The sequence below is a fragment of the Streptopelia decaocto genome (genome assembly GCF_964273445.1).
Source record: "Streptopelia decaocto genome assembly, chromosome: 6".
NCBI classification, from domain to species: Eukaryota; Metazoa; Chordata; class Aves; order Columbiformes; family Columbidae; genus Streptopelia; species Streptopelia decaocto.
In genome coordinates, this window is record NC_138660.1 from 21,818,516 (window position 1) to 22,373,217 (window position 554,702).

Consider the following 554,702-nt stretch of genomic DNA (forward strand, 5'->3'; position numbering starts at 1 on the left):
TCAGCCTGGCACGCACTGCACTGAACAAGGCTTTTCTGGTAAAACCAGCACCCAGCCAGTGCCTCGCCAGACCCCCAGGCAGCGGCAGCAGCCAGCTCCCTCCTCGCAGAGGGACATCGGGCAGAGCAGAGCGCGATGCCACTCAGCCCCCTTGCCTTCCCAGGCACGTTCCTCCTCCTGGCCTGTTCAGGATCCTGAATTCTTGCACAGGCAGGATGAGTCTTGTTTTCTGAATTCCCGTGGGTGCAGTTTCCAGGCAAAAGTAAAGAAAAAGGAGAGTTAGGTCACCATGTTTCATCCTTTGGCCAGCTCCAGACAGTCTCCTGGAGTTGAGCAAGTCTACCAGAGCCCATGACTCATTATGCCCATGTTGTATTTATCTCTTCTTAGTGTTGGGACATTGCTATTCAATAAAAATAAGACACATTTAACTGGTAGAGAAATGGCAGACCCCAGGCAGCAACAGCAACAAGAGGGAGAATGTATAATCCCCACTGGCACACAGGCAGCATATACACACAGCAACAACTAGGCACATTTAATTGTCTCAGATTACAGTCGCAGACAATGTTACAAATGCAAGTCCACACAGAGCCCAAGCTGAAAAAGGCAGATCCATTTTTTTTTTTCTCGAAAATTCTGTGTCACTGATTTTCCACATGGGGAAGAAAGCAAATTCTCACTTGGAGACAGGATTCTGCCCAGGAATAGTTTAGCACAAATCCCAGCAGCCTATGGACCATGTTTTCTTCTCCAACTTCTATCTACACAAGTAGAGAGGTTAGGATGGTACCACAGCCTGTGAACTTGCATCTTCCTTTCACCCATCAGAGAAGGGAGAGGGGCCAGATCCCAAATGAGGACGTAGCTCTGGGGAACAGTCCAGGTTTGCTGCTGTGCCCAGCAGGAGTGGAAGCATGGGGGAGTATATCAGTTTAAATACCTGGAACATATTGAAGGTAGTGTTCACTCTTTGCTCTGTCTAGACACTGAGTTTTACCAGGGTCTGGCAAGGCACCAGATTTTTTGCCGGATCTGGCCGATAATAAAGGGTGTGAGCAAAGCCCAGCGTGGCAGGTCACAGGGGCTGGGGTTTCCTCAGGTGTAGTTTTGGTCAGGGTGACTGACCACATCACTCCTCTGCTGCCGGGGCCTCAAGCCGTGCCCTGGGCACAGCACAGCCCCATGTATACTGTTTTATAATCTGACTGGGCTGTGATCATTATTTTCCAGCAGCCCTGTAGGCATGGCAGCAGGGCGGAGCGGAGGATGCACAGATACAGGTAACCCAGCCCCGCTCCCTTCAGCCTCTGCGCAGGCTGGCGCAGGAGGAGGTTGCTCCAGAGCCAGATCATGATGCACAGCAACACACAGATGAGGAAAGAAAAAAAAGAAATCACACCACTCCCTTTGCCGTTTTGTTCCAGCCAACCAAAAAATAGTGACTACTCAACTGTGGGTAGCATTTTCTTTGTCTTCTTCACATGGGAGAGAAGGTTCAAGTCTGAACAGTTAACACCTAGAATGATTCCTGCGATCCACACCCTAACACGGTTATGTACGCTGCTAATGTCTTCAGCTCCTTGTAAGTATAAAACGGGAAAGAAAATTACATTGAGCTTTATTTAGGTAAGAGAGGGATTCATATGCTTTAAAGCTTAGCAAAACCAGATTATAGGAATTAAATTTCTTTGCCCCACCCCCTCTTATTATCTTGATTAAAAAAAAAAAAGAAGAAATTTTTTTTTTTTTTTTTTTTTAAAGAGATGAATTAGCCCTTCTAACTAAGAAAACAAGGAACTCCTTTTCTGCAGAAAATAATCATGCAGATTACACAACCTCAGTAGGGGAACTTGAGGTCCTTACTCATTCTACAAAACATTACAGAACATGCTGTGGTCCAAAAGCCAATTTGTAGAGTGATAAAGTTCACAATACAACTGAAACGTCTTTAAAATTACCTCTTAAGCATCTAGAGCAATCTCATAATTCTGGAAGAAAATCCAGTCCCACCAACCCTGCAAGACATACACCTACCAGGGTAGCAGCAGAAGGTAATCAGGTTTTCCCTTGCATTTCTGTTCTGAGCAGAAAAGGATGGGGAAAAGACTGGTGATATTTTACAAACTCATTTCCCAGAGGTCAGGCATACCACAGCCCCATCAACATTCTGGAGGAAGACGACATCTTCCTTGGGTCACAGCCAACAGTCTGGGAGGTCAGCGATGAGCAAGAGGAATTTCCTTGGCCAAGAGCCACGTTCCCCAGCCCAAGCTCACAGGCAAGACACTCTTCCTTGGAAAGCTCTGTTTTATTTCTCATGGAAGCTTGTTTTTCCAGGCTAGCAGGAAGAGTGTGGTTGCCTTCAGCCGCTACATGGTCCGTATTTGTTCCTTGGGTTAACAGATGTCGGTGGCCACCCTTTAGAGATTTCCTGCCTGCAGAAGAGCTGCCCATCACTCTGCAGACACTGGAGTGCAGCTGTCACATACGAGATGTGACCATCAGCGCTCCCCAGTCAGGCTTTGCTTTCAGCTAGCCCCAAAACTTCGCTTTTGTTACAGTAATCTAGACTTTGACAAATAATATACTCATTTCTGCAGTCACTCATGCTGCTCCCTGCTCCAGCAGGCCATGGCTGAGGCCACAGTCAGGTAATTGATGCAGAAAGAGCTGCCTGCAGTCCGCCTGCACCCCTCGCTGCCCGCACCCCTCACTGCCTGCCCACACCCGTCACTTTCCACCTCCCTGGCCCAGCTCGGGGAGCAACCCTTAGTTTGCGTCTGTGCAAAATCAGCCCAAATTTGCCTGACTTTGCATTGATGTAAGTGAAGACCTTTCACAGGTTCTGGTCCACCACTGCATGGAGTTTCTTAGTGTTTAGCTATGGGTTTTTTTTTTTTGGGCAGGGGGAGACAACAGTCTTCCCTGTGAAGGTGAATTACACAGCACCAAATGCCTTGCCGCTCTTCTCTGAACTGTAAAACATCATGGGTCAAAAATAAAAGCACATCAGGGCATTGTGACCATGTCAGAAGTTTTGCAGGGTCTATTTTTCTTTTCCAGAGGAATATTCTGAGCCAGAATCTGCTTTTACAGGCAAGTTTTAATTTTGTCCTCTTGTCCCTTGTGAAATACAAACAAACCACATGGCTCAAAAATCAAATGAGCTTGGTCTGGTGCTGGCTGAGTCATCCTGTTTGATTGTCAGTCTATAGTAATTAAACTGTGTGCACTAAACCGTTTCATTACAATGGACACGGAGTCAGATCCCTGAAAAAAAATATCAGACACTTTAGGCAATCCTGTCAGCACCTGCCATTAGTGATAGCATTACGTTTTCACAAAAACCAAGAACTCCCAACATGGAAACCACTCAATTTGAAGTGTTTTTCTTGATGGAATTTAATAAAAATATTTTTCTTAAGTTTGTTAAGGGAAAAAACCACAACACCAAAACACTCAGAAAAAGCTTAGTCAACAGAAAAAGAAATTCAACAAAACATTTTCAAGGAGTTCTCATCATGACATACAACTTGCCACCACTCCTCAGAGTCCCAGACAGATTGCAATGGGGCTCTATGAGCCTCCTCCTGTACAGGAGATGTTCCAGCTCAGGTTAAGAAACAGTGCATCCAGCGTAGCTACTTCATGCTCCACCTGCTGCATGTATGTGCAGAGTTGAAGAATTAGGAGCTTATCTGATCTAACTCAATGCAGTAAATCTAAGAAACCTTAAAAGACACATCAAAACTCGGCACATACAGAACAGAGCAAGGCGGCCTCTGCAGAAACCACTGTTCACAGTTTCATCTGGACCGCAGAGTGTTTTTGTACCCACCATGCGATCACGGTGTATAGAAGGAGGGCTTTGGGTTGGAGCAGAGATTTGGGATCTCCTTAGCAGAAGGCATCAGCTTCTCCCAGTTCCTCATCCATAGCAAAGAGAGCAGCGATGAGGGGCATTACACAGGCTTGCGTACCTCTGCAGGGTGTTCTTATGCCAATTAATCAAGTTGTCTGACTCCCTGCAGCAGGGATGAAATTTAAAAACGCACCTTAATTGTGCCTATAGGTATTACAGCAGTCTTCTCCTGTCTCTTTTATCATGTTTTCCACTTCCTCTAACAAGGGATGCTCCAGCTCCTGTGCCCGCACTGTCTGGCAAAGTGCTTCTCCTATCTCTGACACTTGCTCTCTTCCTGTACTGTCTGGACTTGCTCACCATTAGCCTCTCAACTGCTCATGTCTTGATCATATCTCCATACCACATAACCCGTCCCCATGTTGCAAAAACACCTGCCTTCTCACCACTCCTTCAGCGTGAACATTGCTTTCTGAAGCACTTTCCCGCAGCTCCTCGGCGATGCCTCCCCTGCCCCATGCAGCACGTTGCCCACACTATCCCTGCCAAGCTGGCTTCACTGCCTGCTTGTGGCCTGTTTCAGCCTTAGAACAGCCCCGTTTCCATTTGGGCTTGAGCAGAATTCCTGCCACATAATTTTCCAGCACCAAGCAGAACCTCCACACCAACACTCCCAGCACATCTGCACAACTACAGGTCTCCAAGGGGTGAGATTTGCCCTCTTTGGTAGTGCTGAGACTAACTTTCTAATTAGAAGAGAGGGGCAGAAGATCTGCCTTTGCAGTCTGCCCAGCTCAGAGCACAGGGAACACAGCTCTCCCTTGTCCTGCATCCTCCATCACCTTAATTTGCTTGGAAATCCCCTGGGCCAGAGAAGAAGAAAAAGTACATGTTTCTGAATTCTTAACAAGAAAAAACCTCAGCCCCGGCCTGTCTGCTCCAGTCTGTAAGGGAATGCTTCTAACTGCAAAGCTCACAAACCCATCATGGAGCTGTCTGTCCTTCTGGGTGCACGACACCCACTCCCTTGATGCTGGCACAGTGAGGTGTGCTGGCCTCGGCACAGGCCCTGTCCCTTGACACATTAGCTGATGCCAATGAGACTTCTTTCTGGGTAACTGTCCTCTCCACCTGTTCTGGAGCTTTATCCTTCCATCTGTTGCTATACAGACACCAACTGCAAATCCACAAACATCATAGCTCTAAACAGGAGTTATCCCTGATCCCCTTCAGCCCACATCTCTTCTTTTCCAAGACACGACTTCAACATAGGATGTGACCCGAAAGCTGCTGACATAAGAACGTGCAAAGGGGAAGCTGTGAATCGAGAAAAGATCTCGAGGAAATGAGGTTCACAAAGAGAGACAAATTCTGCATTACCTACAATAACATAGGAAGCAAAAGACTCACTGTTAGATAAGAACAATAGTGTCCTTGCCAATGGCAGGGGGAGTGGAACAAGGTGATCTTTAAGGTCCCTTTCAACCCAAACCATTCTCTGATTCTATTAGTCCATGAATAGGACCTTCTTTAATTTGCCAAAAGGGTGCATTTTATGTAGTGTTCAGAAAGAAAATATTAGAATCCTGGATAAATGACATGTCGCTGTCATAGTCTCTATGTAATTACAGTATTCTGCTGCTGGTAGAAGTAACTTTATTGACTGTATAGAGAACGTTGCAGGAAGTGGTACCTGACCCAAACTTTACCTGGTCAGAAGAGAATTAAACATAAAGTCTTTTTTCTGTTGAACTTCTTTGCTAAGCATTAGCAGACACTACATTGTTGAAATTGAAATGAAGTGAAAAAGAGGGAGAAATGCTCTGGAATGTAGAAACAGCACAAATTCATCAACATGAAATGGGGGGTTGTCGGGGGTCAAGACCCCGGCATGGGTTCGGGCCTACGGCGACGGAGGAAGAAATGCAGCCATCTGATGCAGATGATAAACATACTTCCTTCTATTGACAGCGAGTGCAAGCTTTTATAACAGTTCTATTAATTATGCCTACTTGTCAAACACCAATTTGATAGCATACATAATGAGCCCATCCCAACATACATAATGAGTCCATCCCCTTCTGTGGCCCCCCTTGGTATGTGAGTTCCCTCGTTATCTCGGAGCTGCCTCCTGGTACTTGTTTACCCAGGTCTTTCTCAGGAGCTGCCTTCTCACCCACCCTTGCTCAGCTCATGCTAACTGAGGCCTACTCATGCTAACTAGAAGAGATCCTCTTCGTAGAGAGGGTCTCATGCCCTTTCTTCCTTGGCCATTCTCCAACAGGGGGTGGTAGGAGGGAGGGAGCTGGGAGGGAGAGAAGGAGTACAGGGCAAGGGGTGATGGTTTTAAACTAAAAGAGGATATAGATTCAAATTAGAAACAAGGAAGAACGTTTTTTTTATTATGAGTGATGAAACACTGGAACAGGTTGCCCAGAGCGGTGGTAGATGCCCCATCTCTGAAGACATCCCAGGTCAGGCTGGACAGGGCTCTGAGCAACCTGATCGAGCTGCCCAGTCAGCAGCCTTTGCCATACAAAGGGAACACTACAGCCTCCTCCACATGTCCGTGCAGAAAGAGGGATCTGGCCTTGGCAGCACCTGCCTTGAAAGGAAGGTCAAGCTTTTCTCAAGTCTTCTTTGAATGTGTTGGCAGAAGACCACTTGCAGTTGTTGGCCTTAGTCCCTCATGCATGTGTATTTACTCACAGGAGCTCAGCGAGAGGGCCAGGGTTAGCAGAGATCCATATGTATGGATTTATAGAAGGGGCTGTTGTTTGCAGCCCCATCTGCCAGGGGTTTGGATTGCAAATGCTGGAAGGCTCCAGCTGGAAAGTAGTTTGGGTTTAGAGCAGCTGTTGTTATTTCAGTGGCAGAAGCCTGAGCAAAACATGCAAATCTTTTGCTATATTCTATTAACAACTCGTCCTAATCATATTGCAAGGTCCTTCCTAGTGACTGATGCTGCACGGTACCCAAGGTGCAGGTCTAAACACAGAAGATAGAAACAGGTGGGAAGAGCAGAGGTGGCAGATGCAGAACATGGAAGAGAGTAGCTATAAAAGCCAAACTGCCTCAACCTCCTCGAAATACTTGTGACAGCTGGAAAGGATTCAAGCAAAAAGTACAACTTTTCAAAGAGGCAGATGGAGCCTGAAAGTTGAATAAAAGGCACATTTTTTATTTAGTACCTCTGAACAGACCTACTGCCTCTGATTTAGAAGTGGAGAACAGTAAGCAGGTTATTGGACTGTGCTACACCAATTTAAAATATATAGAATTCATAGATTAAACTTTGAAAAATGTTGAATTTAAGAAAAACAAAAAGGGCAGGAAACTTGTGCAGAAGCTTTTATACAGAGCGCAGAGACAGCCAAATTAAACATGCTCTTCTGGAGGACAGGGGAATCCGTCGTTCGAGTTGTAATGAGAATATTCCTTCCTGAATATAGAAACCACAGCTGGAACACGGCAGCATCCACGCCATGGGAACGAGAAGGGCTGCAAGACTGGGTAGGAAAGCAGTGCAGTATCGCAACAGATTGGTACGGAAACCACAGGAATGTGCCAAATGAGGGCAGAAATAGGAGCTCTGAGGAAATGCTTCTTGCAAAATCCACACCAAGCAAAAGGGCAGGAGACGGTCAGGAGAAGCATGCAGATGGTGGGAATAGAGACAGGCCAGGGCAGAGCCCACCTGTGGGCAGAGCTGGAAGGCTGATTTGCAGAAATATGAAACAAAATAGAGAACTTTGCTGCGAAGAAATAAATCACATGTATGTAGCACACAGGGAAGAGTCTCTTAGTGCTCTGTATGAGGAGGGATGAATGGGGAGATGGGTATCACCAACAGCAAAAGAAATTTCCTTGATATTTGCTCAAGGGGAGGTTGCCTCCATCAAGTCTCCACCCTGAGCAAGGCACAGCTTCAATATGGCAAAGGGAGGTGAAACAATGCCAAGGTTTGATGGACACCACTCAGCCATACTTGGACAATGTGGACTGGAGATAACTCCTGCTGATACCTACTGAGATGAGGTCAAAGGGAGCTTCTGAACAGGAAGTCTGATGCTGAGGAGATGCTGCAGCCCCACTGACATCCCCCTGCTTGACACAGGCTGTCCCAGGCAGTCAGTGCAGGTGCCACTTCTCAGGTCTCCTGCGTGACAGGAGGAGGTTGTGAGACCTTACCCAGCCTGCCTGATACGCACAGCCTCTGAGAAACATCTCGCTGGTGCCTAGACATAACCTGAGGGAATGATTAAAATAGCTCAAAGAGAAGTCAGAGAGACAACAGAGAAGGTTCATTTTCTATGGAAACTAAAAGGATGTGTCCTTTGCCTATGTTCAGAGATAAACGAGTATGCAAAACAGACACATCTCCCCATGCTAGAATAAGAGTATCCCTAGTGATGGGGCAAGCACCAAACCATTTTCCATGCTGGAGGCTCCAGCTGACTTCCTCCAGGGGTAAAAACAAGCAACCTCACCCCATTTAGGCTCTCCGTGCTCCTAGGAAGGCATTGATTTAGGAGATGGCCATTTGGACCTTATCCTGTGTCCAAATCATACGCAGGTGGCTACAATGGACATCAAAAGCCTTAAGGTTCATATAAATGATATATTGAAATGGCAACAAGAGGGTATAACAAAAACTTCATCAGGTTTATGAAAGACTGCTGCTAGTTTATAACCCATCAGCAGCATTTTAACAACCTTCTTAAAGAACAGAGTAACTGAGTAGGGACTGCAAGTTAATTCCCATCTATTGCAAGGAGTTAGCAATAAGCCTCCCCCTTCAAAACCAGATTCACTAGGAACAGAGAGTTTTGCTGAGAAATGAACATCCTCAGTCTCTCTGCTGCAACTCCTCACTCACTGGCTTCCCAAAATAAAGAGGAGGGCGTGTTACAGGGGATACTCTTGGGAAAGCAGGTTCCCAAGTTCAGAAGCAAGAGAGGCTGTGGAGCAGCGGATGGGTCAGAGAGCGAAAACAGGGAGGATGGAGCTGAGCAATAACAAATCCAAAACACAACAAAGGTTCCACACCCTGCAACTGACTCACCGGCTGACTGGGAAGGTCGCTGAGCCCCTGGGTTTCACAGCCTGCCTCTGTAAGGGAAAAAAGCAGGGGATTTTCTGTACCCAAGTATGGGCCACCATGCAGCAGCCTCGGGATGTGCCGATGTAGAGGAGCTGCAGCTGGGACAGGTTCCCACCCATGCTCCTTTACCACTTCTGGTCACCAGCATTTCCCAACCCACCTGTTATTAAAATCTGGTCATACATAAAGTCTTGACCACAGCCCTGTCATTAGCTACAAGGGCCATCTTGTGCTGCCCTCCAACACCAGCAGTGGAAAATAAAATTCAGATGTTGCTGAGTTTGTATTCTGCTCAGGAACAAGTGCACATAACAAACTGAACATGCAGGAGGTGGTGGGGAAACAAGTATCAGGTGAATAGTATAGAAGACAGCAAGAAAAGTAATAAATTCAGAAAAGCTAGGTAAAATAAACATGACAGAGAAAGAACATTTCTTTAGGGTGATGCAACATGGTCAATGCTTTTCTTTAATAAAAGTGTGTGTGAGACCTCCTTGCAGATGACAGAGCTGCTGTGGGGAGGAGGAGAGCTGGGGACCACAAACCCATAGAGCCAAGCGAACCCGAGTGTCATGTGTGAGGGGATAAGGGTCTGCTGAGGGAGCAGGTGAACTGTGGTGAACTTAGTTGTAGGTATTTCACTTCAAAAAGCAAGTAATCTCAGGCTCAGAGAAATGCTAAGCCTGAGCAATGGCCTTAGGGCTGTTCTTTCTCTCCATTGCAGACAGACAGAAACACTGTATTTTGGAGTCATTACAATGCAGCCTGAGCACATTGTCCCGAAGGGAAAGGCTGTTATAATACTTTGCACTCGCAAACTGAACAATGCAATCAAGGTCGAAAATGCTTTGCCAGGATGGTGGCAGGGTCTGCTGGGGAAATGTAACATTTTTAATTGAATCATAAAGACACACACTGCACAAGCAGCAATCACTGAGGAATGCATGCAGAGATACCACTTCCCTGCATTTCAGAAATAAATATAAAAAATTACCAAGACATGAAATCAGTTATTTTCAGAGGTATCAGAAAAGGCACTGCACACCAAAGGGAAGGTGGGAGCAGAAACAAAAGCAAGAGAGTGAGAGATGCCAAGGCCACCAGCACAAAAGCGCCCTGATTATCTCCAGCAAACACATGCTGGCATTTCCAGGCTCAACACAAACCCAAACGGCAAAGCCATAAGCGCTTATTTATGCTTCAGCTGGATGAAAATATTTGTGGAGAGGAAGCCAAGAGACAACAAACAAGCTGTGGGGCTTGGTGGCCAGATTCTGCGCTGTGCCACAGTATCGGAAACAGGGATGGCACCAGTGTCACCAGCCCACACTGGTGCCAACTTGGGCAAGAGAAACCTTTGTTTTTGGAAGGCGGGGTAATGCTGTGCAGCGACACAGCGTGGGTGACATGTCGATGCCCATGTGCCACCAGCAGTACCCTCTGAAGCCACTGATGGGAAGTTTGCTGAAAGGTTTCCCTGCTGAGAGAGCCGGCTGGCTGGGAGAGAGCCCAGGGTCAGCACGCACTGGTGCTCTGCCCTGCCTTGGGAAAATGAGACAATGCCACAAGTCCTCATTCCTGCCTCAGATCAGTAGTCTTGATCAGGCACAGGAATGGCTTTTGCCGTGACAGAAATTACACTTTTTAGCTGGACCACTTGTAAGGTCAGTACAGGCCCATTTTAGTCCCATATAGCAGGTACAGGGGTGTTTCCTGTGATGAATACTTGTACCATGCCTCATTTTGATTCTTTGAATTTCCTTAATCTTTTTTCTTTGGTTGTGGGGGCAGAAAAAGCCCTATTCTCACTCTCCCTGTCAAAGAGACTCTCTCTGATGTCCCCATCTCCATCAGTGAGTCAGCAGTGTGCTTCTGTGAAGCTCAGGCTTCACAGACAGAGCCGCAAGGATGCAAGCATGTGAAAAGTAAAACACTAAAGTATTTGGGGCAATTTTCCATGAGATGGATACGTGTAGCTGCCTGGAGAAAGGGGAAAAAAAAAAAAAAAAAAGAAGAGGAAAAAAAAAACGGCTCAGATCCTTTTTGTTTTCTCTCTTTGCTATTCAGAGAACCTCTGTGTCATCTGAGAAGAGACACAGTGGGGAGCTGGTACTTGCTTTGGCAAAACAATGAGAAGGCACAGTCTCTGTTAAGGACACCACCCTCACAGGGATTATAGATACAAAAGGAGATTAATTTATCCAGTTGAACCTAATCCACAGAAAACACTGCATCAAGGAGCAGGAGGATAGGGAGCTCCTGGCTACGGGCGACACGCCAGGCAGGGACATACGAATCACATTAAAAACCTATAAAGGAGGACCAGAAAATGTGGTTTAATATAGAAGTGCTTTCACTTCCGCCTGCCTGTCTAGCTCCACAGCTTCTGCTGGAGCAGGCTCTCGTGATGCCAAGGCGGCAGGATCTCAGCCCAGCACACTGAGGCACCCCAAGGCTGATGGACGGGGGAGGCAGGAGGGTTCAGAACATCTCATTTGCCTGAGGGTTTGGTGTCTGGGGGCCCAGTCCCGCAGGATTTCAATGTGGGCATGGGTACTCATCTGTCTCAAGCCCAGACAAGGAGCACAAAGGGTCTCATGGCTCCTGTGCCCCATCCAGAGCAGGGAGTCCCAGGCATCCAACTGCCATCAAAGCACCAGCTCAGGGGCACTGACACAAACCACTACGTGTTTTGCATGTGTGTTTCTAAAGGTTTCTTAAAACATCAGGTCTGCAGCAAAAGGAACTGTTTCCTCTGCCCAGGCTGAGTTGGAAGGGTGAGGGAGGAAGCTCTAATGGGGGCTGCAGACCACAGCCCACCGCAGTGAACACAACGCTCTGAGTACATCGCAGTCCTGCAGAGCTCCTCACCATGTCTGCAGCAACAGCGTGTTGAGGTCCTTGGTCTGCTTTCAGCTTCCAGATCTGCTTCATCAGCTCACACATAAACCTCCTGGCAGGCACAAGGCAAGATGCTGCAGCCCAGGTGGGAACAAAGGCTGCTGAGGCAGCCAGTGCCTCCTGTGCTGCCAGGCAGAAAGGTGCTTCCCAAAGTGAGAAACATATAAAACGTTGTGACAGCTGAGAGTGAACTATTGTCTTGCATGTGGAAGAGAGGCGACGTCTGCAGTGGAGGCAAATCATTCGACTCCAGAAAAAATAACAACTATTTACTGCTAAAACCAGTCACAATGTGGTTTTGGCTATTCAGGTCAGGAGAACAAGCACTTGTAAAAATGAATAATTGAAGACATCATAAGTCTTTTATTAGCCCTACAGCAGCCATAAACGACTCCTGCTAAGCACAAAGAAATGCCCTAGTGAAAGTGTCACGGATGTATCATTCTCTGCAACTTCCCAAAGAGCGCTTTATGATGATTTATACTGTGAAATGCCCAAAGCAAAAACATATAGTAACCATTTTTATCAGATTTACAGTTTATTGGTGAAATATGCATGGCTTAGTTTCCACGATGATATTTCATTCTATAGCTAATGTAAGGTTTGTAATGCCTTTAATTAATCATGTCCTTGCTCGTAAGTGATCTCATTTTATAAACAATGGGAGAAACAAGCAAACTGTTATCCCTTAACATCTCACTGCTGTTTTGAGCGCTAAGATTATTGAGCTTGAGCGCACAACCTCTGCAAGGCACACAGTGACCGGTCACCTGGCCTGAGGGTGCAGTGACGCAGTGTCACTGGCATTGAATGACAATCCAGGAGGGTCCTGCACTGGGAAGACAGACCCACCTGCCCCACCACCCTGCCTTCACATCCATCACTCTGCAAACAGCAGGGATGCAGCTAACGCACGGCAGAGGTTACCAGAGCTGGTGGCTCTGAATCGATACTGCAGTGAATGGAAAAACCATTATGGTCAAAAATTATTCTTGTGCATCTACACAACGCAAAGAAAAGTGTGATGGGAGGGTGTTATCTCACTCATGGGCTCCTGGCTTTCACCCCAGTGATGGGGTGGACAGGCACATGAATGGCACTGGGCTGTCACCAGGCAGTGCTTTCAAACACAGCAGATGAGGGCTGCGGTTTACAGAGCCAAGAGGAGCCCTGCCTGCACTGAGAGCAACCAGAGGGAAGGGACAGACAGAAGGAGAGGAAACCCTTCTGTGAAGAGTCCTAAATCCCAACCAGCTGCTGTGGGGAGAGCTGGGGATCACCCTGAAACCCCAGCAGCAGCAACAGGAACCCCAGCATCCCGTGGCCCCTTGCTGCCTGTGCTGCCCCCCAGCATGGAGCCAGTTGCAGCCTCTGCCAAACCGCTTGATGTTTTGGGGTTCCACATGCCCCTTCCACTTTCCCATCAGACCCAGAGCAAATACACTCCTCAGCTTTGTGCACAGCCCAGTGACACTGTTACCCTAAATCAAGAACAGCAAGTACAGGGTCTGAGAGACATTTCCAGTGATGGGGAATGGTGACCAGGGCAGGGGGGGATAATGCTATTTCTGTCCCTCAGCAACCAAAAGCGATGAAAAATAGGGGACTCGGTGGAAAACACCCCTTTGAAAAGGCTGGAAGAGTGACGTGGAGCAGAGAGCCCAAGGTAGTTGAGCTGGGATTACATCCACCACATTGCACCAATGCCACAAAGCCCCTGCAAAGAACACCTAAATTTTTCTCTTCCATTCAGTTTTCAGCTGGCTGGGGTGAGGGCTCCTTTCCAACCCACAGCGCACACACCAGTGGTGTAAAGGGCCTGGCCAGATCAAGCAGATGGAAATTGCAGGAGCATCTCTGTCGATAGTGCCACCAAGGGCAGGCACCGTGTCGTCCAAGACCCCCGAGGGAAACCGCTACACACCCTTCTGCTGCTCTTGGCCAGAGCGGTGGCTCTACTGTGTCCCCCTGGCCTCCGTGGTGCTGGGTAGTGAGCTCCATCTATTGTCCAAACCTTGCAGCCAAGGGACCTGGCTGGCTTGGATAATGAGGAAATTCACGTGTACAAAGGAAACTGCTCTTCTACATGCCTGAATTATTCAGAAATGCTTTCCTAATAAATAATTTATCTACTTTGTAAAAATGTGCTTTCAATGAATGCAAGTAGGCTTCCGGGGGCTGTGTGATTAGCAGCTGCAAGTTCTCCTTCTGCACCTGCATTGAGGGGTTCATTTTAATGGGCAAGTAGAAAACTCATTAAATACCTCATTAATAGGTCAGTCTGTGCGGCAAAGCTGAAGGGCAGAGCCAGGCAGTGGCACATACACTCTTGGGTGCCTTGTCAGAAAGATGTGACCACTGCTGGGAGTGAAATCTGGGGAGGACATTTCAGCAGAGGATGCGCCACGTACCGGATCACTGAGATTGTTATCCTGTTCCCAGCCCGGCCTCTTCCCAGTCCAGAATGAGCCCCAAAACAAGACCAGCCCGTACTAAAAGAAGCCAGTACCTATCTCAGCTGCGAGTTGGCGTGAGAGCAGAGGGGAGCTGGACAGCGTCGTGAATAAACCCCTGCACAGGACCTCAGCTGCATTTCCCTTGCACAGCCCAGTAAGGCCAAAGCAGCACCCCGATTCTGCAATGCAGAAACAAGTGCCCTGTGGATGCCTATAACATTAATAAAAGGAGCTTTGAGTAGTATTTACAGGGCCCTGTTTCCTATACAAATATGTCTCAATGTCCCTTTTGGCATAAGAAATCCTGCTGTGCCAAGATCCCTTGCTGGGAGCCAAGGGGGATCCCCTGAGGCTGGGGACAATTTATCACCAAGAAGTGAAACACACTGTTGCTCAAGCCTGGCAAGGAGCTGTTCTGCCCGAGATACGTGTTGCATGGAAGAAAAGAGCACATTTGTCTGCGTGAAACGGACTGAGAAATTGATAACCCTGCTGCTGAGAAGCGCACCGGATTCATCCAGTGAAGGCAAAGGCATCAGGCAGCCCTCCTCACTGCTGGCTTCTGGTGGTCCCCAAATACTGGCTCAGCATCCCCACCATGGCACACACCCCTGGGGCTCCTGTCCCCTCTACTACCATCCCCCTGGGTGAGCACCCACCATGCACAGCCCCATAAGGCCCTTGTGCCCTCCTGTGGGCTGACCCAACCTGTGTTGTGCCCACACAGCCTGTCTTGGCCACCGCTGCCAGATCTGCCCATCCCTGCACCTGAGCTGTCTCCCTGATCTCATGTAGGAAAATCCAGTGGGGACATCAGGGTCCGTGGGCTTGTGACAAGCACAGCCTCACCACGTGCTGTGCTGATGCCCTCGTGTCTCCCCGGTGGCACCATGAGGGATGTGAACGGCCACAGCAGCCCAATGCCATGCTGCAGAAGGTGCACCTACCAGCTTGGTGGACCCTGTGGGAGCCAGGCTGCCAGAGAGGGGTTGAGCAGCCCCCAAGGGCACACAGGACCAGGCTGACGCCCTCCAGACCCCCACAGGGAGAAAGCTCCTCTTTCCCATTAATAATTAGCTACTAGAGGGAAAAGCGATGCAGTACAGGGAAGGGTTTGGGCACCCAATGATGCCCACGGTCACAGAGAATTCCAAGATGTGGCCAGGGTCCTTGCTGACAGTGGCATCAGCACTACAGGCCACTTTACTGCTTTTCGTTTGAAGCTGGCTCCTCAGTGCTCACCACCACTGTGCACCTGACGCAGGTGCCCATGGGGTGACAGCAGAGGCAGGCACAGGGTCTGTAAGCAGATTTGGCAGGGCTGCAGCAGAGGAGTGAGCTAGCTTGGCCAGGGCCACTGGCAATGTCCAGGGTCAGAGCCGTAAGCCTCCTGGCACACAAGCTGTGGTTCCTCTGCTGCACACAGCCTCAGGCAGCACCAAAATAGCCTGTAACGGCCCCCAGCCAGCCTGCTAAATGGCGTAAGCAGCTTTTGCTGTTTTTAGCAAAGTGGGGAATGTGTGTTGTTTCTGGGACGTGCGGTATCCAAGGCCAGCAGAAAGAGGAGGGAAGAGCCAGGCAACCCTGGGGGACAGCAAACCGGGACAGGGCAGGGGCCAGATCCCGGCAGAGGAGCCCCAGGGCAGGGGGGCACAGCAGCTTTGGGAAGGGAAGACCATGAGGACAACAGTTCCCATGGGCTGGGCTCCATGATGGTGGCTCAACCCCGCTGGGGAGGGACAATGGAGGGCAGGCAAGGGCTTCTTCCCCTGCCCACACATCATGGATCCTGCTGGTCTGGGCAACCCCTGACCTCCTCCTGAGGCAGCCGTCCCAACACTGCCACATGCCCATGGCCAAAGCAGCTTTTCACCCCTCGGATCGCACCACTGGGGACCGTGAGCTCACTGATGGAGCACAGCTGATAACGAGCCTTCTGCTCTATTTTATTCCTGTTTATAGATGGCTAAATATAACCTTCTGCTTATTTTTAATTCCTAGTGAAAAACGTGATCCACAATCCATCAAATTGGGTTTGTATTTTTCATATTTACAGACTTGCATCAGATCCAAGCGAGAAAACAAGCTCAGGCTCAGCACAAGGATTGTAGCCAAGCTAGGTACAGGCAGTGTGTCCTGCCCTGGAGATCTGGTGACCGCGGTACAAAGAGGAGCAGGTCCTGCAGGGCCTGGGGACAGCAGCTTTCTCTGTGTGTCAAACCCCCCCCCCAGCCTCAGCCAGAGCTACTGCCTCTGAGCACTACAGCTGCAGGCACTGCCAGTCCAGTCCACATTTGGTGGCAAATTTTGCTTGTCACCAGGCAGAGCAAAGGGCATTTTAAATATTTTCCTATCACAGAGCCAGAAATAGCTCAGTGGATTGTACAATATCTCCCTCTGCAGTGGGAACAGGAGCCAGCACCAACCTGCAAAGCGAGTGTGTAAGACAACATAACCACAAGGGAGTGCATCAAGGGTCACATCAGCTGCTTGTATCCCCAGAGATAAGCCAGGCAGCCAGCGCTGCCTTCCACCTGCCTCCTGGGAGGCAGAGATAACATCTGGGAGGCTGTCTGATGGACTGCTGAAAGATTTTTCACAGTGATATTTTCCAAACAACTGAAATGAAAGGTTGTGCAGTAATTGCAGCATTACCTATTGAACACATCAGGTCCAATTTTCAAATATTGGCAGCCTAATAAATACCTCAATGATACATTTTGGGTTTCAAGCCAAGAGCTGTCAGGGAAACCAGCCTTGTCTTGCTCACACCCTGGGCAGAGGCAGCCAAAAACCTGTCATCTCCACTTCAGAAAAAGTCCCTGCTTCAGTTCCAAGATTGTGCTCCTCCATTCATTGCTCAGGAGACTTGACAGATACATTGGTATCGCACACACAAACACACACAGGCTCTAGCAAATCACATTTATATTATAAGACAACAACAGATCCAACTAGATCCCTGGCATGTTTTTCTGGGGTTGCATGAGGGATTTTTTAAGTCTCAACATTGCATGGAAAAACCATCATCTGGAAAAGAAAATTCTTCAAATGCTGGACTAAGGGCTTGACCAAAATAAGGCAGGCAGCAAGCAGCCATCCTGCAGCTCCTCCCTTCTGCACCCTTCTCATCAGGACTTCAAAATTCACCCTTGCCAACTGCCAGCTCTACATATAAGAAATTATTTATGTGTTCATTTATGCATCCTTTTAGTCTTGTCAGACAGACAACAACTCAGTAATTCAGGATACTGTCCCACCAGCATTCACTTGGATGAGGTTCCCCTCTCCCAAGGACACCAGCTCCCTAAGCCCGCTTGCAACAACACACATCACACTATATTTTCCTGGTCTTATTTTACTAGCCCAGGTTTGCCAAGGTCCTACATAACAAACCTTGAACTGTCCTGGAACAGCTGGAGAGGGAAAGCCTCCTCTCTCCAAGGTTCAACCTCTGTTTTAAAAGGAGGAAGACACAGGGAAAAACAGACTTTGTTTTGACCTAAAGCCAAAACGTGTGATAGGTTTAAAGCCATCCTTAGAGCTGAAATTACTCTCATGATTTACAATAGCACTGGCATGAGCTTGGCTGGCTTAAGACAAATCTTTTCCCCAGCACTGCCCTTCTCCTCAGGCAGCTTTGTCCTTCTTTGGTGCGGCAGCAGCCTCCCAGCAGGAATGGCTCTTGCCATTAAAAGGATAAGCCGAAAGTTCTCACATAATCATTCATCTACTAACATGTTGAAAAAAAATCCCACTTGAGTGCATTAACGCAAGGCTGTGGACACAGTTTCTCCATCAGCTGCTGACAACATTTCCCAGTTTCCAGGGAGCAGCAGCTTGTGCTGTACGAGGCAGCCCTGGATGAACAGGCTTTCCCATGGGCTTCTCCAGCAAACCACTGCTCCTCCAGTTCCCAACCAAATCCCAAACCCATCTTTTCCCCATTAAGGCTGTCTTCTCAAGCTATCCCAGTGTGACCGGATTATACAAGTGGTCCAAAAGTTAAGTGATGGCCAGGAAAAATTAATGGGAAAACCTAACTTTAGGTCAGCATGCGCAATAGCAAATGGAAAATGCAGTGCCTGAGCTGTCAGCTCCCCGCGCCCTTAGGGACAGCTGTGTGGTAGCCGGGCTTCATTTCCAAAGAGACTGCAGCAAGCCAACCAGGAGTCAAAGCAGCTGGTAAGCATGAGTTTTTATTTTTTTTCTCCTCTTACTAAGTTCAGGATTTTCTCTTCTTTTGGGCTGAAACAGACAAACAATTTTCTATTTGCAAGAAGTTTCCTTTCTTAGAATTATTCTCAGAATAGCCAGCGAGTATTTTAAACCAAGAATAACGGATCTCCCTTAGATTCATACCCCTGTTTTTGGAAACACTATTTAGAGATCAAAACTCCTAAATCAAAAGTAGTCAGGAACAACAGTGAAAACCCTCATGGCTGTGACAGCCAGTACTGCACTGGCACCTGTCGATTCACCTCTTTCCTTGAAGACTCCTGGGAATATTTGGTTTCCCCAAATCTCCCTGAGTCATTTCAGCTCCTTACCAGGAACCTGCACCACCCAGATTTAAGGTGTGAGCCCCCTGGAGCAAGTCACCGCTGCAACAACGGCAAAAACTATGATACAAGTAATAACAAAAAGAAAAAAAGACCAACATTAGCCAAACCCCTGGATAATAGCCTTTGAAGAAAATGCTGAGTTGGAAAAAGAGATGGATTTTTTGTTCTGTGTTTTGTACACAGAGATGTGGGGGTTTTTTTAAAATATATACACGTATATAATATTTATATAGCGTTACATGAAATTTAAATTCTGAATCATGGTCTGAATCACTATGTAGCACTTATGAATGGCATTGTTCTTATGGATGATATGCTGATTTCTGCTGTTAAATGAATAATCTTCATATAATGCATATGAGCTTTTAATATAGTAGCTTCCAGGGGAATAAATGAAAGCTGCCAAGTGTACTTAGTCCATCTATTACATGTGTGAAAGGTACACTTGCAGCAGATTATTTCAGGTTGCACTGCTGAGCATCAGATGTAAAGACAAAAAGAAACGGGAAAGATCTAGTGAAGAGAGTGAAGATCTAGTGAAGCTAAACCAGAGTTCAAACTCTGAGCTGGCAGACACAACTTAAACCTTTCCCTTTGTATGACACACCTATGCCATAGAACTGCTGCATTTCTCAAAAGAGCAAACCACTTGTGGTTGAGTCAAACTGTGGCAACAGAAGTAGCTTTATATTTACACAATACTTTTCTCATTAGAAAGGCAAAACCCAGATCATTTAACATAACTGCCACAAAGAGCCACCCAGGGATGCTGTGTGGGACGGGCATCACTCCGAGCCCTTTGGAGCAGCTGGGCGGACTCTGCCAGGAAAGCTGCCTGCAGCCCGGCTTTGGGCTGCCTCAAATTTGCACCACTTTTCACCTTAAAGGAGAGTTTAATTTTGCACTACCAGAAGATCTTACTCCTATGCTGTCTGTTGAGCACATGTCACTGAAATTCTTGTGATATTTGAGTTCTAGGCAGCATATGAGAAAGCAGAACTAGCCCCAACAAAATCACCAAAATGCAGCTCAAGAAATGCAGTTTTGAGGCAGATTTGTATTGAACACTAGTGTGTTTTCATGCAGCTATTATAGATGTCCCCAGACCGCCCGTGCTGATTCTGGAGGGGTGCACACTTGGAGCTGACCTGGAGGGGACCCAGGCAGGGGGATGGGGTCCCTTCACTTAGTGCCGTCCACTGAGGCACGGCAAAGTGGCCACGTCACAATGTGCCCAAGTACACACACCCTTATTTGCCAAACCAAGCCACTTTTAGGATTTATAGAAATCTGTTTCACTCATCCACCTGGGTTTGTGGATAATCACTGGACCTAATGGTACCCACAGCCCCAAAAATGTCCCTGAGCCAGAGCCCTGACCCCATCACAGGGCACCACATTGCTGCTGGATTGCTGGAGCTTGGTAGCATGGTTATGGTTTTAGGAGTTCCCCGATTTTTACCACCCACCAAAGTCATTAGGCAGAGCTTTGAAGTTTTCCTCAAAGCCCCCCAATATCCTACAAAACCTGAAATCATAGTAACCTCTTTGTTATTTAGCTTCCTTTTCAAAGGAATTGTTCCAGCAATTACATGAGAGCTAATAAGACATTATTTAAAATCTGACATTTAAATAGCTTGCCTAGGAAAATCAACCCTGCAAAGAAATTGCTCTTAACTATTATTTTTCTTGGAAATTATAGAGCTAAGGGACTCTAATGGCCATGCTGTTACTCACTTTTTATTGCCTATTATGCCACTTATAATGCTCTTAACAGGATACCTTTATTGTTCCAGGGTATAATCTCTGCCCAGAGAGCAGTATCACACAATAGTGATTTTAAAATGTCTGTTTCCTAAAGGCCTGACCCAAACCCACCACAGTCCCACTGATTTTTGGGAGCATCAGAATAAAGCTCCAGGTTGGTCACAGGGTGTCACCACGAACCTGGTTCAGAGGAGCTGCACTAATTGCTCTGACTAGCAAGGAAACTAAATTAAAGGAGAGTATGACCCTACAGTGCCTGAACACCATGCAACTTGTCTTCCTGTAATCCAAAACCATAATTTAGGTGGAAAAAAAAACAAACAGTATCATAATTTGATCCAGTTGCTCAGAGGAGATTGAAAACTTGGCTGTAGTTCCTGTTCACATTAGATGGACTCAGCTTAGCAGGCTGGATTTGCAGCGATAAGCTGAGCAGGTGGTTTAAAGGCTTCTGAGGTTTTGAAATGGGCTCCTGCACTTCCCCTCAGCTGCTCACTCAGCCAGGCAGAAGCTGAAGCATATCATGCCTAATTGAGCAGAGCTTTGCAGAATCAACCACAGATACCCTGGCATCTGCCATGCTCGGTGCCGCACGGTGTCTGTGCCCATGCAAAGGGCCCACGAGCTGTTGGTGGTAACTCTGGCATTTGCTCCCCTCCATGCTGGATGTGCTCCCGGGCTGAGGTCCACACTGCTTCCAGGAGCTCCATCCTCGTTTGGCTCATGGAGCTCATGCCAGCACCATGCTGGATGAGAAGGGCCTTTGGAGTGAGCAGAAATTCTTTCCTTCAAATATGCTAATTCAAACATTAGCCTTCCATGCCTCCTCCTTATTCAAGGGTAGTAGTATTTTTGCTTTGTTTTTTTGTTTTGTTTTTTCCTCCTGATAACCTTTGAAGTTAACACAGTGATTGTCCATATCAGGAACCAATGATGAGTGGCCCAGCAAGCTTCCTCCTTTGCTCACTGCTGCTGGTGATCCCCCATTGCACAGAGGTGGCCACCCAGGAGGTACAGCCCGACCCCAAAACGCCGTGTGCCAACTGGATGGGAGGAGCACCTGGCTATCCTGGCCACAACGGTCTCCCTGGAAGGGACGGGAAAGATGGAAAAGATGGACTAAAAGGAGAAAAAGGAGAGGAAGGTTGGTGAGGAACAGGGGTACATCGGTGCTGGAGCCCTGGGCAGCCCCAGCACTCAGGGCCAGCCCCAGGAAGTCTCACGTCTGGTGGGTCCATGCCTGATTTTTGCCCACATGGCTTTTGAGTATCTCCAGGGATGAAGATCCCACAACCGAAGTCTGGTGGTTGTTTTTCCAATTAATTATGTTTTTTCAGACATGCTGCTCTTGGCAGTTCTGCACATGGCTGTGGGCTGAGCTGGCTTTCCACTCGCTGTCTCAGCTCATGGTGGGTGTTGGGGTCATCCAGCCTTTCCTCAGGGGACTCCTCTTGCTCCACGCTGCCAAGCAGATCCTCGTGCCACAGCCCCCTCTGCATTTTGGGTTGGTGGGTAGTGGCTGCCAGCACAGCACAAACAGCTCTCTGTCCCCACTCTGTCCTCCAGGTCCGCAAGGTCCCAAAGGTGACCAAGGCGAAATGGGAGTCCCAGGACGGGAAGGGCCAAGAGGATTTCCCGGATACCCAGGGCAGAAGGGGGAGAAGGGTGAAGGCAGCTTTGTCTACCGCTCCGCCTTCAGCGTGGGGCTGACGGAGCGAGCCCCCCACCCCAACGTCCCCATCCGCTTCAGCAAGATCTTCTACAACGAGCAGAACCACTATGATGCCAGCACTGGCAAGTTCCTCTGCAGCATCCCTGGCACGTACTACTTTGCCTACCACCTGACAGTCTACCTGACAGACGTCAAGGTTAGCCTCTACAAGAAGGACAAGGCGGTGATCTTCACCTATGACCAGTTTCAGAAGAACAACGTTGACCAAGCAAGTGGCTCCGTCTTGCTGCACCTCAGCTCTGGGGATGAGGTCTGGCTGCAGGTGTACGGGGAGGGAGACAACAACGGCGTCTACGCCGACAACATCAATGATTCCACTTTCATGGGCTTCCTTCTATACCCAGACCTGGATGTCCATTAAAGCAGGGGGTGCTGCATGGGAGAGGATGAGGTGGCTTAACCCTGGACAGCATTCTGGGGCACTGGCGCTATTGCTATACTGTATTTAGCAGAAAATTGCCTTCTGCAGGGGCAACAATTGCCAAGGGTGGACCCTATTACCTGAAAAGTCAGTGAGGTAATACAGAAGTGACTTCCATGGGACCAAGAGTTCATTCCTACCTTTGCTCTTGCTCTCCTTGTGGAAACCTGGGCCCAAAGTCAAACACCACACCTACTGCATCATGAGAGAGAGTTAGACGGCCTAGCCTTTTTTTTAAATTTAAAAGTGACGGGAGAAAAATTTGCTACATCTAAATATCACATTCTAAATTTCCCTTTTTTAACCACTTAAATTCATTCAAACCAACGGCACACATATCAGGCAGCATTTTTAAATTTGAGTAGTAGAGGAAGAAGACTATTCACTAAAGCTATCACTGTTGTTGTTTTCAGCTACAACAGATGGCTCCCTTTTTTCCATCATAACTCCCTGTTTTATTATGGTCTTTGACTTCTACCCATGGCTTGTTGTCTCTCTTCTTTAGCCCAGATCTTTAAATATATTCAGATTATTAATTTTCATTTATTTTAATAATTTTATTTTCCTTTTATGTTTATCCCCAACATTATGTCTAATATAGACAGCATGCTTGGTTAAAGCAGGGATCTTCTCTTTTGATTTATCTGAAAAGCCTTACAAATGCTGGTGAGGCTACACAAGCAGCCCATTGACCATGTGGCTTTGGGGGTCCTGACGTCTTGGCCTCACAGTTTTGACGCTTGGAAATGCCAGCAGCTTCCCTGCAAACACTTGCCTGACAGGGGAGTAGAATGTCCCTCAAGGCTCCTGGGCAAAGGGGACCTCAGGATGGAGATGTCCCTTCCCAAATCACTCGGCTGGCACTGGAAGTGATGGCGCAAGTACTTGTTCAGCCCAGAGGCCATCAGCATAGGGCATGCAAGCAGCTCCTCACAGTTCCCACCTGCAAGCTGGCAGCATCCTGTCCCATCTCCCCTCTGAATAGCTCCCAAGCACAGCCAGAAGTTGAGTAGCAACCATGTTTTTATTTTTCCATGCCATGAGTGTGCCAATAGCACTGGTTGGCACAGCAGCTGGGCAGAGCTCCCATGTTGAGTGGGCTCCAGGGCTGAACACCCCCAGGACCTGTCCCAGCTCTTGGCAAGCTTAGCCCAACGGAGGATGAGTATCAAGGCTGAGATTAGTAGCAATCCCATTAAATTGCTTTCCAAGGAGCTTGCTTGACTTTTAGCTAAAAGAGGATTTGATGGCTTCTCAGATATGTTCAAAGAAGACTCCCATTAAACTTCAGAACAAGCTAAACCAGATCAGAGCTAACGCATTATTACAAGCACAAAACAGCATTAAGAGCTTCCACTGAAATTACTTCCAAGAGCAGTAGCATTTTCTACGCTCTGGTGCATTACCACATTACAAATAGTAACAACAATAAAAAACTCACTCAGAATGCTCATGCTTTTTTTGTATGCGCTGTTAGGAAGGGTTTGAAGAAAGGGACATTCTCCTAGGCTCATTTTCCAGCAAGGTGGGGGCACACTGCCATGGCAGACACACGGTTACCCCTCTTTTGCTTTCCCAAGAAACTCCCAACCCTCTAGCTCTCATCAAGGCTTCAGCATCTCATCACCTCACACTGTATTGCCTCCTTTGGATAAGATGTGCTCTGGTTTCTAGACTATTTCCCAAAAAACAGCCAGAGCGGCTCTGCTGGCCCAGGAGGATCCAGGCATATTAGATTTAGCAAGGGCTAAACTGATGCTAAATCTGATCATGCTGCATTCAGAGAGCTGGGAAAAACCCTGCTCCTATTGTGTGAATTAATGGAAAGGGAATGGGGAAAGAAAAAAACAACACACACACACAAATTCAAAAAACTAATACATAAACAAATGGAGATTTTAAAATGCAGCAGCTGCTGAATCAAATGGCGTAAGAGGCTTAAACTGAAAGGAGCAAGTCAGAGCTTTTGCAGTGTTGGGGTGTTTTGGTTTTTTTTCAAATATTTTCTGATAGATTTTCTGAAGACAGGAAAACTGAAACATTTGGGGTAAAGCCCAGGAGGAATTACTGATTTAAAAACTAGTTCCCAAGAGGCAGCCAAAACAAATTATTCCCTTCCTTGCTACTACACAGCAGGAGCACATATGCATAGAGTTTTATTCCATACGCCAGGACTCAGAGGCTCAGACGTCTTTTTACACTGCCACGCACATTCAATGCCATGTGCTTTGGGCCAGGGCAGAGCCCCGGATTTCTGACCAGCCCCTGCAATGTCTCCATCAGCACCATGCCCCATATTGCTACAACTTCCACCCAGGCCAGCAGCATCTCCCATCTCAAGTCACCATGGCTGTAGTCCAAGAAACGTGACATGTATTGGAAACTCAGGCCACACAGGCCCTTATGGGAAAGTCTCATTGAACCCCACATAGTCACTAGCTCTCTGTATTGTCCCCCACCACAATTCACCCCATTTGGGATGCTCACAGGTGCCCTTAGACCTCAAGGCAGATGACCAGCGCCCCAGGAGAGGCCCAGATTCCTGGTCAGCCTCTTGGCCATCATGACAGTATAGTGGCTGGGGGCTACAAAAAGAACCAAAACAAGCCCCACAGCACAGACCCAGCCTGGAAGTCCCTGTTTCAAAGTCTGGCTCTGGTTTTGGTCCTGGGTCTTTGCCTGTCCCCACTGTTAGGGTGCTCAGGGCTCTGTATCCGGAAGAAGTTTCACCTAATATTGCAGTCACTGTTACATTCATATATGAGCAGAATGCATATCTTATATGTACACACATGCACATTATCACAGATCATGAGATAACAAAGCTCCATAAGAATGCTGTAAATAAGATATTTTACCTTATTTAATCATTAAACCTGTAGCCTCTTTATTACCCTGTAAATGTTTTTTCCAAACTCCTCTGCAAGCAGCAGCCTCACATGCAGGCTTCTGCCTCCTTGCCTGCTGCATAGGAACATCAAAACCGGGGCCCCAGGGGGCTGCAGGGCTCTGTGCCCCAGGAGCAGCAAGCAGGGGTTTGGGACCAGAGGTGTTAGGGGACTCTGGCTCCAGCCCAGGTAGCTGCGGGGCCAGCACCTTGTGGTCAGGGCAGGAGTCAGGTTGCTTGCCGAGGGGCATCTATGTTTCACCAAATACAGAGGCAGAAAAACAGAACCACGGTTTCCCTTGAGACCACCCCAGTTGTTCCTCAGTCGCTGGGCTTATGAGCCGTCCCACTGTGGGGGCTGGCACCGGCACCATTTCTGTTCCTCCCACTGGTGCATGACAAACACAACCACGGCAAGTAGTACGTAAAACGTATGCTATTAGGAGCACAAGTTCTGCTGCCTCTGTAAGCAATGGGGATGCATAAAGGAGGGGGCTGCCCAGTTCATGCAGGATCTGCCTTAATGAGTAGTTGCCTATGCAATCGCCCAGGACAGGAGGGCAGCAAAGCACAAACCTCCTCTCAGCTCCCCTCTGCCTAAGCACACTAGGGACTTCTGTCTTTTACAGGATATTTTCAAACACATTTTAGAGGGTTAAACCTCAAGGTTTGAATCCCAGGCTAAAATCCTGATCAAGCAGTGATTTTCTCCTTACCAATTACACACCCTTCCTATGCTAATGGTGTGTTTTATCAAGAAAAAAAAAAACAAGAACACAAAACCAAACCAACCTGTAAACACAATAAGATAAAGTACTTGAGAAGTTTTAAAGAAAGCCATTATGGCTTTCTGTGTACTGGCTTTTCCCCCTTGCCATAGTATGAATACTGAAATGCAGTTTCACCAGGGTACTCACCCTCAGGGATGCGAGTGCAGAGATCGTCTTCCTCCCAGCACTTGCATAAAGGATGCTCCAGGCAGAGTACCTGCCATCGCACAGTGCTTATTGCCACCAGGCACCTCAAAAACCAGCAAAAAACAGACCAGTCCCCCAGTTAGCCCAGGCAGCAGGCTGTGAACAAGGCAAGGCCACATTGCATGGAAATAGGGGCCAAAAGCCCCCTTTTAGGGATTTGGACTGTTTCTGAAGTCTTTTGTATCAAATCTGTGTAGGATTCTTGCTCTACAGAGCTCAGCTAGAGACACACACTGACCTCCTTAGCAGGCACCAAATCCTAGTTTAAACCACCAGCCACCCAAAAAGCCACTTTGCACCCCCAGGAGCAGCAATCAGGCCCCTCCCAGCTCTCCCCTGGGGCAAATGCTCCCAACAGAGGCTCACCCCATCAGCAAAGCACCCACAGCTGTGGGGCAGGGTAGGCAAATCCCTGCCCCACTGCAGCCAGGGTCAAACCCTAAAACTGCCCTAAACATCCCTGCTATCGCCCCCTGAGGCTGCCCAGCCCTTGCAGATGTGTGCATGGGGGGTCTCAATGACGCAAAAAAGGACTGAGGAGCCTCAGGAGCAACAGCTGAGCAGGGCCAGCAACCACCCCACCAGGCTGCGAGCCCCTTTATAGCCCAGGAACCACCCAAATCCCTGCATGTGGCTACCAAACCTCCACCTCCCTGGCTCTGCCCTGCCAGGGCACACTGCCAGGTTGCTCACAGTGGACTGAAGGCAAAGAGCTGCAGAGCACCATGCTTGCCCCATGCTGCTTTTAGGGAAGAGCTGCAAATAGGGCTTGAGAGGGTAAGGAGCTCCTGGGGGATGAGAGCAGAGGAGTTCCTAAAGAATCCAGCCTTTTTTCCATTACTGAGTTGCTGTGGTTTTACGCTCCCTCTGCACTTCATAAACCTGGAGGCTGGGAAAACCTGGCCAAAACAGGCACATATCCAGGGCCTGGGCTGGCTCCTAAGGACTGCACAGTGCTTTGAACACACTGTTGTCTTATAACGACACATGCTGAAAGGGCACAGAATTACCTGATTGCCAACAAATTTTAATGTTTTGGGTGGGTTTTTTCTTTGTTTGTTTGTGTTTTAAACCAACTCTGACAATAGATGCCAAGTACAAAGTGAGGTCTCACTACTTGCTGCCACTCTAGCTGTGGCAGGTTTAAATGGCTGTTTTTCCCTTCAGACACTAATGTGCAGCTGCAGGCACACAAATGCTTCTGGGCATAAATGTTGCCAGCAGCTCCTATCAGATAGCAACCTATATGGTGAAGACACCACGAACAAGGTCTTATTTGCCCCATTGTAATTAGGGCAGGTTATAAAGAGAGCACTTGGCTCCTTTGATCTTGATAGCTGTGTTTGACTGTTCCTCCCGGTACTGCTGCTCGGGGAAAGGCAGCGGGAAGGAAGCAGGCTCTCCTGATAGCAGAAAGCAAGAACACCCCCCAACGAAAGCTTTAAGTCACTGCACTAACAATTAGGGATAAATAACGTGGCTACAGCTGGAGAGACAGGCCAGTTCCATACAGCAGGGAAACGATCTGTGAAAGCAACCGTGGCCCTTCTCAACACAATTACAGGCTGAGCCTAATTGTGCCTCAACCCCGTGTAATGGCTTGTGCCAATAATTAATTACAATACAAATAGCAGCTGCACAAAACCATGAAGAGCAACAAGAAAGAGAGAAATTCTTTGTAAGATTTGTGTCATATTTATTTGTGAAGTATAAACTCGTTGGAGGCTGTTTGGCATAGAAGAAGGCAGAGGGATTAGGAAAAAGCCCTACATTTAGGTAATCAGCAATTTTACTTCCCATGCAGGAAATGCCATCAGGTTTGAAGTTCATCCTTTGAAATACTCTGTAGGAAACCAATTCTGAGTGTACCCAAGCTGGGAGCAGGGCCGCCACACATTTTTATGACATTTGTACTAGATGTGGGTCTGTAATCACCAAGCCCTCAGCTCATCCCAGAAGGCCATGCCAGGATAACACCATTGCTCTTTAAGGACAGTTGTGTGACCTCCTTACAGGAAGCCTTATTAGGAACCAGAAGTGGGGGCATACAGAAGGCTGTCAGACAGGATCAAGTTCCTGTCCCATGACAGGAGTCCCCTCTGCAAGTGTCCTCACAGAGGCATCCTCAGCTGGGCTCAGACTCCCCTGCGGGGGCAGCTCCTGTCTGTACCAGGGACACTTCGTCACATCCCCTTGTTGATGCATATTCCCTTGCTCAGTCACCCACCTCATACACGACATTCTCAGCTATAAATCTGTTTACTGACAACAACATACAGACTAGGGTCTATTCCTTCAAGAGGCTGTAAGTCTACATGGTTTCACATAGGATTATTCGAGGTTTGTACATACATATCACAGCTTCAGATGAGGTGCTGTGAACATAGCTAAAGTTAGAGCTGACTGGAAACTTACTACATGCAAACTGACTTTTCCATAAATAAGAAACAAGTATTCACCAAGATGGCCCTACTTGCCAGTTTTAAAAGCTTCAGAAGGTACTGCTCCTCTCTCCCTCTGCTCTGAAGTCCCTGTAGTACCTTGGGAAAAGGTTATAATTTGGATTAGAATTCTGACCCTGATGCTTCACAAAGACAAATTGGAGCAAATACAAAAGGCCAACTGATAAAAAATTTGGAAGTAAAACCATGGAAGTAAACCCTTGTCCTCAAAGCCACCCCTGCTGCCAAGGACTGACTTGCATTGTGCTAGAGCTTTTCCAAGAGCCCCGATGTGACACTCACATTCCAGCCCAGTCTCTGAGCAGGGGACTCACAGGGAACAGGGCTGCACTGTCATCTGCCCAGCGGGCTTCCATCTGCTGAACAACCGTATATTGAGAGTGGGAAGATGCCTGCCAGCTTCCCAACACCCTGGGGAAGCAGGAAGAACTCCATTTATTCATCTAAATCAATTCCTTCTTTATTAAGAACAGAACCTTCCACTTCAATTACTGATGAAAAATATTGAAATAAAAACCCTTTATTTTCATTCCCTGGGAGTTAACCAAGAAAACTCCCCAAAATCCTAAAGAACCAAGGAAATCCCACTGCTACCACACTAGGTCTGAGCTCACCTGTTCTCATTCACTTTAAGAAGAGCGGTGGAGCCCTGGGTTCTCCTGCTAGCCAGCTCAGAAAAGGCTCTGCAGAGATATTAAGCACAGACAACTGTGCTTCCTTTGGCATGGTGACTTTCTCCCTCACAATTACTTTATTCTATTCAGCTCAAAATACATTGCACATTCTTAATTCCTAAGAATATACTGTGACAGCCAGCAGTTTCCTGCAGAGAACTGGCCTTGTGAGTGTGCCAAAGGGAATGGGTTGATATTTCAGCGTTTGGAAGCCATTCCTTTTCATCTGTGCTGCGCAACTGGCCTCACCACTTATACAGTATTTTAGTATTTGGGATCTCATCCTTCCAAGACTCGGGCAGGAAATCAGCTTTATACATTGCCAGCTGCCCCGCTTGAGTCAGTGGGACAATTCACAATACTAACCCCAGTACCTCCATAAGTCTGTTCAGACTAGATCCTTAATTTGGACATTGAAATACTGAGCGGTACCCAGCAGCCTATAAAGTAATATACATCAGACTAAATGTGTGCAAAATGCTGCTAGAACAGGCACATTCTTTCACTCAGAAACACGTATTATGAGTGGTGTCAGTCTCCACAAAAGGTACAGGAATCAAAGCTCAGTAAAAGAAACTGTCAAGGCTGGCAAATCACAGAATTGACTGGTTTGGAAAAGACCTCAGAGATCATCAAGTCCAACCCTTGGTCCAACTCCAGTCCATTGACTAGAACATGGCACTGAGTGCCATGTCCAATCTCAGTGCCTTTTGAATTATTTTTTTTATTAGAGATTTTTAACATCTTGTGATTATTTCCTGACAACAGGCTGATTGCCTGCAGACTAATTAGACTGAAATGCTTGACAACTGGTAACACAGAAACAATCTAAAGCTGAAGGGCATTTTGTTCTTCAGATTAGCCCTTCCATATTAATACTGTCCCAAAAGGGACCCAAACAAACTACAGTTCCTGATCAAAGTGCTCACACATTGACGGCCCTCTTTAGAATGAGGAAGCTATATACACACTCCTCACCCAGGCTCATTGCAGAGAGAACTTCAGACTCCACACCGCTACAACATACATAACCTCAACACCATCTCACTCCGACTCTAAAGAACATTCCTGTTCATATCACTTAATCCCCAGAGAACAAACCCACAGCACTTATCGGATTTAAGTGTAAGCTTAGCACCTGGGAAGAAACAAAGAATCACTCAGTTCTCGCGGTAGCTACAGCCAGAGTGGCATCAGCTGCACACCAAAGCAGGTCATGAAGTTGAGCAGCTTTCTTCAAATGGAATTTTACTAACCAAAACTTTTACACACTGTATAAAGTTCCCTACAGACACATATACCATACTCCCCAGGTGCCAGCAGTACTATTTATGCTGCTTTTTAACACGAAACATTGAGATTCTAGACCTGTTCACAAAAATTAGTTAACTATACCCACCTTGAACAGGCAGCTCTAGCCTACCCAGGATGAAAATTCTTGACCTCTAGGCTGTGCTGGACCCATGAGTATTATTTGCCCTCTACCCAATCTCATTTAGACAGGTGCCATGTTTTGATCAAGTGAGACAATGTTACAAAACTAGAACTACTCACCATTAGCACTTCCAAACTCACACTTTGCTGAGGTTTTGAACATCTCTAAAGAAGATGGAAGGGGCTAGAACACCATTAATACTGAATAGCAACTATTCAAGATGGATTGTATCACAGAATATACTCCTGCTGCTGTGATCAACCTAAGGCAGGCCAATGAAAAACAACGGAGGAATCTGTGTAACACAATGACAAGGAAGTGTTCCAAAGCCAAGGTGACCATCTTGAGGAATCTGGACATCAGCAGAAGAAAGTCACTAAAATAACAGAAGAAGAAGTGTTGCTTCTTAAATCTGTCATATTTTGCACCTGCCCAGAATGCAGCCTCCATTTACTGGCAACACCTCCTTTCTCAAAATTCAGTTTGGAGAAAGCACAGCACCAAAGCTAGGAACAGCCCAAAAGCAGTTGCTACCACTCATTGAAACTGTTTACACTGGTTTCAGGAAAGCTTGAAAGTGAGCACTAAAAAGGCAACTGTCTCAGCAAGACAGTTCCTTCAGGGACTCACTGTAATGTCAGACGCTAAGCAGAGTAAATGTCAGAATGAGGATTTAACACACGCTGGATGATGAAACCCAGGATGCTGAGAAATCCACAGGAATACAATAAAAAGACACCCAAGTTTTACTGATTTTATTGTGTTTACATTTTTAAGCTCAGGGACAAGCATACTTACTGTTACATTTAAAATCTTCTTTTTTAAGGCAAACCCAAAAAAAAAAAAAACCAACCAAAAAACAACACGTGAAAGAAGTTTGAGAGGAAAGGGTTTCATTCCAGATTAAATTTAAATTGGGTTAAGTCTTTGAAGAAAGATCAGTCACAGTATTACTTTTGTGATCAATTTACGGAATACAGACTGTATTTAAGATCAGAGAGGATTAAACTCTCGACTCTGAAACATAATAAAACTTAACTTGTTCCTTTCATTCTGAGAGTCACTTCGGTCACTGAACGGTGCAAAAATCAAACATTTCTAAAAATGTTCTAGAAACTTGTGTCAAAGTCTGACTGATTCATATACACTCTACATAAAGGTATGAATGATTACATTACCTGCTGCAGGAGAAACAAATCCCAAAATTCTTTTCTTTCTATAGAGTACAGTTTCAAGAATTAGATTAGATTTTTAAACCAAACAATTCCCAGGGCCAGAACATTTCTCTGCTTAAAATATCAAGATAAAACTACTTTTTCTTCCCATGCTTCCTGGATTAAAAGTTAAGTACTGATGGTAGCTGAGTATCTATCTTGACACAGAAGACAACGCACACTCTTCTTACTGTGACTGGCAAACTAGAGTCAGACCATTCAGAACAAGCAACCGTTAGCCTTGGATAACCCTTGGATAAACAAGACTTTTCTAGGCAGGAATATGCCCTGATGAGTATCTTTATAAAATATCCAAAAGTAACAGTGAACGATTTAACAAAAAAAAAAAAAAAAGCATTCTCTAAGGAAACTCGGAATACAGCAATATTTACTTCTAAATATATCCCAGACTGTGTTGTGGGTTTTTTTTAAATACTTTATTGAACGAGCACATCAGCAAGTAACATTTTAAGAAAAATCTAGACACAGCTTCCTAACAAATAACAGTCCACAATTCCCTCCTTAGTTGTCTTTAACCATCTGGTTTTCATATTCCCCAAGCAGCTTATACAGGTTTTCTCCCCCTCTGTGATTTTCCTGTTTTGATTATTTTAATAAATAATGGACACCACAGGTGATCCTAGAGAAAAATCCACATCTCAGCACTGCATAGCTGGACAACTAAGTTCACTGGATGTCATCATCATCAAAGAGATCTTCGAAATCTAGTCAGAAAAATAAGATAAGGTAAAATAAATTTCAAAAGTTTCAACGTTACATATGCATATACTCAAGTACAGTTCTTCATTATTTGGATTAAAGACAGAAATAAAGGTGAATTAAGTTAATGAAAGTTACTGCGCCATCAGTTACTAGGAATCTAACATCAGGGTGGGAAGACACAGAGAAGAAAAGCAGGCAGACCCATGGAAATGTTCTCTATTATACACAAATTAAACTGTTTCACTTGTACAATACAAGCTGTGCAATTAAATCCATGAAAGCAAAGCTTCAAAGGAGGGGCTTTTATAAAAGCTTTAAGTAGCCATCACACTCAGAGTGGATCAGCCACAATTCACAGACTCCAGAACTAAACAAGTACTGGCTTTATGCAGGCGGCAAGTCTCAGCGGTAGCCACTCCCGCAGAATTGTGCCTTTAGGTCATAGTGACCAGGCACACAGTCATACATTTTGCAGATTGACATTTGCATTTGTAATTTGCTGCTAAAAATCCCTTTCTTAAAAAAAAAAAAAATTCATTGCTGTGAAGGTGTTAATAATAACTCCTATTAATAAAACTCATTTCACTCAGACCAGTGAAATGTGACCAACTAATCACAGCTGTTCTATTCACCTTTGGGAAGTACTTGGAACTGCTTGGCTTTGTATCTTCTTTGTATATTGAGCATAAACTGACAACATAACTGAAACCAAATCTTTATTCTTACAGAAGGTAATGTACAAGTACCATACCATAAACTGAGGATTAATCCTCATTCAGAAGAGTCCTACCTACAGAATATAATATCACAACTTAACGGTGCAACTTTATGGAAACACCTACTCCTGACTATGCTGGCTCCAGCCAAGAGCTGTGTCCTTCGCAACTCTTGAGAGAAGATCAATGCTGAACTTCCTTTTCTCCTGTATTCAAGTGTTTTATATTCTGCCCCAGGAGGACATATACACAGCTGTTGTCCTCTCAAAGCAGCTGTATGTACTTACAGGCATACACTTGACTTTCAAACACAGAATGTGCATAAAACCCAAAGTTTTATTTTGCTTTGGATAGATAGGCATGCATACTTTCAGAGACTAAAGAATCATTATAAAGTAGTAGGACTCACAAACAATTAATAAAATTCTGTCCACGTTTTTCTATGTATTTTCACTGTTTAATACAAGCCATTTGTCATGCAATCAGATGAAGGGATTTTTCCTTGTAGTGATTAACATGCTAGCTCACCTAAAACCTCCAGGAGAGGAGAAACACACATTATATCATTCCCACCTGCATCACTTAACACCGAAGCACTTTTATGACAGCGCTCGCTAGAAGTGTGGTTAGTGAGCACATCAGCGACGACCAGGCACCAAAGACATGAGATGAGAGAGCCACAAGCGAGGTTTGTTATGATAATCTCCTGTTTCTGGACCAGGCAGGCCCAAGGCGCTGCCACCTGAACCCTCATCCCCCGCTCCCGGAACGCCACGGCCCTCACCGCTGCAGACCCTCGTCGCTGAAGGTCCTTACCGTTGAAGAAGTCGGCGTGCACCGCTTTCTCGTTGGCAGCCAGGTCCATCAGCAGCCCCGTACTTCCCCCTGCCTGGGAAAGCAGGCGCTGAGCGCCACCGGGCCATGGCCAGCCAGCACGGCCCCGCCAGGCCTAGGAACCCCGCCGGCAGCTCCCGCAACACCCCCTCACCTCATCGAGATCCACATACGGACCGGCTCCCTCAGGGAACATCTCGTCGACTGCCGGCTTCATGGCGGCAGCCCCCCTCCTCCCCTTCGCGCCGGCGCTTCCGGCCGCGCCGCGTCAACTTCCGCTATAAGGCGGGCTGGCGGCATGCCGCTCTGCGCGGCTGGAGGCCTCCTCTCTACGGTTGCCTGGCCTCGGGCCCCGCTGTTGCCATGGCGAAGGGGGCGGAGTCAGCAAAAAGGCGAATCTGGGCCCTAACCCCGCAAGGGATGCTGCCGTGGGTTGTACCGGGGGTCCTTCCAGTCACCAAGCTGGGTGGACTGGTATTTCACTGCTGTACACACAGAGATCGGTTTCCTGAATCAAAGCTGCAAGCGTCATGTGTAAAAAAAATCTCCCCAAACTGCACAACAGAATTAAGGAGTTTATTGATTTCACACAAAAGCATAAATTGTGAAAAAATAAGACTAACTTAGAGCGTGAAATGCTATAGCTGACTACTGTGGGTGTTAATAGGTCACTGAGGGTCAGCTGAGGTGCATTTGCTGGCAGCCATACATTCAGTTAAACAGGGAGCGGAGCAGCTAGTGCTGGGCGGTGGGCACATGGTAGCCAAGGCGGCTCCCAAACGGAAACTGGGCAAACAAGGTTCTGGCCATTTCTTCAACCCTGTCGTAGGCTCCCAGGGTCCGGAAATATTCCACGTAGGACCAGAAATCACTGGACGAGAAGGGCCAGTACGGCAGGGCTGCGGACTCCCGATAGAGAGCTAAAATTTAAACAAACAAACCAAAAGAAGGCAGATTACTATATTATGAAGAATTTTTGTTGAAAGTTTGGGCCTAGGAGCCAACATGGTTTGGCATCCTATGTCCCCTTGTAGGGCTTGCGGGCTCCTCTGAGCCACCGAGCACCTCGTGTCCAGCTCCGCAGAAGGTGGATCTTCCCCTGATGGAGCCAGTGTCCTCTGCTCCAGCTGCACCAGGAGCCATGGCATGGGACAAGACAGCAGGAACAAAGGGACACCACCAACATTTAGGACAATTCAGGAATTCCCAGGGCTGCTTTAATTTCTAGAAGGCAGATGGGTATTTAAAGCAAGGCACAATTGCAATTTAAAGCCATATTTCCCCATTCCTCATCCACACCATTTCCTTGGCCTGATATAAAAAGATAAGGAATGAGACACCAACATCTGTGCTGTGCCCCAAATTCAGCAGGAAAAGGAAAACCAAAATCGATTCTGAAAATGCAGGAGCTGACCACCCTTGGGCCCAAATCTGAGCAAATACAGAAGCATTCATAAAATGTAGACACTTGCTGAGACCACATTGTTACAAATGTCTTTCTGAGCAGCACAGCTAAACACAGTATTTTGATTTTACTTAAAGCCCATTTAAAACAAATGAGAGTCATTCCACTCACCAGGCTCAGCTTGGGACCAGGGTCTTTAAAGGGAATTAAGAGCCTTCAACCATTCTATTGTCAGGCCTTAATTTTACAGAGTAAAGTTTGCAGCGTGCAGGCACAGATGGCACATAACAAATCAAATGAATGAGCCAAATGCTGTCTGCAGAGGAGAATTCACTGTTTACACCAGCTGACCTTAGATTCACTTTGCAGTCTACTGCTTAGCCCACTGTGAAAGGAAACCGTAATTGCTGGTAACGAGAGCAACAGGATACTGCCTGAACAAGGTTTTGTTTTCTGACTGACGCACACTCTCCTGACTAAGATGTTACCGTGGAAATATTTGCTGTGCACAAATATAATAGTACCCCTAAAGCTGTGAAAAAACAGCTGCCGCATTCAAAAGATTTTAGAGCTGTTAGAAAATATAATGGAGCGTATGGAAAACCTTTAGAATTAAAAGTAATCATATTAGCCCTTATTCTGTATGTATATTTCTACTTGCCATGTCTGTTATCACACACTCTGTGCATATTTGTATCTGCACACTCAAGATGCTACTGGCTCTCCTGCTGGTTACACTAACCGAGATGTACACCAGCAATAGCAGTACCTTGTTATCACAGATACTTCTATGCAGCTTTGTTTTCAGAAAGAATTCCATCTGAAAACACCAAAGAGTGGTTAAATAATATAGTCATCAGCAAGCCAGCGTACACATCATTAGGACGCTGAAGGTTTTTTTTTTAATCAAAGGCAAATATCAGTACAATGGACTAATCACGCAAAGTGACACAAACCACAGGATAGCTGTGCTAAGGGATTTATTCCAACATTTGTTTAATTGGATTTGTGGCAATTGGTAAATTTTAAGTTTTTCCTCATAGAAGTCAGTATTTCTCACCCATAACTAGGCACACATATAGCATTACTGTTAAGGACAGACAAAATTCTCAGATGTCTCATACGTTTATATAAGTCTGGTGCTTTCCAGTTATGTTTCATACAACAGAATTAGTGACTTGACCGTAACGCATTTTTGCTTTAAGACTAGAAGTGTATTAGCTCTATTATTAGACATTAACATGTCAGCTTTTAATAAATTTTAAATAAATTTCTAAAAATTCACTCTTCTTTCTCCACCAGAACTAGATGAAAGCACATCCACAGCCCACTGAGGTTAGTAAGTGTTCCTGGCAAATCACTGCTGAGGATCAGGTCTGGGAGTTACAAATGACTCTTCTAATTGTTAGTGATACAAAGGAAAGAAAAAGACATTAAGAATTACCATCTCCATCATGGATTGATCGTGCATCTGTAAATAAAGAGGAAACTCATCAGTACCAGCTCCCACACAAAAGGACTTCCTGTTAATAAAAGGTTTGCTGTGTAGCCAGAAGCCAATAAATTCTTTAATGCACATGTAGGATCCTCTATATAGCCAAACTTTTTTCGATCTTGAACAGCTGAATAAGGAATTCCCTGTTTGCACTCAGTGCTACAAACCAAATACTCTTAACTAACAGCCAGAGCAGTTGTAATTAATACATGAGCAATATCTGATACAAGATAGAGTATACTGCATTAGTAAAAAAATGGTTTTGGCTGCTTGAAAAAATAAAGAATAAGTTTGGCAGTAATCTTACCTGTTAAGATGTTCATCAGCATAAAGAGGAAAAGTAAGCAAATAAGTGTCATCTCTTCTTCAAGATACTGCTCGTGCTTCTGAAAAATAATCTGTACACCTGAGGATTACAAGATATTAATATTTATGCAAAGCCTATTATTTCTTCTTTTATTAGCATAGTATCTTCCAAAGCAGATTCTGATTATTAATTTAGGCACAACAAGTTCCAATTACATTTCATTATAGTTTCTAAACTCCAACACAGAGTATTAAAAGAACCAGAGTTCTGTAGTGAATACTGATATTTTTAGGCGGCATAAATCCAAAATGCTCCTCTGAACTGACATTAAATTAAATGCCTCTGGAAATGTTTTACTTTGTGATGAGTTTGATTTAACTTTAGAAATTACCTCTCTCTCTTTCTCTCCCCTTTTCTTCTTGCAGTAGTAAAGGTCTGTAGCTCCAAGTCAGCTACAAAACACTGAGAGGATTTCTGTTGCCGTAAAATAGTGGTGCTGTTTAAAGAAGGGTGGGGTGAAAAGGAGAGAGAAACGTCACTGAGTTACCACACCAATCTGATTTTGTTATCTTCAGGTAGAGGTATTTTAACTGCTTACATTTACGTTGTATTTCAGCACTGTCCATGAAAGACAGTGGACAGTTTTCCAAGAAGAAATCAGAATCAACTTTGGCAGTTACACTTTTGTATGTTGAAGACAGAGGGAGAAAAGCACCGAATTTGCTTCTGGATTTATTTCCTTTGCTGCCCTCCTGCTTTTCTTTCTTCCCCTTCAGAAAAATAGATTTTTAGAAACATTATTTGAGCAAATTGCTAAGAGGATATTGAGTTTCCTCTCTGGCTGAGCCACAAAACCCACAAATGCTTGACACTGATTTGTTTTCACTTGGGATCCTTAAAAATCTAGATCTCAAAGCAGACATAGGCACCAAGCACTCACTGAAATTAAGTGGCTTACATTGAGCAAAGCAGGTGCCCAACAATCTCAGCCATGGTGGTGGTGCAGGTGCTGCAGCCTTCCAAGAGGGTCAATAAGGTACACTGAAATGCATTTTCACATTATCCTGATTTCCTGGAAAGATTCCTCTCCCAATGCCAAGCAGGTGCTTTGGGTTCCACCCTGTGCAGGTTGCTGAATGGCTGCAGCACTACAAGATGCCTGGAGAGAAGACACAGTCTGGAGAACACTCAATCAATGTGTACATCTTGGTTGAATCTCTTTTAGCACAAAACTCCTGGTGGCAGCAGGTGTGGTCAGGGACTAAGGTGTAGCAGAAATTTCTCTGCAACTCATGAGGAGATGTGGAAATTTCCATACTCCTGGAAGATGTGGCTGTTTCCAGAAGGCTCCATTCTGGAAAGGAGCCACTGAAACTCTGGTGAAGAGCTCGCTGTTCTCACTCATGCTGCAATGAGCTGATTGTACAGTTGCTGTGTACAGTACTCTTAGCTGTGAGTTTTAAGTTACTTTGATGGTCTACAAAATCATTTATCTATCTTGATTCTAGGCACCTGCATTTCCCAGTCATGTGTGTGTGTCCCAATGCTGGTGCCTTTGCTCTACCACATCCACTTGTCTGCCACAGGAGCATCACACCAGGAAACTCTGTGTGCTCACACAAAGTCCTGAAGCAGAGAGACCCAAGTGAATGGCCTTGCAGGAGGCCCCAGCTTTGCTGGAGTTTATTCCTATCTACAAGCAGAGTTAGATAGTCCTGCCAAGAATTAAAGATGTCCTGAGAAAGGGAGAGGAAGCAAAAAAATTTTGCTCTGTAGGACACAAAGCTGTGCCAACTCTTGGGGAGACTCAAAAGAAAAATATTATGAAAGCAGAAGCTGTTCCATCTTTGAAAGGCTTTAATCCTCCTGATTAATATTTTTGAGGCTGCAGAAGGGGCCCTGCATCAGCCCTGTACTGCTGGAACTTCTGCCCACTGTCCAGGGCTATGGCAGCTGCCAGTGGGACACGACCCTTCCCTGGCTCAGGGGAGCCCTGCAGTGTAGCTGAGCACTCAGGTGCCCCTGCCAGAACCCCATACAAAGCCACACAGCACTTTCTTTTGTATATTCTGTTCAAATAAACTATGAGAAGAACTGACATGTGCCAATACATACACAAACCAGTCATTAGCTGTAATTAAATAATTCACATAAAGCAAATTCTGTGCACATCCATCAATAGCTTTTTGTTTTGGAGGTGGATCAGGGACCTGCAGTTCCAAGCAGGAGGTGAGCTGGTGTGCTTTGAGTGATGAGAAAGGACAATAGCGGTGTTCCTGACACAGCCACATCCCTCAGCATTAAAGGTGTTATAGGAGGATGGCAAAGTCACAGAGGTTATCAGGTTCATAGCCACTTGAGTCACAACATAGTCTGCTACAACACCGGATGATCTTAAAAAGGTTCGTGTAACTATTGAGGCTCATGCTGACATACACACTTACATCTACCTCCTTTACAGCTGCTTATTCTGTCTTTTGAAGCTTGTAGTTACCCGCTTCCAGAGCTAGGAGGAGCACAGCTCTGACAGTGTTAATAGTCTTCTGGCAACTACAGGCTTTCAGTTTAACTTGTATCAAAGTTTTGCATTTGCTAACACACAGATTGAATATTGAAATAAATTCTTGGGGTTTCCGTGCTAAAAGAGGCCTAGGAAATTATAAAAAGAGGATAAGAATTAGCATTTTAAATAGTTATATCGGGGCAACAGCCAAGAGACACAGTGGTTTTAAATGTTAATTTTAAAATAAACTTTTAAAATAAATTCACTGCTTTACTCTTCTCCAGAAAGGCTCATTAGTTCAAAACACTCATGTTTGCTGGCAGCAAGATTTTCAGGTACCTTATTCCCAAGTTTGTTTAAAGTTTTTTAGATAAAGGCCACTGACTCATAAAAGCTTTGCTATATTACAGAAGGGGATGATGGCAATGAGCTTATCCCACCCACCTGTCCCAGGAGGATCCACTCAATACATGCTTTTTGCAGATGGGTTCTCAAGGCCAGAAAATCCCACATACAGGCAGCTCTCTGAGACAAATCAATTGGAGTACAAAGGACATTCCCATGGGAACAGGGGAGCACAGTTCGGGCAGCACTGTTTGTGTGACCTGATCCCTGGTGGGGAACAGCCCTGGAGCAACCACCCCCCAGCCTGCCCTCGGGTGGGCCCAGCACTCGTGGGCTGCTTGAGACAGAGCCAGCCAGAGAAAGTCAGCTCTTCTTGTTGGTTAACGAGAAACAAAGGAACATGAAAAAGCAAGTTTACTGATCCCTTTGTTCTCTCAATAGCTATACTAGACTGGTATTCCACACACAAAATTCTGTAATCCTTCAGGCACTAAAAAAAACCAACCCTTTACATCACTTTAAAGAACAGAATATTTTCTATTTAGTCAATAGGCAAAAGCACATGCACACAGAGCTCTGTTAGAACTTATTTAAGGCATTTACAGCTGCATTTGAAGTGCTTTGCCCTGGGGTTGAGCCAACAAAATGTTCTCTATAGGTGTGCAACAATTTTGCATCTCAGAAACAACCAATAGCAGTGATATATAGACCAGGAAAGCACAAAAGTTTTATTGTTTCCTCCAGCAATTTGGTCCAGATAGTACAGATCAAAAGGAGATTTCTGTGACTAGGATATGCTGTGCTCAGACAAGTGTGAATTGTCCTAGATCTTTCAGGCATCCATAGCTTCAATTTCTTTCCTTCAAACACTGCTTTGCTTTTTGTGAATACAGAAGCACTAAAATTGTCTGCTGATACTGGGTTGCCCAAGATGGCAAATATTTCCAGTTCTTGTGAACAGAAATTTATCCCCACCAGCAACTGGTTTGATGTTCCTGATTATAGTAGTCCCTGGAGGCAATCGAAGATAGATACAGCAAATGGATTTTGATAATTACAAAACTATTAACAGAATAACTGTAGTGCAATTAGAGGTAGCCAGGTTAAAATGAACCACTTTCACATGTGCTAGAGTTAACTGTCAAGGTGAAGGTCAAATTTACAAACCATAGAGTTAAGGAGTAGCTCTACACTTATATCAGTTTGAAACCAAACAAGAAAGTATCTGTCCACATATATTTCAACTTACTATTTTAACCTCTGTCTGAAGAAAGGTTATACTTGTAGATGCAAATGAGCTCCCAGGTGTTCAGAGAGCAGGCAGTGCTGTGTAGAGCAGCAGGCAGTGAAACCAAAGCAAGGAGCAGCTCCACTGGCAGCAGGACTGGTACAGCTTGGCTCCTGATGAGATGTTCCTGCCAGGTACCCCAGTGCTTCTCACCAGGAACACCCTGCTGTCCTCAGCTCCTGCAAGCGGCTCTCGTCTCTCCCTCCCATCCCTTCCTCTCCCAGAGCAGCACTGCCAGCTCCAAGCACAAGGTTTGGCTTCCTCAGGGGTCAATGCAAGGCTGCTTATACTGGAGGCTGGACCACCTGGTCATCACTCAAACTGGTGCTCCTGGCCAAGCAAACAACAGCTACAGGGAAACTTCTCTCCTTCTGTCACCAACACATTTTCTCTACAGTCTTATGTGCAAATTTTCACATGAACTACAGAAGTCACATCTAGGCTACCACCAAAGTGACTTAGAATTTGCTACTGGTTTCAAACTATTTTTGCTGTAGGCAAAATAGAATATTATATCCAACAAGTCCCCTTGGTTGGCTACATCTTGTTTCCTCAGGAGATAAGCTGGCAATGCCTGTGAGCACCACAGAAGGTGCATTGCAGTGAGGAGTGTTTTCTTCCAAGCAGCTCTGCTGCAGGAACAATGAGAGGCAGCAGCAATCAGAATCTGGTATCAAAGCTGCCTCTCCCTTCTTGCACCCACATTAGTCCTCAGTTTGTTTCCGAGCCACCTTTTTTGAGAAATTGGTCAGTTCTTGGTTTTAGCCATACTCAGCTATTAAGCACAGCCACAAATGACTGAACTCAGCAGGGAATCTAACAAACTGGTCACTGAGCCCTTTCAGACCTCTCAGGAGAGGATATATTTTTCCCATTGCCATTATGGTTAGATGTATCATAGCAATAACCTCCACCATTTGGAAATATATACACAATAAATTGCTTTTCAGATTGATTGAATGCCCCAGCTACACTTAAGCTATTAAGCCATCAGCAGCTGTTTATTGCTTTCATTTCACAGAGCTGTTTCTTTAAATAAAAGTGCATTAAATATTTTGTTACCAAACAATGTTAAGATTTTAGTAGGATGAATAGAAGCTTCTTTACACTCAGGGTCTCTTCTTCCCTTTGATTCATGCTCCAAGGCTGCTTCAATATCACTAAAGTCATACCTGCCCACAAACAGCTCTTCCCTACGGACAATAAAATTGATTAAAACAGATTGATGAAGAGATGGGCTTGGTTACAAAAAAATCCATCAAGGAAATCTGAGCAAGTTCCCGGTATATTTGATACCAGCAATAAATGAGACCACATTAGGGGCTGTATCACTGTAGTGGTTGTCAGACCGAAAGCCATGTGAAGGGACAAGTGCTGCATGGTCCCCTGCCGTGCTGGCAGTGACCTGGCTACACAAGAGCAGGGCATTAGCCCAGGGAGACCATCCAGCTGTCAGGAGATTGTTTCAGCTGCAAATGGAGATGCCTACATTTGAAAAAATACCAAGAAGGCAGCTTTTATGAAGTTCAATATATTGATCTGGATGATATGACTGAAGAGAGCAGTCATGCTATGTGCTCACTGCTGGAAATGCTGCTCAGCACTACAAGCAGCACCCACATCTTACCTCCCCTCAGCCTTCCAGCATTTGATGAAACAAGCTCAATTTGTAAAGGTTTAACAAGTGCATTAATGCACCAGGGAGGAGATACCTTCGAGCATAGAAAGTAGTGGCACCAGGGAGGACAGTTCTCCTCATGCTGCTCCAGGACAAGTCTCAGACAGCTGTGTTCTTTGTCCTACAAGACAGGGAAAGAAGCTTTCAGTGAAGGCTGCAAATAGGGTCAGAATGTTACCATACCTTTGAACAGTCACCCAGCCTGATCAGTGGGAGGAAAAAACCCAAGACTTGTAAGAGTCCCAGTTTGTCTCAGCATGCAGCCTCACCTCCCATAGTAGCACAAACACCACACTGCCCTTTTGTTTGTACCCACTCAGCCATGGGGAGAGCTAGACCGTAAGTCACCTGCAAGTGCCATTATAGCTGGAAACTTGCACTCTGCTGGGCATGGAGGAGTAAACCTGAAGTGCACAGAGGAAGAGCCACATCTGCAGTCAGGCATGTGATCACAGAGCTGTAGCCCAAGGCTGAGCTTAAATAGGCTCCTGTGCCCATGGGCAGGGGTGTGGGTGGAGGCTACAGGTGAAAATGCTCAGGGCTGTTAAGGACTATTAGCACCCTCAGGGCCATGGCAACGTGTCTGTCTGTCAAAGGGAAAAGAAACAAGCTACTGAACCCATTCCTCACCATACTTCTTAAGAAATAGGGGTGTCTGTCAAGATGTCTATCAGTTAGTCTTGTTTCCCAATTTGTAGCCCAAGGCACAGGCTTCTCTGTAAACTGCTTGCTTCCTGGTCTTTGTACAACCTGATCAGTGTCTCTGCTCCTTTCACCACTTCCCATTGGGAGAAGGCTGACCACCAACAGATACTGCAAGGATTACTCTACACCACAAACTTCTCTTTTTCATCCTAGCCAACCTGCTAGATTAGTTTCTGACTCCCAGCGAACAAACTGCCAGAATATCCCTCACCTTTAATATAAAATGTCCCAGTTCACTATGCAACTTTCACTTAGCCTGGGGGCAAAGATCTTGCATTTTCCTCTCCAGTGTCCTTCCTCCCCTCATTACTGAAAACTCATGTACAGGAGATAACAGTCCCATCACCTCCCCAGTGCCGGAACCAGCACCGTTCCTAATGTCTCTGAAGCTGCCAGGGAAGCTGGAGCCTGACACGTGTAATCCGCTCCTGGCCTTGCCAAAACACTGCACACATGATCAACTGTCCCCACCACACACACCTCCCTTCCTTGCTGCTCCGCTCAGTGAGAACCTGCAATATTGCTCCGCACACAGCTCCCACTGCTGCACCTTTGCCATCGTCTGTGAGCCCACCCTCATGTCAGTGCCTTTTCCCTTTGCTTTGTGTTAGACCCACCTCTCCTTTTTCTTGTTCTCACATGCCTCTTTGTGCTTTTATCATCACACTGATGATAAAATGCCCATTTTCATCTGTATGAAATGGGAGGACCCAGAAATACAGACTATAAATCATTCAATATAAAGCATTTTTTACTCTGTGTATGTGTGAGCTTATTTACATGTTTCTTTCTTCCCACCAGGAAGGAACACAGCTGTTATTTTTATATCAGCTCTGAAGCAGCTAATATTTTAAATATTGCTCATTAAAAAAGTGTGGATACATCAAATTTATGGATGCTCATATGGTTACATTTTAAGGTTTACATACAACTCTGTGTGTAAAGATATGCCTCTTTGGTACAGTGCTTTTTTTCTGAAGAGCTCAAGATGCTTGAGAGATATGAAGGGCTTGGCCTGCGAGGTGCTGCCTCCTTTGACCCTGCTCCAGCACAACACTTACACACATACTTAACTTTAAACATAGGCAGAGGAACACAGCAAAACCCACGGCCTAGCTTGCATGCCTGGCAAGAAACACACACTTTAAGTGCTCTGCTGGACTGGGGCCAGAGAGCCCCGTGCTTGTGAGGATGGAACCATAATTAATTCAGGCTCACAATGCCCCTTTGAGGTACATAGTGCTGTCAGAGCTGCTCGAAACGTGGAAATGCCATTCTGTGGGAAATTCTGTTATTTGATTTTTTTTTTTTGCTAAGGGTGAAGTGATTGTGAGTTTTAAATAAAATAAAAGCCTTGTTCAAAGCTTTAAAATAGAAACTATTTAATTGTGCTCCCCCTCCTTCCCATTCCTTGCCTCCTCCTCTTCCTCCTAAAGAAAAGATTAAAGAGAAATAATGGTGGTTGTTACAATGGACCTAAACTAGGTGTAATGTAAAACCCTTGACCGTCCTTAACTGTTCTGAAGCTGCAAGAGTAAACTAAGATTTTGTTAACACGTCATCCCTTTCAGGCCCTGTGTTTACATCACAGGGAACTCAGAGAATGATTTATGGAAAACAAAGAGAAAAAAATATGGGGGTTTGTGTTTTTTACATTCGAAGATTTTATGCGCCTGGATAGCAGTCTTGCTATGAGCAGGTGAGAGCTTGCTGAAAACACAGGAGCGTGTAAAGCAGGTGGCAGCCAGGAGCAATGCTCAGGCTTATGGACGCGGGGACAAGGCGGGCTCTGCTGCCAGAAATGAGAGAGGGCCCAACCAGCACGGCCAGGACTCAGAGTCCTCCCATTGCAGCGTGGCCATAAATCTTCATTTTGCCTGGAAACAGCAGCACAGTGGGCAAGAGCCAGGCAGAAAGTGTGTGGAGTACTTAGCTTTAGGTAACGGGACAATTAACAGCTATTCCTGACAATGCTGCGAAGAAAGTAAGTTAAGCAGACTTTCACATGCCTTATTGACCAGGGATGGAATAAGTTGGGTGTTTTAATTAAGTACATGCTTTAAGGTCTACTGAATCATGGCTTCTGCCAGGACTTAAGCCAGAAACAACTAAAGTCTTCAGACTTGCACTGTTTTCACCCTGTGAGACATCAGGTAACTTATCTGGACGATTGGTTTTAAGCCTTGCAACAACTCCATTCACTTTAGTTGGATTGCTCCTGTGTGCCAGCTCCTTGCAGTCAGCTGTGCCAAGTTTCAGCTAGGGAGGATGGTAAAGATGGCATCTAAGAAGAAGGCAAATGAGACCCAGGAGATCCAGGCTGTATTTAGAGCTCTGTGATGGCATTCTTGGATAACCACAGGCAATTCATGCTATTGCTCTAGGCATCAGATCTGCATCAGTATAAGTGCTGCAAGACGATAAGCACAGCAGAATAGCTGGGAATTATTATTAATAACACAAGGCGAGGACAGAGCCAGCATGAACCAAGGATGGGTGGGATGGCTCTAGCCCTCATCCTGATGTGGGGGTATGGTAGCCTCAGCAGTCTGTGCCAGTCTGCAACAACAACATAAGAGAATTTTTAAGGTATTTTTGTGTTGCTCTAGGTCCGGGGTTGATGATGTACTGAGAGGAGCTTCTTTAAAGTTCGGCAAGGTCAAGAGAAAGCAAGCACGAACGTGATAAAAGGCCAGAGAAGGTCTAAGCTGCTTGCTGGCTTCAAACATAAACATGTCCTTATAAAAATAAGGCTATTTCCTTGTAACTGGAGTGTGCAGGAAGTTTGTTTTTGTAAGCAGAAAATAGAACCTGTTCTTAATGAAGAACACTTGTCCATGGTCAAACATCTTGTCAACAATGATAATTCTTTCGAGCTCCTCCGCGCCTGTGACATCCCAAAAGAATTATCTTCTAAGAAATATGATCAAAAAGTCCATAAAACCCAAACAAGGAATTTACTGGACAAGATTCTAAGAGCAGGAAATTGGAAAAATGAAAGCACAGTTGAAAAGGAAACCTACCATAAGTGCTGCTGAGCCATAGCAGCAAAAAGTGGTGTATCAATTACTTAGGGAAGGCTGGGAGAACCTTCACGACAGGAATACATATGCGTTTCATTATTTGGTTCAGCCATTAGAGAATACTGAGTACTTCTGTTTTCGCTTGTGTCCTCCTGCTGCTGATGTGACCAAATTTGGGAAATATGGAAAACCAGCCAGAATGGGCATCTAGTGCCAAAGACAGAGAGAAATAGTCAGAGCTTCTGGGCAGCTTTAGGACCTGTAGCTTTTCAACCTAAAAAGTTGCATGCTGGAAGTTTGAAGAAGTACAAAGAGGTGCTTAATGCAAACAAGGGGTGCAGGGCAGAGACCCCAGTCTGTGCTGTCATCCCGCTTTCTTCATCCCCTTGGAGAATTGTGCAGCCCTTTTGCCCTGCTGTTTGAGTGACCCCCGGTGCGGGGCAGGGACCGTTTGTAGCTTGCTGCCCGCATCATCTGCAGGAGTGACATAAATCACAGGGCATTTTCTAAGGTCTCTGACTTCATAGGTGCTGGCTATAGACCAAAAAAACCCGAATGTTGTCATCATGTGTGAGGGTGAAATTGGTAATGGGCAGAGTACTTTCAGAAATAATTGATATGATTCATTCTCAAGATTCAACATATTGCTATGCTCTTTTCATCAAAACCCCTTTTCAGACCTTAACTCCGCATAAGACCTGCAGAAAAAAGGGTAAAGTTGTGATGCAAAAGAAGTGGCTGTGTGAAGGTCTCAAGTTTGCCGCCACCATGTAACCAATTACACTGGGGACTGTGCACTCAGGACTTAGCACATTATTATTTTTGTTACTACCTCCTATCTCATTCTCTGAAAGACAGACAGAAATCCTGATCATACTGCAGTCAAAAGGAGATTTGCCATTAACTTTGCTGAGGCCAGGATTTCATCTTCTGTATCAGTCCAGTAATGAATTCCATAAGTGTGCAATCCAGCTGATGCTCCGAGGTACGCTTTTATCAACAGAAGCAGCAGCAGTGCCATCCCTGTTTCCTGGAGTAATTTAAATTAACTCCATAATGCAATTCAGAGTGGGAAAGGTAATACAGGTTTAAAATTGCAGCAACTTGATTCAGCTCAGCTACAAAATGGCAAGTAGTCCCATCTGACTTGAAACTATAGGAAAAGTGCAGTTTCTTCTGTATTACACCAAAACAGCCTCATTATTCTTTCATGAGCTAGCTGGCCACAGTGTCAATGTAGATAAACAAACATGGGAAAATCATTCTGACCACTTGTCTGATTCTTACACTGTGAAGCATCTGTAAATGTAAATATTAAGGGTGGGAAAACCTCAAAAGTCTCTGACCCTTATTTCCAAGATCTGGGATCTTGTGAGATTTGGTTACACAGTGAGAAATTTGAAATCTTGACAACTTGGCTTCAAAAATATTTGTTTAATATACACATTTTCCTGTTATTAATACTAAATAGAAGAGAGACAAGCCTCTTCCTCAAAGCACAGGTCAGGATAAAATAGCACCTCTCTGTAACCATGGGAAATTGTAGACCAAAATGCTGCTTCAATTTGAACAGTAATAACTGTAATATTAAAAGATAGAACAGGCATTTATATCTTTAGTCATCTCCCTAGATCTAGAATGGTGCTAATTTCTGTCAACGTATTTATGCAGAACTTAGACTGATTTCCCTGGTTTCACCTAAATTGTTGCATTCTGCTTCTCTTTCTTGATATCATTATGCTTCTTGTTCTTATTCAACTGTTTGGGGATGTAAAAAATATACATCTCTGAATACAAATAAAATCTTTTGCAGCTTTGATTATGCTTAAACAAAAAAAGTGAGAGCAACAGAATGTTATAGGTTTAATCAGCCACTGGCAATTTGCCCCAGACATCACGCACTTTGGAGCAGTTGTCCATGTGGTAGGACTCTCCTGGAAGGGACCCTGCTCTGGGCTGTAGCAGTGCCATGTTCTGTGCGCTTCACTTCCCGGGAAAAGCACTTTTGTAACCTGGCCTGTCATCACAGCAAGTTTCATTTGCCACAGTCATAGATCCCAATCTTGAGACATATTTCGAAAGTTGCTAAAATGTGCTGCATTACCTTGCTTGCCACTGACAATTCTAGCTGTGCCCTGTCTATGTGGGACGCTAAACCTGAAGGTCATATTTGTGAGAAAGCATTTCCCATCATCAGTTATGATTTGATGGAAGGAAGAAAGGAAGAAACAAAGGATGAACAGAAAGATTTTTACACACTTCAAAAATTAATGGAGAGAAATACCGACAATTAATAAGTCTTTGCAGAACTGAGACCATTTGGGGAGATGTGCTTCTGAGCATCTCTTTTGATCTGCTGATTTTGGCGTGATACGGAGCAGTAATTTAGAGACTCTTCCAGATGGCTTAAGGCTGTTCATTGTAGAAGACAACAGATAACATGTAAAGATATAGCTATAGTCCTTTCCAGCTTCCAGATCTACTGAACTCACATGGGATGAGCTGGGGAGAAAAGTGGAAGCTCTACAGAAGCATAATGCTGAACAGCTGAGACCAGAGCCTGTAACTATCAAACCATGTTGAGAAAATGGTCAGGTACTGTCTAGCACCTAAGCTGCTCTCCTGCTCAGCAATATTTTGTAGATGACAATATTCAGGAGTAAATTGAGCCCAGACGGGAGAATAGCAGTGCACTTGCTTTTGCTGTTTCAGTCTGTATGTGCTTTGGGTACAAATGAGCTTCCAATAACTCTGGAAAGGTCGGGTAGGGCAGGCACTGTTTTATATTGCTCCAGCACTATACGTTGTGTTATCATAATTATGTCATGCACAGCAATCCATGTAGGCAATGTGTTTTAAATACAAGCTGGAGGCATGAGGCTTGAGTTTCCTCTCACATACATTTGGCTCCATGCTAGCGTTGCTTCATCATTTTCAGTGTGAATTCACACTGGTTTAGATCAGCAAGAATGAGACCAGAGAACAGCTATATTCGCCAGATGTGTATAGTCCCGTTTCTCCTAGATGCATGTCAGGCAACCAGTTTCTCCCCTGAGCCTCAGAAAATACCTGTTTTCCAAAGTGGTACATGGTGGCTGAGGCAGGCTCACAGCAGCATGCCCGAGCAGACACTGGGGGTTTCCATTCCCCTTGAGGAAGGCAAATGTGGGGACAGACAGGGGTTGAACCTGCTGCTCCGCTGATGGTGAAGAAGGAGTTGTGCACAGGAAAGCCCCTTGCAACCTGCTGCATGCAACCATTGACACGGGAAGGACCAGCATTTCCACCTTCTGTAGGTTTCCCTTCAAGTACCTGCAGAGACATTTGTAGCCCGGGCATCTGCCAGGTATGCGCTGCACCGAGGGTGCTTTTAAAGGGTCATGGCTTTGCGTTTCTGTTCACCTGCCTTTCCAGAACATGGTAGGTGTCCAGAACATCCTCACTGGGCTCATTATGGCCAACATTTTCTCCCAATGAACTCAAGCTGGGGGTGAAATCTTTTCTCCTTCCACTTTCAGGCAAAAGCCTCACTGTGACCCAGTTCCCTGTCTGGGAAACGGGGATAGCAAGTGCTCTGTTTGTCCGTACAGACAGCAAATAGCCTTTGAAGCAGGAGCTGTGTCTTACAGTCTTTCTGGGCATAACTCATACGAGGTCCAGGCCTTGGTTGTAACAATTCTCCACGATGAAATCAGAGGCTGGATGAATGCAGTTAAAGAACTGAACTATAATTTTGGCTCTGTTGATACAACAAAAATATCAAGATGCCTTACAGATCATCTGAAACCTGTTGATTTTGCAGAATCTGGAAGTGATACTTTTCTCTGTACAGGTATGACAGGAATACATGCTTCTGCGACAGTGGCTCAGTATTTCTGTCCTCTGCTCGGATAATCACAACTGACTGCTGGTATCTGAATAATACAGAAAATATCTCACAGGATAAAGCTGACCTATGAGAATTTGAATTCAGCTGACCTGGAAATATCTCAGTCATGGTTTTCACAAGCTGCATTGTCAGAATAGGGCAGATATAATTGCAGTTTGGGCTAAAGGGCAAGGGGGATGGGAAACCATGAGGTGGTGAGCATGAAAATAAACAGCCCTCTGTCACAAGAACAGCCCCATTGAGGGATGCTGATTTTGAGCAGGAAAAAGAAATAGTCTGGGAGGAGCCTGGATACATATCAGTTCTTCTCTTCTCATGACCCCCAGAGCTGCTCGCTGGGAAACCTCCTGCACTCCCTAGCCCCCTGAGCCCCCAGCCATCCCTGGCTGGGTTTTGGGAAGCCCCAAGGGCAGCCCTTTGCTGCCCTGAGCAGATTGAGCCCTGCAACACATCCCTCCAGCCTCTGCTTCTGCTGCCAGAGGTGAGATGTGGAGGGCACACATTTGTGCACTCTCAGAACACGGAGCTGTGTGAGCCGCAGTGGTCTGTGCCCCAGGGCTGCCCTCCGGTGCCAGCAGGGTGGCAGGACTCTGATGCCCCCCTTGCTCCTCCACAGCAAGGTACAGCTGACAACAAGGAGGTTATTTTGGTGATCCAGTCTTGCTTGCTTCTCCTGTAGCAGGCTGAGAGTTGAAGCGTGTAGTGACCATGGCTGACAGGCCCCTGGATTATGTTGAACCATGGGTCAGCTCAAAGCAATGGACACTCCCCACCACCCCAATCTTTGCTTGGGGACTGTTAATATCTTTGTTTTTTACCTTTACTGAGTCCTCATTAGGACACTGGCTAAAGAGCAGGTGTTGCTTCAGGTGCAGCTACCCCACGTGCCTGCACTAATTACCACACAGGGCTGCTGGGAATGCAAGCTCTTAAAAGCAGGATTAGGAAAAAAGGGTCTACTTCTGGGGTCTTCATCTATGTTATGTGAGTATTGGAGAGGTTGTGGTTTTTTTTTTTTTTTTTCTAAAAGAGAGAAACTTTGGACCCTGAAGGGCCAAAAGCTTTCACACTCTGTGAAAGCTTTAATTATTTCTGTCTTATGGCTTTAATCCCTGGGTATATGTGGTGTAGGCAGGTATCTCCCGCATGTTGGTATTACTGGGTTATGCAGAAGGAAAGGAGGGATTTGTCTGTTATTTGGGAGTGTTTTAAGAAAGAAAGTTTTCTGGATCTGATATTTTTCAGACTTTTCTGTTTTTCCTTGTTTTTAAAAAGGAAAAATATGTTAGATGAGTATTACTATTGTTTGTGGTAACTTCTGCTTCTACTTTGCAAGTCAGTTATACTGTGAAACCAGAGAGACTATTTGTACAAGCTTGAAGAGCACTGTTCAGTATGATTATCCTGAAGAGGTGGGTGCCTTCAATGCTTTCAGGGCAACTGACTTCAGTTCCTGCTGGGGAAAGCTGGATAAGAGAACCTGGAGCCAGGGAGGTCAGACAGAAGGACCGAAGTGGGCAGTTACTGTAGGTGTACGTGTAAGCTTGCAGCCCTGGGGAAGCACTGTGTTTTAGGCAGGTGGCCATAACAGACTGTTCCCTGTAGCTGACTGACATTTCCAAATTAAAATTCTGTGTCTAAATCAGTTAAATTAAGGCTTTGTTTGTGGAAATCTACTTCTTTTAAGACATGAACAAAGTAGCCCTTTTAACATCATTTGTCTTTAACTAGAGGCCAAATTATAAGTATGAAGGAAAACTTGTGGATGAAGAAGGGAAGATAAGGGTGCAGAAATTTTAACTAGACACAGACCTTTTTGGAGACAAGCACTTTTAAGGAGAAATGAGGTTAATTGTGAACTGTGTCAGAAAATGGTTTCTGAGTATTGCAGAAGTCTAAGAGTAGCAGGTACGGGCATGTTTATTGTTCCACACAAAACTAAGGCTAGTTGACCCAATGGACAACTTGATTTTAAAGTCAGGCATCTGTGTAACCGCAGCAGCACGTGAACAAAGTCAGGATTGCTCTTAGAGAGGGTCAGTAATGCTGAGTACTCTCAAAAGGACTGCATCTGGGTCTGTGCAAATGCACTATTGGTTTAAGTATCTCTAATGAAAGACAAGGAGTGTGTTTGCAATTAAACTGTAAGATTTTTTTCAGTTGATGACTTTCAATGCTTGACACCTTTTTGTTTAGACGTATGAGGGCTGGTTAATACAAACCTCATGTACCACCTACTTGCATTCCAGCCTGGCTTGATTTCCAGGGTGTGAGAGGTCTCTCTCAGATGTTGTTGAGGGATCTTAGTATACAGACAGAAATATTTTTTGGTGGAGACTAATGGAGTGACTCTTTTTGCAGAAGTCTGCAGTAAAAACATGGGAGGTCTGGCATTTTGTGTTCGTAAATTTCAGCAGTAAATCTCATTCCAATATTTTAACCCTTCACCAAGCTGCAGCCTCCTGTGACTTCCCCATGTTTATCAAATATTCTTTAATAAATATCTCTGGCTGTACTCATCAAGGAGGGTGGTCCTAAAGCATGTGGCTAGGGGTGATTTCTAAGATGAGAAAGAGCAAATATCTTCCATCAAGGTCTTTGAAAGCACAGACCCTCTTGCCAGGGCAGTGTTATAGCACAGGTACCCAGTTTGCTGGAGCTGGTAGTGGTTGACACTTACATCATTCAACAGGGATGTTCCGTGCCTATCTGTTTGCCATTGCATTGTGACATGTAGCTTGCTTTGTTATTCTTATTTTTCCCTTAATTTCTCATGGTGTGTGGTATAGTGAGCTGAGGGCAGGGCTGGACTTGAGGAGGTGCCCCTACTGTGCTGTCCCTGGCGGGAGTGCGAGGGCCACCATTTTCCTGTCAGTGGGGCAGAGGCCGCTTCCTAAAGCCTGGAGAGAAGGCTCACAGCCTGCACTCTGTGTTTCAATATACTGAGGCTTTCTCTCTTTTTTTTTTTTTTTTTTTTTGTATTATTACATATATTATGACTTAGAGGGATGGGATTTAGAAGATATTCCCTTAAACTGTTGAGTTTTACACTCAGGGATCTGCAGGCCTAAGCATGAGTTAGGCGTTTGCACCCCACCCTCCTGGGGAGTTCAGCTGTGCAAAATATGAGGAGCCTGGTCACCACTACTGCTTTGTAGCCTACTGTATCCCTGAACTGGCATTTCTTTCAGAGGAGCTGTGGGATATGAGGAATGCCAGCTATTCTGGCCAAAGGGAAGGTGTTGGAGTGGTGGTTGTGACTGGGGACTGGCTGGGTTAAGCCCCATTTCACTATAGCCTGTTCAGCTGGAGAACTGATGAGATGCCTCTGTCTTGAAGGAAAAAAAAAAAAAAAATGAACCAACAAGGTACTAGTTAGTGTAACAACCACCTGGGACTGAGAGAAGACTGTAAAAAAACAAGTTACAAATGGAGAATGCCCCCAAAAATCTCTGTGTGCAGTTCCCCGTTGCATCCTTTTCTACGATTTTAAGTCATATCACTTGCAGCTAGCTGTCCTAAAAATATTTAGCAAATTCAGAGGTTTCATTCCCACTTTTGGGAAAAGTTATGGAGCTGAGACTTCTCTCTTTTTGAGAAAGGTCCAGAGAACTTTTTCTGGGTGTTGGGGACTTTGTTTGTATGACTCATTGGTTGAGAAGTTCTAAAATAATTGAAAGGCTCGTTTCTAATCAAAAGTGTTTCATAGAAGTATTTGTTTTTCATGAGGCTAAAAAGTATGTAACAAAGACTAAACTGTCTGTTCCTCTGCAGAGCAGGAAGCTTTTATTTTCCCAAAAATGTTAGTTTAAGGAAACCTCCACCAAAGAAAGAGGTAAAAACAGTTATTCTGTCAGTACATTATGATAATCTGATATAAAACTATATTTTGTAGTGTATGGTTTAATTATTTTATACATAGTGGTGAAGATAATGGTTGAGGCTGAAGTTCCTTGGCTGTCGCTGTCTAGACAGGATTTACCAGATCGTGTCACCGTTGGTGCCAGGAGAGGGCACCAGACAGCAGCGACAACCCCGCGCTCAGCGCTGTGTCCATGCAGCGACCTCAGCTCCTCCGCAGGTGAAGAATAACCTTCCGTATTACAGCAGTTTTTTGTAGGGAGTGACTGTACATGTAATCAGAAAATGTGAGTGCTTATGTGTAATGTTTAAGTTACAGTTCTTGGAGACTGGGTAATCTGATTTATGTAGATTTCAGGAATTGGTGTTTGTGTATGAAGGCATGATAAAAGTGCTGCAGAGCTTAAGTCTGAGACTTTTAAAAAACTGCAGAGAAATTAGGAGATGAACTCTGCCTGCAGAGAGGGGAGCTGTATCTCATAAGCCCTTGTGGAAATCCCAGGCTGAGTCTCTATGTTATGTCAGTGTAGTGATGCTCGTGTGAAACCTCATCTGCATGTAGAGCCAACACATGGGCAGAAAGTGGGGGAATGCCCAGAGAACAGGTGAGGGTGACCCCAGATGTGTACCTGGGGAGCACTCCCTGCCAGGAGCAGGGGCTCACTGCCACCAACAGTGCTGTCCTGCCACCTTTCCCTCCTGCAGCCTCAGCCTGCCCTTTGTGTCTCTTCCTTCACCTTACTAAGGTCTATGGGAGCTTGGTGGACTTTTCCTGTTACCCAGTCAATGACTTCTTGAATAGAGTATCTCTTTAGAACTCTATGAATAATTAAACTGTAATTTGGATCCTCTATTAATGAAAAATAAATGCCTACAGAGATGTCACAGCAAAGGCTTAATTACTCTACTGAATACTTAAAACTGCCTTCTTTTTTTGCCCACCTGTTTAGAAACACATTAACAATATTTAGGCTGAAATATGGAATTCGACTGCATATAGTTTCCTCTAATTATTTGGAATGAACTATTAGCTCGTATTATTGACTGCACTTCTCCTCAGAAGCATTAACTAACTGAATGTATCAGGATTTCATAACATGGTAATTGTCCATTTTCTAATATACTCTGATCCTGTGCCTTTATGGATGCTTTGACTCTCCTTGACTTCACTGGGAACTGAGGAAAGCCAGCTCTTCAAAGAGTTGGCCTCATTTAATTTGCATGCTGAAATTCGTATTTGTATTAAATTACAAAAAAGGCAATCTTAGTGAGACCTGTAAAAGTTTCTGCATCATAAGCAGAGCTCTGAATCAGTTGCAGGACAGAGGTCTGACTTTAAGAGCTGATTTTAAAAAGTGTAAAAAATGTATTTATGTAGACCCTCTTATTCAGAGATGTCAAACTCTAAAACTGATTGCCAGCTGTCAGACTGCCTCTCTGGACATGTTTTTCTATTTCTGAGTATTTTGTTTGAATTTCTATTTTAACCAATATACTGCCCTTTTTCTAACTTTGGCGGCAACTGTTTTGGCTGCTTGTTTTGCTTCCTGGACAGCACCTTCCAGCCAGGTGTCTCAAAGTGTTCTGAGTACTTAAACTTCCAGGAGGTCGTTTGTCTTCACTGCAGGGATACAGAAAAGTCAGCAGCTTCCTGAGCAAAACAGCTTTCTGTGTATGCAGAGCTCTTGTCTTCTGTCCTCAGAATAAGAACTAGCTTTTGTGATATCTTTGTCTGCTTCAAGTAGTGGCACAACTTCTACTAATGCATTTCTTTAATGGTTTTTATACCAGCAGGATTAATCTAATAGACTCTGCTTTCCTTTCTTCCTAATTAGGTGGTATTTCAGGCTGCTGGATAATTATTCCCCAAACCAGGGGTAAATATGAGGCTTAACACTTATTCTTGAAAGCACTGAGGTAACTGGAATGAAATTCCAACCCGCAAACCCTGCTTTTTCCTTTCTTAAGAGTCAAAAGCAATGATGGCACTATTGCCTCAGCTCTTGCTTTGAGCATCCCTCTTGGTCTATAATAAAGACTGTGCACTTGCCCATCATCCTGATATATCAGAGCTGCCTCTGTGTTCTGTCCTTAAACTGGAAGGAACCCTCTGCCAGCTTTCCTCTCTTATCCTGTCCCCTCCTCAGCCTCTTCTGTGATCTGGAATTTGGGCAGCAGCTTCAGCTAAGGCTGAGCCACAGCACTTACTATGAATCCTCTTGCATGCAACTAATAAAATATTCCTGGCCACAAGTTGTGTGAAATACTGCAGAACACCTGCAGAAAGGAATTAAAGTAACCCCTCCTGAATTGTGGTTCTTCAATTAATCTTTACAGTGTACACATACATCAATAGTGCATAGTTCATACTGGATGACAAATTGAGAAACTGTAAAAAAAAAAATAGAACTGGTGGTGTACTGAGGTTTTTATAAAGAGGAATAAAGCTAGGCATGAATATTTACTTGTTTTCTTTTGTATTTTGCCTGACCTTGGCCTGGGCCTTGAATATCTCCATGAGACCCGAGATCTTCTTGTCAAACCCAAACCTCAACTGTTGCTGAAGAGCCTGAGAAGGATTTTTGTTCCCTGTCACCTGTGTCTGTTTTGAGACAGCTGCTGATTTCTTTCATAACATTTTCCTGGCCTTTATTAGCCACAAGATCTTAAAGGAATCAAATGCTATTTCTGACTTTGGACACACTTCAACTATTGCAAGGCTGCAGCACTGTAGGAGGTGCAATTGTGTGGTATGGCAGGCTCCAAGGTTCTTGACTGCAGTGTAAAACCAGCAGAGCTGGGAAGGAATTGTGGTGTTTACTAGGTAATATTTATGTTGATGGTTACAAGAGGGGAAAATGCTTACTGTCTTCATTCAGCAAAGGCTCTGCAGTCCCTGCCAAAATTAAGAACCATTTCCTTACTGTAGCTGTCAGGCAAGAGACCTGTCTGTACACTGTAAGGATGACAACTGGTCACACTACTGGAAAGGAGACATCCCTGGGATGATACCACTATCCAGTGACACACTGAGACAGATGTCCTGAATCAAGCATCCTTGCTCATAAGTGTAAAGGCTCTGGGCTGACTTTGCCCAGCCTATGTGCTGCTGAAGGACTGATGCACGGCTTTAGCTGGGTCTGCTGTGTAAAGTTTTGTCTAGACTTTTTGACAGGTTTTAACCTGAACTATTCAAAGTAATTACCTTATGCAGACTGCTACTTCAGGGTGATAAATCAGGGTTATTCTTAGTAGTTTGGAGGAAAGGAATCTGCAGGATTATCAGGTCTCCCTCTGAAGAGAGGGAGTGTTTTCCTTGCTTGTGTTTCCAGGTTACTTAAGCCCACCTCACATTATTGCTGTTTTGGAGGATATATAGGGTCAGGACAAGTTAATTATCCTACTCCTTAACCTTCTTGCACCAGCAGAATGTGGAGTTATCAGTGAAGATCATGGCAGTTTCTTGTACGTTAACAGCCTGAGCACACAGGACAAATGCAGTATTTGTGCTCATGAACACCAAAGCAAAATAGATGCAACCAGAACTGTGAGGGCCAAGGGTCTAGTCCCAGTGCAGCTGACTGCAATCTTAGCATGAAATTATGTTGTGCCTTCTGCCTGTTAGTTTTTGAAGGATATACGTAACTTACTGGGGTTTGTCTATCCTCTTAAATAACCTTTCTGTACTTTCAGGCTTTGTGGCTTCATTGTCAAACTGGCCATATGGTGTCTGATTATCCAGACTACCTATGTAACTCCCACATGTTTTTACCCAGCCTGGTTGCTTATTATTCTTCCTTCTGCTAGGCTAATTACACCATCCTTGATGCCATCCTTAATGCCCCTATTAATCTTTCTTTCCTCCAAAAGTGCTACTGTTCCTATTCTTACAACATTTTCATGTGATGTGCCCTATCAAGTCATTCCTTTTGCCATCAAAATCCTGTCCCAAACACTTGATCTTTGAGGGTTATGCTGAATCCCACTTCCCCATGCATGCACACATGCACATGGGGTGGCTCATGTGTCATTTTGAAGCATGAGAACTGTCTCCCCTGCTTGTGGCTCCCCACAGCAGGACTGTTCCTGGTGCTGCATTCCTACTACGAGCTTCTTCCTTTAGCTCCTCACTGTTTGCCTGTTTCATCTACAGCAAGAACTGTCTTTGACCTTGTATGATGTGAGGCTTACAGCATTCCTGCTGTGCTCCCCAGAACAGCAACAGCCCTGGGAAGAAATAGGATCACTGATTTCAGTGGGTTGTGTCACTGTAGTGCAAGAGGTGTAAGGTAACTGCAGGGCAAGAGCGCTTCTGTTGAGTGGTTTTGTGTCAAAGTCTCTTGGTTTGACACCAGGAGATTGTTTAAAATTAGAGGTTTTGATAAAGTGAGGGGAAAGTGGGTAATGGCTGGTAAAAAGAGAAACTTGCAAAGCTGATGGTTGATATATCTCATGCTGCTTTATCGACGCTTGAGAATTTTGTCTTCTGTGCCTCACAAAGATCTAGAGATCCTGTCTGCTCCTTGTGTGGGGATGAGATATATTCCATGACAGGCCACTAGCTCCCTGGGGGAAGCCATGACAGAGAAGAGTTTAACATCCCCTGAACACTGCCCTAGTTAAGCAGTGCCCATGTTTTGCCTTCTTGGTGTGTGATTGCCTTTGGCACTGCTGTGTGCCAGGGGAGGCCATGCTCCCCTCTGCTAGTGCATGGCAAGTTACTGAGCAGCAGCAAATCCAGGGATAGCTGTGGTGAGGGAGAACTAGAGCTATTTTCAGATAAATATTGTCTGCAGTGTTGCTTTTGTCCCTGAGAGACTGACTGGGAAGCCAACTTTTTCTGCAGTTGGTTGGAAATCACAATGCATCAAACAAATAAATGTTCTGGCTGTGCTTAGTGCTGTCCTGGGGGGAGGAAAGTCAATTAGGCAGCAATAAAATAAATGCAGAATACTTTGACCAATCTGGCATGAAACAAGAGCTACCAAAGGTATGTGTGAGCGTGTCTTGCTAGTGATGTTATAACCCTGTATAGCACCAGGGGAATCAGTATTTGAGGTGCGGAAGGACAGGCTAATGCTGGGATCCATGCTCATTCAAAGGCAGACTCAGGTCCAACACCGGGGAGGCAGCTTTGTGAACCTCATTCAGACACAGTGGTCCTGCAGCACACATGCAAGCTGTCTGTGGGCTCTCTGTCAGAGTATTTTAAGTATGTTGTCGTTGGTTTTAGTTTCATGGATAATTTTAGAAAGCATATGTCTGGGTTTCTTATTTCCACATTACTGCTGCTGTTCCATGTGTTAGATGGTATCTGCTCTTTCCTGACAAAACTTTATCATCAAAACTGACACTCAATACTTTTGCTTCAATGTTGCTACTTATAGTTCATGGGAAAGTAGCAGAGCTTGCTACCCTGGCCGTACATGTGGGAAGGGAGGCGGCAGTGGAAGCAGAAGCGCTTTTTATACGTTTGTTACCTTTTTGCCTATTTTGCTACAGAACAGCCTCAACCATATTTCAGCACAGGATAGTAAAGGGGCATTGGAAACATCAAAAGCCTTGAATTCAAACCTAAGAGTTTGCAAGTTCATTTTTAGATGCACAGTAGACAAATGGAACCTGCAAGATATCAGTGCTCTTCATTCTAGTTGCTCACAACCCATGTGCAGATGTTAACTTGAGTTCATTGGTCTCCCTTTCAGCCCCTCTTGCATCATAGTGCTGACATCACCATTGTATCCATGGCAACCAGGTCAGGTCTGTATACCCAGCCCAACTGCACCCAGGCAACAGTTGGGAGCAGCTCTTGGCAGCGTGGAACCCTGGGGCTGAACCCCCAGCCAGCAGCAGGCTTGCCTGGGAAGCACTGTGATCATTTGGTCATATTTCAGTGGTTTAAAGCAGTGACTTCAAACCGATTATCTGCAGAGATACAGACAGAGCTGGAGCAAAAGGCAAGGTGACCTGTTACCCCTTTCTTCCAAACTTCATCAGAATTCAAGTACTGTGGAGTAAAACTTTCCAGCTTGCCATATCTGCATCAAGCTGGATGTTTTAGGGAAGCTTCAGGAAGAATGGCACATGTATTTACACAGGTACTGTTAACATATATTTTTATAAACTTTCCTTTATAAATGTGTGAGACTACTGGGCTATAGACTAAACTTTGCAGTATAGAAAGTTTTGATTTAATGGGATGGCCTCTGCTCCTGTGGGGAAGAGCCATCCAAACCTGACCAAGTGAGAGGTTTTACATGCTCTCCAGTCTTGCAGGCTGTGAAGCTGTTCAGCAGCTGCTTCCTAGTTCATCTTAGATATGACTAAGCTCTTATCATATCTTAGATATGACTTAGCTCCTGGGGTACATCAGCATTTGCCTGGATACCTGCTGGAAAAGTAGATACATAGTGGGACCAGAAACTCCAGTGTGCTTTCCACATCCTTTTCTGGTGACCATATAGCACCCAGTAGCTGAGGGATGAATGTGGCTGGCCAGCCACAGAGATAGGAAGAGGAACCTAGGAGTGAAGAGTCTCAAGTCTTGGATATGGAAGAATAATTAGTTTTAAAACAGGCAAGCTGTCCTGCCTTGCCTTAAACCATGGCACAAGCCTAGGCAACTGCACACAAACAGGTGAAATGGTGAGGTCTCAAAGGAGAAGGCAGTGCGTTGCATGATGGGACAAAGGCTGCTTAGGGAGCTTTTGGCCCTTTGGGTGTGAGATCAGGGGTACCATTTCAAATGGAGTCTTCACCCCTTCCCTGCACCTGGTTATGTTCAGGGAGTGGTTGGTCTTTCTGCTGCAAGAATTGCTTCACACCTCAACCTCCATGTGGGCATGTGGTAAGGGGAGTCCGGGAGAAGCTGAGAACTGCAGAACAGGCAAGCTTTGTGGAAGGGGGAGTTTGAGCTTTGCCTTTCAAATGTGTTTATCTGTGCCCACTGTGGGTGGCTGTGAGTCATCAATGTCTGCTATTTGTAAATTCATTATTTTGGAGTCAGTTTTGCCCAGTGCCAGAGTCCCAACCAGTTTCTTAAGGCAGTTTGGGGTATGTTAAGAACCAAACAGAATGTCAAGAATTTTGAAAATTGGTCTTAGCTGCCTGAGATGAAGGTTTGGAGTGTGTTATCTTAGGTACAGACTCTGTTTTGTGTGCACATAGTAAAAGCACCTCATCTCCCTGTCATACTGTGAAAAGATATTAATTAATGTCTGAAGTGCTTGGATGCAAGAATGCTGAAACCAGAAAAGGCCATAAAGAAACATTTTTTTTCTTTAGTGCATGCTTTGAACAGTGTGCAGTAAGTAAGACCATGGGGTAAGTACTGGTCACAGAAGATGAAACAGAATATTGTCATTTATTCTGTTTCTTGCATGAGATAGGTATCTTCTAGAGAAAAGTAGGATATGATCATGCAATTAGATTGCATCATAATACAGACTTTTCAGGAAGCAACACAAAGGCTCAACAGATATCTCTGAACTATAGAACACCTGGCCTTGCAACCTTGCTAAAGTTCTTTTAATACCTTCTACTGAAATAGCTCTAGTTGTTAGGTTTGACCTTTTCATTACTTGTTCAGCATCTCTGCACCAGTTAGATGTGTTACTTCTATAAAAATATTAAAATAGCATGAAGAAGCAATTTCCAGAAGGATTTTAAGGACATTTTGGTAGGGATGGTCAACCCTTCAGTGCTTCTGAAAAATCCTAGTCTAAATAGTTTGTCTCTAATTTACAAATACCACGAAGTTTGAGCATTACAGTGCAATTGCAGTAGCCTACACAGCAATAATTTAAGAACTTCAGGTAAGTCCACAATCACACAAGCTTGCTGGTAAAGTCTTTCATGTAATGTGTTGTGGTCAGATGTGTGAAAAAAGCTGTGGAGTGTGGGGTACCCCAGCATGGGCTGTGCTGTTCAGCTGTGCTGATTAGAGAGTGCTTATGGATGTTTAGTGGCTGAACACTTGTGTGCTAATTATGGATGCTGTAGGATCTTTGTGAGATGGAGTAGAAGGAAGGGGTGGTCTGAGTTGAGCAAATGGGGTCATGACAATGCCAAATGTACAATATGTAGCAATGGGTCCTTTCCTGGGGAAGAACAGGCAGTCAGTTAGTTGAGGACTGCATCCCTCCAGCAACAGGGGAGGAGAGATGGACTCCCTCAGCTAAGGGAAGGAAATGTTTGATTCATTGTGTCCTTGCTTGAATAGTCACCACAGTTCAGGACTGTGAAAACCCTAAAGCGTGCTTGAAGGAAGATTGTTGCAATACGAAGTTTCTATTTTGTGGTTTTGTGAGGTTTTTTTTGTTTTGTTGGTGTTTTTTTTAATTTTAAAAGTATATTGAAAGTAGGCTTTAAAAATGTATTTGCCTACATATGTGTGCACACATCTTCCTTCTGATCATTACACAGAAAAGCTTATACTTTTTCAAAGAAACACCACCAGAGGCTGGCAACATTATAATTGCAAGAAGCCCATTATTTTCAGTGTTTTCACTTGATCCCTTTGAAATTGTATCTCATGTTGCAGTCTAATGCAGGTCTCATTCTCATAGTGTGTCCACCATTTTCAGAGACTTCACACTGTTTCTGTATCTATATATCTTACTGCTGTTCTTGACCCATAATTAGCACCCCAACATGGGGTGAGCAACCCCAGTGATGTGGGGAGTCATATCACCTGCTCCTTAGTGCTCAGTGATGCCATCCCTCAGGTTGTGTTTCTGGTTTGCTCTCTTCTCCAAGGTGCTGCTGATATGTTACCTTGAAATAGTGTTCTGATTGTAAATGAGGTTGCAGTGGTGTAGGTCGGAGTTAATTTTGTGGAGGGCTGGAATTCAAAACTGCGCAGCCTTACAGCTGCAAGAGCTGTCCTGGGCAGTGTGAGATGTGCTGCCAGATCAGCTCTTCTCCCTCCTCCTGTCAGGGGAGGCTCCATCCTCTTGCATGCCCCATCCCATCTGCTAAGAGAGGAAGGACACCTAATGGAGACTGGGAGATTAGGACATTACCTGTATGAAGAGTGGGGACTGGAGAAAAAAGTCTTGTTGTCCTTGTCAGTTCTTGGATAAAACCAGTGAGAATTAAGCTTAACAAAACAGCAAAATGTGTCTGTCACCACTAGAAAGGGCCTGCAAAGGAGCTGAGATAGTTCAGAAACAATTATTCTCTTCCACAGCCTGTATTTTTGATCCCTCATGGGAAACAGCCCTGACGCATCTTGGGGTTTTCCTGGAGGATTATAGGGCTGGTGCAGGTACTCTGGCCTTACTCAAGTGAGCACAACAGGACTCAACTGTTGAACTTTTCTATTGCTATGCAGGCTTGCAGTTTTCTAGATCCTAGATTTGTCAAATGGTTTTACTACATAAACAGGCTGATTTGTTTGTGATTCATGCTTAACTTGGGTTTAGTAAGACAATCACGTGTAAGTGCATTCTGGTTTTATGAGGCTATAAATAGTGCTTGGCATTGTAGCTAGTATGGGAAAGATATTGCAGCAGAAAAGATGTAACATTGGTTTATCTGCCAAGACATGATTTTGGGGAAAAATGGCAGGAACAGAACATTCAGCAGCCCTTAATTTTGACTTTAACAAGTGCAGATGTTGGGAAGAGATTTTGGAGAAATGTTTTTGTGATAGTTCTGCTCAATATGTACTACAGATGAACTGCATCTGAACTACTGAGAACTTTGTGGGCTTGTTTTGTAATCTAGACCCTGTTCTGCATCTGTTACTGCCACTAACTAGATTTTGATGTCAGTTTGGCCTATTTGAGTGTCCTTCAGATCACAATTTGAAAACCCGAGTGTGGTGTGCACAAGACATGCCCCAAAAATCTCACAAGGCTGGGTTTTCCTTTTCTGTCAACCATGTGAAACTTGGGGGAATGAGAGAAGAACTGAGGAACCCTTACCTCAATGGTTCCTTTTTCCAGGGTGAAAAGGCTGAAAAGGTCTTCCTGGAGCCTTGCAGTTTCTTCAAAGGTTTCTTGCAGCTGAGGGTCTGCATAGGCACCTGTAGTCTGAGCTTCCCCTTGGAAATCTTGGGGTTACAGAGGAAGTAGGGGCTGCAGAGGTGATACACCAGCACAAGTCTAGTGAGAGCCCAGTGTCTCCTCCTGAGGTGCCAGTGCAGTGTCTCCTCAGCAAGACTGAACTGGAATGCATGGTATATTTGCTTTAAAGCCTAACAGGAATATGTGATATAGCAGAGTAGAGCTGGCGCTTACAGACTTTAGCATTTACTGGCAAAGAACATAGGCTGTTTGAGGGACTTCCCATAGGCCACTGAAAACATGATTTTTTTGTGCTTTTTTTCTTTGCTACTAAGGTTTGAAGTTTTGGAATTCAAAACTAAATTGTTCCTTGGGATGAAATTGTCTGGGTGGTGTGAAGTTGACCACCTGGAGTGCAGAAATCCAGTGCATCAACAGAAAGAGGGGTTCTTTTTTCAGTGTAATGAATATTTACCAGTCAGCATGTCGGACAGGTTTTTAGCAGTAAATATCACTTGAAACCAACTGCTGGAATCCCTGACTGTAATAACAGAAAGGAATGAATGAGAAAGGGAATTCACATTCCACATCCTTCCAGAATAAGTTATTAAAAATAACAAAGTTGGAGTAGGGCTGGGAACAAGCTTATCAGCACCTGGAGAATGATGAATTTCATGATTGCTAGAAGCTGTTTGTGCTGTTATAATTAAGGTCAGTATCTGGCACATGCTGACCTTGGAAGTAGTCACTGGTCCCAATAAATATTTATTGGGAGGAAGCTGATTCAATTTCTTGGATGTGTAAACCTGGGAATCTCAGCCCTGAACAGTTTTGACAGCTATCATATGCCACCACCTCTGAGTTTACTCCCCACTGTCTTATTTTTCTTCCTTCTTCTCTCAACTTCATATGTGGAAATTTATGTGCAGAAATAGTAACAGATAGTTTCTACAGTTTTTCTATGGAAAAAATCACAGATCTTATTTGAGAGAAGAAAGGTAAGGTCTGGCTAAAGGACTGGCTGGGAGGCAGAACTTGAGTTTAGCCCAAGGTTCAACTAAGGGTTTTTCAATGGTCTAGAAACAAGCTGGTTAATCTGTCTGTTCCCCACCTATAAACTCAGAGCATCAGGGATCCTGGAGGCCTTGATTTTTAGCTTGGAAAGCCACTGTACTAACTTCTGCAAGAAAAGCAGCAACACAAGATAAACAGATGGAGCACCTTGTTTATCGAAGTTTGACAGGTCAAAGCTTTAGTCTGTTTGGGGGACAGGAGGAAGGAAGACAAGAGCAAATGCACTCACATAATCTTTTTTAGCTCTATTCAGTTGGGACATCAACTGTATCTGCTTAACCTTTGCAGCTGAGGGCTCCTGCCTGAGCTATGACAAGTCCTGCTGTTTTATCACAGAAGAGTTCTTTGAAGTTTCTCTTGTGTCTATATGTCAAGGTGATTACACTGAAGTGCAGCCAGCTGAAATAGACTTCAGGGACCAAAAAAGTATGTGGATAACCACTTCCCTGCTTGTATCTGGTCTTGACCAGTATATGCTCCAGTAACTGTTCAGCATTCTGCAGTTCTTCAGTAAGTTGGAGCCAACCTGACCCATGCCTCCAAGTCAGAAGATGTAAGGTTTTTAAGTACGTAACTCCAAAATGTAAAAGCTTAACTCTAGGCCATGGCTTACTGGCCCTGTCTTGGAGTGCAGCAGAATGAAAGAGGAGTCCTGCCCCAGGACTTTTGTGTGCTGTACCAGATGTGCTCCCTGTAGGTTAGAGATGCAGCATATGATTATGCATCTATATTTTGACAGTGCTAAAGGCCCATCTGTTTAGTGTTTTCTCAGGCTTGGTGCTGTGTAAGTGTATTGAAAGTGATGATCTCTGCATAAAGAGCTTTTAGTCTCAAGTAGTAACAAGAGAACAAAATAGGCAACAAACCAGAAATTAGATGACAGAGAAAAAAAATGTGGAAACCTTCTTATTTGAGTTACTTAACTGCAGTCCATTTGGAAATAACACAGGTTTCTGACCTTCCCCCACCACACTTAAAAAAACAGCTTGCTTCCTGTAGCAAAACAATAACAAGTGTTTGATCTAATTCCATGCTGCTGTGGATTAGGCATGTCTACATTGCAAAGACTAAACAATTTATACTTAACCAAACAAGCTTTAGATGAGCTCCTTTGGAGGCCATTAGCAGGCAGGTGAGGACACACCACAGGCTGCAGATGGCTCTCAGCTTCTGGGGAGATGTATGGGGTTTCTGCCCATCCTGAGCCTTGTGCTGCTATGCAAGATGCAGCACAGACAAAACAAGCATGGCTCTTTTATCCTCTTGCACTGGGAGCTGGGTCTGGACCAAAGGCGTGATGCTGTTTGTACAGCAGGGACAAAGCATCTGGCCCATCACAGATGGGCTGGGTTATTGTTGCAGCAGCCGTAGGGTGAAGGGAGTTTGGGGGAACTAAAGAGGTGCTTCTGAGATAGTCAAGGGGGTGTTTCTTATGCAATGACGATTAGGAATTTTGAGGCATGCAAAAAGTGTAGCAGGGTACTTGGGAAGTGCGGAGATGAATTGAGGGTGGAGACTGGTGTGCTGGGGAAACTGTGACTCAAACTTTCCTTGATGCTGTATGTGGGAGGTCACTGTCAATATTTGAAAAGGGACACGACAGCCCTGTGGCTTTCTTAAGGGGAACCAGATCCTCTTAATGTTTCCTTGCACTGGAAAACATGTGGGAGATCAGGCACTGCTACCAACTGAGTTTTTCAGAGTTGTGCTTGCTCGTGGAATTTAATAGCAAGACTCCTCCTAGTTAAGATAAAAGTGAATGTCTGAGAGAATCACTTGAATCCTCACATCCCTTAGTTCTCAGATTGTCTGTGCTTCCTTCTTAGCAATTGACACTCATTATGTCACAAGTGCAAATTGCCACAGCACATTTTCTTAAGTTTGATGTAATGAGGAAAGAATTCAGATAGTATCATTTTGCACTGATTGTTAGTGGGAACCAAGAAAATCAGATGCAGGCTTTTTGTATTAAGTGTACAAACACTTCATGAGATCAAAACCACTGACTTCAGTTGTGTCAGATTGTCATGATTAAGTCCATGTTTCTGGGACAAAAGGCAAATGCAGTTGAGCATCTCAGGCAGCCCTCTGTTCTAAGGGGGCATTGCTGCAGTGCAAGGTCTCTGACTGGTCCTGAAAGGAGTGGGGTGTACTGGTTTGGGAAGGGTTGTGGTGTGGTGAGCCCCTTCTATTAAGCCACTGTTTCTCTGCATTTGATTTGACTGTTTTCCCTACCCTTTTTTTTAAGGAGTTGTGTACTAGGAGGTTATTGAGACCTGATCTTGTCTGCAGGGTGCCAGTACTTTCCCTGGGAGATATTTATCCACAATGGCTGGGGAGCACATTCTCCAGACACAGGGAAAGGCATGTGGGAGGCAGCTCTGTCTGCAAGCAATGGCCTGAGCTCCACAGAGACTCTGCGACTTTGGGAATCTCTTCTGTGGTGGTCTCCTGTTGATCTGCTAGCCATATGCTAAAAATGTATTTGCTCTTTGATGAAAAGTGTAAGGGAAACCTCTTAGAGTCTTACATTATATTGCGTAGTTCGAAAGAACTAAAATGGAAACAAAACACTTATTTGAATAGTCCTGTGTAATACTAAAATGAGTCACGAGATGGGGCTATTTTAGCTAAATCTCCCCAGCTGGGTGTCTGGGAGGCAGCACTGGCTGGAGGGGCAGCTGGATGGGAATCCCTGGCCATGTGGAGATGTCCTTGGTGGACCCAGCACCGCGGGGTGTGTGTACTGGGGTGTCTGCAACCCTCTGTTCCTTTGTGCAGGTACAGCCCCGATAGAGGCTTTACCTGATGCGAGAGCCCAAAACAGTGTGTGCAAGCTCAAGAGCAGGGGTTTTCCTTCTCCTTCCCTGCCCTTTTGTACAGTGTCTGTTGGGACACAAATTTCATTGTTAACCCCGTGTGCAGTGCAAATGAGTGTTCCTTGTGGAAGTCTCCTGGTGCATTTGGCAGGGATCCCTCTCCACAGTGAGAGGAGAGGGGTTAAAAGCACACCCAGTTTAGTGTTCAACATCTTTAAACAGTCATCTCTTCTCTTTAAAGTGTATAAAATGTAGCTTTGAATAAATCCTCATTCTTCTACGCTGCATGTTGCTAGATGCAAACAAGCAGAACTTTCTCCCCAGGTATTGTGTGCCTTTATAAAAAAAAGGCTGAAATAAGAGATTTCTGTGACCTGAAACACCTAATTTAGGCTCTCTGGGACTCTGCTGTCCAATAAGCTCTTTGCTCCAGAGCTCAGAAATAATTTTTTAAAATTGCATTGGAATAGCAGATGTTAAAAATATGTGGCTTGGGAGAGGGGAAACTACCCCCCTTCCCAAAGGCAGAGAATAATAGATAACATTAATATATAACATCTGAGTCTGCGCCTTTGCGCAGTCGATCATTTAATGGTATCTGGACTAAGTGATGATAAAGAAACCAAATTGAATGTGGCTTGGAAGATTTTGTCTGCATCTGTAATTCATCTCCAGTTTTCTTTTTCACTGTGGGGGAAAAAGAGCAGTGAGTGCTGTAATAAAAGCAACAGGCACTACAGTTTGGTTTTAGCCTTACTGTAAGCTACCACAGATCCTCTGAGGTCAGAGGAGCTGCATGGTTGCATGCCTGCTGAGAATGTGTCCCAGGTCCCTGCTATATGTAGATTAACAGTCAATGACACTAATTGTGTTCCCAGTTCAAGTACAGGATCAGCCAATGCTGTTTGCAACTGTTTGAATATCAGCCCAGTGAAACAAAAGAAATGTGCAATATCTGTGAGGCATGTGCAGAGGTTTTTTTTAGAGGATACTCATAAATTGCTGGTACTCAATGCATCATGTTTTTTGCCTTGCAGAATTCCTTGCACAAAGAATGAGCTAACATAGAGCTTACTGCAGGTTTGATGGTCAGGAATAGTAGATGACAAGATATTAGCAAAGCTGCAGTGATTTTTTTTTTTTTTTAGCTATGTAAATAATTTCTCCAAATTATGGTGCTTCGCAAACAAGCTTGGGTGACCTTGTAGCTTTGAGTTGTCTTGAAGTATGGTCATTAATCCATGAGTTGGATTGCCACAGTTTCACCTCTGTATAAGCAGAAGAGGAAGACAAGGCTACCTGTAAAACTTTTGCCATGTAAAATACTACACAGAAGGGAGGCTTCGGTGAGACGAAATGCTGGATTGAAAGCAGGAGGAGACTACAGAAACTGGAAAGCTTGCTGTCTTGGATTATAGCTTGGGACATGGGAATTCCAGGCTCCTGTTATGGGCATGAGTCATAGTTATGTAGTGTGGTTACAGCAGGAAAAATATGCAGATGGCTGCAGAAAATGATGTTTATAAAATGCTCACTTAGAAATATGTTCTTTCCAATTGTTAAATTGCTTGAAGTGTGAAGGGTTGAGAAACATGAACATTCTTCAGGGTTTGTCCACAAATATGTATTGACAGTTCCAGATAAACCCAGGGTCTGTGGTGTTTTTGCAGTCAGCTGCCCTGACAGGAAGCTTGATCACTGCATTTCTGAGGAAAAGATCACAGGGAAGAATGGATTTTTTTGTGCCAGTCCAGTCCCACTGAAACCAGTACAGTCATGCCAGTATAAGTGAAAGAAGAATTCAACCTCTCATTCTTTATAATGCATCTCAAAACACAGTATGTGGCAAAAAGTGGGTGTATGGATGCACATACAGTTGTATACCAGTATCCAGTGTATTTCTCTGGTTTTGTGTTGTAGCACCTGGTAGCTTCTTGAAATATATTACTTAGAATGCTTGGAATAGTGGTTTGGATTACCCTAGTAACTCAGAAGTACAATATTTTCATTGCACTACTCTAATCTTTCTCTTAAAATATTAATAAATGGAATGTTGTGTACAACACTGAGGCACTAGATGTTTTCTGAAGTTTCCCTCTGACTGAGTGCACTGTCAGGTGTAAAAAGGCTATCTACCAAATTTTCAGAAGAAGCCCATTTTAATCTTTCTTCACAAGAGTACAAGCACATTTATCCACAGGTTCTATGTTAACTTCTAAATGAAAGGAAATTGGACATATTTGTGCTGGAAGTCTGGGCTGTTCTTGTTGGGTGCATGCTAAGGATCAGATGTGTTACATCTGGATTTTTTTTAAAGTGGCTTCTCAGTGAAGTAGTGCACAGTTCATCTTTTAGTGTCAGCTTTTTGATGACAGGGTTAATGTCCTACATTGCAGACAGAAATTTCACCTCTGAGCTGAGGGAAGGGCAAGGTAGGAATAAAGGCAGTGTTGGCAAATTGAAGGAGAGCTCACTGGCCACACATGCCAGGGGTTGCCTGCTGTGGTTCACAGGATGTGGACACTGTCATCTGAGTTTAAATTTCATAGCCATAAAACTCTACAGTGCTTTCACTAGTTTGGTGAAGAAGATGTTTTATAAGAGGAAAAGATCTGAGGAAAAGATCACAGGGAAGAATGGATTTTTTTGTGCCAGTCCAGTCAATGTTTTGTGCCAGTCCACTTGATGTTTTGGGTGTGACATGCCCTTAAAGGGGAACCAATGCCTTCAGGTGCAGCTGCAACAAACTGATGATTCCCACTGGAGTGCATTTTACATTGAACAAAGGCCCAGCCATGCCGGGGAGGGGGAGAGCCTTGGCATGGAAATGCTGCTGTAATGTGGTAATGTACAATATGGAAATCAACCAAATGCAGATTATTCCTAGAAGCTATATTCAGGTTGAGTTAGCAAGTGATTCATTTTCAAATTTGATCCATTTCCCCTCTACAAATGATGTACCTTTTGTGGGTTTGACTGTAGTTACTGAAGTGTCCGGTCTTGAACGATCAGATCCTAAACAGCACAAACCATGTCTCCCATAGGCACTCATCCTTTGGAAACTCCCTAGGTAGATGTTTTGGTACAATGCATGTGAAAAGCATGAAGATGAGATGCTTTATAAATTGCACCTTCGTAGCAGGGCACATTCACGATGGACTGTCGCTGGTAACATCTGAAGACAGCTAATTCTGCAGCTTAACCCAGCAAGTCCTTTAGTATGCAATGGATAGTGGCCTCACATTCACTTTCTGGGGTACTGGAATACCTGCATCTGCTTTGATCACAGAATCACATAAGTCTGAGAAAGCTAAATACTGTGTTATCCTTTAAAATGAAGGTGAAGACAGTTCATATTTATAGTGCTTATAAAATGGTTGGCAACTGATGTCCACATAAATGTGAGCTATCTTACCAGTTGTTGCTTTTAATATATTAACCATGGGAATCATTCATGGACATTGAGCTTAACCTGGCACAAAATACCACATCTCATCATGGAGAAAAATTCTGCTACTTGCTCACATACGGTACTACAGATTTAAAATCACATTACCTTGTAGTGTTATATATAGACTGTAGGCTGAGAAGTTATTTCAGTCCTTTAGGATTCTGTTTGTACAGAAAGCTATGCAGTGAATTATATGCAAAATAAAAAAAGTATTGTGAATATGACAGTAAAATGACAGTTCTTGAGCACTTGGGTCACGAAACAAAAAAATCAGGTTTTCATAGTGGCATTTCTCTGCACGGCAGTTTATATATCAAGGCTGCCCCTGAGACTGGTTTGCTGTGCTGTAATTAGGAATGTAACAGAAGGTCTACTCAATAAAGAACATAATTTACGTAGCTTATACAAAAAGTGGGAGGAAGGAAGCAAAATAACCTTGTTTTGCAAATGAGGTCTCTGAAATTGTGCAAGGACATCAAAGCATAGTAAGAGGGGTTTGAGTTAAATGTTCCTTTCTTACTGAGGTAGCAATACTGGAGCCACATTTCAAGTGTCTCATCTTCTAGGGACATTTTAAGATGAACCTCTTTAGGGAAGTTCTCTCTGGGGCTTCAGCTAGAGATAAGAATAAATTTAGTGAATGAAATGGAGATTATTTTTTTTTACTTCAGTTTTAACGTAGCTTCTGTTCCTGTAAGATCTTCCCTGAACCACAGTAAGGAGTGGTTCAGGTGCTGGGCCATTGCTGCTTTATCAATTGTAATGAATCTCATCTGTAGGTTCCAAAATACACCTTCAAGGACAATAAAACAATCCTGGTGATAAAGCCACAACACCCCTATATGACCAGGACAGGTTACACGCCAGGAAATAATTGTTTCAAAATTGATGACAACTTGTCCAGTTGACGTTGGACAGAGGCTGAAGTCCTTTTATAAAGCTTCCTGCTAGGCATGTTTTTGAGGGATTAAAAGCTACGTGGCACATTTTCTTCCACCTATTTAGGAGACTCTGAAGTTGGCAGAGGATGTTTGAACAAACATGTTAGACTTGATAGCTCTGATACTTAGTATCTCTGAAGGATTCATCTTTTTCTAATGCCAGAGCATTTCTTCATGTGAGACTGAAGTGTGTAGATCATTACAGCTTTGTCTGCCTTAGACTTCATGTATGTAATATGCAATACAGCATTTGGCGGGCACTGAGGATACTGCCAACTCCTCTTTGTGAAGCCACATGTAAAATATTAGTAATAGTTAACTATGGAAAAATAATTTAAATAAGGAATTTCCAGTCTGTTACGTATAAATGTTTAATTCTTCTGTTTTATCATGTACTCACTTTCAGTCAATAGAATGGGAAGGGGAAAATATCAGACATTAGCCATACAAGATTTCCAGAAACAATAACGTGGCTAAAGTTAAATATTTTTGCACTCAAATCTTATCGAAGTATCTTCTAAGTAGCACTGTGTGCAGGATAAATTTTATGTTTTTTTTTTTAATTGCCAATTATTTATGCAGTAAGAATGGCAAAATGATCTTGGGAAACTATCATCTCCTCTGTCTTCTCTGTAGGCTTGTGTTCTTGTAGCTTTGCTTTTTTTTCCTGTCTTATTCCTGCTCCTGGAAACTGGAGGCATTTTGAGGCATTCAGCACAAATTTTTAGAAGTAAAGCCAGATTCCCATAAGGAAAATTCCCACCGAGAGTTAGTCCAGCTGCACTTGCTTTAGAAACCTGTCAGGACACTGGTTCTTTTAGGAAGGCAGGACAACATTTCCAAGGAAATTTTCAATTCTTAAAAATTTACTGTGGCTTTAGTAAGCAAACACATGGTTACGGCATGGTTACATTTGCCTTAAGGCAAATCAAAGTAGAAGGGACTCTGCAAGCATAAAACCAAGAAATATAAAACCTTTTTCTGAGAATGAGTGGCAAAGTCAGGGGGAGTAACTTATGAATTACCAAACATAGAATAGCTTACAGATTCAAGAGGATCTGGAATGAAGTTAAAGCTAAATACATACAAATGCAGAAGCTATTGTGCTTTACACCAGGCGAGGAACTTGTCTTTATATCAAATTGTTGTGCACTTGATATGACCAGAGTGAAATGGCATTAACCTTTAGGATGTGAATTTTTTCCTTTGTATGAGAGTTTTAAACTATCAGGGCTGTTACCTTTTGTACATAGATACATTGGCATCCCCACAAGAATAGCCAAATATCATTTTAGAAACAGAGTTGTCAGGGCACCAGAGGTACTTACAGCACAAACAGCCTTCCAAAATGGCTAGTAATATTCTAACTCAGAGAACACTTTCCTCTCTGCCCAGTTCCCTGCCTGCAGGTACAGGTGCTGTAGCAGAACAGATGCTGCTGTTACAAAACCTGAAGAGGAGTTGTGACTTTGTTCTTAAAGAGATGAGGAAACTCTAATTTCATTGGATAATACCTAGGCCTCAAAAACTATATGGCTCTGGATTTTTTTTCAGCTTTAGTTTAAGTGTTTGGAGCAAGCCTTCCAATGTAAATATCAACCTCTTTCCTTGTCACAGTTTCTCTGGAGTAAATTTTACCAGTGTGAGGGAGAGTCTGCGATAATACTCCTTAAGCTGAGCTACTGCTTAATGTTCTAATTTTGCTAGGTTTTCTCTCTACGTTCCAAAAAGCAACAAATTCTGCTGGCAAAATACTGCCTATATAACATCACAGGAGAAGCTGGCAAATAAACCTTGTACCAGCCCATTCAGTGCAATCAGTTGGGCTGTTCTGTTTATTGAGCAAAACCTATAAGCAAAATGGAGTTCCCCATAATTTTTTCCTTCTGTTTAATTCCTAAGTTTAACAGATGCATTTACTTTAAATATGAAAGTTACTGGATGATAAAATCCTAGTTAAATTCTGAGGCTTTTTTTAGTGTTTGCTTCCTCTAGATCAGTGGAAACACCACAAGTAAGAATGATGTAAATTGCACTCCAAGATGTTAATCACACTTATTCCCCCTCAATGGGAGTGTCTTCCTGTCATTTAGTTCAAGATCTTACGTAAGAGTTCTTCATGGTATTCCTTTTTAATAATGAGTAGCCAAATTGTTGCAGGCAGTAGGTGTGTTGCAGATTCACTCACTGTTAATCTTCTCCACCATCACTTTTTGCCCTGCTTTATTTTTTCATTAATCAGCTAAATCAAATTATCATTGGCTGTTCAAATGGTTTTGCTTTTATGTTAGGTTAGACCCTAGAACTTGCTCTGTAAAATCCACAGCTCCTGCATTACTTTTTGTTGGGTTTTACTGGATCCTTCCTGGGTTTTTGTTGGGTTTTACTGGAACCTTCCTGGTTCAAGCTCTGTGACAGTCTAAGACCTTGTACTCTGACAGGCATCCCCAGTTACCTTGCATCAAATTTCCTATATTATTGTTGTTCCACCTTGTTTGATGAGTACTAGAGGCTAATTTCAACTGCTAAACTGGGAATTTCTTCACAGTAACTTTATTACTAATTTACATAATGTGATGTTAGACATCAATGTGTGTGTGGTAGCTCCATGCAGGTCGTAGCTGGTCTCACTTCCCTTCAGAGCTGGAGGGCTCAGCTTTGGTGTCAGTTCCTGACCTGATTATTGAGACTGCAAACATAACACCTGCAAACATCTGTTGTAAAGGTGTTGGTGGCACAGACACCTTCTCATTAAGAGCTGGACTGAGATCACTGCCTTATTTCCCAAAGGTGGCCAAAGAGTCATCACAAGACAAGTTCAAATTTAATTTGGAAAGTGAATTAGAGCCCTATTGGGTGTTATGTAAACTTTCCATTGCATCCCAGTTAATGACTGTTGGTACAATGAGACCCAAATCAGAGGAAACAACTACCAGTGCCCCCTTTCCTAGTTAATAGTAACTAAATCTTTTTCTTTCACTTTGTTGGCAGTGGGTGGAGGGGCAGTGCCTTAGCTCCAGTAAAGGTCCAGAGAGTTGAATACCTGATTGCCCACTAGGGAGTTGCATATTTTGATTCCTGTCTAAGCATCTGATGAAATCCCTGTGATGAGCACAAAGCTAGGTTTCTTTTGGTTTAGTGTAGTGGTTTTCTGTATATCTCATAACTTCATTTGCAAAAGCATTTATTTGGGGGTTTTCCTATTTTAAGGTCTTTCTTCCTTTTAGTAATGAAGCATAAGCAGAGATGCCAAAAAATACAACACAAATGCTCAGAAGCTCTATGTTTTATTTCATTTCCTAGTTATCTGTAAACCTGTCCCTGACAGGTCTATATCTTATTTAGTCATTGACACTGAGATTTGAAAATTCAATTTTTAAGTGAGAGCTGGATTCTGGTTTCTCACCTGCTTGCCTTAAGATGAATCTTAATTCTTAACAGGTGAATTAGGTGTCTGCAGATGGTTATCCAATGTGAGATCAGTGTCAAGTCTGTTATCTTGCTGATACCTCAACCTAAAAACTGAACTGAGTGGATGATAAAAACTTGAAGCTGTTTTTGGAGCATATGAGCAGCATTGAAGCCTGAGTCATCTCTGCCATGTCAGGGTGTTATAGGGAAACTTCATTAAAAAAGGTTTGCGGGGGAAATTGTTATTGCAACAAAAGGATGGGGACCAGTGATAAATTACATTTGGTATCAATTACACAAAGAGGATTGAGCAGGCAGGATGTATGCCTGTATGAAGAAGCCACATGTCACAATGTTAGCTTTGCCAGTCTTATTTCTTGCCTTTTTCTGTGGTGATTACCTGTTCCACTGTCTTTGTGCTGAGGATATTTCTAACTATTTGTTCATTACATCCTTATTCAGTCTGTACTAGTGGTTTGGTTTCTCTTCAAATAATCACTTTATCTATCAACAAGTTGTTTGCCCTATTTATATTTTGAGTGGTGTTTCACTCTGATTTGCATCAATTGTGAGAGTCGTTTTTAACTGTGAATTGCTGTGAACTTTCTATGCAATGACCTCTACCACAATGAGGCATTGTCCTCAGCCAGTGTCTAACCCATGTCCCATTAGTCAGCTGCTGACTTTGAGCCAATGCATGTAATGGGGGAAGATAACGAAACAGATTCATAAAGTTATTGGAGCAGCTAAGTGTGGGTAAATTCCTATCAGGGATTTGCACATTTTAACAAAGGAGGCTGTTTTTTCAGTGCGGCAAATCTTAGCTCATTCAGGAGTTTTTTCTAAAATCCATTCAGCATCTACCTATATATTTAGGTAATACTCTGGAAAATCTAGGCTTGATCCCTCTGGTTCCCAGTAGTGTGAGTCTGACTTCCAGATCAAGAGGTATTCTGTTCAGTTTTTGCATATAAACCATATATATGCACATATATGTGTATATATGTGGATTCCAGACCTCAGTTGTTACTATCCATAAACTGAGTCTATTGCTGTAAGCTATTTATCATTCATGCGTACATATGTGCAGATTCCAGATCTCAGGTTTTACACATTAAAAATCTGTGTGCATATACATACAGAAACCCTTACCTTCAGACTACATCTGTGGCAAGCTGAATTTGACCATGACTGTGAGCAAGAAGGAGATTCTGAAAGTTCTATTGACAGCATATAAACATTGTGTCCTTGATGTATGTGAAATATAGCTGTTGACAAAGAAGTTAAATCATGGCATTTGAACCTAGCTTGAACTGGATTATATGTTTTTGTTTTTTTGTCAAATGCGTAGTTTAATTTTTGACTTGGAAGAAAAAAACAGTTTTTCTATCTGTGGCCCATGTAACCTTACTCTCGTCTGAGACACAAAGAAAAGTCTGAGATACAAAGAAATTGCCAGTTTTTTTTCTATCTTGTGGCTCCATTGCTTGTACTGGAATTGCACCCAAGATTAATGTCTCAAGTTTTGGGAGTGTTTTGTTTTCTTAAATTGGAGCACGGAACTTGTGGAAAAATTAAACCACTTCCAGCATGGGAGCCAGCAAAGCTATTAACCCATATGGTAACATTCAGGTTGAGATCACTGACATGATCTCATCCTGCAAGTAACTTTTGATGTTTGCATGTCAGCAAGAAAGCCAAAGAGCAGAAGAATAAATTCAGCATCAGAAAAGTTTTTTCTTCTTGCTGAGGGTTTTTGTTATGTGAAGAAGCCTTCATCTCCTTCATTTCCCAGTAAAGGGCATGCATCACAAGAGCCAAATGTGAATAAAGAAAAGCCTATTCAGAAGCCATCAGCTCATCCTGATATCAGTTGGCACAACTTGTGCCTAATAATCTGACTTGTCAGCTGTGATATCCAGCTCCAAGAGTGTGTTTATTCAGTCTGATTAGTCACAAGAAAGCGAATTCGTGAGTACAGGACAAAGAACAAATTAGAGTGCAGTGTTTTTCTGTTCATACTCAGTCTTACAGACCTGATCATGGCTGCTTTTAAAAGACCTGTTTGAAGGACTCAGTTTGGTAGTGTGGTTTGCATTCAGAGATGAGCCTTGTTTCATGGAAGTCATAAATTAGCCAGGATGGGCAGAGAAGCAGGATGAAATCCTTCTTGCTAACTGAATGGTATTTTATTGCCTCCCATATCTTCCTCCACTGATCTGAGACCTCTCATGGCTCGTAGTCTCTTCTTGTTCTTCAGCTACTTTTCTCAGCTGTTCTTGGGGTCATATAAGTCCTAAGCGTGTTTTCCCTGTTTGTCAACTCGTGGAGTTATGTCAGCATTCCTGTATGTGCAGAGCATATGTAGAGACTGCACTCAGTATCAGCTTTCTGTATTAGCTCTTCATTGCTCAGCTGCAGTCTGAGCAATCACCTGTGGTGCTTGTTTGCTTTTAAATCTGGTTTTTGTTCTGTGAACTTCAGAAACTTAAGGATTAGCTGCTATCTGTATCTGACCCTCAAGACTGAATTGTGACAGGGAGGCACAGGATGCTTTCATGTGTACTTTTCTTGTTGGTGATGAAGCTCACACTTGAGGCTGTGTATGTACTACAGAACTGTATGTTCTCTCAGTGTTAAGAGCCAGTTTTCAATGTCCCTAGGGCACTCTCTTCTCATTCCTACTGAGTGGGTGGTGTCCATCACCTGTGGAAGAGATGGAATGAGATGCCCCATCCTCACAAGTGATCGTGCCAGAGCTGTGTTGGTTTTCAGCTGAGTCATGTCTCAGTTGTAGAGAGGACTCTGGTGCTTGGAGATCATCTGGCACTTGGTATGGCTCCACTGTGCTCAGGCTGAGGAGCTAACCCTTGCTTTTACCATCTGCTGAACTGCTAGAGCATATCTGGTAGCTATTACAGATGAATCCTTTTTTCTTTGGTTGTTAAATTGTATTTACTCTAGTCCTACAGGAACAGTGATGAGACTGAGGTCATGGCATACCATCATCTGTTACCTTTGTGTCTTGTCCATTGAAGATCAGATTCATTTGTTGTCTTCCTTGTCCCTCCATGCCCCCCAAATTGTGCAATTTAAATCTGGTTGATGCTGTCAGCAGCTAATTAATGGCATGTTTCACTGAGACTTGTAGCAACCCATATGGGTTGCAGGCCATGTGTAACCCTGTAGGTGAAGTATTGGGAAACTTTACAGATAGCTTTACAAAAGTGCCTTCTAGCTATTTCATAAATAAATGGATAATATTTGGGCTGCCAGGAAGAGATCCTATTGCAATGCATTTAAACTTCAACAGGTAGCAAAGTAATTGTTTTTAGCAATTGGTAACAGTTGTTGTCCATTCATATGGCTACAGGTGGTACTTGGGGTGGGTGAAGTTTTTAGATGTAACCCCAAATTAGTTGGGCTGCTTTCCATCAGAGTCAAAAGGTATTTCACCAGAGGCCAGTAAGCAGCTTTTGAAGTTCAGGCTCTGAACAAAAAGCTCCTGAAAGTCAGCAGAAAAGTGACTCTGAATCCATATTTCACCCTGGCATGATTGCATAAACCAGGAGTCTGGAACTGTTAGTTACTGAGCCATGTCCTTGCTGCTTTTTGAGATGGGAGACAATAAAAGCACTTAGTGTCACTGAGTACAACCCTCTTGCTGTTGTGGCTACATCACAAGTATGTGCAACCAAACTAGTTCTAAACCCAGCTTGTTCAGACCAGCTGTGATGCTGAGAGCTCAGAGGAGGCTGACCCTGTAGGCTTTTACCTGGTTTTTGGATGAGTTGCACCCAGGTGTTTGGGCCAAGGACTTCTGCTGTATTTCTGCTGCCAGCCAGTTCCTTGGAATGTGATTTTGGCTTAAGTATGTTCTCGCTGGAAAAAAAAAACAAAACAAAACAAACCACCACACCCTATCAGTGGGAATTATACCACTTTGGTTACTAGAAGTAGAATAATGCAGATGCTGACTATATGTGCCCAGAGCTCAGTTTTATGCCGGAGGACAAATGTTACTGAGGTTACAGGTCAGGGTAGGTCATCTGTATTTTAGGTTCTGAAACAAAAGGGAACCTGGCATATAAAATAACTTGAAACATCTTCACTTGTAAGTTTCATATTTTATATTTAAGAGCTCAAATTCTTTATTTCTGATAGAGCTTATTGCCCATGAAATGAAATTTCTACTGGGGCCAATGAGTCTTGCTGAACAGCTTGTGTTTGGACTCAACTCCATGCTGGGCAGTTTTGCAGCCATCTTCCCTGGTTTTCCTCAATCATCTCTAGTTAAGTGAAAGTCAGAACCTCTTTGGTAACTCAGCACCTGCTGAACTTGCAGATTAATGCACGAGATAAGGAGATCTTGTTCTTGGACAAAGTTTCCTGTCAAGAACCTAAACTAAAAAAAAAAGTAAACTATGAAACAACCTTTGTTTAATTTGAAATATTACAAAAATTCCGTTGTCTACTTATTCTATGCTTTGTTTTTATCTGAAAGCAGGCTGTGCAAGGCATGATTTGGAACTGCTCTTGGAGAGGCAGGAGGGAGTTGAGCCCATTTAAACAATCCTTTTGCTCTGGCTCTAAATCAAAGATAATTCCATTTTAAGTATAGACTATGCTGACATAAAACCAAAATTGGTCTGCATCTATCTCTAACCTGGGCCTTATGTTTGTTTCCTTTTTCTAGCCTACTTCTGCGTTGTCAGTTCAGCACACTCTTAATCAAAAGCAATGAGGTTTTAGGTAGCTACACCACAACTTACTTAGGAGGTGTTGAGTGACATTGATGGGGATGGGATGTTGACAGATCAAAATTAAGCAATAGCAGCCAGGCAAAATGTTGGGGTGAGGAGGAAGCTGAGATTCTTATTCTATACCTTATGCTGCTTCTCTGCAAGTGAAAAGTTGAGATCTGCAGAATGAGACCAAGCCTTAAGATACATTTCATTCCTTAGTCATTTGTGCAGGGAAGATCTTCTCCAAAGAAGCATATTGCCAGTGTTTTAACATGTATGTTGTGTGTCCATGTTGATTTTTGCCATGCTTTTCTGCAAATCACTTAGTCTGTAAGAACATACAGCAAAGTGATCATCTGAAATCTACAGATCAGAGCAGAATCCTCTGGTAACCTGCTGTTCCACATGAAATGCAGGTCACCCCAGCTGATGTCAAGTGTAGGTGTGATGTTTCCTGGGAGCAGCCAGTGTTATATGAACGTAGCTCCCAGTTCTGCTAGATTATTCTGAAGTTCAGCAAACTTTCTTATTCTAATAAAAGCAGTGCTCCTGAGTGGTATGGGACATTATGGTTTTGAACAAATTCTTCCATCTGTTAAACCCAACTTCATAAGTCTCTCCCCCATTGAAGTTAGTCCAAAAAAGGCTTTCAGTTTTGCTTTCTTCATAGTTGTATGATATGAGGATGGCAAGCTCCCTGTGATTTCTATCACTGTGTCTGTTCTCAAGAGCTGCACACCAACACGGAGGTGAAAACCACCAGCACTGCTACTCTGGGCATCACAAGGGCCAGAAACATATGTAAGTCAAATTATGACTTATAGAAAGACCATTCTCTTGATTAAGGGGGCAAGAAATAAGTACTATATTATATGGAGGTCACATGGAAAAGCAATTCAAGTTTGTCTCAGTTCTTCCAAACAACCTCACAGAAATCTAATGTCATCTTTCTAGATAGAGGGGCATTTTTTTCCTCTCTTCATCTCTTTTGTGGTATTCTAATATGAACCCTTAATTTGAAAAGAAATAGCTTGGTGTTTCTGGAAACTCTTTGAGCAACCTTTGTGAGGGACTGGATGTCTCAAGCGATATGGTATTTTAATTTGCATTGGAGTACCAGGGCTAAGCATCTTTCTCATACTAGATACAATATAGTAAGTCAGACCCTTAACATGGAACGTGTGGTCTAAACAAATAGGTGATGGGGAGCTTGTAAAAGGTGTATTTTTTCCTATTCTATAAGTGACCATAGAGGCTCAGATCTGCAGGTCAGCCTGACAGTTTGTGGCAGGACTCAAATGCAGGATGAACTCCAACCTGTCACTACTCCTAAAGGTTTCAAGTACTTTACCCTTCATTTTAGATATACACAGGAGATGTGTAGCTGTGATTGTGGTTGCAGATGCTGTTACTGTGAAACATGCTGTGAGCTCTGGGTACCTTCAGGTACAGGTCAGTCCTGATAACGTGGGGGTGGTTCGACCCTAGAAGGAAGTTTTGTAGTCAGGCTGCTGATACAGTTTGTGGGTTTTTTCCTTATAATAGGAAAGGAGGACACAGTGTCCAACACACTTCTATTATGAGAACCAACTACAGATAAAACTTTGTTGTTGTTGAAATAAATCATCTGGAGCAATAGTCCCATCAGAATGACTGATTGTCTCTGTATTTTGGGAGAAGGGAGGGTTGTTTTTACCTTTATTGCACAGCTACAATTTTTTACTTTCTTTTGACTTGAGGCCCTTATCCTGCATTGTGTTTTTTGAGCACATCAGCTAAGCAGCCATTTTAAGGACCTTCCAGTTACAACAGATTTAAGCCATCTCTCTTTGCTTGCCCTGTTCTTTCATCCCATAGCTTGTCATATGTTCATCCTAATTTTTATGGTGGAAGGTAGTGGGTAACACAAGCATGCTGAGAGCTATGCCTGTCCTTCTGATAACTCTGCTCTGCCTTCTCCCATGTCCCTTGACAAACCAGGTGCTTAAATTTTGTCTCCAATGGTAAATGAAGACCAAGATATCTTGCTGTTTCTTCACTATCTTCCTGTATTGAGAGGAGATTTCTCCAAGAGTTTTTTCTTTGCTTCTATGTGACTTTATTCCCATGTTGAGTCTTAGATCAGCTGATCATGGGTGACTTTCAGCCCATAAAAACACAACATGGTGAGCACAACACACCCTATTTGACTTTCAGCTCATATTTTTTGCCTTCCCCACTGTGACATGCACATCTTTTTTTTTTGCCAAGCAAAGAACAGTTTGCACTTAAGATGAAAATAAGTGAAATGGCAGTGGCAGAATGCCAAAGCTTGCTGTTTCTGCTTTTTATGCAATAACAGTGCACAGTTGTGTTCTGGAATCTGATGGGAACAATAGCACAGCTCTATGCAGGAGAAATGCATCTTGTTAAGTGATCAAAGAGGGGAAAGAAACTGATTGTATAAACCTGGAACAAAAATAAAGGGGATGCTTTTTAATACAAGGTGAAAGTAATTAAATGCTCTGTTAGAACAACCTTTGTCATTCATTCACTTAATACAATTACTTTCATGGATTCATCTTCAATGTCCTCTCTGCCTGCTGCTTTAAGGTGACTTATGAGGCATCTCTTTATTTAAAACATTTCTGGAGAAGTGATTATCACTAAGTCTTTTGCCCACAGGTACTTCCAGCTGCACCTAGAACACCTTGGTAGCTTCACCCCTGAAATGTAGAAAGCTGTGTAGTTGAAGCCCTGGTGAGGTCCCATTCACAAATGGGGACATGCAGGAGTCCCCTTCATTCACTCCGTGATATGCTCGGGATATGCTCAGGAAAATTATTCTCTGGGGCCTCTAGCAACTCCATGTGTTGATTTGAGTCTGACTTCTAGCTTACTTTTCTTTGAAGTTATACCTTTGGTGGTTTTTGTTTTTGATGTTTGTTTGTTTGTTTTTACTCTTAAGTGTGATCACATTCTTGTCACTTAGAACTTCACTTTCATAAAATTTCTACTCTTGATGACAAAACTGTCAAACTCCAGAAATATGACTCTGAGAAATCTGGGGTTAATGAAGTTCTTTAGTTTGTCTGATATCCTACTGCTTCTTGACAGAATACCTCTGGCTTTGTACATTAAGAAGCCTCAGTGGTAACAGTGATAAAGAATGGTTTTATCCCTTTTGTAGAGATGAACAGGACTGAGTTTTCCTGGCATGCTCTAATTCTCCCAAGGGCATTACAGTAATCCTCACATTTATCACTTGTCTGTACTATTGTAGCCTCCTTGGGGGGACCATGACTCCATTATGCAGAGGATGGCTCTCCTGCAGAGGTAATGAATAGCTAAGCCATTCACTTGGTGATCAGCATAAGCAGGAGACATAACAGGTGGCCCAGAGCTGGATATGAGTATGATGCTGGTAGTAAAGAGCAGCATTTCAAGCCCACCTTCAGCGCAGCAAATGGAAACTATATTGATTTGATGCAAAAGAAAAAAAAAAAAGTGGTCTCAAGATGTTTTCTTATCTAAATCTTGCTCAAAGGAGAGGTTTTCTGATTATATTGAGTTACAGATGCTGTTAATGTATAAAACAGGTACAAAGACCATGTTTGGTGCTGCCCTGATTTCTCTGCTTTCCTTTAGATTAGCACAGAGAATGTAACAGCTATTACCTACATGTGCTTTCTTGCTTATTGGTAATCTGTTGCCTCTCTGGAGGGAATACGATAAGTGTTCACTGGCTGAATAAGAGCCTGCATCTCTACTGCACGGAGCCCTCTGATTATCCCACCTTGGGTGGGAAGTCCCAATTTCTTTATCCTGCAGCAGCACCCTGACAGGGTGATGGTCCTGCTGAACACCAGCTTAGTCTGGCCACAAGATCTTTGAGGGCAGCAAGGACTCAACAAATATATAAATATAAGTATGTGGGTGATTGCGGTTTCTTTTCCATCATGTCCTGAAAGCAAACCTTGCTCAAATCACAGGTGAGGTGGTTTCTGGGAATTGTCTCCTTGTGCTTGGTGGCTTCATTGTTGGCTCCTGAACGAAATGCTGGACTTTGGAAAGGGCTTGCCCAGGGCAGGAATATACAGGAGATTAGAGTCCTTCCATACGCTGACCTCTGGCCTTGATCTTCTTTCAGGCCAAGAAAGCGTGTTTCTCCCAGCAAAGGCTGTTTAGTCCTTGATAGTAGGGTGGAGGCATGTGTGGGGGTTGCCCAGGGCAGCAGCTGGCTTCAGCAGGACAGGGGCACCCCTGGTTAGAAGGATGAAGGCCAGATCATGCTGAGAAACACATGGGATGCTTCCACAGCCCATGAACCGACTTTGCTCCGCTCTGGAGTGGTGGGGACAAGGGATACACCAATGTATCCTAACTGAATGCTGGTTTATAAGAACTTTGGTGTTAAAAAATAATTGCTTCAGTGTATAAGCTGGATTTTAGCCTGAAGCTCACTTTTACAGCCAACTTGTAAGTCTTGAAAGTAAGGATTTGTAAAAAAAACACTGGTACAACCTTGAAGCACAACACTACTAGTGGCAGTTGCTGCTGTGGTGTGGCTTGAAAAAGTTGTGTGTGGAATAGCTTGTGTTAATTACTCTTAAACCTGTTAGTGTGTTATGCCTGGCAAACCCTGAGAAGCTCAGCTTTCTGTGACAGAGGAATGATGTTTAGTTTGGGGTTTAATTTTTTATAAAATGCAAACAAAGAAAAGATTAGACACTAATGATTTCATGGCTTAAAATTTCGATGCTAGAAACAACCTAATTAAATTCCTGACATGATCAGTTTTGTTAGTAAATAGTAACCATGGATGTGGAAGAGTCTTGCATCTCATTACATTCAGCATAGGGTTTCAATACAAGAGCCATTAGCTGTTGTGTGGAAGTATAAAAACAAAGGGAAAGTATGGGACACATTTTTTTCTTCTTCCATTAATCCAGAACACAGTCCTGGAAGAATCTGTAATTAATTAGCAGGGCTTTAATGTAGGGCAGTAGGCCATAGGTTTTCTTTAGTGAACTTAGTAAATGGCAACATTGCACAAGATAGAGACGGAATGCATAAAAACTACTCAAAATGCAGGAAATAAGTAATTGTACAGTATAGTTTAAAAGCAAGTACATATTTTACTGTGACTCATGTGGGTATTTATACATATATGTACTTCTCAGGAAGAATGAAATACAGATGCATAAATCATTTACTACACCTGACTTAATGCAGGTTAAAAAAAAAAAATCCAGATTTACTTGGATAAGTGGTGACAGCATTGCATGTTTAAGTGAGGGTGAATTAGCATGCAGACAGCAACCATGGGCAGAAGGGAAACAGACTTTCTCATAAAGGAACTGATTAGAATTACTCAATGCTGCTCTTTCTTTAACAGGAGATGTACTAGTTAGCAGTTCATTTCAATATGAACAACAAACAAATAATGTTCGGTTACCAGGGTTTGACATAAAACTGGTGTCTTCAAAGGAAGTGAGGCTGATTCACTGCAATTAGAACAGATTTTGCTTTAGACTTGTGAATAAATTGGCAGAGTGTGTCTGAAAGCCACTATGTGTGTATTTGTCCACTCTGTAGGCTCCAGTTCTGCAGCTGAGAGAATTTATGCTCAGCCTTGCAAGCACTGAGAGTGTTCAAAGGCAGTAACAGGGTCCTCAATGAGCACATATCCAGGTGTCTGACAGATTTTTTTACATAAATAAATGAGCTCATGTTATCAGTAAAGGTGCATTACAGATTGATTTTTAGCAAAGCTTCAAATATGTGAGAACTGCATGAAAAAAAAAAAACAAAACAGTACAAAACCCATAACCCCCTGTGCAGGTAGCAGTGACTTATTGTGTGTCAGTAGTTTGAAAAGGAAAATGTACTTTAACAACAGTGACGCAGAGCTGCTCATCTGCTTCTTGCCATTATTCCTAATAGTTCTGTGCAAACAGGGTTCTTGGAGAAACTCGGGTTTAGTGGAAGTCATGGGGGATGTATACTTTTTCCTTAGAAAAAGATGAATGTTGGTAACTTTCTGTTAAGTGGCAACCCCCAATACCTTTCTTTTAAGGAAAATGGGGTGATGTGGAGATTGTGAGATTTGGTAAAGAAATTCCCATGACTTCTAATGGGCGTTGGATCAGAGGCTGTTCTATGATTCCTTGCATCCAACCTGGTTTTCAAAAGGACAGTGTTCAGGTTTCTCCTGTTGTGTGGGATTCCTTTACTGGTGGATGGAGTCAGAGTACACTTCATGAGCAAGGTTGTCTTAGAAATCCATGAGAACGTAACATTTTTAAAGTGAAGAAGGGTTTTCAGAAACTTCCTGTCATTGTTTAGAAATGTTTTAACTTGTCAGTGAATGGAAGAAAAAGACAAATAGGAAAAAAAAATTGTTTGTAGCTTTGATAGTGAAATATGTTAGGGGATAGAGGGACCTGTACTGGAAGCTGCTATCAATCAGAGTGTACCTAGCACATAATACTGCCCAGGAGACCTCTTAAATGAGGAACTTCATGCAATAAATCCATTCCTGCAACATGTTTATTCCTTTGTTACATTTGTGAGAAGCAAAGATTTCATTGCATATTCTATATAGTGATGCATAAAATCCATATTTATAATCCTGCTGTATATATTCCACATGTTTGATCAACAGTATATTAATTTGTTATATGGATTTGTTCTTTGCAACCAGGCCCTCTTTTAATGAAAAATGTGTCCCTGGAGAAATTATGAAAATAAGGTTTTGGTAATTCTTTTTTTCTGCTGATTTGTGTATCATGTGTTTTACATCATCTTGGTGCCCACAAAAAGACTTACTAGATCTAATGGGGAAATGCATATCTATACTGCTAACCTAAAGCATTGTTATGCAAATTCCTTGCTGAAACTAATGGTAATTAGTTCAGAACTGTCTTATTAGCAGAAATTCTGTCCTATTTCTAACACAAAACTATATCAGAGTGTCTTTCATCAACCAATTGGAATAACTCTTCTGAATGGAGATGGCTTTTCTTAGATATCATTTTCAGTTCATTAGCTACAGTTTTTGTCATCTGGAGAGAAGGTCTGGCTTTTGAAGAGAAAGGTTTATTTTGTTGTAACTACAAAAAAAGGGAAAAACATTAAATCAGTGGTTCTTTAAATGGGAGATGCTCAAGAATTCATGCATTGCATTCAACTAGAGATACTGTTATTTAGTTTTTTAAAACAGGAAAAATAAATCTATTTTCTTGTTAAATGACTGAATAGCACTAAAATACCATGTTTAAAATGTGAAGTTTGTGGTACCAAGAGCCTTGACTCTAGTCCAGTTCTGCTTCTGCTGTAGACTCTATTATTCAGCTGGGAGTGAAGTGGATTGAGAGCTGATGCTGGACTGGTTACTGCATGGAGATACTGCCCTCCTAAAAAGTGATTCAACCAATTAGGTTGGTCAAGAAGTGTTAGAGCATCCTATTCCTGTTGCTGCCATAAGTGAAAGAGGGTTGTGGTCCCCGGAAGATCGAGGGTTTTTACAGCTTGAGTTTTTCTGCATATGAAATACTTTGAACTGGCTTTGTCTTCACAAAGTTTTATGTTTGTTTAAACTTCCACCTCCCCCTGGAGCTTTGTCCCAACTTGCTTACATCTTGCGTTTCATGTGGAATTCCTACTATTTTTCAGGTGGAATTCTAAACTAGTGACAGTGCCTTTTTCTGCAGGGTGCTTCCTAAGAGAGGCTCCCTCTGAAGAAAGCAATTACCTGAAAACCAGAAGCAGCCCATGTGTGCCCACTTCTGACAGCTAATTGCAATTCCACAGTTGCTTGGCTCTATGCAGAGAGACCTCCAAACCAAAGCCCCTGTGCTCTACTACAGCAGTTTTGTTTTGTTGCAGTCAGACCATAGTAAGGATAAGAGCTGGTTCTCTTGACTCTGGCAGCTTCAGTAAATGTGGCTGTCCTTGTGCCAGGGGAAATGGGAATGCAGATTTATGATGGCAAAGCAAGGGACACAGGAGGGAGTCATTTGTATGATTTCCCTACTGTAGTGAACAGCTGTGGAGGTCCTGATTGCAAATTTCTGTATACTTTCATCTTTTTCTTGCTGTGAAACAAGTACTGGGAGGAAAAATTCTTCCCAGAAAGGAAATAAAACTACAAAAAAGATTCAGTGTAGGAAGCTTGACATAAAGAATACTCTTGTCCTGGAAAAAGTGCTGCTTTCTTGCCTATTTTCTCATGAGTGAACTGAGGTATCAGAGTTGAATTGTCCTAGAAAAATAAATTATTATATTAAAAGAATTTGGAGTGGGTATGATTGCAGCTCACTGGATTTCTAGCCTGGGCATTAAAAAATACATTTAGATTTTTAGAAGTTCCTAAGGAAGGGGCTTGGGAGTGTGAACTGATTGGATATCAGGAGGACCTTAAATGTGCCTAGAAAGAGCATGTCCAGCAAGCACATTTTCCAAGTAGTTTTTCTGAGCTGCTCTGATACTTCATCTCTCCTATTTCCTATTGTTGTTCTCCTTTCTTCAAAACCACTGGTGCTGAGTGGGGGGGAAAGAAGGGCAAGTGCCCCACTGATGTGTTTCACCTGTGAGGAGCAGGAGGGGGACCCCTTTTGGCCATGAGCTTGGCATGGTATTGAAGAGTGGGGGAAAAACAGAAAGAAAAGGAATTTGTCAAGTTCTTGTAGCCAGTTGTGGGAAGCGTTTTCTGTAGAAGTGTATTGTGTTAGGAAGAGTCTCCTTAAATCAAACAGCAATGCTTGATGTGTTATTACTACCAGATGCTCTTGCACTTTGCCAAGCTGGGCAGGTTTCCCTCCTCTATCACCTCTGTAAGGAGCTGCTCTCAGTTCTTCTGAATGAAGAAATCCACAGGAAAATTCCTGATGGTGGAGTGCAGTGTATGTTAAATTAATGCTGCCCCTGGTAATAATAAATCAACAAAAATAAGAAAAAACAAACAAACAAAACTTGAGTTTGTCTTGTGTAGTTTAGAGTTCCTGTAAGGTAGGTTGGATATTTTGGAGGTGGGGCTCTCTTCTCTGCTGAGCCATGAGGCATCATAACAGGCTTGTCAAAAAGATGTTTAATTGTCACAGCTCACTTGTGGATCCCTGTGTGTGTGGTGGTAGTGATTCAGATCAGCTAATTTGATAATTAATGCCTTGCGAAGGCAGCCCACACCCGTTGCATAGCTGCCTCATGCTTTTGGGGAAGCACATCAGCTTTTTGCATTTGTGTTTGGTTCGGAAGAGGGGCTGGGAACTGGCCCAGAGAGAAATCTCAACTTGCTTCGGGCTGTAACTGTCAAAGGTAGATTATCCAAAATGTTGGCCTTAAGACAAAGATGACAGCAGTTGTCTTTACTCAGGAGGAAATGAAATGTAACAGCCTGCATGAGTCATGCATTTTTAGTACATCAGCTTTCACTTTATTGCCAGAAAATGTACTAACTACATAGGATTTTGTCTGTCTTAAGTAAAGACATATTTGAAAGCTCTGGCAATGAAAGAGCTAACATACCAGACTGTGATGCTATTGTTCTCTCCAAGCACCTCGCAATTTTTACTTGATTCTTCCTTGTGTGTTTTCTGCATTTTGAAAGGGCCTCTGAACATCAGAAAATAGATGCTCAGCACTATTTTGAATAGTGTCAAAATGAGCCAGCTCTCAGTTTTCAGTGGCTTAGAGCCGTTTTCCTCACCTTTAAAAGGGTGTTCATTATGTGCTTATCCTCATAGGGATGCTGCTCTGTGCAATATGTCTGGCTACCTACAACTTACTGGAGCATTTTTCCCTCTTTTGGTCTTTGTGTCATTTCAAATCCAAGCTGCCCTCCCACATTAGATGATACCAAGGAAACTACAAAAGATCAATTTCACACTGTAAACATGACTTTTTTTTAAACACAAGTCATGCAGACTCATGGATGATCAAATAGTTTCAGAATATTGCCAGAACAAGTGATCATGCTGAATCATTGTAAACAATTCCAATATTAAAGGTTCTGCACACAAAAAATGGCATGCTTCATAAAAAAGGTCATATACCAGAAGGAGTATTGGGGAAGATTTTCAAAGGCCCGTTAGTCAGTTAAGGCAACTCTCCTGTTTATTCCCACTATGTGCCTTTGAAAATATCCCCAAGGTGCAGGTTTTTTTTCCTTCCAAAGTAGAGCTGTATTAAGTTAATTACTGCTGTGCAAGAGGTAAGTTAAGGTGTACACTGATGCAAATCAGCTATCTGTGAATACTCTTTAACGTGATGTACTTTGACTGGAATAGTTGTTTTTCTCCATGCACCACACACTTACCTAAGAACAATACACAAGGAATAAGTTTATGCTCAGAGCTTTTTGTCTTTGTTGGCACAAACAGCATATAAAGCCTGATTAATAGTGATTCTATACAGTCTTACGCTTTTTACGTCTAGTGCAGATATCAGTGTGTAAAATCTGGCAGAGAGGGATATCAGATGGATTTGTAATGGTCTCTGAAGGGTCTTTGGCTCCATAAGCTAGATAATGGATTGCACACAGCCATATGCAGCATTTCCATTTCTTACAGCTATAATGGAATAATAGTTTTAATTTAATAACCAACCCAAGTATAATTCAATACAAAGACATATTATATTCCATTTAAATAAATTAAGGATACCACAGCTGAAATGGCATGTCAGAGCTTAAAAAAAATAATCTACCTGTTCCTTCATGAAGAAGCTTGCTACATATCAATATCTTTAAGTGCAAATTTGAGTTGTAAATATATACTGGGTCCTGGTATTTAGTTACTGATGACTTGCAAGTTCCATGCCTTAAAGAGCTAAATTCTTCCATGCTGATTTCCCAAGCAGTGTCAGTGCAGTCAGTGGGGAGAGCTGTGGCTAACAGATTGCTTGGTGGAAGTACAGAAAAACCAGCACTCCCAGCTTCAGGCTGAAGTTCTCCTGGTGAGCTAGAACTGCTGATTGAGAGGCCAAGGGTTCCTGTAGATTTCTTTTTTCCAACCCCAAGGTTCAGTCTGAAAACAAAGCAGGAAGCGGGTGTCATCTGTGTGAGTTACAGCATGGCCTGACCCCTTGTCTCTATAAGGTCAGAGATGAGACGTGTACTGGAGCACCAGGCCACAGCTGACCTGTCCCAAAGCTCACTGGGGTCACAGGAGCTTTTTGCTGGTTTTGAGGAGTCTTGGATCAGGCTCAGAGCTGCCACCAGGTACACAAATCTCATTACATTTGACTATCCAACTGTGTGAAGGACTTGAGGAGGACAGACGTCCTGTCTTGGGTCCCACATTTGTTGCAGAATTACTGTGCTGGGCAGAAAAACTTATAACCAGCTCTGGACTCAGTTTTGAAGAAAGAAAATGAGCTGTGTATAATAGGTAGTGCTATCACCACTGATGAATCTGTGCTTCAAAGTCAAACAAAGCTTGCCTGTTACCTTGTGAAATACGGGTGATATTTATCCTTGGTTTTGTCACTAAAAATTGCCTGTAAGAAATCCCAGCAGTCAATGAGAATAGATGGCTCAGAATCCAGCTATGGCCCTATAGACCTGGAGTCCCCCAGGGACCATCACTAATCTCATGATGTCTCCCAAGTGCTTGATTTGTGCAGATGATGCTCTGATTTAGCAGAAAGATGCATATAAACTCATGCTGCCAGCAGCCTCTGTTGGCATCATAGATGCAGAGGCTCAAGAGAGTACGTTATTCCAGCAAATGTCAGCATTAATTTACACTTGCTCAGGGCTCATCTGCTTTTTCCTGCAGTATCTTGGAGAAGAGATATTACAGTCATGTGCATGAAAAATACAGCATCTAGCAGATGAAGCCAGGACCTGCTCAGCATCCTGGAGAGCGATGAGGGAGGGTGGCAGCACACTGACATCCAAGCAGAGGTGTTTTGTCAGTGTTTGTTACAGTTAATGGAAGCACCATGAAACTTGTGTCACTAAGAAACTGCAGAGATGCCTCCCCAAATGAGTTGCAATTTAAACTACTGATCTGCTGGCAAGAACCACTAATATAGACCTGTTGCAATGGAGGCAGGAGGGAATAATGAAATCAGTGGTGTTTTGTAAGAGTTGGTCCCACAGCAGGGCTGGAGCTAAGGGGTCAAATTTCCCTGTGTCACTTATGTAAAGAATTGCAGCGATTGCTGTGGTACTCATGATCAAAACAAACAGGGAAAGATTTGCACTGACATACAGATTTAACTGAGCTGTTGCATTCAAGTTCTCTCACTTGAGCACACACTCCAATTTTCTTCTTGCATTAGATCTAAAATTCACTTTAAGGTGTAAGAAAAATCAGCAAAAGATTACTTTCAATATCTGGAGTGAATGATTTGGGCAGTTACTGAACCAGAGGGAAACTGAGGACAATGGACTTGCCTAGCATTGCAGAACCAGGAAGCTTTTCAGTTTTCTTGAAGTGCAGATTTCTTCTCCAGAATTCTCCTATTGGAAATGTTTATTTTGGACTCTTCAGCACTGAGATCTTTTTCTAAGGAGCTTGTCTAAAACTGATGTTGTATGCCAATATGCTATTCATAAAAAATACAAATGTTTCAAACTGCATAGGCGAACTTCCCAGGCATATTTCAGCAGTGACTTGTGCCTGCTCTGCTATTGCTGTTCCAGCCTCCAGGCTACCAAGCTGCTGTTGCCCTTCATTATGAAGTGGACTAGAAGTATAGTATGGATCTAACATCTGGAAGTTGGACTTAGTGAAATGTGGTGCTTTTTTTCATGTCTGTCAGTTTTTCTCTCACCACTGCAGGTTTTAGTGGTGAATGATGGTTTATCTCCAGACCAGCATTTTCTTTAAACAGTCCTCTCTTACAGCAGCTCTTATAGTCAGTGGGTCGCTTTATGCAAGTTTTGGATGACTTGTACTGAGGAGCTTTGCAGAGGCTCTTACCCAAAAGTGTGAGGCAAGCTGATGGCTGCCCCCAGAGAGAGCTGTCAGTCTCATTTGACCACCACCTGCTCTGTGGAGCTGAGCTTCAGCAGGATTCTTTGCACTTGAGCTGAGTTTGGGCAGGATTTGACTTTAGGGAACAAGGCAAGTTTGTGTGTTTATTAAACAAGTTTGAAGACACACTCTCTTAGGCTAGAAAATACAGTTATACAGGAGCTGGTCCCTCATATCTTTTTGATAGCAAAAAAGTTAGCTTCAGGACCTACTTGGACTCTCCACTGGTTTATGGTGCTTATGATGATGTGTGTGCTGACTGGAGCATGTTTTGATCAAGGCAGATGCTGCATGGTAAACTTCCCATGGGTATATTGTTGGGTCTTCCCCCATGTAACCCCTACAACCAGGGAAAGGACTGATTCTCATGCCTTGGCAAGGGCTTCCCATGGGAGCATGCATTACTGCTAACACCAGAATTTGCAGGTGGGATGCCATGAGGATGGCAGCAGTCCTAGAGATTTGGTCCTAGCACCCTTTGCAGGTGTCAGATGGGGAAGAGAGGTGAGTTGAAGGCACATGTGCTAATCCATAAGCTAAAGTGAGCAGCTGATGCGAACCTGCCATGCAATATGTGAGTATGGTGGCAACCAGCCTGCTTTTATCAGAGTTCCAGGAAGGGTCCTGCTTTTTCACTAGACTCAATCTGTGTCATGCTAGAAATCCAGAGCCCTGTCTTCCTTCCAGACGTAACCCTCATCTGCTGCTGCAGTCCTCAGCCCCTCTAGCTGGATGATAGCTGCAGAAGCCCGGGCCTGGGTGTGTTTGCCCTTATTTAACCCTGGGTTTGCACCCTTCATACCCTCCTGGTGAAGGGAGGAGGTGCTGCCATTTTGTGATCCACTGTGTGGAGAGTTGCACTTTGGGACACACAAAGTTGAGAAGGCCTGTATATAGGCTAGTGATGTATGGGAGTAGCAGCAATATGTTGTTTGGTTGTATGTTTGTTCTCATTAAAGAGATTTATTTTACTTCATACCCATGTGGTAAAGATAACAAATGCTGCTGTACCAGCTAAGAAGTACAGTGGTTCTGAGCTATGAAGTTTTGCTACAAAGATGAACACTGAAATATTCTGAGGACAGAAAATGGTGGCTAGTGGGAACAGTAATGTGAGATATTGGAGGAGTTAATTTATTTTGATAAACTAGTTTATATTCTAGGATGCTTTTTCTCGTGTTGATAAAGTGTCAATCTTAGCTATGAACTTCGCTATTTATGACCTTCCATGTAAAGTTGCACGTCAGAAAGGAAAGATAAACAACTTGAGCAATACAATTAAGGCAAACCCAGAATTCAGTCAATGAGAGACACCAGTGTTATCACTGATGGAAACAGAGCTATTTGAAAATGCAGTGGCATCACTTACAGTACAGTGGGCAATTAGTTTTAATTAACTTCAAATTCTGACACATAGTTAAAAATAATCTTTTCTGAGTGCCCAGCTACCCAAATGAAAGTTGAGCCATTTTGTTCCGCTAGAAAAAGCTATTACAGGTATTATAATGATGCTATTCATACTTATAATAGAAGTATGTAGTCTTTTTAATTTCTTCATAAAATAGTACTTTTGGAAGATCAACTTGTTCTGTACCATAAGCCTTTGAAAAATAGCACTGTTTTCCAAGATGAACAGATTGAATTTTTAAAAACAACTTTGAATTGATTAACAAAGTCCAACATGTTGTGATTTGTTTTTTTTTTTCCCTCCTGCCAGGGAGGATCTGGCCAGGAGTTCTTGTAAGGTTATCAGAAGTTACAGGCAGCTTTTCATGCATATGTGTAAGGTTATATCTGGCACTTTAAACGTGCTGCTTTACATCTGTCACTATGGGAACCCTAAGCACCAATTTTGTGGGAGGTAAAGGCGTGGCTGCTTTGCATTACAACTGCTCAACTGAGTATGTAGGTCCCACCACAGCCTGCAGCAGCGTACACATATCCCTCTGCCCTGTGCATCTAGTCCGTTGGGCCATTCTGGAGAGCAAAACATGACTTTCTATTAATGTTCTTATAGCAACACACACACACATATATATATTTATTAGCATGGCAGTGATCGTCATCCTGACAATATCCATGGGTTTCTGCTAAGGAGACATCTGTCTGGCTGTCTCTCTGTGCCTGCCTGCATCTGATTGGCAAGGCAGGGCAGAGAACCTCAAGCTCTTGCTGACCCAGGCTAAGACCACCACATGGCCCAGGACCACAGTGCTCGTGGACAGCTGCTCAGTAGCTGCAGGTTTGCTGCTTTGCTGCATGATTTTCAGACCTGCACTGTGGGTGGGACGTCCCTATAAAATAATCCTTAGGACTGTGTGTTTGGTGCTGGTGTTTGTGGAGCCGGCTGTGAATTCTTGGTGTTCATTGTGTTATTACTCATGTTGTTGGGAGGAGGATCTCCTGAAAAGCGCACAGGAAGTTACTGACTGCTTTAATATGAAATCTATTTCCATTATTAGTCTTTTGAAGTATGTGAAACTAGAGCTTGATACTTCCTACATTCTGCAACCTTTATTCAAGTAATCTACTTGATTTTCCTTGGGCTGTGTGGCAGCTTCTTACATGAGTAAGTTCAGAACCTTTTTCTTGTCTCAGTTAAATTAATTTGTATGCTAAGCTATGCAGATAAGTGCAGAGCTATATCCATCTTCTCAGCTGCTCTGTGACCAGGATGCTTTAGGAAGAAGAATTCAAACAGAACGAGCTGGTACTACTGAGATGGGAAAACTGTTGCCGTGTGGTCACCTTCATGTCGTGTTCCTCATGCGTCAGTTGTCAGCCCTGGGAGACACTGTATTTCTGAGAAAAGCCTGTGTGGTTGGTTTTTCCTCACATCTCCAGTGAGATTTAAAGATGCCTATTTCTCATGCCAATCTTTTTACGGCAAAATAAAAGCCGTTCTTCTGGGGAATAGACTGTTTTCAGCGGATGGTCTCTGGTGGTCAGGGATTGATTGAAACTGTGATCTAGACAGGGAGAACTCTGTTGCATGTGGGGTTATCTCTAAATAAACGTAGCAGGTCTGATCTCTACCAGAGAAGACAAATCAATGGGCTAGAGGATTTTTGGTCTGGACTAAAATAACTGCTCTCACACTGTTTAAAGGAAATAAGACTTCCACTCTTTCATCATTTTCTCTTCAGCATTGCCCATAGGACACTTTTCTTAACCTAGTGGCTGTTCTGATGCATTGTTGCATCAATTGTATTTCTTTCATAGATCATTTGTTTAGTCTAATAGTTTTTTAAAAATGAATGTTATGGTATAGTTAACAGCTGTGCCTTTTGATTGTGACTTTCTCTCAGGGGAAAAGAAAAAAGTACAACACGTACTTCTAAACTGTGAATTTGAGTAGGTCTGGTAAAGTGAAAAATATCCATGAAATAATGAGGCAGTACAGGAGTACTGTATTCTGACCATCAAAAAGGTCTGCATGCATTTTTTCCATATGGAGTAGATATGGCACAGGAAACAATTCATGGTGTGGCAGGACACTTATTCTCCTTGTACTCAGTACTTTTGAGTGACTGAGAAGGAAATGGCATCTCTAAACAAAAAGAAAGAAAATGAAAGGCTTATTCTGGTAATTTTTCTATTATTAATAGTTTCATAGTGTTCATCATTTTAGCAGGATGAGAACATTTTGAGTAAAATTACCAGAAATAATTTTCTAGTAGTTCTTTTTAGTCTTGGCGTAGTTATGCATATTTCATGCATGACTTTAACTCTTTAAAGTCTATATTTAAAATCTCATACTCTGCTTTAAAGTTTGCTCTGACTTTAAATACAGTAGTCTTCAGAAAATAGATTTAACTTTCTTAAAAGAAGAAAAAACTGAAAATTCTAAAAAAACCTGAAAAGAAATTTTTCTTAATTAAAGATGCTTCTGGAGAGAGGATTTTGCATTTCTTCTGAGGCATTAAGTTTTTTAAATGAAAATCAGCATGTAGTTTGGGCTCATTCCAGTGACTCAGACAGGTCCCTTAATTTTACTTCTGAGTAGTCACAGAGTTCCTTAGGTGCTTCAGCAAAACATATACCTTGGAAAATTGGACCTCTAAATAAGGCTTTAAAGACTAGATTACTGGCTTCCCTGGAATGGCTGAGACACACAGAGAAAAAGGCTTCACTCTGGCAGCTGAATTGGCAAATGCAGACCTTGTGCCCATTTAGTCCCATTGGTTGGAAAGTCCAGTGTTGGAGATAAGCTTGTCTTAAACATAAGGGAATTAGTCCAACTCCATTTAAATTGCTGGCAAAGCTCCAGGAGAAGGGCTGAGGCAACAGGCATACAAAACCCTGTTCCTAGGCCTGATCCCAGCTTTTCTTACACATCCAAAGCTCATGCTGAGTATTGTGGTCACTTTAGCAGGATTAAGACTGAGCGGATTGTTTGGGGCCGATTTATATTGCTTTTCATTGTAAGAAGTACTGATACAGTTCTCAGTGATGTATGGTTAATAAATATTCATTGGTTAAAACAAGAAGACACCTGTTGACAAGGTAAACTCTGATTGTTCCAAGCAAATTGCTGAAGTGTGGTAAAATGTCATATACAATAATTAGTTAAATGGTTCTTCTGTTATCTGTAGCCTTCTTCCAGCAAAGCACTTAGGCATGGCTCAAACTTTTCCATTTCTCCTACCTGCTCTACATTTAAAAAAAAAAAAAAAAAAAGAGAAAAATGTTATCAGTGACAAAAACATATGCCCGAAGAGCGTGGAGGGGTCTATGTACTTTCCTTTTATGGGAGGAGGGGGGAATAAATTTCAGACTGAAAAACCTAGCAGGCAGTCTTTAATTCATGCTTCTCAACATAGGTACTACAAAACCATTAGAAACATAAATGTTTCTTTTATGTATTAAAGTAACCAGTGTTACATGGACATTCCAGTAGGCTGACACTGAGTAGTTTGTTGTATTTTTGTGTGTATAATTAATGTTTCTTAGCAGGATTTTGAGGAGAGGGGAACTGGATATAATGCAGTAGACTGCCTTCTACTAACATTATGAGGACCAATTAAAAAAATGGATAAGTAACATGATTTAACATAGTCTGAAAAAGACAGGTGAGAAATAGAACACTAATCATATGAAGATGAGACACTAAAATAAATCATGTTAGAAAAGGATTACCCATTTGGGATTTGAACTTGCCACCCACTGAAAACAATGGCGAAAATCCCACTGAATTAAATGCCTCGGGTGCTTACACAGGACTGATTAGATGTTATTCGTAGAATGATGTATATGCCAAATAATGCTGGTATTCGTCAAGTAAATTATTCACCAGATCCATCATCCTGCCGTTTCTTTCCTGGCACAACTCCCATTGGAGTCAATGGGAGTATTGTCTGAATGAAGACTTTAAGGATGCGACCCAAGTTTACACAAAATGCAATTGGGGCAACTTGTTCCTCTTCCTTGGGTTCATAAAACCACATGCTGGACAGTAGGTAGGCAGCCTGAGTGCTGTGCCTTATGATGCTAATTGTTCTTTCACTGATGCTGTTTATTCATTTGTATCTCTTTAGTCTACCTGTTGCCACCTTGATTTGGAGTCTGACCCTGATAGTGCATGTGTGTATGGAACTGAAACCTCACTGGCAGTACAACCTGTATTCAGCTGAAAATCAAGTTAAGCTGTATCAGTGTCTGTGGGCTCTGGACTTCCTGGGGTCAGCTCTTTGGGGTGTGCTGTCCTGGGCTCTTGGGGTGACCTTTGAGAGCTGCAGGATGAGCAAAGAAGTGCAGCTCTGGCTTGAGTGAGCAGGAGGTTTCTAAGGTGACTCTTTCTTTGCTTTTGGATGTAGAAGACAGATTATATGGCTGGTTTGTTCTTCTGTGTTGTTGGTTTTCTTTGTTTTTTTTTTTTTTTTTTTAATTTAAAGTTAAATGTTCTGAATCAAATTCAATTATTTTTTTGTAAAGATAATGTCTTGCTGTCCTGATAGGAACAAAGTTAATATGAGCAAATTGCTTAAATGATATACAGCTCCAGCTATTAAAATACAACTGAGGCAACTATCTACAGCACTGAGCTCAGCCTCTTATTACTACCTATAGGACTGTATAATGGTTAAATTAGCTGTAGGTGGGTTCCCCTGTTGCTTCAAGAGCACGTTAGAAGCATCTTGAGGCTCGCAAGCAACCTTAAAGAAATCAGACATAATGGTAATTCTTGTAGCTCATAATGTGCTCAATATGCCTGAAAGGTACTGTGCAAACAGGGCTGTTCATGGGAGACTTCTTGGGTTTGGCTTATCTGGAATTTGAATGTTTTTGTGAAATGGAAAATATTTATGGAAGCTGAGCATAGTTTAGTGTTGAAATGTGTGGTAAAGCAGTTGATACTGAAGCATGCTTGGGGCAGTGAAAAGATTGCAGAAGACCCCTCTGATGGTGACAACAATGCTCCCAGCCTGAGGTGGGGTCTGTGTTGCCCCAAACAATATAGGATGGAACTGCTGCTGGCTTTTATACAAAACAACAATTCATATGTGTAGTTGGTAAATAAGAATGTGTTTCCTGGTGCAAAGTTTTTTCTAGTCTCTGCAGTGACTGTTGGTTGGAGTTAACACTTGTCTCATGAAGACTCTTCCATAGCCTGCTAGGAATTTTAGAATCAAAGCAAACCATGCATGATTTCCCAACCTGCTGTGCTGAAGGTTTTTATATCTACTGCTGTTTCCACTCGGTACCAGTTTTCCTTGACAACCCCCACTCCTCTCTGCTCTGAGAGTGTGTGTCTCCTTTGGTATAGATGTCCCTTCTCCTGCAACCCTTCAGTGACTTGAATTGACCCGACCCTGCTGCCCGGGACTGTGCCCTGCAGAGGCTCTACAGATGCTCTGCATGTTATGCCTCTGTAAGAACTTGTGCGCTCAACTTCACGGGAGGCTGCACAGCAGTACGCCGGCAGTGCCCATAGCCGCCTTGCGCTGCCTCGCGTGGGTCAGCGCGGTGGGGCACGGGGGGCTGTGCCTCGCCCGAGGGCTCCGGCAGCCCCTCTCCATCAGCGCCGGTGCGGGGCTGGCGCGGTGTCAGCGCAGCCGCCCCTCAGGACACCCTCCTTCCCCCTCTTCTTCGTTCCTTCTCCCCAGTGCCGGCGGAAGCCAATGGGCGGGGGGCGGCGGCGCCCCGCTCGGACCCCGCGGGCGGGGAGGGGCGGGGGCGGTGGCGGAGGCCGCACTCGCCGAGGAGGAGCGCGGGAGGCGGGCAGGGGCAGCGCTGCTGCCGGGACTGGCGCCCGGCACCGCCGCCCGGTACACGGCCCGCGCCCCGCAGCGCTCCGGCCCGCGGCCGCCGGGGGAGCGAGATGGCCGCCGACGGGAGCCGCGGGGTCCTGGGGCTGTGGCTGCTGGCGGCGGCGGGGCTGTGCGGCGGGGTGGCGGCGGGCAAGTCCCCCAGCTGCCACGAAGTGCGGACGGCGTTTCAGTTGCGGCAGATCGGGCCCCTCAAGCTGGTCCCCGACGTGCCCACGGCCGGTCAGTACCGACCCACCTGCGGGGTGGCTGCTCCGCGCCGGGGGATGCGGGCGGCGCGGGGCCGTGCTGGGCGGGCTCGGAGCTGCGGGGCTCCCCCGGCTCCGCTGCTGCTGTCGGGGGCTGCTGCCTGCCTGCCAAAAGCCGAGGCGGCTTTCCTGCCAGTCGCAGGTAGCGGGGAACTGTGCGGATTTGGCACGCGTATTACTAAAAGAATTTTAAGAGACCGGAATGACTCCTCCGGTTTTACTTTATGCAGGTATTGCTTGTTGATCGCCACCGTAAGCACCAGGGCTTTTTTTTTTTTTTCTTCCCCCGCGTTTGCGACCGGTGTGATCCCTTTGCTAAGTACTTTAAGCAGAGGCTTCCTTCTGCAAAGGATCCCGTTCTTTGAAGGCAAATTAGTAACCGAGTCATTAAGGAACGCTTGTTTTGCTGACCAGATGCAGGGATCCTCCAGCAGGCTGGGAAATACGTTTTTGACTTCTGAATTAGGAAGAGTTATCTTGCAGATGAATTCAGGAACGTCGACATAAGGAAGGGCAGAGGTAACATTTTGGAGGGATACAGCCCACAGAACTTAGCGTTTGCTCAGTTAAACAGTAAGTTTGTGGTCTTAATACTTGTGGAAGTTGATGAGTGGTGTTCACTTTTGCGTTTTCATACTGTTTCTGAGCATTATGTGACAGCAATGAAATAGAAAAGTAACATACGTACAGTAGTTTTTTCTTCAGATTCTACACTTACCCTGTACAATTATCTTTATCCCCTGGAAGGGTGATAAAGTACGTTATAATGTCTGAAAATGATTAAACTCTTCTGAATGACCATGTATCTATCTAGATAATGAGGTCACATCCCTGACTCTTATATGTTTTAAGAAAATGTTTACAAGAACTGGAATATAGAAGCAAAGACTGTCAGTCTCGTAAAACAATCTCTAGCTGCCTCATGCTAGCACAGTTGCCTCTAGGTGCATGGTGGTATAAATGTCAATTTCAGTTGTTGCTTTATTTTTTTTTACATTTGTTTTAAAGCAGTTCAATTTAAAACTTGAGTTTGATGGAAAGATTTCTTAAATGAGTTTTAGATACATTTTCTGGTATGAGATTCTGTCTTGGGGATGACTTTTGATAGGCCAGTGGGCTGACCTCTTTTGGTAACTCTTATGGCTGTAAATGATTGCGTGGTGCCAGTGATCTTTACCTTTGTTTTACAAAAAGTAGTTGAGATGACACATGGCTGTAAAATTGTCTGTAAGCAAGGAATCATTCCTCATTTTGTGGCAAGAAGAGATTTGCAGGAATAGTATTTTGAAGCTTGAATTATGGTACCTTGTGCTGATAGAGGCATCAGATCACACTTGTCTTTGAGAGCTAAATATGAAAGGTATTTAAAAAAAAAAAGATAAAACAAGGTTTTTCAACCATTTTGATGCATGCTTAACCATCTCTTTGAGCTCTTTCTGGAAGAAGTTCTTCAAACTTTAATTAAACTGATTGCTTTACATTTTCTATAAAATTCTAGTACTGTAGATGAAACTTGGGGAAACTGTACTTTCAGTAGGAAGATGTAGGTGCTGTGATGCTTCAGGGACATTTCATTGCATTCTTGGGTTATATTGAATAACAAGCTCTCAGCAAATAGCATGAGAGAAGGTGAGGGAGGGTAATACACTTAAATTTTAGCTCATAAAGGTTTCTTTTGAAGAGGATGATTGGAGCAGAGGAGAGCTGAGGAAAAGTGATGCATATTGATCTTTCCTGTTTGTTAAGTATACTCAGCTCTACCAAAGCTTGTGTGTTTTAATGATATCTTACCAGGCAATAATGTCTCCTGTCTTGTGCCCTCTTTAATTAAGTACTGATGTGTTTTCCAATGTTTTCACCTGGCAGCTATTACCAGTGAATATATCTTAATACAACTCCCTACATATACACATACTTTCTCTAGGACATCGAGGCTCATTTTATTATGTGTTTTAACAGAAAAATGTTGAAGCATCTCCCTGAAGACTTTGGAGGGTTGTCAGTTAAAGTGGAAGAAGGGAAGAGTGGTGGGCAGCTGGCAGGGGACACTGGGAAGCAGCATGCTCAGCTGAATGGTGCAGGGTGAAGCCTGTGGAGGGCTTCCTGCTGACTTCTGCGCATGCACCGGGGTGCTTCTCAGTTGTCTGTGTGTTGATTTTGGCTTGTGTTCTCTAGAAAATTGAACTTTTGCAGTCCTGTTGTCTGTTTACTAGATATTTTCAATCACAAAAGTGTTGAAAGCCCTTGGCTGATCTTTAGCTAGTATTTATAGGCTAATGCAACAAATCTGGCAGAGGTTGAAGTCTTAATAATCCTTAAGTTCGTATAACCTTCGGGAAAATTAGCAGTGCAGTTGAGAGAGGCCCAACCCAGTGCTGGGTGAGGCATCAGCAGCCAGATTATTTGGTGTATATTTTCTGTCTTCTCATGGGTGGTGTGCATTTCACCTGTAATAAAATTAGCTTCAGATATTTGGGAGGGTTTGCAGCCTACACCCTCCTGTGGTATTAGTTGTGGTTGAAGTGTTGAAGTTGCACGCTAATGGATCCCAGATACAATGACAGATCCTGGATATAAGCTTCATGGGGACTAGTATCTGCCTCACCACGTTACATGTGGTCTGCAGACAGCCTGCTGTGATCCCCAAGTGGGTAGAAGGGATGTCATTGTGACCTACAGTGAGGTGGACAGTGGCTTTGGGCAGGACCTACCAGCCTCTTGTATAAAATGGAGCGGCAAGGGAAAGAGGAATATTCCTGGGTGGGAAATGAGGGGAAGCTTTTGTTTTCAAGGCGTGATATGAATCTGTTGTCAACCTTTCTGAAAATAACCATCTTCTGAATTGTGCTCTGTGAGATGCCCAGGAGCCTCCTCTTAAATTTCTCTTCCATGGTTTCCCACAAAAGATTTGAGATTTTTCCGTTCAGAAATTTGGTCTATTAATGAGTGGAGGACTAAGGAAGAAGTGTGTTTTGACATGAGATGGGTAAGAGGCCCAAACAACAGGTGTTTTTGAGCAGCAAATCTCCTTGGTCTGTCTGTAAGACTTTCTTGTCCACTAGCAGAATCTGTGCTGCTACCTGGTAGCCTGCTTTTCTGGAACAGACTGGATGTTTCAAGGTTAATTTGCTGCAAATAGCAAACAGATTGGTCAGGTAAGGGTACTGCTGCCTTGGCAGTGATTCAGAGGAAAGGGGTTTTTTTGTCATCCCCAGACTGGAAAATGAGGTAATATGTTCCTGCTCTTGTACTTTATCACAGGCTGAGCTGGGATGTCTTTGTAGGAGCTCCTTGGTTAACATTTTGATGAGAGAGAATTATATGCTGTCTCCAAGGGTGAAGGGCTGTGTTAATCCTGCCAGGGGACTAAGCCTTTGGTTCCAGGGAGTCTAGATACCTAAAATCTGATGTGTACTGCTACGTGTGGTATTCCTCTCAGCATGGGGCTGCTGTTAGTGATATCCTGTGAGCCCTGGGTTGTATTACAGCGTAACTACCCACTGACATGGACTGTGTTTAAAGTTCTGTTTATTCACAGGCTCTTCCGTGGCACAGAGCATGGTGGTGGCTGTTGCTGCTTTCCAAATTCACAGTAGGAAAACTGAATGAACCCAACTGCAGTCTGGGACTTGTCCACATTCAGGCAGTGAATTGTAGCAGAACCAGAATAAAAGTGCCCCCTCCTGATTGCTTTGCTAATTGTGGAACTGTGAGAACATTCTCCCTGTTTATATAGACTCAGTTCTGTCTCTGCATATTGACTAGTGTATGGTCATAAAAAAAAAAAAAAAAAGTCTGAAAATGTAAGTGTAGAGATAGAAGAATTTGGCTTATTTCTGATAAGCAAAAAAAAATATTGGTCGCTTGTGGAACAGTTCTGGGAACTCTTTACCTTCTAAATTAATTGTCTTGTTGAGGGCTACCAAAAGGATGATTTTCTTATCTTGCTGCTCTGCTGCTTTACAAAGAGCACAGAAGCTGCCCAGACTGTGCTCAGGGACTGACTTCTGAAGGGCAGATTTTGTCATATTAAAAGCTTCTTTATTCACTACTGTCATTCCGCACCTTAAATCGGGAGAAATGTTCATTACCACATGTATGTACTGAATATCCCACAGCAGAGCTGGACATGCATTAGAAATTTATACACTAATAGGATTTTATTTTCTGAATAGTGACAGGGAAATCCTAGATTTCTTATCAGAACCTCCTTCCTGCATGTGGTGCATGCATTAGACTGGATCTCATCCCACCTCAGCCTATGTCCAAGAATAACTATTAAACCAGCCATTTTATTATTAAATAGGTCACACCACACTTTATTTTCCTGTTTTTCTTCTTTTATTACCACTCAGCTCCTTATTTCTATCATTTTAATGAGAACACTGTAATTCCCCTGGTAAAGGTGCAGTGCTGAGACACATTTTGCTCACAGCAGCATTCTGTCACAGTCACTTGTAAGTCTGGTGCGTGCCAGATGTAAGATGTACTTGCTTTATTGGCTCTGGAAAGTTTTTGCCCCATGAGAATGAGTGACTAAAATCCTTTGGCGTGAACTGCGATTTATACTTGGGTTTGCTGTTCACCTGCATATGTGGTTGTGTGGGACTGCTGTCAGTGCTGTGGATGAAGGGTACATCCAGGAGAAAGGGCTGCTGCATGAGCACAGTCACATTAATACTTAGAAACAGTGTGGGGTGGTCAAAATTTTAAGAACAGACACAAAAAGTAGTATTTTTTTTTTCCTATGAGATTTCTTTTAGAAAATCCTGATTGTTATAAGAAATTTGTGAAATGTTCTTGGCATTACTTGCAACTTGTTATAATGGAAAGTTTTCTTCTTAGTACACTCAGTATTTGTTTATTTATGGACACACAGACGTCTCAGTGGTTTAAACCACAGAGCTGTCCTATTGGAGAGAGTGGGCTGGTCCACTGCAAGATGGATTCTGTTCCTGTCTCTGTCGCTCTCTGAATAGCCTAAAACAAGGCCAACTGTGCCTCAGTTTCTATTTCTGCAGGCTGTGTCATGCAGTGTTATTTTGAGGGGTATTGATGGAGAGCTGCCATGAAAGAGGTAGATTGCAACTGAAGTATCAGTGAGTTATACCTTCATCTTTTCAGGCTGACAGGAAGCTACCTTGGTTTCTGATGAATGAGAAGCTAAACCAAAAGCTGTCCCTGCTGCACTTGTCTCACGCAGAGGGAGTCCCAAGGAGGCCACAGGCTTTCCAGCATCTGAGCAGTCACAGCTGTACTCTGCACTTGCTGCCGTGGGTGTTCTGAGCAGAAGAAAAGCTATGCTTTTCCAGCCTGCAGCTCCTCTGGAGTAAGGGTGCTTCTTCCATTCATCTCAGGATTTTATCGCACTCTTCAAGCTCAGACTGTCACCAGAAATGACAGTCTAAAGCTGCTGATGGCTGTGGATACAGGCAGGACTTACACCAGCAGTAATATTTTTGTCCTCTCTTCCCATGCCTTAAATTTCTCTTTGATATGGGACCAGCTGCCCACTCTGTAATGCCCTTCTGGGAGTAATCTATATGCACAAAGTCTGCTTAAACTTACTTAGGGCCTCATAAAGATGGAATCACTGTTCCACTGCCAGATGGAAATCTGTAGTTCTCATATCCATGAGCATCAGAAAAAGCAGTGTCCTTGATGACTTGCATGAGCATTTGGTCCAGGTGAGTAGAAGACCGGTTTAGTTATTCAGATCAACCTTTCCTGTAAATGACTTGGGAAGGCATCCAAGAGTCAGCAGAGAACCTACTCTCCCCCAGCACACAATCATGTTATCAAACCGAGTCAAGGGAAAGAGCCAAGTGTTCCTGCAATTCACATGGTCCATTCATTCTCAAATATCTCTGCTGAAAAGACTGCATAGTGATATATATGTGTGTGTTTTTTGGTGTTTTTTTTTTTTTTTTTTTTTTTTTTTTTTTTTTTTTTTAATGGTCAGCCCAAAATCTGTTAATTCTGGTGTTGAACTGGATCTTGGTATGGAGAACAAGCTTAGTAAGAAATTATCCATCCTTAAAATACTGATGGCTCCTAAGAGCTGGCTGTGTAGCACCTTATGTGCTACTGAAGTCTTGCCATGAGATTGTAATTGGAGAGTAATACAAAAATATTCCTCCCACACCCCACTCTAGTATTGCAGGACTGAGCAGTCAGTCCTTAACCAAAGGGCAGTACAAATGAAAGGCATTAATGTGATAAGTGGAAACAAATTTGGCATGATAATCAATAAAATAAATACATCAAAATGAGTAAAAGCTTTTATGAAGATTAATCATGAAAATTGGCATGAACCTTGAGGTTCTGTAAAAAGCAAGGATATGTGTAAAATGCACCCTGGGCAGATTTATTTTTAAAAATGGTTTTGCTTTTACGTGGTATAAAACTAGAGCTGTAGTTCCAAGTATTGCGAAGTCTTTCTAATTTAATCTTTCTCCCGTGAAAGCATAAAATGACAAGATAAAGAGGCATATGTTTAATAATACTTCAAACACATACTCATCACTTACCAGTTGAGAGCACAGCATCTGCTTCTAGGGGAAAATACGAATTTTGATGGATCAGAATCAATTTCTAACCAGCAGCCAAGCCTATGACACAGAATTTATACTTGGCCTCTCAATCTCTGTCAATTTGATTAGGTTTTACAATTTAATATGATAGAATTATCTTGATATCTATAAAGAGGTGTTTACAGATACTCATTTCATTCATATTAAGGTAGCTTCTGAGCAGCACCAGTGCATGAAATGAGGTACCTAACTAACATTTAACAGTTAATCTTAAGGATAAAAAAGATAGGGAAGCAAGTCTGTTTCTGCCTTCCACCAAGCACTTAAGATTTTTTTTTTTTTGCAGTAATATATTATTTGATGGAAAAATGCAAAATATTTCTGCACTGTATCTTGTTCTGTTTGGATCTTGATCTGTTTGGATTACAAAAGTAACCTGGGCCCCAAGCTAAGAGCTGGGTCTGCAGGATTACATGGTACAGGCTTAGGAGGACAAGGGTTTTCTCTCTCTGTTCTCTCATGATCCAGGTGTGCTGGAGACTATGGATGGTCAGGACAGAGAACTGACCCCTGTTGTGTGTGGGGCTAAGGGTTGTAGGACTGTGTGCTGAACTGCTCTGCTGCTTAGAAAGACAAGAGGTGTCCAGAATGCTATTTTTATGGCCGCATTTTGCCTGTATCAAGAGCTAAATATTTCATGTAGCAATGCTGATACTTGGGATTAGCCCTTTGTGTCTCAACTCCTTCAGCAATGCTGCTCCTTACAACCACCCTGTAGGGACAATATTTCCATCCCCATTTTAGGGTGTCAGATGAAACCTGGATGACTGAGAAGATTTTGCCAATTCCGTATTGAGTCCTGTAGTCTAGTGGCATCTGATAGCAAGTAAATCTACACAGCTTAGAAATGCAATGTAACCAGTTCCACTGCTCCATGGTTTTCTTCAGACACTTCAGCTGCCTCTGGTGGGTTTAATCTTGAGAGGTTTCTGCACTTGTGTAGTGGGGTGGCACCCACAGGCTCACTCTGGGTGAAGGTGGTCTCTGCGTGCCAAGGGCTTGCCCTGGCAGTCTTACAGACAAATTCTGTACAGTGCTTGACTGTCCTGGACCTCCCCGGGCCTCTGAGTGCCGTTGTACAGCACCAAGCACCTTAGCGGTGTTTAGCAAATGATTTATGATGGAGCAGCGATAACCTTGCCTCTCATTATAGCACTATGCATATACTTTCATGAGAATAAATCCATCTATTTTACTCTTTCCAGTAATCAGTTTTAAAGGATGGTAATTAATTACCTTCTTGGTGTATTCATACATGCATGATTAATGTGTAAAGTTTTTACTTGTGAAATTTCAAGGCACTAGTCCAAAGAATACAGAAAGAACTTAAGACAATGGAGGAATTTTAAATATCACAGATGATACTATTAAATTTATTTGCTATTTTGTGGACTTAAAAGTCTCAGGAAGTATCAATAATGCATATAGTATCCTCAGGTTCTCTTGCATTTTGATAGCTAAATCCTAGAAATAAAGTTCAAGTGTAGCCAGGCAATTGCAGAGGAACTTCAGAGCTGTGGAAGACAAAGTTATTCCCCTTGAAGTTGTCTTTAATCAGCCTTTCCCCTCTTTTCTTTTGATATGTAGTTTTTAGCCTGCTGTATCTGATTCTGTGCCATATTCTGCCTTCCTGTGTTCTTACTGGGTTTCCTCTAATACTGATGGTCAACATATATATGCATTTGAAGCATGTATGTATGGATTTTTGTATTCTAATGACTACGCTTGTTTCCCAGGGTCATGGTCTCTCCCTCTCCAGAGTTCTTCCATCACAGGGTGGGTGTGCCAGCCGTTCTGGAGGGCCATCCTTCTCTGAGGAGCTCGTTCTGACAAAGAGCCCCTGCTCTGCTGCGCAAACCACTGTCAAGTCCTTTAAAAACAAATGAGAGACAAATTTCAGAGTGCCGCTTTCCGAACCTGACAATATCAGATAGGTCATGGTAGCTTTGTTTGGCAGCTAGTTAAATTGGATAGTTCAGCACATCCCTAGATGTTAATGGTTAAATGTATTCATTGTTCCAACAAGGGCCCTATTCATAAGGAGACTATTCTCTGCTCGTTATGCATGCATAATTCCCATTAATGCTACTGGGGGTTAAGTGTGTATAGTGAGGGGGGAGACTGAAGCTTATGTTTACACATCCATGTTTGCACTCAGAGAAGAGGTTTTGTAATACATGAGAAATTGATTGTGTTTGGACAGATCCCTTGACTTTAAATCTCTGTTTTAAAGAGGGAATAAGAATGGGGGAAAAGGTGGCACTTGCATAACTGACTACCGCCTCACACACACTTCATCACTGATTACAAATATTGCTGTGGTGGTGTTATTAGAGAAGCCTTTTGAAAGTAACTAAGTGCTCAAATATGAGCTCTCACATGAGTATCAAATAATGACTCTGAATCTTTAAACTTAAGCATAAAGTTTGCAAACTTTTGACTCATGTTAATCAGGGTGACAAGATTTTGTGATTTATTATACAATATGGGTATTTTTCCGTAGAAAACCTTCAGATTAAGATTCCTTTCTCTTAGGTGCACATCAAAGTCATGTAAAAGCCATAAAGAAGCTAAGCATTGCCTAAGAAAGCCTTTCAAGTTCCAGAAAGTGCTTGAACTACTGAGGGTTTTGAAGTGCTCTAATCTCTGACATGGGTGATGTGCTAGGCTAGCACTTTTTTGTTTTGTCACAAATCATCCATGCACATAGTGCAAAGGGACCCTGACAAAGTCATTTTACTTTTGAAAAGGGCTGTTTTTTTCATACCATTATGTCTCCCATTCACATCTACATGTTTGCTTCCACTTTGTTCAGGTCTAAGTAGCAGGGCATTTGCATAGTCTTCCCTTTGTTCTCGGTAAATATGGAGTAAAATGAGCAAGATCCGTGCTGTGAAATTAAAGCTGTACTCTTGAGAGATCTTAAGGGCCAAATCCTCACAAAAGGTGCAGCAACATAGTGCCAAAGGGAGCTAGTGTCCAGAACAGCTTGCCCTGGGTGTTTGTGCTAGGAAATGTGAATAAAAGGAGAGTAATCTGGTGAAAACTGGGTGTAATTAGAAAAATACACTGCTGAGAGCTGTTGAAGTAATAGAATAATAGAAAATAGTGCTGAAATAGACCTGAAGTGAACTTCTGGTCCATTCCTGCTACTTGCAGCTAGGATAAGCTGTCTTTAAATCAGTGACAGAAAATCACAGCCTTTTTAGGCTGTTTATTCCAGTACTTAATTGCCTTGCTGCTTTGGTTATTTTCCTAATGCAAAACCTAACTCTCCCTTGCTAAAATACAGACCCTTCTCTTGTCCTATTCTTAACACCACCTTCCTTGCAGTAACATTCATGTACGTGACAACTGCTCTGGTTTGTTCTGCTCCGAAGCAGTGCTCAATGCATTTCCACTAGTGACAGATATAGCATTTAGATTTTTCTGTGTAAGTCAATCCAGCCTAATTTTGGGACACAAACAGTCCAGTGAGCTTTGTAACTAACCGCATGTGTTCTGAGTCTGAAATAAATTTGACATAAAGCGCACTAGTGTAACCTGGAATGAATGAAGTTAATTCATGATGTGGTGACTCATTAAATATCATAACTTGATTTGTTTTCTGAGCCCTCTATTGTAAATTTTATAGTATTGTGAAGAAGGAATTGTGTAGCAGACATATAGTGTGGGGATATCAAATACCATGCTCATTAAAGCAAAATAACTAATTCATAGACTTGCCATGTAATAGTAGAGGGGAGCATGCAAGTGATCGAACTCTGAAGAGCAGCTGAGTTGCAAGGTTGCTAGTGGAAAACTGTTGTGTTGTAGCACAGCAGTGTGGAGATACCTGGGACATGAGGCGTATGTGAAGTAGGATGTTGCAGGGCTGCTGTGGGGCATTTGTGCCTAACTTGAAAAAAAATGCATTTACTCTAGTCTTTGGCAGTAGTTAACTATGTTGTGGGTGTGTAGACAGGTAGCAGGACGTCAGGCTACTGAAAACAGAGGAAGGTGGCCAAAGTTTTAGGTCTCTTGCAAATAGAAACAGAATTTCTAGAGCAAGTGTGGTGATCTCCAGTTTCCCAGGTAGAGAATAGCTCCGGCCCATAAGCCTCCATTCTTCAATCTCTTAACAGTTTTGGGGTGTTCAGTCTTGAGCAATATTTTTTTTTTGTTACTGATATAGGGAAATTATTCTTTGTGACTGAAAAAACAATGCTCAAAGAGATCAGGGTTCTTTATGCTTGTGTGTCCAGGTGGATTTGGGCTTGCTCCAGTCTGCTGCTGTACCATGGGTGGTGCTATGCCTGAATTCAGATCATCCTCTACTGCTCCCAGATTAGAGCTTGTCTTGCCACTGCAGAGCATGAATGCCTGTCTGCAAAATATGTAGGGTGGTGTTTTGCGTGACTTGTCCTGGGAGCCTGTCAGAGGATGAAATCTCAACCCCTTCTGTCTCATGTTCCTGCCTCGTTGTCCTTCCATAATGAAATGCAAAAGGTGGGAACTGGAAGGATTGAGTCATGTTTTCAGAAGGGATGGTGGCTTGCTAAGTAATATTTGGGGAACAGCACCCAGGACCTTGTGTGACTGCCCTGTGGTGGCAGTTGGAATATTTCTTCCTTGCAACATACAAGATTAATTGCTTTTCAGAAGTGCAGAATAGCACGTGTTTTTTGGTTACCTTCTGTTTTTTATATGGGCAGCTAAAAGGAGAGGTGTAATGAATCTGAGGGCAAGAGAACAAAGCATATGTAGGAAAACAAAAACCGGAAAACTTCACAAAACAGAGTAGAACTTTTTAAAAAAAGAAATTGAAAACATTGCCCTTGCAGAAATGCTTTCAAACTTCTGCTTAGAGAAGGCTTTAGTGTCTTAATCTTAGTTTTGAAGCCTGGGAACAAAATTGTAACTATTACTGTTTGGAGCAGCCAAAAGTTGTATATGACTGAAGTATTGCATTTTGAGTTTCAAACTGCAGTAATCAAATTTACTCTTCCTACCCTGGTTTGCCCTAGATATGTCAGGAAATATAAACATTTGCCTTCCCCAAAAAGCAGCTGTGGTTTGGCTGTACCTGGCTGTGATCTGAAGTTCGCTGGGAAATCCCCTTTGCTGGGCACGGACCTGCCACACTCTGTGTCCTTCTCTTACAGAATTAAACCCCAACTGTGATGAAAAGTGTCGATGTTGTCTGTTGGCAGGGCTGTTGGCTTAAATTGAGAAAGTTTATTCCAGAGTCACTATCACAGGTGCCAAAACATGAGCCGAGTAGCAAGGGCTGAATAGGGGCAGCTCGTGTCAGTTTGGCTGTGGCTGTGACTGCTCGCTCCCATCCTCAGCCCAGCTTCTTTCCGACCGCCTGTGCGCACGTGGGTTGAGCGCAGGCAGCGCTGCTGGCCTGGCTGGGGAACTGGCTGCAAGCTGCTCCGCGACGCTGTGCTCTGCTCTGTCTGTTAGAGTGGTTAGATCTGGAGCATTGGTCGTGCTGTCAGTTTCGAACAGAATAATGCAAGCAAGAAGGGAAACGTAGTCAGTTCAGTGTACTGTGAATGGTGCCTTGTTTTAGTGGTGTAAGGGAAGAAACATGATTTCTTAATTTACGTAACAGGTGTGTAGAATCAAAATTGAACAGGTTCTCAAACACTGAACATGCACACAGCAAAAAGCAGTTTTCACTAGAACTACTTGTAATCTGAGCAAACAAAAGGTAAGTATCCTCCTCTTTTACATGTTGGAAACAAAACATGGAGACTTAAGGGACTTGGGTAAGGTCAAACATAAATTTTTGTATTGCCAAATCTAGGAGCCTATTGAATGCTTCCACACTGGTTTTCAAAAGTTGTTAGTCTGTGGTTGCAGCTTAAAGGATTTTGAAACATCTTCCAAAGGATCCTGCCTCTCTTCTGGTTTTGGGAAGCTGCATTTGTTCGGAATCCATATCTTGGCTCAAGATGTCCCAGCAAGATACAGGCCATCCTGTGGAACCTCCTGCTGGGGTCCAGGAGGGGTGGTGGGATGTGTCATGTGCAACGAGCTTGGCTGCTTTGCAGCTTGGGAGTACAGCTGGTACTCGGAACAGAGGAATGGTCCCTTGGAGTGGGATTTCATTGTGGACCTTCGTTAGCTGAATTCTTTACTCCTCATTGCTGCTGCCCTGGGGAAGCACCAGGTAGAGTCTGCTCCTGGTACAACCAGAACGTTTTCCATGACCTAGGTGGACAGAACAACAAAGCAAAGCAAAAACAAATGAGGAAGGGCAGGTGGCTATTTCCCCTCCTGACTTCAGAAGAACCATCTTTGTAAGTGTAAATACTGATATAGCCATTAATTTCACAGGGGCTAGATTGGCTTGCTAATGGGACCTTGCTGCTTTTTGGACCACTTAATACTGTTACCAACACCTTGATGTGTTTAGGTTTTAACTGTTTGACCTTACGTTGATTTTAATTGAGTGTAGGCAGCTAAAAATCAAAAATACTTTTCTGAGATCAAGTGCATGTCACCCTAAGGTAACTTAAGTGTTTCTAAATTATATTTCTTTGTAAGTTCATTTTTCTGTTAGTCTTGACCTTTTTAAAATGGGATTTTCTGTTAATTTTGACTTTTTTTTAATCATGGGAAGTTGTCTGTGGTTTCCTGACTGTGCTCTTAGAACAGGATTCACTTGAGAGTTTGACCCAAAGCCTGCCAAATTCAGAGCTGTGTTTAATCTCAAGCTGCTAAATCCCCTCAGAATAAAGCTGTGTTCCATCTTTATATTTAGCTGTTGTTTATATGACTGATGCCACTGGGTGTCTTCATTAAGAACAGGGATGCTGAACCAAACCCTCTGGTATTACTTACCATTCATTTTTCCTACCCTTTGTGCAAAATATCACTTATGTAGTCTAGCATGGAGGAAGTGATCTCAGTATAAATCTAAGTTCAGCCTAGACCATCAGAAACAAGCTACTGGACTCTTGTATGTGCCCCGTGGGGCTGTCAGCTGGTGCTGTTGGGGTGTGAGGCCAAGCTGCTGAGACAGCACTTGCGAATTTTACTACTTCTGGATGCTCATGCTGAACGAGTATTCATCTCTAGTTAGACTGTCAAAGATGTTGGGCTCTTTTCTGTCTGCTGTGGGTTGCCTTCTAATGCCTGTGCGTCCAATTTGTGGCAGCAAACTCTAGTTTTACATCAGTGTCACTGCTCCTGGTAGGACTGGAATTATCTGCACAAGGAACTGAAGAAAGGGAGCAAGATGCAGAGACCTGTAACCTTGCTGTTGCCTGTTTCAGTTAATTACTGTGTTGTCAGTGATGAAATTGAAGAATTGGCCCTGGTGAGAGGTGTCTTGTCTAGTCATCAGTTGCTTAAATTTGGTACAGGTCTGTAAATGATTGCTATTCCTTTTACATAAATAGTATAGAGAGCTAATCATGCTTTGAATAAAAGTTTTGGGCTTTTCACCTGGGTTTTTATAGGTTTTTACTCCTTTCTTCTCCCTAAAAATAAAGCAATAAGTTCAAATACTGGTGAAAACTCTAATAGAAACTGTCTGGTAAGCCCGAGTATTACTTTCCATGACTGCAGAATAGGAAATGGCAAAACTGTTTTGGGATCTGGACTGTAAAATTAATGCTTTATGGAAAGACTGGTAAATATGTTTAAAGGTAGAACATTTCTGTGTACTTGGCTTCCTGTATGGCTTTTAAGTGAGATGGCAAAAAGGAAGAATTTAAAATTTTAGTGGGGGAGGGTCAGGGAATTGTTGTTCCTCATTTCTCCCATACTGTTTTTCTTACAATTTCCCTTTCTGAACCTATGGCCTAAAGATCTAATAGTCTCTTGGTTTCTTTAGGTTTTTCTTTGCTTGTGTTTCTTCTTCCAGTCTAACTCTCTTACAGATTTTTGTTGACAGATAAAATGAAAGGGAATAAGAAATACAATTGAATGTGAAAGTATTAATATCTTTGGAAGTTTTCTGTGCTGTGCCACCTTATATGGCTCTCACTGCAGTGGGTAAAGCGTATTAGGAAGCAGTTCCTATTAAAAAAAAGTCATCTGTCATTGGTAAAACAGTTGGCATTAACATCTGAGTTGTCATTAGGCTTAGATGTTGAGATGAATGAGGCAATTCCCAACTATCAGAGCTATTTTATTTCATCTCCCTGGAGAACCAGATAGGCAGTGTTGTATTGATTTGCATTCTGAAGTTCTCTTTATAAAACTGTACAGGTCTAGAAACCTACATATTCCATTTAAAAACAACTTCTGTTTTGCAGTAAACAGTAAAATCCAGAGAGCGCTACCTACTTGTGTCTCAGTTTAGGCTTTCTACCATATGTGGTTTCTGTGGTACTTTCTGCAAGTGCGGTAAGGCAGAGTTCTGTGGCAGTGAAATGCCTTCCCCACAGGAGAGCAGACATGTTTGTTTGTTTGTCCCTGGATGATACAGAGCAGGAAGATTTACCTTAAACTCCTCTAGAAAATATTTTTGTATGCATTCAACTCTTGTTGGTGAACAAAGTGTATAGGATTTTCTGCTGCGAATGTGGTGAGACATAATGAAAGATGAGTCATATAGACTCTAAATTCATGCGAGTTCTGGTAATGTTTGTCTCGCCTCTGTATTGCAGTTATATATGTTGTCCCAGGGAAGCTGAGGAAGGAATTGGTATTACAGTAATTAATGTAGAAACCCCCTTGATGTAGACCCACTGACCTCTGTCAGCATAGATTGTTTTAAAATATACTCTATGTGCATGAGTCTAGTTTTCATGCTTTTATATTGTCTTTGGGAGGAAAGGGAAGGATGGATCCTCAAGAGTGTAAATCTTTTGAATTTCCATGAACAGTCAGCCAGCCCTTTAGTATTCATGATCTTACTCTCAGGAAGTCTCCCAGATAGACCCACATGCAAAGAATTTATCTCGCTTAGCACTAGACTGATGTGAAGTTATTTCGTTTGATCAGGATTAAACAATTTATCACCCATCTAGAGGAGTGCCAGGTCTGGAGGCAGTGACTACAGTGCCTGCCCTGCTCGGTGCCTGCGCTTAATATTCAGAGCCTCTTCTCAGCTCTGCAGTTCTAAACATTAACAGTTTGGACTGTGATTGTATACAGTGGGTTTCTTGCCTTCTACTGAAATTATGCTGCTTCTGAGATGAGGACTGGCAAGGGGAAGACCAGAGGATGGAGTAGTGAACTCTGGGAGGTTAATCACTCATTGTGTCTTGAGTATTTAGGAGCAGTAGTCCTATGGCCATTTGGCATTGACATGAAAGATGCATCTTCTGACATCCTACTGAAAACCAGGCTGTTTGGGAACCACTGAAAAGTCTCTAATTGTAGGTGCTTTGTAGGTATGTTATAGAATTTTCCACTCTTGTGTACATGTTCCATCCCCTCTTATTACTCCAGTGTACAGAACTGAAGATCAGGTCCTCCCCTGTAAGCCAACTGCATCAGTGAGGGAGGATTTTATAGCCCCAGCTGCTCAGCATCACATGTTGCTGTATGTTGTATGTGTATGTTATGGGAGCTCCTTGCCTTGCTCCACCCAAGATTAGACCAGTTAAAGTCAGTCATTTATTAAAAACAACCTGTTTGAAGGTGCCTGGGGCAGATTCAGGTTGAGCGCTCATGGAAACCATGTCAGAGGTCCTGTAACAGGCATGAGATGAGCAACAGTGTTTGTGACTGCTGCCTTGGCTGTTTGCCTTCAGCCTCCCAGGTACAGTTTCCAAGGGACATCTGAGAAACCTGGGTATGATTGGCATGGGCAGGTCCCTCCCTGCAACAGCTGTTCCACCTTCCAGGGAAGCTGAGGTCCATGAGCTGGAAATGTCTCCAACTGCTCTGCTTCTCCAGGGCATCCCGCAGGTATGCAAACAGTTGGAAGAGGGCAGGCAGAAGGGAAGCTGGATGGCTGTGAGGAAGAAGATTAGAAAAGGACCTTGTCTGAGGAGAGTGACAAGTGGTCAGAAGAGAGAGTCGAGACTAAAGGGAGGAAGGGGCTTAGTTAGTGGTTGTGTAGGTTTTGGTGAGTTGGGAGGACATTCAGTTTAGGGCACAGTCAGACACATCCTGATCCTTGGTTCCAGTCATGAGGTACTTTCTGTGGGGTACAAGCTGAAGTGAAACAGCTAATGAGTACAGGTGTGCAGTAAACCTGCAGTGTGGGGCAGAAGGTGGTTTGGAAACTAGACCAAAAATCAGAATACAAGAGCAGTTGAGAACCAGACAAGCAACAGAAGGAAGTGGGAGAAACTCAGACAAAAAGTACTTAACAACAAGCCTAACAACACTGCATTATGCAGATGCTGCCCTTAAGACCCATGTATTTCAGGGAGTTCCTGCTCCGGAAGCTCATCAGGGCCAGTGCCTGATGGTCTCCAGCTGTCCTGCAAGCTGTGGCCCTGGCTGATGCTGCCAGCTCTCTGCAGTTGTGACATCTAGTGCCTCTTGCAGTTCCCATTCCCCTTTCCTATTCAAGGTTTCCACCCCCTTGAATTTGCTGGCATAATTCCAGTGCAATCAAAATGGTCCTCCCATTTTGTGGGTTTTTTTAATATATATATATATATATATTTTTTTTTTTTTTAAGGTCTACTTAGGAACTCTTGAGTTAATGCAAGCAATTTGAAGTAGCTACACATGCTAATAGCTACATTATCAAGCATTGCTTTGGTGACCTACTAAAACTGGAGGTGTTTTTCTTTTAGCCTCGATTATTTCAGCTGGAATAGCACATCTGGTCATGGCCTTAGTGACACTCCAGTGTATTTTAGAATAACAGTGAGAATGCGAAGTCCACTGATCAAGTTAAACAATACCTCTGTTAATGTACAATGTGGAACAAGGGATTGGGGGCGGAAAGGAAATTTTCATGACTTGTGTTTTCCAAACCGCACTTGAAAGTTACCATCCTAGATATATATGCATGTTGTCAAGCTACATATAGAAGGGACAAATTCAGGCTTTGCATTGGTTGGGGGGAGGGGGGGCGGGGTGTTCAATTTTTTGGTCATAAAGTCACCTTTAACATACTTTTTGTCCATATAATCCTTATATTAAAGCTGGTAGTGGGATTATTTTAACAAAAAAGAGTTAGAAACAGCTTGGGAAGTTCTTTCTGACTAGTCAGAAGATGTGTGTGGCAAGGCCTGGCCACAGGTTACCTGGGGCAGGAAGAGCAGACACCTCCCTTTGACTTAGAGAAACAGTCTGCTGGAACCTGCCTGGGTGTTATTCCTCGCTCACAGAGGCAGAAGGTTTGTAGGGTTAGTTGCTGTTTAACATTCCACAGTCATTTGCACCAATGCATAGCGCTGTGCTCCAATCTGTCTGTTGCTCTTGCCTGTGGATTGTTTTTTTTTTGGTAATTCCTGGCATGCACTACTTTGAGCATAGTAAATACCATATTTTAAACACTGGTAAATCAAATAGTAGCTGTTTGACTATGCACACATTGTGCTCAATGAGTTTAATATACTTTGTGTGTCTTTCTAGCTGAAATCATTTTATGAGTTGCACTGGAAGTGAGGTGTGGTGTGAGGTGGTGCACAGTGAGCTGTGTTCCCTGCTAGGTGAGGATGGCTTGTGTTTCTGTGGATGAGTGTTTCTTGACAGCAGCCTTGAAGCTGAAGCTAATGATGCCCTTAGGACCGCTGGGCTGCATAAGGATGGACCTCACAATCTTCTGCCAGCCTATGGTAGCTGGATTCCCTTGCCCTGGTGTGGCTGTACTAGTGTGAGCTTTCTTCATGCACCAAGTAGTTGCAGGTGGAGCCTTGGTTGGAGATTGCTTCCTTTTTCATTTGATTTGGTCTTCTCTGCTAAATTAGTTGGGTTTTAATTGCTGAATTCTCCTCTAGCTGAGGCAGCAGCTGCACCAGACAGATGAGTCTCAAGAGAAGGGTTGGCTCCTGTTCAGCTGGGCCAGACACAATGCAAGGTACTTCTGGCATCTTCCTCTGTGTTACTGGGATATAATCAATCTTGGAGTCTTTGAAGACATTTGTACAATTTTAAAATCTTGGGTTTTGGACTAAAGCTTTGTTTGGAAACACCGTTGAAAAGTTTGTCAAAATACAAAAGAATAAAAACCATTAGAAGACAGATTGCACCAAGCTTGCTCTCTGATCCTGCTTGCTTACGAGTGTTCTATGCAGTGGAAGCTATTGGCTGAACTTGTTTAAAAAAAAATAAATCAGCCTATCTTTGAAAAAGTTGGTGAAGGTAGATCAGTTAGCATGTGTTAAGTCTTGCTTTCTGGTTTCAGAGTATAGCATTGCGAGTGTGTACAACATTTTAAAGGCAGTGCAGAGCAGTTGACATCTCTACCATGTGTTAGGAGAACTGTTAAATTATAGCTGGTCAGCTAACAAAATGAATATATATTTAGCTTTTGGAAGTAGTTAATTTTATTTGATAAACGGGCTTCCATGCTTCTAGGAACTTATACTCATGCAGCTAGTTTTAATGGCCGAAGTCTCTGACTTCATTTGTACCAGGGTTCAGAATGGAGCCCAAACCCTCTGCTGATCTAAAACAAATAAAATCCCCAAGCCACATACCGCATACTCCACAGCTGATTTCAGTAGAGCTGGGCCAGATGGACATCAGGTAAAGATGCATAGTTTTCTGTGCATTTAGCACCTGAAGTAATTTGTAATTGTGACAGGGAGGTGTCTGAAAGTGATGCCTATGGCATCTTTCGAGGTCTCCTCCAATCCCTAGCATTCTATGATTCTATGTATTAAGAGGTTTAGGGTTGCAGATGACTTTGGAGTAAGGAGCATTGCTGCTTTCCAAAATACTCATGCTTTAGACTCCAGTTTAGTTTAATTTTTCTTGCTCTTCTGAACATGACCTTGTTTTTCAAAGTGGAGCAAGATACTTTATCCCGTTTTTTATAATAACAGTAAGGTTGTAAAGTTTATGGTTTCCCACTTTAGAAAATAAAAATCTTAGCCATAGGTTTAACCACTACTCAAGGGAAAAACAGACTAGAATGGAAAAATAATGTACGATTGTCAGAGTAATCCTTCCATCTGATCTGAAGCAGAAAATTGATTTGTTTTAGGAAAGCTATAAACCTCTTAGAATTGAAGCCCCGGCATGTACGGTGGAAGGTGTTCTGCTCTTTTAATAAATTCATGCATAAGAAAGTGAAACAGAAGTTTCTTGGGATGCAGGTGTTTCACATCTGTGGCACAGCATTAGAGCCTAGCAGAGGGCTCCCATCATGGTCAGGAGCACGTGTGGGAATAGAGAGCTGGGTTTATTCAGTTGTAGGAAGAGAAGATGGAGGGAGATCATCTGCTGTCCTCAGCTGTCTGCTGGGAGGAAATAGAGCAAGTGGAGCCTGATTCTTGCAGGCACACAGTGGTGTGCTGAGGAGTGATGGACACGAGTTGGAACATGGGAAGTTCTCACTGGATGCAATTTTTTAATTTGCTTTTTTAACATTGGTGTGGTCAAATATTGGAACAGGGACCCTGAGAAGTTGTGGCATCATCTGTCCTTGGAGATGTCTAAAACTTGGCTGAATAAAGCCCCTATGTAGTTTGACCTGCTTTAAGGGGAAAGTTGAACCAGAGGTTCCTTCCAAACTAAGTTATTAGTTGAGAAATAAGGGGACCAGCTTGGGGAAAATTAAGAAGGTCTTAGAGAGAAATGATGCTGCTGTTAGGTTTTCTTTCCTCATTCACAAGTGGTGCTTTTTCTCTGGTGTATAGAATGGGTCTGTTCCTGAGCTCCAAGGAGGAGGTGGTCTCCCCACTGCTGACTGGTGGTGCTGCACTGAGGGTGTGTGTGGGGCTCAGGGGGTGCTGTGTTTTGGGGAGAGCTGGGTGCTTACCCCATGTCCTGGCAGTGTTTGTGCAGTGTGCTGCTCGGTCACCACTGGGTCACTGTTCCTCCCTGCTTCTTTCTCTGTTGTAGCAGGTATTTTGCATTAAGATTAAAGAGATGAGATAAACTAATTTTAGTATCAGAGTTATTAAAGACTTCAAGATATTACTGAACAGTTTTAATTTAATCTCAGCACCCAGGCATGTATAGCACTGAAAACTTTTATTAGGTTTCTTTAATTTTCTTAGAAGTGACACCCACAGGCTGGTATTGAAGCAAAGGAGATTGCCAGGCTCTCTGCATGATAGCACTGACCCGATAGTACGGCTGGGGCAGCGCGGTGTGCTCTTCACCAGTCTTTAATACTCTATGTTTTACATCAGGTTCCTTAACTGTCAGGGGCTCAGCACTGTTTCTATTTGTGTGCCCTCTGCATCATTTTGGCTCTGGACCAGCAAAAACTAATCCTTGGGCTCTTGGAGTACTCATCGGAGGAGGTAACTGGGTGGGGAATCCCAGGAGTGCAGTTCCAGCTGAGACAGCCCTATTCTCAGAGCTTTCTGGAGGAGATGCAGGTTCATGTGGTGAGGCGGTTCAAAGGGGAGTGCTATCCGCAGCACTGACTGCTGCGTGGAGCTTTCTTGCCAGGACCAGCACGTAGGCAGCATGGACCGCTCTCTATTCACACCCTTTTGCTACAGGTCTGAGCTTTATAAAAGCCTTTCAAACAAAAATTCAGAGGGCTGTTGTAAGGGGAAATGCTCTGAATAACAGCAGCCTGGCAGCGCAGATGAGGAGTAACATTTACAACCCCTCTGCTCAGATACCTATTTGCAAAACTGAGTTGTTTGCTCAGCAGTTTGTACTATAATTCCACATACACTTTGTGGTGGCAGCTCAGAGAAGTGGTCCTTCCCCAACCCCCAGTTCCTTGTGACAGAGCAAACATATGTTAATGGGGTGAGCTGGATCAGGGAACCAATCCAAGTTAAAGTCAGCCTGGCCAAGAAGCTAATTTCAACCTGGGACAGCATCTCTGGCAGAGGAGAGCAGGCGAGCGTGCCCAGCCAGTGACGAGTGCGCAGCCCTCCTGCTGCTGCTTTTAGCAGCCTGCTGGTTTATGCTGCTGTGTGGTGGTCTCCTCTCAAGAGCTTTCAGCTGGGTTTAGGACCTCAGATTTGAGTGGGCAGAGTTGTTTTTTCCTATATTTGAGATATCAAAGCATGAAACAAATTCAGCTCCAAAATGGTATCTTGAGTCAGCCCAGCCTGTGACAGCTTTGTGAACTGATATAAAATGTAGGTGAATTGAAATATTTCGCGTTCATTTTGACATTTTTGATGGAAATTAGCTGCACTTTCAAACGAGAGTTATTGTAAACTCAAAACAATATTTTCAAGTCAAATGAGACATTTCAGCAAATTCAGTATTTTTATGTTATTTCCCTGGTGAGGGAGATTTATTGGAGCTCCTCCCTGCAGTTGTGATTTTAATGAGCTGTTGAGCAGTCCCTGAGCAGAGCCTGGTTGTTTGGATGTTCCTCTGTTGCTTTTTTGGTGCATCTTTGTACCCTTTTGTTTTTCGTCATTGTCGACTGCATGTGGGGTCTTGCTATGTGTTAACCTGTGAGGCCAGATGATGAGGGCTAATGCAATATAATTGTTCATTAATATTTCTGTCCCAAGGCCTGGTCTCAGGTGCTCTGTGGTAGCCTGTGTGGAATCCTCTGGAGGAATATGGCCCTTTGGAGAATCAGGGTTGTTTCCACTCATTCATGCCCTCTGGTCCTGTTGTTGCTGTGTGGAGAGAGACTGCTAGTGGTGTTCACAGCAACTTAAATCCAGACATCCGTGTTGTTTTTAATTGACTTTCAATGTTCTCAGTAGTTGTGAGGTGGAAGTGATTTCATTGCCTTTATCTTAGATGTAGGCAGTGTAGAACTTGGTTTCAAAAATTTCAAGGTTACTTGACAGAGGTTAGTAGATGGAGATCTACTAAGTTTAAAACCAGTTCTTTTTAGTTCAGGTAAATACTTTTTGACTTTCGCTATGAGTTAAGCCTAGAAATTGAAATAGCAGCCTCTGACTTCCTAGGGCTTGTAGATAGTTCTGGGTCTCTGTGGAGTCGGTTCCTTTCCTTTGGCCATGGACTCCTAAACTGAGGCTCTTGCAGGATCAGACATCACTTCTGGTTTTGTGGCAACTATTGATGCTTGTTTTGTTTTGAAATCTGATTCAGAAAGGAACTACACATGTTAAAACTAGAGAGAAAAGGGGGCTGGGGAAGCTACTTCAGCTGCCATAGTGTAAGAGGTGAATAAGTGGTTCCTCGAGGCACTATACAGATGAATATTGCATTCTAATTTGAGACATGGTTTTCACTCAGATGTTCAAGTTATGATGCCTGTAGAACAAGGCGTGCAGTGGAAATGATTCCCCTTTAACTGTGCATATTCAGTGATTCTGCTGTACCCTTGACTGTTTAGATGATTTTGTGTCCAGTGGTCTTAATGGTATAAAACATGTTAGTAGCTGATTAATGTGATGATATCTAAATTCAGCTGAAACAGTAATAAATTAGTGTTCTTGAGACAATAATGGACTTTTGCAGTATCATTCCTTATGAGTTGTTTTTTGTTTCAAAATTTTAAACATGGTTGCTTTGATATGAAGAAGCATTGTTTGTTTTTATGGTTTAAGTGGGAAGTTTTTCTAATGCTTGTGTTTTTCTTGTTTGCTTCAAGAGTCAGATTTACAGATCTGTCAACATCGAGCACCAACATGTTGCACCAAAAAAATGGAAGAAAGCTACCAGGCAGCTGTTCGAAGGGAGAGGACTCAGAGTATCCAGGCACTGAACTTCGAACTGAAGTACATGATCGTTGGTCATATCACAGCTTTTCAAGGTAGGAGCCTTTGAGGTACTGCAGTCCTGTGAGTAGTTTATAAGTATCTTCTGCAATCAAAAGGAAGAGCTCCTTCCTTTGTTTCCCATTTCTCTTGCATCGCGTGTTGTAGTTACTGGCTTATGGTTTACTTCTCTGTTCTTTGATCCTGCTTTTGGGAAAGGTGATGACACTTAATCTTGCCTGGTATTTTAAGCATCTGCCTAAATCTAATTAGGAATAGATTTAAGCTTAGACTTTGTTCCTGGGATCATTTTAAAAAAAGATTGGCATGGCTTTTTTTCAAGGCATTTTCAGATTTCAGTTTGGGTGCCTGATGGTTGTTTGTGCTTTGATATTATCTTCTGTTGCCAAACCACTCACAGGTGTAGCAAGTTAAATGAAAATACATTTATTTGATGCTGAAGAGTAAGTGCTCTGACTGATATTTAAAATGAGAACATAGCACTGTCTTTATGTTAGTGTTTCACTACCTGACAGGTCACGTGAAGAGTGATCTGTTTTCAAGAATTAGAGCCACATTAAATATGAATGCATGAAGGATCCTGTGTTGAAAGTGTGTTCTTGTAACTCTTGCTGTTCTCAAAGCTACCTTGCTACAACAGGTTGATGTAAGTCTGTGTAGTTTCTTTGTATGGATGGTTATTGTACTATTAGAGGCAGGAAAATACTCATGTAGGATTGTGTTCTGTATGATGTTGAGCTGGGGAGACTTTTCTGCAGAAGGACATTTAAGCATAGGCTGTGAACTTTAAATATGAGAGAGCTGAGTGATTAAATCAATCACTGAGTGATGAATCCAGCTTACTGGCTGTTCTGGGCCTAATTATGTGCTTAATTTTAACTCTCTGCTTTGCTGTGTTTAGTGTTGAGCACCCTCATGGAATGGGTTTTGAAAACAAGCCAGTAGTTATTAAAATACAGTGTTGAGGTCTCTATGATTAAATGTATTGTTACAAGGCCGGTTTTCTCAAATAGCATCTTTTTTGTCTATTTTCCTCTATTTGAGTGAAAATACTGTAAATGAAAGATGCAATTGACAGTTAAGGGATAGCATATTATCTAAAATTGACGGTAAGGGATGTTGAAAGTCTGAAAGAGACATGCAAGGGCAAGACAAATTTTCTTCTTCTTTTGGTTGTTTACTTCTTTTCTGTGTTCTGTACCGATGAGTGAGAAATGGCATTTTGGTTTATTTTACAATTAATAGTTGAAAATTTTAAATATCCCCCATGATTTAAAAATTAGGTTGGAGGGCACTTTGGAGGAGCAATGCAGTGAAAGAGTGACTGTTGGCATTGTTGAATGGTGGTAAGTTATTCAGGCAATCTTTCAGTTTCATGATTGAATAAAGATAAGGTCAGAATAGATTAACCTACCAGCCTCTATAGGTCAACCCAGTAGCTTTATTGTCCATTGCTGATGAAGCCTTTTGATGGAATGAAAGAGGTAGTTAGATGTTTCACACAGTTTAAATTTACAAGCATTTTCTGGAAGTGGGTAAATAGGTTGTTTGTTGTGACTTGTTCTGACTGGCCTTCTGTCTACATTAGGTGGGAACACTTGAAAAATGTAACTTTTCTGTCTTGCACTGGGAGCTGCTTTTGTTCTGGTTTTGTCCCAGGTGTCAGGGAAAAGCCCCTCTCTTCATCTGGTGCTGTATAAGCATTCTGTTGCTAAGAGTAGTGCTGTGTGAGACATTTACTGAGAGGGAAGATCTTTGCATTGAATTAGCTCTGTCCTTTGAGCCTGTTTTGTTTTGTTGCTATTTTGAATGATAAAGTGTGAGTGTGCCAAAAGCACTTTTAAAGACTTAGAAAAGAAATATCCTTATTTTAAAAGCCTTCAGGTGCCTTTTAGATTTCATGTTTATTGCAGCAATGAGAGCTGGCTCTGATTTGCTAAAAAAATAGCAGTTCATTCATTTATATGTGGTGATGTTTACTTGTACAATTTTCATGCACGATTTACTTTCATTTATATATATATATATATATATATATATGTTTTTAGTAATGTGTAGTCAAAGCAAAGCAGTATTTAGCCTTGCTGCCTTCTGCTGAGGAAAAGAAATCTTAACTGCTTTTTTATGCACTGTTAGCATACAGTACTGTTAATATTATATCCATAGTGATTAAATAGTTTTCAAGACTAATACAGTATATGAATAGGATTTTCAGGAGTCCAGCTTTGAGAACATGGTGGGAAAAGAGAGCTGGTTTTGGAGGGTGGAGGGATGGAGATTGTGTTTAAGCTCTCATCTCCTTATTCTGTAACAGAAGTCAAAAGACACTTGGTTTTGAAGACCTGCAATTAGATACCATAATTATTGATAGCAAAAAGCTTTATCATACGAGTAGGGATTTAAGGAACTTGGTTAAATATTCCCTCTGCACTGCCTGGTTACTGCAGTTGACTGTAGACATTTTGGACTTGAAGGCATTTTGTTTCTTCTTTTTAAATTGAAAATGTTATTTAAGTAGCTTTGCCCACAGCTGAAATAAAACAATTTTACAGGTGCTGGATTTAGTTGTGCAGAATAATGAGTCTGTAAGACTTGATTAAATATACCACAGCTGTGAGCAGGCTTGTTATATTTGGGCTAATGCCCAATCTGTACATATGGACAGCCTTAGCACTATGGTGCAGTCCTGATATTTTTTCCCCCTTTTAAGTTTTCAATATTAGCAACCTAGTAGTTGCTCAAACACTTAATAAATCAAGCTTCTGCATGGATGTGTTTTGCTTGAACTCCTATCTCTGATGTTGTTGCTGTTACACCTGATTTGAGTAGGAAGAGGCACACTGCAATTGGCTGTGGGCTGTAAAATAACCTACCTGGAGTAACAGGAGAGGAGAGAGGGAGGCAGGAATGAAAGGGCCAGCTGGCTGCTGAGGAACTGTGGCATCAGATGCAGCTTCTGCAAAATCAGGCGCTGTCACAAAATCTTTTTGGTGTTTGGCATGTTGAATGTCACCAGGCACTGGAGGAGGGTTTCATGGAAAGCTGCTGGATCCACTTTCACTTCATGGTTTGGTCCATGGTGTAGCCTAGTAGTCATAACTATGGTATTAGTCACTACAGGTGTGTTATTAATGACTCGCTACTCCAAATGGATTCAAAGGCAAGATGGAGTGAGTGGATGAGACATGTAAGTGTGCCAGACTGTAATAGCAACAGTATAGCAGCGGAGAATGTACCTATTGTGATGCTCCCAGTATGTCACCCTCTGCCTCTTCACAAGGGGTGGTAATTTGGATGCATTTTGGAGTGGGTCAGTTTGTCCCATCTAAAGATGTGCCCATCTTTTTGTCTTTGCTCCCATGGCTGCAAGCTGAAATGCCCACCAGAACTATTTAAATGAATGATCAAACAGGATGCTTTTATTTTGTGACTTGCTTTCCCCTTTGATAAGTAGAAAATTCCCCATTGAACTTAGTTTTCTTTGTCCCAACCTTTTTTAGGCTTGCATGTAAACAAATGTTTTAGCTTAGATTTATGTCTTGGTGGTGATACTACATGTTACTTGGCACAGTCATCCTCCTGGTCCCCACATTCAGTCCCTGCACTCCCTTGGGGACACTTCCAAGCGAGGCAACTGATCCATTGTTAGTGGATTAAAAGTGGCACGGGTGTGCAGGGTGAAAGTTACTGTCAAAAGAGGTATCAATAGCCTAACAGGAAAGCTTTGTTGTGGGCAGACAGCAGAGAAACCTGCCCTCCCTTGTCTGTGTCCTTTCTGGAGCACTAACAGGTGCCACGTAAGGACCCCAGAAAGCTTGGCTCTGCCCCTGTCATGATGAGGCTAATTTGAGGTAATAAGAATTGAAAGACTGCTAATTTTTTTTGTTCTGCAGAGAAGCAGAACCAAGGTACTTTGAAACCTACATCACATTTCAGTCACCAAATTAGCAGGTATCAGAGGTACAGAGTAAAGCTTTCTTTGAGCTGAGCAGTTACAAAAAAAAATTACTATTCTTTGTACTTTTTCTATAGCAGGCAATAGGAATTGTTCACTCACAGCTTCTGAAGAGAAAGGCTTTTCATGAATGAAAGCATGTTTGTTGTTAAGCAATAATTTTGTGTTGTTTCTCTGAAACGGTGTTCATCTGTGGGGTCAAATGGCAGGACTAGGTGTTCCCATATTCTCCCACCTGTGGGAGAGTAGATTAGCTTTGTAGCACTCTATTACTTTCCTAACTTGAGGGGTTTGGCAAAGCTGTGCTTATGCTCTGCTTTAAATGGAATAGGGGGATGCTAGTTGGGAAAGCTCCTTGCTGCTATTTCCAATAGAAGGAGTTGCAGTGACATGGTTGTGCACACATGTTGTTTTGCCTTGTTATCATCTGATCCAAACAGACAACTGGGAAGGATGTGAATGGTACAAGGCGGAGGGGGGGAACTAGTTGTAGCAAGGATGGAGCCCAGACTCCTGACTGTCAGTAAAATACCTGAAAGTTAGTGCCCAGTTGATCCAACAAGTCCTTAATCACAAAGGTTTTGATCTGGCATCCTCCCTCGTGAATGGGAGGGATCAAATGGCTTTTGTGGGTCTTGGGATGGATACAATTAGTGGGCCCAGTCATCAACGAACCTGAGCTTTCCCCCAAATAAGTAATGTAGTACATTGGCACTTAGAGCCACACACAGTTAAAAACATTCTCCATTTTAATTTGTCTGAGTTGCACCATTGCTGACACTTACTTTGACTGAATTTAGGAGTATCAGCTTGAAATAAGGGGTGGATGGTTAACAGTGAAGTGCAATGAATTTCAGAAAACAAAAAAGCCTTGGCTGGACAAGTGTACTCTGGTTTGTAGTTAATTACTATATGAAGTGTAGTCACGATGCTGGAGATGGTTGAAGTCCAAAATCAGTGAGCTATTTAAAAAAGAAAGCCAACCATTACCAACAGAAACCTTTCCGCCATTACCAACAATGCCTCCGGTTTCCTTTATTTACTTCTGGATTATAGAAATGCAGAAGTGTTTTTAAAATAGTGGTGGTGTTTTTTTTTTTTTTTTTTTAATCTCATAGTACTTGGTCTTTTATTCAGTCAAATTGTTACCCACCCCTTTCTACTTGTATAACCCTGCTAAGAAGAATTTTGTACTCTGCTGACCTCGGAGCTGAAAGCTGGCTGATGTGTATAATTTGGTTTTGGCTCAATACAAAAAGTGTTTCCCTACAGAATGGGAGACAGGAGAGAGAGGCTCCATTAGAGTATTTTTGTCTATCCCCTGTATACTGTTCATTCCTGTTCTGGTGCATCAGTCTGTGTTTTTGAGCTGCAGTGAAAGCCACTTTTATGTATGCAGCCCAAGAGAGGCTGCAATATTCCTCTTTAGCTGTAGCTTTGCATGTGTGTCCTTTATTTCTATACGCATAAATATATACAAGAACTCAACTTGGTTTATCTTTGCGACCTCTTCTGATCCCTCTGAAAAAGTACTTGTGATTTCTAGAGACCCTGGATAGGAAGGGAACTCTGGCTGATTGTAGCTTCCTGAAGTGTTTGCTGGAAGACAGAGATTTTGTCCTTGATTTTGGCACAGTTGGGCTGCTTTGCCCTGTCTGCGGACAGGTCAGTGTTTCAGAGCAGCACAGTGTGATGAAGGCGTATTCTCCATTAAGTCTTTGATCCAATTCCTCCATTGTATTTTGGTACTCCCTGAAAGTTGATAAATCCAGTGTGCTTAGCATGCCATCAGTTCAGACATAGGAATTCCCCTGGTTTGCAACCTACTGTAAAACAGTTTATGGTGAGTGGAGGCAACAAAAGCTTTAACTGTAGGGCGGGAGAGCCAGAGTCCATTAGAAATAAGTAACCAGTGTCACCGAGAAACTGGTGTGTGATAGCAGTGAAGCATTACCTTTGTTGGGGATTATCTCAGCCTGCCATCCTTTTTTCATTCTCTTTTATCGGTGCCATCTCAACTGAAATGTCAGCAACTGCTGTGTGGTTCCCCATGCTGCACATAGGTGCTGCCACACTGGGTGAAGCTGCAGGGTGGTGTAATGCAGTCTTGTCCAGTGAATGAACAAGGAAATATATCAGAAACATGCACACGCTTTCCTTTTTATACCCTACTGTTTCTTGGAGAATGACAGTTCAAAAGCTTTCTAGGTTAGACTGAGATGTATTCATTATCCACTGGTGTATTTATCCATTGTTGTACCCACTGTCCATTAATTCTTCTTTCACCAGGGTATCTTTTGGCTACCACAAAAAATCTGGCAATATTAACCACATGCTGGCCCACAATTTGGTTATGCATCAGGTTGCTTACTTTAAGCATGCTGCCTACTAATTCCATTGTGTCACTTGATTCTTAAGTTTTATTGTTTAAAAGTGTAGTTATTGCCAGTGTAATTATCTTCTACATGCCATTTATGGTTTTAGATTAGCTAAGGCTTCAGTTTTTTCCTGCATGTGGGGTGAGGGAAGCAATGTTAAATTCTTTCCTTTAATTGTCCTTTTCTTGGCAAAATATAAAAATAATATTTGGCAATGTGATATTCCCTAATGCTCTCACCTTTTATCTTCTGAATGTGCAGAATTAAAAAAAAATCTTGGTGGTGAGCCAGGAACTGTGAGTAAATATTAATGTTACATTGTGAATGGTGATTATTTAACTTATTTTACAGCTTGTGTGTGTTCAATCTCTAAGCGTTTCAAATGGTGTGAAGAAAGACTACCTGTGATCCTTTGAAATAATACCTTTTCACAAGTTATATGTAGTCTTTTGTCAGTATGATCAATTCAGGTAGACATTTTCATGGTTTAGATTACAAGAGAATGAAAATGTTACCTGGCGTATTGTTCCATTTTTCATAGAAATTGTAATCAGTATGATCTACTATCCATAAATAATTTAAGGAATATGCTTTAATTTTCAGCTTGTATGTATATAGAAATAAATGTGGGGAAAAAAAAAAAAACCCAACCAAATAAAACTTCCCCTTTTAAAATTTTTCTGTAGTGCATATTAAACATAAAATTAGTGTGTGAAGAAGTTGATCCTGACCTCTTATGTCCTCCAAGACTGTCTCTCTTGACTTTTCTCATACGCTTTCATCTCCCATAGTATGAGTTATGAAAGTATCCAATGATTTTTTTACTGTTTTCACTGGTGTTTTTTTTTTTTTCTAAGGTTCTCTCTCTTTTCTCCAGTCAAACTCCTGATCACATTCAGTTTCCTTGATAGTGCTGCCTTCTTGCATCTTGCCTTTCATCTTGTGTTTTCCAGTGTATCCCATGCTACCGGTCACCTGTGGTTTATGATTTAAATCTCAGTCTCTGTCACAGGCTGGTAATACCAGCATTTTCATTCACTGAATATCAAAATTCCAATGGATACCTTTTTGTTTTTTCCTGTGCCTGTCTTTCACGTTAGACAAACATGTGCTGTGAGCATCCTTTGTGCCTTCATTGTCTTCCTTTAAATTCTGTTCTCAAAACTCTCCTTAAGGTCATGATAAAACACGTGCGACAGTTTAACCCAAAACATGCTGAATCCTCTGTCTGTTATGTTGTTGTTCCTCCCCTGTGTGTGTACCTATCAGCTGTGCTTTGCCTTCCCTTTTCTTGGAAACTCTGGGACAGGCACTGTGCTTTATCTTGGATCTCTACAGCACCTGTGATCCCGGTGCTTTATTAACACCCCTAGCTGCTATAATAATGTAAATACCTGTTGACCTGGGTAATTTTTGTGTGTTTCTGGTTCCATTGATGTATCCCCTTGCTGTGCCTTGTCCTTTGGGCAGCTTGTAAGGAAGAAATTAAAAGAAATTTAAAAGAACACAGGAAAAAAAAATGAAAGGAAGGAATAATGGAGGAAATCGCAATCTTTCATCAGAAAATTCTGATGACTTAATGCTTTCAAAAGAGCAAATTCAAGTGGAAAATTTAATGAAAACCTATGAAGAACGCTTAATTCTAGCCATGGAATGTAAATTACTATCTTTCAGGCCATATCTAGTAACAAAGGTCATGTCCCCAGACTCTATTAATAATGGATTTCTCCTTAAACATAGGAAAACCTCATATCAAGTCTTATTTATTACACTGAAGTGGCCTTCTATCAATCAGCAGTCAACAGTGACACTGTGGAGTCACCAGCATTGCAAGTAGTTCCTTGTTATGAGACTTCCTGCATGTTGTGTACGGGTTTCATTTAGGAAATAGTGCAGTTGTTTTTTCATGAAAGTGATATGCAGAAATGTGCTTGTGGATAAATGGATAATATTAGTCTTGCCAGAAGCTTACATTGGTAATCATTATATACTTATGAGTTTCGAAGTTTTTTATTGGTTACCAGAATTATAGTGCTTTGATTGTTAAGCAAAAGTGTTATATTGTTACTTTTAAAAGTCATTAAATACAGATTTTACAGAATTGTGTGGCCCAAGGCTTTGAAAGGATGGTGTAATTCCCTGTGATGTGGTGAAATAAATGTACATTAAATACATTTAGAAGGAAACAGCGAGTAATCTAGGTAAGATATAATCCATTTAGCCTTTATAATCATTGTGTAAAATTGCTCCCTGAGCTTGTCTGGCTTTGACTGTCATTCGATAGCTAGAATGTAAGCAATTTGGGGCAGGGACAGTCTCTTCATTATCTATTTATAACTGTTGTTCATGCAATGTGGGTAGGGCATATTGGTGCTAGAACAAGAAATCTAATGAGCACAGATATCTAGTCATCTTATATGTCTGTGTCCATATTTCACCTGTCTGTTGTTGTAATGATTGATCTTCTTTGTTCTTCCAAGTACCTTGTCAGGCTGTTGACTGTGTTTCCAGAATATAAAATCATAGCGGAAGTGTAGTCAAATAAATCAACGACAAATTAATCGATAAAAGAAAACACAAAGATAGGTGGACAGAAAGTGTTTATTCCTAAAAAAAAAAAGTGTTTGTTCCTAAAAAAAAAAAGAAAAAAAAAAAAAGAAAAAAAAGAAAAAAAAAAAAAAGAAAATTAAGGGAACTCTGCAAGAGCAGAGGGAGTAAATGAATCTGAGGGCTTGGCTACCTGGGGAGGCTTTAACACAGCTGCTGCTGTGAGGACAGTGTTTCTGTGACAGTGTTTCTGGAATCTCCTTCAGTATCTTCTTTCTGCTGTAGTTACACACTTCATTCACAACTGTCTTGTGAGATCTCAGTGGCCTCCTTACTGTGGACTGGAAGGTGGGTGTTTTTCTGCCACTACTTCACATTCTTTCTGGCATGGCATTTCCATACAGGTAGCGTTACTGCTCAGTCTCCAGTTAGATGAAGACCCCCATCCCAGTGACTCTGCTGCTGGTTCTGTGAATATTTCAGTAAATCTTATGAAATTGTTCTCAGTGCAATCAAGTCCAAGTTCCCTCTTGCCTAAGTTAGTCTGACATTTTGTGAAAAGATGGATGAAGACCTGAGCAGTGGTGTGTTCTGACAAATTTTTTGAACAGGAGTGTGAGTGTATGAACACAATTCCTGCACAAAACTTTCGCAGCCTGAAAAAAGAGAATCATTGCCTTTCAGTTTATGGGGGAGTTATTTCAATTATAATTCAGCTTTAAATTACACATCCATTTCTCCTGAAGGTGATTGTTTTTTTTAACTTCCTGTTGTTGTTTTATTAGTCCTTGTATTGTGAGATTGAAAACAGGAAAGGCATTCTTTAAGGCCATTTCTACCTATAAAATCTTAGATGTTCTTTGAACAAGAGTGTAGGTACTGTAACACTGAAACTGAGCAATTCAGTAACAATAGGAGAAAAAAATGTTGGAGATAACAAACTGCATGCAAAAAGACTGATTTGCAGGAAATCCTTCATTCTCACTGTTGCATTTTGAGACTTCAAAAAGAAAATGAGTGAGACTGACAAGGTTCAGAGAGCAGATATCTGAAAGCAAGTATCAGGAGAAAATAGATTGAAACCTCAGCTCCCTGCCCCAGTAATAGCAGTGCGGCATTTCAGTTTGCAGCATACTCTATTTGTCAACGATAGACTCTCAATGCATGAAGGTCATTTTACTCAGAAAATAAAATAAACTTGGCCAGGTTAACTAGCATTAGGAAATACACTTCCATCACTTTCTTACCTTATTTTAGGAGGCAAATGTGGAATGTCTTGGGTTCTTCTGCATTATTTTTTCAGAAAAATTAATTCATCATCTGTGTAATGCAGATGTATTTTGTTTTTTACTTTCAGAGGAGTTTGCATATATGCCTTTTAGTAACACTATGTAATAATGCATTATTGAACCTAAACTGTTAGGTATGTATAGTTGTTAAAAGTGAGGATAAAATATTTTTCTTTCACTTATTAACAGAAAGTGACTTATTGCTGTTGCTGTCATGTGGTATTTTATTTATGGGCTAGGACTTCACTGTGCTGTATATAAAAATCTAAGAAACTGTGCCAGTCTCAGGAATGTTGCAGTGTTACTGTAATATGAGAGACAGAGGAATAGACAGATGGGGGTGTGTAAGAACAACAGGATCACATTTTTCAGTGTAAGAGATAGCAGTCTTAGCGTTTACGAGCACATTTGTAATGTCAGGATTTTTAGGTTAGATTTCAGAGTTTCTGTGCTTCATCTTGGTTCAAAATTTGCTCGTCAAAATTTTGTTACTCAAGGATGTCATGGCTTCCTAGGCTGCCCGCCAGTCGAGGGTGTTGTGATGGAAGCAGACAGGCTTTGAGGATGCTCTAGTTTAAAAAGAGGTGTACTTGATTTATGTAGTTTATTCATGTGAGCATTTACCTTCAGACAGAATATTTTCAAAGCTTTTTAGAATTGTAGCAATAACTGCATGGAGATATCTGGTATGTGAGCACGATTCTCATTAAAACTTGCTCCTCCATCTGACCTTAAGCTGAAAGTGCTGTTCATCATCTGTTGACAAAAATTTCTGTGAAGTGGTATGTGCAATACATCAGACTCGAAGTTAGCATGGATTCCTTGTCCTGTGCCTTCATCGTGGACATCTGTTTGGATTGCATTTCTGCACTTCTGGCCATGCAGCTGGAGTGTAGTACTTTGGAAGTGTAGCTATCAGATTATGCCTTTTGCTCGCTGTCTTGCTGGGACTTGGAGTTTCCTTGATGAAGTACTGGAGCTGTAATTATCATCATGCTTGTAGAAAGTTTAACATGTTTTCGCTAAACTCAGATCTTTTATATTTAGGAATTAGAAAGACTTGTGTAGTTATAAACAATCTGCTGCATTATTTCCTATCCATTTTATTGGGAAATGGTTAGCTAGTGCTGCTACCTAACAGCTTCCCATTGACTCTAACTTTTTTTTTAAGCATTGCATTGAGTTCTTGCTTTTGGAGTGAACCTGAATGCCATTGATGATATGCAGGGCCTTACTGATTTTCTGTAAGGTAGCCTTTATGCCACCGGTGCAATTTCTATTAAAAGGAGGGATTTTTCTACCTGCTTTTCCAGTCTAATTTTGCTGTCTAAATGAAGGGCTGAGTTGCTACTGTAGCCCTGTTAACTGCTTGTTAGCATTTCATCTTTGTCTTAGAACCAAATCTAGGTGTTTCAGTAGACACACTGAAAACATGCTGAAATACATGGCGCTTTTAACATTTGGTTGTCATTACCATTTGGTAGTTAACCAGGCTGTGTTGACATGAAGTTATATGGCTGTGTCATGGGAGAGCAGGGTTTAAGAGCAGGTAGAGCTTGTCTGCATAAGGCTGACCTGCAGTTGGGTTGGAGTAGGGTGTGAACTCAAACCACTTCACTCCTTATGTGTATTTGTATACTAGGATGAGAATGTCTTAGTTTGAATTACTGGCAAGCAGCAGTTTTGATTGAGGTACTGTTCCAGCACCACATCACAGGTCTTGCATTGTTTCCAAAAACTGTTGATCCAGGAGGCTTTGGATTTTTTTTTTTTCTTATTTTTGATGGAAGTGAATTAATAGTTGCCTTGGCAGTCACCAAAATTTTGGGATATCTGCGGACGTAGGCAACAATGTGAGGATAAGACGTGGAAGTAAGGAATTTATGGGTCATGTGTTCCCCACATCCCCAGAGTCTTTCCCCTGGTCTTATAGGCTTATTTACAGCTACTAAAGGGTGGTTTGTGTCAGACTTTAGAGGATCCACCAGCCTTGTTCTGCTGGGGATAACTATCTGCTCTGAATCTTTAATCGGAAAGGGGAAGGTTTGAGAGATTGGCTCTCTTCTTTTTCCTCTATTAAGACTTTTGTCTTTGATGTACCATACTAAAATTAGGATCCCTGCAGATGTTTACATTTGGAATGGAAGTGCTGATGCAAATCTTAGTGGATTCTTATTGGAAAGAAGAGCTCTAACACTTCTTGCATTTTTTTACCATAACTATTTTGCAGTTGTGTGACATCTTCTGATCTGTGCTGTCAGTTTCTTGGGAGAACCTCCTTTAGCAACTTCTAGATTGCACTGGGGAAGAGGGATGTTTGTAGGAAACTTAGTTTCTTTACCCTTTCTATAATTGGTGTTGTTAGGTTTTGTAATATTTACTGGAAACAGAAGACTATAAACAGGAATAGTGACTTTCTGTAGAAATAAATAGTATGTATTTGCTATCAGGATTTTAGAAGTGCATGTGTAGAAACATGGAGCTTGTAGATTTTTCTTCCCCTTTCAGTGGTGTTTTAAGGAGGCTTCTCCTTGGCTGCTTTCTAGTACCTGTGTTTTCCATACATGACAAGTGATTCCTAAAATGCCTGAGGTCCCATGTCCCACTGGCACCTTGAGCAGGAGTCGCAGCTCCAGAAACCACTTCTTGTTCCATCTCTGTGCCCAGGCTTAGCTTGCCTTTGCCCAGCTGCACAGGTCTGTTGGACTCTGGAACCATCAAGCAGCTTTTGTACAGCTGGATAGGTAGTAATTGTGGGTGCATAAAGAGCACTCTGAGAAATACAGCTGACCAGCACACCCAAAACCAGTTATCTAAGCTAGAACTTCCTTTCTACATGCATTTAATCAGTTCCTCATGTATTACATCCTGCTTTTTTCTCCTAGTAGTTTTGGCCCAGGTTGTGTGAAACTCATAACAGAAAATATGGTCTAAAATCTCTGGAAAACCTTCTATTTCTTCCCATGAAGAATCCTCTAAGGAAATGTTATGGCATGTGGCAAAGAGCTGTTTTTTTCCTCCTCTGTGGACTAAATAAAAAGTTACAAATCAGGGCTGCTTCTGTGCCTGACTCAACAGGGAATGTTCTGGATGCTTCTAAACGATAGATTTTCTTCGTGTAACAAGATAAATGCAGATCTTATGTGTGTGAGCTAAGAGGGAGAATTGTACCTTTGTGCCATTAGGCAGTGCAGGTTATTTCCTGATAACAAGGTCTGTATTTGTGCTGTGGTCAGCTGGGGCCGGGGTGGAAGGGAATCTCGGTAGTTTCAATGGTGCCGTGTCTGTTGAAGGATCTAAGCTATTCAAGTATAGTACAACTTCGATGCAGCCAGTCATGTGGGTATGCACTTAAATGTGAGCATTTTTAGGTTTTGTTTTAAAAGTAAAGAAAGGTGAAGGACTCTTGCTGAATACATTCTTACAAACTCTTAAATCCAAGGTACATGTTTCTGCATGATGTGTATGGTGAAAGAGGCTGTTTGGATTTGGCAGAACTCTCTCACTTCCTGTAGCACATTGGCCCACAAAATTTGGAGTAGTTTATATGTGCAAATATTTAAAAAACAAACAAAAACCACACACAGATTATGGAATATTTTTCATTTTTAATTCTTAAAACTTCATGCTCCAGAAAGACTAACTCTTTCAGATGTAGTCATCCGTAAAGCAATGGTCAGAAAATGTAAGCATCCCCAAATTTATTGCCAAAAAAAAAGTTTTATGGCCACTGGCAAGTCAATGTGAAATTGAAGAAACAGCAGACCATCTACAGAAGGGTGAATCCTTTTAGCCCAGGCTATTTTGCTATTTATTTTGACTAGTTATTAGTAGACCAACTCATAACTACTTAAAAAATTCTTTGTAAATAAAGGCAAATTGTGTCCTTTGGTAAGCATCAGTGGAATTCAGAAACTTGGAAAAGAAGTTCCTGAACTGGCTTAAGTTAAATGGGTGTAATATTAATGTGTGGGTGGCCCAATGTACCTAGGATAGATGTAAGAATGAAATAACATCCCATGGTTTTTGGCCCTGTAACAAAGGCATTGCTTTCCAGTGTGCTGTGCTGGGGATCCGCAGGATGCCTTTTCAACCCTGCCGTCACTGTGATGACTCTGCAGAGGTACAGAATCACTCAAGTGTGCTTTTGTATATGGACTCCTCTCTACCTGTATTTCCTGCTGCAAAATGCATCTAGGACTCCCCCAGGGATATGTCTGACTCTAGTGCCACTACCTGGTTCCTAATTTTTTCTGCGGTGTTGACAATTATTGTTTTAGGATTGGTTTCTGCTTCCTAAAAAATGATAGCTGTACAAACTCCCAAGATGTTTGACAGCAAGAAGCTGTAGTTCAGAGTCTGGTTTGTTACTGGATTCTGCCAATGCACAAAAGCTGATCAAAGGCTTCAAACGTGTGCATGTGCTTCTTTTAGTGAAATGATTCTTACAGTTGGCCCATCACAGGCATGTCCTTCATTCTGTCCTGCTTTTTGTATTGCTGTGAAGTCTTGGTCATACTTCTTGGAGCAAAGGGTCAGACCCAAGGCAGAAAGCCATCAGAGGAGAACTGCATAAAGTGATAACTCAGTTTTCGTTTATGTAACTTATTTCAGTACTGTTTGGAGCAATGAGTCAATCTGTGCACTGGAAGTAAAACAAATTTTAGTGACTCAGAAGTGCTTGCTTGAGAAGTTTCTACCAAAGCTGTTGCCATCCTGTAAGGATTTACATACGTTTGAGATGTTAGCTTTCACCCTGGCAGGCTCTGTCTCTTGAGTATCAAGGTCCTGAATAGTGATGGCAGATGTCAGTAGGTGGATATACTACCAGTGTGGAACAAAGTAGGTGTTACCAAGATGAATATTTTTCTTCACTTGAAATCATAGGAATGAGAAGTGGGTCTTCTCTGACTTAGACTTATATAGTCTTCACGAAACTGAATAAAGCATTTACTTTGGTTTTGGTCCAAAAGCAGTTAAAATCCTTGGTAATATTTTAGTTGATTTAATAAATGAGCTTGGACCCTGACTTCAAGGGTAGAACGCAACTGAAGTTTTTAAATTATGATGCCAAAGAAAGGGGGATGCTTCTGTTCTCTGAGTGTAGATTACTTTATTGGGATGTGCCATGGTATATTTTGCTAAGTGGCAAATGAGTGAACCACAGTTGGTATGAGCCAGCTTGAACTCGTTACTGAAGAACCTCCTCCTGGCAACCTGCAGTGCAGCTCACAAAAGAGGATTCCCGTGAGAAGGATCGTTCATCTGCTCCTGCTGGGGTGCGGGAGGAAGCCAGAAAGTGTCTTAAGAACATACAAGATATCAGTACTTACAGTATTTTATGTATACACATAGAGAGTTAAGTGCTCTTTTTCATTTGGATTTACTAATACAATCCATGGAGACTGAGTCCAGCAGAGAAACTAAATGTACAAAGAACCAAAATCCAGTGTCATCAATTTTTGTTGAAAGCCAAATATTCTTATGACATTTTAATGTTCTAACTTAGATGCTAAATAGAGCAGCTTTCTCCCCACCCCCTCCACCTCCCCCCAGTTCTGAGACTGTGGAGATCAGATACACCTGCCTTACTCTTACTGCTTCTGTACTTAGCAAAATTTGGAAGAGCTGGAGGAAGAGGAACAATAGTTTGATGTTCAAATGCACAGAGTAAATTCTGCAAACAGTATGAGAAGAGGTGAGATACTTTGTTTCACTAGATTTGCCAATATAGTTGGGAAGGAAAATAGACAATTTTTTTTGGTCAGAGTCCTTCAGAGTTTTGTGTCTGAAGGACTTTTGTGTCCAAAAGATAGATTTTGTTTGAATTAATTAATCTAGCAACAGATGCTATCCTTCCCTATTAAGATTTCATTTTCCAATATCCTCAGTCTGTCATCCCTACGGCAAAGCTATTACTGTTCAATACTAAATTTATTTTGAGGCATTTATGGCTGTTGTACAGTAACACACCTGACATCAAACTATGACATCCAGCAGAGCATACAAGCTCAGGCACTCTCTCTGAATTCTTCTACTTTCCACAGATAATTCTGAGAGCTGTGGGCAGTGGTTTAATGTGGGAGCAGAATGTCCTGCTGATGGGGAGCTCTGTGTGTTTGTGCATGTTGAGGTTCAGTCATTCTCTTTCTTGAAGATGTTAACCGATGCCACACACAAGTGGCATTTGATAGCACAAAGCTGCAATTTCTTCTGCGTGTGCTGTTGACTTCAGAGTGGAGTGGACTTTTTTAATGAGCCAGGTACATTTTCAGTTGGAGAACAGGAAGTGTAATTGCGGTGCTTTAAATCAGAATTGGTTTTAAGTTTTTGCTTTGTTATCTAGATACTTCGTAATGGGATATGAAGTCTGTAGTATTTTTTTTTTAGTATTTGCAAATTTTGCTTCCCCCCTTATTTCTTTTTCTATGTATATTCACTATGTTTGAGAGAATATTATTCTCAACGATTATTTTGATATTGCAAAAAGGAATACCTAAGAATTCAAGGACAAATAAGACGTAGAAAAAAACTATATGAAGAGAAATACTACCTACACATCTCTTCACTGTATGCTTAGAAATAATGGTCTGATGAATAGTAAAGATAAAATAAGCCCAGGGATGGCACATCTTCAAGGAAAATGCAAGAACTAATGAAGGTTTTTAGAACTTCTTAGTTATCTCTCTCTATCTGAAAACTGATTCTCCTTGTAGCTACTTGGAGATGGAGTAACTTGAGTGGAGGCTTTTGAGTCAACTAGGTGTAAGTGGTGTAAATTACAGCAGCATGAGACCCACAGTGATTTATCTTTTGGTGGCAGAAGCAAATCTTATCTGAAGATTCCTGGTTCTGTAGAGGATGAAACGTTCATTTTCCTGTCATCACTCAAGGCAATAGATAGTTTTATCTAATTTTATAATCTGTCTGAACAGAGCAGTTTTGAAGCTATAAACATAATTTAAGGATGTGCTTTCTTGTCTTTCTGAAGCCATCATCAAGGTCTCTGCTCAAGCAGGCATCTTTTCTGTAGGCCTGCTTTTGATCTTGTTTCATGACTGATGGGTTTTGTAGCGTAGCAGTTTTTAGTGACTTTTTATATCAAGATCAATAAAACAAAAATACTAAAAGCAAAACACAGGCTTACAAACCACTCTGCTTTCAGCCCACCCACTCTTCCCACGGCACACTCGGCAACACGCCTTTTGGGACTGCTGTCCTGTGAAGTGCCACCAGAGCATGTGCTGCGTTTGGTGGTGCACCGCAAGGTCCTGTTTATGCGGGGACCAAAATGGAGCTGGTCTGGCCTTAGCGTGTTTCTTAAAATCTGTGTAGTGAGATTACAGGCCTGACAGATGGGAAACACAGTCAAGCATGAATATATGTATCTGCTTTGCTTAAAAAGAATATAATAAAGGAAAGACATGTCATCTGTTACCTCAGAGTTCTGAAGACCTGTCATACATTTGCAGTGGATGAAGCTGCTGGATAAGGAAAGGATGAGGAGGTGTAGTCCCCTCTGTTAGCTGAGTATCCAACTGCTTTCTTGTATGAAATGTTGGGGAGCTGCAATGTGTCTGCATTCAGGCCAGGGAAGAGATTGCAAGCAGAATAAATTGTCTTTCGATGTCTTTTCTTGAAAGGAGTGACTGTGATGTTGCTGTATTGTTACTACTTAATAGGCTAAGGAACTAGAGACAAATATAGTTGAACAGCTGTGTTTGTTTCAAACCTAACAAAAATGGGGCTTACAGGAATGCAGCTGTCTGTCATGTTGTTCCCTGCTGCCCTATTCTGCCCACCCTATGACTCTTGCAGCTTTACTCTGCTGTTGCTGGTCTGCAGGGTACGGTGCAAGAACCCCTTTTATGAAAAGACTGGAGGGCGCTCTGACTTATGCTGCTTTCACAGGCACGTTGCCTTAATTACAACTTTTGCCGGGATACAAGAATCAAGTTGTTTGTTGAAATCCTGCACACAGCATCACCAATGTGACTGAGTAGTTTCCTTCTTGCCTGGACCAAAGACCACTACATAATATGAAAACAAGGTGACCACCAGAAGAGAACATACTCTTGGTGGGATGTTGTCTGCACTGACATCACCCTGGGTAGTGTCTCACAAGACCTGAGGCTTTTCCAGAGCATTAAAGCAACATTTCTTTCTAAGAGGCAGCTGCACAGTGGTAACTAATGTCTGTTGAGTCCTGATTTCTAAAGCCTCCTTTTCTTTAGTGAATATCCCAGTGTGTTTAGGCAGCAGAACAGTCATCTTAAAACCAGTGTTGATCCTAAGACAGTAAACTATGATGTTGTAGTTTGATGCTTCACTTAGTGCTGCCCAGTCACAAGCTAATGTGATGAGTGAAAGGGGTGTGTGGTTGACCATCCCCTCTCTGTGGAGTGGGGTATTTATCTTCTTCACAACATGCTGCAGAGTTACCACTGTGTTTTGCTCTGTCTCCTAAGACTGCTCCCAGTTAGGTGTCCAGTTTTCTGTGTAACTGCTCAGAGCTGTCAGCACAGACAGAAGCTGGCTAGGCTGGAGTATCTAGCAGCCAGATGAACTTGAGATGCTTGGGGTCTTCCAGCTTATTAAGATGGCCATGCTGTACAGCATGTCTAAGGAATAATCTAAATACTGAATATATTCTTGTTCTGCCAACTAAGTTTCTTGATGCCTAATGACAACTCATTTTTGTCTTCCTTCCACAGCCATTCATGGTGAATCACTGACTCCACAGGTCAGGTTTAGCCCTAGATTCGTGTGTTTTGAAGACAGACACATGCTTAGGTTCTTTGTTGGTTTGGGACCAAAGAACTCAATATTCTGTAAATCAACCATTTTGATTTTGTACAAGTTTTAGTGGTCTGCCAGGAAATGAGTTTCAACAGCCTGAGGGATTTTGAACAAAGTAACTGAAGTCTATTTACATGCTAACCTTTGAATTTCTCAGATTCACATGCACGATAATTTGGATATAAAAATGGAATTAAACCTTTATGATGACCTTTAGAGTAATTTGGACATGTTCTCATATTGGCTTGCTATTTAAAACCTATGCAGTTGCTGATCCATGATGTTAGTAATGAAAGTTTATCTGAAACTGTTTTAATGTTTGTGTTGAGCTGTAAGTGTGAAGAGGCTCTTTTCTTGTTAGTATTTGAATGCTATTTCTGTTTAATTTTCAGCATGACTTATAAGCATAAAGAGATCTAGATGCGTTCATTCTTTTATTTTCAGTTTTGGACCTGATTTAGATTCAATCTTTGGATGTATTTTCTGTTGTGCTCCCTCCAAAGGAGGGGGGAGGCCTGAGGTTTTAGGTATCAAAGATGTTTACTCTTCAATTTTTAAATAATTTATCTATTAAATGTGTATATTGTGTGTGAAGCAAAAAGTCGTTAATTTTTTCATTCCACTTTTTACAGAGCTAAACTAACTCTGCAGCTTGAAATATCATCCTTTTTGTATTTACATCACGTCTGTCACCTGTGATATTGCAGACCATTTGATGTTGCTTGGTTAAACCATATTAATTAAAGCATAGATCTGTGCATGATGTTTTAGAAGTGGCAATTTAAGATAAGTAGCACAACCTTTACAGTGGAGAACCATGTGATAGCTTCAGCTGTATGCTTTTTAACCAGACTTGAATCAGGTTGGCCTGTCTAAAAGTTCGCCTTTTTTTTTTTTTTTTTTCCTAATCTCATGACACAGAACAAGTCCCACAATTTATTTCAAAAGATATTCAGAGTTAGGATAGCATGCAGTGAACACCAAAAGTATAGATCAAATTGAAATGTATGAAAACCTTGTTACAAACTACTGAGAGGCAATAATCTAGGTCTGTGATTTCTGGCAGAGATGGTGTCAGCCTTTTAAAATTATTTATTTATATTTGTATTTATTTTTTTAGTTTATTTTTCTTTTCTTGGAAGAATAAAAAACAAGTGGGAGAATCACTTATGTTCTGCCTCAGATCTATTTTGAAAATCTGATTATGGTGTGCACCAGCAAATCTGAACCCATATAACCTGTAGGATGAAAAGAGCGTGCTTTGTGATTTGATTTCATTTATGCAAGGAGGTATCTGTATGCAGCCCCTTTAAAGTCTGAGTAATGACCTTGTATGGTTTGCTGTATAGCTGGAAAAACTCATTGTGATAAGGTAGTGTGGACACTATTGCTTGTAAATTGAGGAACAGAATTAATCACAAGTGTATGTTCACAGCTTTGGCTGGTGCAAGGGAGAACTGAAAAAAAGAAAAGCCCTCTTCCCATTTCTTTTTTTAATGGAAAATGAAATCTCTTTCGATCAGCATTCTTGAAGTGTAGCAGTCCTTTCCAAAAGAACCCATTCAGCACATCACGGGGGCCCTGGGAGTTCCCTGCTGTCCCTGTGTGGGATTAGTGTGTTTCTATTTACAATTCATGGACTTGATTCAAATCTGAACTAGACTGAATCTCAACTCTCTGAATGTTCTTGAACATTTCTGAGTAACTGAACCTGTTTTACCCCAGAACAGAAACAGCATGCTTTGCGGTTGTATCTCTGGTTGAAAGATTCCTGTTGATAATGTTAGAATTCCAGATTAATATATTTAAAAATCCCAGATAGGCCAGTACTAGCTGCACTTATGGATATTTGCACTTTCAAATCAAAATGCTGTGGTTGCATTAGGGTACCAAAAGACAAGGTGCTAAGTGGAGTGTTACGAAGAAAACTGTACCCCAGCCCATCCCAAAACATCCCCATATGTTCATGTGTGGGAGTCTACGTGCACATCTTAAATGTCTTGAACTTCCTTGGGATAGTTTCTCACTTTAGGCAGCAGAATTTCCTGATGAAAGTATTTGTTAAATACTTTCTCAGTCATATAACCTATTAAATCCATACTGTGAACGTGTCTGCCTGCAGAATAAATTGATTTCATCTATACAGCGCAACAATGAGCTATTATAAAATTTAAAAAAAAAAAAAAAAGAAAAAATACTTTTAATAAAAGAAGCCAGATGCTGACTTCATATATTCTGGGGAAAGAAAACCCATGTAAATTCAATGGTTTTCATTGAGTCCCCTTAGTGAAATTTTATCTAGTGTTTTCATCCAGTGCAGTTCTTAATGCAGTAACATCTTTTGGCTTGAGAGGCTCCTTACTCGTTCCAGACCAATAAATCTCTGTGAGGCTGCTGCACGAGCTTGGTTTTAGTGTTTTTGGCATCAGGGTAACTCATATTGCCTATTGATGATTTTTTTTGTTTTTTAGTGCATTCTGACAAATTCTGCCCATTCACTACAGCTTCTAATAAAATAATGTATCTTTTTTGTTTTCAGAAACATTGAAGTGTATTTTTAAATAAACAAAACAATTAACTTTTTAGGGCCCAGTGAAATGTAGAATGCAAGTCAAGCAATAAGGTAATTATTAAAGTAGTATTAAGCTACAGAGCTTTAAACACAGATGTGGAAAGTGTGTGTCAAGGCACACACTGTTAGCGGAGACCTTGTGCTGCACCTGTAGACTCTGATTCTGCCAAGACACAGTGCTATTGAAGGCAAAGTTAAGGAGCGGGTATGTAGGACTTCAGAAACATGATTTTAACAACAGGTCTGTTCCTGTTGTTGTCTACTTAATTCCAAATTTTCAGTTAAAACAGGGTATCTAAACTGGATGAAGTTACTGGTTGGTGGTGAGGAGCATCAGATTTCACACCTCTTCTCTATAGATCATCTTGAAACAAAAGGTGACTTAAGGTTACCTAAGGAATGCTCAGCAAGGAATCTACTCAGAAGTACTCAGTGGAATGTGTTGTGGGTTTTTTTGTTGTTTTTTGTTTGTTGGTTGGTGTTTTGTTTTTTAGAGCTTTACCTCTTCTAGGTTTTCCATGTGCCTTGTCAATAGCATGTGTCTTTGGTTTAGGTCTTCCAGGTCAAATTACTTGGTAGTGGAAGATCTAGCTTTATAGCAGCAGAGAAGTTTTTGGCTGTTTTCAATCATGTATGTGAAGGTTGGGGAGTGCCAGGAGTGCATTAGAATCATATAGAAGACGCCAGATTTATTGTGTTTGCAAGTGGCCATTCATAGCAACATAGTTTGTTAGTGACTTCTGGGACAGAGCAGGGATTGCCTGACACTTTGAACTTGCAGGAAAAAAAAGGAAGAAATTAGAAATCTCCCTAGCAAAACCTTGGATAAAATAGGTGAAAGAAGGGCTTGGGCTCCACAGGAATTGAAGGTGTTGTAATTTGTGGCAGATGGGAAGGAATTTTCAGTTGCAGATTGTGGAGGCGAGGGGCGGGGGGGGAAAGTCCTGAGAGGTTGAATAGTTGGTGCTTGTGCAAGGTTTTTGCTCACTGCAGCAAATGTTTAGGGAGCATGAGGTGTTTGAGATTTGTATGAGGTTTGCAATATAGCACCTGCCTTTTAGGCAAAATGTTCCAAAAATGGAATAATAAATAATCTGTTTTCATCACTTGATAATCTGTGGGTTTGGTTGAGAGTCTATCTTTAGTTACTTTCTGAGAGCAGAAAAAGCAGCTTGTCATAATGGTCCATTAATGTTATAGAACAAGAAGTGATGTAGTCAAAGTCTTTGGTAGTTTCATTTATACTTTTCTCTCTCTCTTTTGAACCCAATATCCCTTATTTTCTAATATTTTTGTTATTTACTAATGCTTTATTCCAAAACTCAACTTATTGGTTTTCAGTGACTGTACTTGAGAAGTACAAATAAAACTTCTTTGGTCGACTATCTTCCTATGTGAATATTCAGAAGATTTAAAATAGCAAGCAATAAGGAGCAGTGTTTCCAGGCCAGCTTCCCTTGAGTGAGTGAAGTTGCCATTTTATAGTTATGATTTGCCCATCTCCTATGGGGAAGGTGACATAAGTCTTTTCATCTTTCTGGTTCTTTGCTGGGGTTTTGAACCCGCAGTGACAGCCGGTTCTTTCCCTGTGCTGCCACCGCACGTTGGCTGCCACCCACCTATGAGGAACGTCACTGACATACAGCTTGGGTCTTGCTTTTAGGAGAGCTCAATGATTGCTGCAGAGAAAAGGAAAATCAAGTGCTCTTAATGATCTGATCTTGTGACTCTAAAACAAGGGATGGTTTATATTGGAAAGCAGTGGTTTTTAAAATTCTTTTGTATAAAACAGTTATCTTGTGGCAATAAGTGTGTCAAGCTATCAGTAAAGTCAAATGCTTGTTATGATTCAGACAAGGACCACACATATGCTGTATATCTTGCAGAGCATGATTTATAGTGGGCAACACTTTTTTAAAGAGTTCATATTTCGGTTTAATTTTTCTTCTTTTTTGTAAAGAAACTTGGACATGGGCAAATGGTTCTAAATGGACCAGCACTCCACTGCAGCATGACCGTTTTCCCTACTCCCAGCCTCGCATATTTCTGCTTTAATAGCCTGTAGAAATTGAACTGTTCTTTGCTTTACACATCATTTACTTTATGCAGTGAATTGCTCAAAGCAACAAAACTGAAAAGTAATGAGCCATTCAGATGATTTTTACTAAAATTAAGACTTTGATACCATGCTGTTGGTTTCTTGTGATAGCAAGTTGAATGCTTGCTGATCAGACCAATAATCTTAAGAACAGGGTATTAGAAGATAAAGTTGAAAACTTCAGGTATGTGTGCAGGATGCTAAAGCAATGTATTGTTGTTCTTCACACCTAGGAGAATGTGACTGGCTTGCCTAAGGACAAGGAGAGAACTCCCTCAGCAGCCGCCTTATATTGAAAAATGATCTTTGTTTTCTGGCTAGTTTGCTCATACAGAGCCTGCTCTTCCTGCCTTTGAAAGTGTGCTTTCATATTAATCAGACATTTCAGACCCAAGGGATAAAACATAAGACAGGAGCTTGGCTTAGTAATTATGCAGTTGGAACTCATTATTGCTCCACAGAACTGGAATTTGAGAGAGAATTCAGGTTGCACTGCAGGCATCAGAGCTTGCAACTAAGCTGAAAAAAAAAAAAAAAAAGAAAGTTCACATTTTCACTTGTCCATAGGGCTGAGATAGGGCTGAGTTTCAAGGAATGTTCCCAGCACAAGCCATGTCCTAGTCAAGAGAACTGACAGTGTTCTACAACTTGAGACAAGCAAGTGTGTGTTGGTATGAGAGCAATTCTGAGTATATTGAGTGTCAGATGCTGAGTCCTGCTTTGTGTATTTTAAGGGAATTATAAGTAATATCAATATATATTGTTTTCTTTTAACTTTTCTGTAGAGGGTAGGTTGACTGCTTCTTAATACTTAGTGTTTTATGTGTGCGTTTATTCCAAAATGATTTTCCAATGGGTAATCAAAGTAAAGCAATCTTCTTTTCATTTATGCAAGAGATTATTTGACTGCTTCAGATGCTAGGGATATGTCTTAGTGACCAAAAGTCTGGTGCTGTTGTGTGTTCTAACCTGTATGGCTGTAACTTTGACTTCTATCCACAGAAGTTGCAATAATACTCCTGCAGTTGCATTAAAGGCAAGCCTTCATAAAATGGTCTAAGTCCTGGAAAGAGAAGGACCTTTTTCTGTAGTATTGTAAGCTTTATTAGTTATTTGTCTCCATTGGTAGGCTTTCTAAACTGCCCAAATATTATTTTATATTTGTGGAATTGTAAAGAGCATTCTTGGTTCTTAATCTTGTTCTGATATCAGCTATAACCCAGGTATAGGAGGATATATAACCATCTGCTCTGAGGACCCGAAAAGTATAAAATGGAAATAGATCATTTCTTTCCTGTAACTGAGCAAATCACTAGACCTAGAAACATGAAGGAATGAGTTGTCTTCTAGTTGAGAGCTTAGAGGACAAGTAATTAAATTGTGTTTATATTATAAACATGATACTCTGAAATAAGTGCAATATTAAGCATGCCTTAGTGATTCGAACAAATGTGAATAAACTTAGCATTACTACCCTCGGTGCATTCAGTGGCATGTACTTAATCTTTGAGTGCGTTGGGGGCATTTGGACATTCTGATACCCATCAGAAGCTTTAGCATCACTAGGGAAGCCTGACTTTGCTATTTCTCTTCAGAAAGTTTGAAATGGGAATATCTATGTTGCCACAATTAACATTTACTATTAAGATCCTTTGTTGTTGATACCTGTGACCAAAGAGCAAACTATATTTTTTTTTAAAAATACATTTGGGAGGAAGTTAGCTTTTATGTTATCTTATTAAGTTGGAGTCTGTTCCACTGCTCAGTGTTATATGGAATATACATGTGTTTTGATAAATTGGTCAAAACAAACTAGTTCCTTTTGTTTCAGATGTGACTGGAAACAAGGATGGAACACCTGATCTTAAGTGTTAAATGTATTATAAAATGTTTCCAATTTTGCTAAATCAGCTTTAATTTATTGGATAGAATTCAGGTATCTGAGAATCTGCAATGATATTAACATATTGATGTAATGTTTTAAAATAGAACAGGAGGTGGCTACCTCGCATGGCAATTTTGGGAAACATGCCAGCATCACCCTGGAGTAGGAAGCAATAGCATGGAGGACATATAGTAAATTGTTCTGTATGCTTTAATGAAATAATCTGGGGGTGATTTTGTGGTTGCTGGGTATCTGTAATTAACGAATACTTCGAAATGATTTTACAGGGTTTATTTAATCTTTCATGTGCAGAAAGTAGAGATTTCAAGATGTTGAATTTTCTTCTGTTACAGTAAACTACATGCTGATGTTGCCCACTCTTGCTGTGTGTGATAATGTAGATTTGTTGACCTCTGCTGGACTACCTGTAAAGAACAGGAACAAATAATTTCAGAATCAGGGCTGTATTTGCAAAGGTAATGCAAAAAATGAAATAGTATGAGGATTAAAGAAAATACAGTGAAATGTGGATACGATGGCCAGCAGATGGTAGTTTTATAGTCTAACACTGAGTTCTTTGAAATAATAAGCAGTTGGCTGGTGGCTGAAGTCCACTTCTTTTGTAAGAAACTGCCTTTTTATTTTTTTTTACTAGTATTAGTGTCTCTTGATGCTCTTCAGGTAATAGAAGAAACATGAATACAGCACTGTGCTTCATGGTACTTGTACATATTCACATGTATTCCAACTTTGTGACATAAATACTGTGTTGTAAATTGAAGAGTCATGGATCTGTTTAACAGAACAGGTTGCAAAAAATGGGGCTACTTCAGTTTAAGATAAGGTTGAGGGTGAATAATTTGGAGTCGGTGCTTATTAAAAATGATTCTGAAATGCATTTTAAATAAACGCATACCTGTGTTTAATATTGTTGAGGAGCTGCAAGTGCAGGCCTAAAACACAGAAAAATTCATTCTGTATCCTTGTAGAGATGATACAGTGCTTGATTTATTAGTGGTAAGATATTTATATTGATATTTTCTTGAAATGATTTTGCATATTTCTATTTCTGGCTGTTTAGCCAGAAATGTACACAGAAGGATGTGCATGTCAGCTGGAGAAATCAATAATGTGCTTGGAGACGTTAACTGTTACTAGTACATTTAAAGTATTAGGCCGAAATCTTTGAGTTCTGTGTTTGAATACAGACCAGATAACCAGCAATCTAAGTGTGTTATGATGTTAGGGTGACTTGGTAGGCTTTGTGAAATGGTCATGATGTGTATGTTGAGATAGAGCTGTGTTATAAATCTTTGAAAATGAACAAAAAGCGGAGGGGGGCAAACAAAACACAAACAACAACAACAAACCAACCAGCCAAAAGCAAAACCCAACCAAACCATAAACTGTCATAAGTCAATAAACCATAAACTGTTTGAAGTCAATAGAGCATCCTGGTTTAGGCTCTGCTCAGTGCTCTGTATCTGCCAGGATGGTGATCATGGTCATGATGGAACATGTGCTAAGCCAAAGTCTTGTAGCCTTTTCCTCTGTAAGGGGCAGAAGGGAGTATTTTTGACAGTTCCAGTGCAATTGTGTGCAAAGAGCTATATATGGCAGGTAAAGCACTAGCAAAGTGTCATTCCCTTCATCTGTAGCTGCAGCTGAGATGTGCAGCAGAATTTATTGTTTATGATAGCCAAGCAGGGTCAGGTCCATAGGAGGAGGGGGACAGAATCTAGGTCTGATCACACTGAATGCTGGTGGTGTCAGTATTGGTTGGTGTCCACATTGGTGTTCCTTCTGTAATTTTTGGGTGATAATCAAAATCAGAGCAGCAAAAAGTGGGTTATAGCTAATGGCAACAAGACAGGTTAGTACCTAGTGCTGAGGAGGTGAGGACATGCAGAAATAAAATAAATTGCACTAATATGGATCAATACCTGTGTGGTTTGAACCACATATTCGTGGTCCTTTTTCTTTATGGACTAAAATACACTACTTCCTGTTACTCTGTTCAGAAACAACATGTGAAGGTATCACAGGCCTGCATACAGCAGGTGTATAATAAATGAAATAAGCTTGCCTCCAAAAATGTGACAGTGACTTAAATGCTAAAATGCAAAGCCTAACTTCAAGGATCCCAACTAGAAAGAACCCAGGCTTTTGGGGCTGTAAATAACAGCACTTCACTTGCCATGTGCCTCTCAACAGATTGCATTGTGGTAGGAAACATTGCAAGATTTCCCGACTAGAGATCATAGCATGTCGTAAATGGGTTTATGATCCCAGGATGCATTTCCCTTATGGAAGTGGGGCATGAATGCAGATATGAAACCAGGCTACTGTGGTCAGGAAAGAGGGGTGGAAATGGGGACAGCTGTACATCTGCATCAGTGTAGAGAGGCAGGAACTGACTGTGGGGAGCTGAAACTGGAGGGTGCCAGCAGCTGTATGGTGATTCAGCACGAGTTTGTCCTTGGTCCCTCATCCCTGTGGTCGTTATCACAAAGTCTCCTCTCATTTGTAGTGTGTGCAGCAGATTCCCCACCACAGCCCTATCCCTCCTCCCCTTAAATTAAGTGGCTTAATATTTTAAATAAATATTTTCATGGAAATTCATTGAGGAACTAGGAGAGCATGAAGATGTTCTCAATGGGGCCAAAGAATTGCTTCAGGCAGGATGTTTTGGCAGATACTTTTCATTTACTTACAGGTTTTTCTTAAAAATGGTAGAAGTCTTAGTCAAAATAATCTTGCTAAATACTAGAAAGCTTGGCAACAACTATGAATTATAAATATGATTAAAGTAGATATTATTGAAATTAATTTCAACTATTGTAATACGAAAGCATTCTTAGGGGAAGCATGTCTATGAAAGCCTTGAATTTAATCTCTGGTAATTCTTTGAAGAATTGTGTTTTATGTAGAGTAACACACTCAGATAAGATATCTAAACAATCCAATGTGGCATAAATTTGTACTTGGTATTGAGTTGTGCAAATTTGTTTCACAAATGTCTGTTGTGTGTAGAAATGGCACAGACTAAAAACAGTAACAGAATATTCTCAGAGTCCTGAAACACCAACAGAATCCAGCATGTGTTTAATTTAAAGTATGAGTATTTCTGTTGATTTCCAGTAGATCATTTGCATTCTTAAAATTAAGTACAAGCTTCAAGAATTTGACCCAAGGTGAAGCTAAAATTAGGAGAAATCAGTCTATCCTGATACAGGTCATTACTCTGTGAACTTGTTTTCTTTTTCCTTTTAAAAGATGTATTGTGAGTTGTGCACACAGTTTATTTGGGAGACTTAAGTACTTACAGTAGCTGAATAGAAGATGGTTGTATACATATGGGTTTGATAAATGGACAGGAATAAACAAGAATTCATTCCAAAGTATCTGTTCTCCATAATATTCTTCTGTGAGACTCAGACCATAATATGACTTAAGTTCAAACATTCAGGGGATTCCCAGAAAAACAAACGTTACTTCCTCTTCCAAATCTCTTTGCAGTGTTGTTTTCCAACACTGTTGTTTTCCAACACAGCAGATGTTCAACAAAATGACCTAAAGTGTTGTTCTTCACTAGTGACACTTTGCAAACAAGAAGGTCCATTTACAGATGTTGTCTTAAATCATTTAAGCGAGTACAAATCAACAAACGAGAGAATGTGTCTAGTATCTAGGATTTTTGATTAAAATTCAGCCTTTCAAAAAGACTTATGTAGAGATATTACATGTTTTTAATAGTACATAAGTATCATCGATGCTCTGAGTGTCCCCTCAGAAGACTGAGATACAATGGCTGATGTATCTTTAATTCACACTATAGTGTGCCGTGTTGCCAGCTTTTGTCTACAAAGCCTTAAACAGCTGAGATAGGATAGTTTAAACTTATTTCTCTACTTAGTTTTCTGATGTTTAGTTGCATTTTGGATATGACCTACATGAGGGATTCTAAGAAGGTTTGCACACAAAATCTTCATGTCACTAATAAAATACAAGCCGGGAGCCTCACTAACATTATTGCCATGATCACAAGGCAGATTCGCATGTAAAGCTGACATCCAACAGCCCATGCTTAATTCAGTGCCAGCAGTCTTTCCTGAAGTACTTGGTATAATCGAGGAAGGCAGCATACACCAAGAAGGCTGGTAGGATTTATGGTATGTAGTCTTTAAGAATTTCATAAATCAATACAATGGTTTTGAAAATTTCTCTCAGATGTCAAGGCTTATCTTAAAAATGCATTTTCTTTTCAATTATTACAGTCTAGTCTAAAAATATGTTCAATGACCTTTTCCTCAGTGTTTAGAAAATACTATTTTTTTCACAGATAATAGTAATTGTTTTTAAAGCGCATGATTTTGTGCTACTTTAATGCCTATAATTTTATCCCAGTTACTGCACATTCTCATGAAACGTACGCGCTTGTGTTTGTGGAGGTGAACAAAATACCTGTTTTTTAACGCTTTTAAGATCAGGGCCTCAATTCTGAATATGATTGCCTTGATTATCCCAGGGGGTAAAGGGATAAGATTATAACCCAGATAGAACAGATCATTCAAAACACATGCAGCTTAGATTGTGAGAACTTCCACTGAGGATGTAATGGAGAGAAGAAAGGTCAGTGACACGGTTGCCTGTGGTTCAGGGATCTCTGAGCTTGTGCTGACCTGACAGAGTAAGTCTGGCAGCACAGCGACAAAATAAATGCAGCTGTATTGCTTCCAGACATGAGCTGTCTCGTGCAGAGTTAACTCGGTGTCATTGCGCTCCTGGCATGATGAAGCTGCAACCTTGAAAAGCCACCAAAGGATGACTGAAGGCCAATTTTTTTCCTCTATAGAAACTTAAAAGCTTTATGGAGCTGCCTGATCAACAAGAGCAGGATGAAATATAAGCTAGTCTTTTGTATCGGTTAATCTTGATTTGCCAGACCATCAGTTTTCTAATTAGTTTTTGCAAAACTTCAAAATAATTTAAAGCAATAATTTAAAATTACAGAGGTGTTAGTTGATTGAATTCAGTGTGTTGTCAGCTGATGTTAAGTATTCTATTCAGGCTAGGACATGCAGTCACTTGAACTGCAAGATTTGGTTTGCGAAGTGCGTTGATTCACATAGAGCACGATGCAGACGGGCTGTGAAGGGGAATGTAAAGCTGGGAGTGTGTGCACACAGCAGGGTGGGATGGACACCTGCAGTCACACTGCTATGCAGAACCATTGTTGTTCATTTGTGTAGAATATTTTTAAGTCATGATTTTTAAATACCTTTTTTGGGGGGGGTGGGAGGCAGGGAGGGATAAATACCTGAATTCTTCCAACTTTATCGACTTGCTAACAGGACTTGAGTTTATTTTAGGCCTTTGCTTTTTGCAGCGGATACCTGCCAAGGATATGTTGTGTATGCATGGATTAAATTTTGTGCTGTCTTCCTTATTACCCCTTAGTAAGAAAATCACGCTCTGGTTTTGGCAATTGTTGCTCCTGTCCTGTGTTTCTATCCTCTGATCTCCTTTCCTGTGTCTCTGTATATCTCCTTTGTTGTTTTCCCTATTATTTCTGTCTTTATGACAACTCTGACTCTCAGCCTATACAGCATTGGTCCGTGGTCTTGTCTGTTTAAAAGTAGTTATGTTAATGGTGTTGATACTCAAACACTGTCACAGGCTTCAGCATTACTGCTGCAGACCATGGAAAGGAACATAAAACTCCTGTTTTCAAGCCTTTGTATCAGGCTGTGTGTAGATTTGGTAGTTGTGTGCTCTTCACAGCATTTGCAGGACTGTCCTTTATTGCCATGAAGGCTGGAAATGATGTAGAAATGGTTAGATAATAGAATATTATGATTATGGCACATAAGCCACATTAATAAGAAGCATATTCATCTGAGAGTTAGAGTTAAGCAGACACAGATTTTGATGAATAGTCAAATATAAGGCAGCTGAGGTCATTGTGGAATTACTGCCTTTAATCAATGCATGTCTCATTATTTCTGTTGGAGATATTTGGTATGAAGTCTCCTTGATGCCCTCAACCTGCCTGGTACTTGCTACATTGTTTGAGCCTCCTTTCAGGCACCTGTCAGCAGAGCTTCGTGTCCTGCTAACATTCCTGACTAAAAAAATTACAGCATTTCATCACGCTGTTTTCAGTTTGTTCCAAATAAGTATTCAATATCAGCGATGCCACTAAATGATGCTGCAGAGTAACGTGCCCGGTGTCACGTTGTCAAACGTAATATTGTGAACAGCATTGTGGTGAGGAGCCTGAAATGAGCAGTGTCACCGTGGGAGATCATCACGTAGCTGCTCACAGGCATGTGAGATCCCTGCGTGCCACAAGTGTACACTCTACAGGGACATTCTTCCAAACAGAGCATCTGCTGTATTTCCTAAGCTGGGGATGCTGGTAATGCCCTGACATTTGGGGAAAAATACAAAAACAAGGTGCATAGTGAGGGAGACTGTTTTGAATTCAGTAATTATTTTTTCTGCATTCACTATTAAGGTGTAGAGATCAGCAGTGTGAGTCATGTCCAGGATTACTGAATTCAGAGAGAGGTGCTAGGAAAGGGGATAAGTGAAATGGCTCTCTCTATAAAATACCTTGCTGTTCTGTACCAGCCTAATGGAGCTCCTGGCCAAAAGCCAGACCCTTGGCTGGTGCAAATTGGCCTTGCACCACAGAAGTCAGTGCTGCCATGCAGATTTGCTACCACTGTGAGTCTACACCCAAACTCTAAAGGTACATTCAGTTTTGGTCTTGTATAATTATAGAGAGAACAGACGAGATTAGGATTAATAGGAAGTTTTCATCTTTGCCCAAGATGCAGCTGGATTAATTGTGTATTATTGATGTAATCAGTTCAATTAGGAGAATTTATTTGTTTGTATTTTGCTTTAGAAACAGGACAAATGAAAAATATTTTTAAACTGGGCATGTTTCCAATACATTTTATTTAACTGCTTCATCTTTCCAAATCTCCCCTTTTTCAATCTAAGAACTATTATTGTTCCGTCTTTGAAACTTTTATTTATAACCTGTCTTAGGTGTGTTGTAAATTGGGGTCTTTATTACCATTTATGTTGATCTTTCAATGTAAACCCTTAGGAAATCCAGGTTGCATTTTTAAACCTTTTTTAAGGCTATCAACATACAGTTCTCTAGACACTTATAAATGAAACATTTTTATTAAGTAACTTACAACAAATGCTGTAGAACCCTCTAGGTCATTTGTTAGAGATTTGCTGTGCTCGTTGGTGATGGGAAAGAATGATACAATGCTGGGAAATGTTGGAGGAGGAAATTAAAAGTTTATTGTATTATGTAGATCAGTTGGAAGTGGGTCATGCTGAGGTCTAAAATATATCTGAAATGACACTGTGAAGCGCTTATGCCATGCTTTTTGTTTTTTTTTTTTACATATGCTTCTTTCAGGTTTTTTCCCCATTAAGGAGTGTATTATCTATAGTAGAAACAGAAAACTGTATTAACACAATATTAATATTGTATGGGTAAAATCTGGTAAACTTAAAAAACACATTAATTTGGCAGTACTTCACTACCTCTGCTGTGTGATGTCAGCTTTACAACGTGAACAGGAATCTCTGTTTTGTTGCCTCACATCTTTACTTTTCTCTTGCTTACTTGTAGCTGAATGGATCTATGTAGCCCTAATCTCAATGCTGTGAAATATGCTTCTCTGGCATAATGCATCTATTTAGGTACTTATTTTCCATATTGGTGTGGAATTGATCCTTCAGGATGCAGTTTGGAGCAGTCTGCTGGATACGCTGTCAGGAAACAGGTTATCATTCTAAAAAAGGAACAAACAGAAGAAGTGAACTCTCCTGTGTAGCAGAAGGTTTCTGAAGGTGAAACTGCCCTTATCAAGGTGACAGTGCCAGGGTGTGAACACCCATAGTCTGGTCCAGAGGAGCGATGTGGTTCCTGTGAGCTCAGGTAGCTCAGGACAATATTTTCTGCAGCAGGATACTTGCTACGGGCTGCCTCACTGCTGGGTGATTTGGGACTGAACCATATGCTGAGGAGACTGGGTAGTCCTTGTATTTAGGTACACAATAGCAGTTATATTTCTGGATGACAGCCTTGGGAGTTTAGGATAGTTGACCTCACTTCAGTGATGCTACTGAAAAAGACAGAGTGCCAAGGAGTTGTTCTAATTGAGTCTGGCTCTCCTGTGTTAATTTACTGAGGACAAGATTCTGGGAAAGGTGAAGTCTATGTGGGAATAATTATTAATGTGATCTTTTTTTTTTTTAATAAGGGCCTAAGGGAATTAAGTGCCTAGCTCCATTAGTCAACTTTAAATAAACGTAACCGAGAAGCCTAGACGATTCTCTTTAATTCCCATGAAGACTTTTAATTCAATTGCAAAATAGTGTTTATTCGGAGGGTTTATAATCTTTTGCTTGGCACTCACTTTGCACCCTAGGCCTTCAAGTTTTTTCTAATCAATACAGTTAGTTTGATAGTAGTAAATAAAATGCCTTTGCTATTGCATGCATTTGTACAACTGAAAGCAAGACAAAAATGTGCTAGCAGATGAAAAAATGATGAGAAGTCTCCTCCAAACAGGGAGAATGGAATGACAGTGTCAGGATGAAACGTGCAGTGACTCTCATTGCCGCACTGATAATGCAGGGTAAGAAAAATAGTAATCTAGTTCCTAGACTGAAATCACTGAAGTTAGAGAAGGGTTGGATTTGATGCGCTTTATAAGGCGAAGGGAAGAAAGCAAGACGCAAGTCTAAACAGTCCAATTAAAATTTACCAAATGCATTAAATGTGCCTGCACCTCACCATCCAGTGTTGCCAGTGAACTTCTGTTTACAGTTTGCAGGAGACATTTCAGTTACTATATAATTATTGTCAGAGCAGTGAATTTCAGTCACTGTGCTTGCTGTATTCCTTAGACTAGTTACCCTACTGTGGTGGGCACCAAAGGAGTAGACAAATCACTGCAGGTATCGTGGCACTCTCTTTTCAAGTTCAGTCAGCCTTGCCTTTGTCAACTATTGCCATTGCAACCTCCACCTTAATTTTCTAAGATGATAAATTCAGTTTTCTTCTCACCAGACTTGTAGAGTATACTTTTTGTGAATTTGTAACACACCTTCATCCAGCATTGTTATGGAAAAGAGAAAATATTATTTGAACCTGGTTGAATGTTTCTTGGTGTAGTTGTGTTTTTCTTCCCAAGACTAATAATCAGGTTAACTACAGATGGAAGGGAGGTCCTATTCTTCTACTTCATGGGTTTTGGGGGGTTAGAGACCTCCTGGAAGTGGAGGAACCATATGGTCTGAAGAATTGTACTGCAAGTATCAGTAGGTGATGTGAGGATGCCTATTGTACAGGTTTAAAAATCTATAGCTGGGAAGAATGATTAATTGAAGTTGATCTACGTTTCTCAAATATGTTTTGATGCAAGATTAAAACAAGCACTTATTTCCGGGTCTCTGTAACATAAGAATCAGTTTTGTTTTCATAGTGAGTTTTTAGCACTCTTCAGTGGAGAACCAAAGGGGAAATGAGTGTTCTGTGCCAAGGAGTTATCTTCTGTGAAGTCTTTTTACTCACTAGATGACTTTTGGCATTTTCTTATGAAATGAGTAAACTTTGGAAAGCCTTTTCTTAAAGTAATTCAATAGGGATTGTAAAGGGGAAAAAACCCAAACCAAAATACATAAAAACACGAACAAAGCCAAACAAACAGTAGAATACTCAAAAGAAATGTGGTGGTGTAAGAACTATATACATCCAGTTGGATTAGTCCAGTTAATCCAGTAGTGATTAGAAAAGATTATACATGTGTTTGGAACTTTTCATGGATTAACCTGGCCAGCTGAGGTTGATCAAATTAGACATGATTCTTCTAACTGGTTCTTTAGTTACATAGCAGATGGCAAATATTTATCTTAAACATAGCCCTTTATTTACCAGTTTTAAAGTATGGCAGCTGAGCTTCCTCTAACAAGCTACCATGAAAATTATAAATTATGTGCCATTTTTATATATTAGTGAAGAATTAAAGTACTTTTGCGGGAGATGCTTCAGTATTATTTTCCTTCTCTTTCTTTTTTGTCAAAGGGTGCTTAGAAAGGTACCTTAGTTGCCTAATTTTCTGTAGTCTGGTTTTCTAGGGTGAAAAACACACCAGTTAATAAAATTGATTAATATTTAAGTTTAAAGTGCTTGTAAATCTCAGTACTTCATAGCATTTTTTCTAGTTTTTTGGCTAATAAGAGTAGTTTAACTTGTCAAAATACTGAGTTTCTCTCAGCCTCCAAGAATTTCCTCAAAATATATTTCTATATGAACTAATACAAATTAAGCAAATTAAAAAGAATGGTTTCTCAGTGTCACAAACCAGTATGGTGGCCGTGGGGAAGAGCACTTGATGTGAATGTCTGTGGGACTACCAGTAGAGTCAGTTATGGTTTGACTTGTGGTTATTCTTGTCCCTCACTGTTATGTGATTTCATGACCAGTGTTACTGCTTCAGCAGTCAGGTCCTGGTACCAGCCCAGCCTTTGCTTTTCCCAGGGGCTGCAGTTTGGTTCCCTGTTCTTCCCTTCCTGGGGTCGCTTGGTTTCTGTTCAGGCTTCCTCCTCCAGATCCTTGCCTTGTTGCAGCCCCGAGTTTCTGTCTTGCTCTCTTGCCCTGCCTGTGATGTGCAGGCCCTTGTCTTTGTTCCCAATTTCATCATTGCTCAGGACATTGTGTGTGGCATTCCAGGTAACAAACTTGCTTCGTGGCGAGAATTCCTGGAAACATCTTATGTCACAAGCTGAGGAAGTTACCTGACCAATGTTTTTGAAATGTGCTTGTTTCTTTACGGATTTTTCTTACCCTGAATGTGTAAACATTTGGTAGTTTGCTTTGATGTTTTGCCTGCTTGTAGTTTTGCAAAGAATTTATCTAGTGGTATTTTCATTAAAGCAGCCTAAAAACAAGTAAATAAAAAAATCTGCATTTTACGTGCTCATCCAACAGCAACTACTAGTAGTACCAATAAGCATTGTGTGCATACAGGGCCCAATTTTTATTTTCATGGCAGTGAATTGGCATCCTGGGGCCAATTCCTTAAGTCATAACTTTGTTTTTACTTAATCTTTATTCACAAAAGCTTGACTGATTTCATTTGGGAAAGAAAGACTAGCTATGCATTAGGTAAAAACTGGCTGAGCAACACTGGGATTAGCAGGGGCTTGTAAATGGCAGTTGTGTCTCATTAACTTGGTAATTTTAAAGCTTTTCTCACTTCTGACAATTCCCTATTGCAGGTGTAGCTTTTTCAATAGTGAGTTGAAGGCTTCTGATAATAGACTTTTTCATGTTTAAGCTTTTGGACACCTGAAACTGGCTCATTGATTCTCTCTCTTCCCCTCTGGTCTGTTTTCTGTGGATCTATACAAACTATTGCTGTAGATAAATGTGTCTGGGGAGTTTTTATTTGGACGGTTGTAAGAGGTAGAAATCACGTCACATTCTTGAAACATGGTTTCTGTGCAGGTGAGGCTCACCTGCCTCCTGTGTCTGAGGTGTTCTACAAGGGGGCAGGGGGCAGGGGACAGGATGGGGACAACTGCTTAATACAGTGTGTTTGGTAAAATCTGACTGGTGCATCTTTAAGGTGATCCAGAGAGTTTTGGCCTGTTTCTGGTCAACCTCTTAGTTTGGGGGCTTCAGCTGCCTCCTGAACCTCCTGCCTTGTGTAGAGTTTGCCTGTGCCTTGCCTGTCTCCAGGTGAACATTCCCATTGATGTGGTTCCTGTGGTGGTGCCTGTTCTGCCTGGAAGCAGCCTGTTGTGTTTAGGAGGCTGGGCAGCCTGTTCCAGGCTCTGTCACCCTCACTGTGATGAAGTTTCTTCTTATATTTAAGTGGAACCTCTTGTGTTCCAGTTTGCACCCATTGCCCCTTGTCCTACCGTTGGTTGTCACCAAGAAGAGCCTGGCTCCATCCTCCTGACACTCACCCTTTATATATTTGTAAACATTAATGAGGTCACCCCTCAGTCTCCTCCAAGCTAAAGAGCCCCAGCTCCCTCAGCCTTTCCTCATATGGGAGATGCTCCACTCCCTTCATCATCTTTGTGGCTCACGTAGAACAACAAGTCATTTCCAGAAATATGAAAGTGTGTAGGAGGAGTGATAAATTGCATTAACATTTTTTTTGTCAAAATATTTTTTTTCAGTGAACAGTGGCATTTACATCAAAATGTGAAAGGGCTGTTTTCTGCTTAAGATGTTAATAAACATAAGTGTTTGGAAAGCCAAAACAATTTCTGTTGAAATCTTACAAAATGCTTTGAGCTTTAATTTTCGTAGAAGAGGCAGAACATGTTAGTGAGAAATTAAACAAATAAAAGCCACCATCAACCACTCTTTTTTTTTTTTTTTGAGGAGAAAAAAAAAAAATGGGATTTTAAAACTGCCTCAGGATTGCTTGGGAGGAGGTGAGGAAAGTAGCTGAATCTTTTGCAGCTCATGGTTCATCAGCTGAGGTGAAGTACAAGATTTGTGTGGTGGCTTTTTCTTTTATTTCAATTTTTCATTCTTTGCTTTCCTTCCTACTTGCATCTCAAGCGCTGAGGAGGAAATTAAATCCTGAAATTGAAGTAATAACTGAACAACACTGCATTTGTACAGGAGAGACTATATGACCACAGGGAAAAGAACCTCAATTGAAACAATGCTATTTCTAGATTTTTTTTTTCTGTGATACCTACGATGAATCTTTCATTTTTCACATTTAGTTTTACTCTTTGTTATTCTTTTGTGGCAGCAGGTTAATTGCTAGCCTGCCAGTGGAAAAGTCTCACTTGTCACGGAGCTGGTGGTAGCGGAATAAGGATGCAGAAAAAAAAAGGAAAGCTCAGAGTACTGTTCTGTATCTGTACAGTAACTGATTCCAGTGAAATTACACTAGTTTTGCAAGCATTTAAGGAGAAATTGAACTCAAGTTTTATATCTTAAGTGTTTGCTCTAGGAGTCCAAATCATGGAAGTACTCACAGACATGTTCAGTTGTGTGCATGTGGGTGGTCCCTTTGGGTTCTGTAAGGCTGACTATAAATACATTTACAATTGCTTAATTTCTTAAGTAATTCCTAATGGCTTAATTTATTAAGTAATTCTTAATGGCTTAATTTCTTAGGTTTGTTTTTTTTTTTTTTGTTACAGTTCAGGACTGTATAATATAGGTATTTGTTTACAATAAGGGAACATTGTTAACTCGTTAAGTCGTTTATTAAATTTATGCAGAAGACCAGAGTCAACATGGAGTATAAGGTATTTTGCTACATAGAGGGAGGCCTGAGCTAAAAGATGGTGTTTTACCCAGGTTTCATGGAAGCTCTCATCTCAAGGCATAGCTATGTATGAAAGGAAATATAGGAAGATGTTGGAAATTTGTAGGTAAATCAATAATAGAATCATGTATTGCTATGTGATGTGGAAACACTTCTGCAGGCGAAAGGCTTTGCATTCTGCCAGCGTAGATAACAAACACCTCATAAAATGCTAGCTAATATTCAGTGTGGCCAGATAAGAATTTGATACTTGCCCTCAAAAAACATCTTTCCTTGCGTGGTATGGGAATCGTATTTCACGTCAATCAAGGACAGATGTAGCCACATTAATAGGAAACTTTGGGAATGCCTGAATAGTGGGATCTGCTTCTCTTGGTATATTTGCTTGACTCTGGGTAACATGAAAGGAGCTGTGACCTTGTTCCTGTATAAGTCTGTGCTCTTTGAAGAAGCAGATAGATTATGATTAGTTGATTACAGATGATAGCTTAGTCCATGATGATGCTTGTTTTTTTAAGTGTTGTCTGTATAGTACTTCATCTTTTGTTGCTGTTTCCTTATTCTTGAAAAAAACTGTTTTGACATGAGCAGCATGAAATGATTTGTGTTGTCAGGCTTTTTTATTGTTCACTGTCTCTGATATTTCTGAAAGGTCAGAAGTTTCAAGCTCATGTGGTAATAAAGCTCATTTTGGCGAACTCCCTTCACACTGTTCTGTGGTGTCCTGGTGCTGTTTAGGAGCTCACATGATAGAAAGCTCTATTAAACCTGGTGCTACTGCCTTATTTTTATGGGGTTGTGGGAGATGAGTTTAGTTCTGTGTTTTTTTGAATGAGGATTTCAAGGAATGCCTCAGGAAAAAGAAATATTGTTAGAATCTTTAAAGACATTGCCATTTTTTTTATCCCCAAAGCCAGTTTTGATTTCTTACCAATTCCTGAGAATGTTGCTTGAACTACGGGGCTGAACTCAGAGGTAACACTCCTGTGCCTGGAAACAAATGTCCTGTTCCTGGAGTCCTGAATATTTTGGGAAACGTATTTTATTATAAATGTCTGGACCAGTTGCAGAGCAATGACTTTAGAAATGTTGAATGCTTCTCAAGAGTTTAGGCCTTCTGCTTCGGCAGAGCAGTACCAAGTGTGGTGTTCTGCAAGTGCTGGGTTATTGCATGCAGTGACATGGTATGCTGCACATGTGTGGGAGCTCTGAGCAGCAATACATCTGTGCCGCTTAGCAGCTGAGGAAAGCCTGCTAGATACCAGATGTGGGGGGACAAAAAAATCTGGACTAATCTGTAACTGCTCAACTCAGACTTCTAAGAAAGAAGAGGAGGAAGTGTCTGAAGACACATGGATGATACTCCAGCATCTGATTTCAATGATCTTTGAATTGGACACTTCAAGAAAGTTGAAACTTTTTTTTTTTTAAGTAAATGTGTATTCAGTTTTGGTCTATCTACAGAAAGAGGAGAATGAGAATCCTACCCACAGACCTGACAGGGAGGGTTTAGACTGATGTTCCAGGAATGCCTCTCTGCAATGTAGTTCCTGATGGAAGGGAGACAAGGTCACAGTGGGAAGCAGCTAGAGCGACACACAGGAGGAAAAGCAGCTCTTCTACAACACCCTCTGGGACACCCTGCTTCCCCTTCTCTCTTTGTACGTGCAGGCACCTAGATGTCCTTGATTTTCCCTGAAAACAATAATAATTGCACGGTATTTAAGATTGTGAATGTATCATGCAGTCTGTATGTCGGAAGTGTAGGCTGCCTATATAAAACCATAGCAGTAATATGTATCATAGTGCAATAATTTTATTGTATAAATTCCATTATTTAAATTAATAATTTACTTCCATATTAATAAGCCAGCAAATAATTAAAAACTGTAACTGCAGTAATTGCTTTTTCAAAGCCACCTAAGGGAATGCAGTTTACAGTGACTTTTATTTTAGATGCCCATGACAAAATTTGCTGTATTCTTGATAAATTTATCCTGGGTGTTCAGGGTAAATCTTACAGAAGATGTGGCTGTAGGCGTTCATGTGTTGTGACTGTTGAGCGCTGGTGTTGCTCTGTGCTTGTTGAAGTGTCCCTGACCAGTGGCTGTTTGAGCTGTTAACTGGGAAGCCTCTGTCTCTGTTTCCCTGTCTGGCCTACCAAGGGCTCACATGGCCCTTGTACAGGATATTTTGTGGTTTTTGGTCTTTCAATAGAAGATCCTTTATTTTTACAGTACAGTGTGGGAAGCCTTTATTAATCACTGTAGAACTTTGTCATGCATGTGTTTAGCAAGCAACTATATCTGTTTCTTCTGTAAACAGCACTAAGTTGCAGAAAAAATATCTTTTTTCAGAGGTAGCTGTAAATGGAGAGTAGAAAAATGAACAAGGTTTCACAGGTTTGCATCTTTGTCATTGTTATAAATGTGCTGCCTCTCCCTCCTACATTAATATATATGTGGGACTGAAATAGGCAGTACCACTTTATTTAATATTTTTAGCAAGAACCAGAATTTTTGTCTTTGTTCAATAGAATACTGAAGATCTATCAAATGCTGTTCACTAATGGTAAACAATATTATAAAAATAATGTTGATACAAAATGGGATTTTACTGTTTCCTTGAATACTGAAGTCCATTATTTCAAAGTTTTTGCGTGATTTAATCATTTTATGTGCTGATTAATGTATTCCAAATTCCTTTCAAAAACAAATGTATATTTTAAAGATAGCATGGTAAATTACTTTTATATTTACAAGTTTCACACAAAATGTTTAATCCCAGTTTAGTGGATTTCAGTCTATTTCCAGCTGTATAGTTCAGTGGGGTAAGCAGTATGAATTTAGCTGGTTTTTGTGTGTGTATTTGATACTTCTGCATTATTCAGTAGCTAAAGCCAAATGAATGGGAAATGGCAAAATTTAGGGTGGGAAGATGTTTTTGTTCTTTGAGGAGGGCATACAGCTGTAAGAAGAATAGTCTTGAGATAGGGATTGATGGAGTTAAGAAAGCTGTTCCAAAATGTGACTGCAACAGAGATGAAAGACATTCTGTGGTATAAGGAGATAGGGAGTTAGAGTGGGAAAGAGCATGATGAATGGTCTGCAAGAGTGGAGGAGATTAATTCATAGAGGCTGAAGGAAGCAAATCCATGGAGGATACTGAAGATGTGAGAGGGATGATATATGGCGATTTACTTTTGCCATTAATCTGTGGATAATGTGTTTATTGATCGAGAGAGACCCCTGAAACCAGGCGTTGGAGCATCTCATTGGCGGACAAATTTTAATACTCCTAGTTGGAGAAGGACTTTCCTTTCTGAGCTGCCCCACTGAAAAGAACAGGATGATTTCTGTAGCAAGGATTCAGTCTGTAATAAATTTTTGCTTTGTTTTCTCAGGTTAGTTGAAATGGGAAACAAGTCCCAGATGTTTAAGTACTATAAGCTGAGTTGTGTGCCAGCATTCCAGGGAGTAGGAAGTTTTTGAGGTTGTATTTGTCACTTAGGTGCAAACTTTTAAGATCTCAATTGCAAATCTTGCCTAAAAATGTTAATAAGCAGTATTTTCAAAGATGCTGCAGTTAGCTGAGCCAAGTGCTTTTTTGAAATGTTTGCTATTGCACCCTCATACAAAAATATGTAACTAAAACAACTCACTGCTCATCCATGCAATATAGAGACTTTTAATATGCCACTGGTATATCTGATTCAGAGATCTTACTGTTGTCCACCTTAATTGCTTCAGTTAGCTGAACACAAGGTCTGGTTTATGTAGACTTGCATTTAAATGTGCAAGTTGTCTCATGCAGTAGAGTTTTGCAGTTGAATATCAGCCTAGATTATATAGAGACCGGAAAACATAATGACCTATGTGCTTGGCATCCCCTCCTGACTACTAGAACAATGTGAACACTGTTTAAATGTATGGCTGTGATTAAATATAGAAATTAAAATCTTAGTTTAGGCATAGTAGCTACTTAAGCACACCACAATCTGTCACTGCAAATAGTAATAGCACTATGTGAGAAAAGGAGCAGAAAGGCAAGTGAATCCATATGCTTAAACACAAAGTTCAGGAGGTTATTTGAGCAAAAGAAATGTCTGTCAGAAACTGGAAATCCAACACTAGTGAATCCTAGAGACAGAGACGCAGTCCAGAGCGGGCAGTGTGAGAAGGAAACTGAAAAGCCTCAAATGGAATTTGAAGAGCAAAGAGTCAAAGACAGAAAAACAAACAATAAATTCTTGTGGTATATTAAAGATGGGAAAGACTGTGAGAGATTGGGCAGGTCCCCTGGGCCTGCTACTCTATACCCTGGAGCTGTCAACTGCAGGGCTTCATGTAGCTTTGTGTGAAGCATCTGATGCTGCTCTGTGCTATCAGGCCTGGGACTGGATCAATCTGCAGTTTTCCCTGTGTGACGGCTCCCTCATGATGATTGCTTTCTGTCCCAGAAGTCCATGCCACCCTGTCCCAGTTAACCACAGATCCAAAAATAAATTCTGAGTGTTCCCTGGATATTTCTGTGATACTTTAGCAGCTTTCAGCTAAATCAAATGTCAGATTTTGAGGACCAGTGGGTATATACTTTTGGAAACCTCAAGGTCCCATTGTCATATCAGGCCTTTTGTCTCTAGGAAGATGTAGATAGATGTTTGACTTGGCCAGTGTGACAGACTGCTTGGCTACTGTACTGTGTCTGAATAGTGTAATTGGGATCGGAAAATGAATGCTCAGATTGCTGTAGAGAAGTGTATAATGTTCATGAACCTGCTGTAAGAATCAACGTTAGCTGAAGTATATTAAATAACTCCAAATTTCATAAGGCTTGTAAATTATTCTGTTCAGGATCAGATTAAGGGCTCCTATGAAGTTCTCCTTTGCCATGCTGACATCTCTGCTTCCATAATCATGTTGAAATTCCCCAAGTAGCAGATCTATACCTGGTCTCTGAAGAAAAGATTGAAAACCAGTCCTGAAGGTCATATCCTCTAAATTTGGAAACCCCTTTACCTGCTGCCACTTCTATTTTAATGGCTTGCGTCTCCTGCTCTGTTAGGTTTTTTCTAAATTACTGCTTGGTGTGTTCTCTCTAGCAGTGCATCAATAAATTACAGTGCAGGCTTTTCAGAATTGGTGAATTTCCATTTCTGTGACACTTTCACAGTCTCTTGAATTGGTAAGCGTTTGTTTCTTACAGAACTTCCCTCCATGAGGATGGGGGACTTTTTCAAAGTGTTTTCAAAGTGCATATCTGCTTCTCCAAACGCTTCCATTTAAAAGCTGCAGGACATATGTTTGTTACCTGTCTGGTCATGAAACCTGTGTTTCTGTTGTGTGAGGGTTGAGAAGTCAGAAGGGAGGTGCTCAGGTCAGAGCTTCCTTCTCTGGCCTCCTGCAGGATCCTGTGGCCAGGGCAGCACTGGGGAAAGGAAGGGTAGGAATGACACCTGGTTAGGATTTTTCAAGTTATTTCTGTCTCAAATAAATTTTCAGAAAGTTCTTCCTGCTCCTTACTTGCTTCAGTAACATCTACCCTCTTTTAATCTTTGTTCCAGGTGGGGCATGTCTGTAGGAATACTGCTATCCCAGAGATACCTAAGTTGTAACATCTCCCTTGGTTGGCAGTATTAGACTATGGGCTGGGCTTCTACCTGTAAAGCTGCCCAGAACCAGCAGTTGCTGCTGGTGTTAGGTGATATGTGTGGAAGGTCTTCCAATAAAAAAGTATTGAACAGGAACTTCCAGAGGAATTTGCAGGTAGTTACAAATAATGTCTCTGCACTAAAACTGGTGAAATGTGGAAAACTTGAATGCAGTGGTCATGATGATGTGCAGGCGTTGAGTGAAGTGACACGTGCAGGCCAGGGAGTGCTGTTGCAGATGGTGAAATGGAGTAAGCAAAACCAAACGTGTTAGGGCATGATATTTCCACAAGACTGGAAAATTATTGGTCCAAAGCTGCTCCAGACGAGGTTAAGACTGGACATGAGGAAGCGTTTTTTCACTGAGAGGGTGGTCAAACACTGGAACAAGGTTCCTAAGGAGGTGGTTGGTGCCCCAAGTCTGCCAGTGGTTGGTGCCCCAAGTCTGCCAGTGTTTTATAGGCATTTGGACAATGCCCTTAACATGCTTTAACTTTGGTCAACCCTGAGGTGTTCGGGCTGTTGGACTAGATATGAACATTGTAGGTCCCTTCCAAATGAGTCTAGTGTATTCACAAGGAGCTTGTTTATAACCTTTCCCAGAATAGATTAATCAAGTCAACATTTTTTTCCATGATCTTATGAAGAATGTCATTATACAAGATTGATCTGGAAGACAAGAGAAAACTCTTCAACAATTTGACATTTACAGAATGAGAAGGCAGGAGATTTGTCAAAGGCATTAAAGTGGCCTTACAGAATTAAAATGATTTTGCAAAGTTAAGACCCTGTTTCAGAAATTCACTGTATTGCAGAAATGGGATAAACTTTGTGTATGCCAAAATGCTTTTTAGAACTGGGTTTAAAATGCAGCAAGTATGTTTTTCTTCAGGGCTCAGATTTTCTTACACATTATCTCTTACCCTCTCATTTTCAGTCCACCAATAATTTCCTTGTTTGGTTGGTTGGTGCTCTCTTGATTTCTTTCAGCACTTCTGAAGGGTTTGATCCCATCACAAGGTTATACAGATAAAGTTTCATGCCAAAGGGTCTATCTTAAAATAAGCAATCAGTTCTGGGGCTTCAGAGAGTAGAACTTAAACAGTGCGAGGTGTCTATTAAAATGAATTTAAAGAGCCAGAAAAAGTGGAGGATCTACTTAATGAAAATCACTAAATCTTGTAATTTCTCCTGAAAAAGAATCAACAAGATTGCTGTCAGAACATTTCACAGTGGTGATTCCCCCCTTTTAAAATTTCTTTTTTTTTTTTTTTTATTGAAGGGACTAAAAATGCAGTACCTAAATGACTAGCATACAAAAATTGATTTTTATTGATTTCCATATGACCTTGCAATGATAAGCATTTTAAGAAGATAAATTCTTCATAGACTTTGTCTTTAAGTGAAGCATCTGTTTGCTTCCCATATGTTCAGTGTTTTTAATATAATATGAATTACACAAAGTTAGGACAGAACTGAATGATGAAAGTTGGCTGAATTTGTAGGACAGAAGAGAAAGTGATGGAACTGTGGAGCTCTCTGTACTTGCTGTTGGAAATGAAACTTTTAATGAGAGAATAAGAGCAACTGATGGACTTGAGTGTGTTAGAACAATGTACTGTTAAAAAGCTGGGACTGTGCTATAGTGAAGTGAATGGCTGCATATCTGAAATAGTTTCACGATGCTCTTATTGTATGTAACATGTGTTCCTGTCACAGCTTTGAAGTGAAATTTTGGGCTTCAGAGCTGACTGAAGAAAGCAGGCTGGCAATAAGATGTTCTACCTGAGGGTGTTTGGAAGTATGGAGGCAGTTGCACAGGGGTAATAGATGGCAAAGTAAAATGCAATTTATAGCTGCAGCTGCAAAAGTCATCTGTCATAAGCTGGTCCCTCAGTATCAGGGATGCTTGTGTCTCAAATGCCTTCCAGCTCTTTTCCAGTTTAGGCAGCTCCCCAAACCTCTTTGTAAACTGGAGCACTGAGTAATACTAGACAGGCTGTTCACCAGGGGCATGTGATACAAGCCATATATTTTTCTTATGTGTGTCCAGTGTTTCCTGTAGTGTATATTGAGCTTTGCTTATCAACTTCTTTATACTAATATATATATTATATTTTCATTTTTCTGATTCATTGTACCACTGCTCTGCAGTGCTGCTTGCATTCGTGAGACTTGCTCATTCCTAAAAGACACTGCTGCCTTCATTGGGGCTTGTTAAGACTTCGATACTATTTATGTCTATCACAGTTTTGGTGCATTAGTTCTGAATACTTGTTTGCTAAACTTCCTCTAAAGCTACCTGGAAAGGGAGGATCTGACATGTAATTAGGGACAGCATTCTATTGCTGCAGTCAATCTCAGTTCTCTAGTTTTTGTTGTAACACTGCTGTAGTGTAATGGCCAATTTGCTTTCATTATCAGATTGATTTATCTGCAACTCTTATTTTTGCCAAAGTTGTTGAGCAAAAGATGGCAAGGCTTTGAACAGAACTGTAAAAGCTGTGTATATATGAGAGGTTTTAACAATCTCATATTAAAACTTCAGTATGACAGATGTATGTGATAGAGTCTTTGACTCTCAATTCGAAGTATAATATTTCTGTAGTTGAGTTTCCATCACTATTGACCCATGTTTAACCAAAACACAGTATACAATGTAATGTATCAGATACCTGTAAGCAATAAAGGAAGCAATACAGCGATGAGTTCAATAATACAACATGAGAAAGTAGGAGAAGAAAACTATAATGCGTTCCCACAAAAATCTGTCCTCTATTTCTGTTCGGGCCTGCACTGAGATAATTGAGAACATCAGTGGTCCACAGGAGGTAAAGCTTATGCTTTAATACCTTTGTGGATCATGGCCCAAGCTGAAAATGTATATTTCAGGCATAAAAATTGAGAGGACTGCTCCTTCTTGCGGGAGGACACTGGAAGGGAGCAAAAAAGTTCTGTCAGAGCTTTATGAAGCGTTTTCCAAGAGTTCGGACATACTAAGGAAAAAGGATGCTGGAAAAGTGGACAAAATCAGTTGTATACACTTTTAAATATAAAATTAAACAGGTCCTGTGAGAAGGGAAAACCCTCTGAGTTCAGAGAATGGTCACACATAATGCATGTCTCTTACATTTTGGAAGTGAGGGCACACAAGCAATTTGCTGAGATGGGGATTAACATCTCATCTTGTTGGTAAGCGATCTTAGGAGGCCCCTGTTAATGAAACGAACATCAACTCTTTAAGATACCACATCAATCAAAATCACAAATAGATTTTTATTTTTTTGGTAGCGGTGCTCGAAGGTCAGCAAGCCCAGAGGGGAAACAGTTGCTCACTTTAACAGCTTCGCAACTCCCCAGAAACTCAAAGTTCAGAACTATTCATGGGAGCTTTTTAACAGGTTGCATGACTTGGGCTGCTCCTTCAGTCAGGTCACTTAGATCCAAGCCAGAAAGCTTAATACAGAGGAACTTGAGATAACAAAGCAAGTCTATGAATTCTTCAGAAATTTTTTTTAGCCTGTACTTGTTCTCTCTTACAAAATGCATCTGCTACTGCTACTCCTGCAGAAAAAAGATGTACTGAATTGTGATATGAGCACAAATAGACTTAGGGAATCAAACAGCAGGCATGGAGTTGCAACCGTGCAACTTCTTGAATTTAAACAAATTCTGTGATCTTGTGAAGCCCTGCTCATCTCGGAAGGTGTCTGGGTATGTGTGGCAATGTCGAAATATGGTGTGAGAGTAACTTTATTTTGATCAAGGGCTGCACACTTTCTGCACATAAGAAGTTTCATTTATTTGGCTTTTGGTCTTCATTGGTGTATCTGGGACTTGTCTTGTAAAATCTTTGTAGTCAATGTGGCTGGAAAAACTTACCTTCATGTATTTTAAGGAAAGAATTTTGGGAGAAAAATAGGTGTGTTGATTTATTAGCGCTAGCAGACTTTATGTGCTTTCCCTTAAGAATAACTGGAGCTAGTTCCCCACAAAGATCTTGTTAGCTATCAAATCACCAACATCTGTACTGCTGCCAGTGCTGACCCATATGTTGAACACATGCCAGTTGCTTTACTTGATGGAACTTGGAGGATAAATTGAGGAGAGGCTCTTCACCATAAAGAAAAATATGTTCTGTTTTAATAGGATTATTTTAAGTATTGATCCACCTTTAATTTTCCCATCAAGAGAGGCTTTGGAAGCATGTGAATCTTTTGAAAGCAACATCCAGAGTATTTTCTTAAATTTATATTGATTGGGATTCAGTGTCTGTTGAAATCAGTCATGGAAGCATTTTCTACTGTTTTTCTTCAGTAGTCTAGTGAAATTCTTTGGACTGTAATACAAAGTCCATAAACAAGGTCAGTTTCTTCAAGCAAACCTGTTCTTTCAGTTACCTTATGGTGTCATGATATCAAATGTTTGCAAAATAATCTACAGGACTAGAGGGCCAAAAATAGATGTTGCAGGAAAAGTTTTTGATTTTTAAGCATTACTTGCCTGGATCTTTTATCCAAGGCCTTTGCCTTTAATTTTGATGACTATATGCTTTTCGGTGCACGATGGCAGAGCCCAGTGGCCTTGGGGGACTATACCTGAAGCATTTAGCAGCCTGCAGCTTCTCTGTGGAACGATACCAAGGGGCATTTACAGCTGAAATTTGGGTGAGGATACTGCATGCTGGTATGTCACTAGTTTTGGTAGATAGTTGTCCAAGGATCTGAAAAAATGCAAAAGTCACTGAATTAAACAATTCGCAGAAGATAACTTGTGTGAAAGACTGCCTCTGCACCAAGATTTACCTATTGGACTTCTATGTTTTCCGTAGATTATTTTGCAAAGGCTTCCCAATGTACACTAGCCTGAGAAAGAAGGGTGGGTAAAGTTAGTGGGTTCACAGTACTGGGAAATGAGGTTGATGTTACCTAATCCAGAATCAAAAGAACCAGCCGAAAGGCTGTGTGGTCCGTGCTTTTGAACACATGAACAGTATGGAGGGATTGCGAAGCCGCCGTTTCGCGTCTGACCACCCTGGGGAGTGAAGAACCTTCTCCCCTGGCAGCGCGGGGCTGCAGCTGGGGGTGCGGGCACAGGAGCAGCTCCAGCTGGCACCGCGGGTCAGAGCGCGGGTCAGAGTGTCACTGCTGGCTGCCGCACACAGTTTTGTTTTAAAACCATTAAGAACTACAGATCTAATTCGATTTTTTTAAAAGGAGGATTTTTAGTCTTATTTGTGACCTTAGTTCTTTAATGGAAATCTGATGTAATTTCTTGTAGTTCTCTATGAGTACTTAAACAAGAAAAAAAAAGGAAGACAACCTCCCCACACTACTTTCATCTTTGTGAAGCTAATCCTGTCTCTTGTAGCTATTTTTCTCTTAAATTTTTAGAAACGGGTTGTAATGGACCACCTAACTAACTCATCTGGAAATTATGAAATAGTTCATGACCTTCTGAAATAAACGTATTAGTTTTCCTACTGCAACTTGAACTCCTTAATCAGAGTGTTGAGAAAATTATCTCTAGAGACTCCTGTCTTGTTGCTTTTCTGCTAGCGAAAAGATTCCCAGAAGAATGAAAAGACTTTTACATCTTCTGGCTTTGTCTTGATTGACTCAGATTTTTTTTTTTTTTTTTTCCTCTAAACTCATGCACATCTTTAAAACCATTTTATACTTTCCTTTCTGGATAGTACTTAATACACTAGTGATACACAAAGAAAATATTTCAATTACTTCTGTGTCCCAAAGTTACTGGCAACCTTGAAGTGTGTCCCTGCCAGGAAACATGAACATGCAGTGAAGCAATGTACCAGAGATAAGTTTTAGAATGTCATTGGTACTCTGAACACATCTGGATTCTCTGTGTTATATTTTATAATTCTCCATAGGTAACATCCCATCATTAGAGCCACTGTGTAAGTCAAGCAACAGTGAGAAGTCCGGTGTTTCTGGCAAGCCCCACTTGCTTGCTTTCCAAGCCCAATGGTGTCCAATACACAGCGTTTGAGCTCCACGAGCCCACCAGCACAACCGCCTTCCCTTTCTCTGACGATGGCATCTGTCCTGCTCTGGTGTTTGTACCAGGCACTGTGCATAGTTGGCACAGCTTCTATTTCCTCTATGGTTTTTGTTTGCAGGAAGGCGGCAGAAACAATTTTTGACCTTGTTTTTTCTTTTTTTTTTTTTTTTTTTTTTTAAATTATCCTCAAGGAGTGTAAAACAGCACTATCTCTACATAGCCACGTTCTGCTTGTACATTAGCTGTGTCCCCACCTAATTGCATTTTGGACTTCCTGGTTTTCATGTGGTAGTAGTCCACAGTTACTATGACTCCTGAATATGTTTATGCATATGTACTACACATGTTGTTGTTTAACTGTTGTCATTACCCTTACCTAGGGTAATGCAGTTAAGAGTGTTGGGTTTTTTTCCACTCTGTATAGATGCAGGGCATTCAGTGCGATGATAAATGACACACTGTCTCAGGCCCTCAAGCCAGCGCATATTGTGGTTGTGAATGCACAGGGATTCTTCCATAAGTCTGTTCTAGTTCTGGAAACTACACTGTATGCACTAAGTATCTCATTCCAAAAGCACTTGTAATAAAAGTAGTTTGGGAAACCCAAAGAAAAGCAGCACCCTTTTATTCTGTCTAGCAATCTGTGGGAAGAGATTACCTGAAAGACTCAGTCCTAGAGGTTGCAATGGGCTATTACCTTCATTTATAAACCAGCCCTGTGCAAGTGTGTGCAGTGCAGTGATTCGCAGCACTGAAAATCTTTACATGTGTGGGAAGGTAATTGCTATGGACACAGAGAAAGAATGAGGTAATTGTTGCACCATCTCCCAATGACAGTGGCATTTTTGTGTGTCAGTGTGTGACATGTGCGGTCACCAGGACCAGGTACCTCCCTGGCCATCCTGGGGCGCAGGCATGCCCTAACGCTACCTTGAGCTCCACCTTTGGTTCTGGATTTTGGTAACAACCATGTGAGTTTTGAGAAGTGCACAGTTGCTTTAATAACCAAACTGCTACATGTTAAAAATTGTTGTAAGTGTCTAAGACTTCGGCACTGAAGTTTCTGCTCATTCAAAGGGATTGCAGCCATATATACCAAGTATCTGTTCTGAAGAGACCAAACTGAGGACAGTCTGCTTTTCAGAGGCCGGTATAAATCTTGTCTAGCACCATGCAAGCCTTGCATTGCTGGGCCAACACAACTTTTGGGGATGACTGTGTTTTTACAACAATACTCAAATATGTGAAAAAGAAACAAACCACAAACAACTGACCCCACAGCAAGAACTTTACTTGAAAAGATAGTGAGGGTTTACCTCATCCCATAAAGTGAGGATTCAGAGTTAATTTTAAAAAAAAAAGTTCAAGCTGTTGTTTATTTTTACTGGAAAGCTTTTTTATTTTCTAAGGAAAAAAAAGATGACTTTTCAGTTCACTATGCGTTTTTGCAACTGTGCACAGGCCTTTAGCCTGAAAAATAAAAGCAGATGCTTTTTTATGTGGCAGAAACTTTGTTCATTTTAACAGTTAGATCAGATCCACAGAAACAATCTGCATTGCTTAAATTAGGTCTATCTTGAAAGAAATGTCGTTGGTTACAGAGTTGTCATTCAAAGCTATTTTGTAAGTGCTTTGAGCTGTGATCCATCTTGGGAATCGTGTGCTACTTGCTGTAGCCAGTCATCACTGTTGATGTTAGTGATTGATCAAATAAATCAGATAACATCATTTTTGCTCTGGCTGTTAAACCTCTGAAGAACTTCAGAGATAGTCATAGTTATGTGAAGAACCTGGCTATCTACAAATATGTAACTGCTTGTGTGGTGTGTGTTTTTTTTTCTTTCTAAGTTAATTGTCCTTGGAAAGCAAATTAAAGACATAAGTAATGTTGTTGAAGCACAGCCATAGTTCTTTCTTCAGTTGTTTTGGCCCAACTCCTGTTAAAACTGTGAATTGATATTAATAAATAATAGCTGACAGGTTTGAACTTGGCAGATGAGAATTATATGAATCATCTTTCGAAATTCTGTTTTGACAGAAGGAGAGTAATAGTGATGGCCACAGCTTTATAAAAAGTCCATCCACAGTGCTCAGGGCTTTTACTGCTTTCCTAGATCATCTTACTGTGGTGATGGTAGACGTCCATCAACCTTCTACTGCACAGATATTCCCAAAAACCTATTTGCTTTATTTGTCTGTCAGTGGAAGCCCAGTGGTGTCATAAAAGGTTAATACCACATCTGGTCTCCAGCTTTCTGCTGGTCGACTGATCTAGTTTTACTTGAGACTACTCACTTTAAAAATGAGTAAGTAATTGCATCCTATAATTACAGTGTATAAAATAAGGTACAATTGCACTGAAATGCAGTGTACGGAAATAATAAACAGCTAAATTTAATTACCAGCTCATTCATTCTATTCACAAAATGTTTGAAGGTGAAATAAATAGCGAGCAGCTTGAAATCAAGTTATCAAACTATAGCTATTTTTGTGAAGCACAACTTTGTTATTTTCTAGAAGTTCTTCCATATAGTGTTTTCATTAAAAACAGTGCAGGTATGGTTTGGTGCAGCAGACTGCGGAGCTTTCTCTTTTCTCTTTGATAAATACTTTTGCACCTGGTTGCAACTTTGTATATATTGTTGTTTTGTTAATGATAAAGCCAAGGCTGTTAAGTCTGAAAAATGTGTGCGCTGTGGTTACAAATTCCAGCAATTTGTGGACGTTCTCCAGCACAAAGTCTACAGAAATCATTATTTGATTGCATGGCAAAATGACCAGAGCAGAACAAAGATTGCTGTTTCTTGCTGGTTCTGTTGTTATTAAGGTATGTCCTAGGCTTATGTGTTTGCTGCCTCTTTTTTCCTTTGTATCACCAACCTGTCAAGCAGGGAACCTATTTTAAACTTGGTGATGTTACTTCTATTATTGATGCTTCCAGAATCCAAAACTCACCAAAATAACCCAAATTTAATGGTTTCAGTGTTCATCAGTGTCAGCAAAATTGAAGCTGCATATTTCCTCCCCATCTCCCTGTACAAGATTGTATAGCAAAGAAGCTTAAGTTTAAAAGAAAAAAAAAGTGTACTGTAGGACTGTTTGATTCAGAAAAGTGTGTGGGTTTGCTGGCTGGAGCAGCAGTCAGAGGGGGTGGTTGTTTCCTATGTAATTGTGGGGCTGTGCCAAGACTGAAATAATAGTTTTCTGCACGTGAAAACCACAGACGAGTTGAATTTTGCTGCAGAGATAGAAGTTTTCGGATGGTACTTAATGGTGTTGGTTCCTATTGCTGTTATTGGGAGTCAGTCTTCCAAGGGACCATTTGGAAATTGGTTTTCTGAAGTGTCTGGGCTTTGCCCACATGACCAAACTGCAATAGCAGGTCATCTGCTCTGAAACTCAGATTGCCTCAGGCTTTTTCATGGCCAGTGATAAATGTGGTGAGCTGCTGTCCGAGCTCCCAGCACAGGAGAATATTGCTAAGGAAACACTGTGTATTCTTATGCTCTGGAAGTCTTGCTGATAGAATTTTTTTGAAGGCCTTGCAACTTTTCATAATTTTTCTTAAGTTAAAAACAGTCTTAAATTACAGTTGGAGCAGAGGGTTAAAGGATGATGGTAGTACCTTGTAAATAATCCTACCCACTGATTTCTGGTTGATTGTGATTGTCCATATCTGTTGGGTACGGACAAAGGAGGAGCCACAGACTTCAACTTGGGCAGAAATTTCAATCAGCAGCTATGTGATGGGATATTTATCTGGTGTCAACAACACAGACAAACTCATGGACAGACTGTTAGGTAATGACCTTGCCCCTATGCTCAGTAGTGGAAAGCTGATTTTTTTTTTTTCTATCTGATCTATATTCTTGAAGGACTGATTAGCTCTAAAGACATCATGCTCTCTCCTTGCTGTCGAGGTGAGCAAATTCAAACTTCCCTTTCCAAAACTCACTTTGCTTTCTTGCTTTCGAACCTGTTTTGCACTCCCTCTTGTGTAAAGTAGCTACAAGAGGTGAATAGAAAGTGAGAGATGCTTCCACTTGCCCGAGGTTCTGAGAGCTTCCAGGTTTTCTCTGACAGAAAGTGTTTTGGAGCAAGCTTGCAGTGTTTCCTAAAAGCGTTGGTGTCGTGCTAACTATGCTGTGATGGACATCATATTCCTATAAGACTGCGATATGGTTATTAACATGTTATTTCTCATCAGCTTCATCCAAGAGCAAATGTGTTTATGTATAGGAAGACTGCCACTCTAAAAACAGTAAAATGCATGAAAAGCAGGGTATTAATAAAGAGCTTTGCCCCCCTACATTCAGCAGAATGATTCAGGATAAATCAGAAGGAAACTTCCAGTGCTTTGCATTCTTTGTTACTAGTGAAATGTCACAAAATAGAAATGAAGCTGAAAGTTATAAGCAGTTGTTTTCAAAGGCAACTTAATGAATGGATTTCAGGTTCTGCCTTTGCAAACATGACACAAGTTTTTTTGTGCACTTACATTCTTTTAACATCTTAAGAGCTAAAAAACTAGCTCATCTGTTCATCTTGTTTAATGATGCTTTTTGAGCACTCCTTGTTCTTATTACTTTAAATATGCTTAGAGATCGTTGCTTATCCAAAACAGTAGAACTCTGAATTTTATAATTTGTGTCTCTGGTCGATGTGTGTCTGGGTGGGATTTTCTGCTGTTTACATTGTTCTCTACACATCAAATTGCAAATAATATGTACTTAAATTTTACTGCTACGAAATATTAATATGTTGTCCTTTATTTTGGCAAACCATAAAGATGCAGAAGATTTAATGGACTTGAAAGCATTAAAAGGAGGCTATTGTTCAACAAACTGTAGCTTTCATTCATCCTGTAACTCTCTAATAAATGCAAGATGTTGAAGGGAAAGGAGCCAAATATTAGTGTGGTCCTAAGAGACCAAACAAATAATGGATCTACTTAAATTTGTCATTCTTCTTTCATGATTACACTCAAATCTAAAATGTACACAGATGTTATTTCTGTATAGATAGCTTCAGTGTTTGCTTCTGCTTTTGGTTTATTGAGCATTGTTAAATCGGACCAGTAATGTTTGTAATATAATTTTTTTCTTTTTTTCAGTTTTTTTGTAAGTTTGTGGGTTTTTAAAATTTCAGTTCAGTGTGCCTTCAATTATTGCCAAGCATATGGAATTATTGATGCAGTGCGAGCCGTTGCGTTAGCAGGGTGGTCTCACCTTCTCAGTTCCATGGGCAGGGTGCCAGCTCCGAGTCACACACAGCAGCGTGATGGCCATGACAGGAACTTTCCTTTCACATCTGCGCCTTGTGGTTTGCTCTCAGTTTTATGACTTTGTGTTTTTGAAGACCTGGGGGCTCAGACAATGGCCCCAGTCTATCTCTGGTCTCAGCTGCTGCACAGCAGAAATGGTGCTCTGTGCACAGAGGTGTCTGCTGCTTAGATTGACTTTATTTTGGGAAAATGGTTCCCATGCTAACATTCCTGTGTGGGACCTGTGGAAAGAAAAGAATGTGGATTTGGACTGATTTGTAATCCAACAAGTGGGAAGTTGCTTGGCCTCTCCTAATACTCCCCATCTGAGCCCTGCAGTTGCTTACAGAATGAGGATCTCAGTAGCTTGTGAAGGTCTGGTATAGCACAGGGAAGCAAACGAACTTTCTGTATGGCTGTCATATGTCAGCCCAAATCTTCTTGGAAAACTCCTATCTGTGTGTATTTCCCGAGACCACATCTACTGGCCTTCCTGCACTGTGAGAAATGTGGGGTTTATGAGATGAAGGCCCCCCTGAATGCCAGCTCGTGTACCACCACGTGTGCACAGACTGAGTTGTTTTGTTGAGGTCTTTCCCTGAGGCTGCGTTGCCACTTATCTGGGAGCCTGGAAATAAACAGTTCCTCAGAACACAGCATGGAAGATTTTTGTGGCTGGAAGTGCCAAATTTGTGTGGCAGTTGTGCATTTTTGATTCTTGTCCTAAGGACAAAGCTGCAGAAGGGGCAGTGGCCTGGACACAGATTTGGAGAGCTGGTGCACCTGACTGCACTAAAATAGAAATGACAGTGATTTAAAAACATAAGCTATTCCTACTGAAGCGAGTTAGCGTAAGTCATTAAATGCAGTGTTTACATGACATGAGGAACTCATCAAAGCTGCAGTTATAATACAATATTAGATATTTTTCCTTTGTACTCTTACTTAAAATCTGCTTGTTCTTTCCCTAAAAAGACCTCCAGGTGGTGAAAAAATAGAGTAAATATTTGGAAAATGCTGGCACGCCATTATTAGGCAGACTGATACATACCTCCTAAACCTGTTTCTCCCTGTAGCACTGTCCTTTAGCAGATTTCTTTAGCAGAAACACTTAGACTCTGCAGCATTTCTGACATACAGTGGGCTTAAATCAGAATTAAATGTCACTGAAGTCAAGGCCTCAAGTTGCACCAGAGGAGGTTTACATTGGATATTAGGAAAAATTTCTTCACAGAAAGGGTTGTCAGGCATTGGAACAGGCTGCCCAGGGAAGTGGTGGAGTCACCATCCCTGGAGCTGTTTAAAAGACATATTGAAGAGGTTCAATATTTATTCAATGGTTTAGTGCTAGAGTTAGGTTATGGTTGGATGCAATGATCTTTGAGGGTCTCATCCAACCAAAATTATTCTATGATTCTAAGTCAGTGGTGTTACCCTGGTGCAAAAGCTGGTCTGATATAAGTCAGGAATCCTTTGTGATTTTTATTGCATTAGGTATATAAAATGTAGCTGCTGGCTGGTTTGAGAGAAGTAAAACATCCTCTGTGTCAGGATGGATATATTTCTGTCAGAAGGAAGCCATTGCTCAAAACCAAGCTGTGCCATGCTTGTGATGAATAAGTATGGATGCTGTGTGTGCAAAGCAATGTTTTCCCATCTGTGTGTGCTAGACTGAGCATAATGGAATTTTTAGTGTATGTAAATGCAGGGAACCAGGCTGGAAGCTCAGCATGTGAACTGATGAGCTGCTTGGCCTGGCCGGCTTGGTGCCACGGCCGGAGCGGCAAACCCAGCGTGGCATCTGTCAGAGCTGGGCTGGGCTCCAGAACCTGTTTTTTCAAACAGCAGCAGTTGAGGTGTGAAGTTTCCAGAGGTGAACTGTATTTGATCAGCTGTGTTTGACTGTCACAAACATCTTGGTGGTGGTGTCAAACGTTTTGTGAGCGCACGATGAACAGTTTGAGCAAAATTCTCCGCGTGGAAGGTGGTGTTGCCTGATTTATGTGATGAAGTTACTGGTATGTTAGGTCAAAATCCAAAGCTGGCTGTTGCTTTGCTTTACCTGTAGTCTTAAATAAAAAAGGGCTTTTGAGGAGCATGACAACAAACTTTGTTCTCCACCTCCCTGTTTCAATACTAAAGGAAGACAAAATACATAATGTTTCCATCAAATTCTGGATGATTTTGTTAAATTTGATTTCTGTTCAGAATAAATGTATTCACAATTTATAGTAGACTGTAAGCTGCTGGTGGGAGGGTGGAACTCAAAGGCTGTGAAAGATGATCAAATGTTTATCGCAGTGTGTGCTTAGCCTTAGAATTCAGCTTTTTGCGAGTTCATCAATGTCTGAAGTTTGCTGTATTTGACTTTACAGATGAGTATGTGGTTTTTCAGATAGTGGCAAACCTTGCTTGGGATTTAGAAACTCCATACAAGGTGCATTAAAAGCATATAATGAATCACTTTTAAAACATAATGCTAAGGTTGCCTGCTCTGTACAATCAGAACACAAGCTGTTCATTATTACAAAATCATTTGCCTGTGTGAAGCTCTGTTATATGTAATTAAAAGTCTAAGAACATCCAGCTGATCCAGAAATTAGGTTGTCTCAAACATCTATTAATGCCTTATAACAATGAAAAGAATGCTTCATATTTCCTTTGGAAACATCATTGCTAGAGTGCCTGCAAGCGCCAGTCATTTTTTGTCTGTCTAGTGGTGATAAGGAAACAAATGATACCTTATGGGTATTTGCAGCATACAATCAGCAGACTCTTTTTTTTTGTACTATACTTTTAATGCTTGAGCCCTTTTGCAGGAGGAATGGAGCTATTCTATACCATCACAATTTTTTCTTATACAATGAAAAATAGATTACACTTAAATATTTTTGTTTCACACTTATCTCAGAATAATGCAGAATTTTATTTAATTGAATGTAGGATTTTCACAGTTAAAAGGTTTGAAAATAAAATGCTACATGTTGTTTAGTTTACAACCCAGTATCCCAGGAAGCTGCTGAAAGCAGTTTCCTTGGGGTGTGTGTTACCATTGACTGTTCTGCTCTCACCTTTTTCTGGGGCTGTTATTTCTCAGGACAATAAGGATACTTGCACGTTCAGAAATGCATTTAATTTAGTTTTTGGATAAGGAGGATGATGCCTGTAGTGCTGCCTTCAGGGGTGTGAAAGGTAAAGCAACAGCGTGAGCTCTGGTGTTTTTGGAGTCCTTGCTCCTGTAATGTAGTGATGAGCTGAATATCCACGAGAGAGAGTGTGTAGATGAAGAAGGAAACTTCTAACACTTCTTAATGTTTTTAATATTTCTATTGCCTGTTTAGTATGATAAACAAAAATGGTGTTTAGGTTTCCTCTAGAAATAAAAATAAATACATGGGGGTGATGTGGCAAACAAAAAATTTGTAATAATGCAGGAGCACACAGCTAACTGCACTACAGTTCAGGTTGTGTCAATATTTCCACTATAAATCCAGTTTTCAGTGTTTTTCAGTGGTAAAACTCTGCTTCAGTCAGAGACTTTACAAGGTGTTTCTATGCCTGAGAATGAACTTCCTTCTTTTTCAACTTAAGCGTATCTGAATTCTTAATTTCTAGGATTTTATAAGCACTTCCAGAGTATTGGTTGCTGTAAAACCAGTGTGAGTGCTGAAGTGATTCTCTAGCGTGTGTGTGTAAAATACTAATGATTTAATGTACAATGAGATAAGTGGCATTATCTATCTGTTCTAGTTAAATCACCCTTTGTGGTAAAGGGATTGTAATGCTTATCATAACAAGCAAGTTAGTTGCCCAGGGAGGTGTAACAGGAAGGCACTGAGCAGGCTTTTCTACAAAACTTTGTGGTATATGCTAATCTGGATTTCCAGTGTTGTATCTGCTCCTTGGCTGAGCTGATCTTTAACTTGGGTTTGTGTTACATTGCAGGGAATGACCGGGCGATGTTCGGATGAATGTAGAGTAGGATTAGACTGAAAACCCATGATCTGTCCAGACCTCAGGAGGTACAAAGTGACAGGTCTCCTGCCTTGACTGGAACTACTCACCACCCAGAGATGTGCAAGAATGATTTATGTCAGAGGCTTTTTGTTGTACAGCAGTGCGAATGGTGTGCGTTACTGTCTCCTGTGTCATTAAAAATAAGCTTGGGAACTGATCCCTTCCTTGTCCTGTCTATGAATTCTAGCATTGCAATCAGTGTTTTGAGTAGATAGTATTTACCATATCCAATTAGAAATATGTTAACCATGACACTTTTTTTTTTTAAGCCACTCAAAAATTGCATTGTTAAAGGAGATATTGTTTTCCTGATTTTATAATTATGTTTTGATTCATAGCAGACTTGATGTCAAGTTCTGCCCAACCATTGTCAGGTGTCCAGACCTAGCTGATGTTAACTAGGAGAGAATGTATTCACATAGCATCTTTCCTTCATCCTCAAGTTGTACTTTGTGGGAAGTGCTTCTCAGCCCCCCGCTCACAGCACTGTGAAACAAAAGCCTCAGCTTTTGTTTGTATTCAGATATCTCAAACCCTTCACTGATCTGCTGTCTGGCAGCTTATCTAAAGTTGTTATTTGTGTGTCAGCTTTGTCCAGTGCTTCCTTCTAGCATGTGTTTACTCTGCATGTCAGCTCCCCGAATCATACAGGTATCTGTTCTAGAAATCTAGACTGATCGTAGGACATAACTGCCTTATACTTTTTCCATTCTTGATGCATGATTTCATAGCAATAGATCACCTGAGGTGAAAAGCTAATACAACATTATTATTATGTTACTGAGGTACTGTTTTCATAAACTATTAAGTTATCAAAACATTCCAAACAGTTACAGTTGAAAAATACAGCTGATGAATGAAGGTCAGTGTTTCTGTGCACAGATGAGATGTTATTCTTTGACATTAATATCAATATGCAGTGTAGTCTTATAGCTTTACAAGAAGTTTGAACATGAATTTTCATGCTTTCATTAAATGCGGATATTTTATCATTATTATACAGTCCTATTACTCCTTTGTCTCACAGTTCCAGAACTTGCATCACATAAAAAATGTTGCCTATTCAAGTATTCTTCTCCTGAGTTCTACATTACTCATGAAAGTTGTATTAACTATTAGCATATTCATATTGTGGATTTTGTGTAACTATTGATGTTCCTGTTCAGGACAATATCAGTTTTGTGACTAAGATGTCAGGTGCTTGCTTATTAACCTCTCTTTCTTTCTCTCCCCTGCCCCTTTTTAGAGGCCTTTGAGTCTTTGCTTCGCTTTGCTGAAAACCGCACAAGTTCCCTGTTTGAGACAGCATACAGACCTATGGCAAAAGAAGCAGCAGAGCCTGTTAAAGAACTTTTTACAGACATCTCTCTCTACATTCTGGGAGCAGACACTACAGTGGAAAGTGCAGTATTACGGTTCTTTGACAGTCTCTTTCCTCTGGTGTATAGCCGGCTAATAAACCCAGGAATTACAGATTTATCAGAGGACTATACAGAGTGTCTACGACTTACAAGGCAAGACATAAATCCTTTCGGACGCTATTCTAAAAACATGGTTACAGAGCTGTTGAAATCTCTGTGGGCAAGTAGGATGCTGAGCCAGGCGCTCAGCCTGGGCATCGAGGTGATAAACACGACGGAACACGCGGCTCTGACGAAGGAGTGCAGCCGGGCGCTGGTGCGGATGCAGTACTGCCCGCACTGCCAGGGCCTCACGCTCATCAGACCCTGCGCCGGGTACTGTCTGAATGTCATGCGGGGCTGCATGGCCAGCGTGTCGGAGCTGGATGCGCAGTGGAGGGAGTACATCTCCACCCTGGAGTACCTGGCGAACGAGATGGCTGCCTCGCATGATCTGGAAATCGCACTGACGGGAATCCGGAACTCCATCAATGAAGCCATCCTGCACGCACAGCTCAACGGCCCTCAGCTCTCCGCTACGGTAAGTGCTCTCTAATTATTCACTGCTCCCATTTATCACTTTCATTATTTGATGAATGAGCATGTAAACAAGTTGTTGTCTTTGCGTCACATTTTAGTCTTCAACTAGATCTTTGTTTAATAGTCTGTGAAAACATTACAGAGAATTATATAGGGGTTCAGTAGAGTCTGCTTTGAAATGAAAGGGTTGGGGGGGAAGTTTGTTCCTTGAGAAGCAGTCCTGTAAAGCAGATGGCTCTGGTTTGTCTTCAGGATTTTCTAAACAAAAAAATTTGGGTATGTTATACTTGATATCAACAATGTATTTTCATACTCTAAACCATCTAATCCTGTAACTCTAGGAGCAGTGTTCCCCTGTGGTGTATGTGGAGACACTCCACTGGAATTGGTATAAGGGGTTAGAAGAGTTGGCTCCTAAGTAAAGGCAAAGACAATAACTGTTTTATAATTTTACAGTCCCTTTACTTTTGTGTTGACTGAGACATCAGGAAGGTGGTAATGGTTTATAATGAGTACAAAAGTTGGAAAAAGAGCATGAAAGAAACCAAACTTGACAGTGTTTATGTAAGTAAAGGATAAAAGTACACTCAAAGTGGATCCATTTTTGTAAGTGGTAGGTTAAGGAGTAAATAACTAAGATGGTAAAAGTGTATAATAAATAATAGCAGCATACGATTGGCAGGTGTTCTCTCAAGGTGATGAAGATTAGATCAGAAGTTTTTGAAATGACTGATGCAGCTGACGACATCTGTACGAAGATTAACATGACTGCCAATGGAAAAAAAGCAGCAGTGTCACCTTAAGCTGTCTAAAGACTACTCTCAAGACATTCAGATCTGGGTTTTTTAGATTAAAAGATTTCTTGCAGAGAAGAAATGAGAAGGAAATGCACAGATCTAGAAATTTAATTTATGTGCTGAACTCTGATAATCATATTATGTAAGAGAAATACAGGGTGTTTCAAAAAGACAGCCCAAATTATTTAGTAACCCGATTTCAAATTGGGTCCATCTTTTTGAAACATCCTGTACTTCAAAGAGTCTACGGAAGGAAGCTATGGCAGAGGATATTCTAAACTAGGGAAGTATTTTAGTAGGAGAAAAATGCTTGTATGTTTGTAACCTTCCAAGATAGCTAATATCACAGCTCTCTTCAATTTAGAACACCTGACAGAACCAGAGACTTACAGTCAGTATAGTATGTAGGTTATAAAAAAAATCCCTAACCATTTCTAGTGATCTGATAAAATTTTCACTTGATATTTGTAGTTATCTTAGTTCACATTGCCTCAAATTCTCCTTTACTTTTCATCGTCAGCCTACCAGTTTATCTGACATGCAAGGAAAACCATGAAAAGTTAAGAAAATATTTATTCAGGTTATTGAATGATGCCCAGGAGGCATGTGAACATGCATTGCAAGACAGCAGGTCTTCCTCATGCTAATATCTAGTTGGCAGCATCATAAATTGTATCCCATAAAGCAGTGTTAAAGCTAGAAAACATAATGAACCATCTTTTTGCATCTGCTCTAATTTTCAATCAGATGTTATTTTTATGTGAATCTAGAAGGGAAATGAAAATAAAAGTACACTATGATATGTATTAGTTTTGTCTGACTATAGCTAGATACCTCTTAAATCATCAGATGGCTTCATTACTGAATACACAGAAGTAATTAGGAATAAACTTAAGCTTTCTGACCACTGGCAGCAAAAATGGACTGACAGATATTTCCTGCAATATAGACAGGATGTAACCAAATGCTAAAACATAATTCTGCATGCCGTTTGTCAGCCCTGTGATGAATGTGAACTTGCTTGGCTTACTGACAGGGTAAAATTCATAATCCAGGTGAACATCAGATAATTACAGATGAAGCCTAAGAGCGTATTGCTTTTGGCTGAAGTGGAAGTAGAATTCTCTCTGAAGTGTCTTTCAGGCAGAGGATTTTCTTTAATGATTATTCAAATAATTTTATTTGGGTCTTTCTCAGTTCCCTAGCAGTAACTTTTAAACGTTTTCCTCCTTCCATTCAGAATGAATTGAGAAAGCGCTGTCGTGTTTGAATTTACATTAGTTCTTTATTTCCCTGAAGTTTGTTGTTTTCTCTCACTAGTGAAATCTCTGTGCACAGAAAGATTGTGTTTTGGTTTAGGGACTGCTCTGTAGGGTAGCAAATGATGCTTTCTGTTTGACAATTAAAGAGATATGCCGGTGTGTATTATCTTCAGTCTTCTAGCTTTCTCAGTTGTCAGCAGGGTAAGATTATATTTTGAAGACTGAGCATGTTCCACTATTTGAGCAAGCATTGAGTCTGATACTGATTTAAAACTTTACTGATTAGTTACAGAGGATAACCATTATTTAGAAAATTTAGCCTAATTAAGCTGCATTTCCTCCTCTGAAGAAGCGGAAAGGAGTTCAATCTGCAGCCGGAGGATTTCCAGCTGGGAGGCAGCTTCTCGGAATCAGAGGCCTGATTCTCAGTTACACCAGGACTCTTTTGGGCCACACTGATGGGAATTGTATTTATTGTTTGCTTTACGTACAGGAAAACTTTGAGAAAATTAGATACTTTTCTCTTTTCCCTTCATAAAAATGTAGAGACCTTTTTCTGTTCACGCGTATGCTCTTCGAGTTCTGCAAAAGTGGAAATGTTTAACTCATGTACAGTTTCCATTACAAATGCTGTAATTGGTTTCATTCAATTATAAATAATCTATGGAAAACTCATTCAGGAAAGCAGAGCACTCCTAGCAATTTTCATTTATCCTGGGGCAGCCTTAATTACTGTACCTGCCCTTTTAGGAAATGTTTTACATTTTTTAATAGGCAATATGGCTAAAAATTAGAGTTCTTTTTTAGCTTGCTGCCTGACTGGATGATAATGAATAATGGAAAGTTAGATAATGTTTTCTTTAGAACAGGAGGAAAGGGTGAAATAAACCAATAAAGCAGTTAGGGTACTTTGCTCAAATGAGGTGCAGTCAATTACAATTATTTTTTTTAATCCTATTTGTATGATGAGTGCATCACTTCAAGAGACTGGCCTCTGCTGATCTTGTCGATTATAGCCAAGAGAATTGCCCAATTTCCCAGGATAGCGTGCGTGAAAGGTCACTTCTGAGATATTAGTAACGTCTCCTCAGATTCCTCCAGAACCTGCAGTGCCATTTGTCCGATGATACTGGCCTGCATCCAGCTCACTTAACCTAATGCGGCCAGCCAGGGGCTGCAGCATCAGCAATCATTGTGTTCTGATTTGTCTGCTGGAATCTAATTGTCTTGTGTACTGGTAGGAGCCCTGACTGCTTCTTGGTGCCAGCTGCAGAGACCAAGTTTGTTCACCCTTCCTTATTTTTGACACTTTTTCTCTTGGTGTGTATGGTGGGGTGGTTGGTGGGTTTTTTTGGTGTTTTTTTCTTGTTTGTGTGGCATTTGTGTTGGTGTGTGGTGGTATTTTTTTTAATTCTGCATCTTTGTTTTAAAGCTGGTCTTTACATGTATTCAGTCTACCATATTGCTCTATTCCAGACTCTGTATCATTCCTGATTTTTTAAAATTATTTTATTTTTATTCAAAGCAAATGTAAAATACCCTCAACTAAAATGCATGGAGGAGGAGAGGCAGTTTGGGGATGCATGCTGTGGCCACTGGCACTTTGGGTCAGTGTTTGAGCAGGTGGTGTAACAAATGCTGTGTGTGCCTGTGCTCCCTGGTGCCAAGTCCCAGTAGGATGATTCTTTCATTTACTAGATTATCTCAATGTCTAGGATGCTTTTGCCCACATGGGTGAGCTCTGTGATCCTGGGTCCCCTCTGGGTTTCTGGAAATGGCCATTTGTGTGTGCAGTGCCGTGTGGGTGCCTGGCAGGGACTGTGTGTCGGCCGTCACTGGTGGGTCACCCTTCAGCAGTGAGCTGTGTGAGGCTGCCAACTCTGATATTTGGTGCTTTTCTCTATGCCTTTATTCAAAGGGCAGGGAGGCCACATGCAATACCTCTTTAGAACAGCAAAACTCCGTACTGCTAATGCTGCTGCGTACCAGTGCTCCATTTGTCACAGGCAAAGCAGGGGCGAGATTTTCAAAGAAGAAACACTATATGGTCTGAATTCCACTTCAGCTCAACAGAATTTGAACACATAATTACCTGTTGTTCTTTTTGAACATTTCTCCCAGGTATTGCTGCAACCTCTACTCTGCATGTAGCTTCTTGTGAATCCTGCCTGCCTGCCCACATAGTGGAAAATGGAAAGTGATGTGTGTTGGCAGAAATATTTAGAATATGGGAAGGCAAATATTCCTCTGTATTGTTCTTGCTGCATGAACTAAACAAGCTTAAAGTACTTAACTTCTTATTAATGTTATAATGGCTGAAAATGTATTAAAGGAAGAGAATGTAAAAAACCCGCAGACCTAATATTTTTAGAATGCACAACTGTTATACAAGACAAAAGTCCAACATATTGTGTTTCCTGATTATAGAGGTAATAAAAGTAAAAGCTAATAAAAGGCTTGCTAGAGGGGGGGATTGTGAAACCTAGATACGATCAGAAATCAGGCATAAGGAGAAAGCAAGATCTGTGCCTCAAGCCACTTAGCTTCTTGAATACAAGCTTACCAATTAATGTGCTAAAAGTGATATTTTAAAAAGTGATAGAATAAACTTTGGAAGAGGAGCAGATAGAGGCAGGAAAAAGAAAGGAGGTGAGGATTGTTTAAGATGCACAATGTAGGAATTCCAGGAGTGTCAGGAAGAACAGAGTTAGTGACAGTGAGAGGGAAAAAAAAATGGGATCAAAATTACAGGGAAATCAATGACAGTCTTTTCACAAGTTGTAAAGACATCAAGGAGAAGGACGAGTGATATTGAGAAGAGATGCACAAAATACTGGTTGTGTTTTAAAGGGAATCAGCTTAAGGTTCTAATGAAAGGGATGATCTGATGCCTCTTTCTGGCAGATCATTTGAGTGCTGGTTCTTAAAATTTTTGTGTTGCTCATAAGAAATGCAAGGAAGGCATGAGAAGGTGAAAGCTGGTAACAGGGACTGTTGTCTTTGGTGATGAAGACAGACAACGCAATTAGGCACTTCATGCCTGCCTGATGACTTCCACTACGGTCAATTGCAGTTAGAGATGTAACTGAGAGCTGGGGAGGCAAAATACATATAATTAACAGCAATTTAGAGCTTAGAGCAATTTAAAAAATCAACAGAAACTACTTACAGATAGATGGTCAGTCTTGGTGGCTGTTCCATCAGTCTTCTCCCATCAGTGGTTTTAAAAGTTGTATTTCTGTTGCAAAGGAGGTAGTTTAACAATGCATGCCTGTCACTCTCCACTGTCGTCTTGACTTGCTTCCCTGAAGCCATTCTGAAATGCATTTATTTTGTTATTTATATATTAGAGCATCGTTAATGTTTTGAGTTGGAAGTTGTTGCTGCTTACCACTGCATGGTACTTAGCACTGAGGAGAGGGGCTGCTTTGCACGTGAATTCAGGGAAGGCCTATAGTTATCTGAGCTATTTGTTCTATAGGTGGGTACGATTTGGAATGGTGGAGGAGTTGGAGAGAGCTGAAAGGCACCACAGAGTTGAAGAAGACAAAGTGCTGTATTTACAGAAGCACTGAAAGAATGGCTAGTGTTTGGTTCTTCCAATATGCTTATGAAAGAGCTGTAGTCTGGCGTCATATCTTGAAAAACAAAGAGAGGGAGCTCATGTGATTTGCTCTGTAATATTGAACAAAAAGTCATTGATACAGATAGAACTAGAAATGAGGAAATTTTTTGAGTTCTTAGTATGGTACTCCCACAGCACTTCATTTTTAGAGACATCCAAGGGTAGACTTCAAGTGTTCTGTACAGGCACATGTGATGCTGCCCCACACGTATCTTTAGCCAACTGGAAGCTGCAGAGGTTTGATTACCGTTGTATTTAGCTGAAACAAGTAATCCCTGCTAAGAAGCAAGTTACAATACCTTTGGTACTGAACAAGAAAACTATATTTGCTGGTTTCACTTTGAAGATGGAAAGGGGCATCTGCCTGTGAAAGAACATACTTGGTATATCCTGAAATGCCTGTGTTGCTGTGGTGAGCTTGAGCCAGAACTTGGGGGCGGGTGGAATTTGGAAAGAAAATTATGATCTTGGCACAAATCTTCTAGTTAAAATTCAGCAATGTATGGAAGGCTTACGGAAAATATTTTAGGTGGTCTGAAATCATTAGGAATGGAGAAGAAAAAAAAAAAAATCCCAAGAAATAAAAGACCTGAGACCTGTCAAAATGGTCACCTTTAGGAAAATAAAAGCTTGGAGAAAAGGCTGCCAACCTTACAGCAGCAGGAGATTGATGCACATTAACCTTTCAAATTTGAAAAGGAAATGGCAGAACTATGAACAAAACAACTTTGTGCTGAGTGAGTTCACAGCAACAAAGAGTTTCTGCCAGCCAGTAATGAGCTATTTGATTAAAGATGTTGAACAGTATCATAAAACACTCCTGGAGACTTTGGAGAACACTGAGAGCTGAACTCAGGTGCTTACTTCCTGCAAGTTTTCCAGTTCAAATGTTCAACACCAGCTGTCAGTAAGTATAAGAACCATATTTAGCAGAGATTAAAGCATGATATTCAATTGCTTGTGGTTAGATTGTTGAAAATAACTAAAAACATAGAGGGAAAGCTATGTTTGTGCAATATTTGCACTAGAAATGGTATTTAAAATGACAGGTTTTTTTTTACTAAGCACCTTAACTAGGAAACCTTCTCGAAAATGGAAAACTGTCTGGCCATGATCAGGTATCTCTGAGAGATCTTGAAGGTACCAGAATGGTCACCCTGGTGAAGCTTAGTGTAGTGCTTCTTGTGGATGTGATCTTGAATGACATGGTCACTTACGTTGAAGTCATGACTCTGTATATTTTGTTCTCACTACCCTACGTTACATGAATGTGCATGCAGTTCAACACTTTGTTAATAAAGGACAGGAGGAGACCTTTTAGTAAACCCAGTGAGTTGTGCTGAAGGGATACCTTGTAATGTAATGACCCATTTCTGTGCAAAAGGTAAAATAATGGCTTTCACAGTTCTGTAAGATATAAAAATACATCTACGCTAAAATGTTGTTTCCCTTAGCCTTTATACTCTTTAAGATGCTACTGTCATCTTATGGTCAGTCATGAATGAATTTTTAAACATGAGTAGTGGAACTATCTATCTGGAATCTACTGAATTTCATGGAGTATGAGCATCTAATTCTTGTAGTGAGCTTTTTAAGTCCTGCCCCGTGCTATTTGTTTGATTTAAAAGCACTGTGGCACAAGTACTGTAGAAGTTTTTTCTGGAAATAATAGTCTAAATTGTTTAATGCATTTGCCTCATTCCCGTCTGTTACAAAAGTCTTCTGGAGAATTAGAGCTCATGGAGTCTTGAGCAGCTCTTCTAGGGGCTGCAAGGAGCTTTCTGGCCTGTGTTGGCTAATGACAGTTCTCTTCCTTGCAGGTGTTTGATACCAGAGAGTGGCCTGATTTCCTGGCGTTAAGGACTATCTTATCTGTAGTGATGAAACTGCTTGAACTTTGGTGTTTATGCAGAGAATAATGTCAAGATGAAATATATATATTTCCAAAATCGAAATTATTAGAAATCAGAGCAGGAATAAAAACATGATGTATAATTACAGCTGAGTGGATTCCAAGAGATAGCTATTTGGTATTATCTAGCTGTCATGTTATTTGACTAGACGTGTAGTTAAGGATTTGATTTTGCATAAGTTGTATAGCCCTAAGTTTGCTTTTGCAGAAGTCATCATTCATTTGGATGTATGTGTCTCTTCATACCCAAAGGCATTCCATCGCAAGTCACAGCTTACCTCCCAGCGGACTGCTGACTTGTTGATAGTCCATAACCACGCTATTAACAAGTCATTAATCTCCAGTAAGATAAAAAGCTCTTTTCTGCCTGGCAGAGCAGTATTCTAGTTCTACTTTCCATTTCCTAAGTCTTGTATTTTGTGTAAACATGTAACCTGAAAGTTTTATGTTGAACAGTCATATCAATGAATTGATGTATGTAGCTTTTTACCAGCTTTCGATCTGAGACCACATCTGGTGATTAACCATTTGTGGTTAATTGTGATTAAGGTTTTGGGAATGGTAGTGATTTGAGGCTGTTGCCTTCTGACAAAGATTTCTGTCTTTGAGAGGGATCACAGCACCATACATTCTTTTTCTTCTTCTTCTTCCCCCCCCCGCCACCCCCCCCCCCGACTTGTTTGGCCTGGTCCTATTGCCAAAGTGTTTGTGGAAAAGGTGTTAGACACACACAGGTATTTGTGTGTGTTTGAGGTTCCAGAAATGCTGTTGCACTAGTGTATAGGTGAGTGTTTTCAGGAGATTTTTCATACATGTTTGTTCAAAACAGATGAAATTCTGCATGATTCTGGTGTTTCTTCTAAGTTGTGTGGGCATATGCTAACATATGGTGTATGACCGGTAATTTATCCAAATGTAGAGAGTAAAGATAGCAGGTTAAATATAAAGCCAAGAAATAGTAACCTGCTTTCAGAGCAAGATGCCTAAAGATTTTAGTAAAAAATTTATTTATTATTAATTTTCCATTGTGTCTACCATCTTCATTTAGAGAAAATAATTTTAAAAGGTGATAAATTCCTGAAAAGTACATCTTATTACTTCATTGTTGTTTTCTTTGTCAGAACAATGATACACCATTGATGGTGATTCTAAATACACAGTTAGAAGTGCAGAGTTGATGCAAGTGTTGTTGGCCACTGCAGGAGTGCTAAACCTGCCCCTCTGTGATGTCAAGTGCTGTTAAGTCTGACACAAGCGCATGTGCACACGTTAACCTACACACCCCACTGCTTTTATTCACTCCTTCAAATGAAGCTGCATCTTTTTTAGGGTGTGGATAATCAATGGAGTTCTAAAAGGCTAGTTCCTGTACCATCTATTTTTATTTAGTGGGAATGAGCTTATTTATTATACTATTTATTTGAATTTACTTCTTCCTAGATGTTCATGTATCTGCATGATATAACCATTTTTTCTCAAAAGAGCTGCTTTGGTTTCATTTTATTTGCCAGACTGAGGCTTTAATATTTTTCAGTGCTTTTTGACTCCTGGAGAATTAGTTCTGGGAATGCCACAGCCAAGCCCAACTTTATTAAAATGATAATGAAAAGCAAAACCCAAAGTCATAACTTGTGTAATGATGCTCATTTTCACCTCGAAGCTGCCAGTGCTAAAGAGTACGCTGTAAGTCATAATGTCTGTGGCTTGTTTGACTTTAACTCGATGCCGTGTGCAGAGGACAGTGTGCCCGTGTGGGTATGATGGCAGGATATGAGTTACAGAGTAGAATTTCTACCAAAGCCATAATCATAAACCTGCCAGGATAGCACAGTTGTAACTGCACGATGTTGTCACTGAGCCCTATCTGTCTTTCTTGGAATAATGTTCTGGTGTTGGTACCTCACCATTATTGCAGTTGAAAGCTGAAGGATGTAAATATGGGAAGAGTCCAGGATTTTGCTTGAAGCACAATACTGAGCAAGACAGTCAGTGGTTGGGATAATATTTACAGAAATGATGATACTTAAGATGACAGCTGATATGCTTAGCGTTTCAACAAGAGTTGTGTGCACTTTATTCATTGTTTCTACTTTTTTCTTTTCATTCTATTCTGTCCACCTATTGAAAGCCTCCCTAGAATGTGTAAGTCATCTCCTGAAATTGTGTATTATTTTTCTATTACCAAGTCAATTTAAACTACAAAAGAGAAATTGGATGTGCAGGGCTTTTTTTGTGAACCCGAGTTTCTGTATTGTAGTTTATTAAATACGATAGATTTTGTAGCTGCGGTGCTTTAGAATTTTGGTGCTTTTGTTTGTTGTGGTTAATTTTTGGTCTTATAAATTAACAAGGCATCAAACAATGAGGTTAGAGTGTTGCTGGGTTGGGATCCAGTCCCTGGTAAAAAATGCAGCTCCAGCATATTGGCAGCTAGGCTGCTTGTTATTCATTGTGAGGCGTCCAGCTATGGGAGTGTTAGATGTTTGACAGCATTGAATAGATTCCAGTCAGCCATACAAACTACCTCCAGTGAAGTGGAAAGGACCATTAAATTGTTTTAGCAACAGCTAATTCTCTGGAGTCTTTTAAGGCTTTTTTTCTTTTTTTTGCTTGTGTTTTTTTTTTTTTCTTTAACTGCTTGGTTGCCAGTAAGTAGACGATTTGCCTATTTAAACAGTAAATATTCCCAGATTGATTTCATGTTTTAAGGGTAGTTATGAAAGCTTTTCATTGACTTTGCTTAGTTTAGATTTTGGAAACCCCTCTTCCCTGCCCCCCCTCCCCCCCCCAAAAAAAACAACCAAACAAAACCCAACCTAACAACAAAACAACAAACAAAAACCACCACAAACTAAAACAAATCGTCACCACCACAACAAAAACCAACCAAACCAAAACTCTGAAGTTTACATTTAACAATGGTACATTTCTTTGAATATAAAAACTGAACTAGAAGGTTAACTTCCAGCATTTTTCTTTAAGTGATTTTTCTATAAGAAACTTGAGTTCTGTTTTTATCAACGAGGCATTTGGGTGTTCATAGGTATTTCGCTTCATGTCTCTGCTCATCTTTTAGCTTTTGAAACGCCATGCAAGCTTGGTGCTACAGGGTTCTTTTACAAATAGCTTGGGGACTTGTCTTTTTCCATCTCCAGCTAAAGGATGTGTTTTCATTCTTCCGTGTTTCCTCACTTTAAGTAATTTATATTGGGTATTTCTGTCTATTGTTGTGCCCTTACTCAAGGATACTTACTTGCTCACGTGAGACATCTGTGTTTTCTGTCTTTGACTTGCTTTCTGATTTAGTCAATACTTTTTGTTAAAATCTTCACTTAATAACATGCTTGGGTTGAATCACTGCTGTTACTTCAGTAGATGGAGTTTACCCTTGGTTCTCATTTTACTCTAAATAGGTTTGACATAGCATTTTAATGGCATGGTTTTTTCCCCCCTTTTTTTCTAATGAGCAAATGTGACACTGTTTCCTTCTGCAGAGTCAAAAGGAAATAATCTTTTTATACTTTCATATGAACCCTTGCTGTTACACTTTTACATGACACTAGACTAGGAACTTAAAGAGCTGAATGGATTTTTATCTACTGATGTTTCTGTACTGAAATTAGAGCTCAATTGCTAACAGCAAACTTGAGAACACAAGTTTCCAAGTAACTGACAGTGAAGCAAATCAGAGAAGGATATTGGTGGTGGGTTGACCTTGGCTGGCTGCCCACTGAGGTGCTCTCCAACCCCCTCCAACAGGATGAGGGAGAAACTAAGGTGGAAAAGCTCTTGGGTCAAGATAAAAAAAAAAGACAGGGAGATCTTGTATCAAACACTGTCACAGGCCAAATGGGCTCGACTTGCGGAAAACGAAGTTATTCCAATCAAATAGAGCTGGATGGTGTGAAGCAGAAGCCAACAGGCTCCTTCCTGCTCTGTCCTCAGTCCTGGCTTCACACCTTCAGTCCCAGCTCTTCTGATTCACCCAGCCCTGGGGCAGCTTGAACCGGACAGAACCAGCTCTGTCCAGCTTGGGCAGCCCCCCTGGCCTAGCAGAGACCCCAGGGCATGGGCACCTGGGACAGAAACCAACAGAGCAGGAGAAACAGCCCGGACTTGGTGACCAACTTCTTTAGGAAATGGAAGATTCAAGTAAACGGTTTAACAAGGCAGATTTTCAAAATCAGTAATTTATGTCGGAGCAAAGCCCTGATTTGTGATGGGAATTCATCACTTTTATTTCTGACTGAAGAGGAACAGGGCGACAAAGAACTGAAATAGTGACTTGGGAAAAGCGTTACACTACCTCCCATTTAAAGACCAAAGAAATCTTCAAAGGAAGACAAAATGAAAGGCTTGCTGGCAAAGGGAAAATATCTGTTGGATCTAATTGCATTTTTTTAATAAAACTTATCACAGTTAGAATGGGACAAGTGGTGGTTTCGAGAGAGTTTAGTTTGTGCAGAAAGAAGGGAAAAAGGGGGTGAAAGAGCTGACCAGATAAGAAGAGATTTAGAAGAATGTGAAGTTGGAGGCAAAGCAATGAGAAAGGCATGTAATAAATTAAGCCACAATATATGGAAAAGACCTAGAAAAACAGTTATAGTGAAAAAGTGCCTTATTTGAAGAATCAAATAACTGAAAAGTGTTTCAAGACACAGAATTTACTGACTGTAGGTGGGTGTCAACAGACGCCATGAGCTGGCTGGTCTTACAAGCCACAAAGCAAGACAAGCTGGATTTCCATGGGTTATTCTGAGACAAAGAGATTTAATGCAGTGAGTCAGGGCAAGGACCAGCATGGCCATGTTTACAGGTCAGGTCTTCTCAACCAGGTTTAGTAACTTGAATAGTGCCATGTAAACACAGCTGTGCTGCATCTGGAGGAAAGCATGTAAGTCTATGTGGTGCTGGCCATGGCCATGTGAGTTCACCAAAGCAGAGCAATGTTCTGTTTTTCCTTGTGGTTGTTCTTCAGTCAGTGGTGTCCCTGGGTGCTGGGTGGCTGCAGTGCTGTGGTTTTCCAGTGAGGCTGCAGACACTGCACACGTGAGGAAGGGTGTCACATCAGCTGTTGGGGTGGACAGACTCCTCTGGAGCCTTTTCATATTTCTCTCCACTCAATATGAACCTGTGAAAAATTTTCATCGCTGCTTTACGGTCTAATTATTTTTTTTTGACATCAGAAAAGTTGTATTAAAAACAAGAGGCACGTCAGCAGCTAAGTTTTTCAGAGCAGGTTAAGCTTAAGTCTCTTTCTGTTCGTCTTTGACACTTTAGGAGATTGACGATGGTGCTGTGAAGTGCTCAGAGAATGTGTACTTGCCATGGCCAGTTCCTAATGAGTACAAGTCATCTGAGTTTAAGCTCCGCAATGCTGAGTCATGACAGCTGAGGGTTTGGTTTATGCAGTTCATCTGCGTGTGCTTTCAGCCCCTTGAACTATTATAACCAAATCGCAAGTGCCTGGATTAAGCATGAAGAAATAATGTACACAGTGAGGTTTGCCTGGGAAAGAATCTGCTGACTTCCCAGCCCTGCTGATCTGTTGTAGAAATGACTCCTGTGTGTCACAAATCACAGTGTCAGTGTCAGCTAAATGTTTGGATGTATATGCCAAACCTAACTCACTTATATTCAGAAATAAACATGTTTCCTGATCTGAATTTTGTCTCTTTCAGCCTTTTGCAGAGATGGAAACAAGCTGCTCTCTGCTAGGTTTGTATTGTCAAATGTTTTGGTGCATGGAAAACTGGCAACGTGCTTTGGGGAGGTTGTCACATTGGAGCTTCTAAGTCAGTATTTGTCTTATGTATAAAATATGCTCCAACTCAGTGTCTCCAGTGGGATCAGTGATGGAACAGCAGGATTGAAAATGTCAGACCTGTTTTTTTAGTATGAAAAAAGTGTGATAGACTTTTTTTTTCCTAGTTCTCAGATGCTTTGCCCTGATGCAGTTAACGATGGGTTGAAAGCTGGGTGCTTTCCATGGCTAGGACAGAACGTATTGAGTGGAATCACATGATGTTGGAGCTGGAAGAGATCCCAAGAGGCTGTCTAGTCTAGTGGAAGGATCAGCTATGTTTTTATTTGTTTTATGTTGCTTAGCTAATGGACTAGAATAGTATTTAGGGGGAGCTCATGCCAGATTACCAGGAAATGGTTAATTTCTTTTGTGTTTCTGTTTATTCTTGTTATATCCATCTCTTCCAGCCCACCTAAGTAACCTTGACCATCTGACTTAAAGGATAGAGCCAGAAGCATCATTCTCATTTTTGCATTTATATAAACTGTACTTACCTAGTCACAGCCTTCTCCTTTCACACTTCTGGACTGGAAGCTGAATTCATGTATGAATAATATTTTTCATTCTTACCTCTAGCTTATCAGCTCTGTGGTGCTTCTCTGAATTGTTGGTAACTGCATGATTTATTAATTGCTTAATCCTACAGTGCAATTGTGATTTTCTTTAGAACAGGCTCAATACTGAAGATGCAGAACCAAAGCAGAAGTCAAAAGTACTAAGAGAAAGTGCTAAGCTGAGCAAGAAAAGAAGAGTGAGGATCTGTTATCATCAAATTTCAGCTTCCTAGAGAAAACAGAAAGATTCAGTCTAAAAAGAAATGAGTCTTTAGCTGAAAGGCATGAAGGTTTTTGTCTGAAGTTGGAGATAGTGAAACTGATCTTTTGATTCATGGTGGTATGACAGGAAGTTTGAAGAGGTGGTGAAGGAGATCAGCCTGTGTGTTGTGTTGTTGAAGAACTAGGAAACTACTCTGGAAGAATTAAAGGGAAGAAAGAGGGTTTGTGTCATTGGTGAGAGGGCTTTGGTATTTTTTTTTTCTCTGGGACTACTTTGCACTTTCAGTCTGCTTTTCTAAATGCTTATCCTAGATCTACAATGAATTTGGTTTTAAAACATAAGAGCATTAATCAGAAATAGGTGGTGGTTTATGCTACTGTGAAGTTGCATTATTATGAACTATTACCAGATACTTCTTGCAAAGTCAGAAATTAAGCCATCAAATATTGGACAGGTCCCATCTTGACTTTCTCCCTCATTTTTCTTGTAGCAATTTTATGAGAAAAAATGAGTTGATTTTTTTTTTTCCCATTTTACAAACACCTTAAAATCGCAATCTGTTCAAGCAGAATGATATTAATATTTTTTTTCTTCTTTTATCTGTAGGTTTCATTGCATCCTAAGAGTTATGTGGACATATTGAAAAGTATTAAAGACTAAAAGCTCCTCCAGTCTTTTGAGACTACAGAAAAATGCTGTTTCTGAAGCAGTAGAGACTGCTGCATACACGTTAGATCACTTACAGCTTCTAGTCTGATACATAGTAGGATTCTTAAATAACTGAATGTGTTTTATTTGTTGACTCTGTATACTTTCTGGTAGATTCAGTTGCAGATACTGGTGGTTGCTGTAAGGTATACAGAGTTTAATGGGAGTTATACAGAATTTTTAGCTAGATATACTTGTATCTTTGTATTTGGTTGGGGAGCTCACCTGGCAATCTCAAGATGCAGAGATTATGTTCCCTTTGAATTCATTATCTGCAGCAATAGTATGCTGGATCTTTTTTCCCCTTCGTTATTTGAGCATTAGGAGATAACACTGAGTGTATCGGAGTCAGAGACAAAGAGCCAGCTTAAGAGGTAGAAGCCCTCCACCTGCCTTTCCACTACTGATTACTGCAAAAGAACTATTGAAGGAACCACAAACAGTCCCTTATAAGATCAGTACCCCATATCATCATCATCTGGGTCTCATAACCCCCAGCCTCTTGGCAATGTGCTAATAAAATGTCTAATATTTTGCTTCAGGAAGAGACCAAGGTCATGATTCTGTCCTGCCAGGAGACAGTGGATAAATTTTCCCATCAATTCTAGTAACACTCAAACTGTCATTATTATAGCTCTAGTCTATGACAGTTTTGATTCCCCAGCATAGAAGACATCTATTCCCACACACTGATGTCAAAATCTCAACCAAATATTTTGCCTTGACTCAGGATTGCTTTACCTGGCAGCCTGGATGACACCAAAAGCCTTCAGAGGACAGATGAACAAGGGAAATCCCAAATACTCTGTGAATCAGGCACCAAATGTCATATCGGAAACCCTGAAGGTGTATCACTCACAAGGACCTAGGTGCAGCTATATAAGCAAGGGTAATATTGCAAGACTCTGCTCTTTGTTTCTAATTTTTTTTCGTTCACTATGGACGGTCAGACTTCAGCAGAGAGAATGAAGGCTAAGCCATGTAGTAAAACAACAGCTTTACAGTGACAGCAAATACAGAATTGTGTAGAAAGATACTCTGGAGAGGATAAATGTCTAGTGAGATGTGAGGGAATGCAAGTGTCTGTCCTTTAAGACCACAGTTGCTTCTCCCATGAGATGCCTGGGAGAGACAGATAAAAAATTGTGATCCAAGTGACAAAACTAGCCTACTAGCCAACAAAAGAAGTTTTATTTTGTTTTTGTGTGTAGATGTTGCGGGTTTTTGTTGTTTTGGGGTTTTGTTTGTTGTTAGTGGGATGTTTGTGCATTAATTGGAGACTAAGGCTGTAAATAATAGCTTGTTATTGTAAGGTCTGAGTGGTTCCAGTTTTCCCCGTGTACGTTGTCTATTTGTAAAATGTTTTATGAAAGGTTAGGGAGAGAATAAGCAAGTCTGTGCTACACTGGTTTGCTGCCAAAGACCTCATGACCACTTGTGCTTCATAGCATTTGAATTTACTTGAGTCAAGCTGTAAAGACAGTAAATTCTGTTCTGTTATTGCTCATTGTTTTTTCCCCACATTTCTTAAATTAATTTCTGGGAGAAATGGTCCAAGAAGTATGCTTGCTTTAATAGCAGAAGGGAAACCCACCTGCCCTTGCGTGTTGTCGCAGTGTGGCCGCAGCAGCCGCGCTGTCCCACCCGGCCCTGCTGCCCCAGGAAGGAGTGAAGGTGGTGCAGAGATGGCTCGCTTCCCCACAGAGCTCCTGAACTAAACCATTTCTTCCTGGTTTTGAGGCTAATAGTCTTTAAGTATAAGAGTTGAGGGTCATTTTAGAGTTGCTTCTCACCAACACATTGGTAAAGATTGGAAAAATAGTCTCTATTTTTTGAGTAATATGGAGGGTGTTTTTATTTAGGCATTTGCTTCTGAAGTAGTTTTGCAAGTACTCCCTTATTTTCCTTTTTTATTTTGTCTTGCAGAGTTATGTATTTTTAAAATATACGAGAAAATTTTTATATATTGAAAGCATGAACTATCCAGTCCTGTGGGACTTGCACTTGGTATTATTTTCACTTTTTCATTTCCATATAATCCGTTCTTTCACAGATTGAATAGAAGAGCCTCACTTGTGCTTATCCTGGTTGCTACTTTGCTTGTCCCTTGCAGAGTTAAGGACCAATAAAGTGAGCATACTTTATAGCTTCCTTTCATTATAAACTGCCTTCAACATAGATGGCAATCAGGCCCCTGTACTTTAGGTTAACCCCCACCCCTCACTGAGCCCAATCCTGAAAAAATAAACAAAACTCAAGGAAAAGAAGTTTGCTTGGCAGAAATATCAAGCTAACATTATGGACAGAAAAACATAGGGCTCAATTCTGCAAGAAACTGAGTATTCTGGCCCCAGTCCCATAAAGCATTTAAGCACAGGCTTAAAATGAAAGCAAGTAGCAGATTGACTGACACCTGGAAAGGCTGAACCCACAAAACATATGGAGGAGGACTTGGGTTGCTGGTGCGGTTGTGCCGCAGCCAGGGCTGGGTCTTTGGGTACCCAGGTGGGACAGCAGGGCCAGGCCTGGGTGGCAGCACCAGGGTCTTTGGGAGACCCTGAGAATGTGCCGGGTGGTGCTGCCCAAGCCCCGCACCTCACTGGGGGGCTGCAGGCCTGGGGGGTGGGCACAGCAATTTTTGCTGGAGTTGGAAGGCAAACATGTGGAAATGCTCCCTTACACCAGACAAGAAGTTTCTTCCACCCAGCAAATGCCCAGCTGTCCTGGGAAGGCTTTTGTGCTCAATCTGTCTTTTTCCTGAGCTAAGCTCTTGCGTATAACCGCTCTGCACATGAGTTGTTCTGTCCAGGAGGAACAGACGTGTCGTATCAAAGGGCCTCCTCTATGAGGGGAGAGGGAATGAGTAGAGGGCTCATCTGTCAATCAGCTGTCAGGCATGCTGGCATTTTCATGATGAATTAGGCTCTGTAGATGCTTTGTGGCTTGGCTAACAAAGAGACTGATTTTTTTTTTTTTTTTTTTCTTTGCCAAAGTCCCCAGTGCTACTCCTACAGCCCATGTTTTTACCAAGTTTTTATTTTTTTTAATACTTTGAAATGTGATAAAGAACATTAAATAAAAAAGAGAAACCATGCACATATTTGAAGATTAATTTTATATCAAGTTCTTTTTTGTTTAAGAATGCGATGAAGCTACATTCTTGATATACCACCAGTGTCTGCTTAGTAAGATTTTCTAATTTATATACTTACTTGTTTGTGTGCTTTTCCTTCAGAGACCATAGGTTATTTGTATTTTGCATTGCAGGATACTTGTATGTGTGTTTTATGGTTTTATGGATTTCTAATGTTTAGTGAACAAACCATATTTTTTTGTGTGTCATGTAAGATGCTTATTCCCCAATAAATGTTTATTTTCCATAAAGTGAAATGAATAGTCATCAATCTTTGATGGTCTTAGTGTGTTTACATACATCACTAGTACTGGTTGTTACTATGTTCTTTTTTTCTTCCTGAAACTGATTTACTTTCTGAATCATGTTGTTCTGTTGGTGTTTATAAATAATGGAAATCAGTCTTCTGGTCTGTAATTTTGGACTTTAGTATAATTTAGTGTTAGAGGATCTTAGGTGGTGTTCCTTTTATTTTTGTATTTCTGTATAGCTATTAATAATAAGCACAAAGTATAGGTGGCAAAGTTAAGGCCCGATATTTCTGTCTTCTGCAAAGTTTTTGACCGGCTTTTCGTAAAATGGTGAAACTTTCCTGTTTTGAACCATCTTGGAAGTGAATTACCTAAAAGACACCAGGGCTTGAAAAGTATATTTTTGGAGGTGGTTACTGATGGCAAAAAGTTGCAAAGAAAATAAGTGGAACAAAAGGTTAGTTCTGATTCGATAGACATGGCCAGCATTGCAAGCAGACTTACCTCCCACACCGCATAGCAATGAGAAGGGAGCTTGGTGAGAAAGTTCAAACTGCAAAAGATTATCCTTTCACAAATAAATTCTTTTAACAGACCCCTGTTGAAAATGGTAAGATTATACCTCTGAGAATTATCTCTCTGAAGAAGTGCTTATGCCACTTAGAGTTTTTGGAAACTCTTAAATCTTCTTGACTCAAAGTAACGAGCTTTTCATTCTTTTAAAAATATATGCATTTTCAGTCAAGAACAGGTCTATTAATTGTGAATTACTTACGGCGTAAGTTTTCTCTTTAGAGAAAAAAATACTGAGATTTGCATGGCAAAATATACTCTTATTCCTTTTTATTGCCATATTTTCTGAGTGACTGAAGGATTCTTCAGCCTCCAAATCATAGTATCTAACATAGTTTTATGGATCCATCTCATTTACTTGTGAGCGTGCAGTCTGCATTCTTCTGATGCAAAACATTTTGTTACAGTGCAGTTCATATTCAAAGTTACGGACTGGGAATATCCAAATACAAATTGTTGCAGTAACTTGTTTGGTAGTCCAGCGTAAGTACAGAAGCTCTCTAAACATATTGAACATAGTTATGCTAGACCATATTCATATAGTTTACTACAAAGTTGAGATGTTAAAGATTGTTTAAATAAAAGTATTGTTTCTTCTATAGTTTTGATATGTTTCAAACACATTTTCTAAAGAAGGCAGTAGGTCTTTAGTGTGGCACTGATGTTAATATACCTAAAGTGCATGTGTCCTATTTAAGTAGTAAATTGGAAATTGATGTAATATTATTTACAACTATTAAATTTTAATTAGGTCCCGATTCTGCTCCAAATAATGAATCAAGAGTTAAGTCTGTTGAGCTCCAGTGGTGGGATCCATGGTGAACATGTTTTCTGGGATATATTGATGATATGACGTCAAACATACATATTTTTATGTGTAACTTATTAGTTTGACATTCATGTGACTTTTCTAAATTCTCTTTTGCAAAATAGATGTTATGTCCATATACTTGAGAAGGGTTGACTGAAATATTTTGAATAAGAAGATATTTTAAGAGAAAACATGTCCCTCTTGTATTTATAAAGCAGAACTAATGTTCATTTTTCTTCAATCTTCCATCTTTTTGTCAAGAACAACATAAAATGTGTTCATAATAAAGCATGTTGAAATAGCTACTATCTTGCTATTGCACATTTTCTTACTGGAAACTGGTTTACTCACTGCTTTAAGAAAATTTATGATCTCTTAGTTCCAAGATCAGATTTCCTGACAACCTTGACATTTTTTAGAATTTATTTAGCAAATTTATCCTTATAATGAAAATGGAATAAAATGCCCATAATTAACTATTGAAAAACTTGGGAAAATGACAAAGAAGGTCACATTTGCTGTGGCATCTCAGCTGAGTTCTATAATCTCTGTATGGTTGCAAGGAGGGGCAGAGTTTAGTCAACTGTGTCTCCCTTCTTTGGGATTGAACTCCAACACTTGCTACATGAAGATTATGCTGTATATGGTGATTTTAATATTTAGCTGTCAAAGGTGGAAGGCCTGGACGGCAGGGATGGAGAGAATGTCACCTATTGTCTTAGTTGTAGTTAACCTTTCAACGTTGAGAGTAGATTTATCCTTATTTGGAAAGTATTTGTTTCAATGTCCATTTTCCTATTAGTGACAAATCTTTTTGAATTCTCAATTTTGAAGCAATAATAGTGAAGGGAAATTTTTAATGTTGAAGTGGACTGCCAAGGAAGATCAGGAATAAATTCAAGGTTGATATAGCCTGAATTACATGCACACTTCTTATTGCCAGCGCATAGTTCCATTTTTTGTGACTTTTGTTTTGAAAACTGGTTGTCCTACAGCTTCTTCCTGTGCACACCCTTTCCTCCCGCCCCCTGTTTATTTGGTCTCTATTTGAGAGGTTAATTTTAAACAATGCTTTTTTTCTTCTGCCTTGGGTTGTTTAAATAAATGAAGCTTGGAAAATGTTTCTCAAATGATGCAAGTTTCGCTTCTTTTCATACAGAATAATTAATAGTGGCAAGTCCTGAAGCCTGCTGCTCTTGTTGAAAACTTGCTTACTGCAGGGACTGGTGCATTGGGAGTCAAGGGCTGGAGAGAACATCTTCCATTCATGCAAGTCAAAATGTCAACAGCCACATGGGAGAGAATAAAAAGGCCATTTGTGAAACCTGATGATTGATTGCTATTCTAAATTTTGGGCTGTCATTTTTCTGACAGCATTCCAGCTCTATTTCCAAGTAAAAAAAAAAAAATCTGTACAGATAGTACTGCAAGCTCAATCTGGTTCTTCAATATTAACCTGTTATCCTATTTACCTTTCAAATTAATTTCAACTGAAATTCAGTTCTGGAATTGCATTCTTGTGAAGAGTAACACTGAGTAACAGTGGAGTCCAACAACGTCTTTGAAACTACAAATATATAAAGCGCAGGCGAAAACAGTGCTCTATCCTATAACAAAGAAATGCTTGAAAACACATTCAGAAGAGTTGAGACCACTGGTCCTGAGTACTTGGCATAAGCAACAAATTAAGTCCTTGTTGTCTGAGGATTCAGGAAGAGGCAGAGACCTCCTACCAGAAAAAGTCAGTCTCATTGCAGTGGCATCCTTTTGGGGGCTTGTGCATGTAATTTCACACTGGTATTCAGTGTTGTCTTCTGTGCAAGTATTTAATGCAAAAAGCTTAATCTCCGCAGCAAATAAATATTCTAAATGTACAGGAATAGAGTTGGCAGGTGGACTTCATGTCATGTAACCCATCCCCTGCCTGAGGAAAGAGTAATTATCTTTAAGCCATTCCTAACAGATGTTTTTTAAACTCTTCTTGAAGACCTCTGATGATAGAGATTCTGTAATATTCCTAGACAGCCTTTTCAAGTTTTTTTCTTATTACTGTAAGAAAATTTTTCTCAATTTCTAAATTAAATCTCCCTTGCAACTTGTTATTACTTGCAAGGATCTCTTTTAAGGACATAGATTATTCTTACATGTGGCACATTTTTGCATATTTTAAGTTTGTTTGTATCTTCTTTTCTTCATGCGCTCTGGTGCTTTTTCTTCAGGCTTTGTTAAATTCTTTAGATTTATGACCTTTGTAATTGCTTTCCGTCAGATGCTTCTTGTTGCCTGAAATAACCTGAAATAACTTGCAGAGTCAGGGCTTGTGGCTGCAGTTTGAGGCCAGTGGGTCCCTTCAACTAGTCAGGATGTCTGCAGGAGAAGAAGGAAGAGTGAAACCAATACTTCATGGGTAAGGAAGGAGTAAATCTGAAACTCTGGAGCTGGATCAATCCCAACTCATCCTCTTGTAGCAAAGTTTGGTGAAGACACTGGGATTTTGAGGAGTCAGACAGCTGCTGGAGCTGGAGTATTCACTCTTGAGGACTGTGAGCAAATAAAGCTCCATTTCTTCTCTTGTCCTGTACCATGTGCCCTGCCTGTCACGGGCAGCTTTGTGCATAGCTTGGTGACATGAAACCCTTGACAATTATGCCCTGCAGAAAACAATGAAAGCTTATCTTTGTAGTGGGAAGTGTCAATAGTGGAGCATGTAGAACGAGTTGTGTGGTGTGTGCTTTAGTTGTTTTTGTGTGTTTGTGGGTGGTTTGTGTTTGTTCAGTGTTTCGTTTTGTTTTTTCCTACAGAATGTATAAAACAATTCATTGAAATACTTTTTTCTGTCTACATTTCAGATTTATGGGTGACTTTTTTAAAAGTTACCTTCTTGTATTTAGGTAGAGTTAAGTGCCTTATTTTGGCACTGGTTATGGGCTTTTAGTTTTTAGACTGATGAAAACATCTGACTTTTTGCTCTAAAGAGTTCTATGAGACATGCAGATGCTAAAAGGAGATTAAAATGAAGTGAGGAACAGTTTCACAGGAATTAATTTTTGAGGCCTTTTTTTAGGACCTAGGATATTTTTTTAGGTTTTTTAGCTAAGTGAATAAGGGACAGACAACTGGTTTTAGACATGCACCATGAAATGAGTTGCTTAGATTTTTCCTGTCATCCTACCAAGTACAATGGGAACTGTACATATATGCAGTTTACAGGGTTTTTTAATATCTACAAAAATATCACAAGTATGAAAACTTTTCATTTCAAAGCACTGCAGAATGTACGATGTTTTGTAGCTCTCTTGAATTTCCACAGAATTTTGTAGAATTGAAAATAGGAGGTCTGATTCCCTAATAAATGGTATTTCAGAGTTTATTTGATTAGTCTATTTCCGCTGTGACATGGATATCCTTTGTTAATTCAATCACATGCGGAAGTGTATTCTATACATCTCAAGATTAGCCTTGGGCCTGCCACGATGGGATTGTGTTTTTCATATGTATCAGCAAACTGAGTAATTTCTTCTCGTGTCTTTCTACTGTATTTTTCCTCTGTTTCTCAAACAGTCTAAATAATTTTTAATGGGATGAGTATTTTTTCATATAGAAGTATTCCAGTTAGGAATCCATCTTATTTTGTTCTTAAGATTAACTCTTTGGAAAATTAACAAGTCTGTGTTTTTCTGTGTGATTAAGCTCTGAGGGTTGCCAGCAGATTCGCTGCAACCCTCAAAGTAAACCTAAATGATGACCGTATCTTTCTTAGGCTCCATTGCACATAGAATTGCAGCTGCCACAGTGTATAAATTTATTTGGTGGTATAATTCTTCACTGATAGAAACAGCAGTGGTTCTGAGTTGTTAGACAAACATCTATAAAATTAGATTGGCTTAACTGAATGCCAACAGTAGCTACTGTACTTTGCTTCACACTGGAGTTGAATATACAGAATGCCAGTGAAGTTTTAAAATCTAAAAGAAAATAGCCAAAAGCAGCACAGATGTACAGATGAAGAATTTGGTCATGCATGTTTTCCAGCAGCTGTTTTTATTTTAGGTTTAATTTAAAATACATTCAGCTTAATTCTGTATTCAGAATCATCAAAGCCTACAAAAAATCCTCAGATTTTGTTTCACAGAGATCATTATCAAGTTCTGAGCAATTGTATGTTTATTACTTTCATATTTTGCATTTCTGGGGTTTTGTATACTACCCAAGGGCATAGTCTAACTCAAAGAATAACAGGAATCGATGTGCTTTTCATTTTACTCTTTTTCAGTGTTATAGAAGTGCTATATTAAGACTGGTTTTTGAAACAAGCCAGTTTTACTTTTAAACCTCCTATATATTTTATTAGGTTGCTGAGGTTTTAGTATTTTCTTAAATGGTTATGAAAAGAAAGAATTTTGGTCCTGATACCCATTCACGCTATGGGCTTTCTAGAAAGTTTTGTAATAATAAAATTGTATATATAGTACTTCTCAGTGGCTGATCCTGCGGTGCCTGTTCAGAGCGGGTCTGAGGCTGCTGGCCCAGGTGGGTGCAGGGTGGTGAGCTATGGAATAGAGATGGGTATTCAAGATAAGCACCTGAACAGTAAATGATTTTGAGCTTCTCTTTTGTTTTACATTGTTGTGAGCCTGCTTTTTGAGGGCAGTGTCTCTTGGCACATGCATTGAAGGGGACCAGTGGCTTAATTTAGCTTTGACTTGAACCAGTAGTGTTTTCTTGTGGCTGGAGAAAAAGGGAAATTAAATTCTTCTCTAGTGCACTGAAGAAGTAAAGAGATGCATGTTATTAATGAAAAGCTCTGGTACATGTTTTGAAAAGCAGATGAGAACAGACCATATAGCTCAAATCAACTGCTTCCAGTTCCTATTTTAGGCAAGTAAAACAATTATTGAGTGAAACAAGTTTGTGTATTCAGGGCAGTTTAATTACAGCCTTAAACAATTAAGTTGGGTTCCATTGATGACTGCCAAATCCTGTTGCTATGCTGGGCTGCTGGGTGGTCTGGAACATTAACTGGGCCCATCATGCCTGAATTGTCTGTACATTTGGGTCTGCAGAGGCAGCTTTGGATCCACTGGCATGTTTGTGAGACCATGCCCTGGTGAGTTTTGTCACCCAGTTCCGCAAATCCACGAGTTTTACATAGGCAAGGCAAGTATCTAATCATGCAGGCCCTTTGCCAAGCTTTTGAACTCAGAATGTGATTTGTCAGAAAACTAAATTGGTTGTCAGGACTTGGTCAGTTCCAGGCATATCCTCCGTGTTTTTCTCAGATTTGTTAATCTCTCTGCCTTAGCAGCCTTGTCTGAAAAATGGGGACAAAAATAAAAAGACTTACTGCCTACTGTGAGGTGAGGGCTATAGGATGGAAACATTGCAGTGTTGAGAAATGCCACTCAAGACTATAGCTAGAAGTGAGCAGAATACTTCTCAATCATAATAATATCACTGAGCACATAACCGTCCGAAGCAATGCATGTATTGCTACACAATTGTTTTGCAAAGTAGGCAGGCAAGTTTTTACTGGGAACTTTTACTGTGCTTTTTTGTTCTTGTTCTTGAGCTATCTGAATTGAACTTGGTTATTTTCTCTCCTAAAATTAAAATTTATTTTTCTTTTATTTTCTTTTGAAGTGCTTAGAATGTGTATTGAATGATAGCAACTTGACTACACTGAGTTTCCATCAGTCTTGGTACATGTATTGCCTGCAATTTTTCTGTTATTTCAGCATTATACAGTGGCTTAAGCACCCGGTGTCCTATAAGGATGGGAAGCCCCATGTGCCTTTAGAGGTAGCAAACAAAAGCATTAAATCTTGATCTTGTGCTGCTTACTTCAACAGGTGTGAGATGAGTCTTTCTCACATACTTCTCGATTTCTCCGGTTTGGGGTGATTGCTTGGTTTGGGTCCCTTTCTGAGATTTCTGAAATTTTAAATTCCCTACTCTGAAATGTCTTCTAGGTAGGAGGAAGGTGTTATTTACCCTTAGGTGACTTACCAGAAGTCACAAAGGCAATTAAAAAAAAGTGAGTTATCAGAATCACAGATTGTTTGAGGTTGGGATCTTAGGACATCATGTAGCACCTAGTGCCCAGAACTGGGCGCAGTATTTTAGGTGTGGCTTTGTCAGTGCTGAATAGCAGGCCACTTGTCCTGACACAGTCAAGGATGCCATTAGCTTTCACCCTTAGGGCATGTTGTTGGCTCAGTTTAAATGTTCTGATACCCAATCCTGTATCCTTTTGGGACATTATTTTCATGCAAATTCAGGTTCTGTGCTGATAACCCCTATCTCTGTCAGCTTTCTGCACATACTCAACAGGCTTTCAAACATCACACATTCACTGTGCTGTTTTAATGTGGTATGATACATAACGTGCTGCTTTGCTGCGTGTTGGATAAAGCATGATTGATTCTTGACAGCATTGCTGACACTAATTCATCATATCGTTAGAGCTGGTAACTCATAATCCAGTCAGTTACCAGCAAAAGGTGATTAGTGTTTGTTAAATGGATGTGGTCACAGTTTATTGAAGTGACTGTGTAACTTGTTGACTATGCCTGATGTCTCTGCTTGAGTTTGTCAATCTTTGAGTAAGAATTTGCATTGTAAAAGGAAACTTATTTTGGATTACATTATGTGTTTTCAAAAGTCAATGTTTTCATTACTTTCTGTATTGAAAACATCCTTGTTGTATTTCTTTCATATTTTCTAGGATTATTTCTCTGAGATTTTGTAAAAATATGAGAAATTTCAAACCCAAAGAAGGGCTGTTTTCTGATTGCTCTTGTTGAGAACTTCATCGGAAATGAGTCAGACAAGTACATGAGTTGATCTCAGAAATTTCAGTGTGCCATGAGTGAGAAAATGGTTTCTAGACTAAGAACTGATGGCAAGGCTTCTTGTTTAGATATACTGGTTTAAAGTGGATCTTTCTGTTGCTTTTATTTTAACAAAGCATGGATCAGAAATGAAGTTTGCAATGAAGAAGGCCTGACAGTCACAAATTAAGCGTCTTGGTCTTGGATCTGTTATAAGAATCTTTAGTCCTAGATTTTGACTCTGTTTCCACACTGTTCCTCTTCCCTGCCACCAAACTGCTGTAATGGTACCGTTCCAGCACTGAGCACAGGCAAAATGAACTCTGTGGAGAGCAGGCAGTTTCAGACAGAGCTTTCTTGAGCCTGACTTTCCTTTATTTATCAGGTGGCCCTTGACTCGAGTTGAAAACAGAATGCCGGTGCTAGTAAATGAATTGTGCTTTATGTTTTGCTAGCAAGATCTGTCTTGATGAAATTCAAAGGTACAATATTAGAGGTCTTGTCTGCTGTTTGCACTTGAACTTGCAGATTCAGTATCTACCAGTAAAATGAAATTAATGGTTTAATAGTACTAAATAGATCTGCATGAATCAATCACTGTAGCAAATCATCAGAGCATCCTTCCTCTCACCGAGGGTACAAGTAGGGGTCTGCCTGCCACACGTTTAGAAACCAAAAGCCTCTGGATGCCAGTGAGGCCTGTCCCACTAGATGTGACGATCCAGGCCCTCAGGAGATGCAAGGGTTTGCACTCTGCACAGGGTGCCAGTCCACTCTAGTGGGTAAAACTTCTCATAAATCTGCCTGAGCTCATAAAGTGAAGGGAAAAGCCAGCTAGTTTGGTACCCACTGTAAACAACACATCACTACAGCATTAGAAGTGCTTTCCTTGGGAGAGAAGTCTTAAAATTTGCTTAAGAATGTAAGGTACTTGTATCCATGTGAAAGTCTTCCATATATTTTAAACAAGGGCTGCTGCTGCCCTTGATAATTATGTTACATACTATGGCAACAAGTCTTGAATAATTACTCAAGTCTTCAGTGTAATTTAAAATCACTTATTTGTGTTCAGGAAAAAAAAAAGGCATGAGAAAACATTCTGATTTTGACAGGAACTGTGAGCAAATTTAAGTTGAAATGATGTCTTATGAAAAACAGAACTGAATGTCTTTACCACTCTTTAATTATTATATCCCTGTTATATACAAAATGGAAGGTCATTCTGACCTTCTTTGGAGGTCTTGACATTATTATTGACATGTTTATTTAGTGATTGCATAAACTTACAGCATTATTTCAGCTAAACAGACATTGTGAAAGTATAATGGCTTTCTGGTGTTCTACATATTTTTCTTAGGCCACTTTCATAATGTCTTTTGGAAGAGAAAGTTCAGGCATTTCGCTTATCCAACTAAATCCTTGCAGTAATGATGAACAGGGAAAACAAATCTTAAAGGATTTAAAAATTTTGCTGAAAATTGGTGTTTTCCTGATCTTGATTACCACTTCTGGCAAATGTTTACAGGGCAGATATGTCAGTGCTTTTAAATATATAGGATATGCATGACTTCTTGTATCTTAAAATCTGCATCAGATCTGCAGCATTAGCCAGCCCTAATAGGGGTTCTCTCTTCACTGTAAACATCCCCCTGAACTTACTCAGATGTCATTTTAAGGTAAGGGAAGCAGTAAACTCTTACTTAGGGAAAGTTTCCTTCATTCTTTTTCCTGAAACTTGGTTCTTAGGACACATCTACCTGCAGAGAAAAGGGAGATTTTCACCAGGAGCAGTCAGGCCTGTGAGCCTGAGGTCCGTTCTCTTCTGTGTGGACATTCTGCCTGGCCCTTCACCATGCTGGGGCTTGTCTCCAGCTCGTGAACCCAGCTTTCAAGCACCCCGCAGAAGAGAAGGGACCCACACAGAATACACAGTGGTTTTGAGAAACATTTCAAATTATCCAAGAGCCTGTAGCACAACCTGTTATGTAGTTTATTTACATAATTAGATATCTAATTAATGTAATATTTTACAGACACTGACTCTGTGTAAGTCATGGAGTAAGCAGAAATGAATCTTCTTCTGTGTTACTGTTCTTTACCTTCTTTTGGCATAATGCCAGTCACATGAAAACTGCTAAAGAACAATTCTGTTTGCATTAAGGCTGGAGGCAAAACACTTCAGTTGAAAGCTGTGTTCAGGAGGAATACACCAAAAAGCCTGCTAGGATGATTGTTTTGGTTATCTTGGCTTGTGCCTTAATACCTGAGCATAATGCCCGTGGCCACCTCTGAAAGTGCGTTAAACTGAAAAGCTGAATTCTATGCTCAGAGAATTATGTGCCTAAGTTATGGATCAGATTTGGCTCTGCTTCCTAGTAATTAATTATAAATTTTGATTTGTTCATGTATGAAGAACAAGTGTTTGCAGTCAACTTGGCCAGTTATTCAAAATCATTCCTGCAATTCTGTTGTAATTATGGTTGCAATAACTGTGCATAGAGGAACATGAGACTCCAGCTGGGTCAGACGAATGGTCTATTCTACTTGGTCACCTTGGACAAGACCAAAAGGAGATGCTGTTTAGTGAGAAACACTCACTCTTTCAGGAGCCTCCTCTGCTTTCAGATTTATTCTGTCACTGGGCCATCTTGTGAATTCTGCTGCCAGGTACCTGAGTCTAGGGAAAGATGTTCTGTTCCAGAATTGCTTGTCCCAGCTGGTGACCTGCCTGACGCTCAGGTGTGATCCCTGCTGCTGGGGGCTGCCAGCCCTCATCGCAGTCAGTGTTGGAGCCATCTCTAACCAGCTCAGCGCAAAATGAGCCCCATTAGCTCAGCTGAACCCCAGTGTTGATGCTTGTACTTGGTTACTGAATATCTGAAGTACAAACTGTGAAGGGTTTTTCTTAGTTGCATTTTAAGCTTGCAGTGAATAAAAGAAATTCCAGTAATACTTTAATTCCTTTCACTTAAGAATGGGAATAAATAATAAACACATAACATGCAACAGCATTTTGATATACTGTTATGAATTTGAAAAGTGGTAGAAGGGAAATTTGAATAAAATCTTGCAATTGATTTTCTTCTTGTGTTATATTTAAAGTTACCTAATTTTTCTGAGAGCTTTTAAAGTGACTGACTTGGATTGATTCCCAATGGAATTTTCCTTCCATACTAGGTTATTGTAATTATATAATTGAGCTTAACCTTTCTAGGTTGTCAATATCCAAGGACAAATGTTACCACAAACAAAGACTGACTGTCAGGGAAGATAAGTGTTGAATCTTGAGGGCTTTGTTGGGGGAAGGATGGGAGCTGTCATTACCTCTCAGGAGCTGTTTATATTTTGTTCTGGCTTTGTAAGTGATTACCACTTCTCTTTTCAGCTGGGTAAATATATATACAATTTGAAGAAAAAATATTTATAAAATCCTAACAAAATTATTGACTCGTATGCTTAAAAGATTTTACACAGGGGGATAAACTGTGGAGAGCTTTGTCCTGACCAGGTATGCAATTTTAAAAGCCAGTGAGATCAGAAAAGGACATAATTGTAATTTACAGTGATAAGTTGTTAAATGTAAACTGTATAGAATTCTTGAAATATCTGATATAATGTAAAGTATTTCCTTATTTTATGTTTTTCTGGAAATCCTCAACTACTGTGAACAAAACCTGTATGTATGCATTTAGGGGCAGGCTTTGTAGCATGCCCAGTTGCTTGACTCAGTACGGATTATCCAGCCACTCTTAAGGATGTTGTAGAATAAGGCTCCAAATTCACATTACTCGTCATTTGCATTTTGAATTTGGGAGAAAGCCTTGGAGAATTTGGTTCATTTGAGTAGCTGCTGCAGAATTTGACCATTGTGTGTACTAGGTGTTGATGCCGAACAGGCTGTGTCTTCTGCTACAGACCCTACAAAAGACAAAAATGTCAATTCACACAAGCACAAAACCTCCAAACATAGCACTTTTTCCAAGAACCCATTTTAGGGCTGTTTGCAGAATACTACTGCTGCTCCACTTAGCTGAATGCTCGTCTTTCTCAATATATCTAGTAGCCTGGAAACTTGACTTTCCTAGTTAAAAAGGAAGAAAGATGAATTGTTGAATAGGTGAACAGAGTCTTCAAGTAACACTCTGTATGAGGGCGTCCAGGAGTACTTTCTTGGCCTTCTGATACCTCAAGTTGGACCCTCAGACATATGTAAGTGGAAGCTCATTGCAGCCATGTAAATTGTTCTCCTATAAATTCTATGTGCCCCTTTTTGATTTGAAGCTTATATGAGTTCACATCCTCTGCAATACTGAAAATCCCTATAACTGGTTAATTTGACTTCTCCCCATACTCCCCTCTTTATATATGTACCCCTGAAAAATGTCAGTGCCTTTCTGGGTTTGGAATGGGGTGCCTGGGGTTGCATACATGCAGCTGCTCCAGCTCCCTGGCTGGTTGAACCTACTGTGCAGTTAGGGAGGTCCTCTCAGATCTTTTTGTCTACTACTCATTAAAGAAGAGGCAATAACTACGCATTTCTTTAAGGAAGACATTAAAATTTGTGAACTTTTCGAAGGATACATGTTCTCCACTCAAAGAACCTGGGAATCACTTCAGCTTTGTGATTTGCATCTGCATCTTCTGTGCTATTGTTGCAGCATCGTTCCTGTTCTGGGCTGAAGTATTCCTCTTCTGGCTGAAGTATAACTTGTCTCTGGATTTCTTTAATCTTTCCTTGACCTTGAAATGGCTGTCTAAAATTTACAGCTCACATTTTTAACCAGGGAATTTATTAGAGCTTTCTGGATTTACTGATTTCAAGTTCCAGTGTTTGACACCCTAAATAATCGGGACACAGTCTTTTCCCATTTTGTATGGGGGTATAGTCTCCAGAGAAAAAGCATGAGGATCTTAAACTATAACATGTTGTCAAGCAGCTCTATGAGCTGACATCCAAATTTTTTATAGTTACCATTTCCAAACTTTCTGAGACAGGAGGCACTTTCAGTGGTAGCACCTGTAACAGATTTTTGCAGTCAGGGAGAAGCAAAAAGATATTCCGAGAGTTTGTTGTTGAAGTGCCTCAGTCCCTGTACACTTGTACAGGGGGCAGAGTTTTCCTGACTTTGGGTCCAGAACAGTAGCACACCAAAGCATGTAAGATCGTTGAAATACGTGGGGTTAAGTTGGGGAACTGAAAATAGATTTCAGCATCAGTTTATCCATGCAAGCTGTGTTAAATAGTGTTCCATTTCTTCTATACTCTTGCTAAGACAAGATTGCTTTCCTGTTGATATTTTTGTTTGAGAAATATTGTGCGATATGCCCGAGAGTAACAGGAGCCCAGATGTTTCATAAAAATATCAGGATGTTCTAGAGCTCAATATCATTGTACTTGTTCATAATTTTTCAGGACATACCTCTAGTGTTGTTGGTTTTTTGTTTGTTTTTCCAGAATGTGAGCTCTTCCTTTTACAAGGCTCTGTTGTTAATTTCTGTTACATTTGTATTTTGATTCCAAAACTGAACCTAGAAATATTACTGTAATTCAAATCACTTACTCAAGCCAGGTATTTCCAGAGGCAGCAGAGAACCCACAGAGCCTCATTTCTTCTGGATTTAAGTTCCATGGCTGGATTCTTTGATGTCTAAGTGTCAACTCTGACAGAAGGTTTTTCTGCCCCTGGGGAATTCACAATGCCATATTCTTGGTGGAATCTTTAGTGTCTAGTAATGGTCAACTTCTCTAACTGCCAATTTTCAGAAATCTGTGGAAAATTAATTTACATTAAGTTGTCCAATAGATTCAAGACGAGAGGAGAACGCTCCCCTCCAAGTGAACTACACCATATTCCTGTAGGAAAATGAACTAGTAATCTCGTACTTCATTTATGTGTTGCTGAACTTTGCTACCAGCAAGATGTGGCATTTGTAATAGGCAACATATACCATAAGAGAGAGAACATTTAAAAGAAGGCAAAACCAAAGGTTATTTCCTCCTTTCTCCTAATGATCTTTCTTATTCTCTCAGCTATTGCCTCTTCAATGGCAATGAGCAGTAAGCCCTGGTTTACATTCTATCAGATGTGCACCCACTCCTCTTTCAAGCATCGCAAATAACATTTTGCAGCACTCCTATAGTGGTAGGTAACAGCCACTCCAAAGGAGCAGATTCTGTGTTTACATAATGAGCTTGGGTTGGCAGCTTGGTCAGCAGTAAAGGACAAGGTATCTGTTGGTGTCTTGTGCCATTGGTAATCGAGTGATAAGGTCATGTCTGGCCAAAGGAAACAAGATCTCATGGTGAAGATGCAAGTCTGAAAATTCCAACCCGATTTCTCCGCAACTCAGTGTTTCTTGCTTCCCTCACTTCAATCTTGGCAGCTGCAACCAGCGAACTCCAGTTGTGATTTGAAATGTTTGTGGCGTGTGTGGGGTACAGCTGTGCTGATGCCTGCCCAGCAAGCGGGTGTCTGGGCTGAGGGCTTCACCCACATGCTGCGTTTCCCCAGAGCTGAATTTGGTTTCAGATCAGGGGAAGCAGAATTCAGCTGGAAAATGTGTCAGCATTTTAATAACAACTCCAAGCACTATCACTAGAAAGATCTTGTATTTTAAAATACTAAGCTTCCCATTATAAAAATCAAAGAAAATTACTATTCTGTACTAGTGAAAGGTCTCCTGCTTCAGAGAGATAAGATTCTCTTGGTATCCAGAAGGGCATGACATTTTTCCCTTGTTTGATTGTATTAGGTATATTAAATATGACCTCAATGTTTAAGGTTGCTCAAGCTGCAAGAGTTCAAAATATTATAGATGGGATTTTTTTGGGTTTATTTTGTTAAGCCTCTGCAATAATTGTAAATAGTCATTCTTTTAAAGAACAAATAGTAAGAGGTCAAATAATCCATATATATATATGACTCTGTATTTCATTACAAAGGAATGTTCACAGGAGAAGAAATGTAGCTATGGTTGTTAGACAGATATTTAAATATTATTGGTGTATAAGTAAAAAAGCTTGAATCCGAAGAAAAGTATATAGAATTGTGAAATGTTATTGATAATTGAGAAGATAATGAGGTGTGAGGAATACTAGTTTTCAGCTATAGATGTTCACTGTTAAAAGGTAGGCTTAATTAAATGTCATAAAAGAGACAAGAGGAATGGTTGTAGTGTTATTGTAGTTAGTTTTTTCTGTCAGTTTGTAATTTAAGATTGGCAGGCTTATTTTAAAGTTTAAAATAAAATAAATCAACGTAGTCATTCTTTATGTTGATAGCTGCTTATTCTGAGTAGGGAAAATTGAATTTAGGAAAAGAGCAATGCATTTTCCATTTCTATTAATTTTTGTTAAAATGTATCACAGATAATCTCCAGTTCTTTGCAGCTAATATTTTATGGTTCTCTTGCTTTTCACGATGTTTGATTTAGAGGCAGGGTTTCACCACCTGGGGCTGGCTATGTTCTGCCCTGGGTGCTCCTGGCATGCTGGACAAGTCACTTTGTGCCTCTGCACCAGCTTCACAGCATGTTTTGTCCCTTTAAGTATCAGATGCTGTTTGACAGGGACTGCCTCATACTATTTTTTTCTTCACAGTGAAACACAGGGTGTATCTCAGTTGAGATATTTAAGAGCTACAGATATTACAAATAATATCTCATTATTCTATCTTTCATTTTGTTAATCTCACTTCAGATTGAAGTGTCTGTGCAGTAGTTTAAATTTTGGAGCGTTGCTAGTGTTTTTTGGCATATACTAGTGGGAAGAAAGGCACTAAAAGGTCCATAGGACAAAAAAGTATGAATGTTATTTGCCCTTTCATTTAATGAATTGCTTTATTTTTAATGGAGCAGAACTGGTTAAAATTTTCCACTGAGAAATATTTTTTGTTTAAAATACTGTGGTTTTGCTTGATATGCAGGAAACTGGTTAAAAAGAAAAACCCCAAAGTTAAGGTTTGGCATAGAAAACACTGAAACTTTTGCAATTTAAAGCGGCATTTTATTTCTATGGTATTAAAAAAAATACAAATCAAAACAAAGTGATTATTTTCATTTGGATGCTTAAACTATTGATTTGCAACAAGAAATGACTCTAAATATTTTTGAAACTTCTCACAGGAAAAACAAAATCTTGGCTTTTTTTTCACTGCTCATGTATATGAGAACCACACTGCTTTTCCAAACTGCTCTGGTGCTGGTTGGTTAAAGCTCTTAAATCCATAGTGACTAGATTTGAGATGTATGTAACTTGAAGACGTGAACTTCAGTGACATGATGTAATCTAAGATGGATTTTGCAGCAACCTGTGCTGGGAATTTGGGTCTGCATGCTGTGGGAGACCTGGAGAACCTGGGGCACAGGAGAGAGGGCATCCCGGGCAGAAATGTGCTCCAGCTGTGTTGTACCCTCTGTCCAGATCCAAAGGGTTCAAAAGGCAGTTTTGTTTTATATTTTCATTTGCATAGAGTGTTTTTTTTTACTTTCCAGAAGGGATTGAAATAGACTATTTTGTTTCACAAAGTTGTGTTTTAAAGTAATGCTGTGCTAGTCCCTGGTGAGACCAGAACAATATACACAGTACATGGCATTGAGTGAGGCAGCTGGATCCTGCTCTGACTGCTGGAGATATGTCAGGGTTAATCCAGTATGTTCTCATTCAATTGCTACAATTTTAGATTCTTCACAGTGTACTATACAGGACTAGGCCATAATTCATACAGTTAAAGTTGATATTAAGTGTCATGTCTATACAGCTTCCAACTTTTCATGTTCAATTTGCTTATTTTTTTGGAGGAAAATTCTTAGTTTTACATAGCAGTAGTTTTCCTGGAGGAAATGGTCTAAGGTAGTGAAAATTGTCCCTGTACCTTTGCTGGCATATGCAATGTTGTGGTGCCAAGGGGCAGAGAAGATTATTTGAAGTCGTCTGTGGTCTGAAATATTCAGCAGATAGGCAGTTGTGACTCAGGGTTTTAAAGATGCAGTAAAATGCACAGACCAGCAAGAAACCATCTTATCCTGGTTATAATGGGAAACTTGAAGGAGGGAAACCAAATTCAGTACTGTGTGGGATGATGGATTTGTGTGATTAAGGTCTCTGGTAGTACCATACCCATGGTAGGATTTCCTTTGTCTTCTTTTCATGTTTGCTTGAGGATTTGGGTGTAGGTGAAAACTTTACAGACTACTTTATTTGTGGATTAGAAAGGGAAGAGGTTTGTCTTACTACTGTCACTTAAAGCTGTTAGAGCAAATAAATGTGGCAGGATGCAGGAGCAGCATCAGATCCGCAGTGCATGAAGGATAAACACAAGCTTGCTTACTCCTGGTCTTGTATTAAATCCCCCGTGAGAAGCTTCATGGAGGGCAATAGGGGCAAATGGCTGAGTAATGTTAGTGTTCTGAGCCCAGGGTCCAAGGCACTGATGTTTCACAGGGCTGGGAGTTCTCTTTTCTTTCTATTTTGTCCAAGAAAAGACTTCACTGACAGTGATCTGTTGATGCTGACTTCTTTTACTTGTTTCTTGTTTTAAGGGAACATTGTCTAGTTAAAGGCTGGAAGACTCAGTTGTCTTCTTAATTACAAAACCCTTCAAACCACCAAATAGGCTCTGCTGTCTATATACAGGGCAGACATTCCACCAAAATCTGTGTACCTACAGAGTGCAGGTATGTTTCTAAGTAAAAGTCTGAGTTGGCAACACTTCTATCAGTCACTGTTTCAGCCTGTTTCCAGGTGTGCTATAGTCCAGGTATCCAGTGACAAATCCACGCCTGTTGGCTTTCTGGTAGCAGTGCTTTTTGCACGCCCTCTTAATTGGGTCATTCTGGTGCAGGAGACTAGTTTTTAGGTCCTGGAAAGAAGAATCTTTCTCTTCCCCAGATACCTTCTCTTGCAGTAAACACCGACCACAAGGAACAAGCTGACCTTTGGACAATTGTAAATCAGTTTCTCCATTCAAATCCACTTTTCGTTTCCCTTCCTTTCATACAGGTTGATAAAGTATGTGGACAGCCCAAACAACAAGAAGGGAACCTGTCGCCAGACAATATAGTGCCAGTGAAGGAAGCGGCTGAAACCCAGACATTTGTGATGGCTCACGTGAGTCTGAACAATAAAAGAAGGTAACCCTAAGCAACAGTTGCTTTGAAACAAACTCTCTGCCTCTCAATTTGTTAATGGCTCCTTGCACCATAGTGTTCAAGCCAGAGCCACACTTTTGTCACCCTGTCTTCTCTCCAGCTGTTGTCATCGCTGATAGTTGCACAGGTGTGTTTGTGGTATTAGGTGGCAGGTCTCTCCAAGAAAAGCATTATACGGGACAGACTTGATGTCATTACTTAGCACAAAGGTGTTCATTATTTCCAGAAATTTTTCATCATTTCAGTGAAAATGGTGAGAGCTTTTCCTCTACAAAGTCTGAGTAATTTCCACAGTAATTTCCACAACTGAGTCTAAATTACTTAAAATATAACTGCCCAGGTCTTTAAGGACTTGAGCTTATCCAGGGGTAGAGCTGGGAATGAGTGAAAAGAGAAGATTCATTGCCTGACACGAAGTCAGTCCCTCATTTCATGGAGCTGGGGAAGAGTAATAAGATCCCTTGAAATTGCCTTGATTTGTTATGTAACAGAGCAGGAGCAGAAACATTTATGTTTAGGTTTGTCGTGTCCATCTTGGCTTCTGTTCATGAGCTGCATGCCAGCTGAATTACTGCCACTGGCCCTGGCGTGTCCCTGCTCCCAGATCCCCTAGTCTGTTTTGTACTTCCCCTTGTGTAGCTCCTGGATTGGTCTTCTGTACATGGTAATTGGGGATGGAATGATGCCTTTGCATTCCCACTCATGATACATGAGTAGATGTCAGACCTAACTGCCCACAAAATCGCAATGACATATTGCTGGCTAGCATATTGTTCTCTGTCACACCAGTATACATTTGGAACAACTTCAGCAAAATGGGTGGAATCGTGCTGGGCTTGTGCTTCTGTCTGAGAACAGTATCTGATCTGCCCGGGGAGTTCCGTGTGTGTCTCTGTATCTTTGATTGATAGGTGATGAACAGGAATGCTACCATTTCCATAGCCTGGATTCTGGAGTTTGAGTTGTGAAGATAAGATTTTTATCCACTTCTATTTTAATTCTCATTTAAGCTTGCATGAATGAAACAAACACTGCTTTAGAAGATAAAAGTAATAGCAGCAAGCTCTTTTAGAGTGATAGCGTTATTTTTATCCCTTTGTTACTTAAAACCAAAACACAAGTTGTGCTAGTGCTTGGAGCTAATCAATTTTTACCATGCAAATCAGAGAAAAGACCATTAAGGAAATTAAATTAATAAATTCCACTGTAATAATCCAAATAACAGTTGTAGTACAATGAAATATGCTTTTAAAACCAGAGCGCCCCAGGTCATCTTATGTATAACTTATTGACATCACTGGGACTTGTACAATGGCAACCAAAAAGGCGGAATTACCAACCTATTAACAGGTGACTTCTTAAACTGATGCAAATTGGTGTCTTTAATGGCACGACAGAAGTTCTTTCTGACTTGAGGATGTGCTCCCTCCCACTCCTAATCAGCTGAATTACTTGGATATTGACCTTTTAAAATTTAAGACCTGTAGATGGAAAAGAAAATATGCTAAAATACACAGTTTTCCAAAATTGGTGTGAGCACTGAAAATTAATTTATCTAAAAAATCTAAACGGAGACCATCCTTATATAATTAGCACAAAACTTTACTGAAATACAATGTTGATAATTATTGTAGAGAGCCCATGCACCAGAAATGAAGGATGGAGTAATAGTTAGAAGTGTAGAATATTTTTGAATTTTCCACAGCTTGCTATGAAACACATGACATGAAGCTTGTACTTTGCTTCTTGGAAATGATTGAGAAACAATAAATAGACTGAAATACACAGTGATTGGCTACATCACTGTGGTGTTCATCATCTATCGTCTAATCACATATGATATCAATAAAAAGTAATTTTAGGTAATAAAATTTTATAATGGATGGGTGAAATCATTCCTGCAGTGGGTTGTTTAAAATGCACTTAGAGTGACAGATAACTGCTTCAGGGGATATAGATTATGAGAGTAATTATGTGAATCCTTTTTGGTGCCATTCCTTCTGGCGATTTAAAAAATGAAAGAGCAGTAATGTCAGCTGTCTGTCAGCGTAGGTACAAGGTCACACAGGGAATCAGCCCGACCGAGCCTGTTGGTCTGTGCAGTAGGCATCCCTCCAAATAATCCTTAATGCAAGGGGACTGTGGAACATGACTCCTACCTTTTAGAATAAGGAAAGAAAAAGAGAAGGAATCAGCCAGCAAAGTGAACAGAAAATCTGTGGCTCATTCCACTAATGTGTCAGAAAATTCCCAGACTCAAAGAACTGGTCTGATTAGCGCATCTGTAGAAGAAACCACAGTAAAGCGGCCTCTCATATCTTCTACCCTACCTGATCAGACATGCCCCTAAAAGCCTGTGGTGAGTCAACTTATACATACACATGTGTGTTTGCTCGAAAGGTATTGCATCTTTGCAAGGCCAATTACAGATTCAAGCTCGTTTTAAAAAGAGTTTGAGAACCTCTGGTTTCAGCTGTTCAGCAGAGCCAAGGCTGCTTGTGCAGTTGCAAAATGGGACTGTTAAGCTGGTGTCTTTGGTCCTTCCCGGTGTGTGGTGTCTGAGTCTGGATGCAGGCAGTCCTCGCCCTCTGCTGCTCTGCACACCATGGCCCTGCATGGTCCCTGAATTCACATAGCAGCTGCATCTTCTTTTGCAGTAGTTGAACCTTTTTTTGCTTCTCTTACTCTTATGGGTTCCTGGAAGATTTCCCATCTTTATTTTCCCCTGCATTCCATGCCTGCGTATTTTTTGTTATGCAACACTAAGTGTCAGGGACAACAGTGTGAGAAGCTGGAACTTGAATAAATGTTCCATGATCTTGCAGGAAACCTTTTCCTCTGATTAAGCTGAAAAGTATAGATTTGATTAGTGATTTTTTTTTTTTTTTTAATTTCACAATCATATTCAGGGATTAATTGAAACTGGCAGGATTGCTGCTGTAGTTATTTTTTAATGTGAAGTTTATTATGACATATAGAGATGACAAGAAAATTGAAACCACATGATGGTACAGGGCATGTACACAGCATGTACAGAATCTCAGTTGGTAAACTGGAATGTTATTGCTGAGTTCAGCACAAAGTGCTATTCTCATCAGAGTCTGGACTCCTGGCAATGTTGAATACCTGCCTTTTAGTATGTCTGCTGCATGTAATACTTCAAACCACCAAACACAGAGTGGTTACAGATTTGGATATAAAATGTGTTATGTTTAACAAAGAACTATAGCATGATACTGGAGGCAGACTTTGAAATAATATTTTGTTCGGATTTCTTTGTTATACTGTGGACTTACAGGTCTCTTACACATCTTAAAGTAAAACATGTTGAGGTTTTTGAGAAGGTTTAATTCAACGGCATTTATTTTATTTAAAACAAACTACCTATTGGGTCAGGCAGTACATTATATTATTAAAATCTGAGTATTAAACTGTTAGTACAAGACAGTTTATTCATGTCAGATAGAAATTAACTTACTGTGGAAACTAACTAAACATTTCTGACCAAGGCATAAGTTTCATCAGCTCTAGATTCTCCTTGTTACAAATTCTCATTTCCTTTTTTGACTGGCTGTGTTGGAATAACTGCTTCAGTGATGACAGGTGACACTCATCTGATGACCAGTGCAGGTCCAGCCTCTCCTGTGGCCACACCTGCCGTGAGCTTTCAGAAAGTACCATGGCAAAGCCACCACTGTCTGGGTGTCTGCAGAGCTGTCAGGGTGGTGCTTGCTCTCTCCAGTAAGGGTTAACTGGATTGACAAGTACTGGTGAACCTGTTTGCAGGCAGGCATTGCTCCAGCTGTGGTCACTACATTAGACGTGAGAGTATGGGTATAAGAAAAAGCTGAATGTGACATCAAATCATGGAAGTGGAAAAAATTGCATTATGATGATAATGTGAAGTACAATGTTTAATGTTAATTGAGGGACCTTGGGATATCAGTGCTGTGAAATGCATTTACACTAAATAATTACCAGAGTTATTTCTACAGTTTTTCTTCCAATATAACGTTAGAGCCTGTCTCTCCTGTTTTGCAAGGGTGGTTTTTTTTTCACTGGTGGAATCTGACCAGAATTGAATAGTAAAATATATCTGTATTCACATTATTTATTAACAGACAGCAAATTGCTCATTGTACCAGAAAATGAATGCTACTTGTGTGTATCCCCCTTCCCATGGTGCTCATTCTCATTTCCCGTATTGCATTGACATTTTTAATTGCATCTATGCTTTGGAAAAATCTCATGACAATTTTCCTCTTTATTTGTTTTCTTGTATTATCCTATGCATGTGCTTGATGACCTTTCTTTCAAATAATTTTTACTTTTCTCTTTTGTTTCTCATTTCTTTTCCTCATTTGCCTGAATTCCTGCTTCTTCCCTACTCCCCAACCTCTCCTGATTGATGCTTATTCTCCCCGGCATATTCCAGTTCTCTGCCTCTGAAAGCTTCAAAGAATGACAAATCAAGAAGTTTGAAAAAAATCTCTCGGTAAGAATGAAAACAAGATGACGTACTTCATTGTCTCTACACTTAGCTCATCTCCATTGTAAGCTGCTGTTTCAGCTGTAATCTAGGAATTCATACCGTGGGGCACTGGGAAACGGTACCTTTTCTACCTGAGTGTGTTTAACTTTACACTGTTGGAAAGTAAATATTTTCACTTGTTAAGATTAAGAATTGGACACAGAATCCTGCATTTGCCAAGATGCTACTTTGAAATGTCACTCTGCTGAAAATGTAAGGGTGTTAAAGCCTCTTGGAGTAAGCTAAGACCAGCTTTAGACTCTTCAAAGGGTGCTCCTTTTCTTCTTTGAAGAAAACTCCATTTTAGAATCTGTAGAAATCTTTAGCATTTGTGTCACTTTTCATAATCGATACTTTTAGGCTCTTCTGTCAGGTAGGTGGCCTTCTGGCTGTGCCTATGAATACTTAGAGGTCATATTAATAATTTAGTGGTCAAAAAGTAGAAAAATTGATTCCCTGTGTAAGTCCCGAAATTCTTTGCTAAAAAATGGCAGCTTCCCTGAGCTGTTAGGGTTGGTTCCTTAGGACCATGTGATGACTAATGGATCTAGAGCAGCTTTTCATCACACATAGGACAAATTGGATGGTTAAATGCTTTTGAGAAAGCACAAAGCTGTGGGGAGAGATGACCGCTGCCTAAACCTTGTGGAGGCTGATACCTAGCAGTGGACTTGGATATTGTTTGAAACACCTGTTGCTCCCAAAAAGAATAATAAATCCTGGCTAGTTTTGTGCCCAGCTCCATCCAGCTGTATCCCCAGGCACCTCTGTGGTGCAGTGTCCTCTTACAGCCAGGCAGAAACATTATAAACCAGAATGAGACCTTTGGCCTTTCCAGTGGGACTGCTGTGGGACTTCTGAGACAAGCACATAGCTCCATGACAGCTCTAGTGCTGTTTTTGTGTCCTGCATCTTGTTCTGGATGTCTTTAGCACCTTACATCAGACAGGAGCTCCTAAAGCTGAGAAGATTGGGCACTTTCTCATTCTGAAGTGCTCTCAATTGTGTGCTGAATTAATAGTTGTTTTGTCAGAGTTTGTGGCTGCCTCAGCCAGATATATATTATAGGTATAGTCTGATTATAAAAGAGGCAGCAGTTTGCTCACAAGGCATTTTTCCATGCATACATGATCGTAAATGGGCTGTTTGTTCTGCCCAGGTGTAGTTGGCAAAGCAGCAGGCACAGCCTCCTCATAACAGGTGTGAGGTGCCAGACAATGTGAGAGAGAAATGTCTTCCTAACAAGAATATGAGATGGATAGTGATGATGGGGAGGAGTTGGCCCTGCCACATCTCAATGAGTTGACTTTCTGTACTGTGGGGTACTTACAGGATATTTCAGTTTTTGTGATGGGATGTAAGCTTTAGAAAGCCTTTTCCAGCCACAGGGTTGTTGACAGGGTTATTAGTTCATCTCACACATGTGCACCAAGTGGACAAATATTTCCAGTAACAGAGAAAAAGCACACTCCTTTAAGGATTTTCTTTTTTTTTCTTTTTTTTTTTTTTTTTTTAAATCTGTCTATAGAGAGACAGTAGGTGTAGACTCTTGAATTTTGTATGAATGTGTTAATGTAATTTGTTAAAACCACCCTTTGTATCTAATTATGTGTATTAACACTGGACTAGGTAGGACTGGATGGTATGTAGGAGTAGAAATACACTAGAAATAGAAATTAATGAACTTGGATGACTTAATTTCTGTAAGGATTCTAAACTCTTAACATTGTGGAGGGTTAAGTTGACAGGGGCTTAAACCATAACTGTACCGTTCTGTTGTTAAATGTGTTCTTCGTATGTTACAGAGAGTTCATCAATTACATGAAGCGATCCAGAACCTTTTATGCCTCTATAGCAGAAAGGCTGTGTGATGGAGACCTGGTGATGAGAGACAGCTCGACCTGCTGGAATGGAGAGGATGTTGTAGAAAGGTAAAGTTACAAGTAAAACTTTTCCTTAATGGTAAAAGGTGACTTAATATCCTTCCGATGGTTCAGAAACGTTGTGAGACATTGTAGTCATCAACTGTCTCTTGCATAGTGAACTTGATGCTTAATTGAGCAAGAGTTTTGCTAAAATAGAAGGTTGTTAATACTGAGTTTTAGGTATCTGTATTAGATATAGCAGAACACTGTCTTGAAGGGCTGCTTTGAAGAGTTCCTTTCTTTCACTGTAGCAAGGCAGCTCTTGGTCTGTAGAGAGATCTTACCCTCTGAAGGTAGGAGTAGTTACATTTATACTGTCTTAAAACTACATTCAGCCCTCTGAAGGCAACTGCGAGGCTCATGTGGCTTCTGGTGAAAATGAGTTTGACGCCCCTCCTCTAAAGCATGATTAGCAGGCATGGCTAACTGGAGGTCATTAGTGCAGAGCTGAACATCATGTTTGGTCATAATTAAAAAATGTGTAGATCTTCTTCCAGAGGTGTCACAAAACTATAGTGACTGGACCGTTATTTTCTTAAAGGATTTCCCTGCTATTTATTTTCAAAATTTCTGGCATAGCATTTTGAATAAGTGGTGGTTTTGGAGTTGTCCAGCACCCTTACCAGAGCATGTTATGCAGGAAAACTTATAAAATAACAGTTAAATGCGCTGTTCCATCTGGATAGAGACAGCTAGAAGCTCTGTAGGGTGAAAAGAGATTTCTAGTTTGTCAGCTAAATTTCTTCCTCTCTGTATTTTATCAGAGTCTTTCCCATTACCCTTTAGAATCCAAAATGGAAAATAAACTTGCACTCTCCATGAGCTGAACTTTTTGCTGTCATTTCTCTTACCATGTGTAATAGGAGACAACGTTGCCCTGAGGAGAAAGAGGTGTTCAGAATACAACTGTATCTATTGCCATCACTGTCAAAGTATACATCAGTTTTTGCAGTGAGAGCTGGTTGGAAGTGTGCCAGTGAATGTTTTCCAAAAATGTCTTTTTGTCAAAACAGAGACATCCATGGAATTGTGTTGGCTTTCCTGATGTTTCTTATTGAGGTGTATTTTGTGGTCTATAGCAGTTCTAAAAGATCAAGTTCTAGCATTCTGTTTTCTTGCTTTAAAACAATTTTCATAATTGAAAATTGTTTTGTAGGAAATTATTAATAGTTCCAATGTGGAACAGAGAGAGGTTACAATTATAGGCTGTCCCGTTAAATGGAGTTCTGGTTCCCACACAGCTCTGCTTAGATTTCTTATGTGTAAATAACTTCAATTTAATTACGTCTGAGATATTCAGATATAAATACATCATGTCTAACACATTCAGAGGGAACTTTGAAGGTTAATATTTCAGTACATACTGGCATTACAAATGTAGAAGCACATATTTGAAGATTTAGCAACAATGAGTATTCTAGATATTAATGCATACTGATTTTAATACTGATGAAAGTTTTTACAGTGAAAGTTAATGAAAAGGAAGTGGGGAGAAAATAAGCATTTCTAATCGGTATTTCCATTTCATAGTACCTTTTGCTGGTAATGTGTTTCTGGATACACAGCTTTTAGGACAAATGGATTTCTGGCCAAAAGAAAAACCAGCAAAACCATTTTGTCAACTCTCTGAATAGAAAATTAAATCAAAATTTTTTTTTGTTTGTTTTTTAGAAAGGCTGCTTAAATTGCCGATATGCATGTTTTAGAAAGGCATGAAGGGAAAAGCTGTTGGTTTTTCCTTTGTCAGTCTGTAACTTTCCCAGAGCTGGAAATATGTGGAGAAGTTTCAGGTTTAAAAATGGTAGGAAGCTGGGAAAAGCTGGGAAAAGTACAAAGGAAAACACCAAGACCTGTCATAATTTTAATTAAAAAGCAAAAACAAACAAAAGAAAGCTACATGCCAATAACGACATCAACAAAAAAAAAAACCTGCCACCAAACCCTGAAATATTTATAGTTAACAAATTAAATGGGCAGGTTGGAAAATAAAAGTTCAAATTCACATGTTTAATCAGACAGCAATATGTCTATATTTGTGAGTTCCATCGTAGTATTGATTGCCTTAAAAGGTGGAGAGTTTCCGGGCAGCCGGCGCTGCCAGCGATGCTGCACAGACGTGGCTCCTGCTTGCTGGCAAATTTTGCCCCTTTCATCATCTGTTTTATAGGCTGCTGTTGTCATCAGCTCTCCCTACATGAGAAATAAACCTGTCCTGGTGGTGCCTGAAGATGCATTTCTCTTTGCTCTTTCTGCTTTCCCCAGAGACCAGAGGATTAAATGTCAGCAGTAGTAAACAGCTCTGAACTCAAAATAGAGCCTTATTCTTAGCTCTGTGTCAGAAAATAGATCTCCCCAATTAATCTAGTGGATCTCTTGTGAACCTGAGTTTAAGGTTACTCAGGCTGTGGAATTGGAAAAAGCTGCGGTTCCTGTTTCCTTGATGCTTCTTTCATTTCACAATGCTATTTGAAAGCTGGTCAATATTTACACTGCATGCTAATTGACATGCAAGCTCTTTAAGAAAAACAAACTTAACCTTTAAAAACAATTCGGCACACAAATACAACCTGGAACAATATGAAATTATTACTCAGAAGTGGGGGTTGTGCATTCAGTTAGTGGAGAGGGCACTTGAGGTTGGTCAGAGGATCTGACAACTTTTTACTTTATTATAATTCATTATAATTAAGACATTGCAAACTACTGAAATGTAGTTACAAGTGCAAACAGGTTGTGTACTACTGAGTTTAAAGCATGCTGTTTCTGCTGTAGTCATATCTGCTCTGCAGCCCAGTTTCCCCATTTTGGGTAATCCCATTTTTTAAATTAAATGGAAAAAAAACCCACAACTCTCCCTATTGCTGAAAAATCTACAGCTTTAGGAGAAACTAAGAATTTATGACCATATGTGTAATATTTTCAAATATGGAAATACTGGGAAAGGAGTCAAAGAGGGGAAGAATCCTTTTCCCTATTGTTAGGGTTCTTCTTTCCTCATTTGTAACAAGTAAAGCACTTTTGGACATGTGGCTGGTGGTCCCATCAAATCCCTGTGAACTGCTGTCATTGTTTTTACTCTTAACTAAAGATTTGTGCAGATAGGTAGTATCTATAACCAGGAATTAGAACTAGCACCAGAAACAACAGATGTAAGTATGCTTTTAGCCACTGTAGTATTTGTTATTTTCCTGTCTATTTACCCTTTTTTTCCATCTGTCAGGCTTAACAGTTGTTGAGCTCTAACCAAGTTGGAATCTCTATATAGCTGTTGGATCAGAAGATCAGATTTAGCTTTATTTGGAGTGGGGAAAGAAAAACAGTTGTGAAAATGACTGAAGGGAGTTTTGTGTTTGCTTGCCTCTCAGTTTCAAGCGGAAATTTTCTGAGTTTCTGAATGAATTGTGTGTGTGGTTGTTTCTGTTGGTGTGTGGGTTTGTGTGTTTTTTGTCTTCGTGACAGTTAGTTTGATCTGAAATAGTCTTAATGATGTTAGAAGTAGTAGAATCTGCTGGTCAGATGCAGGTTTCCATTGCACAGGTACAGCCCCATAACCTTTCCCAATGTGTCTCTTTAGGTGTGTGTGAGTGGATTTTATGTGGAAGGGGTAGCGCATTAAAACCTTTGAGATGTGCTACAGTCTTCGTTTTCATTTCTACAAATCTGCTTTGGTTTTGTAGTGCTATGAGGAGTAAAAGGTAGTAAAAATGCATTCCTATCAATGAATTATACAGGTTTGACATGTAGTACTCTGATTTGGTATGGAGGGACCGAGGGAGATTCTTTTACATCAACTGCTTTTCAGATCAGAAACACTTTCTCAGGAAATTTCAAGTGTAACATTTTGGGGTTAAAAACTTGCATATAAAAATGGCTTTTAAACCAGATCACTGGAAATACAAGAGAAGTATGCTTTGTAACACCCAGTAGGAACCCACACTTCTTTTCCTTCCTTCTCTCTTTTTTTAGTTCTTCAGTTGTTTTTCTTGGAATTTTGCAATAAGTGGAGGGATTAGGGGACACCTGTCCACAGGCTTGAGCTCTCGGGCCCTGTGCTAGTTTGCTGAGAAAGGAATTGGCAAATCACAGTGAATTCCTTTTCTCAAAATGTTTTCCTTTAGAGATTTTCAGTTTTTATTAGTTTAGCACTTTCACTGTTCCTTTTCTCATTTCCTTAGGTTCTAGCAAGCAGCCATCTGGATATGGAAAACAGAGGTAATCATTTAGCCTTAGTGTTCTTAAAAAGCATTTAGCTTCTGTTATCCTTGTGCCATCAGTGTAAACAATGTCTGGAGATATACTCCTTACTGTAAGTTGTAAAATGCTATATATTTTTGCAGTATTTTCCAGTTTTTAGGGTGTTTTCCAGGACTTGCACTGTTTTTGTTGGTGGGCTTTTTGTTTGGGGTTCTTTTTTATCTTATGGAATAAACCAAATACACTGTGGCTTAAGATGTACCTTTGCCTGAGCTTACCCTTCCAAGTGATGCAGAGCTCTGACAGACTTTGAATGGCATATTATGTGTCCTTCTGTCAGGGTGCATGAGGGATGAGCATTAAAAGTTCACTGCCATGCAAGCATGTAAATGTTAATAAGGCTGCTAATTACCTCCTGCACATCCCAAATCAACCATAGGGAGGAGAGAGATGGCAATGCTTAATAGCTAGCCCACCCCACCACATGTAAACTCATCGTTTGGCCAGGGCACTCCAGTTCAGGGACTTTCTGCTGCCACATGCAGTAGCAAGCAAGATAAGCTGTCGGATGCATTGAGAGACACAGCAACCTGCATTATTTTCTGTTTTTACAAGGTGAGAGCAATTATATTTTAAATGCAGAGCATTATGCACAGAATGAGATTATAACTGGTTTTACCCCCAGTCACTAACCTGTAGTACTTAGATAAAATACCTATAATATGAATAGTGCCACCACAGAGGACTGTACTGGTTCTTAAGAGATGCTCACAAAGCAAAATCTATTTAGCTAAGAAAATAAAAGCCTCAATAAGGATATAATATTTGTCCTTTGTGTTTCTAATAGAAATAAATTCAATTTCAGTTCAGTTTTAGAGAGAATTTCTTAAAGAGGTGTTAGGCAGATTTCAGTTATGAACAGAAAATGAGGTCCAAATGAATTTGTAATATATTGTGAAAGTAAGGCTGTTTCAGTGCATTTCATCAGTACTAGCAAACAGAAGAATAATTGGTTAGCACTGGAAGTTTTGTATGTATGTAACCCATATCAAGTGATTTCTTAAGAAAGGGAAGCACATAAATTCTTCTAACAAGATGTATTCAATCTGCAAAAGTAATTGAAATGTCATCTAGTAACACCTAGATGGTTTTTCTTCTGCAAGATCACAGAGGCAAACATAGTAAGCTGATCGTAATTGAAGCAATTGCACGTTTAATGCCAGAAAGGATGTCACTAAAACATCTCCCAGGGCGTTATGGGAATATACATATGTAAAAAGGAATATTTTCTGTGGTGATTCGAGATCAGTGCCGTGTAGGATCCTGTGGTTGGATTCCTCTTCTGCTTCTAGTTCTGGCTCTATAAAAATAATGAGCTGTTACATCTTTAATCACGTGGGAGACAAGAGGGGACTGTCTTTCTAACAATGAACAGACATGTTGTTACGCCTTTAAATAGTTTGCAGAAACCTCCTTAGCCATATATGTTTGATAACAGTATCACTCTAAAACACAGAATGGGGAAAAAAATGGAATTAGGAAAACTGCTTCCTGCTTGTAAAATTGTACCTAATGAATTTCAGTGCTGTAAATACTTTTTGAACACATGGACAACAGGAAGGGGTGATTACCTTGAAAGCTGTTGCTCATCAGACTTCTCCAGCTGTTGAGATGACTATATAGTTTACCATTGATTACCACAGTAGTTATTTTTCTCCACAAATTGGAAAGATGCGTTTACATCTGTAGTCAAGGGCCATTTCTAATGTTTCACAAGACTAAGCTGTCAGGCACAGGCTTTCGGTCTTAATTTTCTGTTCAGTCAAAAGGATACCTATTATGTTTTGGGGTCCATCTGCTGTGATGTGTTGAAGGACCAGGATACATAGCTGAAAAGTGGTCGTGAAATACCTCCTCTGCTGGAAAAGAGCCATCAAGTGTGTCCCACAGTGGTTGGACTTTGTAGTGAGACCTGGTACCTTTTGAATTCCAGAGAGAACTTTGTAAAAAGCAAAGACTGCCCCTAAAGAACCCTTTGCAACTGTGATGCTGCAGCCTATGGGTGCAGCTCTGTGAGTTCAGGTTTTGCTGTGTGACTATGCATGTGGTGTGGATATGAGCAACAACACCCTAAAGTACAGGCCATATGCTGAAAACAGGTATTGTTTTACACACTGCATAGATACACAACCTACTCTCTTTATGCTGTAAAAGAGACTTTTACAAGCGTAATATGATTAATTTTAGTAGCAAGCCCAACCTCTTTTTCCCCTCCGCTGTGCAGCCAGCCACTGGAAGGAAGGAATAGACATCTGCAGCCTTGTATTAAAACTGCTTCTTCTGGTGCTTCAGTGCGTTTATTTAAGGATTTTCTGTTAGGTAGTGGAATCCTGACTAAATGAGGAAAGAATTATTTGCCCCTGGATTGTATAACTTCTGAAAATTAAGGTTTGGGTTTGCAAATATGAACTGAAGTTCTGTTGTTGAGGAAAGACTTACTAGTTTGGTCTGAAATGTAATAAATTTTTTATGGTTTTGACCAGAAATTGTGTTTTTTGGTGAGGTTTTCTGTTAGGAATATAGACTAAGTCCTCTCCCTCTTCACCACAAACTTTGCGAAGCTCAATGTATGTCTTCCTATGACCCACACTGAGAAAGTGTGTAAAGAACTGTGAGAAGTCAGTGATGTCTGCACATGGTAGCTGCCTCATGAATACCTGTGCAGACCATTTGGCTGGATGTGGTCTGCACTGATCTTTGCAATTGAAACTGATAAGTCTGTATCCTATAAGACTTTATTTTTATTTTTTTTTTTTTTTTAATGCAGTGATCAAGGAAAGACAGTGTTAAGGATTTCAGTCCTGGAAACTAAATTTACCCTGATGTGAAGTAGTTTTCTGGATGGACTGACAGTGCCTCCATGCCCACTGCATGCCCACCTGCTCATTGGAAACAGTTCTTTTTTTCTGTAATCACACTCCTGTCGTTCTTGCAGTGGGAATGGTATGCTTTCTCCTTACTAGTTAATACTTTTACTTATATATGTCCAAGTAATTTGGTGATGGCTCAAGTCAGTATTTGAAAAACAATTCCTCTAAATACAAATAGAGATTTGACTTGCAAAGGCCTCTTCTTAATGTCTTAATATTAAGTATTTGTCTCAGATTGAGGGAATTGGGTACAAATAATGCTGGCTTTCAACATTTATTGGGGGACACTTATGGGTTTGGTATCTACTTAGTGATTTATTTCTTTTGATTTAAATATTGTGGGGTAGGACTTTGAGCGGAATACGCAGAAAGATAAATCTTGTTATAGTCATCTAGGTTGCTCCATTGGGGCAGTATTTTGCAGATGCAACATGTAACAGGGGCTAATTTAATACTGTCATAGTATCTCTTTTATTTTAGACATTTTGGGATGCTCTTTATTGAAGAGTAATAAAAAAGGCAGGCATTCTTTCTGTTGTGTGCTATTTTTCCTATTTTTTTTTTTTCTTCAGAAGGAAAGAACAGCCCTTACTTAGAAAACTGAAACTTTCCAATTAGAATAGTACAGTAATAATATGGTAGTGTTCCAATCATTGAAAGTCTTCTAACAAAAACAATCCAGGCATGGTTAAAGTCTATGGAAATCATCCAAGATAAAGTTTATTTTCTTGTGCATAGTCCAACATAATGACTTTCTACACATTCCTATTAGAAAATGTCACAGTCAAAGTCCCCTTGAAAAGGCAGAAAGTTACATCTGATCCTTCAGTCTGTCTTAGCCAATGATTCTTCCGATAGAGAAGTAAAATTCATTTTATTTCATTTGTAATGGGTACATTAAGTTTCTTGTTGATAGTGGTGTATTAATATCTGATCTTAGCCTAGAGATATTAGACTGAAAATGGATTCTTCAGAGTATCCGTTAAATGAGATATCAGTAAGAATGCTTAAAATACTCATATACCGTCTCCTTTTCCCTGAAACTATAGGGTAGAGTCGCAAGTCTGGTCCCTTTGTCTGTTGGATGAAAATGGATAACATGTGATATTTGATTTTTGGCATTACTCAGAACATTGAATATCTGTGCTGTGCCAGAGCACACCACTTTTCTGAGCAGCGTTCAATTTAATATGAAGAATTATAAATTCCCAGACCAATCCCTACAAAATCTTACTATTGCTTTGTACTACCAGAATGGCTGTATCTAAAAGAATTTGCTCTACCAATTGTAGTGTTTTGTTTAAGTGTTAGAATGTTTTGTCTTGATGGGTGTGAGAAAAATACCAGCAGGTATACATAAAAATATTTTTGACATTATTTCAAGAAGAAATTGAAGATGTAAAATTAACAATGTGTTAAAAAATATTATTTGGAGGTGAATTTTCCCATTCTCCCTTACTAGTCCTGTGTCCCAGCAGTGATGAAAACAGCATTTGTAGACTATACACAATATAAGCAGCTCAACGGAAAAAAGCCCCATTCAATTATTTGGACTTTGAAGTAGGCATTTAGGAATCAGTCACTGTTTTAATACAGCCTATCAAATAAGATAATAAATCTTAATTTTTCAAACAAAAGTGCATACTTTGAGAAAAGCGTTACTGTGATAAAACCTGCAGGTGCTTCAATTAAAATATTTTAGTGGAAATGCAAAAAATCTCTACTTGATAGCAAAGCTGTTGTCAGCCTGCTTGGGTTGTTCCCTCTGGAGGTGTGAATAGTTACCGTGCTCTGTAACAGCTCCCAGCCCTGCTCTCCCCTGGCTGCGTTGTTCAAATACTCAGTTGTGCGTTGGTCAGAGCAGCCGATGCTCTTCCTCGCACACTGTCACCATTCTGACATCACAAAGCTGTCCTGCATGTGGCCATGGTACCTCACTTCAGCCACCGCTGCAGCAGCAGCCACAGCCGCGGAGATCTCAGAGGTCAGGAGAATTGTTCACTCTGTGGGCACGTGAGTCACTGTTGGACCGAATTAGATCTGTGTTGAACTAAATCCATATGGCAGTTTGATCCAGGATTTACTGTGCTGCAACGATCTTCCTGGAAATTGTCACTAAGGTAGATTAGGTCTTCACATTGGTTTTGTGTTACAGGTACTTTGTATTTGGAGGATAGGTTAGAAGTCTTTCTAGTACTATCCAAACCTGAATGTCAAAAAAACATAACATGATCTCTGTTTTGCTGGTTTCCATTCCCTGTGTACGCTTTGGGTAGATGCTGGCAAAATATTTTTTTTCTAGTACAAAGTGTGTATGATTTAACATACCAGTCACAGCCAACTTTCTAGACAAAAATAGCTGAAGCAAGGTGTGGTAGCATCCAGTGTCGGAAAATTCTGATAGTTTTGGCAGAATAAAAATCCTGTTGCTGCCTAGTTCTGTCCCAGAAACTGACCCCCACTAAAACATGGTTATCTGAGCATGTTTACTGACTATGACAGTATTTAGAGCCATGTCTTGTGCTGAGAGGAAGATTTGCCTATGAGAAGCAGATCAGATGAGCAGACACAAAGGCAGTTTAACAAATGTTAAATGTTGTTTAGAAGTAGTTTAATTTATACGTTGTTTATTACACAACCTCTCTGTTACTGCTATAAAAGCATCTTGCTGTAGCTTTCCCTGTCTGCTGTGTACTTTCACTGACCTCTGTGGTGATTGCTTCTTCAAACAGATGATCTTTTCTGTTCTGAGAGTTGCCAGTTTAAAATGCAAATATTCCCATACAGCTGCTGAAAGAATCCTATGGATTCATGGAATAAAAAAAATATGAGGTCTGATGGAAGGGTAGTGAGCCCAAAATACATTCTTATTATCAATTCCATACGGTTAAGCTGGTGCCTCATAGCAATTTATGTGTAGTACTTGATCCACAGTAATTATGTGGATATGCCATACTCCGTGGCATTTGTGGACGGTGCAGCTGATCTTCCTTCACTGCCGCCTGCTTGTTTCTGGTGGTGCTGCAGGTGGGCTTGAATCCAAAGCCATCTGCGTATTGGAGAACGTCCCTGTGCTTGTGAAGCTGGCACATGCAGGAGTGATGGTGAGAGGAAACCTGCTGGCATGTGCGTGTCTTTGCCGTAGAATTCCTTGGCATGCCCCGCATGGAGAAGCAATTTGATACAAGATCTTTCTTTCAGCAGTGTCATACACCTTCACCTCCTTCAAATGAGGACAAAATCCATCAACTTCAGAGCTGCAATTTAAGGACAAAAAGGTTTTGGTCACTTCTTCTGTGGAAGGATATGTTAACGGAGGAATTTTTGTGGGGACTATGTACATTTTAAGGAAGGGGCACTCGCTGCAGGACACGTTTTTATGTTTGTGAGTAGAACTGCACTTAATGAAAGTTGAGCTGGAAGGGAAGTTGTTTGGCTGGGGTAACATCAGGGTCACAGTGGAAAAAGAACTCTTTCTCTGAGGCTTTCCTCAGGTCTGTTGGTGAAGTTTTAGAAAGTATCCTCAAACAAACAAACAAACAAAAAAACCAAACCAAACCAATAAGCATTCCCTTTAATTATGAAAGATTCCTGGAGAAATTATTTTAAGCCCAGAAGCCAGAAGATTTCTCTGGTGTTTTTTTTCTAAGTCTTTAGCAGAGAACTGGCATACAATTCAGAGAAATGCAGATGATGTGCAGAGTCTGAGCCTCTAAGCCTCTACCATGTTAATAATGCCCTCACCTGCTGGGAAGATGATCTCCTTGTCAGTGATCTAACTGGAAACACAGAAAGGGTCCTGCAAGATCTTGGCATGCTGGCTGGAGCAAATCCCTGTCTTATTGCCATGGCCAAGTGTGCTGAAGTTCATAGAATCTCAGGGACTAAGGCAGATGTGTTCCTGTAGCCCGTGGAGTAAGTACTGCGCTGGGCTTGAGTTTTGCCAACTGATTGCTCCAAACAGAAGCCAGTCAGCAGCCAGCAGGTCCAGAGGGTGGACAGCAAGAACAAAGGAGTCCTAAGCCTGTCTTATGGCAGGCTTAACAGAGATGGTGTTCTCCCCGTTGCTGTACCGCAGCTCAGGATTGAATTTATGAAAAAGCTGGAGGGTTAGATCGCACTTGAATTGATGTAGTGAGGAGGAGAGAAGAATTCCCTGTGGCCCAGAAACCTTTCTTTTCAACCATCTGTAGTTTTACTGTCTTACTGGTGCAATACTGTTAGAGAAGTGAACGCAGATAGCAAAATTATTCGTGTGTGACCATGTGCCAGTTATTGTACTAAACACAATAATTTCACATCTAATTTGACATCTTCCTTCTCATTTTTTTCTCCCACATCTTTATCTCAATATATTTTTAGAACATAATCACCTAAAGAGTAGGAATTGGATGATCTTTCTTTGTTAGAGAGGAAAATGACTGTTCAGAGAACTGAGGCTGAGTTTCTTTAATGCAAATAATTAATGGTAATTATTATAATGCTGTTTTGATCACTTAGATGAATAGATGATACAAACCAAGCAAATGGAAGTGAAGAAATAGTAAAATACAGCTGCAGTTATAGTATATTTCTCAAATTGTGGTAGGACTGAGCTTTGTGCTAGTCACAGACTTAATCATCCTGCACACATATTAAAGTATTTTCATGTCTTTGACAGAATTGGTATTGCACATGATGTACATGTTCTTCAGTTAAGGGGCTATATTTGCAGATATGCCTCTCTGTGGCTGAAGAGCTGCTGTCCTGCGAAGTGGTGCAGATGATTTACTGCTGAGCAGCTGGAGGAGCAGCAGTGTTTAGCAGCAGAGTTTGAGGCTCATGAAAAACAGAGGCAACTGGGAAAGATCTCTCTCTCTCTCAAAAAAAAAAAAAAAAAAAAAAAAAGAGGTGAAGAGAAGGTTTGGCTGGTTGCTTCTGGGAGTCTCTGGGCATGGTAAAAGGGAACCAAGCCTCAGAGAAAGTCCAGTCTGGTTTGTGCTCTGTGGTGTGGTGAAAGAATGTTCATTAGTAAAACTAAATCTTAGAGCAAGACATCTCAACCTCCTTTTCTCCTTCTCTCTAAGAAGCACAAAGTTCATTAGAAATCTTTGGATGATTTTTTTTTTTTTAGATTGTCTGTATTGTCTTATTATTTAAAAGAATAATTTTAACAAGGTAAAGACAGCACAGTTAAATCCAAGATGGTTTTATTTTGCCCATGTCCTAATAGAAATCTGTAGCAGTAACAGTAATTTCTGTCCAGTAGTTGATACGCCTTCTTTAATTAAGCAGTGTAGTCAGGTTTTCTGGGAGTCGGGAACCAGTATGCCTGTAGATAACTTTTCTTTCAGGCCATTTCTGTGCCTAGCTTCTGCCAAGATGCCTTCCTGCGAAAAGGATACCCTGCTAGCGGTGAATAACCTAAACCTCTCCCTGATATCTACACAATGTGTTTTGTCATGTCCCTGTCTTCATATAATGCTGCTTTAATTGCTTATGGTCTTAATTATCAGCAGAGACTATTATAACTAGAATATCACTTCACAGCCATAACAGAGTGGTGGATTTATACATATTTCCCAATTTTCTACCCATGGCACAGACACAGTGCTTGTTTTGTAAGGAAATGAAAGGTTTTGATGATTTGTATTTGCACAACATTAAGTCGGAAAGCAGGTTATAGGCAAGGCTGTGTGGTCAGAGTTGGGTGTATTTTGGCAGTTTGGAGCGGCTCAGCTGATGTGTTGAACCTGAGCTTCCCTCCCCTGTTTGACCAAGCCAGCTAAGTGGAGTGGTAAGGATGAACTGTGATTACATTAAAAGAAAATCTTTTATCACCAAAGGTGGTACCAGAGATATGGACCAAATAAGAGCTGTTAATGATCCAGTAATTTTTTTACATCGATCAATTAATTAACAGAAATGGGACCAAGCCTGTCAAAGTGATTGCTGCAAGTAGTCCACAACTTAGTAATTGTCTAGCTAATCTATCAGTATTATTCACAGATATATATAAATTATACCCAACTTTTTAAAATATTGCCAACACCATTTTTTCCATTGGCTAGATTTAAATTAATTTATTAGAAGGATAAGCAAGAGAATGCTACACCTTTCTCAGTTCCTTTCTATGTTTGTTTTCTTCTTGACTTGGATTCGTGTTTCTTTGCATGAGTAATTGCTTTACTTGGTTTAGAAATAGTTCTGTTTGCAGAGGCGTTCCTGGCAGCCCTGCTTAGAGTTTGATTTGATCAGAGGAAGGGGAACGCAGGGTCTGCAAATAACTCCATGTCTTTATTGGCAACGCTTATTGTAGAAACATTGGAACTGCTCTTGAAAGCTATGCTGTTGCTGGAAAAGCAAATTAGAACAGGATGAAAACTTTTCAAAGCTGGAACTGAAAACCAACAAAATGCCCAACTTTGTTATTTTCTAGGCCATAGGTACCACATACGTTCTTTACTGAATATGAAAGACTTCTTGAGACTGTTCCTAAAATTAATTCATTCTTTGAACAGATTGTTGTCAAATATGTTGAATATATTTTAATTAAAGGATGATATTAATGTCAGATGAGTTTACAAGGCAATAAACTGTTTTCTACAGATAATTAAACATTGAAATGTATGTTTGATAAATGCAAAAAAGCAGCAGAAGTATTTTTAGCATTATGAAAATTAGTCCAATATTTCAGATGGTTTGGAATGCTTTGACAAACTTCACTAACAGAAGATACATAGATGTTGATAAAGGCAAGTCTTTGACTATCCTGTTTTTTCTTACTTATTGAAATAATGTCACTTTAAAGCATACTTTAAAATAAAACATAAATGTTTAAGAGTGAAATGTTAAAACTCAAGACTTTACAGAGGGGTTCTCTTTGCCTCTCAATTCATGATGCCCTTATTTTACATTGAATTAGCCTTACAGTGAGTAATCTGGCAGTTCCTGGAATCATGACCTGGTAATTTTCCCAGGGTCATTGTCCAGATAATAGTTACGTATACATTTATTTACATACAGTGTTTATCTGTAAACATTCAGCTGTTATTTCTGTTCATACCCAGGACTTGGCAGTTCATTTCCATGGAAGAATTTGGGGCATGATTTGAACAGTATGTTTGTGGGAACTTTAGAAAAAGCAAATAGTATATTTATTGAAACCATAAGTGATTATTTCTATATACAGAAATTAAAGGAAAATTAGGTATATTCTTGCCCAGCTGTGAGAGTCCTTTCAAATTACTTGTACTAAACTGCCTGGGACAAACAATGTGTTTGTAAGCTACCGTAAAAAATACAAGTCCACATTCAGTGTTGACGTCTAACTTTTGCAGACCCTTTGTTTAAAATTAGAATTTCACATGGTGTACTTCAGAAGTAAAAAGGAGCATAGAGATTAGACTTGAATCAGGGTCAGCAGGCTTATGCTGATGAATGCATTTAAAATGTTATCCATGAAATACTACGAAATTTGACTGTATGTTTTGACATTTTGTACATGCATCAGGAAATTCAGTTCACTAAGGAAAACCAGCAGGCTTTGTATTATCTTAAATGCTTCTGTTTGATTTGTGATGGTGGAGTCTTCATTAGGTAAGGGGAAAATGCCTTAGATAAAGCAAGATAATAAACAATACACTGCTGCAAAAACCAGGGTGAGAGAGAAGCATTGCCACCAAAGCCTGTAACAGAATCCAAAGGAAAAGAACAGAACAACTGGAGTTATTGCTGCTCCAGTAACATATCTTCTTCCGTATTTGCAATACAAATCTCTAAAGCATACTTTAGGCTGTTGCAACTTTAATAGAACTGTGCCACTTTAAAACAGGACAGATTTCATCCATAATAATTCATTGCTTCCTACAGCCACATCCCTGGGGGAACTCTGCTGGGTAGGAAGGCTTGTGTGTCTGCACAACCTGGAAATGTGCTAAAAACAAACAGGAGAATGGATTCCTATGTGTGGTATTATCCTTGGCAGAGAGAAATTTAGAAAAGTCAGGTTATGTACAGCAGACATTCAAGAACATTTGTTTCCCTGGTGTAGCTGGTTCCCCCTGGGTATGCTCTGACACTTTGGCTACTCTTATTTAATGTAAACTCAGTGGTGGTCTGGGTAAATTTATTTGCAGCTGGACTGTGGGGTGGCAGATAGCTTACCCAAAATGTTTGAGCGGGTGTTACAAACCTTGCTATTGTAAGCAAGAACTTAACTACAGGGAAAAGAGAATAAAGGCAAATTTGTAATTCAGAGATTCATATGGCAAATTAAGAGATATAGCAGATCATGGACAACATCAAATCGTTTGGTGTGCTATAGGGTGATGCTGCCTGGCAGCCTGTCCAAACACCTCTGTGGTTTGGGTGGTGAGTACTCAGTTCCAGAAATCCCTCAGAGAGTTTGTTAGGCCAAGTTGTACCTATGTGGGGTCCTTGGGAGGATGGTTCAAGTGTGCAACAAGGAGCTGGATCTGACCCCACATCAGCAGAAAACACAGGGCATGTGTCAAAGTGTCATCTTGCTCCCAAAACCCCAAGTTTGAAGTTTGCAGACAGGAATTCAGATGTTAGGGTACCCGAAGGAGGTTTCAATAACCTCTGAAGTAAAGTTGCTGTGAAATGGCAGTAATCTCCTGTTGGTGACACTTTAGAGTTAAGAAGTTGAATACTAATTCTACTGCAAAGTATATCTGCAAAGAGCCACCAGGGCTCTGCAAAGGTGTGCACTGTGTTATTGCTTTCATTGGTGTCGTAGAGGCAGAGTTGGAGCAAACCAGACTCTTTAGAAGGGAAGGAATGCCCTCATGCCTAGGGATTTTTGCTTTCTAGTGCAGTAATTCCAAAAGCACAGCGCTCCTGAAACACTGAGTTGAAACAACGCGTGCTACAGGTACAGCAAAGCCATCTCTTACCTGGAGGAACGAATTCTTCTGTTAATGAAAATCTTTGCAGAAACTAATCTTTCTAAGCTTAAGATGTAAGGTCTGTTTCAGTTTTGTGTAACTACCGAAAATCTCCGATGGCTTTGGGGAAGGGTTCTGCCTCCCATCCTGCCATGGAGGCATTTGTCAGGAACCAGGGTAGGGTCCGTTTGGAGTGAAAGCTCTGCATTCCTTTGAGACACCAGCATGTTCCTGTTGGTCCCAACCCAGCTCCTACTGAATCCCTTCCAACCAAGGATTCAGCAGAGAACATCGCTGAGCCGAATGGTTCATGGGAAGAACGTTTATTCCCAGTGTGGTCAGAGTGTACCTGCGTGCTCGGGTGTGCAGGGTATCACTGGCCAGTGCTGCCACTTCATTGCTACAGCACTGTCAGTGGGTATATAAAAATGCAGAGTTCTCTGGAAGTGTATTTTTAAAAATTTCTGCTGTACTAGTTTAAACTGGGTGGAACTAATGTAGCTTGTGCTGATTGAAACCACTGGGAAAATGCTTTCTGGCTGATTCTGTAGGGCTAGTCTGTCTCATTTTTTCCTTCCTGAAGATAAAGGACTGTTCAAGTCAGGTGGTTTGGGGTTTTGTTGAGGTGGTGGGTTTTTTTTGTGTGTGTGTGTGTGGTGTGGTTCGTTTTTGGGTTTGTTTGTTTGTTTTACATTCAATAAGCATGCTTTTGCATTTGAAAATTCAGGTTTAATTACAAACTGCATTGGGCTACAGCTGTGTTTTAATCCTTTCCTTTTAAATTCTTGGAACTTCATTTAATATGTATTCTCTTGAGTTCCTTTGTTATTCTTTTATCAGCAATGAGTTGTGTAGAAAGCTTTTCCAATAGATTTCAAAATGGTATGCTCTAAAATGCCAGGTGAAGGGCTATGTATTAAATGTCTCCTATAAAAGCTGCCTAATTTAGGTAGCTGTCATGATTGTGTTAAAGACTTATTTCACGGCAAAAACTTTAAGGGAAAATAACTCCTCTAGGATTGAAAAGTAAACTTCATTAACTCAAATACTGAGTTATTAGGGTAGTAGGGTAAACTTACTAGTGTTGTACAAAACAGCATCTGTCAACAAACACATTCTGGAGTAGAGATTGTTTTGCATTAATTCCGTGTTTTTGCTGTTGCTTTTGGACTTGGTAGGATTGGGAACACCAGTCATTCCTGTAGAGGATTTAGGTGCTTCCATACAGTTTGAACTTGGAGGTAGTTGTAAAAAGCCCACTTGTTTACTGAACTACTTGTTACCATGCTCCTGTGGCAATAGCTCTTACTGACCAAAGCAAGATCAGCTGTCTCAGTGTATGTAGAACAAGGGACAGTTGCACCACTAAAACATTTATGTTCTATATGGAGAAGCCAAGGTAAACTAATTTCCCAGAGACAGAAAACCAAGGTACAGTGTTTTAACCAATGCATCCAAAGTCACGCTGAGACACCTCTCTGTTAGTCCAAGTCTGTTGCCTTAGCTTAGCTCTCTATTATTCATTGGGTAAATGTAGCAAAAAGTTGGGTGTTATCTGACATTCAGTATTGTTTATTTTGATTTTAAAGCATATTTGGGCAACTGTCCACGAGGTTTTAATCAGAATACATGGTGAGATGGAATGGACTGGAAACAGGTTGGACAGAGAACTACCATGTGGACGTTTTTTATGACTCTGATCTAAATTTTAGAGAAAATGGTACTAAGTTTCTCCCAGTCCTCAGTCAATGATATTGCTTGCTGGGGAGGCTCTCAGTAGCTATGTCACAAGCCAGGTCCATCAACTTTTTACTGCATGCGTACCAAAAATATGGGTATCACCTACCATGTGATGAACTGCACACATTGTGAATTGTAAAACAGTAAGAAGTAAAAATGTGAAGAAAATAGCAGTGTTACTGAAAACATGGTAGAAGACAAGGTGAAACAGTGTATGTTTATTTGTATCTGAGCATTCTTGCTAGGTGCAAAGCCATGTCCTCCAAAAGATCATAACATTGAGCCTATTTCAGTGGAGGAGTACTAAAGCAGGTATGCTTTCTCTGCCGCCAGCAAGAGTGGTTTATGAAATGTTCCCAGTTGTTTGGTGATCCACAAAACAATATGAAAACTTTCTCAGGCTGATCCCTGGGTGTCCTTCCTTGCAGCATTCCCTGTTGCCTTACAGACTCTTTCTCTCAGGGGGCTACTGACCAGGGGGTGACTTATGTGTTCCTCAGCCCACCAGGACTGATGTGAAGAAAACCACAGCTGCTCAAGGGCTGAAAAGCAATTGGAGCAGCTGTTTGAGCTGACCATGATTCAGCCTTGGAGAGTTCTGATTTTACAAGCACTTGAGTGCATGAACAGGCAAGTATGTGGGTTTGGGAATGTTTATATTTCTTGTCCACTAACCATTACACTTGTTTCGTAAAGGTTGCGGGGAGCACAAGCAACAGCATACAAGTCAGGTGAACAGTGTGTATCACAGGTTGTCCATTGTAATAGTAATGCTCCATAAGTTACTAGATACCTAGAGGTTTGAAACGTATAAACAGAAATAGAGATCACTCAGAACACTTAAAATGTCTTCTGCAATTGTAAGATAACGGTGATGAATAATACTAGGTGAACACTTATAAAGTGACTTAGCAGCATTCAGAATACACGTTGTTGGGCATTACTTGAGTTAAACAGTGAGTTAATTGTTTTATAGCCTTTCACAACCTGTGGTGGAATTAGCACGGAGCTTACATACCAAGAAGTTAAATGTGAATTAAGTTGAATAGATCTAAAAACTAAGAAAAAAAATAATTGAATGTGTATTTTTTATATACACATTGAATTAAATACATATATGTGAGTCAGGCAAGCTCTTTGGAAAATAAGCTATCTTGAGAATTCAAAGTGTATTGATTTAGTCAATTTTATGGACTGGCCACACATTCAGACTTGGCAAAGGACCTAAACCATCTTATTGCCTACAAAGAACTGCTGATTGCAAGCAGACTTAGAACATAATGAAGTTCCTTTCTAATAGGAAGATGTTTTTGAGTTGCATCATCACAGACTGAAGTGAATTATTTAGAGTCAGTAGAAGTTCTCTATATAAGGGCCTGCATTAGGTAATAGGACTTGATCCAGCTTAAAAATAAAACTGTATTCAGTTTCTAGATAGATAACTTGTGTGTGTGGTTTCTGAGTAGTTACAGAACATCCTATGATGTGTAAATCAGTGCTTTTTAATTAATCAAATTGCTCATATTGTAATAATTTTACAGCTTTTATGTGTGGCAGAATTAATAGCACTGAAGCATAAATTGTTCCTCCAAATAATAGTATTTGTGTCAATAATGCTGGATGATGCTAAGAGTACATTCATACAGGATAATGGACTTTAAGTAATCGAGGCAACTGATTATAAGATGGAGTGGGAGTGCAAAATTTCATTGTTAGCTTTTAATGATGAAAGCAGAGCTTTTATTATGCAATGCTGATAACACCCTGCTGTTGAAACTAAAGGGCACAACTCTCTGCAAGTTACTTTTTCTTAATAGACACATGATTAGATGCTGCTATTCAAAGCATTGTGTCTATGACTTGAGCATCGACTTAGTTGTTGATGGATATTTAGGTTCCAGCCCAGCAAAATGCTTAAACCTGTGCTAAGGGTGTAGTTCTACCTGACTCCTAACTAAACCAACGTGCTGATCCAAATCTACCTGCTGGCCTGAGGGTGCAGTTTGACAGCTTTGCTGCTCGAATTGTTACTTGCTACCAAAAGAAAGGTAATACCACTCCCCCTGCACCTGCTTACAGGTTCCTACCCTCTTCCACCCTCGTTTCACAGCTGTCACTTCTGTGGTTGCACAATGAGCCATTCAGACCAAGGCACAGGAGGGAAGCAGGGACGGCGGTGAGGGCGCACACCGGAGGGAGAAGGACTGTGTTTGCTGGCTGCAGTTCGGCGTTGCATCGGCTGAGCTCTGTCCAAGCGCACCCCAGTGTGCACCGTGACCCTGCGAGCACTTGTGTTGACACAGCTAAGGGAAAGCGTGGGCAAAAGCAAATAATTTGGAAAAGGGAAAGGATGGACAGTGGCTCTGTAAGCTGGCATTGTTGCCAAAAAAAGAGATATGCAAGTGCAGTCTGTTAAAGGTCTTGTGAGAAGCCTGTAGAAGTTAATGGGTTATTTGGACACTTAAATATTGCCTGAGGGATGTGTAATATCTTGGGAAACAACAGTTGAGGCAATGCCGTGTATAACTGTAGTGGCTGATAAGAATTTGCCATTCTAGTGGCCGGTCAGTGTGTGGATTTACTTGGGAACAATTGCTCTCTTAAACTAATCACTTAATGTGGCTTGTAGTTATAGAGGATGTTCTAAGTGATTCTAACTTTGGCATGAAGTGTCCTTTGATCATCCCTGCCAATTACTGCTATGTTGTTCTACTATGTTATTCTGCTGGTATTGAAAAGGCTTCATTTAAATAATGGAGATGAACCTTTTAGGATATTACAGAGGGTTTTTTTTAAGGCTCCTTTAGTGGCCACATATTAAAACACAGATTATCAACAAAATGCCATGGAAAAGCAAGATACGAATGGTAATTTACCATATAATATGGACCTGCAGGCCTTTTTTAGGTGATAGACCATTACATCCCAACATTGGCTGTAAATCATATTTTTGGATTTAAAGGGTTTCTGATTTAAACTACTTTAGATTCATGCCAGTTGCTATGCCAGAACAAAAAAATTAAATTATCTGTTGTAAAAGTGAGTGTTATTATCCCTCTTCTCAGTAATTAACTAGTAAATCATACTTGAGTTTGAAAAAATGCTGAAAAATTTTGGCGTGACGTTCTCTCTGGCAGCCTTTGACCCTTTTTATTTTATTACTGAAAGTTTAAAGCCGCATCTTTGATAAACAGCCCTGTTTTGTGTAGCAGAACATATTCCCAGTGCTGAGAAACCCAATTCAGTGAAGTTGGCAAACACATCTCGACTGGGAGCCCGAGGGCAGAGGGTCACCAGGGTGCCGCAGTTTCAGTGATGGTGATGGTGTGTGAGCAGAAGCTCCCAGTGTTCCTCTGTTCAGAGACAGGCAGTCACCTGCGATTAGGTCTGGGATATATTAGCCTTAGTGCAAATGTGCTCTGCTCGTGGTGTAGTTGTGCACAGTAAATACAACGTGTTTCTGTGCACGGAACAGGTTGTGTGTGGAGATCTGTGCCTGTAGAGCACGTGCCTGTGCTGCATGTTTGATCTGGAAGCAAGATAGTGCAGAGAGGCCTTTATAGGACATGGACACAGGGCAGAAATCAATGGCTGAGAAAGCCAGAGGGTAGCTCTGGGTGAATTCAGGCTGAGGACAGAACGGGAGAGCCTGCCTTAGGAAAGGAAGCAGAAAGAGAATGGCTTAGTTAGGTTCACAGAATGAAGGCACAGAGGGGCTGTGATTGCCCTCTGTAAATACCTTGCCATAGCGGGAGAAGAGTTATTTAAGTGGAAAATAATTGTTGGCAAAGGCATGTAAGTGGATGTAAACTGAACAGTGATAAATTTAGTCTGGGAATTAGATGGTCAGTCTATTGGAAAACTGAGCTGCTGTAACAGTGTATCAACACAAGTGGTGAGGAACAAATAACCTATGTTGTTTTTATATGAACCATTTTAAGCATGGATTAAAGACTAGAGCTTATGGCCCAAGTGTTCAGTTTCAATCCTGTGTCCTAGAAGGAGTATTGAACAGAGATTTGAAGTTACTCTGGTGGAACTCAAGTCCTGATCTCATCCACTGCCCTGGTTTCATGTCCAGGGAAGGTGAGATCCTGGGTTTGGAGGAGCGATGTAAGGCAAAACCCACCGGGATCTCACTGGCCATCGCCATAGAGCCTTATAGGGGTCTAATAACTGAGAAATCGTCACAAGAAAACTTTTAGCACCAGCTCTGCTGTGCTCGGATTTATTCTCTGTTTATTACTCCTTCAGCAGTTCGATGTAGTTAATTGGCCCCCACGGTTTTTGATTTTTTTTCCCTTGCTCAAAGGACAATAAAGCTTAACATTTCTGTAGATTACTGCACTGCAAGAAATCTGTAGTTGCTTCTATCTAGTGTTCCCTGTCCCAGCAAGGGCCCCTTTGATGCCAACCCTTGCCCTGTGCTGCTGGAAGAGAAACCGCTGAAAAAGATACATTTCCCCTTCTTTCCCCTTAGCACAGATTTGCTTCCTGTGGGAGTTGCTGACTGTAGATCACAAATAGCTGGTTGAAATGATCAATGGTTTCCCTCATTGAAATGAAAATCTAGTTATAAGATGAAGTGTGTTTTTGTTAGATTTACTATGGTGATAACCCACAGAAATATTTAGGAGATGGTTGCACCAATTCATTTTCCTTTATAGCACAACCTAGTGGAGGTTGACAGTTACCATGGTTTCACATTGCTCAACATTTGTTCCCCTGGTAAAAAAACAAAAACAAAAAAATCCAACCACACTCATCTTGGTTTTTTTTTCCTTAGTGAGTGATGTATTGTTGTGTAAATTGAAATCCAAACAGATAAAGGAATTTGCATTTAAAAGGAATTTCAATAAAAGTATTGAAAAAAGGGAAGGAAGAAAACATGTCAGTTTGCAGAACCAAACTAACGTGGAGGTCACTGAGAAATCTGAACTTCAATAAATTTCTCAGAGCAGCACAGATGTGTTTGCAGTGACCGGGCTTCTCCACCCGCCAGCTCTCAGGTGAACCTCACCGCCTGCGCTGGCTTCTGCTGGAGGAATGGCCGGAGAGGGGAAAGCAGTGCTGACACAAATTACTCAGCTGAAGAGACTTTATGTTTGATGTCTTCATTGGCAATTTTTCCCAGAGGGAAATAGCTGTTCTATCTCATGCAGGAAAAAAATGATTATTTATACAGTTTAAATTAGAGGAGGGGGAACCACAACAAACACAAACAAGAAGAGTGATCTATCCGGGAAGAAAACACCATTTTATTATGTTGTAATAGCACCGCCTAGTCTGGTAACATTATGCAACTTGTGTTTGTTGTGCTGTGCATTAAGGAGCCTTAAGCTAATAGTATAATTGATGCTTTCTAATTGATCTGCTATTGTCAAAAGATTAATTACGCTACTGAGTCATGTTTGAAGTAGTGATACAAATCTTCAGGCTGTTCTTAGATTAGATTCTGATGACTATTAAGATGAAAGGTGTGATATTTTTCATTTTCTTTTAATATGGAAAATTGGTGTGGGCACTGTGTGATACGTATTGTAGATATACCAGGATCTGCTTTATTAGATAGTTCAATGATTCAGTGATATCAGGTGGAATTCTAATTATAAGAGGATATTTTAAGTCAGCCTTCTAATCCATTTATAGAGTTATTCCTTTGGGTTTTGTAGTACGTCACTTTAATGTACTAATTACTAATTCAAATTTAAGAGTTGGCTAGAGTACAATAGAAATCGTGGTGCTCTGTTTGCTTATACTTTTTTTTCTCTAGTTTCTTTTAAGAAGGTAGAGTACAGGGGGTAGTTAGATTGGTTGATGAAACGAGTATCTATGTCTAGACACAGATTTGTCAAATATCAGTTGATTCATTATTGTAGTTATATGTAGTAAAAATCAGCATTATTATTAGCGAACACACACAAAAACGTGTGTGTTATAACAACTAGCTGTGTTTGTTGGGAGATGGTGTTTGATAGCACTGCACAGGAGGGGGCTGGAGCCTTGTTCCATTTGCAGGTGAACCCTGATCTGGGTGAGAACAACCATCGGGGTGTCTGGCTGACTTACCATCTGCATCATGGGGCCTCATAGCCTGGGGGCAGTTTTTGAAGCTAGACTTTTAGTAGAAGAGTAGAAATATCACTGAAAAAAACCCAGTTCTTATTTTGGCTTAGTCACTGGAATTCATGTTGAAGGTTAAAAGAACAACTTAATATAGGCATAGCTGCCTTGTTATATAAACCTGTAAACTTCCACTTTAGAGAGTGTTCTTAATAGAAGATGTACTGATGCAGCTACAAAGTAAAATATGTTTCTTTGACTAAGTCTATGTGCAGTTATTCAGATTCATTGTCTTCAGGACACTTTCCCTGTGATGGTGACCAGAGCCTTCAGTTCTCTGCAAGGAGACCTGGCACTGTCAGCCTGAGCACGACTGGAACACTGTCAGTATCTGCTTACATACTGCAAATACAATAGTGTTCCTGAGTGTACTTACTTTGAGAGGGTTATTTCCCAAATATACTGTCTCAGCTTGTAGCACTCTGTGGCTGAGGTATTTCTTGAGTGCTTGGGTTTTAGCTTGTAGTGGTCTTTGATACATTTGTGTGTTAGGAATTACCTGCTCTCTTGGTCTCCACGAGGTAATGGTGGTACCAGTAGATGCAGCATAACAAATTATGTTACTATTTTAACCCGGCGCTCTGATAGTTTAATGCCCTTTTCTTCCACAAGCACCCTGAGACTGTGTTAAAAAAAAAAAAAAAAACAACAAATTTCCTCCTTCTTTTACAGGACATTTGTTATTTTACTGACTTTAATCATACCACCCACAGCTACCTGGTTCTCACATTAAAGAACCTTAATGTGTTTAACCTTTCCTAGTATTCCAGCTAGCCCACATCTTTAACATACTTATTACTATTTTTGTACCTCTCTGTACTCTGGCTGTATCCTTTTTGAGGCGGGATAACTGGAACTACAAGGAGTCTTCAAGACACAGGCTTACTATGGCTTTGTAGTGGTAAACAAATGTTGATTTTTATGGGTAGAAAAAGGAGGAAGAAACCTAACATTGTGTTTGCACTTTCTGGCAATGGCCGAACACTGAGCTGATGTTCTCAAATCAACTGTAATGGTTCTCGGATCTGCTTGCTGAGGGACGGTGTTTGTGTGACCCCCCATGTGTAGGTATTTAGGACAGCTTCTCTCTATCTGCATTTGCTGATGTTGAACTTAATCCGTCACATTTCTCCCATGCTCTTTTGCAAGAATAATTAACTGTGAAATTGGTAAACCAAAAGATGGTGTCACTTAGGGAAGTTTTGCCGTTTTCTATGGTTAGAAAATGCTGTCAGTGCCAGTGACCCAAGTCTGAACCGAGGACTGAGTGTGAGTGGGCAGATGCCTGTGTTCAGTGGAGAATGGTAGCTCAAGAAATTGCTACCTTACTTGAAGAAACTTGCATGTGTATTTTTCATAACTGGCTTAACAAAAAGCCAGAAGAGCAGCTGAAAAACTTTCATCTGAACCCAACTAGTTTCTAGAAGATGCCTTTAATGCAATTTTCTTCCAAAAGTTGTCTTGGAAATTCAGCTTCTCAATAGTAGAATGGCCAAGGATGCTGCTTATAAGACAAACTTGATTCATTTAGTCTATTGTGCAGTTATAATCATCACAAGCTCGCTGGACTCCCACTTCTTGTAGAAGCTGTACGATCGGGGCGGGGGGTTGCAGCTTCAGGGCGGAGTCTACGGTCATCATTTTGAGTTATTAGGTGGGATTGTAACTTGAAAATTTGTCTGTTTTGGACAGAAAATGGAGGAGTATTTCCTTTGTCTGTTAAAGATTGTCGTAACCTTTTTAGTAATGCAGTAATTTCAGAAGCATCATAACAGTATTGATCATTTGAAGTGTATTACAAACCTCAGCATGTTTACACACAGGCATTTAAGCAGACATGAACAACTGACTTTAAAATTACTGCATTTAAAGTAAAGCTTTGTTAACTCTCTGTACTTTGAAAGCAGACATACATCTTCCCACCTCACTTCTTTTTGCCCACAGAGAACTGTAAAATACAGCACTCAGTGTTTCCAAAGCTGAATTCTCTTAAAATTTAATTGAGGAAACTGCGATCCCATAAAAAAAAAATTCCCGCCTTACTTGGTTGTTAAGACCAAATTTCATACATCTGGAAAGTGCTGTTCATTTCTTGTGTTACACAGAATTAGCACGTCAGCTGAATGGAAAAGAAAATGAGATGACATGTTCTGCCAGTTATATTTGTACTGCACTGCTTCTATAAAATATAATGGGGGCAGAGGGAATGACAAAACCAAGAAACAAAACAAACACCCCCACAAAAATGAGGGGAAAAAAAGAAGTAGGAACATGAGAAATGCAAAAGTAATAGACCATTAAATTTACCCAAACTGCATTCATTACTGGAATCTGTTCTGGTGAAGCTCAGATTTCCCAGCAAAGAGGGATAGTCTTTCTGCGTGTCGTTCCCTTGCAGTTATGGCTATTTGGACATAAATCTTTTCTCATGACCCACCCGACAGGTGGATGATGAATTTGAGGCACCTATAATACAGTCATTAGGAGTGGATTGTATTTGTTTTGTGCCACCTTTTGGTTTTGATTGTAGGATTTTTTCATAGTATTAAAAACAGTTAAGCTGGATGGAGCGAACATGTGAAAGTATCTGCATGATGGTTAATGGGCATTGTTCTGAAGTGTGATGCTTGTTCTTTTTGATAACAGAGATCCTAGTAAAAATAGCAATAAACTTTGTAAAAAAAAAAAAAGGCATGTGTCACTGGAAGGATAAATCATGAGAGAAAAAAGCAGGAAGGGCTCTCAGTTTTGTGAGTCTCTGTGCTGGTTGAATCACAGTCCAGAAGCTTTTGGCACCACTTGGAGTGTAATAGTCATGGTAGATATTTCACACAGAAGTTTAATGCCATTGTAGATGAGCTCCCAATATTCATCAGCAACAGAGACACAGAGCTTCCCAACCAGACACAGACAAGCATCCCAGAGAATGGCAGTGAAGTGTTATCATTAGAGGTAAGATGTCAAACTAATGCAGTTTCTCCACAGAAAATGAGGAAACAGAAAAAGGAGAACTATGAGATGAGTGGTTGTGCTCTCTGTGGCTCCAAATTTAGATGTACTTGAGGCAATAAGGGAGTCAGATCCAATGCAATCCAGTCTGATTCATAGTATGTTTTCCAAAGAAAGTGGTCTTTATGCTTCTGTCCTGTCACTGGTAGGCCCTTTGGGACAGAAAAGATATCTTTTGTGTTCCTGACTCTGCCACTGACCCAGCTGTCACCTTAGTCAAATCCCTTCATTCCCATGTGTTTCTCTCTTCTCTGAAGCTTTGCCTGCAGGGATTTTTTTTTTTTCCCCACAACATGTTTATAGTCTGCTTTATAAAGTACCGCCATGATTTCCTGATAGCATCTGCTCATTGCAGAAGTGATGCATTACTGCTATTAGGACTGGCAATAAAACTTACAGTAGAGCATTATCTAAAAATCCCTGCTTTCAAACTAGAACAATGTCATTCAGCTGACTAGAAGACTGTTCATTGCTCCGCTTGCTACTTAGAGTTTCAATGATTCATAAGGCTTCAGTATCAATCTCTTAAGATGCCTTTCCTATTATATTATTGCATCCTTCTGAGGTTCACAAAAACTTTATGTGTATAAAAATATTTAGTTTTCCCTTAAGGCTGTAGAATCTTAGTAAATGCAACAGTAGTTTTAGGAACTGGTGACAGAACTCTTTCTGTTGCTGTAGGATCAGGGACTATGTGTGAGCTTAAGAGTGGAATTTAATAAAGCATCCTTAGTATCAATCTCCCTTATTCAAGCCCATGATTGTCCTGAAGAAATTTATGCTGCTTTGTAACACTTCACACTATGTCTCAAAATACTTTTGTGTCAACACACAAAGAAAATAGGTAATTATACTGGCAGAACTTTTGCACAGCAGAGTAGGCTTAGCAAAAGATGAGGTGTTCAGGTTTCCATATGGGATTCAGTTGAGTGATTTTTAAGAGCCCTGCCGCACCTTTGCTGCTCTGCAACCGCTGACGGTTTGGAGAGAACCAGCATGGAGTAATTAAGAAAATCTTCTCAGAATGATTTAGGAACAGCTCGAAATGCAGGGCGTGCTGTAACACAAGAAGGGCACAGAAAGATGTGTGCCACTCTCTTCTGCTTCAGCTGTGTCAATTTGTAGAAGATTAACACAAAAAGAGCTTCTGTTATTTTCAGTTATTTTTAATTAGATATGAGCACAGGTGGGGTGCTCTACAGTTCTAAGTATACAGTTTAGAACTCAGTTATGAAATGTAAGAAACTGCTAGCAGGAAATATTTGAATGAGTTATTTTATTAGATTAATTAGATAAAACTATTTCCCCCCAAGAAACAACAGTATCTAGAAATGCACATGTGATCCTTTCATACTTTTCCTTGTTGTCTCTGTCAGTATATTGTTTTTCCTTAGTGCAGTTGGCAGAAGAGAAATTGAGGGGTTTATTTTTTCTGTCATTTTCACTATGATGCTGTGCAGTGTAAGCAAGGCAGACAGTATTGCATCTGTAATTTTCTGGAAGATTGATTTAATTGGACTTGTGACTACTAAGAAGCCTAGAGACTAATAACAGCGGAGGGTCTCATAGCAAACCTCTACCATGAGTCTGTCCATATGGGAATCTTTCAGCAAAATAAAAGTTTTATTTTCTTCTTCTTATGGTAGTCAGGTGCACATTTATGGTTAAAGTTCAATTTTAGTCTAAAACACTAGGCAAAATGCTGCAAATGGCATCAAATGTGCAAAAAGGTTCAATCTGACAGTATTGGCTAGTAGTTGGTGTATGAGAGGTGAAATGCTGGAAATTGAATGGCATTTGCCTGAAGGCAAATTCTGGAAAAAGTTTGCACACTTTCATGTGTATGAAAAGTTACACAAAATAAAACGTTTTTTATAATATAATCTGAACTCATCATTCCATAAAATATTTTTTTTTATTTTGAATGTTTCTAAATGCAAAAATCGTTGCTAGACCAGCAACATTCATACCCACAAAGGCTGGTGTCATATGTGCTCTGGCTTCATGCTCTGCAGCCGACATTTCAGAAGGAGCTCTACTGCCTTTGACAAGGCTTGCTCTTAGTATAGTGATGTGCAAATGTTATTTACGGACCACAGGAGCCGTTAGAGATAAGTAATTTTTTCACGGCTTTTTTATGAAGAATAAACCTAAGGCCTTCAAAGAAATACAGTGCTGAGCACTTTCTCTTGCAGGAATGGCTGATGCTAACCCTTGGTTTGACACCAATGGTTGTGTAGCCTTGGGCAAGTCCCTTAACTTGTGAGAATATCCATGTCTGAGTAAAATGTGAGGTGCTTACTTTTAGCTTATAGATGTCCTTTGAAGCATAACCAAATAGTCTTGATTCATCTCTAATTAAGGGGGGGGGGAAGAAGAAGAAATGGTAATTTTTATGGCACAAAAAAATCCTGATATCAGTTGTCAAAATGAGCTACATGTCTTTTTGTGAGATCGCTTTCCTTAGATTTGGGGCAGTAGTAGCATCTTGTTGGATGCCCTGTCTGGAAAGGGATCAAATGAACTACAGCTCTCATCTTCCCAACAGACCAGCAGTCTAGATGTCCCAGAGGGAAACATGAGACAGGTGTTTTAAGCCACCTTCAGAAAAAGCAGCGTTTGGCATGACTTTATTTTGTTTGACTTACGAGTTTAAAAATGTAAACTTTCATCATTTTTCCAGTTAAAAAGTTTAGCTCAGGCAAGATAACCGAAAATGTTTGCTGTCACTATGAGAAAGCAGTGGTGGAAGTTCTCTAGCTTTTGATCAGCTTTAGTTCTTAAACAACCAAACAAAAAAACCAAACCCACAACAACAACAAAAGAATTGTGTGGAAGTTTTAAGGATATTGAAAAAACTTGGTTATTTTATATTTTAATTATAACCTGGTGTTTTATTAATGCTTGTGAATATAGTAGAGTTAAGCCTTTTAATAAAAGTATGCTTCAGGCCAGATCATGTTATCAAAAATCTTTTATGCATGATATTAGGCACTAATGATATGCCAGATTCAAAAGGGAAATAACAGTACTTGTAGTTTAGGAGTCGAGTGAGATCTGATGGGAAATACTGACGGGCTTTTTTCCTTCAAGTGAGAATTTCTGTGGGCTGTGTCAACCAAAAGAGCAAAGTGGAGTTTCAAAATGGTGCATGTAGAATATGCCATCCAATTTTGCCTCTGAAGTGAGATTGCAGAGGCTCACTGAGATGCAGATGCCCCTTTTTTTGCTGTATGTGAGAGGGGATGGTTGAATACAGGGTATAAAAAAAGTCCTCAAACATTTTCCCAGCTGTGTTGGATATTTTTCTTTAAAAAGCGAGATTATCATTTGCATTACATATACTAGTAATAGCTCCAGGTGAAAAAGACACGTTATTTTTGTAAGCAAACAAACATAAATTGACTTAAGTTTACTTCAGCAATTCCAACAAGATTTTCAAAACATGGAACCTGCCTGAATGTGGCAGTTTGTCCTTATGCTTTTCACGTGTTTTCCAGGCATCTTTGTGGTGCACCATACACTCAGACAGTCTTCATTCCATTTACAAATCTTCTGCGTGTTTAGGGAAAAATGTGCCCTTTTTTAAGGTTTCTCACTTCTTAAAACATTTATCCACACTGGTTTTTTATTTTCATTGTTTCCTTTTTCTCGTTTCTTATTTTCCCTTCTTTCGTCAGTTGTCTGTGCTCTTTGCTTCCAGTCCATATAGAAGTTGTGTCATCTGTTTGCAGAACACATGCTTTCAACATGTTTTGTCAATATGGTTTATCATTGTTATTGTTGTCAACGATGTCTTAGGGCCATTTGCAACAGAATCAATTTTGCTTTGAGTAAACCTTGCCATTAATTTACGTTTTCCAGCTTGCTTATGCTAGAAAATGAAAAGTAAGGAGGGAAAGATGTTAGAAAAAATGCTGCTATAAATGTTTGACCTGTGCAATTTCTTCTTTGTGTGCTGTTTTTATTTTTTTATTTTTTATAAAATATTGTTGTGCTTATGAACCACAATTTTAGAATCTCTACTTAAGACCATCCACTCAGGGAATGGAGGCATTGCCTTACATTAGCAGGCCCATTTGTGAATAACCTATAGGACCTGAAGAGAAATACTTGTAGAAAATTACCATTTATGTTTAATCTATAGAGTTTTATATATATCATGGAATAGTGCTTCCAAAGAGTGAATAGATTTAAGAGGATGGTGATGTTTTTACAGATATTCCCTGAGCAGGGGAATCATTTTAACTTATTAAGTTATCAGAAATTAATTACTTGATCAACTTTAATGAGAGCGGTTTTTCATTATAGCCCATTTTACCTGAGGGCTCATATGCACAAGCAGAGTACCACAATCTTGGGTTGCAATCCATATGCTAATATTAAATTCCAACCCAAAACTTGTTTTCAGTTACTCCTAATTAAAATTCCTGGAATTTTCTCTTGGTAATGTTATAGGTTCCAGAGACAAAACAGAAACATACTTTACACTTGAGGACTTTTGTGTTAGATTAACAGAAGGATAACTGAATGCTCCCAGTAAAGAGTAGGCAGGAGGCCACGTCTGTTTCTCCTGTGTGGAATCAGCTCTACTCCACCAAATGACGCCTCTAGGTCAATTCCTTGGATAGGTAAGGGTATGATGTGCCAAAAAAAATCACCTAACTGTGCTTTATAGTAAAGCCCTTTGTTCAAAATATTCATATATGTATACACAATTCTGCCCCAATGCCTCATGTGGTCATAAGCAATCCCTGGACTTACTCTGCACAGGAGAACTTAAATATGTGTCGTATCTTTTGAGTACAGTTGGTTGTTTTTATTGATTCCACAAGAGGGTTGCACTTCTTTTGAGGTTTGTGTGTAAGAAGAGGAATGGAGGGCAATGGTTCTGAGCAGGCGAAATATCCATATCCCTAGTCAGCAGTAACATAAGTATTCGTGTTAAAGCATTGTTTAATGGTAGTCAGTAACTGGCACAGTATTTTTCTCAGTCTTGGAAGCAGGTCACAAATTCAGAAAGGCTGAATGAAAGCATTACCTTCCCATGTGTTTGGGGGGTTCTTTTTCATTTTCAGTGTTTAGTTCAGCTCCTGTGAGGGAGGAAGATAGAGAAACAGATGATCCTTTAAAGTGTCAAATCGTGGCTTTCAGAAGACAATGTTCCAAAGAATGAACTATTCAGGCTTTACTGGATGTGTTTTAAGAAATCATAAATAATAGGCTGTAATTCATTCCATTTTGCTGATTTCTATGCTGGAAATGTATTTCATCTGTGAATGTGAAGGAGAGAAGCAAAGACTTTAAGAATGAGAAATATCAAAGCAGATTTTTGTTTTAGGTTGTTCAGTGTTCACTAATCTTCTAAAAGATGTCAAAACATCATTTTGTCCATCTATCTGCTTGTAGAATACCGTCAGCTGGTTTAAATATATCCTAGCAGAGTTCAAAATGATCATATTGTTTTGTGAACTGGAAAGCAATGCATAAATCTTTCACTGCAAATGAAATGTTGGATAAATCTTCGTAGCATACTGTTGTAACTGTTTTCTATATTTCACCAGCAAGAATTACTTAGCCCTCAAAGCCAGAAGTTTATTTTCCATAGCCCAAAACAAGAGTTGGTGTAAATCAATGTTGCGCTGCTCACTTCAGAACAGCTATGTTGATTTATTTGTTTGGGAACGTGACCTCATTAGCCCAGCTGGGCAGAGGTCAGGTGCAGCAAAGATTGAAATCAAGAGTAGTGTTTTTCAATAGTGACTTTAGGTAGCCTTCCTTTCTTTGAGAATGTTGGAACTTTAAAGCCTGATTGTCTGGGCTCTTCCTGAGTAGGCAATGTATTCCGTGTTGTGCTTGGGGAGCCAGAAAATCTGTCTAGTTATATCAAGCCTCATATTTTTATACCATTCAGGGATGTTGGCCTTTAAGGTGAGTGTTATTTTTCAGAAAATTTGGCGAGGAGACTGTACTAATGCTTGCCCACTATTTGACCATAGTCAAGGGCGACCTAGAGCAAAAACAATACCTGTCTTTTTTGGGGGGGGATAGACCACAATTAATTTGAAAAGCTTTTTACTGTTTATTTACTTTTCTTAAAAATTCAGTAGTTAAAGGCTTGTGATGTTAGAATGAACTATTTGGAGGTGAACTGGTCAGGACCTAGTGCTTTTGTAGTTTGTTCTATTTAGCATCAGTACCTACAAACAGTGTATTTACTGTAGCGTTGGTAGTTATTTGGTAGTGTGGGTCTGTATTAAGTGCAGTTAAAGAAGGAAAAGGTTCTTATTTTGCCATTCTCATTCATAAATTTGTTTAGTGTCAAGATCTGACTTAACCTTATGAAAGGCAGTTGGGGCGAGAAGTTGGGAGAATGCAGTTGGAGAGGAGCGGAAGAGAAGCAGCAGCCTGGGCTGAGATGGGCTCAGTGAGGTGACCCAGGCTGAAAGGCTGTGCATGCCTGACCCCAGGACCTTCTGAAAGGGCTGGTGGATTCCACACCACCTGTGAGGGAGGCCAGTTCATGCCATGTGAGAATGCAGAATTTAGGTTGCATTTGGAGATGGTGAGTAGGTTGTATTGGAGACTGAACTCCTGGCGCTTTTTTAATGCATAATGGTGCATCTAATATTATAGTTGTTAAAAAATGTGCTTTTATGCTGTTTGTCAGCTTCTCAGGCTGCCCATAAGACTACCTTAGCACTAAAATCATAATGAGTGTTCAATGACTTATCAGTTTTCTTATTGTTAAAACATATGATAAAAACTATAAAGGATAGATTGAAAAAACTTACTTACCTGGACAAATACAGTGAAGTCAATAAAAGGTGAATTTCCCCACGCCCCACCGTATCCCCAGAGTTGCACTCAGTGCTGTTGAGCCTCTGGGGAACAGCTCATCCTCTGTCAGTGTTGCTCAGCTGTGTGTTCTAGGTTGAGCCCAGGCTTCTTGAGACAGGGTGTGCGGTAGAGGGCTTTGTAATGGTCAAAGCTGACTTGGTTATTGATGAAGCATCCTTGCATATTGTTAAAAATACCCAGTTATAAGTTCTTACAGATTGTTAATATTTCTTGTAACAGTATTGGCCTGTACAGTCCCTGCTCTTCTGGAGTTAATGAGCCCTTCAATGGGAAGGGCCAACTCTATAATTAGGCTGATAGGTGGAATAGCTGTTTCCAAGCTGCTGTACATGTTTGTGTCAGGAGTGGCTGGGCCAGCTGCAGCGTGAACCCCGTGACTTCTTTGAGTTCTGCTCTGCCATGTGATTGCCAGTGGTGACAGCGCCAGGCAGGGCAAGGGGACAGAGGCCCACAATCAACATTGAAAGCACCTATTGTCTCCTCTGTGCTCATAGCACCACATTTTCCACTTCCAGGACACTGATTTCTGGGCAAATAGTCTCTGGTACTATGTTGACTCAAATCAGATGATTTTTTTCTGTTGATCCCCCTTGGTATATAAAAAGTATTTGTGAAAGAGTAGACGTGGTGCTTAAGGACATGGTTTAGTGGTGGACTGAGTAGTGTTAGGGTAGCAGTTGGACTTGATGAAATTAGAAGTCTTTTCCAACATAAATGATTTTGGTTTTTAGGTGTAATATCTGATGCACAGCTATGGAGAATGAGTTACTGGTGGGACATCAAAGCCAGAACAGGCATCAGGCATAATACAGAAAGGGCTGACCTCATCCTTTCCATTTCCTTGAATTTCTCCTGAGTTCAGGAAATGTGGTAATCAGGAATGTGCAGTAAGGTAGCCTGGTATCACAAAAGAAAACAAACTGCACCACCACCAACCAGTGCTGCTCTTTGCCCACTCAACCCTAAATTCCATGGAGCTTAAGCCCTCCTCCATCGGAGCTCCGAAACAACACACGCCCTTGCACGGAAACTGCGCAAGTTTGGAACGTTCTTTCTGCTCATTATTTGCAGAATCAGCCACCCTTGTTGAAGCCCTTTAGCAGCCTTTATGCATTACTGTGACCCTTCTACAAGGCTCTTTGGAGGAAACCTACCCTCCCTTTTCCCTAACAGTTCATAAGTAATTGTTGGTTAACTAGGAATTTTATCCCACAGTTCATATTTGTGGATAGATTGGAAACTGCTATGTCCATAATAGGAGGGAGAGGCTCAGAATTTTATGGTATGTGTGGTAATAAAAAGCAAAGCAATTGTCACATGCGTTTTGGCTTGAATCATGACAAGAAGCAGATGTGTGGCATGCCTTTTCCTTCGCTTGCATGTATGCCAAATGACGCAAAATTCTTAAATGTTTTCTGCTTTTTGTTGCAATTTAATCTTCTTCTGAATAAACTGAACATGACAGTGAGTCCATCCAGAGCAGTTACACAGTTTAACATTTCTGTGACTCTTCAGAAAGTGCTTGATATAGATTTATTTTGAAGGAAAGTGGGGAAGGATTATATTTATCTTGTGATGAAAAGATTAAGTGTTTTCAGGCTAGAAAACCGTAAAAAGCATACTCTCCATTTACAAATAATGACTGTGTATTTTAACAGCACAGAGGCCAGTGAACTCTCTTGTACAACTTAGAGCTTTATTCTTTTGTGTTTAGATGCACATATGTCTGCTCAAATGTAGGCATTGTTAAATCCAGTTTAATGTAATGATTCCAATATCAAGGTTGTGAGATGTACCATATACACCTGTGGATGGTCACATAGAGCTGTCTGTAGGACGTTCTTACTGATAAACTTATCACCAGGGTGCCTGCACCATTCATTATTAGTTTTTCAGATATATTGCTGTAGCTGCATATTTCTATTTCTGTATAAATGTGTTATCTCAGTCTGAGCCTTCCTAAGCTCTTGCCCTCAGTGGTATTCTGTGACCATGAGTTCTACAAGGTATTTGTGTATGAAGAAGCTCATTTCCTTTCCTGTATAATCCTGTGGTGGAGAAATGGAGATCATGGGGCTCATTCTCATGCCAAGACCTGCACAGGGAGGTCTGGCCCATTATGCAGAGAGTGAAATGATCATGAGGTCAGCCCTCAGTTCTTACGAAGTTTAGCAGATAGTCCAAAATTTAGACAATTGAGTCCATTAAATGGGAACTTAATTGTAACCATATAAAGATGAGTAATAAACTTTCTTGTAATAATTTCCAGTCTAATAGGAGATGCCTCTTTTGGGTTAGTTGTGTGAAAGACACTCTATTTTAAATATCCAAGACAGACTTGTAAAATGGTTATAAAGCTGCAAAGCATTTCTGAGCTTGAACCGCATTTCAAATTAAAGCAGTATTTTTCTGCAAATACAACATGTGTAATTGCCTCTGCTTGAAACGTGAATCTTATTTTGCTAGGCAATAAAAGGAAACTTCACTTCTCTTTATTTTCTGGCTTACATGATTGCTTGTGAATTAAAAACCAGTGCGGAGACTAACTTAGCTTCTTGTACACAGACTTGTGTGCAGATGCAGTTCAGGGAAGTGAGGATGTCCAAATCAGGAGGAAAATAATTGTCACTAAGTATTATATTGCGAGTGGCCCAGGTAAAAGATACTGATAAAGGTTACCAGAATTCTTTGCCCCTTCAGCCTTTCTCCCTGTGAACTTTTATTTGTAATAGTAATAACATAACAGGGTGGATTTCAGTGAAGTGAGAAGGGCTCCTTAACACTGTGCAAAGCTGTAGAAAGGGGTGAATCTAATAAATGAAGCAAAGAAAACCAATGTCTTTTTAACAACTATTCTATATTCTAAATTCTGTTCATCCCAACACACTTGGAAACATTAGATTTGTCTTTAGCCGTTGCTGTGTATGTGTCTCAACTGCTGGCATAACTCTGAGAGATGCAGGAGAATCCTTAACATATGTTAAATGTTCTTAATGTTCATTTTTAGTAAGATTAGCAATCTGAAGCTTTTTTACTGAAAACCATAAAATATAATTTCAAGTAGAAGCCTTTGATCAAATTACCAAGCTAAACATAAATTTCAGAGACTCCAGTAAGACAGAATGTAACACTGGATTTAGATATTTTGTAACAGTTCCACATCGAGACTAAAGCTGGTTTCCTCATTTAAGTTCATTAATACCTGATGTAAATGTAGTTCTTTTTCCGGTCCAAGCACACTAATTCTTCAGACAATTCAGGAGAAGAAATGGAGGGGAAGAAAAACAAATAAGATCAAAACAACACAGCACCAAAAAAAAACCCAAACCAAACCACCAAAAATACCAGAAAAAAAAAAAAAATCGTATCACCAGTTTAATACATTTTATATTTTTAAACATTTTCTTACTGTCAAATACATTTTTCTGTTTTGCTTCAGTTCATTAAAACATACCCTGTCCTCCACAAATAATATCACATTGCATGAAAATATCTGAACCATGAGCAGAATTTAATGGATGCTAGCGGTATGTTTTTGGAACCTTTACTGCACAATGAATAATCAGTTATATCATCAGTTACATACAGCAATATGTTCTATTAGTGAGGAGAGTAAAGATGCAAATTTAAGATTAGCTCAGTGGTATAATTTGAGCAGAGTAATGGTGAGCAATGAGACATGGTATGGCAATGGGGAATTGTCTGCATCTCTTTAACTGCTCATGGCCAAGCTTTTTGTCGGTATAGCTGAATTCCACTGAAATTCCTAATGTACTGCACTCAAACGTGATCTCCTTGTCAGGTGAGAAATTATTTAGGAATAAAAAATTGAAAGTTAATATATTAAGCAGTTACTTAAGGTAAGCACAATCTTTTTAAATTGCACTCTGTACAGAAATGGCAATAAGGATTTCTTATTCCTTGTTTCCTTGTTCACAGAAATAGTGAAATTATAGCTTGCTTTGTGAGAACCTGGACGAACAACTGTGTGCAAAAATCCCACTGGAAAGAAGCAGCTAATGCATTAGTCCTGTGCTTCTTAGCTCTGTAGCAGCTCAGCAATCCCAGCAGAGTTGCTGGGTATGGGAAAGCTGTGGAGATGAGGCAGCCGGCGGTATTTCGTACTGGTGTTAGGTGTTTGTTTGGTGTTAAGTGTTCAAACCTGAGGTGTGTGAATGTGCTGCCTTAAAGCAAGGAACTATTTGCTGGTGGAAGATGTAGTTACAAAGGAATGGGAGTTAGAAAGTTTAGATTGCTTTTCCCCACTTTATTCCCACTGCATATGTTGCAATTTAACATTATTCAGAATTTTTTTCCCGCAGGATGTGCACAATTGCGGTGTTTTTTTTTTCAGGAGACCAAAAATATCAGTTCTGAGGAAAAAAAAAAAAAAAAGCCTAAACCTAAAACCAATTTACATAATAAGCGCAATCTACACATTTCAGGGTTCTTTTGCAGAATGGACAAGTACTGACCTAAACTCTGCCACATGCTTTACCCCTCAGGAGTTATCAGTGCTTTGTGTTTCCCCACTTACACATAAAGTCTTTTCCACTCATGTCCCTCCACACTCCCTGTAGAACAAAGAGTGCAATCGACAGCGTGCCATCACCAGCACTTACTGAGTTGCATTCGTTCAGCATTCTAAGAGAGCAGCTTGCTTCAAATGGAGCCTGTGGATTTTGAAGCTTGGTCATCCAGTTCATTAGCTTAATGCTGAATCAGAAATTCCGTACTGCTGTTGCGGTAGAAAATACAGCAATCCCCTTAACACAGCTTCCATCTGACACATTGGCAAGCGAGCTCTTATTTTTGCTTCTTGATATACATTCCACTTCTCTCTCAAAGGAATAGGAGACCAATATCTTGTCAGTGTTTTGATTTATGATTAATTGTTAAAGGACCAAATTTTCTGCAGTAACATAAAACTTGGGAGTGGAAATATAAATTACTCTATTGTTTTCTTTGACACAAGTAGCTGCTTTGACTTCAGGGAGTTTTATCCTGCCATGTTTAAGTCTCTTAATGATACCAGCAAGTACTTTTTTCCTTTGGAAGATTTATTACTTTTCACTGAAAGGATGACAAAAGTATTAAAAAAAACCCCAAACAACCCCAAACGTCTCTCCTGTTTTGCTCTGGGACCTCCTACCTTTTTTTCCATGTTCCCCCCTGCCCCGTAAGTCTGGAGATCTGTGTGGAACTGGTGTTCAAGCAGCAATGTCATTGCGGTTTTGCACACAAGTTACCTTTAAAGTGTTTTACGATTGTTTCTTTTTTGTTTATTTGTTTGGTGATTTTGCTTGGGTTAAGATTAGCATCCTTTAATTGCTAGAACATTCTTTTTCTACTTTCATGTACATGGGAAGAAGAATGAACAGTGAAGTTGTGTGTTGGGAGGAGACATGCCCTAAAACTCTGGGGCATAAATTTCACATTCCTATTTCCCTCATGTCTGTTAAGTAACATTTTCCGCTGTTTTGAGAGCAGACAGTGTGACCTGTGTTGCAGCTTCATAGCCTTAGAAGCTGAGCAGGCAGCCCACAAAGGCACAAGCAGGTAGATAACAGAAGGTGATGTTGATAGAGGTGGCGAGAGAGCATTTGTGTCACATTCTGACGCCTGTTGACTTGGCGCTGGGCTACAAGGAGTTGTTGCAATTGAGAATTAAGAACAACATTGAAGAATTAAAAACTCGTCTTACCCGAAGGCTCTCTGAAGGTCCACATGTGCATGGCACGCTATGCTGGAAAAAAGGAAGTACTAAGGCATGTTCACCCAATTTAAAGATAAATCTAATTCATCCCCCCCAGTGAATTTTGATAGCTAATCAGCAGTGACAGGCTCTTCCTTGGGGAGACTCTTAACCAAGTTCTGGATAATTTCTTTGAGTCAACCCCAGAAAATGTTTGGCTGTCAACTTCATCCTGTTTGCTGCCAATCAGCAAATTTCCTTCCAATAAATTAATTCCAGGCACACCCTGTTGGTTTGGCCGTTCTTTTAGGCACAATACTAACATTGCACTTTGAATTGAAAAAATACTTACAACTTTACATGGACATTTTGCTAGCTTTCAAGTCCACTGCATTGTTGTTTGAGATTGTATGCAATGCATTCCTTATAGGACCTTTTCACATACTTGCAAACTCTTGAATGTTTTGGCACTCCTGCAGGGTTCTTAATTAACTGCTGTTTAATGATAAAAAAGTATTTCACTCTAATGTGTAAGATATTTCTTGTTTTTAAAAAAAAAAACTCAAAGGAAATTAAAAATTCCTTGAAATATTATACGTGAGATAAGTTATCATTTTTATTGAATATCTATTTACTTCCCTGTGAACTCTCAATTTTATATGTAGTTTTTTTGCAGAATTCCACACTTGGGAGGCCAAGGTTAGCCTTGTATACAGTAAAGGTGTAGGTAAGATTTTTGTGCTCTCCGTATAGTACTGAGGGCAGAACCATAAATATCTCAGAGGTGGGAACAAGGGGTATTCTTTGCACCAACATTACGGAGTTTGTGTTTCAGCCTTAAAACAATGTCTATGATCTTTATAGCAGTATGAAAAAGATGGTTGAGAGTGTAATTAGATTATTAGATACTAATTACTGATGGACTTTAGTTACAGTGTGCTAGCACTTGTCTCAGTTAATGCAGTTTCTCATAAGGATCTTTCAGATTTTGATCATAAGAATGCCTTGGGTGATGGTCTTCTGGATTTTATTGGCATGAGATCAGGTGGAGACTAGTCAGACAGTTTCAGGAGAAAGACTCCAATTAGGACCAAAGAGGTGGTTTTTTTCTTGTGAAAATTGATGTTGGAGTGTCCCTCGGTGTTATCAAAATTAGTGCCTGTATGTTAGAGTGTATGTGGGCCTCGGTTTCTCTGAGAACACTTTGTATCCAGGCTTTTATAGCTTAGCAGTATGATAAGGCTGGTCTAATGTAGCAGTTCCTAACTGGTGATGAGCATATTTGGATGGTCAGACAATTATTGATCTAAGGAAACTATTAGTAGGTTTATGCAGAGTTGATTCTCACCCAGGCATATGATATTCTTCACAATGAAGTGCTTGTATCAGCCTGTTAAATCTCTCACAAATACCTTCACAAATAAGGATTGACATCCTGAAAAAATCAAGAAATACTGGCTTAGAACATATGGCTCACATAGCTCAGTCCTGTCTCAACCTGCTTCTGTCACCATGGCAAGTCACTTGCAGAGTAGGTAAAGGAGTTGTTTTTTTTTTCTGCTTTCCGAAAGTGGGATCAGTGTTCTCATCTATCATCAGATCACTGAGAAACTGAAATCCCTTCAGGATTAAGAATTGCTCACATAACAGGTCAGGCTTTGCTTGCTCAGCCAGTTTAGTATCTTTCTTCTAAACTATCTGTTATTTTGACATTTGAATGTAGTTAGAGTATGGTTTTCCATTTTAAAGACAATAATTTACTCAACCTCATAAATTCTAGGAGTATTTTTAGACCAAAGTGTAGCCATTAACATTTCTTCAGTGAGTTAATATTCAGGATTTGGTGTTAATGGTATTAAAGACAAATGAGGCAGAAAAGAGATGCTCCAGTCTCTTGTTTATATGACTAATTTTATACCCATCTACAATCTAGTTCTTGAGCATATAAGGGCTGAGCTGACTGCTGTGGTACAGAATCAAGTCCTAAGTCAGGAGTGACCCCAAACAAGAGACATCTGTCTGGGAAATGGGAAGATGTCCACAGTTGCCAATACATCTGTGTCTTCTTGTGTGCAAGGACTTCCTTGGTTGAAGGAGTCCTGTTGAGAGGTGCTCTGAGCCATGGGCACAGCTTGCTTTGGAGTAATGGCCCACGCTAAGTGCTCTGTGTGTGTTAGGAAGAGGACGTGTGTGGTTTTTTAGTGAGGCTGTCTATAAAGAAGTAATGCAAAGGTTGCTGTCCCTTAAGCCCTGCAAGGCCAGTAACACTCCTCTGAAGCACACCTGGGAATTTCAGCTACACACGTAGAAAATGGTTTTCATATAATGTAGAGAAAATATGACAGTAATTCACTAGTCTTGCAGAATGAGCTAAAGTGCCCCAGTTATATCGTCCCATTCTCCCAGGCTGTTTGATTCCCTTTCATTAAACAATATAGGATATTGCCTTTCAGTCAAATCTAGCAAGGGAAAGCAATAACATGTTAGCAACTGCCACATCAGTAAAATAAGAAGGCTGCACAGCAGTGTTCCTCAGCCCGGCACATACACCTTCCCCCGAGCCCTTAGTTTGAAATGGCTGTTTCCCTGACCCACCGCACAAGGCAAGCTCTCCACAGCCCCTTGAAAACGGATATGAGAACATTTCCCAAAGCTCCACTTAATGAGCTGTAAAAATGTTTTTATTTACCAAATCCCAGCAACCTAACCACAGCCTGAACGATATAACCAACTCCCTTCTCCCTAGAGCTTTGAAGTTTTTACTGTACATGGGAAACAGGTTTTTGAGAGAGGGAACTCTTCACCCTCTGCTCTCGCAGGGCTGTTCCACACAAGCCCAAGTAGCTGTGCTGTTGTGCATGGGGCCCTATCCCATTAGAACAGACCTCTCCTCCCTAGCCCCTGAGCTGTGGGTCTGCTGTGTGATTGCTACCATGTTCCTTAGCGTTCAGTAGCCCTTATTCCTGAAGGACATTAATGAAAAAGATTTATATTACACGCATACTTTATCTATGCCAGATATAACAATGGTGAAGGAGGAACACCAGGCATTTTTGGATCAGTGGAATCACTTGTGGATTTTGGTTCTCAAAGAGGTCAGTTACTGTTTCAGTTGCACCAGTGGCAATTAAGAATATCTGCAGTGAAGATCATGAGCCAATGAATCTAAATTAATATATCTCCACTGACAGGCACAGATTCATGCCATTTTATGCCCGCTAATGATTTGGTAGAAAGACCAAGTCTCTTCAGATTAAAATTGTGTTATGTCCAGAAATTTTAGTATGGATCATCCCATTCCATATAGGCAAGCTTTGAGCGAGCAGCAAATCCACTGAAGGTTCTGCCTGGTGCTTCCATGAGGAACTGGTGGGAAAGCAATGGCAGTACCTCAGGGCACTGTCTCAGATACTCATCTCTCTGGGGGGTAGTGTTGCTGTTTAGAACTGCGGAGAAAGTGAGAACCTGAAAAAAAGTAAGGATGCCATATTGTGGGAATAAAATATCTTCTGGCTGTAATTTAAGTTGGAAAACAGCTGCTACTCCCACTGAAAGTTGCTTACCACAGGTAGAACTGAAGAAAATGGGATTGGCAGAGGATTTGAAGAAATCAGCTCACTTTTTCTAGAAGTATGTAAGGCTACTAAGAACAGTATTTTTTGTAAAATTAATGCATCTAAGTGCCAGGGGCTTCTGTGATTTGTACCTCCAGCTTCTACAAGTGTCTGTGGGAAAGAGTTTGAGACTTTTTTTGGCTACTTTGCATGGTTTATGGTGCATATCCCTTTTCTATCTGTTAGATATTCTACTAGGAGCATCAAGGTAGGAGAAACAACACGTCCTAACATTTCATTAGTGTAAGTCATTATTAAGTTATTTATCTATATTTCACGTATCTGACCTTTTGCTCAAATCACAGTTTGTATAGCTAGTGGAGCTTGGCTGTCTATTGCTGTCACCGTTGTCATCAGTTACAGTCACATCATTAGACTGCAGAACAGTGCAGAAGCTATAGTGATAACATATTCTTCAGCTCTTTACTTCTTTCGCTCCTTTAATATACATATTTATGCCTTAGTTGTTTTTATAAAGTATTTTGGAATTTTTGTCCTATTGAATAAAAATGTACAAATTTGTCATCTTATTTTAGATGCTGAAAGTTGTGCTGCCAATGCAGTTGTATACCAGATTGAAATATGCTTATTTTTTTTCCCTGAAATCTTAAGTAACCTGGCTCATACTAAAATTCAAGATACTTTTCTGCTCTGCCACTTCTCTTGAAGTGAACAGGCCAAGCTCAACTGTACTTATTTAATACAGTCACTGCATTAAATTGCTTGAAAATGTTATTTTTCAATGAAGCAATAATTCTGAGAAAGCTTGTAGCACTTTTGGCTAAGATCATCCTCGGAGGGGGGAAAAAAAAGCCCATTGTTAAGCTGGAAAGAGTTCAATTTATGATGACATATAACAGGATTAAGACTGAAATGACTTTTCAATATAGCCTTCCGTGGGATGTTTGCAGTTGCTTGCTAACTTCTTGGCTTTGTTTTTACAATCCGCAGCTGCCTCTGAACTGCTAAACTTCTAATTGTCCAAGTCTAATTTCTGTACATTGCAGCAGCCTGTGCCGCAGTGATCTGTTCGCAATTGTTAGGAAAATCTGTCATCCAGGGCCTGATGCTGACACTCAGCAGGATGTGTAAGCACAGAGCAGGGCTGGGGGATTAATCTTGGTGTGTTGAGCTTGGCCTGTGTAGAGAAAAGCACAAAGGGGTGTGGGGAGAAACAGCGGTGTACAGTGATAATTCCCCCGGGTCAAGGAGTTTGTGTTTCCTTCTTCTTATGTGAATAAGGATTAAAGAATGAGGGTTTGGCAAGTCTGATGTTCAAAGCACCGTGTGGATCCAAGGAGGTATAGGTTCCAGCTACTATTCCTTCTCGCAAACACAACTTACTCTCCCTTTGCCCCGGCCTTTCTCCCACCTTTGGTCTGTGTTGCCGCCTAAACCATTTCAGTCAGAATGGTCCAAATGAGGTTTAATGAATTTCAATGGGAAGCAGCTCAGGCAGTGACGGCACCAGCACGGCTGTGCTGCGGTCATGGAGAGCGGTCGCTTCTGGCAGGAGAGGTGCAGGCAGCAAGGAACCCACCGCTGCAAGCAGCGCACTCCTGTCTGTATCCTTGCTGGTTTATTTTGTTCAGATGCTTCCATTTCCCCTAAAGTTAAAGGACTTTACTGTTGCCAGGACTGAGTAATACAGGATTTTCTTCCAACTCAGAAGTGTCTTTGAAGTACATACTTCTCCATGTCATCTGAGCCAGCGTACAGACCATAAACTTGCTCCAGCAATTCATGCTTCTTTTCAAGAACGCTAAATCTAAGTTGCTGTTCCCTGTTCAGGGGACATTTTCTTGGACAAAAAGATGGCTTCTTCCAAAGGGTTGAATTACCAGCTCTGTGCCTAGCTGGGGGTGCTTGTTTTTCCCCCCTTTCTGTCTCTGTGCCTTGCCATATGTTAATTTTTCTCCTGTGCATTTGACTAGTTTAGATTGCTCATGCTGTCTAGTTTGAACTCTGCCAACACAAAATCAGCGTGTGTTTTCAATCACTCGCTCTAACACCTTTGCTTTGGGAAGGGCTGTAATGAATCCACCTAGGAGCACTGTGTACTCTTTGGTGTCTTGCATCTCCTGTCGAGCTTATCCTCTGTTCATTCATCTGCACTTCAGCAAGAGCCTATGAACAATCTGCATTTGCATCACTGGTGTGGTCTGTCTCTGTTGTAGGCTGTTTTGTCATCTCAGGGAGAAAAGAATGTTAAAATTCTGACTGCTGGTGTGCTTCTAAAGTCTAATGATGACTTCCCTTCTGTGCCTTCAGTGCAACTTCCAAACAATATTGTTAATTCTTGAGGAAAGGAAGGAAAAGGTTAATTCCTAGTCACACTAGCAGAAAATCTGCACAAGGTGCAACCACAGATTTTTAATTGCACATTCACCTCACTTTGGAGGAGCATAAATGATTACATATGGTACAAGGTGAGGGAATGAGGCCTTCAATATGTGCTGGGATAACTGAGATGTAACTTAGCTACATGACTTCATCTGTTATATAAAGTCAGTTCAGAAGTTCATAACTTGGGTGGCTGGGAAAGATGGGGGATTTTAATATTGTGGTGAGAGCAGATTGAGCCCACTTGACCTAGATCACTCCCTGAAAGCTGTAGCCCTTTCAAACAAGCCCAGCTCCCTTTGTCTCCCTGCAAGTACTGCTGTTCCCCAGCTGCTGGAAAGCTGATAAACTCTTACAGTCAGTGGTGCTATGCTCATTTATTCCAGTTTAGCAGCTTGGCCACCATTTTCCCTCCCAAGCCCATAAATCCTGTCTCACCATCATCCTGATTTTCTCATTTTCTTTAATATATACACTTCTCACCCAAGATCAACCCTAGTCTTCTCTCATTCTTCAAGAGAAAGGGAAAAATGCTTTGGCACAACTTGCTGCCAGCTTTTTTCATCTGCCTCTTGCTTTCATCAAATATAAAGGGGATGTGTATGGGAGGAGGAACAAGCAGCTCAGCTGCCTGCACAGGAAAGGATTCCATTTGCGTGAAAGGCCTTTAGGATATGTAAAGAGGAGGAATGGAGACTTTGAGAGAAATAAAAATTGTCTGTCATCCAGAAAAGCAACAATCTTGAGAGGAGCTGCCTTGCACCGTGTTTGTTGGGTTGTGTGTGTCTGTGTTTGTTTTTTGTAATCACTTACCTCTTCTTAGTGCTGCTGTCCTTTGGTAAGGAGTAGTAGTGACTGATGGTCATGTTTGGTGTAACAGGTGCATTAGCATTATACTGCACCACCACTGTGCTGTCTCATTCAGACGCCCCTTATCCTCCCCCCCACAGCTCTGAGAATAATTTTGCAGCTCACAGCTAAATTATTCAAGCCTTTATGTTGAAAACATTCAGGTGAGAGCACTTCTACAACAGGTGTACAAGGGCTAAGCCACCTATTTTCGTTTAAAAAAATCATTTTGTTATGTAGGATAAGCAATGTTTGAGGGCCTGGTGGTTCTGTCATTTATGTAATATGTACATGGGATGGTGCTTTGCTAAAAATTGCAGCAGTTATCTCCGTTTTAGGCCAAAATGGTTTTGGCGTTAGCATACTCCCCCATACACACGTTGGTTATCCTTTCTTCTTACTGGTTGTCTTGTTTCAAACTCCTGTTCATTGATAAGGACAAGCAAATTTTTTCATTTAAAATCATTTACTAAGGCTAAAATGTGCTAAAAATGTCCATATGCTGATGCAGCTCTGACCACAAAAGTGCTGTTGCTGCTGTGTGAGAGTAAATTAGATATTTTGGTTTCACAAAATATTCCTTGATCTGGCTTGAAGACACTAAAATCTTTAATGAAATATTTCGGAAACAGAAATTCTAATAGTCTCAAAAATATTAAACGTTTGGAACAAATGCACTTTTAAAGTATGAGCAGAACTAGCCAGGCATTTACAAGGATCCAAGGCTGAGCTAGGTTTTTCCCTGCAGTTAAACTTTTTTTTCTTTTATTTTTGGCTTAGTTTCCTACAGAAACAAGGTGTTTGCAATCACACGGTGTTCTCTTGTCTATCTGTCTGCTCTTAACTTTTCATTTCTTGGACAACTTCAGTGAAATTTGAACCATTTTGAGAGAAAGGAAGAGGTCTCAACAATATTAGCTCTGCAACTCCTGTAAGAATGGGAATCAGAGAAACCACATTAATATTTCCATTGAGTGAAAACCTGCAGGGTGAGTTCAGCTTTTTCAGACATGAAAAAATCCACAAAGGAAAGGTTCATTAGTTCTGTTGCTCACAGAAAGACCTGTTTAGGTGGCAAGAACACTTTCTGAGCTATTTAGAGTCATAATGTCCGTGATTGGTGTGTGAGGCAACAAGTGGCAAGGCTGTGCCACTAAGTCTGTCTGAAATACAGCTTCTGGACTCCAGAAGTTCCTGAGGTGCACTGAGAGTCTGGCATTTGCTTTCTAGCCTGGGATGAGGTGACAGAGGAGTGAGCAGCCAGCCCTTGAGCAGCTCTCGAGTTCCTCCCTGCTCTGTCTACATTCAAAAAAGCTGAGAGGCGTGTGGCGATGGGGGGCAATAAAGTCATGTTATAGAACTTGTCGAGGGGTGTAGTGCAGATGGTTTTCTTCCTAAAAGCAGAGGAACAAAGGTGGTTTCTGAATCACCAACACCTGGGTGGGAGGAAAGACTTTTTAGTGCTGATTATGTGGCTGTTTCCATGAGCATCCCTATAAGCCTTTGAGCAGGTTCTGCTGCCTCCACTCTCAGGGAGGTCCCTTTTGCTTGAGTGTGGTGCTCTTCAAGGTGTCAGAATCGTTAGTAGAGATAAAAGCAGTACACTTCATTCATTATCCATTATATGAAGGTAATATACCCACTGTGTCTTTTGCGCTCATCTGAATCAGCATATTTAGCAGCCTGGGGCACTTGGCTTTCTTAGAAAAATGAGAGTTCTGTGAGGACTGAACTCTCTTTGGTGTTCACATTTACTCCCTTAAAATGTCGAAATGTCGATATAGGGAGTTGGCAGACAGACTCAGCATGGGAAAGGAGCTTCGTCTTAGGTTTCTATTTACTTAAGTGTTTCCCTCTGCTAATGCACCATAAAACAAATGAAAAACATTTGTAACTGCTTACAGTACAGAGAAGAGGTGCTTGGAGAAAGCAATAAATTTGCAGCCAACTAACAGTGTTTTCTGATTGGAAAAAAGAATTTAAAGCATCTTTTCAAGGAATGTAGTTTTTTAAGGCTTAGCTACAGATGTTTAAACAGTGTATTGCTGTAGAGTTGAGCATAAAGAATTACTGATGGTTTTGGAAATTCTACTCTAAATTGTTAAAAGAGAGGAAACAGACAGTGGACGAGAGATTTATATGAAGAATTCATGTATAAACTCATTTCCTTGATTTTGATTAAATCACAAAAATAAAATTTCGCCTAGCATGACCACTTGCTTGCATGAGAGATCACTTTCAGTTGACAGCCCCTTGCAATTCATTATCTAATAAATATCTTTTAATAGGACATTACTGTGGAAAAAGTAAGCTCCTGATAGTAAGGGAGTCTCAGTTTCTCTCCAATCCTTCAGAGTCCAGGGAAATCAATATTTGCAGTATATTTATTGCCTGACATTTCCAAGTCCAGTCCAGAAAATGTTGTCACTTCATATTCTCTCTGAGGAAGCAGAAGAGGAGGCATTTGGGTTCTGACTCCAGCCAGTAACAAAGCTGGGAGATTCTTATTCCTTTTTACAGTTTCCTACTTTGGGTGTAGCACCGAAATCTGTCTTCAACACTATAGAGCTGTGGCTGAATTTATTTGCGTATGTTTAAAAGGTAGGGCAGTTCATCACTAGAAATTCTGTTTCCCAGGAAAAAAAGTCAACAGAAGATGGTATTTGCACACACATTAAAAAAAAAAATTTAAAAAGTTAAAAAAACCCAAAAAACAACTACCTAATGTTCCCTTATGTTTAATAGTTTTTCTCTGAGGATTCCATCAGGTGACAATGCCAGGTTGAATTACACATCAGACCTTCTAAGCTGGTCTGTCTCCCACTATTCTTGCATTGTCTTTTTCTTCTAATTCCTAGAAATTGCAGGGATACTCTTTCATGCCTAAAGGGCCAAACATTTATACTGTGTACAACCATCTTTAGTCCTGAACCATTATACTCTGTTCCTAAATTACATCCCATCACATAACTGTGGTGGAAGCCAAGACCCAGGGTGGCTGTTTCCCACTTTCTGGAACAAGACTGCTTGTGATTCACCAGGGATCTCCCACATAGCTTTTCATTTTTCAGACTCATTCCTTCTGACTGGATTTTGACCAGAGCTGAGCTTACAGTTTGAAGCATGCAAGCAATTCTCTAAGTGTAATCAAGATTCATATAATTTGTGGTTTGGTTTTTCTGTGTATCACACCCTAAGGAATTATTTTCCCCAAGAAAAGATCTTTCCCTTTTAATAGCACTTGGGTTTTCTAGATATCTTTTCAAGCTGCACAGATCACATCAGACTAAAAGCAACACTGTTGTTCTGGTTGCTGGGGTGCCATCATAAAAACTCCTTTTTTTCTCCTTCCTGAATATTAAAGGTGCCTTCTGCCAAACTTTGCCTCTTAAAGATGTAGGGATGAAATAAAAGTGCAAGAATCACAAGGTAGTTGTTGCAACCCAGTGTTTTATTGGCAATAAATATGGGCAGGAAAGATTAACTATGCAAAGAATAACTTACGTGTTGTAGCATCTAACAAATGACCAGTAAAGTGAGAGCCTCTCAGTAGTACGCAGCAAACCTGGACAGTGCTGCTCAGCTTTACTCAGATTCGTGATGAAATAACTTATTTGCTCCCCACAAAACCTGCACAGGAATGAGATTCTCAGTGGAGGTGTTTCCTGTGTCTCTGTGTGAAACCTTGAAGGTTCCAGGATCTGTGCTGGGAGAGGAGGTGAGCAGGGACTTGAGGCCACGCTGCCTCCTTTGCTGTGGCTGTCCCTGTGAGTTAGAGCTGGGGCTGCTGGGGAAACTTGTGGAGTGGAAGGAGCTTTCCATGGGGGCACAGGGAGGGGGCACAGCCACTGTCCTCATTGCTCTCTGTCATCCCATCCATCTCCACCAAAGTGAGAAATTTAGGAAAATTTGGTGCAACGTTCCACACTGAGGAGATGTTTGGCTTCCAGAGATGCTGTGGTAATGTGTTAAGTGAGCTGGCACAGCTGTGCGGGTCCATTTTGACAGAATTAGTAGGATCATTTCTTGTCTTTTTTTCCAAAAGACCATTTTCCTGTGCCACCTGTCCTTCGCTCATCCTGAGAGCACTAATGAGGAGCTGCAGAAGTGGTCAGAAAGGACTGCTAGAAGTGCCATTTCTGTCTATGATAACCTATACAAATGCATTGGATTTAATTTATTTGTTTCGGACATCTGGCTTTTTTCTGCTATAAGCAGTTTCTTTGACTAACCACACCTGGTCTAAGCAGTGTGCACTATATTTATGCGGCTACAGGAATTTCACCCTGGTTTGAAGATTTGCACAAGTTTATTCATTTATGAACAAAAAATGCTCATAATTATTTTGTTAGCATTGCTGTGGAATGGCTTTTGTTTAGATTACCTCGTTAGATACTCAGACACTGTAGGCCAAGAATTGGCTTTTAACATGAACCAGACTTGTTCTTTGACAGCCTTATTTAATGACAGATCCATCCTAAAATTTCTTTTGCCCATTTTTGAAGATAGCAGAAAAATCTCTGGAAGTTTTAATGACTCTGTAAAGAGATGTTCATTTCGACTGGGACAGTTGGCCTCAAGTGATCCTGCCAGAGACCTCTATTCTCAGAGTTGAGAATATTTCAATTTTTTTTTTTCAGGTTCCAGAAAATACCTTTGGTGTTTGATACTGTGTCAGACTATCCCAATGACAAGCAGGTATTAATACATGTTTCCCCTGGAACAAACTGTCTCGAATGACAAGACTGCAGTATGTTTTCCAGCCCCTCTGATACCCAAGTCTCCAGACTATGGCATAGCGCAGATGCTGACCTATAACTCTTAGGAATACAATAATAGACCACTGGCAGGCAACCAAAATTCATAAAACAGTGAGTGTATTTCCTCATAAACAATACTAATATTTTGAAATACTACCACCTTCTGGCAGTTAGGGAAGAGAATATTCAGACCAGTTCTTGGTGGAAACCATTAGTGTGTCTCATGTTAGGAGAAAGCACGCTTTCTGAAGTTAACTTCGAAGTTTACATTCCATTTATTTTCTGCAGGATCTTTGCATTCAAACCCCTGTTGATATGGATTTCCAGTGTGTTCTTATCAGGGAAAGTGTCATGTGCTTTTCATGCTTCATTTTCCATCTTAGTATGTTTTAACAGGTGCCCTCAGTCTTCACTAATGTTATTGGGAAGAGGTATCCCTTCCATACCCCCCTTTTTCCATTGCCCTCTCCGATATTGGTATAGAATTTTTATAAATACAAGGTGTGCCAAGCAATAACAGGATGTCATCTTACTACTTATATTCACCTTTGAAGCTAATAGTTTAGGAATGGTTAGTTTACATAGTGATAGCTTCCTTGAAATGCATTCCCAGACTCAGCCAAGGACATGGCATTTCCTTGCAGCCAAGAAGAAAATGGGGTGATGTTCCCTTTGTGCAAATTCTCCATCCCTCCACTGGGTTCCTGAAAGGTACCTGCTCTTCTCTAGGCGCTTGCAGGGACTTTGAGTCAGACATGAAGCTGCTGCTGTCTTCCTCCCACAAGGGCCTGTAGGGATCAACAGTGCCTTTGGAGGGCCAGGACAGAGCTGGGCTTCTCTGTGAGACAGCGGGAGAAATTCTGTCCCTGGGGTCGTTTATTTAAGTCTGAGGTAGGAAGGTATTAGATTACCACCCCTCAGGAAATGGGAAAATTTCCATGTCTCAGGTTTCTGGTCCTGTGGCCAGGGAGAAGTCCACTTACTGGATGCATGTAAAAATTCAAAGCTGGCAGGAAAAGTTCTTGTTTTGTGGGGAAAAACTCATGTGTTAGGTTTGTTTGGACATTAAGGTTTCTTTTGTGTTGTGGTTGTGTGTGGGGATTTGTTTGTTTGTTTTGTTTCCAAAAATAATTTATTCTATAATAATACAAGTTGCTGTGTTTATGTATTGCTGGGTTTTATTTTTTCTTCTCTAAACAGCATTGTGGAAATATATGTTTGTTTTTTAACCAGGCATCTCTATAATCAATTTCAAACCAACTTGTTTTCAATTTCTTCTGCTAAGCAAGAAGGCACACAGTGCAAAACTCTATACTTCATATACAGAAGTTACAGGGCTCTGCTCAAGTTGGATAAGTGTTATCTGAATTTGTAAGAAGGTGCTTGAAATACAAAGGCGGTCATATAAAATGACCATTGTAAAGCTGAAAGTGGGATTCAGGTGCCCTGACTGTGGTCTGCCTGCGATGGCTGTCATTCTCATTGTACTGTAATCTGACAGTGTGGTCGTTTAGCCGCTTTGAATACTGTGATAACCTGTTTATTTCATTTTACTTAAACATGAATGTGATAGTATGTTCATCAGCTTAAAAATACCTAGATATTTGTATTCACTTTCAATGCTGCTTATGTATAAAGATGGTTAATATTTTCTTAGAGATTGATTTATGGCATTTCGATGTTGTGATTATGCTGACTCTGTGAAAGGTGCAGGTCCCTGTATAGGTAATGAACAACTGAAGAAAAAGATGTACTCTAGGAAGCTAATTATCTTTATTCCTATCTGACAGTGATTAATTTATAGTTGAACATATGCTATACAACATTAAACTACAATAAATTCTATCTTGAGCTGATTAGTTGAGTGAAGGAGACAAATAGTATAATAGAAGAGGAATTCAATGTCTTTTGAAATGTAGTGGGTATGAATTTGGGAGGCATGTGGAAGCAAGCTGAGAGTTCGCATGAGAAGGTGGCCCAGAAATAGGGATCCTTGAACAAGCGTGGCTACTCGAGTGGCAGCGTGGCTTAGCGCAGTCTTGTGTGCTGAGACTTTGTTAATCTTGAATGACGTGGTAAGTGCTGCAATCATATTAACAGGACCAAGAAAACAATTATTCTCTTTAGCTCTCCATATCTTAGAACTATTTTCTCTTAACTTTCCAAGTTCAGAAGGAGAGGAGAAATGGAAGATATTTACCTACTTTACAGTTCTTGCTTTTTTTCCCCTTTTCTAGTGGAGGATATAAGTAAAAAAACAAACACCTGCCACCCCATGCTATTAGTGATTCTTTGGTTTGGATTTGTATCCTCAATAAAATGATACACATTTTAGCATACAATTTCAAATTTCAGGGAGGAATATTCTTGAGGTTCCACCAAGTCTGCCTATTTATAGACTGAGGGAAGAGGTAAGAGCATATCGTGATAAGGGGCATGTGTAGATTTGTTGTCCTCCATTGGTTTTTGGTGATTTCAGTAGAATTTCATTTGGGAAATGGAGAAGTAAAAGCAATGCAAGTTCTTCGGCTGTGATCCATTGCAATTATCGAGCTCTATCAAGTCACTGGAATTATTTGGTTGGATTGTGTCAAGGTAATGAGACTGTACGTTGAAATGCCTGGGTGAACTGGACCTGTAGGAAAAGCGGATGATTAAGTAAATTAAAATAAGCAATGGGGCTGCAATTAATGATGTAGTTATCAGCACTCAGAGGATGTTCTTTTCAAGAGTTGCTGTTATTTGCTAATGGTTAATGATACAGATCTGGAAAGGCAGATGCTGCATGTGTTTCTGATGCAAAACTGTCCCAATCCGCCAGTTAGCACAAGGGTAATAGGGACAAGAAAAGGAGATGGAACAATTATTTTCAGGAAAATAAGGTAGGGTGAGAGCAGTCAACTAACTCAGTCCAGGGGGTAACCCTGAAAATGGCAAAAGCTGCTTGGGGTGCAATGGAGTCAAATTTAAAATGGCACCAAAATGCTACTTGCTGACTTCGGATGGAAGTGAAGCGTTGGTTGTTCTTCTCACTTGTGCTGCACCTGGCTTTGAGGCCTGGTGGAGACAGGGCTGTGTTTTACCTGCTTTGAGACCAGAGCTCATTAAAAAAAGCACCTGTATGTGGGACTGACTGAGAGGGAAGAAACAAAGACATGCAGTGGAGATGGATCTCTATTACCTGTGCTTGGATAAATGCATTATAATACAGAGCAACTTGATGAGCAATATCTGCGGCTCCTGGGTAACTGTCTTAAATAGAACAAAGGTCCAAAATGTCATACAGGATTGCTCTGTTATGTAAATCAGCTAAACTGCTTGGGAGAAAGGTTGTAGCTCTGCGCTGGGGCAGGTGGAGGAGGGGATGGCTGCCCCTGGGGACGGCTCTGGCAGAGAGAGAGAAAAGGGGGACTGGTTGGTTGTTATCTGCAGATCATGAAGGGACTAGCTGTAACTTGGAGAAATATAACATGCTTTGAAGCCAGTATATGCAGTGAGTGTGATTTGTGATTTTTTTTTTATTTTTTTTATTGTCCAGTGGAGTTAGGAATTTTATTTCCAAGGCTTTTACTTTAGAACTGTGTTTGAAGATCCCTTGTAAGGGGCAAGAGGTCAGAGAAGCAGTGGTTGGTTGTGAATTATGTTCTCCCACGGGTATCTGTGGTTTTCTGTCTAAGAATATGAGTGAGCTCATTTTGGTGATAGGGATTGTTTAGTTGCTACGAGAGCATTTAATGCACTGGATATGATAGACTATTATACATTCAGAATACATGTCCAAGATCCAGAGAATTTAATGATGTTACTGTGGGGCATTTAGTGTAGTGGTTTCCTGCTAAGCTTGCTGAGTTCAGCAAAATTCGGGGGTATGTTTGAGAGTTCAATGGGAATTCTTTTCAGTGGAAAAGCTCCTTTTAGAATAACCTGAAATTGTTTAATAATTACCGTATAGGTTACAGCCTAAGGGTCATCCCTTATTTGATCTGCCTTTTATATTAAAACTGGCCTGTTAGCATCTCGTTAGTTTATACAGGCAAAACAGCCAGGAGCCGTGGGAGCAAGTGGCGGTTTAGTGTTGAGAGGAAAACTGAAATATAATTGTAAAAATTCTCGACAAAGACATTCACCCATAACCCCCTCCTCCTTTTTTAATAAAACCTTGTCTCTGCCCCTGGGACAAAGGGGAGGCTTATTCTTCATTTGATAGATTGCTTTTTAGGGTTCGTCCATAAGTGAAATTGCATTATTGAGCCAGCATACCATTTTGTAGCAGTACTCGACTTCATCACTGCCTGCAATTATCAGCGGATATCATGAAATACAACAGTCCAGAGGAGCTCATAAAAGAACCAAGAACAATGAGAGAGAAGGCTGAAGAAAATTATTAAACGAAAGCAAAAAGTTCCATTTAGTATCAATTACCTAGTGGACTGGGTCCTTTTTATCCAGTTTCTGTAGCTTTTTTGTCAGTTCATGCTATGTCTGGTGTTAACATTGCATATTGTAGAGCAGCAGGACATGAAGCACAGAGTGACAGGCCACCAAGATACCCCTGCATGCCGTTACTCAGTAGCTTGGCCTCTACGTACCCAGAGCCAGTTTGTGCAGCGATCTTCGTTATTCCTGTTCTGCGTGTCACTGTCCTGTGGGACGACCCGGCCATACAGTTTGCAGTTCGATCTTTCCTGTCAATAACATAGAGTTTTGTGGAGAGAGGTGTGTGAACGGGAGCATCCCCTGCACACAGGCAGGGAACTTGCCTTTCTGCGCCATTTCACCCATGCGGTTTGGGTAAGATTCACTATTTTGGGACAAGTATGCCAGAGTTGCTGTTTAACCTTGTTTTCTGTTATAGGAAGGCAACGTAACCACTGTTGGTATGTTCCATGTGCAATGATTTGATGTATAGTTACTGCCATTTTTCTTTCCAGATTTAAAGGAATACTGGGCAATGAAAGCACCTGCTCTGTAACTAAAAATGTCAAATAAGAAATAATATTCAAATATGAAAGCGAGCTATTAGACTTGGTTTGGAAAGGTGCAGGGTCTGCCCCATTTCAGGTTTAGCGATCGCTTTCATTACCCGTCTCAAATCCATGACGAAATCCTCTTGCATTGTTCTGGGAATATATTTCTTACACAATACTTCTGGTAGTAATTCCTGCCAACCAAGGATTTATAATCAGGCTTTGAAAAATGGATTCTTTAAAGTAAGAATAATGAAAAAGATTTTCCATCTACTCATAGTGCATGGCAATGAAGCTGTGTAGTCTAATCCAGAGAGCTGATGAAATAGGAGAGAGATAACAATAGAATAACTTTGATTTGTTATAATGTATTACATGTTTATCTCCTAGAAACATACACTCTCAGGCTGAAGTTTCACAAGTTTAATTTCAGTATGCATACAAGCCATCTAATGGTCAGCTTTTTCCTGTGCTCCATCTAGAAAGCAGGGGGCACTTGATAATGTATTTTGTTTTGTTTTGTTTTTAATAGAAAACCAAATGTTTGATAACTAACACGCATCTTCAACAGAAGGAGATAAATGTGGTCTCAGAATAGTAGTTCTTTTTAATTTGCAGATACACAGCTTAACCAACAACAAGAACAAAAAAATCCTGGGTCTGGAGTTTTCCATGAGGAGTTTCTTGGTAGTTGTTTGATTTGTCGTTTAATATTGGAGGAAAGAGAAGAAAGAAAATAAAGATTTTATTTTCATGTAACTTTATTTTTCCCTGGCTTTGCAAGCACTTTTTTTTTTTTTTCTCCTTTTCTGCATTGCTATGGAAAATAAGGAAGAAAAAAAAAAAATATATATATATATATATTTAAAAAAAAAAATCTACAAAGTCTTTATTTTCAAGATTTATCCCCCTTATCGTGGATTGCTATAAATAGTGATAGGTACATCTCAGTTGTGAATGGCAGAATGACATGCAATATTTAAATCTGCACACTTGACCAAATCTCTTGAAACTTGTATCTATTTTTGCAGTGTGTTCCAGTGCTGACCACCTCACCCAAGGAATTGTTGTGCTTAGGAACTGGAGATTGCCTGGTCCTGATCCTTACTGGAAACAGCATGTGGGAAAAAAGAAACATTTGAACTTCAGTTAGATGTTCCCCACTAAGGACCAGAGGCTTGAATGCATTCATCCCAGAGAAATGAGTAGAGAAAGTGGTAAAATCAATCAGATTTAGGCAGGTGCCATACTGAAATCAGTGCACGTCTTGCCATTGGTGGGTTTTTTTGCAGTAGCAGAGTTAAGCTAAAATTAAATTGTTTTGTAAAATTGTAACAAATTTCTTTTACAAGACAAAGGAAAACAGCAGTTTCATTGTAGATGTGATCTTAACAAGAGGGGTTTTTTATTTGCTAAGGGTGGAAGCTGGAAAAGGTGAATGGAAGGGAACCCAGTTACTGTAAATGCAGGATGGTGTTTGGTTGCCAAGAACAGTGGTTTGTTTTACCCTGTTTCTTTGTTGCTCTCCCACAAAAGGTGCCACCATAAGCATAGTCTGTGCACAGCTCAGGCTTGAAGTTTTAAATACACTTGGAACTGTTGAAGTGCGGAGCCGGGGTCTTACGTGGGCATGTTGGTGTGTCTCCATGCACTGCTGTGGCAGGCGGCAATCACGTATCCCGTCTGCACATACATCTGTCTGTGTAAGGGCGCAGAAATAGCTTTACTGTTTGAACACTGTTTAGAAAACCTGGGAGTAAAAGCTCATGACATGTCACTGTTTCAAAATCAAGGAATGGGATGGCTCAAGCAAATAAAGACTGGTTAGTTTGTTAATTGCTGTTATAAAGTGTCATATGGGACCTAATTAATAAAAAGAACATAAAAGTGGTAGCATAATTCCAGGGAGCACTGGTTTAAGGACAGGATATCTTATCGGACAACCTTGATGCTGCATTTCACAGAAGTTTGATGAAGATTAATCTGTTAACATACATAGACGTCTGTAAGGCATTTGACATAGTGCCAGGTAACTTTCTGAGTAAAACCATGTGTGATTATCAAATCAGCACTGTCCATATCCACTGGATTAAGACTGCCTAAAAGATCACAAAAAAAAAGAGGAGGAATACTGATCTGATAAGACTGCTTAATTTGTACTCATTCTGTGGGGATCTGCATTGAGCCCCGTGAAAGTCAGTACCTGTGTCTGAGAAGAAAATGTAAACTAAATATCACAGACGATGACAGAAAAAATTGAGAACTTATTAAAAACAAAACACTTCAAAAACTAGGAGGATGTTTGAAGACTGGTCGTATTTTGCAAATTGGCTACCTGTTTAGTATGCAATAGAAAATTCTGGGAGAGCTGTGACTGATAAAAATTTGCAGACATTTTAATAAATGTAAGTACTGCCCTAACAAAACAGATTTGCTAAATATTGGTTTATCTACTGATAATCCCATTTTCCCACAAAATGGGCAATGTTCCCATTGGCTCTGTCTCACTATATCTCTCTCAAGTCTATCCAGGAGTCATTTTTCCTAGCGATCGCTGCACAGCTTTTATTTTACACATATCTACATTGGAAAAAACAGAATTTGTCAGTTAAAGTGTGCTTTTAATCTTAGAAATTACTGCACGGGACATACCTCTGTCTGAGGAAGGACTGCACAGCATACCAGGTGCAGTCTCTTTCCTCTGTAGACGCTGGTGTTAAGGATGTCTTTCTGTGAGCCTTGCGGCACAGCTCCATGCTGCGGTCTGGTTTCTGTGCGTGTCACCGAGAACCTGCCTGGGCTTGCAGAGCCTGGGGTGGGTGGAGGAGAAGACAACACAGCCTGCTCTTGTGGTCCACACGTTTACAGACCTTGATGCTGAGAGCCCTTGCTACAGAAACCAAGGAAGGTTTCTGAAGATGTAAACCCCTGACAGAGCAGGTTTACAGCAGCAATTTACGGAGCAAAACATCAGGCCACAGGCTTTTAACACACACACACACACACACACACACACACACACACACACACACACACACACACACACACACATACACACACACACACACACACACTTCTTTCATCTTCCAGTGCAAATGCAGTTTCTAAAAATCTAAAAATATCTCACCTTTTAAAGATTACACATCATTGCGAAACACCTGCCAGACTGTGTATTATGCCCCACACCTTCAAACAGTTAAGCGACAGCTTTTAAAATACTCTAAAGGGTCTTCAACCCCCTGGTCCTGTTCTGCTCTCAGCGAGTCTAATTTCTCTTTGGTTTTAATGGGACCAGCAGTTTGGCTTGATGTAATGTCTGGTGCAAGGGCAGTTTGTAATACATTTTTAAGATGTATTTTATGTGTGCATTAGTTTAGTTTTTAAGCAGTGTCAGTTTCAGGAAGTTTTTTATTTGTGTGTGGTTTATAAGCCAAGCTCAGTTACAGACATAGATTTTCCTTATAAGAATAACGTTTTTCAAATAGGCAACTGTGCTTGAAGAAACACTTCTGTTATTGAAATGGACAGTTGTCATTCTTGGAGTACTCAGTTGTCAGCATTAGTTACCTGCAGCATAGTGGAACTAATGTAACCAACCTATATTTGCCTTATGAATTTATAGATGAGCTATTTAGAATAAGTAAATCTGAATAAGGGACTAGAATGACTGGCCTCAAAGACTGTCCTTGAAAGCAGTCTAATTTGTTGTCTACACTGTTATTGCTTGTGGTGTTCTCTGTTTTCAAAACATTAGACAGTTATGCTAAGGCTAGAGATGACATTTGATTTTTCTGAGACCATTCTTACATTGAACTGTGTGCCTCAGGGTATGTGGTGTTTCCATACGTGCTCATGGAAAAAGCAATATTCAGTTAAAAACATTTCAGAAATTGTGTTTTGGTCAAAGTAAAGGAATCCCTGAAGGCAATGGATCTATATCCCGTATTTTGCATGTAACACGTATCACATGCATTAAGATGCAGCTGCATTTTGATGTGAGTGTCAGTAAGGCTGAGAAATATTCATACTTTCATGAACTGAGCACAAGTAAAAAAACCCTTGTGCTTACATACCCTTACTCATTTTTTCCAGCCAGGGGCTACATTGCATTAAAATACGTGATATTAAACACGTGTGTGGGGCTGGGCCAGGCAGTGTCTTCCCATTGTCCATCAGCATCCTTAGATCCACTCGGAAAATCCCCATCGGGGAGCCAGTAAAGAAAAACCAAATTATTCTGTTTGCAATTTAGTTATATAGCACAAGGGGGAGCTCAAGGTTCAAAATGCTGCTGAATATTCATAACATTGTACAGAACATCCTCTAGCCAGGTTCTGTGCTTTAAATTGTTCAGTGTCTTAGACTTAACTATAACATTGTGATTTTCAAGAATGTAATAGTTTAATCACTGGTTTAATGGAACCAAAGCTACTTGATATTTTCAGTAAAATCTGTTCAAACTGGCTATTTCCTCTCTGCTGAGTTAATAGATAGTATAATTCACAAGGTTTTGTTTTGGTTTGTTTTTTTGTAAACATACTCAGGCATAAAGATGACATGCAGAGAGTCTCTCTGCTCACTGAGGGCAGTTTTGTCACTTCTGAGAGTCTGTAGGAGCAATCACCCCACAAGCTTTAGTAGACAGATAAGCTTCAGCAGTAAAGTTGTGCCACTTAGATTTTAATAGAAGTAGTGGTACTAATCACTCTTCAGCAATAGATGTGCTGTTATTGTTTGAAATTATATTAAAATGGACGTGCGGTTCCTGACGGATTACTTTTTGTGACTGGCATGTCAAATGAGCCTAGTGAAATGCCAGAAAATTACTGCATCGGCTTTCCAATTAGAACTGAAAATTCTTGAGCTTCTTTCCTACCAAAAATTAGAATTTAATTGATATCTAATTGTTATCAGTACTTGGCTTCTTCACTCGCTTGCCACATGCTGAAGTAAAAGCAGCATGTTTGCAGTGATGTCTCTGTGGTGACTCCGGGAATATCAGAGGTGTTCAGGGAACAGAACCAGTTCCCGTCCCTGCCCCTCTCAAGGTGCCTTGTGCCCTTTGGAAGTGGCCTTGGTGCTCTGTCATAAAAGCTAGCCATGGCTTTTATTTGGCTTTTGCCTAAATTACAGATTTAATTGGGATCAGAAATTATAACTTGTTTTGTAAAGAAATGTGGTAATGCACTCCTTTTATCTAAAAATGTTGTCAAGGTGAGGAGTTTGGTATATAAATAGAGCTGTAGGTATAGGCTCTGGGTCTTTCCTTGATGGCTTTATGTAACTCCCGGAAGACAGGCCAGCTCTTTGAACCCTTGCACCTGTCTCACAAAATCTCTCTTATTGGACAAAAATTCCTTCTCTGTCTTTTTTTTTGGAAGAACAGTGGAAAATACACCAGCATAAATAGAGTGTAAATGACAATATATCTCTGGGAATAAAGCTGGAGAAAGATGTAAACTTTAAGTAATCAAATTTCATACTTGAGGCTACAAGCTGCATCCATGGTTCAGAAAAACATCTCTCGTTAGGTATATGGTGAAAACTTTCTTCTTTTTCCTCTGTTAAAGCGTTAGAAGTTAGGCAGCTGCCAGAGGCTGGAATTCAGGGCTGAATGTGCTGGTGAGCTGATCTTCTCTGGCAATTCCAACGTGCCTCCTGCAGTTGGTAGAAATTACAAATGAGGCTGATTAGAGCTGCTGGAGACTAACCATGTAAAGCTGCAAAATAATTTAAGCAACAGCTCTCCCTTCCCCAGCCCCCTCCAAAGCACAGAGTGGGTAAATGTTTGTTTAATTCTGTATTATTTGGATTTAACTATGCCATTGCATTCTATTTGAGAGCTAATGGAATAGATTTTAAGACATCTGTAGAAGGAGCAATGAATTTGCTTCCTATTTGTAAAAATAAAAACTGGGGGCAGCCTATGGCACACTGTGCTCTAATTATCATTAAATAATGAGAATGCCAATAAAAGGCTTTTCATTTCCACTCCCACAAGCATACAGCTGTGTGATTAATCGCTGCTGCTTCTTGAAGATATAGCACTTGTGTTCCTGAGATCCTTCCCGGTGAGCCCAGGTTCCTGCTGGGGGCATCTGTGTGGCCACTGGGTCTTTGCAGGGCTGTGTGGTCTCTGTGCATCCTTGCAGGAGTGGTACGAGGGGCACTTCACTGCCCTGGGCCATCTTGGAGCTTCATTTACGTATCAGCCCTCAGAGCCCACACCTGTTGTGCTGACAGCCTGTGGTCGCTGTTCTGACTAATTTGAAGGAAGCTGAAGATTTTCAGCGAGGCAAGTGGAGACAGGTCTTATGAATAAAAGATATTTGCTCTGCATTAAAATAAATGGCTGCGTGGATCAGGTACGGAAACTGAGAGGTTGGTGTGGTCTCCAGGAGCTGAAGTCAGGCAGGTCTCAGACCCTGTCATTGATGCTCAGCCTTTTGCTGTGTCTTACAGCCACCAAGTGTTTGAGATGCTGTCCTTGCTGTGCCATCCATGTGTTGTAGGAGCTGTTTTCTTGCAGGGAAAACTGCTACTGGGAGATGCTGCTTCCACATCTTTCTCTTGCAGAGCTTTTCGCAATAGTGACAAGTAATTGTTCAACAGCCAAATAAAACCGGGGGCCCCTGAAATAGAGTAAAGTGGGGCTGACACTGCACTGGGCTGGAGGGATTCTCCCATTGTGGCCAGTATCACCTGTGTCATTGCAGACTTGTCACAGGCTCCAGGCGTTCTGCTTTACCAAGTTTACAATTAAATTGTAATGGTATATAAGTTACAGAACTTTACGTGGGATGGGTGGAGTAAGCAGGACTTATTGGGTGACTTTCGTTTGTTTTCTTAAGCTGGTGGTTTTCCGTTCAGTCTCTTTTCTCCTTTGATCGATTCATGTAGTTTGTAGACGGGGAAGAGGAGAACAAGACATGGGATTCTCATGCCTTCCCGAGACCTCCACGTGCTAAGTGAAGCCCCCTCATCAAGGAGTCCTGCAACCACCTCTTGTGCCCAGGGCTGAGCTGATCATTGGAGGGTGTGTTGTGGTACCTGGTAGGGTTTTTGGTTGGAGCATTCAGCAGAGACTCTGGACTGCTGCTGACAGGAGACAGCTGAGAGCAGCCTGCGTGTGGCCCGTCCTCCCAGGCTGCTTTGTGTTAAAGGTGGGAGTGATACCTCTCAGAAACACAGTACAGACCTCTCCACTTGGTTTCTTATTAACCTGGACTATAAGCCATGAGCCTGCATTGGAACATTATCAGCTGGGAAACCAGTCTCTGGTAATGAGATGGTTGAAGACTTGGCTGCACAGGGGCAAAGAAGTGCAGTCTGCTTCGTTCACAGCTCTAGCTCAGAGTTTGGCATTTCTTTTGGTGGGTACTTTGTAAGTAGGATAGATGGCTCTGTCCTGATGGTTTCTACAGTTTCTAGATTCATCCCTTCTAGCGCAGTGGCATTAAGCCTCAGGTTTTGATTGCCTAATACATTTGGACTGGGCTAATCTAATAATTTTTGATAGTTCTATGTCTTATCTTTTCACATCTATAATACATTGCCCTATTCAAGATGAAAACTAGTAAAACATCGATTAAAAGTTGTGGGGTTTTTTCCCCAAGTAATTTGCTCTGTTTGCAGCAGTTGCCAGAGGGAGAGCTGTCACTTGCGTTTCAGAGATGCTTCTGATAAATAGATTAGAGATCGTTATTGCTGAGCATAACTGTCTACACCGAGGATATTAATTTTTGATAATAATTATTCTCATGCTAAGGCAAGATCCCAACAGGAGCTTGTAAGTATGTGTAAAACTATACAGACACGTTGGGATATCTTGTACACCTCAGGAATTAATGGACTTGTTTAGTTTAGACACTAAAAAAAATAAAAGGGAAATAATTTACATTTGGCCAAATTGATCTCTAATTTTTTTGTTAATTTTTGCTATAGTAAAAATAGGTGATTCATCTAAAATACAAGCAATAAGCCCCACACCTTTTTTAAATTAATTTTGATCTCATTTAAAGACCTTTTCTCATTAATTGTTCTTTAAAATGCAATCTCAAAGTAGAGGATTGAAGTGTTTAATATATGTCTGCAGAAAATACTTGCTGTTTCCGATAGGTGACACTTAATTTCAAGTCAGTAAAACAACATAACTTGGTTCATAGCTTTTCTAGCCAATTACTTTGGTAAAAGATTTTCTGTGCACTGGTGACAATGAATGCTTCTTCTTTCTCTCACTCCCCTTGCCTCTTTCTAACATAACTTTCAAAGCTGGTGGATTCGTGCATAAAGTAATTTCGCTCTCCTCTGCAAATCACTGCAGAACAGATTAAGACATAATTTCTTGTTCAGATTTTAAGACAGTCTCTAACTGTGGAAAACCTTTCAATTAATGATGGCATACTTCTAAGACTCTTGAGCTGCTATCTAAACAGAGCATTTTCATGTTCACTGTCACATCAGGGTCTTGTGCAGGATAATGTTCTCAGACAAGATTTTTTTCCAGCCGTATATTCCTCAGATCTGAGTGTTGTCTGTGGGTGTAGTGGTCTTGGCTGTAAGTTTTCCAGCTGCCTTAAATTGTCTGTGTGTGATCCAAAGCTTCTTGCAGTCTATGAAAAAGCTTGGAAGGGTTTAAGTCTGACCTTATTACATTAGCTTTATCTCATTAACTAAGAGCATAGTGGAGATGAGAGAGGGAGTGAGAGGACGTGGTCCCTCCAAGCTTAGGCTGGTGTGGGGTGACTGATCCGGGCCTGCCACCTGCTGCTGCACAGCCGCACTGCACAGCACACCCGCTGCAGCCCACGCTGCTCTTGGTTTGGTTTTCGCTTGTTATAGAGGGGACTGGGTCTCTGTGGCTGTTTAGGAAGGACCTCTGTCCCTTCTTTGTGCTGCATTCAGAGCAGGGCACAGGGCAGGATGCACAAACAGACTTCAAAGAAGCCTGGGTTCCTCCATTTACTTTCGTGGTATTCATTGTGATGTGTCACAATACAACTCTGTCTCTGCCAGCTGATCAGAAAGGGAAGTGTCACAGATGACTGTCCCTGCTGTCACTTGACTGCTGCTACAGCTGCAGCAGCCGGGGGCTGAGCTAGTGCCACTGTGCCCAAGTGTTACAACAGGATGCCTTACCACAGGTCAGAGCCACTGGTGCCATGCCAACCCTGTACCATCTCCGTCACCTCCTTCTGCTCAGCCCTGTCCCTTTAAGCCTACACCATAATTAAAGGAGCTCAGTGCCCTGAACAGGACAGAAATTCTTGTTGTCCCTGCTGAAAGGTGCCAACACCCCAGCACTCAGCCTGCCTGAAACTTCCCAGGAAAGAACGTTCCCCGCTGTGTTTCTTGCAGCTCTCCACAAGGAAACGTTCTCCTGGGCTGCTGAATAACCAGCGAGCACTACAAACACTCAGATGTTGAAGAATTTGAGCCTATGACCTCAGAATGAACAACTGTCCATCACCAGTGTCCTTGTGCCGTCCTTGCCATCCTATTCAAAAGAGAAATTAAGTATCCAATAGTGTTCACTGTGTACACTTGCGAAGTTTTTTCACATACTGAAAAACAGCTTTAATATTTGCTTGTGGGCTCTTTTCTGTGGTTAATGCCTGTTCCATTTGCTATCAGAGTCACAGTAGTACCAGCCCAACCCGCCTCTTTGTAAAGTTCTTCAAGATACCTCAAAGATGAATGACACTATAGACAACTGAAGCCTATTCAGATCCTATTGTAAATGTTGAAATGTCACATGCTTTCTTTTTTTTAACATCGTTACATCATTTATTCTTCCCTCTATTATTTGTTTCTTCCTTCGTCCTTGCCATTAATCATCACAATATTTTTAGCACATAGATAACAAGTGGTGCTTTGTAGCTGATAGCTGTGCCACAACAAACTGCCAGCTATTCTCTCGTTCCTTTTGTCTTGCATTCAAAATGACTTTGGTTCTCTGTGTTCTTTAATATTGTACACATCTTACAAAAGGGGGGTGAGGGTAAGTAGACTTCCTGTCTTTTTTTCTTTCTTTTCCAGATTTTAGCAAGAAAACAGTTCTCTTGTATTTTTTTTTTTCCTGGTATTTGTAGGCCTTTCCTTGTATCTGAGCACAGGCAGGTGAGGCAGGTACACATTTCCCATGCTGAGGGCTGTCAGTGTGTGTGTGGTGAGCAAAAGCTCTCTGCTCCTCAGGAAAGACTTGAAAAATACACAGGTCAGGGCAGCTGAGGATAGAGCTCTTTGTCTGCTTGGCCCATGGCAACCACTTGAAACTATCAGCTCCATTTTTAGCCAAGGGTGGTCACACTCAAGTTCTGAAGTACTTTGTGTTGCATCTTACATCTGTAGAAAAATACCATGCTGCTTGATAGGTCCTGACCTCTTTGCCGCACTGTGAGGAGTGCTGAGGCTGTGCAGTGAGGTGCTTGTGCATGTTCTTTGGGGAGCATGTGTTAAAAGGCAGCTTGCTAAATTCTCCAGTGGGCGAGTGAGAATTCTTCTTGCCTTAGCCATGCCAGCGTGGCTCGTGGGTATGTCCTGACCATGTTCAAGTGTCTCCTTGGCCTTGTGCTGGGAGTGCAATAATGGAGACTGCATCTTGCTCCTTCCAAGGTGCCAAGAGGGCAGAGAAGAATGTCCAAGTGTGCCACTGCAGCTGGAGGCAAGTATTCCAGGAATGTAATTGGTAACAGACTGATCGGATCCTTTATCCAGGAGGGTAGAAGAGACACCTATTTATTCCTGCTGTTATAAACCAGGGAGGGTCAAGAAGTTTGCAGTGGGTGGGTGATTGTGGGAGATGAGCATTTGATTCTGTGGTCATTAGCATCTTCCGAGTATGAGCCTAAGTTGTTTGGGCCCAGATGATCAATGGGAACTGGATAGAATCAGGGTCCTTTTAGGATCTCTACTTAAGGCACCATAACTTCATCTCCTAAACATAAACTGAGAACAGTAGCATGGTATTACTGAACAGATTATTTGTGAAGATACTTACATGCAAAAAAAAAAAAAGTAGTCAGGTCAGCATAGACTTTATGGAGATGAGGGCTGTGTGGGAGTCCCTGCAATCACTGCAACATCAGTTACTTGTTTGAGTACATTTCAGCTGCTTTCTCTTTTGCGTTTAGCATAATGTACTGTTACTCTTATTTCTTTCTATATTACATTATTCTCTCTTTATTTTTCTGCTTTTGGGTGTGTCTATATTTGTGTTTAAATGTTCTTTCCCCTAACGGTTTTGTTTCTGATGTAGTTAATCCTGCAGTGAACTTGTGTTGAGTTTGTGTTGCTGGTTGTGCTTGTGGCAAGAGAGTATAAAATCATGAACTCAGGATTGTGACCGCACTGCAAAATCAAGTGGGAGAGAAGCTAAATTGTGGAAGGGAACAGTTTTAACCAGACATAAATCTTCAGTGGTATTAGCAGAAGAACTGTACAGTATAGGTCAAGTAAATTGATTTTTGTATAAATATTCTCTTTTTCAAATTTGTGATGACAGGGAAATCTTTCTACATTTGACCTCTCTTCTAGTGCAGTTATTTTGTGAGAAGTACCAGACGCTCAAGCAAAGGAAAACAATGCTTTGTATTTAATGACAAAAACATGAATTGAGGCCACTCTGTGGCCTGAGAGTTCCCACGTAACTCTCAAGCTCTTCAGCTTTGACCTGGTTAAACACTTCTCTTGGACAAGTACTAAGACATTTTAGTCACTATAACTAGACCATGTTTGCTCTCTACTAATAATAACATTTTCTGCAGTGTTTTCAAGAGTGTTAAAAGTGATGATTTTTTGCTAGATCATGAACTACTGTATCAAACAGGTATGTATAAGCTAGCAACAAATTAAAACTGCTACCTGCCTAAAGTGTTTCCAAACCATGTGACTGGCACTGAAAAAGTCTGTGTGCAAAACATATCCCTCTGGTACTCATATGGCAGAGGCTTTGGTGTATCTGTGAGGAATTCTAAGCAATAAGGGCTGCCTACAGGATAACAGTAATTAGGCTAAGCCTGATCCGTTGCCCGTAGCTGTCAACCAGTGGCAGCAGAACATACCAAGGACATTGTGGCTGTTGGTGTTTTACTGTTAGGGGAATAATAAATGTTGATTGTACTGATCTATGCCAATTAGGCGGTTGCAAAGGGGAGAAGTTGGATGAAATCTATAGATCTGCTGGTGAGCTGAACAGGTAACTCATAGCTTCTGAAATAAAATACTGCTTCCTCTGTAAGGAATGAAACTTTGATTTGGGGTGATGAATTCAGCTGTCTTGCTTGTGGAAAAGATTAAGCAAAAGGGAAGGAGTTTAAGAACTCTGAGTCAGGAGATTTGGAAGTCTTAGTGTCTGATCTCTTCCTATACAGCGTTAAGGCCTCTTATTTACTTTTTTCTTATATAAAATTTAGTGTCACCATCTTACTAACAACGTTTTTAACCTGGAAGCAAGAATAGATTGCCCAGAAAGGGTCAATAGCTCTTTCATCTGTGGCTAAAGGACCAAACACCTACTATAAGATATTAAGACCTGAGCAGAAGTGGAGGCAGTGGAGCAGATAAGTATTGCCTTGAATAGCTCTGCACAAACATATTGAAAAAACTGTATAAGGGAATGAAATCAAATGTGTTTGCATTAGTACCTGTTTAGAATATATAAATAGTCAGAGGCACCCCTAAGGAACTAAAATAGCCATGGGAAGTGACAGGGGTTCAGAAAGTGCAAATCTTGGCTGCCTTGTACGTGAGCCTGGAAGAGAGAGTGGGCCTGGACTACCCGGATGCCTCCTTCACATGAGAAGGGAAGGAATCCAGTGTCTGAGCTGCTCCCCATGTCCAGTAAGTACCACATCAGTGCATCGTTCCATTACAGAGCAACAGCTTTGGTGTAGTTGGTGGCTTTGTCAGCATTGCCCCACATGTAGGTGTTGAGGGAGGACTGAAAATAGGTAGAGTCACCCTAAACAGGAGACTGAGAAGGTACTTGCAGCTGACATGAGAGAGAAGAACAGAGTTTAGAATGAAGTAAGCAAAGCTGAGTTCCCATTGCCATAATCAGCAGGGTAGATGAAGGGACATGGAGATAAGCATGGGGATCACAGTTGTGGAAAGCATTAAAAACGAAGACAAGAAACTTGAAATTGCTGCAGGAGCAGTGACATTCAAACACAGATATCCTGCACTATGTTAGGGTCCCCAGTAGTTTGGATTGTGGAAGTAGCAGACACATGTAGCACATACCCAGGGCAGTCTGGGCAGGGGCAATGAGAGTGGCAGGGGTGTCGAAGCAACAGGGCTTAACCTGAGGCTGTGTGAGGGCAGGGTTCAGTCCTGAGCTGATTTCATACAGAGCTGTGCTTCACGGGTTCATTATTGTCAGCTGTTCATCAGTCTCCCATGTGTATCTAAGTGTACTTGGGGAAAGTGACTTCTGAGGAAAGCTGGAGTTTTGACCTCTTAGCATGAATGTATTTTTGTTATGTTTCGTTTTGCTTTTAATGAGCCACAGGCAAGGTCTTTTCCCTGTGACATACCTGTGATGCTGTGCAAATTAAGGCATTCCTCATTTTGCTTCATAAACATTTCTATGCTGTGATCATAGAATATCCTTTTGTATACCTATGGTCATCTGTCAAGCCTAATTTTTGAGTATCAGCAACTAGAGTTTCCAGAGAGGGAACTGGATCCTTGCTGTCTTGGCCTGCCAGAAGTCCTGTCAACCAAATACTGAGAGCCCTTGCTTGATATTCATTCTCTCTACACTACTGTGAAGTTTATTGCTGGTCTGTTTTTATTTTTTGTTGTAAGAGTCCTCTCCTCTCTTGAGACTGTATTTTCTTTTCTGCTGAGTCAGTCCTGTTTTCTAATAGTGTCTTCCATCTGGCAGGTTAAAACCTTAGGCGTTCATATGTTTCCATTTGTTCCGCACAGCCCCCAGAACAGGGCGCAAGCTGCTCGTCTCCAAGAAGTGCAGAATCAGATTCTCCATCAGGATTTAGCTCGGTTCGGTTCTCCTCTTTGTGCTGAAGAATGCTCTCCCTTGGTCTAGGAGTTACTGAGAAAAAGGTGTTTCAGATCAGCTTTACTTTTTCCCCTAGGAATGGCCACAGATGTTACTTTGATAAATATATCCTGTTTGTTTATTGTCCTATTTGCTGTTCTTTTTGTCAGATTCATTTATTGGGAAATGGTCTTTATGCTCCCAGTTCCTATTTAGGTTATCTGCTTTTGGGTTTGTATCATTTTCATTGCTCATTATATTAACTTTGAATGGGTATAGAAGTATCATTTGCATGTCCTATAGAGTTTATTCCACTTTAAACTGAAGAACTTTCCTATCTGATGTTATTTCAGGCAAGTACGTTCCTTCTCTCAGTATAATAAAGACTGTCCAATTAACTTCTACAGTTTTCTTTAGTGCTTTCGGTGTGCCTTGAAGGTAGTATTAACTTTTCATATACCTTGGAAAAGAATGTAGGGCGTTTCACCTATAATCTGTAATAACTTTTTTACATCACTTTTCAAGCATTTTACAAGTATTCTTTGGAGCTCAAGTCAGTACATTTTCAGCGTGATTCTGGAAAAACTAATGAACACATCTTTTGTGATGGTGAGGCCTCTTACACATACACTCCTTCCCTAAGTTCTTTTTCACTGTGATTTTCAGTATGTTCATGGGGTGGCATCATTCAGTCACTTGAACTCTGCCAGTAACTTGATTTTTTACCTTCAGTCTTAAAATTGTCTTTATAATCTAGACTGCAGGAGGTCTTTTTTAGCCATATAGAAGTAGAGAAAGACCATTATAAATGCTATTTGGCTTTGTGATTTTTTTTTTTTTTTGTTAATTATCCCATTAGCACACTGTATTTGTCTCATCGTTTCCCATAATTGCTAATAAACAAGATTATTTGTGAAACTTTCACTGAAGCCCATTAGAGTAGTTCTGGCAGAGACAGTATTCACATCGTGTCAGTTCTGCTTCACAAAATTTTCAGGGCAGCTAAACTAATTATGTGCTAGACTTGAGCTTTCTTGTAGTCTGTTGGCATTTACTTAATCATGTCAAAATGAACGCTTTACATAGGTATTTTTAAACAGATAAATCTTTCTCTTGGAGAATATTGCTCCAATTGTGCTTGTAGAACATGTGAATTTTTTTTTCCATTGTGCACAGAGGGTCAGATTTTAATGTGATGTATGCAGATTTTACCCTAGTATGTCTCCACTGACTTCAGTAGAATTGTTCCTGCTGTATGCTGGCATAAATTACACGTTTTTTTCCTTAAAAGCAAACAGAACGCCGCGTTGGTTTTCAGGTTACCCAAGTAGTTACAAGATGTTACAAGTTTCAGCAATCACACAAAAGCCTGCAGTCCTGCATTGCAAGGGCTTGTAAACATCTGGAGCTTTCAAGATGTCCCAACATGTGCCCTTGCACAGGGTTGTGTGTGGGATGCTGCTTGTCAGGGGACACGTTTGCCAGCTGCTCGGACTGCAGCTCTGCTCCCAGTCCAGGCCCCACTGAAACTTTTAAGTTAATGGAGCTAATTGCAGAATGACCTAATGGATCAGGCCAACTGAGTAAGTATTAGAGTCATGAAGTCTTCCACAAAACCACTTACACACTGAATATTCAAGTTGGGTAGATGAAAATAAACTGAATTATAAAGCAAAACCAAAATCTGCAGACATTTGCAGGGTTTTCCCTCGTGGATGCTGGTTATTTGACAGTCAATTTATCAGTATGTTTGTGGGGTTGTTTTGGGGTTTTTTTGATGTTTTGGTTTTGTTTGTTTGTTTGGTGGTTTTTGTTTTGTTTTGTTTGTTTGTTTTAAAAACACACAGACAAAGCATACACACACACAAACAGACAAAAACCCCAGACTGTTTATTGTGGCAGCTTGGTGAAAGAGCATTTAGTACCTAGAGAACAGTACCGATCATGGATTGGTCATTCCTTGTGTTGAGACCTCTCAGACAAAGGTGCTCAATGGCTAATCCAGGTTTGGTGAACTGTTACAGAAATGATGAGTGTGATGTAAGACATTTCTCTGGTAATGCTGTTGTGGGGGTTGCTCAGGGATGAAGCGTGTTCTGTCTGTCGGTCAGTTTAATGACAAGGGTTGGAAGGAGGTGGGGGGACCCACCGGCTGCTGGTCTCATCGTGTGGAGCAGCTTTGGGACAGTTGAGCCAAAGGAGGATCCTGCCTGGACTGGCTCTTCCTCCTGAGAATTATGTTTAAGCATCAAAAACACTTCAGGAAAATGGTATGTGCTTTGCTTCCTTGAAGTTACTCACTGAATGACAAGCAAGACCGCCAGGCAAGGGACATAAAATTGCTTGGTTCTTTCCATTTTGCAAAGAACTGAGCAGAAGGCTTAATCAGATCGAAGCTGATAATCTTGAGGAAATGTTTCAAATCCTGTATCCACGTAGGTTTTTCATCACTTCATTTACTGGCCAGTGCATGATTCTGTGCTCCTTGAACTGGGAGAAACCATTCCTTGCAGAGCCCTGTGGGTCAGAGTGTCACACGCACCAAGGGCTGCATCTAAAAACTACAAGAGTAATGTACAAAAATTATTAATATGAAGACATGACAGGCCGGTGCAGACCAGCAGTGGATTCACATAATTGAATTTCGGGCAAACCATTCCAGCCCAAGGGTCAAATTATGAATAAATATGAGACAAAACACACCATCTGGTGAACTATACCTAATGTAACTGAATTAATTGTTCAGTGGATCTGAAGGCCAGTTAAATAGCTTATCCGTATTTCTCACTGCTTCTGTCTAAATGACACATTCAAAGCTCTTTCCATCCTTCTCCCCCACTAACCCTTTAACCTCTGAGTCATTTGGTGGTGGTGGGTGGTGTCTGCTCTGACAGTGTGGTGAGTATATTGCTGACACAAACAGGCTACTTCAGGATTTTTTTAGCAAAAGGGAGCCTGCAGTCAATGACTAACTTTCAAACATGGGCCTAGAAAGACATAATTTTAGTTCATTGTAGTTATTATTTGCATAGTGCTATCTACTCCTGGGTGGTTTGGTTTTATACGCAACATATATCTCTAGGATTGTTTCCCGTTTAAGAAATTACGCATAAAGATGAAAAAAGCAGAGCTGGATGTGAAATGTTCGTCGTAAAGTCTAGCTTAGTCTGAATGGCTTTATGATTTTGTTGGTTATAAAATCAGTGGCTTGCTTTCTTTAGACTTTCTGCATTCTGCTGCTGGACAGCTGCTGATTTTTAGAAGGCTGAGAAAACATTTCTTTTTTTGGCCATTCAGTCTGCAGTTTTTTAATGTGTTTTCCTGTTGTAAGTGAGGAGAGGGGTTGTTTTTCTTACAGAATCGTTTAGACATTTGTACATGAAATTGGACAGTCACATTTTTGTAATGGCAAAGAAGCGAGTGGTTAAACGTGACTTTTCGAACCAGCAGAGTTTCGTTCACAAAGAGTTTGAGCTTGTCAGTATGGCTGGGAGATGTGTTGTGGGTTTAGCCCCTGTTGATCATAGTAGAATTATTCAGCCAGTATCAACAAAAATGATGAAAAACTGCACAGCAGATTTCAAAAAAATATTCATGGTTAAAAATAATTGCTTTGGTGATATGTAGCGTGTTGTTGTGTTTTTAAAAAGTGTGGTTAACAAAGGAGAACCATCTCAGCAAATAAGATGTGGGGAGGTGGGGAGAGAGTGGTGTGTAAACAGCACCCTGTTTCCTAGTTGGATTTATCCCTAATGCAGCTCCTGCAGGCGTTTGCCTGGAATTTCAAGTTATTTCTATTTTCTATGTTATTTTAAAAGTATTGAGCTATCTAAAAAGGCAGATTCATCTTTGAGGGAATCCTGCACCTTGATCCCTTTCCATGTGAGGAGTTAAAAAGAACACATTTTCAGAATAGTATCTGGCTTTATTTTAAAATAAGTGTTTAGATTCAAATATCTTCATTTATCTACATAGAAAATGAATGTGTGTGCCTTCAGTTGAAATGCAATCCCATGTATAAACATAATTTAACTTTTAACCTTTTTTTTTAAACTTGCGGTGAGCTGTGTTAACTAAGATCTAAAATAATCATTACTATTCTGAAATACTGTAAATCTGAGGTTAGAGGGGTTGTTTTTTATAATTTGTTTTTGCACGTTTGTTTATTTTTTTTTGTTTGGGACTTTTTTTAAAGTATCATAGCTTTGCCCATGCAGTCGGTGGAATAACATTGGCAGGAGGCTTGAGGTCTGGAGGAAAATTCTGTCTGTGTGTACTGTTCCAAGGTCTTCCATGTAGCAGTTACTTTCAGGAGTGTTCCAGTAACAATATTTTAATACAAGTGTCGTGGCCATTCCTGCTGACATTTCTGGGTTTAGTTCGAGTAAAGTTCCTAGAGCTGTAACCAGAGTTAACAGTTCTGTACTACAATATTTCAGTTAAATTGCAGGTTATTAAATAAAGCAAGCCAATTTCTGATTTTACTTAATGTACATTTCCAGTAATTCAGGATCTGATGTCAACAAAAAAAAATGTTTCAGATAGTGCAAAGAAGTGATCAGATTATCTTTCAGGAAATGTTTAGTGTTTATTTCAAGGTATTTTAGCATGATACAGAGCTAGTAGAAGAATTCATTGTTTACAGGGTAGTAGTTTCAGTCAGATGGACATGATATCTTTTTGTAGTACAGCCTCTGGTCCTTGGCTGGGGTGGATGGAAGGAATTTCTTCCTTCTCTGTGCAATTCTTCAGTTCTCTGCTCTGTCTCTTTCTCCTCATGGTGCAGCCCACCCTCTCTGAACTCACCTTTTTTTAGTTCGTCTGAGTCTTTCTAGTCTTGGGTTTGTTATAGAAGTGATCTCTCAGTAAGAACGCAGAATTTACAGGTTATCAGGAGGAAACCCAAGAGCTGGTTTTGTTGTACACTCCAAGTGGGTGTTTTGCCTCTCTTTACATCAGCTTTTTACACCACTCATTTAGCACATCACATGTCTTCCACCTCTGCCAAAGGACTGTAGTTGATTTTTGGGCATTGCCAGTAGTGCAGGTCACATTCCAGCCCATGGCTGGGTCAGCTCTTGTGTGCTGGTGCCCCGCATTAGCAGTGAGATGTAGTTCTTAGTGCTCCACTGGAGCTGTGCCCCACCAAGGTGGTGAGGAAATGTGCAGGATTTGCACGACTCGTGCACGCTATCCCTGGCATCTGAAATTTAGGTTATCTGCATTATCAATCTAATTCCAAGCAATCTGGGCAACAGAAGTATCTGTGCATAATTTATGTGTATCTCTTAAGGAAACAGTCTTTAAAGCTCTAATGTGGATAGGACTTGAAGGATATGAGTGTCCCCTTTGTGTTAGTGGACTGTGAACTCACACCAAATGGTCCGATTTTCTTGATGACGATATATGTGAAAGTGGGGATGTATTTAGCAACAGAAATATGTATGAGTTGACCAAGACTGACTTTCCACATTTTGGGTCCCTTTGAGGACTCTGGCATTAATGCTGCTGATGTCCCTGAATTGGTCATGTTTATGCAAACTCCATGCAGTGCTGTAGGCCTGTAATACCACTTAGAAGCATTAATAGAGGCTTGTGATTCACAGGGGAAAAAAAACCAATATCATTTGCCAAAAAAAACCCACAACCTCACCAAGCCAAAGAGGAAGCAACTTTGCATTCTTTATCCTGAATTATACCCTGGTTCCCTGAAAATAAGACAGAGTCTTATATTAATTTTTGCTCCAAAAGATGCTTGCTTTTTTACACATATAGCTGCCTGGGCAGTATTTAAATTGACTTTTTTAATGAACTGTAACTAGAGCTTATTTTTGGAGTACAGCTTATATTTCAAGCATCTTCAAAAGTCCTGAAAAATCATTATATGTCCGATCAAAGTGAAAAATGTAGGTGGATGTTTCTCTTGATGTCTCAGTCCAGAGAAGTCCATCCGGTGACTACCCAAGTCTATAAGGGTGTCAAAACGGCATCTTGAGATCCCCCCAGGCATGTGTGTGGCTTTCAGAGAGTGTAGTTTGGAACGGTCTCTTGTTGAGTTCCTAAATGGTCATCTAAATATCCATGATTCAGTTCGTGAAAATTAAGTGCTGAACTAAGGAGAGCAGCTACATAGAAGCCTCAAAAGTGCCACTCACCAAAAAAAAAAAAAAAAAAAAAAAAAAAAAAAAAAAAGAAATATTGCTCCGTATCTCTCTGGGATTTGCAGTGGATTGCAGGTGGGTTGAACTTAAATGATGCATGAAGAGATCAATTCTGGGTCCAATATGCAGTAGTTCAAATGCTTCCAGGAGGCACTGGATATATATGCACAGCATGTATGTGCTGATGGCTTCACCTCCTCAACTGTGGTAAAGACGAGTTCAGAAGTAGAGACCAAATCTGCACAATCTTGCAATTCTCCCATTAGGATACATGGATGGAGTCCCAAACCAATTTGGTTTTGGTAGTACCCTGTGCTGTATTCCAGAAAAGACTGGCAGAAACCGTTCAGTCAACAGTTAGTGAGAGAATCATAGGATAGTTTGGGTTGGAAGGGACCTTCAAAGGTCATCTAGTCCAACCCCTCCATCCGAAGGCTGCTGATAACAGAACAGCTGCTATCCCTCAAACAAGGCAGAACTTGGTTGGAGAGAATTCCTGCACATGGACCCTGGCTGGCGAGTTGCTACTGCGGATGTGGTGTGGTGTGAGGAGCCCTGGCAGAACAGCAGGTGCTGCTTCACGGTGTCTCTAGATAGCTTGGTTATAAGCTGCTAGTCTAGCCAGAGAAGTCCAATCTTACACTTGTGTTAAAAATATTTTTTAAATTAGACTACTTTTTCATTGGATTTTACTTCAATCTCAGTATTTAGTTTCTGTCTTAAATTCTATGGGTTTCTGTAATCATGAAAGAGTGGGTTTTTTGAAAGCTATCAGCTTTGCTGCATTGAAGAACCTGAGCGTGCTACTTATAAAGGTTAAAATATTAAAATATGAATGAAAGGAACCTCTGTGGTTTATGAAATTGTTGTCAGTTCATGACATGGAATAGTTTGAAGTGATGAATGGTACTGCAAGAATCTGTGATTTTATTCTGGTTGAGTGTATTTAAAAACATAAATATTTATCACAAATTTCTATTCCCATTTGCAAAATATTTGCTTTTTTTAAGTCCCCTTTAATATGATTTTTGATTCTGATGGATATGGTGTCAATCTTCTCCTTTTTTTTTTTTTTTCTTTTCCTGTTTCAGTTACACCAGCAGAGTTGTTTCCAATGGACTGAAGGCACAGATTAATAATCCGGAGCTGAAAGTCAGAGGATTGGACCCACTCATCAGCAATTTAATTGATAAACTTCAGCACTTTAATAAAGTAAGCAACTTTTAGAGATATTAGCATTTTATCACTGGGTTTGATAGCAGAGCTGAAGCTGAAATTACTGGGTAGTACTGCTCCTCATGTTACATTTCCCAGGAGAATAGGCCTGAAATAGCCATGTAGTGGGTCTAGTACTAAAGGCAACTGAAGATACTGTTGTGCCAGCCAGTTTAAGAACTCTAATGAGGCAAAATTATTTCCCTGGAAGTTGCTCTAATTCCTGGCTGGTTTTCAGTGGTGTAGACATAAACAGATCAAAAACCAAAACGAGTCTATAAGGGCATAAGGAATGCTGAAGTCAGGACAGGATGTTCTCCAGGATGAATTAACTGTTCACCTTTGAGAACATTGCCTTGACAGGCCTTGTTCTCCAGCCCCTCAGCCCAAAAGGGAAAAAAACCTCCCAGTGAGTTTGTCAGAGACATGATTAACCTGTGTCTGCCTCTGTCATCTCTTTGGGTTCCCTTCAGATGTACTTGCAGGCCTGGTGCATCTGCCACCTTTCAAAGCTGAATGTACGATTCTCTGGTATTATGATTATTATTACTGCTCCAGCACCCCTCTTTGTGAGCTCTCCAAGTCGTGCCGGTCCAAACGAGCTGGAGCTAACAGATTTAACAGAGATTGATTCTCATTTAAAGTAGGCACGTTTTCTTGTCAGCTTGCAAGAATGCTTACAACAGTGTGTTTGGAGTCAGGTGTGTTTGCACATCAGTCTGCTCGTAATTTTTTCACCACTGAAGAGTGGTGGAGCGCAAGGATATAGATAGTAGAAAACCTCTGTAAGATTAAACTCCACCTTTGCGCGTGGGGTGTGCAGGAAGAAAAATAACCTGCACAGGTAAAACGGGAGGAGGAATTGCTTAGTCAGAATGTGGGAGGTTATTGGGACTGTGGCTGTGACTAGGAGTCATGGTTTGGTCTCTCATTTGCTCCTGCAAAAGTACAACCCTCCTTTACCTCTCATCAACCACTGGTGGTAAATCTGTAATCTAACCAGTAATTAGTGTTTTTGTTAAATCTTGCTTGTCTCTAATGTTCTTCTACTGTTCTGTAGACTGTAGTTTAGGGATTCTTTATATCACAGTGTTTGATTTAACTTGCCATGGGGGATTACAACAAACAGTCTGATGCAGTGCTTAATATTACAGTGAAATAGACGTTATGTGGTCAGATTGATGAAAAGGATAATTCATTATTTATCTGCCTTTGCATGTTATAAAGTACAGTGTTAATTTACTTTATAAATATTAGATATACTCATCTGTGTAATAGGCTTCTATAAACACTGACAATAGGAAATAGTTAGAAAAAGATTAAATTAAAAGTAGCTGTGTATTGGAAATTCTATTTCTTTGTCTGCTCTAGAAAAATAAAAATCTGAACAGACTCATAATGAGCTGCATACCAATTTACTTAACTTATGTATGTTTAAAAAACAGCTTCAGTGGACTGTTTTTAACCACAAGAATAAAACCCAATTCCTAGCTCTTTCTCTAAGTTGGAAGTGCTGCTTTCTGTTACTTATACTTCTGTTTTAGGAGAATATCATCCTTAAGGAAATGTAACTCCCATCAGTTTGAGGTGCTTAGCAATAAGGGATTCCAAGGACGAAGGATTAAACAGAATACTGATTATTGCCCTAAGATGGTTTGCTCTTAAGTACTTGGTATAATATAAATTCCTTTGATTGTAATTTTAGTAAGATTTCTTCAGAGATCAAAGCATCAAAGACGTTGCTAAATTTCTAAGGCTTTTACATACATCATCAAATACATGTAGCTGTTTTCTTGCTGCTTGAATTTTCATTTTGGTTGTGATAGTAATATACAAATAAGACCTGACACTGAAAAGCCAATTAAATCAGGAGTTAGTTTTGTCAGTTGTGTGTAGACTGTATAGAGTTAAAAGTTATACAGAATTCCATTACTCATTTTATAGGCAAATTGATTTTTTTCTTTCTTTTTTTTTTTTTTTTTTTTTTTTTAATATGTAAGGTGGAGTTTAAACAGTCATAAGGTGATATCTTTGTATCTTCTTAAGTGTTTTTCAATACCATTTTAAGCAATAGTTGTAGAAGCAATCCTACAGAGGCAGGAAGCCTGGAGAGCGGAGAACAAATGCACAGAATGTGCATCATACGTGATGTGATGTGTCTAGGCCCAAATAATCTTCTGCCGCTGAAGTAATATTACTAAAAATACCCAGAAGAAAGCATGTTCTTGGGTAAGAGAAAGATGCACTGAGATTTTTTAAAAGAATTAACCTTTCTGTCTCAACAAAAGTTCCATCCATGCTACATCTATCCCTCAGAGAGCCTGGACCTGTTGGCTTTGTGTCTTTCTCTCATTCTGTTTTGCAAAGGTGTGTATTTTTGAAAATCAGGATAATCCGCTGCTAGATAAATTTGCTGAGGTTGTGCAGTACTGTGAAATACAGCTACGTTCAAATCAACAGGATCCATTTTTCTAAAAGATGTACCTTAGTTCAGCAATTCTTCACCACTTCTGGAGCAAATGTAATCTCTGCTGCCTTCGATGGCTCCTTTCTACCTCCTATTGTCTACTGCTGGACCCCAGCTCTCCCTCATCACTCCTCCTTCCCCTGGGTTGGCAGTCTCGGGCATTCATTTAAATCCAAACCTGACAGTCTTTGCTGTACATCCGCCATTTCTGTGTTAGGTCCTTATTTTGACTTTTCCACAAATGCAAGAGATTCATAACTTCATTGATCTCAAATTCCATGGACTCTTGTCAATGTATTATTCTTCTAGTTTGTGCATCCCAATTCCAGCATGTTACAAATAATCTGTATGCAAGGTGTCTTCCCTTTCTGCCTGTCATTTAGGCTGAAATGCCAGTTCATCGGATACTATTAGCGGTTCCTCATTGTTTTCATCTAGGACTTAAATCCTCACCACATAGTTGTTGTTCTTTTAAAAAATGATTATGCAAATAGCAGGCCATTTCATAACCACTTTGCAATGCCAAAGTGAAGTGAAATTTGGAGAATATTATTCAACAATTACTGCGATTTGCATCCTTGGCAGATAAGGCATTTGAAGGGTTTATTGTAGCTGCTGATTCACACAGCAGTAGAATTACCGAGTTACAATTTACGGTAACTTTTAGTAATGCAAGAACAGATCAAGTGAAGTCCCAGGTTGATTTTGAAGAACTAGCAGTTAGAAATAACATCTTTTCCTCCCCCTTTTTTGTGAATAGAGCAGATGTGAACTGCAACTGATAATAAACATAAAATCCCCCATTGCGCCTTTTTTTAAGTACTACTTCTTTTAAGTACTACATAATTGCACTTAAATATGTTTTCATGTTTTTCTTTAGCAGAATGCTTTTTACAGTTCAAACAGAAATGTTTCTGAGGCTAAGGTTAAAAATCCTGAAGGATCAATTGCATTGAAAAGCAATGAAAATGTTAGGGAAAAGTAAAAAAGCTTTGACTATAACTTTGCTAGTACGGCTGCATGGGCGTTCTCAAAGATTATAATAAGTATTATACAAGCTTAACTTATTTGTCTTAGCCTATATCTAATCTTGACAGATTTTGAGAATCAGTGTGTTTTGCTGTTGTCAGTCAGAGATGAATGCTTATGGCATGGCTGTAATTCAAGATGGCAATGCAATATCCTAGCACTTAAAATGAGAGTAATGCCAAAGCAAATCTTGCTGAATCTGGACCCACATAATAGATTTTTCTCCTCCACCAAAGTCTCATGGATCTGCCAGCTGAATAAAGAAATTCATGTAACTTGAATTCCTCTTAGATTTGTGTACAAAAGATGCCATCATAGCAAAGTTTGAAGCTAGCCATAATTCAATCTCAAATGTTAATTTAATTGGGTTAGACAATAGAGAATAATAAAATAAATCATTTAACTACTACTTACTTTAAAAGTGTATATATTTTTTAGACATCTATGAAATTTATTGCATTGTAGACTTTATATGAGACTTAAGTGGAGACGAGTTGGTTTGATTTTCATCCAAAGTTGTAGCTGACTTGGACTAAGACTCAAAATATTCTGTTATTCTTTTCGTCCAACAGAAAGAAAGGTAATCATCTTAGAAAAACTGTTGCTATATTACTTCTGGTACTTCAGATTTAAACAGCCCCAACAGGCTTAGAAGTATTCTCGCTTGCCCCATACATACCTCCCAAAACCTACAGAGACTTGTGTCTCTTACAAATCAGAGCACCTTTCCCAGAACTGCCACATGTCTGGATTCCCAAAACAAGTGCTCTTTTTTTCTGTCTAAGGCATGTGGAGACTTTGGACATCTCTTCAGGATTTCAGGTGCTCTGTATCACTTTTGGAAGTGTGAAGCAAGACATCTGGAAATCCCAGAGATATTAATTCTCTGTTTGGTGGCTAACCAAGCAGACTATCTGTAATTCGAGGTATTGAATTTAATGCAGATGCACAGATTAATAGGAAAAAAACCACGCTGGAGGGGCTGGGCCCTAGTCCTACCTGTGTAGTGTGTACAGTGCACTGACAGTCTGTGCACATGTAGCACTTCCAGGGTTTTCAGGATTAATTACATGCAGGCTCTGTCACGGAGGTACTTCTGTGATGGTGGTCCTGTACAGCCATACGGGAGGTGAGCAGCGTTCTCTACACCGTGCCAAGGATGCACCATCAGAGCCTGTGGAAGATGCTGCCCAACTGACCTCGGGGCCAGTTTTATCTTTTGCAAGTACCATAGGATCCACATCCCTACTCAGCTGGAGAAAGCATTCCTTAGCACAGTAGAGACTGCTGATTATTCAGGGTAGGTTTTGAATGGTCCGGGTCAAAGAAGATTAGCTGAGCCTCAGCTTGTCTGCAGTTCAGGTACAAGAGAGATTTTCATTGAAGCAAACACTTCTGTGGCTGTGTTGGTCCTTTCTGCATTCACATTGCTACAACAGCCCTTGCCACCTTAATTTCCTACTGTAAACAGCAGTGATAATTGAATTAATACAGAAGTTATTGGCTGATTAATAAATAGTAGCAAGAAATGCATATAGTTAAGGAAAATAAAGTTAGAATTAATGAAACCTGAAACAATGATGTTTAAAGTCTTACAATGCCAGGAAAGAGCAAATGGACTGGGTTTTTTTGTTGTTGGTTTCGTTTGATTTCCTGCTCTGCTGTGTAAAAATTGTTCACCCTGATCTTGAAATAAGCTATAATCTCAGATTACTTCATCATTTATATAGTTTGTTTAGCATCCTATTTTTTTTCCAAATGTTTGATCTTATTAGATTCATGGGCTGTTTTTCTTCTCGCTGCTAAGAATCAGACATCTCTTTGCTTCCAGATATAAATGCTGAATGCTCAACTCTGAGATAAGTTATGATCTTTTTCATAATCTATATGCAATGAAACAACTCATCCCAATGCTTGAAACAATCCACTTTGCTCAAAGAGTGAGCGTAATCTTTCTCTGTGTGGTCTTCTGTATGGTTTCTGTTTCTTAGAAAATATATTTATAAATATATGTAATGTATGCTGTATCAAAATTCTGGAGACATAAGATTTCATCATATGTGTAATTAAAGTAAGAAAAGATACATGAATGCTGCCAGTCTGGGGAAAATAAACAAAGATTTAGTAGCAATTTAGCTCTCTAGTTTCTTTAAAGAACCTGGCAGATTTGTCATGTATAGTTCTTAGCAAGCCATCTTTGGGTCTGTAGCTTTTTGCTTTTGTAACATTTTTTCACATTGACTTGTTAATCAAAGCTGAGAAAATGCATCTGCTGTCTATTGGGGGGCTCTTTTGTTACGAAGAAAAATAAAAATCAGCAAAGAGCCCTCTTTGCAAAGGAGTGTATCACACAGTTGTGCATCGGGTTATGGTAACATATAGCAGACTATGTAGTAATGGGGATGCTTCACTGGGAAATGTTTCTCATGATAAAGGCTATAGTTCTCGGTCAATTAAACAGGGGGTGGTTGGTGATTGCTTAGGAGCATTTCTCTGTCCAGGCTTCCATTAGGAGGAGTAAAATTCACGAGAAATATATTCAAATAGCAGGCTGAGGCATCTGAAATCTGTCAAAATCCTATTCTGGTATTAGGTTTTTGCAAACTGCTGTTGCTTTGAGACGAATAATTTGTGCCCCTTCCTCATTTCTGACCTGCACATCCTGGGTGACGCTGCTGGGGGATGTGCAGGGGAAGGGACAGGGGTGGGCTCCTACTGGAAAATACAGACATATGGCCATGAAGGAAGAACAACACAGATTCCCTTTGTCTGCGTACCTTCAGGGGTAGATAGAAAAGCAGACTGGTTAATACCCGAGTTGTTAGGCTGTTCACCTGGAGATGTGGGACCTCCCTGTGCAAGGCCTGGCATTTCGGGTCACTGGGCTGTGTGCAGTGGTTTTCTTCTCTCACACTCCCTTATGTTTTAAAAAGAAAAGGACTTTGGAAGCTCTAACCTTATTTCTGCCGTGGCATTAAGACTCCTCTCAAAATGAGAAGTTTGGTCATGAATCAGAACAGGAGAGCTCATTCTCGTCCAGTCCCACTGAAAAAAACATCACTGCAGCATTGTTTTATGGAAAGCATATATTAATGTTGTAATTTATTGCTAATTGAGGTATATATCATCTCTGCCTGAAATCAGTGTACTTTTGCTGGCCTGAGGGCTGCAGGTTGCTTGTTTGGTTTTGTTAGATATAGTGACTTGAGATATAATTAAATTATTTTAATTAGAATTGATAAATGACTTTTTAGTATTAAAAACAACATCAAGTTTTCAATAGAAACAGAAATGATGTGAAATACCGGCTCAACTAAACCAAAATGTAGCATTTTAAAATAAGACAAATCTGAATCTCAATGTAAATCCAGCATATATTATTATATGCTAGTGAATATATAATGCTAAAGTGCCTGTTTATTATTCATGTGTTGTGTCTTAGAGTATGCTGTGCTATTTGTCTTGCAAGCATTTTCAGAAATTATTTGCCCAGATGGGCCATTGTATGTGTTTTGTTTTGCTCATTGTGGGAAATTAGTCTTAATAAATCAAAATCACATATTGAGTCACAGTAGTGACTTGAGCCAAGTGGGGGAGAGGGAGGGGAAGAGCTACTGTTTCAATCTATAACTGAGCCAAAACATTTCACATATGGAAAAGCAGAGTTTGAAAAGAAGAGTCTTATTTAAAAAACAAAACAAAAAAAAAAAACAAACTAAAAAAAACAAAAAACAAAACAAAACAGAGTTTATCCTTAGGCTTGAGTGCCCAGTTCTAGTTGAAGTTGATTAGCAAAAGCCAAGCTGATACTTGTTTTCGTAGATGAGCCAAGAAGTGTTTTGGGCAGCAAGCGGGGAACTTTTCCACCATTAATGGCAATACTGGGGTTTCTTGGCCCCCCCAAGAGAAATGCATCACTAATAACTGTGACCTTTGTGGTATAAGGTGTTAACCTAGAGGCATACTGTTGTTAGTGTTTAACACTTCCTGAGGTAGGATAATGTGCTTATTTCTGGAGGTGGTAAGCTTGATATAATAGGAAAGAAAAGCAGAGATTTATGGGCTGATCATTGTTTTCTTTAGGGTAGAGGAAAGGTCTTCAAACAATTGTTTGATCAGTGACCAAAAGGAAGAACAAGGTCATTTTCCTCTCTTTCTGTTCCACTACAGAACGGAGGAGGCAGGCAGAAAAAGCAGTGTAAGAGAATAAAACTAAAGACTACCTAAAGCCCAAACTTAGTTTGTAAAGCTCAAGTGGGTCTGTACTGTTGGTGGCAAGAAATGGATTAGTACTACTGAAACATACTGCCACTCTAGTTAAAGCAAACAGCTTGTTTCCAGTGATAATTTGGGTTGCACTGTAGCACAAGTTGAATCAGACTTGGACCATGGAATGCCCAGATCAGGCGTCCCTCTGAGAGGTTTCTCTTAGTACATGCCTGATGTGGTTGCCCACCATGGTTGCCTGGTGGCACCGTCAGGTGCTTCCCGCACAACCCAGAACCATGGGACCCAAGTCATCAGTAGCATGTGCACCCACCAGTTGTGCTGCTGAACTGGTTGCTCTGGGGCAGCTTAATGTGAGGTGGTTCATACTTGTCTGCCCAGGCAAGAAGTTTTTTTATTTTAATTTAATTTATTTTAATATGTCTCCTCACTGTATCTACAATGTGTAGAAAGGCTAACATTTCTGAACCAGTTTGGTGCTGTTTGCATTCATGTGATCAGTCATGTACTTTTTGGAGGACCAAAAAGAGCTGATGATCAGTGTGAGGAGGTTAGGCAGACTTCCTAGTGTCACTGTCCAGTCTCTAAAGGAGAAAACAGGGCCATAAGCAAGCATCAGAGGAGCTCTTGATCTGCATTCCTTTCAGCGTTCATTCCCCTATGCTTTGGAATTTAGAAAGCAAGCCTGAATATTGGAGAGAGGCTCTGTCAGGAATAGTCTTTCACTTCTCTTTAGGGAGACATTCACAAGTAATTTCTAAGGTAGGAAGGAGTAAAGGAAACAATCCTCTTGCTTGAGGCAGAACCACTACTATGAAATAGAATTATTTGTCAATTTAAAGAAACTCAGTCTTACAGTAGACCTGTTTTGCTTCTGACCCTGTCTTTTATTTCTTTGTACATAATAGTCGTTTGTCGAAAGCATGATGCACTTCTTGAATGGCCACAGATCTTGACCTTGCTGTCAGTGTGTTCCACAAAATATGGGACATCTCAGCATTCGGGGTGCTGAGCCTGGTGCTGGTGGAGGCTGCTTCCCCCCGACACTGAGAATCAGAGAATATCTCAAGTTGGAAGGGACCTGTAAGGAACATCTCTCCCTTCCTCCAGGTCTCAAGTATAGCTAATCCAGCTTCTCAAGGGAAACACTTCTCCATTAATTCTGTGTAGCTGACGTCCTGTTTTCTCCTTTACAAATGCTCGATCCTGTACACTCGTGTCTCATCAGAATTCCCACAATAAACTTTCCATCAGATACGGAAGGTTGAGTCTTACCTGCCTGATGGCTAACACTGACTGCAAGAGAACCCCCTGCTTTTGTTTTTAACTGTTGGTTTCTTAATTTTTATCTTCTTGCTTTTATGTCAAGACTTGGAGATCTGCAAAGAATGTAAGTTCAGCTAATACAGAAAAGTTTAGTGGGAATTTTACAAACCCTACTGCACTCTTAAGTTTCACCATCTGTTACTTTTATGCACATTGGCTAGTCTTTAACTTTCTTACTTTTTTAATGGCCTTTCTTACCCATGTTGAAATGTTTTGTTTCTGAAAATCAGCCTAGTTTAAGTCCATTTTAAAATAATTACGTTAGGTGTATTATTTAAAGGCACTGTGAAAACTCTTCTGCTGAGTATATCAGCTGATTTCATTGTACTCCAGACAGTCTGTGCAGTTTTCTCCTAACTCAATTCAGTCCTGTCCAGGTATGAGGCCAGCATGTAGGCTCAAGGGGAAAGCATAACAATGAATAGGAAGTAATTTCTTTGGTCATAGGAGACCAGGACATAGTCTATCATCAGCCTAGCACAGACCAAGACCCAAGGTTTTCTGGTAATACTCAGTCACTGTCTGGAGAGCTGGTGTATTTGTCTGATATACAGTATTAACCAGGCTCTCCCCACTGTGCCTTTCCAGGTTGATACCTTGAGTGGTGACATTTTATCACTGCTACACCCGATGGCATCCTTCATCCAGGAGATGAAACACTAGCAGAAATAATGATAGGGGAATACTGTGCATCTGTGTCTTAAATGCCAGTTTGGACACAGTTGAGTGACATTCCTCAGCCTTCTTTAAAAGTCTAGGTCCAAGCCAGCGTTGTAGGCACTGGCTTACATGGTGCTTAAACAACAAAATGCAGAGAACCCCACAGAGCACTTACGTTAGCGGCTGTCATAAATAATAGTTAATGGGAATTAAGGATTTTTCTCAAAAGAAGGCATGTATTTTAATTCTGATTCTTCTATCATCTTCTAGCAGCGTTTACCAGAGTATAAAAGTTACCAGAGAGTAAGAGATGGTTTGAGGCGGGAAGGGACAATATGGAGATAATATGGCTCAACCTTCTCTTAAAAGCAGGGCCTTAGATTAGGTTATCCAGGGCCTATAAAACCAAGTCTTGCATATTTTCAGCAAGGGAGATTCCATCTCTTCTCCAGTGCCGTTCAACTTTGTGCTTATTTGCTTGCTTGTATCTATGAAAATAAGCACACTAGTTTTAAATGTGTCACTTCTTCCTGTTTATAGTGTTCTAAAGGGCCTGCTTGAATTCATAGACAATAGTTCTTGGGCACAGAATAGGCGTTTTATACCTTTGTACAGTGAAATGTGTTCCAGTGTATAAAGCAAGAGCAGTTATATAACAGCTCGATAGGGAGATACCTTGGAGGTTCCCGCTTCCTATGGGAAAACATCCAAAGGAAATGACAACCCAAGTAAACAGCATGTCTCCATATTTTGCATGAAGCAGATTCATGTGCAAGTCCAGCGTGCCTGGTTTATTACCAGTGAGGCTGACATAAATGGAAGATGCTGGTTAAGAAGCAGCAGCCCACTCGTTTACAGAGCGCAGAATTTGCGTACACTTACTGGCTGGAAGAAAATGTACTGCTGTGCACGTGATGCTGAGAAAAGCCCCCGGTGTTATGGTTGGGAGCTGTTTGCTCGTTACTGTTCTTCTAAATTGCATTGAAGTGCGTGTAAGAGTCTGTATGCTGTGGCTTCTGTGCCTTTGCAAATGTAGACTGCTCCTGAGCATAGGTGGGACTTTTTCAACCTTTAACTGGTATTTCATGGCTGAAAATGCTACTTAGAGATCTGGGCTCTGTAGTCCTGAAAACATCCAGGCCATCAGTTTCTATAATCCTGAACACTTCAGGCTTTGGCTAGCTGATGTGTCTTGCATTGCAAATATGATATATTTACTATGCACTGTTTAGTGACACTTATAATCTATCCTGCTTCCTGGGACTGTATGCATTTTAAATGAGATAATACATTTATGTCAGTTGCCTTCTTCATGCATCTGAAATGAATCTGTGTCTCAGTTCAGTTACATGGGAGCGGATCTATTAGGGGCTGACTATTCCCAGTCCCTGATGTCGTAGATGAACTTGTCATTATGCAGAACAGTCACCCAGGACACCACCGATTCCTTTCAGAAGTGGGTAGCCTTGGTATTGCCTTAACACTGATAGCAAAGTGAAAAATGAGAGGCAGCAAATAAGACAGTGCCACTTCATGTATAGAAATTATATGCTTTTATCACTGTTTTCTCAAGCTCCCTTTTGAGCTATGTGAGAACCACAGTCTTTTACTCTGGAGGAAAATCATCCCATGGAGAGTCTATCATGACATAAGTCTCAGGCAAGTGCTTCCCCCACCCCAAAGATTTGAGAGCTGCCAATACTTAGCAAGTGTGAGCTGCTCACAGACAACTGCAGAAGGTACCTGCCCTGTTGCAAGGCAGAAAGTGGGTTATCTGCCTCTTACAGCAACACAGAGCTCACAAAATTTTTAATATAGAAACATTGGTGAGTATTCACAAAGGGTAATTTTGGCCTAGTAAAGCAAACAAGACCCAGCACGTATAACCATGCTTAAGCCTAGAATCAATATTTAGGTGTGTCCCTAACTTTAAAGACCTAAAAAATTCCACTGGCTATTCACACTGTGTATAATTATAATTATGTGCCTGCTTGAGTGAAGGCCATGCTCAAAAATAAGAGAGATGCAGAGCGTGATGTAAGCCTCCTGAGGTTAAAGCCTTTGCGTAATTGTTAGAGAATAAGATTCCGTCTTCGAGAGGGTAAATCAAAATCTCGACATCAAGGCTTTTAACTTCAGACCACCGTTCTGCATTGATAATAAACAGAATCTAGGGGGGGGTCTTCTGGTAAGGCTGGCATTAACCTTTGCCAGCTCACTATAATTTATCCCCCACTTTTCTCCTTACTAGAACCTTCATTCAGTGTGGCATTTAACCACAGAGGTCCCTCAGCCGTTAGGTGCATGTAGAGAGGTATGTGCTTTTTTGATGCTTTAGTGCTGAGTGCGCTCCTGTGCAGGTGTTTGCGTTCCAGGCTCATGGTAGCGTGCGCACCGCGTCACAGTCCCCAAAAGAGGTGGAGGTAACAGGACTGAATTTTTTTGAAGCAACCACAATGTGTCCTCAATCTTACACAGTTCAGTCCCATCTGACAATGGATTTATGTAGGTCTAGACATGCTTTTGATGTATGTAGCTGGAAAAGAAGAAACTGACGTACACATTCTATTGTTCCCAACATTTAGAAGAGAAGGTTTCTATCTCTAATTTATTAATAATTTTGATATGGAAGATACTTTTTCTATGTGATGAGGAGTTTTCCAGAGTTACAAAAGTGTGTCCAATAACAAATTTGAATGGATTCAAGTGATGGTCAAATTTGAACACAGCTTTTAATAGCCAGAAGCGAAGAACTAGAACATAGCCTACCAATATGAGGCATGTAGTGTTTTGAATGCTGCCATATGTCCCGATACATATCAGCCTTGCAAACAGAATCAAAAAGTGCTCGGTGCCATTTCAGAGCTCTGCGTCTTGTTTGCTCCTTTCAGTATCTGTAAGAGGAGTCTCTCACAGCAGAGTTTTTCAAAATGACATGTTCATGGGAGTGCACTGGCAGACAAACAATGTAATTATTGGATAACATAATGAAATATGACTTGTGCTTCACTGCAGTAAAATGACGCTGAACCATATTTGATGTGGCTTTTGAAATAAGAGAATCTAATAATATAAAATGGATTTCAGAAGGGTAAATGGAAAGCTTGAGATTTGTCTTTCTTAGGCATCTAATTGGGGCTGGATGAAGTCATAAAGAGAGGGAAGAGGGCCATGGGCCGCAGCGAGCTGCAGGCACTTTGAACCCCTTCATGAAGCTGACCGTTTATGTCACTCACTTGAATAAAAGTTTAATATTAAAGAGCTTTGTTGCATGAAGTTCTAGTCTTGAGGGTATTTCTGAGTCATGCAGAATGATAGCAAAGTTTTAACTGAGGTGTGTAAAATGAATCACTTAAGGTATTCAAGTTCAATTTTGGACTTAATTTAGAGTGTTTATGAACCATATGAAGCAATATTATACTTTCTTATTATAAAGATTATTTCAGTTATTGGTTAATATATTTTTTTAGATTTTTTTTTTCCATCTAGCTTTGCTAATCACTTCCAAGTACTCAGTAGACTAAAAATTGCACACCAGTTACAAGACACGTAAAATAACCTTTGAGTTGGTAATATGATATATTAGCTAATAATCCAAACAAAATATAATAAATTGCTAGTTAATTCTGAGACAGTTAAACAAAACTTAAATATATTGGATTTATTTTGAAAACTCAAATAATTACTTTCTGAAATAAGAAGTTTCTGTTTAGCTCCTAAGTGTAATGGTTGAAGCCAGGAAGTCATGAGTGCACGTTCAGGAAACGGGATTAGCTGGTAATAAACCATCTCAATTCAGTGTCAAACAAAAAATACTTTACAATTTCAGAAGTAACAAAAGAGGAATACTAAGCCGTACAAAGCAAAAATTATGACAAGTCAAGAAGAAAAGCTAAAGGTGTAATATAAAACCTGCGACTGGTAGGGCCAAGGACAGTAAGAAACTGTTTTATCTTGTATGCTAAGGTATACTATTAGATAGGAAATAATAACGAAGCAAAACTGTCCCTGTGCAACATATCAGTTCTAGTAAATGCTCTGGAAATTGTGGCTTTATTCTTTGAGGAAGCCGAAGCTGTCCTGCGTGTCCGTCTGTCAGACTGTTCTGCCAGCAACGCTTCAAGGTGATCAAGTCCAACCACGTTTCCGTAGCTGTTTCTGTCAGTGCAGGAAGTTTCTCTCCTTGCCGATTACTCCTGTTTCGGAAGTTTTTGGACTGCGCAGGCATGTTAGCACATATGGTAGTTTGATTCCTGAGAAAAGATTCTTGGAAGAAGTGCCAGAGAGGGACGCACCGAGCACGTAAACGGGGGCAAAGGATGCAGGGCATTGTGTTCTTAGTAAGTGCCTGTACGCAGAGTTTTAGCTGTAACTCTTGGTGTTGCACTGTTTCGATTAAGCCAGCACAGTTTTTTATGTGTGGATGCTTTTTTTTTAATCATTCAGGCAGGGGAAAACTTGCATGACTGTAATCTGGGTTTAGCTAAAATAATTCAATATGAACTGTCAAACTGGGATTAAACTAGTGAACAGGAGTTAAACTGTGTGCAGTTGCTGTGCAGCCTGCTGTTAGGCTTGTAGCAATTTCAGAGAGATCATATGATCAAAATGCATTAGTTCCTTGTGGCTGGTACACAGAGAGAAAAAGAACAAAATCATTTTACTGGAGCCTCAAACTCAAGAAAATTCTGGTCTGTGGAGAATACTTAAGGAGTTCGTTTGAATCCTAGAGAAGGTTTTAGCCACCTTTTTCTATGGGGAATTGGGAAGTGGTCTGAAAAGACTTTTTGCTTTTTAGCTCCCTCCTACTCTCATTTTTTTTTTCTCCTTTCCTTCCTTCTTCCCAATCCATGCTGTAAATGAAACATTTAATTCTGACAGTGGTAACTGGGTGACAGGAGAAGGATGGAGCACAAGCCCTGTGTGTGAAGCGGCCATATGCTCGTGTGGATGTGGGCGAGTGTGTGGACAGGTTTAAGTGGGATGAAAGTCCCATTTGTGGGGTTTGGGGCTGTGGTACTTCCCTGCAAGCCCCAGAATTCAGGTCAATCTCAGCGTCACCCCCAAAGATGTTTTTCAGCGTCCCTCTATTCCTGTTGTATCAGTCATTCACAGTGGTTGATAATGGAAGTTTAGGTGAGCTGAAACCTCAGGGTCTGTCAGAGGGAAGAGGAGCAAATGGGGGAGATTTAGCAAATTCACACTTAGTCCCTGGCCTTCTGCCTTGAATTTAGATTAAAGCCTCGAGAGTCACAGCCACTAGTACATGAGAGTTACGTTGCTGCAGTTAAATCAGTCAAATTTCCTCCACCATTTTGTAAGCCCTATGAGGGAAGTGGGAGAAGGCAGTGTTAGTCTGGCTTGTGAAGGGGAAGATGGCATCAATTTCTTAAAGAACACAAAATTCTGAGAATTCAAACATGCCATATTTTTGCTTTCCAGTCCAGGACTAAACAGAAAATAGCAACATCCGCCCCGGAGACATAATACTGAGGAACGGTTTCGTTTGTCTTGTTCCTTCTACTCCCTCCCTCACCCCAAAATATTCTTTAGCACTTGCAAGTCCACAGTGCTTGGTGGCAGCTCAGCTTTTCATTTTAGGATGCTGTTGCTTAGTATGGCTTTATACAAAGTTTTAGATGTGACAGAAATTAGATCAAATATCTACAACAGCTTGAACAGGCTTCTGTCTTGTCTGGACTTTGGTAGCTTTCAGAAAGCTGTCAGCTGTAATCTACTGGCATATATGTGTGTGTGTGTGTGTGTATACATTTGAGTATGCATATGATTTTGAGCATTGCAAGTTGAAGACAATCAAAAGCTTTGAGCTCACATGAAACTGACAACTTTTTCGGTAGATGCAGTTACCTGTGACTGTCATACTGATGTGATTTTTTTTCTTCCTCTGTCTCTAAAATAAGACAAGTTGATAGACATCCACAAAAATATCTGTTTCTGTCATCTACCGTGCTTAGTTCCACCCAGAAGGTTCACTGTGGACAGCGTCATGTCCGATCATGGATCCTCCAGGCCTGCTGCACGTCCGTGTTTGGTACATGATCCTTAGAAGGTATCATATCCCTTCCACCCCGCCCTGTGCTCATCTTCACACGTAATTTGTAATAACTTCTATTTCAAATTCTAGGCAGGACAACATTCTATCTTGAAGGGCTGGGGTTTGGTGGGGGCCGTATCTGCGTCCTGAGCTGGGAATGGGCTCCATCACCCTTTGGACTAAGTAGTTGTTTGCTTTCTTGGCCAGGAGTCTGTGGCAGCAGGCAGATATTAATGAAGTCAGTGAAGTAACTAACACAAGTGCACTCAGGGCTAAATTAGGAATAAGATCAGGGAATGAGAACAATTCTGGTTCCAGAAAACAGCTCAGAAAGTGCCTCTTCCCTAAATAACTGATGTGAGGTACCAAGATGTCCATTTGTAATCACAGTTTCACTGAGAGCTACATGTACGTGACATGTTGCTTTGTAATATGATATATTGAGAAGTTGAGAATCCACAAAAGTTCCACTGTGATTCTCTTGTACCATTTTTCTGAACATGCTGATGAGTTTTAAAATAGAGGCTTAGGACATAGATGCCAGAGCTACAAACCAAATGCTGATAATATGAGCTGCTTTAGTTTTATAATTATATTTCTTTAGAAAAGAGTTGTTTTCAGTCACACTGAAAGTCAGAGCCACATACGTGATAAAAAGCAAAAAGAAAAATTCAAGCTTTTAAGTACATTTTGGGTGTTGGTGACGTTTGACAAGTTTGCCTGTTGCAGATTAATGGCAAAGAGTCACAGAAGAAACAGGAATAGAAAACTGCCTCACAAAAGGAGGAAAAAGGTTAGCTGTAAAAAAAATTTAAAAAAACCAAAACAAAACAAACAAAAAAAAAACCCAAAAAACCTTTTCAAGTAGGAAAAAGCTCTGAGTTTTGATGAATGATCTGCCAAAATTACAGGAGTTCAGTGTGCTGAACATGCCCAGGTTGGGAATGCACACAAGAACTTTCCATTGTGTCTGAACCTCCAGCCCACTCTTAGAAGCCTTGTAAAAACAAGTTTCTTCACGATATTTCGATACCTGTTTCTGGCAGTTGTCCAGCAGCAGCGAACACGAAAGGAGCAATGGTAACATATGTTGTCTGTGTGCGTGTTTTAGTGTATATGTACACTGAGTCCTTCCAAGTCTTGTATTTTCCTTCACATTTTAGGGGTTGTTTGGCATTTGCCAGTGGAACAGGGGTCTTTTTAGGATGCAGTGGTATTGAAGCCTTAAAATTAAATCTGTTTCAGAGAATATATTCATTGTTCACCCTAGGAAAAGGAAATGCTTCAGAGAAATATATAGTTTTGTTAAAAGGGGGAGTTCCTTCCTTTTTTTTTGGTAGCTATTGTTTTATTATATTAATCAAGCAATCCCTCACCTTTGCACAGAGCGATAACTGCCAGCTCCGGTTCCTGTGTGGAGTGGAAAGAGCCTGGGTGTGTAAGGGCCTGGAGCCGCCGTCCCTGCCCCACAGAAGGAGAGGAGTCACAGATACAGTGTTTTCCTCCAGCACTGTGTTCTGTGGGAGAGTGGTGAGGGCGACCTGATGCAAAAACTATCTTTCCTCTTCCTTCTGTCCATTCCTCAGCACAGACAGCTCTATCCTAAATTAGGGTATATAAGGAACTTTGGAATGTATTGTACAGAAGATGTACCAACTGATGTAAAGGGGAGGAGGAGGGAATACAAAGCCTCAGTTGAAGCAGATTCACATGTTGAAAATCGTGCTGCCAGATGACAAATGCAGCTAAATGTAAATAAAGCAGACTCTCTAATTATGCTAATCCAGACAGAAATGCTTGGTCTTTCCCAGTCCCTGAGAAAGGCTGAAAGTTGAGCAGCGAGCCTTCTCATCACAAGAACTTATGATTATTATTTTTATTACAAAATATACTGTATCAACTTACTGAGACAGAGCTCATAATGACCCATTCACTGGAAGTGCGATCAAATAAGTCTGGAGGATCAATATCCTGACTTTTTTTTTTTTTTTTTTTAATGTCCATTTGTTTAGTCATGAGTGTTGTTTTCAGTATTCAGGTTGAGGAAGGCAGCCTCGCAGGAATTGGGTAAGTCAAGTGGAAGCAAAGGATGATTACGTGGCAGAGACGGAGAAGTATTCAGAGTGGATATACAAGACGAATGAGAAGTCAGTTTTAATTTACATCTTGGAGTCAAACTCCTGGTGTTCCCAAGGACAAATCTCTCCTTCACATGATTTCCTATTCTGTAATAGACAGCTAAAGACTACTTTCCTTTGTTGTGACTAGGGCAAGTGATCTTGAAAGACCAGCTGTTACCACAGGAGGAGATCTGGAGATGCTCAGGTATCGTGGGTTGTCCTGCTGATGTTGCTGGTCTGAGCACCAGCTGCCAGACGCAGGAGCAGGGGCTGAGGATGGATCGCAAGGCTCCTTCATGCCATAATTCAAAATCTCCCCACCATGTTTGCATTAGGCTGAATTTGTAACAGCCTCACTAGTAGTGAGTGTAAATTGGTGGCATTCTCAGGTGTCCTGGGAGCAGGGAACACAACAAGAATGCGATGGAAGTATAATTTCCTTGCTTCCTCTGGGATGCTGGGGACAAGACCTTTTACTTTTCGTGGGCAGAATATTATAGCAACAAGGCAACTGAAGTTTTGAAGGCCTGAAGAAACCTGAGACATACTGAAAGTAAAGCCTGATTTCACAGGAGTTTGAATGTCTCTGATCAGGCAAAATGCTTTTTTTTTCTAGAGGCTCATCAAACATGTATCACTTCAGTCTAACTGAAGGCTTTGGAAAAAATGAAGTTGGACAAAAAGCTATAAGCCAAAAAAAGCCCAGAGTAAATAGAGAATTGAGGATCATCATTTTTCATGGTGAGGATCATTAGATCATTTTTTGGAAATGTGATTAAAGTAAAGGATTGGAAAGATGGCTGCCTTTATTTCTGGACATTGTGATAGATAAGGAACGCTGGTCTGAGCAGATGAGAGGACATATGTTTCATAGAAATCACCTTTTCTTTGCCAGAATTTCTGACATTCTTGTAAAATTCCAAGCTACTTTCCTTGAAAACTGGGGATTAGAGGAGTAATTGCAGCTTCCTAATTTACAGTGCACTTACGATGTGCATTGGACCATTTGAAGGAGAAGGCTATTTGTACTATTTTATTCCCTTTTAAATTTATAATCCCATTCTTTTAAAATGTTTCTTCTTAAGAAAACATACTTTGAAATACAGATTTGTTACTGAAAAATGTCCTGTGAACATGAAGCAAATTTACTGCCAGTTCAAGATATTTAACCATCTCACAGTTTCCTCATGACATCGATGAATTCGTCAGCAATTAAAGGTAGGCGAGACAAAAATTTTTTAATGGTACAGATAGAAATGCTGTACAATGGCCATTCTGTGTACTCAACATACATCTAATATATATTTAAAAGGGTACACTGAGCATCTTACGTGCTGTCTGCACTGGGAAAAATATAAATTGAAGGGTTATATGTCAGCATGGATAATGTAAAGGATAGATGGTGATAATGCTTGTTGCAAGAAATTTGCTAAGCTGAAGAATTTAAGAAAAACCATGGTGATCTCCTTTTTTTGTTCTAGGCAGATAGGGAGTAGAAATAAATGAATGATATCTTTGAAATGCCATTCAAAGCTATCTATTTTGTATAATGTCTTGTGTATCAGGCAAAATCATCTAGTAATGGTTTGGACTGTGGGAGTATATGTTAGCAAATAAATTTTGTTAGCAGCAGGAAGATAGATCTCGTTCATTATCTAGACAATATAAATGAAGCTTGACAAAGTTAACATAATAATTATTATACAGACCCTGTTCTTTAAAATATACTTTTGATTTACTTTTTCCAAACTAACTTTTTCTTAACTAGATTCACAAATGGTAATACTGCATGTATAGAATGCTGTGTACGTTGTGAGCGCTTTACGTGGGTGAGCGGTGCAGGTCTGGCTCTGGGTGAGTGAGATCAGCCCGCAGCGAGGTGTCTGTCCCCCCTTGATTCGGGAGCCGTGTGGTGGCCGAGCGGCGGGTTGTGTCTCCTCCAGAGCCCACCAGGGACCTGGGGACCTCCTGGCTGAACAGAAATGCATCGGAGCTCTAGATAAGGCCCTTTCGCTCGTGTTTGGATGAGGACATTGGACCGATCAACAGCTATCCCAGGGTCAAAGGTTAATTCCAGCTGACAGTCCTTTCCTTCTCCAGAGGTTATAGTATAGCAAAGAAATTGGTGTTCTTTCTCTCTCACTCCCTTTAATCAAGGCCACTCTCATATTAACTGATCCCGTCTGAGGAAGCTCAGCTTTGTGAAGCTGGGCCCTGACAGACAGGTCCTGCCTTGCACAGGGGTCATTGCTGAAGCTGTTACTGATTGCCATGGTGGAAAAACAGAGCCTGAAATTTCATACAGTTTTAAAATCAAACACACTGTGATTGATAATGCAACATTTAGGATATTTTAGCTGACAGATGAGATTGCGGTGTAATGCAAACTGTGTAGTACTTGAACATAGACTAATTTAACCTTCAGCAGCAGAGCTCGTTAATTCCAGTTGGATCCAAGACATCACATCTGTGCTGTGCCTACTGAAGTAGATCTTACCACCTTGTGATATTTTGTGTTGTCACTCTTCTAGTTCACAACAGAACCTGAGTTACTTAAGATTTGAATTAGACCTAACAGTAGTAGAAGCATGAACTTACCAATTATATTTCAGATGTGTCACACCTTTACAGGCTTTGGTTATGATTGTGTTTTATTAGGTACCTTATAAACAGAAGCCAAGACAATTCTTGCTAGCAGGAAAAGCAAAGCTGACCTATACATTCAAGCTTACGTGATTTCTAGTGACTATGTCAAATACTTCTTTCTAAGCTAATGGCATATCTCATTTATTAGAAAGAGAGAAAATAAAGTATCCTTAAAAACAGGCACTCCGCTCACTGGTTCTGTTGTTTTCTAGGCCTGGTTAGGAAGAAGGTGCTTCATTCCGTTCTTTTCAGAAAAGCAATTAAAATAGTCTAAATTTTCATCAGTGGCTGGAGGTAAGATGTAGCATCTGCTTAGCAGTTAAGGAGACACTCAAGTGCTGAAATGTTAATTCATTGCCTGATCCAAATAGCCCTAAAAACCTAGGCTGATTTCAAAGGACATTTGATCCTAGATCTATTATCTAAAAATGCTCTAGTATGGTTAAAAGAGATGGGTGATGGAAAAGAGTACTGTTTTTTTAAGTTTAAGTCATGATTAATAAAATGAGGCATATTAACAGAGGTTAGCAGAGGGTTCCCTCTATTACATAAAAATGTGATAGTAAACCCTGACTAATCTTCTAAAGTTCCTAACAAGGCACAAATGTTTCATAGGAGCAGGCAGGTTTCCCCACAAGCATTTAATATGGATATAGTTTGTTCACTAGTGCTTTCTAATGCACTCAGCACTTTCAGCCTTTCAAGTAGTCTGCAGATGACCCACAACATAGTTTATCTTCTGCCCAACTTAGTGAATGACTTACTGACTGCTTCTTAAAAAATTATAATCAGCAACTTTTTTTTCTAAGAAACGTTTCATGTCTCAAATAAATCAGTTCCTGAAACAAGCTCTGATATCTCTCAGGCATGCTTTCTTCATGCCAGTGAGGATCAGCTGCGGTTTGCATTGCTTTGAACTCTTGCTTTGATAAAATTGCATTCAGCATTTATCGTTTTTCTGTCAGAGTCAAGTTACTTTTTAATTTAGATTTTTAATGTAACTTAAATGTTAAGATCCATGTAAATAATGTCAATTATTCCATCTGTAAAACAGGATGGAAAGTTTCCTTGGTTTTACCTCATATTAATGTTATGAAGTTCATTTTGTTAACATTTGTAATGAATTTAGAACTTAGAGACACTTTAGATATTTTCACTTGTAATTTCTTTGATGAGTAGATACAGGAATACTATGAAAGGCCAATTTTAGTCCTTTTTAGTGTCCTTAGGATGCCTCTAGGGTTACGGGAGAGGAAGAGAAATTCTAGGGGATATTCAGAGCCCTTTGAGTGAGGTTCCTGCTCTGGCATCTCCCTGTCGGGGAGGAGCTGTTCCCTTCCTTGGCTGCAGCAGCATCTTTGTCTTCATGAGCATCTCCTGTCTCATGTATTTGTACAGCATCCAGAGAAACACTCCTAATCCTCACTGAGGTATTTAACCATCATGAACTTGTAGAAGCCATATCAGTTGCAATATATTAAAACAAAGGGGAAAACAGCTTTTTCTCTGTGTATATAGGATGCATGTATGAAATAGAAGAGCAGCGTAATGTCTGGACCACAAGGTCCATCAGAGAAAACAGCATTGCTGTCAATTTCTGTGCACTGCTTTGATTCTAATGGGAGTGACTTGATTTAGAAGGCCCTCAGGACATGAAGTTGTGCTCCAACTGAGCAGATTATGGACTTAATTGTTCAGGATAGGACACTTCTCCAACACAACTAGATTAAATACATATATATGTATAGTGTGTGTGTGTGATAGCACTGCCATGCTATATTTAAATAAATCAGCCTGAATACTTCCTTATAGAAGTCAGTTGCTATGTAAGGGTGGAATGTTATTTATAAAGAACAATCCTAACATACCATAGCATGTGTTATATAGTAATTTTAGTATAAACTATTCTTGTTGCTGCTGTGTCATTTTCTGACAGTAACCTTCTCTGAAATTATCCAGAGTCAGTTTTACATTTTGAGAAATAAACCCTTTTCTTTCATTGTAGCTGACAGAGTGCTCTGTTTTTAAGCTCCACTTAACTTATAACACCTTTATTTAGGTCACCAGTGCAGATGTTCTGTTGTTTTTTGAAGGACTCAAAATCTCATGAAATATATTTAATTTTTCATAATGTACACTGCTAAAATCTACGTAGTTTGCTACTGTCTTCTTTGCGGACAGGGTTTAACCAGAACCGCTGGTTCTGTCAGTGTTACCTGACTGGGGAGCTGGTGCGGAGGTGCATCAGCTGCGCGCGGTGGGAAAACTTGCACGATTCCTGCCCCGCGCTGTTTGGACCTCGCTGTTGATATTCATTGCTGAGATTCAGGAGTTCAAATAGGTGAAAACTTAAAAAATTAATAACTGGGTTTGTGAGAACAGACTTCCATAACTTTCTCACGATTCTAGATTGGAATTAGGAAGTATTCACTTTGGAGGCTGGATTAGTGCAGTGTGTCAGAAATGCCCCCTCTGTTTTCCTTTCTCTATCACGATTCCATTGCTGAATTGTCAAGTAGCCTTTTTTCTTCCCTCCCAGGGCTGCGTGCATTTAAAAAAATACGGAACACCAATTAATTTGTCTAATTTACATGAAAAAGTGCAGAAGATGTCTTTTTTTTTTCCATAATTAACTATATTTTGCAATTCATTAAAATTCTGCAGCCCTTCACATAATGGGGCCCTATTCACTACATAGGAGATAAGTGCTTAACTCCAAAAGGGACAGACGGAGAAGGCAGAAAGGAAGTGGAGGAGGGCAAGATTAGCGTTTTATATATTAGTTATGCATATTCATGAGGGAGAATGAAGCCCTGCCAATTCATGTTGGCTTTATGTTTATTTTATGGGGTATTCACAACACTTACCTCAACAATTGGTTCAAGTGGATTTTCTCTGGTTTTAATTGAGCCGGAACGTGGTGACAGGCTTTTTAACGAACCTGAAGTACATACAGCATGCGAGGAGCAGACGGAGGTTGTGTGTCGGGGCACGGCTGCTCCTAGTGCTGCGCCCTGTGTGGTACCACCATCCAGATGGAACGGGGAGAGCATTTGGGAGCCTGGAGCCTGCAGATGGACCCCAGAGATTGGGGGCTGTTGGGTTATTAGCTGCTTTTGAAGCTTCTTTTGTTTTATAGTGCAACAAGCTACCTTAGACAGTCACCTATGCAATTTTTTCACTATATCTATTTGTTAATATTTGATTCTTTCTTCTGGAAGACCATACCAGTAGTAGGCAACAGCGTATGTTATGTGCAAAGGAAAGGCACTGTGACCACATCCATGAGGTAGAGATATCCCTGATAAATAGGGGGAACCTGGCAGCTCACTCATGATCTGTCTCAATGCTGGGGGGAAATCATTGTCATGGGGGAGCTCACCCAGTACTTGCCAGACTACTGTGTTTTGGTCTAAGCTTATGGGGCCAATTGCACTTTTGATTTCCTTGGGTCTTCACAGACAGCAGGGACCATCTCTGCAGGAAGTCTTATTTTTTTGCCCTCTCATAGTACAGGCTGCCCCTCAGCCCCTTCTGTACCAAGGTGTCTGCTTAAGCACTGCTTCTGCAGTCACTTGGAATTTAAAGCTGCCCTTCAGGGATAAGTAAGAAATGGGGCAAAAAAAACCATAGGGGTCAAGATAGGTTGTTAGGGACAGCCATTCTGCACTTTTGCTTGCACAACAAATTAGTAGATTTAAACTAAATAAAAGTGCCTACACATCAGCCCATCATACAGCTTGTGGCTTTTTCACCAAACAGGAGCATCGATGGCTTTCTCTCACTTCCAGCGGCAACAAATGCTTGCCCAGGGCTTGGCTCTTCATCTCCATCCTGGCTGTCTTGTTCTCTCATATTTTGTGTTAAATTATTTTTCTTTTATAACCTAGTTCTGTTGTCAAGTGAGCCTCAAACATGTACATGAGTGGGTTGCAATCCCATTCCGTGTGGCGTGTTGCTCGTTGCCAGCTCAGTTGGCACAATGGTTTTCCTTGGCCTGGTAGCCCTATTTCAAATGTTGTTGGGCATCTATTCTGCTGTCCCAATGTCTTTGGGGCAGTTTATAAGCAGCACAAGATTAAATGATAAACTGAGATATGGATAGCATTTAATATTATAAGAAGTGTAGCTTTTTTACATACTTTGCACAATTTATAACTGTCTTTGAAAGAAAGTGCAATACAAAAATCCAAGCAATATTAAAGAGAGAAAATAGTTATTTTAATGACAGGGCTGGTAATATTAATCAGTGTTATGCTAAAGGCACACTGCACAAAATGCTAACTAATATCTATTGCTAGAGTTCCAGATACGGACTGTAGCTCAAAAAATTGTCATAGAATGACTCACTCTAGAATTTTTTACAGAGCATTTAGTTAGCATTTCACATGTCAGAAATGTCAGCCGGCAAATCATGTGTTTTAAAAATTCATTCCATATTTTGCTCTGTGTTTATATGCATGTGTATGTTTACACGTGTGTGTATACCAAAGGAGGGGATGGCTGGAATAAGGGAGAGATGAAAGGAAGAGGGGAAAATGGGAGGGACGGAGGGGGAGAGAGGGGAAATGAAATCCAGAAAGCTTCAACCAGGTGTAAATGGCAAAGTATTTATATCCCTTTAGCTGGCTTTGGTGCAGGGGGAGTCTAGTAGTGTTGTGGGGGAAAGGGAGTTCCTTTTGACCAAGTCACACCGTTTACTTTGGCTGCTCCATTCATTTCCCCTCACATCTGTTTTATTTCATCTGGAGATCAGGAGGAGAGCCAGCGCTATAGACAGAACTTTAGGAGCCGCTAATTTAATTGAGCTCTCGTTATTTTTTTCTCTGCATCTAAGGTTTCTGAATGCCAAAGCTTGAAGCAGTAACATAAAAAAGAAATGAATTTGAAACAACTCTGCTTTTCTTAAAAGCTAACAAGTTCAGATTATCATCCTAAAATAAATCATAAAGCTGCTTATTAGTGTCTAACCCACAACTTGTGCAGGCACGATCACACGCAGTAAGAAAAGCATAAGTCTTTGTCACTAATACAAAATGCTTCAATTTAAAACATCCCTTCAGGCATCTGGGTTCAAAAGGAATGAGAACTAGGAATGAGGTAGATCTACAAAAGTTGTAATCTGGAAATTAGAAGTTTCTTAAAGAACAGCCATGCATTGCAAGCACAGTAATTAAAAGCAGCAGCCAGCACCTTGGGTCTCACTCCCAGCCGTGTCTGCGGAGATTTCCGTGGGGAACCCCACAGCACCAGCCGGCAGCACCGTGTGTCCCTGCTGTACAGCCTCGGGCTGTCCCCCCCAGGACAGAGCTTGATCAACATGTCACTTGCTCTGCTTTCCTAAGCTGACAGAACACCTTGGCAGTGCCGGTAGGTGTTATCAGCAGTGCTTACTGGTGTCGGAAGCCTCTCTGAGGCTGGAGTTACCAGTTGGGTCCAGTACAGTGTGTCCTGGAAGGTTTGCAGGTTGCTCCTGTGTTGGTGTGATGGTTGCGCAGAGCAGGCAGCGTGGCTCACCTGAGACGTGTTCTGGCAGTACTTTTAGTCCTTCAAATAATGTTAATTGCTAGATTGATTGTGTCCTTTTTGCATAAACATCATTTGGGCTTTTTTCCCTCACCCCTTTTTTTAAGATGCACAAACCTTTGGGATGTAATTCCTAAATCAAAAATTTAGAGAGGATGTGAGTAGTGGCAGCACGGTCCTGGACATAAACTTGCTTGTTTAACTTGTGCTCACTCAGCTGGCTAATGAGTGGAGTTTTCTATAAGCATGCTGAAGATCAAATTATACAGTTGGTTTTGGTTGGAAGCACTGTAAGTGCGAATGACAGAATTTTATATTTCAGAAAATTAAGTTCAGTCTTACCACCATCGCCATGCTTGGACAAGTTACTTGCTCTCTGGCTTTCAGCTGAAAAGTAGCACTTCTTATCAAATAGGTGCATCATGAGATAAGAACAGTAATCCCTGTGAGCTGATGTGTTTCTGCAGCAATGGAGCCATGCCAATGCCTAAGAAAAGCTGTAATACCAGTTATAGTTTGAGCACTTAAACTACAGGACACACTGAATGATTCCCCTTGCTTTGAGGCAGTTGTTTCCCTGCCTTTAAGAAGCAACTTATTCTCTCCTTCCATATACCCAGTTATTGCTCTTAAGGGAGGATATGGGTGACATACAAAGCCCAAACACTTCCCTCTGCTGCTCCGGTGCCTTCCTTGGCCAGCAGCTGGCAAGAGAGACTACCCAAAGGTGTTCCCCTCTCTGCAGGACAGCTAGACAAAGCAGAGTGACAAGGATGTAAGGCCTTTGCTTTCTTTTACTCCCTAAACAACCCAAAAGAAGTCATGACAGCTTAACCCCACGGAGCTGCAAGTGACAGCTAGTAATAGGCATAGATGCGCTTAAGAAAAGCAATCAGTCTTCAAATGGCACCATGGCTTCCAGCAGTCTGAGCAAGTCTGCTGTCAGGGTCGTAGATCTAAACTTCCAGCATCTGCACTGTGTTTTGCTAAACCAAAGGCTAAATACTTGAAGCACTCGGAGCACAGAGAGCACATTGGCAGGAAGACCCAAATAGATGATGAGAGGTCATCTGCTTTTCAGGGAGAAGAGGCCGAAGTGACGCAGAGAGAGGAGGGCTTGCAGCAGGTAGAAGCAAGGAGGTAGCAGGGGTGGATCCAAAAGGCACTTTCCCCAGGGCAGATCAAACCCTGCATCCCCGGCCCGTATGCAGATTGTGTGTGTTTCCCAGAGCACAAGGAAACAGATTTATTTGGTGCTCACTGGTTAGTTCAATCATGAAATATTAAACAGCTATTGACTTGAATTGAGGAGTGCATCAAGATTTATTGAGCCAAGAGTTAAATACTGACTGAGGCAAAAACAAGCTAATACTTGCTACAAGGGACCATTTGACCACTATAATATTTAATAAGTGTATTTCTGTTTCTATTTGGTATATCTTCACAGTTAAATGTCCTAAGAACACTTTAAGGGCTGAAGTTATATATATTTATATAGAGAAATAAGGGCTTATAAAGAAAAACAAAAGTTAGGGACTAGGATGAACATCACAGTTAGAAAAAGTAATACAGCGATCACTAGTACACACAAAAAGTTGTGAATGTGAAAATAGTCATGAGCTCAGAAAGAGGTCCTTACAACCGTGTCTCCTAAACTGGAGAATCTCCAAGCATTTTTTGGTTTCTGTGTGGTACAGAGCAGTGCTCAGATGAGATTTCAAGCTCTTGGGTGATGTGGGCTCTGGGATCCTCCTGCTGCCCCACTGTAAGTCACTGCGCAGCCACGGAGTGTGACACCTGGAGAGATCTGGGGGGAGCGAGGGAGAAGCCGGGATTTCAGGAGTGTCTTATCAAGGACGGCTGGTTGCACTGGATTGGTAAGAGTGTGTCAGAACTTTCACAGCGGCAAGGAGCTACACATAAATGGTATGGACATTGAGTTTCTCTGTCCAGTAAATTAGAACAGTAATTTGTTATTAAGGGAATGATTATACATGTTTCTGTTTACTTTTCATTCCATTCCCTGCTGGGGTAACTGCACATTCCTGAAAACTTACTTTAAAACACTGTTAGAAAGGATAGGAATAATTTGTATTTGCATTTCTTTTTCTGTGAATTTAATATGGCTAATCAGAGTGAGCTGCTCCACAGTTCCACGTAAGCAGCTCATTTGCAGCTTATGAAATATTACATATTTACTTTTAGAAAAAGACCGTCCTTCATTAGATTCTATATCATTACATATCTCTCCCTGTCCTAGATGCTGAATTCAAGGGTCCTTGTTCTGTCAGGTCCTTGTTGCTTAACATCCTGGTGATTTTTAATACACATATTCTTGATCTGAGGTTTTATTGTTTGCTACATAGCAGCTCCGTTTCAGTGTTTTCTTCAGTTTGGTATCCCAGTAGCATCTTTAACTGCCACAATTAACATGTATTATTTTTAGAAAAAAGCCACATTTAAAGTTTTCTAATGTAGATACCAGGGGGTTTTCTCTAACAAAATGCAGTTGTGGCCATGGATCTGTATTTGTAATCTTGGCTGCTTAGTATGCATTAAGGTCACACACCAGCATTTTGTTAATTTTAAACACTCTTAGAGTATGTCCAAAATGGTAAGATAACTTTTGTGCTGATAAATGTGGTTTATATTAGTGACAACAAATTACTTCCCATTTAGCTCACACCACAAATGTGAAATTGCAGTACCTTTTATAGCAAAGCCATTCAATATTGCCATAGTAAGAGGGTGTCAGCATTTCCCTCCCAGCCTCCTTCACTGAGCAGCTTAGAATTCATCTGTATAATCTCATTCAAAGCAGAAATTAAATGGACCAGGTGTTAACACAATTTGAGGGGGTTACTCCTCATCAGCTGTTCCATTTAAGCAGAGTAGCTTTTCACATGAAATGCAACTTTCATTTCTGCAGATATTGATAAAAACAACAGCTTCTTCTGGTAAGCCTTCAAAAGCCAGTGCAGTAGCCTCCTTAAGTAATGAAGGGCTAATGCTTGCCTTGTAGCAGACTTGCACTGATCTAACCCTTGGCGTGTGGTTCTTTTCAGTGTCCACTGACTTTGTGTGGTGACCTTGCAGCCACTCAGTTCTGAGTCTGAGTGATGAAGAGAGTGAAGAGTCTTTGCTTCAGATGCTTTCCCCTGCTCCCATCTGCTCCCTCTGTGCCTCCACACCCTGCTTTTGTGCCTGTGATCAGCACAGTCGGGGTCTCAGGGTTGTGATCCCCAAACGCTGTTCTGGGCAGAAGAGAGCAGAAAGGTGTGAGCAGTGTGGTAAAAGGCACAGGATTGCTGCTCCCAACCCTGCCAGTGTGCTGTGGAGGTGTTCGGTTCTCTAGGATACATCCCAAAGCAGGAGCAGCTACACGTCTCCAGGGGTTCAGGATGGTGTTTTGTGGCTCCAAGTCCAGAGGCATCTGCTTGTCTTGAAAGACCTTAGGAAAAAAAATATAGTCATTTTGAGTCTTCTCTCATTCTGTCCACATACTTCAAGGGTTACGTGTTCTCAAGTATTTTGCTGCTGCAACATGTGTGTCTATAACATCATTTTGTACACTCCAGGACAGGAAACCTCATTTCCTTTATTTCTTGCAGCTTTGTGAATATTTATGGATAAACAGTTAATGATTCATAAAGATGAGGCACTTTGCTTCTTCTGAAAATATTATTAACCTGTTTTGATAATGAAAATAACCAAACAAGCTGTATTTTATGTTGAAAGAAAGACAATTCCCCCCCTGCCATCCGTTCATCTCAGGTGTGCTCAGTAATTGCAATTGGGAGGAATTTGCCTTAGGAAAATTCTCCATAAATCTAATTAAAATAGGCTTGTGTCTTATTTTGAAGCAGTAATTCAACAATGCATATAGCATAAGCACCATATGTCAGACAGCACAAGTCCTCTAAATGGCCTGAAACTTCAAGACGGAAAAGAAAGCTGAGCAGGAGAAATGAAAACCCTTAATGTCTCTTGGAAAAGGCATCATCTTACAGGACAGTGCAGTAAGTGGACAGTTTGCATGATAATTGCAAATTGGTGTAGTAAGCTCTGAGATTTAGAAATGCTCCTCTCAGCACCATTGATCTGAACTAACAGTGCTGGTTCTCAGCACAATTAAGTCGTAAAGTTGAATGTACTCTGCATGTTTGAACCTGCCTTAAACTTTTCCCTGACTGATAACACACACGTGCAGTGCAGCTGAGTATTGGAAAATTCATAACCATTGCCATGAAGTCCTTTGCAAGGAAGTATTTTCTACAAGGAGAAGGAAGAAAGCTTTCAGTCTATCTTTAGTACCATATTTTGCACTTAGTGCTGAAGTCTGACGAATGAGTGCTGATTTAGAATTCCTTTCCACTTCCTGCTACAGCTTGTGCTATAAATCAGATGGATAGGACCACAAATAGGGTAAAGAGAAACAGGACTCAAGAGTCAGATAGTGATACCAATGAAGGAATAAGCGTCACCAAATCTAGCGCTCATGTTTAATATTTAGTTACAGTCTACTGGAGGCTAGTAGAAATAAAACATCATACTAATATTCAGTCAATAGCTGTGAAAGATGTCTCTTTAACTATGTAGTACTTAAAATTTTACTGGCAAAGTATGATCAGTGTAAAATGTACTGAGTAACTAAAGTTTCCGAGCAGTTTAAGTAACATCATACCATAATCAAGAGGATGCTGAATGATCTTAAATGAAAAGTGTGCTGGTTTTGCTTAAGAAATAATTTAGTAGACCAGACGCTTCAAAAATAGTCAATGCTTTCAGGCCCAAATTTCACACTCCCTCATACAGCAGTCCTCTGGAAAACATAGAATGAAATAAAGTAGTATGTTGCTGTACATAGAGATTGACCTGAACAACGCATTTAAATTCAGCAAAACATTGAATGGATGCTGTGAACTAGGTTGGATTTAAGAGCTGTGAAAGAGTTATCATTCTTTATTACATTATTCCCTGAGATCTTATTTTTTTGGTAAAGTGTGTCCTAAAAATATTTTTCTTATCGTATGAGAAAGTCAGCAGGTTTGTAGAGATTTAGAGATAGATCCTCTGAGTGAAATCAGCATAGTGAAATGAGAAGCGTTGCACTGGGTCTCCATCTCAGTCTATCCCTTTAGAAGGGATGAAGCCATGCATTTTTATGTCAGAGGGAGTCAAATGGAGAATCAGCTCAATCAGGCTTGCTCTGGGCTCCCCATGAGCAGCCAATGTGATGTTTTGTGCTTTACCTGCCTCACTGAGAGACATCACCTTTCCCAGAATGTGGTTGGCAGCTATTGACACGGCTGAGAAAACATTGTCTTACTATTAAAATTACTGTGTATTGGTTCAGATGCAATGGAGGAAATCAACCATGTGCATATTCAGAGGGTTAAAATTGTAAAAGTATGCACAGAAGCAGCAGGGGTGAGAAATTCAACATCTTTGCATAACAGCCTTGCATGCAGAGAATATCACTCCAGCTCTGGAGACCAGTGCTTTGTTTTTGTTGGGTCAGGGCATTGGTTTCCTGAAGCTACCTAGAGTAACTACTCCACTGTGTAAGCAAGAACATCAGGATCAGTTCCTAAATATAAAATCTGATGAGACTGAATAGAATAATTGATAATAAGGCAAGAGAAAAGCAACAAGAATGTAAAAGAAACCCCATGTACTAGCATATCAGAAATATTAAATCTGCTCAATTGGTTGAGGATTGTTCCATGGTAATTGGCAAAACTATACACAATATATTATTTGTGTGCTTTCTCTCCCACCCTCTCTCTCCTTCATTCATCAAATTGCCTGTTCAGTCTTCAAATAAATAATCGTAATAAAAAAAGCTAAGGCAGATCATTAAAAGCTGAATGAGCCTTTCAGACTCACAAAAGCTTGAAGTGCTGGAATTTTTTTCCCTGAAAGGGCTAAACATTAAGATCATGAACAAATCATTTTGTCCAACCAGTGTGAGCATCAAACACACAGCTGCATACATTCAGGGAAGTGACATATCTTCAAAGAATATAGCCAGCCTGAATGATGAGAATCAGTCTGCCAGCCCGCACGAATTTACATGAGTGCTTACACTATCAGTCAGGCATTTCCTGGACTCCCGTGGTATTTTTTTAATGTGAACTATCAAGGATTACAAATGGACAGTTCTGTTGCATTTGCCTCGGCTCCCAGCGGTGTGCTCTGTGAGCAGGACTTGGGCATATCCAGGCCCCAAGATTGTAAAGAAGGATGTAGGAGGTACCTGCAGTGTGCTTGGTGAGGTGTTTGCCGAATGTTGGGGTGTCTCCGCTGTGGTGGGCTGTGCAGGGCTGTGCAGACCGTGCTCCAAGGAGCGAGCCCAGCATGGGCACATCCCGGGGCAGCAGCGCAGCTGTGTCGCCAGCCCGCCCGCAGCTCTGTGCTCCCCTGCCCGCCACAGAGGAACCTCCCAGCTCTTGTGCCAAGCCTTCCTGCTCAGAGCACGGGCTACATGGAGACCGAGGGATGTGGCAATACAGTGTGACAGATACAGGTGCACATATTCACTTGTAGGTTTCTGAGAGTTGCGTTATTCAAAAACCTTATGGGAGGTTTAGCACTCCAACCTGCAGTTCCCTCATGGTCTTCAGCTCTACCCAGCATGTCCAGTCCATTCTGGCCTTGTAGTCCCACAGGGGGAAGTAATCCCTCAGCCAGATCTGATTGCTGGGAAAGCAGTAGGTTAGTGAAAGGAAAGAAGGAGAAACACCCCAAGCACAGCCTCCCAAAACCCTTCTGTCACCCTCTGCAGCCCCGCTCAGCTCTCTAGCTCCTAGCCAGAGCCCCCTGAAGCTCTGCTACAACTCCTAGTCTGTCCTTTGTCCCACAACATTCCCCAGCACACTGCAATATAACTTGCTGTCAGCCACGTGGACTGAATGAAGTCCTTCGCCTGTTGTCATTGGGGCGACGAACACACTTCACTTGCCATGCCAAGGAGCAGTGTCAGGTTTGCACCATTGTCAGGTGTAGTGGGTAGATGAACTCCTAGTCTCAAGCTGTATGGATGTTTTTCTGGCATGCTGATCTCTTTGATCCTGAGCCAGCTATCCAGCAGTTCACTCTGGCTCTGAGGACTTGTAGTACATTATCATACACTTTGAAATTCATGCAGAAAAAATGTGATATTGCAAGTATAAATCAAGAGGTGACAATTCTTTTTTGGAAGGTTGTGTTGTGTGCTGCTCTCTTTTGTGTTCAGTAAGCTTCTAGCTTGAAAAGTTTGGTTCATTTATTATTTTATCAAGTGTAGATGCTGTTCATCTTTTTGTGCTTGATATATTCAAGATTCAAAATATTTTTCTTATTCTCTACATGGGACCAAGACCAATATGGGGGCTGTTTCAGGGAGGTATTTAGCTGACGTGCCTGTGTAATTCTGCATTTCCTTAACCCAACCTTTCCTCCTGCAGTAGCATGAAGGGTAGATAGTGCCTTATAAAGCTTTGATGTCAGTGGGAACAGAATGCAAATGCCTGGGCTGTAGCCAAAGTTATCTAGGATTATCCTGGGTTTATGGGAAGGAAGAGAAGTTTCAGGACATGGGGAAGAGGTCCAGTGAGTTTCTTTGAATGGTCTGACACAGTACTTCTTAAAGAGAGAGGGGAACAAATCCTCTTCTCTCTACCAGAGATGCACTCTTGACCTGCACAAAATCCAGGAATACCACTGCTCTCAGATGCTGGTGGGGACAGAAGCCAATAGTGTCATGCAACACTCTCGTGTCTTGCAGAACAAGGTAAAGGATTAATGCTGCTCACTCCTGTATCATGCGTGCAAAGATTAACAGTGTAATAAGAAAGCAAATGCTTGCGTAGGTAATTCAGTCATCAGTAATGTATCTTTTTGCCTTGTGTTATTGTCCCCTGTGAGCATTTCTTCCTTAATGTTTGCTTTTTTGTTTTCTGATTAAGTCTCTTACCTGTCCATGCTATACAGTTAGGGCACATTTTTAGATAAATATGCACAGTATGTTTCAGAATTGCTTAAGAGCTTCACTAAATCCTCCAGGAACTGTGCACAGTCAGTGAAATAAAGTGCTTAATTGCACAAATAAATAGAGTAGAAGTTTGGTTTAAAGATTAGGAATGTAAATGATGGGACATAGTAGATATGTCTGTGTCTTTCTTTTTAATGGGTTCTTGCTCACTCCCCTAGCCATCTATGAATGATGTTCACTATAGTATTGCTTCATTTCCAAGTTTGTGTAATCCAAGTTAATCATTAGGACTTGCATAGAGTGCAGTAGTTTCACTGCCTGGTGAGATTGCTTTAAATGGTGTTAGTGAGGAGTGACAGTGGGATTTGTTACCAGATCATCTAAGGATCCATCGATCTTCAGTCCTCTAAACCCACTTAGTAGATCATTAGCCAGGTTGGCCTTTGGTAAAGAAAGGTGTCCTGGTTGAGGGTAGGAGTCTTTCTTCAGGATGAAACCTTCCATTTTAGAGAAAGTATCGACAACAGAGTTGTGGACAGAAGCCTAATGGCAGAGGCATTTTTAATGCTCCGTCCACCTAATGATATTCAAGCTTTGTGTAATAGGTTGCTGAAAATGAGGTGGAGCATTAAATGACACATCACTGTGGTGTTAATCAGCCTGACATGGCTGACTGATCAAAGGTGTAGAAAAATCATATAAAGAGTTTTGAGCCATAATGGAAATGTGTAGCCCTAATGTCAAATGTTAACGAGATCACCAGAAGGAAGTTAGGAGAGTTCCAGTACATGTATATAGTAAATTGTGCTCCTTTAGGTTTTTATAGATTTTGCACATGGAATGATCTTTTCACTTGCATGCCACTGTCTGTGGTATTAGTTTATTCTGGAGAAGGTGGAACTAAGGAGGAAGCCATGTCTGAATGTGTTGGTAGAAGACATCAGTTGCCTTCACTGGAAAGAACTGAGTTAAACATAATGTGCAAAACTGTGAGAAACAAATCTGACATCTCAGTAGAGGAGTGAATGGTTTCCATTAACCTTGCTGAATCTGTCTTTCTCAGAATACCCAATATAACCTCATACACTCTTGATTTTAACAGGCTTTATTATACTCCATCTCAACTACATAAATACAAAGCTAAAATATCTAAAATATTTAACAGATGTTGAACAGTAGAGAGAGACATCTCCAGCATACGGTATGGGATTGGTCCAAATTAAGTAGTGATCATGTGTTATTAAATATTGAATGCCGTTCTGGAGGTAGATCAATATTGCTCACCTTACATTGGCTGTTCAGGCACTTAAATGAGAAAAATGAAAAAAACTCTTAACTGATACGATCTTTGAAAATGAGTAGCGTGAGAGTGGTTTGGTTCTGATCTTGTAAACTGTACTAATTTACAAAGAGCTAAGTGAGATTAAATCATGCTCCAAATATCAGGTACACCTCTTTTTAGAACACTGTACAAAGGGAGTTGTAGTACAAAAAAGTTAACGAAGGCAGCAACTTTAGATCTGCACCCTGAGTACTTGCATTCTTTCATAGCTGAATAAAAGGACCCAAAGCAGCTATGACAAGCAGACAGCAGTGATAGAGGCTTTGCAGACAGGGAGAGTGGGGAGAATAAAGTATTTGTGTGAGACCAGGTGAGGGGGAAGAGCTAACCCCAAAGTGGTATGAGAGGGGCCTGGAGGAGCATGGCGGAGGTGGAATAAAGAGATGGGATGAATGTCTGAGGAGAAGCCCCAGTGTGTATATCTAGGATATATATAACTAATCAGAACAGTGTGGGAGAAATATAACAGGGAGAAGGGAGATTTCACTAAAATTATAGCAAAGTGTCTTTGCTTCAGTCAGCCGTTCTTTACTAACAATACAGCCATTTATTTTAAGTGGTAGATTACCGGGGAAATAACACATGTATGATTTATTATTGATATGAAAGATTGCAATTCTGGAAGTTTTCTGCTCCAAAAGTAGTTCCAACCATTTGTGATAGAATGCTAAGAAGAATCAGAGAGAATAATCAATTATTGCTGCATTTCCACTTCATCAAGACCATTTAGATAAATCTTAAAGATGGGAACTTTTGAAAGAGGCCACTAATGTAAAACATCCATTGTAGATCCAAAGAAAGAATATATAAAACATATGGACATACACCATAGGAACACAGTATTGGAACAGAGGATCTGTTGAAAGAAAACTCCTGGGCTCCTGCCTAGTTAACAGAAGAGAGATAAAGCATAATAATAAAATAATAAAACAGTACCTTAGAATGTTCAGTGATCATTGTCATAACTGCTTTCATTATTTTGGTAGTATTCAGTCTTTCATTTCCCATTCTTAAACATTTAAATATCAGTGGCTCTAATATCTGACACAAGACAAAACATTTCTTCATTACGAGACAAAGAATAGCTCGTCAGCAAAACACGTCATGCTGAACACCTTCACAAACAGATCTGAGGCACAACAGATTGTGGCAATTAAAGAGAGTCTCTCAAGCACTTCAAAACACAGATACCTCAGCTGTCTGCTTCATATTAATCCAAGGCTCCTTGAAGATAAAATTTGACAAGAAGGTCCTTCATTATGGTTCCATATTGCTATCTCTTTTAACAAAAAAGTCTGAAGTGAATGAGAGTTAGGATACCATATATTTAAATATTCAAAATAAGATTTGTCGTATGTGTCATCACAGTATAACTTACCTAGAGTAAAACTTGTCAAATGAAAAGGAGCTAAGAGGCAAAATTATTTACAATGTGGGCACAATTAAGCACCATTCCTCTATTAAAATTGCACTTATTTGTCTGATGTGTACACACATGGTAGTGGAAAGGTGGTAAGATCAGACTTAAAAAGAAAAAAACGGCATACGAAAAAACCCAAAACAAACTACCATCTGTACAGTAATAAAAGAACAAAAAGGAGGGGGGCATCCTTTTAGTTATTATGATTAATCATGTTTATTGCAGAAGGGCATAAGGGACCAACTAAGAACAGCCCTCTGTCGTGGTAGTAAATCCAAATGAGCAGGGAGTCCCTGCAGAGCTTACAGCCCAACACAAGCCCAGGTAAAGCTCTGGGGAAGGTGACATAAAGCACTACAGAGAGCTTTATGGTGGAGGTAGATCCTAACATCATTGCCACAATGGCTTCTTGCCTACTTTCCTAAATAAATAGGTTTGTAGGATCATTCTCTTTGTGTATCTGTGAGTGTGTCTCTGTTTTTACCTCTGTAACAACATCAGGAGGTCCTGGGACTGATGAGGGAAAACTTTTTGAGAAATCAGTGAGCAGACTTGGATTTCATTGTCAGTTATTCACGACATCAGACTAATCTGAATAAATAGCCGTACTCTGCCCCATAGCTTACATACTAACCAGAGAAAAGAGAGGAAACGTTAGTGTTGTTGAGCTGTTCCAGCTGCCTTAGATTCCCCCCCAGGTCTGTGCCTCTGCAGTTGCAATCGCACAGTATCGCTGTGAGCCCTACCTGCTTGGCAGTGAGAACCATGGCCGGCTTTGAAGTTAAACTGAAGATAGATTTCTTCTTTTTCCTGCATAATTAGTATCAGATGACCAAATGCACCAGGGCAGGGGGTGGGTGGCTTGCTGTTGCTATACTACATGTTATGTTTCAGTAGCTAAATATAGCTGTATTACCTCAGAAATACTTGAAAGGCCTGCAGCAAACCCCCCAGATACAGCAGTCATGCCAGAGGTTCTTTAGGGCCTCGTATTGCTTCCCATTTTGGTTACAGGTGGCACTAGTGTGTGTGGCACAGCCATGCCTATGGTGTAGCTGAGGTATGCTAGGAGTGTAAATTTTTCGTACTTTCTTTATGCTTTTTATTTCATGGTTAGGAAAATGCCCAAGGCAGAATCAAGGCTACGTAATGTGATTGCTCATGCACATGACAAGAAGACAAGTGCATGGGAGCCTGCCTTTGTTTGCTTAGATCATCCTTTGTCATCACAAATAATTGTACCTTCCAGAGCTGCGTGTGAATGCAGGAATTGTTAGTTTGAACGTGCAGCAAGCAGGGCTCTTCCTGAGTTGGTATGTGTGTGAGACGTGCCACGACTTGTGCTTCATGTCAGGAAAGAATGCTGATCTGGGTGGGGTGTATGTTGTCTGTTCTAAAATCCTGCATCTTCACTTGTAGCTTTTAATTTTAAAGCAACAGCTTCTCCAGTTGTGTATTTACTGATACTTGTTGCAGTTTCAGGCCACAATTAAATAGGAGCAGAGCAGGACATTGGTATAAAATGCTAGCGCTTGATACTAATTGTATCGCTTCTCTCGCTCAGAGGAGACCAGAGTCAGCGGTGTGCCAGGTCTGGCAGGGCCAGCAGTCCACATAGGCTGCTTTACAGGCAGAACATGAGCTTTTCTGGAACCACCTTAGTGGTCCCTGAATAACACACCTGCCCATGAAGATATCTGAGCTTTTCCAGTCCCTGTTTCCCATACAGAGCGATGTATTGCTGACTGGCTCATCTGGGAGTTCCCAGACTGTGGGGAAACTTGCTGGTGGTCAGTGGTGAGATCATCATCACCGGGGTTGATTCCTCCTTGTTTCCACTGGGAATCCTCTGCATAATGAAAGACTGAGAGCTGTACAAATGCTGGGGGAGAGCAACATGAGAAAGTATGAAAGCTTTCTTAGTCAAAGGTCTAAGGCAGGGAAAAGAAATAAGTGAGATGATTGAACAGTCCTTGCAGGCCTTCAGTGTAAATTAACAAAAGGAAGAGAAGACCATCTGTTGGGCAGAGCTTCTGGGGTCCAGGGGTACCAGCCTCCAGTGGAAGAGGAGCTTCCACATGCAAAACCTAGTAATACATTCAGGCAGAAAGTGACCAAGAATCGTCATGCTCAGCCGAAGTGATGATCATAGACAGGAAAGAGGATGCTGTTCCATGAGAAGGCAAGAAAAGAGATGGGTGGGTCACAAGCAAGTGGTGAACAGGAACTGGTGAGAAGGATTAAATAGAAATGAAATGGGGAGCAAAGGCATCTTGCTCAGGAGGAGGAAAGCAGAATATCAGCAGAATGTTTTGTTTTACACTGTCTTCCAATGGTGGTTCTTGGGTAATTTTGCTGGGTTTTTGCCAATTCCAAACTAGGTCTCATCACCACAGCAGAAGCCAGCTTCAGTCCAGATCTCTCGTCTTTAGTAGAGCTCTTTTCTTTGCTCCTCTTGAGCATTGCTTGAAATTAAGGTAAGGTCTACAGAGCTGTACAAGAGTAGAATTTAATTTAGACCCATAACTGGAGAAAAGAGGATGATTGTTTTAATTTTAATTAAATAAATAAATTTATGCTGAAGTCAAAAATTGAATGGAAAAACTTCAGAAATCTCAGAAGATACTTCAGTGAAAATTATGCTAATTGATTAAATGGGAAATTGTCACTTGTAGAGAAAACATTCTGAAATCACAAGTGTGAAATGTGAGTGTAAAACAACAGGACAAATGAGCGTTGCATCTGTGTGCTGAAACTGCTTAAATGAATTCTGCAGTGAAGTGCTGGTAGCACAGGTCTAGAGCCTTGTTCTGAGCACTTCATCCCTCTCCCTGGAAATAGCAGTTCCTTTATATAGTATGAATGAGATATAAAGAAAGACTTTCAAAGCCACTTTACATCTCTGGTAAATGTGGGCCAGTTCCCAACCCTGAATTATAGGTATATACAGTACGGGAGAATGTGGTTATCAATTTCCCTAGTGCACCACGAGAGAGCTTTTGATCTTGTGATCAGATTATCTCGTTAGTGGCTTTTGAGAAGGCAATAGGAGCAGATGATAGTCCATGAAGACCGATGCATTGACCTTTTTCCACTTACTGTGCCGGTTCCAAGCATGAACAGAATTTAAGCCCACGAGGGGAAAAGCAAAAGCTGCTATCAGGCACAGCAACTCTTCCTGCGCTCCAGAAATGTTGCTTGTGATGTGCCAAGGCCATGTGTTTGTTTGGCCTTACGTTGCATTTTAACCTGGTTTCATAAACAAACACAGCTTATACAATGTGCTCTGCTGTGCCGCTGCCTGACAGCCTTGCCACTCCTGCATATCTTTTTAACCCTTTAGCCAATTTGAATCAAATCTAAAAGATCCTGAGTTCTGTGAGTAGAGGAGACTCACTAGTAAAAACACGGTATTGTGAACTTAATCTTTGTGAGACGTCAGAGAACCTCCATGGGAAGCCACCAATGAAAAGGGAAGCCATAGGAAAAAGGCTTCAGTGGCAGCTGCTGCTCACTGAAGTATCTTTTCTTCTCTCTTCTTCCCTTTTTAAATAAAAATGACTTAGCAAAAGCATTCAGCCATGTCCTCAAATGTTACCATTGAAACCATGGGAGTACATCATCTGGGAAGAGAGAGTCTTTTCTTCTGTCAGATTCACATAACATAAAATGCATTTGTTTGTTTTCTTACACCATGCTTTCCCAAACAAACAAACAAACAAAAAAAAAAATCTGGGCTGGCCCTTCATTTGGAATAAATTGGAGCAGCTCCACAGAATTCAGTTTGCTGATTCATAGCAGCATAGGCTCAGATCCTTTCTTTTTCTATATGTATGTGGCACTTTCGAGATAATACAACATGTTTAGAAATGTGATATTTGAGATTTCAGATAAGTCTGGTAGCACTGCGTCAGTGTCATTTTTTTAAATGTGGGTTTGGGTTGCAGTGTCATTAAAGCTAGTTAGCTAACATAATAAAGAATGTGTGATTTAGCTCACAACATCAGGAAATGTTAAATGGATTACAAACGTTGTCCATCTTCTTACTGTGATTTCTGTACTTTAGTCCATATTGTATTTTAGTGCTCAGTTGCTGGGATTTAGTGTGGAGGAGACTAAACAGAGCACTGCTTCTGCCATGTTTTAACATGAAACATCAAATACAAAGCCTGGGTCCACTGAGCACTACCAAATAATGAGAGGCTTTGATTGTTCACAGATCTTTCCTATGAAGTGTCAAACTTTTCATACTATGAAAATGATCTTCACCAACATAGAGCTTGAAAACAGATAATTATCCAAGAACATGAAACAGAATTAACATGCACCGAAGCATGTCATGAGCATTTCCATTAGCAAATAAAGAAGGTAATTGCTGTCTGAGTACAACGCAAGGACAAGGGTTGGCTCTATTTCTTAAACGATTTAGACTGGCCACTGTTTACCCACTTAACCCATAAAAACACGAGGCTTATCAGAAGGGCTGTTCAAGGGCTGATGGAGTGTGACCAGCCTCCTGATTGCAGGCACTTCTCATTTCACACTTCCCAAGTCTGATCAGACAGAAGGTTCTGGACTATTATTAGAAGTCTGAAACCTGATGAGTCTTGCTCTTAGTTAAACAGGACATTTGTAAACCATGTTAAGCCCCAGCAATAATTAATACATTTTTTGAACCACATTTTGATTTCAGGCATAACTAAGAGGCTTCATTCTTAGCCTAGAAGAATGGACATAATTTGATATGTGGACACAATTTTCTCTTATAGAAATCAGACAAGCAAGGAAATAACACTTCTAATGGCTAATGGGAGTGGTTCTGGTTTGTGATTTTGATTTTACAAATCAATTTTCTAATATTAGAAACTAGCAGAGTGTAGAGACACAGGCTGGAAGTCTGGAAGAGAGCTTCTGAAATATCACATATAGCTCAGTGACATCACGGGCAACTTTGCTTGCACATTTATTCAGCCAGGACTTGCAAATGCTTGAGAATTTTTGTCACCATCTTCTTTTTGGGAGGCTGCTCCCCAAACTCATAACTGATAGTTAAAAAGCTTGTTTTCCCTCTTTTTATGTCTATGCTAGTTTTATTCTCAGAGATGTCTCCACATTTAAGGGTAAGGCTAGACACGTTTATAGATAATTATCATATTATCCCAGTTTTCTTTGTGCTAAGAAAAGCAAACCATGGACTCTCAGAAAATACTCTTCATGTTTTCTGGTAATTTTATTAACCTCCTGCAAAAGTTATCCCACTTAAGGTTCCTCCTTCCCAAGTATGGAGAATCAGAGCTGAAAGCAATGTGAACAGACTTGTTTGTGAGAGCACGGGAGGCAACTCTTGCCAGGTCTGGCATCATCGTGCCCTTGTGTCTCTGTGGCAGGGACATGGTGTGCTCATGCCCTAGCCACTCTACCCTTGCAGAGACTCGTGCCTTCCTGTCTAGGGCATTATTGTGATTATTACCAAAAATAAGTGCAGATCTCACTGGTGACAGCACCGTCATCCGACGTGTGCATGCATGCATACCTAGAGATGCTGTGTGGCCCATGTTTTTCTTGCAAGGGGCAACATCACAAGAAGTGGTGACACCGTCATTCTGAGCAACTGTTGGCACTCTCAGCCACCCTCTGCCTCTGAACCTGTTGTATCAAACTACCACTCTCCCAAAAATGAACTATTCTGAAGGGTCAAAGATGTTTTGTAAGCAACTCTTGCATACTCTTCACCAATAATTACAATGTTTACCTTACGTTTTCCTTACAATTGTCCACCTTTTTTTTTTTTTCTTTTTAGTTTAACAAGATGCAGAAAGTCTTAATATAACACAGCAGGATTTTTAGCCATATGGTCTATTTTCAGACTACACGTACTGCAATTGAAAAAACAGGTTTTATTTTTGGAAAAGACTACACTAAGCTAACTGTCTATAGGCGAAATTTGTGCCTGTGGCAGGGACGAACCTCAGGTCTGTGTCTAAGTGAGGCACAATGGATATCAGATCAGAACGATCTTCTTGGTGCATCACAAAAAAGTTGCAGCCCAACACCAAGATAAGACATCAAGGCGAGGTGTCTGCTTGCTTCCTTGACCCAACTGACTTACTGAATTTTAATCAAATTTTGTTAATTTCTCTTTAAACAGTTATTGTGTTTGGTTAAAACAGATTATTAACTAGAATAAGCATTTTTTTTTTTAATTTGTGCTCACTTTACATCATTCACAATTACTACTTTTTTGGGTGTCAGTTTACCCAAACTGTTATTATGAAGCTTTTGCTAATAGCAATAAGATTCTGTGAGTGCACATTCTCGTTACTTCTTCACAGCATAATCAGAAAATACGAGAACATATTTAGTTTGTGTAATTTAATTCAGTGAATATTAAGCTGATCGTGGTGCTACCAGTCTTCTAGAAATGCACTCACCTTTAATAAGCTGTTGAAAAATAGAAACTGTAAACATCAAAAATAGAAGCATTAATCCTGTAGTATAACAGGGTGAATCTCTAAAAATCATCTTAGATTCCTGCTGAAATAATTCTACTACATTTGTAATCAACCAAGAGAGAAATAATTGCTGTTAGCTTCTCTGCTGTGGAGTATGGCTCTGCAGTGGACTATCCAGGAAATCAGAGAGAAACAGACAGATTAAAGGAAGGACACAAAGGGGAAACAAAAAGTATTCAAAGATAAATGAAAGTGTGGTTCCTTAAGTATCTAGTGTGTCATCTGGCAATAAAAGTATGAGGAAGAGGGTAATGAATCAATCTGCATAAACCAGGAGAGCAAAAAGTAATCACAGGTAAAGACAGACTTATGCAAATACAAAACCTCAAGGAGAGAGGATTGGGAAGTGTATGTGGAGAAGTTGGGGCTATGAAATCAGGAGGAAAAGTTATATATAGAAAATAAAGGAATGGTTGCAAGAAAATTCCACAGAAACCATAAAAAGCTAAATCGTCATTTAAATGTACATTCTGCATCAGCTTTGCAAGACAGCCTTGACCAGAAATGTAGCCAAAAGACAGCTCCATGGGGAGCTGCAGTGTCACAAACAAATACAGAAGGAGAGGTGCTTGCATGGCTACAGAACTAGCATGGTTATTCTAGGTATGGGCCATTTTAGGTATGAAAGTTCTTCCAGACAGCCTAAGAAACTTGATGATAGAACAAAAGAAACCAAAAAAAAAAACCAAAAAAACCCACACATCAAAAATGGAAAAAGAACTTCCAAAATGCTGTTTATAACTCAAGTGGAGATACATTGGAGGAAATGAGGATGTCAGCACCCACTTTGAGTCCAAGACTTGTGCTCTGCATGTTTCCGTGTGCTTGAGGAGAGCCTTCCCCTATACCAGAAGCATTGTCATAGACAGGAAATACAAATATCAGTGTAAGTAAATGTGAACTACATAGGGGAGAGAGAAATACATAAAACAGAGGTATCTACTAATATTGGCTCAATTCCCATGTTGGGAAAGGTCTAGTCAGGAGAGACATGAATAAAATTCTAAAACCATTGTCAGTCTCTAACCATGTTGCATAAATTATGTATAGATGTTCAGTTAAGTTATTCTGATATTGTACAGGTGACTTGTAAAGCAAGACGTGTTAAGCAAAGGTTATTGTAAGGATCTGAATAACTACAGTGGAAGGAAACCTTCTGGGGTTGCCAGTTGCTCCAGAAGGTTAGATGTCTGTCTTCTTTAGATTAAAAAAAGGACTTAAGAATTGAGCGGTACTACCTCCTTGAGAGGGTTGTACTACTTTCTGAAGAAACTAGACGGGGATAATGCATCAGGCCTTTTAGATTTCTATGAAATACACACAAAAGAAGAACATCCCAAAGAAAATATATGACAAAATTGAAGACAAATAAGTTCATTTTACTTATTTATGCTGTAATATATGAATGCTAGCTAAATGTGAGAAGCAGCAGCAAAAGCAACTGCCAAATGTTTTTAAAAAGGAGCTAAGAGCATATATGGAGGAAAATTAACCATAAATGTTATCTCAAAAGAGAGGACCCTCTTGGAATAAGCGTACATATGGCAATTATGTCTAAAATTTGTTATGTTGCTATTGTTTTGTGAAATGACGGAACATCTGCTCTGTCACAAGGCACCAGTAAAATGCAGCTTTATGCCTAAAGCGATATGTCAGCCCCTAACAAAAAATGTATATAATAGGCTAAAAACAAAGTCACATTGTCTTTTTCAGTTGTAGTAATTTCTGACCTCATAATGGTTTAGAAAGGATTTTTTATTTTATTTTTGAAAAAAAAAATGAATGGAAGGATTGAGTCATTTATGACTCTTCAGGATTAGGCTTTGTACACTATTTGTGCATAAGTTGGCAAAAAGCTTTGTCTCTGCAAATCATATTTATGGTCACTAAAGCAGTTTTTAAGAGGCAACCTGCTTAAACGTACATTGAGAAAAGATCATGCTTAGCTTACAGTTCCTAAATGCAGTATTTGATTGGCCATTTTTGATCAGTGTGGAAACTCCAGCAAGTCAGATACGTGCACTCACATGATGAGTGGACGGCAGTCAGATTTCACCTCAAAGCTGTCTCTTTGGAGAGGAAGAGCATTCACACTGAAATCCATCCAATAGAAAACTAATTAACAAATCCATTAGGAAACAATTGTCATATGGGATTTGTCTCTGAGTATTCCAAGCACATAACTTTTAAGTGGCTTTATTCAAAAAGTGTATTCTCTTAGATTTTCATTGTTGTGTTCACTGACCTGAAAAGCGTGAAACTGTGGAGCAAAATATAATTTTAAAACCTATTTTCTGATGAAATGAGACCATTATCCTATAGCTTGGATATGTCCTATCCCCTGAGATATACAGGCATGTATGACCCCTCAGAAAATAGACTGATCAATGAGACGAATTGAAACCGGCACTTTTATCAAATAGTTTTCATGGACCTAAACAGTTATTACTTAACTAATGTGTGGAAGTATTCATCTGGAACATGCCTTCATGAAAAAACATGAGAATGAATTTATATTCCAGCACATCTGCTGTCAGAGTGAGAATTAGGGTTAAGAGTCATTGCAGAAAGCTCAGGGGTTGTGTGTCACGTAGTCTTTGAAGCCTCTGAAGTGTTCTTCTATGTGACAGGGAATGCATTTGCTACGTCATCAAGTATTAATAGGGGAGAAAGACAGCAACATTTCTCATGTGACTTCTTTCTTCTCCAGAAAAACATGCGTCAGCAGAACTTTTTTTTTTGGGTTGGCACCTTTGCTGGAATAAATAAAAACCATGAGAATAGTCACCTGTATCTGACTCAGAGCTGAAGAATAATATGTTATTTTTAGCTTTCAGCTGAATCAGGCACAGATAGTAAAGCTTTCCCACAGAAAGACTGTATAGTTTCTCAAAAAAACCTTTAGAAGTTTATAAACCTGATCCAAAGCCTTTTGCAGTTGGAAAATTTCCTGATTTGAGTCTGTTTTCAGTTGGGCTGTACATATCTTATTGATCTATTTATATAAGTTTATATGAGTTTTAAAAAAAAAAAAGTCTTTCAGATGCGCAAAAACTTTAATGCTTAATTTTTAAGCTGTTAAGATTTTTTTTAAACCCTAAGCAGCAGATACCTTCTGCTTTGTGAAGGTACAGGCTCCAGTGCCCAGCCTCAAATACATTGCAATTGTTTAACCAAGGCATCAGTTCTCAGCACCAAGACACTGCGCTCCCAGGCTGGAGCTGTTGTGCAGTCAATGGGAACGGCTGGATGGCATTATGCATCAGCAGCTGGAGTGTAAGTCAGCAAAATCAGGCTTGTTGAAATGTGGTTTATTAAAAATAATAGAAGTGACATGACTGACTCCAATCTCTGATCTCTATTGATAAATATGGGCAAGGGACTGTGACTCTACAGCCAACTGTGGTGAAGCAGAAAGTTTTAGGGGTTGATGGCAGCAGCTTGGAGAATTGTTCGGGCTTTTAGGCAGATCGTGGCTGTCTCTGAAGAGACCTCAGACCTTCGTATGACTTCCAGCTTCTGTTGGAGACTTCTCGGCGCCTTAGCCACGAAGCATCAAGGGCATTCCCTGTCCACAGCCATCTTCTGGACCTAGCAGAGCGTAACAAAACATGAAGGTTCATGTCGTTATGTTCATGTCGTCTTCTAAAGCTCCGCCATCCCAGCCCATCCTGATGCAGTCTGTGTGATTTCAGTGCAGTTGAGAGACCTTTGAGAAAGGTTTCTATGATTCCATGAAAAAAATAGATGGAGAAACGCTGGTATACACTTTGCTATCGCACTAAGACATAGATCTCACTAAAGTCACGTGATGGTGGCCAAAGGACGCATGTTCCTTCAAAATCTGGAAAAGAGAAGGGTACTAGATCACAAGTCACTATGCAGTGGTGACACAGCCCTTCTCAACAGGGCTGCACGCTGTGTAGGGAGCTCCTCCCTTCATCTCCTAGAATGGTTTTATTTATAGATAAACCATTATCTCTGCACAGGGTTGGGCTCTGGCTCATCAGACGAGGTGAATGGTAGCCATAGGTGGAAAAGTATTTGCTGGAACAGTCATTGGAAGAGGTTGGGAAAGGGCATACAAGGGGAAAAGGTTTGGTAGGTTGCACGTGGGTTGGCTTTAAGTTGTAATGTTGTAAAAGGGTTCTGTGTAGTTTGATGCCTTTCTGTCCTGGAAGGCCAGGAAAGCGCTGGTTCAGCCTTTGTTAGTATGGGCAGGAGATGCCTCTATGGGCTATGGCTAATCTCTTTTTGCAGTGAAGGCACTGAGAATCCAGAAGTCTGCAAAACGCTGCAGTGCACCATGTTGAAAAGCTGAACTGGTTTCTTGGTGTTTGTCCAAGAAGGCGGTACACATTTAGTTCAAGAATTTACTTGTTTTGAGCAGAGGTCAGGATTGGACCATAAGTGCTGAATGAAATAAATTTTTTGAAAAGGAGTACCCTAACAGGCAGTAAACATTTCTGCTTTGACTGGCAAGCAGTCATTAAAAGCCTTCATTAAATTTTGCATCTGTTCTGTTCACCACTTAGCCATTTCTTTTCATTCTGAAGGATTATAACTAAGAATGAATGAGTCTTTTCTAATATGGTCAGGACACAATAAATCTGTGAAGGAACCAAGTTATCTTTCTCCCTCGTAGGCAAATTTTTCTGATTGTTTAACAAAATGTTGTTTTGTATTGCCATGACATCAGTCTTTACGCCTGTGAATAACGAGGCTCAACATTAAGCAACTTGTTTATAAAAAAACAGTCATGCAGTAACAATTAGAGAGTGTTTAATGTGCTTCCCCACCAGAGTCCATACCCTCTCCTCCCACTTACTGATCTTCCCACTGCAGTATGAAGTTATTTGTGTCTTCAGAATGAGAAGACAGATCTTTTCAATGAAAGGGTGAAATATTTCCAAAGTTCTGCCATATAGGAGTTGGCATCTGTTATTCTGTAGAACAGGATCTGCCCCAGAGTGGAGGGTGGGAGCTCACAGGTTCTGAAGGAGACCATCGCACAAAGGGAAATTGCTGCATCTGTCATCATCCTTTCAACCCAGTTAATACAGTTGTATTAGCCTTGTGCTCCAATTCCTCCCCCAGCTCCCAGCCCACCTCCTTTTTAGTGTGAAATGTGTCTGAAATCTTCAAAGTAGCTATGTTTCAAAATATATTTTGCTCAGTACCAAGAATAATCATAGTCCTCTGGGATAAAGCAGATCACAAAGCCTGAAATCAATCTGCAGTTTTTGAGGGAGAAAATGCTTGTGATGAAGGATATTGGGTAGATCCAGAATCTAGCTGACTTGGAGAGGCATTATGAAGTATTTCAATTCAGTTAAAATATTTCTACATAACTAGAATAACAGGTCCTAATTGTACCTTGTCATACCATGCAAGCAGAGCTAAGACGAACAGTTTTCGTAACTCTGAAAAGAAGATGAAGCTGCTGCCTTCCAAAACAATGTTCATGTGCCTTGCAGGCTGAGTTTCAGCGATGTGAAGGAAGTGATCTGAAATACTGTATCGGCTCTTTCCATCACTTAAAACCAAAATAAACGTGCCCAGTGTAATTTTCCAACAAGATTCAGAAAATAAATTGGTAGTCATTTGTAAAATGGGGGTGACAGTTATGGGGGAATGAAAACTCTATAGTAACCAGAGCAACTTAGGCAGGCTGTGAAAAATGCACTCCAAGTGAGGGGTTTCCCTGTCACTGGGCTGCAGGGGAGGCTGAGCTATTGGGACTTTTCTCTGCAGAAGCCGTCCCACCTTCTCTAATATCCTGAAGCAGTGGTGACAGCGAACATGAGCTATTGAGGAGAGTGTGCAGCACCTCGGTTCTGAAACGTGGTACAAAACTGGCACAGCTCTGACAGGAGAGCTGGTGTGTAGCTCAGCGAGTAGGTGCTCCTTAGACGTGGGGGACAGCTTCACGTTTCTCCTGAATTACCTTTCCTTGGCAAAGGCCTTAGAACATGTTAGTCTAAGCTGGTTACTTCATTTCTTCCCAAGTAGTGCTGCTCTCTTTGTTGCCCGGGTAGACTGGGTTTAGATTCACAGAAAATGAAATGATATTTTTCAGTCTTTGGAACTATGGGTGAACCGAAAAATAATTTCTTCCCGCAGCACGAATAGTAGGCAACTGTTCCTGGTGACAGGAAGAGTTATCTAAAGATCAAAAAGATGAGTTTTGGTAGTAAATACGATGTTATGGCAAGTGTGACTTAGTATGATACATTTAGATTTATTTTAAAAAAAGGTTTTCTGATTCTATGCTTAGTCCAAGAAACGTACTTCAAGTAAAATTTAATTAACAACTTGCAGTTGGTACAGGCATCTTAAATGACGTTATCTTAAAACTCATATCCAGAGGCCAAGGTTTTCAAGTGACCAAGCCTGTAATGAAAAGTAGCAAATACCCGTATCTCTTCAAAGGTGGTCAAGTCTATTGTGGTCTTCAATTGCAAATAATCCAAAATAAATACTTTAACAGCTGGCAGATTATACCATCATTAACCAGTGATCTCCAAACTGTGGTTTGCAAGAGGAAAAGCTGCAGGACTTAAGAGTCCCTGCGATTATATTAGTAGAAGTGATGTTTTTAGTTAAAAGTTCATTGATAAGTGTCCCTGGTCACCTGTGGTGGAGCAAATTTAATGGTATAGTCTGTTGTTCCAAAATATTTGGATGTCGCAGCCAGAAAAAGCCTCCAACTTGAGGAGCAGTTCTTGAAAGTGCTTTTTGCTTTATAAACCCAGCTTGGTCACCAGAGGCACAAACTCTGTAAATATTCTGACTGTTGTTGTTTTTTTGCTTCTTCTATTATAGCTGGATGCTGAGAAGGCAAAATTGAAACTGGAGAGATGGGCTTCTCGGGATGCTGGCAGTGGGGGTGGAAGAAGTGAAGAGGTGGAGTCCAGCGGGGATTGTGACGATGAGGACGGCTGCCAAGGATCTGGTGACAGGATTCACACAGCAGGTAAATACTGTTTCTGTAGGCACATACAGAGCTTAGAAATTCACAGATGTCACAATTAGGTGGACAGAGCTAAGATCTGCACTGCTTGAATTACTGTTGAAATCCAACTAAATTCAAAGGTTTTGAATCCTAATCTGTGAAGAGCTGCAGTAAAAATAGAATGATACAGACAGTAACCCAATATAATTTAACACTTGATGTGCAGATAAAAGACTTAAATGTAGAGGGAATAATATGTGCAGTGAAATCTAGATCACAGAAATACTAGAAGAGCCTTCCTAGATAATGTGGGCTCTTCAAATAAATAGAAAATGAGTGTCCTTATAGACTCTGCTAAGTGTTAACATAAATATTTATCGGTTGCATAATGATACTGGAGGATGATCTGAATGGAGTTGGCTTCTCAAAATATATATTGTTGAAAAAACATACAAAGCACTGATTTTTTTTTTTCCTGGCAGTGAGCTGCTGCATAAATAAAATTTCTTGATAGTCTCAGGTATGCATTCTGCAATATTTATTCATGAAATTACTTGGATAATATGTCATCAAATGTAGAATCAGCATCAGACTCTAACTTAATTTCCACCAAAATGGTGGCAATTTAATAGGTACTTAAGCCCTTGCCACAGTAAGTCAATAAGAAGATATTTCCATCTAAATATTTGATATTATTGTTTTTTCTTATCTGGAAGTTCTGATTCATTTCAGTTCATTAAAACGTAACTGCTTTAATTACCATTGTGTGTGTGAATATAATTTGGTTTGGATGTGCAAGTATATGAAATACAGGTATAATGGTGTTGAAAAATAATGTTCATTAAGATGGCTGGAACTCAGGTAAGTTCTAAACTGCTGCTTCATTCTGCTGCGATAGCCAAGTGCCCCTTCCTTGTCCCTTTACCAGTGACTGGAGCATGGAAAAATGTATCCCATATTCAAGTAAGACTTGCAAACAAGCTGTGATTAGCCTGTAGTCAAGACTTCGGTTGTTCCCATTATGAATATTTGTTCAGGAAAACCCAGCTTAAACATGTTTTTGAAATGTGTGTGAAATGTTAGATTTAGCTTGCAGGACCAGGTTATAAATACTTGAAATTTAATTTGTGTTGATGAGCTGTATGATCAAGAGATGTGAAGTATTATAGTATAGGGACAGTATTTTTAAAAATTATTAAATAATTGCAACTAGAAGACTAAGTAAAGATTTTCACCATCTACTCACTAATATTCTTGAACAGAGCTTTGATGCAGTGTTATTTTAAAACTATTTGCTTAACTTTTGTTTATCGTTTGTTGTATTACATACATTAGATGTTTTGGGCCCTGAAGATTTGTGAGGGTAAATACATTAATATGCTTTCCTCTATATGTGAAATAATACAAACAAAAGCTAGGTGCTAAGTACTCTTCAATGAACAATTAAACTGTTAATACACTGTTTTGGGAGGATGTGTAGGCGTGCTTACATGGACAATGGCAAATTTCAGGTGTTGAAAATAAAAACTTGAGAATACTTTCAAGACTTGACTCACAGCTGGCTTTAATAGTGGAAAACTACTGAATGTCTCTTTCTTCCCCTCTTTTTGCAATCTATTTAATTAAAATATTTTATTCTGATATTGTCCTGGATTTAAAAGAATTACATATGTATAACTAGCTGTTTCAGAATTTGGTAGGGTTTATATCCAATTAAAAACATAATTACAATTAATTTTAGACAATGGTCTTGATTCGTAACAGTAAGAATAAGTGTTTCATTGTGTGACAATAGAATTGCTGTTTCATAATTAGCTTTAAAATATTGTACTTTACACAAGCCACTAGCAGTAAATCTGTTTTGCATATCTGGATACAATTAAGAGATAAAATGGAGTAATCTCATTATAGAGCTGCTTTGCTTTAATATAATGTTAAAGAAACAAACATCAGATTAGTTGAATTTCCTCTTGCTGCATGTCTGTAAGATGGTGTTTCTAATTCTACAGTCTGTGAATTTGTTATATTTTCTAAACTTTTAAAACCTGTTTGGTGGAGGTGGAACATGACGATGTTGACTATTCCTTGCTCATTTGCAGTACACAGGGAACTGAGACGTGAGTTGAAGCTAAAGATAAATCCCAAGTAAAACCCTGATTTGAAGCTTAGTGAAGTTAGTGGGAATATTCTTACTTACTATGGCAGGTTTGGATGAGACATAAATGATAGCTATAAAATGCCAGTGATCTCATCAGTGCGTGTTGTAGTGTTCAGTCATACCTTAGAACAAAAGGACTAAAAGAGGAATAAAAGCCTTTCAAAACATAGACTTTTTGGCAGAGCAGTCATGCTTTTAACAGCAGGTCTGTGGTGAAGAGAAAAGAAAGGAAAGGATTTCAATGTCAGCCTCTAAAATGCTGAATTTAGAATGTAGTAAAAATGTACTACATTTGTCATTTATTTGAAACGTATATGAAAATGATATTTATAATTTATGTGTTGAGAGACCTGCTTTGAGCATTGCAAAAGACTCAGATTGCATTAAAATAGTTTCTGCAAAGCTACTGAACACTCATTCCTTTCAACCTCCCAGAAAAGGAAAAAAATATTAATTACCTTTTCCTTAACAATAAATTGCCAGGAGTTTCATCAACATCTGGGTTACCATCTTCACAACATTTCTGTTCATAACTATTAAAAGTTCCCCCTGGACAGGGTACATGGCCGTCTCCCCAGTTTGCTTTTCCAAATTGTGATCAGAGGGCCTGGCTCCGAGGGTTTAGACTTCTGTGGGCACCAGGTAGGTGAACACAGAAGTGATTCTGTTCTTGTGTGTTCCAGAAAGCTCCATTGAATGTAGCCTTTCCAACAGTTCTTTTTTGTTGGGGATTGCTGTGTGTCACCTTGCAATGCATACTATGCATACTATAATCCTGTCCTGTAGTTTGTCACCTTCTAGCCTTTGAGAATCATTTCTGCATATCAGTTAATAATTTTATGTCTGCAATTAAGATACGTGGCTATGTATTATTTAGTGCTGGGGTTTTGTTTACTCTTGTTACAAATAAGTCTTTGCTAACCAAATCCACTGTAATCTAAAAAAGATCACCACTTCTTCCTCTAGTTATAATAGGCTTAATTATCTATTCTGTATCATGTTTAGCCAAATGATTTCATATGAACAAGATAAACCAATTCTCGGGAAACTAGCATTCTCTTAGGAAATTCTGTATGGTGGAAGATACTTTAAAATGTCAGATTCTCACAGGCCTTACCAATTAGCACAAGTATCTCTTCTTGGGGAAAGCTGTGGAAACAGCTCTGTTTCTCAAGCAGACCCATGTGTTATTTGTTGGCTAGTACCAACTTTTTAATGACAACATCTGTTAATCATCTTTGAGGAAAGCTGTGTTGGGAGAGATTTTAGAAGAGGAAAGCAATCCATACAAATCCGGAGCATGGATGGGGAAGTTGCTGTGTGTTTTGCACTGCTTCAGTCCAGCAGGTTTCTAGGCAGAAGCACAAAGCAGCACCTTGGTCTGAACCTTGCTTAGCACTGCGTGGTCACCTGAGCATGGTCTTACATGAACTCCGATCACAAAATGAGCCCACTGATGTAAGTGCTTATTAAACCCATATTGGATCATGAAGGGTGGTGGTGGTGGTGTGGGGAAGGGCGGGGATTGCTCAGTGCCTTGCAGGATCAGGCCACAGCAATATTTACTAGGAGAGGGATTAACATCCTGCAGTTCATGGAAAGACAGAACAGGAGCAGATTCACATTGTGTCCTGCCTCTTCACTATTCAGAGAAAAGGAAAAATGTTTCAGTCTGTTCAGTGAAAAGTGGGAAGGAAATGAGTGCAGGGGATTTCCCATTCCCAGCTGTGCTGCACAGCTGTATGTAGTGTTGAGACATCAGCCAAGCAGTGTTAACCAACATTTGATCCCTATTCAGGGAAATCACTAGGTGATTAGCCATTAAACAAAGTTTAGAGGAAGTGTTTAGACCACAGGCAGAGGCCTGAGTTTAATGCAAGTTCAAAGTCACCAATATAGAGCTCTGGATTTTGTGGAAGTTGTGGAGCATTATGTTGAAGAAAGCTTGTGCTGACACCAGCTCTTGGCATGGGTCCATATGCACACCTGTCTGTGGGTGCGGGGGACATGGGTGTTCCTGGGCCTGCTTACTAGTGTGTATCACTGTACTTTATATGTGTGTGTATATTCTGCATATTCAGTGTAAGACAGAAATCAATCCAACCTTCTTTCTAGAGGGATGTGATACAATATTGTGCAAAGTTATAGGGAATGTAGCTAGTGCTGGACTGCAGCTGTGCTCTTGCTGGAAAGGCAGGCAAACAGCACAGGTTAAGAACAACATATATTTTAGTGTATGTTTGGGCCCACCCTCCACTGAACAGAATAGAAAGAGCCAAAATGCCTGGTGTGTGTGAACGGCAGTCTTTGCACCAGATTCACCCCTCTGTGGGTATAATCGTTATATATGAGTCAAAAACCTCAGCCCTCAGATGCAGTATGCATTAACTCCACTTCTTCTGACATGCCTCAAAACTTCAGATTTTTGGGAAACAGAGACCCGGATTTTACCTTTCCCCTGGCTGCCTGCCTGCTCCACACTGAGATGGGCTTCAGCTTTGCCCCCATCCCAAAAGCAGTGGATTTCCACAGAATAACAACAAGTGCCTGACCAGTGATGACCCTTGGGCACAACAGATTTTAAACAATACTTAAAATGGTATCTGTGAGTGCAGGCGTTCAAGAAACAAACACATCCTGTGACATCCCAGTCAGACTTTGAACATGACTGTATCAGATGTCCTTTATTACTGTGATTTTTGCCAGGTTCTTATCTAACCCCCAAACCAGTTTTCTTCTGTACTTCTTCCTAATTCTTTCATGAATTTCCCTCCCTGTAACAAGAACTTTCTGATTTCAGATGTCTCTCTGTCAGATATCCTGCTTCTTGTCATGGTTCAGTGCCTGAGTGGGAACCTATAACAAATTTACATTTTTAGCACATTCAGATGACATGATTCCAACCCTTAGCTTTCTTCTTGGCTGTTTAGGCACTATGTAGCTTCAGTGCACCTTTCTGCTCTACACAGAGCATCAGAAGAGATTATCCTGGTTGTGGATTTCTTCTTCAGGGCATATGAGAAAGACTCTCCCCCCCCTACTCCCCCAATGCCTTGATAAGTGCAGACAAGTACATTTTCTTTTTTCTTAATGTCTTCTGTCTGATCCGTATCTGTCTCAGCAGCTATGGAAAGTTAATGTATTTTTCTCACTCCTCATGAATGTTTTCATTATCAGTGTTTTCTTTCTGAATATCAAGATTCTTTTGCCCTTTATTACGTTATCATTCTCCTGGCTTGTCTGTCTTTTCTAGGCATCAGTATTACTGTATTAACTGTCATTTTAATCATACTTCATTTCCATTCACCATGTTACAGGATGCACTTACACTTGTATTTATCCAAATATGTAATTGTACAGCTGCTGATTTTGTAATTATTAGTACAAAACATCAATATTCTGAGATCATAATATCTGCTGGCAGTCAGCCATGCTCATCAGCTTCTCATTGCCACACGTCTTCACTTTCCTCACAGATGATCCTAGCTCGCAGAAATACTGCATTTTCAGCGTCTTACGTCTTCCTGCCTAGAGAAATCTCTCCATCATGCCTCATCCCCAGCCCACTGCCTTGCGCAGCCATTTTTCTACATCCTTTGTTGTACAAGACATTTTGTCTTCAGCTCCATTTTTAGGGAACCTATAAATTCCTTTATTGCCTTAGTGTAAATGCCTCATTCCATCTGCAAAAGAGCGTAGTAACAGTTTACACCTTTATATAAGGGGTTTTTTGTTAAGAAAACTCAGTTGTTTCAAAGTGCTATTTGTCATTTGGGGTGGTAGAGATCAGCCTGTGTCAACAGGAACATAAGCAAACCCTGTCAGAGGCCTTTGGCACATGTGGGTGGTAGTTCTACAAAATTTTGGCTTTGGCTTCTGTTGTAGTTTGGGAAGAGATGTGTGAGCAAAGAAAACCAGAGAAACCTAAATAATCAGGATGAAAAGTACAGATTTTGTTTAATGCTAATTGCACTTGATAGGATCTGATCCTGAGATGAGGTACTTTGGACTGGTGGAGTTGTCACGCTGTCATCTCATGGGCACACTTTGCTGAGCGTTTCTCTGGGGGACGGTGGCATTTCCTGCAGCCTTGGTTCTGTGCAGATGGGCTCAGGAGACAGCTGAGAGGGGCTCCTGCAAAGGGGGTAGGAAGAGAAATCATTGCAGGAGGAAGGATGGAAGAAAGAAGAAAAAAGGTTTCCCAACCTCTATATCTCTGATTAAATCTATTATGTAATCTACTGACACGGGGATATGATATTACATGTCATTTTAGTGTCCTTCGTTACACAGCGCGATTTAAACTGAAATGCATACGAGAAAAAGAGTATAATCATTCTTAATCCTTACTCAAGCTCAGCATTTATGTGTCAGTTTGAGGTGTAAAGGAACGGGATTTCAGTTCCCTCAGATTTTCACTCCTAGACCTGAGGTGAGAGAGTTCCCAGTACCACCAGCTCTCCTGTTTGGATCCATACAAAACAGGAGTTTTTGCCAAGTCATGTAGATGAGTTTCTGCATGGCCAGATAAACATGTCCCCTGTAGGAGTTTCTCCTAATGCTAATCAGAATGCTAGCTAGAGGCATAACAGCCCTAGTGCCAGTTCTGTGACTCTCTGAACAACTTTGATACTATCTTTGGTACCTTCAAAGATGTAAAAAGGTAATTGGGGAAATGTAATTTTAGCATTTCACCAGAGAAATGTAAATTACAGCACATTTTTGATCATTTTAGCACCGTTTAGACAAAATTAAAAGGTAAAAGCATTTCAGTTGCTTAGGGTATAAAGCCTTCTAATGCGCTGTTCCGTAAGGGAAAATTAAACATTGGAGAGATCAAGATAAAGACATTTGGGGCTTAACTGCTTGCAGTAGTTCTGTATAAGCAGTCATCAGAGACTGCATTGTAGATCACTGAAGGGTAACGTGCTTTTACCAACTTTCTATTAAAAATATTACCCGTAATCTGTGTCCTTTGAATGCACTTATTACAGCAGAACAATTTTTTACTAACTTTGTCAGCAATATTTTATGTAGTTACTTTCCACAGGAGCAACTTGATGTGTACATATTTTTCTGAGATGTTTTCAAAACATCCCTAAACTTACAACTCATCAATCTGATTTTTCCAATGAATTCTCAATCACACCAGCATTTCTCACATATTTTAATAAAATTGACTTCTTTTAAAGAAAAATACCACAAAGCTGAATGGCCCCCAAACAGGAGAAACACAGTCAGACCTCAAACAGCATGAATGAAAAGAGGCAGATTGGTATGTGATGGCTAAAACTATGAGAAAGACAAGCTTCCAGGAAAAATTGCCTTACTAAGCACGTGAGGCAGAACATTCTTCTTGCTTCAGGCCAGGAGCAGTCTCCAGGTAGATACTTTGACCCCACAATCTTAATTCCTACTTCTGTGAAAGTCATTTGCAAGCATCAAGCTGGCACCCAGAGTTTAGAGGCCAAGGTAAATGGAGAGTAAAACCAATCCTCTCATGAGCTGTGTGATTTAGATCTTTCTGACAAGGAATTCACTTAAGAGCTGTAATATCTTGGTCATGCCAAGTAGCGATAGGATGAATGTGAAGGCTAAGGCAATTTGCCCCCAAAACACCATAAAGCCAAAATTAGTTAAGCGGAGTTAACAATGAAAGGTCCTTCAAATTACTTCAAAATAGGTAACTCGTATAACTTAATGGAAGCTCCGTTTAAAATTCTAATGCCATTATGCTATAAGTTATTGAAACAATCCTGCAAGCCTAAGGAAGATGTTCATCTTTGAGTTATTCTTCATGCTGCACTAGGGAGCAAGTCCCTGGTGGCAGCTGAGTGACAGTGCTGGTGGTGGCTCCTTCCTCCTCCTCTGGAGCCCTTGGCAGTGGAAATAGAACTTAACGTCACTGACAAATAAAAATCCCATTTCTGTTTCTCCCTGCTGCCACCTTCCCTTGTTTTATGATTCATGAGGAAAGCCTTAAGCGGTCACCGTTCTTTTAAAGGAAGGAAAGAATTGCTTTGGTTTGTTTTCCTTCCTTCCCTCTCTTGAACTGATATTTCTTGGAGGTGTTTTGTCTTTGGTTTTAGGGGGAAAATGCCTTGAGTACACCAGGTATGCATTTTGAGGTTTTCCTATTCCTTGATTGTCCATTTTAAGGGATAATAATACTCCTTAAAAGAGTGCTGCTGTGCCTGAAGCCAACAGATATGCCATCAGAATGTCTCAGCTGAGAAATTCAGGATCAAAACAATACCCTGAAAGAAAGCACAGTTTAGTTCTACAGTAACAGCACAGTACAAATTCTCTGTACCCTATACACATTTTACTACAAGAAGAACAGAACTTCAGGCTGAAGTCTGTGACATATCAACAGGATTATCAGTTTATATCGCTAGACATGGCTGCCTTGAGATTGAGATACTCATCGTAACTCAAACCAGTTGCTGATCTTCTGCGTAGTTAAATACCTTCCTTGAGAAGAGTTAAAAGATTAGGCACATTATTCCTCAGCAGGTGATTTTGCATCTGATTTATCCCACAGTGTCTCCTGTCTACTGGATTTTAAGAGTATTTATTTCTGTCCTTCAATCCTGAAAGCAGTTAAGTAATATTTTAATGAAATTTAACACTTTCCAGGATGGACAGTTGACAACTTTCAGAGGCATTTTAGGGTGTTGTGCGGGTTCAAGGAGGCTATAATGCCATCTGCCAGCCTCAAAAACCAGAACTGGATATATTATAATTTACAGAACGGGCAAGTTAGAAACCTTTTTGTTTCTCTATGATATGCTGGAGTGCAGAGCGTGAATCTGTGCAAACAGGGTGAAGTTTCTAAATACTGAATTACTAAGGGTCTTCATCATTGTTCTCGGTGATGGAAAAGTCAGCTGGATACAGGATTCTTTAGCACTTCTTCTAATACCATTTCTAGTCTGGTTTTCTCCATTTGCCTCGATTAATTACCTGCTATGTATAGTTGTATCAGAAGCTTTTATTTTTCTGAATTACATCTCTGTTCCTAGTTCAAGTCCCTGAATATCACAATCAGAAAAAGTTTTCTGTCCGTCCTGTCTTTTAGGATTTAGACAGATTTTCTTCTTTAATCACTCTCACCCCCCCGCATTGTGCTAGTTCTTCTATGCATGTCTAATAGTTTGTCAAGCCAAGTTTTAATTATTTCTGAAATAAAATACCATAAGGAACCAACCAAACTTTGAATGTGACTAAATGATATTTTGAAATTAAGAGAATTATTTTTTTTGTCTCTTGAGGTATCTTGTATCACATTATAGTTTGCTCCTCTTCTAAATAAACACTTCTGTCAAGTGTGCAAATTAGCCTTCCTTTCAGCGAGATTTAAGTCCATCCTCTGTTGTAATGCTTTCTGAAAGGATGCACATTCTTGATGTAGATATGATTTGCACAAGCAAACCTACCTTGCACAAGCGACCTACATGGGTAGCAGCATTCCCCAGAAAAGGGTGAGACCCAGTTCCCTGCTGCTGTTTAGAAGAAACATAGTTATCATTTTGGAAGAGGTAAAAGCAAAACTATATATTCTGGTGAGCAAGTATCTACTTTTGATTTAGCAGGGAGCATGATTTCTGGCACTGTGCAGCTCATAAACTCTCATGTGAAGTCCAGATGAAGCATGAGTTTTAAAGTGATGATCCAGGTAGCATGCAAAGGTAATAACTACTCCTTCAGACTTCATTCAGTTTAGTTATAAAAATCATTAAACATTCTCAGAATCACAGTTTTACCCCATTTACCATTGAATTGTTGTCCACAGTTAACAGTTAATTCAAAATGATAAGCAGGACTAGATCGGTATGGGCAACTAAACCCCTTTTGAATCGCTTGAAAGTAGGTGTATTGAAATCAATTGATGAAAGGGGTGAAATTCCACATTGTGCATGCCCAAGGCTTAGCCACTATTTGCACAGAGAACCTCAGAAATTCTCCGCTTTCAAAACTGTTTGCTGTTCATTTCAAATTAAAGAGATTAAAGAGAATTTGCCTTTGCGGTGCTGAAACTGCCAAGTAATAAATCATCATCTGATATTTATAGCCCAAAAATTAAGACTGGTGATTTCAGACAAACTGCTGACCGTTTAGTAGTGAAGTCCTGATAATCCAATCTGGAGGAGTAGGGAAAGGAATAGCTTTCTGATGTGAAGTCAGACAAGTAATTTCCTATTTAAAATTTGATTAGATAAAATCTTTTGAACATGTGCTTGTAAAGGAACAGCCTGTTTAAATATGTATACTGCCGCAGCACATGCTGTATGCTGCTACAGCTAAAGCCAGCACAAAGAACATTTCCACTAACCTGAACGTGCTGGGGGAGGCATAGCGCCCAGGGCTAAGCTGTATCAGGATAAATCTACACAATGAAAACATTAGAGCTGATGGGGGAAAATGTGGTTTTCATCCTATGAAAAAAACACAAACTTGTTTTTGTATTGCAAAGGTATCATTTTCCAAAACAGAAACATTTGGTAACATATGCAATTGGAAGAGCATTAATTTGATGGGATATTTTAGCAGCTTTTCAATGCAAAAGGAAAAATATAGATTCAAGTTGGGATATTTTGCCACCTGCAAAACAACTTACAGGTTTCAAAGCTATCTAGTAAGGTTGATATTTTCAGCGAGAAAGTTCTTGATTTAAAGGCATTATATTATAGAATTCAGGAGGAGGAGTAAAGGCCAGAAAAACCAAGATGGGGGAGTTTGACCTAATTCTGACCCAGTAATCATCACTAGGAATTTTGCCTTTGACTTAATGAGATACCAGTTTGAGCCAACGAGCGCGGGTCAGATCCTGCTCCCTCCTCCCCGCCGCACAGGACCGTGTCCCGCAGTGGTGACACTTGTGTCTGCAAAGTCACTGCGCAGGATGAACTGCAATGATGAGCCTGGCCTGTGCCAAAACACAGAAAATGCCATCGTTTCAGGTTAAAGAACAGTGACACTATCTTTTTTTTTTTTCTCATATCCTGATCTATATAATTTACAGAGGTCATGGCAGCGTTTCAAAACCAGCTATTGATAATAAAGCATGCTGTCAAAACTGGGATGCAGTCCCATTTCAAGTTAAAGTATAGAATCCCATTACAACAGTTTTCTACAATTGTAGCCAAGATGGAACATTTTATCACTCATCATAAAATGTATTCACAGAATAGTCCTGGGAATTGAAATATTCACATTGTGTTCACACATTAAAAAAAAGGGGGTTTTTTTGAAAGTGACCAGCTACTCTTCATTTTTTATTAGAGCCCCAGAGACTATATTTTTTCTTTTAGACCACAGTGTGAAAACATATTCTTGTGTACCAGGTGGTCTGGTAAATATCTGCTGGATTTGTGTTTGTTCCACTGAACGTAGGTGGGGGAATTTTTCCTGGAAGTCTCTTGCCTTCCCCCCACAGGGAGGCCCTGATCCCATGGGCTTGGGAATGTAGAGTTTTCATAGAGCAGATTGTTTTGGGCTCACATCCTTGAGTTCTTAGAGGGGATTCCTGTGCTGGTGAGCAGCACATGAGATTCCTCTGAGAACAGCATCTGAGAGTGAATATCTCTTGTTCCCAGTGAATCTGTTGGGTACGTGGTCCCACCCAACTGAACAGCAAAGCACTGACTGTCTCCAGGCTGTCTTAAGGCTTTGGCTGTCTTGTCATAAGCTCCACATGGATACCATGAACTGGAAAGAGCTTAATCTAAAAAACACCCTTTAATCATATTTCGAGGTCCTATGACATCTCAACAGATCCTTGACAGCTTGTCAGTAAATGAAAAAGATGCATGACACTAATGGAGGCACAACAGTGGTTCAGCGCCATACCCGCCTGCATCCCCAGGAAGGGCCCAGTGGGAATCTCCCCATTAATCCAAAAAAACCTGAGTAATCAATGTCCATCCATGAGACTAAAAAACCACAATTCTTTTGATTTAATGCAGAAGCCTAGCTACTGTCAGCTGAACTTCCTACTTTAAAATCAATTTGCATACTCTTTGTCAAGAAAATTTGCATAATCTGTGTCACAACAAAAATTGGAAGTGTGTTGTATCAAAGAAGATTTGAAATGAAGTTTTTGAACTGCAGATAAATCATAAACTTATTTTTGCAAACTACATGAAAATATATTGCAAACTATAAAGCAGTCTACTCAAAGGAGCAAATACACAACCACAGAAAATATTTGTATATCTGTATAAATGGACTGAAACCCCATCAGTCTGCAGAATGCATTAAAACAAGGTTTTGTAAGAAATAAGCAAATTATAAGTTCCTAGAGTGACAATTTTCTTCCACAGATTATGCAAACATTATGTATGCTTCAAGTAAAGTTGCATTTTATTAAAAATATTACTCATGATAAAATAGATGTAACATTTGAATAGCGATTTAGAATTTATATTATTCTTACCTTATACAATTATATTGAAAAAATGAATTGAGCTAACACAAGTGTGTTCAATATGCATGAAATTTCTATTTAGTCTGTAAAATGCAGAGGGGATAGATAGTAGCCATTTCCCAGTACTGTAATTACTGTGTCACCATTTGTAATGCATTTATGTAAAGTACAATACCTCTGGCTAACCATGTACAAACTCTCTGCATCTTGTTTAAAATCAAATAATTGATTTCAAATCCTTAACATTGTGCTGATGTTGATGAGTACAATGTAATCTATCACTACTTTTATTTTATATAGTCAAACACAATCCCATATTCTTGTATACGTTCTTTTTAGACAGACTTATGTGTTATACATACCACCTTAATATTGTAGTTTTTAGAGAGTGGCAGACTCTTATAAAAAAGAATTCTTTATTTGTTCCCACATGCTACAAAGAAGGCTTGAACAATGGCCCAGTCATGTCTTTACTTAAAGGTTCTTTCTCATTTTTTTGCAGATACATGCACTGATTTTGGTGGAGATTACTTTTCTATGTTTGCTATATTTCCCTGAAAAAGCCTTTATGTTAAATCTTTGCAATGATCCCTTTTCCATACTGATCGCAGCTGTTTGAAACTGAATACATGCAAATAGGTTTAGAAGGCAAATAGTCAAAATGAAAATTCTTCCCTAGCAAGCATTCAGGTTCTCTTCTCTTTCTGCCTTATACATGCATTACCCATCTCTCACTGATTAATGAGATTTGGGACATAGTCATATATTAACTCTACTCCCTGTACACTGGTCCCACACAGTCACATTAGAGTGGCCTCAGTGATCCTGAGCTGGTTGTTCTTAGCCCTGAGCAAGGCTTAAGAGCTTGTGGTCACAGCGTATGGAGCCCCAGCAACATCTGTGTGAGCTGGTGTGGAGCGTGGCCGGGTGAGCTGCCTGCATCAGCGTGTCCCTGTGCCTTGCCTTTGCAAAATAAGCAGATGTGTAATCTGTTTTCTCCTGGGGTCTCGCAGGATTCAGTTATCGTAATGTGTTCTACGTAGACTGCATTAAGGCTGCTGTCTTAGGATGTAAGGCTTTTGTTCTTGGAAGGTGTTAAGATATTATGAGCTTAAGGAGATTTGTCTTGAAAATAATTTAGAGAAAATTGCCCAGCATTAATGCCTTAAAATGCCCATCATCAAATGCATGACTGCTAAACTCTCAGGCAGTGTGTGGTAATGTAATAATTGATGAATCCGTGGGAAGCTCACACCTTTTTCTTGAGAGTAGCATATTAATATTCTTCTCAAATTCTTCATTAGGCTAAGGTAGAGCACACGTGTTATTCAGTGCTAAGGAAAACTAGTTGTTATAGGTTGTAGGTAAATTTAATTTGATTATTACCTTATTTTAATTGAAAAATATACAAACATAATGAAATTAAGTGACTAGAGGTTAATAATACAATGCACCAAGAGCGATATTTTGTTTGGCTTCTTTTTGACATATTTAGTAGAGTTGAAGAATACTGCAAATGATCAGAACAAAAATATTTCGAAATGAGCAACAAGATTCATTTCCTAGAAAACCAAATTGTGCATATAAATTAACAAAGCCTCTACATAATAATTGGTCAGATACTTTTAGTATTATTTAGCTGGTAAACCAGCTGTGTGTACAATAAACCAGCTATGTGGCTGCAGTCATTTTTTTTTTCATGTTCTATGTAATAGCTTGTAAAAGAAGGTGTGGGAGTAGATCTCAGAGGTGGAGAGACACGTGTGGTCACGGCTTTCTTTGGGCTTCAGTTTTGAGAGTTTGTTGAGGTAGAAAGTGATTTGGTTTGTTGGGTAGAACCAGATGTGTGAGCATGCGTGGATTAATAGCACTGAGAATGGTTGTATTTTGAATACTGTCTGAAACTATCAAGGCTTTAAGATTAGGAGTGTGTGTCTTTCTGATTAAGTAAATAAATTGCCTTTGAGCTGACTAATAAGAGTTTCAGATTAGCTCCTTAGAGTAGCTGGAGATATTAAACACCGGAGGCATTTTTTAGATCCGCAGGGTAGTTCTAATTCATTGTAGAGCAGAACTCAAACAGTGGTACAAAGGGGTTGTATTCTCTCCAGCACCAGGTAAATGTGAAGCTCTGTACCCCCTTCCAAAACAACATTCTCCTTCACCTGTCAACTAATACGGATCCTGGGGAGAACTCCCTCAGACATTGTTTCTCATAATTTCTCATGGGAATTGGTGAGAAATAATGAGAAAAAATTTTGCTAAGTTCTCTTCTTTTTCAAACCCAAATCTTCCCTTTACTACAGTCAGTCAAAAAATTCCAGACTATTAATATGCCAGGATGTTAATGTGGCTCCACAGGATCTGTCATTTTAGTTAACATCGGCTAAGTACTTGCCTGTAGTATTTTCATCTTTTGAATATGTATTAAAAAATCACACAAGTTTTCAATGCAGTAGTATAATAGCAAAAATTAATTGCTGTATATAATGGAAAACATACATTGGTATTATACACTGTACTAAAATAAAATTATCTCCAACTTTAAATTATATTTATTTTAAAATTTAAAACAGGTCATCTTTGAAGATGAACAGACATGGCCTTTTGCCAAAAGAACAATCAGATTTTCTGCTGCAGAATATATAGAAAATCATAACAAATTTAATTACCTGTACCACTGCTAAAGGCCCTTCATATCTTAGCACTCTTGAGATTTAGCAGATTGTATCACATCTTCCTGATTAACAATTCTGACTGAGAAATGAAACATTCAGACTTACTGAAATTAAGAAAAAAAACCCACGTTATTCCATTTTAAAATAAGACAATATGTAAACATCCTCAATTTAAAACAGTGAAATTACTTACAATAAATGTCTAAACTTTGGTGCATTTTCTCCAACTATATAAATTGTTTGTGCTGTGTGAATAAATATCAGCACAGTTTTAATTTTCTCAGATCCCTCATCTCTTCAGCCTTTCTTAGCGGTCAGTATTTCAGCCTGAGATTTTTTATTATTATTATTTCTTTTTAGGTTTTTATTACAGGAAAATTAGTACAATGATCCCTTTTCGCAGTGTCTAGATACCAACAATCCATGCAGTATTCAAAATGTCTTATTTTTCACTGAGTTTCTTGGGCACTTTTGTCATACAAGTACGTGTTAAGATCTCAGAGGTCTGAAATGTAGTTTTTCTCTGAGGGGCGTGAGAGGAAAGCCAAGGTGCTGGAGCAGGTGACCTTGGCAGGAGGACCCCTTGGTGGGAGTTGGGGGCTGGAGGGAGGACAGTGTTCATAGCAGAACACATGAGCATGGAGGGAGTTGTCAAATGCTTCAGAGGGAAAGGCTGTGAAATGTAAACCCACAGTTTTGCTTTCTGTTCTCTAGTAACATTCCCTTAACATTGCCTATGAGTGTAAAAGTTAAACACTAACTTTCTGGCACTATCTCAGAAGTCGTCAGTGCCTTATGATTCAGATATTGGCATTTTTTATAGGCAGAAAAGAATGTATTCAACAGGGGCTTGGGGTAGAAATAAAGTCACTTGTGTCCCTTTACTGATCATGCAGCTACGTGGATCACAGAATCACACAGAGTCACAGAATGTCAGGGATTGGAAGGGACCTTGAAAGATCATCCAGTGCAATCCCCCCATGGAGCAGGAACACCCAGATGAGGTTACACAGGAAGGTGTCCAGGCGGGTTGGAATGTCTGCAGAGAAGGAGACTCCACAACCTCCCTGGGCAGCCTGGGCCAGGCTCTGGCACCCTCACTGAGAAGTTTCTTCTCATATTTAAGTGGAACCTCCTGTGTTCCAATTTGTACCCATTGCCTCTTGTCCTATCATTGGTTGTCACCGAGAAGAGCCTGGCTCCATCCTCCTGACACTCGCTCTTTACATATTTATAAACATTAATGAGGTCACCCCTCAATCTCCTCTTTTCCAAGCTAAAGAGCCCCAGCTCCCTCAGGCTTTGCTCCTGATGTTTCCAGCCCTTCAGCGTCCTCCCCAGAGCTCCTGGTTTCCCTGTGCCGCAGCCCTGCACACAGCGAGAGTCGCCTTTGCTCGTTGTGCCCAGGCTCCTGCTCCACGGCTTGACTGACATGTGCTTTAATGAAACATTTTTTTCCTGGAAGTGCTGCAACCGAATCACACGTAGCACCATATTTGATAACGGTAACTCTGTTTAAGCCTAATTCTAAACTAATTCTTTGCAAGCCTTCAGTGCCAATCAGAAATAGCTTTCCAACATCCTCCAGACGCCATCCTCTCCCTTGGTTTGAGAGATTCCAGCTTCTAAAACCTGGCAGTATGTAATCATCAAATGCAATCCCTCACCTGCCTGTCTTCCCTGCCAGCTCCTCCACTGCACACCCAGCTGGCTCCATCCGCAGCAAGACATGCCAAGGGCAGGAGCTCTGAACTCCTCTGGAATTAGGCTTGCTAACAGTAACAGTACTCAGGGTTATTTTCCTTCTGTGATAGTAATTTAAGATGAAAAGAGAAATAACATCTCATTAGCACTGAGAGAACACACGGTGCTAATCTTATCATTGTGCAGTGCATGTGCCCTGTGTGTGGCTCACAGAAAGAGCAAGGTCTGTGTTTGGGCATTTGTCTTCCAAAGGCTAAAGCAAATAGTTCCTTAGATCCTCTTCCTTGTCAGTTAGGGCTATTCATATGCTTAATCTCAGCTGCTTTATTGGATCGAGAGTAGATAAGAACAAGCTTTGTTCCTTCTGGACTTTCTTTTGTATCACACCAGATTTTCATGGTGTTTCCTTCTGCTGCAGTGAGAGCATCACAAATAGTTTTCCCTGATGCCTGGCTGTGTAGCTCCCTGCCTCTGGGGAGCTATTGTGTGTAAGGGACTGGTTCTCCTGCTGCTTACTCTGATCTGAAGTGGTAGAGGCCATGGACAGAGAGAGGGGGAGGAAGCAGGCAGACCTGGGCACTGATAACTCTAAGGCAAGTCCCGTATTCAGTCTGCTACACGGTGTGATGTGGTATCTTCTGATGTCACATCAGAAATGGCATTATCCTTCCAAATCACCTGCTTTTCTAATCAAATGGCATTCCGAGGAGCGCAGTTCAGAGCTGCTCATGAAGCTGCAGCTCTGGCCCTAGCTCTGGCTGTGCTGCCCTTTCGTTGTGTGCACACCCCCCAACCATTCTGCATTCATGTGGGATCCCATTTAATCTCCTCTTTTGCTCATCTTCAGCATGTGCTTATCAGCTGGACTAATGTCTGTTTGCTTTCCCAGCTGCATGTTACAGGCTAGGATTACTCTAACTTAAAAAAAATAACACTTGTTTAATTAAAAGTTGTTTCTGAGCTGTCACTGGAGTGCCAGATGCAATAACTGAAATCATCCTGCCCCTCATTTTGTTTCTTCTCTACTCTGATATACCCAACACGAAGAAGAAAACTAGCAATAATAAGCCTATGAAAGAAAAAAATAGCCAAAGAGAAAAGCAGTGTGACAGGTACGTCAGCCCCACAGAATGAGCCACAGTATATCAACCTATCTTAAACTAAGCACAGAAGTTCTCCCCGCTTCATTTGCCATAGTATTCATGTGTCAAGTGTCATATTTATTGCTGTCTTATTTGAAGTTGTATTTTTAATATTGAAAAAACTATCATAAAACCTATTGCAATATTTAAACATGGCTCTGAAAGTGAAAAATTGATTTTTCCATAAAAGTAGATTATCTAGTGGAATTATGGCCCTAGTGAAAATGTACTCCATTTCAGCATGCTTTAAGGTGTGTGTCTTGGATAGCGTGTGCTAATATACCTAGATGTATTGTCTGCAGGCAGTGGACACAATCCTCTGGGTGTGCAGAAATTAGATAAGGAATAATTCTTTTGTATAATAGTATCCCTTGTGTAGTCTTCTGTGCAATACAATGAAATTAATTCAGCTTCTCTCCACAGAGCTTATCTTCTGTCCCAGCATTAGAGTGTACTTCTCCTGCATTTTACCTGGGCAACAAATATTTTCTTCATTGTGTTAGGAAGTCCAGCATTGGTAATTTACAGAGCAACTTTGATTCCAGAGTCAGCCCATAACTCCATGTGTATTTTTGCAACATGCGGTTCCCAGGTTAAGTTGCATAGGCAAAAATAAATATGCCCCAAAGTGAGCTAATCTGCATGCAGTGTGACATGAGGGTGGTTATAGTGCCTGTGCTGGGTACACCTCAGAGCACTGTGCAGCAGCCAGGACCCCCATCCTTGTGAGAGCTTCTGTACATAACTCAGGTTATTTACAGTGTCATTGATCTGTAATTCAAATACGGTATTACTCATTAGACTACAAGTTCTTTTTGTGGGTATCTTTCTAAATATAAATGACCATTTAACCTTTTCTTTGGGGTATTCACGACTAAGGCCTGAATGAAAAGAGAAAAATCCCTGCTGCTTAATTCAACCTGAAAGACTCAATGTCCAGTGTTGGAAATTTGATTCACCTTTCCCCTGTCTGTGGAAAATAACTTTGCTGGCATGGTTTGTACTAGAGAAGCACTTAGCAATATGTTTGTCTCTAGCAATCTGGCCTTCTTCAAAACTTAACCAAATCAGTCTTATGGTTTTCTGCCCTGATTCCACTACAGATACTTTCTGCTCTCAGCCAGAGGTTATATAAACTTCAGTACAATCACAGTTAGACCTGAAGTTCTGTGCTGTTTTGTTTTTCCATCAGAGACATTACCAAGGATTACTGTTTATGGTGAATCACAATCTTCTAATGCTTCTCCCAAGCAGAACATGTGACATTGGGCAATTCCCAGATATATATTTCCTGCTAAGATGTTTCAGTCTCTTGTTTCCATGTACATGTGCTCACTGGTATAATGGCAAAGCAGAGGGACACTGAACAGCTGCTCTTCTGCTTTACTGTTCTCTTTTTATATATACAGTCACAGAACATTTTTGCTGTGTGCTTTTGTAACTTCCTCTGAGTCTCAGCATGACTTTTGGTATCTCATGCTCTACCCTTATGCTCCCTGGTCACTAGAATCTACTTAGTCATCCCCTCCTCCATTCTTTGCAAACACTCTACTTATTTCTGATGTTCATCTGGGATGATCTTTATCCCTTGGTCCTGCCAGCAGTTCCTGGGTGACCCCAGACTGTCCTTGAGCCTGTGCAGAGCCATGACAACTTCACGTGAATTCTGTGCTGATAACAGAAACAAAGTACTGACATCTTATAATCTCTGTGCTTAAAACACAGAACTTGATTTTTGTTTTTTTAGCTTCCTAGTCTCAGGTGGCACCAGCAGCCCTTAATTGCCATGAGCAGCCTCACCTGGGACCCCCCCCCCCCCCGCCCTCCAAGCCGTGGGCTGTGGAGCCCTGTTTATGCTCCAGCCTGGGCCTTCAGTAGTGGTTTGAACTGTGTTGTAGCCAGGCATGCTTCTGGGGCTGTAGCTGAGTGATTTGGCTTTCCTGGTTTCAACTTGGAGCCCTTGTCACTTTGCCTGGCGATTGCTGGCCCATGGATGGGCCGTGCTGCTGCCACCGCCCTGCCCTGCTCGCCTGGCTCCGCTGCTGCGGGACTGCTGACTGCAAAGGGTAGGATGACACTTAAGAAATTTGCACTTACTTCAAAAAGCAATCCTGCTTCTCAGGTGTGTGCAATGATGAGGAAATACAGCAAAATATTTAGAGCTTTGTGGAGAGAGAACCTTCAAGTCTCTTTAATAGAAACAGGCAAAAACACTGGGGAATGGGAAACCTGGGGAAGAAGTCTGTTTTGCTCACACATAGCACTTCATTTTAGTAACTTCTAAATGTGCTGTTACAGCTTTGACTCTGCTGCTGTTTTATAACTATGGTTATCCTGAGTTTTGAAATGAAAGGTCATTTTGCACAGGAAGTTTTTTTATTGGTTTTTTTTTTTTTTTCTAGGCAAAAAAAAATATCAAAGTGCTTGTGACCAGCACTGCCATTTAATCAATTGTGTTTCACTTTGTTTTTCGATTGGCTTTGTCTGAGCCCTGGCTGTTTTGCTCTCAGTCTTTGTGAGCAGTATATGCCTGTGGCATATCCTTTCATCGCGATGGATTTCAGTGGAGATGTACCTTGATCATACAAGGCTTCCCATCCATCTGCAGTTCTCCTGGTAGAAGCTAAAGCCAAGCTGAGTGCTGCAGTGGGCTGTATATATGTAGTGTAGCTGACAGTGATGACAGTCTTTCTTCTTGGTACCACAAACCAGCAAACATTGTCAGTCTTTGCTCCATTATATCTGAAAGGTTCTTTGATTCATGTGTGTTCCAGATACTCAGTGCAAACCACCTGGCCTGGTGCAGCTCAGGTGTGTGTCACAGCCTTTCCCTTGAAGAACATTTTGGCAGCCCAGTTCTCACTGTGTCTAGTGAGTGGGTGACCGTGGCCTCACGGCTGTGGGTGGGCCATGCGAATGTGCTACAGAAGTTTGATGTGCCAGAAAAGAACTGTGTAGCCCTAAGTACAGCACAGAAGGTAGGACATCACCGCGGACTTTTAAAGGTGAGACTGAGCTGAAGCGTGTTTGGCTTCCCTGGTAAATCTGCATTTGTGTGCCGGACGGCCAGGTCCTCTCCTCTATTTGTGGTATTTCCTTCCAAAAAACACAACTTTGTCTTGCTTGGGTAGTCTTCTCTAGCTCACCTACTTGCATGGTATCCATTATGGCTGTGTTGGAGCTCCTTGGCCTTTCATCTGTTTTTCCTCATTATGCCCCCAAGACTTGTTTTCTTAATTTTAGAGCTGGAGAACTGGAATAGACAGTCAGTGGGAAACAGGCCAGCTATTCTACATAAGTTTTGTTTTGCATTGGTTTTATGTGATACTCTTTAAAATATAATTAAAAGCTTTATTGTTCCTTGATTCATATGCTGCTCTGTTGATAGTTTAATGCCACATTATTCATATTGTTCCTCAGCCATATTACAAATATTTCTATGCTGTGTTTATTTTGGCAACTGCTGCCAGATGTTGACTATATGAACTCTTTCCAGCTTTTTAAAAGCTGCATTGTCATTCTGTCTAGAAGATGCATCCGTGCCAGGGTCCCATGATGTGAGGAACTGCATTGTCACCTGGGAGACCTGGCGTGCCCCCCTGAAGTGATGGGGAGCAGAAAGGGGGTCAGAGCGCAGGGTTTGGGTTTGCCCTGCCATCTGCCAGCACCAGGACTGGTGATGCAGCCAGGGTCTGCTGATTTCTGGCTGCCACCTCCTTGTGCTGCTGATCACTGAAGGTTTCATATCAAGGGGAGAGCAACAAAGGAGAGAGGTGGTAAAGGGAGCAGAATGACCAGCTCTACCCACATCAGAGGTGGTGAGGGCTGAAACAAACCTGAGAAGGTGAACCAGGGGTTTCAGCATAGGTCTCAGTTCTGTGCAGCTCTAGGTGGAGAGGAGCCTTTGTGGAAATCAGCATGGGGTGTCCCCTGGGCTGCCGTGCCCACATTTGCACAGTGGTCAGAGCCAAATGCTTTAGAAATCCAAAGGAGAAGCAGGGCAGCATAGTGTTTTCAGTGTCCTGTGACTACATGTGCATTAGTTGGAATTTCACAACATAAACTTCCATTTAAACATATGATTTAGGCCAAGTTTTTGAGTGGTGTGCATTGGCAGGGCTTGTACAATCAGATACAAATCTTGTCCAGACCTTGTAGTTTAAGGTATATATTAGACATATGACTAAATGCTTCTGAAGCTTTTTTGAGGGGAAACAACTGGTTTCTGTTGGATTCTGTGGCCTACATAATCTTTTTTGGTATTCTGTGTGCCAGCTTCACTTCAAGGGGTTGAGCCTTGTTGTGCTGTGTGAAGGATAGGTTCTCTCTGGAAAAGGGGAAGGAAACACAAATTGTGACTTAACTTCTGCTATGGTGTGTTTGATTGAGGGGGGCGGTGTTTGTGTTGTGCTGGTGTGCTTTTATTTTATTTGTTTTGTAGGGTTTTTGTTTTTTCCTTTCTTTTTCTGTAGACCTTTTGCTCTGAGCTTCAAGACAGAGAATCTATCATAACTGCTTTCTGTTCAGATCTGGACATAGGAAAACTGTGTGGAAAGCCTGAAATATGGGGCTACTGTGAGCATTGATACCCTTCACAGACTCTGACACCTTTTAAATGACCTGTCTAGAGCAGATAGGAAATTTGAGGCTGCGAGGCAAAACAAGTGGAACAAAAACAACAGTGTCCCTTCCAGGCATCTGCAGTTCTGTGGAGTGGCTATCACTCTTGGGCTTTCAGGGCATAAACTGTCCATGAAGAACTGTTGGCATGTACTACCCATTCCATGGCTCTCTGACATTAAATTAAGCCCTTCATTCTGTGCAGTGTTTCTCACTTCCTACTGCTGCTGGTAACCGTCAGAGTAAACGAAGAAGTCATCTGCTGCAGTGTGTTTGTTTGGGATAGGCTTTTCCACCAAATGTAACATTAGAAAATATAATTTGATTGTTGCCAGTTAACAGACTGGCCATGCCTCTGGTAGTTACAGGGATTAGCAGTCTTTATTGTCCATCGTTTGAGATCTTTATATTGCTGACAGGCTGTAACATGGAGGACCAGATAGCCCATTTGTGTGCTGCGAAGCACTTTCAAGTGAAGAGGTCATTGTGCTATTGAAATCAGGTATGTAAAATAAATCATAAGGTTTTGCAGACTGTAATTCAGTAAGCAAATACTATAATTCTCATTATATTAGAGCATGAAACTGATTAACAGACATTCTGCAGCATGCCCAAAGGAACTGGAAACCATCTGAACAGCAAATTCAGATTCCACAGCCAAATGCACAGACCACGGTAGCTCAGGATTAAGGATATGGCCCTTGTAGGCAATTGCAAGTGCTGAAATCCACCGTGATGGCCCATGCTTGGGAGTCTTCCTGCGTTAAGGTAGATCTCTTCTCTCTCCCACTCCCAAAAGCAGAGTGGCTCCAGTCTGTGTTTTTCATCTTCTCAGGATTTCACCATGTGTGAGCCCTTCTCGCTGGGTGTCTGTGTGAAGGCCCAGCCCTGACCATTTGACTGTGTGTAGGAGTGAGGGTGGGAAGCAGAGCCAGGGGGCCGTGGAGTTCACCAGGAATCACCATGATTGGATTTTATCCCGTCCTTGCTAAAGTGAGGCTTCTGATACAGGCAGTGCCTGAAGCTCTGTCTCTTCAGGTGCTCTTTCATTTAGACCCACCCGTGTCCTCTTTGAGTTTTGCATTGCTAACTTATTCTAGTTTTTGTCTAAATTGAGCTAATGTGAATAAACACCAGTTCCTTTCCTGCAGTGGTTTAAAAAACAAAAACCGCAGCACAAATCAACCTAAAATCATTTTATATTTGGCTGGATGTGTTGTAAGCAGTGTTACATCGTCTAAGGGTCCTGTAAAGAACAGACTAAACAAATCACCATTTTGGTTATATACACTCTTCAACTGTATATGCATAGCCTATCTTTTTTCTACCAGTCACTGGTTTTGTTACTGTTGACTTTTGTGGTGTTTTGTTGTTGTTGTTTTTTGTTTTGTTTTGAGATTCCCTCTTAAACATGTTTAAACAGGTCATGGTTTAAGTTTTGGCACTGACATGAGCCATACCTATGGCATTGCATGTATAAATACTTACACAGCTTTTGGAGCTGTGCTGGTGTCTGAGCTCTGCCCTGGTCAAACACCCAAGGTGACACCTTCCCTCAAGCTGCAAGGGGGAAAAGTCTCCTCACCTGCATGTTTTGGGAGGCAAGTGGGTGTTCCAAAATACTAGAGGAATTATCATCAGATAATTCATGACAGCGAATGGGATGCCCTGTACCTTATTCCCAGCCTCTCTGGCCACACTGAACTAGCCCATGGCATGAGGTCTCATGTGTTGAAGGTGTTTTCTCCAGAGCAGAATCATAGGATTGTTTGTGTACAGGCCTCTGTAAAGTAATGACTTTGGAAAGAGGGGAGAGGAAGCTGCAGTGATTTGTAACACCTGGATGGCAAGGGTTTGTGTGTTTCCCCCTTCTTTGACTCACTAGCTAATTTCATCACAGAGCTCATGAGATCTGAATAGAGAAAAAGGATGCCCAGCCATTTATTCAGTGTGCTACTAGTTTGCATATGCTGCACGTTTTATTCAAAATTAAGTGCTTTCATTTGCAATATTTCTGTTCCTTAATTAGGTTTACTGATTGCTAATGTGAAGAAATGTATTCTTTGGTTTTGAGGATAATTTATGAAAACAGCCTGTGCAACATATATCTTTTAGCGTGGAGGCTGGTTCATGGCATTTCTTTCAGGACTCAGCTTTTCTAAAATAACAGTGCTAAAACTGTAATATATGTTGGGTTTTTTCCAGGTATTGGATAAGTTCTGGCATCTGAAGGAAGGTTCTTTTTTTTTCCTTATGGAAAATAATTGACGTCAGAAAGATTAGGAGATAACGCAACAGTGTTGTATATGCCTGTCATCTTGTTGTTGTTGCAGCTGTTATTTTTTCACTCAAACCAACTCTATGAAGCCAGTCCCAAAAGATACACACATTTTCATCATCAGTAAGAGCTCACTCTAGAGACTCAGTTTAAAAAGTAATTATTTTATCAGATACGAATAGACATTACTGTTTTGGGAAGGTACTGTATCAACAAAACTAGACTTTTCTCTTAAGGCTACTATTATACAGAACGTCTTGTAAAAACAGAGGTACTAGCTGATATCTGGAAAGAGGTTTTAATTCTTGTTTTCAAAGTCTTTTGAAGCTACTTGTATTTGTTACTATTTTGGGACTTCATCAGTTTATTTTAAGCATCTGTGGATATGTTATGAGTTCTTTTGCTTCCTTCAGAAGTACATCTGCCCTCTTGCTTGGCTTATGGTGCAGTTTTGTTTTGTTTTGTTTTCTGGGGATTGTGTCAACTCAGGAATGTAAGTGACAGTGTGATGGATGCTGTGGCCAAGGCTTGAACGTGCAACTAATCAGGACTTGTTTCCTTATCACTGACTCTGGCAGAAAATGAAGCTGCTTTTTCGTTGCCTTGACAAGCTCTGGTTGGCAGCCACAGTCGCTGAGAGCAAGCAGAGATTGCTGATGTGTTCCAGGCTCAGTCTGCGGACTGCGTTTCTAGCCAGAGACTAGACAGGCAACTCTGCTGATTCAGAAGAAACACATCCGAAAGCCTGAAGGGGAAAAAGGCTGAACTTGAAGAGTAGTAGTCAACACTGTTGGTCTTGTTCTTTTGAATTCCTAAATGCAGAACCTCTAGGGCACCCCTTTAGGATGGGATGGTTAGTACCAGCCTTGTTAGAAGCTGTGATATTTCTCATTACCATTAGGATGTGATGATGGCATAAATAACAGCATAAATGAAATGCCACAGCGAGATACCGATATATTGTCAGCCAAGCATCCAAAATGTGGTGCCTGGCCCTCAGAGCCCTCACCAACCAGCCAGGGAGAGCTGGCTACAGCTTGAGTGTGGGTTTGCCCTCTCAGATGCGCAGGTGGAACAAGAAATATCACAAATGTCTGATAGCCCGCAGTTGCCAGGAAGGTTGTGGTTTCCACTGTGAAGGAGGAGGTCTAGGAACCTGTGAATGAGAAGGATGTTGGATCTCTAGCCAGTTTCACTGCTAAATTGGTGCTACCCTTTTGGAATAAGCTATTCCAGTACATTAAAAAAAAAAAAAAAAACAAACCAGCCACTTTTTAATGGCCAAGAAACTTCTGAACAGTGCGGGCTCAGCATGCTCTGACTGAGCAGCCAGCTGGGCTGTCCTTTGAGTGCCAAAACCATTTTCAGTTCTGTCAGTGAAGATTTATTTAACAAGTTGCTCTTTTGTTGTTTATAAGATGAATCTCGTATTAATGAGGGACAGGGAATGTTTCTGATTGCATCCTTGTGCCAGTTGGAATTAAAGTACTGTCAACCAAAGGTGCTCTTAATTGGGTAGGGAATCCTTGTGTGTGGTGCTGGAAGAGGCAGCGATGTGGCTGTGGTGTCAGTACCTGGGGCTATTCCTTGGGTTTAGCAGGGATGGAGAGCAGGAGGTGGCATTTATTTTCACCAAACATGAGCTTCCAGAACATCAGTGCTCCCCATGGGGGGTCGATATCTGCAGGGGCAGTTTACTCCTTGCTATGTGGAAGAACTTACCCAGGAGGTGTCTCGTCCCCTGAGCGCAGAACAGGGCTGTACAGGATTGATTTTGGGGCCAACACCTGCTACTATTGGAAGATGATTATTCCAGTGCATTGACCAGAGGCGAAACCATGTCTCGTTCTACCAGTGCTTGAATTCTGGAAAAGGTTTTGGCAGAAACAGGTTTGTTACCTCCATGGTCACCATGATGATGTTCTTTGTTCAGCTCTTTGTACCAAAGAAATTCAATTATCGCCTAAGAAAGCATTTGGTCTTATTAGCTTAGTTCTATTAGCTGAAATTATATATTATGATGCATCTTGGAGTCCTGTTTCTAAGGCATTAAGTTACCTCCTGTCATTTAACTCCTTAAATACTGTCAAATATCCAGCAGATTTTGAGTCAGGCAAAAAGGACTCAAAATCAGCGCCATTACAACAAGGATGCTTGTTACAGATTTTAAACTAGAAAAGAATGATTGCTGTGATGTTCCATATTGACTCAGGTTTTCTTCACGGTGGGTTTTCAGTCTGCAAACCATTCCGGAATGTTCGAGTGAGACTGTGGTTCCCAGGGTGAAGTGCTGGACTCAGTGCTGCAGCCCCGGGGCTGTTTCTCAGTCTCATGTTTGAGAATATGACCTTGAAAATAGGCAACAAGTACAGAATGATGCAGTGATGTCTGCTGAATCCTGCGGGCATGCAGGAGCAATAACAGCAGCCTGAGCCCTGCCATTTGTTTTGGAGGGTGCCTCTGGTACAGAAGCACAAACACCTGAAGATGATTCCCCTTCCGTCTTATGGAAGCAGTTACACCATTGCAGGGGAGTTTGTGCTCTATGATGTCTGGATGTAGAGAAAGGAGCGTGAGCTGTGCTGGTGTAACCCGGTGATGGTGTGAGGGCCTCTGTCCAGTCTACCTGTTTTAATGGGAATTGACACCCCTAACCAGAAGAGTTTTAGCAGTGCAAATGCAGGAGCGGTTTTGAGAAATAGCATCTCTCTTTTGCATGAACAGTGGAAAAAAAGCCTCTCAGTTTTGTCACAATCGGTGTCTTTTCTAACAATTTAAAAGCTTGAATTACTTACATGTGGAGCTAAAATAGCTCTAAGTGCATTTTTATTGCCTGGCTCTGGAGCTGCCATTTACAGGTTAACAGCCCTAATGCTTTTAAATAATAGGAAAAGGACTATATGTAGTACAGTGTTAGAAAAATGATATATGTCCTGTTATTTGGACACAATGAGAGCACTAAAAGCCCTGTCCTGTTTTCTACAGAATATTTTCTTTTAAAGGTCCTGGGTTGTTTTAAATATCTTCCAGTGGAGTAGTAAACATTGAGAGACTTTGAATGTGTAAAAATGCTGTTATATAAATCTTATTATGAAGAATATTAAACTACTCATGGATAACCGTCTGCTGTAAATATAAGTATACCAATTTTGTGGTATATTTCAATATCCAGAATTAGTTTCTATACTTTTTGTAGTAAGAATATTATTCTTTCTTTTCTTCCCCTCCTGACTCATCTTTTTGGTGTATTTAAGAAACTAAAGTTGGGGAAATAGTGCACTGGAGAAGCAGAAAGCTCTGGGATTTTCTGCATGTGGGAAGACAAGTGCTAAAATTACTAAGATGTTATTTTTTTTAATTATTCAAAAAAGGGGGAGTAATGAAATTCACAGGCTTCTTAACTTTATTAATAAATGCCAGAGTACTTCAGCAGAGATAAGGGTGAAAATTTCCTTGCTGTAGCCAAGTGGAGTGAGCCACAGAGGCTTGTTTCAGTTCACACAAACTTAATTGCATGGGCAGGAGAGATCCCTGATCTCTCCATCGACATCCTTCATCTCTGGGCTCCCTCCTCCCTTTCTGCAGGCTCGTGCTTACCCCGACAGCACAGGGGCTGAGGACAAGAGGCTTTTCCCCCTCTTCCTCCAGCACACAGAGATTGATGCACATTATAGTCATAAAATCATATAGCCTGAACTTTCAGCAAGAACTGACTATTTCTTTGTATATTTAAACACATTCACTGGTCTTTCCTACGTGTACCTCCTTTAAAATTCATATCCCTCCCTTTAAATACAGAGCTCGTTTCATACTTCTGGCTTCTTGGAAGAGGCTTTGCTTTTAGGCTTTAGCTATCCCCATTAAGTTAGTGAATAAGCAAAACCCTGAAAGCTGAAATTAAAACCTTTCCATATCAAATGTTCTGTGGTGCCTCAGGAGTGGTGTCTCACACATTTACCTTCTGTCAAGCAGCACCTGGTCTAGATTCTCCTGCCCATGTTGCACCAGACTCTCTCCTCTTGCTAAATGACCTGTCCTATGGGGTGGACTATGGCTGTGGTAGTTATTTTTTGAAGAAAAGTCTGTGTCTTCCACCAGAAATAATCTTGCATTCAGTGCTGAACTTAGTCAAAACCTGTTCTTCTTTGTGTTTGTGGTTTTGTTGGGTTTGTTTGTTTTTAAATAACTTTTATGGAAAAGAAGCAGCATCCTGAATCTGTAATGCTTGGCTTTCAGGAAATCGATCTAGTTGCCTGTTCATCAGTGTTTGCTATGTTTAACTCCTGAAAATGTTTTTATAGGTCCCTGCATCAGTATTGAGACTTGGTTGGGCTTTTTGCATATTTCTTAATATGAACGTGTCTTAAACTGGGAAATTAGCACTGCACATAATACTGACCAAAACTGAGCCTAGCACTATACTATTTGATGTGAAAAAGGGTGATTATTTCAAAAGCAAACCTTTTCTTTTATCTCCCATTGAAAAAAGTCGTCTCTACTGAGCTGATGCACTAATCTTTCTTCTCTGTACCATAATTCCCAGCATATTCTAGCCTTTCCCATTTCCTTCAGCAAAACCTTAATCATGATGTATTTTGCTTTTCTGTTAGCCATTATATGCATAATTGTTCTTTCTTAAATCATATTAAATTGTCCATCTGATTACCTGCTTCAGCAGATCGTCTGGATCATCTTGCATGTTACCTGCTATGAACAGTATCAAGCAAGCATCCCATTTTTCTGCAGCCGTTAAGTAAGGCACGTGCAATTTCTTCCAGACAAATACATTGCAGCTCTTTCAAATTCCCAGTCATTTATTCAAACTCAATATTTTTTAATTACTCCCCTTCTTTTTTTTTTTTTTTTTTTTTTTTTAAATTCTCACTCTTGAATTGTATCTTCTTAATGATTGCACAGTTAAACACATGGAATTTACTTTCTTGTGCACACTGTGTATCATACAGAGGATGCTTTACCAGAGAGGTGTTTGGGTGCACAAGGAACAAGCTCTTAGGAGATCACAATGCAATTTTCACCCTCTTGTGACCTTTTTTAGTGCCTTGTGTGCTCTCTTGCCTAATATTCCTGACCCACCAATTGAGAAACAGTATCGCGGACAGTTCACACAACCAGTAAACAGAAGTCAGGGTTCTCTGCACTGAAGGACCTTCGATGAATTTAGTGTAATCCCCTTGCCAGTCAGACTTCTCCCTACGCTCCTCAACTTTTGGCCAAGGCATCGCCTGGTCTGTGTTTGCATTCAGTCACTGCCATCTCAGATGAGCATTTCAAAAAGCAGCCCAGACGTTAAAGCACCCCTGTTACCTTCCCACCATTGGGCTTTGTTCACCTGTTTATTTTCCCTGGGGCTCATCCCCAGTGTTTAGCCAATTTCAGTGGGGGAAGCGAGATTTTACGTGCAGATCTATTGTTTTTAAACAGAAAGGTGGTAAGAGTCAGCATAAAGTTTATTGAGCACGGGAACCACAGGGCAGTAATACCTGCTTGTATCTTCCAGTCCTGGACCGACTGTAGGTAATGGGCTGAATTAAGACATCAGATTCATGCCCTAAGTGAAGAAAGATACAACAATTCATGAGGGGTGCAGTCCACACAGTGAATATTTTATTTATATGCTACCTGTGCTGAGCTGAGCAAGTGCAGATTTGGATTCTCTTTTTATGCCTTACACTTCAAAATCTTACTGTGGCTTTCAGCAATAACGCAGCACAGAGGTAACAAGCTGGGGCAAATTCATATCTGGTATAAGTGCTACTGCCTCTGCTGATTACGGTCAAGTGGCACCAGCTTGTGGTAAGTGTGAAGTTTGTTTTTATTCAGTAATTTTCATTGCTTTCTGAAACATTGCTCAGGATCCTTCCCCAAACCTGTTACTTTATTTTCACTGCCTCTTCCTTTGTACACTAACCAGTATTTTAAAAACCCTTCAAGCCTCAGTCTATGCAGTGAACCAACCCTCAAAGCTGAGCTCTCGCACAGCTGGCTCAGGTTGTCTTGTGCAGACTGTGCAGAGTGAGTTATACCATGGCTGAGCCACAGTTGAATCCAACCACAAATGCAAACTCCATTTTTGTTTTTTTGGTAGTGCTGATGGGACCTTCAGGCTTTATTCTCTGTGGCTTTGCCATTAATAGCCAGACAGCAGAGGTCCCGGTGGTGTTCTCTGTCCTGGCTCTTGGCAGAAGAGTATGCCTGCAGACCCCTCTGCCTGAGTTGCAGAATGCTGCTCCTTGTCCCCACACCTGGCAGGGCTGTCACTACCTGGGCTCCCACCCGGCTGTCTCTGAAACCTTCCTGTACCTAGGCTGGTAGAGGATCATGGCTCCGTTGGCATGACTGACTTGTGCACCAGGTTCTTGCCTTTGGACTTACAGGTGATATAAACTGCCTAAGAAAACACTGTTTTGTATCACAAAGGGCTTGTTTGTTGCCCTTTTAGAAACTTTTCATTGCATTACACAGATGAGAAAACATGCAGTTTGAATTCTTTGTTCTGATAAAACACTGCTTTATTTTTTATGTGTGTGAAGGTTTGTTTCACTGTGTTTCTGAGAGCAAGCCCAAGGAAACAGGCAGGAGGGGAAGGAGGCTCTGGCTGAGATCTTGGGGATGCAGGGCCCTGTACCTGTGTTAGGCACCTGGATTAGCTACAGCCTTCACTTGTATTCTGGTCCCCAAATTTCAGTCTGTGCAAGTGACAACTGGCCTGTGGTGGTAACACTCTTGGGACACAGAATGGAACCTGGGCAGTGAAGCATCCCTCGTCTCTAGTGCCGTGATACACACTGGCTGTGACTGAGGAACAGCAGACTGTTTTCGGTTCTAGATGAGGTCTAAAAGCTGTTTTCTTTCTTTACCTTGGGCTTACTTGAAATTTTAGTTAATTTTGTGCTCTGTAGTATTTACAGGCAGGGAATACCTTAGAAAATACTTGTTCATCTTTGCAAGGTGTTTTGGAAGTTCAATAAAGAACAGAGACTGAGAGATGATCCATGGTGCTGTAAAAACAATCACAAAAGACATTCCTTTTGTTCAGTTATTAACGGAAAGGTTTATCTTTATGCCTTGTTGCTTTTGCAAGCCATGGACATTATATCCTTAGGCTAAAGCAAGTTTACTTACTCCTGCCACCTCTAACTCATCCACAGCTGAAAAAGCTGAAAAACACCTAGAGAAGAAAAAAGGTTTGGGGTGAAATACACTTGTTATGAGCTCAGTGCTTGTGTTAAGTCACTGTCAGGTGAAGCAGCCACTCTTGCCGCTTCCTTGCAGTTTCTGCAAAGGGCAGTAGGATATTTTCTGAACTGCAGCTGCAGAGACCTGTAGTGGGGTCCGTGCTGGGATCTGTTTGTGCAGAACTCGCTGCAAGGCGAGTTGGCTGGCTTTAATTCAGTAGTTCCATTTTGCGGAGTTTAAACCACAAGGAAGATCAGGTATTATTTGCTCAAGTTTCACCCAGATCCTTCTCTGTGTAGGAGCTGCTCCTAGGCAGCAGTAAAAAATGCTCCAACACTGACAGACTGGCAGTCAGCTCTCCTCCCAGGTGCAGGATGGACACTGCAAACTCCAGGAGTGCTTGTCCTGCACAGTGATATTTGTAGTATGCTGTTTCTAATTCCTTTGATGTGTCTGGGATTTGTGTGTTTCCTGGAGAATGATTCTTCTGCTTCCCTGGTTATTTACCTAGCTGGGAAGCACAGATTTGGTGCTCGCCGGCAAGGAGCAGTTTCCAGGATTTTGAGCTTTCTCATGAATGGTTACTTGTGTTTGCTGTTTTTGCATGCTCAGGGATGATATGCTCTAGAAACTGCATTATTGGTCCTTCACGGACCATGTAATGCTTTCCATATTGAGCAAAATAACTTTGTTTTTTATAACAGTTAAGATATTTATTTTGGAAAACATAAATGGCACTAGTTGTGTGGCTTCACGTGAAAACCTTTGCTTACGGGTATAGGTCAGCCTGTGTTTAACACCACCTAGCATCTTCTCCTGTGGTCAGATCGTCAGAGTGGTGACGATCATAGACGGGGCTGCACATGGAGTTTCTTTTCAGCTGCAAGCAATGTCATCATGGTCAAGGCTTTCTACATGTTGAAAACAGTGAGATCCTTTAATGCACAAGCTGAAGGTTATTTATGCATTTAACGGTTATGGTGGATGTACTTGGGGAAGAGAGAAAGCCTGTGTTCTGTGGTGAGAATGTTCTATTTACAATTTTAATTCTTTGCTAAAGGTTTATGTGTCCAACTGTACAGAAACCATGAATGTCAATTAGTTTAGTTTCTCTTCCTGGTGTATTTATTAAGTCAAACTTGTGCATATTCCAGTAGTATTAAATTCATCTATTTGCAAGAGGAAAATTAATCCATATTCTGAAAATACTTAAGTAGTTTTATTTTATTCTGTTATTTTAGTAGATAAGATTGGTTCCTATCAGCAAGAATTCAAGTAGCCCATTTTAGAGTAGGTTGCCCTCATAAATTACATCCTCCTAGGAGGAAGAGAAAATCAGAAATAATAAAAGAGCTTTAGCTAGGGAAAAGGCTAATAATGTCACTAACCTCATGATTTCAAGTATGGAAATTGTCTTACAATGTGAAATTCATTATGTTTAACATTCATGATACTGCTGGACTGCTTAATGAGAAACAACATAATTGATTTTCCATAATGAGCCATCTACCAGAAGAATATTTAGGGGAAAATTGTATGTTGGCCATCTAAAGAATTTTTATAAACATGCATGCTGTTCAAAGTAAGGAACTTAACTGTTGAATTTTTTTTTTAATATAAAAAAATTAGCTGGTATTGTAAGTGAATGTGTCATTGTGGAAAGTAAAAGCAGGGGTCTTAACATTAGCAGCTCTCTTTAAATTTCAAACTTCACATCAGAAGCTGGAACATCTACCCCCCCCCCCCCCCCCCCCCATCAAAATAAGTGTTATTTCAGTTAAAAACACATCGTATTTTTTCATGTTGATTTAATTTATACTATTTACTGGAGTTTGGTCCCTCTGTGTTTATGGGCGCGATGTCCGTGCGATGGGTCAGTGTCGCAGGGCCCTGCTGGCACTGCTGTGCCCCTGCTGCGGGTGTCAGCTGTGGAGTGCTGCTCAGGGTACGTGCTGCCATCAGCACATGGCTGTGGAACACCCGAAATCCTCATTTCTGTGAACAGTGAAATGCTTCAGAACCTGAGGAAATGTAGGCCAAGGGGAAAAGGAGCTTTCTTGCGGTGACACTCACCCTGTGTGCTCGCTCTGGGCAAAGATAGGACCAACACTGCAAAAAGCACTTGGATGCCCCATACCAATTTCTACTTTAAACTATGTTTTAGAGCTGCTGTTAATAACACCACTGCACATCCAGTGGATCCCCATGTCAAGATTCAACTGTTGCCAAATGTCTCCATGACACTACTCCTAAATCTGGATACTTATTCTTAAAGCAGTTCTTAATCTACAAAACTGACTGGAAGGATGTAGTACTCAAACCATACGAAGGGCATGAGCCTTGGAGGCCTCTTAGTAGAGTCCAAGAGTCTCCATTACCTTGACCAAACATGCAAGATGCTGTGCACAGAGCAAGTAAAGTGTGTACCCAGAAGGCAGAGGGACCATAATAAGGATTAGCAGACTTCAGCAGAGCTTTTTAGTACGCATTAAGATGCTTTATAGGCGTTTACGTTTGCCATTCGATATTGATGAATAATCCTGTAGTAGGCATTAATAAAGGAAGGGATCAGTCCAGAGATGATGGCCTCTGACACCTCGCTCCTGTTTGTGCTGAGGCTGCCACTCACAGACCCAAGGAGGCTCATTTTCTTCCACCAAAATAATTTTGAAGCTTAGGTAAGATCTGCCTCCAACAGGCTGGAACCTTGCCACCTTAGACTTTTTAAAAAATTCATACGCTTTAATACTCCTGTTTATTGATTAATTTTGGAAGTGTCATGTGAAATACCTCTATAATGTAGTGGGTTTTTCCTATGATGTTTCATTCATTTGTTGAATTCCATGTTGTGCTGTTGCTGAAGATAGCTGAAAATGAATCCTAGGAATATCTTTCACACCAAGTTCCTTGAGCTCTGTTGCTGGCCAGCTGATGTCTGGAGGGCCACTAGAAAGTTAGGAGAATGCTGCTTGAAACTCCCACTGATAACTCCGGTAGTCTCCAAAGCATTGCCCACCCAGGCTGGCTTCCATTGCTGGCACTGGGCAACCCTATCATAGCACTGTAGAGGCAGCATAAAAGAGTTTTTCAGCAAAATCATGTTTCTGAAGGAAATTCCCAGCGTACCAGCCACTGGCACTCTCAGATGCTGTAGTTTTTATGCAGCTGTATTCAGCAGTGGCCTTGTGATTATACTGAAATAAAACGTTCTGGTTAAATTGTTTTGACTTTGAAATAGTCCACAACTGAAAACCCTAGGGGGAAAATGAGCATATAATTTTCTCGCTATTTTAAACCACATAAGCACCAAGAAAAATCGTATGATTCATTTATTTTGGAGTATGTTGATTAACTAGCAATTAAAGCTTTATAGTATTTTCTTTATGGAACAACAAAGGCCAGTTTAATGCTTTTACTTTAGTTTCGCCTCATTGGACTGGCTTCATACCTGGAACAGACAGATAAACACTCTGAAAGCACATGAAGTACCTGCATGCAGCTGAACGTGGCCCACTTAGCTCAAAAATGTGAGGAGTGTTCACGGAAGGAACTTTCATTCACAGCATCTGGTTCCATTACATTCAGCCCAATCAAGCCATGAAATTGAAATTAAATGACTTTTTATGGTGATAATATTATAAGAATGCAAGCAAGATTGGGGGAAGGGAAATATCTGCGTGGCAGAAGAGACTCTTGATGAGGACAAGCTGTGTAAAATGCCTTTGAACCATTTCACATAAATGGCTGGATGCATGGGAAGATGAACTTGGAACTGTTTGACTTATCCAAAGTGCATTTCACCTGCTCTTTAGAATCTAGATTGTGTCTGTAACACAGCATTGTAGCATAACCTCCTCCTGCAAAGGCTCTGCTGCCTGCTTCAAGTCTCTTTAGGGGGTGACACGTGAGGACCCCCCCACCCTGCAGCACCTCCTTCACCACCCCAGCTGTGCTCCCTTTTGCTGCAAGTCCTGTTGCTGCCCTGTGTTCTCCCAGCTTGTGGACATGAGTCCTGCTGCCATCCTGAGCTTTGCAGCAGCAGGGGGGAGTGGTGTGAGCTGGTGGAGGTAGGATGGCAAAGTGGAGAGAGCAAGAGGAAAACATTTGGTGCGGCTTCTAAGTCTCTATATTTTTGCCACCTTTACGATAATCTTCATTCACTGTGCAGCCATGATTTCTCAACGAAATGTATGCAGTAGGATAAGTGCATAGTGGAAATGTACTGTACACATATTATAGCATAATACGCGGAATGTGTAATGCATTATATAATGTATATAAAATTATTGTAAATTTTGCATGATATTTAAAATAAGGAACTTAAGGTTTTTAAGTATTGGGGTTTGGAAGGCAGAAGGTGCTCCTGTCTCCCTAGGCAATTAGCCACTGAAAACACCAGGGCTGTGGCATGTTTACAGTGAAGCTGCTGAGCTGCTCAGGACAGCCTCTGAGTCATGTGGAAAGACGTACCTGCCCCACACTTATACACCAGATAACTGCTGGGAATTGTGGTCGGACTGTTTCCCAGGCTGAGCTGCCAGGTCTATGGGAGAGCTGGACTCTGCTGAGGGAAACAGGGGTATTGTAAAAGCTACGGAGACACCACTCAGCTTTACAGATGTAGCTGCTGTTTCTGCTGTGCGAAAGTTGTCATAGCTCTGGGTGACATCTTGGTGCCATAATTTTCCGTCAGTAAAACAGTAATGTCCTCCTGTGTCTGAGGACTTGTTTTCAAGATGCTGGTAATGGGGATTGCCAATGAGAAGTCATTTTCCCAGACAGTCTGCTTGGGGTGTCCCCAGTTCATGGCCTGATTCACAGCCTGCTGTGACAGCAAGGAATCGCTGCCCTGCTGTCAGCATGTTCCTCCTATTGTGGCCAAGCTCTTGGCAAGGCGCTGCCATCAGGGCAAGCTTGAAATGAATACCTTGCTTGCTTTCTGTTGAAACAAGAGAAAGAATAGAGGATAAAAATACAGAAGTGCTAATGAAGTTATTGTAGCCTTATTCATATCTAGATATGTAAAAGGTTCTGAGAGTTTTTGAATACTTAACTGCAGAGTTATTTGAAATAGTTGTCTACATCTCCTGCTAATGTTGCTAGAGCAGTTGGCACCCTGCTACACAGATACTGAATGGATGCTCTTGTCATGTAGGATAAGATAACCTGTTTTCTGCCTCCTCAGAGCCTGGTTTGGCTCAGGTACAGAACCAGGTGTCTCTTCACCTTCCTGCTACCAGGAAAGAGCAAAGGGTCCAGCAGCTGTGTGGGTACCAACGGGGCTCCCAGCAGGGAAGGCAAAGGCTGCTCGTGCCCCCAGACATTGCAGGGCTGGGATACATGAGGCTTGGAAACCTCGTCAGTGGTAGGAGCACCCCAACACCGTCCTCAATAGACCTGACAGCACCAGACCGGGCTCTGTGCTGGTGTCAGGCGGGGTAGCTGAAGAGCTGAAGGCTGGGTGGTTGTACAGCATGCTCAGGGTACTTGGGCAAACTGGTGCTCGTGGAAGGAAGCACATCTGTTGGGCTGCTCCCTCATCTAGTGCTGTGCTTGTTGCAGAGAACAAGTGCTTCATCTGATGTCTCTAAATATCTCATTGCCTCTGATGAACTGCACTTACCCAGCAGTTTTCCTGATCCTGAACCAAGCTGCGTGCAGCTGTTGTTTCCTGTTTATATTCAGTCACCGAATTAGTCACCTCCACAGATTTTTTTTTTTTTTTCTCAACAGTTTCTCTGTTGCTTTTTTAACCAGCTTCTTAATATTTCTGTGATTGTAGGGGAAAGATTTATTAAATATTAGTCCATCCAGGTTTACATGTATCCAACTCAGGTTAGCTGGTGGGCTTGCTGCCACGCAGCTCTCGTGCAAGCCGGCTCCCGCTCGCTCCTGTCCGCAGTAAGGGCTGGGGTGCACTCACCTCAGTCCCTGACACTCCTCCTTTCTTCAAAGCACCGTGGAAACAAAATACCCGTAGGTGAAAAGGTTAGATATTCCACCCCTGCGTTTGCTGCCCTCTTGGTGAGTCAGGACTTCACTGAAAATTACGACAAGTATAATAAATGATGAAGAGATGTCGAGACAGGAGAGGATGGCAGTGTTCCCACTATATTGAGTTTCTTTCTTTGACAAAGGTGTATTGATGGTTTGGGGTTTTTTGGGGTGTTTTTTTGTTTTCCTGAGTGCATTAGAATAGGCTGTTTATTTTTCTAGGTTAGTGGGTAAGATCTCATGCAAATTGTTCCTGAAAACATGCTGGCTTTCCTTGTCCAGGAACAGCGTGCGTTTTCATGTCTATATTTAGCTTCCTCATAAACATGGACAGTTCCTAAAAACCAATGTCTTTCCCTTTACACAGCTAAGTCTGCCAGAAACTGGTCCAGAGAAAGCAGTTTGAGTTACCACAAGGTTTCTCTAGCCTCTCTGGTTTTGGAGGTGTTTTCAAAGGCAAATGCACAGAAAGCAGCAGCCGTTTCAGTCACACACATTAAAATCAAGTTCCCTAATGTTAGCTGAGGAATGAATTCTACAACACATCACTTCTACTGTCATACCTGAAATGAGTGATTTAACTGATGACTATAATTTAAATCAAAATATTGCAGGCTTAATTCAGGAGGAAAAAAAAAAAAAAGTAGGTGAGATTTAAATGAGAAATAAATCTAGATCGAAACTCTAGACTTTGTTTTCTGATGCTAATTTTGAAAATGATGAGCATACTTCATCTTGTTATACATGTTACACAACATTAACCCCGGAGGCACGGTCCGTTGTGCCGGTGTCGCTCGGCTAGTCCTGACAGAGCTGCCACTTCGTCATCTTCCATCGCTAACGGGCTCCTCGCCAGCGTGGGTTTCTGTGTAAATGCAACCTGCCACTGATGTGACTAATTAAGCAGGCCTTTTCCCACGTGAATAAATACCTGTGTGGTTATGAAAAGAGACTGGCACAGAAATCAACTAATAAGACTGGGGATGACTGGTAATACAGGGAGTATTCTGTGTATAAATAACAGCTGTCCAGAAAAATAATAGGGACAAGGCACGCTGATCTCGGGGGGTGATCTTGTTAGGAAAGGCATCCTGGGAGCAGACCCCTCCTTCCTCCCGACTTCAGGAAAAAGTCACCATTTCCCTGGTTCTGGCTGTGCCAGCAGCAGGCATGTCCCCAAAACCAGGCATGTCCCCAGCACCTCCTGCTCTGGGAGATCTGGGCAGCTTTCCATCTGGTTGAGGTGCTTTGTTATGGTTGCTCTCTACTTCACCAGCAGTTAGATTTATGTTCCGTGTTTGCCACTGACAGCAACACACTTTGAAACAACTACCTAGCCAATCCCTAGGCCTCCCACCTACAAGACACAGGGAACACTCCAAGTCCCATTTACACACAAAACTTTGGATCCTAAGAACTACCCTGAAACTATATTCCACAATGCATTTCTTGGATCCTATGTTCCTTCAAAAAAAAAAAAAGGGTGCTTTTAATCATTCCCTGGAAATGAGATCCCTGCTGTAACAATTAATTCATAAAGCTGCCAAGGACTCCCAGGCCTGTGGGAGTCAGGCTGGCATTTGTGATTAATGCTGCCCGCAGGTGTGTGGCTGGGTTTCCACGAACCAGCCGCAGGGGAGGCATCAGAAACTACTTAACCCTCCCCAAGTGGGCTTTGTCAAGAGACCCCCTCTGAACAGATAACAAGAGGGAAATTGTGATTTTACAGCAATTCAACAGGTAATGTGGAACGCCTCTTGGGGCGCTTTTTGCTTCAGCAGAGGAAACACATTAGATCTGATTGAAGGGCACTCGCCGTGTTCCAGATCTGAAGTGATTTGAAGAAGTCGTTCAGTGAGTTGATGCAGAAGGAATGACCCCCAGCTTTGGTGCTTGATTGTCGTGGGTAGCTGCAGCTAGGAGGAAAAACAGAAGAGCTAATCATCTGCCCTTGTTCTCTCTTGACAAGTCTTCACTGGAAGTTCCAATAATATCAGAAAGTTCAAGAGGTAAATCAGTGGCTCTGTGAGCTGAGCTCAGTAACGCAGGCTTTGTGAGAGACCCAGCTGGCAGCCTGGCTGGGCTGGAATCGATAACGGGTGTGCAGAGCTTGGCTCTAGGAATTAAGCTTTCCCACCAGGAAGAAGGGGGGGCAGGCAAAGGGCCTCATTATCATCTTGTTAGGAGGGAAACAGCAATTCAGTTTAATGAGGGAAAGAGGCACTTTTCTGATGTAACTGTACTGTAACTAGAGTAAAGGGGGGGGGGGGGGGGGGGGCGGGGCGGGTGGTGCATGTCTTTTTTTGTTAGTTTTTTTTGTTACTTTTGTGAACATATGTACCTGTGCTGTCTGTCTTGGATATTTTGGCTTTCTTTTTTACCTCAATGTTGATTATTGTTATTTAAGATTCAATGGAAGAAACAAGCTTTTTCTTATTTGATATGGCAAATCCATAAACTAGGGGGGTTTTGTTTAAGAAGTTTAGCAAGGGTATACATTCCAGAGTATCCAAAGGATAACACCAGAGTGTGCTCCCACTCGAGCTGCACAGACCAGGTAGGGTGCTGGTACCACTGGGGCAGGGGGAGGAGAAATGTCATTTAGTGACTGCAGGTGACACTGAAGTCTCCCTGGTATGCAGAAAGGCACTGGGCTACCTGTGCCATCCCCTGGGCTACCAGGGAGCCTCTCACAGTCAGGTACCTGACTCCTACCAAAAATGTCACTCTGTACTGAATTGTGTCAGTGGATGACAGCATTATGAACAGTTTAGCCTCCCCTGCTATGCGTGACGCTCTTGGTAATATGACAGAAACAGACAAAAGCCAGGTTTGCAAATATGCCACAGAAGAGAAGTAGAGGGACTCCTGATTGCTTCTGCTGAGCCTTGCCATCCTCGAAGACCAACAGTGTATGGTTTGCATTTACACTGGTAGTATGGGGAAACATCCGTATCAGATGAACATCACTCAGTGAGGTGTCTCTCAGCACCACAGGCATGTCCCCTCCTGGCCCTTTGTGTTGAGCAGAAGACATGTGGCCCCCGGCTTTTTTAGAGAGGAGGCTGTGTGGGGCTTAGAAGGCAAACTACAGGGAATAGCCCACCGTAGGGGGTGATGGGAAGTTCTGTTTCTTGTTTCCAAAAAGCAGAAATTACTTGGTCTGCTCCATTTACCTCAGTGCCATGGTGCTCCTTGACAGAAAAGAGGAGCCTGCCTTTGAGACAGGAGAGTGAGGAGGGAGCGTTTGTCCACCTGGTCTGGCAGGGGGTCCCTCGTGGGGCAGCCGTTGAATTGTAACCTTGAGCAGCTGGGAGAGGCCAGAGAGTGAGAGAAGCATGGCTGGAGCTTGGAAAGAGAGGCACAGTCACAAAATTCACAGGATCACACAGAATCACAGAATGTCAGGGATTGGAAGGGACCTTGAGAGATCATCCAGTCCAATCTGCTGGAGCAGGAACACCTAGATGAGGCTACACAGGAAGGCGTCCGGGCAGGTCTTGAATGTCTCCAGAGTAGGAGACTCCACAACCCCCCTGGGCAGCCAGTTCAGAGTCACTGAGGCGAAGTTTCTTCTCAAATTTAAGTGGAACCTTTTGTGTTCCAGTTTGTACCCGTTACCCCTTGTCCTATCATTGTCAGAAAACATTGCTAGGAATTAAGAAACACAAGCCCAGGAGGGTGCTGAGGGGGTGCCAGGTATTTTAGGGCAGAGTATTGATTTTTGTGTGGCTGCCAGCACCCCCACACTGGTGTGTACCTCCCTTTCCCCTTCTACCTCAAGGCTCTAGTTCACTGTGTTCTGCTTGACTAATAAAAGATGTCTTCTTTTTAAAAAGGCTATCCCGGGTCACCCCAGGCACAGGCAGGTTGTGTAGCTCCCCAGGGGAGTGAAGTCTTTTTAAAGATTTGGGGCGTTTCTGGATTCTGGACAGAGGGAGCAGCAGCGGAGTGAGGGCAGGTGGCTGAGGGTGAAAGGCGAGGTCCCCACAGGGCTTGGCATGTGTGTGTCATTTGTCTCATCAGGTACTTCATAAGAAGAGATTAGTTTTCTTTAATTCATACACTAAGTAATTTGAGAAACCATCTAGGATTCCTAAGGTTGATAAAGATCTGGTTTTATGTTAACATAAAACAAGGTTATGTGTAGTTTTGTGTTTAATGCCTGTTTTAAATGTACTGCGGTAATGGAGCGCTGTCCTTTTCAGTCAGTCTAACCTGAAGAGAATCAGAAAATTTACAATTAAATTAGAGGAATGCTCAGTTTTGGTAAATTTTTCTTCAAGTATCAGCAAAGTAAAAAGGCTGATTTCTATTGAAGCTCTCTGTGTGCCTCTGAATTCATGACAGCTAGAACAATTCTGTTGGCTTGCAGATTAGATTAGAATTGTAAAAATGAAATAAAATGCCATCTAGGTAAATGATCCACTACTACAGGTGTTGAAAAACAATCCTGAGTAGAAATGGTCTAGGCACCAAATAATTAAATTACAATGACAGATGATAGTTTATGAGACTTCTTGGTAGGCCTGCAGTCTTGAGCACAACTAACAGCACTGGCTGGCACGTCTGGGAGAGGCAGCGCGGAGGACGTGAAATGAGATTTCTGTCTGATGACTGTCAGTTTTGCAGGGGGAACTGTGTCTTTACTTCCTATAGCACACTTGTATAAAGCTTTATTGTCTGTCTGCACATGATAGGTGGCTTCTGCACATTATGTAGTCTTATTGGGTTTCAGGTGTATATGCTCAAGGGTTGTGAGATAACTAGCTTTATCTCTCCTTTGTTCAGATTTTAATAGGTTAAAAGACCAGTGCGTAACAATTACAAACAATCCTGTAAGTACTGAGCACATTCAAATCTGATTCTCAGTGTCTGCGAAAGTTGGCAGATTGACACAGGCTGATCAAAAGAAATCCCATGAAATGAAGAGGAGGAGGCACATTTGTTATAGCCTCAGAAACGCTGAGTTCTTGCAATGCCTCACCAGCAAACCTTTCCTCTGAACTGGGTGATCTTGCTTTAAAGAAGAGGAAAAAGTAGACAGTATTTTCTCTCACAATAGAGATATTTGGGTTTAGAGCACCAGTCTATTTCCTAGAGACAATGCAGAACCACCAGACAGTACACATTAGATATGTGGTATCTCGGCCAATGTGTATGATCGGATTAGAGGCAAAAAATGTCCTGATGTCACCATACTGTTGACACTCATTCAAGTGTTTCCTGTTTTTCCTAAGATGGTTCACAGAGCACAGGTGACAGGGCAAAAGGGAGAAACTTCATGTCACAGTGGAATCCTGACCCCATAATGCTATGTTTTCCCTTGGGAAAAAGCCAAGCTTTAAAAAAAAAAAATAAATCACAAAACCAAACAACTGTTTCTTTCGCATCCTCATGTTGTAGGAGCAGCAGCGCAGATGGATGAGTTGGGAGGCAGCTCTAGAGCCTGTTCAATTCTAGAAGCCCATTGTTTCACGTCAGAATGGAAGCTGAGACAGGACAGGTTGCAGTATTTAGTGCCATACGTCAAACATGAGTAGTTTGGGGTTTTCAGTTGCTCTCCTGTCCAATCAGTGGAAGATGGGAAAGACTTTGAGACATCACAGAAGGTGTAAGTTGTAGTAGAATACGGCTTCACTGCTGAGCTTTGCTTTCACAGGAGAATTTATTTAGATTGTCCTGTTGCATCTCTCAATCTGAATTTAGTAGACATAACTATACAACCTTGAATGTGAAGCCAAATGTTGCAACCAGTCGAAAGCCTCTCTCTTAGGTGGCAAAATAATTATTACCGATTTTCATAAGCTATATTGATTTGAGTGTAGAACCTATTAGTTGGTATCTCTAGCACACAGTAGTGTAAAAATTCATCAATACAGGTCTCATAAATGCCAATATGTAACAGCAGGTGCTGCTGTAATTTAGTGAATCATTATAATTTCTATTTAGTAAATCAGTTGCCATCACTGTTAATGTTTAATTTGTAAGGTAGTGCATCACCCTGCAGTATGAGAGGAATGAGGCTCCAAACACATTTTCAGTAAATATGATATAAATACCATGACTCCTGCTATTCAGTACATCCCATATGTTAGCTGTTGATAACTATGATTTTTCTATAAATACAGCATTGTACCTTGACCTTTAAAAGGATGAGATGTAAAATTGAGAAATTAACTATGATAAATATCTTTTGAAAGAAAGTGAAAAAAATCTGAATGTAGGATTGAACAAGGTGAAACGTTATTAAAGACAAGTATGTGCTTTTCTTACTGAGTTCTTAAGACTCCACCTGGGTTAAACAGGAAATTTGGATCTTGAACACACATCTGTTCAGGAGCAATGTTTCTCCTGACATGAGCAAAAATGTCAAGTCTTAATTTAGGTGCATTTGGATAGAATTTCAGGAGCTCCCAAGTACGTGATAGTGCTGTCATCCCCAGGTAAGACTGCACACCCTGTGAAGATACCTGGTGTAGCACACGTGTGCTGAGCTCAGGTGATGTGGCAGCACCTGCAGCTCCACAGGCTCTGTGTGCCTTCCCTGGGGGCTTGGCTGCTTTGTGAAACCTCTTCTCCTGTGATGAGATGGTTGCTGCTGCCCCTGCAACCTCTTTTGCAGCCAACTCAGGTATCTTTACATGATGTGCTGTCATCCTCTTAAATTGTGGAGGAGATAAGTTTTGTGTGCCCCTGTGCCAGGAGGTACTGGTGCCCAAGTGACCGGCCAGGCCATGTCCCGGGACAAATTCCAGTCTTGCACAAGAGCCTTTCTCTGGTTTGTGGCCTGACACGCAGCACTCGTGTGCATCATCTGCCTCATTGCACGATCCAGCTTTTCACATGTTCCCGCACATGAGCGGTGTGAAACCGAATGTTCGATTTAACTCTCAATCAATGATGGGGCTGTTGGGAAGGAGGAACCCAGGTGTGACCTCCAGTCAAGGAAGCTGCTGTGGCAAACTGTCCTCATGCTGTAACCACCCCTGTCCCAAAGGGTTCACACCATTGTATGTTCAGTTTAACTCTCAATCAATGATAATTACAGCCAAGCTTACTTCAGATGGGCCACTGATGTCACCTGTCTTGGGTGAGTGGGAGTGACTTTGAGTTCATTCCTGTGAAATTCACTTGCCTTTCCTTCCTTTCCATTCCTTCACACCTGCTTCTCCCAGAGAAGTGTTACAACAAATACTAATAAAATACTACTGACATTTTGCAAGTTAGCTATTTGTAATGCTTAAGGTCACAGCATTTTACCAAAATTAAACAGTACTCGGTTGGAATTAAAAAAACCTTCCCCAGGTTAAAATCTTACCACTGTAGAGTCAAAAAAGTGCTGAATTGTCTGAATCTGATTGATTCAGTTAAAAATACCACTTTTCAGTATGCCTTCTGCTATGGAAGTCTGCTGATATAACTACATGAAACTCAGCTGGGATGGGGGAGTGGAAATCTCCTGTTTCATTTGCTTCTTTTTCTGCCCTCAAGGCAACATTCACAACATACAATATGGAAATGCTGATTCCAGGGCCATGTTTTATACCACTACCCAATCTGGCTACAATTTTAATATAAGCATCACATTAGCAAGTGTTTTATCTCCCTAAAATATCTCTTTAGTTTTTTAAATGTAGTTCCTTAAAGCTTTCACAACAGTTCAAGTATGTATTATTTCTTCCTTTCCCATTCTCTCCCTCCTCCTGCTATCCTCACCAGCTTGGTGACATTTTCTTGGCCCTTTGGTGACTGAACTTTCTCTCCCTGGTACGAAATTATAGCTCAGTCTGTTTTCTTCCAGTCCACAGGAGGCAGGAAGAAACCTCACATATCATGACTAAGTGACATTTAGCACACGGAGTATAATCAGTTTCAGCTCTTTTTGAGCAGGCGCTTGTAAATTTAAAAAGTCAACCCAGTAGGAAGTGTCTTACCCACAACAATCTGCCTACTCAGAAACAGCGCGTCGGACTTTATTTAATCTATAGCTCCTTTAAAGTGACAGGGTTGGTAAATGGGATGCTCGTTTGCATCTCCGTTTCTAGAAAGCCTCTTGCTGGTTCTGCTCCATGGCACTACGGATCTGGGTAACTGGGACTGTGGGGATAATGTTATTACCAGCACCTTGCACGTCTCCAAGGAGTGTGGATTGTGCTTTCAGGAGACCCTTAACAATTCCTCGCGCACCCTGGAGGCACCGGTCGATAACTGACTTTCTTTTGCTGGTGTCATCTGCCCACGATATTGGCAGCATCTCTTACAGCAGGTGCTCATTAAGAAAACACAAGCTTTCCCTGCTCAGACCCTCATTCACACAGCATTTTGTGGTCTGCATAATTCCTTGTACTTAACACTTTCCAGGAGAGCAAATGAGATTGTAGAATCAGGGAAATGTGCTGGTGTAAATTCACCCCGGAGACCTGGCTATCGGCTAACCCCAGCTCATGTGATTGAGCCGTGTTTATGATTTATTGTTAGCATGCTTATGTGTATGTGGCCTTTTTCAGAAGTGAAATGTGCAACAGAAAATTCAATGAAGGTGTTCTGAGAGTACAACATGAGGAAGTATAAGATAATGGACGATGAGGGTGGGTGAGGAGAGGTTTGAGACGTGGTTTAGGGGAGGAAGGAAGGCAATAGGATCAAAATCTTACTGTGTTTCTCAATTTCCATACCAGTTATATCCCCAAACAAGTCAGGCCACATATTATTTATTCATTATTGTACTTGATTCAGACAACAGAGAACAACTGCTGAACTCTTACAATGCCAACTCGTTAGAGGATTAGAACAATTAAAGGAGTGGGAAAGAGACATCTTCAAATTGCCTATTGAATTGCAGAGGGGTACACAATTGTACTCCCATGGGGTAGCAAATGCAGATGATAAAGGTTCACTAGGGGCTGTAAGGAGAAAGAGCAGAAGGCAAATGAGAAGGCAGAAACAAATGATGAGAGGCAGAAGGATGTCCTTCTGTAGGAATTACTGTAGCCATTTACAATGTGCATGTTACAATGTACAGTACGAAATGTGCAGTAATATTTTTCATGACTCATATATTGCTTTCAGTGACAGTTCCTTTGGTATTGGGAATTGCACCTCTCTGCGGGTCTGTATGCTTAATGTTGGAATAAAAAATAGAAGCTTTAAAAGTCAGACAAACTCTGCTTTATTTGGCCTCTCCTTCAAGTAGCCACCACGTTTCCAGTCTTGTTTGAAGGCCAGATGAAGCAGTGGACTGCAGTCAATTTAAAATGCTGAGCAGGATGGTCAATGATTAACATGTTCAAACACATTTATAAGGTCATATTTGGTTCCATTAAAGTTTTGGTTATTTTCTGGTTTGGTGGGTGGTGGTGGTTTGGTTTTGTTTTTTAATGAGATGGGTGATCTGAACTCCTGAGGATAACCACCCTTTTTCTGCTTTGTTTACCGACGTTACCCACAGGTTTTAGTAGCAGTAATAATTTATTTGCATCCAGAGCATAGGTGAAAGTGTTGAAAAATATAGGGAGACTAGTAACAATTCATTAGGAAATCCCATTAAGAACATCTTTTAATGATTCTCCCTTTGGCAAGCTAACACTTTAATTTTTTCAGTTGACTTGTTATTGATGTGTTTTTAACCAGAGTATTATGCTGCACTAAATCAAACCCCATATAAAAACTTTAACTTATCACAATGATGAAATGAGCATTATCCATCAAACATGGTCTTGCTATGGAGTGAAACCAGGGGATTTCCTTTGCTTTTTGTTTTTAACAAGACCTATTTTCCATTAAAATATTAGCTGAAGTTAATTATACTTATCTACTTTAAAGCTTCATCAGATGCATCACTTGCAGTCTTGCAGGTTGTTTGTAGTGTAAAAGTGACACTTGCCCTTGTGATCTAATCCGGTGTCCCAGACCTGACACCAGGCTGTGCCATAAGAAGGATATGCTGCGTAGATTATTATTGTCAACGCAAGTCTCTATTTTGCTGTGGAAAACGAATGTTTCATCTTACCTGCCACTACCACAGGAAGCAAGAGATCCCTCACTGAAATTCAGCGTATGTTTTTGTCCCGTAATCTCTTATTTATTCTTTGGTTGCCATATAACTCTATCGGTAGCATCTCTTATTCTGTGGTGTCTTTTTTGGTAAATGCAGTACATGTGAAAGTATAAACAAAATATAAAATCAGTGAAAAATAATCTGTGACTTGTACCTTAAGCTATTAAATATTGTCAGAACATTTTATGTATCTTACCATACCTGTCATTGCCTCAAGCTCAGCTGCTCCTTTGTGGGTTTTTTGGGCTCCCTGTGTGCTGTCCCTGCTTGGGCTAGAGGAGGTGGGTGGCTTAGTATAAAATAGGGATATGGATTCTAGTTTCAATATATCTTAAGGGACCTTCTGAAACCAGGCTCTCAAGTGCATTTTCCTTTGTTTATTCATCAATAGATACCCCTGTGGCTTACAGTAATTTCCAATCCTAGCTTTAAGTGGTCACATTTCACTAACCTTTGGGTCATGCTGTGCAGCTCAACCGTATGCCCAAGTGGCCAAAAACGCTAGGACCTGATTGATGTGGATTCGGTAGCACTGACAATAGGAGTTACGCTTATTACATTGATTTTGGATGGGGTTTTTTTCCTAAAATGTTGACCACTGCTAGTTTTGATTTTCCTTGATGAGCTGTTTTGGGTATTTTGTCAGGAGAAGCCTGTGTAAAACAACTCATTACTACTTTTATTAGTGCTGAGACACTGGCAGTAGTATTGATGGGAAGGAGGTAATGCTGCTACTACTGCTCACAAGGTTCAGCTCCATCCCAGCTACCAGCATCACCTGGTCTGCTTTTAGCCAATGTCTGGTAAAAATCACCTACTTCAGGAAAGAGGCATTTGTCCTTTTTTCTCTGTCCTAGACCCAGAGTCAAGCAAAGTTACATTTGTGTTTCAGAAAGTTAATGTATCTTCTCTACAACTTTAGGGCTCAGAAAATTTAAAAAGACGTAGCTGTGTCTTCAGAGCTTGATGCAGCTGCTTTTTCTTGAGGAGGGTGTTCAGTCAGTGGGATTTTCACGTGGAAGGTCCACAAAATTAAGAGAGTTATCAGCGTGTGGTCACATGTGAAATCCTTTATTTTTCATATTGACACATTAAAGACTAATTCTCACTGCTCATTTCAGGAAAGCAGCTCTCCCCAGACATCCTGCATAGGCAGTGACTGGCAGGACAGTCTCCATTCCCAAAAGTAATTCAGAGCTCCTGAGTTAGGTCCTGGCTTCAAAATGACCTTCTGGAGGCACCTTCAGAGGTATACAGGGCACCTAAGAACATGAACCTCTTAGTGCATCCCTGAGCCCCTAATACTGTAAATATTTCATGATGCAAGTATCACCTCTTCTAAAGTTTAGTTGAAACTGATGCTTATTTTATAAGTTATGACTTCTGGAGATGATAGAATGAGATCCCAGATTTGAGTGAGGAACCACAGAGCCAATTCATTGCAGGTAGGTAACAGGATAGGTTACCTTAGCAAAGCAGGTGTTTTTCTGCCCTCTCTTTTCGGTATTACGTTAATACAGGATGGTGTATGCAAACCAGAAACGTGTCCTTTGTAAGAAAACTTCTAAGTGTAAATGACAATATTCTCTGCCTCTGGATATTAGTGGGACTAATTTGAAAGGGAGAAGGGGGAACTGCTAATTTAAATATTTTTTTTTAAAAAAGAGCAATCAGCATTTGATCTTCTGTTAAATATTTTGCCACTTGTGCTAGAGAAACAGCTGGTGATTTTTCAAGTAGAAATTTGCCACTTTGCAGAGGTAAAACGTATTTGACTGTGAAGCTGTATGTACAGAAAAATGTGATAGAGCAGTCGCAGTGGGAGCTGTGTCCACTGGTGAAACCTGACCTTCAGTCTGGCCTGATTAACAAAGTATTTTATTTTTCATATGCGTATATGTAATTATTTTGTGTGGTTCTGTTCAAAAGCTTTGTTTGGTTTCCAAATGGGGTAGAGTGTAATTAAGCGCAGAAGGATGGAAATGACCTGTGATTGCACCTTATCCTGTTGTTTTATATTCTGGCGCAGCAGTGAGCAACCTGTTAATATGGTGTATTTCACACCTCATTGCTGACCATATTAGAAGTTTTTATCCTAATTCCTTGGTAAATAGTAACGTACAGTATTCACTAGTATCTGTCTATTTCATTTACTTTACCCATTCTTCTTTGTAATTCCTTTTTTCCCTTTATCCTATGGTAATTCTAATCAAAACCAAATCCAGTTGTTTTAATGATCAGTTTTTATTAGTCCTCCAGGCAAACTGCACTGCAGAGATATGTCATTGGAGCCTAGTATTGTTATGCCTCTACAGAAATGATTAATTTAACCTTTTTGCATATTGCAAGAATTAAAAACATAATAAATCACCAGAGGTTTATTATACTAAGTGATGTATGTAACCTATTAGCCATTTTGTTTGTTTTAGTTGTACAGTACTTGTCAAGTTTTCTTAAAAATCATTATTTATGGTCCTGATACAAAGGCTACTAAAGCTGATGTTTAAGTTGCTGTGTTAGTTTCGTAGCTGACTGATCTCAGCTGCTCCCATATGAAACTCACAATAAAATAAAATATTAAGTTAAACCCAGAATTCTCAGAGACTTCAATGAGGCTAAGACTGGAGCAAATAAATTTGGATTTTTTTAATAATGAAACTTCGTTAGGTTGTTTTAAAGCAGCGAATATAAAAGCGCCAATATGCACACAGTATTATGTATACGAAGGGCTACTTGTTTCTGAGATCTCTGTTGTGAAGTGTATTGTGGACAAAGCCATTGGGACTAGTGGCTGTGCTGTTGTCATTACTGTTGCTGCAAAATGCAGGAGCCGTAGTCACGGATCACAGCACTGGACAAACACTGAGTGAAAAACAAGAACTTGTCCATGCTCCAAAACACGGTTTTACTCAAGTGTAGTAACTCCCATTCCAGTGCACGGTGCTGGCAGCACGAGGAGCAGAGGACCGGGGCTCGTAGCCAGCAGCAGCTCCTGGCAGCGACCTGAACCCACACTGCACTGCACCAGGCGTTTGGGGCTCAGCTGTGCCTCCTGGGCCACTGCTTTTGTTCCCAGGGAATTATTTTGGCAAATAGACACTGGTCATTCAACTAAAAAAATGAGTGGGTAGGTTCAGTAACTATGTGGCATCTCAACTGAAAAAACACAGAGTCATTCCCCGAGTCACAGAAAGCCAGGACGCGGTCCCCATCCCGGCAGCCTGCCTCGCACAGCCAGCCTGCCCGGGAGGGGGGATTCCCGGCAGCAAAACAGCAGGAGTGATAATAATGTGCTCAATACTCCTATCATCCCAAGTAGGGCAAACAACACACTTTAATTGGTTTGCAGTTCCAAAATATTTCACAAACACCAGACGGCGGAAGCGTTTCAGTGCTTCTGAAAGGTCCCAAACGCGGTTGCCAAGAGGGCGGCTCGGCGGCTGGTGTTCTGGGCGCGAGGCGGCCCGGGCAGCGTGGCAAGGGGGAGGAGGAGGAGGAGGCTTGTTCACTGGCTCTGGCACAAGCCCAGGCTGGCAGCAGGTCAGCAGCTTGTCTGCCTTCCGAGGGCTGGCTTAGAGGGTTTCACTGGCACCTACACACTCTCTTGATTTGGATTTTTCTCATAAAAAACTCTTGTTCAATGGTGTTTGATCAAGCCCTTCTCTGCTTACTGCTCCCGACTGCTACAAATAGTGGCTTATCACAGGTGGAGGAACTTCTGGGATTCAGGCCCTGCCTGCTGTGTGTTTGAGTGGCCAATCTGGAAGGTTCATTCTTTGAAGGTTCAGCTTTCTGTGGCTGATCTGGAAGGTTCATGCCTGAAAAGCAGGAGTGGTGAGGAAACAAACAGGGCTCAGGCACCAGAGCTGCTGCTCCGTGGGTGAGTACAGGAGTGTACAGGAATACTCAAGGAAATGCACAGTGGCAGCCCATGTTGGTAGGGGTGTGAGCATGTATAGTAACATATATACCAAAAAGGACACTAATATAAATTCCTGCAAACAAAGACCTGCTGTTTTGTATTCAAAAGTAGAAAGGAATAGCTTTTGGAGTGGCAAAATGAAGTAGAAGCAACATACACGATATTGAGGATTTTTTTTATTGTATCAAACAACTTTTGAATGCTGAGAAGCAGAGAAAATGAAAAATCAAAAGGTTGATCAAAAACTATTTTTTATTCTAGGCTTTTTTTTCAACTTTGGGAGCTGGCTTAGATTTCACTTTGTGATATAGCATATCTTCTAAAGAAACATTTATAATTTTAAAATTATCAGCAATTCCTACAGTGGTTCATTCCTCTGTTATTCAAAGGGCGTGGTGTTCGCCAGCCTAAAGTTGTCTGGTTTCATGTCCTGCCTGTGGGACTATTGCACCTCTGCTAGGATGAAAAACCTCCTCTTATCAGTTTCCCTTTCCCCAAGTAAGTATTTACTTAGTGATCAGACATGCCTTAACCTTCTCTTTGATAAGCTAAATAAATTGAACTCCTTGAGACTGTCACTGTAAGATGTGTTTTCCCATCCTTTAATCAATCTCATGACTTACAGCCATGTCCAATCTATCAAGCTCTCTCTTGATGTGTGAACACCAATGCTGAATGTAGTATTTTACTGGCAGTAGTGGAAATGAATGTAGTGGTAATATAATTTATTTGGTTTTCCCCTGCTATATGCCCAAAAGGACTCCAGTCCTTGTGGCCACAAAGGTGCTTTCACAAGCTTGTGCTCAGGTCAGGATCTGCCGGGACGCTCAGGTCAGGCTGTGGTTCCTCTCCCTGCATGCAGATGACTTGCTCTGTTTACCTGCTGTCAGGTTTATCGGGTCATCCAGCACACACAGAGGATGGCGGGTTTTTTTTCCCCAATGTTTACTCTTGCTATTTATCATACAAAAGAATAATCAAACACTTTTCACATTGTGCTAATCACTGGCTGCATGCAGAGTTAACAGAGTCTGGGTGTACCGACGTTGCTGTGCACGTAGATCTTCTGATTATATCACAAGTATTGTTTTCTAGCATAAAAAGACTACATTTTTACACAAGGAAGGAAGCATTTGCTCTGTCAGCGGTTTCTAGAGACTCTTTTTCTTTCTTCTTCATGATATTTTGTAGCTCTCCAGAAGGGCTTTGCACAGCAATAGAGCTGCCTGAGTAATCCCTCTGCACTTGCCATGCCACAAGTGCTGTGGGAATTCCCAGCCATCTCTGATATAAAAGACCCATCCCCATATTCTTGGCCACAGAATGAGGAAGGAGGAGGTTGGGTTTGTTTGTGTGGGGGCTTTTTTTTTGCTGGTTGGTTTGTTTTCCTTTGTGGGAACAGGGTGTGGGGAAGGAGGAGGGGTCTGGGGTTGGAGGGTCTAGGTTAAAAGGTAATTATTTCTGTAACAGAATTAAAACCTGAAACACATTGAACCGATTTCTAATACAAACAGGATCAGCATTAGCTTTTAAAGGATTGCTATTATCGTTTCAGGACTGCAATGTGATTTAAACTGTAATAGATATTGATTTCTGTATTAGTGTTCTTGCTCCTTGTATTGCATTTCTGCTGCCATCTGCTAAAACAGGAATGGCATTTTTCACTTTATTGACTGGACAATGAGTTGGAAGACTGTATTCCTGCGCGCTCTGGATCACAGAGATGACTATCTGCTTGTGGGGAAATGGAAGGCTGGGGACAATTCAGCTGCTGACACACTTGTATTTTAAAGCCATAGGTACCAAGTATTAAGTGTATATAGAATAAAAATTCTTTAAAGGACTCCAAAGTCACTTACGGAAAGGCAGAATTATACTCTAAAGAGCAGCACAGCCACTCCACAGGGCACTAAGAGAAATAATTACAGCAGTGTCCAGTGCTGGTGGTCTGAAACAGCATAGATGGTATTTCCCAGGGTAAGCAGTTCTGACTTAGTTGAGCTCGCACTAAGAGCAGTGGTGATCTTGTGCTGGTAACCAACAGATCTTCCTCCCCATTCCAGACCAGTAGCTGGCTGGGAATTCTCAATCTTGTCATTGAGCCCAGCATAGCCAAACTCACACTCAAGCTTTCTCTCCAAGTTCTCTTTCCTGATTCCTGCATGTCTCTTCGTTCACTGTCGGCCTGTTGTCTCGCACCTTTGCCAAAAAATGGGTCTGCTTTGAGACAGCTCACAAGGTCCCAGCAGGTGTCTTGGCCTTAAAAAAGGGCCACCCTGTTCTTTCTTTCCTCTGTGTTTCAGGATTGCTCTGCAGGCCGGCTGGCCGCTGCCCCTGCTGCAAACACAGGGGATTTCCACTGCTGCCAGACCCCATCTTTGTAAAATGGTTTGTACTGAGTTGATCTATAAATGAGCTTTATTACAGAATGCTATTCAAAATTGGAATATTCTGAAATGAAGTTACGTCTTGATTATGACTTTTCCCAGAAAACTGCTTTTGCCTAATGAGAATAGTAATAGGCAGTACTTAATTAGCATAAATTAAGTTTAATGGGAACAAATTCTGCTAGTGCCAAGTAGTTAAGAGATGTTTAATAGAACTGAAATTCTGAGAGTTGATCTTATGCTACCTTAAATTTTAAGGTCTGTCTTCTCCAGGGCATTCACGGGGCCTCTGTCAAGTATGCAGCTAAAGTTTAGTGACCTTAATTTGAAGATATCTGGCGCAAATTGTTCAAGTTCATGAAACAAACTTGTGTAGGAGTTCTTTTTTTACTGTTTTTTGTTTGTTTGTTTTTTTAAGGTAAACATAGAAATTTATTTCGAAGTTTAGAATCAGAATATAGCGATAGAAGGGTAATTTCATTTTGTCAGAGATCTGACTCTTTATTCTGTCTGTGACAAAAACCTTACAAGTGTACACATAACAATTCCCACAGTGTATTCTCACAGTCTGTATCCTGGGGATTTCCTCAGCCATTTGCTGCTTCTTTATTGTTGAAAGATCTTAATCTTTTTTTCCCGTTTAGCCAGTCTTGGACGGAAATCATAATGTATGGCAAAAGCCCAAACTGCAGGCTGGACATTAAGTTTTCTGGTGTCTATTGCCTGATCTCTAAACGCTTGAGTTCTCAGTCTTCATTTGCATTATTGCATGTAGTTAATTGCAAGGGTGCAATATCAGTTTTGTTTAGTGAGACATGCTGGGTTTCTCCTTGCCAAGCACACTGGGCTGTGCTTCCCAGGACACAGGGTGGCAGGAATGAGGAATTTTGAGAGAGGTAACGCCACTGTACGAGTGCACCTAACCAACATGTACACATCAGGCTAGTGACATTAACCACATGTCAATGGGGAATAGAGAGAGCTGGAGGAATTATTCCCAAAAAAAAAAAAATGGAATATTCCAAAAATATCAGTGATGGAAAGTGTAGAATAAAGCAAATTACTTAAGATGATACATATTTTTGCATACAAAAAATAAATAAGACATTTATATATATTTAATCTAAGAAAGAAAAGAATCTTTGTACTGAGAATCTTGTAATTTTTGAGATGTTAAGAAACGTCACTGGCAGGCCAGCCCACGAGCACCAGACCTTGCCCTGTACGTCAGATGTTGTGCTGTAAGAAAGGAACAGCATCTCTGCATCTGTAGGTGGGAACCTGGGCCTGAGTTCAGTGCCAGGGAAGCGCTGCCTTGGGGCAGAACCAGGTTATTATCTAATGAACAACAGAAGGCAACAGGATTACAAAGAGGGAATGTGGTTTTACTCAATTTGTCACTGTGTTTTTTAGCAGACTGGGGCTAAGCTTGGCCTTTTTCTCTGCCAGTCTTACCTAAAGCAGCCTGATCAGTGGTCGGTTGTAACCATGCAGGTTGAAATTCCTACTGCAGCGTCTGCCTTTTTTTCTTGTCTTCTCGTTTTGTGCCGAGTTAGGCGACAAGCTTTAGTGTACCAAGTCTGAACTTTCACCTTGCACAAGGACAGCTGCAGGAGTCTGCTGGAATTACCACAGCCCCTCTAGCATTCCCTGAATAAACCCCCTATTTGTTCTTCAGATTAGGAGCAGGTTTTTTTACTCTGTAATTGTAAAGCATGTAAGCCTGGTGGTGTTTTGGTCCAGGAGTTGGCCTTCTAGCTACTATTAAAGGTCTGCTTTGACCTCCGTGTGGGTAGTAAATAACTTGCCCATGTTTGCTGTGAAAGCTTTTAATTTACAGGCAAATACATTAGTAAACTCATATTTGGATTTTTAAGCAATTAATTCAAGTCAAACACAAACAGAGAGCATTTAAGGCAGCTAAACGCTATGTGTATTTTTGCACCTCGCCCTAAACATATTCTTCAAATGAGATGTCTTCAGCTGCTTCTTTTGAAATCACAGGAATGTATTACTCAAGCATCGTCAGGCTCTGTACTTGCTGTTTGCAAGTGTCAGAGCAGGAGCAAACAGAGTGCTGTGGGGCCGGTGGGGAAGGGATGGATTTTGGTCCTCCCTGCTTTGGGCCATATCACAGTCTAGTGCAGCACAGCTCTCCCATTTCTCAGCAAGAGTCCAGAGTAAACAGCTCCGCTTCCCTACCAATGGCAGTATCTCTTCAGACCACTTAGGGTGGGGCTAGCAAAAATTCTTAGAAAACAAGGATTGCTCTTATATTATGGCATAAATATTTACGATTTTACAATATTTGCGTGGCCTGTTGCTATAACAAAAGAGGACTCTATAGTCATCCTCTGCATTTATTCTCCCAGGGTACTCGTCCTCCCATGTACAGGCTGGGAATGAAGCGACAGAGAAAATGGCTCATTTTCCCAAGGCTACAGAGAAATCTTTCAGGGGCAGGGGAGGGAATTCAGCCTGGGGTCCCTGCCCTGCCTTACGGCCGGTGCTGTGTCGCTGGGGGTATAAAACAGGAGGAGGAGCAGAGCTGCTGCTGCTGCAGCGTAGGTTGATGTTTGGTAGCTGCTTCTGAAACAGCCCGTGGCTGGGAATGTTTATCATCCCGCTCATAATGAAGCCATTACGCTGCAGTCACAACTCTGAATTGCAGCTAATAGATTTTCATTTTGTTTTCCCAGTTAAGTCATATTTGATAAATGCAGAAATGTGTAGGGAGCGGCTTATCTCAAGTAGACAGTTTATTTTTAAATAGGTGGCTTGAATGTGCTTTGCATGAGGATTTTTGGAAAGAAAAAGGATTCTGTAGTAAATCTTTACAGGTATTAAAAGACAAACCCAGAGTATCCACTTGCTGAGTACATCTTCTACCTTTTAGGGTTCTGTTAACTTGTAGCTGTTGAACATAACCATTAATTTGTGTGTGCATGCAAAAACTGTACTGTATTGGATATGTAATTCTTTGCAGTGCTATGTTGTCTTAGAGATTGGCTTAAATGAATCTTACTAAATTATTTTATAGGAAACAAAATTCCATTACCTGCTTCTCTGCAGACAAATGCATAAGGATGTAATTTTTTTCTTAATTCATTATCTTTTCCTCCTTTCCTCCTATTTTGAATTTAAATCGTGCATAGCCTAATGGTGGTCTGGGAAATGACAGTGTGAGCATGTGGTGTATCGTTGCACTGGGTTGTCAGTTTCAGAATTAGTCTGGAAAAGTTTGCAGCACAAAGTGCTTCAACCTGTGTTATGCAGGGAGGTGGAGGTAATTTTTGTTGTTTTTTAAACCTGGCTGGAAAAGTTCTTACTGTAATTAAGCCAGCATTCTCCAAAATACTGAAGCTAGGCTAGTCTCTTAAAGTTTGACAACGCCAACAAAGTTCCTCAGGATAGCATTGAGGCCAGAATGCGAGCATGCAAATCTGTGTTCTGGGCCGCATTTTCAAAGGAGCTTTATAGCTGCAGATAGGATTTTCAAGAGTACCCAAGCAAATCCACAGAAAACCTTTTCCAGCAACTGAAGGAAATCTAATAAAATGAAAGAAAAATCTGTTGTTAATTTCAGAGGTGCTGAGCATCACGTCGTCTTTGGTGTTAACTTGGCACAAGGGTGAAATCCAGCCCAGTGACTGTGTGTGGTGGAAGCCACAAGCCTGTGTCCCACAGCCGCCCGCCGTTCCCAGCGAGGCCGCACGGCAGGTTTGCAGAGCCAGGCCCCGTGTTTCTGTCCCAGACCCGTGCCTGGTTCTGTCTGTGTAAGACAAGTCTCTAAAAGCTGTTAACTGGATCAAAAGGCTGAAGTGGTTCTATCACAGCTGCCACTCTATGACAATAGTAGCCCTATTGTTGGCAACTCTCTCAACCCGCTTTTTCCTTTTGCTTCCCTACGCTTTTGTCCCCTCCATTTGTCTTCTGGGTCTTCTCCTCTCACCCCAGTGCTGCCTCACGTGCTTTCCCAGGGTTTCCTTCCTCAGTTCTTTCTTCTGCCTCTGCCAGTTGTTTATGCCTGGAGCTCTCTCCGCTGCGGTTCCAGCTGCTGGAGGTGTGTTTGGAAAGCAAGTCTCTCCTTGCCGAGGCTTTGCGCTTCCTGTACCTTCACCCATATGCCACATTCACACTCCCTGTTCAGTTTTTCTTTTGCCGCTGTTGCCAAGGCCCCTGGCCCTCCCCACTTACTAACCGCCACCGTAGCAGCGTCCCCAGCCCCAGGCTGCCTTCTCCAGCTGACCTTCACCCCAGCCCGACGCAGACATATAAAACAAAATTAGCCAGAATCACGTATTTTGATAAACAAGCCAGCCGGCAGATCATGTAAACTGTGAGCTATGCACCTACAGTAGTATGACCTCAGCCCATTAAAATCCCATACTTTGTGTCTGGTTTGGGATTTGTATATAAATGTTGTACGGAGAGACTTTATTAGAGCTTAGTGAACCAAAATCTGGTCTTGAATTTCCGTAGGTCAGGAGTTATTGGTTTAAATGCACTACAGGGGTTAAGAGGAAGGAATTGGAAGCTTGAAACTCCTGATGAATTATACAAAGTCAGTCTGTTTATAAGACAAAATGAAGGGAAAAAGACACTCAATGAAGAATCTCATGTCAAGAAAATATTGATTAATCTACTACACTCTTCTTCCAAATGTTTTACCAGAGTAAAACATACACAAAACAGCCTTTTGGATGACACCAGGATGAGAACATTGCTATGAACTTGTGAGAGGACTTGCTTACGTGAAAGCTTCTGCAGTCACAGATCATTACTTCACATTGCAGTGCTGTTCAGTGGAAAATGGTACATTTTAAGTTCAAATAGGTGGTATGAAAATTGTGGTGAATGTTTTCAGCAGATTCATCAAATGAAGTTATATTTCTCTGTATTCGTGATGATAAAAGTAAACAACGATAACTGCCCTGAGCCGTACAATTTCTTCACCTCAGAAGCTGCCAGCCTGGGCTTGCAGACGGGCACCATTTCCCAAGGCAGCTTGTTCACTCAGCTACAGCTTTTCTGCCAGATTTGTGTTTGAACTCTGAACTGCTGCTTACTAGGTCGCTAGAGACCAGCAACGAGGAGTGATGTGATACAGACGTTCTGCTGGCATGCTGTGTTTCAAAAATGTGAGGTCCCAATCCTGACAGATGCTGGAACCCTGCTAGCCACACTGGCCACGGGGCCAGGGCCTCTAAGGACAGGCTGCTTTGCTTCTACCCCACATATCCCAGAGAAGAATATGACTGACAGCATCAGGGGTGCTCGGTGTATTCCATCCAGCCAATTTGAGCATGGACCATGCTGGCGTGAGGTTCTGGTGCTACCATAGTCGTGTTCAAACCATACTGTGTGTGTGCACGCACCAGAGCTATCTCGTTGCTAACAGGAGAGAAAGGTTGGGTGTCTGCAAAGAAAGTGTGCTGGAGAGTATATCTTCACATCTCAGAAAATCATGAAATCTCTGATTCAAATCTACGTGGAGAGTCTTTCCATTGAAACCAGTGAGCATTTAAACTGGCTTGAAATAAGAGGCGATTCAGCCTAAAACTGTCCAGTTCTTCTTTTCCCCATATAAAATAGGCACTAACATTTGAAGGGGGGGAGATGAAATGCTTTTTATTTTTGTGTAGCAGTTAATCTCATGCATGCAAATAGCTATGCATGAAACATTTTGTTACTGCTTGTTTTGCCTCTTCAGTGGAATTTAAACTTTCTTCATACATCCCCATTTTTTTATTTAATTTGTTAAGAGCTTACTGAGACTTCCAGGCTCATCCATTAGCTTTCTAATGATGACCTAAGAGCTGGTGTCTGCCAGTGTCTTCTGTCAGCAACAAAACAAAAGTAAACATGTCTGAGACAGTTATTTTTTTTGTGTGGATTTAAGTAAATATTCCCTGTCCCTTTTCACTTATTCAAGTCTCTGTAGAACAGGGCAGCCCTCATGGAGCAAGGGCTGTGTCATTCCTGTCACTATGGGCTGTCTCCACTCGTGAAGCCACAGAGAGGCCGCATGTGTCTGTGTATTTCCTCACCAGGAGCCAGGCAGTCACAGTCAGGTGGCACGTGAGGGACTGGTTTGTGGTGGTGGCTCTTTGGGATGACTTCATGAGAGGTGTGGGACAAAGCTCCGAGTCGCTCTTAGTGTGACTGCATGGAGACATCTCCAGCAACACAGCTGTAGGTGGGTAACCTCATATTTCTGAATGGCTCTTGGATACTGTGAGAAGCTGTCAGGAGATTTCAGTTGACTTGGTAGAAGCTGATTCAAGGCAGATAAGTCCCAAAATCAGCAGACCATCTCTATTTGGCAAAGCGTTGAAGCACATCTCTTTGACATTAGTAGGATATAAGTATGGACTTGAGGAGTTTGGTGCAGTAAAGATTTTAATTCAAATATGCTTTTTTCAGTAATGTGGCTTAAAATCAAACTCTTGGACAACTTCAGTCAATAAATGTTTCTCATGATATCTGTAAATATATGGTAAAATTCTCTTTGATTTTTTAGTGCAGACAACCCTTAATTTATTTTCTTGTTTTCAGTACATTAGCAAATCTGTGTAAAATAAATTTTAGGAAAGTTTTCTGTTGCCTTAGTTAATATATTCAAGTTTATCATTGATGTCTTTTACAACAAAGAATCAAACTCATGGGATTTTTTTGGTGTATTGATGAATGTTTGCTTTCGGTTAGAAAGTAATTATTCCAGAGATAGGACTTTTCAGCTAGCACGTCTATTTGTATATAGTAAATATGCTGCAATGTTTTTCTGTGCAATGTCAGGCTAACTATATTAAAAGGAAAAAAAAAAAAGGAAAAAAAAAAGTTGTACCAAACTTTCCATATCTCTTTGGAGCTTATGAAATTCCTAGAAAATAGGATTTTTTCTCTCACCAGTTACACACAGGCATTGAAGAATCCCTCCTTGCATCTCCCTACATCCAGAATTGCCTTTAACAGAGGAGACACAGACTTTATCCCCTATTAGTTGAGAAAACTATCCCTTTGATCAAATCCTAACATGAAAAACTTGAGGGGAGATTCAGTAAGAACCCAGTCAGTCATCACTGAACACTAAGAATGTCTTCTGTGTTTTTTCTGTTTTATTTTTCAAGTAGGAAAAGGAGCACTTCTTAGATTCTTTCACAGAAACATTTCAGTGACAGTTCCTCAGGATTAATCTCTTTCCTATGTAAAGGATGTTGGACACGCTTACAGAACTGTATAGGCTTGTCACTGTAGTATATGTGCATCTATCGCTTACAAAGTGATTTTATTCTCTCTGCAACCTTGTGCAGAAGATAAATTCCCCTCCACAGTACTGGAAGTGGGACTCAGAGGAGATGAGATTTGCCAGATCCTGTCTCTGACTCCGGGAGCTCCCCTGGCTGAGCTGCAGGCTCTTGGGGTACTTGTCTTGCCCCCTGTGATCCAGAAATATTGAGAACTACCTGTGGGTTGCTGTTAGGTACTGTGAGACACAGCACATCTCCTGTAGTCTCATTTGAAATGTTCACCCCATCAGTTGGAAGAGTTTTGACTTTATTTCACAGGTACTGTGTAATCATTTAGTAAAGAAGAGAAACAGATGATTGAATTGCAATGGTGGGGTCCATCCAGGCCACCAAACTCTGTCTCAATACACTTGTCCCTAGGGGGCCTAGAGAGGAGTTTTCCCTCAAACATGCCTTCAGGTATTTGACTTTTGGGTTGAAACAGCTCTGGCTGTGTGCAAGGCTGATTTTCTTAGTAGTTGGCAAGAGGAGACACTTGTTAGGGATGTAGTTTCGTTTGTGAAAATGCTGTGTTTTGCTTTGAAGTCTGATTTTTCTAGGGAAGTGTTTGGGGGACAATAAGTGTGTCTAGGGACAGCAGGTTTGCAGTAGTTTTGCACATTGCATGGCCTTGGCAACATGTCCATGCTGCGCAATAGGCTCCTTCTCTGAGAGGTATCATTTTTGTAAGCAGGTCTGTTGCACAGCACCTATTAGGAGATCCCTCACAGTCTCACTTTCCTGTGATCCCCAGACAGCACTGACAAAGGCATTGCCCAGAGATGCTGCTACCCAAATTTACAGGACTTATTTTCACATTGCCTCTGGGCCCACAGACTTGAGAAGACTGGAGCACTCCCTTCAAGGGAAATTACGGTCAAATCATAGCCGTAATAGTGACAAGGAAGGAGCAGTGGGGCTCATTGGCTGCACCTGCAGCCCTTTTACCTGGTTCCTCCTCAGCTCTGACCACTCCTCTGGTGTGTGATTCTCTGTAGGTACCGTGTCCCGCTGGGGGGTCAAGTGTGCGGCGTTACGCTCATCAGCAGTTAGCGCTGTGTGCTTTGTGTTCTGCTGCGGCAATTACAAATCACATCCCGCTAATATCTGAGGCTTGGTGACGCTATTATTTCAAATGCCAATGTCAGTTATTGCATCCTGTCAAATAAAAGGTATATATGAACTACCAGGGAGGAAACAATTGATGTCAAGTCAAAATATTGATAAGTTCATTTCTAATGAACGCTAGTTATCCAGGCAAGTTTGCTCTAGACGGAAATGGCAGATTCAGGACAGAATATAATCCCTACTATCAAATGGTAATTATGAGACCAAACACCTGTCTGTATTGATTTTGAGCTAGGTGCTGAGTAGGAGCTGCCGCTGCACAGAATGTTGTCTGGGGAATATAGAGAACTGCAGGATCTTGTATCATCTTTTCTTAGAGGTGATAAAAATGAGAGGTACTCTGTCTCCTTTTACAAATGTGTTCATTTCTGAGCTGAACTGAGAAAGAAGCATTTCAGGTGCAAATTGTGTTTCTGATAGAGGTAAATAATCAGGTAGCAGTAGAAGTTGTAAATATGGTTAGTTTGAGGTTTTTCTGCGTGGTAGCACATTCCCACAGAAAAGTGAAACCCACCCAGGTTTGTCTGGAGGACAACTCGTCAACCGTAGCCCAGGGCTGATGTCAGGGGCATTGTGGTAGGTGTACTTCTCCTCTCCGTCGTCCCCATTCTTTCCCTGCGTGGCACCCCAGGTTATATTTCAAGAGAGATTAAATGCAATGGAACTTTTTACTGGAGGGTTCTGAAGATTTATTTCCTCACAGAGACTCTTTTAAGCAGATACAGTGACTATTCCAAGGGGGGGAAAAAAAAAATCTCCTTTCAAAAGTCTTTTATTTTTGAGGTTCTATTACAGAACTGGGCTCCTCGGTGCTCTCTTTTGTGCTCATGCATAACACAATGTGATACCCATCAGACTGCATAGAGAAGTTGCTGGATACAAGAAAAAAGTGCCTTCAGCTTTCCTCTCAACAATGCTTTTAACTTTGAGCAAGTTAGAGGCCCTTGTTTCTCCCCAGATTATTCCAGGCACCTCTCCAGTATAAATAAGAATAAGTAATTCATATCCTGAGATGCCAGAAGTATCTAGGGAAAGACTTTTTCCATCAAGCCTCTCTGGATTTAGTCAAGGCTTCTTACTTTTTTTCTCTCTTCTCTTTGGTTTGCTGCTTTCTCACCAAGAGATGTCCCATCCACCTATTTTTAATGCCTTTTTCAGTTGTGGGTTGTGAGTGATTGACAGCCTTGGTGCCTAAGTGCTAACAAACCCAGCTGCCAAATAAACCAAGCCAAAGGAGACAGCAATAATATACTGATTTGTTTGTTTGATTTACATTACAACAGCTTTATAATGACCATAAACGATTATTTTTACAAGAGGTACATAAACAAGTAAAATTGAAATGACTGCTCTGCATGCTACTGCACATTCCTAATGCTGCATTTATACGTGTACAAATGAATTCCTTCACTTCCACGAGCCAATTACTGCCATAAAGTGCCTGTGGCTGCACAGGATGGCAGTCCATCCCGTGGTTTGTGTATATGGGAAAACCCGTTCAACTCACTTCCAGAGAGGGGATATTGATGCGAGGTTTGGGCTACCAACTACTCCAGAAATCTTAATATTTTAAAATAGATGATACCTTATATTTTTGTGCATTAATCTGAGTCAGGCTATATGTTCTACCTTGTTTTGGATGCACGATGAGTGCAAAGGTTTACATGTAAGTACTCCATTAAGGTCTCTCTGTGCTGGGAGCCTGAACACCAGCAGAGTTCCCTAGGCAAACACATCCCAGGTAGAGGCTGAGCTCTGTTACTGTGTCACTGTTATTGTCACTTGGTGTCAGGCTGTATCCTACCTGTCAGAGAACTTGTGCTGTTCCCTTTAGCACATAGGGCATGCAAAAATGTAACACCACTTTGATTAGGGGAAGCAATTAGGAAGTACAGAAAAGCAAGAATGGCGGGGGGGGGAAGCCAATTGCTTAGAGACACCCGAGGAAAGAACCTTCATTTTCCTTCCAGAAACCTGGGGGTGATGAGTGTTTTATGCCCTCAGCATCTCTCTTGGAAAGCATCCATGATTTCAAGCATGTGAAAGGCAAAACAGCTGAGATGTGAAGAGACTGGGAGAGAAGCAAAGCCGAAGGTTGACAGCAGGACTGGGTCTGTGCCACACGTGGCAACGAGAGAAGCCCTTTCTGCCTGCTTTGGCTGTACAAACATCAGCACTGTCACTGTCCCACTGCTTCTGCAATCAAAGCACCCCCTTCAGCTCTGAGCAGGAGGAGATGTTCTGTCATCTTTAGTTCTTCCTTCATCCAGCACAATACTAACTGGGGTGTCTTGGAGGTTCAGGTGTGCTTCTGGCTGCATCAGGTGTGTGAGATCAGATGAGATTATTCCAGCAGTGCTGAGCACAAAGCCCTCTGGAGAACATTTGGTCCAAATCTCTTCATTCTTTGTCTCTCAAAGAACCTGGTCCAAAATTATTAACATGTGATAAACATTTATGGATTATGTTTCCATTTCATCAAATCATTTAGGTTGGAAAAGATGTCTATGATCACCAAGTCCAACCATAAACCTTAAGATTGCCAAGTCCACCATCACAGTGATCTTTACAACCAAGTCTAGCCCACTCTTCACTTGTACCAGTGTGACTCCTACCTGCCACTGAGTCGCCTGTGGATTTATACTGACTTGAGAGACTTGATAGCACAGCACAGGCCAAGGCAAAAACAAATAAATGAATATCAGTAAATATAGGAACAGGGAAAAATACGAAGACAGCAGTAAGATTAGACATGTACCAAATGGCTTTAAAATGTTAATTGCATTGTATACTTGGTCAAGCATGAAGTTATCTCTACATAATCATTCAGCATATTTCAAGGATGATAATCTAACAACGTAGCGCTTGCGCCAAAAAGCGAGCTACTGCCTCTCTCGGCCTTTGCAAACAAGGTTTGATGCATATGTTGCTGCTAAGTTCCAGTTTTAGAGGCAAGTTGGGTGGCTTTGTGACTTCTTATAGAAGCTGAGAATTTATGAATTAAATAGCTGTTGTAATGAGCTTGTCAAGTAGTGCTTCAGGAACCTCGTAACACTTGTTTCCATTGTAGGAAGCATTAAAAAAAACCCAGCACCACTGCACACTAATCTCATCAGACCTTCACTGTAACCTGTATCACATTGGCTGTGAAACTTCTAGGAGGCTGCATAATTTGAGGAAGACTATTTCATCTTTCACTGTTCCCTGTCTGTTTGCTGACAGCTTTCCCCATTATAACACTGCCTTTGATACTTCCAACTTGTAATTTACTGCACCTCATATCAGTAGAAGTTGTTGTGTACTTGCATCATCACATCTGATTTTTTTTCTTTTAAGAACTATAACATCATTCTACATTTTATATGTTTGATGCCTATCCTAATCTTAGCAAGATCAGGCATTCAGTTACGGTACACTGTAGATAAATACAGTAATTGATTCATCCTACTCCAAATATTCCTGGTTTTCACTAATCTAGAAGCCCCAGTCTTAGATCAGGACACTACCATGGTTGGAGCTGTACAAAGAGAACAGAGATAATCCCTCATCCAAATATTGTGGCTGAGAATCACGAGCTACATGTGAGCTACAGGCTTGAAACCCAGCATGTCATAACTTATGTCATTTGATTTCAATTTGGAGAGAAGGTAAATTACCTTTTAGTAAAGGCCTGAACTTAGAATGAAACAAGATCTGGCTGCATCTGTTTCTGGACTGAAGGATGCAAATGTATTGCTGACTCTGAAGGTAACTGCAGGTTTCTTCTGTGACCACCACCCAGATCATTTTAGCATCTTAATGTCTCCATTATCTCATCTGAAAAATGGGGATAATGCTTCCTAGGAGTGCTGCCACATTTGCTGTTTGTAACATGTGTTAGGACTCTGTAATGGGAGACATTTTGGGAATGTAAAAAGTTACTTCTTCCATTATTTTTTATGGAATTAGTGTCAAGACAGTAATGCTTTGATTTAAGAACTCCCAGGGAGCCTTGTTATCTGCTTTAGGGGGTCAAAATATTTGGCAGCTACTGAAGTAGTTTTCCGTCTGCCCAGGTTTCTTCTCTTTAACATGTGTATTATAGTGGTAACTGTATTCATTTCAACTTAAGTCATATTGGATCTTTCTTCAAGGCAGACCAAAACAATGAGTACTCCATAAAAAGTCTCATTGATTTCAGAAGGGCTTTCACTGATATGTTGTACTATTCATTGTTAAGTGAGGGAATAAATATCTCAGTCTGGCTCTGTACAGTGAAAGCAACAGAAACCGGAGGGTGGGGAGTGGGAATTACAGAGACAAGGAAACCTTTCATTTAAAAAAGATGCAAAGAAAATGTGATTCATCTGAATGCCTTAACTCTAAAAAAAAGCTTTCACTGGCAAATGATAGAAGACAGTATAGGGCCTGGCATCTGTAGTAAAGCAGAATTTAGAAAGCTCATTCCAAATAAGAATATATATTACTTGGCTGTTGTAGCAAGTTTTACCCAAATACTGGGAAGTCAACTGAGGTATGACTTTAACCACTAAAGAATTCCAGGATTTAAGGGATATATTGTTTCCGGGAGGGAGGCTAGGGTTTGTTTGGGTTTTGTTGCATTCATTTTTCAATCATATTTTGCAGGCAGATCTTTTAGAAGTTATGTGATATGCTACTGGTACAGCTTCCAAGCTAAGGAAAATATATGTTTTTTTTAATTTTGTGGGCTTGCAGGCTAACTAAGGGCACAACACCACCTGAGTCAAAATTATTTTATACCTGTAAATGTTGGTGTATCTGCTGGTCTGGCTTTCAGTCTCCTGGGTTGCGCTGGGGTCTGTGTTTGTGCCAGGCCATGCAGCTGGCACTCGAGCAGCAGTGTGCCCAGCTGGGTGCAGCATGCAGCGCTGAAGGTGCAGTTTCCCTCTGCATCTTGCTGTCCAAACCAAAGGGAAGCATTTACTGGTTGAGGTGGGTGCGGAAAAATTATTCAGACTTGCTTCACCAGTGCCTTGACCTTAAGGTAGTCATTCAGAGCTCTGCAAAGCCAGACACAATTCTCCTTGTACTTACAGTCGTAAGCAGTGTTTTACATCAAGTTGGCAGATGTAACTACAGTATGGTGCAGAGAAGTAGAAAAGGGCCCCATGGCAGCATGTGCAGCATGCTTTCCGCTTCAAGAGCCAGGCATTTTTTAAAAGAAAAATGAAACTCAGTGTGCCATGCTGTTTTAGACCAAAAATACAGGTCATACTGCTGAGCTGCAGAAAGCAGCTGTACCTTTTCCTCCCACCCTGATGCCGTCCCTACAATGTCTTTCACAATCTCCCCTTCTTCCTGCGCTCCACACACGCAGGGCAAAAAAGTTGCTTTGAACAGCTGTTGTTGAGTGCTAATGTTGATTTGCGCCTTCATCCTCTGGCAGCTGCGATGTGTGTGCTGGGGCAGGAGGGGTTCTCCCCAGTAGGCATCAAGAAAAGTCGTTTCAGATACTGACCTTGCTGAAACAAATCATGTTCCCTCCTCTCTGTACCAGCTGCTGTAGGGTGCCCCACCAGAAGATACAGTGGAAAACCCCTTGGAAATGTTTCTGGGCAGAGCGCAGCTGCTCCCTTGCTTTGGTGGTGCACCGTACAGAAAACTGATAAGCCGTGCTCCATGGTCCCGCTACAGGACTGCAGGTGGATTTGCGCTGAGATGCATTTCAAGGTCTTGATTTTGGTGAAAGTTTACAGATGCTCATTTTATCTGAAAAGAAGACAACTTACTTAAACACACCTTTGGAAAAGCATTTGGCTCATGTTTGCAATTGCTTATTTCCTATTACTTTTGCAGTAGAGCAGTGAAGAAAATTGATGAAAGTTCAACAATCAAAATCTCATGCATGCTTTATCATTTCCATTGCTGCAGCACCCAGAATCCACAGTTAAAGCAGTCATGTTTGTAATTTGGGGAGGGCTTTCCTTTTCAATGTGTACACAAAAAGATGGTTATGAATTTTTAACAGGCTACCTCTGCCTACACTACTTTCATTTACAGACCATCTCACAAAAGGGAAGAATTAAAGCACCAGTAATTTTCAAATGGGTGTGTAAATCAGACTTTTGGTCATTTTTGTGATTTTTCTAAGTCTTGAAATTTTCCTTGGGAACCAGTAAAGCAGAGAATAGTCTCTCAATACAAACTTTGAGCTTAATCAGTCCCTTCATGACTGTAAGCTAACCTCAATTTACATTAAATTCAGTCCAGTTACAATTCTTTCCTAGCACAAGCCTTTATTAACAATATTGGAGACAAAGCTCAAATGATTAATAATTTTTATGTAATTGGAAAAAAAAAATGAAACACCCACAAACCAGAATGCCCGACTGCTTAGCTGCTGCAAGTTTCCACCATTTGAATTAGTACAGGTCTCTAATGTGTATCCTTGTTCAGAAAGTCATTTATTTATTCTCTAGATAGCAGATTAAATATGAGGGTTCCATTGTGTTTAATTAGAAGGGAATGCAAAAAACTAATATCTTGAGAAAACCCAGAAAGTGAAAAAAATAAAAATCAGGCTTCTGGTTTTAAGGAAAAACAGCAGTGGATGGGCTTGTGAGGTCTTAGGGCTATCACATCTCTCTTAGGTTACAAATGTGCAGGATAAGGTGTTCAGAAAGTAAAACCCCAGCAGCAGCGCCTCCAAACATGACACATGCGAGGTGTCAGTGACACACAGTACATCAGCCACACGCCCAGCTTATTCCTCACTGAGGAATTTGGGAGCTGGGCCTTTCAAGTCTCCCTCTTTGGCTTTTATCCAAGATTACTGAGGCTTTGAAAAGCAGGATTGTTCTGAGCAGGGGGTGGCAGTTCCAAGCAGCCATTTGCAGTGGCATTGCACATCCATCGTTTCCGCAGCACACACGAGCACGTGTACGCTCACGCCACAGACAGTGCTCTTTTCACCAGCACAGCGGCTGGAACAGATGCCAGAGCATTAGGAGGAACTGGCCAGCCTTCAAGATTGCTTCACAAGGGCTTCTTAATCAGCTCCCGTGCCTCTGTATTCTCGTGTCTCTGTGTCTGGTAATTTGCTCTACTTTGTGTGCACTCTGTTCATCATACAGATTGGCTTTTTACTTTTCTGCATCAATTCCTCTTGCTTTGCCAAACACCTTGCCATTTGCAGCTTTAATTCCTATTGATAGCTCTTCATCAGCAATAGCTGCCAATGTATATTCCTTTCACAAGATGTTCACCCTCAGTTTTTATAGATAGTTACAAATTAAGTCACAAACTGATTGAATAGTTTGTTTTCATTTGCTTTTCACGTGGAATAGATTAATCGAAGTGAACAGATCATGGGGAGATTGAAGAGATGAAGAAGCTTGTGGGTGGGTGTGTGCGCTCCAAGCCAGTCTGCTCTACCAAAACTGTCCTGTGTGCCTAGGCTGGTTCTTAATACCTTCAATGAGTGAGTTTCTACAGCTTCCCATAGGCAGCTGCCTGTGCAGCCCTAATACTGGTCCTTATCCCAGCACCACCACACACTGCCTAACTTGATTTTCTTCTACCATGGGTAATACTTCACTCCTCAGACTCAGACACAAGAACCTGAGCAGTGATGTTATCAGTGAAGCCAAAGCAGAAAAGGTGAATACTCAAGCTTTTCTGTCCCCTCTGTCACCCTGTCTCATTTATCAGTGGGCACGTTTTCCTGCGTCTCCGTTTCACTGGTGCTGAGCCCTTCTCGTGGTCCCTCACAGCCCTGCTGGTTTCAGTGCAAACGGAGGGTTTTAGTCTCTCAGTTGTCACTGTGTGCCCCATTCCCACTGTCCTGCACCTCTGCTTTTCCTGTCTGGTTAAGCCCGGCCCAGCTGTGTGTGGCCACCTCTTCTCCTGCCTGCCCGTGCTCTGCCACGCTCTGATTCGTTAGTTGGAGACAGTTCAGTAAAATTATTTCTGTTTTTCCAGATGCTCTGACAGATGCTCAGTTTTAAGCAAAACCTATTACCAAAAAAAATCCCTGTGTAACTGGTTAGTAATAGTAAAGTCCAAAGAAAGCTTCAGGCACTTCTCACAGTTCAGTTTCAAACTCACCTTGGTGTAAGGATTCTAAGTTAATCAATTCGCTTCTAATTTTTAAATGGAAACTGGTGGAAATGTCACGATGGGAGAAGAGACTGAGCATCAGCCCATATACAAGAGACTTTTCTCTCTTAAGCAACAATACTACAGTAACCTTTATACAAACAAGCTTTCTGCCCATTGGTATTTTACAAGAAAACGATGGTTTTAGACTTGCATAGAGTTACATGACCACTGTCATTCTACAGCAATTTTCTTCATTTACTACCAATGGTAGAACTAAACTGCCTTTGTTAAAAAGTGAGGTGAAACAATTTGTTGCACAGAAACAGATACAAAATCATTCTTCCTTCTGCATTTTCCTCTCCCACATCATAGCTGGAAGTAAATGCTCTGGGTGTTGCGAGCTCTCATCTCACAGTATCTTCTGCTGTATGAAATAGCTGTGTCAGAATTTACAGTTTCTTGTGGCTTGGTGACGTGTCACAGGTGTATCTCTATTTCCCGTTGCAACAGCCTGCCTCGACTTGCTTTAAGCTTTGAAGATGTTACTAGCCTGCTTGAGTGACCAAGTCAGTGATGGACAGATGTTGTTTAGTGCATATCCCAAAGCATATCAGTGAAGAAGGTTCAGTCAAATGAACTGGCCTTTTATTATTATTTTGAATGTTTTAAATCTGAATTTGTAACCAGATGGCTATAAATCTGTGGGGCTTCCAGTGTAAGGTTTGATCACAACCTTACTAAATAGCTGGTAACTTGAGAACTGTTCTGGATACCAGTGAATGTTGGGTTTCAATTAAATAAAAAATGTCCACTGTTCTTTACTGCCTCCTAATTATCAAGATATATGCCTTCCCAATATTAATTTGACAGTAATGCATGAGTGCCTCTATGAGGATCATAACCCTGTGATGCTTAGCTACTGTAGATCCACAGAAATTACTGTCCATGTCCTGAGGAGCCTACACAGGCCAGTAAGGAACCTGTTTGAAAATTGTCTTCCAGGCTCCTTGGATTTTCTACAAACTGTTTCATTACTTAGGGAATACTACTCAGCCAAGAGTGATTAGATGGACTCTCCCATTCACCTTGCACTGTCTCTAGCAGATTGGGAAACAGCTACCTCTGCTTTGTAACACACCAGTCTTTATGAACTTTGCTTCAGATCTCAAATCTATCCTTAAATTAGGTGTTTTTTTCCTTAGCTAGCTCAGTATGCTGCCCTTTCTCCATCAGATGGCTCCAATTATGTGATCCTCACATGCTATCTCTGAATAAATGTTCTTTGATGTTACAAAGTAGAAGATGCCCTTGGTAAGCCTCTTTGATTCAACTGCTTCAAACAGTAAGAGCACTGTTGAGGTATAAAGGTTCATTTCACCCATCTCAACTCAAGTTAAACAAGAATTTAATGAAGTCCAACAGACGCTGAGTTTACTACTCCTGAAAACCCAGTTTCTGCAAATTCTTTACCCAGATAGATACTTGATGACATTTTCTTTTCTAGCAAAGGATATACTGCTTGGCCTAGATTTTTAAAAAGTCTCAGATGCCAGAACAATCCAGGATACTTGGTGTGCTCTAAAAAAAAAGAAAATCTAATTGCTTGATTTAATTCCCAAGTGGGAGCCCAGCCTTCTTAATGAATACTAAGAACCCTAAGGAGCTGGCCTATACCCTTGGGGTCAAGCTTGTGGCCTGAGCTTGTAGTCTAGCCCAAAGTTCTGTTTGTCTGTGCTGGTTATGTTTTGGCTTTGAGTCAAGTCTGACCCAAGGCCAGGAACAGGATTGCAAATAGAGAACCAGGACTCAAACTCTTACCCCCACAGAAGAATCAGCCATGTGGCTTCATGCAGAGAAGTTGATGGCATGCATCAATTAAAATACAAAGTCTTAATGAAAAAGAAAAACCCTTTGTAATCCCAAATGAACAAGTGCATACCTGAATTCCACATCTGATCTTTCAGAGCACTGCTACAATAGCAAATTGAAGGGTCTCTTAACCTAGGGTGTCAGCAATATGTGGCTTAAGTAGATTGTGACACAGTTGGCTTTCGCAGCAAAAGTCCATCATACCAAGATTGAGTCTGCATGCAAAATCAGGTTTGCTAGGCCTAGACATCGACAGGCTGTAGCATAGCTGTCCCCGAGTGCAGGTTCACGTCAGAGATGTTAATTGTCTCCAAACATCAGGCAAGTAATCTGCATTTTGAAGAGTCTCTAAAGGGGCATTTACATAATTTATGTTTTACAAAGTCCACTGATGCATATTTGCATAATAGACCACAGCAGTGCCAACAGATCCATCGCAGCACACGGTGTCAGCTCTCATGAACTTCCAGCGGGTTTTCCCCTTTATTGGAGCTCTTATGACAGAAAGAAATTGGCAATAACTGATATATCTCAGAGAAGACTGAGTGCCTGTCAAAGCTTCTTTGGCTGGGTGGAAGCACACAGAAATCAAGCCACATGCTCAGTCACCTAAGAAGTGCTCTGCATATGTCTGTGCCAATTCTGTGCACAGAAACAAGCAGCAATGGTCCTTTATTATTCATTCAAGTTCATTCCTGATCTGGAGAGTCCCTCTTTGCTCTCCACTTGCAGGAACACCCTGCTGCTTTCATGCTCTCCAACTTCTTCCTCTTTAAAACTAACCCAATTTCTTATTACCACCCTCAGCACAATCTGTTGGAGGGGTGCTGCATGTGCCTGGGAAGGGCTTTGGGAACCATGCTGGCTTTGTCACTAGTCTCACCTGAGCAGTCAGGCTTGAGTGTATCAGTGTAGAGAGAAGCCAGTTGAAAGCTGCAGGTGTTTGAGTTCTGATGCAATGTTCATCACTCTCAAAATGGTGTTTTTATCATTCTCATGATGGATTTAATAACTCATGGGGTTTTTATCCAATGTGTGGGCTATGGCCAGTAATGTTTTTCCACAGGGCTAAGTGGGAGAGAAGAAAGTAGTCACCACTTAGTTACTCCTGGCCAACGTAAAGTTTAGCAGTGTTGTGACCCTGATCAATGGGGAGGATTTATAGCCCTCAATCCATAACGGACCACAGTGTTAGCAGACTAGCCAAATTCAGTCCTGGTGATTTTGGTGTAGATGTCTCCCATGAAAACTGGAAGGAGCAGTTCCCACCCTCCCAGAACAGAACTTGGGAATGGGATCATTGCTAGATCCAAACAGGAATTTCCATCCTTAAATTTGTTCCACAGCTTGAACATCAACTAAGCATAGTCTTCTGTGTATGTTAATGGTGGTGCTTCATTTTGTAAGGCATTTTATTAGAAAAGTTTATTTTTCACTCCTGGCTTTATATGCCCTTTCTGTTTGTGTTGATTTGGGTATTCGTCATCCTGCTGCATGTGATAAGGGTTCATCAGTTTCACTGCATGCTACTAATAAGATAATGCTTTTAAGCTATTTGGTATTTTCGCATGAAACATGTTCTTCTTGCTACAGATGCTCAGTAGAGTGATGTCTCTAATCATCCTCTCCGTCAATAACTGTCAGCTGAGATAGAGCTGGGGTTCTGGTTGGCCGGATAAACCTTGCAATGTGAAATAGAGGATATGCATGCAGAATAGTTGCCGAACTAGAGCAGGTGAAAAGAATGATTTGAACTTGCCATACTAGAGCTGAAGCAAGCTAAATGCTGTGATGTTTTCCTTTACCAGTCTTGATATTAAGTTTAAAATGTTTAATCCATGATAATATCTTGCCACAGTATCTTTTGATTTCAGTTCTAACTGAAATGAAAATACTGGAAAGATTGAAAAAACAAATGTTTCCTACTGATTGATCTAAGGACCAGAACTATCCTTTGGCATTGTAATTAATCCTTCTTGCAATCTAGATTAAAAGTAATCAGATCATATGTGGATTTAAGTGAATTCAATGTTTATTCTATAACTAAACATCAATTATGATTATATTGCATTAGAATATCTTTAAAAGATTTTGAGTATAGGGTTCTACCTATGCTCAAGAAATGACAGAATACAGGAAACATCTTAAATCCTCACTGCCACTATCATTAGTATGAATGAAACTGGTACCTGGTGGCTTCAAAATCTTGCAGCAGGAATCACATCTGCTAAATTTTCTTAGAGAGCAATGGGAATAACTGGAGGAATTTGACTGGCTTTTAAATAGTGAGGAATGATGAGAGCAGCATGTTTGCAAGGTGAAAAGCACCTTTCAGGTGTCTTTTAGGGATGTTTGTGATTGTTATTCTGTGTGCTATGCTGGAAGTTGATGCGTTGTTTGTGGTTATTCTATTCCAGGATTTAGTTGGGCTGCTTGAAGCGCATGTCCTGAATCTCACAAAGGCAACCGTGAGCTAAAAGGGCTCTGCCCTGAGTCACAGAGCTCATTGGTGGGAGGGGAACTCTTCTGTGGTTTATTTTCTCCTGCCCACTCATTACAGATATGACATGTTTATGCTAAATTGTGATAATATGGCTTTCTAAGCAGAGGGCAGTCCGTCTTCCTGCCCCTGGCTGGTGTCTCCTCGTGGAGGCATGAAGAGGCCTCATTCAGTGGCACAGATCCAGTTCTGTTGCTCTTCTCTTTTTGCTGACCCCCAATTACTTAATGTGAGTAGTTATTTCCAGGGTATTTTGGGCCAGGTTGCACTCAGGGTAGACACAGGTAGGTAGAGCATGTAACAACGTTGCAGAGTGCATCAGTCTCAGAGACACCTGTCTCTGCATACCTGTTCTGAGCGGGTAGGGCACAAGAGACCTGGGCTCAAGACCCACTCCGAAATCAGCCAGAGGGAGGATTTGAACCTGGCTATCGTCTGTCACTGGTGCCCATTTTACCTACTTCCCTAGGTGGCAGGTGTCTGCCTGCTGTCCTGCCGTTTGGTGTGACCCTGCGAGCCTGTGCTGAGGGTCTGGCCAAGGAGAGGAGCCCTGTGGGCCCCCCTCACCTCCATCACAGCGTCCCAAGGGCCACGGAGCTCACAGCTCCCTGGGGCTTGCCTGCACAGTCAGCTGCAGAGACATAAACCTTGTAGGGCTTTTGGAGGTGGGTTCTGAAGGATCTAGAAAATTGTTATGCCCCTAGGGCTAGACAACAGCTGAATGGGAGCTTTGAGAATCTCCGTGGTGCAAAAACGCTCAACTCTGGCAGCTAACTTGTCACAAACCGTCTGGTGGACTGGTGTTGCTGCTGCACAGCATACTCAAGCCTGACCTGCCTCTCAAGCTATGTGATTTTCTTCTTATGGCATGGAGAAACTGTAAATGGTGCTTACATATGACCTGTGAGTTTTTTCAGCTGAGATCTATACTGCTTTTCAGTTTTAGGCCTCAGGGCTGAAAGACATATGCCTAACTTCAAACAGGTGGGAAATAGTATTTATTTTGGTGGTACAATCTCTGTTTAAAGTTAAGCAGATGACGTTCAAATCCTTGCTGTAAATTGAACTTACATTGCTGATAGCGTATGATCATATCCAGTCTTTTTGCAAAATGGAGCTTTGTTCAGAGCTGCAGAGCTAAATTAAAAGCCTGGTTACAAATGTCAATTGCAAATACAATTAGCAGTTTATGAAAAGGCTGGTTATTTGTAACATGTAAATTTTAAAGCAAGAAAAGGTGCAGTTTCCCCTTAAGGGAAAGAATGCTAACAACACATGCTCTATTCTGGAGAAATTAAGGAGTGTCTGGGGGAGAGGAGTTGGGATGGCTTTAAATGTTTTTGTACTCCCTTCCAAAATAAGTTTATAGTTTCCCCGTACACAATTTAATTAAGCCTTCGATTTGACCTTTGTATTGAGCAATAAAAGTTAACTGGGAAAGATGTGGGTAGAATGAGAGCACAAACAAAGCATGCCCCACGTCAGCCAGTGTGAGAACTGTTTCTGTAACCAAAACTAACGAGATCATCAGGACAAAAGCAACAGCCAAAGCATTTTCAATTATTACTAATATTTTTCTTCCTTGAGCCAGTTTATATTTTCCTTAATTACAGCTTTGAGCTGTGGTGTGATATTTAGCAGATGCCTTTGGCACTTGGCGTGCTGATCACTTGCACGCTCCAGACTGGCAGGGGCACCTAATCTTTGAAGTCTCAAGCACACATTCATCTTTAACCATAAAGGTCAATCCTGCATTCCTCACATCCCCCCAAACTCCCATTAAGTTTAATAGGAGCTCTGAGCATGTGAGGCATTGCAGTATCAGGATCACTCTCAGTCTTCTGGATATTACCAGTGAGGCATGTACAGCATTTCTAAACTTAACTAATTAACTGCACCACACAGTGATGGCAGAAGGCTGTCACAGAGCTTTTTAGTTGTTTCTTTCATTACAAGAAAGTTACAACAAAAGTTCAACAGATTTAGTAGGAACATCATGTTTTACTGATACTTCCATGCTGTGTTTCAGGATATCATGTCAGCTGTGCTGCAGTATGCATGAGCTATCTGGCAAACTAAACAAGCTTAAACATGCAACCGCAAACATGCGCCTAGGACTAGACTAAAAACAGATGTTTCCAGGAAATGTAAAAGATGTTTGGCACGTTTTAAGCTTATACTTGTAGCTTGTCTGAATAAGTCCCGTCTTAATATAAACAAAATGACAAAACCTTTTCTTGCAAATGACTGACTGATTAATGGAGCTCTTGCTGAATCACACAAGGTTTGTTAGGTTAGGTTATTTCTTCACAAGGAAAAGATGGATTGTTCTAGCTTGACATTTACCATGGCAGGAGCTGAGGCAGTTATACCTGTGGGTTTATTTTGTAGCCCTCAGAACTAATAGAATTTTATTGTGGCTCCTGAAAATCATGCAGGCTTTGCTACGGTAGCTGTATATCAAAAGCCAAATAAATACAGTGACGGTTTCCCTTACAGCAGTATGGCTGACATGATGTCCTGTTCTCTCTCTGTATGTATATATTGTGTTCAAATGTATATAGGAAAAAGATTGTTGGGAATAGGGGGAGAAGTTGCCATTTCATGTAAGTGTGGCTTCCACGCACCCAGCATCTCAAATTGTCTCACAGTTGTTCCTGACTTGCATTTTTTCTTTGTTGCATTTTGACTTTTTTATAACAGTAGCTCCTGGAAGTTTCAGCCAGTGTTATTTCTTGAGGAGAGTTGGTATGGTTCTTCTTAGGCTGAAGAATATACATCCCGAATGTGAAAAATGTGTAGAAAATAAAGTAGTTCTCTCACTGACCTACAGGGAGAAGTGATCTGCCAAAAATCACACAGATATTAATGCAGAATTAAAAAGTGGACACAGATAATCCTAGTCCCAATTCATTACTATCCCTGCAAGGCCAACTTCTCTTCAGTCATGCACTCCTAAAAAAGAGAAATGGAAAGATCGCAGAACCAAAATAATTTAACCCTCATAATCTTGTCCCATGAATCTTCTGGAGAGGCTGGCCTAAACCTAATGCAACTCAATAGTTAAGTGAGATGATCTATTTGGTTGTAACTCCTGTAGTTCTAGGTGTTTCTGGTTAAAGAATAGTTCCTCCTAAGGCCAAGTTTCCATAAGAAAGTTTGTGGGGAAAAGGCTTATATGAACACCATATTCTCAGCTGAAATAAAAAGGGGTAGAGCAGTACATACATGGGAGGCTGCAGAACTGTTAATTACCCCCTCCTTCTGGCTCAGAAGGGGATATATTACACCTGCCTTATACTGACTGGTATTATATACCGGATGATAACAGACTCCAGAATTTGGAGAATTGATTCACGAGTTCATCACACTTTGGGAGTTCGCACATTCCCATTTCCACAGCATTCCTGTTTCCATTTGTCTGTTGCAGCTGTAACTGGAAATAATTAGTGCTGGTCTTAATGTCAGGATAATAGATTATTTGGAAATTGCTGGTACATTTTATGGCGACAGCATAGTTTTGCAATTTCAGAGCTCCTTCCTTTGAATATGTAAAAGTAATTTCAGCTTTTGCTACCAGAGGTGATAAAAAGCTAATAATAACACCACAGCATCTACTGTAATTTAAGAGCCTGTTCCACCAAGTTGCACCTAGCTTTAATTTTCTTATGAAGCTGTCAGCCAAAACCAAACCTGTGATCGAAGTGACATTTATCAAGCAACTGAGCTACAATGTGCAGAATTAATGCAGATACTGACCGGTTCGCTTTAAACCTGCATTATGAGTATCATTACAACTATGATGATGCATTGAAGTCCAAGGCATTAATTTGCTATCGTAGTTGTTGACATTCTGTCCTTCTAAAGCACAGTGTTTGCATGAAAGTCAAGGAAGAAATGGGCAGGTCTCGCTTCATGTAATTGATGTGTGAAAGCAGAAATAAACTATCTCCCCTTCTTTTCTCCCCTCCAGTCTGTCCCTAAAATAGCTAGGTTGAAAGTTCTGGCTAGCAGCTCATGTGTAAAACTGATGGAAATGTGTTCAAAATCTCCCCTCTGTTGTGGGCATGCTGAACTGATGAACATCAGTTCTCTGCTCTCAGTGCTCCACTCCATTAGAAACTAGGCTGCTATAATTAACATTTAGAGGACTAGCTTGGCAAATCTCTCTGTTTTGTTTGTATTCAGAATTCCCTCACAGGGGTTGTACACTTGTCTGGAGCCTTAGATGTCTGCAGGCACCATGGCTACTGGTTAATCACAAATATGCTGCCTGAGGAACCGAGGTCCTGAGGCACAAAGACGCTGCCCGAGCACCTTAGTATTTGGACTGCTGTACAAAGCAGAGTCTGCTCAGCTGTGGGAGGCAAAGGGCAACAAGAGCTGGATCTGAAAGGTGCTGGGACAGCTCAAACACAGGCTTCTCCAAAACTAATGCAGCTTCCCCCCACCATGAGGGTTCAGTGGCACTGGTAAAGCTTTTCAGGGAAAGACTCCCTGTCACACTGATCATTTGCAATCACAGAGAAACGAGTCAGCTCAAGAGAAGGACAAAACTGTAAAGGGGATTCTGTTGAGCACATGAGCTTGTTCATTCATTAGCAGGACAACGGGAAACCTCAGCAGACTTTTAAGCAGACCTTGCTGATGCTGTTCATTAGAGACCAATAGCCTGCAAGTACACCAGTAAGTATTTACATCTTTGATAATCCCTACCAGTAGCAAACTGCAAATCTTTTAGGCTAGGGAGGGGAAACTAACAGCCGGGGTGCCAATATGGCTTCAACTTGTGTCAGATAACCTGGTAATAACCTAAAAAAATAGTAATCACATTCGTTTTCCCCTGTATCATTACTGGCTATGTCTGACATACTGGACATGACCCTCAATGTGCATCTGTAGCCCAGAAAGTGAACTCTATCCTGGGCTGCATCAAAAGCAGTGACCAGCAGGTCGAGGGAGGTGACTGTCCCCCTCTAGTCCACTCTGGTGAGACCCCATCTGCAGTGCTGGATCCAGGTCTGGGGCCTCAAATGTAAGAGAGACATGGACCTGTTGGAGAGAGTCCAGAGGAGGCCACGGTGATCACAGGCTGGAGCACGTCTCTTGTGAGGAAAGCCTGAGAGAATTGGTGTTGTTCAGCCTGAAGAAGAGTAGGCTCCGGGGAGACTCTATTGTGGCCTTTCAGTACTTAAAAGGGGCCTACAAGAAAGATGGGGACAGACTCATTGCAGGGTGTTGGACTAGATGATCTTTGAGGGTCCCTTCCAACCCAAACCATTCTAGAATTCAATGTGTGAATGCTCAGCCTGCACTACAGGGGAGGTTTCCTGTTCCTAAATTCAATGATAGTAAGAGTTTTGACTCTCCCTTTTATCCTAGCTGGTCTCTCTGAGGAATAGTATTGATCTATGTAAGTATTTATGAGAAGTTCAGTGCTATCTGAGCGACACATGCATTACTGCGTGGCAATCTGCGGTTAGATCTTTGAGGTGAAGATAATCCTAAATGCTCTAACACTGAGGTCAAGTAATTTTCATTATATGCTTTGTTTATGTTGTCAAGATGTGAACTTAACAGCAGCAAACAGGGATGAAGGTTCAGCTAAGTAAGTGGACTCAGTCCCCTGGACTAATGGAGCTGTTTTCTGTGCTCACAGCAATCATGGGGCCTAGAGGGACTCAGAGCCGTCTTCCCTGACCCCAACAGACCTCGTCCTCGGCAGGAGTCCCACAAGGCTGTTCACAAAGGCTGCTCTGGCAGTCGGCTGCTTTCACTAAGTACCCCTGTTGGCATGGCTTGAATGTTCACAGTGGGAGCCTGGATGAGGGAACAGCACAGCAGCTGCTACAGTGGCTGTATCACCATCATGATACAGTGAGAAATAAACAGTGTAGAGCAATATTCATATGTTGGTGGCCAAAGGGCCATCACACGTTAGCCTGAGGTTAGCTGAAGCCTTCAAAGATTCTAACTGCTCCATTTCTGGAAAGGAGAAAGGACCGATGATGGAAAGAAAGTCTCTAGTGATGGAGAAAGCTTTTAATTTGGAACCATAGCCTTTAAAATACAGAATGTAAATACTAGAATAAACTGAAGCTGTGGAGTTTCTTTGGTTTTATGAAGTCATACTCTGAGGGCTTTATTCATGGGTATTGAACACCTGGGGTTTACTTTGTTGAGTCTGGAGTTTCAGCTCTTTCAGCTCTGTGATAGTCTTCACGCTACACTTTTTTTTTTTTTTTTTTTTAGCATGCTCACTATCTTTTTGCTTTTGAATGTCAGTAGTAGACGGAACATAACCATCTTTGACTCTGAGAAAAAGATGTAAGAGGAAAAACTCATTTAACTTGGAGTCTCTCAGCCAGAACCTCCAAGTGAGTAAGCAACAGGAACTGAGGAAACTGGAATAAAACATGAAATCCTTACACTGCTGAAACTTGTGCCTTAAAAACTAAATATAGAATTGAAAAAGATCTTGAACTGAATTAGGACTGAAGCTATTTCTATTTATTTTTAAGAAAAGAGAAAACAGAGCATTTTAAATGAAATGCCAGTTTGGGACAATTAAATCCCGAATTAGAACTGGCCATGAATAGCATCAGAAGATACTCTGCTGTGAAGACAGAGACTGAATTCAGAATTTAGTCCTTCCCATGGAAAGGATAAAGGCAGAATTTTCTAATGTATTATTTAACGCTTGTTATGTAGTGCATTAAGCAGTCACTGAGAGGAAAGCTTTTAAAAACCAACAGCCTCTCTGATAGCATTAAATCTTACCTTAGATTTTTGGTTAAGTCAATATTAAGAAAATAAACGAATTAAAACATTTCAGTCTGCTGGATTTATAGAGGCCAATGAAGTTACAATGCTGGACATGGCCAACTGAAAGAGGGGAATAGATTTACCTGAGTGAGGTCTTAATTTAATCAGCTGGCCCCAGAGAGCTGAAGTCAGCAGGCTGGGATGATATAAGAGGCAGCAGAGAAATAGTGCCCTTACCGCAGTCGAAAAGGAGAATGACAGTGATGGAAAGGAGTCTAGGCAGTGTCAGAACACACCTATTTCCATGATTTATTCTTAATTTACTTTAATGACAGTCTGAAGGTTGTCCATTTTTCTGAATACTGATATTTTCTAAACATTTAAAGCATGCTTTTTCTCCTCCTTTCTGTTAGCTCCGTTGCCCAGTTGGAACTGAAGAAGTGCTATGGCCACATTTTGCCAGAATGCTATTCTACCACTGCACACCTTGCCAGCCAGTGCCCCTTCTTGGCAGCCACCCCTGAGCCAGGCCTAGGAGTCACGGCTTCTTCTGGGATTAATGTTGATATTATGATGAAATGGAGGAACTCGTTGCATTTCTTTTACAGTTTATACTGGCAAAAGAACAATGTGTGCTTTCCCAATACAATAGCTCATTTTTATTATCAAGTGAGTTTATTGATGGTTGTTCAGAACTACTGGCATGCAGACAATGATCTCAGATTGCATTTACATTTCTGGAATACTTTCCATCTTTCCAGTTTCTGCCAGGAACTTGCTTCTGTGATTCAGAGTTTTTATTTTAAGATTGGACTGTTGTTTAATCTGTGTTACAGCCTTTTGCTTTCTTGTGTATGTGCATTGCATTCATTAGTATCACAAATCCTTTAAGCTTGGACCTGAAAAATTATTGTTAATTTATAAATTCTTCCAGTTAAGTGTTTTGGGTTTTTTTGCCAGGCACTTGGGAATGCTTTTACAGATTGACTGTAAAATCATCATCCCATCATCAGATGAACTAGTGATTTTTAAAAAAAATTATTTTCTTCCCCCCCAATGCCAATGAGAGGGTTCAAGGACAGTATGATCTCAGTAATAATTGCAAATAGCTTGGGAATGTCAAGGTAACTAGAGACCCTTATCAGTCATTTTCTCATTTTAAAAAAATCTATGTTTTGCAATAAAGGACTACTAATACTTTTTTTTGTGAATCTAGTCCTTTATATTAAAAATGTCCCAAATTACCCCAAAATGCATCTGGAGGGGGAAAAAATGCTAGTGATATTGTATTGCTCAAAAACAAAAAATCCTTGTACTTGCTAGGAAAAACAATTAAACAAAACTTAGAGCGTTTTCTCTTTGTAGCCAGGTTTTTTGCCCATGTTGATGAACAAGGCCTATGAGACACCTATATATTTCCTCATATCATCTTTCTTGCCAGGTTGTCTTACCATATTAAGGGTTGTATGTTGCTTTAATGTTAAGGGTAGTGGCAAAGCAAAAAGAAGCTGGGAAGTGGCCTCTTACATTAAATTGCTATGTTCTCCAGTCTCCTCCTGCAGCAACTCAGCAACTTAGCACGTGTTTCACTGAGGCATGTTACAAAACCATTCAATCCTAACATCATGTTTTAAAGCATGAGCCAGTTCCATCCCAGGTGAAACTGAAGATACGTTTTGTGAGAGAAAACTGGGCTCTGAGACCAGCCACTGCAATGCAGAATACCTGTTGTTCTGCTCAGGCTGTGTCTACAGGGACACAAGCAGAGCAGGCCATGCTAGGTCCAACTAAAACACTAACTCAAGTGCCTCATCACTCTTCATATGCAATTCAGTTATTCAGACTAGTGCACAACATGTTCCCACAACAGACAGAATTTAAAGCCGGTATTTACAAGACGTGTGATTAATCTTACATTTACTTTCATGTTTTCAGATATACTCAAGGACAAGAAAACCCATCCAGAAAACAGAAACGAACCAAAACCAACTGTGAAAAAGATTGACACCACAACCACCACAAGCACTGTCAAGTCATCCTCTAAACACAGTGTAACTGGAAATGGGAGCAGTCCAGCCCCGAGTTCCTCACTTGTTAGTTTGGCAGCACTGGCAGTTCTGTGCCGTTGCCTGCTGTAGCTGCGCTGCCTTGCAGCCACAACACAAGTGGTTCTGTCATTTATACCTACAGCCTTACCCGACAGAAAACAAATTTAAATGGCTCTCTAGTTTATGTGATGTGCTAGAATAAATGTTAAATGATGTGCTGGAACTGGCAGATACCAAGTGTGATCACTTACAGTGTCTGCAGATAGCCTTTGAGAAAGCCCACCCAAGATACAGAGGGAATGATGACAAGGGTCTGAGTAGCTTAACTTATGCGGTAGAAACAATTGAAAACACATAAATTTTACATGTGTGTGTGTTATTGTTTTTCTAAATTTCATTCACTGGAATTTGACTGGCTGGTTTTGATTTTTCTGATAAGTTATATGAATGGTCAAGTCTTCAAATTCAAGCCAATACATACTTTATTTTTCTAGTGAACAGCTAACAAGCTATGTCCACAGTTGTAAAACATGTTAAAGTGAAGTACTCTCCACCAGCTTGATACAATTCCTAAGTGGTTAGGAAGATCAAAGCAAGTTTGAAACTTCTTTTCACTCTTACTGTTTAGATCTTTAGGAAGCAACATAAAAGCATATGGTGTGTCTAATATATCAGTATAGTTGCCTTAACTATGGAAAAAATTAGAAACGCTTTGTTTACTGAGGGATATCGATAGTGAGTTTCCCTGCCCCAAAAAATGCCATTACCAGATGCTTAAGCATATGCTCAAGGCTTACTGGATGAATGTCCAGCAATGGGAAACATAAATAAATATAATATTTTATCCAGTTGAATGCAGCTCTGCATAGACAAAAAGAAAAACAGTTCAAACTTACTTTGCCTAGATGATGTTAAAGAGAAACCGACTTAAATTTTCCATAAAGGTCCCAGAGATATAAATTACTGGGAACTCCTGTTAGACACTAACTAGATTTTGTGAATTGTGGATCTCTGAAATCAACTGTATCATAAACTGTGTATTATTTAATTGCATTTAATGTTTAAAATTTTGTATTACAGTAGGTGTAAATGTAAAGCAATCTGAAATCTAGAGCATTCTCTGTTATGCGTCATCTTGATTGCTACCCTAGATTATGTCAAAAAGTGCATTGTATTACAAGGCTATTTCTTTTTTAATTTGTTAACTTTTTGGATGAAAAAATATTATAATAACTTCTAATGGGTTAAGAGTTAATGTGCATTTTCCAACAACTGTTTCTGTGCCATTGAATATATATATACAAACACAACTGTATGAATACAGTGATTAATATGATAAATATATGAAACATTAGAATTGTTATATTTACTACATTTCATAACTACTACAACAGTTTAATGGCCATTTTCATGTTGTAGACTATTACTATGTACAGTTTTATAAGATTTAATGTAAAACACTTGCCTTTGTTTTTTTTATAAAACATCTCTTTGATACTTAAGAGTTATACAGCTACTGACATAACTCAAAAGAAGAACCTTGTGTCTTGCTAACCAACTTCAGGCATTTTATCAGCAAATTTGATTTTATAAATTACAGCCTAAATCAAAGAAGTTGCCGTGTTCCAGTATTACTACTGGATGTCATTATACAGCAAGTGGCAATAATACAGAACAAGCATACAGTAAGTGAACAAAGACTCACTAGTATGTTTTCAGATAGTATTAGTCAACATGTCTGATTATGTTTGCAGAGGTGGATCTTGAGTTTTGTTTTTAATTTGGGCTCTTAGATCATATTTACATACATAAAGGTATAATCAGAACCATCGACACACCCAGCTGCAAAGGAGGTATCTCTAAAGTAGCAGGAGCGAAGTTTTCTAAAAGAGCATTCAGTTTTAATGTTGAAACAAGGAGATAAGATAGAAAAGATACTAACAAAATATTTTATATTTGAATTCTGAATGTTCAAAATGGTAAGGATATTAATATCCCTAAGTAGAGCTTTCCAGTCATATCAGTGAAAATTGGTTTTCCCAAAAGTACAGCAATGGCTGTCCTGTGTTTTCCAGGGTTTGTGAACTGCACCAGTCTATTGAAGTGTAATTTAAAAAGACGCTTCTTGTATTAATTTTCACTGCCCTTTGGAAAAGTGCACTTTTACCTGAGGAGAGTGTAAGTCATGTAATTTGTACAGTGAAAGGACACTGTTATTCACTGCAGTTTTAAAGGAATCAGCTGCGACGGCTGCTGCTGGACAGGTTGGTCTCCGTGCACACAGAAATGTCCATCAGGTGCAGCTTACCACCAGCTCTTCAGGTAATACCAACCACCGTGGCTTCACTGAAGCAATTAGTATCTGTTGCTGGCCTGACACCCCTGTTGTCATGAACCTGACCCCTAATTTAGTATTCTCACACATCAGATGCTCAGTCACCATTCAGGCATCTGCATTTGCACACTTAAGTCTCCTTCAGGATTCCTGTGGATAGAGCTGGGGTCTCAGGGCTGGGCTTTGATGCTGCCAGAAATATCAGCTGTGCAGCGTGGAGTTTTCAGTTCATCTCACGGGCAGAGATGGAACTAGAATACTCTAACTTATTTGTCTTTTTGAGGTCTTTTCTGTAAAAGGTCTTGTGTTTGTAGCTTGGAGCGGTGATCCAGCTAGCCAAGTATTGAGCTGCGCAGAGGAAGCTGCAGAAGCCCTGCAGTGGCACGTATGGAATAACTCCCCCAGGGGATTTTTTTCTTGTTGGTAAATGTCATACTCTTTCTAAACAAAAACTTCCGAAAAATCAAGTGTTTGAATTTTGGGTTTGGTTGCCTAATATTTGTATGATGTAGCATTCATCTCTCAAGCTAAACGAGACAACCCTTCTAAAATTCCTGTAACAAAACTAAACAAGTTCAAATTGTTGGTAAGGTAGATTCAACTCATTGACAGTATTTGAATATATGCAAATTGTTATGGAACAAGGGAAGAGACTGCAGAGGACTCCACCCCTATTAATACATTTCATACTAATATGCTTTTCCACTGTAAGAGTACTACTGGTCAAACCAGCATGAAATATGTTCATAATGTGCATCAGAAATGGTGCAGCTTTAAAGGGCAATGCAGTGTATTTTTACTGATTGTTTATCATTTTTTTTTCCTCAGGAGCAGTTGCACTTATGTATTAAAATAAATATTTTTCCATCAAACAAAAATTTATACCAGCAAAGGCAAAAACAACTGGCTGTGTCAGATAAAGGAAGTATTTCTTTTCAGATGAATAAGATACCTATTTTACAAAATCTTACTTTGTTATCCGGGACACTGTAATTACGGTGTAATTACAAAGGTCTAAATTCAAACTATTTTTGAACTTGTCTATGTAATCTCAGTGTAAAATAAGGCACCAGTCTAACAGCATTGCTGTAGTTTTGCCTGACAGTTATGAATTGTATTTAGCCACTGCTTTTGGAATGTTTATTGTTTTGCTATGACTTTCTTTTAATATTTTGCTGTGCCAGCATTTGCGAATGCCAGCATTGGAAAGTAACTGCTGTCATACATTTGTGGGTAAAATCCATCTATCATTTTCTCTTAATAGTGACACAGGCTTTTTACCAAATAAGACAGAATTGGCATGGGTGCAGAGTCAGTTTGTGCAGTTCACTCCTATTTGGGCTCCACGATACAGCAGGTTCATATAAGGGGTTCAAGAGGTTTATGTGTCGCTCGTCCCCTGCCTGGCTGTGAAAACGTCTGGGAGAAGAGTGGAGGTGGGTGGACAAAAGCACGGGTGGCTGCAATGTGCCAGTCATGGCAACCTCCAGCTGTCTTTGCTGAGGCCCTGAGCTCAGTGTTCTCAGCTCATTTTCAAACAGCTTTTAGATCTCCCCAAATCAACACATGGAGAGTGGCCAGACAAAGAGCAGCAGAGAATCTAGAGGCTGCATTCTCGGGCAGTTTCACAGATACCTGCTATGAATTGCACTTTCTTCACAATTCAGATGCTCTACAGAATCTGGCCTCTCATTTTCAACCTTGCACTTTTTTGCTGGTTTGCATATTGCCAGTGTTATGCCCTGTCTTCTAGTGCGCCAGGTACTTTGCATAAGGAATTGTGATTCTGATCTCTCAGTAATGAACCTTTTGAGGTACAAATATCTGCCAGAGCTTGATAAGGGCAACACAAATAATAATGTCCAGCTGCACTGACTTCAGAGGCTCTGCTCATGGTTATCTGCCTATGAGATTCACATCTCTTTGATCTCTTAAATCAGATCTGCATTTAATGCATCCCTATTTCCTTTTGTTACCAAGACTGCAACATATCTCATAATTTTAAATTTGACTTTCTAATTCCTGTATGGGTCTTCTCAATATTGTTCTAATGGATGTTATGCACAGACTTCATTTTAATGTTAGATGAGCCTTTTTGCCCTGATTTACTGAGCCATTCTTATTCAATATTGCACATGATTAGGTTTAAGCAAGACCTGTTCAAGTAAAAGGAGCTGAAATGCACATGAAAGTGAGATACTGAGTAGGACAAATATCCAGAAAGTCCCTATGTTCTTGAATTGGACTCTTCATATTAAACGGATCTTAAGGCTTAGCCGAAATGACAGCCAAAATTTTATACCTAGCATGGTGTCAAGGGGATTTCAGCCTCACATTGAAAATGGATAAAGAGTCTACCCATTTGGGAATTAATTAATATACATGCTTCTCTTCTGTCTCTGCACATGGGTAAATTTAGGTCCGTAGAAATCAAAGTCCTTCCCTAGAATGTGTCCCGCACATTGAGCATCACAGCATTGTAAGTGCTTACTGTTACAACTAGCCAAAAGCACAAGACATTTATTTTCATTTATAGAAAACCAGTACTCACAGTGCTTCTTGTAATGACATATGGCATGTGTGTTAATGAAAAGTGAAACATCTCACAGTCAGTGTCATTACAGCTGTGACATGTGTTAGTCAAAAAGAACATGATAATGTCTTCTTCCTATTGCCTCAGAAGTCAAGAATTACTCCCAATATTGAATTCTCTTCTGTTTCCACTGTCGCTCTCTAACTACATTTGAGTTGTATTAAATATTAAGCCACACAAACAAAACAACAATAACAAAAGAAATACTGGCCAAGGAATTGTAATAAATAGATAATAAACTCAGAAAAGTATCCTGCATTTAAAGTAGAGCACACTCCTAGCTAAGAAAACCCTCCTGGACTAGAACAACTTTTAAGTTGCTCTCCCCTCCTCCAGGTTCATCACCATCCCCTTCCACCTCCATACAGCACAAGACGAAGCCTGCGTGCAGGATACTGGTGCACTGAACTAATGAAAGTGAATTAAAACTAGTGCTTTGTACTCAAATTTCCAAGTGTCTTGCTTAAAGTGGGCCTCCTTCTGCTGATTATGAGGAATGCGTTCAAACTGCATGTGCAATTGCTTAAGTTGTTATTTGGTAAACAGCCACAGTTGCTGCCGCTTTCAGAAAAGGCTGCTGGACACAGACCTTAAAGCAATATTTTTGTGTTGCTCCCATGTAATTGAGATCAGACTTAGGCCTTAACGTAGACTGGTTTAGACGTTCTGGTTATTATCAACACTACAATGATTTCTCCCCATGAAAATAATGTAAAACCCTTTCAAGAGAAGGGTGCATAAAAGAGAGGCCACTGATGCTTCATGAGGTGCATAAAGTACTTCATTAGATAGCCAGTAACAACCACGGGTTGGTTTTATCATTTCTGTGCAGAAAGCTTTAATACTACCTTGCAAAATTATGCAGTTTGTATTTAATCATTTCAATTAATCTTTAGTAAATTACCCGCTACTTTGTAATTATAATATTTGCAGCTAATTTAGTACCATCCTAAAAATCATTTGTTGCATAATATAAGCAATTAACATTTATTCTTTTTTTTTTTTTTTTTCTGTTGCAAGGGGAATACATAAATTATCCTCAGTGGCCTTTCTGTACACCTAATTAGCACCTGTTTGAATTATTCTACAGGCTATGGACATTTCATTTGAAAAATAAATGCACTGCTAGTTTGGTGAACTCCTTGCAAATACACAGTTGTAAAAATTACTTTTCAGGGGAATACAAAATCATGTTTTCAGGCTTTTAGGCTGTTAGACCTAGAATAGGTACTGACATTTTTAATTCCGTTAAAATGGAAATAGATAACTCTTTCCCATAATTAAGTATAGTACCCAGATTTGTAGCCTGTTTTTTTCAGTAACGAAAAAGGAAAGCAATAAGACATCAAGAATAGAGATGCTAGGGCAACCTTCACATTTCTGTATATGCATATAGAGGTAAGAAGTTTTACTAATCAGAGACTGTCAAAAGCATTGCTATGGTGGAGTGTCAAGGACAAGTTAAAATTGTAGAAATTAAACCAGGTTGCTTCAGTCTCATAAGTAAGCTTCTAGATAAATAGTAATTTTCTATTTAAATGCATAGTATATTGAGGAAGATCATTTGATCTTTTTAGAAAGCAGATCTGGAAAAAACTTTCTAACAAGAATGCCAATATCAAATATTTACAACCTCCGCACATACGAAACTGGAAAATCAAAGAAGGGTTTGAGACTCTTCTGTGGCTATGAAATCTTGCAACAGACCCTCAGCTCCTACAAATCAGTACAGTTCCTTTGATTTCAGTTTAACTATGTAAATTTACCCCAGCATAGTATCTAGCCCAAGAATGTGAATTCCTCCCCATCTTTCTGCAGGTGCAGAAAATCAAGAGTAACTGCAATGATTACAAAATTTGCATAACAGTTTTGCATTGCCTGGGCCACTGATCAGATAGTATCTTCATGCCTGATAAGAAAATCTGTTAACACATGGGATACCTTAAGTCTTTTCCAGGGGCACAGCGGGGGCCTTTTCCAGAAGCAGCTGGTGTGATTTGGGGCTACAAGGAGATGTTCATACTGTGAGTATCTCCTAGGGTGGAAAATCTTTCTCAGAGAAGGTTTGTTGATACAGATCGGGCCTTGAGGCAGATGAAGTTTGATTTTTGTTTCATGTTAAAACATAGGATCTGGGTTTTAAACTGGCCTCAGAAACTAATTGAGACTCTGTGGAGAGAACTGATTGTGGCTTTGATGTTTTCAGAGAAGCCTGAACAGCACAGAAGGCAAGCAGCCATATTCTGTTTCAGATGAAGCTTGTGTATCTTTGCATTCAGTTTCAGATAAAATTATCTGTGAGCTTCCAGATTAGTGCTGACGAACTTGTGAGTTAATGTAGCCTGTTGTTCTTCTACGGAGACAAAATGAAATTTCCTTCTAAGCAGAAACAAAAAGAAAGCTCTTTATTTTTATATTATGCTGAACATCCAACTTGGAATGAAACCAAAAGAGGGTATTGGGCCTCACAAAGACACAGATTGCTCTGAGTGGGCATGCTCTTGGGGCACATAGTGATGCTGCTGTCAGAGATCACTTGTCGTGAAAGAGGATGTCCACCCTTCGGCTCCTTTTTGAGAAAAGCTAGAGTTTATGGCTCAGAGATGGCAAATCATTTACAGGCAAAAGTTGTAGACAAGTCCACAAAGCAGTGAAGAAAGCAATAAGACATTTGGTGGTGTTCTCACTGAAACATGAGAAAATGAATTTAACTGAAATATTTGAGCTTTTGCGTTAGAGATGAACAAGAGGGTTGAAACCGACTCCCGAAACGCTGCAGCTGCATATGGAGCAGGTTAACATAGCAGCAATACTATATTAGGTGTTTATTGTATCCCACTTATGATATGGGGCAGTATTAGGATAAAAATGGAAGCCAATACACTAAACTTTGCATAATAGAACCACTTACTGCATTTCGATATCGGAACTAATTCAGTGTGAATGTTTACAGTACATTGGGGTAGAAATTCTAGTAAAATATGTGCTTTCTTTTTTAGCTTTTTAAATAATTAGTTTATGGCCTCCTAGTCTTTTTAAGTTCATTTTATTTTACAGGAATTATTAGGCTGCTTATATTTGTATTTTACATTAGTTGCATCAAGGGTATTGTAAGTTCCACAATAGATTGGTTTTGGCCTAAGCTGTATTCAAGCTCTAATACTTATTTCTGTTTCCCAAGCACGTGTTTTATTTGCAGTATATCTGCTTTTATTTTTATGGAATAAATCTGTCCATTTTCTTCAGTTTGTTTTCAACATTGAATATGATAAGGACAATTTTAAAAAATGGTCTGAAAACTATGTCTTAAAAGAAGAACAAGGCTACTTTGAAAAGTTATAGTAAACAGTGTGTTTTGTAAAGGACAGTGAACAATGAATGGGAATAAAAATACTCCAGAAGAGGAAATTGTTGTCATCTATTAGAACTTTTGTATTTTTTCTGAATGTTTTTCATAATTTTTGTTGTAAGTTACAAAGCTGATAAAATCTTAAATAAAAATGTTTTAATCTGTTCAGATGATGCTTTGAATAAAGGATGCAGACCTTGAGAACTGCTGGGGAACTCTTAATATTTTCGTCATAGTCTGGCAAAGAAAGGTCCATTTTTTTCAGCACATAACTACTTTCTTGCTCTTTTTTTCTTGCAATAAATACGGTGAGATGTAAAGGTGCCTACCTGCTCTTCTGGGAGCTCTAAATATTATTGAAGAGACACAATCCTTGCAGCAATCTCCTGAGTAAATACTTCCACACAACAGATAGGACTTTTTTCATCAAATGTCCATTCCTACATAAACAATCATATCCGAGTTCTCCATTGAGCCAGGTCTTCAATAACTATGTGCCATATTAAAAGCTTTGCCCGTGGTTTTGATTATGATTGCATTACTTTTGTGTCTTCACGTAGGCCAGTGTACTAGAAAAAGGAATCTCCCTGCTGTCAGCTTAGTGTTTTCATCGCTTCTCAGTTATGAACTTTGCAGCTTCTCTTCTTTTGAGGGGAAAAAACCCTAGTCTGGTATTTTTGTGTCAGATGCTGATCATTGTGGTTGTGTCTCTACCATTCCCTAAAGCGATACAGCAAAGACCTTTGCTCTTATAAGCATTTGTTAAAGCTGCTTTTCAGGAGCGTCTCTACACTTCTCTGTCAAAAGAGGTGCTTTTTTCCTACTTAAAAGCTGGTGTGAAAGACATTAGCTGTTTTCTCTCTTTTATTTCCTGGTTTGGTAGTATTTAGGAGCTCCTCTTGTATTATTCTCGAATGGGTTGCATAAAAACTATCAGACTGCTGAACCACAACAGTGTAATGGAAAAGAAGTTCCTTTACTGTGTTTAAATGACTGCATACCTGCTATCTACCTACCTAGTTTTTTGTTCTTTATTTTGTTTTCTGATCGCATGATGAATTGAGTGTTGCCTCCTAAAGCATCCATGATTCCAACTTCCCTCAATTCTTTCAAAATGCTTCCTATTTGAGGTCTGGGAATTACATACAGCTCATCTCACCATCAATGGAGATTCTTTTTTGCTAATATATTCGTTTTTGACCCAGCTCCAAAGATAATAGCCAACAGCTCTTCTCTGCTGATGCTTGAGGAATGCTTGTTCTCTGAAGTGCTGCCTCATAAAAGCCTTTTAAGTTTAAGGATTTTGCATTCATCCTCTAATTAAGCAGGTGTCTAAATCTGTGAAGCTGCTTCATTCTGAAATCCAACCTGCCTCCACTTCAAAGGATGTTGTTTCTTTTCCCAAAGATGTTTTAAGAAGTGCTGCTTTGACGGTTCAAATTTGTAGGGTTATTTAAAGGTTTTGCCTCTCACCTGATTCAGTACTTATTTTCCAAAAATACACAAAATACATCAGATATGATGAGATGCCTCAAGGATGTTTCTTAATAGTGGTGCTGGAGTTCGTATCTTTGACTGAAGAGCTTTAATTGTATTGAGCAACTAGCCCTTCTGCTAGACTAATGACAGAAGCGGTTGTAATCGTATATGATCCATTTGATGCTTTTTCCGTCAGAAATCCAAATCTTTCCTCGTGTTTTTGTTGTTGTTGTTGGATGCTTGATTTTGGTTTTAAGCAATGTGTCAGTTTGGCTCTGATACACATCTAGAATTTGTCATATCCAAGCCCTGGTAAAAAGAGTGGATTTAGCCTAACTTGTCCCAGGGGTTCCAATATGGTGCAGCTACAAATACAACCACTGACTTAATCAGAATGATGGCTTGCCTTGTATGATATCGAGAAAGGCAGCGTGAATTCAGTGTGGGAAGTCTTCCTACACTTCAGCCTTACAGCTGAAAATAAACAGTCTTTTTTTGGAAAGAACACTTGTGAAATCATTATTAACTCAGGAACTCAGTATTAACTACCACCATCCTAAAAGAGCAAACTGAAAACACTCCTGCTTATATAAGTAAAAGACAGGTTTTATTTGTGTTTATCATGTCTTCAAGGAGACTCAGTTAAATTTAGAAAGAAGAAGGAATTCCAAAAGCAACAGAAACCCATGTCCTACACCTACAGGTTTATGTCCTACAACTACAGATTACTACTTTCCCATCTTGCGTGTTTTCAAGAAAACAACATATGGATGAAAGTAATTTGCCAGAGCAAGAGGGAGGAGATTACACCAGATGCATGAGCCCTATTCACACACAGTGGCTACTCAGCATTACCTTAAAGACTTTTGGCTGTGCAGTCAGTGGTCCAAGGTAACACCCAGAACTTGAAAGCCCCCACGGAGAAGACAGAAAACTCATTCTGTATGGGGTTGCCTCCCATGGTTCCACAGGCACCATTCTCTCTTCTCCCTGGGGGGAAAGGTGCAGTGTTTTACCCCAGGGTTCACAGTGGGTCCTGCAGCGAGCTGCCAGTCCCTTTCTCAAGGTAAACACAAACCTTACAGATGCTCCCAGAGGGCATGAAGGAAGGGAAAGAAGTTTACACTGATCTTCCTCCACCCAGCAACAAAAAAGGATGAATTAGACCTGAAACAACCCTTCAGCTTCAGAGCCATCCTTTTAAATAAAAGGCCTTTTTTTCATATGACCCGTTATCTGTTGATTCAGGCAAGCACTGGGGCGGCAGGAGCCTGCTCCCTTTATTGTATAGCACAAACTGTTACGGTGCCTGCCCTCTGCTTTCTCAGCCAGAAGTGAGCAGGCTTTTCTAGCAGCAAAATCAATATTTTTCATTAGAGAGTAAGTTGGTCTGCAGAAATAGAAAGTATCCTAGCGCTATTGGGTCTAAAATGTGGATTTCCTCAGATCTTTCATGATTACAAACCACTAACACTGGTGGCGGTTTTGCTTCTCCCCGGAAAGCACCTGTGCTACCTGCATACCTGGTATGTACTGCTGTGTTTCTCTGATGCATTCAGCTTGTGGTCACCACCTATCACTTGTCTTTCCTTTCTTGGTTCCACCTTAAACTGGATGTAAACTTCTTGAGACACATTTAGTGCATCAGTTTCCTTAGGGCATTTCTTTAAGGAAAGGCACAGAGACTCCAATTAACCTCAGATGAAGAGACCCATAGTTCATTGTCTGTCTGGGAAAATGAACCTCAGGGAATGGTACTCTCACATTGCAAGTGTATGTCAGAAACACAATCAGAACTCATGTTTTTGGCTCCTACTTTGGCATGTAATCCATTAGCACAATGTGAACAAACAAGTTCATTAACCTCCCAGAACCCAAATTTTTCTCATTGCAAAGAAGAAATTATATTTACTATGGAGGAAATCTGGAAAAAAAAAAAAAAAAAAAAATCAACACAAATTAAGAACATCAGCATGTGCTAACTTACCACACAGTGGTAACTACCCTGACCTTTTCTTAGAGGCAGAACAGGAATTGTCAGAAGTAAACGCACTGGTAAATACTGACTTCCTAATATTACTCCTAAGATTATGTTCATACCCACAGATATGCAAGTAACTAAGAGGAGCAACTTATTTTGCCTGAACAAGAAGTCAAAAGCACAAGACCAATGTTTGCACAGAGCAAAATGAGCTATTAGGAACACGATTTCTCCCATTTGATGCTGCCTGCTAACTCCCAATCACTCATCCTTGGGCAAAGCAGAACCTAGGAAAGTGCTTCATTCAGACAGAAAGATGTAGCAGCACACACAACAAAATCAAGAATCAAACCTATATTGACTGAAAATCCTAGTTATAAAAGTGCCACCTGCTTTGTCCCAGTAAGCAACTATGTCCAAAACTGAGATCCCCAAACTATTTTACTAGCACTGGAGTAAAAAGTGGCCACAGGATGATGCAGGGCACAGCTACAGGGTCATTCTCCCTGTGCCTTTCTTCCTCACTGGCAGCCAGGAGCCACCTCCAGCCCTCCTGTCACTCAGTGTTCGCTCTGCTCCAGAAATGAGGCTTGTTTTGCAAATGGACAGATCAGTGCAGCAGAAGCCTTGTGCTGTTATTATCTACTTCTCTTTCCATATATAGACACCTAGCTGTGCAGAAACACATGCAGAAACCAGCAAGTTGCTTCAGGCCTTCAAAGGTTTTATGAGAAAAGCTGGTTCATCTACCAGACTGCAAAGGGATGGTTCACACAGCAAATTCAAAAGGGAAGAACATATTTCCAAAAAGAGATCTGTCTCCCAGTGAAAGAGCTTAAGACGCCTCAGCGTCCCATTGCTTATGCAGCTCCTTGCTATGCATTTCTGGGCACATCTCTTGCTTCTTGGGTGGCAGAGGGCTGCGGATTCTCATGGTGTGAGACAACAAAGTAGAGCTCACTGTTGCCTTTTTATGTTTTGTTCTCCTGAAGAAGCACCCAGAAATAACTTGTGGCAATGATTTAAACAGCTAAAAGAGCAAACCACTGTGGAACATTTAATAGTGGCCAGCTACGATGGATACTCCCCTGTGGATACCTAAGCTCATAGTCCCTAACATATCTAGGACTTACTCAAGGAAAAAATAATTTTAAAAAAATCTACTAGCATTTCTGGGGAGCCAGACTGGGATACAAGGCTGCAGAAAACTTAATAGTGTCTGAGCTACAGACTCTGGGTTAAATATAAGAGGGCTTAATTCATCACTTATTAAGAACAAAGCCAGGCAATGATTTAATGAATGACTTCAAGGTGCTTCACTTTAATGATGGTATAAGATGGTACTCTGGGTTGTCACATGAGCAAAGGTCAGTGAACTGTCAGTCCTCATTACTTGGGCAAATGTTCTTTTGAGAACTCCCAAATGACTTCATGGTACGTGGAAATGAGTACTTGTCTTTAATGGTTATCTTCAGAAATCAATAAGCATAAAGTTTAGAAAGAAGGCAAATCGGTAAATGGAAGGAATTATAATTAAATAGATGTGAAGAAATTAAGAGCTAAAAAAAAAAAAGCATTACTCAGAGTTATCAGCTTGTCCCATGAGTGAAGGGTTAAGCATTATAATTCCTGAGTGGTCTGGTGGCCCATGTCAGTCTAAAATAACCTATCCCAGAAGAGAAAATAGAAAAGATGAAGGATAGGAGGAAAGTACAAAAAAAAAAAAAAAAAAAAACAAACCTCAAACCCATAAAGGAGAATAATGGAATCAGTCATGCATTGGGTACATTTAATCTTCCTCCAGGATTTAACTTTGTGCTCTGGATTTGCTGTGACAATAGATCTGGGGTCCCCCAAATAAATACACATCCTTGTACCACGCTGTGGAGTGCATATTCTGTTCAGAGTTCACAACTTTTTTCCTGGATCACTGTGAAACCCTAACCTGGTTTTGATACCCCTTTTGCTTTGTAAACATTTCCATTTCCATTTATCATATTGAACTGTCTAGCCATTTTGAATCATGCTCCTAGATCCAAGCCCTCTTCCAGAAAATAATTTTATTCTTATATTCATAGTTAGAATAACAGCAGATCCTCATTAACCTTTTTCATGCTATTTACTAATCTTTATAACAGCCTCTCATTAAAATAATCACTCTAGATCTTCTTTCAGTTCTCTACTAAGAGGAGTTTCTCTCCTGTCTCTTATCAGCAGATAGCACCTGTCTCTGAACTCTGGTATCTGCTCTACCTTTTCTTTTCCTTCCTAATGGGAGGTCTAGAAGTGAACAAAGCCATTCAGGAGGGAGAACACTACCAACTTTTGATAGTAGTCTTCATCTAGGCTCTTAAGCAGGGTCCTAGAGTGTATGCACAGTGTAAGGCAGGTGAAATATTCCTTCCCCCAGTGTCAAGCTCTCACTTAAATTCATCAACACCAAATTCCTCATTTTTTTTTGCTTCGGCCTTAGGTTCTCAAACTACCTTGGAGGGCAGTAGAATGAAAAAAATGAGAAAGAAGAGCAGATCATCATAATAGAAGAAAGCAATGAAACTACACAAAGGCATCTTTATTAATTTGTTTGTCCTGTATATGAAAAAAATAGGTTTGGGCTGACTAAGCTAAGCAGTAAGTTGTAAAATGTCACTCATGGAGTAAAATGGAGGTTATACTCTGACGCCAGAGAGAAGTCACAGTTACAGTGCAAAAACATTCTCAGATTCTACTCCTGTTATTGCCACCTTATATTATTACACATGAAGGAAAATTCACAACCTGTCAGGAAAATTCATGATACTCAGAAAAATATGAATTGAATTCTTTGTCTATGTTATTGAAGGGTAAATATTTTCTCTCAAGGCTACAGAGGATTGGGTTTGGTCCTGTGTTAGGCTTCACCTTTTCTTTCTTCATTGCAGTACAAATTATACAGAGGAACAAATTTATTATGCCACTCAGAGTAGATAGTACATTTAACTCATCACCTGAGGTGGAGGCTTAAGTTTTTTTTGACCCATGTTTTATTGTATAAAGCACACTTGAAAATGATCCTGCTTTCACCAAAGAGAGCTTATCCATGGGAAACTGAAAGTGATGCCTGTTGGAGCTTATGGTCTTTGTGGATGATGACTAATTGATCAATGAATAAAACAGATTACATAGTCCTCCAGTTAATGAATAAGTGGGTTTTTTTCCTGTCTGGGACCTAATGAGAGAAGGATCCCCAAGAGTCATCCACTAAGGAAGAAACGAGCAGTATATATAGTATAATGATGTGAATTCAATACCCATCCAATTTATTTTAAAATACATCTGTGCACATGCTTTGAAGATACCCTCTGGAAGAAATTCCTTTGTAATCTGTCATGTTCCACTGGGGTTGGCAAACATCTGCGTGTGCAGCGGGGGAGAAGATGGAGGATTTATATTATCAGGTTTTCTTTAGTGAGGTTTAACCTTCCTTAGAGTCTTTCGGCTTCTTTTCCTCTGTTAATGGCTTCCCTCAGACACTTCCTTTTTTAAGCAGCACTACCATATGCAAGTGTCCACGTGTGACTTAGATATTTAATTCAAGCAATTTATACTGAGAGTTATTCTAATGCCAGATAGTTTGACCAAGATCACTTCCATATTTAGGCAGATGCATGTACCAAACACCTTTCATCTTTCTTCTCATCTTTCTGCAGATGCACTAATGAACACTCATTGGCAACATGAAAACTAAATATCAGTGGTTTATCTTTTGCTCTTTCAGCAATAAACGCTCTCGTTTGCTACCAAAATGCAGAGATAACCCCTGTAAAGAGTTAAAAAAACCCAGCAACTGTTTAGTTGAATTATTTGCAAGTAACTTACTGGACTGTTGCGTCACGTGGCATTTTCTTTCTCCTGAGAGAAGACAGGAGATGATGAACACAGAGAAAGAGATGATATCCAAGACAGTGAGCAATTGCAAAAGGACTAGACAAAGTGATGAACAAATACGAGGAAACAAAGGTTAGCTGAGGAAACGGGAACAAAAAGTGATAGTGGAAAAATACCTAGTAAACTCTGATTTCCAGGACTAGATATGCTGAACTCTTTTCACACAAAATCTCACAAAAACATCAATGGGGACTGGAATAATTAAAAGAAACTTAAATAGAGCAGGTGTATGAATGCTATTGACGCTTACCAGGAATGCACTTCAAGACTGCTATGTATAAAAGATGCATTTAGAGAGTTTGGCCTACCTTGGAATGGTCCCCTGTGGTGCTCTCATCTGAGTGACTGTCGTCTGGAGAAGAAAAAGGTTGTTTTTAATGACAGTTTAGGGCTCAAATATAGGTTAGGAAACACAGACTGGTGTTGTCCCACCCTCCAAAAAGGTTGCCTGTCCCTAACGCACAGGTGCCTGGTTTGGACCTTACATGGTAATTTTCTTGCAAAGCTGGACCTCACTTGTATCTCCTAAGGAAAATACGACTGCAACAGAGAAGCAATTCAGTTAAAAGAAAACATATGTACACAAGAGCCAGCAGAAAAGTAAACACTGAATAAATTGAGATCACAGCAGAAGAGGAAAAATGCACTTAATGTTAAAAAAAAAGGGGTGGGTGAGCAAAACAAAAAAAGACCTCAAAGGTAAGTTTTCCGTCCCATAGTACTGAAGAGATTTCAGGGCAAGGAATTTCTCCCCTGGAGTACTTCATGAAAGGTATGCTTTCATTTCTGTGGCTTCTTGAAGTATTATGTTCTATAAAGTAATGGTACCTCAAAGGACCGGTGCACGCTCCTTTCAGGACACCAATATTGCACGTGTCAGGTCAGGCATTTTCACCCACTCCCCATGGGTCTGGGAAGGGAATACTTTGCCTTCAAAGGCCAGATCTGTCCCACACATGGAGGGGAAGGCCATGGCGAGCACTGTCACTGTGTGGTGGTTGTCCCCAAGGGACAAGGGCCGGGATACAGGGCCAGACACAACCCAGGTACGTGGCCCCAGGACCCTCCAGCCCCTTCATGAAGAGCAAAAGTGTAGAGTTTTGCATCTGGGTAGGAACAACCCCAGGTTCCAGTATAAGTTGGGGAACGAACTGTTAGACAGCAGCATAGGGGAAAGGGACCTGGGGGTCCTGGTGGACAGCACGATGACCATGAGCCAGCACTGGGCCCTTGTGGCCAGGAAGGCCAATGGTACCTGGGGTGTATTAGAAGGGGGGTGGTCAGTAGGTCAGAGAGGTTCTCCTTCCCCTCCTCTCTGCCCTGGTGAGACCCCATCTGGAATATTGTGTCCAGTTCTGGGCCCCTCAGTTCCAGCAGGACACAGAACTGCTGGAGAGAGTCCAGCACAGGGCAATGAAGGTGATGAAAGGTGGAGCATCTCCCTTATGAGGAAAGGCTGAGGGAGCTGGGGCTCTTTAGCTTGGAGGAGACTGAGGGGTCACCTCATTAATATTTATAAATATGTAAAGGGTGAGTGTCAGGAGGATGGAGCCAGGCTCTTCTCAGTGACAGCCAATGATAGGACAAAGGGCAATGGGTTCAAACTGGAACACAAGGAGGTTCCACTTCAATATGAGAAGAAACTTCTTCTCAGTAAGGGTGACAGACACTGGAACAGGCTGCCCAGGGAGGTTGTGGAGTCTCCTTCTCTGGAGACATTCAAACCCCACCTGGACACCTTCCTGTGTAACCTCATCTGGGTGTTCCTGCTCCAGCGGGGGGATTGCACTGGATGAGCTTTCCAGGTCCCTTCCAACCCTGACATTCTGTGATTCTGTGAAGGGGCCTTGGTGGGGTGGCCATGTTCCCACCTTGGGGCACAGACTGGGCTGTGGAGCTCAGGTGCCCAGATCACAGCTGCAACTACATCTCTCCTGCCCCAACACACACCCTTTGTGATGTACCCGTGTCCATGACAGCAGGGTGGAGGGGACACAATGCTACGTTCCACTCCTGTGGAGTGAGGCAGGGGACGGCCTCAGGGCTGGTGGGCACCCGGGGCTCGTCCCCAAACCCGCTACCACTTTCCTGCTGACGAGCTCACGTGTGGCTCGCTGGGAAAATGGCGACTGCTCCCCCACCCTTTGCCCGGGTGTAGGGGAGCACTTAGGGTCTCAGCGCCTGGGGGCAGTGATGTGGGGCTGGTGCGGGGAGCACCTCCGCTTTGCCTGGGGTCGGGGATCACCTCCGGCCGCGGCAGAGCAGCAGAGGGGCCGGCGGGAGCCCGCTCCACCTTGCCCCGTTCCTCACCGTCCTCCCGGAGCTGCGCCCTGGGGGCGCCGCGAGCACGTGGCCGCCCCGGCTTCGTCTGCGAGAACGCGGCCCCGCATGGCTGGGACAGGTGAGGGGCTGCGGGGCCGGGCCGGCTCGGGGCACCTGCTGGGTGGCGGCGGAGCTGCGCGGGGGTGAGTTGTTGCGGGCTGATTTGGGATTATTCGTTTTCCCCCCGCCCCGCCATTGTGACGCAGTCAGCGCCGAGCAGCCGCAGCGCGGCCAGGGTTTGGTTTGGGGCAGAGCTCTCTCACCTCCTGCCCTCCCAGGGCCGCTCGGATTTCTGTGCTGTCCGGCCATGGCTGCTTCTGACCGGAGGTGTTTTGACTAGGCGGTTTGTTACCTGCTCTGATAAGGCCGTAGTTAAACTTGACTGTGTTGTGTCCTTAGCTGGGCAGAGCTCAGAAGTGAGAATATCAGGGTAACCTCGTTTCTTTGCAGCCGCTTGATGGGGTTAATGATCTCCAGCTGTGTCTCCCTCTGCTCTGCTCTACCCCCTCGGTAGCAGCAGAGGTGCTGTGGTGTGCCTGCCTGTGTCCAGCTGGGAACAGCCCTTACCTGGTCATTTAGTGGGAAGAATGCATGTGTTTTTCCTCCTAGTTATTGCACTCTACTGTTTCTTCTACTGGGAAATAATTGTACTTTTTGCAAAAAAAAAAAAAAAGACCATTGTGCTTGTTCTGCTGTCCTGGAGGGCGGGAGGGTGAGCGACGGAGAGCCTGGCTGTGGGGAGCACGGCTGATGCTCACCTGCAGTTTTATCCCCAAGTTTCACTTTTGTTTCAAAGAGCATTGCTAGCAAAACCAGCTCCCTCCATCCCACGGGCTGCAAGATTTGCCGTTGCACTGCACTAAGGATTCCCCCCCTCAATTTACTACAAACTCCTTACTTAAGCCTGGGTAAAACAGAAGCATGAACAAATATACTGTCTTGTGCATATAGGAGTTGTAAAAGCACTGTTGGGCATGTGTTGTTCCAGCTCGAAACTTAGCATTAGGAAAATTCTTGCAAAGCAATGCTAAATCTCTCTCGTACTTCATACACCATGTCTTCTCTCCGCAATTTGTGAGACCTTTGTCATTGTTTGATATTGGTACTTCTTGCTTTGAAATGAGGGATCCACAGTGGTATGTGCTGTGCCTACTTACAGACAGTCCCTTTTGCAAAGATATTAAATGCCAAGTAAAGGTAGAAGCAAAGTAAAACAGAGACAAAGCAGCTTGTGCAAGGTCATGGGGAGGTCACTAGCAAAATAATTATCTATTTAAAAAAAAATTCTGGCAACCCTAGTGTTTTTCACTTTGATCTGGACATCACTGGCAGCGATGGCACAGTAGCATGTCCACATTGGACGTCAGTGATGTGAAGTCTTCATCTGGATCTGGTGCGACAGGCTTGAGGAGTTCTCTGATGTAACCCCTCAGAAATTTTCTCTGATGTGACTCAACTTCTCAGAAGTTTTAGGGAAGAACTACTTGGACTGAGTGTTTGTTGGCAAACACAGAAGGAAAAAAAGATGCTGATGGTTGTATCAGCATGTTTTTAAACTAATGGTCACAAAGTGGAAGAGAGTTTGGAAAGTGAGAACTCATAGCAATGAATGTACAAGCATGGAAAATGCAAGGAAGCTTTCAGTCAAGGCAGACTTTCAAGAGACCTTAATGGAAGCAGGAGCTGCATTGTAGTAGTCCAGACAATAAACAAAAGCCAACAACTAAATAAGAGTCCATGAAGTCCCAAGTTGAACTCCTTTTTATGGCAATTTGCAGAATGTGCATTTTGAGCTATCTTCATCACCTGTTTGATGATTCCAATCAGAGCAAAACAAAAGAAGGAAAATAATTTTATCTCGGACACCCCACATGTTTCTCTCTTCCTTGTACAGACATATGCAGAAAACTAGTTTGAGAATTTGTATTAATCCTTAGCTGCAAAGTTATCTTGACTTTTTTAGAGTTAAATGCAGATTTACTCCTCCGCACTCATCTAAATAATGTTCACTCTCTGGTCTCCTGTCTCTTCGTTAAAACTTACTTTTTCAGTTCTTCTTAAAATTAGCCTTAGCAACTCACCAATTCGTTTTTTAGCCATGTTATAAATACAACTGACTTTTAGTAGAAATGGTGTCTAGTCAAGGCTACAGAGGCAAACCTAGAGCCAAAACCAAAATAAAATCTTATAACTAATTGGCTGCTCTATTAAAGCATGGCCAGATTCCCCAGCCCCAATGGTTTTGTCAGTACACCATGCTCACTATATAATGTTTTAAATCCATCCCCAAATGCTTCATTCACACTATTTGGAATTCCAAGTACCACTCCTCCCATCCATCTGTCTGACACATGAAATGCCAAATGCCTTTCCTTATCTGGGTCTTTGAAAAGTTGATGCTAAAAAATGGTGCGAGGTGACTTTTGCTCAAGTCCCCACAGGCCCCTGGGCTGCTGTGCTGGAGGGGAAAATCTCTGGAGCTTGCTTCGAAGGTCAACAAGCAACACTAACCTGGGTTCAGCAGCACCAGTGCTGCTGTCGCTGGCAGGTCTGGATGTTTTGTCCAGGTATTTTGTTACAAACCTTTTAGCTTTCTTGGAAAATTAAACCAAAACTTTTTGTAGCAACCTGAAATTAAATTAAAAATAAAATAGCATTATTAAAACAGCAAATAGTCAGTGGGCAGACCAATGCAAATAGCTCTTTTCACAGCCCTTGTTGAAGTAATGAGTGGTCCGATTACTACTGATCTTGGCTCCAGTGGCTCATGAGCAATTGGTTCAAGTGGATCAGACATGGCACATTGAGCCAATCCTTAAGCCATCCATAGCTTTATTGCTAGCTTCTTATGGATGATAAAATAAGACAAAAATTATCTTTTGTTGATGGTTAAGTTCTGCCACTCAGCATAAAAAAATATTGAAAGATAAGTTTTTGAAGATGCTGTGCAACTAATCCAGCAATACAAACATAATCTGGTAGGGGCAGGTTCTACATTTTTAATTTTGTATTGATTGTGTTTGTCGGTGTGAGTACTATTTAAGCAAGAAACTATTCCTCTAGGGCCTTCAAGTGAATACACTTATTGTAGCCTCCTTATCCTGTTAAAATGAAGAGAATCTGATTGCTCTGGGTTGAACAGCTGCTTGAAGTCAATCTGTGTGTCCACTGTTAAGGGAAACAATGTTAGTGAAGGGAAGCAGAAGGCAGCATATCAAAATGATTATCCTCAAAGCATTTTCTACAGATGTCTCAAAGGTTCATGGGGTATTATGAAGCATGGAAGACATCTGGTCACATTTTTATAATCTTATCAGTCTATATAGAAAAAAATGTTCTCTCTGTTTACCTCTACTTGTCAAGAGCCACCGCAAAGGCTTACATGTATATATTTTTTTTTTTATTTGCTTATTCATGTTATTGCAATGTGAGCATACTCACTGATTCTTAACTATCCAAATCAGCTTAATGCGTTGTTAAGTCACCACCTTCTCTCCCTGTAACATCTGACTCTGCTGCTTATTTATAGCTCTTCACTGAATCACTTTGTAAAGTAGGAGAACTGGGAATATTTTTATGCTGTGTTATGGGGCATGTTGTCTTTCATCTGCAAGTGCTGTGAAATCACTCGTTCCTACTCAAGAGTGCTATTGTACTTTTGTTCAGTGTTAACAACACTTCAGTTTCGTCTGTGGGAAGACTTTACTCCCCCCCCGAAAGGAGAATACTAAATTGACTTGTTCTGCAGGCACCAGAGCAGCTTCCAGAATCTCAGCATGATGAGCTGTTCCTGGTGCCCGGCTCCTGTGGGTTGGCTTGGCTGCCCAGCCAGGTTCACTAGTTACTGTGGAATCCCAATTAGACCAAGAACATGTTGCAGAGCCTAATTTTGATGAACCAACACGGCAGGCTTTATTTACTGTGATTTGTCATCTTGACCTGGTTTGATGTGGCCATTTCTTTCCTAAGAAGTAATTGAAGCAGAAACATAGAAAAATATTCTGGCTTTTGTTTTGCCCGGAGGACAACATATTCTACACTGTTGCAACATTAAACTATATTTCTTTATCCAAAGCTTTTCATTTAAATTGCCAACATATTGGACAATTTATTTTGTTCACATGATCATATTTCTGAAGACCACATAAGCCATGCTGTTATCCATGACGAGTGTTTTTCTTGTCTGCCTTTTGTTACCTATTTTGCCTGAGGTCTTTATGAAGTGTTTTCATTTATGCTGCATAACTAGTTGAATCTAATATTTTTTTCTACTTCAGGAGGTCTAGGGTTGGTCTTGTTCTGTATGCTACATCCCTCTCTGCCAAGAAAATAAGCCTTTCCTTTGGAGATTGTTTTCAGAGACTGTCCCAGTGTTACAAGTCAGTTCTCACTAATCCTCTTTGCTGTAGTCTGAGGGGGTTTGTCTGAGCAGGGACAAATTTTCTTGCTACCTAAGATCTACATGTACAAAAACAGGTAAGTAATAGCTGTACATGAAAAATATTGGACCTGCTTTGCGCTTTTGCAAGTGCTAGGTTGTACCCACGAAGTAAATTAAAGGCTTCTTCTGTTAAGGTGGGCAGGAGTGGCTTGCTTGCCTGTGGAACGAGGAGAGGCACTAATTGGGTGAGGAGAGTTGAGAGGTTGTGCAGAAGGAGGGGTGTTTGGCCACAGCTCATGATAAAAGAAAGCAACAAGTGGGGAAATGGAGGGGAGTCCCCAAAACTCAAGGCTTAGGACCACTGGTTTTATTACTTTGTTCTGTCTACTTTTGCAGTGAAGTGAGAGTATAACCGACCTGCTTGTGCTCCCCCTTTGGCTCCCAGTTGTGGCTGTAGATCCTGCACTTGAGATGGTCTGGGATAACAGCTGTGGAAAGGCAGGTTGATGCGCATGTGTGTTGCTGTGCAGTGGGAACAGTGATCCCCCTCCAGCCCTGCATTGTTTAAGTCATCTGATCTAAGCTGATGACATCTCCCAGCATCAAAGCAGCAGCATTAAAGTGGCTTTAGTGAGTCTTCTAACTCTAGGTAATATGAATCACTAGCAAAAAATCCTGCTGTATCACCCGAGTTACTGAGTTATTTTGAGAAACCACTGAGGTGAACTGAAAAACTGGAGAAAGAAAAGAAATTAAGCTTAAGTAGCATTCAGCCAAGTGTTGTCCTGGGATTTAGCCTCACAAGAGCTTGCAACTTTAATTCTAGGCAGTTCTTTGAAAATGCTTGGTTTAGCATCTTGAAAAGTCAAAAGTTTTTGTCTGTCTTTTTAGCCTTCATATACCCATTGTGCTTTGAGTACAGCAATATCTAAGGTCAAGCTGAGTTTATCGAGTGTATTTCTTGTGATCCTCTCACACAAAGACTAAGTTAGAACAACAGCCAGACAACCCAGCTAAAGCAGCTCAATGTCCCAGCTTTTCTCTGGGTGGTGAGCAAGGTGTCTGGTGTTAAAATGAGAACCACACCGCCCCAGAAATCTTGTTTCCTCCCCAGCGCATTGGCTCTATTGATAGCCCTGCAATGTAGACGCACAATTTAAGTGCCTTTAGAGATGGGGCCAGGATGGGTGGTGTGTTTTGCTAAAGTGAAGTTCCCAGCCATGCAGTAGTGATGGGTTTGTGCCATCCACAGTGAGAAGAACAGTTTGCTTCATTTCTCCACAGGTGATGCCCACACCATCTGCAAAGTATTTTGTTACTAAATGAAAAGTAATGACCTGTTTTGTTGTGGTGGGATTCTTTTTTTTTCTGCTTGTCTGTATGTCTCTACTTTTGTTGCAAAGGCATAGTGACCTACTTTTATGCCTGATGTGGTGCCCGTTGGGAAGGGTGTCTGCTCCTGGAAGAAGGTACGCTGGAGCCAGCCCAAGCGGAGCTATTGATATTAGCCTTATGCTGTATGTATCTTTTGTCTCAAGGGTTTTCATGTTGGTACTTGAAAACCATGTTGTTCTGGAGGGATGCCATCTGCAACTCCCAAAAGAGCAACTAATGAATATGCCAGTTCTTTCCTGAAATGGTACAAGAGCACTGGTCCCACCTGAATAAACAGAGCCCATGCTTCTGCCAGACAAAGCTCTCTAGTAATGTGCAGCTCCAACAATGAAAAAAAGGCATTTTCCCCTGTTTGGGCAGTGAATAGACCTAGGGTGGCTGGGTTTGGTCTAGATGCTGTATTTTTCAAAGTCTAACACAGTCTTACAGCTCACCCAAGTTACGTATTTGTCAGTGTGTGATGGCCATAAATTTCCCTTTCTAGCTTACCTGCATGAAGAATAGTAACGCATTGACATTAAGTATGAGGTCATATTTGAGTTCTTTTATTGACACTCACGTAGGTAAACCTGGAGCTAAATTATATTTTTCCAGAACTTCAAATGGAGCAATTTTAATCTTGTTCTGATTTCATGAAATCTGTTTTTCATTCCTTGAAATGTTTTTTTTTTCAGCCCTGTTCTTTGTTTTTCCGACCTTGCTCTCTGTTTAGCCAAGAGTTTGAACTTCACCCTAATAGGGACCCTGTTGTAAAAAAAGCAGAAGAAAGCAGGAAATCCAGTACTTCACTGAGAAATTAACAGATAGCAGCTTGATTGTATTTCAAGACAGCAGAGAATTGCATCCTTGCAAGAAGTGACCTACAGGTGAATTTTCCTAGTCGTGGGATGGGTGGGCAACGAACCACTTGGGAAAGTTCCATTTTAAGCAGAGGGTATTTACTCAAGAGCTAGTTAAATGTCTTTCTGGAAAACTGATAGACCTCGCATCTCATTCTTCTACCAAAAGGTTTAAACTTTCCTTAAAAAGAAAGAGGAAAAAAACTCAATAACCTTTTAATGCTTTGGTTCCAAAAGCATTTGTTTTTTTCCAATGCATCATATGTTTTTTAGAACAAACAAAAAAACTCTGTGCCTTGAAAAAATAGTTCAACATTGCCTTGTGTCAACACAGCCAGTGTTTTTTAATGCTAGTATGTCTGAAAGGTCACCTCTTGTGCCAACCCCATTAAAACCAAAATAATTTTCACACATGCCCACTGTCACATCATCTGCATACTGACGCTGCCTGTCGGTCCTGGCCCACGCTCGCTGGAGGTGTTGGATACTTTTTGTTCCTTAACAGAGTGCTTCCCATGGAGTCTGATTGTGAATTTGATGCACAGCACAAGCGTGAGAGATTCCCATACCACCCCCAGCCAAAAAGTTTCACAGACATCAGGTAGGGAATAGAGCCACGCTTTGTTCCTCCTGTGCTGTTCGTTCATCCAGTGTGTTTTTCTGGTTGAAGTATTTTTCAGGGCTGTTGAGGGATTCTGCAGCTGTGTTATGTAAAAGAGCTTTAAAGAGCAATCTGTTTCTCTCACTTAAGCTTCCCCCCAGCCCATGCACACAGGTGCTGATTTTGTGGCCTTGGTGATTCCCCTTTAGAAAGGGTTATTGGGTGATACAGTTAAAATGCAGGCAATAAATTTTAAAGCGCTCTTGCATAGTCCCTAGCCTTTGTCAGTCCCATTTTATTATATCTTATGTGTTCATTTCAATATCTCCTGCTTAGTGCAAACGTTGTGTTACACTGTATTTGGCGAACAAGGGGTGACACCAGGTTTCTAGGCACTGAGTGCTACAGCCAAATACTGATCTTCTGATGTCCTTGGGAAAAGTGTGTGTGTTGGCTCCACTCTGGTCTTTTTTGCTGTGCTTGATGCCTGCGGGAGTGGTGCCCCTGCGGTTTCAGTGGGATCTGGTGGTGGTCTCTTTCCAGCCCTGCCTGTTGTGCGGACTTGCCATATACAGTGAAGAAGGTGCTGTCGTCCCGGAGGAGATACCTGAGTTTCAGTGGCTTGTGGAGTCAGTGACTCCCCTGTGGAAAGAGGAGTGGATGCACCATCAGGTCTGAGTGGTCCTGTGGTGAATTGGATGCTGTAAACACAAAGATGCCATAATTCAGTGGCCACAGCTGGGGAGTTTTGGTGATTTGTGTGTGTGTGTGCATATGTGTGTAGGAAGAATGGGATGACATATCTAAGTCATCTCTCCCAGGAAAAACGTGGCTACATGATGACTTTTCATTTGCTTGGAGATGTAGGCAAGGGAGGGAACATATGTGAAAACTTTAAATGATTTTTTTTTTTCTCTTATTTCTGGCATACAAATAGGGAAAGTCAGTATAAGAATGCCTGGGTGCCTGTAATTTCTGCTATCTGATTTGGTTGCCTCTTCTGATGAGGAAAAAATGGAAACACTTTCCTCTATAAAATACCATCTAGTGCATATATTTAAAGCGGTGATTAGGTAGTTCTCTGCAGTCTCTCATTTGATGTGTCCCGTCAATTTAGTGGTCTCGCTTTCTGTCCCTGGTGTAACCCAACACCAACTGTCTGCTTCATGGGTAGTTTAAGCAGTGAAGAGCATGGTAGAATCCCTATCCTGACTATTTTGTTTCTGTGCCTAGCTTCTGGCAAGGAACTTTGTGACCTATCCCTCAACAATGTTCCACCCCAGTTAATAGGAATGCATGAATATGAATGTATGAATACAAAATCTGCAAAGTTAAAATTCAGATTCTGGAGGACACCAGAACTAATCTCTGAACTAAAGGAGATTGCTTGTATCCTTATGGAAAGTGGACACCTGGTTTCTTGCTGTCTTGTTGATTTTGGGGAGCCGAAGGGCTCACAGTTCAAGTGCAGGCTCAGTGTGGGGGTTGTTGAGAGGTCTGAGGTACCCAATGCTTAACTGGCAAAGGGCCTGAGTGCAGTGAGGTGCTTTGGCCAGGGAGCTAGAGAGAATGATCTCCTAAACTGTTCTGTGAGATCTGGACTGGATCTAGAGAGTGGGAGCCTGCTGAGAAAGGGGAGTTGTGCCTGAAGCAGGTACTGGCAGGCGGGGGGTTGAAGAGCAGAGGCCATTAGACAAATGGGTCTGCAAGACTGGGCCTGCTCCCAGGGCTCCATTCAAGCAGGGAGGGACATCCACTGCGAAGAGCATCATTCTGATTCTGCCGCTCCCATGAGGATGTTGTACCTGCTGCTGGTGACTTTGCTTTAATCCATTGCCAGCATCTCCTCTGCTCCAATGCTGGCAAAATCTATACTGCTGACCTGTAGCAATTACTGTTTCATGATTTTTTTTTTATTTTTTTTTTTTTTTTGGAGGATATAATTGCTACTTCCATCCTACTTCAGTGTTATTCAGACAGTGATTCTACATCTTAAAAAATGACAAAGGGTTGTCTAGCCTTTATTAGGTTTAAAAACATCACTGGTAAATGACCTGTCGTGATTCTGGGAAAAGGTTGCACGTTCCTGAGGTGCAGCAACGTATAAAACTGGAAAAGACCAAAATTCATTGTCGTTTTAGTAATTCTGTTAGCAAAGTACTTCTGCCTGCAAAGGTGAATTGTGCTGTTGATCATTAGGTCATTAACCTTAACAGTACTTCTTGGTATGCAGTCTGACTGAGCAAAATATGTCAGTGCATCTCCACCTCTAAACTCAGTAGAACTCCACAACTTGCTGACGTTTAGTGAGAAGACATCATATTTTGAAAGGCAGATAGCAAGTGTGTAAAAGTGGTCATGGATGTAGGAGTAGTGGGACTCTTGCGGTGAGCATAATGCTTTTAATACTCAGCTCTTCTGCAGCTACGAGACTCATTCATTTAATCTGAAGCATCTTGAGGGAGACGAATGCAGGCAAGTTCAGATCAACTATCACACTGAAAAAAAAAAAAGCCCTTGGTTTTTCTCTGAGCAATCTGTGCGCACTGTTATGTCAAGCTGTGCATGAGAATATGTTACCACAAAGCAAGGTAGTATGCTCTAATTAGCAGTCACAAAAATGAAATACCAAGGTGTTATTTCAGTGACTAAGAGCCAGACGTACAGATTGCGGTACATGAATGTTACGTATATGCACTGAACTCCCTTGGAGATGCTATTTCACAGGAGGATACTGCGTACTATTAGGCACTCATCACATACGGTTGTATTCTTTTTTTTTTTGTAGGGTTCATATAAATTAAGCTTGCAATGGCTTTAAATGCAGTGCTATTTCAGTAGGTGTATATCACAAGTACAGTTGGATGGGAACATTCCAAGAACATTTTTTTTCCCACCCTAGGAGAGGGGGTTTGTTGGAAAATGTCAGTTATGTCAAACCAAAATGTCTGAGGAAACCTGGCTGTTTGACAACCTATTGCTGACATATTTGTGTGTTTCTAATAGAGGGCTATGTGGTTTCTTGCTGCCTTGGTGATGCTGGGGAGCCGAAGGACTCGCAGTTGAAGTGCAGGCTCTGCGTGTGGGCTGCTGGAAGTTTGGGACCTCAGGATTTCTGGGCTCTCGGGTGTGGGATCTAGAAATGGGAAACTCTGGGCCCTTCAGCTTCAGTGTGAGAGGGCTCACTCTGCTCTGCTTGGCAGAGAACCTTTGAGGTTTTGTCCTTCCCCTCTATGTAAGGTCCCACTGACAACAAGGACTCCTTGCGAAGTCCCTCAGAGTAATAAAACATGCAGAAAATGCTCCAGAGCTGGGAGCAATCATCTCTTCTGTTTCATTCAGAAAGAAAAAGTATTGGCTTCTCTGCCTCCCCCCTGCCCCCAATGTCCTTAGTTCTGGATATTTCTAAATTTCTTCTTGTTGTTCCAATTCGGAACAAAGCCTTTTACAAAATATTGGAGTTTCCCATTGGAAATAAATCCTGAGTTTTTCCAGTTGATGTACAATGTCTGTGGGTTTGGTCCCTATGCAGATGTTGCTTGCAAAGGAGGTAATAAAGCTTCAGCAGGCCACTAACTGGGCCTTTGGTTTTTAAGAACCACTTCTGGATTCACTGGTGAGATGAATTAGAAACATCGGTGTCCCTGGTTTTACTTAACTGTCTCTCACAACACACTGATGCAGTCATTATAGCTGCGTCCTGTTACTGTTTCATATGCATTTCTTGATGCCTGTGCTAGCCTCATTTGACTTCATTATTCCATCATAGCGATGTCTCATGTTTCTCTTTTTTATTAAACTATTTCTAGAAATAGAATTTATACAGAAAAAAATTAAAATGCAGAATGCACACTAAATCCTTTCATTGCATTAGACCCTGTCTAGCTGATTTCCCATTGCCTGCCAGGTCCAACACTTAATGATTTTAAATGTTGTTCTGGGCTGAGCTGACAGCAAACCTTTAGCTAGGGCTATTACATGTAAGGCACTGGGTAGTATCTCTTCTATGATGAAACTGAGCGGTTGTCTCCTCTGTCTCTGCAAGATAATTGGTTTGTTTTACCCGGTTTACACAGACCTGGACTGCATTATTTATGCTGGATTCCCACTATTCTTCATCACAGGAATGGCTGCTAAATAGAACTGACATTTGGGAAGGAGGACCAAAGAGGAAAGTGCCCAGTCCACTTTAATTAGTTGTCACTTCACTAAATTTTAAAACCTGAAAATGAAACAGCTTTCTCAACATTTATTATCAAGACCAACAATGTCAGTTTTCCAAACTATATGTGCTTTGTGTAACAGAACAGAATATGCTAATATTTTGAAATATTACTGTCCTGCTTTTACTTGGTTGGTAATCTTAAGAAGTAAATAGATAGGTTGTATTCACTAAGGAGAACTGTTTATGGCAATTGGTGATATTGTGTATGAGGTGTCTGAAATTACTGATTATTGCAATTCATCCACTTTGAAGTCTTATCTGATAAACTGTGTTTCATGGACTGCTAATCCATGTAATCTAGAAGAAAAAGCAGACCCACAGAAACAAAATTCATTCATCAAACTTTCATTTAGCCTGTAGTCTTTAGTTCATAGTGCTAAAAAATAAGATCCTCCTTATGTAAAGTTTTTTTGTGTTGAAGGCTGTGGAAGCATCTTTCTGATTTAGACCTCTGCAAAATGAATGAAACTGTTCTGTCAAACCCATGGGCCTCCTCTCCCTGTTTAGGGACCACAGCAAAACGTGGACTTGCACAGGGACAGTCCTAGTGTGGTGTCTCATCAGCAGTGCTGGCTATCACAGAGAAAGGTTGGAAGGGAATTTCTCTGGTGGACAAATTCTTGACACAAGCAAGAAGAAACAACTGCTTGATTCCTGCTGGGTGCAATGAACAGTGTAACTAGAAATAGGTTTGGTTGGTTTGATCTCTTACCCGAGGCAGGAGGGAGATGGCGCTGAGAAATGTCAGCTCTCAAATAAACTGGGGTCATCTAGCACATCAGAGCCAGCTAACATGTTTATTAACCTTCTGACGGGTTTGGAGCAGAAACGCACACAAACCAGTGTAGGATCTATGCTCAGCAAAGGCAAAAACACTAAAATAGATGCCGATAAGCTCTACTAATAGATCTAAAGCATCAGTATCCAATACACTCAGCTGAGTATAGAAGGGTTCAAAATGTAAACCACCTGGAAGTCAGGTAGTAAGCGCAGTTCATTTCTGACAGGCTTGCAAAATCCTTCTGCCATGGAAAATATGAGAAGGCTGCCAGCACAGTAGTTTCCTGGGAGAGTTCTGTTGCTGCCATCCACTTCTCCAGAGGCTAAACTTTCATCTAAATGGAACAACTGACTTTTCAGCCCATGGAAAGAAACCCTTCTGAACATGAATCTTGGCAGCTGCTCAGCAGCATACAAATGGGTTTCTGAATCTACCTTAGTGCATCATCAAAATGAGTAGAAAGGTTTCGGTAGCTACTTGTGCAGGTTTATTTTGAAGAAGCACTCTACAGAGGCAACCAAGAGCATGGGCTCTTCAAGTCATTTTTTTTCCTTGGAAACATGAATGAGGTTTGTACTGTACCCTGAACAGCAGCTGGACCCAGAAGGTTTCATGTTGCCAGCCCAGTCCCTTTCCAGGCTTCTCCTCTGGGATCAACAGGGAAGTATCTCTCAAGTAACAGGCCAAATGACCCTGTGGTTTTGCTGGCACTGTGCTAAGTAAGTGCAGAAGCATAGAATCATAGAACAGCTTGGGTTGTAAGGGACCTTCAAAGCTCATCCAGTCCAACCCCCCTGCAATGAGCAGGGACATCTTCACCAGATCAGGTTGCTCAGAGCCCTGTCCAGCCTGGCCTGGGATGTCTCCAGGGATGGAGCATCCACCACCTCTCTGGGCGACCTCAGCCAGTGTTTTACCACCCCTGTAAAAATTTTTCTTCCTCATGTCTAGGTTGAAAGGGACCACAAGGATCATCTGGTCCAACCTTTCTTGGCAAAAGCACAGTCTAGACAAGATGCCCCAGGACCCTGCCCAGCTGAAACTTAAAAGTGTCCCATGGTGGGGAATCTACCAGTCCCCTGGGGAGGCTGTTCCAATGGCTAATTCTTCTCATAATGAAAAATTTCCCTCTTGTGTCCAATCAGTGTCTCCTCAGGAGTGCCTTGTACCCATGCTTAAAAAGTGGGGAGTATCTGCCCATTGAGTGCAGGCTCCAGAACTGATTTAGAAAACTGGTAGATTGGAAGCAAAATGCTCTCTGACAGAAAATGTGCTTTTTGGATTAGGAGTGGTTAGATACTGTGCAAGGGTGGATGTGTGACCCTCTTCCAGAGAAGACTGGGGAGTGATTTCTAGCTACTGTGAATAAATCTCCACTCCAAATGCTATAATGATTCATTGAGCACATGGCACTGAGAGAATACTCTGGCATTAGTAAAATGTTCAGTGTAGACAAAACATGTCTTATTGCGTGTCAGGAGCACAAAAGAAGTAAAAGAAGAAAAACACTGCAATTGTTTAAAAAAAAAAATAATGGTGTGATCATGTAACGTATCGCCTGCTTGTAACTGTAACTTAATGGCTGCTCTCCTTTTCTTGCTTTGCAAATTTTGCTGGTAAAGAGAAACATGCGTTGCTCTCTTTAAGTCCTTAAAAGCACACACATTTCTTCCAGGTGGCATGTGGCTTTCTCCTTATTTCTTCACAGCACGGCTGTCAGTCATGGCACGTTTTCCTATGTGACTGTATGTCCACAACTCTCCATCCCTCTTCTGTTCACAATTACTTGCTGTGCTAAAGTACCAGCCGATCATTTACACTCCTGCTAACCATTCTGCCCACCGGTAGGAGGATTATAATAATTTATCATTTTTAAACCCAGTAGGGGTGTGTTTGACTTCTAGTCATTCACAACATGTGTTGGAAAGGGATGAAATGAAACATTAGCAGTGCAGTTTTTCCTCTACTCTGCAAACTCTCTGAAGCGCTGGGAACAATGGAGATGAGCTCTTGCCAGGTGTAGATTGTTTAACTAGAACAAGCGCATTATTTCATGGAACAAAAGATTTTAATATACAAAGTACTTCATTTTCTTCCAGCTCAAAAGCAGCAGGTGGGTGTTTGCCCTGTAGTTGTTTCCGTTTGTCTTTTGCGTTTGTTGTGGGGGGCTTAACAAATGATTCAGCACTGTGTGTGAGAGAATGAGGTTTATAATAAGCACGCTTCCTAAGGCCGCGTGTTTTGCCGGTGTCTGAGGGCTCAGCCTGGCAGAGGGCTGTATTTCCCAGGTGTGTCTGTGCAGCTGTACCTCTGCTCTTGGCAGAGATGCTGAGAGCCCGCTGCCCTCCCGCCAGCCTGGCTGCTCGGCTTGCTCACCGCCTCTCCATTGCCCAACCTCAGGAGCCTTTGAGCCCTAGGTCTTGATTGTTGCTCTGTCCAGCCAAGTGATTTGGTCAGAAAAGCAATCTATAGAGAGATCATAATCTTTTGTATAATTTACCTCTGAGACATGACACCCTTAAATGTTCACAGGGCAATTTAATGATAGCGCTTATTAAAGAAGCTGATAACATGCTGTAAAACCTGATATAGAAGCACAGTATACTGGAACAGTGATTATTAGCGGATCAGTTACTGCTTTTTGAAAGGTTTGGTAGGGAGAGAATAAAGAAAAAAAAATAATTTACAAATACCTGAAGAATACCCTTCCAGGTTCAGATCTTTAGCACTCTGTTTATTGTAAACTGTACAGAAGTGGCATAGGTTTTCAGTCTGCTGTCGCTCCTGTAATAAGCTTGCTGAGTCATGATTTTCTGTTGTTACTGATATAATAGAATCTATAATTGGTGTTTCATGGGTAAGTGTGAGGAACTTACTACCAAGGAGAGGCTTTCTTTCCTCTGTTCCTTGCCAGCAGGTTGCTCTGGGCGTGCTCTGTAAGGGGAACAGGCAGCTATGGCAGCACCAGCATAGCACTCTGTTTTCTTCCCATTTCTCCTCTGGTATCAATCTCTGGTTCTTTAGAGGCAGCAATCAGCACACAAAATTTGTCTTACACAGTGCAGGGGAAACAGCACAATATTGATAAGATGATGATCCTGTGGTGTCAAAGATGCAGGAAGAACTTCCTTGCAGGAAATCCTCTCTGCTGTTACGATAATTGATACATCATACTTAGATTCTAGCAAGCTTACAGCATTATTGTAATACGTGCCATCTGACAGGGTGATCAAAACAGGCACAAGCACTCTTCATTTCACATGGTATTTGCCAGTGCATTTGGTGGTCGTAAAGATAGGTATGGATAATGAACCCTGAGGGTATATATTATTTTAAACTTGGGAAGTACATACAATATAGCTTCACCTTTCTTCATGTTGTGCATTTGCTGCCTTGTATGCTTTATGTTGTCTTCCAGGTTGTGCCAGTAACGCTGTTGCAGTCATATGTGAGCAGTGGTTCTAAGTCCAAGTGGGAAAAGCAGACACTTAAGAATATAGTTCTTTCTACAGATCATTCAGCATTTATAGTTCTGGCAGGACTGAACAAATGATACATTGACAGACACTATTGCCAATTTACAGGGTTGGACATAGATAGAGAGGAAATCAAATGGGCACAAATGGCGCTGGAAGCCACATCTCTCCCAAGTCCCATTCATGTGCTTGGTGATTTCTCTTCAGTCTTTGTCTCCAGATGTGTGAGCAAAAGGCACACCTGACATAAATCTAGTCAAAGCTGAAACTGTTGGGTTGATATAATACAAAGTCAACTTTATCATATACCTAATTTCCAAAATTAATGGTCAGGTATTTGCGTCTTCAGATATTCATCTTTAAAGCACCCAAAAAATAATAACGACTGATAAGACACATAAAATGAGCCTTCGTTCTGTTGTCTTTGGCAGTCATTTTTCATTCCTTGGTTGCACACGTGTTTTGTGCGTCAGCAAGTGTGCAACCCATGTGGCCCTGCCAGATGGGAACTTTATCGTCAAGATGATGGAGATATGAACAAGGGCAAGAATTGTTAAGTCATCTGAATATGAAATGCAGTAGGTTATGCTGAGCGGGGAAGTAAAGGCTAGAGGAGATTTACAGATAGACTGATCTTGTTTAATATTTTTATTAATTACATAGGTAGGTGGGAGTACACATAGAAAATAGATCCAAAACTTAGAAGATCAAAAGATACAGGAGAAACAAGAGACCTCTAAGGACTGAACTAATGAAGTGAACAGAAATTCCACAGTACACAGAATAGGTCTGTGCTCTTAGGGACTAATAATAGTAGTAGTTTCTTATATACCGTTGGATATCTACATTTGAAGAAGGAGAAGCAAGGCATAAATATATTAATTGATCGGAGAATGACTGTCACTGTAAGTGAGATTAATGTGAACCTAAAGTATTGGGCAGTATTTTTCCTCTGGTGATAGGGCTATGCACAGGGTCCTAAGTTAACTTCATCTTAAACAGTGTGAATAATTCTAGTCATTTGTTTTCAGAAAGGATTAACTCTGACTGGAAAAGGTACAGAAAAAGGCTAATAGAACACTAGAGGAGTGGAAAACCTGTCTTATAAGTGAAGACTAAGCAGATTAACTGGTTTACTTTGGCAAAATAATTGTTCTCTTAAGTATACACTGTGGGGTAACAACAGAGGCTGAGTGTAGAACCAGTTCAGTAAAAACAAATAAGCAGGATCTGAGAACTGATGTCTAGAACTTAGAAGAAAAACCTCGAAGTAGTAGTAGTGTAGGCATAGGAATATCAAAAACTGAGAGAAAGCCTCATCAGTTTGTGGAAAGATTTTGTAATGGGGTCAGATGCTATAGCCCATACTTCCGATCTTGATATTATTAAAGGCCAAGGGAAGCTCATGGGATTTATTTTTAAATGATTTGAAACTACTGAGCTGTCAGGTAGTCCTATAAGCCCTTAGGTTCATGAGAAGTCTTTGAAATAAAGTTCTGTGCTCTGGAGTCAAGTCAGAATTGCTTTTAATCAGATTGCTTTTGGCTGTCACCAAAGACCTGCATGCTCAGATCTTAACCTAAAATTCTGTTGCACTGGGATTAGTAGTCAGATCATCTTCTAAAGTCAGTTGGCATAATTCCTCTGATTTCAGTGGAGTTATGCTAATTTCCAAGAGCCTTGTAGTTTAAAGTAATTGGAATTAATGAATTTTATATAATAAGTCAAATAAAATAATATAGTTGGGGTTCCCTGTGCTATCTGGAATATTATAATAAAGAGCAGAAATGTTAAAAATGTTTAAAAATATTATCTATAACCTGTCATTATAGAACTTGGTGTTATATAGAGACCACTTGAAAACCTTTAGAAGCCGGGGATTTTCAGTTGTCTCGTTCTAGGAGACTGTTGGTAAGAATCACAGATTCAGAAAGTCAAGAGAAGAAAGAAATAAAGTGGGAAAGGGAGAGACCACAGAGATCACATCTAACTTCTTGCAGTTATGTGTACCCTGTGTTCATGAAAAAAAAAATGTTTTGGAAAAAGGTAATCTTTAGTATGATAGTTCATAATGCAGACCTTTCAAGTCAAAGGTCTTCATGAAGACCTTAGATTTGAAAAGAACTTGCAATTCTTCAGAAAACCTTCTAGAAAAATAAACCCAGCATATTCTAGTCTGAACTAAAGTGTCCAGGTTTAACAGAAAACTAGAATCATACAAAATCGTGGAGGTTGGAAGGGACCTTTATAGAGTAGGTTGTTCATAACAATGTCTGTTCTGAACAGACTGTCTGATTATGTCTTGAATATTTTACAGGATGGAGATTCCACAACATGTCTGAGCAACTTGTTGCAGGGTTTGACCGTATTCACAGTAAAAAAGTGTTCAGGTTCTTTTCTCATGTTTAATGGAATTTACCAGATTCACTTTGTGTCCATTTCTTCTTGTCTTTCCACTGGGCACCACTGACAAGCATCAGGCTCATTTTGTTTATACTCTTTCATCAGGTATTTATACACACGGATAAAATCCCTCTGAGCCTTCTCCATGATGAACAATCCCATCTCAGGTTCTCATCACATGAGAGATGCTCCAGTCCCTTATTCATCTTCCTGGCTCTTCCCTGGACTTGTTCCTTCCCAGGGTTCAAGGGGAGGCTGACTGGCCTGTAGATCCTCTTCCTTACCCCTCTTGAAGAGAAGAGGAAGATTTGCTTTCTTCCATTCTTCAGAAAATTCCTTCAATCACTTTGACCTTCCAAAGATAATTGCGAGTGGCTTCGCAGTGGTGTTGGCCGCCTCTCTCAGTGTTCAACAGTGCATTTCCCGTCAGGTGCCATAGAGTTCTATATGTCCTGTTTAAATATTTCCTAGCCAGCTTCCCCACTACCAAGCATAAGTCTGCATTTCAACAGTAAAAAATAAAGGAAAGCATCAACTAAGCTCTTGTCCTTGCAGCGACCTCACAGCAATCTTTCTCCATAATGGCACTGGATGCTTGTTGGTGTGGGTTACAGAGCAGTAGGTGAGAAGTCATAGTGCTCTTGCACAAAGAAATTTCCCAGTACAAACAAGATCACGTTTCTTAGTGCCCATGTGTTCAGCAGTATTCTCTTCTATGTGTGACTCCACAGCAAGACAGTAGCTATGTTTGAAAAAATAAAATAACTTGCTGGCTGAGAGATATGAATGTGATGAATAAGGGAATGGAACAACATGAAGGCAAAACATAAAATAGATTATCTTATCACATGCTCTTATTTTAAGATCTATATGCAATCAACATGCTGTCTGCCATAATCACCGACTAAGTTTTCCTTCAATCAACCATGTGCATTTTTCCTTCAGGAGAGTCTTTCAATGCCACTTTGTTTTCTAATATCTGTAATTGTTTTAATCTGTTACATCTAGAGATTAAATCCAGCACTCTGAAAGACTGCCTGTTGTAGGCATCCCTTTGAGATGCTGGCTGCGACCTCGCATCTCGCCAGACTTCAACCTGACGTGGCTCTTTTTCCTCTGCAACTTCTGCTTCTTTCTAAATCACGTTTCAGTGCTGAGGTCTCCACGTGCCTGCTTTGGTTTTTCATTGCTTGATTCAGCATATATTTTTTTTGGATCAATATTTGAAACAACCCTGTCAGACTACTGACTTACATACCCTGTAACAGCAGTGGACGGTCAGCTAGAGTCTCTGAAAAGGGAAATAAATAAATAAACTTTTATAGGTTTGAGAGAGTGTCTCTTTGTATGACTCACTACATGTTTTATCATGAATTCTGACTCACCATGTAACGTGGGAAGGAAAAGTAATGATAGAAATAGGAAAAAATCTCTAGCAGTCATTACTAAGGCCCTGTACAGTGATTCACAGCACCTGGAGTTCCCCCATCCCACAGTGAGAGGAACAGATGATTTTTGGAAGCCCTAGGTCCCAGTAGGTCAGGATCTGCTACTTATTAATATTTTATCCCCTGACTTTAATGTCAGGGGTTTTGGTACAGCCAGGCTCTGAACCTGAGGGTGGTCATCATGTTTTTTGTGATTCTTTTTGATTGGATGTGTGGGATTGTTCTTCTCTAGCATTGCCATAGCAGATGAGGAGGTAATTTTGGGGCTGATGTATAAAACCCAGGACTGCTGAAGCACAAGGCTCTCCTTTAGCTTCTGCCACACGCCTTTGTCTTCTCAGGCCATCAGTCAGGCTTTGTCCTGTGGGCAAACCAAAATGCACAGTGCAGCCCAGTTCACTAATAATAATAATAGGGAATAAAAGGGATAAAAGAAGGAAGAAAACATTCTACCTTCAGTTTAGGTGTTCGTGCCTTTTTGTTAAGTATGGGACTGGATATGTAGCAAGGATTATATTGGAGAAAATTATGTACATTTTTTTGTGTTGTGTGTTTTGGCATCCTACAAAGATAACACATTATAAATTTATCTTCAGAGAGAGAAATTCGTAGCTGGCTATCCAAATCAGTTCCTGACCCTGATGTTTTCATCTCATCTAGATGCTGTTTTTCTTCTTTGGTGTCTTAGTTGTGGAAGCTCTTTATCTACTTCAATCTTGCAGTAGTCTTTCTGTTACCCAATTTCAGAAGAGCTGAGCGGATTCCACTGCCCGACTTCTTTCAGGTGAGTGGCCTCTCTGTACAGTGCCTGCGGGCACCGCTGGAGCTTTCCACAGTGTGCCCTCGGGTACTGCTTAGACCTCTCCTGGCATCAGCAGCGGCCCTTTGTGTCTTTCTGTCACACTATATGGTTTGTAGCTAGCTACTCTGCCAGTGTAAGCCAGCAGAGTAACTTAGGTTTCTCCTACTTTCATGGAAATATATGGGTACAAATTAATCATCACTGGCATCTTGCCCCAGAGTCTGTAGTCTCTGGTTTTACTGTATAAAATGCATTCATTACCTTGACTTTTATTTCATACAGTGTTTCAGTAGACTCTTGGTCTACATCATTCCAGAGGTAATGCAACTGACTTGTACTAACTAAACAATCGCTTTTTTTGAGGAGATGTTTCCAATACTTTAATAACCAGTTTGTCAGCTGTGTTCATTGTAATGCAAGCAAATACTAAGCAGCTTGGTGGTTTGACCACAGCAACAATTAGCTCTGAAGTGTCTTTTTGCTATAGGCAGTCACTTCATTAAGTATTTATGAAACTGAAATGTTTCTGTTAATAAAACACAACTGTAGCTTTTTAGGGAAAGATTGATGTGTAAGTGCTTTGCTTCCTATATGATTTAGTGCATTTGCTGACTGGTAATGTCTCTGACATAAAGAAGAAAACAAAGAAAAAATAAGAAAGTATCGAAGCAGCAGCTTTGAGCTCGGTGATGTCTCTTAGGAGAACAAGCAATAATTGCCACTCTGGTATTTCAACCTATGCCCAGTGTGACGAGATCCCATGAGCTAATAGCACCTGCTCCTTGGGCAGCCAGATGCATATGGGTTCTGTGAACCCAGATGCAGCCCAGGCTTGTGCTCTTGTGCAAGGAAGGCTGTGCAGCAGCCACCGGCCAGCATCCTGTGTTCGTAAAACCTTGCATCTCACCACACAGCCTGGTCCTGCAAGTCACAGACACCATTTAATGGGCAAGGCCCAGAATTCTCATTAGAATTCAAGTAGTTATGTACTGCTGGCAAAGGGAAAAGAATGTGTGTTACAAACCAAATTAACTTTGGATTAATACTGAGATGTTGGGGTCGCTTTGTGGCTTGCATTTAGTGTTTAGCAAGTATTTTTTTCATGTGAGTGTAAGGGATAGGAGGGACCTAAACACTGGGGCTATCAGCAGATCCCACTTTACAGTGAGGTGTGGCAGTTGAGGGTGAGAGCAGCCAAGGGGTATGAGTCACAGCTGATGGTTTTAAATAGAGACCAGTGAAGAAAGAGAAATGGAGTCATGGAGCGAATGGTTCACAAAGACCTGGGCAACTGGGACCTTCCCTAGTGGAAGAAGTTCCCTGTTTCCCTGGACTAATTAAAAGCACTGCTGTGTAACCCGGAGGAAGAGAGAATGTCTTTTTCTTTCTTCAAAGGCTGAGTTTCTCTGTGTCAATTTTTTGAATAGAGTCTGGCTGAGAGCCTGCGGTGGCTATGGCAGTCAGTGCTTAGGCTGGCAGGAAGCAAGACTAGTTTATACAAAACCACAATGGCATGAGCTAGTTTTAACTAAAATGAGCTCAAACAAAGCAATGGTGTGCTCCAACAGCTTCCACCTTCCTGCTGCTTCTACAAAAGAAAAAACAGATTAATCTGTAGATGTATGATCCACAGGCATACTGGTGAGGTAGGGATGCCTGTGCTGAACCTTTACTGTGTAATTTTCTTTTTGGCTTAAATGTGACTGCACAACCACACACTTGCCTAGTTGGGGAGCTGGGCAACTTTAGCTTTGCTTTCACTGTAACCTGTAGGAGTGTTTGTCCTTCACCTGAATGGGAGAAGAGCCAGGTGTCACTTCAGTCTTCTTACCCAATGGCACTGGAGCCACGCAGCTGGGAGGAAACAAGAAAAAAAACAAAACCCCAAAACTAACAACCCAACTGGTTACAGCAGTAAAATATCAGGTGGGCAGGTGGGTAGGTTTATCCTTTTATGAAGTTTATAGGGCTAAACATGGACTAGCAAAAAGTGCTTCATGGGGCAGAATTCCACAGTTTAGTCAAGATAATTTCAGTTATTTGATTTAGTTACAAGTATTTCCTTAAGGAAAAGAGCAGTACCCAAGAAAGAAGAAAACTGGATGTGAAATTAGTTCGTTTTTTGATACTCAAGGGATATGATTTGGTAAATATTTCCAACATTCCTTCAAATGCCAAAGCTACAAAAAGTACTGAATGCAAAGCAGAGGTCTTTAAAGTCATTAAAAATTCTTCCTTCTGAAAATATGCAAGTAAATGAAATGAGAATTCAACTTGCATTACATTTTCTCCTTTTAGCTTTAGGTAAATACAGCCAGAAGTTCAGTTCTCTGTTTATTTGCAAACAGTGCATAATAAACATAAATGTACTGCTGTTAAGAATAATAATGCAATGCTAATGATTCTGAAAAGCAAGAAGGGAATAAAACAACCATCTGAAGGAAAGGGACAGGTAATTAGGCAAAGCAGGAAGATGAAAAGGTAGATAAGTACCTATGAAAATTACATAGTAAAGGTGATTAAGAATAAAGGAATATAAACTGAACATTATATACTAGAACAGAAAATACAGAAAGTGCTGACAGCATGAGTCATGAAAGGTGAACTTAAACTGCAAGTGTCAAGTATTTGAAATGTAGCTATCCCGCAGTTCATCTGATCAGACGATCCACTGTTTTCAAAATAACTGGGGTGAGACTTTGCATTACAGCTGAGAACATGGACCACAAATAAAAACAGGGCAAGCATGGAAGTTTAGCTTTCCATATCTGGAGCCCTTTGCTGTCCTGACAAGTCTTGAGCTCTTGCAGCTCCTCCCTCCCACCCGCCTTTTGCATTAGTCTCACAGGAGCTCCGCTCTCTGCTGTTCACTGATGCTCAGCCGTGGTTTTTCACTCGTGGCCCATTTCCTGCAATGCAGTTGGCCAAGAAGGTTTCCATCTCCTCTTGGACGGACTCCCAGTAAATGGAAATTTAAGGGATGCCACCTGGATCAACACATTTAGGCTAAAAATACAAGGCTTTTGCATATGCGTGAGAGAGGATGGTTCTCAAGCTGACAATTGCAAGACATTAACGGTCCCAATGGATCAGCAAAGGGGAAGGAATGTTCCTAACAGGCAGTGACCAGTAGATTACATAAATTAATCATGATTTTAAGTGACTGCTCTCACTTATCTCTGTACCACTTTTCCCATTGCCTTTGATGGAATGACTGTATTTCTGTTTCCCAGGCCTGTAAGTGGAAAAATACAGACAAATATAGGTATTATAGAGATGTTAACAGAAAAAAAAATGCTGATACTATATGTGGAAAAAAGTCCATGGAGTATTCAAGCCTTAAAAAAAAGCTATTAATTCATTTTATTGGTAACCATAAAATAAAATATTCTGAAAGTTTAATTTTAATGCTTTTTTGTGGTCAGCAATAAAAATTGGATTACTTTCCATTTGCAAGTAGTGAGAATGGGACACTACAGTTCATAATATTACGTCTGCTGAGAACAAGCTCCCTTCATTGTAATCAGTTGCTACAGAGATGTTGCTGAGGAGCTACACTTTTAGTATTGCCAGTGAATGCCTCTGATTGAAGGAAGTTTTAATCAGAACTTACATCTTCAAAGGAACAGTTAAATTGCAGAAGTTCGGCTTTTTCCCTGGGAAAAGCTTTGGCTCAGCTGCCTGGAGCGGTGGTGGGAGGCTCTGGTTCCTGGGCTGTATTGCTGCTGTGTGCGGATACAGGGATTGCCAGATTTCGCTCCCGAGGAAGGAGTGTCTGTGCAAGCAGAGCAGCACCCAGATGTTATCAAATATGCAAAGGTGCAGAGAGCAAAGAAAGTACAAAGTAGAGCCATACAGTTGCACTGTTTCATGTGAAAAAAGCCTGTTTTTTTTTCTTCTACTAATAACAGTGGTCCATCCCTTCTCAGGCTTGATTCCTCCTTCCCTGGCTATCAGTCTGCTGTACCGTGTCTTTCTCACGCGTGCCCTTGGTGCTCTGCTCCTCCTGCTCTCCTTGCTTGCTCCTTCTTTTTCTTTCCTCATTCACTTCAACACCCTCTGTTATTTAGCTGATCTTTGCTAAGAACATGCCTTCCAATTTTTTGGCAGTAAAATTATTCTGACCAGCCACCTTTTTATATAATAATCACCTTTGAGTATACTGAACACTCCGAGGGAACAAATAGCCCAAGGCACTCAAATGAAGGGGTGCCAGTTAAGTGTCAAATAAAATGTCAAAAGATTAGGCCTTGTGAAAGTCATCAGTTGCTTTAAAAGGTGTGCAGGTTGGTGAAGTGGTTAAGGGCACTGTGATATTTATTTAGTAATTGTAGAGGGTAAAGTGATAAATATTTTAAAATATTTTTAAACTATACTTTTCAGAGTTGAGTGAATGTTTTCCGTGCCAACTTGACTTTTGTCTACGATTAATGGCAAAAAATACTTTGTATGTTTTAGTACTACTTCACTTTAGCTCAACCAACCATTATTATTATTACTTTAACATTTCTAACCAAATGTCACCTATACTCCTTAAGCATGTCGCGGTGATGAAAATTTAGTTGGTTTAGTGATTAACCGAGTTGATTAATTATCTTGGGTAAATAATATTACATGCTAATGTAAGGTAATTTATTTCTTTTTAATCTCTTAGAAGCCTATATGCCGCAATCAGATTCTTTAAATATTTACTGAAGCACTTAGATGTAATAAATCTGATAGAATTATTCTTGAATGACATGATGCTAGCACCAGCGTAAGTTTCTGCTCTGAGCATTTATAGAAGAGAGGGGGAAAATGTTCCTGCTGTACTATAGATAGAGGGGAAAACAGGAGCCTGGGAATGCCTCAGAAATCATTCATACAGTAATTTGGGGGTGAAGTTGCCTGTGTAGGTGACAGCCAAGGCAGCCATCTCCACCACAGCCACCCTCCCCACTTCACACCAGCTTTTGGGCAGCGAGGGAGGCGGGAGCAGGAGGAGATGGCTTGGGCCAGGGAAAAGTGCTTGGTGATGCAGTGTGGTGGTGGCAGGAGGTCAGGGACGCAGTGGGACCGAGTGAGGATGATTTCCTTCGGCCGAGTCATGTTTGAAGTTGGAACAGAAGCTCAGCTTCATTTCTGGCTCTGCTGCTCCACCGACCGCCCTGGCTTCCACAAACATGGCAGAACAATGTACGTCTCCAACCGAGTACTATATATTTGAGCCTTATTGCATCATGTTGCATTTTATTCCTCTTAACATTTATAAAGAAAACTAAATATTTACTGCTTTAATACATGCAGGCCTTAGGAGTCTCATAAAAATTCCTTATTGATTCAGTTCTTTACTAAACTATTATATAAAACTGCTATAAAGATCCATAACGTTTCTAATTACAGGGAAGCTTGTATAAGTCTGTGTCTGCCTTTTATAGCATTTTGAATATAGTCATTGGAAGCTGCATAGGCATCTTGTTACACAGTTGTGCATTTCTCAGACGTGTCCTGAAGTAGACAGTGTGTTACGGTTGGTTTTGGGTACAGCTTCAGCTCCTCTTTTGAGCAAAACGGCGGTAGATACTGGACAAGATCTGAGGGTGAAGAGCGAGCTGCTGAAGGGGGTTCAGCACTCCCCAGTAGCAGCTGCTGGATGATGAGCTGCTCTAAAACTCAAACCATTCAGTTAGGTACTTGGGTGAGCATCAAGCCTGTTTAAAATGCCTGTCCAGCTTTGTGGGCTGAATACTTGAAAATTTGGCTTGACATCCACAGATAGTTAATAGAACAGTTTCAAAGTTACTAGATGATATTAATATTTTGTAAGGACAGTAATCTCGGAAGCAGCAAAACTTGTATGAATATATTTAATAGCTTGAGTCAGTAGCAATTTTCCAAATACACAGGCATTTTAAGTATCCCTTTTCTCAAAAAATGGGTAAGTACATTAAAAACATGTAGATGCCTTGAATACTTCATAATGATCAAGTATGTGCTACCCTTTTATCTTTCTTTTTTTTAGTGCTGAGATATCTGTATTATTCATTCTGGAAAAAAAGAATAAATCTGTTCTATCTGCCATAGGTATTAAGTAACAGGGTAACCTAACTGAACAGAAAATACTAGTAACAATCTGAGTACATGCCTGTCTAAATTAAAAATATCACCAAATATTTGTTTTCGTCATCTTAATAGGAATCATAAAGACTAGGAAAAAAAAAGTAAAAAAAAAAAAAAAAAAAAAAAAAATTCTTGTAATAAATAAAATTACTGAAAAATAGGACTAGAGATGAGATCCATTAAAATCAAGACATAATATTCTTACACAGGTACTAACAATATTTAGAAGAAGCCCCAAAGCTAACAGTTACATTACTAAACTCTTTAGATATTTTCATGGTTTGTCAAATGCAGGAAAAACCCCAAACTGGAGCAGGATGTGGGACATCAACTGCTGACTCAGTATTCGTATGAACAACACTTGCAGTGCAATAATATTATCCTTAACAAGGTAATCTCTTAAGCTGCTTATGGTCTGTGCCATCAGACTGACAGCTGACATTGTGAGCGTTGGACGCCACCTTTGTGCACCTGCGAAACATATTCTGTAATTTGTACGCAAATACTGAGGATTCCTCAGCGGGTGAGGCCTGAGCGTGGTCAGCCTGTTCAGTGGCAATATCCACATGAATCCTATCTCACTTGGTTGGGTGTCAGGGCTGGTTGAGCGTCCTGCTGCTACAGATAATTCATTTTCAGGCCTGAGCTTTTGAGAAACGTGCAACATGTGATAAAAGAGGTTAAAAATACTCTGTAATCTGCTACTTCTGAGGCAAAAGGGAGTTCTTTAACATATATTAAGCAGTCATTCCCAGGGACTAACCTATGACAGCTATAAGCCCATGTGTATTGCTTACAGCTTAGCACTATAATGGTGGCTTCCATTGGTATTTATATCACATTTTAAAGCATCAAGGTTCTTCACATTATTTACAATATCTACAGCTCAATCCAATCATTTTCAGGTATAACTGGATGCACTGTGGAAACAAATCCTGGTTTCATGTATGTGTGCAGGGAAATTAGACTTGTAGCTGCCCATTTTGGGGGCCTAACAGCCAATTCACACTAGCAATCTTTATAGCTGCTATCTATCATATTATGCTTAGATGTGGCTTATTTTTAGTTTCTTCAGAGCCAAGCCAGGCAGATTTTGGGCAACTGTAGCCTGTGGTCTCTCCTGAGAAGCAGGAGAGAGAACCAACTTCTGCAAATTAAGTCCCAGGAAGATGTGAACGTCGTTTGGCCTTGGTGAGGTGTTAGAAGTTGGCAGTGAATGCTGGTGGGAAGGCAGAGCTCAGATGAGGGACAGCTTGTTTTGTTCAGCTTTAGGGGCTGTTCTTAGCCTATCAGGTTAATATGTAGTCCTTTATATCCACAGTTCATTTTCTCTGAACAACAGAGAAAAGTGAGTTAATTCACCTTAGCCCTTGGCAGCCTAAAGCTTTCAGGTAGAGTATAAAATAACAGCATAAATAGAGTTTTAGTAGGCATTGCAAGCTGAATTTACAAAAATGGTAATGGGAACTGGAAAGTTTTCTTATATCAGTGGGAAAACGTGGGTGTTTTTTTCAGTACAGGAAGCATGGATTTTGAATCGAGGGAGACAAAAACAAATGTTAATCCTTTTTAGACATAAAGAAAACAAAAATAAATTCTCTTTGTAACATCCTGCCTATAAAACACCTGACGTGAAGCATTGAATGGCAGCTAAAAGACAAGGTATGCAGAAAAATGAATTCATTTTCTCTTACCCTTCCTGCCACTTTAGATGGGTCAAAATCCAGCCCTAGATCAGAGGGGGACGTGGGTGCCTGACTGCCACTGAGTGCTGAAATCCAAGATGAAGAGTACTCTGGCTGGGTGCTGAAGCTGTCTCTCAATGCTTGCAGATGTACGTTGTTGTGGGAATTTTGGGGGTGGGTATGTAATTCTCTCACATTGAATCATCACCAGGCTTCGCAGACTGAGATCCTGTCATCTTTTTCTCAAAGGATCGCAAGCCTCATAGCAAATCCAGTGATTTGGACTCAGCATCAAATAGAGCTGACAAAAGAGCTGATACTGTTTGTTCCCCATTATCCAGCGGTTTAGCAGTCAGGGCATTTGCGTAGGATGCAGAAGACCTGCATCCAGTTATCGCTTTTGTTGTGCCATGTGTATTTGAAAGTTGGGTCTACCCTGGACTGTGTCAGGACCCTCAAGTCCTTCCACTCAAGCTGTTCCACTTTGCCTGACATAATTAAATATTAATTGGGCCAGACCGAGAGAGCAAATGACTTTTTATAGCCTGACAACTAGGCCACTCACCCAGGAGAAGAAAATCTCAAGTCCTAGTAATCATATTTTACAACTTGAAGCATAAAGCTATATTTGAGCATGTGAATATTTGTTAGATTTTTTTTTTTTTTTTTAACAAGATTTAGATGTTGTCTCTTTGACATTCACTATGTTAAGCCCTTTTGAGGACCAATCCACGTTATTTGGATGCCTAATGTAAAGACATATGCATTGAAGCTTATGGCACCATTTAAAAAACAAAACAAAAACCATCCACCACTCTACACCTTTCAGCTGACTTCGAAGAATCTGAGAACAGAGTTCAGCTCAGTTTGCTATAGGAGATGATTCACTTTGGAGCTTTTTCAAGAAAATACAGCGAGTTGCTACAAATCACTGACTTAGTTACCCAGTTTGGAACAAGAGGGCTGCTATTTTTGGAAGCCTTGTTAGGAGCACTTACATTTCCAGACAAACCTTTTCTTTCATAAACTTCAACAAATAAAAAAATTTATAATTTCTTATACGATTCAAGCCTATGTTTCCTGCTAGTAAAAGTAACTGGCGGGTGGGTAAAGGCAGACTTTCCAAGGTGTGTGCTTGTGCCAAGTGCTGGTAGAGCTTACCCCACAAGCTGCAAACCACACAGAGACCCCTTGTCCTGGTGTAACACCACGGCTGTCTCTGGAGTCGTATTTGGAGGAGTTTGCATCACATGTGAATGCCTTCTGTCTTGTCTCCTGCGTGTGTGTGATGAAAAGCCCCGAGTCGGCACAGGTAGTTGCAATGTTCATGTTTATCTCGGTTAAACCACGTGCTGTTGAGCATGTACTTTTGATTCCTTGCAAGCTGCAAGCACAAGCTTTAGCTTCAGAGGTGAGGTCCCACAGGCAGACACAGCGAGCTCTCCTGCAGTACTTCATTGCCCAATGATTTCAATGGCATGTAGGATAACACCATCACCTCTTTTAGCGCCCCAGGAGTGTGAAGGTGTCAGGAGGTGGCTGGAGCAGCTGGAGATGAGGCAGTGGGAGTGAGACTGACCCCAGCACAGGGACCTCTGTCTCCCTGGTGGGAATGGGTGCTCTTGGCACATACCATGTCACTGGAGTTCAGGGTCTGAAAGAGCAACTGGCCCCGTCAGGGTTCCCAAACACCCTGCTGTGGGACTGACCAGCCAAGGGGGCTTTTCTCATAGTTTAAATAATTTAGCCAGCAATGTTGAATAAGAAACTATTTTAAACACTTCATACCATTTAGTTACTAAACATTTTTTTAAACTTTCAATATCTTTTTATCTCCAAAGCATTTATATTCACTGATTTACTCTAAAAGCACAGTAGCAATTATATCTTCACTGAAAAATACTTTTGACTCAAATATATAAAAACATAACTCCTCTAGTTATCCTAAGATGCTTACAGTAGATGAAAGTAGATAATGTTTTTGTTTGTGACATTAGATGCTACAGTATCTGCCTGTCTTTTTAAACTGAAAAACTGATCCTTGGAAGGGAGGGAATCTTGTTCTTCACACTCAAAAATTAACTGGTGTTCATGCACAATTTAAAGGCTTTTTCAAGCATTCTGTGAATGTATCATGCATTTCAGATTTCTCATGACAAAAATAATGCTTAGTCCAAACTAGTATTTGAGAAATCAGATGTTAATTTTATGATTTCTCTCCTTGACAAGTTGTACCGTGTTTTAATAGAATAGGAAAGGCCTTTGCAGAAGAACAAAATCACATGTCCAGCTTTTCTTTTTTTCTTTTTTTTTTTTTTGCCTTTGCTACAGAGGTCCTTCATTAAAGATTCACAACAAGACATACTTGAATAATTTACATTGCCTTAATTCACTGGGCACAATAGTTAAGGTAAAAAAGACCACAGTCATTCAGGCAACAGAAAGAATATGTTCCAGAAAAAGAGCTTTATTAAAGCTGCTCTTTTTGCATAGTAGACTCTGTGCGTGTATGCATCTACATTTTAATGTTGGCTCATAGCTGTCTGTTCTCTGTAGGTGGTTTCCAGTTTTTAAGATGCTAGATTGATAGTGGAATTATTTGCTGTTTAATAAACTCTGGAGCATTTCCACTCAAGTCATTGGAAAAAGAGCCTTTGGCATTTTACATCCTTGCCTCATGTTAAAATGAAGGGTCACAGAGGAGTGTACTCCTGACCCTGAAGGTGAGAAGCCTATGCGTTTTCTCAGCGATTCTCACAGTGATTCACGACAATGCCGAGTACTTAATACAATATGGCTTTCAGACAGTCATATAATAAAATATATAGCTCATAATCTTCAGCTCTATAAACATAGGTCACTGTCTTGTGGGAACTCCCATGATTTAAGTCTGTGGAAAATTCTGCTGTATATTGTAGATCTGACATAGCCCTTACAAGGACTTTTTCCAGAGGACAGTCCCCATCCACAGAGGTGAAAAATCGTGAGATTATACACGCAATTGCATACAAATAGTGGAAGACAGTTTTAAGACACCACTGCATGCTTTTCGGCTAATGGGGATGTATGGATGATAGTGTATGTGCTTGCATGCTCAGCCACTGATTTCTTGGCAATCTGGCCATCAAAATGTGGGCTCCTGCAAAACAACAGAGAGCCATGGTTAAAACTGAAATTCGAAATTGAGACTTTAAAAATTAAACTTGATGATGCCTAATTGCTTTCAAAACTTAGAGGTATGGAAACAAGACTGGAAAATTGTGTTTATGCTGAAGTATTGTGATTTCCCCACAAAATGCACGCTTTATGTTGTAGACCATGCTTCTAGGTGAAATCATGTCTACAATGTATGCTTGTCAATGTTGATATTTGATATTCAATATGAAAACAGTGAGTAGCATGATCTCTTTAAAGCCAGTGAAATAATCAAATAAATGCCTTGACAGACAGTAATATCTATGCAGATGTATCTTGTGATCTTCATTGAAGTATCTGGGAATATGTTGAGTTATTACAAAAAAGAGCGATAGTATTTTGGCTGAGATATGAGCTTCTAAATGAAAGTATAGCAAACTTGTTATTGGTGCAACAGTGTTGTTGTCTGCTTCATAATTCTGATACGTGAATACAGACATGCAAAATCAACACAGAAACACATTTCTCTTCACCAAAATTCTAATGTTATTGTGAATACATCTACAGAAAATATTACGGCATTGAATTAAGGCTAAATTCTGTTTATATTATGTTAGTTCAAGTGTTATCTCAGATAAGCAAAGCTTATTAAAAATATCCTTTGTTATCTCCATCAGAATAATTGTAGAAGAAAACAGTAACAATTACATTGTAACTTCTCTGAAAAGTAATAACCCAGAACTTTGTCTGACATCTAAATTAGATTATTGCATGAAATTGCAAATGAATTAAAGTCAGCCCCTCATGCTTCCTGATCTGAAAAGTCTGAAGCAAAACATTTCTCTTTCATAAATCACAGGTGCTTTAAAAACTGGTCAAAGCTTCAGTCCATCTCCCGTGTTCTTTAGGTTCTTCCAGCTTGCCAAAAACTACTTTCTGGTTTTGCAGAAGATGAACCTCAGGTTCTTCATCATGTCGGATGTGGAAATGAATCAGCTAAAATCCCTAGATCTCTGTCTATCCCCACCCCTGCCCAGCATGTAATTTTTGTGTCGGCATGTTTTGGAAAGAAATAATGTGCTGGATCCATAGTGGCAGGAATTCTTCTTTTCCATTGACTCATGAGAAATATTCCTCTTTAAAGTGGAAGGTCAAGGCCAGTGTCTTCACAACTCAGTACCTCAGTACTATATTTATGATGCTTAGGGCTGAATCCGCACAGAGGAGTTAAACCCCATAAATCTGTGTGCAGCAGCATGCGAACGATGTGCCGATGTTCCTTGTGCAATGTGTGGAGAGACACCAGGCAGCAAGTTTGTAGGCAAGGGGCTGCCTTGTCCCTGATAAATTGATATAGTTGGCCAGTGGGAAAGTCATGCAGCCTCTGCTTCTGCAGGATGCCACTCGATTCAGAGAAGTCTGCTGTGAATGTAGCCATAGGAAATGCCAAATCCAGGAGCATTTGCTGAACAGGGGCTGCCTCCTGAACAGGGGCGGGGGAGCATTTTGCCACCTCCCCAGTATTGCGTGCCTCATCCTGAGCCGCCACGTTCATGCTGGCAGCGTTCATCTGTTCCCGAATCAGGCGTCCTGCCCTTCAAAACTGCTGAGCATCCAGAAATTCTTACTCATCGCACTGGGAGCTGTGGGATAAGTGGTCTGGAAAATCAAGTGATATGTCTCTTTACCTGAAATAGCATCTCAGGAACTAGTTTTGAAATGCTTGTCTGAAACCCTTTTCTTTCTCCTTGAATGTGTCTGAAGTGCTCATCAATTTAGGAACTTCTGATTCAGTTGATCAGCATACAGACAATGATCCTACTCAGAGCACCATGTAAATCTTCCAGTGGACTACTCCTCGGTCAGAAAGTAAAGGTGTGCAGTGAAATAAAGGTAGTCTTTAGGAACACATTGGGGTTTTTTATTCCCAGTTCCCTAATATTAACAGTTTATTGTCAATTCACTTGGTTCCCAGCAGCCTGCGGTGGCGTTGGCCGCCCATCAAAGAGCCAGAAGGACTCAGAGCAGTGGCCACAGGTGGCAGGGGGTCTGGCTGCTGTTCCCAGGGTTTCCCCACTCCTGGCTGTGAGACTGGGATCTTGGAAACCATTGCCAAGGCATGACTTTGGAAAACCCTCCTCAGTGTGCTAGTTGGTGATTTGCTTGGAGTTTTCGTCAATTCAGATCTCTTTCTGTGGTAAAGTTTAAGGATTATTTAAATGAGAGAATTAATTTATTTCCAATGACATTGTATCTGCATGTTTGTTTTAGTGCAGTGGGAATCCTGAGCTCCTGTGAGCTCTAGGCATGCTTCTTGTGCTTTCTCCAGCTAGTTATGATTGGTTTTGCTGTAATTGCTGGTTTCTGCAGGCAAAGAGTTGATCTTCCTTAATACTCCCACTAATCAAGAAAAGTCTCTCCCATCCCTTAGCGGCAGAGAATACTGTTTCTCCCACTTCCTGGCTTTTCTGGCAGCTGCAGCCAAATGACTGTCCCAATAATAGTCCCGCTGTTCCAGAGATTAGTGCTTTAAGCATGTGAAAACAATATTTCTCAATTTATTTTGATGGAGTTCTATTTGTCAAGTTTATGGAAAGCTTAACCAAGTCAGATGCTGTGACACTCCTTCCAAAATCTTCTCTAACCGGTTTCAGTGAAGAAACTAGAATTTGCTCACCATCCATCACGTTCTTTCTCCCCAAGCATCCTTGCTGATATTTTACCCTTCCACCCACCTAACACCAAGCACACTGTAGATAAAAATATTTTTTTAATCTCTTTCATCTGTGATACAGCTGTCTTATTCTATTAGAAGAACGATTTAACTACAAGTGTAAATCTGACCTGCAGCACAATTATATAGTACCAGAGATGACTTAGGCAAGGCGATGTTAGGAAGTTCTCCTTCTTAATCATTTAAACCTCAACTTCTTGTGCCTAAGCAACAGAAACAAAAGAGCCTTAACCAAATATAATTTCTGGAGAGTAGAAGGAAGTTTTCACCATAAATGTAGTGAGTTTTGGCGCAGCTTCAGGAGGATAAATGAGAAGGATCTAACTGTTGGAAAGCCATCACTTCAGGAAGAACATCATAGGACTTGGTTGTCTGCCGAAGTGGGATAGACGAGGTGATGCTCGGTGATAATGGCAGCTCTGTTCTGCAGAGTGTCTGTTGGTGGAGAGGTTCTGTGACAACAGCCTCTAAAAAACATGTTGCTTAACTGGCTTTTGTGCTTAATCCTGAGGCAGATTTATGGGGAAGGCGGGGAGGAGAGAAGGTAACTATGATAACAGTTATTGCTGCGGATTCCTGGGTGCGTGTTCAGGCTTGTCTGGGAACAGGTATGTCTCTAACTGTAAGTGTGCCAGTAGCTTTTTTTGAAAGCAAAATCCAAGCCCTTTGGAAATGGGTTGTATTCTTTATATAAACACCCAGGAGCTCTGCCCAAACCTATTAGAAAGCAAGAAATATCCTTAGGGGAAAGAGTTGCAGGAGAAGAGAAACACCAAGGACTCAGCAGTGAGTGCAGCAAACTACGCTCTGTCCTTCCACGCATCGTGTCCCTGGAGTACGTGATGCTGATCCCCTGCGGTGCTGAGTGATGAACAGTGACAGGCTGAGCAATGAGATGTCTTCCCGCGGCAGCAGAAAAATCAGGCCCTGTGCATGAAGACTAACACTGACACCCTCCCCAAAACAGGGCGGGCAGAGCCGTGAGGGGCTTCCCACAGGGAATAATGCTACATGGAGACTAGATGGAGCAGGTCATTAGCAGTAGCTGTGTAGTATATAATAGCAAAAAGCATTAACAAACAATTAAAATGAATTCAATGGCTGAATTTAAGCTGTTATTCCAGAAGTTAAATGCCAGTTACCAATGCGTAAAAAGGCACAATAATCACTGCATAAATAAATACATTCGTTTTTCTAATCTGTAACTATAGTAATGTTGCACATTCAGTGGAATTGTGCTGGGGGCCCCAGCTTTCAACTGCTATTGCCAGAGCTGTCGTCTATCACATTTTCTTGTCATGTTCATATTTTTGCTATTGTTCACTGGTTAAGAAGGAGGTTTGTTTTGTTGTTTTCTGAGCAACTCTCAGAAGTAGGGAGATGATGGAGAATGTAGAAGCCAAAATTTTAATGTTCTAGTTGATAATCTTTCTTAGGCTAAAAAGATAAATCTCTGGATTTTTCAATTTGGGAAATTAATTTAGACTCTAGAGTTTTGATTTAAAAAGGAAAGCAAAGATATCTGGACTCATTGTGGAGCCCACTGCAGGCTACCAGGCTTTGCAGAAATTCCTTCGTGTTGTTAGTACTGTAGAAACGACCAGATGTTATGTCTGTCCAGTCTGGCGTCTTGTCTCCAAGAGGGGCTAATGCTGTATGTGTGAGAAGATTCATGTGTGATACTTCTTTGTTAAAATGATTTAATTCTCAAGGTACATAGTAAGTCACATGAAACTTATCTGCGGGTGTTCATACCGAACTGAATTTTTAAAGGGAAGACATCAAAATTTTAATGAAATATTTTATCAGGAGAAGCCACATTTAAGAATGCAATTCAGTGAATTGAATGAAATTCAATAAAGCACTTCTGAATAAAGACCTGAGCTCCACAAACAGTGTTATAACTGCTAAAATTATAGGATAGTGCTGAGAAGTCCTCCCTGCTTGCTGGTCTTTTATGTTGGGTGCACATTTTTCCAAGGTTTTGTTCTTCCTTTGGGATGTAAAATTATTCTGAACTGAAATTGCTGTGAAACATTACATTATCAAAACTTTAATGAATTGCTTCCTGTCACTCATTAACCTTGCAGTTTTCTCTTTAACTCTGAACTAAGCAGTAGGCACAAAATTGTTTTGTTGATTCAAGATGCTGTAACATCTTGACATCGGTGAAAATTAACCTGGTAAGCTCTTCTTGGGTCAGAAAATGTCTCAGCTTTTAATCTAGTTGAACCTTGAGTGAGAAACTCTCCTGTGAGCGTCAAGCAATAAATGATAATGAATAAAATGTTCACTGGAAAAAAATGCCCAAGAAATGAGTGACTTGAAGTAGATAATATGAAATATTAAAGAAATGCAAAGCCAAGTTAGCAAATGTTTTCCATTCAGTGGTATGTCTGGCTGAAACGCTTTCCTCAAGGAATCACCCCCTCTCTTCCTGTTCCCAGCACCACTGCCTACGGACCACCGGTTGTACTGGGGAATTAGGCTCTAATACCATTCAGGTAACCCAAAGGTGACTTGTCAGTGCCTCCCAGCCCATCCTCCCGCAGTTGCCATGCCCAGGGATGAGTGGTGTTTGTTTGAGGGCACTGCACCCCAGACAAAAAGCTGTTCAGAATGTTCAGAAATAGACCCAGCTGCAGGGAAAACTAGAAGAAGTAGTGGGCTTGAGTGATGGCTGCCTCTTCCGAAGTAAAGGTTTAGTGGGTTTTAAAGCATATTGGTGCAAGAGCAGGAACTCTGCCAGATATAGGAATGAGAAGAGTGAGTTAGCGCATTTTATGGGTGCAGAAAAACATAGGATCAGTCAACTCTTTTGGCTATGTGAGCTCCTTCAGTGCATCTTTTGGCTACATGGTTTGTGTTTTGTTTCTTCCTGTGCTTATTTATTTGCTTGATACACACTGAATTTGAGAAATGGGTTGAAGATGCCTGATATCATACGTGTTTGACACAAATGGACAGCATGTTTGACATACAGATACATTTCATGTGCTCTAATATGAGCTATTTTCTGTATTCTAATTATTAAATGGCAAAGATCCTATGGAGGTCATTTCAGCCTCTGAGCATTGCCTGTGAAATTGGGGACAGAAGGGCAGATAACATAAACAGTGCTCATCTGTACGTGAAAAGGTCACTTGGAGAAATAAAAAGTCAAAGGCTTCATCTGAAGTTAAGAATTGTTCTGTTACTGAGTTCTTAAAAATAAAGAGTGTAAATGGGCATCCCAGTTAAGCTTGAGAACCCAGGCGGTCACCTCATCTGCACACGTTCCCCCAGGGCACACGTGGCACTGAGCTGTGGGCAGGGACACCACGCTCCAGCACACTCCTGGTGCTCCCTGGAGGGGCTCTGAGCAGGTGAGATGAGAGAGGGACTGTGAGAGTACGTTACCCCAGCCGCTCCGGAGGTGTGTGCCTGAGAGCAGCCGGTCAGGGACCTGGGGATGAAGATTTTGTTCATGTGTCGTTCCAAAGGGCCTTGTAATTGATTGTGAGTGAGGCTGTGAGAGTGTCCCAAATCCAATTCCAGTTACTGCACTGTGCCTATCTAAATCCCCCCGACATGTTATTTGGATATTGTGCTCCCTTATAGATTCTCCATAAACTGCCAGGCAGGGCTGCTGTGTGCAGTTAAATTATTGCTGTACTGTAACAGAGAAACTGCCCAGAAACTGCCTGTGCACAGCAATATACAATTCCATACAGGGTTTGTTTTGTAACAAGAGAGGTTGTCTGCATTTTTATGATCCTATATGTGTGCCAGGTCTGGGCATCTTCATTAATTTTACTCTGTCTTCTACTGAAAAACCATATATTGAGTTTATTTGTTGTCCATTGTGATTGACTGTGACATGGAGTGATGCAGATATTTTTTTAATTTTAATTCTGTGCAAGTCTTCATACAAGAGCAGATTAGTTTTGAAGAACAGGTGTGCTGGAAGTGAATTTTAGGAGACTGGGAAATGGTGCTTTATTGTCTGAGCTCTTCTGTGTCTCTTCTCATCTCCATCTTGGCAGCATGCTTCTACTTGAAGGCTTGTCAGCATCATAACAAATTTTTAGCCTCATGTCTTGCTCCAGACCAGTTTCCTTCCAGTCACTGATATTGATCTGATAAGTGCTGAGGAGATATTTCAGAATGCTATTACAGTATGTAGTGACTAGCTGTTTTGAAATCTTTTGTCCTGTCTCAGATGAGGAAGATTTCACTAAAGTAGATATCTTGTCATCATATATATAGATTTACATCATGTATTATATATTATGTTGTCATAATTGGTTGTGGCTAATCAACAAAAGCCACCATATAGACTTTAATCTAGGCCAGGAAAGAAAAGACCTTATCTGGCAAGAAGAAAACAATAAAATTCCTCAGAATATCCTTGAGAAAGCAAGAATCAAGAGACCAAATGAAGAAGCTGAACAGCTTTAATAAAATCCAATATTCTTCCTTTGGTTTATTCAAGACTTCGCAAGTGACTGTCCATGCTTAATGGCATTCACTGACACTATGACAACAGGGGATGCTCCACAGAGAGAAAGGGGAATTAGAAGTATGCGAGGTTAACTGAAACGATGCTGCTAGTAATAAGCCACTGGAACTGGACTGTCACTCATCCTCTCCTTCTGCTTCTGGATCCTGATTATCCTGTCAGTTGTTCATGTGCTTCTCCCATCAGCTTCACTGAGAGGAAGGTGTGAAAAAGATGGACAAGATGGTCATATATTTTAATCAAATATACTAAATACTGTAAATATGGAGTGTGACATCCCCCAGATTATGTGTATGTCATGGTATATCATTTTACTGCTAAATGATATGACATGGTGTAGCTTAACACAATGTGAAATGACACAGCCTAACGACAAGTGCCATTTGATGCAGAAAGATATATTTAAAGAGCAACGTGAGGAATCCACTGTGTGTGATGACTTTTTAACAGGGTATCCAGCCTGCTTGTGCTTGGAGTTGTGAAGCTGTTGGACTCTCCCACTTCGGATTTCCTGAGGCTCTCTGCTTCACAACCGCTAGCCTGTCCTGGTCTGGGCGCTTCATCCCACTGATCTTTGACAGGGTGACATCTTTGAACTGGGTGCCAGAAGCCACTTGTGATCCGTTACCATAATTAAGGGTGGATGCACAGACTTTTTCCTGTGTAACTTTGTTTTCTTTCCTCAGTTTTTCAAGCTCTTGAAAAATAAGAGTGTAGCTAATATTTGCTGGGGGGGTCAGTCCCACTCCTTCCCAACCAGAAATTTGACTATCCATCTTCCTTCTACACATTGCTTACATGTTTTCTTTCCATCCCGTAACTGCAGGCAGCTGCTTTCTCCAAAAAAAAGCAGCAGTGGAAACAGCAGAAGAGAGATGATACAGCTTTGCATGTAGAGGTAAAGGCTGTTTCATGGAGCACTTCTAGAAGAATGCCGGACACTTCCTCCCCCACCAAAAAAAAAAGAAAAAAAGAAAATGTCCATCAGATGCTGACCTGCATTACCTTAACAGCAGCAAAAAGCACACAAATTGTCACGTGCCAGTTTGTAGTTAGCAGACTTCATTACCAGGCTGTTTTTCCTTGTCTGGTGCTTGGGAAGGAAAACTGCAGATGCCCTGCAGATGTTCTCTCACGTCATGTCTCTCTCGGGCAGCCATGGTAACTAAAAGGAAAAAGACCATAGTGACATGTCCCAAAACAAACTTAACCAAATTCTCTAAAGCCAAGCAAGAGTGGGATCTGAAGTGGTTTTTCTTCTGTGTATTGCAGGTGAATAGCTACAACAAGACTCCCCATCACATATGGGAAGGCTCAGCATTTGAGCAGCTTGGCAGAAACTCAATAGAGCAGGAAACTTAAGTGTATTTTTTGTGTGTGTGTGAAGGTTTGAGATCATTATACAAAATTTTGGATTTGAGGTGGGTTGATGGAGCTAATAAGGAAGTCTTACCAGAGTTCTGGACACTGATATTTTTTTAAGTGCTAACAGCCTGACAGCTTGGAAGAGGAATACTCAGCAGTACGTGCTGTGAGACATAAAAGACTCTTACAGTTCTGCCACTGTATCTCCCAAAACTGTTACATGTACATTTACATGTATGAAGCTTAAAATTGTCAGCACATGTTTGCAAAATGAATAGGAGCAAGCAAACTGCTGTTCTGGGTCTGACTGAATGTACATTGTTTTCTAGTAGTTCTCAATCATCTGCTGTGATGTTTTCATGCAGTTATGTTAGTTATATGAGTGCTGGTACATAATGACCTAGACCAGAACAGTAATGTTTAAGGAATCATATGGAGAAAGTCAAAAGCAATCCCTACATTGAAAATCTGTGTAACGGGGCTGGAAACACTGGCCACCACTGTATATGCCTCCATCCTGCCCCTCTGCCTCACTGCTTTACCCTGACACCGTGCAAAATCACAGACAAAGGTCTGCTTTGTCAGAAGCTCTCAGAAAGCATTGTGCAGGGCTAAATAAATGTCAGTGCTGGTTTTATATAAATTCACTGTATGTGGAAGAAAGGAACATGGTCCCTGTTGTCAGGGGCCAGCCTGGTTTCTGAAGCAATATAGCTGCTTGTGCTTGGGACAGATGACCTGCAGGAGCATGGGGCCGCAACCCTGCCAGACCCTGCCTGGCTCTGCTGTCCCCACACACAGAGCCGGGTCCGAGCTGGGGATGCTAAGATCGCGCTGTAGCTGGGACACATCTGAGTGCCCCTTGCTGAAGCCTTACTGTGCACAGGCCTTAAGCAGAGTCATTGGAAGCAACGAGATGGAGCTGATGCAGAGAGAGCTCCTGGGTGTCCTTGCATCCCTGTCCAGAGCACCAGTGGTGAGCAGAGAGCTGCAGACAGCACTGACCCCAGCCTGGAAACTGAAGATATGTAGCTGTGTTTAGGTAGTGGTATATCAAGGAAAAAGACAAATGGAGGCTGCCATTACAGGCAATGTTTTGCTTTTCCTCCTTGAAATGTCTTTGGCTTTGTCCATCACCTGTAGGAAATGGGAGACGAGGAAGCCTTGGTGGTATTTCCATCACAGACCAAGTTTGTTTATCAGAGGCTTTTAATTTCCAGTGATGGTCAGGAGAGTGCTTCTGGCTGCTGCAGGCTGGGAGCAGCTCCCCACTGACCGGGTGGCGGGGACACCGGGCAGTTCTCTGGCCGACACTGAAGGGGAGCTGAGAGATCACAGGCTGGTCCTGTGGATCCCGGACCTTGAGTACTCTGGAGCTGCAACGCCAGGCAGTAGTTTGAGTCTGACTTGTGTAATGAGCTTTTTGGCTGTGATTGTCGCTTCTAAGATGTTCAGTTAAGCCTTTTTTCATACTACTGACATTCAGTTTTTCTATAAGTCTGTGTCCTATGCTTCCTATCTTACTACTGGGCTGTGCCTAAATCTATAGCTCATGTACCAGGGGAGGTGTTTAACTATGTCTTTAGTGGATTTACTGTCATCTACTTCTACAGTCCAGAGACATCAAGAGCACTAATGCGTGTGCATGACATTTGGTGAAAAAAGGTACAGCTGGTTCCAAGTCTCCACAAACACTGCATTAGATAGTTTTAGTAAGAGAGAGGGAATGAGTAAGTCTTCTTGCTTAAAGAATGAATTCAGAGACTTCCACTGAAGTGTGGGAAGAGGGGGAAGTGTCCCTGAATTATTAATTCCTGCTCCAAGTAGGGAAAATTTATGTGCTGCTCACAACTTAGGAAAAATTGTGTCTCCTTGGCTAACAGTGAACTCTGGTAAGGTAGAGTCTAGCCACTGTTGGCATGAAAATGAGAGCAGTTTTCAGGTTTCCTTCATACCTGACTCTTCCCGTAAAATTTGTTCTTAAACTCCTGCATCATTAACATGTAGTTAATCATTTGGCAATTAATTTAACAACCATCTGTCATTTTGCATATTTGGTAATCTGGTAACAGTTGCATTGCTTGGAAGAGACCATTTGCCAATGAGTCTGAGATAATATGATGGTGCCTATTCATTCCATGCACAAAACAGAGACTGTACTTTCATCCTCGAGAGGAACCTTTCAAGTGCATCCAGGAATTCCACAGGGCAAATGCCAAGTCTCTGCATCTGTGTCTCCAAGCTATACTCAGACTTTCTTCATTTCTTTTTGCCTCTAGGGATCCACCAGCCACAGTGTCTTCACTGATCAGTTACCACCAGAATCATCTGTGTTTTGGATATCTTTGATATCTTCTGCTCATCCCTCACAACAACATCTGAGGTAAGACTCTAATTAAGGACTGTTGTTTCTTCTCTTGGAGGTTAGTATTCTTGTAGTTTTGTGGCCTCTGCTTTGAGACTTCCTGACTAATGTCAAGGACTGAGCAAATTACTTGGAACTTCTTGTCAGCTATGTTCCTTTTCAAAAGTTTAATTAGCAGAGAATAACACAGTTTGAAATAAATGTAGCCAAGGCAAAAGCCAGCTCCTGCAAAGTGCTTAGCTTGTTAGCAGTAAAGCTCTTAGGACTATATCTCTTTTGGAATGGTACAAGCTTAAGACAGTTAGCAGAACTCTACAATCAATGGGTCCCAAAACTACCTTTACACGCACCTGCAGACAAGCTAAAAATATGGACCATCTGGTGTGTGTGTATGTATATATAAAATGAGCTTTTTTATTTTTTCCTTTGTATTGGGTGCTGTTATGTGGGCCAAACCAACATAATGTTACTAGAGTTTTTAGAACTAAATCAGTCAAAAAATGTGATCATTTTTTTGTTCCTGGAAACTTACAAGCTGTTCTGCAGGACTCAGGAGCTCTCGTGTCTGGAATAGGGACCACATATGTATTTTTATTATTATCTTGTGATGCAGCAGGGGTTACTGTTTCAATCACTTCAAGTGTTCACAGACCTCAGCGAAGCTGGTAGGAAAAGTTTAAAATAGATAAAAGAAAGTGCTTCTTTATGCAGTGGGTGGTGAACTTCTGCAGCTTGCTGCCATAGCACTTTGTAGAAGCAGGCAGTATGAGCAGGTTCAAAAAGGGATTAGACATTCATGGACCAAGAGTCTATAAATGGATACTAAAAGGACTGAGCAATGATATACCCTATAACATCCTTGATACAACAGCTTTAGGGGAGTACAGAGTAAATGGAGAGCAGAGAGTGACCAGATTGATGTGCTCTCTCCAGCTTATCCTGTTGCCACTAATCTGAGTGAGGATCGTTGGCTGGATGAACCATCGATCTGACCCAGGAGGCATCTCCTATGTCCTCATGTGTATGTAGCTTGCACTTGAGCAGTGCAGGCTGTCAGGTTCAGCCTTGGCTCTAGAGGTTCAGCCCTTGTCAAACCCACAATCAGAAGTAGACTCCTTCTGGAGCCCTGTCACTGGCACGAGTAGCACAGGCTGTTTCAGAACAGAGCTAAGACTTATTGGCCACTCTCTGCAGGGAAAATGGTTACCTTGACTTTTCCAAAGGAGCCATACTTCATAACACAAATAGCAAGAATCATTTCTCACCGAGCCGTTTACTTTCTGAGGTAATATATGTCTTGCCATTTCCATTAGTTCATTGTCCTTCCCCAGCACTGTCCTTTGGCTCAGTTGCTTGGCTTCACTGTGAGGTGAGAAGGGATCTGAGTGGCATTTGGCTAACATGCTCTGAAACACTCAGTTCATCTGTCAGTGTTTGCAAGTACTAGCAGTTTCTACAGCCACCTTTTTTGGAATTAACAGGACAAATCAAGGACAGTAAATGCCAAAGCCAAAAGCTTTTTTTTCTTCATGTAGTTACAATACACATGTAATTTATGAGACCCATACATCTTGGATTTTATTGCACCACTTGAATCCCTTCAGTGCTGCAAAAGACTGCTTGCTTTGGGTGGGTATTTTTGCATTCCCATCGCTTCATACTGTGCATGCTGTGATATCCATCTCTGCTGTCTTTTTCACAGAGCTTATGCAGTCAGAAATCTCTGTTTAGGCTCAGATCATCAGCTGACAGACACGTGCTGCTCTGGCTCGAGTGAAGCTATATTGATGTTCTTTGGCTAAAGAGAGCTGGGGCAGTATCTCTGAGAACACAATGTAAAGTGCTTCGTATTTCTTTTGCTGGTTCAATGCTTGGAAGAAATCCAGCAAAAAACAATGTGAATTAAAAATGGAAACTACTTCTCCAGCCCTCTCTGCATGCTGGCTTAGCGATTACGTGAATTAACTTGGCATGGCTGTTTCTCAGGACGATGTAAACATCTCCCCACAAGCAACTTGGTGTTAAAATGTGCACAGTTAAAAAGTGAAGAGTCAGGCTTAATCTTGCCTTCTTATGACCCTGTCACCATAGCTGAATGTACTTTATCAAAGAGAGTACCTTTTAGGTGACTGTACCCCAATAAAACTCTCTCAGGCTTTCAGTCCTTTCCATTAGCTTGCTTACTGATTGAATTGATTTCAGCACTTGTGAGGTACAGATCGAAGGCATCTCAGCACATCTAACACACAGTGCAGACTATTAAGAAGTGTGAAAGAAAAGCCAAGCCAGTTCATACACAAACTCACTGTAATAAACCCAAGAACCTGGCACAAAAGCAAAACCAGTAGCTGTCAGAGAAACCACTTCGGTGGTAAAAGGAGGCTTCAGGTATTTAGAAAGTTCTGCTCCTAAAGCCTGTTTAGGCACAAAGCATTCTTGTCACGCTTTGCAACAGCCATAATTAAAAACTATTTGATGGTAAAAGTGTTTTCTGGTATTTATCAGTGAGTCATTAACCTTAACTATATCAACATTTCAATTGTCAGCTAGATTAAAAAGGCCGTTATAGCAAAATGAGCACATTGTACATAGAGATATTGGAGCGCTGATGAATTACTAGCTCTGCTCAGGTACAGACTTCAATCTGGTACAGCCTTCAGTGTAGTGAGAAATAGAGGATGAATTAATTGCTATGTGAAATATAATGCCGAAGAGTTAGAGGCAAACTAAATGAGGTGTTTAGCACATGGAGAGACTTACAGGTTTTATCCAGAAGAGAAAGACTACATATCAGCTTTTAGTTTCTGTAGGAGATGCCAGTAATGAAGAACGGCAGAGTTGAGTAATTAATTCTGTGGGTCCAGGCCCTTATTTTTAGATGCAGGTGAGAGAAGGAGTCCAGGCAGGAAAGAGGCTGATTCTACGTGCAGGACCAAGCACAGGGACACATAGTCAGGGCAGTGGCTGTGAAATAATGGTCCTCTGCCATACACTCTACCATATTTACCTTTATTTTCATTATTCTGGATGAGGATAACCCAAAGGACTGTCTGGACCTCTGGAGTTTGAGGTTGGAATTGATGAAGGATCTTTACCATCCCCTCGATGGCAGAGGCGGGAGAGTGTGGTTGGAAGGAGAGCCTTAGGAAGGAGCTCTTCTCTGCATCACAGGCCGCATCTCCACTCACCTCTTGCTTTAACCAGAGGCCTCCTACGCAAGGGACTCAGCAGGACGGAGAAACGGGTGGCTTTGTGTCTCTCTGAGGCACCACAGCACTTGTGCACTGCGAGGTAAGAAGGACCAGGAAAGAAGGAACCAAGGTCTGATCTGGCAGCCCTGCTGCCTGCAGTGCAGGACCACTGGCTGTCTTTCTCTCTAGTACAGCTTTCAAGTTATAAGAGTAAATATGTAACAGGAGCCTTTGAGAAAGGATTTTTGTTGCTCTCTTTTCCCTCTGCTGGTTATGTTTCACAGTATGTGTGTGCATGAGACTGCTGTTAGGGATACATTTATTCCTGTCAGCTTCCTTTCCTGTAATAAAATTCCAGTGTCTAAGAGCTTTTTTTTCTGGGTTCTGAATTGTCATGCTTTTCTGAGGTTTCCTTCTGACCTCTAGTATCTATAAAGTGGGTGAGAGACATGTCCAGCATTTATCAATGTCTTAGGAGTACTAGAATTCAAAAAGCCTGGTAGTTTCTGCCTAATAGATCTAATTTCAAGCTCTAGTAAGACCATGGAAAGACACTGCAGACCAGCCCGGAAGGCAGCACTAGGAGCAGGCTGATGCACCAGTTCAGAGGTGACCAGAAAGGTGGGTCACAGCTGGCCATTACAGATCCTCCAAAAACAGGTGGAGGGCTCAGACCCAGCAGCCTCCTTTTTCCCTTTATATTTTCCTTCAATCTGCTACCAACATAGGGACCTGGTCCTTTCTGCAGTAGCAGGGACAAACACATGCTCTCCCAAGGAAACTTTGGGGACAGAGACGGGTTAGTATAAAGTTCTGTTGAGGAAAGCTCTTGTACAAGGGAGGGCTGACATACGTATTTTTGAGTTTCCAAAATGAAAACAAAAGCATATGTAGACCTGCTGCAAGGTGTCCTGCAGATGTGTGGCAGCTTTGATTCTTTTTGGGCAGTTATTGCATAGGATTTACTCTACCATAATCTAGGTACATGTTCAACACATTTGTGGCAACTTCCGGCGAGTCCCAGGAGAGGACTCTGTGTGTACGCAAGGGCACATGGCTCTTGCGTGGCAGCTCTTTGTGCAATTCAGGCAGCTGGAGCTATAGGTCTGATCGAGCTGCTGGTCCTACTCCAGCCATGCCTGGAAACCTCAAACAAATAGCTAGTGCTCAGAGTGAATGTATTAAAGTGTCCCAACATGCAGTGATGCCTGCCTCTCCTTTTCTGTCATATGCTCTCCTCCTGCTGTAGGCCCCTGTTGGAAAAGGGGTAGTGATGTCTCCTTTTCAAATGAGACTGCACAGGTATTCTGAAGTTTGTCACCCACTGCAGAATCATAAACATGTGCTTTATATTGGGCTATAAGAAGGAAACCTGGCCTGAAAACTGGATTTTTGTGAATGAGGAAGACTTGGCTTGATATTAATGTGGTTTCTGGTGAAGTCTTACTCATGAAAATTTAGTTTTGAAATGTTTTGGAATTTTTAAGTGTCTTTTGGCTGCTAACTAGCAGAAAGGAAAGAAAAGAAGCAATTAGAAATAAAAGCAGCGGGTTGATGAAGATGATGTCTAGTGGAAATTACTACATTCATATGAGATCTATTCTTGCCTAGCATGTTTGTACAAATCTCAAAGAGCACTTCATGTCATGTGAAAGCACATGAGATGCCAGAGTAGACTTGATATGGATGTTATTCAAGGTGAAGGAAAGATACAGCAGCAAGTATAGGTACTAGAGATATGACCTAAATGCTACTGAATAAGAGTCTGCTTGGATAATAGCCATGGAGGGCATCGGGGAAGAAAAATAACTCCAGACCCAGAGATTCAGTGGCATGGAGGGAAATAGATGTGCAGTCTAAAAATGGCAGCGTACAGCAAATCATATGGAGTTGCAGTGCAATGCAAAGTGGCAGGTAGAAAGGTCAAGGCAGTTCTCAGCTCTGGAAGATGACATGTCATCTGAGCATGGAGGCAATAGCCTTTCTCCATGTGTGTCCAGGAGGAAGAACGCTTTAGGAATGCTAATAGGAGATAGTGTTGGCAATTCCGAGTTATTGCCAAAGGTAGGAACAATAATTAAAGGAATAGAAATATATTTTTATAGTTAAAGAAAAATGACTGTAAAAGTCTATGTGGCTTTAGCACTAATTTTCATCTAGTAAAGAGAACTATTTGGTATTAATAGATTTTCCTGCCCTATACCTGTGATTAACAAGATAAAGTTTGGAGCTTGTGTGTATCCATAGAGTCTCTAAAAAGAGAAGCTATCAGTGGCAGTACGTGCTGTAAATGAAGCTGGAGGAAGCAACACTTTAGGTGAAGTGAAATCCTCCATTCCGGAAGACTATAGGCCAAATTGTACTATCTTCACATCTTTGCACTTCCACTAAAGTAAATGAATTTGCCCAAGGAGGTATTAAATGAACCATTCTGATTTATTACAGAGAAAAGCCTTGACGAAGGTACCATTCACAACAATTAAAACGATTGAACAATTAACAGTATGGATAATCAAGCATGTAGTGTCTAATTGGTTTATATATAAATGTATTGTTATGTGTCAAAACATTTATTGTTTGCAATACAATATTCATGACACAGCATTGATAATGTCCTGCAAACTACCTGCTACTCAAGTGGCCATTTATCACCTGGCAAGATGCATTGAATTGTATCTCATTAAATAGTTTGAAAATATTGTTCAGTGTCCTCCAGGATGTTTGAATATTTATTGTCAAATACTTCACTAGCTTTGCTCTTTCCATGTCTTCAGTTACTGAAATTAGGTTGCTTTAACTTAATGACTGTGAGATCCACCAGCGGAAATGACTGAGTGGATCTGATAAATGCAAATGCGAACACTCTGAGCAGTTTTCTGGGAACAAAAACTATTTTAAAGAATACATTTAATAAGTGTCTTGGGAAAAGTAATCTTCTCAGATTTCTCTTGCTATTTTTGGTTGACTTGAAACAGAGAGGAAGAAATACAAGAACAAAAGATAATCTGGAGGTGTGAAAGTGAGTTCCTCTGTGACTGTTTTATAAATATTTGATACCTCCCGTCTGCCTGAATGGAGCTTTGTTTGGGGGAATCAAGCAGCAGATGTTTGGCTTTACCCGATATCTATTTTGGCAGCACGTTTTTACTTCTCCGTTTCATGTGACATGGTGCTGAAGCCATGTTTTGTATTTTTATACTCTTTTGGGGATACCAGATCAGATCCAAAAGCTGCAGGAGTGACGGGAAGACTCGCATTGACACAGCAGGCGTTGGACCAGGCTCAGCCTCGCAGTTTCTCTGCGTAAGGAAGGGACAAATGCTGTGCTTTGCTCTGTGACTACTTGATGAAAAATGCCGCTGGTTATCTTTATCATCTTTCAATTTTTAGAGTGCCATCCCTACCATAATATATTAAGACTAAAAACTTGTGAAAAGTTTGCACTTATATCTGTATGTTTTCAAAGTAAACACGGAAATCTGATCCTTTTAACTATAATGTAGTTTCTGTACCAGCTACTAAAATATTTGTATTGCTCTTGCATTCCCACTTTTGGACTAATATTGTTTTAAGTGCCCTGTGTTCATAATGGAGATGGTTGTTCTTGCAAAGAGCTATGCTGTGCCAAAGAACACTTCTTAGTGCTATTTGTTAGTGTTTGCCGGCCAGCTAAGCACCACTGTAGACGTACAATAGCCAGAATTTGCTAGAACTTAACCTCCTGAAATATATCGCTGCTATCACAAACAAAACTGGACCAAAATATAGCTCACAATGGGCTATAGTGAGGAGAGCAGGGAAGACAGATTTCAATATCACAAGTGCAGCGTAGAACTGCTTGTTCCACCAGTAGTAAATCCCTTGGAACAGGAATTGTCATTCGACAATGACGACCTTATCTGTCATAGTTACACACGTGTGTGCCATACTGTACCCTAGCAAAAGACAGAAATACAAGAGCACGTCTGTGGCCATTCCTCCTGGAGTCTTAGCCTGCTTATGGTCTTGTGTGGGTTGTAACTTTAAAAGGAAGAGCTGGCAGCAAATGAGCCGGAGTCACTTGCAGGTTGTTGTTTTTTTTTTTTCTCACAAAGCCTTCTGACCTTGAAAAGCCTTAAAGCTGCATTCCCCATGAAAAATAACTTCCACTTAGTGCTGAGCACGTGTATTGTTGCACAGACAAATAGACAAATAACAATGTGAGTACATGCCTTGATCATTTATCCTCCTCGGAGGGCCATAAACCATGAGTAAATGCAACAAAAGCAGAAGATTAATAGGGCCTGTATAATGCTTTGCATTTTTCATAATGATTCTCTACAGATAGAATCAGTAAGTGTCACTAATTGGTAGGCACTTGTTCTGCAAGGGGGCCCGATCCTCCCCCTGGTAGGGTTGCAGGCCAGTCCCTGGTTTTCATGTTGGGGACAGCAGGAGCAGGCTCCTCGGGAACTGCTAGGACTGCTCCTCAACAGATGCCATAATTCAGGCAAAGGCTGTATGAATGTGGAGAAACTCCCAGTAGCCTGCAAAGACAGTACCAGCCAGCCTGTCTGGTGCAGGGGCAATTGTTTGCAAACCCAGTGGTGGCTGTTCAGGGTGGAGGAGAAATAGGTGGTTGGCTGCAAGCCAGCTGCTGAATTTAACATGTATTCAGCTGAATGACTGGGCTGGCATAATAATACAAGTCTGCAGCTTCCTGCTGATCTCCTTCAGATCTGCTCCCTGGTTTGTTGGCTGCCACTGATGCTTGTCCCCTGTGGATGCAAGGGTGCTGAGCAGGAAGGTTCTGGAAAGACCACCTGCCCAGCATTGTCCAGATGTTGTCCACAGCAGCAAGTACGTGCAGGAGTACCCCATGCTGGTTGTTGTGGAGGGCTGTAGGGGCCTGGGAAAAACACTTTCATCAAACTCATATCAAGTTTGCCTTGTTGCTTAAATCGATTTTTAAGTCTTACATAAAGAATAAGAGCATATTGTGTCTTTTCTAGTGCTTATATCCAGTATTATGCCAAACAGAGGTACCCAACGTACCTCCCTGGAACAGCACTGTGTTTGGGCAGGCAGCTCTGCCAGTGCAGCTGTGCTTCTCCCACTGCCCAAGCAAATCTGGCTCTTTATGTGCAATGTGTTGCACGTGGGCTCAGAGGCTGACCATACAATTGGGTGCTGCCAGAGGCAAGCTGGTACCACACCCAGCACTTCAGAGTCCTCCGTCAGACCTCCCACACTGAGATGATGATGATGGGCCCAAAAGCTGTGAGCCCTGGTTTGAGCACACACTGCAAGACTGTTCCTGTTGCTAGCTCTCTGAAATGTAAAGCTTAAACTGATTTGGGCTATGCCGCCAGAATTTCCCAAAGTGAACTCAGAGAAGGTCATCTGACACAGATTTATCTAAAAAGCTGTCTGGTAACGTGGATCATTTTTCTTTTTCCCCAAATTCAAAATACCCTCACTGTATATTCCTGCTCGCATTCGCCACAGCATCATTTAATGTCTCCCTGCTCTTGTGCAGCTCCAGGGATCTGTCCTGCTCCAGTCTCAGAATGATACTGGAATGGCATCTTTGCAAAAGGGAGGATGTGGCGGATGGAGCCACAGGAGACGAGAGGGAGGGGAGAGCATATTGGGCTTTCCAGTCTCTTTCTGTCTGCACCCCTCCTAGGTAAACCCACTTTGTCCCTTTCTCTTCTCTTTACTCCTAGTTAAAACAGTTTCTCAGCTTCCTGTGTCCTACAGAAAGCTTGACAGTTTGTTCTTCCCAAGGAGACACAAAAATAAGGAAGGCAGCTTGTGGAGCTAGGTAAGCCTCAGAGGAACGCCACTCCACAGATGGTTCTGGCGGAGAACAAGCCCATTAGGGAAGAGCTGTCAGTGCTTTAAGTGCCTCTGCTGACCAGGCATGTGCTCTTTTACTATAATAGTTGCTTTACCTAATGCTAATTCTCTTCATCTCTCCCTCTTTTTCTGGCTATTTGTGCTCTTGACTCTGTGCAGTGTCTTGAACACAGTATGGTTTCAGTCTGGCTTCTTGGCACAGCTGTAATAAAAGTATTTCTGTTCCTAAGAGCAGTCAAATAAAATCCAGCAGGCTTGGGATGTGAACATTTGTGGTCACTCCTAAAACCAAAACCAAAGTAGCAGCTTTGTTCTTTTCAGACAGATCATCAATTAGGGCCAAAACTGGTCACATGTCAATGTGACTTACTGACTCCAGGCTGCTTTTTAAAAAGCCTCCAAAACCCATAGACTATTAGTTGACATGATATGGATATATTCATACAACATTTACCCTGCAGTTTTTGAGAAGCTTCTGAACTCTCCAGGATGACTAACTTCAGAGCTCTCTCTGTTTCCTATTTACTTAGTGGCAGCAGCAAGAAAACCAATATTCCTTATGTAAGGCAAGGATTTTAAAGAAAAGAATGCAGAATATCACAAAATCCCATCCACTTAAGCTAAGGAGAGTCATAGGCTATTTATTCAGAGAATAAACTGAGCATTCATTACTATACTGCGGCATCGGGTACTTTTGAGGTAATCAGAAATTATCACCTCCAGAAAAACTGCATCTGAAAAGAGAAACTGGCTGCCAGACAGGCATCTCTAAGGGGAAAGGAGCTTCTCTGCTGCAAACAAAGGAACATAATGCTCTTCTATCCATCCTGCACTGTATGATAAAGAAAAGGAGCACAGCTTTTAGCAGAGCCATCCTGACACACCAAACTTATATTTGATATTCAGTGGCCTGGCACAAGTGGAAGAGCAGGACTTGGATGGTAAAGATCTGGAAAGGTCTTGACTGAGGCCACCAATGCACTATGGATCAGAGCTTGTGTATACTGCTAGAAAAAAAAATATCCCCTCCAAACCCATATTCAACATCTTGTATTCTGTTATTTAGCGGTGCTCTCTCTAATTTGCACCACTGCATGTTGGGACTTGCTGAAAATGAAAGCAGAGCTTGAGAGAGATTCCAACTAGTATGTCATATCCAGGCAGGTTTCCTTGATAGGAACTTTTCAAAATTTCTGGGCCTGACTGTTCTGCTCATTTACATTGGGAACAGTTCACAAGTGTCCACATCCCCCATGCAGATCCAGGGGACTGAGAACCTTCCTCTCCTTGTTGTTTGTTGAAATTGTATCTCTGCAAGCTACGTCTTTACAGTTAAAAATAATCTTTTGCCAGCGGAGTTTCTGTACTCTGAAAAATCCTTGCCTATAAACATGAATGTATAAGAAGGGAATATTTGAATCATCCTCTAGGCATAAGCATAGTAGACTCTTTTCTATGTGACATGTTGTTTGGATCAGGGAACCAGCCATTAGCCCAGGGTTTTAATTTGCTATGTGTTAAAGCTCTGGAGAGTAAAGGTGGCTGCTGCTGTCCTTAATGGAAAAGAACATAAGATGTTGCAGCATGATAATTCAGAAATGATACCCGAGTCCCCAAAAGTATGTGAACCAGAATATGGAAATTTACTAGAAATGAGGAATTGACCTGAAAGAGCCTCAGAGAGGGAAGCAAGAAAAAACCCAAAACAAAACAAACCCCACCACTTGGTTGGGCTTGCTAATGACTGAACTCAGCTGGGTGGGATTGGCAAGACCATTTACCTTCTGAAGGTTTGTTTTTATTGCTGAATGATAGAGTGCACCTGGAGCAGGAAAAGGTTTTGTCTGGCAATCAGGAAAATGGACCACACCTGAAAATCCTGGCTTAAATTTGTAGCTAGAATGGCAGTGCTAGATGATAGACCAAGGTGAGGTGTGAGGCTGTGGTTCCTGGGAATTCAGGGTAAGGCTTTTCTGCAATCTGTCCATCTTTTTTCCCAAAGAAGCATTGCTTATAAGAGTAAGCATCATGGAGATTTTTTTGTGGGAAAGTATGCACTGTGTTCTGAAGGTGTTTTGTTTTCTGAAGAGGACTTTTTCAAAGTATTTTTTACATCTCTAGCTAATCAAAACATGGCTGAAAGTAATTCACTAGAAGTACAAGTGGGATTAAAACTTAGTAAAATTTTATGAAGTAATTAGAAATAGCATTCATAAAACTAGTCAACAGATCAAAAACTCAGTTTTATCCGAAGCACATCTGCTACATCTCTTCTTATTAAGCACTTTGACCTTCTACTGTGAACAACAGAAAGTTTGGCAGGTGATATGCTGTGCTCTAGTCACAAAAAAGCAGGAGAGAGTCGCAATAACCCTGGAGTTCATGGGGTTTTGTTTCCAGAGAGCTTGTTATGATTTCCACTTGTCCTCATGAAAACTTTGCACTGAGGTCAGTTTTTATGTGAGCTTAGTAAGAAAACAATTTAAATGGTCATATATGCATGTCCCTCCCATGGCTAACCTGGGCTCAGCCTTATCCTAAACTTACCTGTGTTATTTTATCTACTTTAGACATGAAGAAAGACGTAGTGATTGAAGACTTGTTTTGTTTTTTTCTGATCAGTGACAATACCTTTTTCCAGAAATTTTGCCTCACTAAAATCCTCTCTACAGCTAACAAAATGGCTGTAAACACAGTCATTTCATGCTATATATTGAGTGGACTAGAACCAGTAGTAGCTTGTGGTTAAATGGTGCCAAAGGTTGTCTCTCTGTCTCCTGTCTTTGCCATGCCATCCCAAAATACAGTTCTTTGCATAAGGTGGAAATTAGTCACCTTCATCTGTGGGTGCAGCGGGTGGCATCACAGGAGCTGGAGGGACAACAGTTCTATTAGACAGTTGAAAGTCTCCTGTGAAGAGAGGGAGATATTGCAGTGGGGATGGAGTGAAATCTCAGAGCCTAATCAGAAAAGGGTGACATTGCAAGGAAAAAGTGGATTTTTTGTGTTTGGGCTTTGCCATCAAAGCCTGGTGCACAGCAGCGTTGTCTTCAGCTGTCTCCAACACAGGCAGCATGCTCATGCTGACTTGCCTCTGTGCTTCTGTTCTAGCATGTAGACCAACCGTGGACAAAACTAGAAATTGCATCTTCAAGTAAAGCATAGGAAAATTATATGGAGACAGGTTTTTGTAAGGGATTATTGAGCAGGAGAACAGTCACAGGGGAGGCAGCCTGCACCATGGAATGGGGCACTTTTCCACCCTTTTCTCTCTGTTTTGTCCACACATTTGCTATTACGCAGCTAGGGATTATAATTTTATTTCCCTTGTAGTTCAAACCTTTACTGGTGACAACTATCCAATTCATGGATATCCCTAAAATTCCCATCTGAAACACTTTATAGAAACTCTCTGAAAGGAACGAAAACCCATTCTGAAAATCAGATTCTTGTCAGAATATTTCCAATTGCAAACCCCTGACTGTGAGCTACATCTGAAGAAAATATGGATGGCTTCCAAAAGGAGCCATGGAAATTTTTTTTTTTTTTTTTAAGATAAGAACTAAGTATTCCCCTATATAACATGGTATATTTGTATAAAGTCATTGTAATCAGGAAAACATACTGATTTTTTTCTGTTGGATTTTCTATGCAAAGCTGCTTCTAAGAGAGCTTTGCTTGGCAGCTCAGCTTTCCATGGAAATGGGGTGTGGTGGCAGTAAAAAATTTCCTTTTATTTTCCAAGTATTTATTTGGCCCGGAGAGACAAGTACAGTCCCTAGACAAAAACAGGTACCCACTCTTGTCAGGGGATGGAACCCAGCCCTAGGGTGGGGGGGCTGCTGCTGCTCCAGAGCCCTCTGCTGAAGGTGAGAGACTGCTGCTGCCTAAAGGCTGCAAAGATGACAATACGTCTTGTTTTCTTTAAAACACCTGAATCTGATCTGATTACCATTATGTTTTCATTCATTACCCTATGCTGCAGAAAATGGCCTGCCTTGCATTCATACTTGAGGAAAGATCTTGTTGCTGTTTATAGAGATTGCTTGAGAAGGGTCTTGTGTGCAGCTGTATTCATCTGAAACACAGAGATGCTCTCAGAGTCCTGCAAGTACAGGCTAGACAAAACATGCTTTTCTAGATCTTTGCCTGAACTATTGAAGCAGAGGCTCAGCTGAAGCAGCAGAGATGACTGTGCTGTGCAGGGATGTCTCTCTGCTGTGCTGGTTGGTGCCATGTTGAGGGTGTCAGCTCCCGAAAGCAGAGTCACCATCTCAGCACAGTCTTGGAAACATCCAAGGCCAGGCTGGATGGGGCTCTGAGCAACCTGATCCAGTTGAAGATGTCCCTGCTCATGGCAAGGGTTGGACTGGATGAGCTTCGAAGGTCCCTTCCCTTCCATTGGGGCCAGCTGGTCTGTGCACCCACAGGTGCTGTGCTGCTGTTGGGCTGGGGTGAGCAGGAGCAGCTCTGTTCATCACCCTGGGGTGTGGTGGTGCCAGTTCCCAAAAGCCATGCTGGCATATAGCGTTTGCCTCCTAAAGGACATGAGTTAGGCAGCAGTATCAGCATCTTAGCGGTGTTTAGCAGCTTTGCTACTCTGAGAAGCTGCATGCATCTGGCAATGGCATGAGCAAACGCAGGGTTTAGCAGGCTGTTAATAGCTCTTGTAGATGGAACAGCCTGGCTGAGATACTAAAATTCAGGTCCTTATATTTAAAAGAAAACTCTTTTGCTATATTATTCCATGCCCAAGAAAGTCAAAGTAGTCTCCCCCTACTCTCTGCCTTCCTGGCTCTATGTGAATGGAGAGGGAAGGACAGAAGCTGCTTGGAATGAAGTCACCAATGGCTCAAAAATGGAACTGAACTGACTCAGAGTCCCATTTTGAAGTCCTTCAGATCTGTCATTGGCATGGCTTCCTGGCATCTTCAGTCATATGTAGCTCTAAGCACTGTTTTCCAACCCTCATATGCAAGCACCACCACAAAGGATGTGTGAAAGGAAAATAGGAGGAGGGCTATCCTTCTTCCAGAAATGATTTAATGTGTTTCATTACCATAGGGCATCGGGAAAATACGGCTTCAGCACAAAGTGCATTCAAAATGTATCACAAATCTTTGTTAACAGGTGACCAAAGTGATATTGATCAGTGTTTGATTTGTTTTGCTGTTGTAGCAATGCTTTTCTCTGCCTCCCTCAACACTTTTTTTTTTTCATTTTACTTTTATAAAAGTGACAGAATCATTACAGGTATAGAGTCCTGAGTCACTAACTTATTTCCAGATCTCAACCCCTTCCCATTAGTATTAGTTGGTAAATTAACCAGGATTGTGCTTGTTTCTTTGCTAAAGCGTTATCTTATGAGTTGCTTTATTTCTACCAATACCTATGTCTGTCTTCGGAAGAGAACACAGTGGATTTTTATTATTATTTATTTATTTACAGATGAAGCAGGCTGCAAAGGTGTCGTCTGATTTGGCATCATTCTCTGGCTTCATCAAAGAAATTATGGCTCTAGTATTTATATGGTAGAATGTCAAGGACTAGACATCACTCTTTTGAGATTACCATATTCTTACACCAGCAAGACTCTCTCAGAACGTATTTTTATTCTATATGTTGTGGCAGGTACATAGGTGTGACAAAAATAATCTGGAAGAAATCTTCCATATAGAGAGATAATACATTCTGAAATGGTTATCTTGGAAACAGTGAGAACTCCTGCACAGTGTCTGCAACTGCTGAATAAACGCAGCTGCAGAACCTCATGGAAGCTATTAATCTCTCATTCTGTTTATGATTTGATCAAAAACTTTCATTGCATATTCAGAGCTAATATCTTATAGACCAATGATGCTGAATGTACAGCACTGTACGTGAAATCGTTCAAACAGGTGTAGAGATAGTTACTGCTAAGGACAGGCTTTGTTTAGCATCTGGAAGCAGCTCAGAGTGAAGCTATTATAGCTTGTTTTGCCAGCAGCAGTGTCATTAACATACAATCTGTTGGAAAATGTTTATCAGCTCAAAAAATAAACTGCAGCTTATAGTAGTAGTGAAGTGGACCTGCATGATTTGTATGCACTCAAAGCTGTTGTCTTGATTATTGATTAAGGCACTCTTCTGTGAAAGTCAAGTATTCAAGAGAGAACAGTTGTGGTTGCAGGGCTTCTTTCACTGGAGAAATACTAAGGAATTTCTTGCCAAATTTAAAGAGGTGAAACTGAGGCAGAATGTGTTTGGTATCATGTTGACAGGTCATTGTGGGTGGCCAGTGGGATCGACAGAAAAAATGAACCAGATGAGACACCTAATTCTGCAAAAGCCAGAGAGAACCAGAAAGCCATTTGAAGGCCTTTTCTAAAGGTGTTTAAAAATAAGCCCTGGCTCAGTGACTGCAATGTTTGTAAACGTGTCTGAGCTAGCTTGCAGAAAATACCACCCAAGGACCTAGACATAGGCTTGAGTTCTCATCCCAGCCAGTGTCTACACAGGTCATGAAAAAGCCTGAAACACTAATGCCAGTGCTGAGGAGCAGAGTTTAGGCATATTTTCTGTTGTAGATGACTTGTGTAGGTGCCCTTGCTGTGGGCAGGGACGCTGGCCTGGTGGCTGCTGCTGGCCCGGGTCTCTTCCCACGATACCTTGTGTTTCAGACCCACTGCACACAGAGATTCCTGCAGGCTGCTGGCACAGGCTTTGCTCATCCTTCCTCAAAGTGATCTGCCCAATTCTACTATTACTATGTATTCCAAGTGATCCAAAATCTTGGAAAAAATAGGGTGGAAAAATTTTTTCTTCTCTCTGTGCTACTGAAAAGGGAACATTCTAAAAGCAAACTCTTTTTTTTTTTTTTTTTGTCAAAATTACTTTTCAAAGTAATTGCAAAAAATATTTCACATTTTTGCCTAAAATATAGTTGTTCTATCACTCATTGCCCCTTTTAACTCTAAAATGCACATCATTGCATCAGGCAAGACACACAAAAAATATTAGTTCTTATTTTAACAAAGCTGCTTATTTTTTTAAACAAATGCAAGTTTTGTTTATACTAAAATGGTAACCACTCAGTCTGCTGAGGCTTCAAATAATCAGCCAGAAACCCACCAAATCTCTTTTACCTTGTCCATTAGCAAAGTCTGACCTATTCATGTGAACTGGAGTTAGGCAGCTGGCAGGAAGGTCCCTTCCTCTCCTCGTTTCCATGTGCAGACAGGGATGCAGTGACTGGAGGGAAGTATTGCTGTTGCTTGTCTTGCAGGGGAAGTGGGAAATCATGCCAAATCCTCAATGTCTTGCAAAGTTTATAGCGTTTGAAACAAATAGGCTCGAATCAGCAAATGCTCAGCAGTCCAAGATAACAGCAAGCCGGCTCTTGGTCAGTACACAACAGAGGCAACGTGCTTGTGCAGCCCAAGCACGTGAGCCCCTGGTTCCTCCACTGTGCAGGAATTTTCCAGTCACCACGCGTGGCTCCCCACGTGTTGTTCATCCTTCCCTCTCGCCCATGGGTGGGATTGTCTCGTAGTCGGTGACAGACGCAGGGATGGTTTCTGTCTCTTGATCTCAGGAGAGAACAGCGATGGAAGGAGAGGAGAGTGCATTGCTTCTGGCTTTAGAGGGACAATGGTTAAGCTGGATGGCTAAAATAAGATCCAGCCCAGGCACACTGTTGACAGAACTCGGAAAAATTCCCAGGGATGGATTCCAGCAAACCCTGGTGCAGCCTGCCCACCAAAGCTGCGAATCAGGCTGTTAGCAGCTTGGGATGTGTGCGAAGCACTGAGCTCCTGTCTCTGCTTTTCCCCAGATGTTTCTTTTGAGTAGCCTTTTCCTCTTACACATGTCTGGTCCCACATGTTCCCGTGTTAAAGTTAACATAATGTTCCAAATAAATCCCTGATGCAACTGTGTTAGGTTCATTGACCTTGGTGACAACTGTGCTGAGCTGCAGAGGGTGGTGACTTCATTGGAAACTACAGCAGGAGGGGGAAGCTGCGAAGGAAAAAGAGACCTTCTAGACAGTTTTGAATTCCCCTCACTGTATGCTTAGGGCATGTGTATGCAGAGGAAGTAGGGAAAGTTAATCCACATCCATTTCTAATGTCAGTTACTTCAAATGCAGGAACATAAACTTTCCAAGTGAGGTTTCCTAAGTTGAATGTTGTGCCAGTTATTATAAATTTTTTTGTCTTTTTTTTTAATTTTGTTTTTTAAGTGTTTAGACAATGTGCTTAATGTAGTTTAACTAATCAACTGAGCCCCCATATTGTTGTCTGTCATGGGCTCCCAAGTTAGTATAAGGCCTTAGAAACAACAGAGGTTTTGTGTTCATAAACATTTTACATGACAGTACTGCATCTGGGGACTAAGCATAAAAACATGTGTGTTTCTTGTGTTTAGGCATGATTTTATCCATAGGACACAAGGAATCTTTTCCAGGTGTTGGTCCTCCCTCAGCTTACAGTTGCTGAATTTCAAATATTGGCAATCAATGACTGAGCCTTTAATTTCTTTTCAAGGTCAATCCGTGCTTTTTCTCTGGGGAAATGCCTGCAAACAGTTTTAGGGCTATAATCTCCAATGATGAAAGTCCATTGGTTTTAATGGAATTGTGTCAGCAGGGAACTTGCCTGTTGGATTTGACGGAGCAATTGAGGTGGCCTGATGGCAGTAGCTCTGTTATTGTCACTGCAGAGGGGAATGTGAACATGGATAATCCTTTTCAAAAAGGATTGGGACTCTCTCTGGATTCCCCACCCAGAGTCTCAGATTGAGTTTCATGCTGCTTCTTTATTTCCAGGAGCAATAAAAAGTAGCTGAAGTTGAGAACTCAAGTCAGTTTAAAGAAAAATTATATTCAGGAACTGAATACGTGAGTATGAAATCAGCTATCAACAGTAACATGCCGTAATGTGCTGCACATGGGGCAGAATGCTGTCCTGGCTTTCCTGTGAGGAGGAAAAGCAGTGTTGGGTTTCTGTTTGAGGAGCTCAGCAGTGGACACTGATCTGTGTCTCATGTGCTTTGGTGTTAAACTTTGTGTTCTGACTTAAGACATATCTTCGGAGCGGACTGCTGCTGCACGGTACAGAGACTAGACACAGACTAGTCACAGCAGCACTCTTCTCAGTAAGACGGGCCTATGCTGCATCTGAGCTGACACTGCACTTTCTGCTACAGCGTCAAAGCTGCTCCTGGTTCCACTTCGGTCATTTTATATGTCTCGGATGTATTTGCGCTATACCTTATTGTATCTTTTTATTTCCTGAGTGCTCCAACTTAATCTTGTATCACTTTTATGAAATGAAACTAACAACTAGGCTACATTCCTATTTGATATATCTGCATACTTTACTTACATGGAAGTCCCTATCTGTAGGCGTCTCTATTCTAACTTAAACCTGAGTACACATTTTGCATACAGTTCACATGTAGGCATATGTACATAAAATCATGCATGTATCTTCTATGGAGAGTATGTGGAGATATCCACACTGTGTAATGCGTTTACCTGTATAAAATATTTTTAAAATGAAATTAGAGTATATTTCTCTGTATCTTTATTCTGTAATACTGGCAGATTCTGAGAAAGATGTGCTCTGCCAAAATTATCTCACAAGATGTTTAAAAAAAAAAAAAATCTTTCCCAGACATCTTAAATGTCCCAGTATATTTGCAGAAAAGCTAAATGAAGTGGTGACCTGACACAAACATCAGTGATCCAGAAAGCATGAGATATCATCTCCATATGCTTTAAGTTAATATGGGTACAAACACACAATGCTTGACATGCACATTTGTGTGTGTGCCCATCTAAACTTTATTGTGAAAACTAAGCCATGGCTGCATGAAGCTTCTCCATCTTCAGTTTTAGTTTTCTTCTGAATGCTGAGAGGGTCTAAGCGACTATTTGTCTACGTTAATTGAAATAATGTTTTTCCTTAGGCCCTAGATGGCTTTAGACAACAAACTGAAATCCCTTCCTGTATGAGGGGTAGTGCAAAAGGGCAAACAGTGTTTGCATCATTTCCATGTGAAATAACCCCAGCTGACGTACAATCCCATGAAACGTCTCAAGCCCGGTAACCCCTGCCCCTATTAATCTTTCATGCAACTAACAACAGAAAGGTGCAGCAAAAAAGCAACTGCAACCTGAGGGCATAGCAGGTGGCTTTATGTGAGTGAAAGGAGCTAGATTCTGTAATGTTGCTGCTGCCATGTACTGGAAATTATTTGTGCCAGATATATTTTCATTACTATTTATTTTTGTTTAAAAAAGAAATCTAGTAGAAAAGTAAGATTTTTAGACCTTCTGAAAAGCTGTTTTCACTTCTGTTTGTTGCAGCTGAAAAATGTTGACTTGGTCCATTCAGAGGCTGGGAGCAGCATATATTTTTGCTGCATTTTCTAGTAAGCTAAATCCGCTATTTGTAGGTAACACTGGGAGAAAATTAAACACTACTTCTGCAAGAAATATAAACTCTAGCCACTGACTATATTAGCAAACACTGAATGATAATAGGCTCCAGTGTTAAAGTGTCAATTAAGCTTGCTGTGAACGAGTGTTTATTGCAAATCAGGGCTGCAGTTTTGTCATGGAAAAGTACATGAGGATGTTTGTAATTAATAGAATAATACAGTTATGCCTTGAGTGAAAAAACATATTTGCATATGTTTACTTTTACAGGAATAACTAAGAGTGCAAAATAAGCTTCAACAAGTGTGTTAAATAGGAAAGGAGGCTTTTGTATGAACTTTAAAAAAATCTTTATTTTTTGAGTTACTAAATGACGGTTAGAGAGCAGGGTCTGGTAAGCACTTAGCTGAAACTTTTCCATAAGGAGAAGAAAACAGATGTCTGCTTGGCTAGAAGCATGAAAGCATGTACAGAGGGTCAAAGAATCAGGACAGAGAAGATGAGATGCATGGTCTACCAAAAAAGACCACCTGTCTGAAGTGGCAGAACAGATTGTAAAGCACTGGGCGAAAAAAAACCAAAAAAAGTGCTAATACTTATTACTGTAAACAAAGATTATGGTGTATGGAGCCAAAATAAAAGGGGAGAGAAGGTGGAGTGTTTGACAAGTAGTTTTTCCAGCTGAACAGAGACAGATGGTGAAAGGAGAGCTCTGCACGGGGAGTGCCACTGCGCTCGGGGGGGCGGCTTCACAGGTCCACGGCTGCCCAAACTGCAAAGGTAGATAGATCAGCGACTGTGCAACCATGAGCACCCAAGGACACCACTCCTCCCTCTCATGAAATCAGTATCTTCAAAATGCTGTGTTTTGGGATCTCTGTCTTCAGGCTTTGGTTCAAACCATTAAAGCAGGTGGGTCTAGGTGTTTGGAAGGCCCTGGTCTGTCTTGATGGGTGCAGTGACTATCCCAAGCTGGTCTGTACACTTGTTACATTCAGGAGTATAGCCCTACAGCAGAAGGTTTACCTTTTAGTCCTCATGTTGAGAAGTGCAGGGTGTCTGGCTGGTGGCTGATCTGGCATGGAGATCTGCCTCCACCATGAGCTGTGCTGGGCAGGAGGTACAAGCTTCAGACAGGTCTCCACTGCCAAGGAAATGTTGATCATCTGCTGCACAAGCCACATCCGCAGCACTGCTGAGAGTTCAGGGAGAGAATTTTGGGGATATTTTTCCTTTTCTGATCTTTTAAATCTATTGGTGAGTCTAAGTTTGGTTGTACTATGAAGACCTTGGATTGTGGGTTACTGCTAGCTCTTGAAAGGTTCTTTTCACTAAAATTCCTGGTACTTGCTCTTTACTCCAATTTAACTGCCTTGCCTGAATGACTGAGTAGCCAGGATGAACTTTATGTCTGTTTAAATGCTTGCGGCTTTGGTGTATAATGTAATATGATGCTGTCCTCTGGGACAACGTGGGAAAATGTAAAAAACAATTCCATACGTGTGTTTGCAATATTAGAAAGGCAGCTTTCTTGGGTTGGGCAGGCTTGGATTCTTTTTATAGTAGGATAAGTAAAACAAGACTATGTTTCTCAAACTCTTTGGATTAAGAATTTTTTTCACATGAGTAAATATTTATAGAAGTTATTTTATGTTTTTTTCACTGTAGAGGGATGGCTTATTTTACTTTTTAATGAGCCATCTACAAACTGAGACAGTTTGGTAGAACCAACTTTCTCCTAATTTAACTGTGTATACCAGGGCAAACAAAGAAAAGGTCCAAAATCAAGTTTAGTTCTGACATTTGCAGTTGCCTAATTAAAGGTTTATATGGATACTTAAGTCTTAGGTAGATATTAGGTTAATTACACACCTGGCTTTTGTTGCATAAAGTGAAACCGCAGGCTTCCTGTATGCAACACAAAATACTCTCCCAGAAGTCTGCCCAGATGAGGCCAACTTCTAACTTAACTGTTCTTACAGACAGGAAGACACTCAAGTGCTGCTTTTACCAGGTTATTAGTGATTTATCGTGGAAAACGTGACTTCAGGCCCATTAACTGTAGAGTGATTAAATGTCAGCCATGGTGCCAGGGTGACACGTGGCAGCCTCTGTTCTTGCAAAGGCATCAGCAGTGGGTCTGGTCCAAGAGCCCTTAGCATGGCTCTGAGAGTCTCCTCCACATGAGAACCTCAGTCGTAGCCTCAGATTCTTCCTGCATGCCCAGAAGCGGTTTGCCAAGCAATGATCTTGATCCTGCAAGATGTCCCAAGCTATGAGAGAAGAACAAGCACATTGATCCTGTCCCAGTGGAAGTATGAAGTGACATGTGAGGAAATACAGCTGAGCCTGAGCTGTGCTCTTTCAAAGTGAACAGAAATAAGTCATGAGATCCTCGCATGCTCGCTTCCCTTATCATAAAGAGTGAAATGAGACATTTGTCTGGGGACAAGAAAGTAAAAGCGATCCTCAGTGCCCTGGGCATGGGATCATTCTGGTTCTGAAAAGCTTTAAAAAGTTCCTCTTCATTCAGTCCCAGTTAGTTCTGCCTATCTGAACACAAACTTCTGCAGCCTCTTCCCAGGCTTCTTGTTTCTGAAACAAAGCCAATTCCATTTAAAGCCCTCCAAGCCCCATCCACCATTAGCTTCTCTTTGACCTGCTGGCTGTGGACAGTTTCCCCAGAGCACACTGTCCTGCCTACCCTCCCTTTAGCAGACATGGTCAACAATTACGCTAATTAAGCTATATGCAGGATTAAGTCTATAGGGCCAGATTCACAAAGGGACTTAGGCGTTTGAAATGGGAATTAAACTGATTATCAGCATATCACTCTCATTATACAGTCTTTGAAACTTTCCTAGTCTTGTGCTTGTGCACAGTTCCTCTTGGAGAGTTCCTGTGTGCACAGGGAGGGAACAGAATTCCCTTTATGCTGTTCCCCTAGTGAGAACTGCCCCAGGGCGAGTCCTGGCTCGGGGGTCGCCAGCCCCCACCTTGCCCATCCAGTGCTCAGACTCTATGAAAAGCCATCTTCCCCATGTCCCTGCAGCAGGCTTTGCTTGCTCCATGTAGTAGGAAAGCCTGTTTAAACCGTCTCGTTTCACACCTTTATGTACAAAGTTGTCAGGGAACAAAAGACATTTTTGTTAGCCAAGGCTCACAGAGCTTTTCTTTCATGTGTGACAGATGCTTTCAGAATTCATTTGAGGGAATCTGCATAATTGATACACAACACCAGTGACCCAGCCTGAATGACTTAAAGTCTTTATTTTCATCTCGGGTGGTTCAGAAGCAGCCAGTGGAATTTGTAAGGCTCCATTAAGATGTTCAGGTCTTCAGGCTCACTAGCAACACAGACCATGTGAATACCTGAGGACAAATAGCCTGGGTTTCATTAGCAAGATAAAAATCCGCAAGGTGAAACATGGGAAATCAAATGCAATAAGGAAGTGATTGTGAGCTGGTTATGCATAGTGTCAGCCACAGCGGGCTGAAGAATAATAAAAGGAGGGAAAATTATGAGCTCTAAACTGCAACAATTGTCCTGCAGTCCTTGACTGCTGCAAGATGTTTCCTCTCTGCTGGTCCTAGCGAGGGTTAGCAAGCTTTTTATTAAAAAGCAAACATGGAATTTTTTTTTTTACAACATACACTGTTCCGAGTGTTTCTGTCAGTAGCATGTTGTACTACCAATCCCTCTTCAGATTTTCATCTGCATTCAGGCATAAAGGCTCATCCCAAAATGAGAGCTCAGGTAGATTAGTTTCCTCTCATTGAACAGAAAGTATTTTAATTGCCCAGGCTGTGAGCTTGGTGATTCTGGTCGAGGCTATTGGAGGGGGCTATAGGTTTCCCAAGGATAAGATATAGATAAACACTACAGGTTTAATTTTAAAGACATTTTACAGATCATTACTTTGCCCATTAATGTTCCTCTCTTTCATTCTCTGATTTTTCTCATCCCCTAAAGCCCCATGCCCTGGTTTGCAGGGTATTTGGGGTTGCACCCCTTATGGGCTGGGGGAGTTCTGTGCAGGGTCCACAGCAAGGCCTTGCCTTCCAGAGGGTCCCCATAGTAAAGACTTCAAGAATATTCAGGAGGGACTGAGTGTTCTGGAAATAATACATCCAGAGTCATACAGTACTCATTTTCAGTAAAGTTTTGAGAGTCATATTACCAGATCTATCCCACGTTCAGCTCTCTGAGTCACCACACGCCACTGTATGAGTTGCTGATCCTGTCTGTGTCACCATGCTCCATTTAAATTGTGGGTAAACTGTAGCATTTCTTCACTTGTGAGGAGCACTGGCTTTGTGCTGATGACTTTATGTTCTGAAATAGTGATCAATGTAAAGCACTTAGTTTCTCCCACCTTCCTGTGCTGTCTCTGCATGATGGCTCCTGCTGGGCACCCTTGAGATACAGGCTGGGTTGGAACCAGTATGGCAGATCCCATATTCTCGAATGCTTTGAGGCAACGCAACAATCATACCTGTTCTATATCAAGTATTAGTGTGGTAAGCAGTGCCAGTCTGGAAAACAATACTGGTTCCCTTTCCCGTTGTAGTTTTGATAAGGTTGCTAAACATAACCATAGAAATTCTTCTGTTCCAGCTTCCTGTGTAATTACAGAGCAAAGAGGCATGTCTTGCAGAGAGACTGCACCTTAGGGGGAAAAAAGCTTAGTGAAGTATGGAAATTGCATTAAAAATGATCATATCAGTAGCCATGAATATACTGTCAGCACCATTCAGCCTAGCAGTATAATCACTATAAAGTATTTGAAGACACATTTATGTTTAGTGGCCAGTATGAGTGAGAAGTTTATAATTTAGCTCTGATAGATGCACTAGTAAATGCCTCTTTAACAAGTGCCCTGGCTAGGCAGGGCTCTGCCTTATTTGCAAATTCCATTGCCTAAGAAAGCACTAACATAATGGTGTGTGGCTGCTTCAACAAGCCAGATAGGCTTTGTAGAAGTGAATCCAATAAGAAACAGTTACAACTCAGATACCAGAAACATACCAACAATGGAAACGCAAAACCTGAGCTCTGAGTTTCGTGTCCTCACGTTACTCTTTCCATTGGTGAAGAGACACAGGCCCCTCTTCTCCACAAATGGACAAGTTGTGTTAGACTCCTACGAACGAACTTGTGCAGCTCTGGGACAGGCTTCTCCAGACATTCAGAAACTTCCCAGACCAATATCCCATAGGGTGATGCACTTCAGGAATTTGCCAGAGCCTCATTGAGTTTTTGCCTTTGCCTGAAGGAGCAGAGCAATGCTATGCTATGTGTAGGTTACTAGAGAACCAGCTTTATTGCTTCCTAAAGGAACATAGATTTGCAATAGTGAGACCAAGTTACAAAGCAAAAAAAAACCCAACAAAGCATGTTACCAAAGTTAATACTTATTTAACTTCTGCAGCCTTTCAGTTGCTTATGAGGAGGCTAATTAGCTATTTGAGCCCAGTTCAGGGTGTCCTGGAGAACTCTTGAAGGAATGTCTTTCCTGCTCTTGTTTGAAGTTGGGTTTGCCCTACCCAGACCATAAGATTATTTGCTCTTTTCTATAAACCAGATGGAAAGATCCAGCTTTGTTTTCTTGCTCATTCATGATACTTCTGTTTGGAAAGTTAGGACATCATATGACCATAAGATGTTTGGGTCCTTTTGCCTCATCCCCTAACATTTTTATATACCTATTTCTGTTCTCTTACTAGATTACATATTGGCTTAATCTTTGTGGGTTTTTTTGTTCATCACTTGAGCCTTAAAACACAGTGGCAAGACTTTATAAATTTTGTATCACAATGCTTTATAATTCTACCTGCATTTTAACAGGACAAGTAAAATTTACTACTAGCAACCCGTAGAGTTCAAAACCACTGTTGAAATATGAAGGAATTAAAAATGGGAGGTGACACCTCTTATAATTTTCATGAGATCACATTTAGAGTCACCATTGTGTGTAGTATACAGGAAAATGTGTTACTTTGGCTAGGAAACACTGAACCTGTGTAATTCATTGCTCCAATCTGGTGTAATATTAGTCTAGGTCCATTCACTGTGATTAAAGGGAATTAGTGGATGATACAGTACTTAATGCAGGGGTAATAATATGACTTCCCTTATTAGTGCAGCACTGCTATAGCTTCTTAATTGATTTTAATCGGCATTTAATTAGAAAATGTGAATCCCCTGTGGCTAATTTGTATTTTACACTATTTCAAGGTAGACTATTATTTCTTTTCTACAAGTGGCATCCCAATTTCAGGTTACGAAAAATATGGTGTCTTTGACTCATGACCTTTGAGGGTCTCGTGTACAGAGATTGTACATCATAGACCTGGGCTGTTTATCCTCTAAAGGTTACCATCACCTGTCTCAGTAAAGAATACCTTTTCTATCTCTACTTTTACTGTGGAGTAGAGTTTTCTAGTGTCGAAGTACCTCATCCTGTTTTACTTATACAGCATCTATCCAAGTATTTCTTTGGGATATATTCCAAGGACTCTGTGTTCAGAATTTGTGGTAAGATGTGGACAAAAATGTTATCATTTATGAAAGACTGAGAATGCCTGTGAGTCCATATATTGAAAGGGTGGTGAAAGGTACTCAAATGAAATACCATGTTGTTTCAGCTCCTGAAAGAATGACTTGAAATAGAGAGGGAAAATATCCTACTCTTTGAATGAATAACACAAAGAAATCCCTGTGCTAGCATGATATGAAAGTTTTATTGCATTCTGGATTTTCAATTGTGCTGTATTAAACCATATTAATATTTGGGTTTTCTAGGGCAGTCAAAAATCATCAGTAATGATGAATTTTTCTTTTACACTAGTGCCAAATGATCAGCCTCAGTGCTCCAAGGTCAGTCAATCATCCCACTCAGTGGAACATTTCTGCCTTTAAGGCAAATGAAACTTTTCTCTTTCTATCTCAACTGCAGATAACTTATGGGACAAACTCACTAATAGCTCATCCTGTGTGCCATGGTGGTTGCCCTATGATCCATCAACATACCTAAAATGAAAAGTGATTTCCCTGGAGACAAAGGGTAGAGCTGCTCATAGCTTTTTTGTGTACCTGCATGTAGATTCTCTAATAAGCAGCCAGATCAAGCCAAGTCTCCCTGTGCAGCCATGCTGTGCCTTGCTAAGAAGGGAAAAGAAAAAACACAAGAGCCTGATCCAAATCTGGGTATAGTTTAATGGAGATCTTGATTCTACTGAGCTTTAGAACAGCAATTTCATTGAGTCAAATAAAGATAACCAGACTGTGAAGTCAGCTATTCAGACAAAGTTAGTAGGCAGCCTTTCGCACCTCAATTTCAAGCTAAGGTGTCTGGCCACATTTTACTGTAGGTGGTTTTTAGCACTTTGTTGCGGTGTTCACTTGAAAGCATTCAGAATAGTCATCAGTCCCACCACTGCACCAATATGAGTTCACATTGAAGCAAAATAGCACTTAAACAAAGCGATCTCTGAAAACGTTTATCCTAACAGTCCACTTTGTAATGGAAGTCTACAGGATTATTGTCTGAATTGTGGGTTTGCTACAAGCTTGGTGTGTGGTGCAGATTTCTTACCATCATTTGCCTCAGTACAGCAAAGGAGAAGGCAGGCATGGCTGGCCTTAAACTCCTTGCCTGTGGTGTCATTTCCAAACAAAAGCATCTGACCCTTGGCTTCCAGCTTTGTTTGGCACAGAAGTGTAACTATGGGGATGTTTTTTTTCAGTGACATTCATTTATCTTTGTTCATATGTTGTTCATATATTGAAACTTGAGTGGTGTATTTAGCCTTATAGCACTGTATTCCTTTCTTTGTCGTTATTTTATTGCTTCTCTTCTGAAGCCTTTGAATTTAGTTCAGACTTTAAGGCCAAAAGCTGTTGATTTCTGAAAGGTAAAAATGAATCACCTTCTCCAAAGCTCACTAAATTAATGTATTTGTTTGCAAACCTGCACCAGCAAAAAGGTCGCCCAAGAGACCTGCTTCTTTCTGCTTTGTGTCCTTGCTTTGTGCTGCATGCCAGTCCTGCTTTCACCTTTTAATTTCTTTTTTAATAATCGTAAGTCTTTGTTTCTTCTTTTCTACCTGCTCGGGCACTTTCCATCTGCCTTCCATCTCTGCTTGAGTTTCATATACCACCTTAAAGCTTTTTTTCCCAAGACACCTTCCATCCCGAAGACAGTATTTTTTCAGATAACACCTTCCAGGTTCTTATATGCCACGTAATGGTGGAAATCGGGCATCCTACACAGTGAGCAGGATTTACCAGAAGCTGTATTCTTTTACAACTAGCATTTTACTTTTGTACTAACCCACTTAAACTGGCAGGAATAGTTCAAGTGTAGGGCATGACATGCAGTGTAGTTGGATCTCAAGCTGGTTTAGTCAGGGAAATACTGTTAATCCATTCTAACAGATTGGTTGCTTTGAGCTTTCGCAGGGACAGGATCATACCCTTTTGTGTCCATCTCCACGATGCTCTGATGGGTGGAGGTGCCCAAGTCTGAGTTAAATGTAATCCACGGTTGGCAGTTGTTGGTGCCTGGATATTTAATGTGTCTGGATAGGCAGTCTTCATTTTGCATATGTATTAGGGGCAGTGTGGAGACATCATTAGGCGTTTGATAGCACTTCAGCACTAGCCTAATTATGTTCTTACTAGGGGCAATGGTAAAACTCTGATCTCACTGGAAAAAAAGATTGACAAATGCCAAGTGGTTTTGAAAATCCCGCTTAAGTGTTCTACAGTGTTCTGCTACTCTGGAGCCTTAATGGATAAGGTTATTAAGAGCACCACTTAACAGCTGTTTTCAGGCACCTCCGGCAGTGGTGGCTGCTGCTTTTGCCAAAGCCAAGTTGGAGGGTGAGCATTATACAGGAGCTGCACTAAATGACCTACCCCTCTTCATGCTCAGATTCTACATATAAGTACTTTAAAATGTAAATCTTAAAAATGTAGTTTTGCAGCATGCGTGTCTAGGGCAAATTTAGAACCTCACATCAGTAGCATGTTGTTCTCCATCAAAAACACATGTAAGCTTCAGAAGCATATGGGAAGTTGAATAAAATGCAGTGACTGAATCTGCTCTTCTGAGAATCTTATAAAGTGGTTGTTCTCCATGTTTCTTAAAAAAATCTCTTAGTAGCCCAAAGTGGCAGAATGCATTATGTTCGTAGGCAGTAAAATGTGTTTGTCTTTGAAAAAATCTATTTAGAGGCATTGTCAATATCAGCAGTTCAGCCCCACTGTCTTAACAGCTACCTGCCAATTTTCTCTCTATGCTTCTATTAACTGGAGCTGTGGGATTCACAGTTTATTCTAATTCATTCTTAATGATAGTAAGCCAAAGTCTCTTGTGTCAGTACTTGTGAGTTACACTGAAGCACTGGAGTCGAACTTCTTATGGAGAGAGAATTTTTTTCTTTCTCTTTTCTTTTTTTTCAATATATATACTGAGGGATTATTTTTGCAGTGGTGTGTTCTGAATATTAGTATCAAGACTGGTTGCAGAACAGAATGTGTCAGTAAAAACAAAATAAATTGTGCAATCTGCATTGTTGTAAAGGACTTTGACCCTGTCTGCCTATGAATAATCTCTTGGTCTCAGGGATATATTCCTTTAGTCTTTTGAGGTAAGAGCTAAAGAAAGGTTACTGTCACTTTTACTGAGGCAAACCTGTGTATTTCTGAGATGGCTATTTGTGATTCTGCTAAAGTTAGTGCTATCTCAGAGATGTCATTTAGCAGAGTTAGAGAAATGCTTGCTTTTGTAATACATATTTTTTTAAGCAGTTATTATAGTTATCACTTCTCCATTCACTCTCTCTCAAACTGTGTATCCCCACGCTGGCTTGACTTTAGAGAAACCAATGGGAAGACTGAGAAAAAGCTCAGTGCACTTAGGGCAGGCATAATGAGTTAATGTGGGCCAGAAAAAACGTTATTTGTGAAATACCATTTTCCATTATGTGTCTTGGTAGTCAGTGCCGATGCCTGTTCTGTGCATGAGGGGGGTAGAGGTAAATGTGTGTTGGTGACATTTAGTTGATTGATTTCAATGAACTTGGCTGCATTTCCACCACAGGGTCAGGAAGTCAAAGAACATGTATTTAGCGTGAGGCATTATCCTTAAAATTAAAAACTATAAAAAGAGCTAAAACTTTGAGTAAGGTGGGAGAAACAATCTTTTATTGTCCCAGTGAGGCTGAAGAAAGAAAGAAATGAAGGCTCGGAATGCATGAGTTTTTAACAAGATCTAGAGCCTTGCCATATTCTTAGAGCTATTTGAGGGTGTGGAAGGAGAAAATGTAGTCTTGGGCCATATCATGATATTAGTAGGTGCAATATGCATTAGTGTCCAAGGGAACTGTGCTGTTTCTGCCAGGATTGAATTGGATACTTCATGGGTTGTGGTGTTTTTCAGGTTTTTTTGCATTGCTCAGATGTGCAGATAAATGCAATAGCGGAAGACTGTCAGAGGATTTACTGTAAAATTATCAGTGAATATCAAGACTACAAAACTTGTCTTGTTCTGATCATATTACCCTCGAGCAGCCAGGAAAGCTATAAAAGAAAACAAATGTCTACTATAGCAAAATGATTGCTCTAATTTCATCTAGTGAAAGATATTTGAAAATAATTATATATTACTAAGCTGCAGAAAAACACAATTTCAGTTCACCCTGAAAGAAGGGAAAGAACCATGGGTGAAAACACAGCGGCCTCAAACAGAGAAATTAAATGGATGTCCTGGCAAATAAACACAGATCGAGGAATCCCTTCACTCATGGGCGCCCCAGAAAGCACAGATACATAAAATGTTCAAATACTCCTTTGCCCTCTCCCCCTTTTATAAATCTTAATATGAAAAGTTATCCATATGAGATTATTTTTCTTCTTTCTCTGTACTGAGGGTATTTGTAGAAATACAATAAAAATACACAAAGGAAATGGAGAGTCTGTTGAGGACAGGTGACCTAATTTGTGGGTTTATATTCCAAGTGTCATCAGAATGTCCAATGGTAATGTCAGCTAGTGCACTCACAGTTACTAATTATGAGAAAGCTTGGCAGAGAGAGCTGAAATCTTTTTATTAGACCAAGAAATAGAGCTGTGGGGGAAAGGAAAAGACCTGGAGTAAATAGGATCTCCTACAAGTTCATTAAAAATAAATGTTTTGAACTGTCGGAGGATGCAAGTCTTCCTGACAAGACTGTGTTGGCTACCATGCGAACCTTCCTAATTACTATTAATGTATGCACAGCAGCTTTGGATTTATTTTTTATTTTCCCATGTTCTAAGAAGCAGGGCCTTGAACAGTCGTCACTTCCAGAAGGTGGGTACCTGATAAGTTTTGGGAACATATGCTAAACTTCGGAGTGGATTTGTAAGAGTCAATGGAGTTAGGTCAGTGTTTGCCGGTTGAGGAGCCGGACAATGCACAAATACAGAGGAGGAATAAGGGAAACGTGCAACTGTGAGTTGAGAAGTGGTTGTGAAAACGAGTACTTACATAATTTAAAGAAACAGTTATCTGGGAGAAGGCGATGTGTCCTTTTCAATGAAAAAGAAAACTCCAAATGAACACTGAAAAAACAAATGGCAAGGTCATTGGATTGACAGTGAGTAATAGACCAACTAAGAAAGGCAATTGTGTGCTTCCATTCTTGGGAAATCCATTTCTTTTGTCAACCAACCATCCCACCCAGAGAATGGCGTCTTATTATAGTAGGAAATCAGTTGTTCTGCTGACTTCACGCACATAGTCAATTGGTTGCAGAACTTCTACAACAAAGTTATTTTACAACAAGTAGCAAATTGCAGATGAGATTCATTAATATGCCTCACAGCATTCAGTTCTGTTACTACTGCTAGGACGCACAATGTATGGAGTTTAGATATAGATTTAAACGTGTTATATTTGACTCTCAAATTAGATCGATTATCTCAGTGTTAGACAAATATTACTTAAAGGACACTAATACAGCAGTTATCAAAATAAAGCGCTAACCATAAAGATGAATGTAGTATGCCCAGGCTTCGCTGGCTTATGTGCTGAGCTTTATCAGGACACCCTGTGTTGGTTTCTCGTTTGTATGAAGTGATTGCAGTGTGTGATGGCAACAGAAGTCCCAAAGATCTGATTGCAAAGACTAGTAGAAGGCTCTATATTGTCAGATTACTGTCATTCTTCCTTCTTTCTTCACAAACGTGAAGGAAATACATTTAGAGCTGCAGTAGGAAACAACATTTAAAACTTTTGATTTCTTTTGCTGGGAAGTTACAGGATATGCCGTAAGTCTCAGTATATCAGGTGAATGTGAGGCAGTCCACCCAGTAACACAGAATGCCTGCTGAGAGAACTAACAATAGTCCATTCACTTAAAAAGCACTAGTAATTAATACTAGAGTTCCACAGGGTTATAGGCTAGTTAGAGGCCTGGTGTAAATGACTATAGCTCTAATGGTACCCTAATTTACACCCATGTTATATGGCATTTAAAGCTATTTGCGGAATGAGCGTTAGTTTTTATAATTTCTCCTGTCAGATGGGAGATTTTCTTCTATTTTGCAATGTGTAAGTGCTGGTTTCAGCATTTGCTGAGAGAAGAACAGTCAGGTCAGCTTTGCTGGTTGGAAACTGTTGTTTTGTTGAAAGTAATTGCAGTTTTCATGATAAAATGTTGTATATATTAAGTTAAACATATTCCTACTCCTCTACTGAGCAATGATATAGTTAAGAATATACTGAGGATTTCCACTATAAAAACCAACCACCTATTCTGAAGATTTTAATATAGCTGTAAAAGCTGATTATACGTTGGAGTGTGAGTGTAAAGATCTTGGAGAAAGAGCTCTTAGCACACATAAAAGATAGCTCTGTATAATGGCTTATAAACAATCTTCCCTCAAAACCTGACAATATTGAAGGGAGATGATGAAGAGCTACTCAAAAATCCATTTAACTGATAAGCTGAACGCTCCTAATAACTGAATTTCAGGCATCACATTGAAATAAGTGAAAACACAGTCTGAAGCAAGAGTCTCAGCCGTAAGAAATCCTGCACTTTCAGGATAGTTCCTACACAAAGTGCATTTTTTAGAGCTCTTTTTGTATTGATAATGTCAGCCCTTTAGGTACCCACTGTTGGCACCTGCTGCCCGTCCCTTGGCACCAGGTGCTGTAGGTATAGCAGAGCCTCCTGGACAGCAGATCCCATTGGGTTTGTCAAAATGGTACAAGTCCATGTAATTCCTGGGTAGGAGCTGTACCCACTGCCTGTTGGACAAGTGCATGACGTGACGGACCATCTATATATACCTATGCAGAGATGAGATCTGGGCTTGCTGTGCAGCATCCAAAGAAAGATGCCTGTGCTGGAGGATATGAGCAAAACACAGCAGATTAAGTTCATGGAAGGATGGCTGTGGGAAACAAAACTACAACTTTGGGAGTGTAAGCATCCTGCAGTGACGTATACAGAAAAGACATAGCTCACACCATACAGTTGTCTGTTTTTCTGATACAAGAAGCATCACACAAGTTAGTCCTGTCTGGACCTTGCTATGAAAGGAAAACTTGAACCCTGGAACTGAGGCTAATATGTAGATGCTGGGGCTCATGAGCAAATACAGGGAAGTCCCAAACAGAAATGCTGGGGCTATCACAAATAAAATTAAGAGGATAGCACTCAAATGGAAAAGGGACTAAATAGAAACTGGAAGTTGTGTAAGAAGAGCTTTTTAGAAAGCTACAGGGAAGGAAGATTACAATTTTAGATTCAAGGTTTTCTTCATTCTGCAGTGAAGACAGCAATTAAAGATAACTGTGTGTATATAAGAATTCAGTGTATTTAGCTTATCAAAAAGAGAAGAGAGAGGAGTTCTTTAATGGATAGTGTGTTCATGGAGGGAGGAAAACCATGAAGATTTATTTAAACCAGCAAAGAAAGACATAAAGAAAACCTAATGGTCGATGAATTTAAATTAGAAAATAAGCAGGTATTTTTAGCAAGTGGGGACAGTTCACCACCAAGAAACACCGCTAAGGATATTGGTGCTCATGTCTTCAGATCGAGAGTTTCTTGGGCATTCAAGGGCAAAATTTTTTTGGCAGTAGTTTATTCAGTAACTATGATTTTCTGCTTACCAACTCAGTTTTAGAACATGAGCAGAAAACCAAACAGAGGGTACAGATGGGAACAGCAGCTGAACAGGGCAGGGTGAAGCTCAAGTGTGTGACAGTTCCTAAGGAAAATGCTCTACATTTCTTAAACTCTTGGATTTTTGCTATTCTGAGACAGCCTGTCTGGAAATAACCCTTCCTGGGCGAGCTCTGGGTGCAGCAGCTGGCCGTGTTGCAGAGAAGCGCTGCTGCAGGATGGGTCAGTGTGGGCACCTGCTCAGCCGGTCTCTGTGGCTCTTTCTGTAGCAGTGTCGTCCGAGTTCTGTGGTGTTGCGTTGGAGACCAGGCAATCCCCCCACATTTAAACGTGCCATAACTGGACTTTGTTTTCAAAATAAGGGGCTCTGCTTGGCCACAAGACTGAGATCTGTGCTCACCCAAGTTTGAAACTGCCTGTTACTTCCAAGTCCTACATCAGCTGCTTTTTTGCTTCTGCCTCTTCAAGGACTGGCCCTCAGGGCTTAATTTGCATATCTGGTTGAAATAATTATGCATGTAGATCAGACATGCTCTTTTAACTTCATTCCGTAACTGACTACCCCATTAAATAGATTTAGGGGCACTTCTGGTCAGTGGTGGTGACTTAACACTAACTTGTGTCACATCATGTGAGTACACTTTCTCTGTTTCAGCTAAGTCCTGACCAGCAGAAACATCTTAAATCATTCCAGGTTTGTTCTCAGCTCATCTCTGATGGCTCTCTTAGGGCCATTATATTTCTATATGTGTTTACATCTATATATAAGCTCATTTTCAATCTAGGTTCACTTGGATTAAACATTGCGAATATTTAGAAGGGAAAGAACAAGTTTCTTTCTTGTGAGGAGAACTGAGTCTTCCTTGAAGACTGAGCACTTTGATAATATTCTGCAGCAGTTATCTTCAACACCATATTTTGGCAGAACATGCTTGAATCAGGGCCTGAGGGTACAAATTCCATTTCAGGAGTGTGTTGGAAGGAGCAGTCCGCCAGCACAGAGAGGGCACCTGTTGTGTAAGGACTCAAGAACTGAAGGGGTTCGGTTGGGAGATGGTGTTGGTGACTGGAGATGGAGCAGCAAGCAGAAACCCTTGGCTCAGTTCCCCTTTGAGGTCTGGCAGAGCCACATGGGGGCCAAGGCAGCCTCAGTGCGGGTGAGCGAAGCTGCAGGCAGCGATGGGCTTATCTCTTCTGGTGGGAACGCACACTGTACAGGCTGAGGGTAAGATGGATTTTTCTGATCCTAGCCCAGTGTTTGAACAATGTTCTTTCCTGTCCCTATACAGTTTTTGAAGTATTATTTTATTTTATTCTAGCTATGGGATTAGGACTTGGCTGTAAGTGAAAATGAACATCTTCTCTGTGTAGTTGAAGACCACCCACTCAAAAACAACACCAGAGAAGTTGGTGTTATGTACCTGCTTTCCTTAATCCACCACTAAATCTCAGCTACTTGGTTAGTACCATTTTGTTTGTTTTTAATTACTGTGTCACTTATGTTGTTATTCAAAGCTGGCAGCTTTTTTTAAAAATCATTAAATTCACTTAATTCCTTCCGGTTTCTGCAGTGCATATCTCTGATGGTGTAAGAATAAGTTATAAATAGCATCATTGATAGTGAGTGTAATAACAACATACTGTTTGCATTAATATTGGTAATAAGCCTGTACTCTATGAGAGAAAACCTTAAACACTGGAAAATTGTCTTGCTTATTTCTTTTCATTGCTGAGGTTCCAATGGGAGTGCATTTATCACAGAGCAGGTACCAAAGACAGGAAGTGTGAATGGTAAAGGTTCTGCTTCACTAATGGGCTGGGCTGCGATCAAGTCTAGAACAGTCCCGAAGAAGAGTAAACACTCACCTGTGCTTCTGCCTCCCTGCTCCATCCCTCATTACTCCCTTCCTAGAGCAGGAGTGGCCCAACTCCTCATGTCCAGAGCAGGAGAGTTAAACCTTAGAAAAAACTGGAGCAAACTCTGGGAAAGGTAAAGATCTGCTTGGTTGGAATTGCCTATAAATCCCAGGGGTGATGGCACCCTGCGACACAGCATGCTGCTCCAGAGCAAACCTCATGTACAAGCTGTTAGAAAGGGAAGAAGGTGACAGAACAACTGATAGTTTTGAATAACTAAAGTACTTTTTGAAAAAGAATAATTTTTCAAAGTAAGTTAAATATGAAACTCTCTGGGTTGATATAGAGGTGGTAAGAAAATGAGATACTGGTTTACATTGGTTTCTCTTTAAACCAGTGTAAGCATGTTGCTTTAAGGATGTGTATGATGAGGAACTGCAAATTCAGGTCTTAGCTGTGCAGTCCAGTTCTTCACGCCCTATGACTGTTGTCTCAAGTAAGCCTGCTGGTTTGGCCTGCAGGAGTTGGATGTCTGCTGAGCAAAATGTGGAGGAGAATGAACAAGTATTAACCTTTTTCTCATGGGTCAGAGCGCAATCAAAATGCCCTTCCACAGAAAGTAACAGAATGAGATTAATTTTGCATGCTACAGCCATGATTGTCCAAGTGTTATGGGGAAGGCAGGATAAATTCAGGCAGACAAGGTTTCATTAATTGAGGGAATTTCCAGGTTAATTTACAGGTGTTCAGGGACTTGACCTATTTCAATTTGAGTAATAGTTGATGACAGAGTTCGATATGCACCAATGTTCTATTAAAACAGCGAGGAGAGTTGTTTGGGGTTGGGGCTTCTTAATTAGTATTCCACAAATATGGCATTGTTTTGCTAAACCCAGCTACCACTTATTTTCTTGTGAGAATTAAACTTAAAATGAGTGTATTTAACTTTGCTCTATGTAAAAGATAAAAAACAAAATGAGAAAAAAAAAACCAACCTTGTACTCTATCTGGATGTTGATTTAAATTTTAATCTGAATTAAGGAAAAAAAACACGTAACTGTCTGATCCTCTTTAGGCACCTTCTTTGACAATTAGACTCTAATTTTCACTTTCATTTGTTTAATGGACAACTATCTTCACCATTAACTTTATTTAAAGTGGATGCTAATTAATGCTAAATCGCAGTTTCTAAGGTACTACATCTTATACCCACCTGAATACCAACAGCCACCCACCGTTCATTGCATTACTGAAGGCTAAACAGTAAAAGAGGATGACAAGAAGCCAGGGAAGACGGTTTCCCATCAGCTCTTGTCTTCCACTTATTCATTGTAACTTGAAGTTAGTTGCTGAGTTTTAAAATGTCAGCTATAATTTTTAACTGCAGGGTTTTTAGCCTATTTAGAAGGAAATAATCTCAAGCCCTCTGGGGAACTGGTTAATATTTAATGCCATTGTACTCTGATGTAAAAATTTGGTTAGTAGGTAACCAAAAAATGTGTTCAGCTCACGAGTTCCTTGAAGGACAGTGCAGCACAGAATACGCACCTCTAATGGTTAATTCAGCTGTTTTCAGTGTCACTTTTCACTTAATACAAAACATTATGCTTGCTTAACGTAACAGCGGCACAGAGTAGATACCTCCTGGTAACTGTTGTTTGTATTTTATTATAGTCCTGAGATCCCCACAAAGATAGTTCTTCTGGTCCCACCTGCTGTGCAAATATTAATACTTGGAAGAGGAAAGACCCCGTCTCTGGGGTGTTTGCAGTCTCCTAGATGTAATCAAAAGGCAATTCACTGGCTTCATAGCTCTCCATAATAAGCTTTAAGTAGAGGGAGGTGCTTTAAATGTGTAGTCTCTCATTTAAAACCAGGCTTAACCTTTAGCGTGGTACTGCCTGGCAGAGCCATCTATCCGTTAATCATTTAGATTCCCTGCTGACTGTTTTCCATCCATTTCCATCTCTCTGTGCTGACTTCTTCTGGCTGCAGGGGGAATACAGTATTTCTCACTGTCTGGCCCAAAATCTTGGCATAAATCTTCCTCAGAGTAAGGGATTTAGCATATACCAACCTTTAGAAGTAAACTTGTGCTAATGGCAATCTTACTCCTAGCAATCAGAGTGGCAGTAAAATAGACAGTCCCAGATGTTGCCATCAGATTAATGACAGGTATCTGCTACGCAGAACAATGCAAATTGGTTCCTGAGAATAACTTCTGTTTTCTGTGCCATAATTTAAGAAACTTTAAGCACAGACAGCTCCTGTGAATGGTGTTTCTCCATCTCCTGGCAAAGCGTGCGTGTTCATGCCCATGCACATTCTCATCTATTGCATCACAGACAGTATCCATGACGGTGACTGGCGAATTCCGTTTCTGTGATAACTAGATCCCACAGCGCTTCCCGAGGTACGTCATCTTGGCGCTGAGCTCTCCCCTGTCATTTTTATTGGTGAAGTGCTCATTCTCATAAAGGCTAATAATCTTATTTAGTTCCTTGTCTCTGCTGTGAAGTGCATTTGCAGCTTCTTTAATCTTTTTGGGATAAACAAGCCAGCCAGAGGCTAAATAATTACTGACAGCTGTTAGGTACCGTCTGTCTTATTAGATGTGTTAATCAAATTTCGTAACCGCTTAGAAACTTCAGCATTAGAAGAACAAGGTAGTTAGGTCTTTTTTTTTACCAGAGTTATCCAGAACTGTGTATTCTGCAGATTTTTTTCTACACAGTTTCTCAGAAGTAACTTAAAATCTTGTTCCTTCTCTTTTGTACACAATCATAGAAAAGCCTGGGTTGGAAGAGACCTAATCTGCTCCAACCTTCTGTGGGAAGCAGGGCTGACTTTAGGGACATTGGCTGCCAGCTTTCCTTCTGACACTGCAGATACGCACGGAGAATCTGAAGGGACTGATCTCCACACAAAATAAGGGCAGACTGCGCAGTTAAGCAAGTTCAACAGCGAGGAATGTATCCACAACATTTACGCATATTGGGTGAGGCCAGTTGCAGCACGCTGCCATTCATATCAGCTGGCAGAGGCACCTATAGCTTTACAAGCTGACACAAAATCTCTTTTCTCTGTAGTGGTTATTGCCAAAGTAACATCCAGATGAAAGATTTTTATAAACTAGACATTCATTTTGGGAGCTTGTGCTTAAAGTTTTAGCCCTAATGGAAGCAGAGCTTGCATTATTATCTCTTTGCATCGATCTCCACGTCCAGGTGTGCTGTTTATGAAAGCGAGGGCAGACATGTCTGAGAAGAGACTTCTGAACGCACACATATATATGTATGAGTGCAACTCGGTGTGATAACAGCCAGGCTTCTCATAGCTGGTCCTCATTACTGGTAGCCTTCTAGGTAGCGCCCCCATTCATTTTCCTCACCCCAAACCTACCCCTCTTGTCTTCTGTGTTCCTTTGTCTCACTGCCTATGCATCCTTGCTCCTGACAGTGCTCTTGGGCTGCTGCTGTCCCCTTCCTCCCCATGTCATCCCCAAACTCACCTGTGGGTCCCACAGGACTAGGGGAGAACCCAGAGTGGCTCCATCTGCAAAAGGAACGAGAATGGCATACTCGTTTATTCATGCAGCATCTCCTAGAACAGTAGGTGTAAAATGAGATTTTGGATTTAGGACACAGCAGAGATTAATAGTATGGGTTCTGGCCAGAAAAATGTACTCTAGGCAGACGTGGTGCTCTGATGGGTTTAGTAGAAGCTTGCTGTGCATATGTAGGTACATCGCCGGGCCAAGTCCCCTGTGCTGTAGTTGCTGCTTTCAAAAGCTAATGAGACAAAAATGCTAATTTCATGACCCATCTCCTGGATCCTCACAGAGCTCCCTCTCCCTTGGGATTTGGGAGTAAATTGAGATTTAAGGTAAGACTGCTGTGGAACTGTGATGTGTTGGACTGGGGTAGGGAAGAACACAGGCAGTGCTTAAAGTGGGCGGCTACTATTTATATACAGTGACAAAAATAGGTACTCTCTGCAATTATCTGGGTGTCCTGGGGCAGGTAGAGCACAAAGAGCCTGGGGCCTGAGCTGTTTTTGTAGTCAAATTCCTCAGCACCGGGGGAGCTGCCCCACCAAGCCTCCAGCCCAGTGTGCCCATGGGGCAGATACTGGGGGCTTGGAGCCAAAGCCTCTGACTGTTCCCAGCACATGGGTCAGCCTCCAGCGGGCCAGCAAAATGGATCTTCTGCTGTCTATGCCTGAGCCCTCGTTACCATCACATCAAGTCAGATTTTCTCCAGCCCACCAGCCTTCCTCAAAGTCCTACTCCTTGTATATCTATTGCTCTGGCTCTAGGAAATAAGGACCCCAGTGCCTATCAAATAATATCAGCAAAACTCAGATTCCTCTGAGTCTAGACTAGTCATATTTCCATAACAGAGATCACAAAAAAAGAGTAAAATCAAAATACCTGTTTATTCCTGCATCATCTCAAGGAACTTTAAATGTGGAATCAGATCTCAGGGTCAAAACCTGGTCACTGCCACTTGTTCTGCCGTCACTTGTCAATTCTCGGCCGTTCCCACAGGATCTCTGTGCCTCGCTGTGTCAGTTCTGCTGTGCTCCTTGGCAGCTTCACGATAAGGAGCAAGGGGGAAAATTGGCAACCGGTGCACAGGGATCAAAGGTGGAATAAACTGAGAAGGGGTGGTAGAAAAAACATGAAGGCCTGGGAGCTCAAGAGCACTGAACAACCAAAAAAGAATTAAAGATATATTAGGCATGCAGTTAAAAACTGCACGAGCTCTGAGACATCAGGAATGGTTCTGAATTACTGCAAAAGGTAAAAAAAATCTGTGACTATCGCCAAACAAATGAAAAGGATCAGAGATGGTCCTGAACTGCAGCAAACGAAAGCAGGAAATGCAGAAATGATGCTAATCGAACTGAGAAACAGATTGCAAGTTTTCAGTCAGCTGTGCTGGTTAATACTAGAGCAGGAGCTGTGGGAAGCCATGAGGTTTTGCAGAATTACTGCTGTGTGTCTGTCTCTGATTCCAAAGACAGGGACAAAATTCTGCGAAGTGGGGAGTGAGTTTTGAGCACATGGTTTAAGCATGTGCTAAGCTTATGCTCACTACAACTTTTCTGAAACCTGGGTAGGCATTCTGCTGCTGCAACCATTTCTTGTGTGGGTAAGCCACCATTATGGCGTCACTCTTAGTAAAAGAAGAAGTCTGATGTACATATTAAAAGGGTAAAATGCTAGAAGACCTCTGACTACTCAGAAAGCAGTAGCCATATGTTTCAGAAAAAAAAAATCTCATCCACTTGAAAAGATAATGGTGGTTATTCGGGCTGTTCACTGTGGGAAGAGCAGCATCGGGGGGAGGAGGGATTCTGTAGCCCGCCATCCTACACAACTCTGGTCACTGCACTGAAGATTCTGGCATTGATCTCCCAGCATCTGTTAGAACTGACGTATTTTTAGATGTCTGTCTGCTAGGAATTTTAAGACTTCAAGAAATGGAAATTGTGACACACCTCTGAATGGGCTGCTCTCATATCTACTTCCCTGGTGGTTAAAAAGAAGCAGTACCTCATCTGAATTGCTCCCATTCAAAGGTTTTTGTTATGCCTTTCTCTCTCAGGTAATGAAGATCTTTGTTTTTAGAAATTCCCTCTCCACTTACACACTTAGCACTAAACTCATTCTTTAACAGTCCTGGGGATATAGAATGGTTGCATGGTGCTTCTCACTGTAGGATTCTTTTCTTCCCAGTTGCTTTTCATTTTGTAGAACTGAAACCAGTTAGGTTGATTTTTCCAATCAGGATTATCTTACAATCTAAATGACTGCTTATAGCTTTTTTTTTTTTTTCCCCCTAAGTTTCAGCCAAAATGATTCAGTCATGTGCAAGAATATGGGAAATGTATCTTTTGGGTAGTTTGTTTGCTTTTAATTGTTTGGGGTTTTTTTTGTTTTGTGGTTTTTTTTTTTTTTGGTTTTTTTTTTTGTTTGTTTGTTTGTTTGTTTGTTTTTTAAAAAGGCAGCCTTGACAAGCATTTGGCAAGGTATATCTTTGTTGTGGAAATAAATTCCAGGATGTTTTGAAGTGCTCTGATACCATCTTGCCATTTATAAATAAATAAATAAATGGTTCTGTCTTCAAAGCTAGGCTTGGTTAAAGTGCAGCAAACGAGGCAGTGTTTGGAGCCTTGCTGAGAAGAGTAAGGTTAGACTAATACCCAGTTAAGGTTAAGCTAATGCCCTAGAGAATTAATACACCCAAACATACAGAACTAAAGGCTGTGGCAGAACGTATTGCAGAGGTTATAGGTGTAACCAGTCTGGTATTCTTGAGTGTCTCCATTTGACACCTTAAGCAGTGTTGTTTTCATGTTGTATTTTGCATGTAATGAGCCAAGTGGGTACGCTTTATTTTGTGTCTCGGTGCCAGGTGGGTTTGCGCTCTTTGAGCCACAGCCATAGCTCTGCTGCAAAATCCCTCTTGTCCTGCCAGCTTCTCTTCTCTGAAGGCTGGTACCAAGTTCCAGTAATGCTTGCACAAACAGTTGCTCTGTAATTGCTGTCATTCCTGTGGTATGTTTTATTGGCAAACATCGAGTGTATCTGAAGCCTGTGCCCAGTGCCAAGGGTTTCTGAAGATGTGCTGAGCACCTCTTTGTCTCGCTGAGTTCAGCGGGCGTTGACAGCTCCAAATACCTTGCAAGAGTAAGCACTTGGCATATAAGGCCAGTGACACAATCAGCATTTTATGCATGTCAGGATGTGATCATCCTTGTTTTAACTCACTTTCCAATGGGTGTTCTTGCAGAAAAACAGCTCTTGCGCTTAATAAAGTCCGTGCCTTCAACCAAAAGGCAGCAAGTGTAATTATAGACTGTTTATGAGCAGGCTTTTGCACGAGGGAGTTATCTTTTGCTTTAGCTACGTTTGTAGCCTGTTAAATTTTAAATTCCTCAGATAAGACTTTCTTTCATGTAAAAATATGCACCATCAGTTTCATGCAGGTAATTGCATTATCTAAAAATATGGGTTCTTCACATGCTTTAGAAGAGAGATGTGCTCTCCATGCCAGGTTAGCGTCACAGCATGTGTGCGTGTAAGCGTTTACGTATGTGTGTGCGTATAACAGAAGGTTAATGAGCATTAGTGGAGCATCTTGACTACAGGTTGAATGTTACCATATTTTGGAGGGTGTTGAGTAGGGGTTTTGGTCAGTCTGTTAATGGGGCTTTCACACGTTATCTGCTGATGAAATATGAATGATGCTATGTTGATAGAGGAGGAAGACAGAGAGAACCATTTGAACTGAAACATGAGGAGACACAACTATTTTACCCCAAATCACATAATCTGTTCCTAAGACAAGCACGTTGTATCTGACAACACAGAAGTGTTAGGCTGACAACCCACATGCCATTTCTTGCCATGGAAGCACTAACATTGTTTGCAATAGTGAAAAATGTCTGGAGTTTGATTTTTCTTGGCAGCTGAGAATCGTTTGTATTGCCCCACCATGGCAAGTCTGTGCTAGCAGCCCTGGCTATGAGTAGAGAGCATTTTGATATTTATCATCTTGAAGTGTGTTCTTCTCTGGAGAAGTGCTGCTTTTAATGATAGATTTTTGGTGATGTGAATGTAAAATACGTCACAGTTTCTGGTATCTTTTTAAATTTTATGGATGGCACAGCTTAAAACCAGAAACATCAAATAAAATAACTACTGCTGAGAGTGAATAAAAGTTGGCAGGTATGGTGGTTTAAAATAGCCCTATTTTCACCCTAAATATAGCCTGGTTTAATTGAAATCGAGTGGTAGCTATGAGACAGCTGCTGTATCAAAGACCAGTGACAGCCTGCTGAGGTTAAAAGAATACAGGCTGCCTGTGTCTCTGCTGAGATAAAGTGGCATCGCAGAGAGCGGAGCAGCAGATACATGAAAAGTTAAGTTTTTAAAACACTGATTTGTACAGCCTTTATGCAGTTTTATTTATAGTTTGTTTGTCCTCCTAATAAAATAAGTTTCTGCCTGAAACCAGAAGTATGATGCAGATCCTCAGTTGCTCTTTACTGCTTGAGCCCAACTGAAAAGGAAGCCACAGATACAGAAGTGAGGTGTCCCCACTGAAATTCTGCCTGTGTAGGAACAATAATGATAGAATTTCAACTTTTTCCATGAGTTTCTTAGAAATGGTTATTCCAGCTCCACGAGGTCAGCTTATAACCATCAGTTTGCAAATGTCGCATGGTTTAGCAGAGAACCCTCAGTACATTAAGGCACAATTCTATGCTTGCATATGATAAACTAAGTGATCTAACACAGTGATGTTGTTAGTGCCCCAGTCTAACAGGACCATGTACAGAAAGGCCAGAGATTTAATTCTAGGAAGGAGCTGTCTCCATTGTCACAGGTGAAAAGTAGACATTTCTCATTATCTTGCTGCTTCCAATACTTGGCAATTAACAAGTACTGCTTTTAATTTCCATGCTTTCTGGTTATTATTATTTTTTCAGCCTCATACAGTATAAACCCAAACTCTTAAGACTTATCCTTCTTGCTAGCTATTATCATTCTTTTTACTTTCTAGTACTTAATTAATATTTGCCATGTTCTTACTAAGGTAAGTCCGTACTTTCTCATTATATGAAATTAAAAGTAGATGAGCTTAGTTCCCAACTAAGAGAAGCTTTAGAAATCATATCTGGTTTTATTTTCTTTTGATTTTTGATTTGCAGGAGGGCCCTTAAGACCTTCTATCAACCCTGTCAATCAAATGAATTGTTGAATCATTGAGCCAGAGCTACGGCTGCAAGCAGTCCTGCATAGCAAGTTCTGAGGTGAGTTCCTGACTTGCTTGATTATTGCTCACAAACAAAACCTCTTTGTGGCTGTGGGTCACTGCTGAGTGAATACAAAATAAGGCAAGTGAAAGCTCCTCCACCTCAGTTTTTGTGATTACTCCTAGGATGATGTGAGTTCAGTTCCTCTTCTGAGCCTCATGCTCCCTGGACTGACAGGATGAGGAGGAACATTAGAAAGGCAAAGCAATCTGCCTAAATAGGAGAAAGAGCATCCTAACAGCAGCCCCTCTAGCTGGGTAAAGAGCAAACCCAGCAGCAGGGAAAGCCGGGAGATGCACAGAGTACAGGAGAAAAGAGAATACACAGTGTTATTGGAGGGTTTGCACAGATGTGCTAAGGTGTACCGTCGTGATGGTTGAATTGTGTTTTTATGAACTTCCTTGGATATGTGTAACTTGTGTTCTTTGCTGGCATCACTGTGTGTATGTCATACGAACAAATATCAGTTTGGGAAGAGAGCTGCGCCAAAGACATTAAGATACCTTAGAGAGTTTTTTTTATCCATTACTGCCCCAAGTGTATTCCCAAGTATCACATCTCACAAGCCTCCTTCTCTGGCCTGCCACGAGAGCTGAGGCTGCCCAGATGTTCATGGGAATCTGTCCTCAACACCACTGCCCCATATGTCCTGGCTTCCCGGAGCTGAGCTGCTTCATCCCCAGAAACCAGCCTGCTGCTCAGGCACCCACGTGTGCACAGAGCCTCGCTGCAAGTCACCTGAGTTCCTAATGCTGTTGTTTATGGAACTGTAACTTTATATGGCTCCAGATAACCAGATTAGCAAACTGAGACTCTGTGAAGCGTATGTGAGAATGGGTCAGACCAAAGGGCTGTCTCTGACAGTGGCCACCAGTGTATGTATACTGAAGAGCATGTAGCATGTAGTGCTTCCAACTCATGCGCTCTGAGCTTCCAGCACTCTTGTGCCTCTGAATCTCTCCAGCCAACAGTGAGATTTGTGCTTAATAGCCATGTAAAATTCCCATTGATGTTAAGGGGAGTTTGAGAAGAGAGATTCCAGCCATCCCTACTGAGCTAACAATTTTGCAGTTTTCTCTGCATTCGGCTATCTCCAATTTTGCTTTTCATATACAAAGCAACAGTTAAAAGGATGACATCAAAACTTCCAAATCTGTATGAACAGAACACTTAATCAAAACCCATAAATGAAGAAAAAGAGGACTTTCTCTCATGGGCTATGCTACATCTCTTGAAGAGCAAAGAGTACATTTATTATGCTGCTTTTTGGAGGGAAGGATTTTCAGCTCCTTCTCAATAGATAGTTTTGAACAGTTCATTTCACAAAACATTAGGAAGGAAAGATTTGGGGAAAATTGTATTTCTCTGCCTTAAAACTGAGTTATAGGCAGGATGTTTGCCAGCTCATTTTTCTTGTTTGTGTGAAACAGACATTTGTGAGTTGGGGAAAATGAGCAATGAGAGGAGGGAGGAAATTGTCTGAGCCTACATAAGAAGGTTAGATAGTATAGCAGTATAATTTATAAGGTCTTAACAGACCCTGTTGTGCTTTGACACCCAAGAAGACCATTGTGGACACACTGCACAGTGTCTTTACCTTGTGACCGATCAAACCTGTGGCAGCCATAGATGGGTCAACTTTAGTCTGCCTTGAGGACATGGGAGCAACAGCCCCTGTTAAATGAACAACTCTAAATTCTGATACTAGCTTTGGTAATTGAACTTGAGCTATCAGGCTGATGCTAGTGACACAGACTTGCTAATAGAGCCCATAGCATGTATGAGGGCTTAGGAGTTCCCTGCAGGGTTATCAGCACACTCAGCTCATGTAGTGGAGGACCGTAGGAGTGAAAATGGAGATCTTTTAGAGTGATGTTCATAATGGATGCTGCATGGACTGCAATGGTTTGGGATTAATTTGTTTGTCAAACTCTTTGTGCAAGTAACCAACTGAAATAACCCTGAAATATGGGGAGGCATTGTGAGGGGGATATGATAAAAGAGCCTTGAACTTTATTTTGACTTTCAAAGAAACGAATTACAGCATTCTCCCTGGAAAAAGAGTGAGTACTTATGGCTGTGAACTGGTTTTGCAGCAGTGTGGTGCTAAACTGCTTACTGGGGTTAACCTGGAAAAGGATGTCACAGTAGAAGGCAGGTTACAATTCTTTACAGGCGAGTACATCATGAGCTTCTTAACTGAGATGATTGTGTGTTTGTATGTTGAGAGAGTCTCGTGTTCCCACCAGGCTGGAGCTAGGAAGCACAGGCAGTTAGAGGCTGCAAATAGCTCTGTTTTGACACTGAATCAGGCTTCTTCCAAGCAGGGAACTCTATGGACACACTGGTATCCAGTACAAGTCCTCAACTGGTGTAAGCAAATGCATGCATTTTCTACTAGTGTTTTTTGAATGTGCCCCAAAAGTAAATTATTCTCACTGGTCAGTACGTTTTACAGGTGCCTTAGACTTGGTTACCTTAGAGTTTATGAACATTGTTAATGTGACAAAAACAAGAGCCAAGAAAGCACAGAAATGAAGCATTTTACTATGAAAATCTGGGAGGACAGCAAGGCTAAAGTAAAATGCTTCATTGTAGGAGTTAGTCTTTATTTTCTTAAATTCTGAAGATGTGAGCTATAAAAGAATAATTTCTTCTCTTATCAATTGCATGTTCCATTAGGAAAGCACTTTGTCTTTTTCAGTTTGAGCAGCTATAGTTATGAAGGCACTCAGTGCCTAATTGCTTTGGTTTAATAACAAATCTTCATACTAAAGATACATGGTTTATATATATTGCATCAACAAATAATATTTTTTAGCTGCTGCTGCACTGGAGGGAAGAGGGAACACAACACATTAGACCTCTTGTGGTTTTGCAAATCTATCTCTAAATCCAACATTAACATTTTCAGCTTCCTTTGTAAAGGAAAGAATGCTCTGGTTCCTTTGGAACCTGAAAGATAGTCTCCATCAGACTGTAATTATTTTTATACACACCTAATATTGGGAAGAAATTGATAAGAGTCCTCTTTTTGGGGGTGGGGGGAAGAATGCTTTGTAGGTTAGTAGTTGTTGAAAGGACTCTAAGCCAGAAAATCTTGCTCTGATTTTAGTCTCAAACCTGAATCTGTGTTAAAATCTGTTGAGGTGCAAACATCAGTCTAGAGAACATCATGGAAGTAAACGTATAACATTGTGAGCTGCTTTTTTAATCTTTTCCTTTAGTTCTGAGAGGGAAAAATCAGGAGACTGGGAAAAGCAAAAGAACAGTGTGGATAGAGCAGAACACAACAGCCACAAATAATCTAATATTTCGTAATTTAATTTCACACTCACTCAACTGCAGAGGCATTGCAGACTGTGGGGAGAATAATCTAAGGAGGGTGTTGGTTTGACAATGGTAACATCGGAGCTTAAATAGGTCTGGCAGCTTTCTAAAAGTAAATGTGTGTCCTTCCTTCTCTTTCTCTACCCAATATAGATTAAAGTGACCTCTGGAGATAAACTCTACCGAACCCCCCCCCAAGTAGTTCTGCAGTGTAGTTTTTTATTTGTACAGTATGTGAAAGAAGAGTTCAGATTAAATTCATGGCCTTTCAGAAAAGTTTGTCTGTTCCTTACAAAAAAAAAAAAAACACAGCTATTTTATTTTAAAGCCAGAGCCCCTTTCATGGTCCCATGATCTCATGAGTTCTTTGGCCAGCCTGTGACCTTTCAACCTTGCACTACATGTTTCTTTTCTAAATTAGCCAGTGTTGAGACATGAATGGGGGAATATCAATGTTATTATAAAAGGCATCATTCTCTCCCCAAAATGTCAGTGTGAGTGAGTCATTGCACCTAACTGCTTAGCTTTTGTAAGGCAGCAAGGAAGATTTGAAAGTGTGATGCAGGATCCCCTAGTCTACCAACTTCTATTTAAAAAGCTTTAAAAAGCAATGTCCCTTCCATCTGGTACAATAGAGGCAAAGGAACTAAGCTTTGCTCCTTTAGCCACAGAAGAAAAGTCCTGCCTAAGGCAAAACTGTATATGTGATGTAAAAATACATAGCTGCTGCAAACAATTTATTTTCAAGGCTATGCTCAAATGTAGCACTGTGAAAACAAACCAGCCAACAAACAGAAAATGCTTTAAGAAAGAATATCCTGGTGAGTTCTATCATTTCTAACACCCAGTCTCTGTATCTCCTTGTATTCTGGTTTCTCCTCGCTCTCTGGTTTCTAGCAGGTTGAGGAAATAAAATCAGATTAAGAGCTCTCTTTCTAATCTTAAGAAGATGAGTTTGTGTTGCCTGGCATCTTGAAAAATCCAACGCTGGATAATTATGTGGTGCTGACCAAAGAAACAGTACCCAGAGAGACAGTAACATTACCCAAAGATGTTGGATTATAAGGGTGCTGAATCCTCAGCCAGGATAAGCTGGTTTGCCTTCACTGGCACCACACCACCTTCTGAGGGCTTGGTCTCTGAGCACCTTTAAATTCGTGTAGCCATAGCAGATTCATACACTGTCTTTGTTTTGCAAAATACATAGATCTTAACATTAAAAACATGCTGGCCTAAGTCCATTCCAGATGTAACTCTACTTGTGTGTCCAGTTACCTCAGAAGTGAAGCTGGCACACATCAGAAAGCATGTGTCACCTAGTAATTATCTTACTAACAACACGGAGAAAAAGGCATGGGAAGGGTGCGTTTCCAAGCTCCAAGACAGGTTTTCTCCTCTGTGTGTGCATGGCTGCTGAACAGTCGCATTAGCCATCCTACAGTGAGCTGGGCTGTCACCCCAGCCTGCCCCCACCACTGGTGACACCCGCTCAGCACCCGGTGACTTGTGCAGCACAGACAAAGCTGGAGTGCAAAAGCCCCTGCTGGCCACGGAAGGTGTTCCTGCTTCCCAGTGTTTCCTCACAATCAGTTTCTCTACAACAATGGGTTATGTTGTACCTGACTGGATGTGAGGGGAAAATAAACACTTGAGCAGCACGTAAGATAATTGTATTAATTCATCTAAGTGCTTTAGTCTGTAGTGTTTAATGTAGCAACAGCTGAGGATAAAGTGTCAGCTGAGAAGTTCTATTAGTGTTGCCAGATGCCTGTATTGCGACTCCACACGTTGCTCTCTTCATGGCTGTAACTATTTTTTCCTCGCAGAAGCCTGGTATGTCTGTCCCGCTACTGCGTGCCTTGGACTGGTGCTCAGGAATGCACTGTTGAGCCATCATTTGCAGGAAAAGAGTCTGTTCCTACACGTGTTTTTCTTAAGCCGATGCCCAAAGACTGACAGTGATAACGAGGGGAAATTTGTACTTGAAAAATCTCTTTCAAAAACAGTCAGCTTCTGGATATAACCTCTGAATGATAAGAGGAAGTTGTCCAATGGCAACTTTTGCAAGAAGTAGGAGAAGTCTTCTACAAACCACTATAGTGGCATGCTGAAATGATACGTTTCTAACCTAGTAATTTTGGGGCCAATTTTAAGCCATTTCATCATAGCAAGCTAAACTCTGCTTATCTAACGTAAAACAGATTCAGTGCCGTGTCCATATTCTTTGTTCACTATTGCATATGTTTTGGGGAGCTGGGAGTGGGAAAAGCTTTGCTAAAAGTCATGTCCACAAGGGATGAAATGTACTTCCTGGGGCAGACCCAATTAGCAACAGTTTCTCTAATGAGTTCATGGCATTTTTAAATTTTTTTTGGCTTTTAAGACTTCTTTCTACTGGGCAATCTCTGACTCATATATAATATAATACAAGTGCAGTCCTGCAGGGTGGAGTTATTTGTAAGAGGCCATTAAAGCAATACACTCCTTTAAGTTGCTGCTGTAAAATTGGCTTGTTCTATTCAAAATATAGCACAATGGCAATTACATGTGTTAGCCAGATTCTCTGTCTGAAACTGAGTTGTTCATAATCTCCCTCTGCAGAGTACCAGCCACACACAGGGGAATTAAGCATTGCAGTTAAAAGGAACTGGTCTGTTCCACCGAAGGGTCAAAAAAGTGGGTTGGCCAAGCCTTGGCATATGCAACTGCACATCTCCTCGGTGCAGCTGCCCTTCCTCTGCCTCAGCAGCCAGAATTGTGATTGTCCATGCCCTGGGATGAACCTGGTTCTCTCAAGACCTGGGAAGGATCCCCCAACTCTGTATATCTTCTGAATTATATTCTCAATTAATCTGGACACACAAATCCCAACAAGTCTTAGCATTTCTGTAAGGTAAATGGCTTCTTATGAAGTCAATTGAGATCAAGCTGGATTTGTCAGTTGCACGTAGATGTCCCAGCCATTCAAAGGGACTGATTGGATATTTTTGGTGACCAATACAACCAGACATGCGCTTCCTGCGCATGTCAGAAAAGCGTCACAGGGCAAGGTGCGCAGAGGGGAGGAGGAGCTGCCTAATGTCTAATGAAGGAAAATCCAGTGACGAAGTAAGCAGCTGTAGATAGCAAGGTGTAATCTAGTAAATCCTCTGAATAACTTAATTAGATTTGATTCAGCAAAACACATGTCTAGCTTCTGCTGAACAGCAGCAATTTTGGGGGGCAGGGAGCAGGGCGAGAGCTTTCATGAGTCCTGTAGGAGACAGATCTGGCAGAGATTAAAAGAAATGGGCAGAAAAGGTACTGTGATACTCCTCCTTTGATGAAGATGTTTAATCTAAAGGTGCCAGGTTTTCTGACATTTCCACAGAATCAAAAGTAGCGTAAAACTGGCTATAGGAAAGGTTTCAGTACGTGACATTGCTGAGAGGGAGGCAGTTGGGCTTTGCCTATGTCCTTTCCCTCCCCACTCCCTGTTCTATGCAAACTCTGTATTTGACGCATAGTGAAAAGGTAGAAACACCACTGAATGACAGTGGGAATGCTCTATTATTTTCATGTGGCATACAATGCAATTTGATAAGGTTATTTGGGGTTTTTGCTGCTCTGGTTTTGCTGTCAGATTCCAGGTTGCTGTAAACTCAGCATAGGTCCATTTTGGAACCAGCTGGAGGTCTGATGGGTATGATTGTTTTGCTGCCTGTACGATTCCTGATTTGCATCAATATGAAAAAGAGAGGAGAGAGATGTTCACTGTGTTGCAAAACTTTTGGAAAGTGCTAGAGAAACAAGACATCCCTGTGAAAGTTGAGGTTGTACAATAAGTCTGTTCACTTGTGTATTTTTTTTTTTAAAGTAGCTTTCCCCACTTGTGCCAGATGATTTGGCAGCTCTTCATCATTGTTGCTACTTCATAATGCTTGGATCAGCTTTTCAGTGGGCAGTGCTTTTTGTCAGGACTGTCAAGAGGTGATTTCCATAGCAGGATGGATTTTCTGTCCTCCTCTGACTATCTTGCTGTCTGGCTGTGTGTTTGTGTGCTTTTCTCTTCCTCTGCATTTTGTCTATTCATCTTTGTGTTTTACTGTGCTTTTTCTTATCTTCCCCAGTTCTAGCTCTTTCTGCCAGTCGCTGGACAATCTTTTGCTCACTTTTTGCCAAGCTTTGTTCTTTTAACTGAGGATGTTCAGAAGGTGGATCTGGTCCTCAAATACACACAGAAGACATCAAATTTATAATGGATGCCAAAAATACATTTTAATCGTGGCACTTTGAAGATGTTTATTTCAATTTGCTTAAAATGTACCTGGCCCAAATCCTGCATGTGCATACAAATTTCACAGCAAAACAAATAGATGTCTCATAACTTAAGACTTGTTTGCTCGGGATTGGATCCTGTATATACTTGCAGATAGCTTTTGTGTTGAAGAGCTTATATCAGCTTAGGTTTATTTTTAATTTGTCTTCTTATAAGCTCCTCATTATGATAGTATGTGAGCATCTTACAGGCAGGTGGTCAGATAAAAAGCGCTCTAATCCGTATTTAGGAGGTAAGTGAACTGATGGTGGTCACTTAATCACAGAGGTTTGTGGCAGAGCTTGTACTTCCACTTCTAGCTCCTGAAATGGGCTTGGGAGCCAGCAGTGGGATCTGTGCTGGCAGCTGG

At 41.0% G+C, this 554,702-nt stretch overlaps 4 protein-coding genes across 6 annotated transcripts; 2 read left to right on the top strand and 2 right to left on the bottom strand.

The window, feature by feature from the left end:
• Window positions 1-18,291: 18,291 nt before the first annotated feature.
• ADIPOQ (adiponectin, C1Q and collagen domain containing) lies at window positions 18,292-25,699 on the top strand. The gene is given in 4 exon segments (XM_082055908.1): window positions 18,292-18,468; window positions 18,471-18,511; window positions 21,583-21,802; window positions 22,225-25,699. Coding segments are annotated over 4 exon segments (861 nt in total). The 5' UTR covers window positions 18,292-18,395; the 3' UTR covers window positions 22,752-25,699.
• Window positions 25,700-31,986: 6,287 nt separating this feature from the next.
• On the bottom strand, window positions 31,987-35,030 carry COPS9 (COP9 signalosome subunit 9). The gene is made up of 3 exons (XM_082056369.1): window positions 34,888-35,030; window positions 34,716-34,788; window positions 31,987-33,185 (listed from the first exon to the last, which is right to left on the bottom strand). The coding sequence occupies exons 1-3, from the start codon at window positions 34,948-34,950 to the stop codon at window positions 33,148-33,150; spliced, it is 174 nt and encodes a 57-aa protein (XP_081912495.1). The 5' UTR covers window positions 34,951-35,030; the 3' UTR covers window positions 31,987-33,147.
• A 364-nt stretch (window positions 35,031-35,394) lies between these two features.
• On the bottom strand, window positions 35,395-38,595 carry OTOS (otospiralin). 2 transcript variants are annotated; one of them, XM_082056423.1, is made up of 4 exons: window positions 38,539-38,595; window positions 37,941-38,031; window positions 37,583-37,609; window positions 35,395-35,653 (listed from the first exon to the last, which is right to left on the bottom strand). In XM_082056423.1, the coding sequence occupies exons 2-4, from the start codon at window positions 37,990-37,992 to the stop codon at window positions 35,469-35,471; spliced, it is 264 nt and encodes an 87-aa protein (XP_081912549.1). In that variant the 5' UTR covers window positions 37,993-38,031; window positions 38,539-38,595; the 3' UTR covers window positions 35,395-35,468. The 2 variants fall into 2 exon arrangements, with proteins under 2 accessions (XP_081912549.1, XP_081912548.1); XM_082056422.1 differs by lacking the exon at window positions 38,539-38,595 and adding an exon at window positions 38,332-38,387 and having other exon boundaries at window positions 37,941-38,039.
• Window positions 38,596-101,856: 63,261 nt separating this feature from the next.
• On the top strand, window positions 101,857-450,637 carry LOC309441874 (glypican-5-like). Of its 2 annotated transcripts, XM_082057076.1 has the most exons (9): window positions 101,857-102,138; window positions 125,334-125,495; window positions 186,533-187,227; window positions 223,712-223,842; window positions 228,296-228,355; window positions 230,197-230,322; window positions 307,544-307,664; window positions 357,798-357,948; window positions 442,044-450,637. In XM_082057076.1, exons 1-9 carry the CDS (start codon window positions 101,970-101,972, stop codon window positions 442,244-442,246), a joined length of 1,818 nt encoding a protein of 605 aa, XP_081913202.1. In that variant the 5' UTR covers window positions 101,857-101,969; the 3' UTR covers window positions 442,247-450,637. The 2 variants fall into 2 exon arrangements, with proteins under 2 accessions (XP_081913202.1, XP_081913203.1); XM_082057077.1 differs by lacking the exon at window positions 228,296-228,355.
• The last annotated feature ends 104,065 nt before the right edge of the window (window positions 450,638-554,702 follow it).

Coding starts and splice junctions, on each gene's coding strand:
- COPS9 (XM_082056369.1), bottom strand. CDS start 34,950: ATGAAGCCGGCAGTCGACGAGATGTTCCCTGAGGGAGCCGGTCCGTAT. Junction 34,789..34,887: donor CGTATGTGGATCTCGATGAG/GTGAGGGGGTGT, acceptor CTGCTTTCCCAG/GCAGGGGGAAGTACGGGGCT. Junction 33,186..34,715: donor GCACGCCGACTTCTTCAACG/GTAAGGACCTTC, acceptor TTTTCTGACTAG/ATTTCGAAGATCTCTTTGAT.
- OTOS (XM_082056423.1), bottom strand. CDS start 37,992: ATGACACTTATTTGCTTACTTTTCCTCTTTATGCTGATGAACATCTTA. Junction 37,610..37,940: donor GCTGATGAACATCTTAACAG/GTAAGATTACTG, acceptor CTTTATTTACAG/ATGCACGATCAATCCATGAT. Junction 35,654..37,582: donor ATCAATCCATGATGGAGATG/GTAATTCTTAAT, acceptor TTTAAATTTTAG/CTCTCTATCGGGAGTCCGCA.
- LOC309441874 (XM_082057076.1), top strand. CDS start 101,970: ATGGCCGCCGACGGGAGCCGCGGGGTCCTGGGGCTGTGGCTGCTGGCG. Junction 102,139..125,333: donor CCCCGACGTGCCCACGGCCG/GTCAGTACCGAC, acceptor GTTTGCTTCAAG/AGTCAGATTTACAGATCTGT. Junction 230,323..307,543: donor GGAGAGGATGTTGTAGAAAG/GTAAAGTTACAA, acceptor TTCCTGTTTCAG/TTACACCAGCAGAGTTGTTT.